At 45.8% G+C, this 531,861-nt stretch overlaps 35 protein-coding genes, 2 long non-coding RNA genes, 337 other non-coding genes and 2 pseudogenes across 401 annotated transcripts in view; 20 read left to right on the plus strand and 356 right to left on the minus strand.

Annotated features, from left to right (window-relative positions):
- Positions 1–2,490: 2,490 nt before the first annotated feature.
- LOC120894253 lies at positions 2,491–30,794 on the plus strand. The gene is given in 17 exon segments (XM_040296737.1): positions 2,491–2,662; positions 5,095–5,660; positions 5,881–8,737; positions 11,590–11,932; positions 12,007–12,696; positions 14,525–19,515; positions 19,746–19,761; positions 20,167–20,660; positions 20,936–21,073; positions 21,434–21,742; positions 21,800–22,036; positions 22,110–23,099; positions 23,101–23,598; positions 23,674–23,964; positions 24,031–24,145; positions 26,005–26,049; positions 26,637–30,794. Coding segments are annotated over 16 exon segments (12,243 nt in total). The 5' UTR covers positions 2,491–2,662; positions 5,095–5,628; the 3' UTR covers positions 26,834–30,794.
- A 4,486-nt stretch (positions 30,795–35,280) lies between these two features.
- Positions 35,281–40,671, minus strand: LOC120894814 (E3 ubiquitin ligase RNF157). The gene is made up of 6 exons (XM_040297648.1): positions 40,227–40,671; positions 39,917–40,035; positions 38,816–39,847; positions 38,599–38,736; positions 37,250–38,520; positions 35,281–35,785 (listed from the first exon to the last, which is right to left on the minus strand). The coding sequence occupies exons 1-5, from the start codon at positions 40,312–40,314 to the stop codon at positions 37,309–37,311; spliced, it is 2,589 nt and encodes an 862-aa protein (XP_040153582.1). The 5' UTR covers positions 40,315–40,671; the 3' UTR covers positions 35,281–35,785; positions 37,250–37,308.
- A 4,071-nt stretch (positions 40,672–44,742) lies between these two features.
- On the plus strand, positions 44,743–82,855 carry LOC120908423. 4 transcript variants are annotated; one of them, XM_040319393.1, is made up of 13 exons: positions 44,743–46,199; positions 50,717–51,158; positions 57,821–57,993; positions 58,499–60,204; positions 60,334–60,930; positions 60,998–61,645; positions 64,702–64,828; positions 65,400–73,670; positions 76,527–77,002; positions 77,091–77,345; positions 77,424–77,731; positions 77,812–78,020; positions 78,186–82,855. In XM_040319393.1, exons 2-13 carry the CDS (start codon positions 50,731–50,733, stop codon positions 78,332–78,334), a joined length of 13,347 nt encoding a protein of 4,448 aa, XP_040175327.1. In that variant the 5' UTR covers positions 44,743–46,199; positions 50,717–50,730; the 3' UTR covers positions 78,335–82,855. The 4 variants fall into 4 exon arrangements, with proteins under 4 accessions (XP_040175327.1, XP_040175326.1, XP_040175325.1 ...); XM_040319392.1 differs by having other exon boundaries at positions 58,499–59,157; positions 59,254–60,930; XM_040319391.1 differs by having other exon boundaries at positions 58,499–60,930.
- Positions 82,856–83,947: 1,092 nt separating this feature from the next.
- On the minus strand, positions 83,948–87,135 carry LOC120908425. The gene is made up of 2 exons (XR_005741139.1): positions 86,878–87,135; positions 83,948–84,592 (listed from the first exon to the last, which is right to left on the minus strand). It is a non-coding gene; the product is annotated as an uncharacterized LOC120908425 (long non-coding RNA).
- Positions 87,136–87,960: 825 nt separating this feature from the next.
- On the plus strand, positions 87,961–89,671 carry LOC120894261 (growth/differentiation factor 8-like; the record flags this gene model as incomplete). The annotated part of the gene is made up of 1 exon (XM_040296749.1): positions 87,961–89,671. A coding segment is annotated over one exon (582 nt), but the record flags the coding sequence as incomplete, so codon positions are not given.
- A 72-nt stretch (positions 89,672–89,743) lies between these two features.
- LOC120908424 (zinc finger FYVE domain-containing protein 26 homolog) lies at positions 89,744–100,086 on the minus strand. The gene is made up of 5 exons (XM_040319395.1): positions 99,608–100,086; positions 93,542–99,493; positions 93,261–93,464; positions 93,062–93,183; positions 89,744–90,526 (listed from the first exon to the last, which is right to left on the minus strand). The coding sequence occupies exons 1-5, from the start codon at positions 99,665–99,667 to the stop codon at positions 90,067–90,069; spliced, it is 6,798 nt and encodes a 2,265-aa protein (XP_040175329.1). The 5' UTR covers positions 99,668–100,086; the 3' UTR covers positions 89,744–90,066.
- A 2,321-nt stretch (positions 100,087–102,407) lies between these two features.
- Positions 102,408–113,653, plus strand: LOC120899872 (la-related protein 1-like). 6 transcript variants are annotated; one of them, XM_040306183.1, is made up of 8 exons: positions 102,408–102,657; positions 104,261–105,718; positions 105,799–106,036; positions 106,195–106,292; positions 106,377–107,749; positions 107,861–110,325; positions 110,420–110,792; positions 111,200–113,653. In XM_040306183.1, the coding sequence occupies exons 2-8, from the start codon at positions 104,708–104,710 to the stop codon at positions 111,627–111,629; spliced, it is 5,988 nt and encodes a 1,995-aa protein (XP_040162117.1). In that variant the 5' UTR covers positions 102,408–102,657; positions 104,261–104,707; the 3' UTR covers positions 111,630–113,653. The 6 variants fall into 6 exon arrangements, with proteins under 6 accessions (XP_040162117.1, XP_040162098.1, XP_040162125.1 ...); XM_040306164.1 differs by having other exon boundaries at positions 102,408–102,615; XM_040306191.1 differs by having other exon boundaries at positions 102,408–102,615; positions 104,696–105,718.
- A 2,388-nt stretch (positions 113,654–116,041) lies between these two features.
- Positions 116,042–142,289, minus strand: LOC120900968 (nucleolysin TIAR). Of its 2 annotated transcripts, none has more exons than XM_040308621.1 (9): positions 142,271–142,289; positions 139,192–140,031; positions 137,557–137,644; positions 134,940–135,015; positions 133,097–133,199; positions 128,286–128,478; positions 127,892–128,215; positions 127,659–127,806; positions 116,042–125,729 (listed from the first exon to the last, which is right to left on the minus strand). In XM_040308621.1, the coding sequence occupies exons 2-9, from the start codon at positions 139,472–139,474 to the stop codon at positions 125,688–125,690; spliced, it is 1,257 nt and encodes a 418-aa protein (XP_040164555.1). In that variant the 5' UTR covers positions 139,475–140,031; positions 142,271–142,289; the 3' UTR covers positions 116,042–125,687. The 2 variants fall into 2 exon arrangements, with proteins under 2 accessions (XP_040164555.1, XP_040164546.1); XM_040308612.1 differs by having other exon boundaries at positions 142,213–142,283.
- A 10,097-nt stretch (positions 142,290–152,386) lies between these two features.
- Positions 152,387–156,734, plus strand: LOC120899788 (annotated as a pseudogene).
- Positions 156,735–158,208: 1,474 nt separating this feature from the next.
- On the plus strand, positions 158,209–161,289 carry LOC120899742 (GTP-binding protein 2). 7 transcript variants are annotated; one of them, XM_040305955.1, is made up of 3 exons: positions 158,209–158,338; positions 159,142–160,749; positions 160,841–161,289. In XM_040305955.1, the coding sequence occupies exons 2-3, from the start codon at positions 159,169–159,171 to the stop codon at positions 161,144–161,146; spliced, it is 1,887 nt and encodes a 628-aa protein (XP_040161889.1). In that variant the 5' UTR covers positions 158,209–158,338; positions 159,142–159,168; the 3' UTR covers positions 161,147–161,289. The 7 variants fall into 7 exon arrangements, with proteins under 7 accessions (XP_040161889.1, XP_040161880.1, XP_040161862.1 ...); XM_040305946.1 differs by lacking the exon at positions 158,209–158,338 and adding an exon at positions 158,343–158,441; XM_040305928.1 differs by lacking the exon at positions 158,209–158,338 and adding an exon at positions 158,349–158,555.
- A 92-nt stretch (positions 161,290–161,381) lies between these two features.
- LOC120899777 (evolutionarily conserved signaling intermediate in Toll pathway, mitochondrial) lies at positions 161,382–162,810 on the minus strand. The gene is made up of 2 exons (XM_040305996.1): positions 161,810–162,810; positions 161,382–161,748 (listed from the first exon to the last, which is right to left on the minus strand). The coding sequence occupies exons 1-2, from the start codon at positions 162,702–162,704 to the stop codon at positions 161,450–161,452; spliced, it is 1,194 nt and encodes a 397-aa protein (XP_040161930.1). The 5' UTR covers positions 162,705–162,810; the 3' UTR covers positions 161,382–161,449.
- Positions 162,811–162,892: 82 nt separating this feature from the next.
- Positions 162,893–164,497, plus strand: LOC120899771 (U11/U12 small nuclear ribonucleoprotein 65 kDa protein). Its single transcript, XM_040305985.1, has one exon. It carries the CDS (start codon positions 162,998–163,000, stop codon positions 164,219–164,221), a length of 1,224 nt encoding a protein of 407 aa, XP_040161919.1. The 5' UTR covers positions 162,893–162,997; the 3' UTR covers positions 164,222–164,497.
- Positions 164,498–165,467: 970 nt separating this feature from the next.
- Positions 165,468–167,148, plus strand: LOC120894323 (S-phase kinase-associated protein 2). Its single transcript, XM_040296836.1, has 4 exons — positions 165,468–165,909; positions 165,971–166,600; positions 166,676–166,835; positions 166,903–167,148. Exons 1-4 carry the CDS (start codon positions 165,708–165,710, stop codon positions 167,087–167,089), a joined length of 1,179 nt encoding a protein of 392 aa, XP_040152770.1. The 5' UTR covers positions 165,468–165,707; the 3' UTR covers positions 167,090–167,148.
- Positions 167,149–167,443: 295 nt separating this feature from the next.
- LOC120894324 (dnaJ homolog subfamily C member 8) lies at positions 167,444–168,804 on the minus strand. Its single transcript, XM_040296837.1, has 3 exons — positions 168,599–168,804; positions 168,182–168,502; positions 167,444–168,116 (listed from the first exon to the last, which is right to left on the minus strand). The coding sequence occupies exons 1-3, from the start codon at positions 168,650–168,652 to the stop codon at positions 167,670–167,672; spliced, it is 822 nt and encodes a 273-aa protein (XP_040152771.1). The 5' UTR covers positions 168,653–168,804; the 3' UTR covers positions 167,444–167,669.
- A 294-nt stretch (positions 168,805–169,098) lies between these two features.
- On the plus strand, positions 169,099–171,995 carry LOC120894322 (protein cereblon). Of its 2 annotated transcripts, XR_005738185.1 has the most exons (6): positions 169,099–169,752; positions 169,834–170,165; positions 170,253–170,616; positions 170,696–170,914; positions 170,980–171,491; positions 171,576–171,995. XR_005738185.1 is itself a non-coding variant. In XM_040296835.1 (5 exons), exons 1-5 carry the CDS (start codon positions 169,357–169,359, stop codon positions 171,214–171,216), a joined length of 1,548 nt encoding a protein of 515 aa, XP_040152769.1. In that variant the 5' UTR covers positions 169,099–169,356; the 3' UTR covers positions 171,217–171,995. The 2 variants fall into 2 exon arrangements, 1 of the variants encoding a protein (XP_040152769.1); XM_040296835.1 differs by having other exon boundaries at positions 170,980–171,995.
- Positions 171,996–173,782: 1,787 nt separating this feature from the next.
- LOC120897367 (segmentation protein cap'n'collar) lies at positions 173,783–219,346 on the minus strand. 2 transcript variants are annotated; one of them, XM_040302204.1, is made up of 10 exons: positions 216,710–219,346; positions 213,998–214,192; positions 213,818–213,911; positions 196,221–196,327; positions 195,658–196,125; positions 186,355–186,519; positions 186,053–186,277; positions 185,735–185,828; positions 177,087–178,582; positions 173,783–177,000 (listed from the first exon to the last, which is right to left on the minus strand). In XM_040302204.1, exons 1-10 carry the CDS (start codon positions 217,703–217,705, stop codon positions 176,482–176,484), a joined length of 4,359 nt encoding a protein of 1,452 aa, XP_040158138.1. In that variant the 5' UTR covers positions 217,706–219,346; the 3' UTR covers positions 173,783–176,481. The 2 variants fall into 2 exon arrangements, with proteins under 2 accessions (XP_040158138.1, XP_040158140.1); XM_040302206.1 differs by lacking the exon at positions 216,710–219,346 and adding an exon at positions 214,304–214,495.
- Positions 219,347–219,706: 360 nt separating this feature from the next.
- Positions 219,707–230,434, minus strand: LOC120897368 (aminopeptidase N). The gene is given in 12 exon segments (XM_040302207.1): positions 219,707–221,053; positions 221,121–221,885; positions 222,037–222,179; positions 223,614–225,066; positions 225,129–225,149; positions 225,151–225,310; positions 225,395–225,576; positions 225,737–225,819; positions 225,922–226,110; positions 226,193–226,231; positions 226,307–226,405; positions 228,756–230,434. Coding segments are annotated over 12 exon segments (3,402 nt in total). The 5' UTR covers positions 228,877–230,434; the 3' UTR covers positions 219,707–220,906.
- A 1,295-nt stretch (positions 230,435–231,729) lies between these two features.
- LOC120895955 (GTP-binding protein Di-Ras2) lies at positions 231,730–235,788 on the plus strand. The gene is made up of 5 exons (XM_040299714.1): positions 231,730–233,383; positions 233,828–233,935; positions 234,041–234,226; positions 234,300–234,470; positions 234,568–235,788. Exons 1-5 carry the CDS (start codon positions 233,306–233,308, stop codon positions 234,883–234,885), a joined length of 861 nt encoding a protein of 286 aa, XP_040155648.1. The 5' UTR covers positions 231,730–233,305; the 3' UTR covers positions 234,886–235,788.
- A 2,143-nt stretch (positions 235,789–237,931) lies between these two features.
- Positions 237,932–241,890, plus strand: LOC120897233. Its single transcript, XM_040301928.1, has 5 exons — positions 237,932–238,281; positions 238,361–239,222; positions 239,297–240,202; positions 240,271–241,107; positions 241,171–241,890. The coding sequence occupies exons 1-5, from the start codon at positions 238,032–238,034 to the stop codon at positions 241,853–241,855; spliced, it is 3,540 nt and encodes a 1,179-aa protein (XP_040157862.1). The 5' UTR covers positions 237,932–238,031; the 3' UTR covers positions 241,856–241,890.
- Positions 241,891–245,415: 3,525 nt separating this feature from the next.
- LOC120896488 (heterogeneous nuclear ribonucleoprotein U-like protein 2) lies at positions 245,416–255,433 on the plus strand. 4 transcript variants are annotated; one of them, XR_005738430.1, is made up of 11 exons: positions 245,416–245,954; positions 246,722–247,495; positions 247,579–248,489; positions 248,563–248,685; positions 248,757–248,885; positions 248,955–249,126; positions 249,207–249,705; positions 249,769–249,863; positions 250,823–250,926; positions 251,235–252,306; positions 253,118–253,232. XR_005738430.1 is itself a non-coding variant. In XM_040300652.1 (10 exons), the coding sequence occupies exons 1-10, from the start codon at positions 245,585–245,587 to the stop codon at positions 253,301–253,303; spliced, it is 3,363 nt and encodes a 1,120-aa protein (XP_040156586.1). In that variant the 5' UTR covers positions 245,416–245,584; the 3' UTR covers positions 253,304–255,433. The 4 variants fall into 4 exon arrangements, 1 of the variants encoding a protein (XP_040156586.1); XR_005738431.1 differs by having other exon boundaries at positions 251,235–251,808; positions 253,118–253,229; XR_005738432.1 differs by having other exon boundaries at positions 251,235–251,538; positions 253,118–253,220.
- Positions 255,434–256,982: 1,549 nt separating this feature from the next.
- On the minus strand, positions 256,983–268,772 carry LOC120896489 (calcium/calmodulin-dependent protein kinase type 1). The gene is made up of 2 exons (XM_040300653.1): positions 268,268–268,772; positions 256,983–266,157 (listed from the first exon to the last, which is right to left on the minus strand). Exon 2 carries the CDS (start codon positions 264,946–264,948, stop codon positions 263,728–263,730), a length of 1,221 nt encoding a protein of 406 aa, XP_040156587.1. The 5' UTR covers positions 264,949–266,157; positions 268,268–268,772; the 3' UTR covers positions 256,983–263,727.
- A 657-nt stretch (positions 268,773–269,429) lies between these two features.
- Positions 269,430–269,548, minus strand: LOC120898902. The gene has a single exon (XR_005738711.1). It is a non-coding gene; the product is annotated as a 5S ribosomal RNA (ribosomal RNA).
- A 379-nt stretch (positions 269,549–269,927) lies between these two features.
- Positions 269,928–270,046, minus strand: LOC120899016. The gene has a single exon (XR_005738823.1). It is a non-coding gene; the product is annotated as a 5S ribosomal RNA (ribosomal RNA).
- Positions 270,047–270,428: 382 nt separating this feature from the next.
- Positions 270,429–270,547, minus strand: LOC120899128. The gene has a single exon (XR_005738934.1). It is a non-coding gene; the product is annotated as a 5S ribosomal RNA (ribosomal RNA).
- Positions 270,548–270,927: 380 nt separating this feature from the next.
- LOC120899239 lies at positions 270,928–271,046 on the minus strand. The gene has a single exon (XR_005739042.1). It is a non-coding gene; the product is annotated as a 5S ribosomal RNA (ribosomal RNA).
- A 379-nt stretch (positions 271,047–271,425) lies between these two features.
- Positions 271,426–271,544, minus strand: LOC120899256. The gene has a single exon (XR_005739059.1). It is a non-coding gene; the product is annotated as a 5S ribosomal RNA (ribosomal RNA).
- Positions 271,545–271,924: 380 nt separating this feature from the next.
- On the minus strand, positions 271,925–272,043 carry LOC120898908. Its single transcript, XR_005738717.1, has one exon. It is a non-coding gene; the product is annotated as a 5S ribosomal RNA (ribosomal RNA).
- A 379-nt stretch (positions 272,044–272,422) lies between these two features.
- Positions 272,423–272,541, minus strand: LOC120898919. The gene has a single exon (XR_005738728.1). It is a non-coding gene; the product is annotated as a 5S ribosomal RNA (ribosomal RNA).
- A 380-nt stretch (positions 272,542–272,921) lies between these two features.
- Positions 272,922–273,040, minus strand: LOC120898931. The gene has a single exon (XR_005738739.1). It is a non-coding gene; the product is annotated as a 5S ribosomal RNA (ribosomal RNA).
- A 383-nt stretch (positions 273,041–273,423) lies between these two features.
- Positions 273,424–273,542, minus strand: LOC120898942. The gene has a single exon (XR_005738751.1). It is a non-coding gene; the product is annotated as a 5S ribosomal RNA (ribosomal RNA).
- A 380-nt stretch (positions 273,543–273,922) lies between these two features.
- LOC120898954 lies at positions 273,923–274,041 on the minus strand. The gene has a single exon (XR_005738762.1). It is a non-coding gene; the product is annotated as a 5S ribosomal RNA (ribosomal RNA).
- Positions 274,042–274,422: 381 nt separating this feature from the next.
- Positions 274,423–274,541, minus strand: LOC120898965. The gene has a single exon (XR_005738773.1). It is a non-coding gene; the product is annotated as a 5S ribosomal RNA (ribosomal RNA).
- A 379-nt stretch (positions 274,542–274,920) lies between these two features.
- Positions 274,921–275,039, minus strand: LOC120898976. The gene has a single exon (XR_005738784.1). It is a non-coding gene; the product is annotated as a 5S ribosomal RNA (ribosomal RNA).
- Positions 275,040–275,419: 380 nt separating this feature from the next.
- Positions 275,420–275,538, minus strand: LOC120898988. The gene has a single exon (XR_005738795.1). It is a non-coding gene; the product is annotated as a 5S ribosomal RNA (ribosomal RNA).
- Positions 275,539–275,918: 380 nt separating this feature from the next.
- Positions 275,919–276,037, minus strand: LOC120898999. Its single transcript, XR_005738806.1, has one exon. It is a non-coding gene; the product is annotated as a 5S ribosomal RNA (ribosomal RNA).
- Positions 276,038–276,420: 383 nt separating this feature from the next.
- On the minus strand, positions 276,421–276,539 carry LOC120899010. Its single transcript, XR_005738817.1, has one exon. It is a non-coding gene; the product is annotated as a 5S ribosomal RNA (ribosomal RNA).
- A 381-nt stretch (positions 276,540–276,920) lies between these two features.
- Positions 276,921–277,039, minus strand: LOC120899022. The gene has a single exon (XR_005738829.1). It is a non-coding gene; the product is annotated as a 5S ribosomal RNA (ribosomal RNA).
- Positions 277,040–277,421: 382 nt separating this feature from the next.
- On the minus strand, positions 277,422–277,540 carry LOC120899033. Its single transcript, XR_005738840.1, has one exon. It is a non-coding gene; the product is annotated as a 5S ribosomal RNA (ribosomal RNA).
- Positions 277,541–277,920: 380 nt separating this feature from the next.
- LOC120899044 lies at positions 277,921–278,039 on the minus strand. The gene has a single exon (XR_005738851.1). It is a non-coding gene; the product is annotated as a 5S ribosomal RNA (ribosomal RNA).
- A 379-nt stretch (positions 278,040–278,418) lies between these two features.
- Positions 278,419–278,537, minus strand: LOC120899055. The gene has a single exon (XR_005738862.1). It is a non-coding gene; the product is annotated as a 5S ribosomal RNA (ribosomal RNA).
- Positions 278,538–278,918: 381 nt separating this feature from the next.
- Positions 278,919–279,037, minus strand: LOC120899066. Its single transcript, XR_005738873.1, has one exon. It is a non-coding gene; the product is annotated as a 5S ribosomal RNA (ribosomal RNA).
- Positions 279,038–279,418: 381 nt separating this feature from the next.
- On the minus strand, positions 279,419–279,537 carry LOC120899077. Its single transcript, XR_005738884.1, has one exon. It is a non-coding gene; the product is annotated as a 5S ribosomal RNA (ribosomal RNA).
- Positions 279,538–279,917: 380 nt separating this feature from the next.
- LOC120899088 lies at positions 279,918–280,036 on the minus strand. Its single transcript, XR_005738895.1, has one exon. It is a non-coding gene; the product is annotated as a 5S ribosomal RNA (ribosomal RNA).
- Positions 280,037–280,416: 380 nt separating this feature from the next.
- LOC120899100 lies at positions 280,417–280,535 on the minus strand. Its single transcript, XR_005738906.1, has one exon. It is a non-coding gene; the product is annotated as a 5S ribosomal RNA (ribosomal RNA).
- Positions 280,536–280,917: 382 nt separating this feature from the next.
- On the minus strand, positions 280,918–281,036 carry LOC120899111. Its single transcript, XR_005738917.1, has one exon. It is a non-coding gene; the product is annotated as a 5S ribosomal RNA (ribosomal RNA).
- A 381-nt stretch (positions 281,037–281,417) lies between these two features.
- LOC120899122 lies at positions 281,418–281,536 on the minus strand. The gene has a single exon (XR_005738928.1). It is a non-coding gene; the product is annotated as a 5S ribosomal RNA (ribosomal RNA).
- A 381-nt stretch (positions 281,537–281,917) lies between these two features.
- LOC120899134 lies at positions 281,918–282,036 on the minus strand. The gene has a single exon (XR_005738940.1). It is a non-coding gene; the product is annotated as a 5S ribosomal RNA (ribosomal RNA).
- A 380-nt stretch (positions 282,037–282,416) lies between these two features.
- Positions 282,417–282,535, minus strand: LOC120899146. Its single transcript, XR_005738951.1, has one exon. It is a non-coding gene; the product is annotated as a 5S ribosomal RNA (ribosomal RNA).
- A 381-nt stretch (positions 282,536–282,916) lies between these two features.
- On the minus strand, positions 282,917–283,035 carry LOC120899157. Its single transcript, XR_005738962.1, has one exon. It is a non-coding gene; the product is annotated as a 5S ribosomal RNA (ribosomal RNA).
- A 379-nt stretch (positions 283,036–283,414) lies between these two features.
- Positions 283,415–283,533, minus strand: LOC120899168. The gene has a single exon (XR_005738973.1). It is a non-coding gene; the product is annotated as a 5S ribosomal RNA (ribosomal RNA).
- Positions 283,534–283,914: 381 nt separating this feature from the next.
- On the minus strand, positions 283,915–284,033 carry LOC120899179. Its single transcript, XR_005738984.1, has one exon. It is a non-coding gene; the product is annotated as a 5S ribosomal RNA (ribosomal RNA).
- Positions 284,034–284,413: 380 nt separating this feature from the next.
- On the minus strand, positions 284,414–284,532 carry LOC120899190. Its single transcript, XR_005738995.1, has one exon. It is a non-coding gene; the product is annotated as a 5S ribosomal RNA (ribosomal RNA).
- Positions 284,533–284,913: 381 nt separating this feature from the next.
- On the minus strand, positions 284,914–285,032 carry LOC120899201. Its single transcript, XR_005739006.1, has one exon. It is a non-coding gene; the product is annotated as a 5S ribosomal RNA (ribosomal RNA).
- A 379-nt stretch (positions 285,033–285,411) lies between these two features.
- Positions 285,412–285,530, minus strand: LOC120899212. The gene has a single exon (XR_005739017.1). It is a non-coding gene; the product is annotated as a 5S ribosomal RNA (ribosomal RNA).
- Positions 285,531–285,908: 378 nt separating this feature from the next.
- Positions 285,909–286,027, minus strand: LOC120899223. Its single transcript, XR_005739028.1, has one exon. It is a non-coding gene; the product is annotated as a 5S ribosomal RNA (ribosomal RNA).
- Positions 286,028–286,408: 381 nt separating this feature from the next.
- On the minus strand, positions 286,409–286,527 carry LOC120899234. Its single transcript, XR_005739037.1, has one exon. It is a non-coding gene; the product is annotated as a 5S ribosomal RNA (ribosomal RNA).
- A 381-nt stretch (positions 286,528–286,908) lies between these two features.
- On the minus strand, positions 286,909–287,027 carry LOC120899245. Its single transcript, XR_005739048.1, has one exon. It is a non-coding gene; the product is annotated as a 5S ribosomal RNA (ribosomal RNA).
- A 378-nt stretch (positions 287,028–287,405) lies between these two features.
- LOC120899247 lies at positions 287,406–287,524 on the minus strand. The gene has a single exon (XR_005739050.1). It is a non-coding gene; the product is annotated as a 5S ribosomal RNA (ribosomal RNA).
- A 349-nt stretch (positions 287,525–287,873) lies between these two features.
- On the minus strand, positions 287,874–287,992 carry LOC120899248. Its single transcript, XR_005739051.1, has one exon. It is a non-coding gene; the product is annotated as a 5S ribosomal RNA (ribosomal RNA).
- Positions 287,993–288,374: 382 nt separating this feature from the next.
- LOC120899249 lies at positions 288,375–288,493 on the minus strand. Its single transcript, XR_005739052.1, has one exon. It is a non-coding gene; the product is annotated as a 5S ribosomal RNA (ribosomal RNA).
- Positions 288,494–288,872: 379 nt separating this feature from the next.
- LOC120899250 lies at positions 288,873–288,991 on the minus strand. The gene has a single exon (XR_005739053.1). It is a non-coding gene; the product is annotated as a 5S ribosomal RNA (ribosomal RNA).
- Positions 288,992–289,371: 380 nt separating this feature from the next.
- LOC120899251 lies at positions 289,372–289,490 on the minus strand. Its single transcript, XR_005739054.1, has one exon. It is a non-coding gene; the product is annotated as a 5S ribosomal RNA (ribosomal RNA).
- Positions 289,491–289,870: 380 nt separating this feature from the next.
- On the minus strand, positions 289,871–289,989 carry LOC120899252. Its single transcript, XR_005739055.1, has one exon. It is a non-coding gene; the product is annotated as a 5S ribosomal RNA (ribosomal RNA).
- A 381-nt stretch (positions 289,990–290,370) lies between these two features.
- Positions 290,371–290,493, minus strand: LOC120899224. The gene has a single exon (XR_005739029.1). It is a non-coding gene; the product is annotated as a 5S ribosomal RNA (ribosomal RNA).
- Positions 290,494–290,845: 352 nt separating this feature from the next.
- On the minus strand, positions 290,846–290,964 carry LOC120899253. Its single transcript, XR_005739056.1, has one exon. It is a non-coding gene; the product is annotated as a 5S ribosomal RNA (ribosomal RNA).
- A 378-nt stretch (positions 290,965–291,342) lies between these two features.
- On the minus strand, positions 291,343–291,461 carry LOC120899254. Its single transcript, XR_005739057.1, has one exon. It is a non-coding gene; the product is annotated as a 5S ribosomal RNA (ribosomal RNA).
- A 380-nt stretch (positions 291,462–291,841) lies between these two features.
- LOC120899255 lies at positions 291,842–291,960 on the minus strand. The gene has a single exon (XR_005739058.1). It is a non-coding gene; the product is annotated as a 5S ribosomal RNA (ribosomal RNA).
- Positions 291,961–292,338: 378 nt separating this feature from the next.
- Positions 292,339–292,457, minus strand: LOC120899257. Its single transcript, XR_005739060.1, has one exon. It is a non-coding gene; the product is annotated as a 5S ribosomal RNA (ribosomal RNA).
- A 380-nt stretch (positions 292,458–292,837) lies between these two features.
- LOC120899258 lies at positions 292,838–292,956 on the minus strand. Its single transcript, XR_005739061.1, has one exon. It is a non-coding gene; the product is annotated as a 5S ribosomal RNA (ribosomal RNA).
- A 380-nt stretch (positions 292,957–293,336) lies between these two features.
- LOC120899259 lies at positions 293,337–293,455 on the minus strand. Its single transcript, XR_005739062.1, has one exon. It is a non-coding gene; the product is annotated as a 5S ribosomal RNA (ribosomal RNA).
- A 708-nt stretch (positions 293,456–294,163) lies between these two features.
- On the minus strand, positions 294,164–294,282 carry LOC120899260. The gene has a single exon (XR_005739063.1). It is a non-coding gene; the product is annotated as a 5S ribosomal RNA (ribosomal RNA).
- Positions 294,283–294,662: 380 nt separating this feature from the next.
- On the minus strand, positions 294,663–294,781 carry LOC120899261. Its single transcript, XR_005739064.1, has one exon. It is a non-coding gene; the product is annotated as a 5S ribosomal RNA (ribosomal RNA).
- Positions 294,782–295,161: 380 nt separating this feature from the next.
- Positions 295,162–295,280, minus strand: LOC120898903. The gene has a single exon (XR_005738712.1). It is a non-coding gene; the product is annotated as a 5S ribosomal RNA (ribosomal RNA).
- Positions 295,281–295,660: 380 nt separating this feature from the next.
- LOC120898904 lies at positions 295,661–295,779 on the minus strand. Its single transcript, XR_005738713.1, has one exon. It is a non-coding gene; the product is annotated as a 5S ribosomal RNA (ribosomal RNA).
- Positions 295,780–296,158: 379 nt separating this feature from the next.
- LOC120898905 lies at positions 296,159–296,277 on the minus strand. The gene has a single exon (XR_005738714.1). It is a non-coding gene; the product is annotated as a 5S ribosomal RNA (ribosomal RNA).
- A 379-nt stretch (positions 296,278–296,656) lies between these two features.
- Positions 296,657–296,775, minus strand: LOC120898906. The gene has a single exon (XR_005738715.1). It is a non-coding gene; the product is annotated as a 5S ribosomal RNA (ribosomal RNA).
- A 380-nt stretch (positions 296,776–297,155) lies between these two features.
- LOC120898907 lies at positions 297,156–297,274 on the minus strand. The gene has a single exon (XR_005738716.1). It is a non-coding gene; the product is annotated as a 5S ribosomal RNA (ribosomal RNA).
- Positions 297,275–297,653: 379 nt separating this feature from the next.
- Positions 297,654–297,772, minus strand: LOC120898909. Its single transcript, XR_005738718.1, has one exon. It is a non-coding gene; the product is annotated as a 5S ribosomal RNA (ribosomal RNA).
- Positions 297,773–298,149: 377 nt separating this feature from the next.
- Positions 298,150–298,268, minus strand: LOC120898910. The gene has a single exon (XR_005738719.1). It is a non-coding gene; the product is annotated as a 5S ribosomal RNA (ribosomal RNA).
- A 381-nt stretch (positions 298,269–298,649) lies between these two features.
- On the minus strand, positions 298,650–298,768 carry LOC120898911. The gene has a single exon (XR_005738720.1). It is a non-coding gene; the product is annotated as a 5S ribosomal RNA (ribosomal RNA).
- A 378-nt stretch (positions 298,769–299,146) lies between these two features.
- LOC120898912 lies at positions 299,147–299,265 on the minus strand. Its single transcript, XR_005738721.1, has one exon. It is a non-coding gene; the product is annotated as a 5S ribosomal RNA (ribosomal RNA).
- Positions 299,266–299,642: 377 nt separating this feature from the next.
- LOC120898913 lies at positions 299,643–299,761 on the minus strand. The gene has a single exon (XR_005738722.1). It is a non-coding gene; the product is annotated as a 5S ribosomal RNA (ribosomal RNA).
- A 384-nt stretch (positions 299,762–300,145) lies between these two features.
- LOC120898914 lies at positions 300,146–300,264 on the minus strand. Its single transcript, XR_005738723.1, has one exon. It is a non-coding gene; the product is annotated as a 5S ribosomal RNA (ribosomal RNA).
- Positions 300,265–300,646: 382 nt separating this feature from the next.
- Positions 300,647–300,765, minus strand: LOC120898915. The gene has a single exon (XR_005738724.1). It is a non-coding gene; the product is annotated as a 5S ribosomal RNA (ribosomal RNA).
- Positions 300,766–301,146: 381 nt separating this feature from the next.
- Positions 301,147–301,265, minus strand: LOC120898916. The gene has a single exon (XR_005738725.1). It is a non-coding gene; the product is annotated as a 5S ribosomal RNA (ribosomal RNA).
- A 380-nt stretch (positions 301,266–301,645) lies between these two features.
- Positions 301,646–301,764, minus strand: LOC120898917. Its single transcript, XR_005738726.1, has one exon. It is a non-coding gene; the product is annotated as a 5S ribosomal RNA (ribosomal RNA).
- Positions 301,765–302,147: 383 nt separating this feature from the next.
- LOC120898918 lies at positions 302,148–302,266 on the minus strand. The gene has a single exon (XR_005738727.1). It is a non-coding gene; the product is annotated as a 5S ribosomal RNA (ribosomal RNA).
- A 381-nt stretch (positions 302,267–302,647) lies between these two features.
- LOC120898920 lies at positions 302,648–302,766 on the minus strand. The gene has a single exon (XR_005738729.1). It is a non-coding gene; the product is annotated as a 5S ribosomal RNA (ribosomal RNA).
- Positions 302,767–303,145: 379 nt separating this feature from the next.
- On the minus strand, positions 303,146–303,264 carry LOC120898921. The gene has a single exon (XR_005738730.1). It is a non-coding gene; the product is annotated as a 5S ribosomal RNA (ribosomal RNA).
- A 380-nt stretch (positions 303,265–303,644) lies between these two features.
- Positions 303,645–303,763, minus strand: LOC120898922. Its single transcript, XR_005738731.1, has one exon. It is a non-coding gene; the product is annotated as a 5S ribosomal RNA (ribosomal RNA).
- A 380-nt stretch (positions 303,764–304,143) lies between these two features.
- LOC120898924 lies at positions 304,144–304,262 on the minus strand. The gene has a single exon (XR_005738732.1). It is a non-coding gene; the product is annotated as a 5S ribosomal RNA (ribosomal RNA).
- Positions 304,263–304,645: 383 nt separating this feature from the next.
- LOC120898925 lies at positions 304,646–304,764 on the minus strand. The gene has a single exon (XR_005738733.1). It is a non-coding gene; the product is annotated as a 5S ribosomal RNA (ribosomal RNA).
- Positions 304,765–305,145: 381 nt separating this feature from the next.
- On the minus strand, positions 305,146–305,264 carry LOC120898926. Its single transcript, XR_005738734.1, has one exon. It is a non-coding gene; the product is annotated as a 5S ribosomal RNA (ribosomal RNA).
- Positions 305,265–305,642: 378 nt separating this feature from the next.
- Positions 305,643–305,761, minus strand: LOC120898927. Its single transcript, XR_005738735.1, has one exon. It is a non-coding gene; the product is annotated as a 5S ribosomal RNA (ribosomal RNA).
- A 380-nt stretch (positions 305,762–306,141) lies between these two features.
- LOC120898928 lies at positions 306,142–306,260 on the minus strand. Its single transcript, XR_005738736.1, has one exon. It is a non-coding gene; the product is annotated as a 5S ribosomal RNA (ribosomal RNA).
- A 351-nt stretch (positions 306,261–306,611) lies between these two features.
- Positions 306,612–306,730, minus strand: LOC120898929. The gene has a single exon (XR_005738737.1). It is a non-coding gene; the product is annotated as a 5S ribosomal RNA (ribosomal RNA).
- Positions 306,731–307,109: 379 nt separating this feature from the next.
- LOC120898930 lies at positions 307,110–307,228 on the minus strand. Its single transcript, XR_005738738.1, has one exon. It is a non-coding gene; the product is annotated as a 5S ribosomal RNA (ribosomal RNA).
- Positions 307,229–307,605: 377 nt separating this feature from the next.
- Positions 307,606–307,724, minus strand: LOC120898932. The gene has a single exon (XR_005738740.1). It is a non-coding gene; the product is annotated as a 5S ribosomal RNA (ribosomal RNA).
- A 379-nt stretch (positions 307,725–308,103) lies between these two features.
- LOC120898933 lies at positions 308,104–308,222 on the minus strand. The gene has a single exon (XR_005738741.1). It is a non-coding gene; the product is annotated as a 5S ribosomal RNA (ribosomal RNA).
- A 350-nt stretch (positions 308,223–308,572) lies between these two features.
- LOC120898934 lies at positions 308,573–308,691 on the minus strand. The gene has a single exon (XR_005738742.1). It is a non-coding gene; the product is annotated as a 5S ribosomal RNA (ribosomal RNA).
- Positions 308,692–309,070: 379 nt separating this feature from the next.
- On the minus strand, positions 309,071–309,189 carry LOC120898935. The gene has a single exon (XR_005738743.1). It is a non-coding gene; the product is annotated as a 5S ribosomal RNA (ribosomal RNA).
- Positions 309,190–309,566: 377 nt separating this feature from the next.
- LOC120898936 lies at positions 309,567–309,685 on the minus strand. Its single transcript, XR_005738744.1, has one exon. It is a non-coding gene; the product is annotated as a 5S ribosomal RNA (ribosomal RNA).
- Positions 309,686–310,061: 376 nt separating this feature from the next.
- Positions 310,062–310,180, minus strand: LOC120898937. Its single transcript, XR_005738745.1, has one exon. It is a non-coding gene; the product is annotated as a 5S ribosomal RNA (ribosomal RNA).
- A 379-nt stretch (positions 310,181–310,559) lies between these two features.
- Positions 310,560–310,678, minus strand: LOC120898938. Its single transcript, XR_005738747.1, has one exon. It is a non-coding gene; the product is annotated as a 5S ribosomal RNA (ribosomal RNA).
- Positions 310,679–311,056: 378 nt separating this feature from the next.
- Positions 311,057–311,175, minus strand: LOC120898939. Its single transcript, XR_005738748.1, has one exon. It is a non-coding gene; the product is annotated as a 5S ribosomal RNA (ribosomal RNA).
- A 386-nt stretch (positions 311,176–311,561) lies between these two features.
- Positions 311,562–311,680, minus strand: LOC120898940. The gene has a single exon (XR_005738749.1). It is a non-coding gene; the product is annotated as a 5S ribosomal RNA (ribosomal RNA).
- Positions 311,681–312,059: 379 nt separating this feature from the next.
- LOC120898941 lies at positions 312,060–312,178 on the minus strand. The gene has a single exon (XR_005738750.1). It is a non-coding gene; the product is annotated as a 5S ribosomal RNA (ribosomal RNA).
- Positions 312,179–312,556: 378 nt separating this feature from the next.
- On the minus strand, positions 312,557–312,675 carry LOC120898943. Its single transcript, XR_005738752.1, has one exon. It is a non-coding gene; the product is annotated as a 5S ribosomal RNA (ribosomal RNA).
- A 383-nt stretch (positions 312,676–313,058) lies between these two features.
- LOC120898945 lies at positions 313,059–313,177 on the minus strand. Its single transcript, XR_005738753.1, has one exon. It is a non-coding gene; the product is annotated as a 5S ribosomal RNA (ribosomal RNA).
- A 382-nt stretch (positions 313,178–313,559) lies between these two features.
- On the minus strand, positions 313,560–313,678 carry LOC120898946. Its single transcript, XR_005738754.1, has one exon. It is a non-coding gene; the product is annotated as a 5S ribosomal RNA (ribosomal RNA).
- A 377-nt stretch (positions 313,679–314,055) lies between these two features.
- LOC120898947 lies at positions 314,056–314,174 on the minus strand. The gene has a single exon (XR_005738755.1). It is a non-coding gene; the product is annotated as a 5S ribosomal RNA (ribosomal RNA).
- A 380-nt stretch (positions 314,175–314,554) lies between these two features.
- On the minus strand, positions 314,555–314,673 carry LOC120898948. The gene has a single exon (XR_005738756.1). It is a non-coding gene; the product is annotated as a 5S ribosomal RNA (ribosomal RNA).
- A 382-nt stretch (positions 314,674–315,055) lies between these two features.
- LOC120898949 lies at positions 315,056–315,174 on the minus strand. Its single transcript, XR_005738757.1, has one exon. It is a non-coding gene; the product is annotated as a 5S ribosomal RNA (ribosomal RNA).
- A 378-nt stretch (positions 315,175–315,552) lies between these two features.
- Positions 315,553–315,671, minus strand: LOC120898950. Its single transcript, XR_005738758.1, has one exon. It is a non-coding gene; the product is annotated as a 5S ribosomal RNA (ribosomal RNA).
- A 379-nt stretch (positions 315,672–316,050) lies between these two features.
- Positions 316,051–316,169, minus strand: LOC120898951. The gene has a single exon (XR_005738759.1). It is a non-coding gene; the product is annotated as a 5S ribosomal RNA (ribosomal RNA).
- Positions 316,170–316,550: 381 nt separating this feature from the next.
- On the minus strand, positions 316,551–316,669 carry LOC120898952. Its single transcript, XR_005738760.1, has one exon. It is a non-coding gene; the product is annotated as a 5S ribosomal RNA (ribosomal RNA).
- Positions 316,670–317,050: 381 nt separating this feature from the next.
- LOC120898953 lies at positions 317,051–317,169 on the minus strand. The gene has a single exon (XR_005738761.1). It is a non-coding gene; the product is annotated as a 5S ribosomal RNA (ribosomal RNA).
- A 377-nt stretch (positions 317,170–317,546) lies between these two features.
- Positions 317,547–317,665, minus strand: LOC120898955. The gene has a single exon (XR_005738763.1). It is a non-coding gene; the product is annotated as a 5S ribosomal RNA (ribosomal RNA).
- Positions 317,666–318,042: 377 nt separating this feature from the next.
- LOC120898956 lies at positions 318,043–318,161 on the minus strand. Its single transcript, XR_005738764.1, has one exon. It is a non-coding gene; the product is annotated as a 5S ribosomal RNA (ribosomal RNA).
- A 382-nt stretch (positions 318,162–318,543) lies between these two features.
- Positions 318,544–318,662, minus strand: LOC120898957. Its single transcript, XR_005738765.1, has one exon. It is a non-coding gene; the product is annotated as a 5S ribosomal RNA (ribosomal RNA).
- A 380-nt stretch (positions 318,663–319,042) lies between these two features.
- LOC120898958 lies at positions 319,043–319,161 on the minus strand. The gene has a single exon (XR_005738766.1). It is a non-coding gene; the product is annotated as a 5S ribosomal RNA (ribosomal RNA).
- Positions 319,162–319,540: 379 nt separating this feature from the next.
- On the minus strand, positions 319,541–319,659 carry LOC120898959. Its single transcript, XR_005738767.1, has one exon. It is a non-coding gene; the product is annotated as a 5S ribosomal RNA (ribosomal RNA).
- Positions 319,660–320,039: 380 nt separating this feature from the next.
- LOC120898960 lies at positions 320,040–320,158 on the minus strand. The gene has a single exon (XR_005738768.1). It is a non-coding gene; the product is annotated as a 5S ribosomal RNA (ribosomal RNA).
- Positions 320,159–320,538: 380 nt separating this feature from the next.
- On the minus strand, positions 320,539–320,657 carry LOC120898961. The gene has a single exon (XR_005738769.1). It is a non-coding gene; the product is annotated as a 5S ribosomal RNA (ribosomal RNA).
- A 383-nt stretch (positions 320,658–321,040) lies between these two features.
- LOC120898962 lies at positions 321,041–321,159 on the minus strand. The gene has a single exon (XR_005738770.1). It is a non-coding gene; the product is annotated as a 5S ribosomal RNA (ribosomal RNA).
- A 377-nt stretch (positions 321,160–321,536) lies between these two features.
- Positions 321,537–321,655, minus strand: LOC120898963. Its single transcript, XR_005738771.1, has one exon. It is a non-coding gene; the product is annotated as a 5S ribosomal RNA (ribosomal RNA).
- Positions 321,656–322,036: 381 nt separating this feature from the next.
- LOC120898964 lies at positions 322,037–322,155 on the minus strand. The gene has a single exon (XR_005738772.1). It is a non-coding gene; the product is annotated as a 5S ribosomal RNA (ribosomal RNA).
- A 381-nt stretch (positions 322,156–322,536) lies between these two features.
- LOC120898966 lies at positions 322,537–322,655 on the minus strand. The gene has a single exon (XR_005738774.1). It is a non-coding gene; the product is annotated as a 5S ribosomal RNA (ribosomal RNA).
- A 375-nt stretch (positions 322,656–323,030) lies between these two features.
- On the minus strand, positions 323,031–323,149 carry LOC120898967. The gene has a single exon (XR_005738775.1). It is a non-coding gene; the product is annotated as a 5S ribosomal RNA (ribosomal RNA).
- Positions 323,150–323,532: 383 nt separating this feature from the next.
- On the minus strand, positions 323,533–323,651 carry LOC120898968. The gene has a single exon (XR_005738776.1). It is a non-coding gene; the product is annotated as a 5S ribosomal RNA (ribosomal RNA).
- A 384-nt stretch (positions 323,652–324,035) lies between these two features.
- LOC120898969 lies at positions 324,036–324,154 on the minus strand. The gene has a single exon (XR_005738777.1). It is a non-coding gene; the product is annotated as a 5S ribosomal RNA (ribosomal RNA).
- Positions 324,155–324,534: 380 nt separating this feature from the next.
- On the minus strand, positions 324,535–324,653 carry LOC120898970. The gene has a single exon (XR_005738778.1). It is a non-coding gene; the product is annotated as a 5S ribosomal RNA (ribosomal RNA).
- Positions 324,654–325,034: 381 nt separating this feature from the next.
- On the minus strand, positions 325,035–325,153 carry LOC120898971. Its single transcript, XR_005738779.1, has one exon. It is a non-coding gene; the product is annotated as a 5S ribosomal RNA (ribosomal RNA).
- A 379-nt stretch (positions 325,154–325,532) lies between these two features.
- LOC120898972 lies at positions 325,533–325,651 on the minus strand. Its single transcript, XR_005738780.1, has one exon. It is a non-coding gene; the product is annotated as a 5S ribosomal RNA (ribosomal RNA).
- Positions 325,652–326,030: 379 nt separating this feature from the next.
- LOC120898973 lies at positions 326,031–326,149 on the minus strand. The gene has a single exon (XR_005738781.1). It is a non-coding gene; the product is annotated as a 5S ribosomal RNA (ribosomal RNA).
- A 379-nt stretch (positions 326,150–326,528) lies between these two features.
- On the minus strand, positions 326,529–326,647 carry LOC120898974. The gene has a single exon (XR_005738782.1). It is a non-coding gene; the product is annotated as a 5S ribosomal RNA (ribosomal RNA).
- Positions 326,648–327,027: 380 nt separating this feature from the next.
- LOC120898975 lies at positions 327,028–327,146 on the minus strand. The gene has a single exon (XR_005738783.1). It is a non-coding gene; the product is annotated as a 5S ribosomal RNA (ribosomal RNA).
- Positions 327,147–327,529: 383 nt separating this feature from the next.
- LOC120898977 lies at positions 327,530–327,648 on the minus strand. The gene has a single exon (XR_005738785.1). It is a non-coding gene; the product is annotated as a 5S ribosomal RNA (ribosomal RNA).
- Positions 327,649–328,027: 379 nt separating this feature from the next.
- LOC120898978 lies at positions 328,028–328,146 on the minus strand. The gene has a single exon (XR_005738786.1). It is a non-coding gene; the product is annotated as a 5S ribosomal RNA (ribosomal RNA).
- A 377-nt stretch (positions 328,147–328,523) lies between these two features.
- On the minus strand, positions 328,524–328,642 carry LOC120898979. Its single transcript, XR_005738787.1, has one exon. It is a non-coding gene; the product is annotated as a 5S ribosomal RNA (ribosomal RNA).
- A 381-nt stretch (positions 328,643–329,023) lies between these two features.
- LOC120898980 lies at positions 329,024–329,142 on the minus strand. Its single transcript, XR_005738788.1, has one exon. It is a non-coding gene; the product is annotated as a 5S ribosomal RNA (ribosomal RNA).
- A 378-nt stretch (positions 329,143–329,520) lies between these two features.
- On the minus strand, positions 329,521–329,639 carry LOC120898981. Its single transcript, XR_005738789.1, has one exon. It is a non-coding gene; the product is annotated as a 5S ribosomal RNA (ribosomal RNA).
- A 383-nt stretch (positions 329,640–330,022) lies between these two features.
- LOC120898982 lies at positions 330,023–330,141 on the minus strand. The gene has a single exon (XR_005738790.1). It is a non-coding gene; the product is annotated as a 5S ribosomal RNA (ribosomal RNA).
- Positions 330,142–330,517: 376 nt separating this feature from the next.
- On the minus strand, positions 330,518–330,637 carry LOC120899225. Its single transcript, XR_005739030.1, has one exon. It is a non-coding gene; the product is annotated as a 5S ribosomal RNA (ribosomal RNA).
- Positions 330,638–331,016: 379 nt separating this feature from the next.
- Positions 331,017–331,135, minus strand: LOC120898983. Its single transcript, XR_005738791.1, has one exon. It is a non-coding gene; the product is annotated as a 5S ribosomal RNA (ribosomal RNA).
- Positions 331,136–331,512: 377 nt separating this feature from the next.
- LOC120898984 lies at positions 331,513–331,631 on the minus strand. Its single transcript, XR_005738792.1, has one exon. It is a non-coding gene; the product is annotated as a 5S ribosomal RNA (ribosomal RNA).
- Positions 331,632–332,011: 380 nt separating this feature from the next.
- On the minus strand, positions 332,012–332,130 carry LOC120898986. Its single transcript, XR_005738793.1, has one exon. It is a non-coding gene; the product is annotated as a 5S ribosomal RNA (ribosomal RNA).
- Positions 332,131–332,507: 377 nt separating this feature from the next.
- On the minus strand, positions 332,508–332,626 carry LOC120898987. The gene has a single exon (XR_005738794.1). It is a non-coding gene; the product is annotated as a 5S ribosomal RNA (ribosomal RNA).
- A 379-nt stretch (positions 332,627–333,005) lies between these two features.
- Positions 333,006–333,124, minus strand: LOC120898989. The gene has a single exon (XR_005738796.1). It is a non-coding gene; the product is annotated as a 5S ribosomal RNA (ribosomal RNA).
- A 382-nt stretch (positions 333,125–333,506) lies between these two features.
- LOC120898990 lies at positions 333,507–333,625 on the minus strand. The gene has a single exon (XR_005738797.1). It is a non-coding gene; the product is annotated as a 5S ribosomal RNA (ribosomal RNA).
- A 380-nt stretch (positions 333,626–334,005) lies between these two features.
- On the minus strand, positions 334,006–334,124 carry LOC120898991. The gene has a single exon (XR_005738798.1). It is a non-coding gene; the product is annotated as a 5S ribosomal RNA (ribosomal RNA).
- A 378-nt stretch (positions 334,125–334,502) lies between these two features.
- On the minus strand, positions 334,503–334,621 carry LOC120898992. Its single transcript, XR_005738799.1, has one exon. It is a non-coding gene; the product is annotated as a 5S ribosomal RNA (ribosomal RNA).
- A 381-nt stretch (positions 334,622–335,002) lies between these two features.
- Positions 335,003–335,121, minus strand: LOC120898993. The gene has a single exon (XR_005738800.1). It is a non-coding gene; the product is annotated as a 5S ribosomal RNA (ribosomal RNA).
- A 379-nt stretch (positions 335,122–335,500) lies between these two features.
- LOC120898994 lies at positions 335,501–335,619 on the minus strand. The gene has a single exon (XR_005738801.1). It is a non-coding gene; the product is annotated as a 5S ribosomal RNA (ribosomal RNA).
- Positions 335,620–335,999: 380 nt separating this feature from the next.
- Positions 336,000–336,118, minus strand: LOC120898995. The gene has a single exon (XR_005738802.1). It is a non-coding gene; the product is annotated as a 5S ribosomal RNA (ribosomal RNA).
- A 379-nt stretch (positions 336,119–336,497) lies between these two features.
- Positions 336,498–336,616, minus strand: LOC120898996. The gene has a single exon (XR_005738803.1). It is a non-coding gene; the product is annotated as a 5S ribosomal RNA (ribosomal RNA).
- A 379-nt stretch (positions 336,617–336,995) lies between these two features.
- Positions 336,996–337,114, minus strand: LOC120898997. Its single transcript, XR_005738804.1, has one exon. It is a non-coding gene; the product is annotated as a 5S ribosomal RNA (ribosomal RNA).
- A 379-nt stretch (positions 337,115–337,493) lies between these two features.
- On the minus strand, positions 337,494–337,612 carry LOC120898998. Its single transcript, XR_005738805.1, has one exon. It is a non-coding gene; the product is annotated as a 5S ribosomal RNA (ribosomal RNA).
- Positions 337,613–337,994: 382 nt separating this feature from the next.
- LOC120899000 lies at positions 337,995–338,113 on the minus strand. The gene has a single exon (XR_005738807.1). It is a non-coding gene; the product is annotated as a 5S ribosomal RNA (ribosomal RNA).
- Positions 338,114–338,495: 382 nt separating this feature from the next.
- Positions 338,496–338,614, minus strand: LOC120899001. Its single transcript, XR_005738808.1, has one exon. It is a non-coding gene; the product is annotated as a 5S ribosomal RNA (ribosomal RNA).
- Positions 338,615–338,995: 381 nt separating this feature from the next.
- Positions 338,996–339,114, minus strand: LOC120899002. The gene has a single exon (XR_005738809.1). It is a non-coding gene; the product is annotated as a 5S ribosomal RNA (ribosomal RNA).
- Positions 339,115–339,493: 379 nt separating this feature from the next.
- Positions 339,494–339,612, minus strand: LOC120899003. Its single transcript, XR_005738810.1, has one exon. It is a non-coding gene; the product is annotated as a 5S ribosomal RNA (ribosomal RNA).
- A 378-nt stretch (positions 339,613–339,990) lies between these two features.
- On the minus strand, positions 339,991–340,109 carry LOC120899004. The gene has a single exon (XR_005738811.1). It is a non-coding gene; the product is annotated as a 5S ribosomal RNA (ribosomal RNA).
- Positions 340,110–340,455: 346 nt separating this feature from the next.
- Positions 340,456–340,574, minus strand: LOC120899005. The gene has a single exon (XR_005738812.1). It is a non-coding gene; the product is annotated as a 5S ribosomal RNA (ribosomal RNA).
- A 381-nt stretch (positions 340,575–340,955) lies between these two features.
- On the minus strand, positions 340,956–341,074 carry LOC120899006. Its single transcript, XR_005738813.1, has one exon. It is a non-coding gene; the product is annotated as a 5S ribosomal RNA (ribosomal RNA).
- A 375-nt stretch (positions 341,075–341,449) lies between these two features.
- LOC120899007 lies at positions 341,450–341,568 on the minus strand. Its single transcript, XR_005738814.1, has one exon. It is a non-coding gene; the product is annotated as a 5S ribosomal RNA (ribosomal RNA).
- Positions 341,569–341,946: 378 nt separating this feature from the next.
- On the minus strand, positions 341,947–342,065 carry LOC120899008. The gene has a single exon (XR_005738815.1). It is a non-coding gene; the product is annotated as a 5S ribosomal RNA (ribosomal RNA).
- A 377-nt stretch (positions 342,066–342,442) lies between these two features.
- LOC120899009 lies at positions 342,443–342,561 on the minus strand. The gene has a single exon (XR_005738816.1). It is a non-coding gene; the product is annotated as a 5S ribosomal RNA (ribosomal RNA).
- A 381-nt stretch (positions 342,562–342,942) lies between these two features.
- Positions 342,943–343,061, minus strand: LOC120899011. The gene has a single exon (XR_005738818.1). It is a non-coding gene; the product is annotated as a 5S ribosomal RNA (ribosomal RNA).
- Positions 343,062–343,439: 378 nt separating this feature from the next.
- Positions 343,440–343,558, minus strand: LOC120899012. Its single transcript, XR_005738819.1, has one exon. It is a non-coding gene; the product is annotated as a 5S ribosomal RNA (ribosomal RNA).
- A 381-nt stretch (positions 343,559–343,939) lies between these two features.
- On the minus strand, positions 343,940–344,058 carry LOC120899013. Its single transcript, XR_005738820.1, has one exon. It is a non-coding gene; the product is annotated as a 5S ribosomal RNA (ribosomal RNA).
- Positions 344,059–344,437: 379 nt separating this feature from the next.
- Positions 344,438–344,556, minus strand: LOC120899014. The gene has a single exon (XR_005738821.1). It is a non-coding gene; the product is annotated as a 5S ribosomal RNA (ribosomal RNA).
- A 378-nt stretch (positions 344,557–344,934) lies between these two features.
- On the minus strand, positions 344,935–345,053 carry LOC120899015. The gene has a single exon (XR_005738822.1). It is a non-coding gene; the product is annotated as a 5S ribosomal RNA (ribosomal RNA).
- Positions 345,054–345,432: 379 nt separating this feature from the next.
- Positions 345,433–345,551, minus strand: LOC120899017. Its single transcript, XR_005738824.1, has one exon. It is a non-coding gene; the product is annotated as a 5S ribosomal RNA (ribosomal RNA).
- Positions 345,552–345,929: 378 nt separating this feature from the next.
- On the minus strand, positions 345,930–346,048 carry LOC120899018. Its single transcript, XR_005738825.1, has one exon. It is a non-coding gene; the product is annotated as a 5S ribosomal RNA (ribosomal RNA).
- A 379-nt stretch (positions 346,049–346,427) lies between these two features.
- On the minus strand, positions 346,428–346,546 carry LOC120899019. The gene has a single exon (XR_005738826.1). It is a non-coding gene; the product is annotated as a 5S ribosomal RNA (ribosomal RNA).
- Positions 346,547–346,925: 379 nt separating this feature from the next.
- LOC120899020 lies at positions 346,926–347,044 on the minus strand. The gene has a single exon (XR_005738827.1). It is a non-coding gene; the product is annotated as a 5S ribosomal RNA (ribosomal RNA).
- Positions 347,045–347,422: 378 nt separating this feature from the next.
- On the minus strand, positions 347,423–347,541 carry LOC120899021. Its single transcript, XR_005738828.1, has one exon. It is a non-coding gene; the product is annotated as a 5S ribosomal RNA (ribosomal RNA).
- A 379-nt stretch (positions 347,542–347,920) lies between these two features.
- LOC120899023 lies at positions 347,921–348,039 on the minus strand. The gene has a single exon (XR_005738830.1). It is a non-coding gene; the product is annotated as a 5S ribosomal RNA (ribosomal RNA).
- A 378-nt stretch (positions 348,040–348,417) lies between these two features.
- LOC120899024 lies at positions 348,418–348,536 on the minus strand. The gene has a single exon (XR_005738831.1). It is a non-coding gene; the product is annotated as a 5S ribosomal RNA (ribosomal RNA).
- Positions 348,537–348,914: 378 nt separating this feature from the next.
- LOC120899025 lies at positions 348,915–349,033 on the minus strand. Its single transcript, XR_005738832.1, has one exon. It is a non-coding gene; the product is annotated as a 5S ribosomal RNA (ribosomal RNA).
- A 379-nt stretch (positions 349,034–349,412) lies between these two features.
- LOC120899026 lies at positions 349,413–349,531 on the minus strand. Its single transcript, XR_005738833.1, has one exon. It is a non-coding gene; the product is annotated as a 5S ribosomal RNA (ribosomal RNA).
- A 378-nt stretch (positions 349,532–349,909) lies between these two features.
- On the minus strand, positions 349,910–350,028 carry LOC120899027. Its single transcript, XR_005738834.1, has one exon. It is a non-coding gene; the product is annotated as a 5S ribosomal RNA (ribosomal RNA).
- A 380-nt stretch (positions 350,029–350,408) lies between these two features.
- Positions 350,409–350,527, minus strand: LOC120899028. The gene has a single exon (XR_005738835.1). It is a non-coding gene; the product is annotated as a 5S ribosomal RNA (ribosomal RNA).
- Positions 350,528–350,908: 381 nt separating this feature from the next.
- LOC120899029 lies at positions 350,909–351,027 on the minus strand. The gene has a single exon (XR_005738836.1). It is a non-coding gene; the product is annotated as a 5S ribosomal RNA (ribosomal RNA).
- Positions 351,028–351,407: 380 nt separating this feature from the next.
- LOC120899030 lies at positions 351,408–351,526 on the minus strand. The gene has a single exon (XR_005738837.1). It is a non-coding gene; the product is annotated as a 5S ribosomal RNA (ribosomal RNA).
- Positions 351,527–351,905: 379 nt separating this feature from the next.
- LOC120899031 lies at positions 351,906–352,024 on the minus strand. The gene has a single exon (XR_005738838.1). It is a non-coding gene; the product is annotated as a 5S ribosomal RNA (ribosomal RNA).
- A 380-nt stretch (positions 352,025–352,404) lies between these two features.
- On the minus strand, positions 352,405–352,523 carry LOC120899032. Its single transcript, XR_005738839.1, has one exon. It is a non-coding gene; the product is annotated as a 5S ribosomal RNA (ribosomal RNA).
- Positions 352,524–352,903: 380 nt separating this feature from the next.
- Positions 352,904–353,022, minus strand: LOC120899034. The gene has a single exon (XR_005738841.1). It is a non-coding gene; the product is annotated as a 5S ribosomal RNA (ribosomal RNA).
- Positions 353,023–353,401: 379 nt separating this feature from the next.
- Positions 353,402–353,520, minus strand: LOC120899035. The gene has a single exon (XR_005738842.1). It is a non-coding gene; the product is annotated as a 5S ribosomal RNA (ribosomal RNA).
- A 381-nt stretch (positions 353,521–353,901) lies between these two features.
- On the minus strand, positions 353,902–354,020 carry LOC120899036. Its single transcript, XR_005738843.1, has one exon. It is a non-coding gene; the product is annotated as a 5S ribosomal RNA (ribosomal RNA).
- A 379-nt stretch (positions 354,021–354,399) lies between these two features.
- On the minus strand, positions 354,400–354,518 carry LOC120899037. The gene has a single exon (XR_005738844.1). It is a non-coding gene; the product is annotated as a 5S ribosomal RNA (ribosomal RNA).
- A 378-nt stretch (positions 354,519–354,896) lies between these two features.
- Positions 354,897–355,015, minus strand: LOC120899038. The gene has a single exon (XR_005738845.1). It is a non-coding gene; the product is annotated as a 5S ribosomal RNA (ribosomal RNA).
- A 380-nt stretch (positions 355,016–355,395) lies between these two features.
- LOC120899039 lies at positions 355,396–355,514 on the minus strand. The gene has a single exon (XR_005738846.1). It is a non-coding gene; the product is annotated as a 5S ribosomal RNA (ribosomal RNA).
- Positions 355,515–355,893: 379 nt separating this feature from the next.
- On the minus strand, positions 355,894–356,012 carry LOC120899040. Its single transcript, XR_005738847.1, has one exon. It is a non-coding gene; the product is annotated as a 5S ribosomal RNA (ribosomal RNA).
- A 380-nt stretch (positions 356,013–356,392) lies between these two features.
- On the minus strand, positions 356,393–356,511 carry LOC120899041. Its single transcript, XR_005738848.1, has one exon. It is a non-coding gene; the product is annotated as a 5S ribosomal RNA (ribosomal RNA).
- Positions 356,512–356,889: 378 nt separating this feature from the next.
- LOC120899042 lies at positions 356,890–357,008 on the minus strand. Its single transcript, XR_005738849.1, has one exon. It is a non-coding gene; the product is annotated as a 5S ribosomal RNA (ribosomal RNA).
- Positions 357,009–357,386: 378 nt separating this feature from the next.
- LOC120899043 lies at positions 357,387–357,505 on the minus strand. The gene has a single exon (XR_005738850.1). It is a non-coding gene; the product is annotated as a 5S ribosomal RNA (ribosomal RNA).
- A 381-nt stretch (positions 357,506–357,886) lies between these two features.
- LOC120899045 lies at positions 357,887–358,005 on the minus strand. The gene has a single exon (XR_005738852.1). It is a non-coding gene; the product is annotated as a 5S ribosomal RNA (ribosomal RNA).
- A 379-nt stretch (positions 358,006–358,384) lies between these two features.
- LOC120899046 lies at positions 358,385–358,503 on the minus strand. The gene has a single exon (XR_005738853.1). It is a non-coding gene; the product is annotated as a 5S ribosomal RNA (ribosomal RNA).
- A 377-nt stretch (positions 358,504–358,880) lies between these two features.
- LOC120899047 lies at positions 358,881–358,999 on the minus strand. The gene has a single exon (XR_005738854.1). It is a non-coding gene; the product is annotated as a 5S ribosomal RNA (ribosomal RNA).
- A 379-nt stretch (positions 359,000–359,378) lies between these two features.
- Positions 359,379–359,497, minus strand: LOC120899048. Its single transcript, XR_005738855.1, has one exon. It is a non-coding gene; the product is annotated as a 5S ribosomal RNA (ribosomal RNA).
- A 380-nt stretch (positions 359,498–359,877) lies between these two features.
- Positions 359,878–359,996, minus strand: LOC120899049. Its single transcript, XR_005738856.1, has one exon. It is a non-coding gene; the product is annotated as a 5S ribosomal RNA (ribosomal RNA).
- Positions 359,997–360,374: 378 nt separating this feature from the next.
- LOC120899050 lies at positions 360,375–360,493 on the minus strand. Its single transcript, XR_005738857.1, has one exon. It is a non-coding gene; the product is annotated as a 5S ribosomal RNA (ribosomal RNA).
- A 379-nt stretch (positions 360,494–360,872) lies between these two features.
- Positions 360,873–360,991, minus strand: LOC120899051. The gene has a single exon (XR_005738858.1). It is a non-coding gene; the product is annotated as a 5S ribosomal RNA (ribosomal RNA).
- Positions 360,992–361,372: 381 nt separating this feature from the next.
- Positions 361,373–361,491, minus strand: LOC120899052. Its single transcript, XR_005738859.1, has one exon. It is a non-coding gene; the product is annotated as a 5S ribosomal RNA (ribosomal RNA).
- A 379-nt stretch (positions 361,492–361,870) lies between these two features.
- Positions 361,871–361,989, minus strand: LOC120899053. The gene has a single exon (XR_005738860.1). It is a non-coding gene; the product is annotated as a 5S ribosomal RNA (ribosomal RNA).
- Positions 361,990–362,369: 380 nt separating this feature from the next.
- Positions 362,370–362,488, minus strand: LOC120899054. The gene has a single exon (XR_005738861.1). It is a non-coding gene; the product is annotated as a 5S ribosomal RNA (ribosomal RNA).
- A 381-nt stretch (positions 362,489–362,869) lies between these two features.
- Positions 362,870–362,988, minus strand: LOC120899056. Its single transcript, XR_005738863.1, has one exon. It is a non-coding gene; the product is annotated as a 5S ribosomal RNA (ribosomal RNA).
- Positions 362,989–363,367: 379 nt separating this feature from the next.
- On the minus strand, positions 363,368–363,486 carry LOC120899057. The gene has a single exon (XR_005738864.1). It is a non-coding gene; the product is annotated as a 5S ribosomal RNA (ribosomal RNA).
- A 381-nt stretch (positions 363,487–363,867) lies between these two features.
- Positions 363,868–363,986, minus strand: LOC120899058. Its single transcript, XR_005738865.1, has one exon. It is a non-coding gene; the product is annotated as a 5S ribosomal RNA (ribosomal RNA).
- Positions 363,987–364,367: 381 nt separating this feature from the next.
- Positions 364,368–364,486, minus strand: LOC120899059. Its single transcript, XR_005738866.1, has one exon. It is a non-coding gene; the product is annotated as a 5S ribosomal RNA (ribosomal RNA).
- Positions 364,487–364,865: 379 nt separating this feature from the next.
- Positions 364,866–364,984, minus strand: LOC120899060. Its single transcript, XR_005738867.1, has one exon. It is a non-coding gene; the product is annotated as a 5S ribosomal RNA (ribosomal RNA).
- A 364-nt stretch (positions 364,985–365,348) lies between these two features.
- LOC120899061 lies at positions 365,349–365,467 on the minus strand. Its single transcript, XR_005738868.1, has one exon. It is a non-coding gene; the product is annotated as a 5S ribosomal RNA (ribosomal RNA).
- Positions 365,468–365,848: 381 nt separating this feature from the next.
- On the minus strand, positions 365,849–365,967 carry LOC120899062. The gene has a single exon (XR_005738869.1). It is a non-coding gene; the product is annotated as a 5S ribosomal RNA (ribosomal RNA).
- Positions 365,968–366,347: 380 nt separating this feature from the next.
- On the minus strand, positions 366,348–366,466 carry LOC120899063. Its single transcript, XR_005738870.1, has one exon. It is a non-coding gene; the product is annotated as a 5S ribosomal RNA (ribosomal RNA).
- Positions 366,467–366,845: 379 nt separating this feature from the next.
- On the minus strand, positions 366,846–366,964 carry LOC120899064. The gene has a single exon (XR_005738871.1). It is a non-coding gene; the product is annotated as a 5S ribosomal RNA (ribosomal RNA).
- Positions 366,965–367,343: 379 nt separating this feature from the next.
- On the minus strand, positions 367,344–367,462 carry LOC120899065. Its single transcript, XR_005738872.1, has one exon. It is a non-coding gene; the product is annotated as a 5S ribosomal RNA (ribosomal RNA).
- A 380-nt stretch (positions 367,463–367,842) lies between these two features.
- Positions 367,843–367,961, minus strand: LOC120899067. Its single transcript, XR_005738874.1, has one exon. It is a non-coding gene; the product is annotated as a 5S ribosomal RNA (ribosomal RNA).
- A 379-nt stretch (positions 367,962–368,340) lies between these two features.
- LOC120899068 lies at positions 368,341–368,459 on the minus strand. Its single transcript, XR_005738875.1, has one exon. It is a non-coding gene; the product is annotated as a 5S ribosomal RNA (ribosomal RNA).
- A 377-nt stretch (positions 368,460–368,836) lies between these two features.
- On the minus strand, positions 368,837–368,955 carry LOC120899069. Its single transcript, XR_005738876.1, has one exon. It is a non-coding gene; the product is annotated as a 5S ribosomal RNA (ribosomal RNA).
- Positions 368,956–369,334: 379 nt separating this feature from the next.
- On the minus strand, positions 369,335–369,453 carry LOC120899070. The gene has a single exon (XR_005738877.1). It is a non-coding gene; the product is annotated as a 5S ribosomal RNA (ribosomal RNA).
- Positions 369,454–369,835: 382 nt separating this feature from the next.
- Positions 369,836–369,954, minus strand: LOC120899071. The gene has a single exon (XR_005738878.1). It is a non-coding gene; the product is annotated as a 5S ribosomal RNA (ribosomal RNA).
- A 379-nt stretch (positions 369,955–370,333) lies between these two features.
- LOC120899072 lies at positions 370,334–370,452 on the minus strand. Its single transcript, XR_005738879.1, has one exon. It is a non-coding gene; the product is annotated as a 5S ribosomal RNA (ribosomal RNA).
- Positions 370,453–370,831: 379 nt separating this feature from the next.
- Positions 370,832–370,950, minus strand: LOC120899073. Its single transcript, XR_005738880.1, has one exon. It is a non-coding gene; the product is annotated as a 5S ribosomal RNA (ribosomal RNA).
- A 380-nt stretch (positions 370,951–371,330) lies between these two features.
- On the minus strand, positions 371,331–371,449 carry LOC120899074. Its single transcript, XR_005738881.1, has one exon. It is a non-coding gene; the product is annotated as a 5S ribosomal RNA (ribosomal RNA).
- Positions 371,450–371,828: 379 nt separating this feature from the next.
- On the minus strand, positions 371,829–371,947 carry LOC120899075. The gene has a single exon (XR_005738882.1). It is a non-coding gene; the product is annotated as a 5S ribosomal RNA (ribosomal RNA).
- Positions 371,948–372,327: 380 nt separating this feature from the next.
- LOC120899076 lies at positions 372,328–372,446 on the minus strand. The gene has a single exon (XR_005738883.1). It is a non-coding gene; the product is annotated as a 5S ribosomal RNA (ribosomal RNA).
- A 379-nt stretch (positions 372,447–372,825) lies between these two features.
- Positions 372,826–372,945, minus strand: LOC120899226 (annotated as a pseudogene).
- A 378-nt stretch (positions 372,946–373,323) lies between these two features.
- LOC120899078 lies at positions 373,324–373,442 on the minus strand. The gene has a single exon (XR_005738885.1). It is a non-coding gene; the product is annotated as a 5S ribosomal RNA (ribosomal RNA).
- A 381-nt stretch (positions 373,443–373,823) lies between these two features.
- LOC120899079 lies at positions 373,824–373,942 on the minus strand. Its single transcript, XR_005738886.1, has one exon. It is a non-coding gene; the product is annotated as a 5S ribosomal RNA (ribosomal RNA).
- A 380-nt stretch (positions 373,943–374,322) lies between these two features.
- Positions 374,323–374,441, minus strand: LOC120899080. Its single transcript, XR_005738887.1, has one exon. It is a non-coding gene; the product is annotated as a 5S ribosomal RNA (ribosomal RNA).
- A 383-nt stretch (positions 374,442–374,824) lies between these two features.
- LOC120899081 lies at positions 374,825–374,943 on the minus strand. The gene has a single exon (XR_005738888.1). It is a non-coding gene; the product is annotated as a 5S ribosomal RNA (ribosomal RNA).
- Positions 374,944–375,320: 377 nt separating this feature from the next.
- Positions 375,321–375,439, minus strand: LOC120899082. The gene has a single exon (XR_005738889.1). It is a non-coding gene; the product is annotated as a 5S ribosomal RNA (ribosomal RNA).
- A 379-nt stretch (positions 375,440–375,818) lies between these two features.
- On the minus strand, positions 375,819–375,937 carry LOC120899083. Its single transcript, XR_005738890.1, has one exon. It is a non-coding gene; the product is annotated as a 5S ribosomal RNA (ribosomal RNA).
- Positions 375,938–376,317: 380 nt separating this feature from the next.
- On the minus strand, positions 376,318–376,436 carry LOC120899084. Its single transcript, XR_005738891.1, has one exon. It is a non-coding gene; the product is annotated as a 5S ribosomal RNA (ribosomal RNA).
- Positions 376,437–376,816: 380 nt separating this feature from the next.
- LOC120899085 lies at positions 376,817–376,935 on the minus strand. Its single transcript, XR_005738892.1, has one exon. It is a non-coding gene; the product is annotated as a 5S ribosomal RNA (ribosomal RNA).
- A 381-nt stretch (positions 376,936–377,316) lies between these two features.
- Positions 377,317–377,435, minus strand: LOC120899086. The gene has a single exon (XR_005738893.1). It is a non-coding gene; the product is annotated as a 5S ribosomal RNA (ribosomal RNA).
- Positions 377,436–377,813: 378 nt separating this feature from the next.
- On the minus strand, positions 377,814–377,932 carry LOC120899087. Its single transcript, XR_005738894.1, has one exon. It is a non-coding gene; the product is annotated as a 5S ribosomal RNA (ribosomal RNA).
- A 379-nt stretch (positions 377,933–378,311) lies between these two features.
- On the minus strand, positions 378,312–378,430 carry LOC120899089. Its single transcript, XR_005738896.1, has one exon. It is a non-coding gene; the product is annotated as a 5S ribosomal RNA (ribosomal RNA).
- A 379-nt stretch (positions 378,431–378,809) lies between these two features.
- Positions 378,810–378,928, minus strand: LOC120899090. The gene has a single exon (XR_005738897.1). It is a non-coding gene; the product is annotated as a 5S ribosomal RNA (ribosomal RNA).
- Positions 378,929–379,308: 380 nt separating this feature from the next.
- On the minus strand, positions 379,309–379,427 carry LOC120899092. The gene has a single exon (XR_005738898.1). It is a non-coding gene; the product is annotated as a 5S ribosomal RNA (ribosomal RNA).
- A 383-nt stretch (positions 379,428–379,810) lies between these two features.
- LOC120899093 lies at positions 379,811–379,929 on the minus strand. The gene has a single exon (XR_005738899.1). It is a non-coding gene; the product is annotated as a 5S ribosomal RNA (ribosomal RNA).
- Positions 379,930–380,312: 383 nt separating this feature from the next.
- On the minus strand, positions 380,313–380,431 carry LOC120899094. The gene has a single exon (XR_005738900.1). It is a non-coding gene; the product is annotated as a 5S ribosomal RNA (ribosomal RNA).
- Positions 380,432–380,812: 381 nt separating this feature from the next.
- LOC120899095 lies at positions 380,813–380,931 on the minus strand. The gene has a single exon (XR_005738901.1). It is a non-coding gene; the product is annotated as a 5S ribosomal RNA (ribosomal RNA).
- Positions 380,932–381,313: 382 nt separating this feature from the next.
- Positions 381,314–381,432, minus strand: LOC120899096. The gene has a single exon (XR_005738902.1). It is a non-coding gene; the product is annotated as a 5S ribosomal RNA (ribosomal RNA).
- A 379-nt stretch (positions 381,433–381,811) lies between these two features.
- LOC120899097 lies at positions 381,812–381,930 on the minus strand. Its single transcript, XR_005738903.1, has one exon. It is a non-coding gene; the product is annotated as a 5S ribosomal RNA (ribosomal RNA).
- Positions 381,931–382,308: 378 nt separating this feature from the next.
- On the minus strand, positions 382,309–382,427 carry LOC120899098. Its single transcript, XR_005738904.1, has one exon. It is a non-coding gene; the product is annotated as a 5S ribosomal RNA (ribosomal RNA).
- A 379-nt stretch (positions 382,428–382,806) lies between these two features.
- Positions 382,807–382,925, minus strand: LOC120899099. The gene has a single exon (XR_005738905.1). It is a non-coding gene; the product is annotated as a 5S ribosomal RNA (ribosomal RNA).
- Positions 382,926–383,305: 380 nt separating this feature from the next.
- LOC120899101 lies at positions 383,306–383,424 on the minus strand. Its single transcript, XR_005738907.1, has one exon. It is a non-coding gene; the product is annotated as a 5S ribosomal RNA (ribosomal RNA).
- A 383-nt stretch (positions 383,425–383,807) lies between these two features.
- On the minus strand, positions 383,808–383,926 carry LOC120899102. Its single transcript, XR_005738908.1, has one exon. It is a non-coding gene; the product is annotated as a 5S ribosomal RNA (ribosomal RNA).
- Positions 383,927–384,305: 379 nt separating this feature from the next.
- On the minus strand, positions 384,306–384,424 carry LOC120899103. Its single transcript, XR_005738909.1, has one exon. It is a non-coding gene; the product is annotated as a 5S ribosomal RNA (ribosomal RNA).
- Positions 384,425–384,806: 382 nt separating this feature from the next.
- Positions 384,807–384,925, minus strand: LOC120899104. Its single transcript, XR_005738910.1, has one exon. It is a non-coding gene; the product is annotated as a 5S ribosomal RNA (ribosomal RNA).
- A 382-nt stretch (positions 384,926–385,307) lies between these two features.
- LOC120899105 lies at positions 385,308–385,426 on the minus strand. The gene has a single exon (XR_005738911.1). It is a non-coding gene; the product is annotated as a 5S ribosomal RNA (ribosomal RNA).
- A 378-nt stretch (positions 385,427–385,804) lies between these two features.
- Positions 385,805–385,923, minus strand: LOC120899106. Its single transcript, XR_005738912.1, has one exon. It is a non-coding gene; the product is annotated as a 5S ribosomal RNA (ribosomal RNA).
- Positions 385,924–386,301: 378 nt separating this feature from the next.
- Positions 386,302–386,420, minus strand: LOC120899107. The gene has a single exon (XR_005738913.1). It is a non-coding gene; the product is annotated as a 5S ribosomal RNA (ribosomal RNA).
- A 380-nt stretch (positions 386,421–386,800) lies between these two features.
- Positions 386,801–386,919, minus strand: LOC120899108. The gene has a single exon (XR_005738914.1). It is a non-coding gene; the product is annotated as a 5S ribosomal RNA (ribosomal RNA).
- A 376-nt stretch (positions 386,920–387,295) lies between these two features.
- Positions 387,296–387,414, minus strand: LOC120899109. The gene has a single exon (XR_005738915.1). It is a non-coding gene; the product is annotated as a 5S ribosomal RNA (ribosomal RNA).
- Positions 387,415–387,794: 380 nt separating this feature from the next.
- Positions 387,795–387,913, minus strand: LOC120899110. Its single transcript, XR_005738916.1, has one exon. It is a non-coding gene; the product is annotated as a 5S ribosomal RNA (ribosomal RNA).
- Positions 387,914–388,294: 381 nt separating this feature from the next.
- LOC120899112 lies at positions 388,295–388,413 on the minus strand. Its single transcript, XR_005738918.1, has one exon. It is a non-coding gene; the product is annotated as a 5S ribosomal RNA (ribosomal RNA).
- Positions 388,414–388,795: 382 nt separating this feature from the next.
- Positions 388,796–388,914, minus strand: LOC120899113. Its single transcript, XR_005738919.1, has one exon. It is a non-coding gene; the product is annotated as a 5S ribosomal RNA (ribosomal RNA).
- A 380-nt stretch (positions 388,915–389,294) lies between these two features.
- Positions 389,295–389,413, minus strand: LOC120899114. Its single transcript, XR_005738920.1, has one exon. It is a non-coding gene; the product is annotated as a 5S ribosomal RNA (ribosomal RNA).
- A 379-nt stretch (positions 389,414–389,792) lies between these two features.
- LOC120899115 lies at positions 389,793–389,911 on the minus strand. The gene has a single exon (XR_005738921.1). It is a non-coding gene; the product is annotated as a 5S ribosomal RNA (ribosomal RNA).
- A 379-nt stretch (positions 389,912–390,290) lies between these two features.
- LOC120899116 lies at positions 390,291–390,409 on the minus strand. The gene has a single exon (XR_005738922.1). It is a non-coding gene; the product is annotated as a 5S ribosomal RNA (ribosomal RNA).
- Positions 390,410–390,789: 380 nt separating this feature from the next.
- On the minus strand, positions 390,790–390,908 carry LOC120899117. Its single transcript, XR_005738923.1, has one exon. It is a non-coding gene; the product is annotated as a 5S ribosomal RNA (ribosomal RNA).
- A 379-nt stretch (positions 390,909–391,287) lies between these two features.
- LOC120899118 lies at positions 391,288–391,406 on the minus strand. Its single transcript, XR_005738924.1, has one exon. It is a non-coding gene; the product is annotated as a 5S ribosomal RNA (ribosomal RNA).
- Positions 391,407–391,787: 381 nt separating this feature from the next.
- On the minus strand, positions 391,788–391,906 carry LOC120899119. The gene has a single exon (XR_005738925.1). It is a non-coding gene; the product is annotated as a 5S ribosomal RNA (ribosomal RNA).
- A 382-nt stretch (positions 391,907–392,288) lies between these two features.
- Positions 392,289–392,407, minus strand: LOC120899120. The gene has a single exon (XR_005738926.1). It is a non-coding gene; the product is annotated as a 5S ribosomal RNA (ribosomal RNA).
- Positions 392,408–392,788: 381 nt separating this feature from the next.
- Positions 392,789–392,907, minus strand: LOC120899121. Its single transcript, XR_005738927.1, has one exon. It is a non-coding gene; the product is annotated as a 5S ribosomal RNA (ribosomal RNA).
- Positions 392,908–393,287: 380 nt separating this feature from the next.
- On the minus strand, positions 393,288–393,406 carry LOC120899123. Its single transcript, XR_005738929.1, has one exon. It is a non-coding gene; the product is annotated as a 5S ribosomal RNA (ribosomal RNA).
- Positions 393,407–393,787: 381 nt separating this feature from the next.
- LOC120899124 lies at positions 393,788–393,906 on the minus strand. Its single transcript, XR_005738930.1, has one exon. It is a non-coding gene; the product is annotated as a 5S ribosomal RNA (ribosomal RNA).
- A 379-nt stretch (positions 393,907–394,285) lies between these two features.
- Positions 394,286–394,404, minus strand: LOC120899125. The gene has a single exon (XR_005738931.1). It is a non-coding gene; the product is annotated as a 5S ribosomal RNA (ribosomal RNA).
- Positions 394,405–394,785: 381 nt separating this feature from the next.
- Positions 394,786–394,904, minus strand: LOC120899126. The gene has a single exon (XR_005738932.1). It is a non-coding gene; the product is annotated as a 5S ribosomal RNA (ribosomal RNA).
- A 382-nt stretch (positions 394,905–395,286) lies between these two features.
- Positions 395,287–395,405, minus strand: LOC120899127. The gene has a single exon (XR_005738933.1). It is a non-coding gene; the product is annotated as a 5S ribosomal RNA (ribosomal RNA).
- A 376-nt stretch (positions 395,406–395,781) lies between these two features.
- Positions 395,782–395,900, minus strand: LOC120899129. The gene has a single exon (XR_005738935.1). It is a non-coding gene; the product is annotated as a 5S ribosomal RNA (ribosomal RNA).
- A 380-nt stretch (positions 395,901–396,280) lies between these two features.
- LOC120899130 lies at positions 396,281–396,399 on the minus strand. Its single transcript, XR_005738936.1, has one exon. It is a non-coding gene; the product is annotated as a 5S ribosomal RNA (ribosomal RNA).
- A 379-nt stretch (positions 396,400–396,778) lies between these two features.
- LOC120899131 lies at positions 396,779–396,897 on the minus strand. Its single transcript, XR_005738937.1, has one exon. It is a non-coding gene; the product is annotated as a 5S ribosomal RNA (ribosomal RNA).
- A 379-nt stretch (positions 396,898–397,276) lies between these two features.
- LOC120899132 lies at positions 397,277–397,395 on the minus strand. Its single transcript, XR_005738938.1, has one exon. It is a non-coding gene; the product is annotated as a 5S ribosomal RNA (ribosomal RNA).
- A 379-nt stretch (positions 397,396–397,774) lies between these two features.
- LOC120899133 lies at positions 397,775–397,893 on the minus strand. The gene has a single exon (XR_005738939.1). It is a non-coding gene; the product is annotated as a 5S ribosomal RNA (ribosomal RNA).
- Positions 397,894–398,273: 380 nt separating this feature from the next.
- Positions 398,274–398,392, minus strand: LOC120899135. Its single transcript, XR_005738941.1, has one exon. It is a non-coding gene; the product is annotated as a 5S ribosomal RNA (ribosomal RNA).
- Positions 398,393–398,772: 380 nt separating this feature from the next.
- Positions 398,773–398,891, minus strand: LOC120899136. The gene has a single exon (XR_005738942.1). It is a non-coding gene; the product is annotated as a 5S ribosomal RNA (ribosomal RNA).
- A 383-nt stretch (positions 398,892–399,274) lies between these two features.
- LOC120899138 lies at positions 399,275–399,393 on the minus strand. Its single transcript, XR_005738943.1, has one exon. It is a non-coding gene; the product is annotated as a 5S ribosomal RNA (ribosomal RNA).
- Positions 399,394–399,771: 378 nt separating this feature from the next.
- On the minus strand, positions 399,772–399,890 carry LOC120899139. Its single transcript, XR_005738944.1, has one exon. It is a non-coding gene; the product is annotated as a 5S ribosomal RNA (ribosomal RNA).
- A 379-nt stretch (positions 399,891–400,269) lies between these two features.
- LOC120899140 lies at positions 400,270–400,388 on the minus strand. The gene has a single exon (XR_005738945.1). It is a non-coding gene; the product is annotated as a 5S ribosomal RNA (ribosomal RNA).
- Positions 400,389–400,765: 377 nt separating this feature from the next.
- Positions 400,766–400,884, minus strand: LOC120899141. Its single transcript, XR_005738946.1, has one exon. It is a non-coding gene; the product is annotated as a 5S ribosomal RNA (ribosomal RNA).
- Positions 400,885–401,263: 379 nt separating this feature from the next.
- On the minus strand, positions 401,264–401,382 carry LOC120899142. Its single transcript, XR_005738947.1, has one exon. It is a non-coding gene; the product is annotated as a 5S ribosomal RNA (ribosomal RNA).
- A 382-nt stretch (positions 401,383–401,764) lies between these two features.
- On the minus strand, positions 401,765–401,883 carry LOC120899143. Its single transcript, XR_005738948.1, has one exon. It is a non-coding gene; the product is annotated as a 5S ribosomal RNA (ribosomal RNA).
- A 381-nt stretch (positions 401,884–402,264) lies between these two features.
- On the minus strand, positions 402,265–402,383 carry LOC120899144. Its single transcript, XR_005738949.1, has one exon. It is a non-coding gene; the product is annotated as a 5S ribosomal RNA (ribosomal RNA).
- A 379-nt stretch (positions 402,384–402,762) lies between these two features.
- On the minus strand, positions 402,763–402,881 carry LOC120899145. Its single transcript, XR_005738950.1, has one exon. It is a non-coding gene; the product is annotated as a 5S ribosomal RNA (ribosomal RNA).
- Positions 402,882–403,261: 380 nt separating this feature from the next.
- On the minus strand, positions 403,262–403,380 carry LOC120899147. The gene has a single exon (XR_005738952.1). It is a non-coding gene; the product is annotated as a 5S ribosomal RNA (ribosomal RNA).
- Positions 403,381–403,758: 378 nt separating this feature from the next.
- LOC120899148 lies at positions 403,759–403,877 on the minus strand. The gene has a single exon (XR_005738953.1). It is a non-coding gene; the product is annotated as a 5S ribosomal RNA (ribosomal RNA).
- A 379-nt stretch (positions 403,878–404,256) lies between these two features.
- LOC120899149 lies at positions 404,257–404,375 on the minus strand. The gene has a single exon (XR_005738954.1). It is a non-coding gene; the product is annotated as a 5S ribosomal RNA (ribosomal RNA).
- A 379-nt stretch (positions 404,376–404,754) lies between these two features.
- Positions 404,755–404,873, minus strand: LOC120899150. Its single transcript, XR_005738955.1, has one exon. It is a non-coding gene; the product is annotated as a 5S ribosomal RNA (ribosomal RNA).
- Positions 404,874–405,250: 377 nt separating this feature from the next.
- On the minus strand, positions 405,251–405,369 carry LOC120899151. The gene has a single exon (XR_005738956.1). It is a non-coding gene; the product is annotated as a 5S ribosomal RNA (ribosomal RNA).
- A 381-nt stretch (positions 405,370–405,750) lies between these two features.
- On the minus strand, positions 405,751–405,869 carry LOC120899152. Its single transcript, XR_005738957.1, has one exon. It is a non-coding gene; the product is annotated as a 5S ribosomal RNA (ribosomal RNA).
- Positions 405,870–406,246: 377 nt separating this feature from the next.
- On the minus strand, positions 406,247–406,365 carry LOC120899153. The gene has a single exon (XR_005738958.1). It is a non-coding gene; the product is annotated as a 5S ribosomal RNA (ribosomal RNA).
- A 381-nt stretch (positions 406,366–406,746) lies between these two features.
- Positions 406,747–406,865, minus strand: LOC120899154. The gene has a single exon (XR_005738959.1). It is a non-coding gene; the product is annotated as a 5S ribosomal RNA (ribosomal RNA).
- Positions 406,866–407,244: 379 nt separating this feature from the next.
- Positions 407,245–407,363, minus strand: LOC120899155. Its single transcript, XR_005738960.1, has one exon. It is a non-coding gene; the product is annotated as a 5S ribosomal RNA (ribosomal RNA).
- Positions 407,364–407,744: 381 nt separating this feature from the next.
- On the minus strand, positions 407,745–407,863 carry LOC120899156. The gene has a single exon (XR_005738961.1). It is a non-coding gene; the product is annotated as a 5S ribosomal RNA (ribosomal RNA).
- A 376-nt stretch (positions 407,864–408,239) lies between these two features.
- LOC120899158 lies at positions 408,240–408,358 on the minus strand. Its single transcript, XR_005738963.1, has one exon. It is a non-coding gene; the product is annotated as a 5S ribosomal RNA (ribosomal RNA).
- Positions 408,359–408,738: 380 nt separating this feature from the next.
- LOC120899159 lies at positions 408,739–408,857 on the minus strand. The gene has a single exon (XR_005738964.1). It is a non-coding gene; the product is annotated as a 5S ribosomal RNA (ribosomal RNA).
- A 380-nt stretch (positions 408,858–409,237) lies between these two features.
- Positions 409,238–409,356, minus strand: LOC120899160. Its single transcript, XR_005738965.1, has one exon. It is a non-coding gene; the product is annotated as a 5S ribosomal RNA (ribosomal RNA).
- Positions 409,357–409,738: 382 nt separating this feature from the next.
- LOC120899161 lies at positions 409,739–409,857 on the minus strand. Its single transcript, XR_005738966.1, has one exon. It is a non-coding gene; the product is annotated as a 5S ribosomal RNA (ribosomal RNA).
- Positions 409,858–410,237: 380 nt separating this feature from the next.
- LOC120899162 lies at positions 410,238–410,356 on the minus strand. Its single transcript, XR_005738967.1, has one exon. It is a non-coding gene; the product is annotated as a 5S ribosomal RNA (ribosomal RNA).
- A 380-nt stretch (positions 410,357–410,736) lies between these two features.
- LOC120899163 lies at positions 410,737–410,855 on the minus strand. The gene has a single exon (XR_005738968.1). It is a non-coding gene; the product is annotated as a 5S ribosomal RNA (ribosomal RNA).
- A 380-nt stretch (positions 410,856–411,235) lies between these two features.
- LOC120899164 lies at positions 411,236–411,354 on the minus strand. The gene has a single exon (XR_005738969.1). It is a non-coding gene; the product is annotated as a 5S ribosomal RNA (ribosomal RNA).
- A 380-nt stretch (positions 411,355–411,734) lies between these two features.
- On the minus strand, positions 411,735–411,853 carry LOC120899165. The gene has a single exon (XR_005738970.1). It is a non-coding gene; the product is annotated as a 5S ribosomal RNA (ribosomal RNA).
- Positions 411,854–412,232: 379 nt separating this feature from the next.
- Positions 412,233–412,351, minus strand: LOC120899166. The gene has a single exon (XR_005738971.1). It is a non-coding gene; the product is annotated as a 5S ribosomal RNA (ribosomal RNA).
- A 380-nt stretch (positions 412,352–412,731) lies between these two features.
- Positions 412,732–412,850, minus strand: LOC120899167. The gene has a single exon (XR_005738972.1). It is a non-coding gene; the product is annotated as a 5S ribosomal RNA (ribosomal RNA).
- Positions 412,851–413,229: 379 nt separating this feature from the next.
- LOC120899169 lies at positions 413,230–413,348 on the minus strand. Its single transcript, XR_005738974.1, has one exon. It is a non-coding gene; the product is annotated as a 5S ribosomal RNA (ribosomal RNA).
- A 381-nt stretch (positions 413,349–413,729) lies between these two features.
- LOC120899170 lies at positions 413,730–413,848 on the minus strand. Its single transcript, XR_005738975.1, has one exon. It is a non-coding gene; the product is annotated as a 5S ribosomal RNA (ribosomal RNA).
- Positions 413,849–414,229: 381 nt separating this feature from the next.
- LOC120899171 lies at positions 414,230–414,348 on the minus strand. Its single transcript, XR_005738976.1, has one exon. It is a non-coding gene; the product is annotated as a 5S ribosomal RNA (ribosomal RNA).
- Positions 414,349–414,723: 375 nt separating this feature from the next.
- LOC120899172 lies at positions 414,724–414,842 on the minus strand. The gene has a single exon (XR_005738977.1). It is a non-coding gene; the product is annotated as a 5S ribosomal RNA (ribosomal RNA).
- A 382-nt stretch (positions 414,843–415,224) lies between these two features.
- On the minus strand, positions 415,225–415,345 carry LOC120899222. Its single transcript, XR_005739027.1, has one exon. It is a non-coding gene; the product is annotated as a 5S ribosomal RNA (ribosomal RNA).
- A 380-nt stretch (positions 415,346–415,725) lies between these two features.
- On the minus strand, positions 415,726–415,844 carry LOC120899173. The gene has a single exon (XR_005738978.1). It is a non-coding gene; the product is annotated as a 5S ribosomal RNA (ribosomal RNA).
- Positions 415,845–416,225: 381 nt separating this feature from the next.
- Positions 416,226–416,344, minus strand: LOC120899174. The gene has a single exon (XR_005738979.1). It is a non-coding gene; the product is annotated as a 5S ribosomal RNA (ribosomal RNA).
- A 379-nt stretch (positions 416,345–416,723) lies between these two features.
- LOC120899175 lies at positions 416,724–416,842 on the minus strand. Its single transcript, XR_005738980.1, has one exon. It is a non-coding gene; the product is annotated as a 5S ribosomal RNA (ribosomal RNA).
- Positions 416,843–417,222: 380 nt separating this feature from the next.
- On the minus strand, positions 417,223–417,341 carry LOC120899176. Its single transcript, XR_005738981.1, has one exon. It is a non-coding gene; the product is annotated as a 5S ribosomal RNA (ribosomal RNA).
- Positions 417,342–417,719: 378 nt separating this feature from the next.
- Positions 417,720–417,838, minus strand: LOC120899177. Its single transcript, XR_005738982.1, has one exon. It is a non-coding gene; the product is annotated as a 5S ribosomal RNA (ribosomal RNA).
- A 345-nt stretch (positions 417,839–418,183) lies between these two features.
- On the minus strand, positions 418,184–418,302 carry LOC120899178. Its single transcript, XR_005738983.1, has one exon. It is a non-coding gene; the product is annotated as a 5S ribosomal RNA (ribosomal RNA).
- A 380-nt stretch (positions 418,303–418,682) lies between these two features.
- LOC120899180 lies at positions 418,683–418,801 on the minus strand. The gene has a single exon (XR_005738985.1). It is a non-coding gene; the product is annotated as a 5S ribosomal RNA (ribosomal RNA).
- Positions 418,802–419,183: 382 nt separating this feature from the next.
- LOC120899181 lies at positions 419,184–419,302 on the minus strand. The gene has a single exon (XR_005738986.1). It is a non-coding gene; the product is annotated as a 5S ribosomal RNA (ribosomal RNA).
- Positions 419,303–419,680: 378 nt separating this feature from the next.
- LOC120899182 lies at positions 419,681–419,799 on the minus strand. The gene has a single exon (XR_005738987.1). It is a non-coding gene; the product is annotated as a 5S ribosomal RNA (ribosomal RNA).
- A 381-nt stretch (positions 419,800–420,180) lies between these two features.
- Positions 420,181–420,299, minus strand: LOC120899183. Its single transcript, XR_005738988.1, has one exon. It is a non-coding gene; the product is annotated as a 5S ribosomal RNA (ribosomal RNA).
- A 381-nt stretch (positions 420,300–420,680) lies between these two features.
- Positions 420,681–420,799, minus strand: LOC120899184. Its single transcript, XR_005738989.1, has one exon. It is a non-coding gene; the product is annotated as a 5S ribosomal RNA (ribosomal RNA).
- A 380-nt stretch (positions 420,800–421,179) lies between these two features.
- Positions 421,180–421,298, minus strand: LOC120899185. The gene has a single exon (XR_005738990.1). It is a non-coding gene; the product is annotated as a 5S ribosomal RNA (ribosomal RNA).
- A 381-nt stretch (positions 421,299–421,679) lies between these two features.
- On the minus strand, positions 421,680–421,798 carry LOC120899186. Its single transcript, XR_005738991.1, has one exon. It is a non-coding gene; the product is annotated as a 5S ribosomal RNA (ribosomal RNA).
- Positions 421,799–422,180: 382 nt separating this feature from the next.
- Positions 422,181–422,299, minus strand: LOC120899187. The gene has a single exon (XR_005738992.1). It is a non-coding gene; the product is annotated as a 5S ribosomal RNA (ribosomal RNA).
- Positions 422,300–422,681: 382 nt separating this feature from the next.
- LOC120899188 lies at positions 422,682–422,800 on the minus strand. Its single transcript, XR_005738993.1, has one exon. It is a non-coding gene; the product is annotated as a 5S ribosomal RNA (ribosomal RNA).
- Positions 422,801–423,179: 379 nt separating this feature from the next.
- On the minus strand, positions 423,180–423,298 carry LOC120899189. Its single transcript, XR_005738994.1, has one exon. It is a non-coding gene; the product is annotated as a 5S ribosomal RNA (ribosomal RNA).
- A 382-nt stretch (positions 423,299–423,680) lies between these two features.
- On the minus strand, positions 423,681–423,799 carry LOC120899191. Its single transcript, XR_005738996.1, has one exon. It is a non-coding gene; the product is annotated as a 5S ribosomal RNA (ribosomal RNA).
- Positions 423,800–424,178: 379 nt separating this feature from the next.
- On the minus strand, positions 424,179–424,297 carry LOC120899192. The gene has a single exon (XR_005738997.1). It is a non-coding gene; the product is annotated as a 5S ribosomal RNA (ribosomal RNA).
- Positions 424,298–424,676: 379 nt separating this feature from the next.
- Positions 424,677–424,795, minus strand: LOC120899221. Its single transcript, XR_005739026.1, has one exon. It is a non-coding gene; the product is annotated as a 5S ribosomal RNA (ribosomal RNA).
- Positions 424,796–425,177: 382 nt separating this feature from the next.
- Positions 425,178–425,296, minus strand: LOC120899193. The gene has a single exon (XR_005738998.1). It is a non-coding gene; the product is annotated as a 5S ribosomal RNA (ribosomal RNA).
- Positions 425,297–425,678: 382 nt separating this feature from the next.
- Positions 425,679–425,797, minus strand: LOC120899194. The gene has a single exon (XR_005738999.1). It is a non-coding gene; the product is annotated as a 5S ribosomal RNA (ribosomal RNA).
- Positions 425,798–426,178: 381 nt separating this feature from the next.
- LOC120899195 lies at positions 426,179–426,297 on the minus strand. Its single transcript, XR_005739000.1, has one exon. It is a non-coding gene; the product is annotated as a 5S ribosomal RNA (ribosomal RNA).
- A 379-nt stretch (positions 426,298–426,676) lies between these two features.
- On the minus strand, positions 426,677–426,795 carry LOC120899219. The gene has a single exon (XR_005739024.1). It is a non-coding gene; the product is annotated as a 5S ribosomal RNA (ribosomal RNA).
- A 382-nt stretch (positions 426,796–427,177) lies between these two features.
- LOC120899196 lies at positions 427,178–427,296 on the minus strand. Its single transcript, XR_005739001.1, has one exon. It is a non-coding gene; the product is annotated as a 5S ribosomal RNA (ribosomal RNA).
- Positions 427,297–427,676: 380 nt separating this feature from the next.
- Positions 427,677–427,795, minus strand: LOC120899197. Its single transcript, XR_005739002.1, has one exon. It is a non-coding gene; the product is annotated as a 5S ribosomal RNA (ribosomal RNA).
- Positions 427,796–428,174: 379 nt separating this feature from the next.
- On the minus strand, positions 428,175–428,293 carry LOC120899198. The gene has a single exon (XR_005739003.1). It is a non-coding gene; the product is annotated as a 5S ribosomal RNA (ribosomal RNA).
- A 380-nt stretch (positions 428,294–428,673) lies between these two features.
- LOC120899199 lies at positions 428,674–428,792 on the minus strand. The gene has a single exon (XR_005739004.1). It is a non-coding gene; the product is annotated as a 5S ribosomal RNA (ribosomal RNA).
- A 382-nt stretch (positions 428,793–429,174) lies between these two features.
- On the minus strand, positions 429,175–429,293 carry LOC120899200. The gene has a single exon (XR_005739005.1). It is a non-coding gene; the product is annotated as a 5S ribosomal RNA (ribosomal RNA).
- Positions 429,294–429,667: 374 nt separating this feature from the next.
- LOC120899202 lies at positions 429,668–429,786 on the minus strand. The gene has a single exon (XR_005739007.1). It is a non-coding gene; the product is annotated as a 5S ribosomal RNA (ribosomal RNA).
- A 380-nt stretch (positions 429,787–430,166) lies between these two features.
- Positions 430,167–430,285, minus strand: LOC120899203. The gene has a single exon (XR_005739008.1). It is a non-coding gene; the product is annotated as a 5S ribosomal RNA (ribosomal RNA).
- Positions 430,286–430,666: 381 nt separating this feature from the next.
- On the minus strand, positions 430,667–430,785 carry LOC120899204. The gene has a single exon (XR_005739009.1). It is a non-coding gene; the product is annotated as a 5S ribosomal RNA (ribosomal RNA).
- Positions 430,786–431,166: 381 nt separating this feature from the next.
- On the minus strand, positions 431,167–431,285 carry LOC120899205. Its single transcript, XR_005739010.1, has one exon. It is a non-coding gene; the product is annotated as a 5S ribosomal RNA (ribosomal RNA).
- A 373-nt stretch (positions 431,286–431,658) lies between these two features.
- Positions 431,659–431,777, minus strand: LOC120899206. The gene has a single exon (XR_005739011.1). It is a non-coding gene; the product is annotated as a 5S ribosomal RNA (ribosomal RNA).
- Positions 431,778–432,158: 381 nt separating this feature from the next.
- On the minus strand, positions 432,159–432,277 carry LOC120899207. Its single transcript, XR_005739012.1, has one exon. It is a non-coding gene; the product is annotated as a 5S ribosomal RNA (ribosomal RNA).
- A 382-nt stretch (positions 432,278–432,659) lies between these two features.
- On the minus strand, positions 432,660–432,778 carry LOC120899208. Its single transcript, XR_005739013.1, has one exon. It is a non-coding gene; the product is annotated as a 5S ribosomal RNA (ribosomal RNA).
- A 381-nt stretch (positions 432,779–433,159) lies between these two features.
- LOC120899209 lies at positions 433,160–433,278 on the minus strand. Its single transcript, XR_005739014.1, has one exon. It is a non-coding gene; the product is annotated as a 5S ribosomal RNA (ribosomal RNA).
- A 382-nt stretch (positions 433,279–433,660) lies between these two features.
- On the minus strand, positions 433,661–433,779 carry LOC120899210. The gene has a single exon (XR_005739015.1). It is a non-coding gene; the product is annotated as a 5S ribosomal RNA (ribosomal RNA).
- Positions 433,780–434,159: 380 nt separating this feature from the next.
- LOC120899211 lies at positions 434,160–434,278 on the minus strand. The gene has a single exon (XR_005739016.1). It is a non-coding gene; the product is annotated as a 5S ribosomal RNA (ribosomal RNA).
- Positions 434,279–434,660: 382 nt separating this feature from the next.
- Positions 434,661–434,779, minus strand: LOC120899213. The gene has a single exon (XR_005739018.1). It is a non-coding gene; the product is annotated as a 5S ribosomal RNA (ribosomal RNA).
- Positions 434,780–435,158: 379 nt separating this feature from the next.
- On the minus strand, positions 435,159–435,277 carry LOC120899214. Its single transcript, XR_005739019.1, has one exon. It is a non-coding gene; the product is annotated as a 5S ribosomal RNA (ribosomal RNA).
- Positions 435,278–435,656: 379 nt separating this feature from the next.
- LOC120899215 lies at positions 435,657–435,775 on the minus strand. The gene has a single exon (XR_005739020.1). It is a non-coding gene; the product is annotated as a 5S ribosomal RNA (ribosomal RNA).
- Positions 435,776–436,157: 382 nt separating this feature from the next.
- LOC120899216 lies at positions 436,158–436,276 on the minus strand. Its single transcript, XR_005739021.1, has one exon. It is a non-coding gene; the product is annotated as a 5S ribosomal RNA (ribosomal RNA).
- A 381-nt stretch (positions 436,277–436,657) lies between these two features.
- Positions 436,658–436,776, minus strand: LOC120899217. The gene has a single exon (XR_005739022.1). It is a non-coding gene; the product is annotated as a 5S ribosomal RNA (ribosomal RNA).
- A 381-nt stretch (positions 436,777–437,157) lies between these two features.
- On the minus strand, positions 437,158–437,276 carry LOC120899220. The gene has a single exon (XR_005739025.1). It is a non-coding gene; the product is annotated as a 5S ribosomal RNA (ribosomal RNA).
- A 381-nt stretch (positions 437,277–437,657) lies between these two features.
- Positions 437,658–437,776, minus strand: LOC120899218. Its single transcript, XR_005739023.1, has one exon. It is a non-coding gene; the product is annotated as a 5S ribosomal RNA (ribosomal RNA).
- A 904-nt stretch (positions 437,777–438,680) lies between these two features.
- On the plus strand, positions 438,681–440,153 carry LOC120896546. Its single transcript, XM_040300737.1, has 3 exons — positions 438,681–438,958; positions 439,029–439,254; positions 439,370–440,153. Exons 1-3 carry the CDS (start codon positions 438,902–438,904, stop codon positions 440,017–440,019), a joined length of 933 nt encoding a protein of 310 aa, XP_040156671.1. The 5' UTR covers positions 438,681–438,901; the 3' UTR covers positions 440,020–440,153.
- Positions 440,154–440,213: 60 nt separating this feature from the next.
- Positions 440,214–443,309, minus strand: LOC120896545. Its single transcript, XM_040300735.1, has 8 exons — positions 443,081–443,309; positions 442,807–442,924; positions 442,634–442,710; positions 442,176–442,413; positions 442,021–442,100; positions 441,653–441,938; positions 441,487–441,581; positions 440,214–441,360 (listed from the first exon to the last, which is right to left on the minus strand). The coding sequence occupies exons 1-8, from the start codon at positions 443,120–443,122 to the stop codon at positions 440,869–440,871; spliced, it is 1,428 nt and encodes a 475-aa protein (XP_040156669.1). The 5' UTR covers positions 443,123–443,309; the 3' UTR covers positions 440,214–440,868.
- Positions 443,310–444,497: 1,188 nt separating this feature from the next.
- Positions 444,498–445,344, plus strand: LOC120894743. Its single transcript, XR_005738225.1, has 2 exons — positions 444,498–444,927; positions 444,991–445,344. It is a non-coding gene; the product is annotated as an uncharacterized LOC120894743 (long non-coding RNA).
- Positions 445,345–446,692: 1,348 nt separating this feature from the next.
- On the plus strand, positions 446,693–448,565 carry LOC120897544 (T-complex protein 11-like protein 2). Its single transcript, XM_040302518.1, has 2 exons — positions 446,693–446,863; positions 446,922–448,565. Exons 1-2 carry the CDS (start codon positions 446,847–446,849, stop codon positions 448,399–448,401), a joined length of 1,497 nt encoding a protein of 498 aa, XP_040158452.1. The 5' UTR covers positions 446,693–446,846; the 3' UTR covers positions 448,402–448,565.
- Positions 448,566–458,459: 9,894 nt separating this feature from the next.
- Positions 458,460–459,553, plus strand: LOC120897376 (serine protease SP24D-like). Its single transcript, XM_040302222.1, has 3 exons — positions 458,460–458,707; positions 458,784–459,168; positions 459,249–459,553. The coding sequence occupies exons 1-3, from the start codon at positions 458,490–458,492 to the stop codon at positions 459,414–459,416; spliced, it is 771 nt and encodes a 256-aa protein (XP_040158156.1). The 5' UTR covers positions 458,460–458,489; the 3' UTR covers positions 459,417–459,553.
- On the minus strand, positions 459,423–473,810 carry LOC120897375 (paired box protein Pax-6). The gene is made up of 5 exons (XM_040302221.1): positions 473,197–473,810; positions 468,228–468,381; positions 468,013–468,142; positions 460,641–460,728; positions 459,423–460,398 (listed from the first exon to the last, which is right to left on the minus strand). Exons 1-5 carry the CDS (start codon positions 473,393–473,395, stop codon positions 459,920–459,922), a joined length of 1,050 nt encoding a protein of 349 aa, XP_040158155.1. The 5' UTR covers positions 473,396–473,810; the 3' UTR covers positions 459,423–459,919.
- A 28,429-nt stretch (positions 473,811–502,239) lies between these two features.
- Positions 502,240–504,121, minus strand: LOC120906402. Its single transcript, XM_040318039.1, has 3 exons — positions 503,377–504,121; positions 503,121–503,294; positions 502,240–502,732 (listed from the first exon to the last, which is right to left on the minus strand). Exons 1-3 carry the CDS (start codon positions 503,395–503,397, stop codon positions 502,598–502,600), a joined length of 330 nt encoding a protein of 109 aa, XP_040173973.1. The 5' UTR covers positions 503,398–504,121; the 3' UTR covers positions 502,240–502,597.
- Positions 504,122–506,190: 2,069 nt separating this feature from the next.
- LOC120906408 lies at positions 506,191–508,241 on the plus strand. The gene is made up of 4 exons (XM_040318078.1): positions 506,191–506,375; positions 506,506–506,651; positions 507,661–507,746; positions 507,812–508,241. The coding sequence occupies exons 2-4, from the start codon at positions 506,622–506,624 to the stop codon at positions 507,927–507,929; spliced, it is 234 nt and encodes a 77-aa protein (XP_040174012.1). The 5' UTR covers positions 506,191–506,375; positions 506,506–506,621; the 3' UTR covers positions 507,930–508,241.
- Positions 507,768–509,002, minus strand: LOC120906405 (U6 snRNA-associated Sm-like protein LSm6). Of its 3 annotated transcripts, none has more exons than XR_005740083.1 (4): positions 508,897–509,002; positions 508,514–508,611; positions 508,230–508,432; positions 507,768–508,151 (listed from the first exon to the last, which is right to left on the minus strand). XR_005740083.1 is itself a non-coding variant. In XM_040318059.1 (3 exons), the coding sequence occupies exons 2-3, from the start codon at positions 508,602–508,604 to the stop codon at positions 508,284–508,286; spliced, it is 240 nt and encodes a 79-aa protein (XP_040173993.1). In that variant the 5' UTR covers positions 508,605–508,611; positions 508,897–509,002; the 3' UTR covers positions 508,226–508,283. The 3 variants fall into 3 exon arrangements, 1 of the variants encoding a protein (XP_040173993.1); XR_005740084.1 differs by having other exon boundaries at positions 508,514–508,648; positions 508,897–508,973; XM_040318059.1 differs by lacking the exon at positions 507,768–508,151 and having other exon boundaries at positions 508,226–508,432.
- A 70-nt stretch (positions 509,003–509,072) lies between these two features.
- Positions 509,073–510,217, minus strand: LOC120906396. The gene is made up of 2 exons (XM_040318025.1): positions 509,841–510,217; positions 509,073–509,767 (listed from the first exon to the last, which is right to left on the minus strand). Exons 1-2 carry the CDS (start codon positions 509,847–509,849, stop codon positions 509,381–509,383), a joined length of 396 nt encoding a protein of 131 aa, XP_040173959.1. The 5' UTR covers positions 509,850–510,217; the 3' UTR covers positions 509,073–509,380.
- A 110-nt stretch (positions 510,218–510,327) lies between these two features.
- LOC120906390 (charged multivesicular body protein 4b) lies at positions 510,328–512,119 on the minus strand. Its single transcript, XM_040318012.1, has 4 exons — positions 511,780–512,119; positions 511,465–511,642; positions 511,104–511,363; positions 510,328–510,926 (listed from the first exon to the last, which is right to left on the minus strand). The coding sequence occupies exons 1-4, from the start codon at positions 511,958–511,960 to the stop codon at positions 510,868–510,870; spliced, it is 678 nt and encodes a 225-aa protein (XP_040173946.1). The 5' UTR covers positions 511,961–512,119; the 3' UTR covers positions 510,328–510,867.
- A 712-nt stretch (positions 512,120–512,831) lies between these two features.
- Positions 512,832–515,345, minus strand: LOC120906377 (proton-coupled folate transporter-like). 2 transcript variants are annotated; one of them, XM_040317997.1, is made up of 6 exons: positions 514,915–515,345; positions 514,568–514,824; positions 514,058–514,502; positions 513,664–513,989; positions 513,091–513,574; positions 512,832–513,020 (listed from the first exon to the last, which is right to left on the minus strand). In XM_040317997.1, exons 2-6 carry the CDS (start codon positions 514,713–514,715, stop codon positions 512,963–512,965), a joined length of 1,461 nt encoding a protein of 486 aa, XP_040173931.1. In that variant the 5' UTR covers positions 514,716–514,824; positions 514,915–515,345; the 3' UTR covers positions 512,832–512,962. The 2 variants fall into 2 exon arrangements, with proteins under 2 accessions (XP_040173931.1, XP_040173927.1); XM_040317993.1 differs by having other exon boundaries at positions 514,568–515,345.
- Positions 515,346–515,499: 154 nt separating this feature from the next.
- On the minus strand, positions 515,500–518,811 carry LOC120906368 (proton-coupled folate transporter-like). Its single transcript, XM_040317982.1, has 6 exons — positions 518,459–518,811; positions 517,109–518,347; positions 516,778–517,035; positions 516,046–516,689; positions 515,634–515,980; positions 515,500–515,558 (listed from the first exon to the last, which is right to left on the minus strand). Exons 2-6 carry the CDS (start codon positions 517,272–517,274, stop codon positions 515,507–515,509), a joined length of 1,467 nt encoding a protein of 488 aa, XP_040173916.1. The 5' UTR covers positions 517,275–518,347; positions 518,459–518,811; the 3' UTR covers positions 515,500–515,506.
- Positions 518,812–519,005: 194 nt separating this feature from the next.
- On the plus strand, positions 519,006–521,942 carry LOC120906362 (proton-coupled folate transporter-like). Its single transcript, XM_040317971.1, has 4 exons — positions 519,006–519,484; positions 519,531–520,095; positions 520,277–521,525; positions 521,625–521,942. The coding sequence occupies exons 2-4, from the start codon at positions 519,828–519,830 to the stop codon at positions 521,704–521,706; spliced, it is 1,599 nt and encodes a 532-aa protein (XP_040173905.1). The 5' UTR covers positions 519,006–519,484; positions 519,531–519,827; the 3' UTR covers positions 521,707–521,942.
- Positions 521,943–523,601: 1,659 nt separating this feature from the next.
- Positions 523,602–525,223, plus strand: LOC120895394 (U3 small nucleolar RNA-interacting protein 2). The gene is made up of 2 exons (XM_040298705.1): positions 523,602–523,765; positions 523,843–525,223. Exons 1-2 carry the CDS (start codon positions 523,691–523,693, stop codon positions 525,148–525,150), a joined length of 1,383 nt encoding a protein of 460 aa, XP_040154639.1. The 5' UTR covers positions 523,602–523,690; the 3' UTR covers positions 525,151–525,223.
- Positions 525,224–525,230: 7 nt separating this feature from the next.
- On the minus strand, positions 525,231–528,275 carry LOC120895393 (DNA replication factor Cdt1). Of its 2 annotated transcripts, XM_040298704.1 has the most exons (3): positions 527,949–528,274; positions 527,215–527,828; positions 525,231–527,111 (listed from the first exon to the last, which is right to left on the minus strand). In XM_040298704.1, the coding sequence occupies exons 1-3, from the start codon at positions 528,030–528,032 to the stop codon at positions 525,695–525,697; spliced, it is 2,115 nt and encodes a 704-aa protein (XP_040154638.1). In that variant the 5' UTR covers positions 528,033–528,274; the 3' UTR covers positions 525,231–525,694. The 2 variants fall into 2 exon arrangements, with proteins under 2 accessions (XP_040154638.1, XP_040154637.1); XM_040298703.1 differs by having other exon boundaries at positions 527,215–528,275.
- Positions 528,276–530,234: 1,959 nt separating this feature from the next.
- The window catches only part of LOC120898580 (SRSF protein kinase 3), a 13,122-nt gene continuing 11,495 nt past the window's right edge, over positions 530,235–531,861 (plus strand). Inside the window, exons 1-2 of one of the 4 annotated variants that reach the window (XM_040304647.1) lie at positions 530,235–530,327; positions 531,060–531,861. The exon at positions 531,060–531,861 is cut by the window's right edge and continues 3,341 nt beyond it. In XM_040304647.1, coding sequence (XP_040160581.1) covers positions 531,852–531,861 — 10 coding nt within the window. In that variant the 5' untranslated portion in view covers positions 530,235–530,327; positions 531,060–531,851. The other 3 variants (XM_040304637.1, XM_040304627.1, XM_040304657.1) reach the window with 3 other exon arrangements.

The raw sequence follows: 531,861 nt of genomic DNA on the forward strand, positions 1-531,861 counted from the left end.
GTAGGTGTCAGGTCAAAATCTATTTTATGCATGGTTTCGTTTGGTTTAATGAATTTTAGAAAATCATGGCTCAACGAAAGGTCGATGAAATGTATACAAAACAGATACAAAAAAATTGTTTTATTTTAAAACCTTATGATCATCAACAAATGAAGCATTTTCAGTCCACGGTAACTAATGTCACTGTTATTGGGGCCCTTCACGATTCTAGTCATCCTTTTGTATGGAGTTTGACAGTTGGAGGCTGAAATCATGTGTGGTTTTGTACACACGTAAAACTAGCCTGCAATTTTCACTCTAGATTATTCTAGCCTCAAAACTAGAATTAGATTCGAGTATCTGCTCGAAACATTGGCAAAACAAGCTGGTGTTTACATTCATCCCAAGGTGCATGAAAGTGTCCAAATTTGAACATCACTTTTTGACAGGACGGGTGAACACTTATGTTCAAACAAGCATTCTGGAGGCTTGACGAATACACAAAACACTCTTAAAATCTTCATCCAGAAGCAAGAGCGATACAAATCAGCCTTCTAAATTCATTGGGATAAGCCCACCTGTATATTATACCCACTTAGATAGCTGTACGAAAACTGCTATACAATGCAAACAGCTGACAGGCTGAAATGTTAGCCTAGGATCTTAAAACGGGAAGGGCCCCATTAATGTAACTATTATTCATGTAATTTAGTGTCTTTCAAAATGGCAATCATGTTAAAATTTACAGTAGCAGAATATCGTAAATCCAACAAAACAAGTTTTTTTTTAATTTGGTAACGACTGTAGGTGTATATAATGAAACTACTGTAGGCCGAGAATGAAACTACAGTTGATGCACCTTATTAAAAAAGCAAAATTCATTGTTGATACGCTAAGTATAACGTACTGCTTATTAGCTGACTTACATATAAAAATATTCTAATTTTACGCCAAATCAGTGTCTTTTGGCAAATTAAAATAAAGCTCAGGCAAAATTATGCTGCATTTGTTAGGGGAAATACTATACACAACTGACATGCAATTAAATGCCGTAGAGGATTACAATTTGTTAGATCTAATATATTATAAAAATAGTTACTATACTGTAGCTTTACAAACCAAGACCAACCAGATCCGATAAACAAAACTGCTTTGTGACTACTTTGTCAATCGAGTTTGACATCGCTGCCCGCAAAGCTTACCGCACCCAACAACTATGATTTTAAAATTGTGATGGGGAGGGGGGGAGTAATTCCAACGGTTTCTGTTGCGATTGCAACGGGCTGCGAGGAACTTGACTCAGCGCTTATGCAAAAATACAAATCATCAACCAAGTGTGTGTGTGTGTGTAAGCGCCAAACGACGAGCGGCCGTGTCACCGAGTCAGGTTTCGAAGAATTTCCAACGCTTTTTTTTCTTCCACCCTCTGCGACCCTTTCTCTTCTTTTCATTTTCCTACCCCCCCCCCCCTTCCACCCGCTAATAGAGGATATGTGCAGTAAATGGGTTTTTTTTTATCGCGAACGTGATCAATCTGTGCGCATTTTTTGCCGTTGTTTTTGTTTGTTCCACTCGCTTCGCTTCTCAAACGTGTTTGCTGCCGCGCGTATGCGTAATGCGATTGGTATGCGTCGCGATTTTTGTTCTCATGCCCGCCCGCTCCCCTTTTTGCAAGCAACGTGGATGGGGGGGGGGGGTGGTTGAGTGGCGTGTGTTGTGTGGTGAAGAAAGAATGTTTAAAAAAAATTGAAAGGGAACGCCAGGGTCACCCACACTTGGGAGTGTGTGGATCCGCGATATCGGTGTGGTGGGTGTGGGGGAGGAGATGGTTCGGAGAGGGTGTCTGTTGGGCGCAAATTTTTATAATATTTATGGGTCCACGGTGCACGTTACATACTAAAAATACACATGGCATTGGTTGTTTGTTTCTTCGTGTTTTTTTTTCAAACTGACCGTTACGTACGTTTCGTTTGAAATTTTTCGCCAAATGTCAAACCCCCCCACCACTAGCCATGCGCGAATATCGCTCATTCTATATCGTTTTGCATTAAAGATGCAAACGTGCTGTGTACACGGAACGCAAATGTGTGTGAAGGTGTGAGAGAGAGAGAGAGCGAGAGAGAGGGAGAGCGAGCGACTAAGTTCGAAAACGGCTGCGCACTGTACGATTTACTACGGAGCGAACGTGTTTTTTCGACAAGGACGCACATTGCTGTACATAATGTGCTGGATGGTTGGGAGAATAAGAAGGGGGGGTAAAAGCGAGGGATGGAAATTCTCCCGCATTTGCTTAGAAACGCTCACGGCATTTTCCGCTCACCAACTCAAATGCAGAGAGAAAGAGAGACATAGACATAACACACCGTCTCTAGCAGCAAACGAGCGTGTGCGTTTCCCCGTTTGGAGTGTGGCAGGATTTTCCGGAGTAATACGTCCCAGGAAGCGCTGTGGAAAAGCACCTACACACAGTACAGTGTGTGTGTGTGTGTGTGTTTTCGGTCAGTCAGTTGTGGATGGCAGATTTTCTCAATCACGCTGCTGGGCGAGTGTGTTTGGTGACGGTGGCTAAACGAACAGCACGAGCTTCCCGCAGAGGTTGTCACCCTTTAAGTTGAAGGGAAAAACAGCCCAGCTGGGGCAGTGGAAAATCACCGTTTTCCATCACTATCACGGCTTGCTGCGTGTGCGTATCCCTTCTGCTCTGTAGGGAAAATGGTGAACCGTCAGTTTCCAATCGTTGTTCCACGTTTTGTGAGAGAAGCAAACGGCATCACTAATTAGGGCATTCCCGTTTGTGTGTGTGTGTGTGTGTGTGGCTGTGTGCCTGTATGTGAGTGGTGTTTGGTGCGTGGAAAACTCGAAGGAAAAAACCGCACCTCATTAGAATGTTGTTAATTTCGTCAAACTATGCGAAAACAAAAAAACGGCAAGAGAAATCGAAAACAAACGGCGCCGTTTGCTGATGATGATGGTGCGGTGTGTCGTGTCGCGCCTGTCAATTGTTTTTTGTAGTGGCATCCCCGTCGGATCCATAGTAATTTCATTCATCGTGTGAAGGGGGGGGTACTGGGCAGGGTCAGGTGAAAGGTGTGACGGGAGCAAGCGAAAGAGTGCGAGAGCGCGAGGGAAAAAAGTGAAGTGACGCGCTTAATGTGTGTGCGATTGTAGTACGGCTTTCCCTGCCGGGCAAAATCTTCGGTAATTAGTATCGATTACAGGTGCAGTGAAAGTACACACTCCTCTTCCCGCCCGGTGAGGAGCAAAATGGGGGTTTGGATGCGATTTCCTTTTAAGAAGAGCAGCCGTCCCTCGACGAGTGTCCCTCGAGTGCCGCGCGCGTGTGATTTTCTGGCCTCTTGCCCTCTCCATTGGGTACTACACGGCAACTGGCACTGCTATTTGTGGTGGAGAAGGGACGGAGGAAGAGGTTACGAGGAGGAGGGGGGGTCTGAGGAAGTAGTAGAAACCTTCCCATCATCTCTTAGCCGCCTTCCCGTGCTGTGTAAAACGTATGCAATTCCTTCAAACACACAACTACGCAAACGACATAAGCACATGCGTACAGTCTGTTCCCGAGTTACGCAGTTCTCGACCTACGCGGATTCGGAGATACCCGTTTTTTTTATTTAACACCTGAAATGTTATATCAGTACAATTTACTTCAAGAACTGTCCAATGCAATGTAAATTGCATTTTTGTTTAAAAAATAAATAATCCGACTTAAACCCAGAAATACGACCTTTCACGATACTAGCTTTGTTATATGGAGTATGATAGTTGGCGGCTGAAATCATGTAAACACTCCATACAAAATCACACACAAAGCTAGCCTGAGATTTTCAGCCTAGATTATTTCAGCCTCAACGCTAGAATTAGATTCGAGTACCTGCTCGAAAAAATGCCAAAACAAGGTCGTGTTTTCATTTATCCTAAGAAGCGTTAAAGAGATCAGGTGGTGGAATCTAGCATCAAAATGCATGCAGACCAGATGGTCTCAAAGACTGTTTTTATAACCAAATTTAAACGTCACTTTTTGACAGGACAGGAAATGCTGCAAATCGGTAGGAGAATGATGCAAGCATACTGTGGGAAATTTGCAATCATATAGGGGAGTGTTGCAATGGACTAAGGGAATTTTGCAAGCATACCGTGGAGCTGTCATCAGACTGTGGGTGCCGGTGTAAAAAGCTTCGAATTGATATCGAATATGTTTTCAAAAAAACATAATTTTGAGTTGCTTTCTACTTAGTTCTACTTAGTAGTACTTAGTTGTACACATGAAGAACTAAATAAATCCTGTCACAGAAAAAAGTCATTATTAAACATGATAAATAAGTAAAACCATCGAAAATGTTTTGAAGTATTTACAGCGCCACCCAACAGTCGAATGACAGCTCCACAGCATTACCATTAACATTACCCTACCGATTTGAACATTCTTCTAAATGTTTGAACTATTCCCTTATATGATTCTAAACCCTGTAAAATCTTCCTTCAGAAGCAGAAACGATGAAAATCAACCTTCTAAATACATACACCTTGGGATAAGCGCACCTGCATATTATACCCACTTTCATATCTGCTCGAAAACTGCTATACAAAACAGCAAATAGGCTGGAATCTCAGCCTACCATCTTAAAAGGAAAAAGGGCTCAATATCAGAATTGTCTGCACGAATCGTTTGAAATAAATGATACAGTGTATAAAAGTACCAAAATTTATCAAAATTATCCAGTCATCAAACTTGTTTTAGCTGAAAACAGTGAAATTCGACTTACGCAAATTTCTTAGGAACGCATAAATCGCGTATCTCGGGAACAGACTGTATACATGTGTGTGTGCTTGTGTGTGTGAGTGAGCATCATTCGGGTCACGTTTCGGTACAGTACATACCGCCCGAATGCCCAATGCTCCCGTGCTCCTTGCTCCCCGCACCGGGTTCGTCTCTTGCCCGTGTCGCGCAGTCATCGTCCGGCGAAAAAAGGTGGGGAGATGGGGAAGTGTTAAAAATGGGTCACGAAATTAGTGACCCATCAACGGGTACGGGCAGGAGAGGTGCGACACCACCAATTGTAACCGTTTTACTAACACACGTTCCCTCGTCGTTCGTTGTAGTTTTCCTTCATTTTGTGAATTAGCGGAAAAATTAGCAAATCTGTGAGATTTAAACATCGAAAGCGGAGAAAAAGGGAAAATGTGTACGTGAGAGAAGGCGCTAGTCCTGGTGACCCCCAGGGGGTAGGCGGCCCCCAAGATGCTGCCGCTCAACGCTCGGCCCACAACACGATGACGGCTGATGACGACTGATGACGGGGTGGCGTATGTAATTTGTGGAGAAATTGTGGAAGGCGGAGCGCCCCGAATTGTGTAGTTAGTTCGCCGTCGTATGAGTGTGTGTGTGTGTGCGGTGGTGGTTGGAGGGAGGCTCGCGAAAGTCAATTTTGATTTGTTTGAAGCACGCGGGGAGCGGCCACCACATCAGGAGCGATTATTAGCCAACGATAGACACTGCGGGGAGAATCGAATTAGATTTACGTGGTTAGACAGAGAGGTGTGTGTGTGTGTGTGTGTTCATGTGCGGGGAGAGGGTGTAGGGGTTTTAAACTGAGCAAAGCAAAAGAGCGTTAGCGAGAAACAACGGAAGCAAACATGTTTAGCTGTCTTTGGCAATTATGGGATTGGTAAGCTTGTTTGTGTGCATAAATTGCTTATTAAATTGTGTGTGTTTTTGTTGTTGTTGTGCAGTTGGTAATTGTTGATGAATTTGTTGCGATTTTTCCCCCACCAACTCAATCCAATTATTTAACCGCATTGTGTGGCGCTTTTGTTATTTTGTTTATCACCGCGCAAGCAAACGCAAAACAATCTAACGCATCTTCTTCCTTCCCCCCTCTTTGGCAGGATTGATCCACCCACGTTCACGACGATGGAGAGCAAAAAGCTGCAGCAGCTGCAGCAGGCCAACTCACACCTGGCGCCAATGCCGCAGATGAAGCCACCGCAGCAGGGCGGTAGCGGCTACCAGCACGGGTACGATTACGGCGCCACCGGACCGGCACCGGGCCGATCGGCCATGTTTCCCGCCCAGTACCAGAGCTACGGCCAGCCGCATCCGTCGGCGTCGTCGCTCCGGTCCCCCTACTCGACCGGCAGCCCCAAATCTTCGCTCAGCACCAACAGCGGCGCACTGTACGGCGCCACGGATGGGGCTGACCTCTCGTCGGCCAGCGGGGCGGCCCAATCCGGGTATCACCTGCACCCGGCGCACCTTCAGCAACAACAACAGCAGGGTTTGCTGCACGCCCAGCATCAACAGTATCGCAGCAACACGCTCGGGCCCGGCGGCAGCGGCGGTAGCTATGGATACGATCAGCAACAGCAACATCAGCTGTACCGCGTTAGCTCCCCATCGAGCGGTAGTGGTGGAGAGCGGGAGCGGCTGTACCAGACCGCTCCGCTGGTACGGTCAGCTGGCGGTGGCGGCCCGGGCAGCAGTGGCGTCGGCACGCCCCACTCGGTGACCTCGGGCTCGACGGCCCACAACGCACCCATGTCCAAGCTGGAGCTGCAGTTCCAGCAGCTGCAGCGCGAGAAGATCCAGCAGCAGATCAAAACGGCCACGGAAGCGATCGCGCACCAGCAGCAAACGTTCGCACTGCGGCAGCAGCTCAACCCGCCCGTGCCGAACTACCATCTGAAGCAGAACCTGCTCCAGAATCTGTCCCAGCATCATCAGCAGCAGATTCAGCAGCAGCAGCAGCAGCAGCACCATCAGCAGCAGCAACAACAGCAGCAGCAGCAACAGCTGCAAGTACACAAACATCCACAATATCCTTCACAAGCGCAGCAGCAGCAGCAGCAGAAGCAGTTAGCTCAGCAGCAGAAGCAACAGCAAATGCAAAAACAGCAACAACAGCAAATTCAACACGCAATGAAGCAACAGCAGCAGCAGCAACAACAACAACAACGATATGCAGCGAACGGCGGTGGTTCACAGCATCGAAACGCGCCACCATCGAGCTTGAATCTGCAGAACCACTGCCAGCCGGCGGCCAGCGAAACCGACAAGATGATGCGCTCCCACGTCCCATCCTACCAGGGCACGCTGGATTCCGGTGCCGCAGGAGGCGTCGGTGGTGCGTACGGAGAGGAAGGCGAATCGCTGTACCTGCAGCGAGCCGGCTATCAGCAGCATGCGGGGATGGCCAACTCGCCGTCCGGCGGTGCCGCTAGCGAAATCATCATTCAGCAGAACATTCCCGGGCAGGTGGTGAACCAAGCCTGTCAGACGCAGATCAGCTCGATGGTGCTGGCGGGCAGTAGTAACGCAGCCGGGCAGCAGCAGCAGATGAAATCCTCCCCCTCGGACACGCTGTCCAGCCCGTCGCACGATTCGAGCGAGCGGAAGCGCAGCACGGGAGGCCAGCAGCATACGCTCAAGTCGCCCGTCACGCGGCGACCCGCCAACGCGCCCGTTGCGCTGGCCGGCTGGCTGTACAAGCAGGGCTCGGACGGACTGAAGGTGTGGCGCCGGCGCTGGTTCGTCCTGTCCGAGTACGTGCTGTACTACTACAAGGGGCAGGAGGAGGAGAAGCTGCTCGGCACGGTGCTGCTGCCGTCGTACAAGGTGTCCGCCTGCTTCCCCGAGGACAAGATCTATCGCAAGTTTGCGTTCAAGTGCGAGCACGCCAACATGCGCACGTTCGTGTTTGCGGCGGAGAGCGGCGAATCGATGAGCCAGTGGGTGAGGGCGCTGACACTGGCCACGATGATGATACAGCCGGCGGGGACGGAACAGGAGGAAAGTCTCTCCCAGCAGCAGCAGCAGCAGCAGCCGCAGCAGCAGCAGCAGCAGTACAGCAGTGGCAAAGCGGGCGGTACTGGGACGGAGCTGCTGTCGAGTGATTCGAGCGGTGGGCCTCAGTCGCACGGGTCAAACGATACGATGAAACTGATCCAGCAAGCGAGTGGGAATGGCAGTAGCAGCAGCAGTGGTGGTGGTGGTGGTATGTCTGCACTCAACGATAGCATGTCCATGCCGCAACCGCTCTACGCCAATGCTCCACCGAAGCCGAGACGCGTCAACGATGGCGGCTACTCTTCGCCCAGCCCCGAACATACGATGCTGCACGATCGGTACGATCAAATGGTGCAGCAGCAGCAGATGCTGGCTACCGGGGGACAATACCCCCCGGGGGCAGTGGGGGGTGGTTCGGGCCCGCCGAACGGGGGCATGGTACTCGGTAGCAGTCGAACGCCAGCCGCACTAACGGCCCATGCGATCTACGGCGATCCGAAGCGAATCGAACGCGACCTGTACATTCAGAAACTGATCGAGCAGCAGCAGCAGCAGCAGAAATTGAACGCTTCCAAGCAGCAACAGCAGCAGCAACAACAACAGCAACAGCAGGGAATGCAGTCCTCTCCCATGCACGGTGGTGGGGTAATGCGAAGCGGTGGCGGTGCCGGAACGAATCCCTTCCTGTACCCGAGCAACGATCGCCGGACGCCGGACACGTACGGGCCGCCCAACTCGGCGATCGATCCCAAGCACATGTCCGACTATGAGGACATCTACAACCTAACGATGCTCTCCAAGTCGCTGCCGGCGAACGCGATGGAAGCGGCGGCGGGAGGAGCAGGTGTGGCAGCCGGTGGGACAACCTACAAACGGCCGTCCAGCCCGCTGCGCTACGAAGGCAATGGAGCGTTTCCGGCGTACATGGGCGCCGCAATGTACAATGCCGGCCAATTTGAGGTGAGTGCTGATGAGAATTACCGTTTATAATTGTGATTAGATTTGAATCGGTCTGGGCTGGCTGGAGACAGACTTGAATGCGTTGTTACAGTGTGTCCAGTGTGTGTGTGTGTGTGTGCTCCAATTGAGATCACGCACCCCGGGTCTGATCGCAGCGATCAATTTCACTGTACTGTTGGCTTTTCCAATGCATTGCAATGACTTTCATGTGAACGAATTAAGTATAATGGCTTGTGGTACAATGTCGTTTGGTACAGTACATGTACATATGGCAGTTAATTTCCGGCCGAAAATTTCTAATTTTATTCGTATCTTTTAGACAGTGCAGGACTGCGCCTTAAATTAGATAGCTTGACTCGCATTTCGGGTTTCCAAGAGATCGAAAATCAACGTGATTTCAAAAAGACCGAAGCGTGAATGTGTGTTTCTACCAGGGATTCTTGGTACACAGTTACTTGTTGGCTGAGTTGGAGCTAAAGAAATACAAGCTGTCCCAGAGATACACGGTTAATGGGGATCAAAAACGGCCGCAAAATACCGCGTATCTCAAATTTCCGCCTAAGTCGAAACTCGTGATTTCTAGTCAAAATATCACTAATTTTCGTATTGCAAGTAGGGGCTGGTTTTTACCATCTGATTAATTATTTGATATTATTCTGACTGAATATAACAGTTTTAAACCTTTTGAAATTGTGTTTTAACATTCGATCACAAGGCAAATTATTTACCATTTGACTATTGATGTGTCAAATCAGTACAATGTGCTCAAAGCAAACCGCGTATCTCCGAATCTGCGTGTATGAGGTACGTAGTATCTTGGGGACTACCTGTAACTCACTCGTAAGCTTCAAAATGCTGAATGCTGCAAGTAATTCCCGTTTATGGAACATCGAATATAGATGCTCGTCACTATTGGGATGGATCGAAACCTACGATAACCAACTACTTGCACAAAACCCTTTGGCGAAATCTTCACCATGTCCTAAACAAGGACATATGTCGCCATATCCAGGTTTATCTAAGGTCGCGCTCTCTCTGTTGGCCTACTCACGATAGAGCACGTCGTCGTGACATGGCCCGGTCAACAATCATTCTGCAGGATGTTCGGTTCTTGGCTGCAGCCTCCCATCCATGTGGACACCCAATCTCTGACAGGTTTCGCTTCGCCTGATCCAACCATCGAGCTTGCTGTGCTCCCCTGCGCCTTATGCCGAACTGGGGATCGCTGTGGAACACCTTCTTGGTGGGGCATGAGTCTGACATCCTCATGACATGGCCTGGAAATCGTATCCTGCCAGTCTTCGCCATGGTCAGGATGCTCGATTCACCATACTGCTCAGCAAGCTCGTGGTTCATCCTTCTCCTCCACGCTCCATGCTCGAACACACCGCCAAAAATGGTCCGGAGGATACGTCGCTCTAGCACGCCCAGAGCGTTTGCATCTTTCACTGGGATGGTCCAAGATTCGTGTCCATAGAGGACCACTGGGCGAATCAATGTGCGATATATCTCACATTTCTCATCTTCTCGATCGCAGCAGTCGGTGAAGCCCATAGGATGCCCGATTCCCCTGAACAATGTGTCTCCGGATTTCTGATGTCATTGTCCGAAGTAACGACTGTCCCGAGATAGTAAAACTCCTGTGATACCTCGAGATTATCGCCATCAACTAATACATGGCCTACCAGTTGGGCACTATCGTGGGCTGAGCCTCCTGCAAGCAGAAGACTTCATCTTGGGCGCATTGATCCTCATCCAATTCTTACTGCTTCGGGCTTTTGTCTGGTGTACGCCTCACATACCTTCGCTGTTGTCCTGCCGATAATGTTGATGTCATCCGTGAAGCCAAGACATTGGAGAGACCGGCAGAAGATCGTGCCACGGATGTCGTTGTCTAGCCACGCGATTCGAATGACAACTTCCAGGGCGATGTTGAAGAGCAGATAGGAGAGTCTATCACCTCAGACCTCTGTGAGATTCGAAAGATTCCAATGTCAAGTTCGACATTCTACACCTTGCACTGCACCCCGTTCATGGTGGTCTCTAACAGCCGGATCAACTTCCCAGGGAAGTGGTACCGCTGCATGATGTTCCATAGCTCATTCCGGTCTATGGTGTTGTAAGCCGCCTTGAAGTCGATGAACAGGTGGTGGAGCATCTGCCTGAGAGAAAAAATTTGGTCGGCGATAGATTTGTCCCCAACAAATCCATCTTGTTAGCTACCGACGAAATTTGTAATGCAAGTGGTCCAAGTCTGCAGAACAGAATCTGGGACAGGGTTTTGTAGGCGGCATTGAGGACTGTGATGGCTCGCAAGTTCGAGCAATCGAGCCTGTTACCCTTTTGTAGTCTGGGGTGAATGACACCCAGTTTCCACTGTTCCGGCAGTTGTTCTTGTACCAAGATTATCACGATCAGCTGATGCATTTCGATGGTAAGCCTCTCCGGCCCCATCTTGAAGAGCTCGGCCGCCAGTTCATCGCTGCCCGCAGACTTATTGCTCTTAAGCTGCTTGATGGCGCTGGCAATCTCATCCACAGATGGCAGAAGAATCTCGATGTCTGGATTATTGCTGTAGCTGGTGTTACTGCTCTGCTGCTGCTGTGGTGGTTGCCATGTTCTGCCACTTGCTCCAGCCTTTCCTGCCTCTACTCCATTAAGGTGTTCTTCGAGGTTAATTGTTATACCAACAACAAAAAATGGAATCAAATAGTATGATTCTTGATATCAACAGCTTTAAGCTGCGATCGTAATGCAATAACATTCTCGATCTTTTGAATAACATTCGAGTATGACCGCTTTATTGTATAAATTTGTATTAATGTTGTTTTGTTGACATTACTATTCTACAGCATCAGTCACCGGGAGCTGCCGGTCAACATCCCCAGCACGCCCAGATGCGTGCACGACCCATTCCACCGAGCATTCCGCGGCCACATTCTGCAGACTTTCTGGACTACGAAGCGCGCCATCCAATGAACCAAGCAACCGGCGGTGTGACCGATGAGCCAAGCCCTGTCCATCGCACCCCACGGCCCAAATCGAGCCTAGACATCAACCGAACGCCCGATCACTACTACTATTCCGAGGCCAGCTATGCCGAGAAGATGCGCCTGCAAAGCGCTTCCTACCTGCAGCGAACCAACAACCCGGGAGCTGGGGCGTCGCGCAAACAACGATCCGATGATATGCAAGGTAAGGAAGAGATTTGATTCGATATCAAACCAAATCGCTAAATTCTCCCACCCATTTCAATTTCCACTCTACAGGATTGTTTGCCAGCGGTACGATGCCCCGGGATGGCCTGTACCGGAGCGGCAGTGGTAAAATCATGCAGCTGCAAGCATCTGGCCAACAGGGTGAAGATTATCCGCACGGTGGTTCGCAAAGTATGCCCCGGCCGTCCGCTACTGACCATCGGACCGGTGGCACCGGTCAGGGCCGTCCCACCGTCAGCAGCTTAAAGAAGCAGGGCACTGCCCAGCAGCAGCAGGAACAGTTTGCCCGTTCGGCGAGCGCCCGGTTGCCCCGCAAGGAGGAAGACTCGTCGCTGCGAGACGGCGAACGCAAGCGGGAGGAATCCATGAAGCGACTGCTCGAGTGGAAGCAGCGCATGCTGCAATCGCCGCTGACGAAGAAAATCGCCAGCCAGCACGCGGCAACGATGGCATCGGCCGAATCGCTCAATCGTGGCTCCAATGCAAGCGTTGGTGGTGCCGATCGACGCAACGAGGACATCTACGGTCTGAAGGCGGACGCTGAGGCGCTACTGCGCGGGGACTACTACGCATCGAGCTACGAACGCCAGTCGGTGGGTGATCTGACGGCCCTAGGCTCGGTGACGGCCGCCAGAAAGCATGGGGGCAGTGCGGTTAACATTGCGCAAGCGTCCTCGTCGGCGTTCGGCAGCCAGATGAAGCTGAACGGTGACTACAACAGCTACTCGTCGGACGATGAAGGTAAGGTGTAGTGAAGCTGTGCATCTTGATCCATATCTTGATATATACTGCACTGAAATGATACTCAATACTGACGTGTACACGTAAATGGTCTAACAAAATGCCCAGCTTGCTGAAGCGCACTAGTTTGTTTCTTCTTCTCTCTTTTTTTATTTTGGCATTTTTTTCCTCTTTCTACTTATCTCTGTGTCTCTGACTGTGTGCGCTATTTATATGTTGGAGTTTCATTAATTTAAGCTTTTTAGAGTAATCTTTCCGAAATTTTGTGATTTTTGTTCTGTTTTTTTTACATTCGTTTCTTTTCCTTTGCATTTGTATCTTTTGTGCCCTTCTAGTGTTGGAATTCATACATGGGTTTCTATTACACGTTTGCAATTTTGTATGCATGTTTTGTCATTTTTAGGTTAAATATTGTACTAAGAAAAAAAAATTAGATCGTTTAGATCGCTTAGATCGCACTTTACCTAGAGTTGAACGTCCCCAACTCCTCCGGAATAGCTTAGCTGCTCCGTTCTAAAGCGTTCTCAGCGCGTAGAACATAACAAACCACTCCTTCTTATCTGTTTCTTCCTTCTTCCTTCCTTTCTCTCTTCGCCTTCTTTACAATGTTCTGGATTTGCTTAGAAAACTGTGTTTCATCATCTATTATGCGTTGCGTTTTAGTGTGTTTGTTTGTGTGCGTGTGTGTTTCTTTTTGTTTTGGCCTTTAAATTTCGCACTCTGTTTATTTTTTGTACTAAGAGAAAAACAAGTCTTCGTCGATTGTAAAAATTTGTTGCACTACTTGTTCCACCGTTTTCCCACTTTTGCCAAAATGGGAGGGAAAAACACAAACACGCGTGCGTTTTATTGTTTCATATTCACATGTATATATATATATATATATAGATTGACTTTTTTGTTGTTGTTTTGTATCACTGTTTTACTTCTGGTTTGGTGTGTTTTCTCTATACATTCATCTCTTACGCGAGACCTTCCTGCCTGGCAGCGTAAAAATAGCCAAAGAAGAGCCAAGCTCTGGTACACACAATCGAAAGGTATGGAAATATGAGGAAAAGTGTTGTCTCTTTGTTTCGTTATTATCAAAACTGCATATATATTTATAGTGGGAAGTAAAGCGGATTGATGTTTTTCCTTCTCATCTCGTAACCGAACAACCGAACAAGTGTCTACAGTCTGAAAAGCAAATCCTGAATCACGAGGAACGGTGAACTTATAGCCCTACACATCTTCTCATGTGACATCTCTCGTTTTTTTTATTCACCACTGTAATTAGTACTAATCTCATGTTACCTTTCTACACTACACGACCACTAGTTCTAATACTGGCCTGTACTAAGCCCTGTACTAAGTATATGTACAGTGTATCTGAATTGTATGTATCGGTTAGAGCTGCCTATGGCTTAGAAGGTTGATGGCGGGTAACATAAAGACACCGTCAGGTTAAGCTAAAACTTTATCCTGACAACTGGTTAACCTTGGTTTCGGTACACATTGTTATGTATTTCGGTGAGCTTTTCTCTCTGTCCCTTTATCTCTAAACAAAAACAGTACAAAATTGTTAGCCTCTTTAGCCAAGTAATGTAGCGCAGCAAGGCCCTAAATGGTCCTTATTTAAAAAGGAAACGACAATCCAGGCTTATGGCAGGGAAACGTAAAGTTATGTGCTACTAAAACCACCCCACTGCCCCTCTCACTCAACTCTCAACCCTACCCCCTACCCGACTAAGAGACAGCAAAACCAAAAAAAAAGAAGAAAATCTGACAACACTTATCTCATACCATACATTTCTCTGTTGTATGTGTGTATTTTCATGTATTATATTAGATGGAAGAAATTTTACGCCGGCAGGAAGGTCATCCCCACTACTACTACCACCACTCGCTAGTACCGCTTCCGCGCAAGAGGTAGCGGACGAAGCACCACAACCACCACAACCACCACACAATTTAACACCACACACCCCACCCCACTGCCACCAGTTTAGGGAATTTCCACCGGCTGGCAGCAGCACCACTGACAATAACAACAGTACGATGCACGCATTAACGCAATCTTTTTACGCCGACCCGGCCGGCACTGGTGGCGGTGAGGGTAATGCAAGGAGGATGCTCCGCAAGGACGATGGCACGGACCGAAACGGTCCACCGATCGCGCAGGAGGTCGAGCAGGGCAAACCGGCAGGACTGGAGACGATGATTGAGCGACAGGCTGAGGCAGAACAGACTGATGATGTTGTTGATGATGATGATGATGATGGGGTGTATGAGGATAGTTTAGTGAATCACGCAAGCGTTAGCGCCAGTCCCAACCTCAGCGTGGACGCGAATGTATATGAAAATAGTTTTATCAAAGCGCCAAATGAGCGCAAGAGCGTGGAGAGGGATTTAGAGCAATCGAAACAGTTCAGCGATAGGGGCGGTTTACTTCGTACCGCCACAAATAACCACAGCAACGATAGCAGCAACCAGCTGCCTAATGATAAAGGTAGTGGTAGTAGTGTGATAAATGGTAGTGGGAACAATAACCCGTCGCTTGACGACAACCCGTTGCACATAATGGAGAAGGGAGGTTCGTCGTCTAATCAGCACGATCAGCAATTACAGTCGTACGTTCCAGTTTACAAGCACAGCATAACGTCGCTGGGCATTAAAAGCTTACATTCCGGTTCGGTGAACGTTTCCAGTGGAGCAACAGGTATGGAGGGGTTCAAGGGGATGTCCACTCCAACTAGGAGCGAGTCTTTGAGAGAAAAGGACGTGACGGAGCACGGTAGTGAAAATTATTCCGACCAAGAAGACATCGAGAAAGGTGCAGACGACGGAGAGGACATCTTCGAGTACACGGACGAAGATCTGGACGAAGCACTGCAACAAGCTGAACAGCCCGAGCCGGAACTGTCGCCCAAAGGCAACCCGTCCGCCGCCGAGCTGCTGAGTCGCCGGGCGCTGGACGACGAACTTTCCCTGCAAATAATGGAAGGGCACTATATGCCGATGACGCCGCGCAGGACCGTAATCAGCTCGGCAAGCAGCTGCACAACGCTTTCGCTCATGAACGCGTCCAGCAGCAACACGGCAGTTGGCGGAAAGTTACGACCCTGCGAAAGCCTGACCGCGATGGACATTCTCGACTCGATACAGAAAGGCAACGGAGAGATGCAGATATGCAACGCGTACGACGAAAGTACGTACATCGAGATGACCAAGGGAACGCACGGGAAGAGCGTGTTTGCCACGGCGGACGAGCTGCGGGGAACGACGTACGAGATGATCATGGTGCGTACGGATCCCGCGTCCCGACCGGCTTCGGGGAAGGGGGCGAGTGGCGGCAAGGCCGGTGAGTTTGGGCTGGGGAGAAATGGGCCACAGCCGCCACCGCCGCCGCCGGTCGATTCGGAACCACTGTACATGGAGCTGTCGCAACTGCACAGTAACATCAATGCGCTAAAGGACACGAACCGGGCGCTGGCAGACGAAGCTACGCAAAGGGATGCCAAGAAGCAGTGTGACAGTGTGAAGGGGGGGCCTGAGGGGGGCCAAACGAAGGTCCTACCGGGCGGCGGGACGGAAAGCGCGATCGAATTCGGTGGCGAAAAGACAAGCACAATGGTGCGGATGAAAAACGCAATGACCGGCGGTGGTAATATCGCCGGTAGTGGCGGCGGCGTTGGTGGTAACAAGAAGAAGAAAAAGGATAAAAACTGGCCCGACATCGTGATGCAGTCGAGCAAGCCGGAGGACAGTGACAGTGAATCGGACACGGCCGGTGGTGGTGACAAGGTGACGGATGACTGTAAGCGCATCGCCAAAAAGAAGCACGGTGGCAAAGAGAAGAAGCACCTAGCGACAACGCACAGTGCCGAGCTGCAGAGCAAAACGATGGCCCGGTCGCGATTCAGCCTGTCCGACACCTTCCGGCCGGCGTCCTACTATTTGGGGGCCAGTGGCAGTAGCAACAACACTCCGTTCGGTCTTCACGGCGGTGGGGCGGGCGACGGCACGTTTGACAGCTTGCTGGACAGTTCCGACAGTGATATCGTATCTCCGCCTCCGATACCGATCACTTCACTACCGCTTGATGAACCCGATGGTACTGGTGGTGGTGGAGATGAAGGGAGAGTAGGGTTGCTAGGACCGGGCATCGATTTCGCCCGGTACGCCGACCGGGAACGGTTTCGCTCGAGCGAAGCGATCGATCTAATTAGAAACCATCACGCCGCGCAGCAGGAGAAGCGACAGTCGGTGCAAAGCTTGGTCGCGGGTACGTCCAGCGGCGGCCAGTCGTTGGCCGGCTCGATGAACCTTTCGTACGGGATGCGGCGCGAAAGTGGCAGCATCTCTTCCAACCGGTCCAGTTTGCGCAGCAGCTCGCAGGGTCTTTTTACTAGCAGCGGCGCTGCTGGTAAGCCTGGGCGGGATTCGCTAGCGGGTAGCGGAGCGGACCGGTATGACGGTGTGTCGCATGCGTCTTCCGAGTATGAGCTGCTGCTGCGGGAAACGGGAGCGAATGGAGGACGAACGGCGACGATGGGAGCGAACAGGGATAATAGCGCGTCTGCCCGCAGCTCGATCACGCTGTCCGAAACGAGCGGGTCCATCGAGTGGAGAAGCCGATCGTGCATGGATGTGTCGATGCGGAACAAACGGCGACCGATATCGGGCAGTTCCATCAACTGCCCGATCGAGCTGGCATTGGATGGTTGCGAAATTGCCAGCGCTGAGGTCGATCGCTACTCGCACAGCGTTGGCGGAGTAGGAGGAGGAGGAGGAGGAGGAGCTGAGATGAACAGCAACTCGTCCAACTTTTCGCAGAACGGGCACGACAATAGCATCTACTACGAGAATGTCGACATGCCGGGTCCGCCTCCGCACGGGTCGTCCGAATCGATCGGGCGCACCAGCTCGTCCGGTCCGATTCTGAGCCCGCTGAGGGAGAAAAACCTCTCGCTGCACGATGCCCGCTGCCAGTCGGAGTACCTCGGCACGGTGCTGGAGGGCCACAGTCTGGACGTGGAGAATGCTTCCCTTTCGTCGTCGGCCCTCGATCCGGACCAGCAAAGCTCGTGCACACTGCGCGGTGATTATGAGCGGTCCAATCAGTGCAATAGGACGATTACGCCGATCGAGGAGGGTGGCGTGGCGCACTCGGTCGTGGCCGAACCACTGCACAGCCGCAACAACAGTACACTGTCGTCGGAGGGTGCACCGTACTACTACTCCGATCTGCAGGCAAGGGCAGGATCACGCGAGGACGATCGAGTCGCGCAGCAGCACAGCCGTCAGCTGAGCAGTGAACGATGTGGAGGACCGACGGCGACGATCGCCCAACCAGGCGACACGTTGAACAATCAGCGCGATCCGGGCGGGTTGCGCAAACCGACGACGGGTAGCATTTTCCACATCCACAATCCGCTGAACAACACGCTCAAGGCGGCCAACCTGTTGCTGCACGCGTCCGCCACCGAGAAGCACGCGGATATCGATCGGAAAAACATCTACGAATCCGACCGGATCGGGCAGAAGGACGTGAACAAAACGATCGCTGCGTCGCTGGCGGCGGGCGGCAGTAGAGCGGTGGCTGGCAGATCGGGTTCGTCGCTATCGATGGCCACCTCGAAGGATGGCAGTGCGGTGAACGTACGGCAGTCGACTGGTTCGTTGGGTGGTGGTTATACAGGTGTCGTCGGTGGAGATGGTGGTGCGTATTCCGCCGGCAATGGTGATCCTGCTGCAGGATGTAGTAGCAGCAGCAGAAGAGACAGTGTGCAGATGCAACAAATGCTTGATACGTCCGGGGGTAACATCTCGTCCGGAGATCAGCTCTGGGAGGAAGACACCCTTTGGCGGGATAACTTGCGCCGCGTGTCGCACATTCATGCCAAATCGATGGACAATCTTGATCATCTCGGTACGATCAGGTCACCATCGTCTGCTGCTCTGCTGGTGAAAACGATCAACCAACAGCAGCAGCAACAGCAGCAGCAGGAACAGCGGGAAATGCAGGAACAAAGGTTGCGTGACGCACACCAGGACGCTGCTCACGGTGAAGAGACGAACCCCAAACCAATCGTTAAGATCAATCGGAAGGATGTGACGTATGTTAACGAGCATCTAGCACATCTGCCTGTGTCGAAAGCAGTATTCGGCGAACAATCAATATCGGCTGCAGCGGTTGCGAACAAATCCAGCACTCCCTTAGCAATTGAAGAAGGAGCGGGTGGCAATGGGGACGATGATGATGTGTATGTGCAGCTTGCCAGCAACGTGTCCTCCTCCGGTACGATCGTACGGGACGGTCGGTGGTCCTCGTCCAGCGGGCGTGACTCGGATGCGGTGTACGAGGTGCTGCGCGACGAAATCAACCGCTACGACATCAATCGCGAAACGATACGCCAGTGGGATTTGATGTCTAGCGGGCTGGTCAATAGCAGCAATTCAGCAGGGGGCAGCACTTCCAGATCGGGTGGAAATAACAGCAGTGAAACGTACCACCAAAAACCGTTGTCTGCTGGTAATGGTGGCATCTCTGGCAAACCGAACGCTCAACAGCCTGCCATGGAGAGTGCAGGTGATGCCATAACGTTGTCTAGCGCCGGCACTAGATCACTTGCAGCGAAACAATATTACTTAGAGGCGTGTGAAAAACCCCACGACGTTATGACTGTGAGCAGTCTGAACAGTGGCAAGCACAGTATGGAAGACAGTAAGCGAAAGATGGAAACGTTGAGAGATAAATATAATTTGGACAGTGGCAAACACGTGAACGCTCGAATAGAGGACGCAAGAGGAGTAATGCATTTAGAAGATAGTTTGAATGTTAGAAAAAATCAATAAGAAAAATGAGGATTAATCGGATAGCTGAAACAAAAGCCAAAATCGTGTAAATAGTGTTAAACCTAACAAGCGAATATGCTGCACACTTTTTCACACCCGATTACAATAACAATTTTTGTACGATTGTATGCATACAATATTGGATGCAAGATATTGTTAAAACTACCATGTACAGTATATTTTTCATATTAGATGTAATTACATTCCAATAGGAATTGCGCGGTTGCGGTAATGTGCGAGAACCTCCGTTTACAAGGTGACACATGAAATTCAATAAGATAAGTTGGATAATAGCGCATTTTTACTTTCCCTCGGTTATTATTGATGTAAAGTCTGTGCAGACACATATTGCAAATATTGTAAATATATATACATGTAAAAACAATGGAACAGTGTGAGCTTAAAATGTTTGTGTAAAAAACCCCAGATCATTTACGTTTTGTACAGGACATGAAGTAACAAGGTATGATGAACCATCGAAACACTATGCGAGTGCTCTATTAAAAATGAGATGATTTAACGCACACTATAACATATTGCCCAAGGAGCAAAAAGTGTATTAACGGTTTCAATTTCTTTATTCCACTTTTTGCACTCTTTCCCCCTTTTTCGCACCCCTTCTTTTTCTCACAGCCTCGATATCGGTGCGGAATGTGTTCAATCTTCCGAAGGTCGCGCTAACGGTCAAGCCGGACCCATCCGATCCCGCCTACCTGCAGGCAGTGGCCAAGGGAGCGGGAACGCCCGGAAGCAGCTACTACGAGGGCATGATGATGGGCGCTGCTGCCGCTGACTATTACGCCAGCGACAAGTACATTCGGCCCGACATAAGCTTCGAGTCGACGCACGACCTGTACACCCAGGCCCAGCTGCAGCGTGCCCAGGAGCTGAACCTACAGCAGCACTATCAGCTGCAAAACATCGACCGAAGCTTGGCAACGATGCAGGACCAGCAGCAGCTGCCGCAGGACGCTTCCCCGCAATCGCCGATGGCTGGTAGGCCCGATGGGCCAGCGCACTGGTCGGCGGCCCCTACTGTGGCAGGTGGTGCGTCTGGCAACGATCCGGGCGGATATATGAACGGTCGTATGAACAGGGAAGCCTCGAGTGAACGATTGGACGCGAAGGTAAGATTGGGAGGGAAGATAACTAGCGAGGTGTGGTACAGGATGAAGTGGTCGGAAGGTTTATCAAGAAGTATGTTTGTGTGTGTTGACAGCATGATCGTTGCTAACTCCAATCGTTACTTCCGTAAACGATATCTGTGATCTTTAAAGATGTTTTTTTGTTTATGATACTTTCAAGCAAATGTGAAACTAGATCGTTAAGAGACGTGTTTTAGGCTTATCAGCAAAATCGTTTAAACATACTCTTCGTACCTTTTAAAAAAAAACTTTCACAGCCGTTGGATGTGTCTGCTGGTGATCTTCTAAACCGGACGCACGAAGAGTTGATACTGCTCTTGATTCAGTTGCGACGACAGAACAGTCAAACAGCGCGATCGATCGAACAGTGCTGCACGAACATTCATGAATTACAGGTTTATTATTTTTGTGTTTTAATTTTTATATGTTATTAACTTTCGGTGGCTCTGTGGATGGAATTTGGACGATTGGTTGGGTTTAATTAGCACAATAAGAATAGGTTTTGCACATAAAACTAACAAAATACGCAATATTAACATTTTTTCCTATTTTTTACATTGAATTTTGCGAATAAAATTCATTTTTAAACATTTTTTGGTGACTAACATTTAAGTGAAAGCTTAAGTGCTTTTTGGTGCTGGAAAGATAAAATAATGCGACCAAAAGAACATTGCCGTGACAAAAAGCAACACTTAACATCAAGCATTAGAAGTTTGTTCTTCCATTCGTTAACTAATATTTCTAACCAACTTTAGAACCTTATCCGCACCGCTGAGGGAAACCGGAAGGCGGACAGTTTAGCCCGCCTGGATGCACTCAAGCAACAGCTAACGGAGCTGGAAAAGCAGTACGAAAAGGAGAAACCCTTGATCAATCTGGTCGACAATATGGTCAAGCTGGGCAGTCTGTACCGTGGTCCGGTCGGTGGCAAGAAGCAACTCCAATCGCCCGAATCGGCCACGCTCGATCGCTTGGAGTTCAATCAGCGCATGCAGGAGCGCCGTTTGCTGCAGGAAGAGCAGCGTCAGTGGGATCGTACCAGTCCGAACCACGTGGAGCTACAGGTGAGTACGATGATTACCAAAGCTCTTAAGTAAACTAACCCATATTCTTTTGTGCAGTCGAAGGTGCAGCAGCTATACCAGATCGATAAACTAATGCAGGAAGAATCCGGCACACTGCAAGCGCTGCAGCGTGATAAGGAGAATTTGGAAAAAGCGCTCGCGACACTGAAGACGCACGTTTTGAATCGGGAAGGTGGAAACATGCCGATGGCGATGGATACCGCCCGACAGCAGCAGCACACGCTGGAGCGTGAGCTGACAAGGGTGCATCAGTTGCTGGCAGCTAATTCGAAGGTGAATTATACTGAAAACGAAAAAAGAGTGTTTAAAAATATTAATTTATCTCCTCTTTTCGGCATGCTTTTAGAAACTGGAGAAGACAGTCTCAACGAACGCTCGGCTGGAGCAGGAGCTGCTGGTACTGCGTCAGAAGCTGCAAGCTTCCCGTGAGCATCGTTCGATGCATTCGGTGTTTGATTCAGCCTCACCGATGGATAACCAGTACATGCCCGGTTCGGTGACCGCAGTGCTCGAGTCGGAGCTGAAGCGCGCGAAATTGCTGGTCGGTGACATGCAACGCCAGCGCCAGGAGCTCGGTCAAGCAGTGCGTCAGCTCACTTCCTACAGCGATAATCACGAGGCGCAAATGATGGATCGCCTGCAGGCCGATGAGCAACAGCACATGGCGCTTTCGCAGGAACAACAGCGCGACCAGCAGCAGCAGCAGCAACAATCGGCTAGCGCAAAGCACAAGCGTAGCTATTCTTCGTCCTGGGTAGAGACGGATCTCGATTCGTTGGCGGGCAAAGAATCATCCGTCTCGTCCGCCAGCAACCATCGCGCCCTGTCGTCCTCAGCATCGAGCGTGCTGACGATCGATGACGAAATGCAAAGCCTGTTCCTTCCGAGCAGCCGCGCTAAGGAGCCCATCGAAGGTGCGGAATCGTTGGACGATCTGTACTCGGCCGGGGGACCTTTGTACAACTACGGTGCCGGCGGTATGCTGAATTCAGCCGATAAGCAGGAAATTAAAACGGTTCGCATCGTGAAGCGCGAATCCGAGCGACGGATGCGGGACAAGGAAAAGAACGATCGCAATTTGGCCCTCAGCCTCGATCAGGTGCTGGAGGAGGAGGCACAGCTGATGGAAGATTACCAGCGTTCCAAGTCGCTGCCCAGAGGGTACGAAACGCATGAGCTGTTTGTGCAGGGCCACGAATCGGGCAGTGATGGTGTTGCCGGCTCGCTCGACGGAAACAAGCTCATGAGCGATTATTACAGCAGCGTCGTCGCTTCGACGAACGGGAAACAGCTACCCTGTTTCGCTGATCGATCGCCAGGCCGATCTTTACACGGGTAACTTTGACGGTGGGTTGCAATCGAAGTACCTCACCAACGATGGCAGTCGAGTGTCGGGCGTTGGGAGCGTTTCGTCGTACCAGTCTAGCTATCTGGGCAGCGTCGGAAGCACCGGCAGCACGACCGGAATGTCCACCAGCTCGCTGAGCGGTCTGAAACGCAAGACGGAATCGATACAAAGCCTCACGCATGCCGATGCGGAGCTGGATCCCGTGTTCCAGAGTGAGGCGGCGAAGCAGATCATCAACGAAATGGCAACGGGCGGGAACATGACCGTTGGCGAGAACAGCGGCGACTCGTCGGGAAGTGGCGAGACGAAAGCGACCTCGAGCATGAAAGACGACCAGCAGTACCAGCAGCAGCAACGCCAGCAAGCCCAGCAAAACCGACAGCGCCGAGCCGTTCCGAAGGATAAGCGTCGGCATCACACGGCGCCCCATCACGTCAATGCAAAGTCCATCGAGTTGATGCACAGCGAAAATGATATGAACAAAAATGTACGTGTATTATAACATCATTGTTTGGCAAGGGTAGGTGTTGGAATTCGATGCAATAATTCTCATCTCTTTCAGAATGTCAACTGGAGAGCGCGTGATGACGTCGACCTGGAGGTCACGATACGGCCCCGCTCGAACGCACCGGACGTGGTGCGGTCCGCCCTTGGGCCGCGGGAAAAAATCTCCGAACACACCATCGACAAGCTGCTGGCCGCACCGAGCAAGATCCTCATCCCCGAACGCTACGTACCTGAGCAGACGCCGGAACTGTCGCCGGAGGAGAAGCGGCGCCGGCAGGAGAAGGTGGAAGCGATCAAGAAAATGCTCTCCGACACACCGATTGGCGGCGGTGCCGGTGGTAGTAATGTAAGTCGATCGATACTAACGCTACGTTGCAGATAGAGAATGTTAATGCATTGATGCACTCAACAGGAGGCCGGTGGACTGAATCCAGTGCCGAACGCGGAAAAGAAACAGCGTGAACATCTCATCCAGCTCAATCAAATCCTCGCTCAGCAGGTGATGCAAATGAGCAAAATTGTCGCAGGTAAGAAGCGGTGCATTTTGTGTTAGTAATGCCTTCGTGCCTGGTTGAAATTTGAAACCTTTAGAAATGAAATTTGATCCAGTTTTGGAAAGAGTAAATTAGATTCAGTTATAACAAGGTTTTGAAGTGTTCGTTGTGTTGTGTTCAAATTGGGACACGAAATTTAAATTGTTTGTTGTGTTTGTTATGTATGGTTCAAGAAATTATTGATGCACTATGTTTGATCGCACAGCTTGTTAGCCACCATCTACCGAACTTTTATATCAAACTGTTAAATAGTGTTAAAACTGTTAAAAACTTAAATATTTCGTTTCATACATTTTTGCTATATATTTCATACATTCGTTTCACGTACACAACTGAGATGATCACAGGTGAGACTCGAGCAGTTGGTGGATCAATCACTTGTTTGGTGACATTTTGTTTAGCACCCAACTCTTGGTCACTTACATGGTCACGACATTTTCGGTTGGTGATAATCACGACATTTTCTGTCAGTAATCATCACGACATTCTTGGAATATACTTGGCGTGTGGTACCGCATATCTCCCACGACTATCGTGATGATCACCGATGCACAATGTCGCGACCAAGTGGCTAACCAAGAGTTGGTCGCTCACACTGTTATCAAGCATGTGATGGTCGCACCAATTGTTTGAGTCTCACCTCTGATCATCACAGTAGAGCTCGTGACGCTGACATGTTTTTTGTTGAGACTGAATGTGTCATGACTATGCCAGTGACACTTTGCAAAACTGATCACAGTAAAAAAAAAAGTCATGACATAGTGATTGATTGAGCGATGGTTGCAAAAATGTCAAGAAGCATGTATTGGTCACACCAATCGTTTTGAGTATCACCTCTGATCATCACAAATGAGTACGTGTCGCTGACATGGATTTGTTGACATTGTTATAGTTTTATTGTATTGATTAGTTTTTTTTCTCTTTAGAATTGCCATTGCATGATACACTTATATATATATATATATATATATATATATATATATATATATATATATATATATATATATATATATATATATATATATATATATATATATATATATATATATATATATATATATATATATATTTCTTTACGTATGCACTTTTTGATTACATCTTTTTTTGTTTTATATTATAAATTTATGTCTCAATTATATTATGCCATTACTTTATTATATTTTTTATAGATTTTTTGAATATCTCCATAAACCATTTCTTATTTATTTAGTAATTTTGCTATTATTTTCTTCTTTTTCCTAATTACTGTTTTGTTTGTTTAAATAATTTTAATTTACCAAGTACGGTTTAATTCACTTGATTTTCTTTTTTTTTTGTTTTCAACATTTTTTTTTTATATTCTTGCATCAGGAAACCCAAACCATCATTCAGCCACTAATAATGCACAAAAGTAGAGTAGTGGATGCGCTTGTCATGCCATTTTGTGTTGAATGAAGCAGCAGCAGCAGCAACAGCAGCGGCAGCAGTAGTGTTTGCGTGTGTTTGTGTTTGTTGTGTTATGTTTGCCTGTTGAAATGCCCGCACGTGCAGCACGTGAACACCAAAAATTGCTATCGATGTGTGTGCACGTTAACGCCACCGTACCGGGAACGAAACTGTTCTGTAGCGTTCGGAAAAGTCAACACCACCCCCTTCTTCACCGCATTCATTTTGCCATACACAAAACTTCTATTACGCCATCTTAATACACACTCTGTCTATCTTTGCGCCGCCACCCTTCATAACAACTTGATCCAACACTTTTAATTTATTTCCTGCGACAAAACCATCATCACATTTGCGTTTGTGTTCGACTCAAACTCTAACACCACACCACCACCCAAATCACGCAGAGGATAAACCGGCGAGCTATGATGGTGCACGCGATATGCGCAAAGGTTTGTATTACGGTATTATACAATTTAATGACAGAAACTGCGTAAAGTATTGAACTGAATACGTAGCAGAGGAAAGTTCCTGCTCATTCCATGCTCAAGTTCCTGAGTCATTCCTGCTGTGTGCAAGCAAAAGCAAAGCAAAAGTTCGTAATCTACAGCACATGATTTTTAAGAATTTTTCTAAATAATGGTACTAATTCGCATAAATTATGTCCACAAGAACTGGAGAAAAATTGATGGAAAATTATATTGAAAAGAAATACTTAAAACAGATTCAAACTCATTTCTCGTTAACACAATTGTGTCTTACACGCTCATATCATTCATATATCGATCCGCATATTATCAATATATGCATTAAAAAAACTGTCCTTTCAAAAGCCTAAAGTGCATGTCTCGTTTGCTTCAATTTTAATGAAACCAATGACTGTGTTTCGTGCATGTGTTTGGTTGATCGCAACCGGTTAACATTTATGCTTTGTTGGTTTTTTTTCGAACGATTTATACTAATTGTCCCTTCTTCATCCTTTGTCTACCTTATTTTCTGATTTTTATTTTGCACCATATTGAACCACGAAACACCACAGAAGACTCGTCGGCCGTACTGCCCTCCAAGATAAAACGCAAATGCAACGCACAGTTTAGTACTGCGGCAAACGCATCGGGAAGCAGCAAACCGAACGACGACCGAGATCACTATGAATCGGACCTGGAAGACTACGATACGGACTCGCCGGCGGAACCACTTCCGCTGTATCAGCAGCGTGAAAACTATTTCACCTAAATGTAGAGAGTGTCGGCGCTCGTTGACTTCCGTCCCCGTGTCTTATCGTGTGGCATTGTAAAGAATGGTTTAGAAATTGTATTCAGGCTGACCTAGTAGAAAGCCTCCAAAACGTGAAATGCGAAAAACGAAGAAAAAATCAATTGTGACACTGACTATCTTACTGTGCACATGCTGCACCAACGATGTGCATTCGTGCATTGCTGCAAGAACTGCATTACTTTAGGTAGGACTAATCTAATACCCCATATCTCCACATACTATGCAAATTAACTGCCATTGATTTGAAAACACACGCAACTCTATCGATCTATTCTGAGAAGCTATTCTTATCAGATTTTTTGTTCCTTATTGGAGGCGCATCGTATGTCTCCTTGACCCGCCAATTAACGCGCGATTGCAATATTAAAAGCATCGATGATGAATGGCATTCCAGTGCAAAACATAATTTTACAAGTCAGTATGGGTCTTAGTTAAAAGTTCATAGATCGATAAAATATCGCCCACAGGTAATATTAAAAGTAACATAGCCACATGAATATCGTTGAGCTTTCACAGGTTTCCTATCCGAGCAGGAGAAAACTAAGACTTCTGCGTAGTGCGGCACAGTTGCAAGGCAAGTTTTCGATGTCGGATTTAGTTTAGTAGTTATTTTGGAAACGATTTCTTTATAATACAAAGCACGAGACCACTTGTTTCACAGTGATCTACCCCAAGCAAACCATTTGCATACTCCACTGCCAGGGCCAGGATTAAAGAAGACAAGCTTTGGTGTGGTCGTGTTTTGGAGGGCGTGGGCTACATCAATGACATACGTCTAATTTTAAAATCAAGTTACTCTTTCAGCAGCGCAACCGTTACTTGTACAGGGTGCGGCTTTTTTTATCCATCTTTTAATTTAGTTCTTCAACTATTCTTGCATATGTAGAACTCATCATTCTCACTAGTGATGATGTCAACGAACGGACGATTTATATGTCGGCTGTAGGGAGGTTTTAGTACGATTAAGTCTCGATATTACACGAACAGATAAGGCAGCCGTAACAAATGTAGTGGATGGGATCTATACAAGAACTGTTGTTGTACATATAAAAGTTAGACCTATTTAATGCGAATATTTAAATAAGACTAAATATAATATATACCTTGTATCCAACGCAGCAAGTCGCGTCCTACGCACCTACAGAGCTTTTTTGGTCGGTACTGCTGCTACTGCTACTAGCCACATTTAAGAGCCCGCCACATAAAGTAGCATAAAACAGGGCACTAAATCCTATGCATTAATGATCAATAGTATAGCATGCATTACAGCACTTATCCACATCCATATCCATATCAACCAACCATCGAAGAAGGGGTCGACGTGCGTGCCAGAAGCTTTGAAGCTGTGCAACATGCGTCGATGCGTCGAAACAAACTGCACACTCATCATATCATACACGCAATCATATGCGAAGAAATCATCGATCGAGCGGGTTTTTTGAGGACCATGTGGATGGTCTCTCACCACACAATTGCTCAATAAAATTACTAGTAAAAAAAAACAAGACAAGATGTGACACCAAGCGCACGCGGTCAATTACGAGATGCACTGTGTTGCATCGTGCTTGCTCTGTTTGTGTTGGTGACAAGCAAACCGTTACCTACCGCAAGAATACGTATTATGCAAATGCTAATGAAGTTAAACGCTGCAACAGAACGAAATGTACGCAACTACACAATCCCATTATCGACGGAACTGAAAGCTGCACAACTCCCTCCTTACTAAGACGTCAGCTACAAGGGTCGTAAATTACATACTTTTCAAGATAAACTAAGGGTGCAAGACAAAACCGAAACAATAACTATGAGCTACAATCTGTCTGTGAACTTACAGAATGGAGCTTTTGACAGTTAATATGACTATTATTCAAAATTACAAAGCAAACAATGCTATAGTAGATGTTATAGTTCTCGAACATACAAGTATACTATCGCACTCGTAAGCATGCACATTTCACGATGTTACTGGGGACAAACAAAGGAGCTAAGGAGTGCATTTGTACAACAGTCATCAACCAACATCACAAAACCGGTTCGCTGTGGTGCCCATTAAGTTAGAAACAATTCCACACACCCGTGCAACCACGAATATAGCATACCATACACTCAATTATTTGCTCAGTCAATTTTTAACCAATTAGCGGAAAGCGACAGATTTGTGGGGAAGATGAGAAAAGGGAGAAGCAAGAAAAAAGACATTAAAATTACCAGTATTCAATTATCGACGACAATTAATACCTTGCCCAATGCCACCTGAAGGAAATTTTACGAAAAAGGTGATTAATCTTGCTTGGAGCGTTTTTTAAATTTATTATAATCCTATTTGTTTGAAAAGTAAACAAAATCCTTCTTCTATTCCGATGTGGTAAATCTGCTGCCATAAGACTTAAGTGTATAAAGGTATCTAAATTATAGTAAACATTTATTTCAGTGTTGTTTTTTATATGCATCAACAGTAAAAAAAGACGTTGATCTAGCAGCGAAAAGAAGAATTCATTTTGTTACAAACGGAAAGGAAGCAAGCAAAGGGAGCAAAGTATAGTAGGGAAAGAGTATAATACCTTTTACTAGCAAATAACCCGGTCGCAAAGTAGTACAATTTTAAAACAAAAATTATAAACACGATACGCCATATATGAAGAAGCGAGGAAGAGAGGTTGTAAGAGCGATAGAAAAAGAGAAAGAGAAAATTGAAATATTTTGAATAGAACAGCGGCATTTGTTTATTTGTTTTTATTTTTTCTGTTAGGTTTAATATGAGCAAGATTGAGTTAAAGTGGGCGAGTTAAATTAATTTATTGAAAAGTGAAGGACGTGCTTTGTGTGATCTTAAAAATGAGAAACCGTTACGTTGACCATTCCTTCTCGTTGTGCGTGCCTGTGCGTCGCGCAACTGCCATATTAGCGAAAGCATGTACCATAAACAGCATGTTATGTATTTTGTAAAACTCACACAAAGATTAATACACAGCAAAACCCCCAGAATAAATGCATCCGTCTTACAATTTACCTCAATTAGCTCCTCTGGTACGAGATGGGTAATGATGTAGTGGATTTGGATAAGCCAGAAAATCTAAGTACAATTTATCTTCGGTTCGTTTACCATTATGCTGCACGCAGCGCTTTGTTGCTCATTCGAATTAGAAAATAAATCACAACGCAGTAGAAAACGTAGTATAAAATTTTGTTTTTAGTTTTTATTTTTGTTTCGTTATGTAAGCAAAAGTAAAACTTTCCATCTTGTTTTGAGCTATTTGTTTTAAGGTAAACATAGTCAGTAGTTGACATTCAGTTGAAGTCACCATCACCAGAAGCAACAGCAAGCATAAACATGATTTAACATAAGAAACAAGAAATACATTCACAAATACCATGCTAAACATTGCATAGGAAAATTATACATAAATATGCGTATGCAAAATAAAATCATTAGTAGCAAGATTGCATTTCATGTAGAGCTGTAGCGCAAGCAAAGAACATTTTACCGACAAAACCGATTGACGGATGGCGGCGGCGCTTACCGCACAACTCTTCTACCACAACCGACACAAACTAAACGGAAACAGCTTCAATTATGCTGAACAATAATAGTAATAATAACAATAACTTTACTTATAATAACATAATGAACAACACAGACAAATTGGCGGGACAAATACTATATACGAAAGCATGTTGGACACAGGAAACTCTACAATTGACATAAGCATAAGTACCTTAAGCTGTTAAATTATTATTATTACTATCATCAGTATCGATACATAAATTATCATTGTTAACGGATGAGCCAATTGTACAATACCCTCCCCCCATCAATATCGCAATAGCGGATATAGACAAAATAAACCATGTGTTAGTAGAGCACCGGTCACATGTATGAAAATAAACTTAATAAGTGCAAAAATAAAGTAAAACCACTAAAGTAAAACCACTGCATCAATAAAGTGTTTTTATTTGTTGGCTTCGTGGCATACACTTCACGATTTTCCTTTTCGTGTTTCGAAATTTTCATAAATGTTCATATATATTAGATGTTGGATTAATTTCACATTATAGTATTTCAACCGAGTTACGCGAATTTGAAAAAGGTGAACCGAAATCATATGTCTATTCGGTACAATTTTGGTTTTCTAACAATCGTCAAATGCAAAATAGATTGCAATCTTTTGCTAGACTGCCCTTAAACGACAGAAATAACCAAATTTTCTACATGAACTGTATTAAATATGTAATTCAGTACCCAAAAAGGACTAAAATTATTCAAATATAACTATTTGGCGAAAATAAAAGGTGGCTGAAAACGTGATATTCGACTTAATGTCTTCAAAGCGCATTATTCGCGTAACTCTGGGAAAGACTGTACATGAATTTAAAAAAAAAGGTTACATAAATCAATAAATCTTTTCTAATTTTTGACCGTAAGAGTGAGATAAGTCATGTACAGTCTGTTCCCGAGTTACGCGGTTCTCGACTTACGCGGATTCGGAGATACGCGGTTTTCTAAATTTGACAGATCAAATGTCAAATCAGTACAATTTGCTTCAAGTTCGGTATGAATTACATTTTTGCTAACAAATTGAAACCGCTTAAAAGCCAGAAATATTAGAATTTTTCGCACAAATCATATAAAAAATGATGAAGTGTATAAAAGTACTAAATAAAATCAAAAACTCTGATTAATGAATACTATTTTATTCAAAAAATGTGAAATTCGACTTACGCGGATATTCGAGTTACGCGGATTCGCCGGGAACGCAGAAACCGCGTAACTCGGGAACAGACTGTAGTCCTTTCATAAATCGAAGTTATTTTCCCCTTGTTTTTAACACAGTCGCCTCATTTGATCTCTGAAACCAATCCAGCTGAGAATTGTTAAACATATAATATCATAGTGGCAACACTTACAACACTTAGTCTTAATTTTACAGAATACAAAAGACATTGTTACTATAAATAATGATTTACATGAAAGTTCATAAAATTGCTCCATATCATCCTCACTGCTTTTTTCAAACGATGCAACTCAAATATCAACTATGTCATCCTCATCATTACGATCTTCATAAATAGCAATGCAATTGAAAAGTTACTATCCGTGCAATGCGACCCCCTTAATCTGAATTCGGTCATTTTTACTTATAAGGGGGTTGATATACATGCTAAAGTATGGAACATAATGCTCAACGGGTAATGCTAGGGAGTCTGTTGTAGCTTACAGTCGTTGCCACCTAATTTTGGCTCTAAGGCAGTAATTATTGACAGTGCGCATCAAATTTTGCCTTTAAGGCATCCATTTTTTACTCTAACGCACCTATTTTTGTCTGTAAGTCATCAATTTATTACCAATTTATCTCCATCTCATAAAAAATGCAAAAAATACAATTGTGTAAATTGATTGATTCTTGAGCAAAAATGACTAAATTTTAGAAATTCTACAGCTTTTGTTTATAGTTGAAAATACACTGGAGCGCCTTTTTCGGGTACCTTTTATCCGGCTTTCCGTCTATCCGTGCTGTTCTCCTGAGAAATGACAGTTCAATACAAAGGTGACATTGCGTTATGAGGAGGATATTTGAAAAAGCGGTTATAAGAGCACATTTTCGTGACAAAAAACATTATAATGCATTGCAAATTTCAAATATTCTCATTGGAAAAACACGAAGTTAATAAAAACTGGGTTATTTTTATCAAAAAATAAGAAAATTTTCCAAAACTTTATCAGAAATTGATGATAAAATATATCATTTGACACATTATCCGTGTTATTCGCATATCCGGGCGAGGTCAAGTCCCGAGAAACCCGGATAAACGGCGCTCCACTGTACATGCAAATTTTTTTCACTCCATTAAAACTGCCAAAATTGGCAAAACAATTGGTTTATTTTAAATTCTATCAATAAAATTATTCACTACTTAACTTAATTTCAAACATTTCACAACACACAGTTTAAGAAACTAAGTAAAAATTTGTAAATAAAACGATTGACTCACAGTCAAAAATTGATGCCTTTGAGGCAAAAATTGATGCGCACTGTCAAAAGTTGATGCCTTTGAGGCAAAAATCGTAACACGCTGTCAAAAATTCGAGACAAAAATAGGTGAGTTAGAGTCAAAATTTAGCGGCAACGGCTGTACACAGCTCATTTTACTATAGTAACTCAAGCCAACTAACATAAACCTGATAAAAAAATTCACATTTCACTTTTCACAGATTTTCACATTTAAATCAGATATAAAACAATGACAGTGAAAGAAATAATATAAAATTTCTGATCTGGTGTACTACGTACTATTGACACTTCGATCAACGATATTTTGCATATAGCTGCATAATTCAATCATTTTTGTTAAAGAGACACTTCTTCCAAATCTGATTGCACTGTCTAAAAATTATAGTGGTCTTACTGGTCAACTTTTTCTATAATTAACGGGGCGTCAATGGATGCAGCCAAAAACTTGTTAAACAATATTGATGGTTTCAAGTATTACCAACCAAGCTACATTATAGCTATATTTTTGGAGTGATAAGCAAAAAAAGGAAGAAACTTGTTGTTCCTATACTTGTTAAAATCACTGTACAAGTCTTCTTGATGTATTATTAAAGATTCGTTACAGAATCACAAATTTAAACTAGAATCTGATTTATCCAACAAATGTGTTTTGTTTACGAGTTTCAATCAACTTGCATCGTGCGGAGGCCCCTACTTTCGATAGCATTGGCAAATGTGCGTCTATTGTTGTCGGTTGTTTTTCTCATCCTATAGTGAAACTCTTCGTTCCCGATATGCGATACGAATTTTTCATGGTTTGGTTCTATTGTACGCTCTTTTTTCTGCGCTTCTCATTTTTCCTACATTAACAGCGAGCTTTAGTTTGCTAATTACTAAGCTCTAGTTAAATGGCAAAAATATGTTTGTATTGGATCAGTAATGTACCTATCTCATCATTAGAAAAGTCAACGAATGAAAAGAAAATCAATTTAAGTTTTCAGTTAAAAAAAAAGTATAATTCATATGATAACCATTTCATAATGCACAAATGGCAAGACTTACATCATAACCGTCTTGGGTTCTAGTCATGTATGGTCTAGTGATGTGCTTCATGAATATTACGAAAATATTCATTCATATGAATCTTCAGTGATGAGTGATTCGAATCTTGAATCGAATCTCTAAAGATTTATTTTTCAAACAATTTTGACACATCGAAAAAGTGTGCCGATGTCATGGATTCAAGTTTTACAGTCCCGGGTAATCTTAAGCATCATATCGCTGTCATGGGATTGATTAAGGATAAATAGTAATAGCGTCCCACAGTCTTTAGGTGAATTGCAAACCTCTTTATGTAACTTAAGACTCGCTTCGAAATGTGTTAGTAGTGAAGTATTGCCAAAATTTCCTTTGAATCTTCAAAGGATTGATAACCTTTGAAAATTCATTCAATTCATGAAACTGAATCTAAATTATCCATCTCTCCATGTATGAACTGCCCCCAGTTGGCCAAATAGAATAAAAATTTATACATAATTATTATCCGTAATTTATCCCCAAGCTAAGCAATGAAGCCTAGCTTTTTGTTTTATAAAAAAACGTCTCAAATGAGATCAAAATTATGGCTTCGAAGATAACATATTACGACAACCAATATACTACACTTTTACAGGTAAGCTTTTTCCCCCAAATAGTGGGAATCTCTCACGTGGTGTGTGAATTAGGCTGGCGTTGGGTCATAGATTAATTGTTTCTCTATTTGTTGTGCAGTGGGTCATATCAACCCCACTTGATACATACACGCCAGTCCATGAAAAGACTGTGGCTGTTATGCAGAATTGATCTCATTGATCGTCTGACTGGTGTTAAAGTAAGTTCAACCTTCATACACAAGACACAAGAGTGATTAATTCGTGCCTTACTCTGCCCTAGTAACGAATCTGTGTAAAAGCAGGAAGTGTCAGCTCGATCATACAGGTACCAAATTGAAAAATTAAGCAGATTACATCATGTCACTTCGGGGGAAGTTGACTTTCGTGTACTTTATGTTGCTGTTGCTGCTACTAATCGGACTTACAATAACGGAAACAGAAGCATCGCCGTTAAAACTGCGAAGACAAAAGCTGGTAACTATAGCCCAACGTTCGCATCCACAATGCATTTTAACAAAACGGTTGTTCTCTACTAACACAGAAGTTTGGACGCATGATCACACGAACGATCAACAATGCGATGTACGGGTTTTTTGACGTTTTTGCCGGTTAACCCAACAACCACCATCGGCGGCAGTGTGAAGCGTGACTCTTAGTGATGTACGAAATGTGTAGCAAAACTGGTTTAGAAACTTAACATTAGAAACTTTCTCACATTCTCATTCCTTTGGTTATCTACAACAAAAATTAGATACGATAGGTGTAATGTTACATACTGCTTTTGGTTTAAATATGAAAATATCGTTTTTATTATCATATTACGCACACTTACATTTACCATTGAATGCTATGCTACGTGTGTTTGTTCCGGTAGAGTACTTAACAGTCAAATAAAAATGGAAAAAAATTAACCTAACACAGATCCTGGCCATCGGCAGTGAATGCACGACAGCCAATATAATGACTTTAAGTTGAAGAGAGGGAGGAAAGATCAGAGATGGTTGATGATAATGATGATAATGGAGGAGAACGAACGAGGGAAGAAGGCTATTGCGAAACAGACAATACAAATGTTATATGATGTACGGTCATATTGCGAATAAGAAGAAGAAGAATAAGAAGAAGAAGGTGTAGAAGACGAAGACGATGACATCCTGGTTGTGGGTGTAGGGTGTACATTTTGGCGACACCTTCCTTCCGGGGGATTGCACTTACTGGTATGTCCGTTTATTTGGAACGCCTACATAATGTTCCAATATACGAAGAAACTGTTGCAAGGAGAGAATATGTGTAGTAAGTATATTAGTTTTAATACGCAACCAATCGAATAATATGAGAAATTAGCAATAGCACACAAGTGGTTATCATTTGATACTGAATTTTGGGAGTGTTTTTTACTCTTTCTTATGCAAAATCAAGTTATGCGATGGATAATTTGACTTTACGGCATCCTTTTTGGACAGTCATGTTGGAATTCCATTGGATTCCACATAACCCTGTACAAAAAAGAGCTTTAAAGTCAACTTCCTGATACTTAAAGTCGTAAGAACTGGTAAGAAAGAGTCAAGGAAGTGTTCCAGCATTATGAGAACCCCTGAAAACTTCTGTAAATTAAAATATCTGCGCGGAGTGTTCATGCGTTCGTTGTTAATGAGGTCTGGATCATAATTGACATAATCTTAATTATAGTATTTTTCTGCCTCAATACTATCACTCAATACTATACTATCAACCCATCCTGGTACTGAAATCAACCCGCATCACTCCTGCAACGGGTCCTGGTCAGATACCGACCCTGCAAATAGTTCTGAGTTGATATCGGCATGTATCTAGGAACTGATGACGATCCCAAACCTGTCTTGAAATTGAACCTGAATACGTATAAGTCTTATACCGCACTGGTCCTGTAACTGATCCTAAGCTGATAATGGATCCCTTTTCCCTTTTACGATCGTAGGCTGAAATTTCAACCTGTCAGCTGTTTGCATTGGCCCTTGGCGCTAGTACTCTGTCCATACGGCATACTATAGAATGGCGATCTACGGGGCCCCTAAATCGGCGGGGCCCCAGGCGACTGCCTAGTCCGCCTACCGTTAGATCCGCCATTGACCAGAATGCCTGTTTGAGCAAAAATTTTCACACGTCCTTTCAAAAAGTGACGTTCAAATTTGGTTATAAAAACAGGCTGAAAGACCACCTGGTCTACATACACTTTGATTCTAGATTCCACCACCTGATCTCACCTGAACGAAGCAGTACCGTTCCCAGAGCTGAATCTGAATCTACATCGGGTTTGGAACAGAGTACAATTTAATTCCGATACGGAGGTATTTCAGTAATGTAACAGATTTCATTGCGACCAACAAACCAATCCCGGCAGCAGTAAGCTGCAAAATACAGCGTACTGTGAAATTGGTGTAGAATTTTAGCATAGAAATTTTGTTTAATTTGTATAGTCAGTATGACAAGGCATGTGTTATATCAGTACCCTTCAATTGCTTCATGTTGCAGTGTGACCTACATAAGATGGTTTTCTATCGCTTAAAATTGTACCAAAACAATTAAGTTAATATAGGGAACAACTAACACCAAAATATCGTCGGAATTGATCCTTCCAAAAGACATTCCTTTTTCTTCTGTTAACTCCATTAGTTTACGAATATTGGTTGGTTGCTACCACAAAACAGATAAATGAACAAGTAAATAATCTCACTGCAAAGCACGTGACTTACCGTTTTCCTAATCCTGTAGCACCACTGCATCGCTCAATCCGACCATCGGCAGCCGCAGCTTAATCACTCTCGATGCCGCACTCGGCCGCTTTCGATACGCTGCTGTGCCCGTTCGCCGTCGAATCGCACGAGCTCAGCACGTGCGTCGGTGTGTCGTTGGGCACTGCACCGGACGACAGCAGCTGCCGGGTGCTGGAGCTGGACGAGTAGCTGTCGCTCGAGCTGCGCGTCGACGTTTGCGAATTGCCACTGATCGGGCTGTCCGGCAGTGATCCCTGCGAGAACTCTTCCTTCAGTACGGAGAGTGCAGCCGGCGGCGCCGAGCCCAGGTTAGCTCCGGGGGCGGTGGTGGCGGTAGCAGCAGCAGCAGCCACAAGCATTTTCCGGCCCGTATCTATCTCGGCCAGCTTGGGCAGCTCGTCGTCGTCATCGTCGATCGATTTCAGTGGGCTGGTTGCCGGCGGATCTTCGGGCGTGTAGAAGTCCTCCGAATCGTCGGTCACGATCGATATAATTGCACCACCGGCGCCCCTGTTCCCTCCGACCAGTCCCATCTCAACGCCTCCGCCCTCCACGCCGATATCATCACTCCCGATGATGGCACCCTTCAGCAGCTCCGTTATCACAGCGGAGGGCGATGTTTTTTCCTTCACCGGCTCACCGATGGTTCCCGAGCCACCGATCAGCAGCTTCTTCATCGCCATGTCTCCGAGCTTGCTGCCCGCATCGTAGCTGTCTGATTTGCGCAGCAGTGGGGAAAGCTTTTCCGCCTCACTGTCGTCGTCGTTTTCCGTCAGATCGGTGAGCTTCGAGTCGGGCATTTTGCCCACCAGCGCCGCCCCGGGCGCTGCCGGTTTCTCGTGCACCAGATGGAACCCGATCGTGCGGTCGGAGGGTGATTTCGATTTGGATGAAACCAAAGCGCCACCGTTCGACCCGTTCGTGCCGCTGTTTCCGATTCGGTGCAGACTGCCCTTTTCGCGCGGGTTCTTGTCCTTGCTGACCGGTGCTCGCTGCATCAGGGGCGAATGTTTCGAGAGCAGCTCCTTTTTGGTGCACACGGTGGTGGGATTCGCTATGCCGCCGACGTTCGTGCCGCCGGAACCGGCCTCGGCGATGGCGTTCGTTTCATCGGAAGCTAGTAAATGCATCCGGATGTCGGAGGACGACTTTTCCGAAACGATGCTTCCGTTGGCGAGCTCACCGTTGCTGCTGTGATCGGTGGATGACTTGGTCATTTTGTTGCGGAATCCAAAACCATTATCGGTGCTCTGGGAACGCAAATAAACCAGAAAAGATCGGTTAATACGCCGTCTCGCTTCATTCGCGTGTCATTTACCACGACTTACCCGGTTATTCTCGCTACCATTTTCGGTGCCAGCGGTTGAGTCGGTGCTGCCGTTGATCGCTTTCATTGAAACCGTCGGCCCGTTCAGTGCTTCGATCAGTGATATGGTCTTGTAACCGGCCGGAATGTTATCAGCGCTCTGTTGGGGGAAAAAAACAAAGAAGGGAAAGCAAAATTTATACAAATTATCATCCACCACAACACGTCCAACTACTCACGTCGGCCGAATTCTGTGCCGCCGGTGTACTGCCACCACACGGTAAGCCGCCCCCGCCACCGGCACCCTCCTTCTGCACGGCCCGGATCTGCAGCAGCGCACGGAACGGTGCCCGGCAGATCGGACAGTTGTTCGCCTGATAGCGCAGCGAGTCCGCGCACGAGTTGCACAGGCACAGATGCCGGCAGGGCAGTATCAGTGTGTCGCGCGTGTCGCACATGCAGATGACGCACTCGCTCCCGTTGTCCTCCGTCTCCTCGTCCGTGACCGTTTTGTTCGCCAGCTTGTTCTCGATGCCGTAGATCTCCTGCAGCAGATAGTACAGCCCGTCGACGAAGATCTTCTGCTTCAGCGCACGCAGCGCGTACGTCCCGTCGGAATGGTGATCGATTACGCAGATCGTGGCATGCGACTGGCGGCTGCCCGGGCCGGCCCCACCACTATCGCCGCCACCGTCGCTCGCTACGCCGGCAGTGAGCCCACTGTTGTTGTTGGTAATGGTGGTAACGGTGGTGGTGTTGCTGTTAGCGACCGCACTGTTGCCACCACCGGTGGCCGCCTCACCGACGACACAGTGGATGACGACGGGGAACGTATCCTTGTCCGGGCTGTAGGACAGGTTTTCCTCCGCGTACAGCGCCGGGTAGATGATGTGGTGCGGGGCCGAGAACAGCTGATTGACGCCCCGCTGGAAGTGGAACGTTTCCGACGTCATGGAGGAATCGCGCGAAATGTAATTCGATCCGCCCGGCCCGATGTCCTCGATGCAGAAGTAGTAGATAGTGATGTGGCAGGGCGAATCGGCGTCGAAGATGAACTCGATGTTGTAGCCATTGCTGATGGTACCGTTGGTTGTCGTCGTCGTCGTCGTCGCGGGGTTGGGCTTTGCGACTTGATCGCCCCCAGCCGGCTTGACGACACCGTTGCCACCCGCGTCCAGCACCTTCACAAAGCGCACCGACTCTTTGCGAATGTTGACAAGACTTTTCAGCGTTTTCGTCGGTTCCGTCGCTTGTGGCGGTGGGTAAGGGAACTAAAATTAAGCAGAAAATCATAGATGTTGAATCGATGCGGAATATTGCTCGCAGCTCGCCACACTTACGGGGGTTGGCTTGGAACCTAAAAAGTTCAAATCAGCATTCTCGCCAAATAAGTACGCTTCCGGCTGGGGAGTATCGAACCTTTCACCGCCCATGATGAAATGCGTTCCGAAGTAGTTGCCTGCGTCAGGGGAGGAGTGAAGGAATGGCAGCAAAAGCGAAAACAGAAAAATAGGTTAACCACCACCGCCATAATCTGGTTGAAGTCTGCAAAACTGGAACACACTGCTCCCGTCAGGTGCTTCCGTCATCGACGAACAAAGGTTCATCGCCACCACACGGGCCAGGGGCAGCAGGCAGTTTCGTACTTACCCGACCGGGGTGGATACTTGTACAGATGGTTCAGGCTCACGTCCGTTTCCTCGACGGTGGCATTCTGTCTGCTTGCAAACAGACCCATTTTGCGTGGCCGATGGTACCCTGCACAGTAGTCACTTTACCACGTCCGAACTGGTCTCCGAGCCTTCGAGCAAAACCCCCCTCTCCAGCAAAGCAGGTTTGGTCTGTGTTGTTGTTGTTTAGAAGATATTCATGCTTGCGATTTTAACACACTTCCCCGCGATGGTAGACGAAACACGCGCACTGGCAAGCAATTCGCAGCTAAACGCACGCAAGCTAGTTGGTGTACGTTGGCTGGTGGGTTATTGTTTGTTACGGCAAATCCGAGCAGAAAACAAGGAACAGTTTGTGAATTTTCTTTCTCCTGGCTGATCCAATAAATATCAACTAGAGAGGGGTTGGTGTCAGTGTGGCCAGATTATTTTGGCGGTTTTCGGTAGGCGCATCAAAATTTTATCGGTAGTTTTCGGTAGGAGTTTAAGATTTTTCGGTAGTTTTCGGTAGGCTTTGAAGTGTTGAGCGGGGGGGGGGGGGGTTTGGATATGGAAGCTAATCTGTGGATCAAGCGGAATCAAAAATATTGATTTCGTCGGACGCCGCATCCGATTTTATCTGTCAAACTAAATGTGTGGTGTTTTGTAGGAACAATCTCAACTTTATTTTCCATAATCGTTATACAGGCACAGTTCTTTCAGCAAATTGTACTGATTTGGCACATCCATTGTGAAATACCAAATAATTTCCGTATTGCTCGAATGTGAAATACCATTTAAAAAGGTTTAAAACTGTTCAATTCAGTAGAAACATATCAAATAATCAATTTGGTGGCTAAAACCACCCGCTACTTGCAAAATTGCACAAAAATTAGTGATATTTCGGGTGGAAATCACGAGATTCGACTTACGCGGAAATTCGAGATACGCGGTATTTTGCGGCCATTTTTGGTCCCCATTAACCGTGTATCTCGGGGACCGCCTGTATTATTAAAATCATTCAAATAATCGCAATATGATACGAAAAAGCGTTTGACAGCACGTGTTATTAAATCGCATGCGATGGAGCACTTCTGGTTCTGGTTGCTAGTGATTTCCATATTGAGTTTTATACATTAAGTGATTTGGGAAATGGTTATATGACTTTTTGGTTAGTATAACGAAAAAATCTGTGATTTTCGGTAGGATAAATGAAAAATCGGTAGTTTTAGGAGGCTCATCTGTGAATCGGTTGGCATATCAAAAATCGGTAGGAATACACATAAATCGGTATTTCTGATCACTCTGGTTGCTGTCCAGTTTGACAGAGGTGCGCAGCATACGAAAAGGCCTTTAATGACAGACTTCGAACAGGCCGTTGGCTGTGCGATAAGCACAGTGAGGACGGAATGGACAAAGACAATAAACGGTAACATTTCCTATTTTATGTATACTAGACTCTATTTCTAATGACAATCATTTATTGTGGAAAAAAAAGTTATGTGATTACAGTCTGAAGTATAGAATTTAATTTAATTCGATAATTTCTGAATGGTACTCCAGCTTTGCTACATAGGCAGACAAATCGATTTGAATTGTTTATTTCTCTGATACTATGGATCCGAAAGAAAAAAAGTTGGTACAGGTGGTCCCCGAGATACACGGTTATTGGGGACCGAAAACGGCCGCAAAATACCGCGTATCTCGAATTTCCGCGTAAGTCGAATCTCGTGATTTCCAGCCAAAATATCACTAATATTCGTGCAATTTTGCAAGTAGGAGGTGGTTTTAGCCACCAAATTAATTATTTGATATGTTTCTAATGAATTGAACAGTTTTAAACCTTTTTAAATGGTATTTTACATTCGATCAATACGGAAATTATTTGGTATTTCACAATGGATGTGTCAAATCAGTACAATTTGCTCAAAGAATTGTCAAATTTTGAAAACCGCGTATCTCCGAATCCGCGTATAAGAGGTACCGTGTATCTCGGGGACCGCCTGTACTTCCCAGGTACCAAAAATCCATTAAACGACTACTAAATGTGTTCTAAACGGCTCAAGCTTTCGACCTAAAAGGAATCTAAAAAGACTTCGTTTAGCCGACGGTAAACAACTCTCTTTCTCTCTCTCTCTCTCTCTCTCTCTCTCTCTCTCTCTCTCTCTCTCTCTCTCTCTCTCTCTCTCTTTCTCTTGTTGGCCTGCTCACAATAGAGCACGTCGATGTGACATGGCCCGGTCAACAATATTTCTCTAGGATGCTCGGTCCCTGGCTGCAGCCTTTCATGCATGAAGACACCCGATCTCCGTCAGGTCTCGCTTCACCTGGTCCAGCCATCGAGTTCGCTGTGCTCCCCTGCGCCTTATGCCGAACTGGGGATCGCTGTGGAACACCTTCTTGGTGGGGCATGAGTCCGGCATCCTCATAACATGCCCCAGCCATCGTATCCTGCCAGCTTTCGCCACCGTCAGGATGCTCGGTTCGCCGTACAGCTCAGCATGCTCGTGATTCATCCTTCTCCTCCACGCTCCATGCTCGAACACACCGCCAAAGATGGTACGCAGGATGCGTCGCTCAAACACGCCCAGAGGGTTTGCATCCTCCGCTCGGATGGTCCAGGATTCGTGTCCGTAGAGGACCACCTGGCGAATCAATGTGCGATATATCTTACATGCTTTACCACCTCGAGACTGTCGCCGTCAACGAATACACTGTTTCCCAGATGGTCTGAGTCACCGGCAAGCCGGTACTTCGTCTTCGTCGCATTGATTCTCAATCCAATTCTTGCTGCTTCGCGTTTGAGTCGGGTGTATGCCTCACATACCTCCGCTGTTGTCCTGCCGATGATGTCGATGTCATCCGCGAAGCCAAGACATTACAGACAGGTAGAGAATCGTGCCACGGATGTCGTTGTCTAGCCCCGCGTTTCGAATAACACCTTCCAGGGCGATGTAGAAGAGTAGACAGGAGAGTCCATCATCTTGCCTTAGACCGCTGTGAGATTCGAACGATTTCAACATCAAGTTCGATACTTTCACCTTGCATTGCACCCCGTCCATGGTGACCTCTAACAGCCGGATCAACTTCCCAGGGAAATGGTACCGCTGCATGATGTTCCATAGCTCATTCTGGTGTATGGTGTCGTAGGCCGCCTTGAAGTCGATGGACATGTAGTGCGTAGGGATCTGGCGCTCTCGGACCTTCTGAAGGATCTACCGTAGAGTGAAAATTTGGTCGGTGGAGTATTTGCCTCCAACAAACCCACCATCACTTAAGCTACGCATCGCTAGAACTAGATCTGAGAAAGGAGATAGTTCAAAACATCAAATAATAATAAGCCAATTTTTCTTTCCTATCTATAGTTTTTGCATTGTTACGTTGTGTATTTGTAAATTGGATAGCATTCAAAAATTTCAAGTAGAACTCCACGTTCATATAGCAGTTAACTAAGCCTCGATTGAAATCAAATTGCAATTCTCTAGTGCTAGCAATGTAAAGATAAAATGAGAAACCCCAGGCCAGTTTCACAAATTCCGTGGCATAATCAAAAATAAAATAAAACGGGCGTATAGTAATCTTTTTTTAAAACGTACACGTTTCATAATTGCTCCACGACGACGATTTACATTCCATTTAGACCTTTCGCCCTTTAGACCGCGGTTAGGAGTCATTTAAGGTATTTTTGGCGCATTATTATCTACAACTTCCATCTCGTATTCTGGAACGTGGAGTAATTCTAATTTTCAACGGAACTGAAGGTAATTAAGTTTCAATGACCCCGCCAGTCGAATTTTAGGTTTCATTTTACGTTTCAATATTCTAATCGGTTTTGATTTTTATTCCTTTTTAATTGGGCAATGTATCCTTTATTCTTCGTAGCACACGTGTAAATCTAAAAATTCAAACTGCAATAAAAATGGTGACGGGGCTCTCCAAAAACGCGTCGAATGCTTTTTCCGAACGTTCAAACACTTTCCTCCAATGCAACACACTAACGCTCCGACCTGTATGTGTGTGTGTGTGTGTGTGTGTGTGTGTGTTACTCTCCTGTTGCTCCACAGGATACACAAAGACAAAAAATGGGGCTGTTGCTTTCGAGGACCGATGAAACCTTTGCATCTCCTGTTGCGCGTGGAAATGGCACACGAGCTTTCACAACTCGTCACAGGATACAGCTCTAATCTCCCAAGCGCTCCCGGTGAGCCCAATATTGCTGTGCGTCTGTAGGTGTGTGTGTGTGTGTGTTTGTGTGTGTGTCGTCCCGAACATTGAACGAAGTGGGAGGCCTCACCGACAAAAAAAGGATACCGCGTCGAGTACACTCTCCCCCGAGAGGAGCTCGCAGAGAGGGTGCTGATTCATCCCCATACACACACAAACACACACAAGCACGCACAGCTCGTTCGCTCGCCTACTACTCTCTTGCTCCGGGGCTGGCAGATTGAGGCAGAGCAGAATGAAATATTCAACTGGTCGCTCCCGGCTCGGACGCGGTCTGGTCTGGTGTACTGAGGTCGTGCTGGTAGTAGTGGTGTTGGTACAGTAGTATCCTCTCGCGGGCGCAGGATACACGGGGCCGCCACCACCACACACAGTCCCGTTTCGGCTGTGGCATTTTGCAAAGTTCAGAAGCACCACTTTTTTGTTGGTCGGTCGGTCGGTCGGTCGGTCCGTCCCGTTGGCTGGTTGGGTTGATTTATGCCGAGCGCACACCAGCGGCTGAAGTGTGATTTATGCAAGCGTTTGCCGAGGACACTCGGTCGGTCGGTCGGTCGGGCTTTTGTGTTTTCCGTTCGGTGTGTGTCTGTTTGCTCGGTGTAAGGCCTCTGGAAGGCGTGTAGTGTGCCGAGCAGTAGTGGCCATGTGAAACCTGCTAGTGATTGTGTATGATTGTGTATGATTGTGTATATTAGCCCGCTGTCTCGATCGTTGTCGCCATCGTTGTGTCGCACCCCTCGCCCTGCGCGTTAATTGTCTCCTCGCGGCAGCCTGCTCCCTTACTTCGGCCCGGGGTGGTGTGCTGGATTTTAATTGTAGCATCCCGCAACACTGCCCGCCATAGCCTACTACTACACACTCTTTCCCGTCTCCCTGGCTTGCACCTTACCCCTGTTGTATGGCTGCAAGGGGCTGCTACTGCTGCTGTACTCCCATCACCACCACCAACCATCAATCGTGATTGTGAGAGCGTGTGCAAGTGTGTGAGTGTATGTGCCGCCGTGTACTAGCCAAAGGCCAAATTTAGTCTTTAGATCGCGGCGTGTTCGCGTGCGAATCCTTTTCGTCTTCTTCTTCATCTTCTTCCTCGGTTGCTCAATTTACCACGGCCAAAAAAACCCCGGCCAGCTAACAAGCGGGGGCTCAGCAAAAATAATCAATCATACCAACAGCACCGAATGTGTGTGCGTGTGTGTGTGTGTCGGTTCGGTACTACACCAACCCAGGCCCGACAATAACGGGGCCAGGAGAGGCAGCAGCGCGAAATAGTACCCGAGTAGCCCCGGTCATACACTAAAAAAAGCGAAATCATCTCTCCCGGAGGTTTTTCGATTGTGCCGTGTGCTCAACAGTGTGTGGTGCAAGAAGTACACAAAGAAAAAGAAGAAGATAGTAACACTCCACCCCCTCACCCTACAGTTTTTGGTGCCACCAAGTGTGTTTGTGTGTGTGTGTGTTTGTGTGCGACTGTGAATCGGTGGTTACGTGCGTGAAAAACCCGTTCATTCCCATTGCTTTTGTGTGTCCCTCAGTCCGAGCAGTGTGGCCAGTGAGCCCCGAATGGCTTAACGGAGTGATCCGGGGGTGGCGTGTGTGTGTGTGTGTGAAAAGCCGCGGACGGAATTTCGTTTGCGGGAAGGAGGAGGATCGCACTTTCAGACAGCTCTAATTAGCACCTTCGGCGACATTGCCAGCATTCCCAGTGCAGGAGGGGAACCCGCAGAGGAGCGCTAGAGCAGCGTGCGGATAGAAGGTATTAAGTGCTTAAAATTCCATAAATTCATCCCCCACATCCAGCGCGTTCCTGTGCCAGCGCATGGAGCACTCTCCAGTTGAAGCGATACTACTCTGCATACACATTGGAGCAAACGCTTGTCACGTGCTGCCAGAGAGCGTGGGGCTGTAATTACCCACGGAACACGCTTTAAAATATGGACGAAGTTGCAGCTTGGTAGGCCTGTGGAGGAAAGGGAACGGGATGAAAACCCCACTTTCATCTAATCCGCACAACCCAACAGGTCTACCCAACTCCCAGGCATGGCGCAAGGTGTGCAATCAGCAGCGGGCAAGCAACAAGTTAAAGCTTTTCTTCCTCCCCGTAGCTGATGTATGAAATAGGCCAGCCGGGTCAGCCAAGGATACCGCGATGCCGTGGGCCCACAACACACATACCAACACAAAAGGCTCTGGTTATCTAAACTCTCCCCGAAAAAACCTTGAACTCGGTGTGGTTTGAGTCTGGCTTTGGGTACAGCCGTTGCCGCAACCGGAATAAAATTGCCACCAAGGCAACAATGTTTGACAGTTTGTGCTAATTTTTGCCTTCAAGGCACTAATGTTTGAGGGTGAATTTAATTGCTATTTTTAGAATGTTTTACTCAACTAAGGAATCTTTGTGTCACTCAATGAACAGTCAATCATTTGAATATTACGATGTTATATGCAATTGCTGTAAGGAGTCAATCGGAGTCCTCTGTGCACTACAATGCTATACAAAAGTAGAGTACAAAACACTTTACAGGGGGTTCCAGGCCTGATGTGAATGTGCGCATCATTATTCACCTCATCTGAGATGGTTTTCAACAGCTGTCACATGGTGTATTTGAATCATAATAAAATTTCAGTTCTTACACATGATTTTCAACACTCCACAAATAACTACCAAACTCAATCCTGCTTGAGACGTGTTGAAAATCACCTGAAAGAACCGAAATATTGTTGTAATGCAAATACAACATTTGACAGCTGTTGAAAAACATATTGTACAACCACAATATACAGAGTCAGTTGTTTCAAAGGAAAATGTTGTTATTAAACCGAGTTCTATATCTTTATTATATCTTAATCCACATCAATCTAATATTTCATTTCCTTCATATTTTTTTTAATTTATTCGGCCTGATTTTCAACACGTATCAAGCTGGATTGAGTTTGACAGTTCTTTGTGGTGTGTTGAAAATCATGTGTAAAAAATAAGATTGCCCCGCGCAACAAAATCGAACGGTTTTTGAGCTCGCTTTCTAGCTCGCATTCCGCCGAAACCGATCGAGAAAGCGAACAGAAACGTCCGAAGAACCGATCGAAGTTCTTGATCGATTGAAGCGTTTACGGTCGTTCGAGAGAGCGCGCTGTCTGTGTTTATCTTTTTCTGGCGAAAATGCTCCGGTACGCGACTGTGTTGGCGCAAAAATGATAATGGCCAAAAAATAGTTCTCACCCACGTTCTCTTTTTCTTCTCCTTTCCCTCTACCCCATCCTTTCACCACGCTTTATCATTATTGGTTCTTGCTCTTTAGCTACATTGAGCGAGAGGTTGAGAAGTTTTCGATCGCTTTGCACAGCGGGTGCATTATGAAATTAATACACCGTTTGACAGCTGTTGAAAAACATCTTGGAGGCAGTGAATAACTATGTACACATTAGAAAGTGACTCGGAAAACCCTATAATTTTGGGAAATAATTTTGAAGTTTCGACTTAAAAATGCGGGGAAACATACTTTCCGTTTTCAAATCGTCAAATTTTTTTTTTTTAAATAAAACTGCAAACATCTCATTTTTTTTCTATAAAGTATGCTACAAAGCACACAGCCTGTAAACGAGAATAATGATTTTTTTAAAATAATCATGTATTGCATGATAGAGGGTTTTCCAAGTCACTTTCGAAAGTGCACATCATTATTCACCACCTCCAAGATGTTTTTCAACAGCTGTCACACATTTTATTTACATCACAATAACATTTTTACTATTATACTTGATTTTCAACACATCATAAAGAACTGTCACACTCAATCCGTCTTGAGACGTGTTGAAAATCATTTGAAAGTACTGAAACATTATTGTGAATCAAATGCAACATTTAACAGCTGTTGAAAAGCATCTGGCAATCAATAAAAAATGTTGTAGATATTGGATAAAATGGGTTCAATCCCCCAATAAGACCGTGCCCCCATACGTATGGCTGACTATCCTGCTATGGTAACAATAAGTCACTGATAGCCAAGCTCACTTCGCTAGTGGGTACAGGCAGGCCTTGACCGACAACGTTTGTTGAGCCAATAGAAGAAGTAGACATTGGAAATTGACTCAGAAAACCCTGTAAAGGATGTAACCAATCAGCTCAAACATTTTGTTGAATTCTTAATGTTGCTAATAGAGGCATACAGAGTTTTTCAGGGGCGTTTATAAATATGGGACACTTCCTTCACTTTTTCTCCGGGAAGTGAACGTTATGTGACTAGAAGTGGACGCTACGACACCCTTTTGGAACCGTTCCAGCTATAATCTAAAAGGAATTTCCGATGTGCCTGTCCAACAAAGGGCGCCTAAGGGTTCAATTTCCATCGCATAAAGTTCACTCCCCGAAACAAGGAGTCAAGAAATTGTTCCTAAGTTATGAACTTCCCTGAGAACCCCTGTAAAACGCTAACTAAAAGGCAGACATCAGAGCGCTGGAGGCAAAAATTGAGGCGCACTGTCATAAATTGACGCCAATGGAGCTAACATTTAGCCGCTACGACTGTAAATGGCTAACTACCGCATGGGGACAGTGGGTGTGTGTGTGTGTCGGTAAGCACAAAAAGTTTCAATTTGATTTCACCGATCCATTGCAGAATGATTGATTCATTTTTAACTACACTTTAGCCGGATGAAAGAAGAAGAAGAAGAAGCAAAAACCGAACTTCAATCCGGTACTGCTTTTTCACGTTTCCAATCCCCTTACCCAGGATTGGAAACGATTGCATAAGCCACTGCGGTGGCGGTAGCAGCGCTAGGCGGCAGCACATGCCCATTACCCCACTGGGCTGGGCGGGGGTCGTTCTCCTCCTAGTGGGCGGTCGTTAACAGCACTCGTCAATTAATGTTACAACACTTGGCAGAGCCGAACGACCCGGCAGGACGCGCGCATTCCGTTTGACGTTTGTGGGTGCGTGGGTGGTGGGTGGGATTTGTTGGGACCGCGCACCAAACCCGGCACGGCCTTGCGCTGCCGCCGCCTGGACCACATTTATTGGATCCTTTTGTTTCGCTGTTTTTGCGCGCCCGCCAGTCCATGTGCGTCATTGTGTGTGTGTGTGTGTGTGTGATTCTATCCCTCCCTCTCTCCCCCACCTGCCCCCCCCCCCCTGTTGTAGTAGTTCAAGGAATGGAAATATCATTGAAATTACCCAGCATTTCTTCTGGGCTGTGGTTTGCTCTGGGCTTTTATTAGTTTGGCGTGCTGCAAAACCCCATAACGAACGAGATGTGAAGATATCACCCGAGCCATCCACCAACCCAACCATCCACCCAACCACCCACCCAAATAATCAATAGCACGCGACCGAGCAAATGTAGTTTTTTTGTTGTCGATCCTTCTACGCGTTCCGATTTTAGTGTCGCCATCGAGCCACGCGGTTATTGTGGAAACTTTTGTCACCCATTCTGTCCCCCCTCTGTGTCTACGCTCCCTTCCTCCCTCTCCCCTACGGGCCTACATCTTTTGGCCGCCTGCACTGTGGAGCGAGGGAGCGGTCGGAGCGCGTGTTACATAAAAGCAACATGTTAAAGGAAATGATCCTCCTTTTTCCCAACTCTCTTCTTCCCACTCTGCGGCAAACATCTTCAAACGCCGGGCCAGGGGCAGCAGCTACGGGGGCATCTTTGCTAATGAAAGAAGGAAATTGACCGCTTCCTACTCGTAACCGAGCACTCGTCGTAAGAATCTTTTGCCCGGAAAGTGGTTCCAGCTTGTGCAAGCAGCGAAGAGGAGGTTCGCCTACCAACCCAGCTTTGGTCGCAATTTGATATCGTGACGTCTGTCTCGAAGTTCCAAAGTTGCGAGTCCAGTGTGTGCGTGTGTGTGTGAGTGATGCGGTACGATTGTGTATTAATATTGTACTTTAAGCAACATGTTGATGTAACTGTTGGTTATTGTTATGTTTTCACATTTTTCTTCCTTCATTCCACAATCCCCGTTCCTCCCCTTTTAACTTGCCATACAATTTAATTATCTCGGCCCTGCGGGGGTCTCTCCGGTCCACCGGCAGTCGTATCCACCTGTGCAAACAACGCGCTGCGAGAGAGTGCCTCCGCAAGAGTGCGCTTAGAAAGGGCACAGGAACTGGCAGCCGAAGCGGCGAAACAAATGAACAAACAGTTAAACAAACATGGGTCGAAAAGCCTCTTCGCTGCGCCCTTGGTTCACGCCTCCTTTTCCTGGTCCCCACTCCCCAGCCCTATTCTCCTGTGCGCTGTTTCATTCGCTTTTTCACGGTTTCACGTTCACAGGCAGCGGCACGACGATGGCTAGCGGACGGGCACGGTTGCCACCAACGCCCGGGACGGTGGGTGCCGTATCGGCCGCTTCCTGCACGCGCCCAACACTGACCGAGCTGCACACCAACAACAATCTGTACCATGCGTCCTCCACCACCATGGGAGCCGGTGAGGGTGGAGTAGGAAGTTCTGTAGCAGCAGCAGCAGCAGCCGTCGAGTATCAGCATCCGATGCACCATTCGTCGCACGTCGCCCAACAGCATCTGGCGGGGGTGGCCGGTACAGTGGTGGTTGGCGCTGGTCATCACCCCCATCAGCATCATCAGCATCACCACCAGCAGGAGGCGGGCATGACCGCAGGCGCTACTACCTCGCAGATGCTGCCGGACGTCGCGCTACTAGGACACGGCGTGACGCAATCGCTGCGCAAACCGTTCGATGCTCCCAGACACATGTAAGTACTGGTGTTGTGGAGGCGATGTGTGATTATACTTTTGTTCAAAAGGCCCGTCTTGTAGCATTGCCCTGTTTTGGGTTGTTCCTTACCGTATTTGGGGAGGGATGATTTAATTGAACCGGTCGGACCGATTGGCAAGAGGAAGTATTCTTTATTTACTGCTAAATTGCTGCTCCGAGTTGAAATACTGATCTTTTATATTGCCCGGAGATTCGGTCTGCAAAGTCTGTAATGCATGAATTGGCTCTAGACCTGTTCAGATTTGCCTACCTTTGTTTAAAGTGAATTCTGGTCGATGTCACTATACCGATAAGATTCAAATTACGGACAGCTTCAAATTCCGGTAGTTTGTAATATATATTTTTTTTAATTTCTTCAAATGCAGTCCAGGGCCACACCGCTTTTAAATTTTCAAAAACTGCCATGATGTACTAGAATAAATTATAAATGTGTCTGACCCCTAGTAAGCCCTGATGCCACAGTAAATATATATTTTCTGTCGGTCAGTTCACCACCGGAGGCATTCTTTGCCAGTTTTACTTTAAACCGACGCCAGTGTTATTTCTTCGATAATTTCTATTAATCGCGTCCACATGCATTTAAATGCATCAAAATCGATGGTAGAGATTGTTATCACCCAAGGAACATTTTAAATCTTATCATAGTTTTAACGCTGTTGCTACGGTTATTCGATGAAGTCTTCCTTTTTCATTTGAATGTCGTGTATGACCTATAAGGCTATATTAAACTCACTTAAAACTGAAAGAGCCCGTCTACAGAACTATGTTAAGACTACTAGTTAAAACTAGTGATGTGCTGTATGGAGAGCACCCACGACTCCGATCCGACTCCGACTATTGTTAGTCCGATTTCGACTTCGGCAAAATGGAGTCGGAGTCGTCCGGAGTCGTTCGGAATCGTCCGGAGTCGTTCGGAGTCGTTCGGAGTCGTACGGAGTCGTTCGGAATCGGAGTTGGACTCTAGACGACTCTAGACGACTCCGACTCCGGGCGACTCCGGACGACTCCGAACGACTCCGGAAGACTCCGGGCTTCTCTGCACGACTCCGAACGACTCCTACTCCGGGCGACTCGGGGCGATTCCGGACGACTCCGGGCGATTTCGGACGATTCCGAACGACTCCGGATATTACAGCGCGGACCTACCTTCCGAAGTCGATTCCGAATTTATCGGAGTTGGATCGGAGTCGACTCCGGATTTTTGCCAACTTTACCCATCACTAGTTAAAACCATTTCTAGACCTATAAGATGTGAGGCGCAAATAGACTATCAAAATTACAGCATATTGCTATGGATATGTTCTTTAGACGCAAAGAAGCATTCAATATGAAGTCATAAAAATGGTTGAGAATTATTTGAGAATTATTATGTTGTCTTGGTATTTTTCTGATGAAATCGCTCGTGTATTACCAGAAATCCATGCCAAGAAAATTTTTCTGTTGAAATACATTATAATAATTTGAAGCCAAAGCGCTCCACAATCAAAGCCCTTGAATAATATGCATCTTTTTAGTTAAAAAATACAAAATTTGTTTTAAATGCCCCCAATTTGCACCAAAAGCTGTGCAATAAACAACATGACATGAAAAGCGTTTTGGAAATTTCCATTTTTCTATTTGTCATGTAAACGATGAATTTGTTTATGTGCTATGTTTATGACATATATTGGACACACAAATCAACAATTATATCAATAAAAATTGATTCCATCTGCTTAAAATCAGAAGTACTTACCTGACCACAAGTTCAGTTGATTTGTAGTGCAATATGTGTGGTTAAGATCGTTTTAAACAGCTTCAGAATATCCAGCTTCAGGATATAAGTTTTTAAACAGCTTCAGAATATAAGTTTTCAGAATATCCCCGTACAAGCAGTGTAAGAGATACGCGGAAGCTGGTATACGATTTTCTCCATAATCTCAGTTTTCTCCCCTGCATAGATTATTACAATAAGCATCTAGTTTTGACAGGCTCATTTGGAATCCAATAGGAATTTCCAATTGGACTGTTCACAAAGGGTGTCGTGAGTCCAATTTTTGCGTAGGTCGAATATCACGTTTTTCAGCCAAAATATATTCGATAAATAGTTATTTACGCTTAGTATTTTCATTAGTACCTTAGTATTAGTACTTTTATGCACTTAATCGTTTATTTAATACAATTTGTGAAGATAGTTTGAATATTTCTTTTCTGTCGATTGCACATGAAAAACATGAAAACCCCTGATTTGTTTCTTCTGCATCAAACCTGTTCCCTGAGTTCGAAAGTTCCATATCCTTACTGTTTAGCATCAAATGTGTAGGCGCAACAGTTTTCATCGATCCGGGCCTTAAGTGTCCTTCTGGAATGCTCTTGCATTTGTCTATGTCGGTGTCGGTGTTGGGGACATTTTTGTGGTTTGTATCCAGTGCCCTGTAAATTTAACACACAATCACCACGACCCCAGCGGGGTGATGGTTCGATGATTCATTGGTTTCATTGAATTCATGCGTCGGCGCCTACAAGTCCAGACGTGGTTCGATTCCCACGACAAGTGGTCCGCGGACCCCAGGCTGTTGGAACATATTCTGTACGACGCCCTTTTTATTTGAATTACTGATGTTGTTTTGAATACAAACTAAACGTATTTACCAACATATAAGATCTTTGATTTTTTTAATGAACCTATAATTAATGTATGAATAATTATATATTTTTTTGGCAAAACAAATAACGATACTCTCTGATTTATTGTACATAAACAGGGAAAGGGAGATAAGTAACAAAAGCGCATAAACTTTCAATTTAATAATATTGCCCATAACAATATATTTAAGGATTTTTAAAAAGCAATATTTTACTTGACTGCATTTCTTATGGGAATGGCTACGGCTTAAGGTATTGTATCTGGTGGTTGTATTTACAGTATTTCCTGCTTGTCATTTGTTGAGCACATTGCACCTGCATTGGTGGCCTAGGTCACGGTCACAGCAGAAAAAAGTCAGCCCAGGGAATGGGTTGACGGATGGCAAGTCCGGTCTTGAAGAAGACGACACGCTTTTTCGTTAGACTATCGTGCCAAAATTAGTAATATATGCTATATGCTACTGAGAGTTAATAGTTTATAAAATATTAAAAAAATAAAAACTTAATTCAATTGTAACAAAATATTAAATACTCATCTCTTTGCTAGCATAAACAGTGTTATAGGAAAAAACGCAATTTCATAACATGTAAAAATCCAAGTCAAATAAAGGCGGCAACCCAAAGGGTTAAGACAGCATTTCAATGGCAGAAACCAAAGGGACGCGTGGATGCTGCAGTTGAGTTTGATTGATAGAGTCAGAGCGCGCGGCAGCATGGCTAAAAAAGGCATCACCCACAGCACAGAGAACACGATCTCAGTTAAAAGCGTACGGAATTTCCGCCCGCAGCACCGACAGCAACGGCAACGGCAGCGTCAGCTCGAAAACACACGTACAAAACAGCTCCGCTCACACTCCCGGGCGAGAGCCAAACGCTGGGTGCTCCCGGACCAAACTACACCCCGGCTGGGCGGGTGGTGGTTGCAGTAGGTGAAGTGGGAGAGGAGGGAGGAGAGATGAAGAGTTGAACGTTTTCAATCGTTCTGCGAACAGCGTGTCATAGTAGCGACAGTGTGCTTACAAAAGATGCACACAAAACAGATGGAAGGGGGCCGGTGGTGGGTAGAAAATCTGTTGCACCGCTTCCTAGAAGATGTGTCCCATCCTCCCCCCACATACACACACACAAGCGCGGTGACATTACGTAAAGTGGTGTGATAGACGAAGATGAAAGGGGGGAGAAAAAACAAGGACCGCTGGAGCTGTTGCTTGCTGCACACAAGGCAACGCGATTAGCAACAGGCGCCCTCTGTCAGATGAAGCAACACATGTCCGGGTGTGTGTGGTAGTGCGGCAGCCCGTTTGCTTTCGCACCATAAACACACACACACCTGCGCGCGTCAAAACAAATGCACACACGTACAGGTGGGCCACCGCGTCTGTGTATGCCGCACGCGCTCGATCCTGTGTTTCCCGGGATACATTTCCCTTTCCCCAGGGCGACGTTTGTGAGCTTTCACCGTAACTTCCCCTTTTCTAATGTCAAAACACTCTCGCTCTCGTTCGGCAGCAGCTTTCGCTCTCTCGCTCGCTCTCTCTCTCTTTCTCTCGGAAGCGCAGCAGAGCAAGATCTTGCTTCCCCTTTCTCACCTGCCATCGGCGATGTGAGTGCGAAAGAGCGAGATAGCATGCATCTGGTGAAGCTTTTCCGTGGCCGTGGCTCTCGCACACTTGCTCCCAAAAGCTCGCGAGCACGCGAGCTGTCAACACAAACGTTAGCGGGGCCATCTGGGCCCATTCGCTTAGTCAGCGTGTGTACGGGGCGCTCTTTGTGTGTATAGCGCAACAACTTTACACGGCACACACACACTCGCTCAACACGAGAATAAATTTGAACGAAGAACGTACATGTGTGTGCGTGCGTTGTGACGCTTTTTTGTGTGTGTGTTTGCTGCAGGTGTATGCGAGTGTGGGGTCTGCGCGTTTACTGAGCGAGCGTGTGTGGCGGTGGCGCTGCTGGACTGGTTCTGTGTGTATGGATGGTAAAGAACGCAAGCAACAGTTGAGCAGGCAAGACCGTTTTCTGCGTGGTGCGTTGAATGGTCCGGGCCAGATCTTTTGCATCACCGTGGCGGAGGCCATTGAATCTCGCGTGTGCGTGACCAACGGCAGTAGCAAGTGCGTTTTGACAATCATTTGTGTGTTGTGTTAGGTATAAGGTAGAATAAAGAAGAGGAAGAAGAAGAAGAAGAAGAAGCGATACAACAAAAGGATAACCGTTTCAAACAGCAAAGTGTGTGTTGTGCGGTCGTCCGATTTTTTGGGTCAGAAACAACAGAAAACAACCTCTCGATTGTAGTGGAATTAAGCGCGCAGGTGAGTTTGACCCGCACTCTACCCCTTCCCTTCCCTACTCTTGCTCGCTCCCCGTTGCAAACGGGGTTTAATCAGGACGACGGAAAGCTGCGGGTGTGCTGCTGCGGTGTTTAAAAATAGCCGAGCTCGGCTTCATCTCTCCAGCTTGAAATTGAAAGGAGAAACCTTCTCCCTCTCTTACCATCTCCCCCTCCACCCCATCCGACACTGTCCTCTATAAACCGGCCAAGAATGGACTTGAAACAGCAAAACAAAAAAACGCAAAGAAAAGGTTCGTTGAGTTGTGGCGAAGAAGCGATACCTTGGGTAGGGGGTGGGTGGGAAGGTGAAGATCCAAAGAGCGACATCGACGACATGTGTCGAATGGTTAATTATGGCTCGTGGTGTGGTGTGTTCACACACATCCTTTAGCATCGAAAAACGGGGTGAAAAGCCTCGACCCATGTGTGTGTGTGTGTGCGTGTGTGTGTTTGTTTCCTTTCACAATTCCCGGTCACTTCCGATCAATGGCCGTTGAGAGAGTGTGGAAGGAAGACAAAAAAAGCAGCGCACGTTCTTTATTGTTAGAAAACGATAATACACGGCTTGTGTGTGTGTGTGCGTGTGTGTACGCTCGAATGAAGGGGGCGTTAAAACCTCCCCGCTTCCCCCCCCCCCCTCCACATTGCATCGACAAACGCATCTTTCCAGCGTGCTGCGCGTCGTTGCCATGCCAATGCAGGATTCCAATCAAATCGAACAAGTGTCACTTGACTGTCGCCGCCGCCGCCGTTTTTGCGTGTGGTTCGAGGCGATGCGCACCGGGTTAACCGTAAGCGAAATGCCATACACACACACACGCTCATACGTACCACCCCTAGAAGGTGCATTTGGAGTGCTTGTGTGTTGCTGTGTGGTGCCGTTGTGTGTTTGCCCTTGTGTGCGCACAAGACGTCCAGCCGCGGACACGCGGGCGCGCGAAGAAGAGAATGCGCGACTCATTTTTATGCATATGAGGCCGTCCACGACCACCACACATTACAACCACCCCACTGCGCGTGTGTGTGTGTGTGGCTGTGATTTCTTTCGACCGTGGCAAGGTACTAATTGCACACTTTTTTGCTCTCTCCTCCTGTCTTGCCGATTAGTAAGTTTTTTTTGTTCTATCGTGCGCTGTTCGATTTTTGCGCAACGGCCCAAAACGCGCGCAAGGTAGTTTGAACTCCGCCCGAAAAGTCCAACAGAAACATCCATTTCCGCAAACAGAAGACACGGCAAAGAGCAGCCCGGTGGGTTTGTGTGTCAATGTGTGTGTGTGTATATACCCGCACTGGGAATATTAATTTACGTGACTTATCATTCTTCAAATAGGCGTTAGCGGCGCACTGTAGCATCTTCTTCCCTTCTGCTGGTGGTGGCGGCGGGCAAAATGTATTTATTTAAGGCTCTCTCCAGACGCGTTGGTATATTGTGGGAATGCGGCAATTTTCGGGGTTTGCTTGTCGCATTTTCGCAGTTATTTCGTAACTACCTCCCTTTTCCTTCCATCTCCCCACCCCGGCCAAAACGGCTCTCCTTTGAACAAAGTCACACTTTCAACAACAAGGTTGGGCTCTCAAGGGAGTGTTTCCCAGTCGTACCATTTCCACAGTTCTTAGAGACCTACGCAACAAAGTTTGTGTGTGTTGCTCATTACTGTTTTTTCCGGTTTTTTTTGCAGCCCCGAACGACCGAGCCAGCTGGCCGACGAAAGCGATTGGATGAGCGATTATGCGGATAGCAATCTGAAGCGGCGCAGCTCCATCTCGAAAGACTACCTACCGGCCGGGGCGACGACGTCCGCGACGACGGACTGGCTGAGGAAGAGCATACGCCGCTCGTGGACAATATCCAGTAAGTCACCGCCGCAGGAATCATCGAACCAGAGCGAGAGAGAGAGCGAAACACAGGGTGTTGTTTATCGGTCGCCCATCATCGCCATCATCTAAACTATGCACTACATCTTTCATCCACCAAAGGGGGAGGATACTGGGGGAGGGATGAAGGTGGAAGTGACCACTCGGAGAATCATCCCGCCGCTGCTCATCTGTAGATTTCTGTAGTCTTTTCATGCTCTTTTGCCGTGCTTTTTTTTTCTTCTTCTGTAGCCATATCGCTCCATCGTCATCCGCTTTTACTCCATCTCTAGCGCACAAAAGAGGGAACTTTATTTGCTCCTTGTATCATTGTAGGCTCGGTAGAGATCATCTTTGGGTAGTGGCATTTCATCTCCGCTCTGCCAAAGGACCCGGAGCAAACGGGCAACGGGAGTCCGCGAGAGCAAGAGATGGAACAAAGGGAATTTGCTGCACTGCACCCCTTAATTAATCCATGGTTCGTCGTGTTTTGTTTTGTTTAGATGCAGAAGATGATAACGGGGCCACGCGCGACCCGGACGTGCAGCCCTACCCGAACCCGCACCTGCCCCGCAAGCAGTCGCAAAGCAGCTACCCGTCGCTGGTGAAGCATCCCTACTTCAATCCCCTCTCGATGGCGGACGAGGACGAGTACGGCGAGGAGGAGGAGGCGATGGCGGCGGCGGAGGAGCACATGGGCGGCAATCACCGGCCGTCGGCGGCCCTGCGCCGCGCCATGCCCCCGAGACAGTCGACGCTGCCGAACCCGGACGGTGGCGCCATCTACTACGGCAGCAATAACAATCTGATGCCGCCGGGCGCCGCGTCCGTGTCGCCGAAGCAGCAGCTCAGCCCGAGCCCCCAGTACGGCACCAGCCCGTACCACACGGACAATGAGGCGGACAACGAGACCGGGTCGGACCATCGGTCGCCGCTCGCGGCGCGCTACAAAATACGCCGACAGTCGACGCTGCCCTGCAAACCGAACGAGATGCAGCTGGAGGGGGGGAGCGGCGGCGGTGGACCGCTGCATGGCAGTGGGCCGAAGATAATGATGTCCTCCTCGCCGAACAGCCGGACCAATCTGTACTCGAAGTCGCCGGAGCGGGACGGGCTCGATACGATCATGTCCAAGCAGCAGCAGCAGCGCTTTCCCCCCTTTGTACGTCAGTCCACCTTTCCTTCGAACACGAACGACCCGTTCCTATTACAGATCCAATCCCATTCTTCACCCTCTTCTTCGTCCCTGTCAACGCAGCCTTTGCAGTCACAGCAGCAGCAGCAGCAGCAGCAGCAGGGGCCTCCGCCGGTAGGTCAGCAGCGCCAGCTGCCCACCTCCCCGAACCGGCTGGTGTTTAACAAGTCGCCCGACAGCGGGACCGAGTCGGGCCCGGGGGCGAGCGAAAGCGCCGGCACCAGCCCGCACCAGGTCGGGCCGGGCGGTAGGGGCGGAGCGCGCCCCGGCAGCTACCAAATGACCCGCCAGGCCACACTCCCCAATCCCGAGCAGCACATGAAATTGCTTCCCACCTCCCCTCCCAAAAAGCAACTGTCACCGCACAGCATCAAGCGCTCTCCCGACTTTGCACGCCAAAACACGCTTCCGGCGGGCGCCATGGCCCCCGCCCAGCAGCAGCAGCAGCAGCCGGCCGCGCCCGGTGGCCCCCAGTCGGCGCCGGTGCTGCTGCCGATGGCGCTGGCCGCCGCCTCCTCCTGCAGCTCGCTGGTCGGCACGGACGGCACCGGCACCGGGGGAGCGCCGGCCGGCGTCACGATGAACTCGCTGTCGGTGCACCAGCACGGGCCGAAGTTTATGCCGATCTCGCCGCGCCAGAAAGCCTCCTTTCTCTTTCCCCAACCTGCCGCACCCGCACCACGTCCCTTCCACTCACAGCAGCACTTCCCGACGCACCTCAACACCTCGCCCTCGGCATCGACCGTCAGCAGTGGTGTGGTGGGGGGAGCGGCGATCGGCGGCGGCGGCCCGATCGCCGGCGTTAGCCACTCCTCCTCGACCTCGCTCGCGTCCGCAGTCGCCTCGAAGATGATCAAGGTGCGCAGCCACAGCAACGAGGAGTACACGATGGCGCCGGCGGCCCGCGCGCCGCCCGCCCTGCTCGGCATGGGTACGGTGAGCGAGGGGCGCCGCATGCTGCCGGAAATACCGACCGGGGGCGGCGGACCGGGCGGCAGCCGCTCGCCGAGACTGGTACGTCAAGAGCACGTGAGGGACGAGCTGCTGATCGGTGGCGCTGGTCATAGCGTTGCCGGGCACGGCCCGCACACCGCAGACAAACGAACCACCACCTCATCATCCTCCTCCTCATCTCCCAAACAGAAAACGTTCGCCGAGGCGAAGCAAACGATGGCGGCGGCGGAGGACGGTACGATGATGATGGGCTACGAGTTGTACGGCGGTGGACCAGCAGCAGCAGCAGCAGCGTCGTCGGGATACGACGAGTTTTACGACGAGGATCAAGAGTTTTCGCTCGGACCGATCGAGACGGTCAGCTATCAGGACGGTGAGGAGGCGGCACGAGGCGGCAACGAAGCGTTCATGCTGATGCAGAACCAGCAGCAGCAACAGCAGCAGCAAAGGCTGCCATTTGTACCGAACGATTCCAGTCCCGATTCGGTGGGCGGAACGCCGGGCGTTAGCTACGGAATGGCCAATAGAAAGGATCGGTTGCGATCACGCCGGAAATCGCGCGATGTGTACGATCATCAGGACGAGCTGGGAGGTGGCGGCACTAGTGCCATGATCGATGGCGTCGATAGTGCTATTGGCGGCGGCCCAGCAGTTGCTGCCCATGTTAGTGAGCCGACCAAAAGGAAACCGGAAACGATGCGCTCCATCTCGGAGGAGGCACCTGCTGCAAAGCCGCCGAAACCGATCACTCGTCGGTCGTTGTCACATCCGGAAAAGGATACACAGGTAAGCGTGCTGGGTGCCGGGTGCTCTGCGATAGAAACCTAATCGTTCTACTGTAATTGTTTCACAGGTGTATAATTCGAAAAAGCTTGACTCGAGCAAAATTCCCTCACCGAAACCACTGACGGAGCTGCAGGATCGTCAGCACAAACCATCGTCGGCGATCGGGTCGAGCACTTCGCCGCGCAGGAAGAACATCAAATCGTTCGACTGCGGTACGATCACGTCGAAAGCGTCCAACCTGCAGCCGGGAAGCTACGGGGCACAACAGTACCAGACACCGGACACCGGAGCAGGCAGTGGCGGCCCGTCGTCCGTCTCGCCCGGCATCGTGACGGAGTCGAGCTGCAGCAGCAACAACACGCGCACCAGCGGTTACGGCGGGTCGGCTACGACGCTCGCCGGTAACGTGCCCGGTGGCGGTGGAGGACTGGCCGGCACGGGCGGTGGTGCGATCGGTGGCTTCCAGTCGTTTGGTCAGCGCAAGATATCGGCCTTCCAGCAGATTTTGCAGCGCCAGCGGCTGCAGAAGCGAGACTCGAAAAGCCTGGACATTGTGGCGTCGAAGCTGATGGAGGAAAAGTACGGCAGCCGCGGGCAGGACGTGGACGTGTCGAAATCGCTCGACGACGGTATCTTCTCCGAGAGTGCCGGCCATCAGTCGGACGACAATAGCAGCGATGAGCATATCAACCTCACCTACAAACCGCCCTCCTCGGTAAGAATGGCGTTAATGTTGTGATTGGGTTGAAACTTGTTTTACGAGAATCATTTAAAATACGAATCGAATCATGAAACTGAGCCGTGCAAAACGTTTATGATCGTTTGTGAAGCTTCTAAAGATTTAAATTGGTGGTCAATATTGAATATTTGCGATCATGAATTTTATGATTCTCAAAGAAGATTCATGGTTATTTTTTGTATATTAGTTTGAATTAAAAATTACAATTCTTTCGTAAGATAATCGAGAATAGTTATGGAAAGTTGACCTTATAGCAGTAACTTACAATTTGTTCCACAATATTAGCCATAAAAGCCATTAAAATTGAAAGCTATTGCAGTTATTCAATATTTTCACTATAAACACGTCTGATTTGATCAGTGTTTCTTGTAAAATATTATAAAAGATCCAAGATTATTAATTTCGGCTAATCGTTTAGTCAAAAGAGTCATCAAGTTACCTAACAAGAGTTTTGATGTTAAGTGCGGAGGTGATAGTTTACTGGAGTGCTAAGTGATAGTTTATACTAGAGGTGGGCATTTCGGTTCTTTTAAGTGAACGTGAGTGAACTGAGTGTGATTCTTTTGTTCTTTTGCAAAACAGCAATGCCTGTAAAGTCTGTGAATCGGAAGAACCAAAGATTAATACGTTGGATAATCGCATGAAAAGCAAGCCAATATTGACAGTCTACAATTTGATCCTAGAAAGCAATTCACAGAAACGGTTTAAAATCGACCATTTGTTGGGGTTTTTTTTTCTCTAAATTTGCGAATGTTGGTAGGGTTTCTGTTCGTTATTTCAAAATGACCATAAATGTTAGAAGGGTTTTCTATTCGTTATTTCAAAATGACCATGAATGTTAGCACTCATTTTCATGATTTTTTTTTAAATTTTGGTGTATCAAAAAAACCATAGCATTCTTCTCTTGTGAACCGGCTCTTTCATTTTTTCACTTAAACTGAATGAACCGTATGGTTCTGGTTCATTTGGCACACCTCTAGTTTGTGCATTCTTTGATAGTTAATGAATCCTTATCCAATCAATATTTTTAGCAAATTAATTCTAAAATGGTTTGAGGATCATGGTTTCTTTTAACATTTGATCCGTTTAAAAAGTTTCGTGTATCATGTATCACAGTTAGTGATTAGTGTCCATCACACGATACGATTCGATTGAATCTTCTATGAATAGTCATTCCAAAAGCGAGTTGACGACTGTACGGGACCGCTCCGATTATGTTATAGTTCATGAATATTACAAGGTCCCGTGGTACAGTCGACAACTCGAACGACTCAATAACTTGCCCGTCGTGGGTTCAAGCCTAGAATGGACCGTCCTCTAGTAGCAAGGATCGACTACCCGGCTGTGTGGTAATGAATTATGTCTCGAAAGCCTATATATATATATATATAGACCGGCATGTCCGCGTAGGACGTTACGCCAAATTAGAAGAAGAATACTATAAGGCAGTTTTTTCGGGCTCTTAATCTCAAGGATTGTTGTTACGCCTGGTAACAATCCGTTTATTTTGGTAGCTTTGTAGACTTTCTTGCAACTGGCTCTCGCATATAGGGTTTTCGCCGCACAGTCCAAAAAATAGTCTTTCTTCTTTCGCTTGACTTTTGCTACTGTCCCTTTTGCGATGGCGGCATTTTACTCGATCAGCTGATCTCCTTGACCTTGTTTGCCCTAAAGTTGACTGTAGATGAACTTTCTCCTAATTGGCCCTAATGTTGGAGATCTAGCTGTCTCGTATTTTCGTCCTTGTCTATATGTTATAGCGCCATCTGAGGGGTTTATTGTGACTTATTCGAGCTATTATCAAGATAGCTCGATATTTGTCAACAATCGCCTGACAGATTTCGCACGAGGTCGATATCGTGCCAACAAGGATAATGATTTTTTTTTATTGGATCTTTTGGTACTTGTGTTAGGTCAGTTTTAATGTCGAACGCGCACATGAATCGTCATGGCCAATGGCAGATGTAGTATGATTCCGATTCGGGAACTTTAACCAATGGCAAAAACATCAATTTTATAGTAAAATAAAACGTTTGTAAGACGACATGATCTAGTTAGATCTTAACAACAACGAAAAAGGATCATCAATCACACAGGCAGATTCATTCATTTATTCAATCTTTTTTTTACGTGATTTTATAATGAGGCTATACTGAGCAACGATCGATGATGGTCGATAGTTTGCGATGAACTTGATGAAGAAAAATAATCTTCAGTCATATGTATAACATAATTTTTGATTTGTGATATAATGACGGTTGAAAAAATGGTTTATGTTTTTTTTTCTAAAATTACTCTATTCAAACCAGGAACAAACCAGTCCTTTTGAGATCATAATTGTTAAACTTAATGAAGTATTTTATAGTTAATTTTGTTTATTTCCATGTCATGTTCTTCTAACAACCTGATGACGACTTTTGTTTACAGCAGATCTTATGTAAAATCTTACCATTTCTTACAAATATGCTAACGCATACATTGAATATACAACCGATCGACTCGCTCCAGTTATTACTGTATGGGTAACTTGAGATTTGACAAACGATCGATGAATACATTCTACATTTTTGATTATAGCAGTATGGGTATAACACGTCTCTTTGATACAATTTCAACATTAACAGTGTATAAACACAGGATGAATATCTAGTAGGACCCTGGAAACAAAAATTTGAAATGAAATGAATATACAATTATCTAAAATGAACCAGAAAGACTCTGAAATGAACACAAATTAATTTGAACAGTCCCTCAGAGGACAAATTTTGCCCAAAAATGAACCAACAATTAGTTCATCCGTGAACTATTGCACATAATGAGCTATCGGTCGTGATCGATCGTTCGTTTGAAACTATACCAATACTTATTTTTTAAAGTTTTTATTTGTTGTCCATTATTTAACCCGGGACTCGGTTTTGAATCCACGCGTTCAAGTAAATTGATTCAATTAAAATATCAGCTCTTTTGATTCTACAATTGTATGAACTAGTAATGCATGACTTTTTTGTTGCTTGCCTGCTTTGCTCTTACAGAAGGACAACAAAACCACGCTGGGCGAGGCGGAGATCCAGAATGCGGTCGAAGCGGCCGCCGTCATCTTCAAGAAGGTGGTACTGCAGCGCCGGGAAGAGAACAAGTGCAAACCATCCAATGCCAACCGTAAGTGTGTTGTAATGATGATATTGAATAATGTATTTGAAATCCGCTTGTGTGTGTGTGTGGTGTGGAGTGTATGTAACAGTAGAAGCGTCGCTAATGAGTGCCTAATAACGGGTGTGGGAAGCTGTTTAGTAGGTGGCGTGCCTTTGGAAGCAAGAACGCACGTGTCGTAGGTGTGTTGGGAAGTACGGTTGCGTACTAGAATTAACCTTTGCTTCTAATTCCAAACCGCTCAACTAACATTCGCTGCGCTGCAGGGCTCGGGTTTGTTTGCGTTTCGCTCTCTCCCTCTCTGTGTGTCTCTCTGTGTAGAACAATGCGTGTATAATGTGCTAATATTTCTACTCTCTGGTGTGTTCTGGTGCCTAACAGTTGAAGGTGACGAGCTTTAGAGTACGGTGGTAGACCTAGGTATAGCGTTGTGCGTATGTTTTTTTGCGTGTCTCTTTTGTTCTGACGAAAAAACGTTTCTCTTCTGTTCTATAAATCATCTCGTTGTCATCCCGTTTGGGGGACGATTCCCGGTTTCCACGTGTTTTGCACTGGCGCAATCACGACCCCTCACTTACAGACGAGTGCCATAGCAGTGCGGATGGATTGACCGACGAGTCCGGCACGCTCGGGGGCTACTCGTCGTCGGAAACGGAAGCTGCTGGGCGGATGCAATCAATCGGTGGCCAGCAGAGCGTTCGAGCCGGAGCAGCCGCGATGCTACCGCCCGACTACGAAGAGTACCGGCTGGTGTTCTTCAGCTCCGACTCGTCCAGCAAGGAGGAAGAGTACGACAGCAGCTCGACCTCGTCCTCGACCGCGATGCGGCATGCCAGGCGTCACCGTTACTCGGCGGCGGCCTCCGCTCCCTCGCTGGACGAGTGCGACTGGGACTATTTCGAGCCCGACATGATGCCCGGTGCGGACGAAGCGAAGAGTGCCTTCTTCTACGAGATGCTTGCAATGGCAACGGGCCTGGGGAAATGTGAAGGATTATCCCACGGGCAGTGCGCGAACGCGGCGACCGGTAGCACGGCCAAAGCGAGCGGCGCCCGAAAGCCCGACACTCAGCCACCAACGTCCGCGCCGTCGTCGCAGCCGTTCTGTCACTGTGAGTGCTGCAACCGTCGACAGATGCAGTACGTACCGATACCGGTGCCGGTGCCCGTCCCAGTGCCGATTGCAGCCTTCCAGAGCTGGCTGTACGAGCAGCAGCAGCAGCTGCTGCTAATGCACGGCGCTGGTGGGGCTACGGCAGACACGCTGGCCGGTGGCGCATCGGCAGAGTTCGCGATACGCACGGATTTAATGCAGCAGTTGTGGCAAAAGTTTGCCGAAAGTGAGGCGGCGAGCGTGCGCAGTAGTAGTGTTGCTCCGGAACCGGAACCGTCGACCGTAGGCAGAAAGCAGCAGCAGCAGCAGCTGCCCAACTATCCGAAATGTGCGTGCCGTGTTGGTGGTGGTAGTGCGCGTCGCGAACTGCTCGAAGCAACCTGTGCCACATCCGAAAGCCATGACAGCAGCGATAATGAGCGAAATGCGGCTACGAAAGTGCGCACGTGCAAGCATCTTACTGCGCGACACAGCAAGAGTGGTAGCGGTAGTGGTGGTGGTGGTGGTGCGGAATCGGAACGTGTATTCGGAACTGGTCGGAGCCCTGTGTCGACTGTCGGTGCAGTCAGTGCATCAAACGCGTCCACTGCTGGCAGTGTTAGTGTTGGTGTTGGTGGTAGAGTGCATGTGCAGAAAGCAGCCCCATCGTCGCCTACTGGTGCGGTTGGTAGTGTAAGTGATAGCGCCCGCCGCTGTTCTTCGTTGCGTTCATCTGATCGCGATTCGTTGTCGTCGTCATCGGTGGTTGACGAAGCTGATGCTGCTGCTGCTGCCGCTGCACTACAACTGCTACATCGGGGCGGTGTTGTTGTACCACCAGTGCGCGCAGGTGAGTTCCCGGTTACGGCCGCCGTTCCGGTTACGGCGAGCGCAGCGAACGATATCATCGCCATTCAAGCGCAAGATAATAGCGGTGGCCGCTCGCGTCGGCCCGAAACACGCGAGATTGCGCCGGACAGTAATGTACGTGCCAGTGGTGCGGCAACATCATCATCGGCACCGTCATCAGCTGGGGGCACCACCACCATCGCCGCAGCCGGTGCTGCAGGATTAGATACGATGGAGCAGCAGCTTGCCATTGTGTCGCCCGACGGGTTGCCCGATATCGCGTTACAGCAGCGCGAACCGCCGACCGCCCCACAACAAAGCGTAGAAGCTTCAGCGGCGCAGCAGTTTGGGGCAGCGCGCGATATGGCGAACGGCGACGACAATCGAGTTGCGAGTGATAATCGACCGGGTGCGGGAATCGATAAGCGAACGGTAAACGATGGCGACGATACGCCGCCCGCGGCTAACGAAACAGTAGTGAAAGCAAGGGAAGCGGCGATGGCGACGACTTCCCGCGGGGCGGAGGAAGCAAGCGAACGCAAGGAGGTGAAACAGTGCGACCGTAGTGAGTGGTTGGGGAAGGGTTCTAAAAATAGCACGATGGTGATGGTAGGGGAGGGCCAGCCGGATGGGCACTTGCAGTACGAGCTGCTGTACCATCTGGCCCAGACGGGCGGCCGATCCTCACCGTCATCGTCGAGTGCATCGTCGAGTGAAGCGGAAAACACCACCACCGCCGCCCTGGAGCAGCAGCAGGACGGAGAGGAAGGCGGTGGCGGCATCCGTAAAGTCCGGGTGGGAAAGTACTCGTTCCATTTGGCCGACGGGAGCAACAGCAACAGTCCGTACGCCACTTCGGCCTCGTCCGCCGCCTCGTCGCTGAGGGAAAGGGGCAGCAGCTCCTCCGCGTCGTCGGACAGCGAGGACGGCGGCGAGCGACGGGAAGATGATGACGATGATGATGATGATGATGACGGTTGTTGCTTTGACGGTGATGACGACGAGGAGGAGGAAAGAAGGTTACCACGCGGTGCTGGTGGTAGCAGTAGCCGTGGGAAGCGGTTCAGCGCAGTAATGGTGATTAATCCGGGACGGGGGAGCAGCGGCAGCAGCGGCAGCAGTGACGACGATGATGGCGAAGGGCCAACCGATACCGACAGCGACAACAACAACGACAATCAATCGATAAAGGCGGAAGCGAACCGTCGCCGTTACGGTGAGGTTGCAGGCTTTCCCCCCGCGGGGGGCTACGACGACGACGGCAGTGGTGGTAGTGGAGGGATAGTGGTGCTAAAGCGAGTGAAAAACATATCCCCCGATCGGGCGGAGGAGCAGACGGACGATAAATTGGTTCGCCAAAGTGCGGAGGTGTCAATCGAAGAGCAGAACGAATCGATCGTAGGCAGCGGACGTCGGTCCGCCCCACCAACGACCGAAGCGGCCAACGCAGCGAAGGCGCTGGTAGATCACGGGCAACAGCAGCAGGGCAGCAGCAATGTGGAACAACGGCAGTGCGACGACGAGGTGGAAGGAGGAAGCCGCATAAGCGGCAATACTGACAGCAGCAGCAGCCCACCAGCAAACATCGAACGTAGCGCGAATGCTGGTGAAACGTACGCACACAACGAACCGCCGCAGCAGCAGCAGCAGCAAAAGTTAGAAGAGAAAGGTGCACCCGACACGCTTGCGCTCGATGCAGATTGTTGCCAGCAGAAACACCCTCCCGAGCAGCAGCAGCAGCAGGGCGATAGCATAAAAGTGGAAGAGAAACCACAACACCACGCACACCATCAAACGGGCGAGTCGTCGTCGTGCACGGACGGTAATAGCATTAGCAGCGTTACAGGTGTGTATCGCGTGCGCACACCAACACCAGCGCAGGGGTGCGCGAATGCTTGCGTCAGTGACGCGACGACGGAGCGTGAATGTGTTGGTGGTGGCGCCACGACCAGCAGTACGGGTTGCTCGGTTGCTGCCCTGGGCGACATAAGATCACCCCTTACTACACCCCAAAGCAGCAGCAACGGTAACAGCAGCAACAAGTTCACGAGTCTTGTTATGATCACGGCAGCTGGTCCATCGTCTCGCGTTGCCAGTGATCATCGAGAAAGTGTAAACGACGGCAGCGAAACGAACGAAGAAACGGCCGAGATACAGGTAAACGTAGCAAGTTCCTCCACCCCCACAACGGTGCTGGTGCTACCCGAAAGCGGGCCAGCAGAGCGGGCCAGTGAGGAAGAAGTGGTTCACGTTCTTTCGCCGTCCGTCGCCGTTGTACCCGATGAGGTCACGCAGCAGCAGCAGTTGCTGCTGAAGCACACGACGGCGAGTGTAACAGAAACGACCTGCCCCAGTCTGCCAGAATGTCTGCCAGCGCAGCGTCCGGCGGGTAGTAGTGGTAGCGGTACCATGCAGCAGCACCACCACGTACACACCACAGCAGCAGTGCAGCAGCCATCGTCGTCTTCTGCTGCTGGTGCGGATGCTGCTGAGCACGATCGAAAGAGTTCAACGGAGGGGTATGAACAAAACCCTGCGACGACATTGATCGCTGCTGCTGGAGCGCCGCTGGAGCTGGACCACCGCCCCGTCATGGACGAGGGCGCCCGTAGTGACGACAGTGTTGATCGTGGCAGTGACTGTGATGAATCGTACCCGCGTCAATGTGTGCCCGTCCAGCGGGAAGGTGAAAATGACGACGCGGCGGCGGATGGTGTTGGTAGTGATGGTGGTGAGAACTTTGTGAGCTTTGACTCGATGGAGGAAGCAGCGGCGGCTCAGTTGTACAGTAGTGAGATGGAACGTTACGAGGCCGACGATGATGACGGTGATGACATGCAAAACGGTAACGTGACGCAGGGTGAAAACGTTACCGTAACGACCGGCTCGGCCACACTGTCGGCGGTGATCTGCCTGGAGGATGGGCTGGCCGACGATGACTCGTGGGTGGAGGAGATTAGCCAGGACGAGGAGGAGTTCGCCACGACCACGGCGACCGATTCCGATCTGGACGATTCGAGCGAGGAGATGTCGTTCGCGAACGATCGCGAGGAGGAGCTTCGCGGCTACAACCGGACGGCGATCGATTTTACGCTCCACACGATCGTGGAGGAAAGCTGCGAGGATAGCGAGATGGAGGGTCGTGGATCGGCAGGGACGCATGGTCGCAAGCGGGGCCGGGGCCGTGCACGGGGAGCTGGCGGTGGTGAGCATGGCTTTGACGCTGGCGGCCGCGGCGGAGACGATGAGGACGACGATGACGACGATGGTGACAATCGGCGCGATCCGGCCAATCGGTTGTCGGCTTCCGAGTTGGAGAAGTACTTTTTCTACGGACTCAGCGGGGACGTTGGTGGTGGTGGTGGTGGCAGCTCGAGCAAGCACGGCGGAGCTGTGGATGGCGCCGATGGGGCGGGAGGAACCGGGTACGGCATGATGCTGCACGACGAGCAGAGCGAAATGTCGGAAGAAAGCAGCTCGCTGTGCAGCGACGGGCACGATTCGCTGGGCAGTGGGACGGCGTCGGGAAGTGCGTCGGCGGCGCGGCTGTCGGGAGCATCGTTCGAAAGCCACGATCCGGAGGACGACGAGCAGGGAGACCATTCCGCCGACTCGGTGGCCGATTTGGCGTCGTCCCGGCTGGAGAAGTACTTCCTGACCGGCTTCCTCGGGTACAACAGTACCAGCGATCGGGGGAATGGCGGCGGCGCTAGTGGTGGTGGCGTTGGCAATGGAGGCGGTGGCAACGGATCGGACGGAAGCGGTGGTAGCGTGGGTAGTGATAGCGAGGGCCATGCTAGTCCGGAGCAGCGTCGCAAGCGGCTGGTAAGGGCGAGGGGAGCGACACGGTCCCACAGCTCGCTGGACAATCTGCTGCTGGCAGGGAAGGAGTCGGAGCAGCAGCAGCACGGTCATGAGTCGATCGGATCGAACGTTAGCCAGTCCGGTGGTGGTTCATCGTACGATGCGACTGGTATGATCGCCGGGAGTGGCGGTGGTGGTGGCCCCAGCTCAGGGAATGCCGTCATTGGTGGAAGCGGCGATTTGGACAACTCCTCCGAAACAGATACCTGCGACGAATCGGCGTCTGCGCTGTATGCGCACCAAGAACGGACGGAATCGGCCTCACTGCACGACACGATAGGCAAGCGGAAGAAAAAGTTCATGGCCAAGAAGATGGACGCAGCGCTGGCGCGGGCTGAGCAACAGCAACAGCAGCAGCACCATGCGCTCGTTGGGGACGCTGGCCCGGGAGCGATTGGATCCGAGTCGGAGGATAGTCGAAAAACGCCGCTACCGTCGATTCCGCTCGATGCGGGTGGCAGTCTGGTGGCGCCTGGCAGTCCATCGCTTCTACCAGTCGCAGGGATCGAAAACTCGAGAAAGCAAACCAGCCGGGACAGTGGCTTCATTGGCAGCAACGACGATTTGCTAAAGGAGGACCAAGCGGGCTCGGCTTCGAAAGCAATCGCCACGGCGACGGTGGAACCCATCCTGGAGGAAGGCAAAGCGGACATCAAAGAAGGCGGAAGCGAGATGCTTTCAGCGGAGGCGCAACGTGCGCCCGAAAGTAGCGTCACCGCGCGGCCACCGATCTCGCCCGGCTCGGCCGGCGGTCTGCCAAAGGGAGGCCTGGTGAACTTGGTGCGCAAGGACAGCTTTAACAACTGGAGCTCGGACGAGGAGACGAACCTGATGATGTCGAAAATGCGCCAATTTTTCAAATCCCTCGTGGCCGCCTCGGCCAACACGCGCAAGCTGCCCAACTCGACCGGCTCGACGCCGGGCGTGAGCGGGTCGAACACACCGCAGCAGGGTGGCAGCACGCCTGTCGCTCGGCCGCGCGCCGCCAGCATGCGTACGAAACCGCCCCAGCTGGTGTACTTCGAGAGCGAGCTGACGCGGCTGATGAAAACGGTGCCGGGCATACGGGACGAGCAGGTGCGCGAGATCGTCGAGTACCTGAGCAGCGAGGACACGTGGTCCGACTCGTACGACTCGTCCGACTACACCAGCTCCGACCTGGAGGGGACGGCAGCGGCGGCCGCCGTCGTCGGTGGCAATCCGTTCGGGCTGCAGGAGGAAATTTCGGCCAGCTGTCGGCAGATCATTAGCAAGTTTGACGGGAGCAGCGCCCGCAAGGACGAGGAGGGTGACATCGGCGACGGTGGCCTAGTGACGGTGGCGCAGAAGGAAGAATCGCCGCTGATAGCGCACCATCGCCATCATCACCTTCAGCAGCAGCAGCAGCAGCATCAGCCACCGTACCATCAAACGCCACTCAGCAAAGAGACTGCCTTCGTGTATCAGCGTTTGGTGGCGTCCCTTTCCAAGGTCGTTGTGAGCGAGCCTCCAGCAAGGGTGGACACAAGCGACGAACCCATCGATACGGGTGCGAACGGATCGCCAGCTACGGGCACGGCTGGTGCAGCGAACAGTTCCTCCTCGTCGCCACCGCTGATAGCGAAGGTGATGCACCATATCGGGAGCCGATTGGTGGCGCTAATGCACGAAGTCAGCAGTGGTGAATCGCACGCCAGCGTCTCACCGAAACAGCATCGTATCAGCAGTCACCGCAAGTCGGGTCAAACAATGCTACCGGGCGGTGGAATTGGTGCGGCCGGCGCTAGTGCGTCAGCGACCGGTGCAATGGGACACCACCATCATCATCTGCATCACCATCACCATCATCACCATCAGCACATTTCGGCTACCACGACGGAGGACGATGAGGATAGCAGTACGTCGGAGAGCAACGAGCGTCAGCATCATTACCATCATCACAGGGCACGAGGGGCGGCCGTGGGAGCGATAGCACCCGGTCCGACCACTCTCACCGGTGGGCCGGAGGAAGAGGATGAGATGGGAGCAGGCGAAGGTGGTGCTGCTGGTATGTCGTCGTCGTCGTCGGCCTCGTACGCAATGATGCTGCCGAGGAGCAAGAGCCACGACCTGCTGCTGAGCGACCAGCGAACGCAGGGACAGTATCAGTATCCGTACTCCGGCACCGGTAGTGATATGGTGGGCGAGGAACGAGGAGAAGCGAGCGATTACGAGCGGTTCTCGTGGCGCGGAAGCTTTGAGTCGGCGCTGCTCGCGAACGGCGACTCGCGCACGAAGCTGTCCATGCTGGACAACTCGTCCTCCTCGAAATCGATACTGGTAGCGAAGCGCCGATCGGCCGGCGATCTGCTGTTTAACAATCAAAACCTTAGCCAGGAGCAGCTGGACCGCGTACGGAGCTGCGGCAGCATAGGCGGCGATCGGGAAGAGCTGTGGGAGGCGAAACAGCAGCAATCGCACCATTATAATCAACAATATCTTCAAGTGCAACAGCAGCAGCAACCTCATCAGCAACATCACCATCAACACTACCCGCCCAGCTCGTCCACGTCGGGCAGTCGGCGCCGATTGTCCAGTGTGGCGGCCGACGAGGAGGATACGGACTCGGACGAAGGCGTCATGAAGGGAGGCAGCAGCAACAGGCTGGTCTTGGCTTCTCGATCTACGCTACCGCGTAGCTTGCAGAACACGACGATGACCAGCGGCACCACCAACTCGCTGCCCCGACTGCCGACCTCGAATCTGCAGACCATCATGCAGTCGGTAGCGTCCTCGTCCGCCGGCTCGTCCGCCCCGGGCACGCCGGGATCATCGTTGGTGGTCAGTGGTGCCTCCTCCAAACCGCTATCCGCTACCACCGGTAGTAGTAGTGGTGGTGGTGTGGGCATGGGACAAAAGTCGCAAAGTGTGTACCATTTCCTGCAGAACAATGTGAAAAGTGCGCGCTACCGGGCACCGGGCTTTAATCGGCCACCGTCCGCGCCCAAGCGGGCCATGTCCGCGCCGGGCCTGCAGCCACCGTATCCAAGGCGCGAGCGGCGTAATCGCATGCAGCAACTGTCCAATGGTAAGTTTCACAGGAGTTTTTGTAGGCTCGGTTCAGAACGTCATGATTGCTAAACGACAAGCGTAACTAAATTCTTTTGGACTATAGATAATCGGTCGCTACACAGCGTACGTGCTGTTTTGGCTAGTTCACCAAATAGCTGTTTTGTTGTTCATTTTGGTTGTTCAAGTCTGGTAGTGATTAGACCACTTTTTTCACAGAATGCCATGCAGTCCAACTAAAAAAAACAGTATAGCAGCTCATGCATCAAAAGACATTGAAATTATCAATCCTGTCGCTGTTTACTCGGTTTAATGGAGGACGGGGTGGATTAATTCGGCCCTTAAGGTCTAATTGGCGATCGAAAGCAAGTAAACGTAAATTTTTTAAGTAATTTTTTTTTATACCAAAATGTGGTTTTCATTTTATACATCAAATGAAAGAGTATTCAATGCTTCAACGATTTGAAACGTTTTCTACAGTAAATTATTTAAGATTATTAATAAGTTTAACATTTTTTTCTTCTCATTTTACACTGAAGTATCAAATTTCACCGTAAACGAATTATGAAATTGTCATTGGAGCGCATCAAAAAGTAAATTATAACGCCTTGTTGTATGTAACTTTGTGTATATCTAATTCTCTACTTATTTATTTTCCTTCAATTTTATGCAATATTCTTTCTTTTGGTTTAGAATGGTATATATATATATATATATATATATATATATATATATATATATATATATATATATATATATATATATATATATATATATATATATATATATATATATATATATATATATATATTTCCAATTGATTTCAATTTTGTTTGTGAGATGTATTTCACCCAGTATTTCATATGTTCACAAGTACACGATCGTTGAGTTTCAGTCGATCTTCATCCATAAAGAGGGGGTTTTAATAAGATTTTTGAAAAGACAGTTACGTATGGTTCTTTCTAGATTTAAACTCAGGATGAGCCTAGATTGGTTGTTGAGAAGCCGTGCATTTGAAGGTTAGACCATAGGGCCGACAATTTCTTCGTGTGTATTATCTGCTTCTTAAACTAGAACCTAAAAGCAGAAGGTATCAAATAATATCGATAATGCGTCTCGTAGTGCCCAATAATAGAGTTTAGTCTATTAATTCCTTGCATATTATGTTAACCATTCATCTATAATTTAACTCCCCATTCGATTGTTCGGACTTGTTTTGCAACGTGTGTGTGTGTTTGTGTGTAAGTTTATCACGATCGTTAGAAGTTCTGAGAGGGCACATTAGATCTGGGCCAATTGAGAGTAATTGTTGACCCGTGGTGTCAATTATATTTGTGCTCCACTGTGATATTCCTCCTCCAGCGAGGAGGAAGATATTTGTCTCGGGTAAGGGCGTAACACATATGTATTTGCTCACCGAGAAGAGTGCGATTTGTGTATAGGTGTGTCGCAACCGGGGGAAGCGTTAATTCGCATTGGATGGTCATGTTCGATATGCTATCGCGTCACCCGTACATATGTGCCCGTAGTCGTCATTGTCGTCAATCAGTGGTGGAGAACGAACAAGGTTGTATCGCTCGCGGCGGGAGACGGGTAGAACCGAATCTGGTATATGCAGCGACTATTGAATCTCGTCAATTGGTAAATGTAAGTGATCGACACAGCAGACAAACGTGTGAAGCTACCTGCACAGCGTATAGTCCCCGTCCTGCGATTGATCTGTTTCGATTCGCATCAGGCTCGAGTGAAAATGTGATCGTGTGTGTGCGCGTGATAAAGAGCGTCGATAAGGACGATAATGGGCAAAGTGAAATGGTGGAAGAAGAAAAAGCGCACCGTCCACAGCTATTCACACTTTAAATCACAGGAAAAAGAAAGTGTTAGTGTTGTGAACATTTCAAATGCAGAGGAAACCAAGGGAACTGTCTCCCAGCACAGCAATACGCGCAAGGAACCGAATAGGGGAAATGCTTCCGCCCATAGAGGAGGATCGACTGGCAGGGAAAGAAAACGTACCCGAAAAAGGTGGAAATTGAAGCTGTTTGGCTGTTGTGCGAGTAGAAAAGGGTCAGCGAAAGGAGGTGGTGGAAGCGCTGAAGCGCGGACGACTGATCGAACATGTGGCTGCAGTGCCCTGTTACGCTGGAGTGGTTTGTTATGCTGCTGTTCGTGGTGTCGTTGCTGGCGGTGCTGTAGTAACTCCACCGAATCGTGCTGGCAGCGCAAGGGCGGCCACGATGACGAAGATGTCGATGCCGCGTTTGAGGCGTACAAACTGCAGCTAGGCGGCACCACGGTGGCCCTAGCCGGCTCGGCCAATGCGGCTGGTCCCGATTACGATGCGCTGTCACCGTCGCAGAAGAGCACCATACGCAAGCTGAATAAAAACGCTAGCTGGGGCTGGAACGATAGCTTTCGGTCAGTGTCGGATCGGTTTCTCGAATCGCTCGAGCTGGACGACGTTAGCAGCGGGGACAATAGTTTGCGCAAGAAGTTTAGCGTCTGCTGCCGGAAACGGTTGGCCTCTCCGTTTCGGGAGAGCAAAGCGATCCTCGGTGAGATCGAATTAGGTTAGCCTCGAAAGCGCCTGTATGAGCTTGGAGCGAAGAGAGACGGTCGGGGAAGGGCTCTCTTTATCACAACCACCACCACCGGCGTAACTGTGGTTGGGATGTTACCTCGTTTGGCTTTTGCATGTGATTTTTTTCTACTCGTGCACAAGCATGTTCAACCTTGATCTTACGTATGTAAAAGAAAGGTATCGCACACACACACACAAGTGAGATTTCAAATTGCAATTGCGTTTAACTGGATAAAAATTCTAAAAAACGTTTTCCGTAATAATCCAATTAATCAATCCTTTTCGCTTTTTCAGAGGAAAGCCATAGCCCGGAGCTGACGGGATCGACAGGCGCTCTTGGCACCGAGGACGATCCGCACGGCAGCGGAGGTTCGCGCTCGGCAGCGGGCGACGGCTACGACCGGCAGGGCGACGGTACGGCCTCGAATGGCATGCAGCACAAGGGCGGAAGCATCGTGTCGTCGCCGGTCGGATCGGCCGGCGGGGCCAGCGACAATTGGCCGTCCCAGTCGGACGAAGACATTGACCGGCTGGTGGCACTGCATCAGAATCGCGCCAGCCTTAGCTCGCTCGGTGTACGATCGGACTCGATGGCGAGCGTGTACTCCGGCGCCGGGGAGGGCCGCTATGGTACTGTTACGGTTCGCGGACAGATCGAATTCGGTATGCAGTACAACTACAAGCAGGGCGCGCTCGAGATCCACGTGAAGCAGTGCAAGGATTTGGCGGCGGTCGATACAAAGCGAAACCGCAGCGATCCCTACGTAAAGGTAGGGGCAGAGAGCGTTTGGACTGATTTGATCCCGGTCACCATGAGTAGTTATGTAAAATGAGCTAAAATTTCAATTTATTTTGTAGGTTTACCTTTTGCCGGACAAATCGAAGAGCGGTAAGCGTAAGACGAAGGTAAAGAAACACACGCTGAATCCGGTGTTCGACGAAGTGCTGCGGTTTCACATGAGCCTGAACAGTCTGCAAACGCGCACGATATGGATCACGGTGTGGCATTCCGACATGTTTGGCAGGAACGACTTTCTCGGCGAGGTGATGATGGGTCTGCAGGACAAGGTGTTTGACAATCCGCAGCCTCAGTGGTATCAGCTTCAGGAGCGGGTAAGGGGGTGTAGCTTTACGCTTGGTGGTCGGCGCAAACAGAAACGGAACATTGCCCTAACTTTTGCTTCATTTTAGAGCGAACCATTCGAAGATCTGTCAGCGTACAAGGGCGACATTATCGTTGGCTTAAAGTATGTCTCAGCTGATGCCGACGGGGGCGGCATCATGGGTGCCGGAAGCGGCGTTATCGGTGGCAGCGGTGGCTCGACCAGCAGTGGCTTCGGGACGCTGAACCTGCGCAAGTTTAGCACACGCTCGCTCACGTCCAACTCATCGTCGACCCTTTCCGGCCATAGCAAGGGTGCACTGCACGTGCTGGTAAAGGAAGCAAAACACTTGCAACCAATCAAGTCGAACGGTACCTGTGACGCGTTCTGCAAGAGGTATGTGAGGGTTTGAACGCGGGGAATTCCTTTTAAAAAGAATTTAGCCAATTTGACCCTTGTTTCCTTTACAATAACAGCTATTTACTACCGGATAAGAATCGAAGCTCGAAACAAAAAACGCCCGTTATCAAACGAACGAACTCTCCGGTGTGGAATTACACCTTCGTGTACGAAGACGTTTCGCTGGCAGAACTGTCTGAGCGCGCGCTGGAGCTTACAATATGGGATCACGATCGGCTGGCAAGTAACGAATTTTTAGGCGGCGTTCGCTTTTCGCTCGGAAACGGTAAGTCTTTCGGTAGAAGTGTTGGCTGTACAAGCCACGAGGATGTTATTGTGTTAATTTATGTTTCTTTTTTCTTTTTTTTATTTGTTTTCATTAAATAAAAACCCCACAATGGGACACTTCAATTTGCTGCAATGGGTTTGTTTTGCTTTGCTTACGGCACAGGCAAACACAATGGCAGAGCGGTCGAGTGGATGGATTCGACCGGCAAGGAGCTGTCGCTGTGGCAGAATATGATTAATCGGCCCAACTTTTGGGTGGAAGGGGCCCTGGTTTTGCGGCCGTCCCTGGAAAATGCTAAATTTTCCACATAATTTTCAGAACCCCCCGTAGAAAGCCGAGGAATCTTATAGTAGAGCCAGATTCCTTCCGTACCCATAGCAGTAATTACAACCGCCCTTGTTCCATTCCCCCAAACACTCTTCTCCATCCTTAGCGCTGTTTGATAGAACTTACGACAAGCATAGTAAAACGAGTTAGCTAACGAGCAAATGATGATATGCGACGGACAAACATGTGTGCTGTGTGCTGTGTGTGTTTGTGTGTTGCGTGCAGGAGTTCCATCGAGCTCATAATGCACAAGGAGACACACTCACCACCACCACACACTACTAATAATCTAAGATTAAGGAAATGTGGAAATAGAATTGTGATGTTGCTTTGCAATCAACCTATATACAATATATAAAACATATTGTGGTTAATAAGAAACCCCTAGGTTAAGGTTTACGCGAAAGATCTTTTTTCGCAAACTAGTAAGATTTGATAAGTGTAATTGAAAGGAAAGCAAGGGTGACATCGCACACGCTTTCATCGACCAGGAAAGCAACAATATTGTAAAACGTGCTGAAATTCCCCTGTAGCATGTGGGAAGTGCGAGTGAGACACAATGAAGCATAAGATCTTAAAAGTGAAATGAGAGAAAAAAGGAACAGAAAAGGACAGTAAAATAAATGAAAAAAATCATATATGATCAATCACCTCATGCGAGAGAAGAAATGAATTTTTCTGTGTTCATCTTTACCATCTTATACCGCGATCAATCATATCGAATGAGATTAGGCGAAGAGGGGAGAAAGTGAGGAAGAATGTTTCGGACCAGAACGTTCAGAACTCTTGTAGGCTATGCAAACAGGAAAAAAACACGTGTTCGTTTACTTCGTCACACAATACTAGTACTACTATCAAACACATTATTATGCTCCATCAGAGTGGCCAGACTGTGGAGCCCTAAAGCTCAAGATTGTTGCGCCTCGAAACGATCAGTTCGTCCATGGTACATCCATCTACTGAAGGATTATTACACGCTCACTAATGGGACAGGGAATAATAGGAGAAGGGAGAAATGTTTGCCTTTTTAAAATGCAACTCTATGTAACAGAATTGAACGAGTATAGAAAGCGTTTAGTTACAAAAAGAAAACACCGAAGCGAAGAAGGTAGTGTTGGGCATAGTGAACCAGCTAGCTAAATAGGGTAGGGTTTGATCGTTTTGAGTTTTCCGTTTGTCCTATTTGCGAGTAGAGAGAGAGAGTAGCGTGGACATCGACAATTGATCTTGGACACATATCATATGCGCCCGCTCATTGGTACATCATATGCGTGATATAACATTTCCACACCCCCTTTCCCACCCCATCCACCTTCTACTAATACTTTATCAAGCAATAGTCAGTGGACGGCTTCGTTAGTCGAGAGCGCCGGGCGAGCAGCAAATCATTTTTCTTGTTATAAACTTTTTCATACCACATATATTGACGCTGATTGTTGTTATACACTTGATTCCTCTTGAGTCTGAATCTGATGTATATGTAATATGCAAATATGTAGACGAGGGGTGTGTGTGTGTGTGCGGTGCGGTGCGGTGCGGTGGGTGAGTGCGCACGCTGCTGGTGTGCTTGTATGTAAAAATTCTGCAACAAGCTCACACACGCACACGCACACAGGCAGAGACGTGGCATAAATGCAGAAGCATAAAACAAATTTAGCGACATATTTACAATTCTTACAAAACAAAAACCAATCAAATGACTGACCATGTTTATATGATATAATTATAATAATGATACGATTTATCACCATATTCGTTTATTCGTAATATGGCCGATGATGAAGCAAGCAGAGAGAGAGAGAGGAGAGAGCATTATTCTAGATGAGCCTGAACAAGCAAGTAGTCTTGTGAATCGACCTTTGATCAATTTATTGAACTGCTCTTAAAACGAACGAAGAACGAATGGCTAGAACAGTGTTAATCAATTTACAGTAAACTGAAAAATAGAGAAAGAGAGAGAGGACAGAAAAGTAGATGTTTGATTGAAGTTATAAAACTCTGAAATAGATACAGATAATGTGGAACTAACAAGAAACAAAAAAAAACCAAACCAACAGGACACTTTGAAGAAATTATGATGGGGAGAGGATCATCTCGAAAAACACACACAAGAAAAATAACTCGTGCGCTCGATCGCGCGAGCGTTTTGACTGGTGATTTGTGTGTGCTTACGCATACGTACAATATACACACGTACTTTTGTAAAACGAAAACAATTGTAAAGATAATTCTATTGATAAACAATTATATTATACACACGCGGAACCATGGTGGGGTGGTAGAACAAGCAAAAGAAGCAACAAAAAAAAAACCAACCAACCAACTAACATGAATCACGCAAAAAATCTTATGAACTTCGCGAATAGAATGTACTACTTATATACTTCCTTCTCCTCGTTATACATTACCCTACCTTGAGGAGGGGAGATTAAATTCATCCACAAACAGACACTCACACGCACGGGAGACAGAGATAGAGCGATAGGAAGAGTTGTGCACGATACTACACTAGAAAGATTAGTATTTATCATCATAATAGTAGAATCATTGGCGGAATTCAACCAAACCCGGTGGTCGTAGTTGTTCTACTTAGCGACTCGCGTTTGTTTCGGTAGCGCGGTAGTGGTTCGATGCGATGAAGACGGACCATTCAATTGTTGTGACCAGTCTGTTGTGTGTCGTTGCTGAATATGACCACGCAGAATAACTGAATCGGTAGAAAACTAGTAGAAAAATATCATTCTTTACTAAAAACAAGAAACGTTGCTCCGATATAGCTAAGGTATACGAAACTCTGATACACACATTTATTTTTCATGTTCACCCTGATGTTTGTGTTTGGACATCTGTGTTTGTTGGTTCTGTTTTGTTTTTTGTGTTTTGGTTATGCACATTATAAGATTTTGAGAATACTTTTGTGCGTATTCCGTAACGACGTTTTTGTTTGTTGTTAGTTGTGTTAAACGTTTGAAGAAACGCTTCCTGCGACTATTACCCCCTTTGTCCCGTTTAGTAAAATGGGCTAAACTAGCTCCAGTTATATCAACAGCGAGAATGAAGAGGAGACATCAAATGTAGTATTATATGCACTCGATCAATAATTATTAATACGTAACAAACAATATAAAACTGTAGTATTCAAAGAAAAGGAATATCAATTGATTCAAACGAGTTTGTCTGCGAAAGACCATATACATACATTCGCTTATTCGGGCACAGTTGATTGGGCCACTTGTTTCGTTTGTGTTTTTTGGCCTTAGGCTAATGTAGGGAACGTTTGCACCGTTAGTTTTCTAACATTTAAAGGGTAATATTTAACTGGCTTGTGTAGTATCCGTTTATTTCCCCGTCCCCTGTCGCAAAACAATAAACCGAAGAACCAAATCATACCCATATGATGATGATGATGATGCTGCTGCTGCTTGGTACAGCGCGATATACAGAGTTTGTTCGTTAATGTTGGCTCAACGCAACTGTCTTATTATCTGATTGATTAGAATGGAGGGCGAAACAAAAGACACAAAAAAAAAACACAACCGCGAGGCAATCAAGAAAAATTAGAAATGATGAATCGTTAGTAGCTTATAATTGCGTACTTGCACGCACCGCGCTTATCGTAGCTGTTCGGTTCACACGACCATCACCACCATCACCCCATCCCGCGCGTTCTACTTCAGTGAATGCTACTTATACATATATATTGTACTGTTGTGAGTCGGGGAAGTTCAGCTTGTTGTTGCATACCTACTTAATCTTTTTTGTATAAAAAAAGCAGTAGTACAATCATTCATTGCAATTTCGTGTAGTGAGAGAAGCGTTAATTAGAACCAGCAACATGAAGCGCCACGATGGTTGAATGGAATAATAGGAATGGAAGGGAGGTTCAACAAGAAGATGGGGATGCGTAAAGACCCCCAGACAGAGAGAGAGAGAGAGAGAAAGAGAGATCGTATAAGGATGGACACAAGGATACATTTTGCCAAAGCCGAGGGATTTCAAATTTTCGTTAGACGCGCCGCGTCGTTCGTTGCCGTCGTGTGGAAGAGATGAGATTATTTTCCTTTAGATATTAGTTACACGATAAGTATTACGCACGATTAGTATTATCATTCCCATTCTAGTGTATGCTGACACATTCATGTATCGCTAATGTTATTATTCTTATTAGTGAGGTTTCGATGTATCTGTTTCCCAATCGATCATGATCGTGGGAATGATGATCATGTTGTCTTAAGGCAATCAAGAAAACAAGGGAAAAAACTGCTTACATAAAGGGGCAGTGCATTTGGGGGGGTCAATTCCTGTGAATGATTTATTTTTTCCTTTTGTTGTTGCTGTGAGCAGCTTGCAATTTCCATCCTTATGAACACACGGTATTATTATACGATGGCGCTGTTAGCAGAAAAGCGGCAAAAATTGTAGATAAATCACTAGCACAGAGCGCAGCCGCATCCCTTGCAAACCATAGGCAAACTAGCAAGCAAACAAAACAAAAAAAACCCAAACTAAACAAACAGCTAAACACAGAAGGTTGTATCTTAAAGATACCTAGCAAACAAAAAAAAACCATTTTGTAGTAGTAGTACGTACTCTCTATACGGTAGTGTTGCTTTTGCGCGCTTTTACGGCACTTTCTCTTTACTTTTGCCTCGTTCTTGTTGTTGGTGTGTGTGTGCGTGTGTGTGTCGTGAACCTTTGTAGTAGTTGAATTTGAATTTGCGGTGGCCTAGCCCGTTATGCCGCTTCTTGCGCATGTAGAGCTGTAGAGATTTTAGTGTATTTCAGACAGGATGCCAGAAGAGAAGCAACAGCAAATAAATAAATAACAAAAAAAAAGGAAAGGAAAAAAGGAAGTGAAAAGCTAGCAAATGTAATGCCTCATCAATTAAACACTAAACACTTGACAGACTGTTGTCACACTGAGCGCAATTTCTTTGCGGTTTGCGGTCGTATATTTAAGCCCCGTTTCCCGGTTTTTGACCTCTTATGAATGATTGCTTAGGATAACTCGGAAACATTTTTGAAAATTATCTTTACTAAACAAACGACCGGGATGTGGGGGGGGGGAGGCAGCACCTTCTTATAGGGCAACATCACTAATATTTATCCCTACACAAGCAAGCAAGCAGAAGACAGGTGGATGATCACACGTCGGTGAGTCGTTAGGCGCGCGTTACACGTTTTTCATACAGTTCAGTTTCCTTCAGCCTTTCTCAACCTCAATGAAAAGGAACAAATCATATTCGGATGCTCATTATATACACTTGAAACATACAAACAAATATATATATACACATTAAATATATTTATAGCATGTATAAATGCATGATGGTAGCAATTATGAATTATATTCTAAGTAGCTGCCAACACGGAGAATGGAGAGGAAAGCAGGGAAGGAGTCGAAGCAAAGGAAGCAAAAACAGAACTTAGCAAAGGTGTGCAATGAACAAATGATGGACAAACTCCAGACAAGTATATGCTGTTTTTTTTTACTTTAATCTTGATGATAATAATGATATGGATGGTGATGATTTTCTTCTTCACATATATTTTACGTAATTCTTGCAAAGAAAAGCAACTGTGTGGAGCTGTGGAAACATTTTCCGAGCTCAAACTCTTTATGCGCTGTGTGTTGGAAAATGCAAAAAAAAGAAAAAATGAAAACAGATACAAGTGATTGGTGTGTAAAACAGGAGAAAAGGAAAATGGAGAAAAAAACGGCAGAACATATTAAATTCATTATAAGTGAAAGGGCTAGCACCGGAGAAAGGGGTCCCTCGGAAGGGAGTTCCTTCTATGCGTGCCACGCGCGGCCAACGAAGAGACGAGACGAGGAAAGAGGGAAAACTTACACACATACACTCACACGCAAACACACTCACACACACGTTTGAATAATGTCAGAATTGATGCAATGAAAACCAAGTGCAATAGTATAAGCTCTTTCTTCCTTCCTTCGAACTAGAGATAATATCATCATTTTCCAAATCTTTCTTCCATTGTTGTGTTGCGAGAGAAAGAGGAGGAGAAGGAGAGGAGGAGTGTGTTGCAGTGACAAAACTTTACTAATAAAAAAAACCGACTCAACAAAAAAAAAAGAAACCTGTATTGCACTCTAGCTCTGTGTTTGTGGAATTTTGTGTACGGAATATGTTATACATTCATATCGAGGCTTTTATTTGGGGTGTTTTTTTTCTTAAAATAATTAAATAATGCTAAATGGGATAACATTGTCAAATCAACTGTGAAAGAAAAGAACAAACAAAAATCAAACACATCGCGGCAATGATTCGGTTGATTCGATGAGAAACTGAACGCAAGAAGTGCGCATACCGAGCAATGTAGCAGCGGTATGTTACACGAGCAGCATGCACTGTAGAGGATCTTCCGGTACATACTGTAGCGATTGATAAGCTTGGTTTGTTCGAAGCAGAATAGGGCATGATGTTGGATGCAAGTTAGTGCGACTTTGGGACTGATCGTTACCAGTAGCGTTAAATCGGCGTGGGGAGTTAAATCACTTGTCACGCTTTTGCGCCCCAAAGAGTGAATCTTTTAATTACCACTCTTTTTGGATTCAGCTCGTTCCCTGCCTGTGCCGACTAGTGAGTCGCTCTCTTTGGATTCATATCACTCACTCTCTATCACCTGTTATCACCTGCTAAAACCAGTACTAGTGAGTGAGTGACATGAATGCGAAAAGTTTGAAGCACTAGACGGTATCGCGAATGAATGATTATAACCCCAATGTATTAGTAAAAAATATGTATTTTTATGATACAGTATTGCATGACGAGTGATACGAATCTCGAATTGAATTTTAAAAGATTCGTGTATATTGTAAGTAGGCCCAATGGCCAGTGGCGGATTTTCCTATAAGCGGACTGAGCGACCGCGTGGGGCCCCGGCCTGAAGGGGGCCCAAAGCTAATTTTTTATGTGTTAGTTCACTTTTATAAGCGATTGATTTTTTGTTAATAATGCACAAACGAACGGAAAACGAAATCATTCTCAAAGTAATACATTCTTACCAGTAAGTGTGTGGAATGTGTTGATAACGTTTATAGCAATTAAAAGTTGTTACGTACTTTGGAGATAATTTTTGAAGGCCAAAACAAATATTACATACTTTCGCACTCTTGCATATTAAAAACAATAAATCCTCTCCTGACAATAAGACATAAAGAAGCTCCTGGGACGAATTATTTATATTTTTTAAGAACTTCCTAAACTGTCTCAATTGCAAGGACGAAAAGACTACAAATACGCAAGAGCAGGATAACCATTGTCGGACGCTTGGATTTCAGCCACATATTTTATGTATCTGTGAAACAGGAAATCACACAAGCTTTGTATAGTGGCTTTCACTGCTCATGTACATGAATATGCAAACAAATGTATTGCAAACTCTGCTCTAAAAATACAAAAGTATAAATAAGTAAAATTCAGATTTTTTGTCAGGTTTTCCAGATATATCTTTATCTAGATATGCCTAGATCTGTACTGAAATTCGGAAAGTCTGGAGTTTTAATAGCTACAGTTTATCATTTCATCGTTCATTGATTCATTTCAATATAAAAGACTCTTAGCTTGGAAAAACGATCTAATGCGTACTTGTGTTGAAAAAATACTACAGAGAATGAAATGCTTCTTTACTCTAAACAATAGTAAAACTAGTATAGCTAGTATTTAATATAGTTTTGATGTTTGCAATACCGGAAACAACGATGATGCACGTCCTAAAAATATGCAAAATATGTTAGCTTGATTAAACGAAGACTATAGAAGCTATTAAAATAATTAACTAACTGCCATAAAAAAAACGTTAGAAGAAAATTAATCCCTAACGAAATCAGGATGACATATTTGGTATTCGTAGCGAGGTATTCATAAAAATGGGATATAATTTTTAAGGAAAGGAAACTAGGGGCCCCAATTCTATCCCCCGCTTAGGGCCCCGAGAAGGATAAATCCGCCTCTGCCAATGGCACACAGAAAAGAGACAGAATTTGCAGTAGTTTAGAAGTTGCAGAATCTTTAGAGATCGAAGAATCTAATGAGAATCATTAATTTTCAACGATTGATGAATTGCAACATTCATGAGTCGCAATATTTGAGCTGCAGAATCAATGATTCATTTTGCAATTTGATTCGTATTTATGAATCTGATTCACACAGAGACCCATCTCTATTCGAAAGAGTGATGTAATTCACTTTAAATGTGTTGCCAGTCACTTCGAAGAGTGAATTCGTAAATGAGTTAAATACACTCTTAGTATTTAATGATAAAATTTGACACTACATATTGACTCAATGTGCATATCACTAAAACTGACCAAAAAGTGCACTTAAGCAGCGCAATTTCGAATCAATTAAAGAAATTAATAACCAAGCTTGTTTACCTTATTAACTATACTAGATTTGTTAAAAGATCAGCACTAAGCCATTTAGTAAAGAAAAGGGTTTAGTAACGTGCTGTCGCAACAATTTGTTCAGCAAGCAGTAAACTCACAGATGCGATTACTCACCCAGCTGATTGGATCGACTCTGATCTCGGGCGATTCGCTTTTTTCATCTTCACCCGCACACAGACGATCAAAACGATCTTGCCAAGCCATATAGTTCGAGATACGAACCCAGGGCGGCTGTGTTTACCTAAGCAGTGCCTGCTTGTAACGATGGGTACAACGAAACTAGCAACTTGGCTCATAAGTTTAAAGAGCATGAATGCAACATACTAGCACATTCCATTGGCGTACTAACACTAAACACTAGGGGATCACACAGGTTTTTGGCACAAGGAAGTGTTCTTTCCTGAAATTTCTCGTACTCCCACAGCTTATTCGTGTTCGTTCACTGCATTTGACGGCCTGTTGTCCGTCCCACTTGTACCCAATTAAGATCAATTGACCATTGGTGTCAATTAAATTGGCGCCACCCCAAAAACAAAAGGCCGCTCGTGCAATGTGACTCCCTCAGCAGTACCTCCCCGGTTCTCACGGAATATGTCCCTGCCTTTAGAGAGCGAATGGGGTTGGGGGATTGTTCAGAGAATATCGCTGCAACCAACTACCAGCTCACGCGGGAATGGGAATTCGTATATATGACTGTCTATCAGCATCTTTTCCCGTTTAAACGGCATATGTTCCTTCACAGGGAAGGTTCACAGGATCTTCTTATAGAGTGTGATCGAGTGGAAAGATCGTTGAAATAGTCGATTTAAGCGAACTTAAGTGTGGAAAGTGTTGGTAAAATGAATGCATATTTATCGAATATATGTGTGCAGTGGTTTAGATTTAGCTTCTGATTTGCAGTGCGAGCAAGAGGACAGTAAATGGAGTGAACCGAAAATAATCTGTAAATATTCGTACTTCGAAATCAACTAATAGTTTGTGCTTGGTAAGACACAATAATAGAAGCTTAATTTATTATCACATTACACGGGAAAGCAGTAAACGTGGAGTGAAGAAATGGATTTTTTAACAAAGAATCAAAGGATCGTGGTTAGTATAGTGGTAAGATTGTTGCTTTCATACGTGAAAGTGTTGAAAGTAAATAATGAACAAATATTGTACTTTTTATATAGCAGCTCTACACATTTATTATAATTATTTGTATGTACTCCAACTTTTAGCTATATTTTTTCACAGGTAGTTCACCAAATTGCCAAATTGCCAAATTGCCAAATACCAAAGTTCAACATATTCAAACGATCAACTATCAACCGTAACCGTTTGCCATCGAAAAAGCTGTCATGCCCATGCTCATTCAAATGTATTTACACTTGTGTTCGTTCATTTTCTCCCGCAAACACACAGATACCGTACATCGAGATCGAGTTTCGCGATGCGCCGAAGAAGCGCATCAAGCGCAACCTCTCGCTCAACTGTGACGAGAATGCGAACGAGACGCGCTGCTGCCGGTACCCGCTGACGGTGGACTTTGAGAAGTTTGGCTGGGATTGGATCATCGCGCCGAAGCGCTACGAAGCGTGGTACTGTGCCGGTGAGTGCATGATCAGCTTCCTGCCCAAGTACGAGCACACGCACGTGATGCAGCTCAGCACCTCGGCCATACCGTGCTGCTCGCCGAAGAAGATGAACTCGATCCGGCTGCTGTACTTTGACATGAGCTACAACGTGATCTACAGCACCATACCGAACATGGTGGTGGAAAAGTGCAGTTGTTCCTGAGCTCTTCGGTGCTTACAAGCGAGACCCGGAAATTGGACGCGAAAGGAGGAGGTGAACATGATGTGAAAAGAGTATGCAGTTGTAGGCAAAGGGACAAACCATGAACATGATTACAGAAATGGGCAGAAATTGGCAGAAAAGATGAAAGAAGTAAGTAACAAATAATGCTGGGGGCTAAAATAATTAGTGTAAAGTACAACAAAAAAAACGACACAAAACAACAAGAAAAAAAATAGAAAACAACAGTAATCAACAAACAAACGAATCAACAACGATAAAAACACACACAACACACAACACAAAAGAAAAGAAATAGACAATAACGGCACAATCCAAACGGGGATAGAGTAAGAAACAACAAAATTGACGAACAAAAAAATCAAAACATTGCTACTAAAAATTCGCTTAAAAAGGAAGATGGTAGAGAAAACAGGAAACGTTTTGTTTTTGTCTTTCAAATCTACTTCTACAACGAGTCTGAGAAAGGTCGGCAACATTTTGGAGCTTAACTAAAAATTAGTCTAGATCGACTTAGCCAGTTAGTAAGGGTAGCGAAATTATAAAAACACATTATCACATAGGCATCACACTAAATTTTAGGCAATTGCAAACCAAAAAAAAAAGAAGTGCAAAATCAAAAATCTTAAAACACATTATAAGATGTAAAAGCTTCGCTTGCAGTGTAGTTAAACTAATAATATTGTATGGCTAATTGGTTGGGATCAGTGGCTAACATGCTAAATTTAAAACAAAAAGACAGAATGGTAGAGTGGTAGTGCGAAAGGGAAAGCGAAAAGTGCGATAGGAAAAGAGCAGAGAAAGCAAGATAAATAATAAGTGTGTGTGTGTGGCGTTTGTTTTTTGGCTTCGATAGATTTGACGTACGAGAAAAAAACCAGTATACGACGCGAACGGGATAACCAGTTATAATACGTAGCAAACAAGAGCAAACAAAATGGAAATGATACAATATGTGATAACTAGTAAGCGGAAACAATAGAATGTATATGGGTTCCTGGAATCGGTTCGGTAGTGACAGCGCAACCGCTTTGCAGTTGACGATGCAAATTTTAGCTTGATTGAGCAAAATAAAAATCATTTTTCCATTGCGATATTTTCGCCGACAAACCGCCGTTCGATTTCGACGCGTAGTTTCGTACTAACAGCGCTCTCTACCCACAGTTGACAAACATTTGATCGATTTGTTTCATTTGTCTAGAATGCAGCTAGGCTATATTAAATATTTTATTAAACATTAACACATTACAGTTGTCGTTTTTTCTAAACAGGTATAATACGTGTCCAAAAATATCAGCTTCTTTTCCGTTTTTTTTTTTGGTTTAATGACTAATTGAGTAATGAGTTATAGAGAAGGATTAATATCACGTTTGATTGTAGATTGATGTGTATAACAGTTTCGATAACAGTCGATTAAATTGAAATTCTTTCTCATCGAGGCACAAAAGCATCGCAGTGTTGCTTGCACTGCCCTATCACTTGTGTGTTCGTTTTGCGCCCCAGCTCTCACGGGTTGCTCTCCTGATGGCTAAGCCGTGCCTCGCACAGCCGCTTCACGTGCATCTGTCCGAGCAGTTCCGCCTGGCGAAGAATTTTCCGTATGTCACCCGTACGCTGGTGCCGGTTCGCTAGCAAGTAGGCCGCCTTCAGCTGTCCCGATACGATGTAGCAGTGAATGCGCACCGCCACCGAGCTGGCCCGATTGATCAGCGTCTCGAGGGCGACCTTCGTGTTCACACCGGTACCGTGCCGGCTAATGGCCACGTCCACGGACACGCGTACGATTTCGTCGCAGATCGCCGATACGGCCGGTTCGGTTGTGGCGCTCGTCGTAATGCTGCTGCACTCGTTGCTCACGATCGCGTCCAGCAGTTTGCCGACGTCTTCAATTTTGCCATGGTTGATGAAATACTTTGCCGTCAGCGCGTACACTCGCTGCATGTCGAGATTGTAGTCTTGTATGATTCTGTGGGAAGGAAAGGAAAGCAAAACAGTTTGATCAATGCGTCACACATTTACTATGCCGTTGCAATGAATTTGATTCTGCAATGAATCTTCAAAGTAACTCAATCAATCGAAATCTCCCATTTTTAGAATCAATTGACAAAAGATTGATGAATAAAATCTTGAAATTATCATATCGCTCGAAGATCACTGTATTTACACTGATTATCGGTCGTTCATGAGTGATTAGAGGTGTATAAAACTGATTCAGATTCATGATCAAAGTGAATCTTTGCATCTAAATTTCAAGCTTTGAGATTAATTAATATTCATGTGTCTCTGGCAATTTATGTACATCTAAAGATTCGTGATTCGCTAACAAAATATAAATCTCTAAAGTTTCTTCCTTTTTTGTAGCGCTTGATTGTAGTGGGGTGGATCTTTAATTTTGCCTCTCTTCGGTGTCTCATGAAACGATTCCCGAGTATTACGTTATGGCTGACGGTATACCAGGGTTTTTCACTATTTCCCTCTAGTATCTAGTGATGGGAAAAATGAAGTTTTTGTCGGAATCGATTCCGGCTAGCTCCGCAATTTTCTGGAATCGATTCCGGATAGTAGGTCCGGAATCAGTTTCCACAATCGATTGCGGAATCGGCTCCGGTATCGGAATCAACTCCGGAATTGTTTCCGAAATCGGCTCCAGAATTGATTCCGGAACCGGTTCCGGAATCGGAATCGGATCCGGAATCGGTTCTGGAATCGAAATCAGCTCTCGAATCGGAATTGGCTCCTAAATTAGAATTCGCTTCCAAACGGAGTCAGTTTTGGCATCGCCATAAAAATAGGCGTTTGGGTCCAATCATACAACGTATTGATAACCGCAAAAAATCAAAATTTACTTGTACTCCATTCTCATGGAGATTCCTAGACTGATTTCGCTCCGGGGTCAACTCTGGAATCGGCTCCGGAGTCAACTCTGGAATCGGCTCCGGAATCGGCTCCGAAAGCGACTCCGGAGTCGGCCCCGGAATCGACTCTAGAATCGACTCCGGAATCGGAATCAATTCCAGCATCGGAATCGGTTCCGTAATTGATTCCGAACACGGAATTGGAATCGGGTAGGTCCGATTCAGAGCTCCCACCACTAGTAGGATCGTCCTCTATAATCATCCCATATTGATAAAGTCCTAAATGAAAACTAACCAATGTAATGAGTTTGTGAAGAAAGCGAACAGTATGTATAAATAAGTACAACTCCTACTTCAACTACTGCTACGTAATGGTAGACCTATGATTTTCGTGTGAGCTAGCCTACTCCTTGCAAGATCACATCTACATGTGTGATGGATACTGCCAACTTTACTGTCGCTTTAGATGCTCATAAACACTTGGAGATTCCATTGGAGTCTCTTAATGGTAATCAAAGAATCTTTACGAAAGAATCATGAAGCACAACACATTTGGTACAATATTATAAAGGGGCTACGACTAGTGTTGGATTTCGCGAATCTTTCGTTGAGATTCATTCATATGAATCTTGAGTGATGAGTGATTCGGATCTCGAATCGACTCTTCAAAGGTTCATGAATCTGTAAAGATTCGTGAATTTCCAAGGATTCATGAATCTCAAAAAATTCATGATTCTCCAAGGATACATGAATCTCGATAGATAAATGAATCTCTATACACAAATGAATCTTCAAAGATTCATGAATTTAATAGATTAAAACTCATATATCTCCAGGGATTCATGTATTTTTAGAGATGTATGATGTTCAAAATATTGAATTTGCGCGATCCTTCCTAACAACATGCCCGTCGTGGATTTAAGCCAACCGTCTCCCCGTAGCAAAACAAACTATCCGATTGCTTGGTACTTGATTGAACAAGAAGTCTTGAAAGCCTGCAAAGGCTGGCATCTTTAGAGATGTATGAATCACTTGAGATCTTTCGAGATGTATGAATCTTGAATCTTTCAAATCTTTGAAGATTTATGAATCATTAGAGATTCATGAATCATTGCAACCGAGAATTAGATTCATTAATCATTCCAAAGATTCAGTAAGATTCATGAATCAGAACCAGATTTACTCAACACTAGCTACGACATGAGGATGAGTGAGTCTGATATGACCAAAGATGCAAAAAGTGAAAATAAGAGCAAACATAAAAGTGCACATTAGCATTGCAGCCTTTTCGGACCGTTCCTCCGGAATAAAAAAAAAGTGCACATTAAATAAACAAATAAATGAATACAAATGAACATAAATGAATTACAGCGGTTTCTCGTACAACATATCTCGAAAGCAACTAAAATGAATCAGAAAGGTTCGAGATCGATCATCAAGGAAAGTTCGAAAATGATCGATCATCAGGAAACCTACCCACATTTACACGTGTAATATTATAGCTATATAATATTTGAACCTTTAATAATTCATAAATGTTTTGAGTTTTGATTCGCGATTCGAATCAGTGATCATTGAAGATCAATATAAATGAATCGTTACGAAGACTGCATGAAACACAACACCATCTGCCATGTTAAACTTACCTGTACGACAGACCGAAAGCTTCCTCCACATTCTGGCCACACACAAGCGTCAGGATGGCAAGCTGCAGCTTATCATGGCTGCCACCAAAGAGCGTTGGTAGTTGAGAAGCTTCACGAAAAATCTGCAATAAAATATTAAACCATTACACCACCAACGTACTTCGCCATCAATCCTGACAGCGTGCTCAGGTACACCTACCTTTGGCAGCAGGGCAACCGTTTGGCGGCCTTTCGCTTCACAGGTGGCCAAAAATTTGGTCACATCGAGCTGCAGCAGAATGGTGTTGATGTGATTGTTCAACTCCTTCGGATCCAGCTTCATCAGCAGGGAATGGTGCGTTTCGATCGCTGTGCCGGTGCTGTTCAGCCGTACCTCTTGCCAGTTGCACAGTTCCAGCTCATTCTGCATGTGAAATACCAAATGGAAATTAGTTGTGTTGTGCAACTAAACCAACAAAAACTGCCAAGACCGATGCTTACCTGCAAATGGGTGACACTGGTTTTGAGATGATGCTCGGCGGCCTGCAGATCGGCAAACGTGCGACAGCCCGTGGTGTAGAAGCGCACGCACGTCATGCTCGCCCGTATCGGATCCTTCAGCAGCAGCTGCAAGCTGTACAGGCTGTTCAGCATGTCGTTCGTCTCGAGATAGCGGCAAGCGTACCGGATGTACTCGCGCCACTCTAGCAGCGTATCGTCAATGTCCGACAGCCGCTGCACGATCGTCTCCAGCTCGCCGTGCTGCAGGTACGGCAGCAGCACCGTCTGCAGAAACACATCCGGTTCAACGCGCTGCGCAAGGATGTAGCGCAGTGCGGCCACCTCCGTCTGGGCGTAGCGCATCAGAAACTGCACCACGCTTGCGTGCGACCCGTACGCCAGCAGGTAGTGCATGGATTCTTCGAACAGCCGGCTGCACATCACGATGGATGCCGCGTCGTGGCGCGCGAGCCGTTCCGCATTCGGACCGGGCACGTCGCCGTCGAACTCTCCCTGGCACACGTTGCGCAGGTTGGCCAGCGTGCTCAGTATGTTTAGGGCTGGTTCGTGCGCTGCGCCCACAGCGCCACTGCCCGCGGACGCGTGCCGAGCGGCATTAACCCTTGCCGTCACGCGCTCGGACGGTGCGCCAAGACGCGCCGTGTACGCCAGCGCGTAAACAATCTCGTTGAGCAGTGGCGGACAGCGAGCGGGACGCTTGACGATCGGTACGACCGTTGCGATGCCCGCACGCGGTGCCTCGATCATGCGCAGTACCGCTTCGCACTCCGCCTCGCTGGCAACGCGTGGCAGACAGTGGGAGAACTTTTCGCGCGCCGTCTCGTAGCAGCCCGCCCGCAGACAGGCCATACCCCAGGCGGCCATCACACCGTTGAGCGAGAAGCCACACTTGAGCGACAGTTCCAGGGCGAGCGTCCACTTTTCCGCCTTCACGAGCGCATCGCGCAGTTTGCGCAAGCTGCCATGGTTGCTCATCGAGGGGGCGTCCAGCAGCAGCGACTCGCAGTTGTCGTGCACGATCGAGAGAATGATCTCGGCGTGCTCCTTCATCTTCTCGACCTCGGCGCCGCCACCGCGCACCTTCACGCCGAGCGTCAGGTTGAGCAGCATGCGCGCGACCAGCGCATAGTCGATCTCGGGATTCGGCACGCCGGGATGCAGCGGGCGCAGCAGCGCCTCCAGCTTGGCACAGTGGTACAGCAGGAAGCTGGCCATCTCTTCGTTCGGTGTGTGCAGGTTGCAGATCGCCAGGCACTGGCTCGTGGACGGTGCGTACTCGTAGCTGTACTCGTCGCGGATCACATTGTCGTACCGTTCGTTGCCGGTCAGCTGCCACTCGTACTGGCTGCCGGTATCGGAGGTGCGCGATTGCGATACGGCGGCCGATGGCACTGCTGCTGCTGCCACTGCCGACGTGTCTTTCGTGCCCGCCAAATTGTGCCAACAGTCGTCACACACGCGCACGGCAACGTCCTCGTAAAAGCTTTGCAGGCACAGCTTGCGCTTCGAGCACGAGTGGCACACGACCCGACCGCACCGCCGGCAGTGGTGCCGACGGTTTAGCATGGAAAAGGTGCGACGACAGCACATGCAGTGCAGCGCCTCCTCGTCCTTCACCCACCGATCGCGACCGGGAATGTCTTTCGGCATCACGAACGGTTGCCCCACTTCGCTCAGCGAATCGTAGCTCGAAACGCGGCTGACTGGACCATCGGGTAGCGTGTCGGCCGAGCCCACCACATCTGGGAATACTTTGTACTCGAGCGCTTTGCCGGCGTACACGCGCAACAGACAGTCGACGCACTCGTGGCTGATGAACAGCCCATCGTGCACGGGATAGTGGCGCAGTACGGTGCTCGTTTGCGGTTGCTGCTCCCGCTCCGTCCCACTCTGAACGGCGTCGTGCAGGTCGCGAATGTACTCCCGGTGCTCGTAGCAGTGCGCGCAGACGTCCGCCACCAGCAGTCCCCGGATGGAGCGCATCACACCGGCCAACAGCTCCAGCCGCGAGTTCATCAAGCACTGCTCTACGATCAGCAACGGCCGGCTGGCCAAATTCCACAGCCCCTCGTACTCGTCGTGCGACAGATGTTCGAATATTTTGAGCGACAGTTGATACTTTTGGTACAGCGGCTTAGTGGTGGTGTTGCGCTCCAGATAGCCCAGCATGTAGCTGACGACCGGCACGCTGCGGATGTTTAGCATGATCGTTTCGTACAGCTTCACCACGGCCTCGACCGGCATCGTTTCAATGATTCGAAACAGCAGCGCAATCGGGGGCTCACTGTCCGGCTCCAGACTCGTCGTCGTCGTCGGGATCACCGCCACGGTTGATGCGGCCGAAAGCTTGTGCACCGCGTACATGAACATCTCCAGCTCCCGCTCGGCCTCGATCGGGTGCAGCTTGATCCAGTCGGCACACACCCGCAGCTCGCCCAACTCGATCAGCTGATGCAGGACGGTGCTTTTGTTTTCGGCGGAAAACTTCCTCGCCCTTTGCCAACCGGCCCCCTCGGCACCACCTTCGTCCGGTGACGCCAGTTGAAGAATGGTTCCCACGCGCAGATACGTTCGCAGCTCGTTCGCTGTTTGCTGCAGCTTGTGGCGTGTTGCCGGCACAATCGTGCACTGCCGGGGAGTGACATTTTTGGCAACTGCCGTCAGCAGATGCTCGGAAGCACTGATCCACTCGTTCGCCACCGTGTACTGGTCAACGTTCGCGAGTAAAGCCTGCGCTTTCTGCTCCATCGAAACGTCGTCCTCGTTTGGGAGCAACTTTGACCGAATGTGGTCGTTGTCTTCCTGGGCCTGTAGCATGCAGCACGGTCGATTGCTGTCCAGGGAAAAGGGATTGCATGCCTGCATAGCATTGGCTTTACTCGTGCGAATGTGACTGCAGCCGAACGGGAGGTCCGGCGCATTCATGAGCTTGCTGTAGTTTCCGACCAGCGACTTGTTTGTCGAAGCTTCCGCACCGTTGATTTGAATCGCACACAACTGACACAAGAGCTCGCTTTTGCTTGCAATGTATTCCCACAGGGCAGGGGCATCGTGTAGCATCGGTTTGATTTCCTCGCCCGGGCCGAGCAGCCGCTTGCCAAGCGCTTGGACCAGATTGATGCCCAGCATGCTGGCCATTTGATCCATGGTGGCGAACGCTACATCCTTTGCAAACAACCGTTCCAACATCACCGTCTGTGCGTCCGTTTGCATGAGTTCGTTAAGGTTGGTGGTAAGCGGCTCATTGCCAGTCCGCCGATCGGTTCCAGTGGAAAGCAGCGATTGTAATAGCTTTGTCAAATGTTCCAAATAAAGCTTCACTTTGGCCAACGATGCAGAGCCGCCGCCGCCACACGAGTCCGCCAGCAGTGCGTACGATCGCTCCGGATCATCGGCCGGCGGGTGTAGCAACTCGTCCGCCCGCTCGACCATACCGTGGAAGCGAGCACGCCTCTTCAACACCAACCCATTCTCAACCGCATCCAGCGGGCACACTTCGCGCGACAGCAGCTCCGCAATGGTGAGCCGGCAGGCGCTTGCGCGTGCCGTTTTGTGCGCAAGCTGCAACGTGTCAATAATGTTCCCGAAGAAGGATACGTAATTTCCGCTCAGCTGGGCCGTTTCCCCTCCATGACCGGCAATGCTGCTCGACATCATGCCGGTGGACGGGTGACAGGCGCCCGTTGTTTGGTGTGCATTTTTCAGCACAAAATTGTAGATCGCCAGGTTTAGCTCGTAGCTGAAGGGTAAGTTCAGCACGGCGTCCACGATCTGGCTGAGGTGCAGATTGGCCCCGGTCAGACCGCTCAGGAAAGGGTACCGAGCAACGAACCGATCCAGCGGGACCGGGACGCTCGCATCGGTGCCCGGCTGCACCGGTTGCGACTTGAGAAACGTTTCGATCGTGCTGAGCACTTTGGAAATCTCGAACCCCATGGCCGTTTTGCTGCGTATGTCGTCCAGCAGGGCGTCATTGTTGCTGTCGCTCGACTGTGTTCCGCTGCTGCCGCGTGCCGTTTCACGCTTGCGTTCGTTCTTTTTGATCAGCGCGGATAGATCGGCCTTCAGCGCCTGCATCTGTTCAATCCGTTCCACCAGCCGGCCCACCGGCCGGTCCCGTAGACCGTGATTGTCGATAATTTGCTTCGCAAAGCTCATCCTGTCGTTCGTGAGGCACACGATCGCGAGGGTTTCCGGTGTGGCAAACAGTTTGGTGAAGTGCTTTCGGCTCCATAAACCGCCGTCCGTTGCTTTGCGATCGTACGCGAGGCTTTCCGATTTCGGATCGACCGACAGGGAGCCTTGCCGTTGCAGGTCTTTGTTGCTTCCGCCCGAATTGCTCGATCCCGTCGCAGTCAGTGGGTTTCTGTTAGCCCGGCGGGAAGATTTGTGCTTCGGCAGCGTGCCGTAATAGCCGTACCGGTGCCGTTGCCCGACGGCAAAATCGATCGCAGCGATCGATTCAACGCTATGGAACAGCTTCGCATTGCCGGACGCGGACGCTGATTCACACACGGTTTCGGTAATGTGGGTCAGTGTGGTGGGCACTGGCGGCATATCGACGAGTCGAACCGGTTGCGCACAGTTCGCGGGTTCGGTCGGTGGCACGGTGGCTTCCAGGGAGGGCCGTTCGTCAAACAGCGATAAGCGCCAGCAAACGTCGATGACGAGGTCGAGGAGCGTTTGAAAGCGTCGCTTCAGCGTGTCGTCCGCTTCTTGATAGGAGGCGGAGTGTTTCCTCGTAATCATGATGGACTTTATGCTGGACGTTAATGCGCCCAGCAGGGCGGTGCTGCAGAGGAAGGTTCGTCTTTCGGGCAGGTTTGTGTCGTTGCCTATCAGCTCCCCGCGCACGAACAGCATCGTAAAGATGGACTCCATCGCGTGCATGAACGTTTGCATGTCGGTTTCTTTGAAAAGACACTTTAGCTGAGCGTCCAGATTGTTGGTGGTGATAAGGGAAGCGGCATCCTGGGACACGCTGGCCACCGCTTCCTCCTCGATTGCCTTGTACAGCACAAACAGTGCCTGCAGCTCAACCAGTGCCATGACGTCATGCGCATTTTCCGCGCCCGATTCTGGTTCACTGGACAGGGCTGTTATCTGTTCGTGCAGCGTCTGGTTCGTTCGCATCACAGCCTGCAGCTTAGCAAAGTCAACCTCGTTCAGGTCGGCTCGGGCCCGCACCATCATGCTCAGTACGGTTGCGTGCTGGGAAAAGTCCTGCGCCGGCAGTAGCGTTTCGTCGAGCTGCAGTGTTTGCTGTATCCGGTGGCAACGCTGCAGCTCGAGCAGGTAGGCGTTGAGGTACGATTTGGCAATCGGCAGGGCACCGACCGTTTCAACCGCGGCGGAAAATGAACCACCGTCTGCTGCGTTTGCCAGTGCCACTTGTTCGATGAAGCGAACATAGTTCGTATGGTGCACATAGAACGTCTTGGCGCTGGGTGTGAGCAAGCTGCCGAAAAAGTGTCGCTTTTTGTCGAGCACTTCGCCGGCCTGATGCTGCTGCAGCGGCCCCACCAGCTCCGGCATAAGGTGTACCATTAGCTTTACGCTTTTGCGGGAAAACAGTGCCAGCATTAGCTGCTCCAGCTCGATCGCTTTACGTTCGAGCGCCCTCAGCAAGAGTGCTTTCAAGTTGCCGATAGCTTTCACGGACATCAGACTGTTGGCAAGAATGTTGTAGCACTTGTTACGGTCCGTTTGCTGCTCGTCGTGCTGCTCAAACGCGTCCAGCACGGCTGCCGTTGCGATCTCGTAGATTGCACTGTTTTTGGCCGATATTTTCGACATGGCCAACAGCTTCAGCAGCTGGCAGGTCGGGTACGGGCTGTGGATCATGTTTTTGCGGAAAAACCTGCGACACTGTTCCGACAGCTCGGTCCCATCTTCGTAGTCGTCGAGCGTTTTGTAGTACGCGATGATTTCCTGATGCAGAAAAATGAGCAACAGAGCATTTGAAGGGGCGAGCATTAGTCATCGCTTGCGGTCGGGTAAGCGACAGGGTTAGAAATATAAATGGAAGCCACTGCTAGGACCTACCTTTGCAATCGAATCCTTCTTGTCGACAAACAACTCCCAGTATTCGTTAAAGTTTTCCATCTTGCGCCAACCACTCGGGGGCACACATACACTTTTAATGTAAATAAACGCTTCCCACTGCCGTTGACTGGCTCAAGTCCGGTTGATGCCTCAACCTCATCTGAGGCCGCAATCGCAACGGAACCTGCACTTGGTTTGCTTTGGCATCAAAAACAGCTGATATCACAATTGTTTAGTCAGAGTTCTTCTTCTTCTTCTTCTTCGCTTTCCTGGTTCGACAGGTCGTCGGCCCACATACGATGGGCAAATCTGAGGCGATTTTACATGTATCGAGTAAGTATAATTTGTTTAATTGTAAACGGAATTGAACGCAACACTAACGAAAGAAGAAAAATATAAAGCTTCTTTCTGTTTTCCAATATTTGTTGTAAAGATTTTAGTTATTGAACTGTTGAGTGTGGTGTTATTCTTCCCGCTGTCGGTGTTGATGTTTGTTTACATTTGCAGTGAACGTCAAAAAGTGAGAAAAGTAAGTTGAGAATATATGCAATGGTTGAGAACTTACTCGCTTGTTGTCGCAATTTAACAACTTGAAAAAAAGTAGTTCCGCGAACAAAAAAGGCCTAACATGGCTTCAAATTTGTGTATTTTCCTCACAAATCATGTAATGCGAATTTTCAGTAAATTTCGCATTTTAAAACTTTTGTAAACAAAATCTTCTGTTGTCGAAACATCTTCATTGCTAGGAATTCAAAACGTAAAGTTGATCCTTTGGCGATGGTTTCGCTCCCCTTTCGAAAGCAAAGGACAAGCAAATAGTCAACATCGGTTCCCTTCCGTTTCTATTTGCATGTGCAAAAGCGCCGTTGGAAAATTTGAAAACCACGAAACGAAAATCACCCTGTCCGAAAACGAAGGGTTGGCGGAAGTTGTCGGATCAAAATTGGCCGCTGTCAAACCGCGAGCCGAAAAATAGGCCGTTTGTCGACACGGTGCTTCATGCGGCCGCGGCACAACCGCAGCACGTTCGGCATTCGTATTGGCAGCTGTCAAACAGCCGTAAACCGGCCCGCTAGGCCCCCGCTAGGCAAAACTAGTTTTCACGAGCTCGCCAACGCGCCAAAGCAGTGCGATTTTTCCTCGCTGGTGAGCGTTTTTGAAAGGCGTTGCGAGGGATTTAGAGGATTCAATATGGCCGCCAAAAATCTCGCGTTGGTGTGTGATTGTGTTGGTGGATAAAATTAAATGACCGAAACCATTAATACACACCACCCCTGCCTCCATATCCCCCTCATTTCTATATTTACATTTTCGCTCCTCCGTCTCACACTGGTTCTAGATGACCAACTTTTGTACCGTGGCAAATTTTCTGCGAGCTCTTTTTGCTAATGAAACTTCTCGGTTTTAGAACAAAACCAAGGGCAACCGTGATTGTCGCGGGTTTGTCACTGTCGATATGCATTTGTGAAATTTTCACAGAAATGCAAAGCGAGCGTTTCGCGACGAAACAATCGAAGTAAGCCATACTTTCGTCCTTCAACGTAGACAGTTTGACAGATGGAAAGTGTCGCCAAAAATTATCGCGAAATTTTTTTGGGCCGTCTAGAAGTAGTTTCACTTGCTATTGCATCAGCTGTTCCGGTGGTGGCTTTTTATTACAGTCTTCATTCGCTGGTGGCTTTGGGTCGCTGGGGGAATCGGGGAAAGCCGGTAGAGCACTTTTGACGATGCTTTTATGAATGTATTTATTCCGTGCCGGTTCTGACGAGGCCTTTGGCGTGCCATGCCGACTGATGGTTATCAAACAAGCGTGTAGCTGTTGGTGTAACTCAAATAAGTAAGGCAGGCTAGTGCAGCAGTTGCACAAAAACTGCTCATACACCTACGTTTTTTAAATTTATTTTTTATGGAAGTGAGGTTATTTTGGTTGATGGTTTTGGCTCTAAACGACTCAAACTCTCAACCTGAACGGAATACAAAATGACTTCATTTAACAGACGGCAAACGACTCATGCATTCTAAAAGTAGCAAAAAGCTAGTGGCGTCATCTGTTGGTGTGATAGCGACACAGAGGAGCTTCCTCGCTTGAAGAGCATTCACATTCCCTCTGTATTGTTGTATGATTTCTAGTCTATACATCACGTCGCTCTCAAACATCTTCTAGGGAAGATATTTTTTTCTTATATAATAATTATGTTATAATGGTTTGTCAAAAGAAAAAAAAACATTCTTGAAGCATGGTGTATCCTTGCGGAGACCAGTAGCTGAAGAGCGGACACATGCGTTGCCAAAAGGGTGATTAAATACGACATGCTTTACGGTATTATAGGCAGAATCGCCAGCTAGCTGGAAGGCTGGGTTAGGTTGAGCTGCGTCTGTTGTAAATTGAAGACAGACGAATATGGACAAGAAGCAGGGCCAGGCAGAACGCCATAGAGCATGGTTGACTTTCTGTACTACGGATTTTAGTGAGTTTATTCTTTTCCGTCGATATGCATTCAGGTTCACGAGGGCGTTTGAATATACCGATGTTTGTAGCTATTCGCATTCTCCTAAAATACTGGTGCACCAAAATCTGTCATAAGTGGTTGTTGTTGTTCGTATAGTTTATAGAGGCTTTGGCTCCAACGGAGTTCTTTCGCCTCTTGAATCATAAGTGTTTACCTAAAAACAAACGCTCACTTTGAAACGAGCACTGCAGGCAAGTAAAGGCAGGGTAGATAAAATGAGCGAGATGTAGCGATATTCGAACGTCAAAAACGCTCGCCATGCTGTACGGGTGCGCACATTGACAGCTAACGTTAACCTTAAAAAAATCATTGTGGGATCCTGCTCCGCACGAAAACGTGGTTTCGTGAAGGAAACAAAATATTTATCCGTGCTAAAATCCGTGCTCACCAGCTTCGACCAGCTCTATTAGCCGCGTGGCACGCAGTTTTACGATACACGATAAGCGCCAGCCTGCGACCGAACATGGAATACGGTGCATTAGCCTAGCGCCCGGCTTGGTTAGTACGGTGTGGAAACAGTGTGCTCCGTGTGCGGACGAGGTACGGCAGCGGTGTTGCTCTCCGCCTGTCTGCCTGCCAGGAGGAAGAAGCAGGCCTGAGCACGATGGCACATGTGGTGCACGGTCGGTGTGTGTAGTGTAGTGTAGGGTGCTGCCGACCAAGTCTAGCTAAATCTAGCAAGGACATCGGATCATATGCGCGTACTGCGGGTTGGGACTGTACGGTGTGTGCGTGTGTGTGTGTGTGTCGTATGTGTGACGGTGTGTTCAGTGAGAGAGGCTTCGGTGCTAGCGCATTTACTCCCTATACGGAATTCGGAGCACATGATAGAAAGGAAGCGCCTTCCGGATAGTGTTTCACTTGTACAGACAGGTGCGAAAACCTTTGCTGTATGATCAGTGGTAGACGGTGGTGGTGGTGTAGCTAACTTTGCCTTTCCAAACCGTTGCCCAGTCGGTTGCGGCGCCGCATGCAGAGGGAATCGCGTGTCCCGCATGTTCCGGAACTCGCCCTGTGTACGGTACGCCGATAACGTTTGCGGCGCCACACCGGTGAGGAAGAGAGCAACCCCCGGGAGCGCGTCCGATAATCGGCAGGTGGAGGAAACGGAACTGAAACGTGTAGCCAGAGCGCACCGTCTTCGTCGTTGTCGTCGTCTTGGTCGTCATCGTCGCCGCCGCCGCCGCCGCCGCCGCTGTCGTGCTTCTCACGAGGGTTACGCGGCTCAGTCTGCTGCCGCACGGTGTGTGGTGGTCGCGAGACTTTGCCTCTGTGTATGGTAGCATATATTATGTCATCAGGTTACACACGGCCAATACACACACACACACGCGTAGTGTTTGCACGGGCACACGGCGATAAATATATTTGCCATTTTGGTGCGGGATTTTTTCGGAGTGTAATTTCGGGACACGTTGAAAAGCGCCTGTGGCCAACGATCGCCATAAGACTAGTGGGGTCGTTTCCATTGTATTGTGGCTGATTCGCTCGAATCCGCTCGATTGTGGATCAGAATTTTCACGTCAATTTTACTGCCACATTCCCGCCCCCTTTCGCCGTGTATCGGTCGTACAGGCGGGTGTGTAGGATGCATGTTGATTTTGGTGCTCCCGAAATAAAGTAAAAAATGTGTGCTTTCGAATTTTGATCTACGTGTGTACGACGACGGTGTGCACTACACGAGGTAATCGAGAACGTCAATACGCGTTCTCGCTCTCGCGCGTGTTATCGTGGAGCAGTTCGCTTTCCCTCTCGCTCGCATCGCTGTGCAGAGGGCCCAGAGCCGGACCTTTCGTGCGAGAGAAACATTGTTCTATTTCGTTCGCTCTCTGTCTCTCTTTCTCTCGCTCTGCACTGCACACTGGTAGAGGAGCGCCGACTGCGAAAAAGTGCTCGTGATCCAAGGGCTGCTGCGGTGTGGTCAAATTTTGGGTGTGTATGTGTGCGTGTGTGTGTGTATGTGTTGTGTTGTGCACGGTCCTTCGCCCAGCAGTGTCGGGGTCGGTTTGGTGGTCGGTGTAGTATCCCTTTTCGAACTGACTCCCAGTGCCCGCAGCGTGTAGCAACGTGCTCTCGGATTTGGACAAATGGAATGCCTTTTTCTCACACGCTTTTTATGATTTTTGCTTCTCCATCTACACAGTGACGGCGAAGAAGTGGCAGGGGTGAACGGCGCCGGGGGTGTTGGCCGGTAAAGTTGTTTTCTTTGTGAACATTTTGGTTTTTATTTTTTGGGCAATTATTTTGTGATTGTGACCACCCGAATTTGCGGTGTGCGAAGAAGAAGAAGAAGCAGAACGGCGTGCTAACCGGAAGCTGAGCTTTTTGTGAAAGGAAGCGCAAGTTTTACACACACAGACACGGCAGCGCGCGCTTGGGGCACTTGGGTCGCGTTGCGCCGAGCGGGTTTGTTCAAAGTTTTGTGTGTTGTGTGTGCGTTTATTTTTATTCATTTACAAATTAACTGAGAGTTTTGGTGTGGAAGCAAAACATACGCGAAAACTCGTCACGTCAAACCTCGAAGCTTGCGCGATCCACCTAAAGAGAGCCGTTTCCGCTAATCGGAAAATAATTGCAGCGAGCGAAAGCAATGGCATCAACACAGGTATCACATGGAACCAGTGTTAGCAACGCAGCAAATAACAACAACAACAACAACAACAATAACAACAATACCAACAGCAGCAGCAACAACAACAACAACAACAACAACAACAACAACTCTAGCTCTTCGTACGCCAACGTGTTGTTGAATCTGAAGGAGCAGCAGGGCAAAGACGTTTCGCATCAAGCCGACAACAACAAGGAAAACATTGGCAGTGAGCGACCGGGCAGTGGTGCACCTCCGAACAGTAGCAGCAGCAAAGGCAAACCGGTGGCAGGCAAAGAGTCGGTAACGCTCGGTACGGCCACGGCCCACAACCCCACAAACACTGCCGCGACCGGATCGGCGGCCACCAGCACCGCACCGATGGCAGACGAGGCGAAGGTTCCGCTCAGCAATGAGCTGGATGTGAAAAACAACACGCCCGACGAGCTGGAAGATGATGCCAACTTTGTCCCAGTGGTGTCGCATCACAAGCGCGATCGTAAGGCAAAGGCGGCCGCTGCCGCTGCTGCTGCCGCCGCCGCCGCCGGCGCTTCAACGCCACATGGTGGTCCGAAATCGTCCGGAGAAAAACAGTCAGCCGCTGGAGCTGCTAGGGGGTCTGGCAGGCGCCCGGCGGCTCCAGGAACGCAAACGCACGTAGGCAAGCAGGGCAAGCTCTCACACGAACGTGGTGGCGGACCGGACGAGAAGGGCGGATCGTACCGGAAAGATTTCGGCAAACGTAAGTCGAGCGATCGCAGTCGCAATCTCGCGAATGCGGCCGGCGAATCAGCAAAGGACGAGAAGCTGCACGATGCGACGGCGGAAGGTGGCAGTGCCGGCGGTGCCAGCAGCACCAGCGGAGCACCCGGGAAGCAGCTACAGCAAGCGGCCGCTCCCGGTGGTGCTGTGGCCGGTCCGGCAGGCTCACCATCGGACGAGGAAGACCGCGGCAAGGAGGATGCGAAGAAGTTTGTTGAAGCGCCACTGCCAAAGGTGAACGCATGGAAGGTAGGTGGTGGTCGCTTGTCTACATGGTGGGTGTTTAATGTTATTAATGTTGTCTGTTACACCCCTTTTTCTTGGCGCAGGTCACCCCGTCCATAGAACCGGCTCCGATTCCAGTGAACGATACACGTGCCCAGACCAAGTCCAACACAGCCAAGGTAGCGCCAGCAGCGGCGCCCAGCACGGCGGCTGCCGCTGCTACACCTGCCGTCCCAAGCCCAGCCAGCGCGGTTGCAGCTGTGGAAAAATCGGACGTTTCAAGCGCAACTGGATCGAATGAAAAGCGGAATGTACAGCCGAAACAGCCAACCAAAGCTCAAGGTAAACCAAGGCCACAGCAAGTCGAGGGCGCTAGGGCTCGTATACACATTGCTGATAACGGGCTGATCGCTGATTTGCAAAACTGCAAACCAGCTATTGTGGATGAACGATGAAGTAATAGCGATTTTGTTTTCTATTTCGTTGTAAACATTACACAGGAAATGGCAACCAGAAAGCAATGCCCAACGACCCGAACGGTAGCAAGCCAGCAGCTCCGGCCGGTGGAAAGTCTGATAAAAAACGTAACAACGCAAAGGTGGGTTTGGGATTTTGCTGCTAACCGTTGAGCGGGGGTTATTTTTATGTTTTATTGATTGCTTAAAATTGTCACTTCCCCCAGGCTGCCGATTTCACAGCGAACAGTGGAGACTGGCCAACACTGGGCGAGAAAAAGAACACCCCAGCCGACGGTCCCAAGAAGGGTGGATCGTCCGAAGCGAGCGCAGAAAAGCAAAACGCTGCTTCGAAAGCAACCGGCTCAGCAGTTTCGTCCACATCGACGGCCGGGGTACAGCCAAAATCGTCAGAACCGATGAATGCTCCACCAGCGCAATCGTCGTCGTCGTCGCCGAAGAAGCACCAGCAGCCAGCGGATGTCCCAGTTCCTGAAAGCGGTCCAAGTACCTCGAAGAGCACCTCCTCGACGAACACTAGCAACAACAGCGCCGTCGTTAAAGATAATGCTACCAAAACAGCGGATGGAGCATCCGCACGTGCTTCTACTGCCCGCGCTAATAATCAAACCGGTCCGAAATCGACCAACGAAGAGGGAGGAAAGAACGCTGCGGCACCATCCTCAACTGCTGCTGCTGCTGCTCCACCGAAACAACCTGCAACGGCATCCAGCACGGCGTCGAAACAGGCCAACTCGGATGGAGCAACTACTGATACCGCCGCCTCGGAGCAAGCGACGGCCACCACTTCGCAGAGCCGACCGCACAGCCGAGGCCGTGGAACGGCAGCTGAAGGCGAGGTAAATGGGTCGGCCGCATCCGCTAGCAACAACACGCGCAAGGGCCCGAAACCGAAGTGGGTTCCGCTGGAAATAGAGCTGCCGAAGGCGCGCGAAAGACGTGCGCGAACGCCCCGGCACCGGCGGTACGACGACTACGAAGAGAGCGGTTGGCATCAGCATCAGGATTCGTCGGCCGGGGGACAGCAGTCAGCCGGCCAGGCGCAGCATGCTAACCAACAGCCACAGGCGCAACAGCAGCAGCAACAGCAGCCGCCGCAGCAGCAGCAGCAGCAGCAACAGCAGCAAGCGCAGCATCAGCAGCATCAGCCGCAGTCGCACCGGGGCAACGGGGCTCCGCCGGGTGGCCGTATGCCTAGAGGGCGGACTACCCGCGGAGGAGGCGGCGGTCCGCCGGCTTACCGCGGTGGCAGAGGCGGCAGTGGCCGCATCGCTACCGGACGCGGTGGAATGAACTTCGGCTACAGACGCGGGGCGCCCATGCGCGGAGGAGCCAACCGTCATATGAACGATCGGACCACTGCCACAACGGGTGCTGCGGCCGGCGTCGAGAACGGTGTGGTTGGCGGCATCCCGCTTGGAACTGGGCAGGATTTCCAAGACTTCACCGCGGTGAACACCAAAATCGGTACCGACCAGGCGGCGTTCATCATGCCTTATCTAAGCACGTTCTACTACAACGGTGCGCCATTGATAGGAATGGATCAGCTGAGCATTAAGGAGTGTATTAAAAAGCAAATGTAAGTTGGCCGCCTTGTTCTTACAAACCTTCTGCCGTCTTCCCACTAACTTTATTTTTCTGTTGAAACTAATTGTTCATTTTTATTTCCCTTTCTTGTCGCTTGGCACAGTGAATATTACTTTAGCGAGGAAAATCTAAATCGTGATTTCTACCTGCGGCGAAAAATGGACCCGGAGGGCTTCCTTCCGGTTACGCTTATCGCATCGTTCCATCGAGTGCAAGCGCTCACCGACGATATTGACATAATCACCGAAGCAATCAAGGAATCGGAAAAGCTGGAGCTGATCGAAGACTACAAGGTGCGCACGCGCGTCAACCCCACGATGTGGCCAATCGATCACTCGGTCACGATCGTGAATGGTGCGATGAACTTTGGAGTTACTTTCGCCGACCAGCAGCAGCAGCAGGACCGGACGTCGGCGTTGCCATCGCAGACGGTGCAGGGAGAGCAACAAGCGCCAGACGCTAAACCGGCCGGGCAAGAACAGCAGCAACAGGGGGCGGCGGCGTCGGCGGCGGTTCCTGCGCCGACATCGGTTCCGGTCGCTGGCGACGGTGCCGATGTCGCAGCCGTGCCGCAGCTGCAGGTGGCCTCGAAGATCCTGTCTAGTATTCCACCACCCCCGTTACCGAGAAATATTCGCAACCCAGTAAGCAAAGCGAGCAAAACCGTGCCGCTGCTAATACCGTGCGTGAACGTAGCGCCGATGGTGAAGCCTTGCTCCGTCAAAGAGGTAGCGCAGAAGTCCAATGCTGCCCCTGCCGCTCAGCCACCGCCCGCGGAGAGTGGGAAATCGGCAGAAGAAAACTTAAACCCCGACGTGCCGGAATTCGTTCCGGCGGCCGCGCAAGTAGAAAATAAGCCACCGAAAAGTAAAGCGAACGAGAAAAAGCAGCCCAATCCACCACCGGCTGCTGCTGGCGGTGGGAAGAAGGGTAAGGCGGCCCAACAGCATGGGGGTGGTAGTGAGGGAGGCAAGGAAGGCAAAACGGTGAAGGTGGACGAGAAGCCTGCGGCAGCAACTGCGCAGCCGGAAGAGGAATCAGCCGAACAGCAGCAACAACAGCCACAACCAGAGGCCGCCTTATGGAAGGAAGTAAAGAGAAGATCTCGGTCGAGCCAATCTCACCCTCAGCAAGCACCAGCGCAGCAGCAGCAGCAGCAGCAACAGGCAAAGCAGCAGACAAAAAACAGTAGCGCTACCAGCAGTGTCAGTGGACCGCTGTCGAATGACATTGCTGGTAGCAAGAAGGCTGCATCGATGGAGCAGCTCGCAAAACAATCATCATCGCAGCAGGCGAAGCCCCAGCAGGGTAGCAGCAACGCAACGACGCAACAACTGAAGCAGGACAACCTGGGCACCGCACCGGCAGCGGCGGCAGCAGCAGCAGGAGCGAATGCTGCGTCCACCACGGAAGAGCGCGAAGAACTTGACTTCCAGTTCGACGAAGAGCTGGACATACCGCGCAGCTGTGGCGGTCGGGTGAACCATTTCACCGACAACTGGTCGGAGGACGACGACGAGTCGGATTACGAGATACCGGACACGGAAATCAACAAGCTGCTGATCGTGACCCAGATCACGAACCGGCTGCCCAAGCACGATGGGTACGATCGTACGGGCGATTTCACGACGCGCACGAAAATTACGCAGGACCTGGAGCGCATCATCAACGATGGGCTGTACAACTACGAGGAGGATCTGCTCACGAGCAAGAGCGATGGGCGGCGCGGTGGCGGCTACCATGGCTATCGGACGGTGAACCTCATCTCGCAGGAAGAGTACGACAAGCTCGTGACGAAGCCGACCAAGCTGGCAACGCTGGAGGTGGCATCGCCGCAGCCCTCCGCGCCGATGGCACCACCGAGTGTGACCATCGCATCGCCGCCGGCAGCGTCGTCGCCACCGTCGTCGGCAGCGCTCAACGACAGCAGCATGGTCGACGATCAGTCGCTGCTGGACGTGAGCGGGCTTAATGTGAGCACCGCCTCGACGACCACCGGCAACCGGCACAAGGCGCGCTTCTACGCCGTCAACAAGGACGAGTTTGTCGATCCGATCACGCCCCGCAAGCGCAAAACGCGCCACCTGAACAATCCACCGGTCGAGAGCCACGTCGGCTGGGTGCTGGACGCGGTGGAGCATCGGCCCCGCACGACCAGTATTGGCAGCTCGGCCGGCACGAGCCCGACCGCGTCCAGCTACGGCTCACTGCCCCACAGCCTGCCGGTCTTTCAGCATCCGTCCCACGCGCTGCTGAAGGAGAACGGGTTCACGCAGCAGGTGTACCACAAGTACCACAGCCGGTGCCTGAAGGAGCGCAAGCGGATGGGCCCGGGTCAGTCGCAGGAGATGAACACACTGTTCCGGTTCTGGTCGTTCTTCTTGCGCGAGAACTTCAACAAGAACATGTACAACGAGTTCCGGCAGCTCGCGATCGAGGATGCCGCCGAGGGTTTCCGGTACGGGCTGGAGTGTTTGTTCCGGTTCTATTCGTACGGGTTGGAGAAGAAGTTCCGGGCGCAGCTGTACGAAGACTTCCAGCACGAGACGGTATCAGACTACGAAAATGGTACGAACAGCGTGGGGCGGCACCACTAATGATGTTCGCTCTAACACAAATGTATATCTTTTTTTTTTGGTTTCCTCTCCCCCATACTTCATAGGTCAACTGTACGGGCTGGAGAAATTTTGGGCCTTCCAAAAGTACTACAAAAACGCTTCCAAGCTCACGGTAAACCCCAAGCTGAAGGAATATTTGGACAAGTTCAATTCGATCGAAGATTTCCGTGTGCTGGAACCGCAGATCAACGAAATGCTTGAGGGCGTTGGTACTCTCAAACCGTGTCAAACGAAGCGCCGCCCGAGAAGCGTTTCGGAGAGCGAGGGTGTCGCGGTGGTGGTCGGTTCCGCACCGGGACCGTCGCATGCCGGTAGCCATGCTTACCAGGCCGGAGGAAGTCGCCGCGGTGGCAGCAGCGGAAGTGGAGCCGGTTCATCGAGTCACAGCAATACTGGTCACTACACAAGTCGTAACCGGTGAGTACAAAACGGAGTGAAACTAATTTGAACTACATTAATAACAACACCTTGTATCGTGTGCGTCGATAATGTTGCGAAAAACAAAGGCATTGGGGTTTTTTTATTGCTTTTTCCACACAGCTGATAGGGAAGGATGTATGTACAAATTGAAATATTTAAAATTGTTCAACACATAATAGCACGTGATCGTGATGGAGACGCCTGGTGTCTTGAGTAAAATAGATAATTTACTAGTAGCGACCTTTTGATGATTTAAGCTGGAGTGTTGAATATTTTTACAGACACGTGCTTAAATTTAATCACTCATGTTGTTTTCTTCCCATACCTGTTCCACAATACTACATCTTCATACATGTGTTATACACTTTCTAACGACAATTTATTTTACCTTGTGTGTGTTCTAGATGCGATTCAACGGGAAACAGACCGGTGGAGGTATCGAACCGGCTACGCACCCGCACCGGCTCCTTCGGCGACACAACACAGGTGATGCGGCGCAGGAGCGGATCGGCAGGAAATCGTGTAGTCCGCACGTTTAACAACCCGAGCAGCAGCCATCGTTCCCTTGCCTTTCTTACCCGTAGCAACATGCAGCAGCCCTCCACGTCAGGTAATGTAGGTAGCAACAGTAACATCAGCAAACATCAGCAGCAAACCTCACAGTACGCAGCTGGTGCTCACAAGGCAAAGCCGTACAAAACGCCGGCGCAAAGTAGTAACAGCAGCGGCGGTGACAATACGGCCGGACCGGCGCCCGACGGTGCAATGCCGAGCAGCAGCAACAGCAGCAGCATCAACAACAGTAAATCTAGTGAAAGCAATGTTCATAACTAAAGCAGTGCTAATTCAATGCTGCAGGGGACAAACTATCCTGATTTAATGTGAGTAATCGCGGTCCGAACGGCTATTTCTCAACCGATGTTATGAGAAGGTAGTTAGTTTTGCTCCGATGCGAGTTACGCCGCACTAGAGAGAGAGAGAGAAAGAGTTACGTATTAGTAGCTTTCTTTTTCAAACTGCCAGACAGATACACACACAGACACAGATACACACACACAAACGCGCTCACAGTGGATGTTGCGCGGGTGGATGTGTGTTTTATTTTCTGCCCTGTGCGCTCTCGAAGCAAGGTCTTCGAAAGCAGACTTGCAACATGGCGCTGCATGCGGCAAGTTAAAATTATAATGGTTATTCTTTTTTTTTGCCTCAAATCCCCCTTTTCATGCCATTTTTTAGCTGAATGGCTGAATCTGATTGATGTTCCTACAAACACAAAGCAAGAGAAAAACAAAAACAACCCAATAACGAAACCAGTAGAGGAATACTAGTATTTCTGCCCCGATATTAAACCGCGCGCGAACTTATCGAAGTAGATACGCGGAAGGCCTCTACGCGAATTCGCCCTGTAGGTGTAAAGTTCATTGTATTCGCACTTTGATGGTGTGATCCGACAACAGGAGACAAGCAGGAGAAAACACACGAAGTGTGGCTGCGTAGTAAAACGATAAAAAGTACGAAAAAGAGTAGACAGCAGATACAAAAAAAAAAACTACTCAGGCATCTCTGCTTGGCTGGTTACACGCCCCGAGGCTTGTATTTTTAGGCAGTACAAGCCGAGATGGGGGAAGGCTTGGCGTCTCTGCACCGACACCCTATCCAATTTAGAACTCCCATACATCCGTCGTACACCACACGGCTGGTACATAATGATAACTGCACCGACGTTTATTATTATTGTGTTTTTTTTTGTTTGTTGTGGAGCCATAGTTGTACATGGATTTGTGTGTGGGTGTTCAAGTGTTAAGCTACCGGCTTGCGTTATGGGTAGCGTACTTGGTAACGTGTCTGCTTTGCAAACAACAATCTGCACGTGTACTGGTTGTGCACATGTGTTATTACGAAGTGGGTGGAATAACACTTAAGTGAAAGTATAAAGCGTATATACTTATCGTGCTTTAGATGTAGTGCAGGACTGTAATGTGGAAAATGATTGAATTTGGTTTTGTGTGTCTAGGGCGGCCGTTTCTGTGCTGTACTCCCCCCCCCCCATGCGCACGATTTGTAGTCAGCCGTGCAAGAATAACACAAAACACACAATATCTGTGCGCTAAGGAAGAAAAAAAACCGCAAATGGGGGTCTTTATTTAAACACGCTATAATCAGGTTTGTTAGTTTTTGTCAGGGTAAAATTGTTGATTTCCGTACAAAATAATATTGTGACCGTGCTCTGTAACTCCGTAACCAGAGGTGTACTAAGAATGCAACTATAGAGGAATTATTCAAAATTTGCGAATGAGGCGCGCTCGGTTTCTCACGTGTTTGATATGTTTTGTACGCCACTCATTTGTTCTCACACCGTTGTGCCCTGATCCTCCCTATGCTTATTATGCTTTACATCTACTAATTTGTGTTAATTTTTGCGCTCCCACTGATGCGCGCGCCTGACACTGATAGTTGTGTGTTTTCTGCTATTGCTCTGTAATTGGTATGTTTTTTTCTTCAATTGGGCCTTTATTTTTATCGTTGAATGTTCTTTTCTTTAATTTACGTTTATAATTTTTTTTCTGTGGGATTATTGAATTTAATGTTCGATAAAAGAAGTTACTAGAAGTGTAAGCGGAATGACTACGAGATAAAATTACACACACACACAACTTCTTAGTACGTAGGTGCAAACTAATGGAAAAACATGAAAATGCAAAAAAAAATCATAAAACAAAGATGATGAGCAGGACCGAAAGCAAATATAAAAAAAAAAATGTCGAAAATCGTTGCTAGCTACAAATAGATTCGGATTATGAAAGGTAAAACAACAAGAAAAATTGCTGAGCCGCAATTAATTAAACTATAAATATAAATATAAATATATATAAATCGATAACTGTAAATATTATACTTTATATCAGTCAGTTTACATAAAAAATACTTTGTAAGATGATTTCGAAAGGCGTTCTTCTTTCTCTTCGTACACTAAAATTGATGACAAAAAATGTAAAGTTTGACATGTTTCACCAGTTGTAAAGTTTTGCATCAGCTATGACTTTTTAGTGGATGACGTGGCTGAGCATTGGAAATTCTTATTGGAATTCAGATGAGCCTTATCTGAAATGGTGCCGTAGAGTCCACTTCCCATCACATAAAGTTCACTTCCCCCAGGAAAGAGCCAAGAAAGAACCCCATAAAACCATGTCTTATTATTTATTAATATTGGGGCCCTTTCCGTTTGAAGTTCGTAGGCTGATATTTCAGCCTGTCAGCTGTTTGCATTGTATAGCAGTTTTCGAGCAGCTATCTAAGCGTGTATAATATACAGGTGGGCTTATCCCAAGGTGTATGAATTTAGAAGGCTGATTTTTATCGCTTCTGCTTCTGAATGAAGATTTTAAGAGTGTTTTGTGTATTCGTCAAGCCTTCAGAAAGCTCATTGGAGCAAAAGTTTTAACTCGTTCTGTCAAAAAGTGATGTTCAAAATTGGTTATAAAAAATGCTATGAGACCACCTGGACTACATACACTTTGATTCCAGATTCCACCACCTGATCTCTTTAATGCACGTTGGGATAAATGTAAACAACACCGTGTTTTCGAGCAGGTACTCGAATCTAATTCTAGCTTTGATGCTAGAATAATCTAGACTGAAAATTGCAGGCCTCCAACTGTCAAACTCCATACAAAAAACTAACTAGAATCGTGAAGGCCCCCATTGTCAGGAATTCCCAAACAGGTCGCAGTGTTCAATTAGTAACTTTGTTTAAGGCAACATTATTTAGGTGAAATATAAGTATATTTTACTCTTATGGTACTCTATACAAAATTGCTGGATATATAAGATCGCACGTTACTTGATTACATGGTTAATATTTGTTTTGCTTTGATGTGGCGCTCTCTATGCGAATCAGATGGCATTATTCTCTTTCAGCCAGGATTAGTAAAGTAAATCATGGAAATCCTACATGAATGCACTAAAAGTAATGCTTATAGCCTAGTGTCAAAGTATCACACATTAGCAATTATACACAAATATTAATCAGAATGAACAAAACAATATATTTTACGTAAGCTGTGGTCTGAGTCTATCCCTAAAACATTTTTCGGTTAATTGATGTCAAATAGATGGTAGTTACAAGTAAAAGTGCGACACATAGCTTATATATAGTCTGAAAAGATAAAACAGGTATTTAACTGGACGAGAGGCGAGAGTAATTAATTACTGTGTACGTAAGTTCCTAGATATTCTTTAACGCTACATCATAACTAGTATTGTGGGAGCGTCAAGTCACTTACCTCCTAATTGCTTGAGAACCAGTCAGTGTAGACCATCCTTAAAGAAAGACGGTAGTAAGTACAGTGACATATCTCTAAGGTGAATCTTCAAGGGACCATCAGCCTAGAGAGACATTCAGCCACTTTCACAAACTCGATCGAATTGGAAAACCTTCGGACTCATCGACTCCGTGTCCGGATCAATCCGGATTAGTCCGCATCAGTCCGCATCAGTCCAGATCAGTCCGGATCAGTTCGTGTAAATTGTTACACCTTTTCGTACATATTCGATGCCTTACTTGAAAGGCATCTGTTAATCTCACCCGGACTGATCCGGACTCATCCGGACTCCTCCGGACTCATCCAGATTGATCTGGACTGATCCGGACTGATTCGGACTGATCCGGACTGAACCGAAGTCAAATCCGGTTATGATCCGGAGTCGGAGTCACATTTTGCGCACCGGAGTCGGAGTTTATCCATGACTCCGCTGCGGATTACCCATAGCACTACTTAAAGCATGAGCACATGGACGGCTCAATGTCTCTACAAAAAAAATAATAAAAAATGGGTACATGGAGCGTACTCGCTAGCTAGTGTGATTTGGTTCTCCACTACCGCCATCTAGCGGCAATAGGCGAAAGAGACCAAAAAGTGTTATGTGCCATCGAGCGAATGCTCGTAGTGTTACTAACATTTAATCATTTTTTCATCGTTTTGTGATGACGAAAAGATCACAACAAAAGAACAAAATCGTACTGAAAAAATATTTTTGAGAATAAAAATTAAAGAATTGTAGTGATATTTGCGGTCAGCTGTCGCTAGATACTTAACTTCAAAATTCCACAAAACGATTACGCTCCGTTTACCCACCCTTTTATGTCCGATAGCAAAGCTCCTACTTACCTTATCCCATTTTCCAATCGCGTTTCCAACCTAATTTCTCAATCTCAATGTTTGTGAATAGAACAGAAAATCCAATCATTGCTTGTTAATCATCATGTTTTATTGATATTTTCGTGTCAATACAACTGTAGTAGTTTATGGTTGATTTGTTGTTGTTGTTGTTTTTGCTGTTTTGGTTTGGTTTGTTTGTTTTTTTAATTTCGTTTTTTTGGATTTCATGGTTCAATTGTTTCCGCTTATGCTGCGATTCCGTGCATGCCTCCTTCCCGTGCACATAATTTGACTATTACTGAGTCATCTCGTTTCCCAAATTTGGGGCCTCATTTCGCAATATGCAGATATATATATGTGTGTGTGTATATATATTTAATTCATTTTAAAACAGCTTAGCACATTGTAGTTGCTTCTCTTGTTCTTCCCCTCGCTTCGTTTTTAGCAGCTATTGCCTGTCGCTATTTTCTTTCTTTCTGTTTCGTTATGTTTTGTTTTCTTTATATCGTACTTGTAAAATTATAGATTTGCAAACATTGGTTTGGTATATATTTTTCACTCTCTTTTTTGTGTTTTTAATGTAGTTTGTTGTTGCCCTTGCAATTGTTTGTGTATGCTGTGTGTGTGTGTTTGTGTGTGTGTGCGTATGTTGTATACTTTCTTACGTCTAGTAGTTTGAATTGAACTGTACTTTTGTGAACAACTGTACACGCACACATACATCTCCAAATAGTCCCACGTCGGTCTAATCACATGTTGAGTGTTGTGAGGGTTGCCTTTTTATCGTTGTTTAGAAAAGTGTTGTTTAAGTGTTAAAAACGAACCAATTATCAGCCAAATCACTCCAATGTGGCGAGGTGTTTAACTAAAATGTTTTAAACAGTGTTTTAAATAATGTATTTTGTTGTATTCAATTATGGGGTAAATCATTAAATATGTGTTTATTTTTTGTTTCTGATTTGATGGCGGTAGTTTAATTCATCTGTTTCCAATTCCTATAGGACGCAGCGTCAAGTAAACTATCACCGGTTTAAGCATGGGGCTACATATGTTTATCTCAATGTAATGATACACATTTTTGGGGGGTGTGTGTGTTTCTTGTCTTTTTTTATTCTCCTTTTATTTGTTTTTTTTTATTCATATGTGCGTCTACATCTATAATGTGCTAACATGTGTTGTTTATGTTGTGTATTTATGTGTGTCTGATGGAGCTTCCTCTTGATTTTATGAATGTTTCGCTTACACCATATACCCTTAGCCTGTGTAAGTGTATGTTGCTTTTTTGTGTGTATTATATTTTTCCCACTGTTTTTTGTTTTGTTTTACCTTATTGCATTTAACAAGTTAGTTTCATTGTTTCGCTTCCTTTCGACTTGGTTCAGTCCTCCAAAGTAGGGTTGAGAGTAAGTGCAATGCACCTCAATCCGTTTGCTCATTTAAATGTCTTGCGGAGACGATGTGCTTTTGGTTTTGTATGTGTTTGTATGTGTGTTCTGTGATGTTTTTCCTTCTTTATCCATATCCTAATTCACTTTTCAACTTACCCCGAAATTGCATTTTAAAGTATTAACGCAGAACCTTGCGCACTGAACATTCTCATGTTTCCTCGCACTTATGCTACGATTTGCTCTTTTCTTCTTCTTTCAAACCATTATTATAGCAGCAAATATGTATGTGTGTGTTTTACAAACAGTTCATTGTTTCGTTCCATTTATAAATATAATATGTTTGATTTGTTTGTTTGTGTTCTTTTCTTTTCTTGCTTCTTGTTTTGTCAATATTTAATCATAATGTTTGTGTGCTGTAGTGGCATGTATTATGTATTCTTTTGTCTTCTTTTTTGTGTACCTTACAAGTAGCTTTCCTCATTCAATTGCGATTACATGTGTGTGTGTGTTTTTTTGTGTGTTTGTTTTTGTTTGTTTCATTGTTTTCCTTAATGTAATACTTAATAATTCTTCGACACTCTGGTTTCAACTCTCCCCTTCTTGTTTTGTTTCTGGTTTCACATAGCTCTTGTTTTTCTTCTTCTTCTTCTTCTTCTTCTTTCCCTTCATACTTTCTTAATGCTGTTTAGTGTTCCGTGATCATTTGGCAGTTCGCCATTAAATTCAATAGCACTCAAAACCGAGCACGAAGACGACGACGACGGCGACAACTATGGGGAGCACAAGTGCATGTCCGGTGTATGTCCTGTCTGATAGAACCCACAAACCCAAACCGAGTGTGAGGTGAAGTGTATCAAAAGCTTGGCATATGATTTCCACCCTACGCGAACGAATGCGTCGCTCGCATCCCATCCCCATATCCGTGCGTGTCTGTCTGGTGTGGCGGTCTGGTTGGTTTACTAAGTTCAATAAATTCTCTACTGTAATTGCACGCTGCTTGCTTTGCCGATTAAAAACTAACCGAGATCGTTGCTTTTCATATAGTTTTGTTTTGTTTTGTTTTTTTTTGTCTCTCTTTTCCACGTCGATCCAACACAACAATTTGCACACAACTGTGTTTTGCCCGCTTGCACCCGGGATAGTGGTGATGAATGGCGGCCTTATTTAATATACCTTAATAATATCAGCGTAATACCCGAACCACACGCTTAACCATGGCTTGTGCCGCTTGCTTAGCTGGATTAGCTGGCTCCCTACCTTTCTTGCCTTCTTCTTCCTCCAGTGAAATAGATTCGCTTGTTTCTTTTTTCGGTTTTTCTCCTGCGCTTTGCTTGTCTCACACGAAAGTCAATTCAATTTTTCTAAATAACGAACTCAACAACGAAGTGGTTTTAAACAATCAACGAGCTATCATCATCGAGCTGAGCAATGTTGAACAAACAACCTAGATGAGGGGGGGGGGAGAGAGTTGGCTCTCGGGAGCTATCAGTAATAAGGGGTCCAAAACTGGGGGAAAAATCGTTTTTGTTTTGTTTTTGTTTTTGTTAAGCAGAAAACAAAAGGAAATCACAGTAGTTCAGTTCCACGTGGTGGTGTGCTTCCCTCCTCCCGTCAGAGGTAGGCATCGGAATCGTTAATAGTATTCAGTAATCACTAGCAGTGTGTTCGTGTGTGTTTGTGTGTGTTTGTTTGTCTTTGTGTGACGTTTATGTTGGATAGAGTTTGTTTGTTTGTTTTTCTTCGGTAAATACTTATAGTAGCTTGGTAGAGAAGTTCTTAGATGGTAGGATTAGTTGGGTTTACTTCTGTTGCTCTTTCTGTTGTTGTGTTGTGTCTGTGTGCGTGTTTGTGTAGATTGCTTAATAGTAGGTGTAGTAGTAGCTGTAGTATTAGTAGTAGTAGGAGTAGTAGTAGTAGTAGTAGTCGCTTAATTGCAGTGTTGTGCTTTGCTACCATGAAAGCCTTTCTTCCCTATTCCTTCCCTTTCTGCTATGTCTCCCGTATTATAGTAACTGGTAACACAGTGGTTCTGCTCCATCTTGCATTTTAATATCGATTGCCATTCTTCTGTTGCTTAGTTTTGCTGGTTAAGTTTAAGGTTGTTTTAGTAAAGTGTTTGCGGTAAATCAATTCATTCTCATCATCCGACAAACGCTTGCCACATGTGTATATGTATATATATTGCCCGACGGTAGAATTTTCCTATTGCTATCTAATTGGTTTGCTTTGCTTGTTATGAAAAAAGTGTCTTCACTCCGGTACCGGTTGCTATCAAGCACCCATCCTTTCTCTCTCTCTCTCTCTCTCTCTCTCTCTCTTTCTCTCTGTCTCTCTCTCTCTTCTCAAAGACATCCTCCCGCTAGCCCCCACCAAGAAAGCGAAAGAGAGAGAGAGAGAGTTGCGAGAGACTGACAGACAGAAATGAAAACGTTCCTATTGGTTCGGTTCAGTTTAATACTCAAATCATCATCAGCTACAATATGCACTAAAAATAGACCTTTCTATCTTTTAAGAACGCTCCTGGGACGTCGTCCGCGCTCTGGTTAGTTTGTTAGCAGCGGCTACTACTCTACTGTCCGCGATCAACAAATGCATGTATTGTGTTTTATATATTTATACACTCTCGCACGTGCATTCCCTTTTTCCCCCTTTGTTGATTCTCCTCATTGGCCACCTTTTCTTCTCCATGTTTTTCTCGGTGCATGAGTGTCGTCGATTCCATCACAACCCAAACTTGTATTATTTTTTTGCATTTAATTAGAGTTTCTGTCAATAGTTTTTAGTACATTTCTTAGCTTGCTTCTTTGTTGTGTGTGTATGTGAGTGTGTTTTTTTGTGCTGCTGAGTTTTGTAATTTAAATATTCATTCGCTCCTGGTGTATGGATCCGGTACTCTATTGTGGCTTTTGTTTTCGCAAATACATTACTAAAGATTGTTCTGCATCACACACAAACACACACACACGCGTAAAAACTGGGGGGAAGGGGCTTGGCTGATGAGTTATGGGAAGAAAGGCCAAATTAATACGTTTGATTCATGTTTCAATTGTTTCGATTTTGCTCGATTGTAGTATGGTGCTTGTTGTATATGTGTATATGTGTGTGTGTGTGTGTATTTGTTTATGTTTTTAGTGGTTTAGTTTTATCTCTCTTGCTACTTCTTGTAGGTTCTCGTTTGATTTTACTTCATTGAAAGATTCCAATACCTATCTAATAATTCGCACTGGTAAACATGTTTTCTATATGTTTTTTTTTGTCTGTGTGTGGTTCTATGGGAGCTTTAGCTTGGCTTACTCTCCATCCTTATTTTAATCGCTATATAAATGGTTGTTGTTTCTGTTGACTTTGTTCGTTTGTTTGTTACTGTGTTTGTGTGTGTGTGTGGGTTTTGTTTGCTTGTTTCTTTATTAATTTGGGTTTGTTTTTATTCTGTTAGTTTCTGTTGCTTTAAATGGTAAGGTTTAATTGATTAGTATCTTATTTACTTATGTTGTTGCGTTTCTTCCATCCTTCCTGTTTTACTTTCCTAATCCCTCGCTTGTGGTGCTTTATTTTAGTGCTGTGTGTTGCAGCGTTGCAGTGTTTAACAGATGGTTGCTGCTACACCTGCTTCATTAATGCCCTTAGTCTGGTCTGGCGCGTCCGCCTCGTTTTTTTTTTTTTTATTAGTGTTTGTAGAAAGTCTAGCCTACCGAGAAAGTCTGTTCTGTTCGGTTCGTTAATGATTAAATTGTTAAAGGTTGTTTAAGATTCTGCACGGCTGTGCTACGTTTCTCTCGCGTACTCGCGTCGTTTTGGCTGAAGGTAGGTTTACCAAACTATACGCAATATATGTATGTATATATGTTTATCTAAAACTCAAAACCATCCTCCAAAAAGGGCTACTACACACCAACTGAAATACAATCAAATACGTCGTTCAAATACGTTGTAAATAAAGTAACAAACACCTTTTTCTTCCATTTTCCGTCTTATTTCCGTGTGTGTTTTTTTTTGTCATAGGGACTCCATGTGTGTACGTGTGTGTGGGTGTGTCTGTGCGTGTGTTTGTGTGTGTGTGTGTATATATATGTAAATATATTATTTTAATATACGAGATATGGGAATCTCCTCTAATGTGTCTTAGGGATCTCGTCCAATAGTAAGAAGACTTGTTTGCTTTGCATTACTATTTTCTGCGCTTTCTGTTCTCTTTCTGTTCTCTTTTTGTTTCTCTCTCTCTCTGTATAGTTCATACGCCATTACTGTCACTACCATCTTGTGTTTTGGGTTTTCATCCTTACCACCATCGTCACAATGAAAATTGCTACTACACTGGTCACTGGTTTGGTTTGTTTTGTTTCGTTTTGGTTAAATTGCTAGAGTAGAAATTGATGTATCAACCATCGGCACATTCAAACAAATCAAACATGTTTCCCAACTCATATTCTAACGGCAACTGTGTGATACAGTTGGTCCAAAGCAACGCCCTAAGAAATCAAATACAGTAGTACGTTACCAAGCAAAAATGGGTTCGCTCTCGAAACGAAATACATTAAAATGATGTGCATCTACAATGTACAAGACATTTACCAGTGCGGCAGTCCTCTCCCGCGCTGGGTTAGTTTGCCGCACCTTTGTTTTCCACCTTCCTTCCCGCAACGACAACATCACATCGGGAAAAAGGGATGGTGGCAGAGAGAATCGGGGACCGAGGAGTCGATAAAATGATTTTTCGAATGGCTCACTCATTCTGTCCTCCTCTACATTCCCTCATCTTTCATTGCACCAAATGCTTTCCCTCCTCTGCCATTGCTTCTATCCAATTTTCAATACCTTTTTAAGTTGCTTTTGCTTTAATAAATTGCGCTCCAACGGTTTGCTGCTGTCGGGTTAGCTGCGCGCTAGGTTTTTGAATAATTGCTTCATGTTTGTTATTTGCTCTTTTGCTCTTTGATTGGTTTCTTGTTTCTTCTTCTGTAATTGTGAATTTATTAGATGTGTTTGTATGTGTTTTTTTCTTCTTGCTTTGCTTTTGATTGAGTTTCGGTTTCTTTTTTACTCTTACTGTGTGTTTTTGCTTAATTTTACGCGTTTGTTCTAGGTTTAAACCCCGTTATTTTAACACTATTCACTAACTCTTTATTCAATTGCGAGTTGTAATTTACTTCAATACATGTGTATGCGTCTGTATGTGTGCTGTAGTGTGTGTGTGTTTTTTTCCTTTCTTTCTGTACTCAAGACAATACAACATTTCAAACAGGTTCGTCTGCAACTTTTTAGAAGAGTTTGGTTTTGAAAGTTTTTCCTTTGTTTCTGTTTCCTCTATGTAATCCTATGCGTTTGTTCATGTGTAAAGATGTTTTGCCGCTATTTAGTTTCCGCGTATGTGTGTGTGTGTGTGTTTCCCATTTCAAAAAACCATCATATTTATCTAGGTTTGTTTGTCTAGAGCCAAATACGATTTCAATATATAGAGCTCCACCTTTTTTGTTTGTTTTGTTTGCTGTTTATGTTGCTGTTGTTGTTTGGTAAATTGTTCACAGTTAATTAAATATCTCCTATCTATTTTGTGTATATGTATAAGTGTATGTTTAATTCTAGAGCTTCATGATGCTCCTCTATATATATAATATATATATAATTATATATATTTATTTATTTACTTTCATATATATATATATATGTATTGTTTTCTTTAGTCGTCAATATAATTTATCATTCCAGTGTCGTTTCATCCTCTTCTTCGTTTGAGTAAACATCATTGAATGTTCATCTTGGATTACTTTTCCCTAGTAGTTATCTCTAACTTGCTACCCTTCTTGCTACGCTTTGCCTTCCTGTTCAATGGATCAATGTTGGTTTAATGTTTATTTTGTTGTGTTATAGTTTTCATCACAATGGTTTTCAAATGAATGTATTTTTACTTCTGCTTCTCTTTCTTCTTCTTCTTCTTCCACTTCGTTTTGTTCTCTATGCAATTTTGATTGTATTGACACTGTTGTTTTCTTTCATTTATTTTAAAAATATTTGGTCTAAACAAATGTTTTTTTTATTTATTTTTATATTCATTTCGCTTCTCCTTCGAGTTTTTTTCCTCTTATATAAAACATTGTATATTCGCAAAAATTGGTAAAATAATAAAAAATATATATAGCAGTTTTGGAATTTTTGTTAATACCATTCCGCATACATTACACATACGTGTTTTTGTGTTCGCGCAGTGTCCAGGTTTTCCGTGCAAATCCGGAACTACCGGAACGACGCGTTTGGGGTTGTCAATAAAACAGATAACTATATGTATATATATCAAATGAATTGAAGGGCAAAACCTAAGGACAACAGTACAACAACACTAGAGTGTATGCACAAAAGTCACACGCGACGGCACACAACGGTCCGTAAGTGTGCGGTAAAAACGAAACAAAAAGGAAAAACACAAAAACACGAGTAATACGATTTCTTATTGGCAGAGAGCATTAGCAGTTTGCATACAGTATAACAGTTTTACACTACACATTTAAAAAAGCCAGTTTGTCAGTGATCTAACACAACAACAAAAAACACGCTCCAAATATGATACAAAAATCTGCACGAAAAAAAGAGGAGGAAATACATCTGCTATAATATGAAAAACCCTACAAAATGCAATACATTACAACAGTCACTCAATTACGAGACAAAGTAAACAGCTTTAAAATGGAACATAAACATCGGTTATGATACGCAAACCCAGGCAGCAAACTTTGCCAACCGTTTTTGGCGCTAAGTGCAAGTGGAAGTTCTGGTTCGGCAATACTGCTAAAGGTGCCCATACATCGCACCAATGTTCTAACGAAGAGCGGCGTATCAGCAGAGGCCGAAATCTGCATCCGCGACAACTCCTTCATTGGTTGCACTTCCTCAGTCTTGCCTGTTCGCAACTGCCACTGGGTTCGTTCCTTCGCTCGCGCTGCGAACGCGTAAGCGATAAATGATACTGAGAAATGATCAAACAAGAAGAAGAAGAAAAGAAATGCCTGTCTGCCTGAAACCTAAAGCCTACCAAGTCATTGTTGTTACATCTCAAAACCATCCGGTACCACTGGGTCCCGCTAGTGCGATAAATTCTACTTCTCTCTTTTTCCCTTTCTCTCTCTCCCTCTCTCTCTCTCCCTCTTTCTCTCTCTGGTCATGTCTGTCAACCGGTAAGTTTAGCGTTTAGCGTTGGACGAATCATTATTGTTTTCACAAAGTGTTTCTGCTGTCGGCACCACGCACACACACACACACACACACCCGCCCCATTTCCCGCACACCCCCACCCGATGTAACGGGTGTGTTGTAGGGAAGAGAGGAGGCGGGAGGGGGGTGTCGTGTGTTTTCGTTTTGCTTTTTCACTCTTCACTGTTTCTGTTTATGTTTTGTTTTGTTCTACGTAGTTTGTTGCACCACCTGCGCTTGGCTGTAAAAATCAGTTTCGCCATGTAAATGCCCTAAGTGTGCCACACACCCGGTGTCTGTGTCTGGAGCGTTGCGTGTGGTTTCATTTAATGAGTACTATCTATCATGAAAAATATCAGGAGTAAAATTGTTAGTGCTTTCTTCGTCTTTCTGCGCCGGCCGCCCTCCCCCCCCCTCCGTCCATGTTCCCAAACATATGCCTATCATGGTTTTTTGCTCAATATATATATTTTTATATATATACGCGCACTCATGCGCTTCTGTCTGTCTGTTTGTCTGTCTATGCTACCGGGTTGTTTGTTTCTGCTGTTGGATAGATGATTGGATTAAGTGATGACGTTTGCTAACTATCAGCCTGTAGTAGCTCAAACTGTTTTCCCCTTCTGTTTGCTCCTTTTTCTTCGCAATCCCGCCGTCTTGCACGGTCTGTTTAGAAATAGTTTTCAGCAACCACTGTCATAACTACAGTAGTAAGGGGATGTTATACATTTTTTTTTGCATTTTATTTTAGTTTAATTTTTCCTTTTTTTTGTTTGTTTTTTTTTCTACATTTTTGTATGTCTGTTGTTCTGTTGCTGTTGTTCTGGTCTCACATCGTTTCATTTGCTAGTTCATCACAACCATGCGGATGGCCGCACGCTTGTGCATATATAGATGCTTCGCGTTTTATGTGTTTGTTTTGTTTGTTGTTTTTTTTCGTTTGTACCACCGGAATCGTATTCGCTTGTCTGTAGAGTTGTGTGTGTGTGTTTAATTTCGTATGTGTTTGTGTGAGTATGTGTACATAGTTAGATGAACAGGCTGATTTGTTTTGTTTGTTTTGAAAAATCTTCAAATACTTTCTTTTCCACTCTCTCTCTCTCTCCCTCTGCATTCTAATTACGCTGTGAGACACAGCCGCACAGTGATGGCCATCAGGGAAGCTACACTAGAAGACTTGGCGCTAACCATTCGTCTTCAGCTAACTGAAATTGTAGGTAGGAGGAAAAATGGAACACATTAAAACGGGTGAATCTTTTTTGGGGGGTTTTATTTTTTGTGTGCGTGTAGTTATAGCGGGGGAGTGTGTGTAACCCCGTTTCTATGATGCTCGCGTGTGTGTAGGTGTGAGCGTGTGTATGTGGGCGTGGAGAGGATAATACAAATACTCATGCGTTTAGTACAAGATGTAGTATACATTTGGGATATAGGTTTGTTTTATCTTTTCAATTTTAAAACTGTCAATTCCCGCCTGCATCTGTCACATATTGATCGATCATTAGAAGATGGGTTGTCCTTGAAATTGAACGAATGGACGATTCATTACGATCACATGACAAATTGCCAAATTAGATTTTGACGTCTCGTGAACAACCATCATGCATCGCAGATTTTTACTTTGTTTTTGAGTTTGATTTAGTTAAAATACTTTCACAGTCAGCAATTCTCCGAGTTCCTCATCTTTTAAGTACAGTAGGTGACCGCCAGCTGGATGTGTTTAAACTGGAGTGCTTTTTAATTGGAGGTTCGCTAACTGGAGTGATTCTCAGATTTAAGCACTCAAACGTGATTTTTTCCCACAAATGTAGGGTCTGTTGCGTAGGTTTGCTATTACTTCACGCCATCAAACGAATTACTATAGTTTATATCAACAAAAATGAAATTAAATGAATAATTGTTCGCTAATTGGAGTTTGTTTACACCTCAGTTAGCGGTCACCTACTATGTATTCAGAGTAATACTGCTTGTAGACGACCAACTAATTTCTGCGACAACTTTATGCGAGTTCTTTGTTCTAAAAAAAATCTCAATCTTCCCTGGTTTTAGTACTAAAGTATGACTAACTTTGATTGGAACTTTGTGGAACTTTGTTGCTCTTGCTTTTATTCTAAAACTGACGATTTTTTAGACCACAGAGATCGAATAGAATTTGCCGCGAATATTAATGGGTCGTTTTGATGCAGGGTTTCACGATTTTGATACAATAACTGATTTTCTCGAGCCAACTCTCGAAATTGTATCATTTTAACACATGTCAAATGTCGAATGAAAAATAAATTTGAAATTAATCAAAAAGATAACAAAATGCAAATGGTCTGCACGAGTCGTATTATGTTAGTACTTTAGTATCCAATAATATTGCATACATCTGATTTAAAGCAAAAAAAAAATTTTAACTTATTTTAACTGACAAATGTGCAAATCGGTTAATGACACTGAATAGAACAGATAACGTATGGAGTGCTGATATTACTGCAAACTGCCAATTGTCATACAAAACAAAAGCGGACTGAAAAGATAAAACATCCCAAAGATGAACTACTGTCGATCAATACAAATATGCATCATTACATAGAGAAAATCATATTTGCGAATTGTAGCGTTTGTTATGAACTTGTACGTCTTTCTACCAAAAAATGACATAATATTCTATATTTGAGGTATCTTGCAATATTAACACAAAAATATCAAAATATATAACATTTTTGTAAAACTGCTGGCTGTGCCATTTAACTCTGTGCGGCTGTGGACGTAAAACGATCAGATGGTACGCGGAAAAGCGTTAGCAAATTATTATTTTTTATTTTCTCAAACTAAAAGTATTTGATCTTACCGGTGTGAGCTACGAAACGGAATGGAAAGCATAGTTACTAAAGAAAAAGCCAACTTTTGTTTTCTTGTTTACGCTGCGTACTTGTACGCACCCGCATGGCAACGAGAGGATAGACGGCGATAGAGGATAGGGGTCTCGCGTGGATTTGCAACAATGGCAAAAAGCATTCTAGACAGTTTTAGCGTACACTGGGTGCAATAAGCCCGGCTGCGGAAAGGGTACACAGTTACGGTAGATTGAGAAGAGTGCTTGCCAGTGCGTCAGTGCTAGCAGTAGTTGGCTACATTTGTGCTGGGCTCACCTGGAACTGCTGCATCGGGTAGGCGACGACCCCGGCCGTCTGGGGCAGCGCTCCGCCAACGCTCTGGGCCGTGATCTGCTGGGCGGCAGTCGGCAGTTGCGCCTGTGCCGGTACGGCTGGCCAGGCTCCGGGAATCTGCATGCCCATGCTAAAAAAGAGAGTTCGTCGTCACACCATTAGTTCGTTGCTTGATTCGACGACTCCTGCGAGTGGCGAACGGTGAACCCACTTACCCCATGTATCCTTGCTGGTATCCGGCAAACTGGCCGTACGTGTAGCCCTGCATTCCTTGCAGGAACTGGCCCTGCAGCGGTGTGGCAGCCGGTGCCGGCGTTGCTGGGTAGGCGGGAGCCGGCGGATACCAGTACCCAGCTACCTGCTGGCCGTACGCCGTGTTGAACGGGAAGCCGGTCTGGCTGAGCGCTTGACTGGCCAGCGAGGGCGCATTGTTCGGATCGCCGCTCTCCTTGCCCCACGAGCATTTGACCGTTTGGGAATTGATTTCGGAGTTGTGCACCGCAACGATGGCGTGAGTGGCCGCCTCCTTCGTGGAGAACCTGTGCATGCGCGAAAGTGACGTCAGTGGCGGTTAGCGTTCGCTCGTGCGTGTGGCGCTGGTTCACCTACCTTACGAATGCGTAGCCCTTGTCCTTGAACACCCGGATCTCCTGTATGGTGCCGAACGGTGAGAAGGTTTTCTGCAAAATGTCCTCATTCAATCCGCCCGCCAGTGTGCCACCGATCCCACCACAGTAGACGGTGCAGTTGGTCGGGCTGCTTTGATTGTACACCTCATCGAATGTCAGTGGCTTTGCGTTGACTGCAATGGCACGTTTTGGAGCGGGATTGGTGGGCAATTGAAACCGAAAAGGAAAAACAATCGTTAACAAGGCTGGCGGTAGAATGGTGCGCAAATTGCTTTGCGCAAAAATAAATAAAAAAATACATCGTTGCTTGTATGTCTGTGATAATATTAATCATAAGAGTAATGGAAAAAAAAGGAATCAAACTTGTGTGAGTGTGCGATTACATTCGAGCGCTCACATTGGTAAACTAGAGAAAGTAATTAGTATGTTTGGATTCGATTCGGAATAATGATTGAAAGAACAAAACGAAAAAAATATACATCATATGCAAAAATCCACACAGCATCCCTTGCAGCCAATGCTAAGTAAAGTAGTGAAACAAATGTAGGTATATATATGTATATTGATATGTATATATATATGGTACAAACAACATAGAGCGCTAACGTATGCCTCACAAAACCGACACACAACCTAACAAACTTCCACAATCCACAGGAAGTCGTGGATTAGCGTGGATAACGCGTTTACTACGCTTTACCAAGGCTGTGCGAGTAGTTGTGCCCGTGGTTCGGGTTTGGAGACGGTGGCGTTGGTCAGCAGTAGTGTAGTAGCCTAGGCAATTCTTAGTAACATCCAAACACTGCTCGCCAGTCGCTGCCCATTTCTTACCGTGTGATCTTCCACAGAAACTTTCCGGTACTTCGATCCTCACGGTAGAAACGGCCCCAGATTCTGGCCTGGATTCGTGTGAACTGACTGACTGACTGACCAGCGCCAAACCGTCGAGCCGAACCTCAGTCGAACGCGCTAAACGGTATTGACAGCTAATAATAATACGCATACTTGCAGACAGCACTACTACCCACACACACCATTCAAAAGCTTAGTGGTAAAAGAAAAACAGAACGAGTAGGAGATAAGATAAGAAAACGCTAGTAAAAGACATCGAAAGCCATACTACGTAGTAAGTAAATGAGTGTCGCGACGTTCGCAACCCGGCACCGCTTTCCCATCGTTCGTCGATGGTAAACGCTGCCTTAACAGACTCTTGTTAAACTCTCTAATAGCATTTGACGCAAGGAGTGATGTGTGTTTATGTGTTTCTATGTGTGTGTGCTAATGAGTTTGAATGTAAGTTGTACAGAACCAATTAGCAAAAGTAACTTTTTATATGTAATGAGTATATTGCACGAGTATGTAGAATATGCAAAGTGTAGTATATTTATATATTCATGTTTATATGCATATAACGGTATTGTAATGGTAATATATATATATAAAACTATACATATGCAGTATAATGTAATAAAAATTTCGAAGAAGTATTATAGTACTAACATAATAAGCTTTTATATTGAGGGGGAAAAATGGTAGAAAAATGCTGTTTACAAACTCTAGGGTCAGCTAACATTTCACCAACACATTCATTAATAGAAAATAAGGGCAAGTTTTTTTTGTTTTTGGTTGTTACAATTTTTGCAATCAAGAATTCTAATCCACTTTCATCCCTGACGGCATTAGTACAGGCAATTAGTACAGGCGCGCGTTTGCTCTACTTCTCGGATCGTATGATCTCCCTTTTACTGTTTTTACTCTTTGATTTTGAACATTCCCATTTCGATTCGCTGTGTGGTCTCTAGTTTTTTGTTGGAAACACTACAATTCTTGGATCCCGAGCAAGGTAAAAAGGGGGCTTGATTTATAGGGTTTATGGGAGGCGAACATAAAGCACACAAGCACAGGCTAAGCTTGCAATTATTCGATATTGCTGTAACTGTTCTGTATTTTCTTATGCCTATATTTTAAACCACCTGCTACCAGAAGATCACTAATCAGATGGATAGGATTTACTTCTCCTAGTTCAACCACAGTCCAGATAACCCAGCGTAGTAAAGAAAAAACAAAGGTAAAAGCAAATGTGCGAGCAAAAGTAAACAAAAAAGGCACACCAAACCTAATTCATTCCGGGCAAGGTTTATTTCTGTGTCCCGGGGGGTTCAGATTCCTGGGAGGGAGGAGCACAAAAAGCACAGTAAGCACTCTAGTAGTACGTCACACCGTATTAAAAAAAACAATCCGTCGAAACGACACCACTCTACAACACATCGGTCACACAATGCACGGAGGTGGTAGGTGCATTTGTACTAACAGTGGTAGTAGCATTAGCGATAACAGTGACAGTTAATATTGAGCGCGAGAGAGAAAAGGAGCAACAAAACGTCGGCTAACCGGGCTCGTTAAGCTACACAACAGAGCACGTGGACACTACAGCTTGTTTTGTACGCTTCTCCCTATGGCGGACGGTTTGGGGCATTCGATTCCGGCCAGGACAGGCGCGCTACACTAGACACGCTCACGGGTAACAACAGCAAACAACAACACATCTGGTTGGACATTTGTTGCTTTTGACTGATTTGGACATTGATCATGCATGCGAATCGAATATAACAAACTCTACAAAGGTACGTAATAGGGAAACGAAACCCAAAAACCGAAGAAAAATATACAACACTCATATTTGAACTAGCGTAGTTATTGACGAATAGTTAAGATCGAAAATAAATGCTGAATCAAAGAAAAACTAAACAGGAATGTTTTACAGTATTACATGGCTATACACATCGCTCAAAGAGAGAGTGAAAAAGAGAAAGAGAGAGAGAGAGAGTGAGAGTAAAAAACATATGTACACAGTGGACAAATCTGCTAAAAGAGATTGTCCCGGGCAACTAGATTGACACTGCAGTCTGGCTCTTGGGGGGTTTTACGTGTCAGTGTGCTTAGTGTGGCATCGATGAACAGGACGCGCGCTTGTGTGAGTGTGTGTATATCAGAGTGTAAAAAGGGATAGTAAATAGCATGGATAGAAAAAGGATGTTCTAAGGAAACGATGGGTAAACATATAAAAAATGCATAGAAATTACAAAAGTAAAATTAAAATAGGATTATAAATGAAAATGAATGATTGAAAGAAACGTAAGCATTGTAAGCGTAACAATTTGTTGGTTGAATAAGATAAGTAAAGAAATTAAAAGCAAATAGAGCAATATATAACCAATAGGAAATCAGAACAGCAAAACCGTAGGAAGTTGGATAAAGATGACAAAAATGAATGAAGAAGAAAAGAAGGTTAAAAAAGAGAAAGAAGAAAATGTAAATCACTTAGAAGACAGCATTCATAACTGAGATTAGGAAGAAGAAGAAGAAGAAGAAATACAGATAAATGAAGAAAGGAAAGACAGACGTATGAGAAGAGGGCAAAACAAGAGGAAGTGAAAGATGTGTGTATTACGAGGATAGCCATAAGAAAAGATTGATATATGTATAAACTAAGATGAAAATAGAGAATTGGGAGAAATAGATGTAATCGGTTTTTTTTTGTTATGCGGTACATGCACCGTGAACTTACATAAAGCATATTTCTGGCCGCACGCAGGTTAATAGGGTCTACAGTTTTTTTTTTAATTGTGAATGTTTGTGTTGGGTTCAATTCAAGCTTAAAGCTCTACTGCAATAGGCGTGGGGTTAATACAGATAATTTGAAGAATTAGTTTCCGTCTTTCTTTGTTTTTTTTTAAAGGTAAAAGGTAATAAGAATCATTATCAACATTTTGATCATCATCATCATCATCATTATCATCGTGTAGTCATGGTGGGTAATGGGAATGAAATATAAAGAGATTCATCGGCTATAACTGAGTGACTGGCCGATGGTTGAAGCGTTTCCTGGCGGAGTGATTGCTAAGTATACAAAGAGTAACAAGGCCAAAGACTGCATTTGTGGGAGGAAAAATTCGCCCGGGAAGATTGATCGAAATACGGCAAAATAATCAAACACAAATCCCGACGAAATGATATAAAGAGAGAAAAACAAAATGCTTAATTCTTCGCACCCAAGGCGCTAAGTAGTACGACAGAATATGCACGCGTATGGTGAAGGATAGAAACGAAGAGCGCCTTTGTAGAGGATAAGGGTTTGTCCACCATTAAGAAGGGCAAATCATAACCTTTCGAAAAATATTTACTCTAAGTTGGATTTGTAGTCAAAGAGTTGTGGTGCAACTATTGCTATCGCAGCTGTTGTTTCGCCTCAATGGTCTCCCTTGTATCCACGACTATAATCTCTGCCCCTTGGAAATAACTGACTAACTCTACGACCCTAAAAACTTCCCTGCATGTCTAAAGCGTAGTCCCCGTCTGATTGCGAAACACTAGTAATTAGGAGCACCTTGCCGGGTAACATTGTTGGTCAGTTTGTAGCACCGGTTTTTTTCCCCCGTTTCAGTGCACACAGTGTTAGTGCCCGTTTGCTCACGTGCTCAAACAACACGAACAACACAACACAAACCTAATCAGTAACAAGTTCAACTGTTCTATTCGCCATCGAAAAATGCCAAATATCAAACCAAACAGAACACAAAACAACAGAAACAAAAACAATCATAAATAACAGTTCACAAAACAAGCGAAATCGTCGCTCTTTGCTCGTTTCTTGCTGCGTATTTTTGTTTGTTTTTTATATAAGAGTTTTTGTGGCTTTTCTTCTTCTTCTTCTGATTGTTGCTGTCGCTTACAAACTAAAATAAAATGCAATTCGTTCGTTTCTCTTGCGTGCGTCCGTGGGATACTTACTTTCGTTTTTGCTTGCAGGGGGTTTCCTAGTTGCCCAATTAGTTCGAATACTCCTCGAACCAAGCCATTGCCCATTCATAGCCGCAATTGCATTTTCCGCTTCCTAGAATTGTTAGTGGTTGGTTTTGGTTTTAAACGGATGCGGGATTCCATTTCTGGGTTGGTTTGCATTTGTTGAGTTGGATTGATTGAATTTCTAGCTTGCAATGAGTTTTTTTTCTCTCTTTCATTTGATTGTTTTTGTTTCTACTCCACCTAAAGTGATTTTTTTTATCTAGCCAGTTGCGTGATTTCCCAGGAAGTACGTACAGTACAGTAAACCGTCATCTATCCGTAAATGGCTGAGGTATGAGCGATGTTCGTGGAAGAAAATAGGTTCCTCGTGAATTTAAATACTACCCAGCTGTACAAAAGAAAGCTTTAACACACTACTTCTGTAAGCTGTGTTACCGTGGCTTCAAACTCAACACATCTAGCTGATCAAAATTGTGAATGTTATATTTCTGTGAAAGATCTGCTACAGACTTAACTTCCTTTAAACTGCACCAGTTTAAGGGACTTTTAGAACAAGCCCTTTAGAATCGACTGTGAAGCGTATTTTTCGATGCTTTCATTTCTATAATTTGGGAAATTACGTTACCAATTCTTGTTACTTGTCGTATAGTCATTATATACAAAAACCATCGAATTTTCACTAAATAACGCCGTACAAAAAGTACCTTTATTTTTGCCAATATTAAAGCAAATTAATCTTAAACGAATTGGATGCCATCTTCATCCAGTTAAAGAAGGTCATTCGCACACACAAACGAAATTTTGACCCTTTTTACCCAGGTTATCACACCCAAATCCACATATTTTGGTATCTCGAGCAACATTCGAGCAGATTATGGTAAAAAAATAGAACAAATGTCACTTGGGTAATGACGTGCAACCGTTGTATCTAGGCAACAACTACTGTCATTCCTTTTCGATTGAGTTTGGCTGTTTTGTACTAATAAAACGTCTAATTTTTTAACAATTCAATGGGATTCAAAGCAACTGTTGAAGCCGTGATAATTACTAAATTCTTGAGAATTGTATTTGTTTTCGATTCAATAATTTAAATTTGTTCCTCTCAAATAAACGAAAATATTTAAATTTATTCAATTCGTCCATTATACAGTTTGAGAGTTTTGGGCAGATAAATGGCCGTTCATGGTGCATAGTCGTTATAAAATTGTACATCGATGTCTTTGTAATTATTTAAATTTTACATTTTATTATCATTTTAGTTATAATTTAAAACAATCTCATTGATTCGAACATCATCAATTATAATTACCAAGGATAGACAAAATTCGGGATAAAATCCTTCACATAGTCAGTCTTAACAATGATGAAGATTTTTTGCGAAACAACATTTCACATACAATTTACTCTTCATGAATACCATTTTTAATAAAAAAACTTTTAGCGAGAATGTTCTACAGATTTAGAATTATAAGCCCCACGAACATCCCGGATATTTGATGCTTTACTGTACTGCAATGGCGTATTGTTTCAGCTTTCTTTGTATTAAACCTTCTTTGTGTCCAAAAGTGTATATGTCAGCGGTCTATGAATCGTATCTAAATTGATGCCCTCAATAAGGTTGACTTGTGAGCTGTGAGTTGTTTTAACAAACTTGATCTGTGCCTAAGCTCTTTGTCACTCCAGCATTCAACACTCTCTATTGTTATCAGTCAAAGCTTTTGGCTTCGTTTGGTTTTGTTCATTTTGTTGGCGAATTGTCGTTATTTCTTTTTTTTAGAAAAAAGGGGGAGTTGAGGAGTTTGATTAGAAAGTTTGTAACGTTACTTACCGTTTTCTTTACGAACGAAACAAATCCGTATCCTTTTGATTTTAATGTTTGAGGGTCCCTAACAACGCGACAATCACTATAAAAAAGGGAGGACGGGTGATGGAGGGAGCGGTTTGTGAGTTAATTATGCATAATAGAATCAAAGTTTGTGTTTTTTTTTGCTATAAAACGGCACACTCTCGGGCGACTTGGCTGAATACGAGCTTTTGTGCGTGTGGGTGTGTGTGTAGGTGTGAGAGAGTGTCTGTATTGTTTTGTCCGATTTATTATGCGTTCATTTTCCCTTGTTCTTGCTGTCGTCGATTCGTCGTGAAGCCTTTACGCAAATGCCTAGCCGACCCATTACATTGTGCAGCAGTTTTTTTTACATTCATGTTGGCCACTGCACCTCAGTACGAAGGCGTGCGCCTGTTGCCTCTAAACGGTGCTTTCGCCTATGATAATAGCGAGCCCCGTTTTGAACGGTAAACATCGGTGCAGCTGATGTTCACTTATGCAAAGCTACATAATCTTGCTCAAAGTGTGTTGCGGAACAGTTGTGCGGAAAGACAGCTTCGCAAGCAACAGCGGAAAGAGAGCAGAGTGGCGAATGATGAAACAAAAACAAACCGAAGCCAGAGGCTCCCGTTGGCAGACGAGGCGGTTTGGCTCTGGTCCGGCGTGAGCATGCGTTGTACGAGTGCGACAAAAGCCACGCATGATGACATAGCGAACCGCTGGGGCCAACGCTGAGGCCTGCAAGATTCGTCCGAACGGCTCGACCGGAAGTATGCCCGGGCCAGACACCCATTTTTGGCTGCGTAAGTTTGGCCACCCTTGGACCGGGGGAAAGGGGAGAAGGGAATTTGGTGACAGGCGGCGTGATGATATTCGTTAAATTGAACAGAGGAACACTTTGCATTAAAAGGATTACGAGGGACACTATCGAGCACAACTAGGCGGACGAGGCAACATACAATATTTATAAATATATATATAGAGCCTAAGACGCGCTAAACACAAACATTGTTCGACAGATTAGTAAATGTGTGTGGGTGTGTATTTGTGTACGGTACTTGAAACAACAGAAAAAGCTCGCTAATGATATGAATATACGTCTATAACGCGTAGAGGATTAAACATATTTATTTGCACACTATTGGCGACGTGGGAGGGGAAAGGATGCTCAGGATGGCATAAAATGTGAGAGCCAAGGATCGGACTAACACTAGCACAAACACGGAGCCATACATCGGCCTGGCCGGTGTTGGCAGTAGTAGTTGTTGAACGCACAAACCAAAACGAAGAGCAGGGAGCAACTGAAAACCACATTCAAACATATTTTACATCGAAAACTAATAAACGGAACAACATACAGAGATAGGAAAAGTACACTAGTACACGGTTGATTTGTTGAATGTTTTTTTAATGAAGAAGAAAGAAAAAAACGGCATCATTAGTACAAAAATGGAATAAAACTGGTTAATACGGTTAATATGGTTCGCTAACACTCGACGGGAAAGGTTAAAGGGTAAACAGGGCAACACACCGTACTTCTAGAAGCAGTGCTTATGAAGGGATGGCCAGAGCTGCACAGAGCTACACCCTTTGCTTTGGCCGGCTAAATATTTGCCTAGTATTAGTAGTAATAGTAGTAGTAGTAAAACCATCAAACAGCACGACGAATACAACAAGGAAAAGGAAGCTTGGTAAAATTGTATATATATATATTTATATGAGTATACATACATATATACACAAATGGATGCCGCAGATGTATGTATGTATATGTATGCATATATAGTTTGCATGTTGGTAATATTATTATTATTGTTGTTATTATTATTATTATATATTAAGGGGTTAGTGAAACAAACAGTTAGTACAACGAAACAAAACGCCTAAAGCCTACTACTGTATACTTAGTTTGATTTGAGGATAGTAAGATAATGTATGTATGTACGAAGCAAAAATATCGATAGAAGAATAAGAAGAAAAAGAAGGAAAAAACAAGAAGGAGCGAAATTGAAACGTGTGTAGAACCACCATGCCCGTTATGGGGCAGAGGGCAGAAAACGGGCTGAGGGAAATTCTAGAAAAAAACTTATTATCGGAAGCACAACACACGGTACACGGCGCGTATTAGTTAGAATGGTAGATAAAAGTACAAAAAAGCGTCAAAGAAACAAACAAACTATACACGACAGAACTGAAAAGAAAGAAGAAAACAAGAAAATACGAGAGCATTATAGGAGCTTGTCGAGGGAAATGTATTGCCACCTTTCCTCACAACTGCCGCTCTCTTGCACTCTCGATTGACCCCTTTTCACTCGGCTCCAAAGAGCACTGGGAGGGAGGTGGGGAGTCATTTCAACTGCATCTTTGCAACACAGTGCTGGCGTAGCGTTACAGCACCACGGCAAACGGAAGGGAAAATAGTTCGTCGGCAAACTGGGAACCGAAAAATGGCCGTTAAACATACGCCTAACCTAACACATTCACGCTAAATAAGTTTAAAAATTAAATTTAAAACATAACAAACTAAAAAAGAAGAAGAAGGAATTGCTCGTGCCTTGTCAGTATGAAGAAAGAAGAGGAGGAGAAGCGCAAAGGAACAGTAAGGGAGGTATATACTTACGATATGTCTCCGAACGGGGCGAATGCTTCCTTCAGGGTTTGCGTTTCGATTTCCGGGCTCAAATCACCCACGAATATGTGGTAATGCTCTGCAAAGGAAGAAATCACAAAGAACAGGGAGACAAAAGGGTAAAAAGGAATGCAATAACATTATGCATTAAATGCATTAAAACAAGCGGTGCTTACGAAAAATGTTGAAAAATGCATTAAGTTACGCTCTCTTCCATCCCGGAGCCGGACAAATGGAAATTTAAATTTACAGTGTTTGCTGGTTTTTGCATCCAATTGCGGAAATAATTTGGTATTGTGAATATTAATTAAACATGTACACTTTTGAAAATTTGAAGTTTCAATGTTTTTTTGGTAATTTGGGAATGTTATTCTTTATTTTTTCGATTTTATTTAATTTTTTTTGGGTTTGTAAGATTACTATACACAGTCTTTTGCCAAGTTACGCGAATAATGAGTTCCGGAGACATTCGCGTGACTCGGATTTTCGCGAAAGTCGAATATTTCGTTTTACAGCCAAAATATTCTTGGTCAATAATGATTGAATTTAGTATATTTATGCAATTTATTACTTATTGAATGCAATTCGTGTGGAAAATTAGATTATTTCTGTCTTTTTAGTGATATAAAACTTTTGGAAAATTTTCAAATTATTTTTCGATTGACAATTGATGAAGATTATTGTACTGATTTGACATATCAACTGTCAAAAATATAAAATTCGTGTAACTCGGATTCGCGTCTCTAGAGTGTCGCGAAACTCGAGGAAAGAGAGTGTCATCCTTACCAAATACTTTTTAGATTTTATGCAAAAAGGGCGAAACACATCATCATGATGCATTTATTGCAATTACTCAAAGTCCTCAGCAACTAGCACCGCTATGCAGCAGGTAGCGCTTTGTTTCTGTCCTTCACTGTGTGTCCTCACTGACCGGTTGACACGCACGAACCGCAGGATAATGTGAAGCGGAACAGTGAGCGTAAAAAAGGCTCAGAGAATGAGGGTGGGGAGGTAACAGCATAGCAAATAATAATAATAATAATAACGTGCCTAACCGAGCCCCCTGCACACAGCCAGCCCACTGGAGATTGGCCGCACTCGAACGGAAAAAGGAGGACGACGGCGACGCCTCGGCGGTGTCCGGACGGCGCGACGCGACTACACACGCTGTACATAGGTTTATCGGTTGTAAATACTGCAATGCGTATCCCACACCCAGAGCGCGGCAACCCGGCAGCTCCAACCGGGCACGGGGATCATAAATAAAATGTAAGTTTATTTACTGAATCATTAAGCCGAGCGAGAAAACACACACACACTCCGTTCCGGCAGTGCCGTCGTGCCCGTGGCGTGTCTCGCATATGTACTTGTACCGATTTGTACCAATTTCATGCACTGGATTTCCATACGCGAGTGAGAACAACGTGTGCTCCGTGGACAGAGAGCTTGGTTAAAATTGGACGATCCAGCAAAGACGAGCCTAAACTTCCGGGCATCTTTGAACGGACCGAGAGGAGCTACGAAAATTCAAGGCATGTTGGGCGAATGAATGCTCCCTGTTTTTGCTTATTTGTCCCATACAAAAACGGTCAATACACACACACGAACAGGAAAAGCATAGCCTACCTTGCTTAATTGCAGACAGTTGCTGAAGCTGCTGCTGATGCTGTTGCGCCGCCACTTGCTGCTGCTGCGCCGCCACCTGCTGCTGCTGTTGCGCCTGCTGCTGCTGCTGCTGCTGCTGTTGCGCCTGCAGCTGATGCTGGGGAGTGGTTTGCGTTTGCGTGTGGGCCGGATGGATGGCGAGCAGCTTCGCTTCCGGCGGCTTCTGGTGCGGGCCGACCGCCAGCTGCGGCGCGCCGAGCGCCATCGTCGGTGCCGGCATCATCAGCGTCGACATGGCCAGCATCGTCGTGCCTGCCCCCTGTACGTACCGGTACCCCAGCACTGACAGCTCTGGTGGCGGGGACAGAATTTGGCAAACGTTGAGCAGCTGCTGCCTATCACACACCACCACCACCTTGCTGTCGTTGTCGTCGCTCAGTCTCAGGCTCTTGCGAAGGAGTGTTGTGGGGTTGTTTTTTTTGCTTTGTTCTTTTGTTTTTTTTTTTGCGCGAGTTTGGGGTTCGTCGCTTCCTTTAGCGGTTTTGCAGAGTTTTTTTCCTTTCCTTTTGTAAAATGTCAATATAAAACAGCTACGATACTTTCGCTTTATGCAATAGCGGTTGTGGTCCTCTGGGTTTTTCTTTTAAATAGGTTTTTCCTTCTCCTCTTCTTCTTCTTCTTCTTCTTCTTCTCTGTTACACGCGTCGACTACTGCTGCTGCTGGTGTAGTGCATTGGATGCTTGGAGATTTTTGCTTATCTTATGTATCTGTGTGTCCAGGTCGTGTTGTGTGTGTGTGTTTAGAGTTGGTTTTAGCTGTTTAGCTGCGGCACCGCGTCGGCATGAATGATCAATCGGACACTGGAGTGAGAGGGGAAAGCAGAGGATTTTCTTCACGTAAAGTTTCGTCCTTCAGTGTATGGGTGAGTATGTGTGTGTTTTTTAAAGCTTTGTTGTGTGTATTTGCTTTACAATGTAATTCATCAAACAGTAGCCCAGCTTTTGGTTGTGTTGGTGCCTGTAAACTTGAATGAATGTACCCGCGTGTGTGTGTGTGGGTGTGTTCATCTCATGCAAACGGTATCGACAGTGCGGTCACTGCAGCAACACATCCTGCCCAAGGTTTATAATACACCGGCTGCACTAAGCACACGCACACATAAACACACACGCACACACACACACACACACACTTGCACCAAACGGTCGAGGCGGCTACGGGCTCCGTAGCGACAGCGTTTCCTTTGTTCTCTGGCTACGTTCGGATGCTGCAGTGGTTGTTTGAAATTTGACATTCGCGACGGCAGATGAATCGGCAGTGCGCAAGGAGCGTCGGAGAAAATCTCCAACAACAACAACAACACGCGGCTGGAAATGGAACACAGCCAGCACAAAGAGGTTCTAACCTAAAACGGCGTATCCGTACGGGTGCTCCGCACGGTCTCTTTCCCCTTGCAGGAGATGAGCGAACGAGAGAGAAAGAGCAAGAGAGCGAACGAGAGAGAGAGCGAGAGAGTGTGTGCTGGATCAAGCAATAGAGAGCCTTTCTTCTGGTGGAAAAGCGGCAGTGGCAGCGGAAGGGAACATAGAAACCAAAAAGGGAAGAATTTGTTGAAAGAAAACACCAGGAAAATTTGCTTTTATCCTGTTTTGCTTTTGTTTTCTCTCCTTCTTTCTCCCTCTCTCTCTCTCTCTCTCTCACTCTCTATTTTTCCCAGGAAAATCTATAACCCCCAAACCTCGGCTCGAGCTATCGCGTGCTGCGTGCGTGTCTTCCAATCCTGCCTGTGTGTGTGTGTGAATATCCTTGTACAAGTGTTGTTAGGAAGACGGGAGGTGAGACAGGGGAAGGGTCAGTTATTCCGTGCCAACTCGTTCATTGTTCTCACTTCGTGTATCTCTGTGTATGCATGTGTTTGTGTGTTCAGTATGATAGCATTCGCAATACTTTACTACACGTCCCAAAACGCCGCACACCACGCGACTCCGCTTTTCCACGCCAATAAAGCGCAAGGAAGGGGTGAAAGAGGGATAAAATACAAAAAAACATACACACACACTTTGCGACTAGACCCACCCTACCACCCTAGTTTGCCATTCCCGGGGCGAGGATAGAGTTTCCTTTTTGCTCGGACCCCCTCATCATTTGGCATACATCAGCATAAATTAAAATTCATAAAAAAAACCCGGGGCTATCCGGCATCCTTTGTTCCGCTTTCGGTGCGCCCCTCGGTGGTCGGGTGCAGGAGAGCATCGGGTCGGCCCCCGTTTTGGAGCGAGCGGTTAAAATAGGCTACGGACTAGGGAGTGAGGACGGTAAAGGAGGGGACGGAGGGAGTATTCTGCGGCATTTTGGCGAGCCTTCTTTTTCATCAATTAACAACGACAAACACACGCACACACCCACAGACAGGGCTCGCCCTTGGTGGAACGGAAAAAACGGTCACATTGGTTCACATTGTTATCAACACGTTCTCTATACACCTTGGGCAGTTTTAGCGGTGCCTACTTTGCTGGCGCATGAAGGCACACCAATCACACTGTCAAAGTCCCTATTTTCCTGTTACACTTGTTTGACGTGTTTTCCTCGTGTTTTGTTCCTTTTTTCACTTTAAATTTTTGTTTTATGAGTGTTTTGTACTTTTACAGCATTTAAAAGCATTGTTTTATTATATTTGAGGAATTTGAGGAAAGTCGTTTCACTAACAATTCGCTGCCGCGTCTCAACACCGAAGCTATGCGGATTTTGCGCGTGTTTGTGTGTGCGTGTGTGCGGTTACTCTTGGAACGATTCAAATATGTATGCGTTATACGTGTTCGTGTGTGAGTGAGTGAATGAGTGGAAAATTTATGTTTTCCCAGTAGTGCGTGCAGTGGTGCTGCCATTTAAATGCCGTTAGTCGAAACGGAGTTCACAAAGTAATGGAATAAAGCAATTTTAACACACAAAATCCCACAAAAAACACACACAAAACACCAGTTTAACGGGTAAACTTTTGTTTTTTTTTCAGCCACTGGCTGGCCCGGGAGGAGGAAACGTACAGGAACTATACCATAATAGCCACAAAGCACACAAGGATCCTAACTAAATCGTACTAACCGTAAGGCGGACACAGCTCTAACTGGCAGGCTCGTGCCAGGACCAAGCAGACAAAAGGCACGAGCGAGCGGTTTCGCCGTGGCGTTCGGTTCGGTTTCGGTTTCGGGTTCGGTTCGGTCGGGGCCATCCGCCCCGTTTTGTTGGGCCCGCGAAGGACAAAAACGGCATGCCCGTGCAGCGCCCCGGGCCATCGAACGCCCTTCGAACGAACTCCGGCTGAAACCGATCCGGTCGCGTTGTGGCGCGCATGCGCCTCCACCAAAAGGACACAACACACACGGTGGACGCGGCCCGAATGCCCGTTATTCATTCTCACATTGAGCCCGCGCGTGTCCCCCCCACACCTGCCCTGGTGGTCCATACAAGCACGCACACATACACAACGCTCGCCGCATGCTCGGGGCATTTCATTCACTGCGCGTTTGCCGGGGTGTGTTGGTGTTGGTGTGTGTGTGTGTTTCGGGGTGGATTGCACCCGTTCGGTGTGCGTGTCCTTTATATTGATTGTGTCTACACATTGGGGAAAACAGCGCAAAACGGCAGATACCGGCGGGGAGAGCGGCCAGCCAATCCTAGCGAAGCGCCACTCTGTGTCCTTTTTCGTTGGCCGGAGAAAGAATATCGCGCCGGGACACTGGGGGGAGGGAGTGGGAGCGTTTTGGGACGCGCAACGGATACGAAGAGCAAGTTGAAACACGAAACGAACGAAATTCCATTGCCTACTGTGGCCCAAAACCTTTCCCGGGGTGGGATGAAGCACCGGAGGAGGAGAGGGACCACCGAGGGCGGGGGGGGAGGGGGGAGTGTAGAAAGGTTGGCAATAAAAGGGATACTCCAGGGGGAAACTTTTCAGCATAAATGCATTCACACAAACACTCACAGACACACACACGTAGGCGTTCGGCACACGCACACGGACAACAACCGCAACGCAAACGCGCCTTCGCGACGAGAACTCTGGGAGGGACGGGAGACAAAGAACAAAGCCTCGGCGCGCTTTATTCTGGCGTGTTCATTTCGTGTACGTCCCCTCGCCATCTGCCCCGACAGGCCTGGCCCCTAGATGCTGGCTGCCTGTCCCTCTGTGCGTTCTCCAATTTGCGTGCGGCCGTGCGAAGAAGGTGTGCGCGCTGCCAGGCGCCAAAGCCAGGCAAAAAAGCCCACCAACCCACCCGCCCATCCAGGATGCTCTTCCTCTGCCAGCCACACAGGGGGAAGGGGAAGGGGAAGAAGCCTGGGACGTGTTTAGGGTAGAAAAATAGCTCCAAAATTCGGTGCCCACACGCTGGGCAAGGAAAAACGGGGGAAGGCGCGAGGGAGAGAAGGAGCTTGTGTTTGGTTGAAAATTTTATAAATTATTCCTCTTCCACAGCAACTGCCTCAACTGCTGCACATCGGCCGGAAGATCCCATGTGCTTCCGGTCGGTTCCATAAAAAGCAAAAACCAAAAAAAAAGTTCTACTCCGGAAAATTGAAAACAGACGACGAACCCGGGATTTATCGCGGGGCCTGGGCGGCGGCAGGTACGCATATGCAGAACGTTTCAGCAGCTTTGGTGCAGCGTTTCTTCAAGCGTTGGAGGGGGGGGGGAGAGGTAGATGGAGTATCCATGGCACGGTACGGAACCGTTTCGAGCGCCACAGCCGGTGAATGGTGCTGCTGTGGAAGCTGTTGTTTGTAGTAACTTTTTCTTTCCATTTCTTTTTGATTTGCTGTCCAAACAAGCGCTTCATCTCGCTCTCTCTCTCCCTCGATATTCTGTTCTATGCTGCTGTGTGGCTCAGTGGGTGAAGGTGAAGCGAGTGGAGGAACTAATCCCTCCCCCGATATTCTAAGCCAGCCTCCAGGGCATGCAAACCGTATCGGAGCTCTTGTTGCGCAGTGCTGCTGCTGCTGAAAGTTGGTCCAGAAATGGTATCGCCTCGAGCGAACGAAAATTCAAGAGCAGAACAAACGGGATAGGACCAGGCCGGGATGGAAAGGGGGGAAACCTGGGGCGGCTCCCGTTCGCCCGCATGTATATGCGTATGTGTGTTTGGTGTGTTTATATGTTTTCGTTTAATTTGATCTGTAGCCAAGCGTGGCAAAACGACACCACCAACAACAGCACCAACCAGTACAGCGGCAGAAGGATAGCAGCAAGTGTATGTTCCCGGGCCTGCCCCCAGTCCGGCGAGCGTCCCGTTTCCTCCTCCCTCCAGTGGCCCAAGCAGCAGCAGCAGCAGCAGCAGCAGTCGGCCGGTCTCGCTTTTCCATGTGCGCTTTGTGTGCGCTGCCAGGAAATGCACTGGTGTTGGTGTGCGACCGCATCGTTTGGCACCCTCCCCACTTGGAAATGGGGCAAGGAGGAGGGGGGGTGGCATGAGGGGTGAAATGGGACCGAGTGGCAAATGATGGTGTGGCCTAATTCTACCAGAATGCAGCAGTAGCAGCAGCAGTACCAGTTGTTTGATGAAAAAAGTGACGCAGTTTTCGGCACTTTACTCTCTTTCTCTTTTGCTGGCAGGTTTTTAAAGTGACACCCAGCGAACCGTCACGTTGCCATTGATGCATTCCGAGCCCTCTCCGGGAAGGGAAAGAGCTCGAAGGACATTTTGAGGAGGGGGAAAATCCATGCTGTGTGTGTGTATGCATCGAATGAGCTCGACGAGTGCTGCTGCAAAACTAACAGCGCATCGAGAGAAAAGTTTGGGCTGTGCGCCGCTTGTAAAAACAAAACCCGATATACAAAAAAAACGGATCTCTTTTTTGGTGGCGGCTCTGCCGACGCTTTGTGCAGACGAGAAGTGCCCACATGCCCACCGAAGTGCTCGGCAGGGAGCTGCAGAAGACGGCGTAGCATTAAGCAACTTCGAGCGTCATTATAAAGCATCGCAGCAAAAGCTATTTGAATTAAATTAATGTTTCTAGCTTGTAGCTGCAGCTTCCACCAGCTCCAGCTTTTTCAAACGTGCCACGTTTTTGGCCCTTTGCTGGGTGGGGGGGGGGGGGGGTTGGGAAATTATCCAGCTCGTTCGCTGCGCTATAATCGACCATGACCAAGGAACAGGGACCGACCGATTGCTTGCCCGGCGATTGCTGCAAATGGGGCAAAAAGGCGCTTGGAGCAAGGCGGCCACGGGGGTTTGCCTTTTGAACCTACATCCCCGTGAACCGCCCTAGCAGCAGCACCAGCAGCAGTCGTCCCCGGTACATGGGCAATGAATTTATTATTTATATTTTAATTTCCCCTAGCTAGGGCGTATCTATTTCGCAGTCGCCCATACTCTACTGGCTTTTAAAGTCTTGTGTGAGTGTGTCTTGTGTGTTTTTTTGTTGCTGTTGGTCTTCTTCCACTTCTGTGAAGCAACAAGATAAGGTCGAAACAAAAACCAAACACACACACACCGGCTACAGCTTTGCCCGGGTGATGAAATAAAGCAAAATCGCTAGCGGTGCTTTTCACGATTCGCTATGTACTATTGTGTGTGGTGTTTTGGTTTTTTTTTTTTTTGTTTTGACTTTGTGTGTTTTGCGTTGTTTTCTCTCTGTTTCAGCCTCTCGGTCCCTCCCTTCCCCCACACACACACAGGCCCTTTTCCAGCACGCAACCGTCGTTGTGTTTTGCTGTTGTTTGATTTTCCCGGACAGCCATCACCCGGTTTGCGATTGCCTTTCGCTAGGGCAATTTGCTCTAATATATAATTAAAAGCAAGAGCTTCTAAGAGAGCTTCTAGGCACCCTCCACACCCCCACACCCCTTGCCTGTTGCCCCCGCATTCCATCATCGCCGCGGGAAGCGGCTACAGAAATGATGGGCCGAATGTTGGGTGAATTTCCATTTGACGGTTTACTCCCCATCCTCTCCTTCTTGTCAGCCCTTCGTGTTGCGTTGACTCCAAACGCATGTGGTGCGTGCCTACGACTGGAAAATGATTCGATATACAAACACTCACTAATGTAATAGATATCATCATGCGATATACACACACACACACACACCCTTTTTCGTCAGTTTCGCCCATCTATTACTGTGTGTGCTTAAGCAACAAGTAAACCAACCACAAGCCACCACCACCCCATCACCCCAGCGCACGACAACTCGCTCGCAGCGCAACACCACCCACGTGGAGAACTGCTTCAAAGTTCGCCCACGTGGACGTGGTTGCTGATCATGACGGCAGGGGCTGTTGGGGGAATGGGGATTGACGAGCAGAGAGAGAACAGGAGGAGATCCAACTCTACCTTTCTTCGCTTTGTGCTGTATCAACGAGAATATTATATGAACTTTATGCTCCAGCATAAGCCCCTTCCCACCGATCCACCTTCGATGGGCGGGATACAAGCATGGGGAAGGGGTGTATCGGTGGAGGAATGCTTTCTTCTACGTCGTGGCCTAACACCGTACACCACCGGGCCGCGCAATGGGCGGGTATGCATTTTCGGGGTGTTTTTTTTTGTTCGTTGGTTCTGCGTGTGTTATTCCTTTGACAAAAACGAAATAACGGTTCAACCACGGTTGAGTTGATTCGAAACTGCTTGCGTACACGTACACGCACGCACACGGCGGGTGTGCGCATGTGCCCGTGCCAAAATTCTTCTTTGTCCGCCAGGCGCGAGAACCAGGCCAGTGGCTGCTCGCATTGCCGATTTGTTTGAGAATGTGTTTTCCTTTCCAGAACACATACAAACGCACACACAAACACACACACATGGTGACATGGTGTTTTTGAAGGGAAAGGGGAGATGGCGCGGTGATGGGTTTTAGCAATGGGCAATATAGTGGCAAAGGAAAAAGGGATATACCTATCGAGACAAATCACAACATCCGATAGAGGGGATGGGGGGGGGTTACTGGCGTGTGCCAGCGAAACTTTAAGCAGGTCGCCCTGCGGCCGGGGTTTGCATGGAGACGCCTAATGCGCCGTAAGAATGCGTTAATACGATACGGTTGTGGCGCACGGAGTGAGAAGTGAAGCAGTTGGTTGGATGCCAAATCTACAATTTATAGATTTTCTTTTCAGTTCTTAGACTTAGAGATCTACGTTATTGTGAGATTCAATTTTGATTTTTGTTTGCAAACGTTTGGGATGTACTTCGGTGTTTTAGATCTTCAAAACAATTGTTTATTCTTTTATCAATGTTATTAGTTTGATTATTAGTAGGGCATTAATCCGTAACGGGTAACTGTAACTGTAACGGGTTTAATCCGTACGAGTAACTTATACGTTATACAAAAAAACATTTTACATGGTAAGTTCTTTTCTATATGACTTGTACGAGAAGTAAACATATTCGATCCCATGCTAAAATAATGTTGTACAGGAAGCACAATAAGGGTGTACACCCGAGTATTTCCTCTGTATTTTCTAAGAGCGGAAACTAATAGATTCAGAACGTAAAGATATAAAAAGAAGAAGTGAGTCATTATGAGTTAATAGAACGTATTTAAAAGTGAACCTCTTTATGCTTCTTTTTCTATTCTTCTTTTTTTCTAAAAGCTAATTTTATTCATATGATAACAATATTGATAGTGGGGGCTTCACGAGTTACAGCATCTTTTGCTTATCAACGCTTAATCTATTATAATGAATCCTGGCACCGTTCTGTTTTTTCACGTGAAAGTTTTATAAATTCAATAATTTTTTGAAATGTTTTATCTTATCCTAACTAATACTAATGTTTTGTTTCTATGCTTAAGATTATTACTATCATTATTATTATTATTTATAACTTACTGTACAACTTAACCTAAGTTTATAAAGAAATTCTTATAATATCGTTTGATGAGTTTATATAAAAAGATAGGGTCAGACCGACCAGCGCTGGAACGGGGTTGAGCGAGCCGTAGATTCTCTCTAGACCTAAGTGTTCGGGATGGTGCATAGATATCGACTCGATGCAACAAAGGCGATGAGTCGATAGCGCCATTTAGCAAACCAGCGATGAAAGAGCACTGTGCATTACGTCTTCTAACCGACAGAGGCTCAAGACCTAGAAGACGGCACCGCGCAGCTTACGGAGGAAAAATTATTGCGATCCTGCCAGGGAAGTAGGCGTAGGGCATATCTCGTGAGCTTACGTTGAATCGCCTCAATTCGAGCAATTGAAGAAGCGGTAGTTGGGCTCCAGACTACGCACGAATATTCCAGAACCGAAAGAACGATACAATTGTAGACAGCTTTGATGCTCATGGGGTTGCGGAATTCATTAGTTGTCCGGATAACCACGCCAAGTAATTGAATTCCTCTGGCTACAACGTCATCGACATGCTGTTTAAAGTTCAAACTAGAGTCTAGCAGAACGCCCAGGTCTTTGGCATGATTTTGTCGATTAACTGCAGTGCCGTCCATGAAGTAGGTACCATTGACTGGGCTACTGCATCGACTAAAAGACAAACAGAAGCATTTCTCGATGCAGATAGTCAGTCCATTACGCTTGCACCACGAACAGAAAATTTCGATGCAGTCTTGCAGGAATGTATAATCACCTGTGTTGTGAATAGCCGCAAAATTTTTTGCATCGTCGGCAAACCGACTGACACTGTCGGGAGGTAAAGCGAGGGTAACATTGTTGATGAACAATATGAAGAGAAGCGGGCCAATATTGCTTCCTTGTGGCACACCCGAGCTGCTGACTATTTCTTTGGACATGTGCTTATCAATTTTCACGATGTATGTGCGATTAATTAGGTAAGACTTGAGCCACTGTACGAGCGAGCTGGGAAATCCTAGCTTATCGAGTTTAGCGAGAAGAATTAGCGAGTATTCTCATGGAGATGTGTGAGACTAGTAATAATACAATTGTTTAGAGCTAATTGTATTGCTAATTTCCCAGCGTTTGTACTAGTAATAGCTAACGTGTACACTTTGTTGCTTTTTGTGCGAAATTTTGTTGTGAATTGGGAGTATTTATAGAGCATTTAAACTTGCTCGTCGTGCGAAAAGCTCGTGAAGAGGGATATTCATTATTTATTCACTGTATTGTAAAAGAACAAACATTTGATGCGTTCTGCGAACAAACATCTAAGGTGCGTGTTTTTTTTAATACATACAATTACAGTACATACCAAAAGACGGTATAGTACCAAGACGTACGAATTAACATGCATGCACGAAGGAATTTGAGCTCCCCATACGCTGCTGTATAGGAACAAGTAATCAGTTAGCTCAGATAGCCAAGCCCACCAGAGGGTTAGACAGGTCTAGATCATCGAGTACGCATAATAAGAAGGTGATGGTGTCGAAAGACGCACACGAATTCTATTGAGCTATGGCCGCTAAACATATGAAAAGTCCTTTTACATAAGAACATGAGCAGCTTTTAAAACTGAGAATCGGCTCAAAGCCAGCTCTGGTTGTATATAATGGAAGGCCGATATTCAACGAAAATGGGCTGATTACTAGAAATTGGCTGGATGGAATATTTTTGATGCGGAATACATTCCAATTGGTTGATGATGGAAACGAAATAAATTATTATTTTATCGTCCATTTTAGCAGGTTTTTTTAGAAACAGATTCATTGTTCTTTGGCTATTTGTCTTCTTGTTCTTTTTTGGCTTAACAACCGTTGGCGGTCAATGCCTGCCAGTACTCCACTAGTGAGATTTGGATGTCAGTGACTTAATGATTAACCTTAGGATAGTCAGTCCTGCGTATGGGAACTTGGTTATTTGTCTATCAATCTGTTATTATTGTTGCAAATAGCAAACTAAATTATAGTGTGTGGTTTAACACACACACTACAAGATTCCAAACCCATCAATGTTCGATATGTGATCCTTTCTTCAACAGTGAACAGCTTCTCATTTGCCTTTCCGGGGATTTAAAATGTCTCTTTCGTTTTCTAGTTGCAAGTGACGAACCTCGAACTAAACCATCTTCAAACGTGCCTTGGTGCTAAAACCTGAACCATATTTACACTCCACCGTTCGTGGTTACATGTATGCATGTGGGTCTGTTCTACTACTTGTATGTAATTGTTCTACCCCTTTTTGTATTCAAGCCATTTTCTTCCTTGCAATGTTGTGCTTGTGTGGAAGCGTTGCACGGTTGTTTGTATGCTTTTGTAGTTGTAGTTGGTGTAGTTAGAGGAAATATAATAAAACGCTTAACAACAACTCCTTAGAAGGTCCAAGCTGTTTTGGCCAACCAAACTAACAAAGAGATACATTTAGAATGGAAAACTGCACTTAAAACAAAGTCATCCAAACGAAATAGTTATAGTACTAAAAGAGAGCTGCAAAAATTTCACTCATGTTGGAAAAGTCATGTTCTAATGCTTAATTTAGAGGCAACAGTACGCGATTATAATCCCTTACATCCCTATTTTCGAACGAAATACGGAAAGTGTATGTAAAGTAGTGATGAGAAAAACTCGGAATCAACTCCGATCCGGAGTTGTTTGGATTCGTCTGGACCCTTCCGGAATAGCCGGAAGTCACTCGGAGTCGAAGTCGTTTAGAGTCGGCCGGAGACAACAGATGTAATGTTTTTTGGTCAGGTATTCGATCTCCGATTCCGACTCTGATACCAGCTGACTCCGGGCGGTTCAAACTGCTATTCCTAGAACGAATGGATTGTTTAAGAAGTGTACGTGCAAAGCGAAAGAAGAAAAAAAAACATCATGAAATGAAATGCCCACGGCCGAGTCCGACCCCGGCTGACTCGGGGCAACTCCGGGCAACTCCGCACTCCAGTCGACTACTGACAACTCGGGACAACTAAGGGTGATCCGGATCCGGAAGGGGATCCGGATGACTCCGACCTCGGCGGAAATACTAATTCCAATTTTACAAGAGTTGGAATCGGACTAACAATAGCCGGAGTCGGATTGGAGTCGTGGCGCTCCTGAGACCACTAATGAAAATGGCAATAAAAAGTATTTAGAAAGTCAAACAAATTCTAGGGTCTAAAATAGTAGTAGTAGTGGTAGTAGTTTATTTTGATTCGTAGTAGTCAATGTAATTATGTTTTTACAAAATTTCCTCGTGATAATAAGTTCGGCTCTTAAGTTTTCCTCATTAAAGTTTCTGTTTAGAAATTGCTGGATTTTTATATTTTGATTTGATGTTAAGCTGTGGCGTGAAAAAAAACCCAATAACCCCTAAGTGGCTGTAGTAGTAGCAATAGTTTATTTGGATTTATAGAAGTTAATGTGCTTTTTTTAATATCTCGTGATCTCGTGGGTTCGACTTTGAAGCTTTCATTATAACATGTTTCTGTTGAGCATTTGCTTGATTTTTAGATTTAGATTTGATGTTCTGTAGTTGCCTTGGGAAATATTCACATAATAAAACCCCCAAAATGTTGATCCAACAAATGATTTAAATTTTTTACATTAGTTAAAACTACACTTAAGAGAAATTGCCCATATCAGACGATGCTGTGTTGGCTAAGTTGAAGCTAATAACGCTTTAGTATACGATACTGTACCTTTGTATCATACGTATAATTTAATCGCTTGGTTACCACAAAAGGTGATTAAAAAAATGTATTTAGTTTACTCAATCAAGTAAGATTTTTTTAACACTTTTAAAGACCATTTTGTACTTAAAGAAAAGTTGTGCGAACATTCGATGCGTGAAACTTGCTAGCGCCATCTGCTGCTAGATAGCGCAACAATAAATCATCAAAGTTTCTTTTATACAAGATGTTTTCCATTTTCCATGCAATTTTCTTGAAATTGAGATTTTCCCAACAAAAATAAACACTTAACCTGTTCATATTAATTGTACCGTGGCATTCGATAAATGAGTAAATTTAATTGCATTTTTGTTAGCTTGGTAGCCAACAATCACCACAGGAACGCTAATCTATGAAATCTCCCATTTGACCATTACCGGTTCCACAGTACGCGCTAGAGGTTGTGGCCCGTCATCCCCCATCCAATTGTGGAACACGTGCACACACAACACAAAATAACATTATCATCCCACCGGCTATTATCGGCGGTCGGCAGCGCTCGTAGCAGTACAGTGCTGCTGCTGTGTGCACATAGTTGTGCGTATTCGTGCCGTTACCAGTCAAGTGGCTGTGCTGGTATTGGTTAACAACAACGATTGGCCATGGGTACGGTGTGTCGCGCGCGCACTGCTAACCGTTTGGCGCTGCGTTCGGGGTCCGCTTTGGTGTCGTCATTCGGCGCTGTTCAGTAGCAGGCGAACCGCGAACCCGAGTGGCACAGAAACGAAGCGACCGCGCGAGCGTACGGCCCCAGGTGTCTACTTACCACACTGTCCACTGTACCGCGCGCAACGGCAACTGCTCTGCCCTGGTTGCCAGTAGAAAACTTCTTCGCAGTGTTTTGCCCTTGTTTCGTCGTCGCCCCTGTCGCCCCTGTCCCCTGCCAGTGGCCACCAGCGGGTTGTAGAAAGTGCACGTTTTCACAATTGGATTAACGCAACCCCGCACGCCGTCGCTCAGTGTGTGACCGTCATTTTGGGAGGGCGCTCTTCATTTCACCACCAGCATGCGGGAAATTGTGCATCTGCAGGCCGGCCAGTGCGGTAATCAGATCGGGTCCAAGGTACGTTTGAACAAGTAGAACACACACAAAAAAATCGAACAGATCGTCGCATCCACGTCCCCAAAAGTGTTGCGGCCGATGCGGATGGCCGTGCGTCAGCCAGTTTATCAGACACACAGCGCCCGGTTATGTAAGGGGCCGTGATATCTTATCAATGAATCATGTTTTGGTCACCGTTCGGTCGCTGGGAACCTGCACTGTGGTCGAAAATGGGCGACGTGGCAGTAAAAGAAATGAAACGCCCTGCTCATCACACGTACACAGTACCGAATGTCCCCAAAAAAACGGTTAAGTCGAGCCAGTCGTGTGTTAGGGAAACTGAATTTCCGTTCTAGACTGGCAACGGTATTTATAGAACCGCCCGTCTGGCGGTGTCGGCCGGCTTAGCGAAGCCAGCAGCAAGAGTAACAAGTGAGAAGCGTAAAGGTGTGATGTCGCCAACTGAAACCCGAAGTGCCCGGAGCGACCGTTGCTACTACTACGTCCGCGTATTGTGTTGTCTTATTCTTGGCTTTTCTTTCTAACTTCTACGATTACGGGGTGCGCCGTTACGGGGTGCGTCTCTATTGGTGTCGAGGTTGAACTATTTGAACGAGTAACGCGCGTCACTGCCGTGTGCACGTGTGTGTGCAGGTTTCGATTGGTCAGCAAAAGCGGACAATTAGCAAGATGTTCACTTGCAACGAGCGGCTCGCTCACAATTGTATCTTATGCACGCTGATCAGCTGATTCGATGATGCCACGGTTGGTGGTGAAATTGAAAACCTTCATCTACAGCGTATTTGTCGCCGTTTGCACAAAACATCATCGAAAGTGAGAATGACTCACGAGCGTATGAATGAACCGAAGGGTTAGCAGCAATAAACAAGCTGCCTTGTGAGGCTCGCACATACAAGGCCGTTTTAACTCTATCAGCAAGCTGATGGCGCCTTCGTTCTGCTTCCGATAAGCACCGCGAGCGTACGTGCTATTTATGATTTGTTGTTTCGTTTGCTTTGAAATGTCGACTCATGTTTGCACAAATCTATTTACCTTTCCATCCGCTGTCTTTCATTTCGCAGTTCTGGGAGATCATCTCCGACGAGCACGGTATCGATCCGACCGGCCATTACCATGGCGACTCCGATCTGCAGCTCGAGCGCATCGACGTGTACTACACCGAGGTGAATGGCAACAAGTACGTGCCACGTGCGGTGCTGGTCGACCTGGAACCGGGCACGATGGATTCCGTCCGCCAGTCGCCGTACGGTGCACTCTTCCGGCCGGACAACTTCGTTTACGCTCAGTCGGGTGCCGGTAAGAATTACGTCTCCATTGTGGTATCGGGTTACATTGTCCCACTGACGTTTGTCTGGTTCTCTTCCCATCTCCCCCCTCCGCCCGGGTAGGTAACAACTGGGCCAAGGGCCACTACACCGAGGGTGCCGAGCTGGTCGACAACGTGCTGGACGTGATTCGCAAGGAGACGGAATCGTGCGACTGCTCACCGCAGGGGCTTCCGGTATGGGCACGCTGCTGATTTCGAAAATTCGTGAAGAATATCCGGATCGCATCATGAACACCTTCTCCGTCGTTCCATCGCCCGCGTGGGGTGCATTTCGAAAAAAATCGTTTTCGCGTGAACGTGAACGCTTCACTGGTCCGATGCAATGCGTCAGTGCCCGGCGACCGGTAAATACCTTGGAATTTACCGCCCCGCCCGCGTAAGAGGAGACGGTGTACGCGCATGGAGGAATTTTGTATAGCTGTGCGGGATAATGAAGAATTTCTATTTAAACCATTGCTCGACTATTGGCACATACATATTTTATGAAATTATTCATACCGTCACCTCCAAAGAGCGACTGTTTCGCGTGAACGTGAACTGCTTACGATAGGCCGTAAATGTATGGATTGTAGTGTCGTCAGTGCTCAGCAAAAATGTTATCAAAAGTTTGTCCTTATCATGGTCATTTGCCGACGTTCTATGTTCTATGTTTGGAAATGAGACTTTCTTGCTTATCAGCAGAACTAGAAGACGATAGGTATTGACTTCTTCTATAACATAAAAAAGATAGTCGTCATCGCTATTCTAAACTCTGTTTATTCAAAAAGGCACTCACAGCAGTTCATGCAACGTTACGTAGCACTGTTTGGAACTCTCTTTCTTTCTGATCTTACGAGCGTTACGTAAATTATGGATGTTCCCTACATTTTTTTTAAATTCATGTTTTGTTTTTCGTTCCGCCCCTATTTTTTCTCTCTCTTTTATTTCCTCTCTATCTCTCTTCCCACCCTACGAAAACGGATTCCGTCTTCCGTAGGTATCCGATACCGTCGTAGAGCCGTACAATGCGACGCTCTCGATTCACCAGTTGGTCGAGAACACGGACGACACGTTCTGTATCGACAACGAAGCGTTGTACGATATCTGTTTCCGCACGCTAAAGCTATCCTCCCCCACGTACGGGGACCTCAATCACTTGGTATCCGTAAGTACAGCATCACATTTTTCACCACGTTTCTTCCCTTTTCCGCCCTTCTCTCTCTTTCAACCCACTGGGCCATCTGGGCCAACCACATGCATGTGTGTGAGTGTAGGTGTCCGATGTAGTATTGGAGCCATACAACGCTACCTTATCGATGCACCAGCTCATCGAAGCGTCCGATCAGACCAACTGTATAGATAACGAAGCGCTGTATGACATCTGCTTTAGAACGCTTAAGATCTTCAATCCTACCTATCCCGATCTAAACCATTTAATTTCTGTAAGTAACACACCAAAATCCTCACACTGCCCGACCTGCCTGCGATTAGGTAAGAGTGGCTGTTCCTTCGCTGGCCAGAATCTTCCGGCATGTTAATAATCTATTCTGTAACTCACATTTCCCCCAAAAGTCTCTCTGTTCCTGCCAACTAAGTTTTGCGTAATTGTAACACTAACTTCTGCTCTTTTTGCTATCGGAACTCCGCACTGATAGGTGACGATGTCCGGTGTAACTACATGTCTACGGTTCCCCGGTCAGCTGAATGCCGATCTGCGGAAGCTTGCAGTAAACATGGTACCTTTCCCGCGTCTGCACTTCTTCATGCCCGGGTTTGCGCCGCTTACGGCTAAAGGTTCCCAGCAGTACCGTGCCCTAACCGTACCGGAGCTCACTCAGCAGATGTTCGATGCGAAAAACATGATGACTGCCTGCGATCCCCGCCACGGACGATACCTCACGTGTGCGGCCATCTTCCGAGGTATGATGAGACTTCTATTCCTTTCTTTAGAGTGTATGAACGCTTCCTTCGTATACCACTTACAGGCTCGATGTCGATGAAGGAGGTCGATCAGCAGATGCTAAACATCCAGAGCAAGTACAGCAGCTACTTCGTCGAGTGGATTCCGAACAACGTGAAGGTGGCGGTTTGCGACATTGCCCCGCGTGGGCTGAAAATGTCGGCCACCTTCATCGGCAACACGACCGCCATCCAGGAGATCTTCAAGCGCATCTCGGAACAGTTCACCGCCATGTTCAGACGGAAAGCGTTCTTGCATTGGTACACTGGCGAGGGTATGGATGAGATGGAGTTTACCGAGGCCGAATCGAACATGAACGATCTCATCTCGGAGTACCAGCAGTATCAGGATGCGGAGGTTGAGGATTACGACGAGATGGAGGAGATCCCGGAAGAGGAGCAGCAGCAGCAGCAGGAATAGCTTAGGTCAACCCAGTCAGGTCAGGATTGTTTTAGCCTAGCTTGTTGATGTGTGTTCCGTGTGGCGGTAGTGAGTCCACTGCCAGCCGGGCGTGATCGATTGGTAGCTGCAATCGAGCAACGTTCCCAGTCAATTTAAAAGCAATACAAAAGAAGAACCAACTTTGAAACCACTTTGACTTATAACAGAGTTAACAAAACCCTTCCCCGGTAAGATTTATTGAATGTCAAATTCCAATAAACTAGATAAGATTATATCTTTTCAAAACTATTTGTTGTTCTTGCCTTTGGAAGAAGATGCTCGAACAGATTCGAAGAAAACAAACAACGAAACTAATCTGTATGTTGAAAGAATCACGTGAATCGTTTAAAAGATTATGGGCTCGGTTAAGCATCTTTCCATGTGGATAAGATAAAATAAATCCCATTAAAATTACAGAAGACAGAGGAAGGGTCACAAACAGAAGCCATTTTGTTGGGTGGTATTGTTGCACAGGTTTGTGTTCAGCACGGTTTCATATCAGGTGACTTGCAGTGAATTTTCTTATCGCTTGCCTCAATGCACGTCAACCTTACTGATATGGTCGTTTATTTTTATCTTAGTTTCGAGAACCTTATCGATATATCGAACCTTGTGTTACAAAAAAGGTACACTACATTTTCGTTCATAATTTCATTACATTTTCCCGAATTACATTATGGTATACCTATACGTCCCGAAGACTGAACAAGCGTCACCCTAGATTTAGGGTCTGAATGTTTTATGAAAGCTTTTGCATTAGAGTGATTTTAAAACAGCCAAAAATTAATCCAGTGATGAAGGTGATATGTACATGTAATTAAAGGCTTTTTTTGTGTTTTTGTTCCCCCAAACCAAGAGGCGCAATTTTGCCGCATGCTCGATTCCTCCTAATGACAACAAATCAACCTGTTTGATCACTAATACAATGTTTTACTGCACATAGACTTATTGAAATATCAAAATTTAAAGAAGTTTCCAGGTTTTTGGTTTTTGGGTGCAACGAGTTACATCTCTTATCTATAAAAAAGACCTTCCCATATCTTAATCATTCCAAGGTCTAGCAGTTTTAGTTTAGTTTAGTTTAGTGTTTATTAGTAGTTGAACCGAGATTTATTTTTTTTACAATATTTGTTTAATAAAACTAAAAGAACAGGTTAGAGTGAAATATGTATCAATACTTAATCAACACAAATGATGTTCCTCTGTCGATTCTTTATAATGCTACATAATTATGTAATGTCCAAGCTTTACGAATCACATTTTTTTGTGTAATAATTCAATGCGATGTTTCAAAATGTATCTGTCATTCTCAAAATGTAATACTATCGTCGTTCTATCCGACGGCTGGCGTTCTACCTGCAGACAATATAGCCTATTCTGAAATAAATTCCAATCAAACCTGTACAAATGAACTCTTAACTGATTCAATTTTCTACAACCCACATTAGCATATTACGAAGAAAAAGTATTTATGTGTTCCAATTAGCTAGTGGAAGATTAACAATAAAAGCGATTACATTTCAAATTATTTTCCAGTAAATTTCAATCTAAAATTGTTTTCCTTCACAATAACTGCTTTTAAAAGATTGCATCTTCAAATAAACAACGACCCTCTCCATCAGGCCACGTGTACCGTTTGAATATTCAAATCCATTCGGTGCCCTTTTTTCACCGGGGCGCATTTGCCGAAGCTGACGCTTTTCCCCGAACGTTGACAGCCCGATTGCGTACGGTTGCGTATGGTGGTGTACGTGACCGTACCGATACGACTCCTTGGCCACACACAGTGAAACAAAAGAAGTCTCAAGTATAAAAATATCGTATACGTGTGGAGGGAGCGCAAACAAAATAGGGTAAGCTGAATTCAATACCCGAATTGGTCGGGTACGGGTCATTTTGCCTCCCAGAAGGCTCCGCAAAGTGTGTCCACAGGGCAGGAGGAACAAAATTCGAAAGGTGCATTGACTCCTCGGTCGGTAGGATCGGTTTAAAGTGTTTATGTTGATGTTTTAATTTCGCCCCTTTGGTGTGTGGCTGTGTGTTTATCAACAAAGAAAATTTTCTATTTTGGTACGTTTTCGTGTCTTCTTGGTTGCGCGGTTGCCCGTGGTCTTACCGCAAACGCTGTGTGTTGTGAAATAACGCCCGCTTTGTTGCATCGGCCGAGCGAACGAGCTTAGACGCTGCTGTTGCTGCTGTTGCTGCTGACGATGATGATGATGATGATGTGTTGGGCGCGTTGAGGCGGGGGAGATCAAGAAAGAAACACTCACACACGGGCTTCGGGCGGGGGGAGAGGCTTTAGATTGCAACAAAAGTGAATGTGTTGATAAATAATAGTGTGATGAAATCGATTCCAATGCTGATGCAAAGTGGTTAAATGCATTGCAGGCGCGAAAGGACATAAAGGGAAAGGGGCTCGTGTGTTCGGAGGGTTTTTCTCTTGAAGGTCGAATGAGAGTTGTGTGTGTTTTTTTTTGTATCTCAGTAGAAATAACTTTTTTATTTATGTATGCCACTGCTGTGGTTGTTCCATTTTTCTTTTTGCGCCAACTACCCTTTTGCACTCACCCACACAACGAAAACTAACAGAAATCCATTCTCTCTCTTTTACTCTCACGGAACGGGTGCGGTGTATGTACTTGGCGCGGAACAGGCGGGCGACCTCAGCACCAGCTCTCCGATGGAATCTAGCTTCTTCGACCTTTTCGGTCCGTCCCCGCCGTCGGGCTCATCCAGCTCGGGCAGCGACTCCGACCTTCGCAATGGCAACAGCAACGACGACGACGGCGGAGGCGGCGGCAGCGGCAGTAACGAGCGGATCGATTCCATCGGCCAGCTGCTGCAGCGTGGCCACCACCATCACCGCGACGGCAGCAGCTACGAGCTGCTGCAGCAGAAAGGGTTCGACTTTAACCGTGGCTTTCTGCCGCCCGAACCGCAGGTCGGCAACATTGAGTACAAACTGAAGCTAATCAACCCGTCGAAGCAGCGGTTCGAGCACCTGGTCACGCAGATGAAGTGGCGGTTGCGCGAGGGCAACGGCGAGGCGATCTACGAGATCGGCGTGTCCGATTCGGGCTTCCTGCAGGGGCTGAACGACGCCGACATGACCGTTTCGCTGCAGACGCTCAACCAGATGGCCCGGAAGCTGGACGCGTCGACCAGCATCCTGCGGCGGAAGAGCCTGGCCGACCAGCGGAGCGTGGTGGAGGTGCTGGTGCGCAAAATACCCGACGACCAGCACAACATCGAGGTGCGGGTGGCCGTGCTGGGCGGAGCCGACGCGGGCAAGTCCACCCTGCTCGGCGTGCTGACCCAGGGCGAGTTCGACAATGGGCGCGGGCTGGCGCGGCTCAACATGTTCCGCCACATGCACGAAATACAGACCGGCCGCACGTCCTGCATATCGCACGAAATGCTCGGCTTCGATGCGGAGGGCAGCGTGATCAACTACAAGTACAACGAGATGATGACCGCCGAGGAGATTAGCGACCGGTCGACCAAGCTCGTCACGTTCATGGATCTGGCGGGGCACCGGCGCTACCTGAAGACCACCGTGCAGGCCCTGTCCGGCTACTGTCCGCAGCACGCGCTGATCGTGATAGCGGCCGGCAACATTAGCAACATGACGCGCGAGCATCTGGCGATCATACACGCGCTCGACATCTCGTTCTCGATCATCGTGACGAAGATCGATCTCGCCCCGCCCGACCCGATCCTGTTCGAGCTGAAGAATCTGCTCACCTCGATCGGCTACCGGAAGGTACCGTACTTAATCAGCAACCAGGACGACGTGCTGAACGCAAACGCGCACCAGAGCGTGGAGCAGATCGTGCCGATCTTCTGCGTGTCGAACGTGACCGGCGCCGGGCTGGACCTGCTCATCCAGTACCTGTACGTGCTGTCGCCGGGCATCAGCAACGCGGAGAAGGAGCGGCTCGAGCAGCAACCGATCGAGTTTCAGATCGATGAAATCTTCCGAGTGGCTGAGGTGGGCACGGTGGCCGGCGGGCTGCTCTGCAAGGGCGTCCTCACCGAGAACAGCCAGGTGAAGGTGGGCCCGCTGCAGGACGGCTCGTTCTTTTCCGTCACCGTGCAGACGATCCACCGGAACAAGGCGCCCTGTCGGGTGGTGCGGGCGGGTCAGAGCGCTTCGCTGTCGTTCAACGCGATCGAGCCGATGCCCGTGCTGCGCAGCGGCATGGTCATACTGCCGGACTACGAAAGCGATGAGGTAGCCTGCGGGTGCTTCTTCTTTCAGGTATGGGGGGAGTCCTTTTTGGGTTTTACACCTCTCAACATTATTCTAAAAACTTCGTTCTTTTCTCTTCCCCCCATGGACGACTTTTTAGGCACAAGTGTCCGTACTGTTCCATGCGACGCGCATCTTTAAAGGATTTCAAACTACTGTGCACATCGGTAGCATCCGGCAGACGGCCATCATCGAGGGCATCATGGGGGCCGGCGACACCGGCATCGGTACAAATCAGTCCGCCTCGGTGCTGTTCCGGTTCGTGCGGCATCCGGAGTACGTGCGGCCGGGCATGCGGATACTCCTGCGCGAGGGCACCAGCAAAGGCATCGGCAAGGTGACGCAGGTATTCCCGCTGGCGCAAACGCAACACAACCACACCACCACCACCACCACCACCGGCTAGGGCCGTTTGCAAGCAACGCCCGCGGCACAAGTAACGCGCAAGTGTTACACGCTTGACATGAACTGTATAAAACCCTGACGTATGAATTTAATTGAAGTGTGACGATTGAATTGGAAATAAAATTTCTGTGATTTAAAAACAAACAAGTGGGCACGTTAATATTGCCAAAAATTGTTTTTGCGCAGCTTCCAACCACCGTTATGTCATCCGCAAGGAATCTTTTCTGCCAGGAGTGTTTGTGTGTGTGTGTTTGAACGGGTTCTTGACTGACTCTATTTATAGCAACAATTTGTTTATATACAGCTACTGTTGCACTGTGCTAGTTTCCGCTCCGCTAACCATCACTTCACTGGTGGGGGAGGTAAATTTGAACAGCACAGCCAGCGACGACAGGGCACCGTTGCCGCTCTCCTTCTCTAGCAACCGTATCCAGGACAGCAGCGAATCCTTTGTCGAGCTTCCCGTACAGCAGATGGCGTAGATGATGCCATCGTCCTGCTCGTGCACCGAACGCCTGCGAGTGCTGACGGCCGATCCGGACCCCGGCCGTTTGCGGAAGCGCAAATCCAAACCGACGTAAGGGTTGTGAAGGTTACTGACGTCTGTAAGGGCAGAGGGAGAAAGAGTAAGTAGGAGACATTTTCATTTCAACGATTGCCTTACCGTCCGGATCATCCGTCTCCTCGATCGGTGGTAGCGGTTTCGGGGCGCTCTTCAGCACGTAATAGTTGATGGACCGATTCCGAAGCCATATCACAAACGGGCCCTCTATGTAGACCGGTTCCTGCCGATCGTGCGCCTCGAGCAATTCTGACTGCTCCCCGCTCTGCCCACTCACGACCCACGTGTGGTCAATCGCACTTTCCACCTCCTGCGTATCGAACACCTGAATCTTGCTGCGCGGATCGATCGAACACATGCGCTCCACGGCTAAGCGGGCCAGCTCGAGCGCATCGTCCGGCACCGGGTTGGGCAGCAGCCACGGGGAGAGATTTTTAAACTTTGGCATCCAGTACATCATGCGCCAGTACTTGCGCACCGGGTGGCCCTTCTTGCCGAACACGTTCACCAGCATCGCCTCCATCTCGTAGTCCGGCATCACCCCGTTATCCTCCATCTGCTCGAGCAGATCGATGATGCACTGCTGCTGCCGCGGGTAGTGCATAAACTCGGCCTGAAAGATGTTGGTCGGTATGAACTTGCCCTTCGGCATCACGTCGATCAGCGCCTTGTACACGGCAATGTCCTTGTTCACGCCGAACTCCTCCATGTGGCGCAGGGCGGCGTAAATGAACTCCACGTGGTTGCGCCGATGCACGCTGCGCTTCTCGAATATCTTCACCATCTCGATGTACGTCTGCTTGTCCTTTTTGGCGGCCGACTCGAACAGATTGGTCCGCACGACCAGGCTGCCCTGCTTGCCACCACCATCCTCCGGTTTGCCGTCGGCCGTTTCCTCGTTCCGTTTGGTGGAACACTGTCGAAGCGTGGTGCTGAATCTTGCCATCGGCAGCTGCAGAACACTCGCCGACCATCGTAGAGGTCGGGTTAACAGCATTGTGCAGCTTTTTCTAAACTTTACTGCACCCAACAGCGATACAAACTTTGCCGCAAAATCGTATTGCGTGAAGTTGGCATAACATTATGGCGTCTGTCACAACAAAGTCAAGGTAAATACAGTGCGCAGTGCTGCGCTCGACCGATTGACAATCAGCTGCTCGCGTTCCTGTGCTGGTGTTGGTGTTTGCAGCCGGCGGCAGGCTGTCTTGTTTATGTTTGTTTTTTGTTGTTGTTCAGGCCTCACTGAAACGTCTTTTTCTTTCCGGATTGTTTTCGAAATACGCGATAATTATGTCGCCGATTTCGCTAAAGATTTTCAACTTCCCGCCAATATTCTCCAGTGTCGACGTGCGTGAGTTTTTGCACCTGTTTGGGCTGGAAACGACACGCTTAATCAAGAGAAGAAACACAAACGGCGCTATCGTGTGTGTGGACAACGAATCGGAGGCCCGGCTGGTGATTTCGCGCCTCCACCAGCTGCTCATCAAAACACACCGGTTGAAGGTGGAGTATACGAACCAGGGCGAAGAGTCGAGTTCGGCTGAGCTGCAATCGTCGCCACTAGCGGACAAGGTGACCAAGAGCAAATCTCTCGTCACCGTGGCGGAGAAATGCTTTACGCTGGGATATGAAGGCTTTCCACCGCCACATCTTGCCTACCGGTATCCCAAATGTTCACCCGAAGTACTGCAAAACATCGCACGAGAGCTAGCAGGCAATACGGCATTCTACTACCAGACGCTGCATTTGATGAACAAAATGAATCTGCAACCTCCGTTCGAGCGCCGACAGGACACGATCACCACTACACCCGCCGCAGAAGAACAACAATCGCAAGCAACTGTGTCGGACGAGGAATCGGAGCTGGAATCGGATTCAGAGATGCACGAGCCTGGCAAACCAAAGTCAGCTTACAGCCAAGTGATGCGTACAATGAAAGTGGTTAACTATGAAGCATCTTCTCGGGAGTCACAATCGGTCCAGCGACCTGCCTTGAAAAAGACGAAAATGGAAATACACATTTCTGGATCTTCGCTAGCACCACCAGCGGTTGGGAGTATGAGCGACGATGTGTCTCCAGAGCAACAACCCACGGAAATAGCTCCTCAAATAGAAGAAGCATCCCCTCTTCCTTCTATAGACGATATTTTACGCAATCGAATTCCGGAGGAGCAGCGAAGCACGCTGAACGTGTTCCAAAACTACAGCCGAGGTGATCCAACCACCAAGCTGTACATAAAAAATCTCTCGAAACAGGTGACGGAGCAGGAGCTGGAAGAATTGTTTGGCATATTTTTCAACGCGAACCTTCTCAAGGGCATGGAGATAAAGCTAATGAAGACGGGGCGAATGAAGGGACAGGCGTTCGTTACCTTCGTTCCGGTGGAGGATGCGACCGAGGGTGAACCGTTAAATGAGAAGTTTAAAAACTGCATCGACCAAGCGTTGGCCACGGTCAATGGATACATACTGAAAGACAAACCAATCGTAGTTTCGTACGGGAAGAGCGTATGAGAGACATTTCGATATAAAATCGCCTCAACAAATCAATCTTGTGATAGGAGGAGTTGACGCTAAATTGTGGTGTTGAGATCCAAATCCTGTCAAAGTCTCCTGCGGAAAGTTAGTTCACTCAAATGGACTTGATTAGTATCGATTGTATGGAGAATAGAATAGACTGGAGTTAGTGTAATCTGAGTTTAATTACGACTGGGAGTTGTGCCAAAGATGGAGCAGATTGTAGAGGTTGCCTATTTCTTAAATAAAAGATTTTTCCTTAAATAAATAAAATCGCCAAAACTTAGTTTAATCTCAGAAATACACAACAAATTTTCAGTATATCGTCTTTTTTCTAGAATCTAATTTAATGAAAGCATTCAGCATCCCTGAATACATCCTCAAATTTATTTGGAAAATGCGAAAATATCTCATCTTTTTCTCTCTCTCTTTCTCTTGTTGGCCTGCTCACGATAGAGCACATCGTCCTGACATGGCCCGGTCAACAATCATTCCAGGATGCTCAGTCCTTGGCTGCAGCCTCCCATCCATGTAGACATCCGATCTCTGACAGGTCTCGCTTCACCTGATCCAGCTATCGAGATCGCTGTGCTACCCTGCGCCTTATGCCGAACTGAGGATCGCTGTCGAACACCTTCTTGGTGGAGCATGAGTCCGGCATCCTCATGACATGCCGCTGCCATCGTATCTTTGCCACCGTCATGATGTTCGGTTCGCCGTACAGCTCAGCATGCTCGTGGTTCATCCTTCTCCTCCACGCTCCATGCTCGAACACACCGCCAAAGATGGTCCGGAGGATGCGTCGCTCAAACACGCCCAAAGCATATGCATCTTTCACTTGGATGGTCCAAGACTCTTGTCCATAGAGGACCGAACGAATCAATGTGCGATATATCTCACATTTCTCATCTTCTCGATCTCAGCAGTCAGTGAAGCTCATAGTATGAACAATTCCCCTGGACAATGCGTCTCCAGATTTCGCTGCTGATGTCGTTGTCCGAAGTAGCGACCCGACCGTCCCTAGATAGCAGAACTCCTTTACAACCTCGACATTGTCACCGTCAACTAATACACTGCTGCCCAGACGGCCCAAACATAAAATTTTAAATAATTAAAATGATAAAATAGCGAACATACGGGCAACAAACTCGGGATTCCGTTGAATTGTGTATACACCGCGTGCATTGCTTGTTGAAATCCCCCCCCTTAAAAAGCACACCTTTACTGTAACATCCTTGTGGTTTGTCTGTTCTGCAAAACGTCACAAAGCGCGGCAGAATAGCGTAAACAGAGCGCGATTTCCTTCGTACGTTTTTCTACCCCGAGTATGAACGTTTCAGGAAGAAGAACAATAAATTAAACCGTCTCAGCAGTTGTACATGGAGCAGTTTCCGCCCGCGGTGCAGTGCGTTTGAACCATTTGTGTTTCGTGCTTGGGCTCGGATTGTACACAACCGGACACGGCTTTTGGGCCCTGAGAATCATGGATCCACCGTCGAACAAGGGCAGACTGCCGTTAACTAACGTTTCCAACAATGTTAATCAGCGGCAGTGTAAAAGCAACGTACCACCGCCGCACCACGATCCACTGTCGGAAGAGCAGCTCAAATACGCACCTCATGGCAGCGAGGAAGCATTCTTCATGTACCGGAAGAACCAGCGGAAGGCAACGTACGGTGAGGAAGGTACGTAGCCGTCCGGAGCGTGCAGCGAAAGCCCCACTCACTCGACCTTCCGCGCTTCTAGATTTTTTCAGCCTCCTTTCGGACGAGGTGCTGCTGCACATCCTGAAATGGCTGCCCAAAAAGACGCTCCTGAGCTGCGGCCAGGTGAACCGGCGCTTCAACCGGGTGTCGAAGGACGAAACGCTCTGGTACCGGTTGGATCTCAGCAATCGAACGCTCCAGTTCGACGGGCTGGTGGAGGTGCTGAGCCGCGGCGTCATCGTGCTACGGCTGGCCCAAACATCCATCGTTAATCCCACGCCGGACTCAAACTATCTGGAATTTCCGGCCTGCATTAAGGTACAGTATTTGGATCTCAGCATGTGCACCGTCAGCGTGGCCGTGCTGGGCGCCCTGCTCGCGAACTGCCGGGCGCTGGTCAAGCTGAGCCTCGAGAACGTGCCGCTGGATGGGCGCATCTGTGCGGAAATAGCCGAAAACCGAAAGCTAGAGGCACTGAATCTCACCATGTGCTCGGGCATCGATGCGACGGGGATGAGACTGATGGCGAAAGCCTTGACGAGACTGCACAGCTTGAACGTGAGCTGGACTAGCCTAAGTGCCGAAGCCGTCCAGGAGTTGGTGCGGAACCTAACGCCGCAAATAGTGCACCTGAACTTGTCGGGCTGCCGATCCACCCTCACCGATGAGAGTAAGTAGGCTGGAAAAGGGAACGGAATCGGCCATAGGATTCTAATTGTATGTGTGTGTGTGCTGCGTCTTTCAGAAGTGGCTGTCCTGATCAAACGCTGTACAAAGCTGGTCGCGCTCGATCTGTCGGACTGTACCCCGTTGACGGAGGTTGTCATAAAAACACTCTGCAAGGCTCGAAAGATTGAATACTTGTCGTTGTCGCGGTGCTACAACATCCCCGTCACCGCCTACTTGTAAGTAAGGCTACCATTTTACCTTTCTGCTCGCTTCAACTGAATTTTGCATCGTTTTTGTTTGCAGGAACTTGACCGAACTAAAAACGCTCCGATTTTTAGACCTGTTTGGGCTCGTATCCGACCAAGCGATTGCTACACTGAAGAACTCGCTGGTCGACATTGGCATTAACAAGTACTATCACAGCTCCGTTGCGCGGCCCACGGTCGGTACGAAACGAACCTCGATCTGGGGTCTACGGACGCGCGATTGAGCCCTTGGTTAAGGAAGTGTAGTGTGACAAATAAAAGCGTGCGCCATGTGTTGATGAAATCTACGGAATCTTCGCCTGTAAAATGCGTATAACAGACTAATTTGATTCATCGGAATATTCACGAACGGTTGGCGCACTGTTTTTTTAGGTCAAGATACATACGTACGGTTTATTCTGTCACAAAAATCCTATCTGTTTTCATGGGCAAAAGTATTCTGCTTCGCTTAGTTCTACCACTCTACCCGATCGGCGTTTCGCGTAACCTAATTAGTGGCCGGGGGTAACCAAAAAAAAAGTCCTTGCAAGGTTCTCCTATCTATCTTCACAATGATATTTAAAAAGAAAAACTATTGCTCACATTTCAGTAAAAGACGTTTACTACCACCGAGAAGAATAGTTGAGGGAATCGTGATCAAAAGCTCAGCCACAGAGCGGAGGCCCTACACGCGACATGCAATAGTGAAGGTGTGGCAGAGGGGGTAGGGGGGGATGATCCGGTGAGGAAGGCAGTATTAAAACTAAATTCCACGACATTCTACTTCAGCAGCTGGAACGGTTCGGAACACGGCGGTGGCGGCCTCTATCGCGTCTCGGGCTTGATTTTCGGTGGGTTAAACGAGGTGTACTTGGCTTTTTTCGATTTTTTGCTCTTCACGGTCGTTGCCGCGGAGGAGGAGGAGGCAGCGGCGGCCGCGGCAGCTGCAGACGACGACGATGCCGACGAGGACGCCGAGGACGAGCCGGCCTGGAACGTGTGCCAGCTGTTGACCCGGTTCTGGCGCGACTCCTCAAAGTTCTTCTGCCACTCCTTCTGCAGGTCGCGCTGCTCCTCCTCCTCGATCTCGGCCTCCCGTTTGCGCTTGCGCTCCTCCATATCGCGCACCTCCAGCTGCTGCCGGCGCCGCTCAATGTCCGCGAACAGCTTCATCACCATCACGTAGATGGCGTGTTTGTATTTTGCCGGTTCGTCCTCCGGCACGCCGTCGTACTTGCCCTCCTTCTTCAGCTTTTTCTTCTTTTCGGCAATCTGGAAGCAACAAATGGGAGCGTTATTGGCCGGGGGCCTGTCTTGCCTTTTCCTCTCCGCCTTACCATCATGTCCGTGCGGTCCTTTGCCTCCTCATACACCTCGAGACACTTTTTGCGGGTCGCCTCGTTCTCGAGCGTTTTGTACGCTTTGCTGATGATCTCGAACGCCTGCTGGGCGCGGTCCAGATTGTCCGGGTTCTTGTCCGGATGCACCAGTATCGACAGGCTGCGGTACTTTTTCTTGATCTGCTCCAGCGGTGTGTCGCAGTCGAGCTGTAGCACCTCGAACGGGTTCAGGTTGAAGTAGGTCGCACCCGGGCGCAGCAACCGGTCGATCTGCTGTTTGGACGTGAGCACCGAGTCGCGCTTCTCGATCTCCTTCACCTGTCGGGTTGGAAAAAGCACGGGCACACGGCACCTTAGTAGCGGCACTTGGGAGTGCAACCAGCACACACAACACTGGTCGGCGTCAGGACTTACCTCGGTGTAAAATTCGTTAAACGTTTGCTCCTCATGTCCGCCTCCCTGTGCCATCTTTCCGACGGATGCAGCTGCGATCGACACACAAGACGCCGGATTCCCTTTTCTTCCGATTAAAAGAATGGCTTTTTGTTTATTTCGCGTTCGGTGTGTTTTGACTAGCCGCAGCTTGGTGTTGATTTTTTCTGCTCTGTTTTGCTTAGGCCGCGCTCTGGCAAACACCACTTGACACATGGACCATGTGTCAAACTCGCCCATCGTCTGACAGTGTTATGCGACAAGTGTTTTTATTGCAAAAATCATGTTTGCGACGTTTTTGAGGAAGTTAAAATGTGAATTATGAAAATTTTAAATTTTATAATAATTTAAAAATGATAAAATTCGGGCTTTTTCAAAAATTACCATTTTGTTTTCAAAAAATGTCTTGCTTTAACTGTCGCTTGTGATGGCCGACGGAGAGTGTGTGGTTCGCTGTCAGCTCGATTGCCTGTGTGTTGGTGTATTGTGTATTTTTTTATTGGTGCAACAGTGCAAACATTGGCCATCGTCAGAAAAGAAGTGTTCGACACGGAAGAAAAAAAAGTGCATCACCATAACACCAGCTTGGAAGGGGGGCAACATTCCTTCCTTTATTCTCTCATTCAGAGTTGTTTTGGTGTTTCCCCGTCACAAACCTAAGGCACTGCGATAGTGTTCCCTACCAACAGAGAACAGTGTCTCCGTATCCCGTTTTTGGGGTGGCCCCGGATGCAAGAGGAATGGAGAGCGATTCGCCCAATCCGCAGCAGAGTGGTGACAGTGCTCCGATTCCCAGTGGCAGCAATGAACGGGACATAGCCAGCCGAAGAAACCGTCTAATGCGCATCACGCAGCGAACGATTGATACGGACGAAAGTGGTCGCAGCAGCAGTAGCAGCAGCAACAGCAGCTTCGACGCGATGGAGGACAACAACAATGAGGTGGACGGCAGGGTCGATCGGGATGATTTTTCCACCCATCACTCACCCTCCCAGCAGCAGCAGCAGCAGCAGCACGGGCACAATGCCGAGGAGTTGCCAGAGGATGAGGCGGCGCGTCTTTTCGAAGACTACATCCGGGAGCGCGAATCTGCAGCGACCGAAATCTACAACACAGAACTTCCTACCGAACATGCGGTAAGAGAGCAGGAAAATCCGAAGAATGCGTCCATATGCTGTTGAATTTCACGATTTTCTTTCCTTCTCTTGTGGTAACAGTACCTTGGCAAGATGGAGCGAGTCGAGGGGGTGGATTATCTGGAACCGGGCAAAACCTACCGTCTCCCCATCTACAGCCATCATTCGATCGTGTATCCGGGCGAGATTGTGCCGCTCATGCTGAACGACTCCACGCTCTACAGTGGCCGCTCGAACGACTCCTCCGATGGGCTGAAGTTTGGGCTGGTCTTTCAAAACCAGTACCGCGACGGTGGACGCGTGTACGGCGTAACCTGTCAGGTGTACGAGCGTGGCGCGGAAGGGCTGTCGGCGCTCATGAAAACGGTTGCCCAGCAACGGTTCTACATCGTACGCCAGTCCCAGGAGCGACGGTACGTGTGTGTGACGGGTCGATATGTGATCGTTAATAGTGTACATTGACTGATAGAGGGTTTATCTTTCTGCTTTTCCCTTCGCAGGGCTGACGTGAAAATACTTCCCGAAATTGTGCTTCCCGATCCGTTGATAAGCACCTGCTCGAATGCCATGGTCCGGTACGCGCACAGCAGTCGAAAGGATCGATTGTCGACCTTCAAGCGGCTGCTAACACAGACGACGGTGTGGCCCCAGTTCGTGTACGACCAGTACGACACGAAGGAGGTGATGGCAAAGGTAGAGCGGTTCCTCTCCTCGCTCAACATTACCAGCGTGCAGACGGACAAGGTCAAGCTGTCGTTCTGGCTCGCCCGAAATATTCCCCTGACGGAGGAGTACCGGAAGATGATATTTTGCACCGATTCCGTGCTGCGTCGAATGTTGATCATCAACAAGGCGCTCGATCATGTAAGTGTTGGGCGGATAATAACGCCACGCAAAAACACTGCCCTACGATGATCATTCTTTTCCTCCTTTTGCTACACAGATGTGGTATTTCATCTGCAAGCGATGCGAAAGTGAAATCGCCAACTATGATGATATGTTCGCCATGTCGAAGCAGGGCGTCCAGACGAGCTACTGCAATCCGGCCGGCTACGTACACGACACGCTCACCGTGCACAAGACGAAGGAAAACTCCACCCTGCCCGTCGAACGGCCGTCCACGAACTTTAGCTGGTTTCCGGGCTACTCGTGGCAAATTATTGTAAGTATATTATAGGTGGACATGGCGTATCATAACATTACTCCTTTCTGTTTGTTCCCCACAAGGTCTGTGCTAACTGTCGACAGCATCTGGGCTGGAAGTTTGTGGCGGAGAAGAAGAACGTCCTGCCCAAAAGTTTCTACGGCCTGTCCGGGACGAACATTACGGTAAAGTCGCACGGTGATCTGAAGAAGACTGAGGGTGAGTTTGATCTCACCGCTAGGACAGCGTCGAACGAGGAGCAGCTCGACTACGAGGAGCTGTCCGAGTTTGACTCCAGCACGGACGAGGAGATGTACTGACTCTCTGGGTCGCTCTAAGCTTGCGTGTACCCTTTAGCGAAGTAGTAGGCCGTGAATGAGCATGAGTGAGTGGAATTTTGCCGAGCTAGCTATATTTTTACATGTAAATTGTTTATATGTTTTGCTACTAAACATCGCGCGACTGGCAATCCCAAGCATGCCGGTTGGTTGGTTGGTGCCCTTCTTTGCTGTCCAATGATCCTGAAGGTTTTTGTTTTCTTCTTTGGCGGATTTATTGTCGATTCAGTAAGAGGGGTGCGTGGTTGAGAGGAAAGGTAATTTTGTAATCAAATCATTTACCGTGTTCAATTAGTTCGTAGGGACTAAATCAACGAGCATGTTCTTTCATGTTCCTTCAGCTATCGATTTTTGGAGCGAAAGCAGACACAGACCCTTAGCACCAGGCCTAACAAAGTTTAAGTCCGTAGTATTGGGAGTAAATCAAAAGAGTTTTGAGATGAGTAGAATACCACCCCCAACATCCCCATTGTGGTAGAGTCTGTGTGTATCGATCTGTTCAAACAATGCTCTATTCTCACCTGCCGAGAAGTAAATGGAAATCTACGTGTTAAGCTGGCCTGGACATCAAAGATGAGATTTATGTTTCCATATCTATCCACATAAAATGTTATACAACTTTAACGCGCATTGCAATTTTCACTGATTTGTTTGCAAAAATGTATTGAGAAATGTTTGTCCGTATTGCATTAAGTTTTAGTTAAAATGTTTTGTTTCATTACATTGGACGCAAAGTTGTGAATAAACGGTATTAAATCAAATTAAATTAACATATATTTTGTTATTTTATTTAAAGATTGGGTACTCCCTGCTCGCAAGTTAGTTGTTGCAGATCCAGCCTGAATTCTCAAGTATTCGACCACAGATCGATGCGGCACCTTTATCCAGTGACTGCATAGGGCTTCAGTTCGCATCAATCCGCCACTGGATAGGACCATGAATAGCTAGCATGTGTTGGAAAACGTGACAGTTTTTGAGAGTCCTTTAGTATCATTGCACATTTAAAAAAAATAACATGCTTCCCCTTATAACGGGATGGAAGTCAAAGCCATAAGAAGTTGGCGCCATTTTAAAGTTGGCGCGAAAAGCGATAACATGAACCACGTGTACGGCGATCAATTCGAATGACTGTGAATTACAAGTTCGCACCATAAGAATAATGATTATAACCATGCGCTATCACTAGATAAGGGCTAAACGTGACTCCGAGGAGTAAATCTCAGAAACGTCCCACTGTTAGTCTATCCAGATTTACTACCTATTTGATGCAGAATCTTACTTATCTAAAAAGACTTTACGGACTGGGTTGTCCGTTTCCATGCGTACAACACGGCCAGCCCACCGGAGCCTGGCGAGCTTGATACGCTGCACGACGACAGTGAGGTTGCCGTACATCTCGTATAGCTCGTCATTATAGCGGCTCCTCCATTGTCCTTCCACACATACGGGGCCAAGTATCCTTCTGAGTATCTTCCTCTCGAACGCGGCTAAGAGGGTTTCGTCAGATTTGGACAGTGTCCATGTCTCAGAGACGTATGTGAGTGCCAAATAGTCCCAGGCTCGTCCGTCGCGACAGGATCTTAGAGGTGAACTGATTTCTCACGCTGTAGAATGATCGGTTGGCAGCCAGTAACCTTGGTCCCAACTCAGCTTTCACGACAATAGTCGTTGCTAACCTTTGAGCAAAATTAGGTGAATTCTGGGACGACTTCAAAAGTGCGTTCACCTATCTGTACGTCACGCCTACGTAAGTTAGGGTTTGTTATTGCTAAGGCCATCAGTTTGGGCCTCGTTTATATACAATCCGAGGTTCTCTGTCGACTGCTCGATCCCTTGGTAGGCTACTGCTACATAGGAGAGCCGCAGACCAATGACGTCTATATCACCAACTTATACCAGTATCGTATGGGTTGACTTATAGAAGATGGTTCCCGTAGTCTCCACCTAGGAATATAGGTATAGGAGACAGGCAAGCCCGTCCCCCTGGGGCAGACCTTTGGTGGTAGCAAAAGGCCATGAGAGTTTTCCATCTAACTTTCACCTGACAAGTGACGTCATAGTCATGTCATAGTCATGGTCATAGTCATTCTAACTAGCCTGATCAGTTTGGTCGGAATTTCAAAAGAGATCATAGCGCCATATAGTTTTACCCTGGCTATGCTATCATATGCGACTTTGATGTCAATGAAGAGATGGTATGTGTCGTGTCTGTATTCAGCCATCTTCTCCAAGATCTGCCGCATGGTGAAGATCTGATCAGTGGTAGATTTTCCGTTTCGGAATCCTCTTTCATAGTTTCCGACTATTTCTTCGACGTGCGGGACAAGGCGATCCTGAAGGATCAGGGAGAATTATAGACGGTATTCAATACCGTAATACAACTGCAGTTGTTGCAGTCCAACCTATCTCCCTTCTTGTATATGGGGTAGATGATGCCGAGATTCCACTCACAAGGCATCGATTCGCTATCCCACACCTCAGTAACAATTGGATGAATTTAGTTTTCTAGTGCAGGATCTTAGCAAGATGAGAAAAAAAAACATCGTACTTTTATTTGAGTTTTATATTCCTTTTATTTTTCACTTTACTTATGTACACAACAAAGTCAGATAGTTAGATTTCTCCATTCCTACTCTTAGATAGATTTCGTGTTTGCACCACAATCCGAAGCTTACACAAGAACAACCAAAGCCTAAAGGTGAAACGTAATTAAGGAAAGCAGAAACAAAGCTACTGCAGCTGTTGCCGCAATTGTTACAGGCGTCCGCGCGCAGCAAGTGCGCAAATAATATGCCCGCAACATTGCTCCAGCATTGACATATTTGGTACATTTTACACCAATTACGTTTAACATCCACCAACTCTGCACGATGATGCCAACCACAGCCAGCATCGCAGCAAATGAGCTAACGCGTCCTGCTGCAGCATCCTTCGATGTGTGAGTTTGGCGCATATTGCGCCATGCGTATTACGCCGTAGTGTGGCCGTATCAACCACACGATCATGCGCGCATGCGTGTATGCATATCAATAGAGATGCAGAAACGCAACGAAAGAAACAGTTCATTAGCGGAGTTATCATTCCATTTCGCCTTAGTGAAACCACAGAACCATCTTGTTTTTTTTTTACATTTTTCTCTCTTTTCTTTTTGTATGTTTTTTTTGCTTTCTGTTTGATTGGTTTTTACTTTCTGATGCACTATGTATTGCCCATTGTCCAACGTATAACCGCTCACTTAATTATTAAAGCTTCACTAAAGTAAAACCCCCACTGCTAAGTAAATTAGCAACCACACACCACTTGCATCATTACTCAGTGCATCTCTGCCTTTCATGTGTTTTGTTTTTTTTTGTTTTTATTATTTTACAACTTTTCCCAATATATAATATTTTCCCTAGCTCTCGAACTCGTTTTCTTTTACGCGCTCCCCCCTACGGTCCCTCTGCACTTAATATTTTACATACAATTTATCTTTTTTTTTGCATTCCAATTGCACCCCTTCTGCCCTCCTTTCCGGCTGCCTAAATTATCTTACTACAACATTGGAAAGCTACGGGTTTGTATTCACTTACTGCATTCTAATGTTAATGTATATATGTATATGTACAAAAGTGTATAAAACTAATAATATTATTAATGTATATAAAAAAAAACAAAACTATCCATCACATCGGTGTCGGGTACGATTCAGCAAACACAGCATTTAGAGTAGTAGTAGTAGTAGTGGTTGTTGTTGTGTAGTACAGTACGATTAGCAGTAGCGTTTTAGCACTGTTCAGAGAGTAGCAGAACGGTTCAGTAAGTGCACGAGCCCGCGCACACATTCACCCTCGTCTATCCTTTGACGAGCCCTTGTACGGTTCTCGTACGGCCGTAGTACGCCACCATCACAAGCCACTTTTCACGATGCACTGCATGCAATTGTGTAGCGCATCCGCTCAGTCCATCCATTACCCCCAATCATTTCTCGACTGGCGAAGCCAATTATTCCCTGTAACGCAAACTACCGTCTGCTAGCTTTACCTTTGCTGCGTTAATATTACCACAAAAAAACACTAAACTGTTTTTTTACTAAGCATACAACAGCCCGGATACCGCTGTTTCTAACTTTGTAAAACTTTGAGCTTAAAACTCAATGCCGGCAAGTTGGGAGCAACAAAAAAGGAAACAAAAATATGAAAATAAAAAAAAACAATCCATGGAGTAATCCACGGAATAAGGGACCAGGGGGGAAAGGGCGGGGAATGTGTATGTACAAGTAGTTAAGCATAAATAGTTTGTTAATAACATTAATAACGGGGCGGGATTTTTTTTAACTTCATATAAATAGGCATATTAAAGATTTGCTGAGAAACTTGCTTAACAGCAGTTGGGGATGATAGCAATGGCAAGGGGGTGGGGGAACCCACCCCACTGCCGATGTAAAAAGTGCGTACCCCTCTCCCAGCTAAAGGTGGGAAATGAGACCACCGAGCTATTTTTAGCACACATGTAACTGTTAGCACCGCTTGTAACTATAGAACTATTTACACCGATACCAGCTGTGTTTGTGTGTGTGTGTGAGGTGGTAAAAAGGGTAAGGACCCTTGTTCGATCCTCTGTCCGTTAAAGATAAGTTCCATCCACTACCACCAGGTGTCGCTTTGCTCGTTGGCTTTGTGTATTATTGCGTAAAACGGCCTGCGTAAAGCACACACACTAATAGCACGTGGTTACGATGAAGATGTGTGAAAAGTTTGAAAATTTCATCGGCCCTGCTTGCCAACAAACGCTCATCGGCTAAATGCCACGTGTATGTTTTCCTTAAAACAGAAACAATTACCTATCTCTCATGCACAGCACATACGGATATTAAACCTTCAATCAAGGGTGTGTGATCGTTGTGTGAAAGCACCAAAACTCCTCCCACCGCTCGCGTGTACACATACAGAGCGTGTACGTGTTGGCGCGGGCAGCATGCGGATGCGCAAGCAACCCAAACAAAAAAGGCTCCATGCACGGCCACCAGAGGGAGCCACGAAACTGTTTTCCAGCGCACAAACAAAGAAACGCATTGCCGCATTCCGCGCAGAACTGTTTTCTTCTGTGTGTTTTGATGAGGCCATGGTGGCTGCGGATGGGTCACCAATACACTCTTCCGCTTGAATTACACCTCCTCTTCCTTCTCCTCCACTTCCCTCCCCCTCGTTACGGCGGCAGAATGGAGCAATCAAACCAGTCGAAGTAGTGCCACCGATACCGGAAACACTACTCCTTGGTGCGCTGGTGCACGATGGCCGCCGTTGCCGAAGCCGTACCGTTCATGCCACTGCCCTGCACGCTGCCACCACTACCTCCTACTACCCCACTACTACTGCTGCTGTTGCTGCTGCTGCTACTGCTGTGGTTGCTGCCCGTTACGCTTGCACCGTTGCTGCTGGCTCCGCCCATCGCCAGTGATCCGTTCATGGATCCGTTCATTGCGGCCGATCCACCGCCGATAAGCCCGTGGTGGTGTTGCAGATGATGATGCGGATGCAGCTGATGATGACCGTGACCGTGCTGATGATGATGGCCGGCGTGGTGCGTGCCCGCCGCTCCCGAATGGTGCAGCGAGGGATGAACACCGTTGGCGGTGCCGTTGGAGGAGTTGCCGCCGAGATGGTTCGAACCGGCACCGTTCGGTCGTTCGGAGTTGCGCGGCACGAGCACGACCGCACCGTCCGCACTCTGCTGCAAGCTGTAATGCTCCTGCGAGTAAGGGTTTCCGTCGGCATCGCGCAGGTTCTGGAAATGTGGAGGAGCATTGGAAGCGAAAATTAAACATCGTCCCATCAAATACCGGGGCGAAAGAAAAAGGGCCGATCTCTCACCTGGAACACGTGCCGATACAGCATGGAAAACTTGTCGCGTATCTTCTTGTGCTCGGACAGCACCATCTCGCGGTCGCGCATCAGCCGCTCCTTGCGCATCTTCATGTCCTTCACCTCGTCCGCGAGCGTCACGATCTGGTCGAGCTTGCGCTTGCGGCAGTTCTGGGCCGCCACCTTGTTCTTACCCCTCCTTCGGATGTCCCGGATGAGGGAAAGCTGCGTCTCGCTCAGATCGTACTTGGACAGCCGCTCGTTAAACTCGTCCATCGGCAGGTTGATGATGTCGTGCACCGGGATGGGGATCTGCAGCGCCCGCGCCCGCTTCTCGTCCCGCGTCAGGTGTTCCTCCTCCGCCTTGCGGCTGTGCAGCGACGAGGAGCGCGATTTGTCGCGCGTCTGCGGCTTCGGGCCTTGGTGCACACCCACCGCTCCGCCGCCACCGTTCGGCGTGGCGAACGGCAGCGTGTACGTGTGGTTGTGGTGTATCATGTCCTGGGGCTGCAGCGGTCCCCGGCCACCCATCGCCGCCGAGTGGTGGCTGCGCGGGAAATCGATACCGTACGGGTACTTCATGTCGGTGAGGGCGGCCGCGGCAGCCGCCGCTGCCGACGACTCGTGCTGGTGATGCTGCAGGTGGTCCTCCTGCTTGGCGGCACCCTCCAATGGCCCAATGGTCGGACCGGCGGCCGTTTGCGGACCGACCACGTTCATGTAGTCGTACTCGTACTTGATGGCCGTCGGGAGTAGAACGCCCGCCGCCGTGGCACCAGCGCCACCGCCGGCCGCTCCACCGGCAGCACCGCCATCGAGCCCGGGAGGACCACCGGCCGTACCGGCGGTCCCGCCGTTCGGTGACGGATGAATCGACGGAACGGTCGACGTGTTTTGCTCCTGGAAGTAGCGCTTCGCGAACATGTGATGCTTCTTCTGGGCGACGGGCGGTCCCTGCCGGGGTCCGTGCTCGCCCATCCGGCTCGACGGAACACCACCGGCCCCGCCAGCACCACCACCGCCAGCGCCATTCGTTTGGTTGTAGCTGTAGTCGTACGGGCCGCCGTACTTGCCATTGTGGTACTCCTGCGCACTGTCGCTGCCCCCGTCGCCCCACTCACCGTCCGACAGCGAGGGGACGCGCTCGGAGCCCATCGAACTGACGGCACTGTCGCTGGACGCGTCCAACCGATCGCCCGGCGTACCGGACGACGCCCCGCCGGCCCCACCGCCGGACGACGCTCCGGACGAGGCGGACGACGCGGACGACGATCCGTTGACTAGGGCGCTGACGTTCATGGCATTCTGCAGACCGGCGCCACCGCTCGCCGACGACATCAGTGACAGATGGTGGTGGTGGTGGGAGTGCGGATGGACACCGCCGTGGTTGACCAGGTTGGAGGCGGCGGACGCCGACACACCCAGCATACCTCCGCCCCCGGATGCGTTGTTTCCACCGCTGCCGGCTGTGCCATTGTGCTCCAGCATGCGCATCGTGTACATACCTTGGGGTGGAAGGAAATTGAGAGAGGGAGAGAAAAAATCATAATTAGGTCGGTTCCAGCTGAAGATGACCGCTCTGGAAAAGCAATTTGGGACCATGGGACAGTGAGTGATCGTGAGCGGGGATTAAGTCGTGCGTTTGTCGTGCTATTTACCAAGAAATGCGTACGGTGACAGCATGGCTGTGTTGCGTACGCGTGCTTGTGTCTATCCTGCCTCAAAATGTCTGTCCGTACACTAGGGGTTTTGGAGTACACAGGGGAGCAAAGAGTGGTGGTGGTGTAAACAAAAACAAGAGCACCGACGCACGTTTGTTCACAGGCTTAGAGGAAAATTCGGAACCACCGGTCGTTGCGCGTCCGTTGCGCGTGCTATCGTGTCTATCGAGTGGTCTAATTTAACCAATCGAACTGTTCACACACAAACCAGGGTGGCCACTCGAATCAGGATTTTAAATTCCCGGTTTTTTCCCGGTTTTTCCCGGATTTTTTTGGAGTTTTCCCGGTACACTATGCTTCGCCTGCCGGTTTTATCGATACTTCAATTCCAAATTAGTATGTCATAGGTTTTCAAAAATCGTTATCTAGAAGATGGTAAGTAAACACGGGCATTACGGGAAAGGTGGACACTTGTCATTAAAACTGGATAAAAGTTATTAGTGAATTATTCAACAATATAATATCCAATCTGGAGGTGTGACAACACATTTGAGAACCATTTTTGGCATGATTTCTATCAAATTTGTACAAACCCAATTTCAATCGTGCACTCGTTTGTGGATCAAATTTGGCTACTATGGATCTTAAGCTATTTAAATATGAATTTCTGTATATTTTCGGAAGTTTTATATGAGCAAAATACTGATGAAACAATGAAAAAAAAGCTTTACGAATATTGCCTTTTGGTGGTTTAGAAAACTTATCAGTTATGTTCAAAAATTGGGATGCCCACTAAATCCACCGTTAAATTCGACATGACCGCAACTTCACGAGAGATGAATAACAAAAGACGAATGCAAGGTAGATCGAACAGGCACACCATACCCGAAATATGCAAGAACCGATATCGGTGAATGTAAGTATTGCACCAGTGCGAATGAGAAGTATAGTACATCTATTGAGTACCATATGTGAGAAACGGAAAATGTTGTCCTTACACATTAGTGTGATGTTGCTGGCCTGTGGTAAGGTAACCGTTAGAACCTCACCGCATGCGATTTTGCCGCATGGGGCAAGAAAAGAGTTTACTCAATTTTCTAGCTTTTCAAGGTATTATTATGATATTTTGTTGTTTCTTTATAAAGATAATCATTATTTTATATGATTTTAGACATTTGACATCTGAAACAAAATCGCATGCAACGATGCGGCAATATCAAATGATTTTGATTTTGCCGCATCGCCACATGCGGCAGATTCGCAAGTGCTGTCATTGCCGTCAAATCCCATACAAAAGCTTGCGGCAAAATCGCATGCGGCTAGGTTCTGACCGCTGCCTAAGTTGGGAACAATATACAAAACATCCCATTACAGTGGAGCGCCGTTTATACGGGTACCTTTTATCCGGCTTTCCGTTTATCCGTGCTGTTGAGAAATGACAGTTGAATACAAAGGTGACATTGCGTTATGAAGAGGATATTTAAAAAAGCGGTTATAAATGCACATTATCATAACAAAAAACACTAAAATTCATGGCAAATTACAAATATTATCATGGAAAAAACATGAAGTTAATAAAAACTGGGTTATTTTTATCAAAAAATAGGAATTTTTTAAAGAACTAATCAGAAATTGGTGATTAAATAAATCATTTGACTCATTATCCGTGTTATTCGCTTATCCGGTCGAGGTCAAGTCCCGAGAAGCCCGGATAAACGGCGCTCCACTGTAATTGAAAACGCACTTAGTACGATGGTTAACGGTGATAGCCAAAGTTTGTGATAATTTCCCGGTTTTTTGGAGAATTTCCCGGTTTTTCCCGGTTTTTCCCGGAAAAATAAAATTCCCGGCTAATTCCCGGTTTTCCCGGTTTTCCCGGTTGAGTGGCCACCCTGACACAAACACACGCACACACACACACACACATCTAGATACCATAGAGCAACCGTCACCGAGGTAAAGCGTCGCCGAGGTCAGCGAAATGCTTGCCGTCGCGCGGCTACTTGGATGCGCTCTTTCCCGGCGCTATGGCTAGCTTCTGCACACACGCACACATACACGCACAAACACAGTCACAAACACCGGGCACGGTGTTAATAATGCTGATGAGTAGTAAATAGTAATGACTTGCAACACTGCGCTTTTTGGGGATCGGTTTCATCGGCCCCCACCACCAATCTCACCCCAACCAGCGTCCGGTGGGTGGTATTTTTGGCTAATGTTCCCTCGCTTTTCCCTTCCTTTCTTCTTCTTTTTCTTCTTCTTTGGCTAGTGGTGGCGTTGTGATAAGAAGGCTTCTTTACAAAGCGCGAGGGAAAACGTTACAAAGGGGGTGTGTGGTGTGTGTGTGTTGGGGCGGTGCCTATCCGCGATGGAAAAGATTATCTCGCACACTCGGGAAGGGGCTTCCAAAGGGACCGTCGTGGCGGTGGCTCGGACCAATTCATATCTATCGTGTCGCGAACGTATCGCGATATCGCGCCATGCTCTAGCCCCGTATCAAACCCCGTCTCGTTTGTGTGTGAGGGGGGGTGGTTAGGTGAGAAGTGAAACAAACCGGCAATCGTACACACACACGCACGGGGGCACCAGCAATCGCTGAGTCATTCGGTGATGCGTATAAACGGGCAGCCAGCGCTAGCTTTCGGACCTTTTTACTTGTTGGGTTTTAACGGTTTTACTTTGCTTTGGTGACACACACTGTCGGAATCGGAACATTATTTTGCTGTGAGTGTGCACACGCAACAGATACACGCAAACACAAGGAGGGGCGATCTTTTAAATGCACTGGGCCGCCACTTTTGCTTGTTGCAGTTCGAAAACAATCCAAACACGTGTGCGCAAAAGTGAACAAACGCGCGACGAAGAGACAACCGCGCCCACCGATAATTTAAATTTGTGTTCTTCTGTTTCCGCTTTTAACCGAGCACAAAGCTGCTTGTTTTTACACTGCGATTTATTCAGACTGCACATGAATACATTTTTAATTTACAATCGCGCAAGCAACACGCACCGAAGAACGCAAAAGAACCGTCACTCGCGCGTAACTTTCACACATAGAGGGCGCAAGCAGCATTGGTGGTGCGCACAGGCGATTGCCAATGAAAGGGTGGGATGAACCGGAAAGGGTGCGGGCGCGGGCTAACGCACACATGTACCCTTCACACACACACACAAACACACGCCACTACAAACGCATACACACATTCGCGCTCAACGGACATTCACGTACTGTTTTAGCCGTTTTCCTTTCATCGGCAATTTCTAGACGCGGGCATACATCGTCTAGGCTTCTTCATGCCACCCCCTCTCAATCTTCTGTCCACATTCCCCCGATATCATCGTTGGGTGTTCCAGAAAACCGTAAAACAGGGTGCTGCTGCTGCTGCTGCTGCTGTCGCAACAACGCGCTTAGTGTGTGGAGAGTCTTATCATTATCTTATCTTTGGCAACACACACCACCACCACCATCACACATTAGACAAACGGTCTTTCTCAGTGCGCGAGTGGGTGGGTAGTGGGTTAAGGTGGCCAATTATGTGTGTGTGTGTGTGAGTGTGTGGGTTATTTCTGTACCGTAAAACCAACACCACCGCCATCATCCCCAAAAAAAAAAAAAATGCGAAGAACGACGATGGCAAAAAGGCGAAATGACGCGTTATGCTGTCGGTCAAAGTCAACGTGTGGCCACTTTGAAGAAAACTGTGATGCGCTTCAAAATGAGTTTTCATTTTTGCTTCCTTTTTTTAAGTTATCACGTGTCGCACAATGCCGTTTTAAGGACGGAGGGGCGCAGCAAAAAGGACACGCACACATGCACACACACACGCACAAAGGATAAAAATTAATGATCACACGTCAGCACCCGGATATTGCTTAATCTTCTTTTTCCATCTTTGGGCGCCATGTTTGCAACAATTTTTATTAAAAAAAAAAGAACAAGGAGAAGGAGCAAGGTACAGAGGGGGTGGTGCTGCGTTCAAAAGCTCAAACATACGCCATGTGCGCGTGTGAGCGTGTTTCCCTTTTCTTAGCTGTAGATTACCCTACTAGCAATGAGAATGTAAAAGTGTGCGTCTTTCAGGCGAGGGGCATGTAGAAGCAGGGGGAGACGGTTGGAAATACGCGGAATTACGCGGCGGCGAGAGCGTGTTTTGCTTTCTACACAGTTTTCGCACTCACACAATCACACATGTGTGAATGTGTGCGTTCACTTTCAGCCAGCACGCTCAGTTTGGTTTTCTCGCAGCGGCTTGCTGGTGTCGGTGTCTCGCTCGCACTAGTGCAGCGAGTGTTCCTCGTGCGTTCCCTTTCTTGCTACCACACAAAATCGTCAGTACAGTTCAAGCCTTCGCAGTGTGAGGCCGCGCGCGTTTTAGCCTAAGTCCCGGGCGCTCGATGTAATTTGAAGTGAAGTGTTGAAGTGTTGTATATTTCAATTCACATTATTACGGTCTCGGCCGTATTTTCAATTGATGAAGTGTTGTGCGCATTGAAATAAAGCTGCGATAATCTTTCACAATTCAACATGAATATGTAAATTATGCTGCTTTATTTCAATGCTTTTTTTACAGTATTCAACATGAACAACATACAGGCAGTAAGGCGGGTGCTTGATGTGACGATTTTTTTTAAATATTTATAATAAAAAATATGTGTGGTTTTGTGGCAAGATTGTGGTTAGCGATGTGTGGAACTGTGCCTTAAGTTTCAATAAAGTGTTAAAATATCAAACGAGTTTGATGTAATTAAATTTATTTCGATGCATGCGATTTTATTACGCAGCAAATCTAAGTGAACGAAAGCGCACAGCGCACAACGCGCAACGAAAGAAACGAGGGGAGGGGTGTTCAGCGCAGCGCGCAAGTGCGGCAACAGCGCAGCGCAAACCGAAAGAAACGCGAGAGAGCAAGAACAGCTGATCCGCGCTCCAGCGCAGCGCGAGAGGAAAAAAACGGGAGGGAGGGGGTATCAGCTGATCAGCTGTTTTGTATCGCGAGAGCGCCCCATGTAATTTGAAGGCAAACGAGAGAGTGCTGCGCGCGCTTACTCTCAATTCGGAAAAAAATCGCTTCCGCTCGACTATGGCGGACAATACAACTTCGACCGAACCCCTTCCCCCTGTTTCTACATGCCCCTCGCCTGTAAATTTCGCTCTCTTTGTCTGTCGGGTACACTTCTTAAGCCTATTAAAATATTGTCTACCGCTTTTCATCGATTTACCCACACACACACACACAGCCAACCCAACGCGGACTTTGCCGCGTATCCTGGGACCGAGCATGCCGGGGACCCGCTGGTTCTTTATTTCCAGCACCCCCGAAAACCCTGGGCCCTGGAGTGAGATGGCACTTTTCAAAGTCCTGTCGGCAAATGAAACAGACGGCGGCGGGACGTGCGCAGCAGCAACGCCGAACCACGCGGCGATGTGGGAATATATTGAGACCCGGATAGAGGAAAAATTAGTTCTCCAGCTTTCACCGCACCGTCCCCGATGGAGTAGTGCCCGGAGTGCCGAGGGAAAGAGGCATCCACAGAGCAACCCGGAGTGCCCGAAACATGACTTGGAACTTTCGGTTTGTGTTTCATTTTCAAACCCGCTAGAACCGAAATCCACCACCACCAGTTCCATCGATCTATTGGGGTTCTCTCCTCTCCTTTCTCTCCTTCTCTCTAGCATTGAACCGAACCGCTGTTGGTATGTTTAATTATGCGGCGCGCAACATCTTGCGCTCGATTTGTTCTATTTTTCACTCTCATTGCTCTCGATTCTATTGGGTGCTCGAGTTTTTTTTGGTTTTGCTTTTGTTTGACGGTTATAAAGGCCTTCCAGAGGCTTTGCTGCGGGGGGCTGTCATGAAGGGTGGGCGAATTGAGGACTGAATGCAGTTTGAGTTGTTGTAATTGGAGGGAAAATTAATTTGAATGTGACAAAAGTTATCCCTTTCTATTTTGTTTGTTTGTTTTATACGTCATATGGGAGTTTTTCGGCCGTTGAGTAGACTCAAACGGAGTTCAAATTATGCCCAAAAGTGTGTAGAGCGATCAATGAAAACAGAAAACGTTATTTTAGCTCAGTTTTGCAATGTTAAAATATGTAAAATATTTAATGAAAAATTAAAACATAAAAGTCAATTGCACATCTCGTTGACTTTAGTCTCGATTTCGTTGCGAATTTGAACAACTTTCCGATGGAATATTGTGATAAAAATTGAATTCGTTTTCAGTTTTTAGTCGTTTGTTGAATGAAAAGGGCGAAAATAAACAATTTTTTCTAAAACTTGATTGTTTCTACGAAAAACGAAAACAATTATGATGGTAGAAAGACAATTTGCGCAGTAATAATGTTTAGGCCTGATTGTATTTTATACAACATTAAAGGATATTTCAATAGGAAATAGTCAACAACTACTCAGGCATCCTACAACAACCACCACAAACAAAACAGCAACATACCATAGCGCTGGATTGCAATGCATAAATCGGTGCGATGAAGTTGCACATTAAATCAATGATGTTAATATTTTTTTCACAACTGTCATTATTTAGAGCACACACGCCGAACGCTCGTCAAAGTGGCAAGTAACGCTAATGCACGAAGGCGATAGAATGAGGTAATTCCACTTTTTAGCCCACTTTTTGCAACGTAATGGGTGGTAGCGGATAAGATAAGACCCATTTTCATTGACCACAACACCGCAGCCACGCGGGAGAGTTGTTAGCCGACACGGACACTTTCGTATCGGGAAGGTAATGTATTGATCGTTCTCGTCAGCGGTACTGTCCACGATAAGCATTTTCTATCACTATTCTCGATTAGTTCCTTCGACGAGAACTCATTTCCGATCGATCACACTGGCGGGATTCTCACACGCGGTGGCCTTCATTATGCGAGCATGTGCGGTGCATGTGTTTATGCCTTACTACAGCCCCACAACGGGATGGCATATAATAATCATTCACTCAATCAACCCATCACATCCCAACACTACTTACCTTCGTTGACGGCGATATCCATCAGCTGCAAATCTTCGTCGTTCAGAATGGAATTCAAAAAGCCATCGGTGTGGTTCATTTCCGACGATGTGTTCTGCGCGGGAGGGAACGAAGGAAAAAAGGACTTTAGATTACTTTATCGAAACCATGGGAGGAAGGGAATATGCCAGAGCAAAAGGGAGAAGAGTGGTGCCAATCATGCCGCGGCAAACCGTGGCCACGCTAATAATGCTTGATTATTATTCACAATGACCACACGGAGCCCGAAGGTGTGACTAATGCTACAAAATGTGTCCATAAGTGAGCGCCTGCCCTTACCGAGTAGTACATCATCTCGGGATCCATTTTGTACCCGGACGTGCCAGCATCCGTCTCGGACGTGGAGTTGGTCAGATGCATGCTGGTGGCGACGGCCGAACCGAGGTTCGCCCCGTAGTGCGGCTGGGCCGGCGAAATGTCGGCCAGCGATGCATTCTGCAGTACGGCGGCATGCGGCGGATGATGGTACTGGCCGTGCTGCGGGCCGGCAATGCCTCCACTCGGCTAAACGGAAGAGAAGGGAGAGGAGTTGCATTAGAAGGGAAACAAAACCGGGACATAAATGCACAGGGAGACCTTACCTGATACGAGGGATAGTGTGACGGGTAGTGCGCGTGGGACGGATGGGACGGTGGCATATCAGCGACACCCATGCCCACCCCCATGCCGGGTGGAAAGCTCAGCAAATTGGCCAGATCCTGCCAGCGTTGTTCCATCGAAACAGCTCGACTCAGCGGCACACGGGACTGCAATGAAGGAAGAGAGCAGAAAACGAGGTTAGCAACGGGGGGGTGATACGAATCAAGGAGTCTGTTTTCGGAACAAACCAACAAAGGCAACACCAATCTTAGATCAATCTCATATTTGTGCACATTCGAAGCTGTTGTGCGGCTTTGACTGCTTCACGAGCCCGAAGGGCTTGACAACGGTGACCCACCACTTGCCCCCGAAAAGGGATGAGATGGCGGCACCGTGCTCGATGTCGCGACACAAAGCAACGAACCCCTCCAACATCTGACCGACCTTACTGTGTCTCGGCGGTGGGAGGCAAAACGCCCCAAAGCCCGCCACAAGCCCTACTCGCCACCACCAATTGAATATCGGCGCTCTGGCACATTAGAACACAATTAATTGTATATCATTTGCGCCCCTCTAATTTTACGCTACCACCAAGGTCACGTCACACATTTACAATGTCAAATGCGGCATACCGTGTGTAGCCCCCGCCCGTGTGCACCCCCAAAACGCAAACCCTTGGCCGAACTTGCCCGTAACAGGGAGGATCGAATTTGATGTGACCCCGCCACCGGACCGGAATGCATCTTCCCCATCGCCGTGTGGTCAAGCTACGTGTGTCCGCACCGGTAATAAGGCAGAGAAGGGCGAAAGTGAGGGGGGGATGGTTTGGCATTATTATGGGTTACAGAGAAAGGGTCGAACGTTTGCCGGCAACAACTACTGCCTGTGTCGGTTGTACGCATGAATCGGAAGCGTTTAGAGCTCGGTGTGGTTGTCGTCCGCGGATGGAACTCACTGTTTATCATCCCCCCCCCACCTGTTCGCTGATTGTTATTATTGCGCCACACTGCAACGACGCACTGCTTTATAATTAGCCGCTCATTAGTGGGGAGGAGGAGAAAACAAAAACAAAAAAAGGCACACAACACAGGTGGAGGAAACGTTTGATAGCGATGTTTGTTTTATAAGAGCTGGACGTATTTATCAATTAGCTCCCGCGGGGCAGCGATATTGCGTGCCATCGATCCAGTTCATTAGCTAAACACCGCGCTACTACACTGTGGTGTGCGACGATTAGGCAGAGGGAGAAGTAGTGCTGGCGCTCATTTGCACCCTGGAAGCTGGCCGTTGTAATTATTTGCAACAGCAAGTTGTTGATTTATCGGTTGTAAAAATGAGGCTTGAGGTACAACATTTACCATAACTCTCATTTGACAACTTCGCACGGAGAGACGGAGTACGTCAAACGCATCTTATAGCGCACTTCTGTCATGCGATGATTTCGAACTGGACGAGACAAAGATTGTGGGTTTTTTGGGGGTGGCAAAAACAGAAACGTCTGGGGAAGTAATCTTCCATTATGAGGTGTATAATTTTTTGCTCGCTCGTATTCGCTTTGCGTTGACTTCGTACAAACACACATACTTACAAGAGAGCCGCGCGTCCGCGTAATGCGATGGACAGCGAAGGAAGTCTTCAGATGATGGGATATTGAAGCAAAAAAAAAACAACAGCTTCAGCAAAAAATCGACCACGAAATTGAAAGACAGGTCGCGTACGTACACAGCACAAGCCGGACATGACCGATGAAGGCGATCTTGCCCCTCTTGCTGGTGGTGAGTACAGAACTTTGAGGTAAGAATGAAGCAAAAAATAAAACAACATACGACAGACACAAAATCCTCACACGACCGTAGAGGATGAGTAAAGGTCAAGACGGTTTTGGATGGAGCTGTTTTTCTGGATCCAGAGCTGAATTTAGCACAACCACCGGGAACAATAATGCGTAGTCGCGTTTTAATGTTTTCCCCCATCCTTATGTGAGTGTGGATGGTACATAGTAGATGGTTTAAATAGAAGCAACCTTAATAATAGTGGCACGCGTTAGTTTTAGTGGATTTCTACACCACATGAGCTTTCTCAGGCACTGGCACCCAATCGGTCTACCGCTTGCAGTGTGTTGTACCTTCGTCCACGTGCTAGATCCATTAGCATGATCGCGCAGCAAGATGAAGAGCGGGGATCAACAACACTCCGAAAGCACTGAAAAACGAAAACAAATCTGGCTCAACCCTACACAACAGCACACTGTGTTAACAGCGCACAAGACGAAAATCAACTAAAAGCCCTGCCAAACTCCCATCCCAAACAGCATCCAACACAACACACGGCATGGCGCAAGCTCGATTCGTTACCATGCCTACCCCTCCCGTTCTGTTCTGTTTCTCGCCCTCTCTTCCGCTCTCTTCGGTTGCCATTCTTTTGCTGCTTACACGCTTGTGTGTGTATATGTGTGTGTGTGTGGTTTGTCTTTTTTCTCTATCAAAAAAGCCACAAACGCTGCGATCAGATGCGCGATGGTGGTGGAAGCTACGAAGGTTCGTCGTGATGCCTGCAGCGCTGCTGCCGACACTGTAGACGATAAGTCAAATAATCGAACGCGGAAGGTTTCGCTCCTCACGCAATCTCGTGCGCTCCAAGCAGACGCTTTGCATATCGCGCAACGCGGCGACGCTTGCAGCTGCTCTGTGGAGAGCCCATAGATATCGCTCCATCTCACTTCTTCCACGTCCACATCCTTTGCTGTGCGCGTATCGGGTTCGCTCCGCTTTATTGGGTGTGCGTTCGCTGTCTACCGTTGCGCACAAGTCTTGCGTTTTGGTAAGCCATCGCGCTCGAACACTTTGAACACGGGGTTTGGAACGTCCCGCGATCAACGCGGGCAATAGACGCGCGCAACATACACACGCAGTGATGCTGGTCCACTTGATCGTGAACTTGACGTGTCCGCGCGGTGTGGTTGTTTTTGCTTATTTGCGCTGATTTGTAAGTACGTTTCAATTTCTTTCCCTTTTTTGTGCGTGTGTGTGTGTGTGTACGGTACCGTGTGTCTTGTTGTGGCCGATAGTTGTAAACGTTTGTAGCAAAGTTCGATATGTTTTTTTTGTGTGTGCGTGTTTCTTTTCAAACGAGACACAATTACAAAAAATAAAACCCCAAAACACTCACGCAAACAGACACATACACATCGCTACGCTTAAATATATTGGAAACGATTTGTTTTGTTTGCTTAATGGCTTGTTCTCGCCGGAATGCGTGTGTTTGGTACCGGAACGATTCAAAATTTGGTCGCACTCGTGATGGTTGAACTTTGCTTAGCATGGCGTTAAACGACGGCCGATCGTTCATCAATCCTTCAATCGCGATTGATGTTGCTGTGGGGATCGTCAATAGGACACACTGAGGTAAAAAAGTAATCACCGAATAATTGCCTCATTCTATCTGTACGACTAGTGCAAAAACAGTCGAGCAGTAAAGTTGTAGGCGAAACGTTTTTGTTTTACAATCGGACCGGAGGTAATTCAATAAACAAAACTACTTTTTATCAGTTTAGAGATAGAGAATCAGAGTATAATTTTGTTTTTCTTTGGTGCAAGTGTGTGGAGTTTGGAGCAAAATGTATTAATAATTATCGATTCGTACGGAAAATAATCGTATTTTAAATTCAGGTTTTGTTATATTCAGTATACAGGTTACTCTCAAGATACGACTATATTTGGGACCGAAAACATGTCCCAAAGCAAGGCTTATGTCGTAAAAGTCGTTTTTCAAATTATTGTCAATATAACCGGACTTAAAGAGTCAAAATCTATGATAACGTGCATTATACTGAACATAATGTCAATATTGTATTAATTTTACCCCAAAAGTCGTTTACACGATATAAATCTTTGGGTAGTCGGGGAAACTTTGTAAATGTGTAAGATTGTTAGTAAGAAATTAAAAAAAAATGCATCAATTTATTAAAATGACATCTTCTAACCGTCTAAATCAAAATGGTCGTATCTGCGAATCTTCGTAACTCGAAGGGTTCGAATCTTGAGCGTCGAATGTAAAAAATATTATCACATCATAATGGCACAACATTGTGAAATGCTCGAGAAATGTTTTTTTTGTGACTTCAACACAACTTGTACGGAAGAATTAATCGAATGACAAAAAAACCAAGAAAAAACCAATTACAAAAATTAGCACGAAAATAAATCCTTCAGACAATGTTTTTTTTATTCAGCAGGAACGGTCCAAGAAGACCGTATTGCTTTAACTCAAGACGACTTATTGATGAACAAATTGCTCAAAAAACATCATCACTCCCTTATACAGCAACTGCCACTTTGCCCGGCAAGAGAGAGAGCAAGTCTCGCCGATGGGACGCAAAGGATAACCGGCTTAAGAGAAATAACACTGATCGGCACCCGATAACCCAAGCAGGAAAACGTAAATAAATAACCAAATTCAAGTACTTTCGAAAACCGTGCCCATGTCCCGCACATAATTTCACTCCAAATTGTCCAAAGCCCAAGTTTGCAAGGGATTGTGTGGAAGTGTGGAAAGAAGGTTTTGCTGATGGACAGGAAAATAAGAATATACCGGGAAGAAATGCCGTGTCTCCGTACCCCGCATCAGCAACAACAGAAGTCAGTCGAGGGCACACAGAGCACCTTAACCTGCTGCTGCCTCCTCCTCCTAGGCTTGAGAGCATTTCTTTTCAGAATGGGGGATAAAATAACACTGCTTGGCGAAAGGACACTAGCTCGCCCTTCTGCTGCGACACAACAACGTTGAACCGTCGACCAAAAGCATCCTTTTTTTTGTTGTTGTTGTTTTGCTCTCCTCGCATCAGGGAGATTGTGTGCAGCGTAGAATAACACAAGCGAAGCTTCCAAGTCAACGTAAAAAGCTTGGAAGTTTACTTTAAAAACAACAACACTTGTGCCAGAGCCAGAGCGCAGCGCTCGTGGATTTACATGGTTCTCGCGGTCGAGCTTCTTCGAGCAAGTGCTTCTTCGCTCGTACCGGTGTGCTTCGAGTCTCCTCCATTTTTGTTCAGGATGCGTATGAAGGAAGACGTGCGCTACGCTTCGCGCAAGAGAGAGATAGAGAACAGTTTTTCGACTGGAGCTGCTATTATCCGTTGGTGCTTCCCCTTTGTGTATGCCGTAATGTAGGGCATAGGCTGGAAGTCGTCCGGGTCTTTGAAAAAACAAAACAAAAGCCAAGCAATAATAGCGGCCACGATCGATCCTTTTGCGTACTTGTGTGTACGTTTTGTTCTGCTCGATCGTTTTATCTCTCTCTCTCTCTCTCTCTCTCTCTCTCTCTCTCGTTCGTTTCTTCCATTTTTCCTCGTCTTGCTGCTGTTGCTGTTGATCATCTCCTTCGATTCTCATTGGCCCTTTTTTGTACTGACACGGTGGTGGTGTCCGACACGGAGAGTCCCCGCGTAGCCGCCGGCCAGCTTGTACCCTCCGCACTCTGCAGCCAGGCACTCTTACTTAATGCGTTTTTAAAATCAATCGAAATCATCTCTATTTTTTGTTATTCTTTTTGCCTTCGCTCCCGCCACTCCAGAGCTGTGGCCGTGCTATTATTATTGCTATTTATTGTTTGGTACACCCATCCCATCCGCGTGGTGTCCGCGTTCTAGACCACTCGACAGGTTAGCCAGCCAGCGCGAGCGAGACTGGCGGCCTCCTCCTGTCCACACTGCCCTGCGATGCGATGGCCCGTCAGTCCACGTCCACGAGGTACGGCATTCCGTAATCACAGGGGAGGAAAAGCAAGTAAGAATTTCGAATTCTCACAGCAACACACAGAACCCGACACAGGCGCTGGACTTTTCAGCCACGACGGTAATAATTATGGTGACGGAAACGTAAAGAGTATTCCCTCGGCATACAAGTGCGCCAGCGCGATGAAGTATGTGGGCGCACGCGGGTTGAACGAGTGGGGGGGGAGGAGGCAAAAAATGTTATCCTCCTTCAAATTCTTCTCTTATCCCTCACCACCCTCCCTACCAACGAAAATAAAAGGTGATCCTTCGTACAAACAGTGCCCCTTTTGTTCAAGTGCTGCTGCTGCTGGGTTCGCATGGTGCTGCTGTCAGTGGTGGCGGATAGGGGCCAGGGTTGGTTGGTAAGTTGCACTTTGCGATTGATGCTACAAACCTCGAAACCACAAAAGATGGAGCGTAATGAACGGAAATTACGATTGCACCCAGTTTGGCAATACGCCGATTTTGGTTTTGCGTATGGTTTTGATACTCTCATAGGGAGAAGAGCTAATGATATATCCCCATTTTTATATTGCGATTTTAAGAATGCAAAGTTAACCCTCTGATGAAGTTTTTAAATACATTTTAGCTCTTAAATTCGCATTTAACATAAGAACTGATGGGATGAGATTCAACAACTGGTGCTCCCTGAACCAGTGGTCTCCAACATGTGGTCCGCGAGTCCACTTGTTAACAGACACGGTCCGCGAAACAATTTATTTTTGAACAAGAAAAACTGATCGTGCTTTTTTCCTCCACAATCAAGATTAAATTTAAACCAGTAATTTAAGTGTAAAGTAATATAACTAACAAACACATAAAGAGTCTATGACAAAATCGCTACTAGTCCATTTATAAAACATTTCTTCTTCTATTTGCCGTAACGTCCCCTACGAAGACATGCTGGCCTATTGCAGGAATCCATAAACACCAAAATACCGATCGTTTTAAGCTTAGTTCATAATGAAACGCAACACAAAAGACTTGATATGTTGAAAATAAATTATGCTTTTCGAAATGTTAATTTAGCCATTTTTCCGTAAAAGCTTTACCGATTAGTAGTTCTAATGTGAAATTCCCATGCAATCAAGGAGGATGTTCAGTTTTTATTCTCGAAACACATTTTCTTTTTTTTGCACTATAATCTGATCATTATTATTACGATATTAAAGATGTCACCCTTACCAGGTTTGATGGGTAAAAGTGTTAGCAGTCTAGACACTCAATCTCACACAATCAAGCTTTTGTAACATTAGTTAAAGAGAACAACCCCGACAAGGATACGATAAAATAAATAAAACAAAAAGCTATGCATTCACAAACTGCGGCTTTCCCAGTGGAAGAATTTTGATCACAAGTTACAAATCCCGGTCCCAGACCCGTTAGAGTTGTCTTCCCTTGGCTGATGAACATGTTGGAGTATAAAATCAAAACCCACATCACATGAAATGGCACATTTATGGCTCCTAAAGACAACACAGCAGCAGCAGCACCACCACGTCCCTAACCATGCAATTAACGCAGAGGGCAAGAAGGCAAACGGGCTACTGCCACTGCCATCCACAACAACAGCACCACCTTCATCCGCATCGCCGCGGAGCAGAGTGAGTAATAAACTCAGCACCTCCAATCTCGTCGTAGCACCAGTAGCAAGTGGCAATAATTCATCCCAATTGTGCTTCCTTTTTCACACACCGAGCGATAATCGAATGAGCCATGGTTCTTCTCACTGGGGACGAACGGGAACCACCGCACCAACCAGCCCGGGGGTTGTCCTTTTTTCCCATTTATTGTTTTATTGTGTTTCCCTCTTGCTTCCTATTCTGACGACTGTCACATGTCACACACCGCATGTGATGTGTGATCGCTCTGGCCAACAACCTGAGCCAAACGACAGGTACAAACTGTTCCGGTCCCTGGTACCGCCGTGGTTGTGTTGTAGCGTCGATTAAATCTTCGTACCTTTTCGACCGCCTGAACAGCTCATATTCTGCGGTCCATTACCGAAACCCACCCACCATACCCCTGAGAATACCATCAAACGGCGATCGGCGTTCCAAGGAACGGGACCACAACAACCGCAGACAAGTGCAACACACCACTTTCACCCCGTTTCCTATTCCCATCTTCCAATTTGTCGGCTTTTCTGCTCGGGGAAGCATTGAACATGTTCTACACATACACACACACACACACACACACACTTACACACCCAGCAGTAGCACGCTGCACTCCGAGAGCTCTCTCCACCGCGGGATGTCTTCGGGACCGCCACAACAGGGAGATAACATTGCGGATAACATCCCTTTTTTCCGTGTATTTTTCTATTCTGTCGTGTTCTTTGCAAACGTCAAAGACGGTCAAAGAGATGGACGGGGGCAGAACAGAGGCTTGGCTGACCATTTGCCAGGGATTCTTAGTGGCAAATTAATGATTAATTGTAAACACGTCAAGGAGGCCGCATCATTTTTTTATGCATATAAAAGGATTACACTACCGACAGGCACACACTGCAGAGTTTTGAGGCCTTCCTGACTGTTTGCCATGGAGTGCCGCAAAGAAGAAAGCGTTTCCCCGTGGAAAGAAAGCACCGGCTGAATATGCACCAGAGACTTCGAGAGATCCTTTTGGGCCAGGGCGGTGCATTTTAAACGGATAATTTATTACCTTTCTCCTCGGGGACACACTCTCCCGTTTAGCAACTCTCCTAACCCCGTGTTGTCGTCTAGCGATCCCACAGGTCTCGTCGTGCACAAATCCATCGATCATCGGCCCACCGCCGCTTGGCGGTGAAACCAAAACCAATCGATCAAATCGATCGCAGTCGCCCATCAAAATGTTGGTGAAGATCGGATCGGTAGCGATGCAAAGAATACACACATACACACACACATTCAAAAGCGATCAATAAGGCACGCTAAATATGCGATGATGATGGGCCGAGATCAGAAAAGGACTCCAGGGTGGGCACGATTTAGTGCAGCCCCGATGCGGGTCCGCCTGCTTGCTGTGACCGTTCTGTAACGGAGAGCGTAATGATAAATATTTATCGCGCGATGCTGCTGTCAACATCGATCGATCACACGAAGAGAAAGGAAGAGAAAGGAGGGCAGGAGATACAAGATACAAATAGATTGTGGGATGCTTCTTCACGTTGCATTGTCCCGGAGCGAAAGAAAAGGTCACGTTAATGTGCGTTGCTAACATTGTGACAAGCTCTTGATACGATCATTATTACAAGAGCACAAGACAAATTGTTGAAGGATTCTTTGTATAGTGGCATGTAATCTACCGCCCTCTTCACTTCAAAAGCTCTAATCTCACTACGGAACTGTCGAAAGTATAAATCTAGAATAAATAATCACAAAAAATAACCAAAACACAACAAACAACAAATGGTATTCTAACTATTTTTCTACGTCAAACTGCTCCAGTTTACTACAATTCCCTGGCTTCTTTTTATCCTTTCAGCCGGAACATTCATAATGATGCGGTTTCTCGTCCCCAGTCCCACTTACCCCCTCCTACTTACCTGATGATGGTGGTGGTGATGATGGTGATGGTGATGGTAACCAGCGCCACCGGTCGCCGTTTGTCGGAAGCTGCCCATGGCGCCATGGCCGTAGCCTTGCGTGTTCTGGCGCGTGTGTTGAAAGTGGGACGACGTTTGTATCATCATGTCGCAGAGCAGATCCTCTAGATCATCGGTCACCGGCTCGGCCTCGAGACCTTCGGCGTCGGACGACGTCGTGTTCGCTGCGGCTGCGGAATCGGTTTCCGTGTCGAGGATCTCGCCGGTATCTTCGCAGTTGCTGTTCTGATCGGCACTCGACGAGCCGGAAGCACGACTGCCACCACCGAGACAAATCTCGCCCACCGACACCTGCTGCAGCTCCTGTTCGATGCGCTTTACCTCGGCTATTTCCTGCTCCTCCTGGACTGGCGGTCCGGACAGATCGCTCTCACTGTCGTCCGGCTTGATTTCGGCAATGGTGTCAACCTGTGGAGTGGGTGGTGTGTGTGTACGGCACACGGTGAGTGATGTCAGTCGATCGTGCTTTTTTGTAAACGCGCCTCCCTCGGGCCGATTCTTACCACTGTTTCGCCAAGGTCCGGTAGCGTTAGGCCTTCCTCCAGGAACAGATCCGCCAACGGTGGTGGCAAGCTGTTATCTATGTCCGAGCTGTTCAGCACGTACTCGCCTAGGATGGCACCGGGGAAATGGGGAGAGAATCGTTAGTGTAGAATCAATTATAATTGTTGCCGTGATCAGAGGTTAAAACAATTGCCCTATTCTCAGCCTATGCTTCTTGTGCTATTAGTGGTTTTCAATTGGTTTTGTTTCACAATACCTGCCAGTCGGTTGGCAAACGATGATAGTAGAAAAATGTTACTATTAATATTACAACAATTGTTTAGCGAAGTACATTTGGTAGTAATTTGTAAGTTTTTATATCATTTCTTTATTAAAAATTAAAACTCTTTAATAATTAAATACCTTTTAAGTATTTTCCGGATATCAATACACACTTCTATCCACTAACTTCAGTTTGATCAAAATCAATAAAATGACGATTAATATCAATAGTAGGAGAATGGTTGCCTATGTTGCAATGAAATTTGACCGACTTATTTCAATGAGGCCATTGGATATGGATCGATTAATAAGTGAACGATAGATACTCTATACGTTGGATGGATGAATCATCAAATTCTAGTAACGAACATTTGCTTCCTTTGATCCAGTTTTTCTTAACATAGAAACAAGAACATTTTATTCTTGTGATATGATATGATGTGTAAAACATCTAATTAATGCGCCACATGTATTGTTTATTGTCGTTTAAAGTTGTATGTTTTCTCCAATACTATGGAAAATGTAGTAAAAGTAGTAGCCCACGTTTGTTTCCAAATGTATTTTCTAAATTCAAATAATTTATCGTCAACTTGAACATAAAATTACCGCTTCTTACAGTTACAAAACTACCAACTATTAAAATTTGTACTTTTCTGTCACATCGATATGGTGAATTACCAAAAATTAGAAATATAAACAATATGAAATAATAATTCAATAACATAACACTAGAATTAAGCCAATTTTCATAGAATAATAAATAACAACCGATATTTTTACAAAAACATTCAGAATTTTTTCACATCTTCCGTGAATAAGTCGGTGGTTCTGGTTGAAAAAGTTTGAGCCCGAAGCGCACACGTTTGATTAAAAAATATTGAAATTCTTCCATTTTCATCACGATTTCATCGACACAGTCCAGACCCGCTCTTCTTGCCCCTTCTGGAGCACAATGAACGCATCTTTTTCCATCAAGTTTAATTTCGTACGCCTGTTTTACTTCCCCCTTCAAGTAAGTGCGAGCCCCAAAGCTCCGCGCGCTCGTGTGTGTGTGTGAGTTTGTACCTTTTTTGCTTTTCCATTTCGTGGTCAATCATCTATAGCCGAGGACGCACTATAACACATTTATGATGGAAATGTTTAACGACGACCGCACGACCGAACCGTGGAAACACTTCAATCAAGAAGGAACCGGGAAGGTGAACTGAACACATCCAAACCTTGAACATCACAACCTTTAGGCTTTGCTTGTGGTGGCCCAAACCGTGGCGAGAGAGAGAGAGAGGAGCGCCTTGAGCGAAGGAGACAACCTGGAGGGCAATCTGTCCGCGGGAATGCTATTAATTTCTTTCCTTATTGATTTTATCCATGAGATATCGGATGATTATTAGTTAACTTGTGGACGAAATATGTAATACACTTTTCTCCCGCAGCGGTGGGGCCGGCGGCGAGGAGGTGTTGCCCATTCCTGCACGTCGACACCCGACCTCGAGAAGGTCTGGCCGACCGTGGATAAGGAGGCAGGAGGAAGAGAACAGAAGCAACGGGAGGATAGAAAGAGGGATGAAAGATATAGACATAGAAGGCATAGAGAAGAAGACGACGCATGACCGTCGCATGATCTCGATTTGTTCGAACGATTTGTCGAACCTGATCGATCGCTGCGTGAGAGAGTGAGGATGGGTTGGGGGGATAGATCGAGGAAGAGGGCGCGCAGATACACCGGCGATCGGGCCAAAAGATTCGACATTTCTGTCGGCATTTCGTCTTTCAACTTCAACTTCCCCTGTCTGCAGCACTACTACCACCAGCAGCAGTGTGTTCCTTTGCTCTCTTTTTGATTCTTTCCTGAACCTTCAGCTACAGCCGCAATCGCACTACAGCAGACAACATCTGCGATGGAGACGCCGGGAAGCGATGGACACACCAGGTGATGGACCACCACCATCTCTCGGCCAAGGGGTTCACCGCTCAAGGCAAGGAATTTGTTCTCCTTCGTGTGCGTTGCTGGAGGCCCCAATTTGTTACGCTTTTCCGCCACCCTGGGCAGCGAAAAGCGTAGCGACGATCATCTTCTTCCCCATTTGTTTGACCCTGCACGGTGGCGTGGCGTGGAGCTTTTGATTGGACCACGCGAAACGACATACACACCACCATCGCCGCCGATCGAAGAGGCAGCTGCATTTGTGTTGGTGCTGTTTGATGTTTCGAGTGATTCCTGTCTTAAAAATATCTGAAGAATTCAGCTAGTTCCAGCAATGCTAGTAGTTCAGTTTAGGGGGAGTTCGGAAGTCGTACTTTATCAAGCGCGTCCTTGATAAGAATGTGTCCATCAATTACCTCCAATCAAATTTAAGCTAATGTTAAGGAAATCTATATAAAAAACCTGATGGAGCAATGAATAAAAATGAAGGCAGGATTAACAGTCGAGACTCAAACTGTTCAATATTGGTTTAAACAAGCAAGGGATGTATTTTTTGTGCAAAATTGTTCAAAAAAATATAATAACATTATAAAAACATTATACGCACTGTATAATAACAAAAACAAAATTTTGCAAAAAAGAACGATGTTATGTAAAATTAATAGGTTGAAGCTTTGTCTAAATCATGTTAATGGAAATATACACAGTTGCAACCAAAGTTAATCGAAAGCTTAGATATATTTCCGAACAACCACTGTCAAATATATTTCTTGTTATTTTTGGTTGTTCTTATTATTTAACGTAGCATTTCCAGAAATTAACACTTTATTGTGACCCGCCCAGGACATGTTTTGTTTGCCTGAAAATGTTTTATTATTGCTTGAGAAGAGTGTCATAAATCTTGAAGCGATCATAAACCCTGCGAAGTCATGTTTGCTTGTGGTGAGAAAACGTTGTAAGACTAATGGTTCTGGTCTTTAGTTTTGTTCAGTTAATTTGACTCAATTTTATAACCCTGTCAGTAGAAAACTTTTAGGTTACGTTTGTTCATTCCTTCAGGTCAGGACAAACAGCTCCGGAGAGTTCAACGGTATATCAGACAAGAAAATAACGATAAATTAATTGCTCGGTCTTTGTAATTTATTCTTCAAATGCTTGGGGATTGCAATCATTTTGCGTCATTCTGAGTCGGGGAGAATGTTTAAAATACATAGAGTAGTTTATGAGCACTACCAGTCGTAATTATTGATGCAGGATTTTGAAGTTAGCGAAGAAGAAAACCATTAAATTATATCGAATATGGCCTCCAGCACGTACTCTAAGAATTCAAAATATATACTTAGTTATGGCTCTTTACAGATCTGATTAAATCAGATTTAGGATTACGTTGAATCTCTTGATATGATTACTTTTAACTTTAATGGTAGACTAAGAGTTTCCTTTTTATGAGTTAACGATTGAAGATGATGTTGAGTGTACAATAGTAACGAATATAACTAATATGTTTTACCAAATGCAATGAATAAATGAACAAATGTTTATCAGCGTCGTGCTGGAACATTAAAAGGTAAATTCAAGTATCGAAATCCCCTTGAACCTATTCGTTACTATGTACAGCGGAGCGCCGTTTATCCGAGCTGATCGGGACTTGACGTCGCCCTGATCCTCAAATAACACGGATCCTTCCCAGCACGCAACGTCACCTTTGTATCATCACCTGTCATTTCTCAACAGCACGGATAAACGGATAGCTAGATAACAGGTACCCGGGTATACCCGGCGCTCCACTGTATTTTAAAAGTTTTAACAGTTATTGAAATACAAGCCATAAAGAAAAATTTACATTTTTAAATGAGCAATACTTTATATTTTCCAGGTTGTTGTTGTTGATCTAATCTATTTGCGTACTAAATAATATAGAACAGGCAGATAGACAAAAACGTCAGCCGATGTACGATTGCGTTCTATTAAAGATTGTGAAATCAATAGAAACACTAGTCCAACATGTCCGTTCCAACAAAATCTTGCACCATTTTGGCAATAGTCTAACTTGGCACGATTGTGCGCTGCTGACGCTAATCCGGTAACGCAAAAGCAGACCACCAATCGAACGCGAGCTCAACCACCAAACCACCACTACCACACACATCAAAGAACAAAAAACGAGATGGCACCGACGGCGCGAACGTTAAAAACATAAGCACCAAAAATCTATATTTTCCAATTAGCTGAATCGTGCGCTTCTGCCGGTACTGGGTTGCCTGCAGCCGATTCTTCTTCCATTATGGCGCTGTGGTCACGCAATACGGCGACGGCGAGGATCAACAATCTTTCCCAAGAGCAGCCCGGCAAAACAAACGCACCACAGACGGACGCGACGGCACGGCAGCAGATCGTAGAGGGATTTTTTTTAACACGATGGCGTGCTTTCCGCCGCTGTTTGTAGATAATTGTATATAAGCCGTTTTTCTTAAATCTTCCTCTAATTTTTGCTGTCTCTCTTTTACTCGCTTCCTACAAGGGGGCTTGCATTTTTTGTGTGTTAGCAATCTCTTGTCTGGTCCGAGCTTTGTGTGTGTGTGTATCGTTCGTTTTCTCTTTTCCTCTTACGCCGCCAAAACGTACGTGAATAAATGATCCTCGTTCATGATCGTGAGGCGCGCGCGTTTAGTCGTTTTGGAATATAGAAAAAAAATACGACTCGTTTCCAAACTCGGCTTGCACGTTGTTCTCTCTGAATGTGTGTGTGTGTGTGTGTGCCCGCTATATACAGAGAAACCCCGCGCTTCGCTTCATACATAGAAATCAATTATGAAAAATAACCTTCAACTTCAAAACACACCAAAATGTTTTTAAATTAGTCTGCTTCTCTCATTCCCTCCTATTCCCTTGGGCGATTCTCCGCGTTCGTTCTTCTCGCGCTGCGTCCTCCGCTGTCCTTTTAAAAGTTATTGTTCTGTGGGGAGGTTGTGTGGGAGTTGATTCGTGCGGTAACAAAAATCTAACGATCTTTTTTTCCTCCTCCCGTTGCTAAAATCCTTACAATTTGCCTTGCGTTTGCGTCACGAAGGTTCTGCAAACCTTGCATTAAAATTGCAAAGTTCTGTACAATTACATGTCGTACAGTTCTTGTAGACTTTATCAAATAAGGTTTTTTTTTTCTTCTTCTTTTTCTACAACTCTGTCCGTTTAGAGCAAAAAATAATGCTTTGTTTGCACTCAACCACCACTTGGCCAAGCGCCGTGAGCGTACATATCGAGCCGGCAAGCTCGGACTGCTGAAGTACACTTGAGAGCGTCTCCACACAAACCACAACACACCACAACTAGGCGCATGATTCCCACTTGCTTCCGAGTGTTTCCTTCCTGAAGCAGAGACTTCACCACCTTCTCTCCTCCTTTTACCCCAAACGCCTGCCTGCCTGTCTGTGTGAAACTATTATTCAACTGAAATTGGAGAATTGGGTTGCGATCAATTTTGGTAATCTTTTCATTAGAGCGCGCGTAGCAGAGTTTCATTTTCCATCGAGCGCCTCCACGTGTAGTGCCGGTCGCTTGGCCCCAGGAGAGAGAGAGAGACGAAATGGATATGGAATGTGGCCCCAACGAAAGTAAAATTCGACAGACTTCTGTCGGTTAATGAAATAGGCAATAAAAAGTGAACATCGTTGGTTTCGATTATTGGCAATTTGTGTGAAGGTGAGATGAGGATGCTCGTGTCATCGATACCCCGGGAGACCGACGGGGTGTGTGGTGAAAAGACAAATGGGTTGCAATATTCTACGAAGCATTTGAATGAAGCATTTTTCCTCAGATTATCGTTCCATTACGGTCTATATGTATTATTTCATTTTAGAATAATGTTGATCGTTTCGTTTTATAATAACACGTATTTTAAATATATCGTTCTGGACCAACGAAGCTTATGATTAATTTAATAACAGATAAATACATTAAACTAGAAACAAATTCAAACAATTTGCAACGGTTGAAGATTTGTGGTCAAAGCTGCCAAGAAACCACTTCAATATTCTACGACGCCATTTTGTGCAGAACATTAAATTCACTGTGAGAGGGGTTTTTACACCGAGCCAATCAAACTTCTAGCTCTGATTTATTTTTTGTTGCAAAATATTCATAAGCAGTGCGCGGAGCTGTGGTAGTGAGTTCTGCCAAAGCGCTACACACGAAGCAATCGTGGCTGTGCCAGAAAAATATGACTAATGGTTCCGTGATCCCCTCCTCTCAGCTACGACAGTTCAATAAAAGCTGGGGAATCTTCGTGTGGGATTTGAATAAGGAAAAATTGATTAATGATCACAGCCAAACGGCAGCAATGTACATGAGAGAGACAGAGAGATTGAGCAGGATCCCTACGCAGCCAATGTCCAGGGAGGAGGACGTGAGGCGGGAACGAGAAAAGGACCTTTTTCTCACTGATAATTTTTTTCCATTATATTTTTAATATTGAAAATAAATGAGAAGCCATCGCCCAAGCACCGAAACATAATTAATGAAGCCAGGACACCACTCTCTTTTCCACGCTACTCGCATCAATAAAGCGCAGCAGCTAGCGTCGTCTGTGAAGATTTCCTTTCAATCGTGTGCCCTTTTTCCCTCTTTCTCGCTTGCATTCTTCTAATAAATAATACCTCCATTTTCCTCTAGGGAATAGAGATGTTGCACCGAACAACAATGTATTTAAAATGTGTGGAAAAATGGCTACGCTATGGCCACTTTGAACCAGCTGCCACAGGGAAACAGAAAGAGAGAGAGCGACGGCAATCTCTGGCATCCCTGGATGCACTTAATACAGTTATTGTAAAGGAAAACGTGACCGTGATTAGGCTGTTTCAATGGCTTTAGAATGTACACACAATTTTTGAAACCTTTCGGAAGCTTTTCATTCAATACTGTATAGAATATTTTACTCTGAACAGAACTTTACCTTTTTTTTCACACAATGCTGTGAATATGTCGTATCATTCAATAGTATATAGGTCCTTCGAAAATTGGACCAATTGTGTTCTTTTAACTTAAAATGGTTTCTAGAATCAAATTTTACAATTCAATTAAAAGTGAAGACTTTTTCTACTGGTTTTGTGATATAACCCCATAATATTCCAAGTGAAAATGATAGTATTGATGATATTCAGAAGAAACATAAACTGAAAGTAATTCAAAACACTGATTATGAAAAGCGTACATATTAAATTACTTTAGTGGATTGGTAGACATTATGGTCTACAAATTAATGGATAAGAGTAAACATCAATTAATTAATTTGTAGACAGTTTTTGCAAGAACATTGGAAATGAAGATTGCAAGTAATGCTACAGATTCCTTTTTCTCGGAAAAACATCCAGATTGTCCATCTTGATAGTTATTTTTAATTAGATCTTGGAACATATTTAGTCCTTTATCACACTGCAGTGAACTAGTACTGTTAATCTAAAATAGATGAAAATATCATGAGGAAAATCAAACCATAATTTAAGATTTTTTTTTTATTTCTTAAAATTACGTTCTGGCCGTATCTTTTGACTTATGATCTTCTAAAAAGTTCAATTTAATTTGTAGAGTATAAATTCAAAGTAAACAGTATACTAACAATATTTTAAAGTAGCAGCATTTAATAGATGAGACAGAAAGCAGCTTTGAAAGCCGATTCTTGGTACTAAATTTCTGAAAATCAGCATTCATGTCTAATCAGTACTACGGTAGTTTTTTTTAGCAATGGTATAACGTTTTAAGAAGATAATTCGGAAATTAATACTAGAAGTTGCTTGCAGGAATTCAATTGAAATTTTGACGACTTGTGCTACCAAATAAACTGAACACGTTAATTTTCCTTCACAAATTCATATTTTAATCATAGTGTACCAAGAAAGTGCGTAAGTCCAAGAACAACCGGCATAAAACATCGATTGATATTAGTCTAATGATGGATATAATACCAAAAGATAAATTTCATAAAAAAAACGATAAAAAACATTGTAGCTGCAATAAACTTAGTGAGAAATAGTTAACGTTATTACAATTATCTCCTTAATTATAAAATGTGTGATACTAATTGTATCCAAAGTAGTTTCCCATTTAAGTAAAATATAAAATATAGAAATTGATAGCGCAAATCCAGCAAAGATGATAGTTTTCCTCGCCTTCTTTATCGAACAAATTTATGAAACAGCTAAGTTCAACAAATTTATGAAACAGCGATATGTTTCGAATTGATGTCGACTAGAAATTCCAATGAATATGCATTATCAGAGATTAGGTACATCTTTTTGTAGTTCAAAACTTTTTTGTAGTTTTGCAATCCCTTTTTGCAGTATCAATCATGCTTTCTTCATACAACGAATATTTTTCAAAAACAGTTTAAGATCATTTCAATCCCAATATGGCAAGTCAACATCCAGGTCAACAAGATTTACTCCAGATACCTAATATGTTTTTTATGTATTAGTACATACTATAACACGTACCTTGTAATAATGGTTGGCTGATGTATAACGCGAATGATACTGATATTGAGCTGCAGAACAGCAGTTATACGTTGAATCATACATTAAAAAGCACACTATTATATCCGTAACACTGACACAGTATTGTTGCTAACAGTGGATACAGCACTAATTGCGTTTGGTATAATATTTTCACCTTTGCTTTTCTGTGAGTTGACTAGCAGTTATTCACCTGATTCAATATCATATAATCAAAACATGTGCTATCTGTTTCATTTCCGCTCTTACACATAACAATTCTTTACAGACTAAACACCCACTTTTGGATAATACAATTATTTGAACATGCCACAACACTTTGTTTTCCGTGCGTGGAAATTTGCTTCAAAACATGTAGTTAAACCTTCAATTGCGTTGTTAGATAAATAACTTCAGAGCAACTTCATACACTCAAAAACTTCATACACCTCCAAATACACAGACCCGTGGCCAAATCTTCTGCACAACAAACACGGGCATAAATTGCGTTGATATAAACATTCAAACTAAGCACTCATTTTCATCATATTGTATCGAAACCGTGCACGCGTGCATCGCAGAAAAGGTGCACCAAAATGCTGCATCAGCGAAAAAATTGCACCACTCTCAGGCGACAAGATGCGCCATCTTTACCAGGCTCACGAGACGGCTCACTGAAAAAGGAAGTAACGACTAGAACACGGCGGGCCAGCAGGCACACACAGCACAGAGAGCGCGCACCAAACAACAAACCACACAATATAAATCACCATGTAATAATGACTCAAGGAAAAATGTTCTGCACAAAGATGACCCCATCATGAGTGTGCCTAACAATGCGGGACAGAGGGAAGAAAGAGAGCGAGAGAGAGGCAGAGAGAACGAGATAGAGAAGGAGCGAAGCCAGAAGGCGACGGCGGAGACGCTCTGATTATGGTAGTGTGTTCGCCAGGAACAAGAAAAATAGGCATCAAATATAAAGGAGAGAAAAACCTGCTGCTGCCCTCTACCAACACAGGCTCGTGTCGATCGTCGTGTCTCATTCGCCGTGCACACCAGAATCCAATCCGTCGACTTCTTGTGTGTGTTTGTGTGAGTGTGTCGATGCGTGCTTATGTGGTGAGCGGTATTACAATAGGCCAATACATATTATCTGGCCACAGCACAAAGCCCAAGAGAGCATGGAGGCGAGCAACTAACTAACCTAAGCATCGCTTTATGTGCCGACTGTGACATTCATGTTTACATACGCATACTACAACAGCACAGAAGATGCTCTGCCGGTGTATGTGTGAAAGCGAGTAGTCTTTTTTCATGTCATGTGTAATATGTCGCTAATACATATTATTCTCCCACCCCAAAGGCAAAAGTTTCAACATTCTTAGTGTAGAACCATCGACCAGCATAGCATTACTAACGCCCCATGGTGGTTTCCCCGCTCGCTTGCAGGTTAATTGACACAAAAAGGGCCTCCAAAGAATGTATTTATGTTCCTCATACGACACTAACGAAACCTACCCACTTGTCGGACATTTATCATACGTGAAATAAAATAAGGGAAATAAATAAAGCACCGACAACATCTCCGCCGCGCGGCAACCAACGTAATGGGGATGTCTTAGCGTAACGCAGCACCGACTAGCGACAGCCATGCTGTTCCACACATTATCGCGCAGCGCAGCGCGCAAAGCCATGTTTGTTCGCCACCAAACGCGCACACGGAAGAGAAGGCGTGGCTTGTCCGAAGGTTTTCGATGTGGCTGTGTGCGTGTTTGGTATGTGTGCTGCGCATACTTCGCATGGTTTGCCCTTTACTATGTCGTTTCTTTTTTATTCCCCCATTCGTTATTGTGTATATTTACACAAAATGCTCGCCACACAACACACACACAAACACACATACGGGCATTATATGCCATTATTTCCTTACATTTTTTCCCTTTAGTTTCGATATTCTCTCGCCGCGCTATTTTACACTAAACGACTGCAAACGCTATCAAAATCGATCGGCACACACGATTGCCACAATCCTATCCCAAAGGAGTTGGAAATGAAAACACAGAGCAGCGAAAGAATACCCCGAACGGAGCGTGTTTAATTCGTCCGATCGAAAGCGGCATGCTGCTGTTGTTGTTATGAGCCCCGACGACTATTTGGCTCCCCAAATCAGCATTCCAGTGGCGGCGGCGGTGGCGGAGTCGGCGGCAGCAACCGACTCCACGACAAATATCGCGGCTCATAATTTTTATAATGGAAAATAATCCACGGGGGTGAATTTTTGTGTTTTTTTTTCGATTTGTTAATATGGGACTTGAGCCGGTCCCCGGTCCGTGTGTTGTCGACGGGGTTGTTCTTCGTAACGAATCGTAGTCGTAATCATTCATTACCATCTTTTAAATGATCCCACAATACGAAATGGACTCTAATGAAGTTCGTATTATTCGACTGCTGACATGTGGATGTTCCCGCAGTCTGCGGCGGTTAAACGAAGAAACCGAATAGGAACTGCAGAAAAGCTTCATTGTGATGAAGTGTAGTGAAGGCACGAAAACAGATTTCAATTCCACAGTAATTAAAAAAGGCAAAAATATGTTATTTGTGTAAAAAGTTCAATTAACAGCTTGTCTTGCATAAACCATACTTAAACACTCATAAAACATTGCTGTCCATTTACTTTTACACCTGTTCTGCACGGGCTCCCCTGAATAGAGCAATTCATACAGATTGGACAACAGTAACTACCAACAAGGGCACACGTTCTCTAGTATCATAATTAGGTTTATGCTTTTCCCGAGTGCAGCACGATACTATGTAAACAGTGCGGGCATTATTGCTACGGAGAGCATGATTTAGAGCCACTTCGGACAAGTGGTCGACACTACACAGATGGACTCGGACGAACGAACACTCTTCATTCATTGAAAACGTTCGGTGCGTTTGAAAGTAGCAGATCATCAAAATTTTCTGCTGTACAACCGTGACGAAGGTAAAAAAAAGTATCTGTCATCTTAATCTTACATTTGAGATTCTACCTAGAGAAGGTAGCATTTATACAGAACTATCGTTCGTTTGATGAGGAAAGATTCGTATATTCACATAATTAAATTATTTAATCAAGCGATACATATTAATTACCTTTCAGTTGGACTTGCGGCTTGGATAAAGATCGATGTTTTTCACCGAAAATAGTAGCAATCGGAACAGTGATTCGGTTTGAGATATCATGTTATTTATGTTATTATAGAATTTTAACATATTTTGCTCAATTCTTTACTATTCTCCATATAAAATGTGGAATGTGCTTCAATATGAATCAATTAGGCAAACATTTGCTTATCTTCGTCACGATGATTTTTTACATTTTCAAAACCGAATCCCACATAACTTTACGTTGAATGAAATTGTTTGGCCACATACTAGTGATCATATTGATTTGTAAAACCCTGTCGCATGATAGCTATTGAGATTAAACTCATTTCAAATAATGAAAAAAATTTAGTGTGTAGTAACTTTCGTTGAAAGAAATTGACTTAAATTTGTTTCGATACGCGAAATTAGAATAAATTTAGGATCTTTTGTAGAAGGACAATTTAATGGGACCATATCAAATTATTCGTGGTTAATCGTTGTAACAAATTTTGCAAAACTTTTGTACAGATAAAAATAATTGATTGTAAGGAATATGGTGTGATACAAAGAACGAAATAAACCATGGGTGTACACAACACAGGTTTAATCATCAAGATCGTAAATTCTTGTTAAAAATAATGTTCTTAAAACAATTTCTTTTGGACTTTTTATTTCACGACCACTTTTATTGATAAAAGTGAGTGCTATGATATAAGCTTGAAATATTTGCTTTAAAAATGGAATTGCATAATTTTATACTAGTCGCAGTCATGGGCTACATTACGCTTCTTCCATGCCGTAAGGGATATATCCTAAAACAGCCAGCCATTTCCAATTCTTTAACAATAAAATAACAATAACATTGTTAAAATCTTCCATTTCATCTGATACTCATAATCATCATAATTCTGTATTCATAAGTGTTTGTGTTTTTTGCAACCGCAAATGAGAAGCATAGTTTATCTCTGAAGGGATCGAAATTATTAAAAGAACATAAACATATAAAAGCAGGATATAGCTAACACATACCAATCTAACTCTAGAGAATAGTCTCATTGTTCAAAGCATTCTACTAAACGCAATAAAATAATAAGACAACGCAACGAAAATGTTTGATAATAAGTGTATCTAATGGTGCCTAAATAGAGGCATACAACTTCAAATAAAAATATTTAATAAAATGGTTATGCCCTAAAGTATTTTGTTAATGTTCTTTTAATGACCCAAGACTAAACAATGCATAAAAAATATGATAATCATACAATAGATATAAACTCCCTCGTACCAAATGGTTAAACTTTGTACAGTTTTTGTGGTTTTTGTTTCGCAAAAGGTGGTACTATCACTCTGCGAAAGATTCCGCACAAGTACCGCCCCAAAACGTATGTGAAATACATCACACATTTGCCATGTAGAGACATGCGCAGTAGCGTGGAATGTAATTTTACGATGTAGTATGATTTTCGCCTCCCGCTATATATGCTCTTCATGATATTAGCGCATTTCCTTCCTTCCAATGGGCTGACGAGCCGTCGTTGCCGATTTCCAACACTCCACTCCTAGTGTGTGTGTGTGTGTGTGTGTGTGTGTGTGTGTGTGTTTTGTATGTATTTGTTTTCCTTTCCACGATAACCATAATTTATCAATGTCTTTGAAAAAAAAAACTTTTTCTTTTTCCCAGCTTTGATTAATCAAAATACCAATCTCCTAGATTGGGCTTTTATCTGTCAAAAGCAGGCAATTCCATGCCACGGAAGCACACAATGGATGGGCACCGCTTTGTGGCAACAAAGTAGTATACAACATGAGAGAGGACGCCCACAAAATGATAAATTAGTATGACAATAACGTAGCAAAATGTTTTATAAATACATTTGTTTATAGTACGTTTACAGTTTGAGATAAGTTTACGAAATCGTAAATCTGTTGGATTTCACACCGGATTCAAAATTGTCGTAAATTAACAAATGCAATATAAAAAATCAAGAATCATTTTCGATGACTCAGGACCTAATGATAACAGCAAACGTCGGTAGCCGAAGCTAAAATTCATCACAACAAACGGCGACAGACAATGTCGCATGTTTTATATTTCCGATGTATGTTTAAACTAAAGATCACATCATGATCATTGTGAACAAACAACTGTTGAGCAAATGAAACAAATGAATTTGTTTTGGAGGTTCCCACAGTAAATTTAACTCTATTTTAAGGAATGCATGTCATAATTTGTATTCGATTGAAGAATCAATTACACACAATTACAACCGAAAATAGAGCGATGTGAGTTAAAATCATCATTGTAACAAGAACATCATAGATGGATGTCCGTTATCAAATCACAATTGCCATTAACCAATAGAATTTGAATATGATAAATTTATTGAATAACAATCTTGAATTTTATATCTCTTAATTTGCTTCAGAAGTCTTACCTTTCCTTTTATTGTATATCAAAATAATACAGTATGAAACATAGTAACAAGAAACAAAGAAGCGAATGAAAAAAACAATACTATACCAAGGTTATTCACTAAAGTAAAAGTACACTTCCTGCGGAAATGGAAGAGGTTGTAGCCTTCCCGCTTCCTTGGAATCCGTCTTCATTTATATTTCTAACATTCCCTCCATCGGAGGGGTAGGTAGGAGAATTCGGAGATGAAACTTGAAAAATGACTATCCTAGTAATGCATCGCCATACTCCGCCGACCCTTCGCAAGCAAACACATCTAGAAAGATCCTTAACGAACACGGGCAAACCACTACCCAGCCAACGTGGGCAGCTTGAAGCACAATGTTTGGTTAGAATAAGTAGTAGTACCACTGCAGCAGTTCTCCACTTTTCTGCCATAACCTCACCAGCAGCAGCGGGTCTTCTTTACCCTCTTCGGTTTCCACGCCACTGCCAGAGGAGGAGGAGCATGTCCTTTTACTGATTGATGATACCGCGAAACAAAGCAATGCCTTTTCCACCATTGCTACCCAAGCGGAATTTCCTCGACTCGACTTCACCGCGTTTCCGCTTCGGTCGCGTTCCGTTGTTCGCGTATAATGGATCGCGAGATGATACATTTAATAAAACTCGCATGCCATTTCCCTTCTTCCTCTAGCATTGGTGCACACACACTCACGCGCACGCAACTACTTTTCTCTTGTTGGGCTTTATTAAGCCACTACACGAATGCCTTTCGCACATACCGGGGGGACGTATGCAGCGCTTTTTGCATGACAAGTTCATGGAATACAAAGTAATGCACGATTAGACAAGTTTTGTACGTCAACTTCTGTAAGGAATAATTTATGATTCTGTTGTGTTTTGCAATACCTTTCAACTCCAACTTTCAATAATCAGTTTAATATTAGCTCAATAACCAGGAAGTATTCAGTTTTAGGTCACAACGCAAATATTTACTGACGATTGGTAATAATTCGTATTCATCTTTCAGTCATCTGTACTTTATGGCATTACGATTAAAATAAGCTTAAATATGTTAAAGAATGTCCAGCATTTCAAGGCTTCATGACTATTTTACGTCAGTGAAATAAGTGAAATCAGTGTTACACTAATATTTTTTTTTTCGAAAAACAAACCAAAGCATACAAATTCACAACAACGTGGTAACAGTATGAAAACCGAAGAATTTCATACAATTAATGGGAATAACTTGAATTTTCCGAAACCGATCCTTTTTTCCGATTAGTTTTGATTGAAATTACTATCGATTTAAAATGAAATAAGTAAATCCATAGCATACAATCAACAACATCGCATGCTATTTAAAACCATTTTTCGAATCTTTGAATCATTTTGCCGAACTGCTATTGACTTTTCAATTCCCATAGCACCAGAACATGCTCTCCACGGTGTGGTGTGCACGAAAGTATCGAGCACAAAACTCATTTTTTAACTAAGCACCACATGGTTGGCGACGGTTTGGATCGTCGATCTTCATCGTCGTCGTCGTATCCACACACCACCGCGCGTCTGTACCATACACACCGCCAGTGTGGTGGTAGGGCAACGGAGCTGAAGGTACAAGCGAAAAGCCTTCTCTACCATAACCATCCATTGCGCCGTAGCGATTCGGAACGAACAGCCCGTCCGTTCGTCCGTCCGTCCGTACGACACACGGTGCTCTGTGCGGCCGTCCCGGGAGAAGAACGGAATGAAAAATGAACGTGAAATGAACTTGCAGTTTTCACCGAAAAATAATGGAAAGCCGAATTATATATCTCCTTTATTGCTGCTGCTCCATATACACGGCCAGCATATACGAGGCCTATTGGGACGCGGCCGCAGCGGCGGCCCGTATCCAAAAGGACGCGCGCGGAGCACATACGGTCCCTGGGTCGGCGTACGTGTGTGTGTCTGTGTATGTGTGTATTAGTAACGACTAAACGCGACACCCTAGGGCCCCGGTGGGCTTCCTTCGCTTAATATGGCCGCTGATACTGACACGGTTGTCGGTCTCCAACACCGCCGCCACCACCACCACCACCACCAACAGACCAGCAGCGCCACCACCACCACCACCACCAACAGACCAGCAGCGCCACGCACCGTCGCCGACGTCGTGCACAACAACGCAAAGTTTGACAGACTGATGACGATGGGTGTACACAATTCAGCGGCAATCAACGATCCCTTTATTCGAGAACCATCGTCGCTCCCCGGCGCGTTTTCTCGTTTGCGCTTTATTTTCTTTATCGCGCATTTTTCCTCCCTTTGCCGGACGCACACACACACATACACTCGTTGTGGTGGTCACTCCCCGCCACGGGTGGAGCTGGTGGAACCAATGGAACCACATCAAATAATATCATGTTGCTCCCACAATGACAGCTCGCAGGGCATTACAGGAAGCGGGACGAGGGGGGTTGAAAGTAGAAGGGTGTTTTTTTTTCGCCACGGAATTGGAAAACTGCTGGAAGCCAACCACAAGCCGAGGGATTTTGGTGGCGTGCGCCGTCAGACATTAAGCCAGAGCGGGGCTTTCTGGTTTTGTGCTTTTATGTATCGTTTCTATGAATACTGCATGCTACACTGCGGTGAATAGTTTTAAGATCATTTTATTTTACAAAAAATAATGGACGCAACCAGAATAAATTTTAACCACATTACGGCATGAGTCGATGATTGAGCATAATGTTGGCTACGAAAAATGTATATGCTGCTTGCAAATGTAACAAAATACTTCACTAATAATTCTTCTCGAACAAGATCATAAAAGCATTTTAAGTCTCAACGTATGGCAAAGTCCCGTTGGATATTAGTAGCAACAATGGCAGCTCAATACCGAAATTCCAACCAACGTGTGCTTAATGCTTTTCTAAGCACTGTACGCAAATAGGCCTACCATTGTACGCCATGTTTACCTGCCCTGTCTGGCCCGGCCATTATATCTATATCCACTACAGTGATGTTTGCTTGGGCTTGGGGGATGTGAGAAAGCTTCTAAATATTTAATACCGCCCGAATTCACAAAAAAGCGTTGTTGATCCTTCGCCCGGCTATCCGCTTTGCGCCATTGTTTGTTGCAGGATAAATTTCACTGCCCCAACGACAGCGAGAGCAAACATAAGCTCGTTCACTATTTGACCCGTACAAAGGACCGTTCATTCGCAACCCGGGTGAAGGGTCGGCGCAATCGGCACAAACAGATTTGATATGATTATATCATTGAGTAAGCTTAATCAAACCGTTGGCGTGAGGAAACAAAACCAAATTTAACCAAATTAACCAATCAAAATCCCTACGCTTCTAATATACGCCCAACGCACGCCTTTTCGCTTCACCTACCTGTTTCCGTATCGATTGTGTAGGACAGTCCTGCCCAAGGATCGACCAGACTGCTCTCGTCCGCTGCATTGGGGTTCTTTTCGTAGTCGGCATTCTACAAACCGGTCAAGAAGAAAACATAAAATCACTACATGTACGCATGTGCGCGTTCGATTATTAATCCCTAATCACCAGCATTACCTTATCATTTTTTATCTCCAGCAAAACCTTCAACTTTTCCAAATCGTCCTCGGTGTCGCACTTTATGCCGGTGGCAGATGCTGTGTCCGCTGACGTTGAGCTGGACCCTTCCGGTGCGTTGGAAAGGCCCGCATTCGCGAGCGTAAAGCCAAGATCGACATCCTGCTTCCAGAGCACTTCGATTAGATCCATTTCCTAAAACGACAAATGAAAGCAAAAACACCATATCTTGTGATTATTTCGGCGCAAACATTCGAAAGCACTACTCGTTTGCGATGACTGTAACACTGCACGGTTGTAAATGACCTGTTTAATATGTTTCATTGTGTCACGTTCTTTCTTGGTTAACTTCCTCCGTGTGACTTAACACCAGATTGGCGAAATATTTTGCACTCCAAACCGAATGTATAATGAATAACCGACAAGCGCCTAACGTTCGCCAACGCGGACGAACATCCACAGCGCGTACGCACAGCTCGCAATGCGCTCTGTGTTTTAATTGAGCAAAGAGGGCAAACGTTTTTTTCCCTCCGTGAACAATGCCTCCGAACGGTCAGTTTACCTTCATCTACCAAACGAGCGCTGATAAGGGCTTTATCGGACAGGGTAGGGGGAGAGGGAGGCAAGAGTGAGCAAAAAGCGCAAGATAACAGGCCAAATTTAGATAAAGCGCGCCTCGGTCGCGCACTTTCCGTATTCGTCCGCGACGTACGTACCAGGTGAATGTTTGTGTGAATTGAAACAATAAAATGACAAAATACAGCTCACACTACGGGGTTCCACCGGGAGACACTATCGGATTTCGTGGATTTTACGAGCAATCCAAATTTGGAATGTCTGTATCGAAAATGTTATCAACATACTCTTTCAACGTTCTACTTATGCTGAATTAAAAACAATTCCACTAAAAGGAAACATACATGATTTTTGCTACACTTCTTGCTAAAAAAAAGAAGAAATTATTACATTTCTGCCAAGCATGCTGTCAATGAGCTTGTGAAGGAATTTTCATGCTTTCAGGCGAATGCCAAACACAGTTAAATTCTAAGCATTTGCAGCCGATAAACTAAATAATGACAACGAAATTACTATAATTATCATGCGTTTTCCCTTTTGATCATGGTACGCACGCACACATACGCACAGTGTGTCGTTGTCTGTGTATAACGACTTATATACCTCGCAAACAGTCATCAATCATCCGTAAGCCCCTCCTGTGCGCTCTGTTGATACGGTTTGTAAATGGCTGTGCAAAAGGATCTTTCCTTTTGCCATCTCTTTCTTCGCTCTTTCTAACGCACAAAGCGGAGAGAAGCTTTTTGTATGCTTCTCTCGCGTCCAAAACATCATAAAAGCATCAGCATAATTCTTCAACAAGCAGAGACGATCAACGACTGCTTCAACAGCGCAGTGAAGCTTTTTAGTACACACGTTTGTTTTAGCACAACGCTTGCAAACCCGTTCGCCGATAGATGGCAGCACGTGTGACGGTGCATCTTCAGTTTGGTCGCGGGACTTTTTTTATCTCACCAACCCCTCGCTGATATCTGGAGGGAAAGTGTTAAGAGATTGCGTTGTTTGGTTTCGGGTTTTTTTTTCTATTTCTGTTTCTCTCTCTCTATCGACTGACGTGTACGGTCGCATTCCTTGTCTCTTTGTGCGGCGTCGTGTCAAGGGCCGCGTATTGACGAATATTTCCACCAACATCTGGCGTATTTCGCGAATAAAATAGGCCACCGGAGTGCGTGTGTGTGTGCGTATGAACATTTCCTCCGTCCGTTTATCACAGCCGCGAGGGGGTTTTTGTACCTTTCGCTGCGCATTTTCGTCGCCCCCGCCGTATCTGCATCATTTTTAACAACCCCCCCCCCCCCCCTTTGCTCCCCACCAACATGTTGCGCCTACATGTCCATACGAAAACAACGCGCACAGACAGACACACACACACACACATGTCCGTCGCCGGTCGAGCAGCGCAGTGCATCCGAAAGGCGTGCGTTACACACTCGGTGCAGTCACCTCTCCCCGATTCTTGGCTGTGTAAATACAGGTTTATATGCAGTTCTTTTCTTATTTTGTTCCTCCTCTTCTCTCGTCCCCCACGGTCGTTATTTTCGTATCCGCGCGAGGAGGTCGCGTTTTTGGTGTTTATTCGAATTATTCGAAACAAAGAAACCATTGGCCGCGATCTTCGGTGGGATGCTGCTACTGTTTGCAACAACAACAACAACAACACCATCCCCACCGGCGGCCCGGTGAAAGAAAGAAAATGCCTTGAAATTGTTAATATACGGACACACCGGCGTGCTCTTTACAACGTCTGCCTGCCTCGTCCTCCCCCAAAACCCCACCCCAGAAAGGTCAGCGAATCCTATTCGGCACACTGGGGGGGGGGGGGATACCCGATCTTTGTCTGTTTTTTGCACATTTCCTTTGCAATCGGATGGGGGTTGAGGACGATACGTCGACCTCCGCGCGCCGTGTGTTCTCGCAGAATATAGGCCGCGTCATGTAATAATTTATACACACACCTACGCACACCCCCCTCTCTGTAACCCAGCCTTTGCGGAGGACATGTGTCACTGGCCGTGGCGCATCACGTCTTTCTTTGTGTTCCAAACATTCGAATGACGGCACCTCGGCTAATTAACGGCCAGCAGGGGTTAACACTCCCCCTTCTCTTCTTCCCATTCTACCACCAACCATTTTTACCTCCTGTGTAAGATCCTGAGCCGCAGCAGTAGCAGCAGTAGAAGACTCCTGCACTGTCGTGTCATTCGTTTCGACCGGCTCCGTTTTCACCGTCACCTCGGCGGTATCCAAATCGGTGCACACTAGATGCTTCTGCTGCGTGTTGATCTGCCGTTGCACCGCCTCCTTGCTGTCCCGCTCATCCTCCGAGTCCTCGTCGTCGTCGTCGTCTTCGTAGGCGCGCGTCTTGTTCGCTCGGACTGCTCCCGAGCCTTCCGCTGGAGTAGCACCGGTCGCCGAGTTGCTGGTCGTGGCCTGATCCTCCTGCTTCTCCTCCTCCCGCTTCACCTCGAACTTCTTGCTCGCCTCGTTCATCAGGGTCCGTGCCCTGGCGATGGTTCCCTCCAGGTCGGGCAGGCTGGCGGCACCGGCGTCAAACTTGACGGTGGGATGCTCCAGCAAGATCGTATCGTACTCGCTCAGGTCGGCCATGTTCTGCTCCAGCACCGAGGTCGTTTCCTCGAACAGGTCCGCGCTCAGGAAGATGTCCTCGGCGTCCACGTCCAGGTTTGTCAGCGCGTGCATGGTGGCGTTGTGGGCGGCTGGCAGTACCGTTCCCACGCCAACGCCGCTACCCCCACCGGAAGCAACTGCCGGCACTGGTGAAGGGGGCCGCTCCTCGGCCAGCGTGCCGGCCGACGCGCCGTCATCGTTCGCATCCAGCACGTTCAGCAGGTACGTCTGCAGCCCGCGATGGTTCTGCTCGATAAACGGCCGCTCGAACCGGGACAAATCCTCGATGATCGGCGGCAGAAACTTACGGTTCACGTACGACTGGTTGGAGTAGTCCGGTCCGGCCGCGAGCAGCTCCAGCTGCCAGCCGCCGGCGTCGCCGACCCGCGCCAACCGGCCGCCCCATTGCAGGTCGAGGTAGTTCTCCGGATCGATGCGCAGCAGGCTGAGCGTGAGCACCAGCGTCAGCAAGTGCTCGGTGAAGAGCTTCTTGGTGGAGAGCATAATTGCCGGCCGTCAGCAATGATGTTGGTGGCGGTGGCGGTGGCAGTGGTGGTGGCGGTGATGCTGCTGGCAAGACGCGTCTTGCTACCACATACATCGAACACCGCACACAACGCACCGCACGTTACGACCGATCCTTGCGAAACGAGATGAAGGTCTGCGAGGCTGCTGCTGGGGGCTCCAGTGAGATGACGTATTTACTTCCCCTACTTCTTCTTCTTCTGCCCTTAGAGACAACTGTTAGCTTTTGCTTAATTTGTATGTCAACACGGCACACTTCACTGATGAAATCGCTTTCGCCACACCACGCACAGACACACTGACGCACACAAGGGGCGATATGCTTGCTACGCACCTGATGCACACACGCACAAAGCAGATTGTTTTTCTTTCTTTCAAACCCTACTTTTTGTTACGCGCCGTCGTCAAGAGCCGCTCCGCAAGAGGTTCGTCGCTTTACATCAGCAAACGAACCGGTTAATGAATTCGCTCTTTACGGAGCCCACTTTTGTTCCGCGTACCGCTGTCGTGGTAGGCCACCGCGAGCCAGCCAGCCGGACACAACACAACCGTACCCTCTCGCACACTTCCCCACGGTGTACGTGTACGTGTATAGTTTGCTGTGTGCTCTGGCTGTGTATGATTCACCACTACTTTGCACAAAAAAAAACAACAGTACCGCCGCACACTCGCAAACGCACAAGTTCGATCCGTCTTCACTGCCCCGCGCGCGCACACACACGCCGAGACGTTCGACTTCCCTTTATCAGCAAGTTTAATTATGCACCTTGCACCGATCGCTCACTTCCTAGCTGGCAGCAACCAGCAGCGCGACACTATTTACGCACGCAAAAACAGGCGGAATCCGAAATAAAATGACCGCACAAACACACACACACACACCGCGGGGTGTCTAGTCGGGCTCGCGGGCTGCCGAATTGCGTGTGCGTTATGTGGAGCGCACTAATCTGTCTTCTTCCGTCGAGTCGCCCCGCTTTAATGCGAGTATGATTTGCACAAACAGCGCAGCCCCACTCGCGAAGAAAGGAAAATACAGTACACAGTGAAACTTTTTCGCTGCACTCCCCAACACAACACAACTCACTCACACGCACGCACGCATTCACACACACATACGCGTACAGCGGAACAAACGGAACCGCACGGAACGTTCGATCGCTCGCTGTGTGCCGTGGTGTTTGCGTGAGTAATTCAACCGCGACACCCGTGTACGTAACGTTGTGAAGCCGCGACCGACCGACGACACTTCTGTGGTGGGCCGCTGTAGGACCCTGCTCGGGGCAGAATGTTGTGTCCACCCGTGCTGACCAAAGCCGATCTTGGATGCCTTGGGGATACGGGGGGTTTTATTTGGAAACAAAGATTCAAAGCAAAAATACAGTCGCACTGTGCGACGGAGCGGTAGTCTGTGTCAGTCTGTCTGCTGCTGCTGCTGCCGCTACCGTGGGCCGAAAACGGGTGAGGGGGAGCCGCGTTTGTGTGGTGAAATCGTAATTATCATACGACGAACCTATCATCTCGCACACAACTTTACGCCGCATACATCACAGCAGTACAGTCTGTTCGCAAGTTACGCGGTTCTCGACTTGCGCGGATTCGGATGTCAAATCAGTACAATTTGATTCAAGAATTGTCGAATGCAGTTTACATTTCATTTTTGCTAATAAATTTAATGCACTTACAAACGAAACATATCTGAATATTCTGCACGAATCGTATCAAATCCGCGATTACGACTTGCGCGGATTCCTCGGGAACGCACAAACCGCGTATCTCGGGAATAGACTGTACGCAATCGGGCCGTGCGTTTACCACCGCTCGTCCGGCACTGCGGTCGACGCCTCGGGGACCCGTGTGTCTGAGGAAGCATTTGTTTGCGCGTACAAACTGCGCTGCTAATACTGTTGTAAGGGATGAGCACGCAATATACTTTCAACGTTTTGTATTCTGTCATCATTGCACAAAATCAAACAACACAAGTTTAGTAATGTTCACACCATTTAATTACGTTGTGTATCCATGGTATGCATGTTTCGTGTGTTTGCCTGTTCCAGTTTTGGTTCTGACTTGCAAAGGAAATTACACATTTCAGTGAGAAGAGAGATTAGAAAGAGATAGAAAGATGAGAGATGCACTAAATCAATACTGAACACTGATTATTCATATATTCAACATAAATCACTGCTGCTGCTGCTGCTGCTGCTGTTTGCAAAACGGGTGACATTCAGGCGTGACATATACACACACACTGAACACCAAACATAGGATTGTTGATATAAGGATCGTTTTAACTAGTAGCCGTACCCGCGCGCTTTCCCGTCGACTCCTTTTTGGGGTAACTTTGTCCCGATCGCGCACCATTCGGCGGTAAGATCAGCACGTGGACTAGAGGGGCGTGCGTACGGTCTACTACCTAGCATGCGGGATGCACATACATACACACCGAGCGGGCGTATTTAGCACCAAACAGCCTAATATATATATATAGCTAAACGCACAAAAAACCAACACACCTCCGCCCCAAATGGGAGGGTGGCGTCTATCTGCTGCCACTTTGTGCATTCTTCCCATCACTATCGTTCTGCGGGGCCTTTATATGCATGATTTCCATTCTGGTTCGTCTATTCGGTTTGGTTTGGTTGCTTTCGCTATGGTTTTTTTCCTTGTTCATTTTCTTCTCTTCTTAAGTTACTGGCGAGATATACGATATAAATTGTCGATCACACAAACTATTCTTTGCATTCTTTGGTAACTTATATGTTTGTAGAATATATATATTTACACCTATATACCTAAAACGTAGACAGTGGAAGATTGAAGAACACTTCGCCTCCTGCAGGCGCCGTCCTCTTGGTATCTATAAAAGGAGTCTTGAGATTGTACTACGATAAATGCATTCTTGCCGCCCTTTTTGCTTGTCCTAGAAATTGTCCTTCGTTTTCACTATCTTTGTTACCGTATGTTTTTTTTGTGTGTGTGGTTTGCTACATCTCTCCTCCTGCCGGGTTCCACCCTTTTCTACGCATCTTGAAAGTCAGGCATTACAAAAAAAACCGAACTCAGTTTTAAAAATAGAAGAAGAAGAAAGGAAACGGAACAGTTGCGCATCGATGAAAATTGTTGGATTGTTGTAAGATGAACAAACGTCTACGTCCGCTTCACTATTGCTTGGCGCTTTAATCAAAAGTGATATTTGCTCTCGATCCAGCTGTATATGGATGCTTGCGATCGGCTCACCCATTCGACGTTCGCGGCCACCGTGCTGAGCGTCATGTTAAGCAGCTTTAGGCCAGGTCCGTCCCCGAACCGTTCCACCAGTGATTTTAGCTGCGGAATGGAAATGGGCGTTGAATGAAAATGTGACTTACATACATGCGCCACGCGGCGTACATACCTCATCGTAGTCGAACTTGGTCGAACCGTACTGCGTGATGGCGGAGATGACGCGCGCAAACTGAACCGTACCACGGCCCAGCTTGGACTGGAAATCGAACCACTTGGCCTGCAGAAACCGGCACGCCATTGCGCCACCGGTAGGCGTACCGGCAATTGCTTCCAGCACCTGCACGATCTCAAACACGGGCAGCGTGATGACGTGCGATAGCAGCCGGTTCTGCAGCCAGGCGTCCTTCGTCACGCCAAGCGCTCGCAGCAGCTCCATGCGCTCCTCGAGCACGGAGCTCTTCTCGCGCCGTACGGTCATGTAGCGGTCCCAGCAGAACTGCCAGTACTGGAACTCGCCGGACAGGACCGAACCGATGTAGGCGACGGAGCGCAGGTTCGGTGGTATCGGTATCGAATGGGTCGTAAAGTTGGTCACCAGGCCCTTGGCAAACTTGATCGTTTCCGACTCCTCCCACAGTGCTGCACTGAGCATTAAGACGGGACGCAGCAGCTTCGTTTCATCCTCGCCGGTATCATCCCAGCCCAGCACCTGTATCGATTTGGCCAAATTTTGACGCACGTATTCGGCCAGCACCAGGTAGCACTCGGAGTACTTCAGGATCTTGCGCCACTTTTCGAGATGGCTCGTGCCGAGCACGATCGGGCCCCATTCCTTTTCCTTCGGGAAGTACGATATGAGTTCCATTGCCGCGTGGCACGGTATGAGATTAGCGTGGCAGAGGGTAAATATATCGGAAACGAGTCCAACACGATCCTGCAAAAGGTGAGGGGTGGAAGAACACGAATACTTGTTACTATCAGAGGTACCACTATCATAATTCTAATGTTCTGAATTGTGCCGAATTGGCTCCTTGTCGACTCGTTCCAAGTTGGTATTCTGATAAAAAAGGGCAACGTTTCCTTACTTGCGTGCTAAATACAGCATTGTTGATTTGCATTTGCTCTACAAGTTTGGCCCAGTTTGCTTCATCGTATAGAACACGATAGTATCCTGTTTGACCGTGATTGAGTTTTATCCATTGTGCGGTGTGGTTTAATGTGATTATCACTAGAGGTTAAAATGAGCGTCCGAGAAAGAGAGAGAGAGAGAGAAAGAGAGAGAGAGAGGAGATAGTGAACATTGAGAGCTATTATTAGCGTGATTGAACGTGGAAATTTGATTGATTGACAATGGGAAATGGCACTAATTGGAATTACAATCAGCCGGATGTTCCCGTTATCAATTCATAGACAGAGAGTTACAACTCAAAGATTAATTAAAATTGATTTCCTCTTTTATAGGCAACATAAATTGTCTTTGTGAAATGTGTACGGCTATCACCTTGTCGAAAATTAAATTTGACATCGTTTTAAATTAATTTGTGATTCTCATAACAAAAAGCGCCTGAGCAACGACTTTACAGGGAAGATGAAGAGAACCCCCAAGAATAGTTTATAAGGTTCATGATTTTGGAGCGGTGGACATTCGATGAAAAGAGACTTGGATAAGATTGTAATCGTTATCATTATAAGATTGTTCAAAAGCATCTATTGAGGTCGGTTATACCTGAGCACCACCTTATTTAACCCGGAAAATCGTTTGATGGGTAACACAAGTAAGAACATGGGTAACACAAACTACATCCTCCACTGCTTAGTTAACAGCTACTAGCCATTAGGACAAACAGCCCATTTAGAAGCCTACAAAAGAACAAAAAAAGCGCACGAACGTAATCGATACCCATCGGGACAGTCTCTCCGAAGTATGGACTGACTAAGCGATAGCATGATATGATAAAGGCCTGAAAGTTTGTTCAACTCAAAATAATGTTCTTTTATATCCCTTTTCAAAAAGGCTTTTTTTACGTAAACTTCAGTTAATTTTCTGTGTCTTTGGCTAGCTCACAATAGAGCATGTCGTCGTGACATGGCTTGGTTAACAATAATTCTCCATGATACTCTTTCCCTGGCTACAGCTTTCCATCCATGTTAGCACTCGATCTCCAACAGGACTTCCTTCACCTCATCCATCCATCGAATTCGCAGTGCTCCCCTGTGCCTAGTGTCGAATTGGGGGTAACTATCGAACCCGTCTTGGGTGGGTTTTGAGTTCGGTTTTCTCGTTGCAAGCCCCAGCCAGTCAAGTTTATTAGTCAAATGTATAAAAACAGTAGCCTTATTCTTGCTTTTGCGAGTAAAATCCCACGCATTCGAACGAAACAAAGCTAGAATTTTCTAAATAACGGATTTCAAATCAGGTTTCTTGAACTTTGAAACTGTTAGAGGCCTTGAACCTACTAATTATTCAGGGCGAGATACATATTTTGTTTCCAAAAATTTTGAGCAATTAGCTGTAAGCAATTATTGGATATACATTACAATTCTAAGTAAGACTTATTGGATATACATTACAATTCTAAGTTCCAACAATTATTTTCAAATATTCAGCATATTATGACCTTTGTCACAAGAGCGTAATATAATTATTAAATGCCCAACATACCTTCGCTCGAGTTCAGCCAGATGATTAAACTCTGCTGCTCCTTGTGCCCAGCCTCGGCCGCAGTTTCGTTCGTGTTGAGCACATCCGTGATGTAGTGTATCGGAAAAACCCATCTGGAGCCTGCCTCGCCGGACCCACTCTTGCCCGTCGCATCCACCGGGGCCGGCGTGGTGGTAGTGCTTCTGCCCTGCTCTCCTTCCCGCTCGATCTCCTCCATCGGCTCGTCGTAGATTGCCAGGTACTCGGCCGGCCGGAATCCCGTCTGTCTCACGGTGAGACTGGTCCCGTTCATCGTTACATTTAGCAGCGGAAAGGCGGCCGTGTTGGTCCACTGGTTCATCATCTCCCTCACGTACTTGCTGTTGTTCACCTGCTTCGCGCAGATCGCCCACAGGTCGCTCGGTTCGGCCGTCTGGAACTGGTACGTTTTCAAGAACTTGCCCAAGCACTGCCGAAAGTTGCGCTCCCCGATGGCGGACTGTAGCATCGAAAGCAGTGCGGCCGATTTGTCCACGTAAAACGGATCATTATCGCCGGAATCGCTCGCCCCGGCACTGATGCTTTCCCAGCCCTGCAGCGCATCAATGTCGAGCGCTTTGGTTAGCGTGTCGATCAAGAACAGTTCCTTCATGGGCCAGAGCGGCTGAATGGTGGCTAGCAGGAAGCGGCTCAAATAGCGTATAAGACCCTCCCAGAGCCATTTGTGCTTCCAGGCTTTCGGGGAAATGAGCCCACCGAAGTACTGCTTGACGATGCCTTCGGAAATTTTCACCACCGACATGTGATACTCCTTGGACGAGATGGCCGTCGGTTCGTTCAGGAAGGATGTACGGCACACGATGATGCCGAGCGAGCTGGACAAATCGTCCAGCAGCGAGGGAAGTGCTACAAAGTCCAGCTTCGACAGAGGGTAAGCCACCGACAGCCACTGTTGAAGGTACTCCAAAATATCCCGTGAGGTGTGCAGAATGAAAGTGCCCTTTGCGATGTGTGTTTCTGGTGCGTAGAAGGAATAGGCCGGCGCCGTTCGTATCAACGCCGTGTCGCCGTTCCACAGTGCATCGTGCTCTGGCAGGACGGTGCCGTTCGATTTCGCAACTGCGGGCCCAGATTCGGCCGCACTGATCGTCACGTCGTTTTCGATCTGGGTAGGTTCTTTCGTCGGCGCGGTGTTGGTGAGCTTGAACAGATTCTTCGACAGCAGAACGGCGGTCAGATTGCGGAATGGTTTTTTCTCCGTCTTGGTAACCTTCGAAGGGGTGCTTTTGCCATTTCCCGCTCCAGCAGTGCTGGGTGGGACTTTTCCCGCCCCTGCCGCTGATGCACCGTTGCCGCTTGCGTTGACCTTTTGATACTTTGCCGATGGTTCGAGTAGTTCTCGCCTAAAGTCACTGATGACCCACGAAACCGAATCGGGCGGTAGGGGTGGCGTTTCAGCAAAATCATCACGCAGCTGTAAATAGTGGTGTGGCAGTTAAGGAACGGTTCAAAGAGCTCTAAAAACGATTCACTTACCAATCCAGTGCCCATGTAAAAATCCAACATCGTCCGTGTCTTGCACGATGGAGTTCGACAGCCCGATGTGGAACCGATCGCGGAAGAGTGATATCTTAAACGCCGCTCGCAGGTGTGGCTCATCGAAGCAAGGGAACGCTTTCCTGGTGCTACCCGGCTTCAGCACCGTAGCGGCCAATGTCCTGGGAAAAGCAAAAGAAAACGACAAAACATTACTCGCATGATGATCAAACTGTTCCGCCAATGGGCAAGAAACTAAAGCCTACTTCTTCATGTCGAAATCTCCCTCAAATTGGTCGAGTATCATTTTCGAGTGCCACCGTATGCTGAGCGTGTAGTTGGCCTTTTTCCGCAGCTTTTCGCGCGTCTCAATGTACAGCTGCTGGCGTGGCGTGTACTCGAGCATGCGGAGAATTTTCAGCGCAAATCCTTTCGGTCCAACCAGCGCCTGGAGGGAGTAGAAGGGAAGAAAAAAGGGTTCTTTAAACTCAAATAATTCACACACAGCTCGATGTATTTTGTATGACCCTTCACCGGGAAAGGGTCACCGATTTTACAATCGCGCAAAATGTCATTCAATATTCACACACAGACACACACACGCGTACCTTCTCGGTAATGTTGAGATCCTGGGCGTGCAGCACCACAAAGTTCGTCTCCTTTTCCACGTACAGCTCTATCGACACCTGACCTGGAGGTGTTAAATTATGGAGGGAAAAATATTAAATGTGTTCATGTCTAAATCGGGAAAAGGTTTACGCAAAATTGGGTTGGTTCGGGCCAAATCGGTTACCTTTTACGTCGAGCGTCGTAAGGTTGGGATGTATGGTGAGAATGTACCGGTTCGGTTTGACATTGTTCGGTAAGGTGGGCAGCAGCCACGGGAACGGCTGCCCGTTGGTGGCGATCGGCTGGAACGGTTCCGAGCTGTTGTATCCGTCGGGGACGTACCCGGGTGGTATCTTCCCAGCACACGGACAAACTAGTTGAATAGATAAAGTGGTGGAAAATAAAGATATTATTACGGTATTGCTATGCTTTCGATTGTGATTAATGTGACCTACCTGTCTGTGGACCCGCGTATGCTATCACTAGAGCCGTTGCTGCAGTGTCATAGAAAAAATATGTGATATGAGTTATTTGAGTATAAAAAACACAAATATATTTGTTAAAATTACCTAGCAATGTTCCGAGGACTATTGCCGTCACAAACAGTGCTCGTTTCTGTGAGCATACGGCAACTCCATCGCGAACCGGTCGCGAGGAGCTATCGCCACCTACAAAAGAAATACAGAAATGTGTTAAACATTATCTAGTTATCTTATAAATGCTTAAAATATGTAAATTAAACCAATGGAACATAAAACAATATAGGTGAAACAAGTAAAACAATGAAATATGATACATAAACACCGAAGAAGTTGATGAAATTAACAAACAAATAACAAAACTAGACAGTAAAAGCAGATAAGCAAAAAAGACAAATAAGTGTAAAAAAAGAAGAAAAAAAAACGCTTCCAGATATACAATATTTTCTATTCGTCGCCGTATGACCCTCTCTTTCTCTCCCCTTCTCTTTCACTCTCTCTCTCTCTATGTGTACCTGTAAGGAATGCATCGTCGTCAGAGTCTGGCTCCGTCATGCCGATGCGTTCTCTGCGCCACGGTTTGTTGTTCGGGCCACCACTGCCAACGACCGATACTTTGACGGGGCCGCCCTTCCTTTGCTCACCAGCCAACACGGCGGCCTCGTCGATGGTGGCGGGTCGCGGACGGGGCGCTGCAGTGGCGGTGTTGGCGGGGGCGTTGGTGGGGTGGTGGTGGTGGTGAGGAGGGTTTAAAATTAAAACAAAGCTACCCCTCAGGGTGGCGCTGGGCTGGGGACGCTGGGGTTACAGGATTGGCGGGCGCGCGCGCGGGACGCGAACGAAACGTTATCACCAGCGGCAGTTAGGCGTGCAGCAGTTGGACAGCCATTTGCAGCACATTTGCTTGCGGCGAGTGTGTGTGTGTGTGTGTATGTGTATATGTCTTAAATCAAAGCAACCACTGCCACTGGACGGGGCACGGGACACGGGTTTGCGGGTGGACTACCACTGCAACACACAGCTTCAAATTACTTTTCCACGAAAGCACAACAGCAACAGCAGTACTAGCAATTGCAAAACAACGATGAAAAAGCAGATCCTGCTTGCGTTACAAAGTGTGACAGCCGCCGTCTAGCGCGAGCCAAGCACGAGGGGACGCGTGCAGCGCAACTGTAATGGCGCGTGCGGTGGCGGCAGTGTTTTCGCCTCTAGCCTGCTTAGATGATGGACAACTGGCTGCTTTCCGCCTGTCCTGCTTACGCTTGCAAGGTTTTGTTTTTTTTTCAGCACAAACACAGCACCGTCAAGTGCATGCAAGATCGTGTGCGGCGGCAACACGCGGAGCGAATGGGAAGGAAATGGCGTGCAGCTAGGAAATTGCCTTTTTCCGCTGATTTGATGCGAGAGTGTGTGTGTGTGGCTGTGCGGAGTTTTTATATTACGAAATGTTACAACCAGCACGGATGCACCGTAGCAATATCATCCGGCAAAAGTCTTATCGGTGGTCGGCCATTGCAGTTGTTCGTGAGTTCGGGAGGGGAGGCTCAGTTCACACGCGCGTCCCAACGAGCAAGGTGAAAGACGGACGGTTCCGCTTCCTTTCTCTTTGCTACAGCAAACGGCAATTGCTGCCGCTGGACACGGACAATGCTTGGCTCGAGGCACCCAGGATGCACGACAGTAGGACAGCACTGCTTTCACCCACTGCTTTAGCACACAATTCACAACGCGGTTTGTCGGGACACAGACGGACTCGCACACGCCAAGGGCCAGTATAAATAAGAAGGACGGAACGGTGTGGTACTGGAGTGAACGCGCTTTTCGTTGCTTGTGCAGAGGACACACGGTGCTCGCGCTGCGCTCCTTGCTGTGATATGGGAATCTGTCAATATTTTTTTCACCTTTTTCTCACATCTACAACATCCACTGGACATGCGCACGAGGCGACGGGAACGGCACGGGACCGCCGTCCGGTGACAATGGTGTAAAGGGTCGGGGTCGGGGTGGGGGATTGCTTGTCCCTCTAGTCCCTAAGTAAATCTTGCTACACGCACACACACACACGCACGCACACACCGCTAGGCAAACTCTCTCACGAACACAAGAGGGTGAGAGTGTTTTGTGTGTGTGTAGTTGTAATGGCTATCTGTGTATATATGTGTGTGTGTGTGTGTTATAGACAGCAAAGGACAACGTGCCGATGTGTCGGTGTGTTGGTGACGGCAGCGACGCGATATGCGTTCTATCACGGATCACACAGCCAACTTTGATGCTTGTGGCGAGAGGCCAAGAAGGGGGAGCGGGGGCTAGAGAAGTGATAGCAAAATAGCAACACAAGAAAATAATGAGGAAATGGCACCGATTCTATGCTGCCACCCGGAAGTGCGATAAATATGATGGCACCCAGGGCACTTGGAACTAATTTGCCAGCGCAAATGGCAATGGCGCATGGAGGTAAAGGATAATTAATGTCACAAAAAAATAACAAAACTAACTAACAAAGTGAAACAGAATGTATTACTGAAAAAAGGATGCTTACCGAACTTATTGATGCCATTGCGCTTCTTGCTGTCCGTCTCGGACAGCTTGTCCATACCGCCGAGCGGTTCCAGCTCGACGCTTTCGGCCATCGCCACCTTGTAGTCATTTCTGCGCTTCATTGTGTAGCTTCCCGGCTTGTTGTGCGGCTTGTTGCTCTGATTGGCCGAAGCTCTGGCTAGACCCTGCTCAAACCTGCGGTTAGTCGGCTGCGTTCGTCCCGCTCGCGATGATATGTTATGGTTCCCGGGAACGCCGCGGAATGTGTTTGGAACGCCAAATCAAACCAATACCACACCAGCGGTATTCGAGCTCCGGTACCGGAAAGAACGGAACAGGACAGCTAGAGAGACACAGCCGCTCTACCACAGCCGCAAATAATAGAATTCACGACGGCTGACGGCGACGACCACGATGCTAATGTGTGTGCGCGGCTCCAAATGGCTCCACCGTTGGGACACCCTCCACTTGTTGATAAACACACGACGGCGACGGTTTGTGATGGGGATGTGTTTTGGAATCATAAAACTACTCCGGTCTCTGTTTGTGTTTGTGTGTGTTTGCTTCACTGTATCACCCCTTTTTAGCACCAAAACTTGCACCTCCTGATATATATCTATTCCGACCGCTTCTTAAACAATATATTGCCTACTGATATGCATTTGACGGGGTTTTGTTCTCGGAAGCAAAATATCTACTGTGTGACGCTTCCGAGGGGGATGTGTTTGCTTGTTGGTCTAAATTCGGTAATATAGATGTATAATACTGAAGGGACAGCACAGCAGGTCGCAGCGAGAGGGACGTCGCAACCTCCTCCTCCGTAAGTAAAGTTGTAAAACGGGAATATCCTTCACCCTTCGCGGTAAAACACGCTCAAAACAGCCAAAAGTTGAGTATTAGATATGGTAAGCAGTAAAAAGTACTGTGGTTGTATAGAAGTATAGTGAGGATTCCTTTGTATGTGTGTGAGTGTGTTGTTGTTTGTTATTCCGTTTTCCTTCCGCTGCTATGTGGTCCTTCAACGTGCTGACTGCTGCGAATGAAGCGACCGAACGAATGAGTTCACCACACTTTCCTCTCGAGCCACTGCTGGAAGATGCTGGCGATGATAGCCGCGTTTGGATGTGTGCGCGTTGTGCTTGAGGGAAAAGCAGGCCCTCGCCGATGGCACCACCATGCTCTCGTCCCTTTCCTCGGGGCTTCGCTTCGAACTCGGGCTAAAACAATACACACGCACACATGCACACATGCACTACACTTTCGAGACGCGCTGTTTAACTTCACCTTTTGCTTTTCCGCTTCAGTTTCAAACAAACTGCACTTTCACTTCATCTGTAAAATTGGTCCAAAATCGGTTGGCGTGCTGCGTGATGTTGTGTCCGGGCCAGGCCAGCTAGCCGACTGTCCGCGTATCGCTCTTTTATTTTTTTTCTCTGGTGCGCCCTCGGTAGCGTGTATACACGAGTCTCAACACGGCACGGCACACTAGGCCGCCGCGCGCGCTGTACGAACGGCGTTTGCTGGTGGCTGGTGTGTGTTGCGTTTAGCAGAGCTTCGCGGCGAGCACTGACTAACGGAGCGTCGGCTGGACGGTGGAACCTTCTCCGCTCCTTCTGCCTGCCATTCCGGTTCCGGGGCCTGGTGTATTGATTTATCAATAAAATGCGAAAGCAGCGCGCGTGCCGCCTGAAGGACGAAGCGTGCACTGGAATTGGCAAAATGTGGCGTCCCGCCACGCGCACGCGCCCATCATTTGTTGAGCTACGGAAGGGGATGGGGAGGGTGCGGTAAGGGCGGAGGGATTGGAAAGATTCGTTCAGGGCTGCTTCCAAGTTTGACCAATGAGTTTTTGGTGGTGCTGATTTTTTTTTGTATGTAAAAATCAGATTTACCTTCAAATTCGCGTCCTTGAAGGTGTTTTTGAATCGAAAGCGTGACTTGATGGAGGCGCCTAGTAGGTTTGCGTCTTAAGGATATAAAATTTAAATAAAAGTTTTTTGTTGCGGAATTTTAATGTTATGCTCCATTATTAATTCTTATTGGTCACCATAGCCGTTTCTTTAAAAAAACTTTATTAGTGAATAAATTTTATTCCAATTTAGAGATAAAATAAATATCGATAAAATAGTAGTGGAAATGGGAGTGGAAATGAACGTGAATCGAATGATTAACTGTTCTTCATAATATTTATATCATCCTGAATAAAAAAAATTAACATTATAATATTTTGTATCCGATGTATTGTTAATCAAGATAATGTATTTTTGCATTTTTTGTATATAAACACAATTTTCAAATAGAAAAATGCCTTGTTTTTAATATTTCATTCGCTCTACTAACATTTCCACTACATTATAATAGAATAGTGAATACTTCATTTTTCCCTATTTTAACTGAATCGTAAAACTGATACAATGCAAAATGTAAAATGCTAAAAATAGTTGCAGAATAGAATATACATTTCTCAGGGTAATTAATGCTCTTTATTTAGATATGTTATTCTACATTCCTCTAACGATGAGCAAATAGAAAAAAATAAGTTTTCTGGTATAATTTCAACATTATTTTACACATTCTAAAGAATGTGATTATAAGAAATTTGATCAAAAGTTCAAAGATATAATTTAACTATTTATAAATAAAAGAACATAAACTGATTGCAATAAAACATAAAATGCAACGCAAAGAACAGCTTTACCTTCTTCTACTAACTGATTATTTTGTGGAAACTGTACAATCAAACACTGTGCCATAAACGCGACGTCCTTTGACACGCTGTCACAGCTGGGCCGGAGTGCGACACACTCAGCTTTATTATCATTACCTCAGTGCGAGATAAGGAGGTGAAAATCCAATGCAACTTATCCCATCCCGCAGCGCATTCTCTCGCCGTTCGGAAAGAGCGGGAACAACCACGGTGTGACTCTCAATGTGTGTGTGTATTTTTTTTTTCATTCATTGAGAAATGCCTTCTCGGGAGATAGATCGGGTGCGAAGCTCTCTGGGACAGGCCGGAGCGGGCAGCGCGATAGATGATAGATGCGAGGTTAGCCGAGGGAGCGCAATGAGCGGAACCACTCTGCGGAAACTCCAAAAACAGACATCGATTGTGCTCCTCCTGGTGTGGCGTGTGTGGTTGTGCGCGAGCAAATTGTCAAATGAGTGTATTTTGTTTAGCTTCGGAAGGCACCAGACCACCACCGCCAGCTAAACCACGCGAAAAAGGGCCGTTTTCACCCCCGTTTCGGGCGCAGCAACTGTACATAGAGTAAAAGGCTGGCCCCAGAGGGTGGTTCCCACTGGTGTGAAATTCTGTGCCGTGTGCGTACCCCACCGTGCTGCCGTAGTGGAGCGCACCTCGTGAAAAAGAAACGCCTGAGCGCGCGTCCCTATCCTGTTGCCCGTGTGTGTGTGTTTGTACGTGCGTGTGTGTGCGTTGAAGTTTAGTGTGCTGCGTTGGTGTTCTTTTGTTCGTGGTTTTGTGCTCCCCAACTAAAAAAAAAAAAACAGAAGAACAACCAAACCAAGTTTAGCCTCCGAGTCTTCTGAAGCTGCACACTTAGTTAGTTTTTCTGGCACTCTTGTGGACACACACACACACACAAACCCATATGCGCGTACACATACCGAGCGTGCACGCACGTACCACGCCACAGCCGTACGCACTACCGAAACGCTAGAACGGCAAATCTAGCAGGCGGCGACGAAAGCAGCAACAGAACCTGTGGTGGTTACCACCCAAACCCCACCGCGGGCAGGAAAGCGAAAAGCAGAAACACGGCAAATGTAAAATATACAGAGCGCAACACACACCAACACCCAGAAAACGCAGCAAAGAAGCAGAACGCAGTTCGTCCTCAAACAAAACATCGAATTTTTCACTAAGTTAAAACCCGTCGTTTGCACGCATCGGAAGAGCAAGCAGCATTGTGATGTTTGTCGTTGTACAAATGTTATTGTTAGTGAGAGCACAGTGACCGCATAGCAACAAACGGAGGGAGGGCAGAAGCAGAAGCAGGGGCAGGACGGCGGGCAGAAGCAGATTGTTGCCAGTTGAAACGAAAGCAAACGTTCTTGTTAGAGTTATTATTATACATATATTATATACATACACAGCAGTATACACCAGTATATATACACGCGCATATACATATATATACACCAATATACACACTTCCGAAAAGGCAAAACGTAAAACCCTAAAAAGCAAACAAAAAGTAAGACACGCACTGTAGGACAGTTACACGCACAGCACAGGTGTCCGCGATCCGGAAGCTAGAGCATCCTTTTTCTCCCCGCCCTGCACGCGTGTGTGTGTGAGAGTGTTAGTGTGTTTGTGTGTGTGTGTTTCCGCGTCACGGGTTTCGCGTGTCCCCCGTGTGTCCCAGCAACAGCAGCAGCAGCAGCAGCAGCAGCGGCGAAGCAGAGCAACAACAACAACTTCCCAGCACATCCCCAGCACCCCAAAAAAAAACCCCACTTTTGTAGTGTGATCAACCAACGAACGTACGAACGAAACGCAGCAACAAAATACAACAAAAATCCACCAAGATGGGCGAAATGGATAGGAATAACAAGAAGATTTTACAAAACATTAAAATGCCCGAGCAAAGCAATGACTACCGAGTGGTACGAGTGTAATGTATAAAAAACACCAACACCCTTCCCCCTTTTTCCATGCTGCTGCTTCCCACTAGACCACTAGGCAACTAGATGATGCCGCCCGTTCCCCATGGGTAGAGCGTTCCTGAGCCGATTGCTGCAGGCTCCCGCCTAGCCCATCAAAAGGCCTCAGAGGTTGGGTTGGGTTAGGTGCGGTGTGTGTCAAGCGGCATTCAGGCGTTCCTTGAAGGGCGTGCATACTAGTGGCAACTAGCGTTTAGTTTGCGTTTTAGTTGTTTTGTTTTTGCTACTGCATGCCCCCAAACCGTGCCCGATTCGCATACGTACTAAGAGAAAAAACTTCTTTTCTGTGTTTTCTTTTGTTTGTTTGTGTGTGTGTGCGTGTGTTTCTTCTTCGTTTCATGCTCCGAACGGCCAACGGCTTGCTACTGGGACTGCAAACCCCTGGAGGTGGTGTTCGGTGCGGGCGGTGTCGGCAAAAGCTCACTGGTGCTTCGATTTATCAAGGGAACGTTCCGTGAGAGCTACATTCCCACCATCGAGGATACGTACCGGCAGGTAAGAGGGGCCAGCTCGGGCTTTTTAATCGGTGCACACCAACAAAAAAGAGGGGGTTCGTCGTTTCACGCTCGGAGTCTAATTTTCATTCTTTTCTTTTTTTAGGTGATAAGCTGCAATAAAAACATCTGCACACTGCAAATCACCGACACGACGGGTTCGCATCAGTTCCCGGCAATGCAGCGGCTGTCCATCACGAAGGGTCACGCGTTCATACTGGTGTACTCGGTCTGCTCGAAACAAAGCCTCGAGGAGCTGCGACCGATATGGAGCTTAATCCGAGAGCTGAAGGTACGGTGAAGTGATGGAAGTGGTCAGGGATGGGGGATGAAAGCGCTTGCTCATATTTGCCAATTTTTGCCAGGGTGAAGAAATATCCCAAATACCGGTAATGCTGGTGGGCAACAAATGTGATGAAAGCGAAGACTTGCGGGAGGTGACCAACATCGAAGGTCAGACGGAGGCCGCTACCTGGGGCGTCTCGTTTATGGAAACGTCCGCCAAAGAGAACCACAACGTTACCGAGCTGTTTCAGGTAAGTGTGGCCAGCAAAAAAAAAAAACACTGTACTTACGCTCTAATTTAATTGAAATGCGTTTGCTTCCAAAACAAAATAATCGTGCAATCAACAGGAGCTGCTCAACATGGAAAAGAACCGCAACGTATCGCTCCAGCTGGACGGGAAGAACAAGAAGAAAAACAAGAAGAAAATGATGAAGGAGCAGGCCAAAGAGGAAAAGCTGCTGAAGGAAAAGAAGGAAAAGCAGCTGCAGCGAGAGAAGGAAAAGGGCAAGGAGAAGGAGAAGGACAAGGAAAAGCAAACGAAAGACAAGGACAAAGCGAAGGACGGTGGGAAGGACAAGGGTGCGGCTGGCCAGCAGGCGGCCGGAGCGGCACCGGCCGGTGGCGAGGGCAGCGGCACACTAAAGGAAAAGTGTAAAGTGATGTGAAAAGCTGGGCCAAAACCAAACCGCCTGGAAGGTGGGGCCGCGAACGGCCCACGTCTACGGGTTGACCGTTGACGATGATGGTGATGATGATGATGACGCTGACCAGTACCGAAACAATGACGGCACGCTTACTCAACCAATGATCGCGTGTGGACGTGTCCGCACAATCGAACTTCGTTATATTATTGATATTATATGAGGAAAAAATCGCGATGCAATTGTGCAACGAGGCTAAATCGAGTACTTACACGCAACACAGACACAAACACTCACACACACACTCACACACTCACAGCTAAACGCACGCATCACAGATGCAGCTGATCGTAGGAAGAAATCACATGCTGGATCATATGTGCAGGTGATGCAGCAGAGAGGAACCGAATGGCGATTTATGCAAAGCATCTCGGGACGGCTGCTTCATCATGATCCAAATCTAAATACTTGAATGAAATCGTAAACGTATCGCGCGTACGCAACAAGCAATCGACATGATAGGGATGGGTAAGGGAAAGCGAACTCACACGAAAATACACAAACACATACACACAGACAAACAAACACACACACCCACACACACACGCATATTGCATTGATAAGCAAATGGTTCGGGAGTATTATTCTTACGACAGCATTCATATATACAATGAAAGAAAGCAAGCAAGCAAGCAAGAAAGAAAACAACCAAATACCAAATTCTCTTAGCTATATCTCTTAGCTTACCAACTAATACACACGAATCGAATAGACGCTTAACTGAAGTGCACTAGATATAACAAAAGCAAAACCAACAAAAAAAAACCCAAAACCCGTAGGAAAATTAACAATAACAATGATTATATTTTGCTTCAAATAACAAATAATAAATCGTTGAGATAATCACTAGTGTGAGATCGTTACTAACTTGTGTGCGATAGTCCAAAAGCTTTGCCGAAACGAGGTAGTGCAGAGAGTTGCAGTAGCGCAATCGGAGCGACCGTGTCAGGTATGCTGTATTTTTAAGGGCTTTTCTTTGAGTTAATCTAGATAGATCAACCTTCAACAGAGCGCTGCTTGGATTTGTTGCATTAAGTCTCGTGTACAGACACAGTCGAGAAACCCGTCGCTTCGTTCATTCCCTTGTCCTTCTAAGCTCATGTAGCGTTATGTAAAGCTTTAATAAAGCTTTATAAATTACAACAACTACAAACACTTGTCGGTATGTGTTTTTAAGTGTATTTACTATTGGCATTACAGGTTTCTCTTGCCTTCAAAGAGTATTTAAATTGAAGATGGTAGCACCCTTTCGAGTGATTCGGGGATGTTATTAAATGTCACAGTCTGTGCAAAAGGAGCAAGAAAATATTACCCTATTTTACGGAAACGCTCTTCAAAGGATGCCATCGACTTGAAGTTAAGTAGATATTCTATATGCATTTTGTATTGAACTAGAAAAATACCGTCTATGACAACAGCATTGAAGATGCACATTGACCAGTTGATTGTGCATTGCAATGAGAAATAATCAATGATGTGTTCATATGAAGTCTATGATTCAATTGCACTACTCGATTGATTCTGTCAGTTGCAGGTGTAGGTTTTCGGGGACCCATTCACGGGACTACTCTATTCACTGTTTTTGTATATGCTGTACTGATCATTCACAGGACCTCAAATGCTCAGTCCTCCTACCGTTAAAACCCGCCACTAATCCAAAGTATGCGATACTTGGTGTGCTTTAAGTTACATCACGATACTACTATCATTTTAAAAGCTTTGTTTAATTGATGTGATTATTGGACGTGTTTGATATTTTTTTAACATATTGGACAAAATATACATAAAAAAATATTTTTAGTTAAATTTATATCTTGCAAACAGTTTTTCAGTATAAACATACGATGTAACATGGTACTCATTTTTCCCCCTTGTATAGATATTAAACCATTTTCCATAGGACTTCGCTATACGCGAATGGTAAAGTCACTCTAAAATGATTCGTTCCGCAGAAAAACGTGATAATGGTATATGATAATGGTTGTACCTTGATTTTCTTTTTTGTAACAAAAAATCTAGTTAGATCAAACAAAGCCCTCCGTTATGGCAGCTATGGAAGTAATAATTTTTGATAAGTTAATCCCATCCATTGTTTAAGATTGGTTAACATCATGTGTTTGAACATTGTTGTTGCATAAATTCGAACACAATGGTGATGTATATCTAAAAATCGGCCAGTAATACTGAGCAGCGAACATAACAGTAATGCTCACACTGATCTCACTGCTAGAAGAGGTTTCATATAATCATGTTTCCAAAGCCTTCAATAGTTTGTTAGTTATTCTCCGTAGCAAGCATGAGAGATGTTAACAAACATTTGCACTATAGCAAAAATGATGCATCTAATGATAATTGCCATGGTTAAACCTTTCCTTCTTCAAAGACTTTACGATCTAAGCGGTAATATCTGGCTAAACTTTCTTCTCTGTTAGATTCGTAAAATATTTCCTGGAGTCAAAACGATATCATCCTTACAAACATAAAGACAGATATATACATAAAGACAAACATTGTTATTTTTCAGATAAGATACCATGAAAATTTCGACAAATGAATTGCCTATGCCTATAAGCTGATAAGCTTAACCGTTATGATGCCCTTAGTCGAATTCACTACAAAGTATCTGAAAACATTTATAACTATTTTTTTAAGTATACATTATTGGGTTATAATTTTTGCCGGTCGTGGATACCAAACCAATTACTTTTGTAGCCACTCAACGCTGCAGAGGTAGAAATGTAACGTGTAAGAGATATAATGCCACGCAGAGTAAGGAAATTAAAAACTACTCATTGTGTTTGAGCATGAACAAATCCTCATACGATGCAATGTAACAATTCTTACACTTGTCCCGCTTACGATTAAGATAGTGATCTATATGGAACATGTATACGGTATTTCCACTGCACAGTATTCACAACAAGCCCTAACAGAACGTTAGAACGACCTCTTTGGTCGGAGATTGCAAAATGTAGGACATTGGCTATCATCTTCACCGATTGAAGCTAGGGCAATCAGTTACAGTTTCGCGACGACACAGTGCGGTTCAGTTCTTGTTGCTGGTTAAGACAGAATTCAGTTACCGGGAATTTCTATCTCATCTTGCAAGTATGAGTGGCTCACTGGATTGGTTTCCTCTATTGCTTTGCTTGCTGTGTGTTGTCGTGTCGCAAACACGTGCACAGAACAACCATTTAACGTGCGGTAAACGCAAAGTAAAGACGGAATATCTCATTCAAAATGGCATAGACGCTAAGGCCGGTCACTGGCCGTGGCATGTAGCCATCTTCCATAGAACGTCGGGAAGGATGGAGTATGCTTGCGGTGGATCTATTATCGATGAGAGCACCATTCTCACAGGTATCACGATCACAGCTACGATCGCTGTGTTGTAGTGTAACTAACGGAATACAATGTATATTTGTTCCCTTTTCCCAAGCGTCTCATTGCGTGTACACCAAAAGCGGTGTGCTTTCGGTATCGCGAGTGTCCGTGGACGTGGGACGAATCCATCTAAACGAAACAAGCAACTATACGCAAACACACGCCGTGCGTCAGATAATAGTGCATCCGAGGTTTAGCCAACACAGCATCATCAACGACATTGCGCTGATCAAGCTGCGCACGAACATCACGATGAGCAAGTACGTGCAGCCGGTCTGTCTGTGGACCATGGACAGCAATCAGACGTTGATCGTGGGAAGAAGCGGTACCATCGTTGGATTCGGGCTGAACGAACGGGACGTTGTGTCCGATCAGCTCAAACAGGCACTGGTAGGCGTGCAGGATGCGTTGACGTGCATTGCAAGCGATCGGGATGTGTTCGGAACTCACCTGACAACGGACATGTTCTGTGGTATGGGCCAGAATGGTGCAAGCGCATGCAATGGAGATAGCGGTGGAGGAATGTTCTTCGAAGTCGGTGGAAAATGGTACGTCAGAGGCCTGGTGTCTTTCACGCCCCTAAATGCCAACACCAAACCGTGCGATCCGCGTAAGAACACCGCCTATACTGACGTGGCAAAATACTTGGATTGGATTAAACAGTACATTGATCAGCGTGTGCTTTCGTTCGAGAATGATGTGCTGCATGTAGACTACGAGGAAAAGCTAAGGCTGTTCAACTTTGAAACGTGCGGTGTGAAATCATATTCGACAGGTAACAATGTTTCGAGTTGGACACTGCCATGGCTTGGGTTTGTCAAAACTCCGAACACCGTCGTTCCTAGATGTACCATTACGCTCATTAGCGATTCTTATGCGGTTGGATCTGCGCATTGTTTAGATAACGTCGGTTCCGAGTAAGTATAGTTGTACTATTTGTAACAAAGCTTATATTGTTTACCAGTATTCATGCCACTTTTCGACAATTTAGAGCGTTTATCGTGCTCGGTAGCTTGTCAGAATATTCGAAGGATGAATGCTTCGTTCCCAATGGGACGACCATATGTACTCATGCTGCACAAGTACGCGGAATGCAACGAATCATACTACACCCAAAGTTCGACAGGAACACATATGCTAACAACATCGCACTGATCGAGTTGCTGAGTCCAGCAGACACTACACAGTCTTATGTGCAGCCTATCTGTATGCCCGTAACGTCTGAGCTTCGATCGAACGCCAAAACTAACTTGCACGTAGCTGCATTCTTGAAAGATGAGCTGACGTACACAACTTTACTCGTGAGGTACATCGAGTCTGTCGATTGTGTGACACGGTACTCCGAACGACAAATTAGGCTTAATCTCGATAGCAACCAGTTCTGTGCAGAAATCTCGAACAAGCAGGAAGAACAAAATTGCGTTCCTCTGTTCGCGGGAGTACCGCTCCAGGAAAGAAGGATATTCAATGGCACGGAGCGATACTTTCTGCGGGGAGTTGAGTTCCATGGATCACACTGTGAATCAGTGGTACCGTCCATTTATAATGATGTGGAAGCTTATCTCGACTGGATACTGTACAACATGAGGTACAGCATGCTAGACACGACGGGGGATGCTAGAAATTTTACAACCAACCAAACACTTGAGTCAGAATGGAGCAACGTGCGGCAGCAGCCGGGAAAGGAAAAGTTGCGTTTATTCAATATGGACACCTGTGGATTAGTCAACAAAGGTGCTGATATCATTCCACAGTTGACGTTCACTCCTTGGCACGGGATATTATGGGATAGTGAAAGTGTTACTCGTTTATCCTTGTCGGTACGTAGTACGGTCGTACTTATAAGTGAATGGTATGCGTTGGCCCCGAAGTTCATTGTGCAAAACGATGCATACTGGTAAGTGATCTAGCGTGAAGTGGTTTAAGTGACCTATCGCGAATGAGTTTTTTACCATTTCTCTGCAGGCGAATAGTTGTTCTAGGACTGCAGCCCCACACTCTCACCAACTGTACCCCTAGCACATGCGAACAAACACACCAACTGGTGGAAATCAAGAATATTATCCTCCCTTCTCCAATCAACAATTCGAGACAGATGTTTGCATTGTTGGAGTTTGTCGAGCCCGCTAATCTAAACATTCCATACATCAGACCGATCTGTTTGCCCTTCATGGATCAATTGTATAAACATGTACCCTCACATATGATTATGTCGTCGTATTACAATAACATCCTAAGCAAAAGGATAGCATTGATTGACACTCCGACCTGCCAGCAACGATTTCTGGTTGAGAGATTTTACTTCGAGTTTAACAATCTAACTGTGGAGTGTGCAGTCGAGGAGGAAATGTTCAGACAAATGCCTTTACCTGCCACCTTGGGCAGTCTGTTACAGATGCCAGTACGGTATGGAGGAAAAACACAATATTTTTTGTACGCAATCAATACGGTATATCCGGCTAGTTTCGATTTCTTGGTCTTTGGTCCGTACGTCTTCACGCGGTTTGAGATGGGCAACATTGAGTGGATCTTAGAAAATATGGAGGAAAAAGTTCGCCAAACTTCATTCCTCACTACGACAGGGAATACACGTGTGAATTTGAAACCAGTTCAGCATACATCTAGCCAGGCTTTGTACGACTTCAACACGTGCGGTGAATCATCTCCCAGCTACCTAACACCATGGACGGGGGGCGTCTACTATGATAAGTTGGAATTCGAAGGGGGAACCGGTTTGGTAACACTAATAAACGAGTGGTACGCCGTTGGTCCTGCATCTTGTTTCGATAATTCTAGTGCACAGTAAGTATAGCTGTGTGGTGTGATAAGAAATGCTAGGCAATATATCTTTTATGTTGGTTGCAGGTTCATTATAGTATTTGGATTTTTTGGCAAGGCTATCGAGAGAGAGTGTGATATAACGAATAACACTGAATTATGCAATGTTCCTCCTCAAAGTGTTACGGTCCAGAAGGTATTCAATCACCCACTCTATAATGGAACCAGAAACCATGATATTGCGTTGGTTAAGCTCGCCACTCGTGTGGATACAAGTCGTCCGAATGTGAAGCCCATTTGTTTACCGATCACTGACGCAATTCGTAGCTATGATGTATCAAACCTTGTCATACGTAAGTCCAGTTTTGAACTTACCAAAGTGGATGATAGATACGTTGACACAGAGGAATGTCAGAAACGATGGCAAGGTTTGAAGGTGAGGTTTGCCGTCGATGAATCAAAGCATTGTGTGATTCAACAACGAACGATGGAAGAAACATGTATCACTATAAATGCTGGTGACTCGCTGCAATCACTTCAAACAATGGCATCAGGTGACAGACACTTTTTGCGCGGATTTGCTACAGCCAGGCCATCACATTGTAGTATATACTATCCCGTAGTTTACACTAACACAGATACTTATTTAGATTGGATATTGAAAATTATGGAGCAGCCAGCCGATCTACCGTTCGATCTGCGAGACAAACTTATTTTTTACAAAGAAGTGATCAGTTTATTTTTTTTTCAAGGAGCCCTACAATGCAGCTAGATTAAATAAAACTATATATTTGTTATTGCTATATATTCTACTACGTTCGGTTTATATTGCTTTATGTTTCCATTGCGGAGCTAGTAAGTAAGCATATTTTTTTCTATGGCTCTAGCTCCAGCTGATCAACGATAAACGCAACGATCATTGGCTGGATAAGCCAGCATATTTTTGTAAGCATATTTTTTTCTATGGCTCTAGCTCCAGCTGATCAACGATAAACGCAACGATCATTGGCTGGTATGATTGAATTCCCGCATTCTCATAACATGTACCAACTTAGGTATCCTGCCGGACTTTGGCTACTATGGGATCCTAGAGTAAGAAAGAGAAAGAATGTAATGTATGATAGTAGAAGCCAGGCGGAGTTGAGCAATGTATAAAGAAGGTTGTGTTCTGGTAACGGTCAAGGTGGTGTGCGTTTGGGTGTACCCGATACTAGTAGGATATCACAGCATCCTAGAATCTATTCGTAACGGGGGCGTACGTCCCGACACTCATTTTCATTCATGTTTATGACGAACTAGATGGTTGATGTAGTTATTTAGCGCGGCGTTGTAGGACCGGACGAACAGATTGAAAGATACCAGCCTTTGCCACCTTCAGCATGATTGGTTTGCCGTACAGCTCAGCATGCTCGTGGTACATCGTTCTACTCCGCATTCCATACTTGAACACACCGCCAAGATGGTCCGAAGGATGTACGTCCATTGGAACCTGTTTCAATTTGATCTGAAATCATCCAGATTTGGTTCGATTTATGCCGACCCATCCGGCCTCATCGGGAATCGTTTGGGATCTTCTGGACCCATCCAGGTCGTCAAAATTCGTCCGTAGTCGACCGGAATCGTCTGGAGCCATCTGGACTCATTCGGACATTTTCCAATTCCATAGGATCATTTTTCGATTCGATAGGATATGTGGGCAGCCGTGCCGACCCTTGGTCTTGCCATGATAGTTGCATTACCATCGAACGACGTCCAGAAGACGACAGTGTGTCACGTGTACCGACCTGTGGACGTTAATAATAGTAGCCATTTTATGATAATTGTTTTGAACAGAATCAGTATTACGCGATAGTGATGGGTAAAGTTGGCAAAAATCCGGATCCGACTCCGATAAATTCGTAATCGACTCCAGAGGTAGGTTCGCGCTGAAATATCCCGAGTCGTTCGGAATCGTCCGAAATGACCCAGAGTCCTCCGGAATCGCCCGGAGTCGTCCGGAGTCGTCCGGAGTCGTCCGGAGTCGCCCGCAGTCATCCGGAGTCATTCGAAGTCGTTCGGAGTCGTTCGGAGTCCTTTCACAACGAAAGGAAATGTTTGATCACAAGCACATTAAACCACACGGATCCTGTTGATTCCGACCAACTCCGATTCCGAACGACTCTGAACGACTCCGACGACTCAAAACGACTCCGACTCCGGGCGACTCTGGACGACTCTGAACGTCTCCGGACGACTCCGGGCAGATCTAGTGGCTCCATTTTGCCTGAGTCGAAATCGGATTAACAATAGTCGGAGTCGGATCGGAGTCGTGGGTGCGCTCCATACAGCATATCACTATTACGCGACATCGCGGCTCTGGACTGGGTGTGATATTTTTCCTGGAAATCGCGTGATGCGACTTACGCGGAAATTCGAGGTAAGCGGTATTTTTGCGGCCGTATTCGGTTCCCACTTTTGTAACGTAAATGCCACGTTAGTTTGTCGGTGTTGTTAAACTGTATGTGCACTGTGTAACATTTTGATTGTGTTCACCGAATGAACATTCAAATAATAGTTGGCCAATAATAGCCATATTTCGGTAATGCTATTTGTTCATTGTCGGTAGCCGGTAGTTTATCGGAGAATGAACTACAAAATTACATAATTCAAAGACACATACACATACATTAGTTCAGTTAGACTTGAAAATGGAACGTACGCAGCCACTTAACGGACGATGGGCTGCGAATGTTCAAAACCAACTATGGGACGCATGGAGAAACAGCGGCCAAAATCATGCACCACCCATGGCAGCTGTCATACGCGACCTGCAATGTGGCCAGATTATTTTGGCGGATTTCGGTAGGAGCACCAATATTTTATCTGTAGTTTTCGGTAGGTTAAAATTCGAAACTCAGGGGGGGGGGGGAGTGCTAATGCGTAAAATAAAAGTTCCATGTCACGAGAATATGCATCCTTTCACTAGGAACATTGTACTAGGAATTCAAAGCCAAAGAAGGACTAAGATGCACATTTTCTTCGTGGCAACCCAAGCGCCACAGATTAAGCTTAAACGACTGGAAAATTGAATATCCATAGAAAAAAAATGAAAGCTCCACAGCTTCATTGGTTTGATCAATAGATGGCGTATTGAAACTGATTATTATATTGCTATCCTTTTCTTGCAATGTGTTTCGACAAGTTTCATCTTATCATGACCTATATAGCCTTCTAACTTTCCGAGCAAAAATCTATATGAATGGTCGTGCGGTCAGATACGTGGGTACCTCATTACTCAAATCTCACTTGCTTCAGTGCTGGTGGTTTCCGTTGGAGTTTAGTATTTAAACGATCGTATTAATGCTGGTAGGGCCAAATCCGTGTGAAGGGAAGCGCACAGCGCGCTAAGAAAGAAACGAGCGGGAGGAGGTTTCAGTCCAGCGCAGCGCAACTCGCTGGAATCAAGTGGGGTACCAGTTCAGCGCAGCACAAGCCGAAAGAAACGGAAAGGATGGGGTATGAGCCAATTTTAATATTTAGCCCAAAACAACGGACTTCGGATACGATCTTGAGCCGGACCCCCACAATGTGTTTCTACCTACACCTCGCCTGAAAATTTCATTCTCTTTGTCTGTCGGGTAAGCTTTAACCGCCGACAGCGAGATTAAAATTCAAATTTAAATGATTTTCTTTGACGAGCAATTCTCGGAATTCACACAACTGACATTTTCTACTTATTATGAACATTAAATTTTAACGGATAAAATTTTGAATTCCAAACGCATATAGCATTTTTTCAAGTTGCTGGCAAACAAACGTGCATCAGCGCGATACGTAACAAATGAGGATTGCGATCCTTGAAACAGTATTCCAAGCGCCACAGATTAAGCTTAAACGACTGAAAAATCAAATATCTGTGATTTTCGGTAGGATAAATGGAAAATCGGTAGTTTTAGGGCGGTCATCTGTGAATCGGTAGGCATATAAAAAATCGGTAGGAATACAGATAAGGCCCGTGTCTGTGCTCCATCGGATGCGATCTTATCGGAAGGCCAGTCAAAATTTTATATGGGATTTGACAGATAACGTCGGACGTGCGATTTCGTCGTACGACGGAATCAAATTTTTTTGATTTCGTCGGACGCCGCATCCGATTTTATCTGTCAAACTAGGAACAATCTCAAATTAATTTTTTACAATCGTTATATTATTAAAATCATCCAAATAATCGCAATATTATACGAAAAAGCGTTTGACAGCACATGCGATAAAATCGCATGCGATGAAGCACAGACACGGGCCTAAATCGGTATTTCTGGTCACTCTGGCGACCTGTCACGGACTGAAAAAGGAAGAAAAGAAGTCAGTTCTATACATTTGATCACTGTGCGTGGTTTGGAAATTTTGCGAGCGAGTTTTCTGCGCCAAGTTTTTTTTACACCCGTGCGAAAGTTTCGTTTTCCTCGTTTTCCGCGCTGAGTATTCGAGTGTTCGCGTGTCGCGTGCCCCAAGCCGACCAGTGATGGATCTTGCCAAACTCAAGGTGGCCGACCTAAAGGCCGAGCTTGCGGCGAGAAATTTGGACACCAAGGGAGTGAAAGCGGTGCTACTGGAGCGCCTGAAGGAAGCGATCGAACGCGAAACCAACGCGGCCGCCACCAGCGTTGACCCGAGCGGCCAACAACAGTATCTGGCACAGCAGCAGCAGCAGCATCAACAACAACAGTTGCTACTGCAGCAACAGCAACTGCAGGCGCAGCAGCAACAGCACGCCCAGCAGCAACTTTTGGCTCAACAGCAACAACTACAGCAGCAGCAGCAGCAAAATGTTGCAGTTGCCGAGCAGCAGCCACTGCCCCAAGAGCAAACGATTGAGGACCTTTCTATGTCAAGTGAGTTGCATCGCGGAAAACGGATCGATAGGGCGAAGAAAGTGAGCATTTTCGGCGCGATTCTACCGTTCCCTGGTGTGTAATCAGAGTGCTGTGCGGGATAGCGCGCCATTTTGTTTGTGAAGGGAAAAAGTTGCTCGTTCCCGCTTGCGCGTCCGATCGGCGCTCTCGCTCTCGCGCCTGCCGCACACTCACACCGATGCAGCGTTTTAAAGCGCCGTCGTGCCGTTTTTTTTTTTCGGGCCAGGAGAAAGTGTGCGTATACACGGGCTTCTGGCAGTGCGTACGAAGTGTGTTTATGTGTGTGTGTGAGTGCGTGTGTGGGTAAAAATGAGGTGTCTCATTTCGCCCGTGGTGTGAGTGTGTGCGTGTGTGTGTACGAATGTAGCGGGAACACAAGATAGAGCAAGTTGTAAACAACGCACATCAGTCCAGGGGGTTGGAGTAATGAACTCATTGTTTTGCTATGTTAATGCTTTCCTTTCCTTTTCGCAACTGTTTTCGTGCATTTTCCTAAAGTATGACGGAGTAGCTATGCGGTTAACGATGAACTGAACCCTGCAGCTCGTCAATACGGAAAACTCCATGCAAAGATTTTGATTCACGATCGAACATTGCGATGTTGTTTTAATTTATCGTATTTAGTTCGCACGCGATTTTTCCAATTATGATAATCGCTAGCCGAGTAGTTACTCCGTGCAGCTCCTGTCTGGAGGGGCTTGATCATGTAGCGCAGTATTAAACCGGTTTTTGCTGTTCGTTTTTAGGCAAGCGAGTTGACACACCGGTACGGCGGCGCAGCACTCGGCGTTCCATGACACGATCACCATCGCCGCCCAACAGCTCGGCGGACAATCCACACGCCTCGCTGATGGGAAGTGCCCGCAAGCGGGGCCGATCGCGCTCGATGACAAAATCGCCCTCCCCCCAGCGGCTGACCAGCGAGGCACCGTGTCTGGAATCGGTACAGGAGGAGGAGCCCGAGCCGGTCAGTGCGGCACCAGAGCAGCGGTTAGCGAGCGTCGAACAGCCGGCCGCATCAACCGAGCCCAAAATGGATGACAGCAGCAGCACGGCACCGGTCGTTGAAGCCCCTCCAGCACCTTCAGCGCAGCCGGAACCGGCACCTGCGACGGCAACGGCACCATCCGCCATGGAGGTTGAAGAGAGTGAAACGGACGCACCGTCGGCGGAACCGGCCAAGGAAGAGAATGTAGCACCGGCCGAGGCCCCAGCGGAAACGACGGATGGGTCTGCGGCAGAACAAGCTGCACCGTCCGAGACGAAGGACGATGAGAAGAAGACAACGACTGAAGAATCTGCAAAGCCGGCCGAATCCAGCGAAGCCGCCAAGCCTGCCGCCGCCAGCAGCGCTGGTGGCGAAACGGGCTCGAACAGCAAATCTAAGGCGGGACCCACGAAAGCCGAAAAGAAGCAGTCTGGCCAGCAGCAGGCGCAGAACAATGTGGTTGAGTTCGTGTCGGAGGAAGTGGAACCGCAGCTGTCCGCCGAGGCGGAGAAAACGTTCACGCTCAGCTGGTGTAAGTAGGCACACGTGTGAATGGCGTTTAGGGGCTGTGAAGTAATTCCATTTCTTTTCTTTTCCCACCCGCTTTAATTTCAGATGATTCGGATCTAAATTTGGCCATCGACGATAAGGATCTGCTCTCGGCCAAGCCTCTGTCCGACGGCATATTCGGTCTGGTGTGGGCCGGCGTCCGTGCTGGCCGGGGCGTCACGGGCGGCAAAGTGTTGTACGAAGTATTAGTGGTGGACGAGCTGCAGCCAGCCACCAAATCGCCGCTCGTCCCGGACGGCGAAACACCGACGGCCGAGATGCGAATAGGCTGGTCTACGGCGACGGAAGGCAAACGGCAGCTCGGCGAGACGGACCATTCCTTCGGCTACTCCAGCTGTGGCAAGAAGGTGGTCGGGGGCAACTTCGAGGAGTACGGCAAGCCGTACGGAAAGGGCGATGTGGTGGGCGTCTACCTGGACCTGGACGTGACGCCCTGCTGCATGCAGTTTACGGTGAACCGCGTCCGACAGGGGACCGCGTTCGAGTTCGAAAAGGACAGTTTGGACGGCAAAGCACTATTCCCGCACGTGTACGCCAAGAACCTGTCGTTCAAGGTAAACTTTGGCACGGTGGAGGACGGGCTCCCGCTGGTGGAGAAGAAAAAAGCACCAGCAGTCGAGCCGGCCACTGAAAAGAGCGGCAGCGAGGAGGCGTCGTCGAACAAGGACACCACAACGGATGGTGAAAAAGCCTCAACGGAAGAGGCCAAGGTGGAAGGCGATGATGCTCCAAAAGAAGAATTGGCACCGGACAATAGTGCGAAGAAGGAAGCGGAGAAACAAGATGAAGACATCAAAATGGAGGAAGCGGAAAAGGAGGCTGAGTCAGCGGACGAACAGCCGGCGGAAAAGGTACCCTTCGACGAGGCGTACACATTCCTGAACCGTTTCATGGAAGAGAATGGAGATTGCGTTGTGGAAGGATTGAAGGGCCCGTCGGCTAGGGATAGCTGCGAGGTAAGTAACCTTTCGCGATGTGATCAGGTGAACAAATGCACCACATGCTAACCACCAACGACTTTGATTTCAGCTCGTAATGATGATTGGACTGCCGGGAAGCGGCAAAACGACGTGGGTACAAAACTACCTGAAGGAAAACGCAGACACTTCGTTTACCTTGCTGAGTATCGACAGTTTGCTGGAGAATATGAAGGTACATTGGTAGTTGGTACGGTTGGTCCTTCGAAGCCACGGATTAACGTTCCCTTTTCAAACCCTTTTCAGGTGGAGGGTAAGGCGCGTGAACCTTCCAACACTCCGCAATGGCAGAAGGTGGTGGAGCAGCTGTCGCGCAACATGGCACGGTTGATCGAGATCGCTTGCAAGCGCAGAAGACACATCCTCATCGATCAGGTAATGTGTATGATAAATGCTAATATCATTCCAACAAAACTGCAATGCTTTTTTGTTCCATTCATCCAGACTAATGTGTTTGCTTCGGAGCAAAAGCGACGGCTGAAAGGGTTCGGCGGCTTCAAGACGCGCCGTGCGATCGCGGTGATACCAAATCTGGAGGAGTATAAGCGACGCTATGAACAGAAGGTGGCCAAATACGGCGCGGAAGTACCTGAAACGACTCTGAACACGATGAAAGGTATGTACCTAGACTGCACCTTCACGCATCACATACCGCTCAAACTTTAACCCTTTCTTCTTTTTTTTTTATTTCATCAGCAAACATTTTTGTGCCCACGCTGGAACAAAAATGGTACACGGAAATTGTATTCGCCGAGCTGCCGGAAACCGAGGCACAGGAGACGCTGAAAAAGATGAACGAGGAGGGCCGCAAGCTGCTGCCGCCCCGGCGAAACCGCGCCAATCAGGCGAACCGACAGAAGCACAACAACAATAACAACAACAACAGCAACAGCAACGCGAACAGCAACTACACGTCGCGCTGGAACCACAACCGTCCGCAGGGCGGCGGTGGCCAGCAGTACGGCAAGAACCGGTACGGCAACAACTCGGGCGGCGGCGGTGGCTACGGCAACCGCTACGGCAACAAATCGAACGACAGCGTTGGTCAGTACGGCGGTGGGCACCATCGTGGCGGGGCCGGCGATTACCGAAGCGGCAATGGGTACGGGCGCCGGGACGATCATCATCGCGGTGGCAACTATGGCAGCGGGGGAAATCGGTACGATTCCTGGAACCGCAACAGTGGTGGCGGAGGGTAAGTGTGAACGGTTTTGAGGTTTTCAACGCAATTTTAATGCATCTTTTCTCCGCTATGCAGATATTACAATGAACGTGGCTACTCGAACCGTGGCTACAACCAGCAGCAGGATCATTCCACTAACCGATACGATGCACGTCGTCGCGATCGTCGGGGTAAGTAGTAGTGACGGGAAGAATGCATTTTTTGTCGGAATCGATTCCGGCTAGCTCCGAAGTTTTCTGGAATCGATGCCGGATAGTAGGTCCGGAATCGGAATTGGCTTTGTAATCGGCATTGGTCCTGGAATTGACTCCGGCATCAGAATTAGCGCCGAAATCAGAGACGGCTTCGGAATCGGAGTCATTTTTGGCATCTCCAAAAGAATAGGCTTTAGAGTCCAATGGTGCTACATATTGACAGCCAAATTTACTTGTAAACGATCCATACTCATGGAGATTTGCAGATTGATTTCACTTCTGAAACATCTTATTTCAATTCAAGAACTGATTCTCATTCCGGAGCAAATTCTAATTCTGGCGTCAATTCTGATTCCGGATCAAATTCCAATCCCCAGGTCGATTTCGATTCTGGAACCGATTCTGATTCCAGAGCCGATTCTGATTCCTGAGCAGATTTTGATTCCAAAGCAGATTCCGATTCCGGAGCCGATTCCGATTCCAGACCCGATTCCGATTCCGATTCCGGAATCGATTCCGGTTTCGAAGTCGGCTCCGGAATCGGCACCGGAATTGACTCCAGAATCGGCACCGGAATCGACTCCGGAATCGACTTCGGAGTCAACTGCGGAATCGACTCCGGAGTCAAATCCGGAATCGCGTCCGGAGTCAACTTCGGAATCAGCTCCGGAGTCAACTCCGGAATCGGCTCCGGAATAAGCTCCGGAGTGAACTCCGGAATCAGCTCTGGAATCGGCTCGGGATTCAAATTCGGAATCGGTATCGATTCCAGTAACGGAATCAACTCCGGAATTGATGTCAAACATGAATTTGGAATCGAGTAGGTCCGATTCCGAGCTTCCACCACTAGTAAGTGGATCGGCTACAAACGTTTTCCCCCATTTTTTATAACTATTCGACAACATTAACTGAACTGGAATGCGTTTGTTTGGCAGGATATAACAACAGTTCGAACTGGAATGCGCAGGGCGGACAGCAGCAGTGGAACAATAGCTATCAAAAATCGGGCAACTCGGATTCGTGGTACTTATGGTGGCAGGTAAGTCGATCGCGAAAGCATTAATCCCAACCATTTAGTTTTGCTAAGTTGAAGAATCTTTCCCCTTCTAAAAAACCCGCTGATAATGAATGTTTGGATGTACATGCAAGCAAACAAAATCACCCAATAGTGATAGAGGAGCACTAATACTTGTGTCTGATCGTACAACGATCGCGTTGCTCTGGGTGTGTGCATTCAAACATTTGCTCCTTTGCTTCCCTGTTTAAATGTTTATAAATGACTGAAAGATGATTTACCGGCCATGCGTGTGTAATACAACTGTCCATTCTATGTTGCTGTGCATTTAGGATCATTAACGCCACTGAAGGAAGAGGCATGCGCGCGCATAGTGCTTTGACTGTGCCCTCCCCACAACAACCCTCCCCATACAACCCCCACCCTCCCGAGGATTAGATATAGCGAGTAATACCGCCACCACCACCACACACACACTCACACACACTCTTCTGACTGACTGAATATGAATATATATATTGAATGAATGAATGGTCCGATTCACCACCACCACCACACTCCACCACCACCGCGAAACTCTCTGCAGGCGAGATAGCAATGCTGCGATGCCCGGCTCTTCTTTCGCGTGTAATGTAGGTGCGTTCGGGCGGAAGCGTGGATTAGCCCAAATGGTTGTGTGTGTGTGTTTAAATGAGTAGTAACATAAGAAAAGAAAAAAAAGAACAAACACGCCTACACCGTGCTCTCGCACTCCCACACTCGTCCTTATCGATTTCATCCCCCAACATCCTTTTTGCTCGAGGATCTCTCTGCACAATCTAACGGTGGAAAGGGTGCCGCCTAAGCTAAGCTAAAGAAGGATACACGAGAAAGAGCAGGACACATCGCCGGCAACGAGAAAGCCATGTAAAGTAATGTTTTTCGTGTTAAAGCAAGTGTCCATGTCCTTCGTGTCTTATATCGGCTGCAACGAGCAGCCATTCACGCATAGCTCCAGAAGCATCGTGTGCAACGACGTCGTCATTCACCACGATCATCATCATCATCATCATCGCCACCACCTTCACGGTCATCATTAAAAAGCCGCAACCGCACACAGTTTTCTTCATGTCTCGATTCGATTGCGTGTTGTGTACCGCCAAATTGCCACAAAATGTACGATTCAGAGAGGGGCTTCTCCACTCCCTGAACTTCGCAACTCTGCAGCGGACACTTAAACGGTTGTGTGCAAAGAAGACACGAATCAAGAGAGAGGAGTAAGAGTAAAATAGCGCAACTGTAGCGAGTTCTCTATCTTAAACACGAGTCACTAATGGAGAGACGAAGAACAAAGCCATACATGCGCGAAACTGGCGGTACACCTGCTGACTCCAACTTTCTTCCTGTCCACCGTGACAGTGGAAGGTAAGGATCGCGCTGTGCCTAAACTATTTATCTGTTTTTTTTTGTTCATTTGATTTGGTTTTCTATTAATTATTTCTTACATTATACATTATCCGTTTGCCCTACTCTAAATCGAAAAGCAGTATCATTTCGTTCGGACGCGCGAGTAACTTAACTGTCTTACACTACACTAATTCTCTCTCTCTGTCTCTCTCCTTTGTCCCTCCTCCAGGCAGTGGCTTTGCCCGCCGCGTAGTGCGCAATCCAAACTTCCAAAAAAACTCATGCGTTAGGCTCTCGCGCAAATCCTAAACACGTAACACGCGGTTTGTTGTGTAATGTTCTGTTTTGACCCATTTCCATTAAATTTGTGTGGGTGCGTTTGTATGTGTGTGCGTGTGGGTGTGTGCGTACGTGTATGTCTGAGTGTGTGTGTGTGTGGGTGGGTGGGAAATAGTTTTTGAGGCGGCTTCATGCAACAAATGGAAAGGAAAGGGTGGCTGCTGCTGCTGCTGCTGCTTCCTCTCTGTTTCTCTGTTTCTCTCTGTACTGTTGCGCGGTGTATGAAGATTGGGCGGTGTAAGGACATTTACACATACACACACACACACACATACGAAGGCGCGTTAACAAATCACTAACATTATTTCATTTTATTTTCTTGTTTCGTTGGGTTTGTTGCTTTCACATCATCATCTCTAGCACATAGAGCATCTTGCGATTGGGATGGGATTTATGAATGACCTTTAACTTATCGCTTCTCTCTCTTTCTCTCTCTCTCTCTCTCTCTCTCTCTCTCTCTCTCTCGCTCTTCTACTTTCACGTTTTACAGTCGAACCTGAACAACCTGCTTGCGGCGAACGGTGGCAACGCGGACGGATCGGCGGCCGCTTCCTCCTCCTCCTCCTCTGCCGCCACCGCCCACCAGTGGAACCAGTACGGTGGTGCCAGCGGGCATCAGTCCTCGTCCTCGTACGGACATTACAACGCGAAGGGTTCCGGCGGCAGCATGGGATGAAGGCAGCGGCAGTAGACGACGCGCATGGGGACGGCACCGCAGCAGAGAAACGGTTTTCGATTTGCACCCAATTGAACCTGACTGTAGTTTGTAATGTAAAATGAATTTAAGCGACTTAGTTGAAATTTTATGCTTAAAATACACAACACCGATCCACCCACCCACCACCATTCATCGTCATACACACACCAATGCGTTTTCCCCACACACGCACACACATGACATTTATTAGTGTTACGCGAGAGGACAGGACGTTTAGGTTCGTTGATGATGCACATCAGACAAAGAAGGAACAAAAAGTCCTTCAGAAAGTAATGCGGAGCGGGGTGAGACGATAGTCGACATACGCACGTACACCCGAAATCTAGCAGCAACGGTACAGTAACGGTTTTATTAGTGACAAGCAAGCAAGCAAGTGTGTGTGTGTGAGTGAGCTAAATATGTAAGTGCACGAAAGTTCGATTTTAGGAAGAAGAAAAAAGCCCGGGCAAGCGCCACCGAGCGCTCTGTACCGCGAGAGTCATGTACACGCCGCGTGGTGGAGATGCTAATTTATGTGTAATATGTTTTTTTTAAATCTATACAATACCTAAGACAAAGCTCGATCGATCGATGTTCAACATTAGCATGGATTAAGCGTGAAATGGAGGATGGTTTTGCGTTTAGTAGCAGCACAGGCAGTTAGAAGTAGTACTATTATTGGTAGGGTTATTATTTTTTCCGTTTTTTTTAATATAAAATATTATATATTCTTCAGTAAGATTATTTTTTGTGTGGATTTGTACAGTTATGGCATCGCCCCAACCGTATCGTTGTAATCCTTTGGCCGTCTGTTGCATTATTTGAGCTTTGTGCACTCTTATCCTTAACACATTTGGTACAATCGTGTAAGAATCGTTTAACTTAGCTTCTAGGTGTGCGCTACCTGAACCCAAACGGAAACAAAACCATTCGCCATTTGGGTAACTCTTTCAGTAACAGAAACAAAAAAACATTTTGTAGTAGAATAATGTAACGAGAAGAGCAAACAAGAAACTGTTAGGTGCGGTCGTTTTTATCGTTTTTCTTTTCTTTTTTATTCATTTTTATTTTTAAATTCATCGTTTTCTTAGCGTCTGAGTTAAGCGTGTTAAGGTGAAGAGAGAGAGAGAGAGAGAGAGAAAGAAAGAAAGAAAGAGAGAGAGAGAGAAAGAAAGAAGGACAGAGAGAGAGAGAGAGAAGGAAAGAGAAAGAAAGAGAGATAGAGAGGAAGGAAACGAGAATGAATGAAAAAAAACACAAAATAATGGCTTCAATTAGGCCTTACTTTCACTGAGAAATGGTACTGAGACTGTGTGCTTGTGTGTGTGTGTGGTGAAGATCTTTCTTTCAGTGAAGAGTAACGTAACCAGTAACATCCTTTCGATAAGAAGTAGAAGAAGCAGAGGGCAGTAGAGGGAAGGGATGAAGACGGAAAAGGAAATATAAATGTAATACAAGAAGCAACAACAGCAAAAACACATAACCTCCCCCTTTTCTCTCTCTCTCCCTCTCTGTTGTTTTTTTTCTGAAAGGGGAGAGCATCTATATATATAAATATGTAAGGATTATGCTAAAATGCAAGCAAAACAAAACTCAAAAGCATTGTAAAACGAGTAAACAAACAGAAGAGCACACTACACACATACTTTGGCGTGAGTTAAATTCCCACCCCCCTCCTGCCCCCCATTAAATTTAAACTAAAAACAAAACATAATTCTTATAACAAACACAATTGTGTATCCTAAATGATTGCAAATTCTTACCTCCCCATGTCCACCCCTCCTTACTTCACACGTGTATAAGCAAACAAATACAAAAACAAGAAAAAGAGTTCGTAAATTAGTAATAGATTGATTGCTAGTTGGACAAAAGCAAAAGCAACAAAAAACTGGGTAGCATTTCCCACATTTGGAGATGCTGTTTTTTTGTATTGCCATTGCTGCAGCAAGAAAGCAGTACCAGAGAGAGTGCATACAAAATCAGCTATAAAGAACTACTAACACATCCAACTCTCTCTCTCTCTCTCTCTCTTTCTCACACACACTCTGTCGCTATCCACTTGTCTATACTTAAGGTACAAATAAATGGAATCTGTCCATACCTAGAGAACGTCGCTGGCGTGTGAGTGCTGTTGTCTATACGTCTACTGTCCGAACGACGAACGGTTGAGGTGAAGTTGAGCAAACTGTTGTTGTGTTACCCTTTTTCCCATCGAAATTGGTTTCATGTTTGCCCGAAGGTTTGCGAAAATCGCGTTACAATGCAGCTCGTCTTCCCAGACTCATGAGGAATAGCAGCACCGCTGAGATGATGTCCCTTGTTCCACACGCAGCAACGGTTGAGTGTGTTAAATTGATCCCCCTTTGAAATCCCATTTCCTTAACGCCATTACCACCTTGCATGCTCACAGGGGCAGACGGGCAGCAGCATGGCCTACTATGTGCCCCGAACAGCAGTGGATGCGTCGTTGTTTCGGTAAAACGAATTATGCTTCCGGCAGCCGTCAATGGAACGCCACACAGCCTCTTGGCGGGCTGTGTACTAGAGGTGGGCATTTCGGTTCTTTTAAGTGAACGTGAATGAACCGAGTCGTTAATTGCTGTGAAAGTGAACATGATTTCGGGGTTTCCGTTGTTTTGCAAATAAAAATGTAAAATTCTTCGAATCGGTAGACTACTCGAATGTCGGTAGAACTACAGATTAATCCGTTGGTCTAATCTATTGATGGGTAATCCGGAGGGAAGGCCCCAAATCACTCCGGATCATTCCGACTCAGTCCAGTTCAGTCCGGATAAGTTAGGATGGGTCTTGATGCGAGTCTGCTCAATCACGTTCCAGCGTCCACCCGACGTCTACCGAACCGAATAGTTGTGTTCTGTAAGCATGTGTGCACTCAAGTAAGGCATCAAATATGTACGATTCTGTACAACATTCTTTTTCTGTTTGCAATAATATTTACCCATTTCGGTCTGATTTAAAACCCCTTTTTCCTTGTATTTCCCGTATGCCCTCCCCTTTACATAAAGCAGTAAGGCTATTTCAATTTTTGACTTGAAAGGGAACACACTCATCCAGAATTGTGGAAACAAAAATGGATAGTCATGCTAGGAATTAGCAATTGCACCGCCAATCTATACTACTCGCCCGGACTTGACTGGACTCGACTGGATCCGTTCGGACTCAGCCAGACTCATACGGACTGATCCGGAATCATCCGGAATGATCTAGAATCGGATTCGATGAGTCTGGTGTTATTTCCGTGCACACTACACGCAGTTTAAAATAAACCATTTCTTGTCTCTTCTCTAAATTGGCGAATGTTGGAAGAATGTTCCGTTCATTATTTCTAAATAATTATGAATTTTTGCACTTATGCTACATTTTTTTAAATTTTGATGTATAAAAAGAACCATAGCGTTCTAGTGAACCGGTTCATCCATTTTTTCCCGTGAACTGAATGAACCGTACGGTTCTGGTTCATTTAGCACACCTCTAACTGTGGACTTGTGGGTGTTTTGCTGTTATTATGCTGCGTTTGTTGCAATAATTTTCTGCTCATACTTACCCCCAAAAGTACGTATTTTGTTTCATTTTGTTTTAGTTTAGATCTTTCGTAAATGAAATACACAAACACAAACAAAGGCGCTACCATATGCTGTTTAGCTGCTTTCAGTTACACAATGAACGAATTTATTGAGATTATTAAATGCTATTCAGCAAAGCTGCATCATCGCGCGCTCTTTCTCTCTCTGTTTCTCGTATAACCAGATTATTTAATATGTTTGTTTGTTTGTTTGTTTGTTTGTTTGTTGCTTTGTTTCCATTTTGCTTCACATTTGTTTTAGTAGTTTACGCGTAGTGTGATAGGTTTCTGTGTTGCGGTTTTTTTTCTTCTCTTTTCTTTTGCTATTGTTTTGCTTGCGTTTGCGTTTTCTCTCGTTTGTCTATGTGCGCATTCCTGCGCGCTCTTTTTGCTACACCCAACAAATTACCAATTTCTTCCGTTATTCCAACTGTTTTTTTGTTTTTAGCTACAGGGTTGGTTGAAGAAATGCAATAAAACCCTTCTTTCCCCTCGACAAACGACAAAGTAGTAGTAGTAGTAGTGGTTGTGTTAGTAATAGTAGTAGTAGTACTAATAGTAGTTAGGTTGCTGTTGATGGTTTCCCGCTCCGCACTGTCTGTGATGAATATATTGTTTGTCTGTTTTGGTGTGGTGTTGTGCTTTAACGCGCAGCAACCCTTTTTTGCTTCACACGGGGACTCTATCCTCTTTTTCGCATGCCTTTTTATCTCTTTCTTCAACATGACCCTCCTGTGTGTGTGTGTGTGCTCTTACCACTTAACTTTCTTTTTTAATATCCTTTTTTTGTTTTCTTCATTCCATCAACATTTCTGATTTGTTATTCGTTCTATTTGTTTTCTTTCACCTTCCTCGGTTGTTTTTTTTCTTCTTCTGTGTTTGTCGCTCTATCGCTGTTTGAATCGCTGCTCTTAACCACTAAACACCTACTTAAGTTTAGTACTAGGTTTTGTTTTGCTGTTACTTTTTCTCTGTTTTTTTCTTCTCATTTTTTTTTAAATATAGTAGATCACATTCATAGACCACATAATAAAATTATTGTATTAGTTGAATTTCCTAAAACCTCTCACCCTCACTCCCTTGCTTGCCCCATCCCAAAACAACGATCAACCCCCCTCACCCCAACATCAACTCTCTCCGTGTTCGTGCTACTCCTTTATTACACTTTAACCTCTGCTCTGCTGTCCAAGTCGCAGCTACTACTTTCGTTTCGTTACGCTACTCTCCTGCAACGGGCGGGTTGTTCTATCTTCACACTGTTGCTGTAGCTGTTTAACAACAAAACACAAAAACAAGGGCCAAATAAACACCAACTAACACAATTTCAGAACAACAGTCTAACAATCTATCCAGCTGGTTTTCGGTAGTAAAAAGGTGTCCAGATAAAAACACAAATCGGTTCTTGCCCGTACGTCCACGCCCTGCCAGTTGCAGCTGCAGCTGCACGGCGGGCGCGATTGGGAGGCCCAACGGGTGGTCGCCCAGCTTAAGCTACGAATATATGTCTATGGCCACACACTCACACACACAAACAGAACGCACACGCTCACACAGTGCGACGATGGTGTTGCTGTGTTGATGTGAGCGAAGAGTGTGGGTTTTAAAAATATGTTATTCGCACATGTATATGTATGTATATGTATATATATATGTATATAATATGTATGTATATTTTTAAGGTAATAATCAAAGGTACACATACTACCCCCGGTTTTATTTTCTTTAAACATCAACGTTTTGCCATTTGCGTTACTATTTTAAATTCAGAACATTTTCAACTTAAAAACCACCGCCAGTTTCTCCGTGCTTTTCTCTCTCTTTCTCTCTCTCTCTTTCTATCTTTGTTTGTCGTTTTGTCTTTACAACTGTCTGTCTGTGTCTGTGTGTGTGTGTTTTATTTCTTGTAGAACTTTTCTTAAACAGTTTTTGCATTGATAATGTTGTCTCTGATTTTACAACATTGATCCAAGATTTAACAACTCAACAACAACACTGCTACTACTATCGCCTGTTTTCCTCTATTTTTATTTTCTTGTTTTCTTTTTTGGACGATGGATGACGTGTGTTTTTAAGACGACGGATCGTTTATTATTAATTAATTATTTATTTGTTTGTTTGTTTCTTGATTTGCTTGTTTTGCCCGTTCTCCACATGCGTGTGCAGCGCAAAAGAAAAAAAAACGTACTAAATCTAGTTAGCGACGCGAATCTAAAAAACACATTTCCCACTGCTACTGCGATTGCAACTGACCGCGAACACCATCGAGAGAGAGATAGAGATTTCAACAGGGAGATGGAAGAGAGAGAGAGCGATTAACTTGCTATTTGTTGTATTTGCTTGCTTTGCATGTTTGTTGATTTATTTTTTTTATTTTTTCGTTTTACGATTTTTGTTCAATTTTGTACCGTTTGTGTGTGTGAGTGTTTTGCATGTGTTTGTTGCTTTGCTTTTGCCCATTTACAGAGAAGTATGTTCAGATTCGTTTGTTTATTTGTTTTTTTTTTGTTTTGTTTAATCTATTATCAGCCAATTTTAAACACACACACATCGAGCAAAAGGGCTGACAGCAGTGATGATCACAGAGAAAAGTCGGCGTTTGCACGTGGGAAAGTGTGGCGGCGGGAGCATGCGGTAAAGAGGGTTATAGCTCCACGTGGTCGCTTACGCGGTACAGTTGCGCATAAAAGAGAGAGAGAGAGAGAGACAGTGGCGGGTCGTGTACACTATACTAAAGTCAGCATGTTTTATGTATGCCGCCTCTAGGAACTGAATGCTCCGCTGGCCGCGGGCCCGGATGATTGCACTAAATTGCACTCGTGTGGCAAAGCGCACACGGAAACAGGATATATGTGGAGAGTACGACAGAGATTAACATTCGCTCGTTTAGAAACATCCCTATTACATTATGGTTCCGCACAGAGCTAGCGCTTGGCTTGATATGAATGGAATGCAGAACAGAGAAATACACAGGAAAACGATAAACAAAAAAACAAACAATGACGAGAGAGACTGAGAGTGGACAGTTACTATCTATGTTTGCATGTGTCCTTAAAGTCTTTGTTGCCTTTTTATAGTAATCGTTGGAATTGGAATGTTAGTAGTAGCAGTAGTAGCAGTAGTAGTAGTGGTAGTAGTAGCGTTCCCTTTGATTTTTACTTTCTCTTTACATTTCTTTGCGCCATTGCGCACTACAATGGGGGGGAGGGGAAATGGAACATAAAATTGTATATAAAAAAGCTCTATATTCTCTCTGCCCTACGCTCGTTTTACGCCTTTTTAAGTCTTTCGTTTTGTTTTTAAATATTTTTTTTCTTTTCTTTTCTTGTTGTATGTAATGATTTTTTCTTGTTTTTTTTTTGTTTTCACCTCTCACACACACACATACCCAGAAGCTAACACGCACTGTACAAAGGAATTCTTCATAACATTACACATACACGCACACACATACACATGCACACATGCACACTTTACAATACACGTTCGCCTTCAAGCGTTAAAAGTTGCTGGTACAAATCAGATTCAAATTGCTTTAAATTAATCCGAATGCGATCTGTCTCCCTTTACAGCTGCTTCTCTTAGTACAGTACATCTCGTTAGAATGTTTGTGTGCTTTGTGTGTTTGTTTGTTTGTTGCTTTTGCTAATGCTTTTTTGTCTATTCTAGTGATTTGTTTTGTCCGACATCAAATCAATCCAATCAAAACTGATACCCATCTATTTTAGTGCGATAATTTTAATTTTGTTTTATCGACAGGTTTTTTGTTTTACTCCATCCCTTTTCTTTTGTTGCTGTCGTATTCTATGTACTGAAAAGCATGTTATTGCGCTTCTCTGCGTTAAGCCCTATGGATAATGGTTCGCCGTATGTGCACAGCGGTAACATTCTTCCTCGGTCCGGCGTCAACTGCACAAACATTGGTACGGCAACGATTTTGTACGTGTGTTGGCGCCACCCCGTACACTTAAAATATTTGCAAACAGGCCGGTAACGCGGTGCTACGATTTTTTCTTCTTCTTTTTTTTTTGCAAATGTTAAACAATGATGCGCCTTTTTTGATGTCGATTTTGTCGGTTTACCAAACATTTTCCTGCTGCTACTTCAGCTTTTCCTTCCCACGTGGGGGTTTTCCCAGGGTTGGTGGTTTATCACGCGCGCAAATGTTCTCAACTCAACTCTAGACCGACGGTTTAACTTAAGGTCTAAGCCGGGTTAAGCCTTACAATGTTTGTTTGTGTTTGTTTATTCTTCGTACATTACGCTTTTAACAACTACTAGGAGAAGCACACCATACCGTGTTTTGGGGCGTGTGCGCGAGAACTATTGCGATTCATTCATCCGTAACAACAAGAAGAAATAAGACAATAAACTAACGCAAACGTGACCCATAAGCTGGCCACACATTATTGGGAGCTTCAAAAAATCCCTTTGCTTTCACCTCCTAATGCCAGCTAACCTGCGTTATATTGCACCTCAGCCACTAAGGGTAGAGGCTAGCCGATCAGATCGTTGTTGTTGATGGAAAGTATGCGTGTTTGCTTATCAACAGAATAAAAACTAACGCAAAAAAGTACTTAAGATCACAAACTGAATCGGTGTAAAAAAGGTGGATCAAGGTACGGGAAGGGGAGAGAGATTTCATCGCGTTTATCGTCATGTGCATGATATGGATTCGTTCGTTAAGTGGTTTGTTGGGACGCTGCCTCGATCGTTTGTCCCGTCCAGCAAAGATCACACGTTTACACGTTAGGGAGAGTTGGTTGTTTGGAGAGATTCAAAATATCGTTTAGACGAACAAACGTCTAAAAAAACTATAACAACATGAGAGCGAGAGCCAGGGAATGATTAAAACACCCGTGTGTGTTCTAATTGGTTAATATCTTGCTCTGTACGCCCCAAACAAGACTCGTTCACTGCCGGTGCTGCTGGTTGGTTGTTTGATTGATAAGTGTTGTTTGTTTGCTTTACTTTAAAACCTAGACTATTTTAAAAGAGGCTTGTCATTTTATGCAATCGTTGATCGTGTTTTCGCACAGCTATTCGGCACGGTTTTCAGCGTGCTTTAGCTCGCTACAATCTTGTTTCAAGCAACGCAACAACATTCAACGCTATCAAATTGTGACCCCAAAAGTCACCCCGAAGTTCGCCAGCAACTGGAGAGGTACACACATTGTGAAAAGGAAATATTTGCTAAACAACAAAAAGCTGCAAGACGGAAAACACAACAAATTAAGCTGTAAATTATACGGTAATTGCAACCAGTTAGCGCCTTGGCGCTAGGGGACGGTTTCTAACACAACATTACACACGCTTCTTTTTTTTGAACAGGCAGAGATTCGATCGTCTTCATATCTGGACACGCTAACACAGCAACGCTTAACCCATTTTGCACGTTACCGTTAATGGGTCGCACAAACGGCTGCACTTATTATTAGAAGGAATGGATTCGATGTCACAAACAGGGCAAAAACGGTCTTCCAACACGAGTTTATAAAAAGCATGTACGTGTATCTTTCCTCGCCCGTCGTCTATTAGATTAAGCTCATATCGCTCGCTTATCCGCACAGATTTGAATTCCAATAAACAGGTGTTAGCAAACGCGCACTGGAACGAATAACTAGATAAACAAATGCCCCCAACAAAAAATGCATTACAAGCAAACGAAGAAGAATGTTTAAGTATTGTTGGAATAAGAGAAGTACATCGCGCAACGGCGGCCTGTGGGTCTAGTGTGAATTATGGTTTAAATGTTCACTTTCCAATAAGAATACGATGCCCGCCGGTGTGCATGTTTAAGTATAAGTACCTAAGCGACAGTGGCTTTAAAATTGTTAATATCATTGCACTTAAGACATTCTAAAACGATCCCTTTATCGGTTTATGAACACATCGTACAGAACGAACGCGTTGCCGTATTTGGCCATTTTTAAACCATCCATTTTCTGCTCCTGTGGTTAACGATTATGAAATCGACATTAATTAGCTATCACTGTGATGTGGTAAAGTTTGAAAAAAAAAAAAATAGTTTGTGTTAAAACCTAAACAAAATATATCGCGCAAACATACACTGCTAATATTCACGTTCATCACTTGAGCAACTGTTACGTGATGTTCGGTAAAGCTCGCGCGCATTGCGCATTGCCCGTTAGGTTCGTGGTCTACAGTTAACGTCGGTAGGATGTTCTTCGGGGGCGGGTGAATGTTTTGGTTGTACCAAACCAGTACCAGTGTGTCCCTTTAATCGGTCGGTGGAATTGGCCGTAGCCGTTATGAGAAATATCTCCGTTGAGCTTTTGCAGTGTGACGATTGCAGGCTGTTTAAACATTGTTATACCTTTTCCCTGGCCTGTGGTTTAAGCTTGCCTACACTGTCTTGTGTCTTAAGTATCATTTTTCAGTTTGCACCGTCCAGTACAATAGTAGCGTAAGAGATATCGTCAGAGAAACATTGGTTATGGGTTTTAAAAATAAAAAGAAAGAGAATGGAAACAGTTATCATTATAAACAAAAAAGTATAAACGCTTCACTGCTAGAACGAGAACAAACGAGAACTTTAACAACATCGTACAACAAACATAAAAAAGAGTATCAAGTACAGCTACTACTACAAACAGAAACGGAAACAAACAGATATATCTGCGGACAGAGGCCTGCAATCACACACGGACACACACACATACGTTCCCTCCTCTCTTGCCCTTTCCCTATAAACTACTAGGTGCGCTCCGCTCCTACCGTGTGTGTGTTTTTGTCGTGTTTCCATTTAAGCTAAGTAGAGTTTGTGTTTGTTTTTTGACACGACCAACCAGCCAACTAGTTATTACTTACTGCCCGACGCAGCAGTAGTAGCAGTGTCCGCTTGTCCATCCCCACTCGTCTCGTTGCCGGCACCACCACCACCCGCCGACGAGGTGCCATCCGCCGCCACATTGCTTATCCGGGAGGAGCTGCGGCCGTACGCGGTGCCGCTGCCGCCGCTGCTCAGCGCCATCCGCTGCATCTGCCGGATGACGGTGGCCGCGTGGTACGCCTGCTTCCAGCGCGACTTGGCAAAGTTCTTCTTCAGCTGCTCGGACACGGTACCGTGGATGTTCTTGCTGCTGGCCGCGTTGCCCGAGATCCACGGGTGCGCTAGCGCCTGCTTGCACGTGAACCGCCGCTCCACGTTCACGCACATCAGGTTGCGTATGAAGTCTTTCGCCGAGTCGCTAATCTCGTCCCAGTACGGCGAGTCGAACTCGAACTCGCCCTTCAGTATCTGCGCGAACAGGTTCGCATCGTTCTCGTCGTAGAACGGCGGGTAGCCGCACAGCAGTATGTACGAGATGACGCCTATGCTCCACACGTCCACCGCCTTGCCGTACGGTTTCTGGGCGAGCACCTCGGGCGCGACGTACCCGGGCGTACCGCACGCCGTCGCCATGAAGCCCGAATCCTCCATCTTGGACAGGCCGAAGTCGCTGATCATGATTTTGCTGTCCTCGGCCGCACTGTAGTAGAGCAGATTCTCCGGCTTCAGGTCCCGGTGCACGACGCCCTGCTCGTGCATGTAGTCGACCGCTTCCAGCACCTGCCGGATCAGGTTCGACGCGTCCCGCTCGGTGTACGAGCCCTTCTCGACGATCCGGTCGAACAGTTCGCCCCCGGTCACCAGCTCCATGATTAAGTACACCTTCGACTTGTCCTCGAACGTTTCCAGCAGCTGCACGATGTTGGGATGGGCGAAGCGCGGCCCCCCGATCGGCGGTGCCGCCGTCTGCACCCCGCTGCCGTCGCTGCGCCGCGCACTGAACCGCTTCAGCACGCGGATTTCGTTCTCGAGCGAGTCCTCCTTGCCCTTCAGCGCCTTCTTGTCGATGATCTTGACCGCGTACTGCTGGGCCGTCTCCCGGTGCTCGCACAGCCGCACCTCGGAGAACGCGCCCGTCCCGAGCAGCTCCTTGATGACGTACTTGTCGTCGATGCTCGGCAGCTTGTCGCACCCATCCTTCACGTCCTTGCGTATCTTTTTGCCCGAATCTTTCTTCCCAAACAGTGGCATGGTGTGGCTCCCTCCCCCTCGGGAGTGTGTGAGAGAGAGAGAGAGTGAGAAGGCAGTTAGAGAGAGATAAGAGAGCGAATCTTCCTTTTGTATTCTGCCGCGTCCTTCCGCCTTATTATTGCTCGCAGGCGTCCACACAATACAGTCCTTTGAAGCTTGGCACAGCGTTTGTTCCCTCTCCCTCCCCTTCTCGGTCTCGTCCTTTTGTGGAATAATAGGCGCCTCGGTCGTCTCCGCCTTTTCAACTCTTATTCCGCTGCGCCAATCCGTTTCGCGCTGTGCTGGGCCGCCGTGCAGTAACGTTGTCCTTCACAGGCGACAGGCGGGCAGGCTGACTGTCCTTCCCGAAAACACAAGTCACAATCAGCTTTGTCTCTGTGGCCGCCTCCCCGTTTCACCACTACGGCTACTACTATCTTTCGTACTACCGGGATTCTACAGGAACCAGGAACGCACACACACTATCAGACACTTCTTCCGTGCGTTTCCTCTCTACTCCTCACTACACACTACAGACGGCACGGTGAGAATCGTGGCAAATGCGGCGCCGCGGCACCATCGAGCTATTGTTTTTTCTTCTTTTTTGTTCCTTTCCGTTACGGACACAGGTCCACTGCCGAATGGTCCCCGCTCGGTGCCGAACGGTTTTGCCCCTCGTGTTGCTTTCTTCGCAAATGCGGGGAGATAGTGCCGCTCTTGTGGCGATTGTGGCGATTCGGTTTTAACAACACAAAACAGTAAAACCTGGACAGAAATGATGCAAACGGCCGGCACGCTTATCTCGCCCCTCTCGTACGGAGGCAGCAGCACATGTGTGTGTGGTGTGGTATGTGTGGCGGGCTACACCGTGGGGCGGCTGCTAGTAGTTTGTAGGGCCTTCATGTGCGTGTTGTTTTTCCCGCCACCCCGCTGCTGTTCCTCTACCCCAATACACTACACCACATACGGAACACAGAGGACACACATACAAAACGCGCGCACATGTACGTAGGTAAGTAGGTTCTACTACCAAAAGCACGGGACAGAGTGACGTTGGCCGTTAGACGTGAAGATGGACACACAGAACCGGACACACAGACACACACACACACAACACTGTTCGTTCCTTTCTTAGTGCAACAGGCGCAACATTGTCACTGGCCTCGGATTACGTGGTGTGTCGTTTGTTGCTGCTGTTGCTGCTACGTGTATTTGCGCCTGCCCCGATTGCTGCAACGAGAAGGAAAGAAGGAAAACCCATAATGAATAAATTAGTTGTGTATTGGGCCGTAGTATGCAGCGTAACTGCCACTGGAAGAAATAAATCCCGTGTCCCTTTCCCCCATTGCTCCATTACTCCATTACTGGACAACAAATAAAATCAACAGGTTGATAGGCATCATTCCCTTCCACGACACCACCCCAATTACTATTTAGCGCGCGTCCTTCATATCTACACCCTTCCTCACACTCCTCCTCCTCCGGGTTAATCGGTCACGTATTTGGTGGTGCTGTTGCAGTTGGTGGTCGACATCGGGCGATAGAACGGGAGAAGCACACAGGTCCTTGTGGCCCCTTTTATGTCGCACAAACACACACAATCTCCAATGCGTTGTTGTGGTTGCTTCCGACACTTTGAGGAGCACACTTACTAGCACAGCCCGGAAAACTGTCATTTCGTTTCGTACTTGTACTCTCATATGTACAGGGCAACCAAAAAAAAAGTGGGAAAAATTGAATACTCATGGTTACAACGGCCGACACCAAAACACGTGTTCGAAGCATCTATACCGGACTGCGCGAACGTTTAGCAAACGCGGCGGCGACGACAACATTGACGTTGCGTGTGTATGGGGATGATGGTGTGACCCCTGTCCACCCGGGGTGGCATCGAATTCGCCCGGATGATTACACCGGGGGCCGATGATGTTGTTTGGTTGGCTTGATGCGCACCAATACCATCCCCCATCGTCGCCGCCCTAACCCGCTCGATGTTACACACGGAACGTGATCGCTGCCAAGATTAAAACCATCTCATAAACAATTTCACCACACACATATGCACACACACACACACACTATCGCGTCCTTCACACCCTTCACGGAGAGGAGACGGGGTGCTGCTGGGGGAGCTGGAGAATGGGTGAATGGGTGTTTTTGGCGTTTTGCTTCTTTTTGGGTGGGGGGGGGGGGGTGATGCGCATTCCTCCTCGTTGGCCCTATTAATCTCTGATCCCACCCCGCCTTTGATGAACCCCGTTCGACTGACGTCATCGTAAAAAAGAACGGGTGGATAGACACACACACACACACACATCGCACGCACGCACGGGTCGCAGTGCCCCCATCTTAGCAGCGGATTCGTGGAGCAACCCGTGGAGCCAGCAGCCGCAGCACAGCCTACTCCTGCAATTCTCTGCCGGGAGAAGCGCAGCCAACGGCCGGGTCGGTCGTCGTCTTGCCCGTCGCTCTGGCAGAGAGTTGTGTGGTGAACGTCCCCCCCCCCCTTCCACCCCGTATCGAGCCATATCGAGCACAATGCCAACAAGAAAAGGGGGAGCAGTCGCAGCAGCAGCAGCAGCAGCAGGCTCTAAAACGAATCCAGCGAAACGGACGGTACTATAACTTTCAATTTACCATAAGGTCAAACTCCCCTGGCTTCATGCCCATCAGTACCGTCCGGCCCTGGCCCGCCACCACCATCGACTGCGCGTGTTCCCTTCCTTTGCCAGCGATAGGACACGCGCAAAAAAAAACCCACCAACACACAAACACAGAGTCACACAAATTCGCACAGCATAGCATAGCTTCTCTGGCTGCTTTTTTTGTGTGCTGCCCTTTTTGCCCCTTCTGCAGACGCTTCCGAGCTTACCACAGTCACTGTTCTGTGTGTGTGTGCGTGTGTGTCTGTGAGTGTGTGTGCTTCGTGAAGATAATCAATAATTTGGTTTAAAAACACCACAATTTCCACACTTTCTTGGACACTCACACACATCCATGCACACAGGCACACAGGTGGAGCACACGCATAACATTAAATTTAGACGGGGCTGCAAGGAAGGCACAACGGGGCCGTGACGGACCCTTCGCTGCTGGTGCTTTTCCGCATTGACCTCAACCCAAACGGGGCACGGCGACGGTTTCCTTCAGGGGTGTTGGGGGCTGATCTCGGTGGTGGTGGGCGGTTTTCTATCGGCCAATAAAAAACCCATCAACGCGCTATCACCCACCTTCATCGCTCGCAAAACACAGTGTGTGTGTGTGTGTGTCTGTGTGTTGTTAAAAGCGCACGTTCCTGTCGTATATGAATTACACGAGAGAGACCCCCCATTTGACATACCTATCAGCAGGAGGAGACGGCCGAAAGGTGCTGTTGCTGCTGTTGCTGCTGTTGTTGCTACTGACTACTCTTGGCACGCGTTCGCCTTGCACGGATGTTCCACGTACTCTTGCCGTATGCAGGAGCTGCTGCTGCTGCTGCTGCTGCTCGCGGATGAATAGTGTAGCGAAAACAAAAACACATCAAAACACTTTTTCTGTCCACACTCACACACGCACACAGGGGTACATGCGAGAACACCTTCTAGGTTCAATGTTTTATTCTGCGCCAGCAGACCAAAAATGCAATCGGCAGCACACGCGGTTGTAATAAGTGACCGCTGGACCAACACCAACTGTGTGCGGGGGCTATTAGGCTGTTATTTCACCTCCCCGCGTGCAAATAATGCGTTTTTTGCGTGCGGAGGAGTTTCTCTTGTTGCTTGTGTGTGTGTAGTTTTTTTCCTTGCTGCTGGTTGATTTTGCATGAACAACGACTGGTGTTGGGCAAGGTTGCTAGACAAATGTCAGTTTGTTTCGAAGTCGCACGGTGACAGCACACCGAGATAACTAAACAGATCGTGTGACATCGGTGTCGGTGCAACGCGAAAAAGATATCAAATGATTTAGAAAAATTGTTCTGGTGATAAAACACGCAAAACAAAAAGGATGTCGGAAGATACACGCAGGCAGTTGTCAAACAATTTCAAGGAAAAATATTTGACTGACTGTAAGATCTTACCTTTTGTATGAACCTCAGTCAGAAATGACAAGCGAACTGTGAGACGACTGTGGACATAGAACAGCATAAACATTCAATGGTAACAAGAAAAGAAATTGCTGCGCATTATTCATTGCAAATCAAGTTTTTCGCTGAAATTTCAAAACACAACTACTTCTCTTCAGCAGGAGCAACCGTGTGTAACAACACTGCGTGTTTTGCCGTACTAAATCAACAAATCATCACCAAAACAACAAAACAATACAATTCAATTCAACAGCGTGTGCTGCAAAGGGCTATAAATAGAACAACATCGCCCTTTGAGGAAAGCATTAGAAGAAGGAAAGAATTCATCCAAAAGGAACTTTTTCACAGCGTACTGGGATGACCACAAGGACGATGGATACATTCCATGCGACCAAACACATCCCCGATGAGGCTGAGAAAAGCAAAAAGGTGAAGATGCCAACGACACATGGTTTTCCCAAGTGGTCACCCACCTAAGTACTAGCCATGCCCGATGTTGCTTAACTTCGGTGATCGGACGAGAACCGGTGTTTTCAACATGGTATGGTCGTTGACAACCATGCCCGCCGCTAACACGCAACATAAACCAACGTCACACCGCCGTCTAACGTTCAAATCGAGTGTGGAATTCATCTTTTCTGCAGCCTCCACAAGTCACAGGGCTCAAGCTACAGTGCTTTTTACACAATAAATTATATCTTCATGAGTGGTTGTTTGAGAAAAAGTATGTCCGACCACAGTTCCCCCACTCCAACATATGCTACGAAGGGCTATAAATAGAACAACATCGCCCTTCGAGGGAAGCGTTAGAAGGGGAACAATTCATCCAAAAGGAACTTTTTCACAGCGTACTGGGATGACCACAAGAATGATGGATACATTCCATGCGACCAAACACATCCCCGATGAGGCTGAGAAAAGCAAAAGGTGAAGATGCCAACGACACATGGTTTTCCCAAGTGGTCACCCACCTAAGTACTAGCCATGCCCGATGTTGCTTAACTTCGGTGATCGGACGAGAACCGGTGTTTTCAACATGGTATGGTCGTTGACAACCATGCCCGCCGCTAACACGCAACATAAACCAACGTCACACCGCCGTCTAACGTTCAAATCTAATGTGGAATTCATCTTTTCTGCAGCCGCCACAAGTCACGGGGCACAAGCTACAGTGCTTTTCACACAAATAAATCCACCTTCAAGAAAGGTTGTTTGAGAAAAAGTATGTTCGACCACAGTTCCCCCACTCCAACATGTGCTACGAAGGGCTATAAATAGAACAACATCGCCCTTCGAGGGAAGCGTTAGAAGAAGGAAAGAATTCATCCAAAAGGAAATTTTTCACAGCGTACTGGGATGACCACAAGGACGATGGATACATTCCATGCGACCAAACACATCCCCGATGAGGCTGAGAAAAGCAAAAAGGTGAAGATGCCAACGACACATGGTTTTCCCAAGTGGTCACCCACCTAAGTACTAGCCATGCCCGATGTTGCTTAACTTCGGTGATCGGACGAGAACCGGTGTTTTCAACATGGTATGGTCGTTGACAACCATGCCCGCCGCTAACACGCAACATAAACCAACGTCACACCGCCGTCTAACGTTCAAATCGAGTGTGGAATTCATCTTTTCTGCAGCCTCCACAAGTCACAGGGCTCAAGCTACAGTGCTTTTTACACAATAAATTATATCTTCATGAGTGGTTGTTTGAGAAAAAGTATGTCCGACCACAGTTCCCCCACTCCAACATATGCTACGAAGGGCTATAAATAGAACAACATCGCCCTTCGAGGGAAGCGTTAGAAGGGGAACAATTCATCCAAAAGGAACTTTTTCACAGCGTACTGGGATGACCACAAGAATGATGGATACATTCCATGCGACCAAACACATCCCCGATGAGGCTGAGAAAAGCAAAAAGGTGAAGATGCCAACGACACATGGTTTTCCCAAGTGGTCACCCACCTAAGTACTAGCCATGCCCGATGTTGCTTAACTTCGGTGATCGGACGAGAACCGGTGTTTTCAACATGGTATGGTCGTTGACAACCATGCCCGCCGCTAACACGCAACATAAACCAACGTCACACCGCCGTCTAACGTTCAAATCGAGTGTGGAATTCATCTTTTCTGCAGCCTCCACAAGTCACAGGGCTCAAGCTACAGTGCTTTTTACACAATAAATTATATCTTCATGAGTGGTTGTTTGAGAAAAAGTATGTCCGACCACAGTTCCCCCACTCCAACATATGCTACGAAGGGCTATAAATAGAACAACATCGCCCTTCGAGGGAAGCGTTAGAAGGGGAACAATTCATCCAAAAGGAACTTTTTCACAGCGTACTGGGATGACCACAAGAATGATGGATACATTCCATGCGACCAAACACATCCCCGATGAGGCTGAGAAAAGCAAAAGGTGAAGATGCCAACGACACATGGTTTTCCCAAGTGGTCACCCACCTAAGTACTAGCCATGCCCGATGTTGCTTAACTTCGGTGATCGGACGAGAACCGGTGTTTTCAACATGGTATGGTCGTTGACAACCATGCCCGCCGCTAACACGCAACATAAACCAACGTCACACCGCCGTCTAACGTTCAAATCTAATGTGGAATTCATCTTTTCTGCAGCCGCCACAAGTCACGGGGCACAAGCTACAGTGCTTTTCACACAAATAAATCCACCTTCAAGAAAGGTTGTTTGAGAAAAAGTATGTTCGACCACAGTTCCCCCACTCCAACATGTGCTACGAAGGGCTATAAATAGAACAACATCGCCCTTCGAGGGAAGCGTTAGAAGAAGGAAAGAATTCATCCAAAGAAATTTTTCACAGCGTACTGGGATGACCACAAGGACGATGGATACATTCCATGCGACCAAACACATCCCCGATGAGGCTGAGAAAAGCAAAAAGGTGAAGATGCCAACGACACATGGTTTTCCCAAGTGGTCACCCACCTAAGTACTAGCCATGCCCGATGTTGCTTAACTTCGGTGATCGGACGAGAACCGGTGTTTTCAACATGGTATGGTCGTTGACAACCATGCCCGCCGCTAACACGCAACATAAACCAACGTCACACCGCCGTCTAACGTTCAAATCGAGTGTGGAATTCATCTTTTCTGCAGCCTCCACAAGTCACAGGGCTCAAGCTACAGTGCTTTTTACACAATAAATTATATCTTCATGAGTGGTTGTTTGAGAAAAAGTATGTCCGACCACAGTTCCCCCACTCCAACATATGCTACGAAGGGCTATAAATAGAACAACATCGCCCTTCGAGGGAAGCGTTAGAAGGGGAACAATTCATCCAAAAGGAACTTTTTCACAGCGTACTGGGATGACCACAAGAATGATGGATACATTCCATGCGACCAAACACATCCCCGATGAGGCTGAGAAAAGCAAAAGGTGAAGATGCCAACGACACATGGTTTTCCCAAGTGGTCACCCACCTAAGTACTAGCCATGCCCGATGTTGCTTAACTTCGGTGATCGGACGAGAACCGGTGTTTTCAACATGGTATGGTCGTTGACAACCATGCCCGCCGCTAACACGCAACATAAACCAACGTCACACCGCCGTCTAACGTTCAAATCGAGTGTGGAATTCATCTTTTCTGCAGCCTCCACAAGTCACAGGGCTCAAGCTACAGTGCTTTTTACACAATAAATTATATCTTCATGAGTGGTTGTTTGAGAAAAAGTATGTCCGACCACAGTTCCCCCACTCCAACATATGCTACGAAGGGCTATAAATAGAACAACATCGCCCTTCGAGGGAAGCGTTAGAAGGGGAACAATTCATCCAAAAGGAACTTTTTCACAGCGTACTGGGATGACCACAAGAATGATGGATACATTCCATGCGACCAAACACATCCCCGATGAGGCTGAGAAAAGCAAAAAGGTGAAGATGCCAACGACACATGGTTTTCCCAAGTGGTCACCCACCTAAGTACTAGCCATGCCCGATGTTGCTTAACTTCGGTGATCGGACGAGAACCGGTGTTTTCAACATGGTATGGTCGTTGACAACCATGCCCGCCGCTAACACGCAACATAAACCAATGTCACACCGCCGTCTAACGTTCAAATCTAATGTGGAATTCATCTTTTCTGCAGCCGCCACAAGTCACAGGACACAAGCTACAGTGCTTTTCACACAATAAAACACATTTTCAATAGTGGTTGTTTGAGAAAAAGTATGTTCGACCACAGTTCCCCCACTCCAACAATATGCTACGAAGGGCTATAAATAGAACAACATCGCCCTTCGAGGGAAGCATTAGAAGAAGGAAAGAATTCATCCAAAAGGAACTTTTTCACAGCGTACTGCGATGACCACAAGGACGATGGATACATTATATGCGACCAAACACATCCCCGATGAGGCTGAGAAAAGCAAAAAGGTGAAGATGCCAACGACACATGGTTTTCCCAAGTGGTCACCCACCTAAGTACTAGCCATGCCCGATGTTGCTTAACTTCGGTGATCGGACGAGAACCGGTGTTTTCAACATGGTATGGTCGTTGACAACCATGCCCGCCGCTAACACGCAACATAAACCCACGTCACACCGCCGTCTAACGTTCAAATCGAGTGTGGAATTCATCTTTTCTGCAGCCTTCACAAGTCACAGGGCTCAAGCTACAGTGCTTTGCACACAATAAAACACATTTTCAAAAGTGATGTTTGCAGAAAAAGTATGTTCGACCACAGTTCCCCCACTCCAACATGTGCTACGAAGGGCTATAAATAGAACAACATCGCCCTTCGAGGGAAGCGTTAGAAGGAGCAACAATTCATCCAAAAGGAACTTTTTCACAGCGTACTGGGATGACCACAAGGACGATGGATACATTCCATGCGACCAAACACATCCCCGATGAGGCTGAGAAAAGCAAAAGGTGAAGATGCCAACGACACATGGTTTTCCCAAGTGGTCACCCACCTAAGTACTAGCCATGCCCGATGTTGCTTAACTTCGGTGATCGGACGAGAACCGGTGTTTTCAACATGGTATGGTCGTTGACAACCATGCCCGCCGCTAACACGCAACATAAACCAACGTCACACCGCCGTCTAACGTTCAAATCTAATGTGGAATTCATCTTTTCTGCAGCCTCCACAAGTCACAGGGCTCAAGCTACAGTGCTTTTTACACAATTAATTATATCTTCATGAGTGGTTGTTTGAGAAAAAGTATGTTCGACCACAGTTCCCCCACTCCAACATGTGCTACGAAGGGCTATAAATAGAACAACATCGCCCTTCGAGGGAAGCGTTGGAAGAAGGAAAGAATTCATCCAAAAGGAACTTTTTTACAGCGTACTGGGATGACCACAAGGACGATGGATACATTCCATGCGACCAAACACATCCCCGATGAGGCTGAGAAAAGCAAAAGGTGAAGATGCCAACGACACATGGTTTTCCCAAGTGGTCACCCACCTAAGTACTAGCCATGCCCGATGTTGCTTAACTTCGGTGATCGGACGAGAACCGGTGTTTTCAACATGGTATGGTCGTTGACAACCATGCCCGCCGCTAACACGCAACATAAACCAACGTCACACCGCCGTCTAACGTTCAAATCGAGTGTGGAATTCATCTTTTCTGCAGCCTCCACAAGTCACAGGGCTCAAGCTACAGTGCTTTTTACACAATAAATTATATCTTCATGAGTGGTTGTTTGAGAAAAAGTATGTCCGACCACAGTTCCCCCACTCCAACATATGCTGCGAAGGGCTATAAATAGAACAACATCGCCCTTCGAGGGAAGCGTTAGAAGGGGAACAATTCATCCAAAAGGAACTTTTTCACAGCGTACTGGGATGACCACAAGAATGATGGATACATTCCATGCGACCAAACACATCCCCGATGAGGCTGAGAAAAGCAAAAGGTGAAGATGCCAACGACACATGGTTTTCCCAAGTGGTCACCCACCTAAGTACTAGCCATGCCCGATGTTGCTTAACTTCGGTGATCGGACGAGAACCGGTGTTTTCAACATGGTATGGTCGTTGACAACCATGCCCGCCGCTAACACGCAACATAAACCAACGTCACACCGCCGTCCAACGTTCAAATCTAATGTGGAATTCATCTTTTCTGCAGCCTCCACAAGTCACAGGGCACAAGCTACAGTGCTTTTTACACAATAAATTATATCTTCATGAGTGGTTGTTTGAGAAAAAGTATGTTCGACCACAGTTCCCCCACTCCAACATGTGCTACGAAGGGCTATAAATAGAACAACATCGCCCTTCGAGGGAAGCGTTAGAAGGAGCAACAATTCATCCAAAAGGAACTTTTTCACAGCGTACTGGGATGACCACAAGGACGATGGATACATTCCATGCGACCAAACACATCCCCGATGAGGCTGAGAAAAGCAAAAGGTGAAGATGCCAACGACACATGGTTTTCCCAAGTGGTCACCCACCTAAGTACTAGCCATGCCCGATGTTGCTTAACTTCGGTGATCGGACGAGAACCGGTGTTTTCAACATGGTATGGTCGTTGACAACCATGCCCGCCGCTAACACGCAACATAAACCAACGTCACACCGCCGTCCAACGTTCAAATCTAATGTGGAATTCATCTTTTCTGCAGCCTCCACAAGTCACAGGGCACAAGCTACAGTGCTTTTTACACAATAAATTATATCTTCATGAGTGGTTGTTTGAGAAAAAGTATGTTCGACCACAGTTCCCCCACTCCAACATGTGCTACGAAGGGCTATAAATAGAACAACATCGCCCTTCGAGGGAAGCGTTAGAAGGAGCAACAATTCATCCAAAAGGAACTTTTTCACAGCGTACTGGGATGACCACAAGGACGATGGATACATTCCATGCGACCAAACACATCCCCGATGAGGCTGAGAAAAGCAAAAGGTGAAGATGCCAACGACACATGGTTTTCCCAAGTGGTCACCCACCTAAGTACTAGCCATGCCCGATGTTGCTTAACTTCGGTGATCGGACGAGAACCGGTGTTTTCAACATGGTATGGTCGTTGACAACCATGCCCGCCGCTAACACGCAACATAAACCAACGTCACACCGCCGTCTAACGTTCAAATCTAATGTGGAATTCATCTTTTCTGCAGCCTTCACAAGTCACAGGGCTCAAGCTACAGTGCTTTTCACACAATAAAACACATTTTCAATAGTGGTTGTTTGAGAAAAAGTATGTTCGACCACAGTTCCCCCACTCCAACAATATGCTACGAAGGGCTATAAATAGAACAACATCGCCCTTCGAGGGAAGCATTAGAAGAAGGAAAGAATTCATCCAAAAGGAACTTTTTCACAGCGTACTGGGATGACCACAAGGACGATGGATACATTCCATGCGACCAAACACATCCCCGATGAGGCTGAGAAAAGCAAAAAGGTGAAGATGCCAACGACACATGGTTTTCCCAAGTGGTCACCCACCTAAGTACTAGCCATGCCCGATGTTGCTTAACTTCGGTGATCGGACGAGAACCGGTGTTTTCAACATGGTATGGTCGTTGACAACCATGCCCGCCGCTAACACGCAACATAAACCCACGTCACACCGCCGTCTAACGTTCAAATCGAGTGTGGAATTCATCTTTTCTGCAGCCTTCACAAGTCACAGGGCTCAAGCTACAGTGCTTTGCACACAATAAAACACATTTTCAAAAGTGATGTTTGCAGAAAAAGTATGTTCGACCACAGTTCCCCCACTCCAACATATGCTACGCAGGGCTATAAATAGAACAACATCGCCTTTTGAGGGAAGCGTTAGAAGAAGGAAACAATTCATCCAAAAAGAACTTTTTCACAGCGTACTGGGATGACCACAAGGACGATGGATACATTCCATGCGACCAAACACATCCCCGATGAGGCTGAGAAAAGCAAAAGGTGAAGATGCCAACGACACATGGTTTTCCCAAGTGGTCACCCACCTAAGTACTAGCCATGCCCGATGTTGCTTAACTTCGGTGATCGGACGAGAACCGGTGTTTTCAACATGGTATGGTCGTTGACAACCATGCCCACCGCTAACACGCAACATAAACCAACGTCACACCGCCGTCCAACGTTCAAATCTAATGTGGAATTCATCTTTTCTGCAGCCGCCACAAGTCACAGGGCACAAGCAACAGTGCTTTTTACACAAATAAATCCACCTTCAAGAGAGGTTGTTTGAGAAAAAGTATGTTCGACCACAGTTCCCCCACTCCAACATGTGCTACGAAGGGCTATAAATAGAACAACATCGCCCTTCGAGGGAAGCGTTGGAAGAAGGAAAGAATTCATCCAAAAGGAACTTTTTTACAGCGTACTGGGATGACCACAAGGACGATGGATACATTCCATGCGACCAAACACATCCCCGATGAGGCTGAGAAAAGCAAAAAGGTGAAGATGCCAACGACACATGGTTTTCCCAAGTGGTCACCCACCTAAGTACTAGCCATGCCCGATGTTGCTTAACTTCGGTGATCGGACGAGAACCGGTGTTTTCAACATGGTATGGTCGTTGACAACCATGCCCGCCGCTAACACGCAAGATAAACCAACGTCACACCGCCGTCCAACGTTCAAATCTAATGTGGAATTCATCTTTTCTGCAGCCTCCACAAGTCACAGGGCACAAGCTACAGTGCTTTTTACACAATAAATTATATCTTCATGAGTGGTTGTTTGAGAAAAAGTATGTTCGACCACAGTTCCCCCACTCCAACATGTGCTACGAAGGGCTATAAATAGAACAACATCGCCCTTCGAGGGAAGCGTTAGAAGGAGCAACAATTCATCCAAAAGGAACTTTTTCACAGCGTACTGGGATGACCACAAGGACGATGGATACATTCCATGCGACCAAACACATCCCCGATGAGGCTGAGAAAAGCAAAAGGTGAAGATGCCAACGACACATGGTTTTCCCAAGTGGTCACCCACCTAAGTACTAGCCATGCCCGATGTTGCTTAACTTCGGTGATCGGACGAGAACCGGTGTTTTCAACATGGTATGGTCGTTGACAACCATGCCCGCCGCTAACACGCAACATAAACCAACGTCACACCGCCGTCCAACGTTCAAATCTAATGTGGAATTCATCTTTTCTGCAGCCTCCACAAGTCACAGGGCACAAGCAACAGTGCTTTTACACAAATAAATCCACCTTCAAGAGAGGTTGTTTGAGAAAAAGTATGTTCGACCACAGTTCCCCCACTCCAACATGTGCTACGAAGGGCTATAAATAGAACAACATCGCCCTTCGAGGGAAGCGTTAGAAGGAGCAACAATTCATCCAAAAGGAAATTTTTCACAGCGTACTGGGATGACCACAAGGACGATGGATACATTCCATGCGACCAAACACATCCCCGATGAGGCTGAGAAAAGCAAAAGGTGAAGATGCCAACGACACATGGTTTTCCCAAGTGGTCACCCACCTAAGTACTAGCCATGCCCGATGTTGCTTAACTTCGGTGATCGGACGAGAACCGGTGTTTTCAACATGGTATGGTCGTTGACAACCATGCCCGCCGCTAACACGCAACATAAACCAACGTCACACCGCCGTCCAACGTTCAAATCTAATGTGGAATTCATCTTTTCTGCAGCCTCCACAAGTCACAGGGCACAAGCAACAGTGCTTTTTACACAAATAAATCCACCTTCAAGAGAGGTTGTTTGAGAAAAAGTATGTTCGACCACAGTTCCCCCACTCCAACATGTGCTACGAAGGGCTATAAATAGAACAACATCGCCCTTCGAGGGAAGCGTTGGAAGAAGGAAAGAATTCATCCAAAAGGAACTTTTTTACAGCGTACTGGGATGACCACAAGGACGATGGATACATTCCATGCGACCAAACACATCCCCGATGAGGCTGAGAAAAGCAAAAGGTGAAGATGCCAACGACACATGGTTTTCCCAAGTGGTCACCCACCTAAGTACTAGCCATGCCCGATGTTGCTTAACTTCGGTGATCGGACGAGAACCGGTGTTTTCAACATGGTATGGTCGTTGACAACCATGCCCGCCGCTAACACGCAACATAAACCAAAGTCACACCGCCGTCCAACGTTCAAATCTAATGTGGAATTCATCTTTTCTGCAGCCTCCACAAGTCACAGGGCACAAGCAACAGTGCTTTTTACACAAATAAATCCACCTTCAAGAGAGGTTGTTTGAGAAAAAGTATGTTCGACCACAGTTCCCCCACTCCAACATGTGCTACGAAGGGCTATAAATAGAACAACATCGCCCTTCGAGGGAAGCGTTGGAAGAAGGAAAGAATTCATCCAAAAGGAACTTTTTTACAGCGTACTGGGATGACCACAAGGACGATGGATACATTCCATGCGACCAAACACATCCCCGATGAGGCTGAGAAAAGCAAAAGGTGAAGATGCCAACGACACATGGTTTTCCCAAGTGGTCACCCACCTAAGTACTAGCCATGCCCGATGTTGCTTAACTTCGGTGATCGGACGAGAACCGGTGTTTTCAACATGGTATGGTCGTTGACAACCATGCCCGCCGCTAACACGCAACATAAACCAACGTCACACCGCCGTCCAACGTTCAAATCTAATGTGGAATTCATCTTTTCTGCAGCCTCCACAAGTCACAGGGCACAAGCTACAGTGCTTTTTACACAATAAATTATATCTTCATGAGTGGTTGTTTGAGAAAAAGTATGTTCGACCACAGTTCCCCCACTCCAACATGTGCTACGAAGGGCTATAAATAGAACAACATCGCCCTTCGAGGGAAGCGTTAGAAGGAGCAACAATTCATCCAAAAGGAACTTTTTCACAGCGTACTGGGATGACCACAAGGACGATGGATACATTCCATGCGACCAAACACATCCCCGATGAGGCTGAGAAAAGCAAAAGGTGAAGATGCCAACGACACATGGTTTTCCCAAGTGGTCACCCACCTAAGTACTAGCCATGCCCGATGTTGCTTAACTTCGGTGATCGGACGAGAACCGGTGTTTTCAACATGGTATGGTCGTTGACAACCATGCCCGCCGCTAACACGCAACATAAACCAACGTCACACCGCCGTCCAACGTTCAAATCTAATGTGGAATTCATCTTTTCTGCAGCCTCCACAAGTCACAGGGCACAAGCTACAGTGCTTTTTACACAATAAATTATATCTTCATGAGTGGTTGTTTGAGAAAAAGTATGTTCGACCACAGTTCCCCCACTCCAACATGTGCTACGAAGGGCTATAAATAGAACAACATCGCCCTTCGAGGGAAGCGTTAGAAGGAGCAACAATTCATCCAAAAGGAACTTTTTCACAGCGTACTGGGATGACCACAAGGACGATGGATACATTCCATGCGACCAAACACATCCCCGATGAGGCTGAGAAAAGCAAAAGGTGAAGATGCCAACGACACATGGTTTTCCCAAGTGGTCACCCACCTAAGTACTAGCCATGCCCGATGTTGCTTAACTTCGGTGATCGGACGAGAACCGGTGTTTTCAACATGGTATGGTCGTTGACAACCATGCCCGCCGCTAACACGCAACATAAACCAACGTCACACCGCCGTCTAACGTTCAAATCTAATGTGGAATTCATCTTTTCTGCAGCCTTCACAAGTCACAGGGCTCAAGCTACAGTGCTTTTCACACAATAAAACACATTTTCAATAGTGGTTGTTTGAGAAAAAGTATGTTCGACCACAGTTCCCCCACTCCAACAATATGCTACGAAGGGCTATAAATAGAACAACATCGCCCTTCGAGGGAAGCATTAGAAGAAGGAAAGAATTCATCCAAAAGGAACTTTTTCACAGCGTACTGGGATGACCACAAGGACGATGGATACATTCCATGCGACCAAACACATCCCCGATGAGGCTGAGAAAAGCAAAAGGTGAAGATGCCAACGACACATGGTTTTCCCAAGTGGTCACCCACCTAAGTACTAGCCATGCCCGATGTTGCTTAACTTCGGTGATCGGACGAGAACCGGTGTTTTCAACATGGTATGGTCGTTGACAACCATGCCCGCCGCTAACACGCAACATAAACCCACGTCACACCGCCGTCTAACGTTCAAATCTAGTGTGGAATTCATCTTTTCTGCAGCCTTCACAAGTCACAGGGCTCAAGCTACAGTGCTTTGCACACAATAAAACACATTTTCAAAAGTGATGTTTGCAGAAAAAGTATGTTCGACCACAGTTCCCCCACTCCAACATATGCTACGCAGGGCTATAAATAGAACAACATCGCCTTTTGAGGGAAGCGTTAGAAGAAGGAAACAATTCATCCAAAAAGAACTTTTTCACAGCGTACTGGGATGACCACAAGGACGATGGATACATTCCATGCGACCAAACACATCCCCGATGAGGCTGAGAAAAGCAAAAGGTGAAGATGCCAACGACACATGGTTTTCCCAAGTGGTCACCCACCTAAGTACTAGCCATGCCCGATGTTGCTTAACTTCGGTGATCGGACGAGAACCGGTGTTTTCAACATGGTATGGTCGTTGACAACCATGCCCACCGCTAACACGCAACATAAACCAACGTCACACCGCCGTCCAACGTTCAAATCTAATGTGGAATTCATCTTTTCTGCAGCCGCCACAAGTCACAGGGCACAAGCAACAGTGCTTTTTACACAAATAAATCCACCTTCAAGAGAGGTTGTTTGAGAAAAAGTATGTTCGACCACAGTTCCCCCACTCCAACATGTGCTACGAAGGGCTATAAATAGAACAACATCGCCCTTCGAGGGAAGCGTTGGAAGAAGGAAAGAATTCATCCAAAAGGAACTTTTTTACAGCGTACTGGGATGACCACAAGGACGATGGATACATTCCATGCGACCAAACACATCCCCGATGAGGCTGAGAAAAGCAAAAGGTGAAGATGCCAACGACACATGGTTTTCCCAAGTGGTCACCCACCTAAGTACTAGCCATGCCCGATGTTGCTTAACTTCGGTGATCGGACGAGAACCGGTGTTTTCAACATGGTATGGTCGTTGACAACCATGCCCGCCGCTAACACGCAAGATAAACCAACGTCACACCGCCGTCCAACGTTCAAATCTAATGTGGAATTCATCTTTTCTGCAGCCTCCACAAGTCACAGGGCACAAGCTACAGTGCTTTTTACACAATAAATTATATCTTCATGAGTGGTTGTTTGAGAAAAAGTATGTTCGACCACAGTTCCCCCACTCCAACATGTGCTACGAAGGGCTATAAATAGAACAACATCGCCCTTCGAGGGAAGCGTTAGAAGGAGCAACAATTCATCCAAAAGGAACTTTTTCACAGCGTACTGGGATGACCACAAGGACGATGGATACATTCCATGCGACCAAACACATCCCCGATGAGGCTGAGAAAAGCAAAAGGTGAAGATGCCAACGACACATGGTTTTCCCAAGTGGTCACCCACCTAAGTACTAGCCATGCCCGATGTTGCTTAACTTCGGTGATCGGACGAGAACCGGTGTTTTCAACATGGTATGGTCGTTGACAACCATGCCCGCCGCTAACACGCAACATAAACCAACGTCACACCGCCGTCCAACGTTCAAATCTAATGTGGAATTCATCTTTTCTGCAGCCTCCACAAGTCACAGGGCACAAGCAACAGTGCTTTTTACACAAATAAATCCACCTTCAAGAGAGGTTGTTTGAGAAAAAGTATGTTCGACCACAGTTCCCCCACTCCAACATGTGCTACGAAGGGCTATAAATAGAACAACATCGCCCTTCGAGGGAAGCGTTAGAAGGAGCAACAATTCATCCAAAAGGAAATTTTTCACAGCGTACTGGGATGACCACAAGGACGATGGATACATTCCATGCGACCAAACACATCCCCGATGAGGCTGAGAAAAGCAAAAAGGTGAAGATGCCAACGACACATGGTTTTCCCAAGTGGTCACCCACCTAAGTACTAGCCATGCCCGATGTTGCTTAACTTCGGTGATCGGACGAGAACCGGTGTTTTCAACATGGTATGGTCGTTGACAACCATGCCCGCCGCTAACACGCAACATAAACCAACGTCACACCGCCGTCCAACGTTCAAATCTAATGTGGAATTCATCTTTTCTGCAGCCTCCACAAGTCACAGGGCACAAGCAACAGTGCTTTTTACACAAATAAATCCACCTTCAAGAGAGGTTGTTTGAGAAAAAGTATGTTCGACCACAGTTCCCCCACTCCAACATGTGCTACGAAGGGCTATAAATAGAACAACATCGCCCTTCGAGGGAAGCGTTGGAAGGAAAGAATTCATCCAAAAGGAACTTTTTTACAGCGTACTGGGATGACCACAAGGACGATGGATACATTCCATGCGACCAAACACATCCCCGATGAGGCTGAGAAAAGCAAAAAGGTGAAGATGCCAACGACACATGGTTTTCCCAAGTGGTCACCCACCTAAGTACTAGCCATGCCCGATGTTGCTTAACTTCGGTGATCGGACGAGAACCGGTGTTTTCAACATGGTATGGTCGTTGACAACCATGCCCGCCGCTAACACGCAACATAAACCAAAGTCACACCGCCGTCCAACGTTCAAATCTAATGTGGAATTCATCTTTTCTGCAGCCTCCACAAGTCACAGGGCACAAGCAACAGTGCTTTTTACACAAATAAATCCACCTTCAAGAGAGGTTGTTTGAGAAAAAGTATGTTCGACCACAGTTCCCCCACTCCAACATGTGCTACGAAGGGCTATAAATAGAACAACATCGCCCTTCGAGGGAAGCGTTGGAAGAAGGAAAGAATTCATCCAAAAGGAACTTTTTACAGCGTACTGGGATGACCACAAGGACGATGGATACATTCCATGCGACCAAACACATCCCCGATGAGGCTGAGAAAAGCAAAAAGGTGAAGATGCCAACGACACATGGTTTTCCCAAGTGGTCACCCACCTAAGTACTAGCCATGCCCGATGTTGCTTAACTTCGGTGATCGGACGAGAACCGGTGTTTTCAACATGGTATGGTCGTTGACAACCATGCCCGCCGCTAACACGCAACATAAACCAACGTCACACCGCCGTCCAACGTTCAAATCTAATGTGGAATTCATCTTTTCTGCAGCCTCCACAAGTCACAGGGCACAAGCTACAGTGCTTTTTACACAATAAATTATATCTTCATGAGTGGTTGTTTGAGAAAAAGTATGTTCGACCACAGTTCCCCCACTCCAACATGTGCTACGAAGGGCTATAAATAGAACAACATCGCCCTTCGAGGGAAGCGTTAGAAGGAGCAACAATTCATCCAAAAGGAACTTTTTCACAGCGTACTGGGATGACCACAAGGACGATGGATACATTCCATGCGACCAAACACATCCCCGATGAGGCTGAGAAAAGCAAAAGGTGAAGATGCCAACGACACATGGTTTTCCCAAGTGGTCACCCACCTAAGTACTAGCCATGCCCGATGTTGCTTAACTTCGGTGATCGGACGAGAACCGGTGTTTTCAACATGGTATGGTCGTTGACAACCATGCCCGCCGCTAACACGCAACATAAACCAACGTCACACCGCCGTCCAACGTTCAAATCTAATGTGGAATTCATCTTTTCTGCAGCCTCCACAAGTCACAGGGCACAAGCAACAGTGCTTTTTACACAAATAAATCCACCTTCAAGAGAGGTTGTTTGAGAAAAAGTATGTTCGACCACAGTTCCCCCACTCCAACATGTGCTACGAAGGGCTATAAATAGAACAACATCGCCCTTCGAGGGAAGCGTTAGAAGGAGCAACAATTCATCCAAAAGGAACTTTTTCACAGCGTACTGGGATGACCACAAGGACGATGGATACATTCCATGCGACCAAACACATCCCCGATGAGGCTGAGAAAAGCAAAAAGGTGAAGATGCCAACGACACATGGTTTTCCCAAGTGGTCACCCACCTAAGTACTAGCCATGCCCGATGTTGCTTAACTTCGGTGATCGGACGAGAACCGGTGTTTTCAACATGGTATGGTCGTTGACAACCATGCCCGCCGCTAACACGCAACATAAACCAACGTCACACCGCCGTCCAACGTTCAAATCTAATGTGGAATTCATCTTTTCTGCAGCCTCCACAAGTCACAGGGCACAAGCAACAGTGCTTTTTACACAAATAAATCCACCTTCAAGAGAGGTTGTTTGAGAAAAAGTATGTTCGACCACAGTTCCCCCACTCCAACATGTGCTACGAAGGGCTATAAATAGAACAACATCGCCCTTCGAGGGAAGCGTTAGAAGGAGCAACAATTCATCCAAAGGAACTTTTTCACAGCGTACTGGGATGACCACAAGGACGATGGATACATTCCATGCGACCAAACACATCCCCGATGAGGCTGAGAAAAGCAAAAGGTGAAGATGCCAACGACACATGGTTTTCCCAAGTGGTCACCCACCTAAGTACTAGCCATGCCCGATGTTGCTTAACTTCGGTGATCGGACGAGAACCGGTGTTTTCAACATGGTATGGTCGTTGACAACCATGCCCGCCGCTAACACGCAACATAAACCAACGTCACACCGCCGTCCAACGTTCAAATCTAATGTGGAATTCATCTTTTCTGCAGCCTCCACAAGTCACAGGGCACAAGCAACAGTGCTTTTACACAAATAAATCCACCTTCAAGAGAGGTTGTTTGAGAAAAAGTATGTTCGACCACAGTTCCCCACTCCAACATGTGCTACGAAGGGCTATAAATAGAACAACATCGCCCTTCGAGGGAAGCGTTGGAAGAAGGAAAGAATTCATCCAAAAGGAACTTTTTACAGCGTACTGGGATGACCACAAGGACGATGGATACATTCCATGCGACCAAACACATCCCCGATGAGGCTGAGAAAAGCAAAAGGTGAAGATGCCAACGACACATGGTTTTCCCAAGTGGTCACCCACCTAAGTACTAGCCATGCCCGATGTTGCTTAACTTCGGTGATCGGACGAGAACCGGTGTTTTCAACATGGTATGGTCGTTGACAACCATGCCCGCCGCTAACACGCAACATAAACCAACGTCACACCGCCGTCCAACGTTCAAATCTAATGTGGAATTCATCTTTTCTGCAGCCTCCACAAGTCACAGGGCACAAGCTACAGTGCTTTTTACACAATAAATTATATCTTCATGAGTGGTTGTTTGAGAAAAAGTATGTTCGACCACAGTTCCCCCACTCCAACATGTGCTACGAAGGGCTATAAATAGAACAACATCGCCCTTCGAGGGAAGCGTTGGAAGAAGGAAAGAATTCATCCAAAAGGAACTTTTTTACAGCGTACTGGGATGACCACAAGGACGATGGATACATTCCATGCGACCAAACACATCCCCGATGAGGCTGAGAAAAGCAAAAGGTGAAGATGCCAACGACACATGGTTTTCCCAAGTGGTCACCCACCTAAGTACTAGCCATGCCCGATGTTGCTTAACTTCGGTGATCGGACGAGAACCGGTGTTTTCAACATGGTATGGTCGTTGACAACCATGCCCGCCGCTAACACGCAACATAAACCAACGTCACACCGCCGTCCAACGTTCAAATCTAATGTGGAATTCATCTTTTCTGCAGCCTCCACAAGTCACAGGGCACAAGCTACAGTGCTTTTTACACAATAAATTATATCTTCATGAGTGGTTGTTTGAGAAAAAGTATGTTCGACCACAGTTCCCCCACTCCAACATGTGCTACGAAGGGCTATAAATAGAACAACATCGCCCTTCGAGGGAAGCGTTAGAAGGAGCAACAATTCATCCAAAAGGAACTTTTTCACAGCGTACTGGGATGACCACAAGGACGATGGATACATTCCATGCGACCAAACACATCCCCGATGAGGCTGAGAAAAGCAAAAAGGTGAAGATGCCAACGACACATGGTTTTCCCAAGTGGTCACCCACCTAAGTACTAGCCATGCCCGATGTTGCTTAACTTCGGTGATCGGACGAGAACCGGTGTTTTCAACATGGTATGGTCGTTGACAACCATGCCCGCCGCTAACACGCAACATAAACCAACGTCACACCGCCGTCCAACGTTCAAATCTAATGTGGAATTCATCTTTTCTGCAGCCTCCACAAGTCACAGGGCACAAGCAACAGTGCTTTTTACACAAATAAATCCACCTTCAAGAGAGGTTGTTTGAGAAAAGTATGTTCGACCACAGTTCCCCACTCCAACATGTGCTACGAAGGGCTATAAATAGAACAACATCGCCCTTCGAGGGAAGCGTTGGAAGAAGGAAAGAATTCATCCAAAAGGAACTTTTTACAGCGTACTGGGATGACCACAAGGACGATGGATACATTCCATGCGACCAAACACATCCCCGATGAGGCTGAGAAAAGCAAAAGGTGCAGATGCCAACGACACATGGTTTTCCCAAGTGGTCACCCACCTAAGTACTAGCCATGCCCGATGTTGCTTAACTTCGGTGATCGGACGAGAACCGGTGTTTTCAACATGGTATGGTCGTTGACAACCATGCCCGCCGCTAACACGCAACATAAACCAACGTCACACCGCCGTCCAACGTTCAAATCTAATGTGGAATTCATCTTTTCTGCAGCCTCCACAAGTCACAGAATTATATCTTCATGAGTGGTTGTTTGAGAAAAAGTATGTTCGACCACAGTTCCCCCACTCCAACATGTGCTACGAAGGGCTATAAATAGAACAACATCGCCCTTCGAGGGAAGCGTTAGAAGAGCAACAATTCATCCAAAAGGAACTTTTTCACAGCGTACTGGGATGACCACAAGGACGATGGATACATTCCATGCGACCAAACACATCCCCGATGAGGCTGAGAAAAGCAAAAGGTGAAGATGCCAACGACACATGGTTTTCCCAAGTGGTCACCCACCTAAGTACTAGCCATGCCCGATGTTGCTTAACTTCGGTGATCGGACGAGAACCGGTGTTTTCAACATGGTATGGTCGTTGACAACCATGCCCGCCGCTAACACGCAACATAAACCAACGTCACACCGCCGTCCAACGTTCAAATCTAATGTGGAATTCATCTTTTCTGCAGCCTCCACAAGTCACAGGGCACAAGCTACAGTGCTTTTTACACAATAAATTATATCTTCATGAGTGGTTGTTTGAGAAAAAGTATGTTCGACCACAGTTCCCCCACTCCAACATGTGCTACGAAGGGCTATAAATAGAACAACATCGCCCTTCGAGGGAAGCGTTAGAAGGAGCAACAATTCATCCAAAAGGAACTTTTTCACAGCGTACTGGGATGACCACAAGGACGATGGATACATTCCATGCGACCAAACACATCCCCGATGAGGCTGAGAAAAGCAAAAAGGTGAAGCATGCCAACGACACATGGTTTTCCCAAGTGGTCACCCACCTAAGTACTAGCCATGCCCGATGTTGCTTAACTTCGGTGATCGGACGAGAACCGGTGTTTTCAACATGGTATGGTCGTTGACAACCATGCCCGCCGCTAACACGCAACATAAACCAACGTCACACCGCCGTCCAACGTTCAAATCTAATGTGGAATTCATCTTTTCTGCAGCCTCCACAAGTCACAGGGCACAAGCAACAGTGCTTTTTACACAAATAAATCCACCTTCAAGAGAGGTTGTTTGAGAAAAAGTATGTTCGACCATGTTCGACCCACTCCAACATATGCTACGAAGGGCTATAAATAGAACAACATCGCCCTTCGAGGGAAGCGTTAGAAGGAGCAACAATTCATCCAAAGGAACTTTTTCACAGCGTACTGGGATGACCACAAGGACGATGGATACATTCCATGCGACCAAACACATCCCCGATGAGGCTGAGAAAAGCAAAAGGTGAAGATGCCAACGACACATGGTTTTCCCAAGTGGTCACCCACCTAAGTACTAGCCATGCCCGATGTTGCTTAACTTCGGTGATCGGACGAGAACCGGTGTTTTCAACATGGTATGGTCGTTGACAACCATGCCCGCCGCTAACACGCAACATAAACCAACGTCACACCGCCGTCCAACGTTCAAATCTAATGTGGAATTCATCTTTTCTGCAGCCTCCACAAGTCACAGGGCACAAGCAACAGTGCTTTTTACACAAATAAATCCACCTTCAAGAGAGGTTGTTTGAGAAAAAGTATGTTCGACCACAGTTCCCCCACTCCAACATGTGCTACGAAGGGCTATAAATAGAACAACATCGCCCTTCGAGGGAAGCGTTGGAAGAAGGAAAGAATTCATCCAAAAGGAACTTTTTACAGCGTACTGGGATGACCACAAGGACGATGGATACATTCCATGCGACCAAACACATCCCCGATGAGGCTGAGAAAAGCAAAAGGTGAAGATGCCAACGACACATGGTTTTCCCAAGTGGTCACCCACCTAAGTACTAGCCATGCCCGATGTTGCTTAACTTCGGTGATCGGACGAGAACCGGTGTTTTCAACATGGTATGGTCGTTGACAACCATGCCCGCCGCTAACACGCAACATAAACCAACGTCACACCGCCGTCCAACGTTCAAATCTAATGTGGAATTCATCTTTTCTGCAGCCTCCACAAGTCACAGGGCACAAGCTACAGTGCTTTTTACACAATAAATTATATCTTCATGAGTGGTTGTTTGAGAAAAAGTATGTTCGACCACAGTTCCCCACTCCAACATGTGCTACGAAGGGCTATAAATAGAACAACATCGCCCTTCGAGGGAAGCGTTAGAAGGAGCAACAATTCATCCAAAAGGAACTTTTTCACAGCGTACTGGGATGACCACAAGGACGATGGATACATTCCATGCGACCAAACACATCCCCGATGAGGCTGAGAAAAGCAAAAAGGTGCACATGCCAACGACACATGGTTTTCCCAAGTGGTCACCCACCTAAGTACTAGCCATGCCCGATGTTGCTTAACTTCGGTGATCGGACGAGAACCGGTGTTTTCAACATGGTATGGTCGTTGACAACCATGCCCGCCGCTAACACGCAACATAAACCAACGTCACACCGCCGTCCAACGTTCAAATCTAATGTGGAATTCATCTTTTCTGCAGCCTCCACAAGTCACAGGGCACAAGCAACAGTGCTTTTTACACAATAAATTATATCTTCATGAGTGGTTGTTTGAGAAAAAGTATGTTCGACCACAGTTCCCCCACTCCAACATGTGCTACGAAGGGCTATAAATAGAACAACATCGCCCTTCGAGGGAAGCGTTAGAAGGAGCAACAATTCATCCAAAAGGAACTTTTTCACAGCGTACTGGGATGACCACAAGGACGATGGATACATTCCATGCGACCAAACACATCCCCGATGAGGCTGAGAAAAGCAAAAAGGTGAAGATGCCAACGACACATGGTTTTCCCAAGTGGTCACCCACCCACCTAAGTACTAGCCATGCCCGATGTTGCTTAACTTCGGTGATCGGACGAGAACCGGTGTTTTCAACATGGTATGGTCGTTGACAACCATGCCCGCCGCTAACACGCAACATAAACCAACGTCACACCGCCGTCCAACGTTCAAATCTAATGTGGAATTCATCTTTTCTGCAGCCTCCACAAGTCACAGGGCTCAAGCTACAGTGCTTTTTACACAATAAATTATATATGTTCGACCACAGTTCCCCCACTCCAACATGTGCTACGAAGGGCTATAAATAGAACAACATCGCCCTTCGAGGGAAGCGTTGGAAGAAGGAAAGAATTCATCCAAAAGGAACTTTTTACAGCGTACTGGGATGACCACAAGGACGATGGATACATTCCATGCGACCAAACACATCCCCGATGAGGCTGAGAAAAGCAAAAGGTGAAGATGCCAACGACACATGGTTTTCCCAAGTGGTCACCCACCTAAGTACTAGCCATGCCCGATGTTGCTTAACTTCGGTGATCGGACGAGAACCGGTGTTTTCAACATGGTATGGTCGTTGACAACCATGCCCGCCGCTAACACGCAACATAAACCAACGTCACACCGCCGTCCAACGTTCAAATCTAATGTGGAATTCATCTTTTCTGCAGCCTCCACAAGTCACAGGGCACAAGCAACAGTGCTTTTACACAAATAAATCCACCTTCAAGAGAGGTTGTTTGAGAAAAAGTATGTTCGACCACAGTTCCCCACTCCAACATGTGCTACGAAGGGCTATAAATAGAACAACATCGCCCTTCGAGGGAAGCGTTGGAAGAAGGAAAGAATTCATCCAAAAGGAACTTTTTACAGCGTACTGGGATGACCACAAGGACGATGGATACATTCCATGCGACCAAACACATCCCCGATGAGGCTGAGAAAAGCAAAAGGTGAAGATGCCAACGACACATGGTTTTCCCAAGTGGTCACCCACCTAAGTACTAGCCATGCCCGATGTTGCTTAACTTCGGTGATCGGACGAGAACCGGTGTTTTCAACATGGTATGGTCGTTGACAACCATGCCCGCCGCTAACACGCAACATAAACCAACGTCACACCGCCGTCCAACGTTCAAATCTAATGTGGAATTCATCTTTTCTGCAGCCTCCACAAGTCACAGGGCACAAGCTACAGTGCTTTTTACACAATAAATTATATCTTCATGAGTGGTTGTTTGAGAAAAAGTATGTTCGACCACAGTTCCCCCACTCCAACATGTGCTACGAAGGGCTATAAATAGAACAACATCGCCCTTCGAGGGAAGCGTTAGAAGGAGCAACAATTCATCCAAAAGGAACTTTTTCACAGCGTACTGGGATGACCACAAGGACGATGGATACATTCCATGCGACCAAACACATCCCCGATGAGGCTGAGAAAAGCAAAAGGTGAAGATGCCAACGACACATGGTTTTCCCAAGTGGTCACCCACCTAAGTACTAGCCATGCCCGATGTTGCTTAACTTCGGTGATCGGACGAGAACCGGTGTTTTCAACATGGTATGGTCGTTGACAACCATGCCCGCCGCTAACACGCAACATAAACCAACGTCACACCGCCGTCCAACGTTCAAATCTAATGTGGAATTCATCTTTTCTGCAGCCTCCACAAGTCACAGGGCACAAGCAACAGTGCTTTTACACAAATAAATCCACCTTCAAGAGTGGTTGTTTGAGAAAAGTATGTTCGACCACAGTTCCCCCACTCCAACATGTGCTACGAAGGGCTATAAATAGAACAACATCGCCCTTCGAGGGAAGCGTTGGAAGAAGGAAAGAATTCATCCAAAAGGAACTTTTTACAGCGTACTGGGATGACCACAAGGACGATGGATACATTCCATGCGACCAAACACATCCCCGATGAGGCTGAGAAAAGCAAAAGGTGAAGATGCCAACGACACATGGTTTTCCCAAGTGGTCACCCACCTAAGTACTAGCCATGCCCGATGTTGCTTAACTTCGGTGATCGGACGAGAACCGGTGTTTTCAACATGGTATGGTCGTTGACAACCATGCCCGCCGCTAACACGCAACATAAACCAACGTCACACCGCCGTCCAACGTTCAAATCTAATGTGGAATTCATCTTTTCTGCAGCCTCCACAAGTCACAGGGCACAAGCTACAGTGCTTTTTACACAATAAATTATATCTTCATGAGTGGTTGTTTGAGAAAAAGTATGTTCGACCACAGTTCCCCACTCCAACATGTGCTACGAAGGGCTATAAATAGAACAACATCGCCCTTCGAGGGAAGCGTTAGAAGGAGCAACAATTCATCCAAAAGGAACTTTTTCACAGCGTACTGGGATGACCACAAGGACGATGGATACATTCCATGCGACCAAACACATCCCCGATGAGGCTGAGAAAAGCAAAAAGGTGAAGATGCCAACGACACATGGTTTTCCCAAGTGGTCACCCACCTAAGTACTAGCCATGCCCGATGTTGCTTAACTTCGGTGATCGGACGAGAACCGGTGTTTTCAACATGGTATGGTCGTTGACAACCATGCCCGCCGCTAACACGCAACATAAACCAACGTCACACCGCCGTCCAACGTTCAAATCTAATGTGGAATTCATCTTTTCTGCAGCCTCCACAAGTCACAGGGCACAAGCTACAGTGCTTTTACACAATAAATTATATCTTCATGAGTGGTTGTTTGAGAAAAAGTATGTTCGACCACAGTTCCCCCACTCCAACATGTGCTACGAAGGGCTATAAATAGAACAACATCGCCCTTCGAGGGAAGCGTTGGAAGAAGGAAAGAATTCATCCAAAAGGAACTTTTTTACAGCGTACTGGGATGACCACAAGGACGATGGATACATTCCATGCGACCAAACACATCCCCGATGAGGCTGAGAAAAGCAAAAGGTGAAGATGCCAACGACACATGGTTTTCCCAAGTGGTCACCCACCTAAGTACTAGCCATGCCCGATGTTGCTTAACTTCGGTGATCGGACGAGAACCGGTGTTTTCAACATGGTATGGTCGTTGACAACCATGCCCGCCGCTAACACGCAACATAAACCAACGTCACACCGCCGTCCAACGTTCAAATCTAATGTGGAATTCATCTTTTCTGCAGCCTCCACAAGTCACAGGGCACAAGCTACAGTGCTTTTTACACAATAAATTATATCTTCATGAGTGGTTGTTTGAGAAAAAGTATGTTCGACCACAGTTCCCCACTCCAACATGTGCTGCATGGTTTTCCCAAGTGGTCACCCACCTAAGTACTAGCCATGCCCGATGTGCCATGCCCGATGTTGCTTAACTTCGGTGATCGGACGAGAACCGGTGTTTTCAACATGGTATGGTCGTTGACAACCATGCCCGCCGCTAACACGCAACATAAACCAACGTCACACCGCCGTCCAACGTTCAAATCTAATGTGGAATTCATCTTTTCTGCAGCCTCCACAAGTCACAGGGCACAAGCAACAGTGCTTTTTACACAAATAAATCCACCTTCAAGAGAGGTTGTTTGAGAAAAAGTATGTTCGACCACAGTTCCCCACTCCAACATGTGCTACGAAGGGCTATAAATAGAACAACATCGCCCTTCGAGGGAAGCGTTGGAAGAAGGAAAGAATTCATCCAAAAGGAACTTTTTACAGCGTACTGGGATGACCACAAGGACGATGGATACATTCCATGCGACCAAACACATCCCCGATGAGGCTGAGAAAAGCAAAAGGTGAAGATGCCAACGACACATGGTTTTCCCAAGTGGTCACCCACCTAAGTACTAGCCATGCCCGATGTTGCTTAACTTCGGTGATCGGACGAGAACCGGTGTTTTCAACATGGTATGGTCGTTGACAACCATGCCCGCCGCTAACACGCAACATAAACCAACGTCACACCGCCGTCCAACGTTCAAATCTAATGTGGAATTCATCTTTTCTGCAGCCTCCACAAGTCACAGGGCACAAGCTACAGTGCTTTTTACACAATAAATTATATCTTCATGAGTGGTTGTTTGAGAAAAAGTATGTTCGACCACAGTTCCCCCACTCCAACATGTGCTACGAAGGGCTATAAATAGAACAACATCGCCCTTCGAGGGAAGCGTTAGAAGAGCAACAATTCATCCAAAAGGAACTTTTTTCACAGCGTACTGGGATGACCACAAGGACGATGGATACATTCCATGCGACCAAACACATCCCCGATGAGGCTGAGAAAAGCAAAAGGTGAAGATGCCAACGACACATGGTTTTCCCAAGTGGTCACCCACCTAAGTACTAGCCATGCCCGATGTTGCTTAACTTCGGTGATCGGACGAGAACCGGTGTTTTCAACATGGTATGGTCGTTGACAACCATGCCCGCCGCTAACACGCAACATAAACCAACGTCACACCGCCGTCCAACGTTCAAATCTAATGTGGAATTCATCTTTTCTGCAGCCTCCACAAGTCACAGGGCACAAGCAACAGTGCTTTTTACACAAATAAATCCACCTTCAAGAGAGGTTGTTTGAGAAAAGTATGTTCGACCACAGTTCCCCCACTCCAACATGTGCTACGAAGGGCTATAAATAGAACAACATCGCCCTTCGAGGGAAGCGTTGGAAGAAGGAAAGAATTCATCCAAAAGGAACTTTTTCACAGCGTACTGGGATGACCACAAGGACGATGGATACATTCCATGCGACCAAACACATCCCCGATGAGGCTGAGAAAAGCAAAAGGTGAAGATGCCAACGACACATGGTTTTCCCAAGTGGTCACCCACCTAAGTACTAGCCATGCCCGATGTTGCTTAACTTCGGTGATCGGACGAGAACCGGTGTTTTCAACATGGTATGGTCGTTGACAACCATGCCCGCCGCTAACACGCAACATAAACCAACGTCACACCGCCGTCCAACGTTCAAATCTAATGTGGAATTCATCTTTTCTGCAGCCTCCACAAGTCACAGGGCACAAGCTACAGTGCTTTTTACACAAATAAATCCACCTTCAAGAGAGGTTGTTTGAGAAAAAGTATGTTCGACCACAGTTCCCCCACTCCAACATGTGCTACGAAGGGCTATAAATAGAACAACATCGCCCTTCGAGGGAAGCGTTAGAAGGAGCAACAATTCATCCAAAAGGAACTTTTTCACAGCGTACTGGGATGACCACAAGGACGATGGATACATTCCATGCGACCAAACACATCCCCGATGAGGCTGAGAAAAGCAAAAGGTGAAGATGCCAACGACACATGGTTTTCCCAAGTGGTCACCCACCTAAGTACTAGCCATGCCCGATGTTGCTTAACTTCGGTGATCGGACGAGAACCGGTGTTTTCAACATGGTATGGTCGTTGACAACCATGCCCGCCGCTAACACGCAACATAAACCAACGTCACACCGCCGTCCAACGTTCAAATCTAATGTGGAATTCATCTTTTCTGCAGCCTCCACAAGTCACAGGGCACAAGCAACAGTGCTTTTACACAATAAAACCATCTTCAAGAGAGGTTGTTTGAGAAAAAGTATGTTCGACCACAGTTCCCCACTCCAACATGTGCTACGAAGGGCTATAAATAGAACAACATCGCCCTTCGAGGGAAGCGTTGGAAGAAGGAAAGAATTCATCCAAAAGGAACTTTTTTACAGCGTACTGGGATGACCACAAGGACGATGGATACATTCCATGCGACCAAACACATCCCCGATGAGGCTGAGAAAAGCAAAAAGGTGAAGATGCCAACGACACATGGTTTTCCCAAGTGGTCACCCACCTAAGTACTAGCCATGCCCGATGTTGCTTAACTTCGGTGATCGGACGAGAACCGGTGTTTTCAACATGGTATGGTCGTTGACAACCATGCCCGCCGCTAACACGCAACATAAACCAAAGTCACACCGCCGTCCAACGTTCAAATCTAATGTGGAATTCATCTTTTCTGCAGCCTCCACAAGTCACAGGGCACAAGCAACAGTGCTTTTTACACAATAAATCCACCTTCAAGAGAGGTTGTTTGAGAAAAAGTATGTTCGACCACAGTTCCCCCACTCCAACATGTGCTACGAAGGGCTATAAATAGAACAACATCGCCCTTCGAGGGAAGCGTTGGAAGAAGGAAAGAATTCATCCAAAAGGAACTTTTTACAGCGTACTGGGATGACCACAAGGACGATGGATACATTCCATGCGACCAAACACATCCCCGATGAGGCTGAGAAAAGCAAAAGGTGAAGATGCCAACGACACATGGTTTTCCCAAGTGGTCACCCACCTAAGTACTAGCCATGCCCGATGTTGCTTAACTTCGGTGATCGGACGAGAACCGGTGTTTTCAACATGGTATGGTCGTTGACAACCATGCCCGCCGCTAACACGCAACATAAACCAACGTCACACCGCCGTCCAACGTTCAAATCTAGTGTAGAATTCATCTTTTCTGCAGCCTCCACAAGTCACAGGGCTCAAGCTACAGTGCTTTTTACACAATAAATCCACCTTCAAGAGTGGTTGTTTGAGAAAAAGTATGTTCGACCACAGTTCTCCCACTCCAACATATGCTACGAAGGGCTATAAATAGAACAACATCGCCCTTCGAGGGAAGCGTTGGAAGAAGGAAAGAATTCATCCAAAAGGAACTTTTTTACAGCGTACTGGGATGACCACAAGGACGATGGATACATTCCATGCGACCAAACACATCCCCGATGAGGCTGAGAAAAGCAAAAGGTGAAGATGCCAACGACACATGGTTTTCCCAAGTGGTCACCCACCTAAGTACTAGCCATGCCCGATGTTGCTTAACTTCGGTGATCGGACGAGAACCGGTGTTTTCAACATGGTATGGTCGTTGACAACCATGCCCGCCGCTAACACGCAACATAAACCAACGTCACACCGCCGTCCAACGTTCAAATCTAATGTGGAATTCATCTTTTCTGCAGCCTCCACAAGTCACAGGGCACAAGCTACAGTGCTTTTTACACAATAAATTATATCTTCATGAGTGGTTGTTTGAGAAAAAGTATGTTCGACCACAGTTCCCCACTCCAACATGTGCTACGAAGGGCTATAAATAGAACAACATCGCCCTTCGAGGGAAGCGTTAGAAGGAGCAACAATTCATCCAAAAGGAACTTTTTCACAGCGTACTGGGATGACCACAAGGACGATGGATACATTCCATGCGACCAAACACATCCCCGATGAGGCTGAGAAAAGCAAAAGGTGAAGATGCCAACGACACATGGTTTTCCCAAGTGGTCACCCACCTAAGTACTAGCCATGCCCGATGTTGCTTAACTTCGGTGATCGGACGAGAACCGGTGTTTTCAACATGGTATGGTCGTTGACAACCATGCCCGCCGCTAACACGCAACATAAACCAACGTCACACCGCCGTCCAACGTTCAAATCTAATGTGGAATTCATCTTTTCTGCAGCCTCCACAAGTCACAGGGCACAAGCAACAGTGCTTTTTACACAATAAACCACCTTCAAGAGTGGTTGTTTGAGAAAAGTATGTTCGACCACAGTTCCCCCACTCCAACATGTGCTACGAAGGGCTATAAATAGAACAACATCGCCCTTCGAGGGAAGCGTTGGAAGAAGGAAAGAATTCATCCAAAAGGAACTTTTTACAGCGTACTGGGATGACCACAAGGACGATGGATACATTCCATGCGACCAAACACATCCCCGATGAGGCTGAGAAAAGCAAAAGGTGAAGATGCCAACGACACATGGTTTTCCCAAGTGGTCACCCACCTAAGTACTAGCCATGCCCGATGTTGCTTAACTTCGGTGATCGGACGAGAACCGGTGTTTTCAACATGGTATGGTCGTTGACAACCATGCCCGCCGCTAACACGCAACATAAACCAACGTCACACCGCCGTCCAACGTTCAAATCTAATGTGGAATTCATCTTTTCTGCAGCCTCCACAAGTCACAGGGCACAAGCTACAGTGCTTTTTACACAATAAATTATATCTTCATGAGTGGTTGTTTGAGAAAAAGTATGTTCGACCACAGTTCCCCCACTCCAACATGTGCTACGAAGGGCTATAAATAGAACAACATCGCCCTTCGAGGGAAGCGTTAGAAGGAGCAACAATTCATCCAAAAGGAACTTTTTTCACAGCGTACTGGGATGACCACAAGGACGATGGATACATTCCATGCGACCAAACACATCCCCGATGAGGCTGAGAAAAGCAAAAGGTGAAGATGCCAACGACACATGGTTTTCCCAAGTGGTCACCCACCTAAGTACTAGCCATGCCCGATGTTGCTTAACTTCGGTGATCGGACGAGAACCGGTGTTTTCAACATGGTATGGTCGTTGACAACCATGCCCGCCGCTAACACGCAACATAAACCAACGTCACACCGCCGTCCAACGTTCAAATCTAATGTGGAATTCATCTTTTCTGCAGCCTCCACAAGTCACAGGGCACAAGCAACAGTGCTTTTTACACAAATAAATCCACCTTCAAGAGAGGTTGTTTGAGAAAAAGTATGTTCGACCACAGTTCCCCCACTCCAACATGTGCTACGAAGGGCTATAAATAGAACAACATCGCCCTTCGAGGGAAGCGTTAGAAGGAGCAACAATTCATCCAAAGGAACTTTTCACAGCGTACTGGGATGACCACAAGGACGATGGATACATTCCATGCGACCAAACACATCCCCGATGAGGCTGAGAAAAGCAAAAGGTGAAGATGCCAACGACACATGGTTTTCCCAAGTGGTCACCCACCTAAGTACTAGCCATGCCCGATGTTGCTTAACTTCGGTGATCGGACGAGAACCGGTGTTTTCAACATGGTATGGTCGTTGACAACCATGCCCGCCGCTAACACGCAACATAAACCAACGTCACACCGCCGTCCAACGTTCAAATCTAATGTGGAATTCATCTTTTCTGCAGCCTCCACAAGTCACAGGGCACAAGCTACAGTGCTTTTTACACAATAAAACATATCTTCATGAGTGGTTGTTTGAGAAAAGTATGTTCGACCACAGTTCCCCACTCCAACATGTGCTACGAAGGGCTATAAATAGAACAACATCGCCCTTCGAGGGAAGCGTTAGAAGGAGCAACAATTCATCCAAAGGAACTTTTTCACAGCGTACTGGGATGACCACAAGGACGATGGATACATTCCATGCGACCAAACACATCCCCGATGAGGCTGAGAAAAGCAAAAGGTGAAGATGCCAACGACACATGGTTTTCCCAAGTGGTCACCCACCTAAGTACTAGCCATGCCCGATGTTGCTTAACTTCGGTGATCGGACGAGAACCGGTGTTTTCAACATGGTATGGTCGTTGACAACCATGCCCGCCGCTAACACGCAACATAAACCAACGTCACACCGCCGTCTAACGTTCAAATCTAATGTGGAATTCATCTTTTCTGCAGCCTTCCACAAGTCACAGGGCTCAAGCTACAGTGCTTTTCACACAATAAAACACATTTTCAATAGTGGTTGTTTGAGAAAAAGTATGTTCGACCACAGTTCCCCCACTCCAACAATATGCTACGAAGGGCTATAAATAGAACAACATCGCCCTTCGAGGGAAGCATTAGAAGAAGGAAAGAATTCATCCAAAAGGAACTTTTTCACAGCGTACTGCGATGACCACAAGGACGATGGATACATTCCATGCGACCAAACACATCCCCGATGAGGCTGAGAAAAGCAAAAAGGTGAAGATGCCAACGACACATGGTTTTCCCAAGTGGTCACCCACCTAAGTACTAGCCATGCCCGATGTTGCTTAACTTCGGTGATCGGACGAGAACCGGTGTTTTCAACATGGTATGGTCGTTGACAACCATGCCCGCCGCTAACACGCAACATAAACCAACGTCACACCGCCGTCTAACGTTCAAATCTAGTGTGGAATTCATCTTTTCTGCAGTCTCCACAAGTCACAGGACACAAGCTTCGATGCTTTTCACACAATAAAACACATTTTCAATAGTGGTTGTTTGAGAAAAAGTATGTTCGACCACAGTTCCCCCACTCCAACATATGCTACGCAGGGCTATAAATAGAACAACATCGCCCTTCGAGGGAAGCGTTAGAAGAAGGAAAGAATTCATCCAAAAGGAACTTTTTTACAGCGTACTGGGATGACCACAAGGACGATGGATACATTCCATGCGACCAAACACATCCCCGATGAGGCTGAGAAAAGCAAAAAGGTGAAGATGCCAACGACACATGGTTTTCCCAAGTGGTCACCCACCTAAGTACTAGCCATGCCCGATGTTGCTTAACTTCGGTGATCGGACGAGAACCGGTGTTTTCAACATGGTATGGTCGTTGACAACCATGCCCGCCGCTAACACGCAACATAAACCAACGTCACACCGCCGTCTAACGTTCAAATCTAGTGTGGAATTCATCTTTTCTGCAGTCTCCACAAGTCACAGGACACAAGCTTCGATGCTTTTCACACAATAAAACACATTTTCAATAGTGGTTGTTTGAGAAAAAGTATGTTCGACCACAGTTCCCCCACTCCAACATATGCTACGCAGGGCTATAAATAGAACAACATCGCCCTTCGAGGGAAGCGTTAGAAGAAGGAAAGAATTCATCCAAAAGGAACTTTTTTACAGCGTACTGGGATGACCACAAGGACGATGGATACATTCCATGCGACCAAACACATCCCCGATGAGGCTGAGAAAAGCAAAAGGTGAAGATGCCAACGACACATGGTTTTCCCAAGTGGTCACCCACCTAAGTACTAGCCATGCCCGATGTTGCTTAACTTCGGTGATCGGACGAGAACCGGTGTTTTCAACATGGTATGGTCGTTGACAACCATGCCCGCCGCTAACACGCAACATAAACCAACGTCACACCGCCGTCCAACGTTCAAATCTAATGTGGAATTCATCTTTTCTGCAGCCTCCACAAGTCACAGGGCTCAAGCTACAGTGCTTTTTACACAATAAATTATATCTTCATGAGTGGTTGTTTGAGAAAAGTATGTTCGACCACAGTTCCCCACTCCAACATGTGCTACGAAGGGCTATAAATAGAACAACATCGCCCTTCGAGGGAAGCGTTGGAAGAAGGAAAGAATTCATCCAAAAGGAACTTTTTCACAGCGTACTGGGATGACCACAAGGACGATGGATACATTCCATGCGACCAAACACATCCCCGATGAGGCTGAGAAAAGCAAAAAGGTGAAGATGCCAACGACACATGGTTTTCCCAAGTGGTCACCCACCTAAGTACTAGCCATGCCCGATGTTGCTTAACTTCGGTGATCGGACGAGAACCGGTGTTTTCAACATGGTATGGTCGTTGACAACCATGCCCGCCGCTAACACGCAACATAAACCAACGTCACACCGCCGTCTAACGTTCAAATCTAATGTGGAATTCATCTTTTCTGCAGCCTTCACAAGTCACAGGGCTCAAGCTACAGTGCTTTTCACACAATAAAACACATTTTCAATAGTGGTTGTTTGAGAAAAAGTATGTTCGACCACAGTTCCCCCACTCCAACAATATGCTACGAAGGGCTATAAATAGAACAACATCGCCCTTCGAGGGAAGCATTAGAAGAAGGAAAGAATTCATCCAAAAGGAACTTTTTCACAGCGTACTGCGATGACCACAAGGACGATGGATATATTCCATGCGACCAAACACATCCCCGATGAGGCTGAGAAAAGCAAAAAGGTGAAGATGCCAACGACACATGGTTTTCCCAAGTGGTCACCCACCTAAGTACTAGCCATGCCCGATGTTGCTTAACTTCGGTGATCGGACGAGAACCGGTGTTTTCAACATGGTATGGTCGTTGACAACCATGCCCGCCGCTAACACGCAACATAAACCAACGTCACACCGCCGTCCAACGTTCAAATCTAATGTGGAATTCATCTTTTCTGCAGCCTCCACAAGTCACAGGGCACAAGCAACAGTGCTTTTCACACAATAAATCACATCTTCAAGAGTGGTTGTTTGAGAAAAAGTATGTTCGACCACAGTTCCCCCACTCCAACATGTGCTACGAAGGGCTATAAATAGAACAACATCGCCCTTCGAGGGAAGCGTTGGAAGAAGGAAAGAATTCATCCAAAAGGAACTTTTTCACAGCGTACTGGGATGACCACAAGGACGATGGATACATTCCATGCGACCAAACACATCCCCGATGAGGCTGAGAAAAGCAAAAGGTGAAGATGCCAACGACACATGGTTTTCCCAAGTGGTCACCCACCTAAGTACTAGCCATGCCCGATGTTGCTTAACTTCGGTGATCGGACGAGAACCGGTGTTTTCAACATGGTATGGTCGTTGACAACCATGCCCGCCGCTAACACGCAACATAAACCAACGTCACACCGCCGTCCAACGTTCAAATCTAATGTGGAATTCATCTTTTCTGCAGCCTCCACAAGTCACAGGGCACAAGCTACAGTGCTTTTACACAATAAATTATATCTTCATGAGTGGTTGTTTGAGAAAAAGTATGTTCGACCACAGTTCCCCCACTCCAACATGTGCTACGAAGGGCTATAAATAGAACAACATCGCCCTTCGAGGGAAGCGTTAGAAGGAGCAACAATTCATCCAAAAGGAACTTTTCACAGCGTACTGGGATGACCACAAGGACGATGGATACATTCCATGCGACCAAACACATCCCCGATGAGGCTGAGAAAAGCAAAAAGGTGAAGATGCCAACGACACATGGTTTTCCCAAGTGGTCACCCACCTAAGTACTAGCCATGCCCGATGTTGCTTAACTTCGGTGATCGGACGAGAACCGGTGTTTTCAACATGGTATGGTCGTTGACAACCATGCCCGCCGCTAACACGCAACATAAACCAACGTCACACCGCCGTCCAACGTTCAAATCTAATGTGGAATTCATCTTTTCTGCAGCCTCCACAAGTCACAGGGCACAAGCTACAATGCTTTTCACACAAATAAATCCACCTTCAAGAGAGGTTGTTTGAGAAAAAGTATGTTCGACCACAGTTCCCCCACTCCAACATGTGCTACGAAGGGCTATAAATAGAACAACATCGCCCTTCGAGGGAAGCGTTAGAAGGAGCAACAATTCATCCAAAAGGAACTTTTTCACAGCGTACTGGGATGACCACAAGGACGATGGATACATTCCATGCGACCAAACACATCCCCGATGAGGCTGAGAAAAGCAAAAGGTGAAGATGCCAACGACACATGGTTTTCCCAAGTGGTCACCCACCTAAGTACTAGCCATGCCCGATGTTGCTTAACTTCGGTGATCGGACGAGAACCGGTGTTTTCAACATGGTATGGTCGTTGACAACCATGCCCGCCGCTAACACGCAACATAAACCAACGTCACACCGCCGTCTAACGTTCAAATCTAATGTGGAATTCATCTTTTCTGCAGCCTCCACAAGTCACAGGGCACAAGCTACAGTGCTTTTTACACAATAAATTATATCTTCATGAGTGGTTGTTTGAGAAAAGTATGTTCGACCACAGTTCCCCCACTCCAACATGTGCTACGAAGGGCTATAAATAGAACAACATCGCCCTTCGAGGGAAGCGTTAGAAGAAGGAACAATTCATCCAAAAGGAACTTTTTTCACAGCGTACTGGGATGACCACAAGGACGATGGATACATTCCATGCGACCAAACACATCCCCGATGAGGCTGAGAAAAGCAAAAGGTGAAGATGCCAACGACACATGGTTTTCCCAAGTGGTCACCCACCTAAGTACTAGCCATGCCCGATGTTGCTTAACTTCGGTGATCGGACGAGAACCGGTGTTTTCAACATGGTATGGTCGTTGACAACCATGCCCGCCGCTAACACGCAACATAAACCAATGTCACACCGCCGTCTAACGTTCAAATCTAATGTGGAATTCATCTTTTCTGCAGCCGCCACAAGTCACAGGGCTCAAGCTTCAGTGCTTTTCACACAATAAAACACATTTTCAATAGTGGTTGTTTGAGAAAAAGTATGTTCGACCACAGTTCCCCCACTCCAACAATATGCTACGAAGGGCTATAAATAGAACAACATCGCCCTTCGAGGGAAGCGTTAGAAGAAGGAAAGAATTCATCCAAAAGGAACTTTTTCACAGCGTACTGAGATGACCACAAGGACGATGGATACATTCCATGCGACCAAACACATCCCCGATGAGGCTGAGAAAAGCAAAAAGGTGAAGATGCCAACGACACATGGTTTTCCCAAGTGGTCACCCACCTAAGTACTAGCCATGCCCGATGTTGCTTAACTTCGGTGATCGGACGAGAACCGGTGTTTTCAACATGGTATGGTCGTTGACAACCATGCCCGCCGCTAACACGCAACATAAACCAACGTCACACCGCCGTCCAACGTTCAAATCTAATGTGGAATTCATCTTTTCTGCAGCCTCCACAAGTCACAGGGCACAAGCTACAGTGCTTTTTACACAAATAAAACACATCTTCATGAGAGGTTGTTTGAGAAAAGTATGTTCGACCACAGTTCCCCCACTCCAACATGTGCTACGAAGGGCTATAAATAGAACAACATCGCCCTTCGAGGGAAGCGTTAGAAGAAGGAAAGAATTCATCCAAAAGAACTTTTTTACAGCGTACTGGGATGACCACAAGGACGATGGATACATTCCATGCGACCAAACACATCCCCGATGAGGCTGAGAAAAGCAAAAAGGTGAAGATGCCAACGACACATGGTTTTCCCAAGTGGTCACCCACCTAAGTACTAGCCATGCCCGATGTTGCTTAACTTCGGTGATCGGACGAGAACCGGTGTTTTCAACATGGTATGGTCGTTGACAACCATGCCCGCCGCTAACACGCAACATAAACCAACGTCACACCGCCGTCCAACGTTCAAATCTAATGTGGAATTCATCTTTTCTGCAGCCTCCACAAGTCACAGGGCACAAGCTACAGTGCTTTTTACACAATAAATTATATCTTCATGAGTGGTTGTTTGAGAAAAAGTATGTTCGACCACAGTTCCCCACTCCAACATGTGCTACGAAGGGCTATAAATAGAACAACATCGCCCTTCGAGGGAAGCGTTAGAAGGAGCAATTCATCCAAAAGGAACTTTTTTCACAGCGTACTGGGATGACCACAAGGACGATGGATACATTCCATGCGACCAAACACATCCCCGATGAGGCTGAGAAAAGCAAAAAGGTGAAGATGCCAACGACACATGGTTTTCCCAAGTGGTCACCCACCTAAGTACTAGCCATGCCCGATGTTGCTTAACTTCGGTGATCGGACGAGAACCGGTGTTTTCAACATGGTATGGTCGTTGACAACCATGCCCGCCGCTAACACGCAACATAAACCAACGTCACACCGCCGTCCAACGTTCAAATCTAATGTGGAATTCATCTTTTCTGCAGCCTCCACAAGTCACAGGGCACAAGCAACAGTGCTTTTTACACAAATAAAACACACCTTCAAGAGAGGTTGTTTGAGAAAAGTATGTTCGACCACAGTTCCCCCACTCCAACATGTGCTACGAAGGGCTATAAATAGAACAACATCGCCCTTCGAGGGAAGCGTTAGAAGAAGGCAACAATTCATCCAAAGGAACTTTTTCACAGCGTACTGGGATGACCACAAGGACGATGGATACATTCCATGCGACCAAACACATCCCCGATGAGGCTGAGAAAAGCAAAAGGTGAAGATGCCAACGACACATGGTTTTCCCAAGTGGTCACCCACCTAAGTACTAGCCATGCCCGATGTTGCTTAACTTCGGTGATCGGACGAGAACCGGTGTTTTCAACATGGTATGGTCGTTGACAACCATGCCCGCCGCTAACACGCAACATAAACCAACGTCACACCGCCGTCCAACGTTCAAATCTAATGTGGAATTCATCTTTTCTGCAGCCTCCACAAGTCACAGGGCACAAGCTACAGTGCAGTGGTTGTTTGAGAAAAAGTATGTTCGACCACAGTTCCCCACTCCAACATGTGCTACGAAGGGCTATAAATAGAACAACATCGCCCTTCGAGGGAAGCGTTAGAAGGAGCAACAATTCATCCAAAAGGAACTTTTTCACAGCGTACTGGGATGACCACAAGGACGATGGATACATTCCATGCGACCAAACACATCCCCGATGAGGCTGAGAAAAGCAAAAGGTGAAGATGCCAACGACACATGGTTTTCCCAAGTGGTCACCCACCTAAGTACTAGCCATGCCCGATGTTGCTTAACTTCGGTGATCGGACGAGAACCGGTGTTTTCAACATGGTATGGTCGTTGACAACCATGCCCGCCGCTAACACGCAACATAAACCAACGTCACACCGCCGTCTAACGTTCAAATCTAATGTGGAATTCATCTTTTCTGCAGTCTCCACAAGTCACAGGACACAAGCTTCAGTGCTTTTCACACAATAAAACACATTTTCAATAGTGGTTGTTTGAGAAAAAGTATGTTCGACCACAGTTCCCCACTCCAACATATGCTACGCAGGGCTATAAATAGAACAACATCGCCCTTCGAGGGAAGCGTTAGAAGAAGGAAAGAATTCATCCAAAAGGAACTTTTTACAGCGTACTGGGATGACCACAAGGACGATGGATACATTCCATGCGACCAAACACATCCCCGATGAGGCTGAGAAAAGCAAAAGGTGAAGATGCCAACGACACATGGTTTTCCCAAGTGGTCACCCACCTAAGTACTAGCCATGCCCGATGTTGCTTAACTTCGGTGATCGGACGAGAACCGGTGTTTTCAACATGGTATGGTCGTTGACAACCATGCCCGCCGCTAACACGCAACATAAACCAACGTCACACCGCCGTCCAACGTTCAAATCTAATGTGGAATTCATCTTTTCTGCAGCCTCCACAAGTCACAGGGCACAAGCTACAGTGCTTTTTACACAATAAATTATACCTTCATGAGTGGTTGTTTGAGAAAAAGTATGTTCGACCACAGTTCCCCACTCCAACATATGCTACGAAGGGCTATAAATAGAACAACATCGCCCTTCGAGGGAAGCGTTAGAAGGAAACAATTCATCCAAAGGAACTTTTTCACAGCGTACTGGGATGACCACAAGGACGATGGATACATTCCATGCGACCAAACACATCCCCGATGAGGCTGAGAAAAGCAAAAAGGTGAAGATGCCAACGACACATGGTTTTCCCAAGTGGTCACCCACCTAAGTACTAGCCATGCCCGATGTTGCTTAACTTCGGTGATCGGACGAGAACCGGTGTTTTCAACATGGTATGGTCGTTGACAACCATGCCCGCCGCTAACACGCAACATAAACCAACGTCACACCGCCGTCTAACGTTCAAATCTAATGTGGAATTCATCTTTTCTGCAGCCTCCACAAGTCACAGGACACAAGCTTCGATGCTTTTCACACAATAAATTACATTTTCAATGAGTGGTTGTTTGAGAAAAAGTATGTTCGACCACAGTTCCCCCACTCCAACATATGCTACGCAGGGCTATAAATAGAACAACATCGCCCTTCGAGGGAAGCGTTAGAAGGAAACAATTCATCCAAAAGGAACTTTTTTACAGCGTACTGGGATGACCACAAGGACGATGGATACATTCCATGCGACCAAACACATCCCCGATGAGGCTGAGAAAAGCAAAAGGTGAAGATGCCAACGACACATGGTTTTCCCAAGTGGTCACCCACCTAAGTACTAGCCATGCCCGATGTTGCTTAACTTCGGTGATCGGACGAGAACCGGTGTTTTCAACATGGTATGGTCGTTGACAACCATGCCCGCCGCTAACACGCAACATAAACCAACGTCACACCGCCGTCTAACGTTCAAATCTAGTGTGGAATTCATCTTTCTGCAGTCTCCACAAGTCACAGGACACAAGCTTCAGTGCTTTTCACACAATAAAACACATTTTCAATAGTGGTTGTTTGAGAAAAGTATGTTCGACCACAGTTCCCCACTCCAACATATGCTACGCAGGGCTATAAATAGAACAACATCGCCCTTCGAGGGAAGCGTTAGAAGAAGGAAAGAATTCATCGATGACCACAAGGACGATGGATACATTCCATGCGACCAAACACATCCCCGATGAGGCTGAGAAAAGCAAAAGGTGAAGATGCCAACGACACATGGTTTTCCCAAGTGGTCACCCACCTAAGTACTAGCCATGCCCGATGTTGCTTAACTTCGGTGATCGGACGAGAACCGGTGTTTTCAACATGGTATGGTCGTTGACAACCATGCCCGCCGCTAACACGCAACATAAACCAACGTCACACCGCCGTCCAACGTTCAAATCTAATGTGGAATTCATCTTTTCTGCAGCCTCCACAAGTCACAGGGCTCAAGCTACAGTGCTTTTTACACAATAAATTATATCTTCATGAGTGGTTGTTTGAGAAAAAGTATGTTCGACCACAGTTCCCCACTCCAACATGTGCTACGAAGGGCTATAAATAGAACAACATCGCCCTTCGAGGGAAGCGTTAGAAGGAGCAACAATTCATCCAAAAGGAACTTTTTCACAGCGTACTGGGATGACCACAAGGACGATGGATACATTCCATGCGACCAAACACATCCCCGATGAGGCTGAGAAAAGCAAAAGGTGAAGATGCCAACGACACATGGTTTTCCCAAGTGGTCACCCACCTAAGTACTAGCCATGCCCGATGTTGCTTAACTTCGGTGATCGGACGAGAACCGGTGTTTTCAACATGGTATGGTCGTTGACAACCATGCCCGCCGCTAACACGCAACATAAACCAACGTCACACCGCCGTCTAACGTTCAAATCTAATGTGGAATTCATCTTTTCTGCAGCCTCCACAAGTCACAGGGCTCAAGCTACAGTGCTTTTTACACAATTAATTATATCTTCATGAGTGGTTGTTTGAGAAAAAGTATGTTCGACCACAGTTCCCCACTCCAACATATGCTACGAAGGGCTATAAATAGAACAACATCGCCCTTCGAGGGAAGCGTTAGAAGAGCAACAATTCATCCAAAGGAACTTTTTCACAGCGTACTGGGATGACCACAAGGACGATGGATACATTCCATGCGACCAAACACATCCCCGATGAGGCTGAGAAAAGCAAAAGGTGAAGATGCCAACGACACATGGTTTTCCCAAGTGGTCACCCACCTAAGTACTAGCCATGCCCGATGTTGCTTAACTTCGGTGATCGGACGAGAACCGGTGTTTTCAACATGGTATGGTCGTTGACAACCATGCCCGCCGCCAACACGCAACATAAACCAACGTCACACCGCCGTCTAACGTTCAAATCTAATGTGGAATTCATCTTTTCTGCAGCCTCCACAAGTCACAGGACACAAGCTTCAGTGCTTTTCACACAATAAAACACATCTTCCAGAGTGGTTGTTTGAGAAAAAGTATGTTCGACCACAGTTCCCCACTCCAACATGCTACGCAGGGCTATAAATAGAACAACATCGCCCTTCGAGGGAAGCGTTAGAAGAAGGAAACAATTCATCCAAAGGAACTTTTCACAGCGTACTGGGATGACCACAAGGACGATGGATACATTCCATGCGACCAAACACATCCCCGATGAGGCTGAGAAAAGCAAAAGGTGAAGATGCCAACGACACATGGTTTTCCCAAGTGGTCACCCACCTAAGTACTAGCCATGCCCGATGTTGCTTAACTTCGGTGATCGGACGAGAACCGGTGTTTTCAACATGGTATGGTCGTTGACAACCATGCCCGCCGCTAACACGCAACATAAACCAACGTCACACCGCCGTCTAACGTTCAAATCTAATGTGGAATTCATCTTTTCTGCAGCCTCCACAAGTCACAGGGCACAAGCTACAGTGCTTTTACACAATAAAACACATTTTCATGAGTGGTTGTTTGAGAAAAAGTATGTTCGACCACAGTTCCCCACTCCAACATATGCTACGCAGGGCTATAAATAGAACAACATCGCCCTTCGAGGGAAGCGTTAGAAGAAGGAAACAATTCATCCAAAAGGAACTTTTTCACAGCGTACTGGGATGACCACAAGGACGATGGATACATTCCATGCGACCAAACACATCCCCGATGAGGCTGAGAAAAGCAAAAGGTGAAGATGCCAACGACACATGGTTTTCCCAAGTGGTCACCCACCTAAGTACTAGCCATGCCCGATGTTGCTTAACTTCGGTGATCGGACGAGAACCGGTGTTTTCAACATGGTATGGTCGTTGACAACCATGCCCGCCGCTAACACGCAACATAAACCAACGTCACACCGCCGTCTAACGTTCAAATCTAGTGTGGAATTCATCTTTTCTGCAGTCTCCACAAGTCACAGGGCACAAGCTACAGTGCTTTTACACAATAAATTACATTTTCATGAGTGGTTGTTTGAGAAAAAGTATGTTCGACCACAGTTCCCCACTCCAACATATGCTACGCAGGGCTATAAATAGAACAACATCGCCCTTCGAGGGAAGCGTTAGAAGAAGGAAAGAATTCATCCAAAGGAACTTTTTCACAGCGTACTGGGATGACCACAAGGACGATGGATACATTCCATGCGACCAAACACATCCCCGATGAGGCTGAGAAAAGCAAAAGGTGAAGATGCCAACGACACATGGTTTTCCCAAGTGGTCACCCACCTAAGTACTAGCCATGCCCGATGTTGCTTAACTTCGGTGATCGGACGAGAACCGGTGTTTTCAACATGGTATGGTCGTTGACAACCATGCCCGCCGCTAACACGCAACATAAACCAACGTCACACCGCCGTCTAACGTTCAAATCTAGTGTGGAATTCATCTTTTCTGCAGCCTCCACAAGTCACAGGACACAAGCTACAGTGCTTTTTACACAATAAATTATATCTTCATGAGTGGTTGTTTGAGAAAAAGTATGTTCGACCACAGTTCCCCCACTCCACTCCAACATATGCTACGCAGGGCTATAAATAGAACAACATCGCCCTTCGAGGGAAGCGTTAGAAGAAGGAAAGAATTCATCCAAAAGAACTTTTTTCACAGCGTACTGGGATGACCACAAGGACGATGGATACATTCCATGCGACCAAACACATCCCCGATGAGGCTGAGAAAAGCAAAAGGTGAAGATGCCAACGACACATGGTTTTCCCAAGTGGTCACCCACCTAAGTACTAGCCATGCCCGATGTTGCTTAACTTCGGTGATCGGACGAGAACCGGTGTTTTCAACATGGTATGGTCGTTGACAACCATGCCCGCCGCTAACACGCAACATAAACCAACGTCACACCGCCGTCTAACGTTCAAATCTAATGTGGAATTCATCTTTTCTGCAGCCTCCACAAGTCACAGGGCTCAAGCTACAGTGCTTTTCACACAATAAAACACATCTTCATGAGTGGTTGTTTGAGAAAAAGTATGTTCGACCACAGTTCCCCACTCCAACATATGCTACGAAGGGCTATAAATAGAACAACATCGCCCTTCGAGGGAAGCGTTAGAAAGAGGAACAATTCATCCAAAAGGAACTTTTTCACAGCGTACTGGGATGACCACAAGGACGATGGATACATTCCATGCGACCAAACACATCCCCGATGAGGCTGAGAAAAGCAAAAGGTGAAGATGCCAACGACACATGGTTTTCCCAAGTGGTCACCCACCTAAGTACTAGCCATGCCCGATGTTGCTTAACTTCGGTGATCGGACGAGAACCGGTGTTTTCAACATGGTATGGTCGTTGACAACCATGCCCGCCGCTAACACGCAACATAAACCAACGTCACACCGCCGTCTAACGTTCAAATCTAATGTGGAATTCATCTTTTCTGCAGCCTCCACAAGTCACAGGGCTCAAGCTACAGTGCTTTTACACAATAAATTATATCTTCATGAGTGGTTGTTTGAGAAAAAGTATGTTCGACCACAGTTCCCCACTCCAACATATGCTACGAAGGGCTATAAATAGAACAACATCGCCCTTCGAGGGAAGCGTTAGAAGAAGGAACGAATTCATCCAAAGGAACTTTTTCACAGCGTACTGGGATGACCACAAGGACGATGGATACATTCCATGCGACCAAACACATCCCCGATGAGGCTGAGAAAAGCAAAAGGTGAAGATGCCAACGACACATGGTTTTCCCAAGTGGTCACCCACCTAAGTACTAGCCATGCCCGATGTTGCTTAACTTCGGTGATCGGACGAGAACCGGTGTTTTCAACATGGTATGGTCGTTGACAACCATGCCCGCCGCTAACACGCAACATAAACCAACGTCACACCGCCGTCTAACGTTCAAATCTAATGTGGAATTCATCTTTTCTGCAGCCTCCACAAGTCACAGGGCACAAGCTACCAGTGCTTTTCACACAACAAAACACATCTTCAATGAGTGGTTGTTTGAGAAAAAGTATGTTCGACCACAGTTCCCCACTCCAACATATGCTACGAAGGGCTATAAATAGAACAACATCGCCCTTCGAGGGAAAGCGTTGGAAGAAGGAAACAATTCATCCAAAAGGAACTTTTTCACAGCGTACTGGGATGACCACAAGGACGATGGATACATTCCATGCGACCAAACACATCCCCGATGAGGCTGAGAAAAGCAAAAGGTGAAGATGCCAACGACACATGGTTTTCCCAAGTGGTCACCCACCTAAGTACTAGCCATGCCCGATGTTGCTTAACTTCGGTGATCGGACGAGAACCGGTGTTTTCAACATGGTATGGTCGTTGACAACCATGCCCGCCGCTAACACGCAACATAAACCAACGTCACACCGCCGTCTAACGTTCCAAATCTAGTGTGGAATTCATCTTTTCTGCAGCCTCCACAAGTCACAGGGCACAAGCTACAGTGCTTTTTACACAATAAAACACATCTTCATGAGTGGTTGTTTGAGAAAAAGTATGTTCGACCACAGTTCCCCACTCCAACATATGCTGCGAAGGGCTATAAATAGAACAACATCGCCCTTCGAGGGAAGCGTTAGAAGAAGGAAAGAATTCATCCAAAAGGAACTTTTTCACAGCGTACTGGGATGACTACAAGGACGATGGATACATTCCATGCGACCAAACACATCCCCGATGAGGCTGAGAAAAGCAAAAAGGTGAAGATGCCAACGACACATGGTTTTCCCAAGTGGTCACCCACCTAAGTACTAGCCATGCCCGATGTTGCTTAACTTCGGTGATCGGACGAGAACCGGTGTTTTCAACATGGTATGGTCGTTGACAACCATGCCCGCCGCTAACACGCAACATAAACCAACGTCACACCGCCGTCTAACGTTCAAATCTAGTGTGGAATTCATCTTTTCTGCAGCCTCCACAAGTCACAGGGCACAAGCTACAGTGCTTTTTACACAATAAAACACATCTTCATGAGTGGTTGTTTGAGAAAAAGTATGTTCGACCACAGTTCCCCACTCCAACATATGCTACGAAGGGCTATAAATAGAACAACATCGCCCTTCGAGGGAAGCGTTAGAAGAGGAACAATTCATCCAAAGGAACTTTTTCACAGCGTACTGGGATGACCACAAGGACGATGGATACATTCCATGCGACCAAACACATCCCCGATGAGGCTGAGAAAAGCAAAAGGTGAAGATGCCAACGACACATGGTTTTCCCAAGTGGTCACCCACCTAAGTACTAGCCATGCCCGATGTTGCTTAACTTCGGTGATCGGACGAGAACCGGTGTTTTCAACATGGTATGGTCGTTGACAACCATGCCCGCCGCTAACACGCAACATAAACCAACGTCACACCGCCGTCTAACGTTCAAATCTAGTGTGGAATTCATCTTTTCTGCAGTCTCCACAAGTCACAGGGCACAAGCTACAGTGCTTTTCACACAATAAATTACATCTTCAATGAGTGGTTGTTTGAGAAAAAGTATGTTCGACCACAGTTCCCCACTCCAACATATGCTACGCAGGGCTATAAATAGAACAACATCGCCCTTCGAGGGAAGCGTTAGAAGAGGAAATAATTCATCCAAAAGGAACTTTTTCACAGCGTACTGGGATGACCACAAGGACGATGGATACATTCCATGCGACCAAACACATCCCCGATGAGGCTGAGAAAAGCAAAAGGTGAAGATGCCAACGACACATGGTTTTCCCAAGTGGTCACCCACCTAAGTACTAGCCATGCCCGATGTTGCTTAACTTCGGTGATCGGACGAGAACCGGTGTTTTCAACATGGTATGGTCGTTGACAACCATGCCCGCCGCTAACACGCAACATAAACCAACGTCACACCGCCGTCTAACGTTCAAATCTAGTGTGGAATTCATCTTTTCTGCGGGGCCTCCACAAGTCACAGGGCACAAGCTACAGTGCTTTTCACACAATAAAATACATCTTCAATGAGTGGTTGTTTGAGAAAAAGTATGTTCGACCACAGTTCCCCACTCCAACATATGCTACGAAGGGCTATAAATAGAACAACATCGCCCTTCGAGGGAAGCGTTAGAAGAGGAAACAATTCATCCAAAAGGAACTTTTTCACAGCGTACTGGGATGACCACAAGGACGATGGATACATTCCATGCGACCAAACACATCCCCGATGAGGCTGAGAAAAGCAAAAGGTGAAGATGCCAACGACACATGGTTTTCCCAAGTGGTCACCCACCTAAGTACTAGCCATGCCCGATGTTGCTTAACTTCGGTGATCGGACGAGAACCGGTGTTTTCAACATGGTATGGTCGTTGACAACCATGCCCGCCGCTAACACGCAACATAAACCAACGTCACACCGCCGTCTAACGTTCAAATCTAGTGTGGAATTCATCTTTTCTGCAGTCTCCACAAGTCACAGGCTCAAGCTACAGTGCTTTTTACACAATAAATTATATCTTCATGAGTGGTTGTTTGAGAAAAAGTATGTTCGACCACAGTTCCCCACTCCAACATATGCTACGAAGGGCTATAAATAGAACAACATCGCCCTTCGAGGGAAGCGTTAGAAGAGGAACGAATTCATCCAAAAGGAACTTTTTCACAGCGTACTGGGATGACCACAAGGACGATGGATACATTCCATGCGACCAAACACATCCCCGATGAGGCTGAGAAAAGCAAAAGGTGAAGATGCCAACGACACATGGTTTTCCCAAGTGGTCACCCACCTAAGTACTAGCCATGCCCGATGTTGCTTAACTTCGGTGATCGGACGAGAACCGGTGTTTTCAACATGGTATGGTCGTTGACAACCATGCCCGCCGCTAACACGCAACATAAACCAACGTCACACCGCCGTCTAACGTTCAAATCTAATGTGGAATTCATCTTTTCTGCAGCCTCCACAAGTCACAGGGCTCAAGCTACAGTGCTTTTTACACAATAAATTATATCTTCATGAGTGGTTGTTTGAGAAAAAGTATGTTCGACCACAGTTCCCCACTCCAACATATGCTACGAAGGGCTATAAATAGAACAACATCGCCCTTCGAGGGAAGCGTTAGAAGAGGAAACAATTCATCCAAAAGGAACTTTTTCACAGCGTACTGGGATGACCACAAGGACGATGGATACATTCCATGCGACCAAACACATCCCCGATGAGGCTGAGAAAAGCAAAAGGTGAAGATGCCAACGACACATGGTTTTCCCAAGTGGTCACCCACCTAAGTACTAGCCATGCCCGATGTTGCTTAACTTCGGTGATCGGACGAGAACCGGTGTTTTCAACATGGTATGGTCGTTGACAACCATGCCCGCCGCTAACACGCAACATAAACCAACGTCACACCGCCGTCTAACGTTCAAATCTAATGTGGAATTCATCTTTTCTGCAGCCTCCACAAGTCACAGTGCTCAAGCTACAGTGCTTTTACACAATAAATTATATCTTCATGAGTGGTTGTTTGAGAAAAAGTATGTTCGACCACAGTTCCCCCACTCCAACATGTGCTACGAAGGGCTATAAATAGAACAACATCGCCCTTCGAGGGAAGCGTTAGAAGAAGGAAACAATTCATCCAAAAGGAACTTTTTCACAGCGTACTGAGATGACCACAAGGACGATGGATACATTCCATGCGACCAAACACATCCCCGATGAGGCTGAGAAAAGCAAAAAGGTGAAGATGCCAACGACACATGGTTTTCCCAAGTGGTCACCCACCTAAGTACTAGCCATGCCCGATGTTGCTTAACTTCGGTGATCGGACGAGAACCGGTGTTTTCAACATGGTATGGTCGTTGACAACCATGCCCGCCGCTAACACGCAACATAAACCAACGTCACACCGCCGTCTAACGTTCAAATCTAATGTGGAATTCATCTTTTCTGCAGCCTCCACAAGTCACAGGGCTCAAGCTACAGTGCTTTTTACACAATAAATTATATCTTCGCGGAGTGGTTGTTTGAGAAAAAGTATGTTCGACCACAGTTCCCCACTCCAACATGTGCTACGAAGGGCTATAAATAGAACAACATCGCCCTTCGAGGGAAGCGTTAGAAGAAGGAAAGAATTCATCCAAAAGGAACTTTTTCACAGCGTACTGGGATGACCACAAGGACGATGGATACATTCCATGCGACCAAACACATCCCCGATGAGGCTGAGAAAAGCAAAAGGTGAAGATGCCAACGACACATGGTTTTCCCAAGTGGTCACCCACCTAAGTACTAGCCATGCCCGATGTTGCTTAACTTCGGTGATCGGACGAGAACCGGTGTTTTCAACATGGTATGGTCGTTGACAACCATGCCCGCCGCTAACACGCAACATAAACCAACGTCACACCGCCGTCTAACGTTCAAATCTAATGTGGAATTCATCTTTTCTGCAGCCTCCACAAGTCACAGGGCACAAGCTACAGTGCTTTTACACAATAAAACACATCTTCAATGAGTGGTTGTTTGAGAAAAGTATGTTCGACCACAGTTCCCCACTCCAACATATGCTACGAAGGGCTATAAATAGAACAACATCGCCCTTCGAGGAAAGCGTTAGAAGAGGAAACAATTCATCCAAAGGAACTTTTTCACAGCGTACTGGGATGACCACAAGGACGATGGATACATTCCATGCGACCAAACACATCCCCGATGAGGCTGAGAAAAGCAAAAGGTGAAGATGCCAACGACACATGGTTTTCCCAAGTGGTCACCCACCTAAGTACTAGCCATGCCCGATGTTGCTTAACTTCGGTGATCGGACGAGAACCGGTGTTTTCAACATGGTATGGTCGTTGACAACCATGCCCGCCGCTAACACGCAACATAAACCAACGTCACACCGCCGTCTAACGTTCAAATCTAATGTGGAATTCATCTTTTCTGCAGCCTCCACAAGTCACAGGGCACAAGCTACAGTGCTTTTCACACAATAAATTATATCTTCATGAGTGGTTGTTTGAGAAAAGTATGTTCGACCACAGTTCCCCACTCCAACATATGCTACGAAGGGCTATAAATAGAACAACATCGCCCTTCGAGGGAAGCGTTAGAAGAGGAAAGAATTCATCCAAAGGAACTTTTTCACAGCGTACTGGGATGACCACAAGGACGATGGATACATTCCATGCGACCAAACACATCCCCGATGAGGCTGAGAAAAGCAAAAGGTGAAGATGCCAACGACACATGGTTTTCCCAAGTGGTCACCCACCTAAGTACTAGCCATGCCCGATGTTGCTTAACTTCGGTGATCGGACGAGAACCGGTGTTTTCAACATGGTATGGTCGTTGACAACCATGCCCGCCGCTAACACGCAACATAAACCAACGTCACACCGCCGTCTAACGTTCAAATCTAATGTGGAATTCATCTTTTCTGCAGCCTCCACAAGTCACAGGGCACAAGCTACAGTGCTTTTCACACAATAAAACACATCTTCAGTAGAGTGGTTGTTTGAGAAAAAGTATGTTCGACCACAGTTCCCCACTCCAACATATGCTACGAAGGGCTATAAATAGAACAACATCGCCCTTCGAGGGAAGCGTTAGAAGAAGGAAAGAATTCATCCAAAAGGAACTTTTTCACAGCGTACTGGGATGACCACAAGGACGATGGATACATTCCATGCGACCAAACACATCCCCGATGAGGCTGAGAAAAGCAAAAGGTGAAGATGCCAACGACACATGGTTTTCCCAAGTGGTCACCCACCTAAGTACTAGCCATGCCCGATGTTGCTTAACTTCGGTGATCGGACGAGAACCGGTGTTTTCAACATGGTATGGTCGTTGACAACCATGCCCGCCGCTAACACGCAACATAAACCAACGTCACACCGCCGTCTAACGTTCAAATCTAATGTGGAATTCATCTTTTCTGCAGCCTCCACAAGTCACAGGACACAAGCTTCAGTGCTTTTTACACAATAAACACATCTTCAATGAGTGGTTGTTTGAGAAAAAGTATGTTCGACCACAGTTCCCCACTCCAACATATGCTACGAAGGGCTATAAATAGAACAACATCGCCCTTCGAGGGAAGCGTTAGAAGAAGGAAACAATTCATCCAAAAGGAACTTTTTCACAGCGTACTGGGATGACCACAAGGACGATGGATACATTCCATGCGACCAAACACATCCCCGATGAGGCTGAGAAAAGCAAAAGGTGAAGATGCCAACGACACATGGTTTTCCCAAGTGGTCACCCACCTAAGTACTAGCCATGCCCGATGTTGCTTAACTTCGGTGATCGGACGAGAACCGGTGTTTTCAACATGGTATGGTCGTTGACAACCATGCCCGCCGCTAACACGCAACATAAACCAACGTCACACCGCCGTCTAACGTTCAAATCTAATGTGGAATTCATCTTTTCTGCAGCCTCCACAAGTCACAGGGCTCAAGCTTCAGTGCTTTTACACAATAAATTATATCTTCATGAGTGGTTGTTTGAGAAAAAGTATGTTCGACCACAGTTCCCCACTCCAACATATGCTACGAAGGGCTATAAATAGAACAACATCGCCCTTCGAGGGAAGCGTTAGAAGAAGGAAACAATTCATCCAAAAGGAACTTTTTCACAGCGTACTGGGATGACCACAAGGACGATGGATACATTCCATGCGACCAAACACATCCCCGATGAGGCTGAGAAAAGCAAAAGGTGAAGATGCCAACGACACATGGTTTTCCCAAGTGGTCACCCACCTAAGTACTAGCCATGCCCGATGTTGCTTAACTTCGGTGATCGGACGAGAACCGGTGTTTTCAACATGGTATGGTCGTTGACAACCATGCCCGCCGCTAACACGCAACATAAACCAACGTCACACCGCCGTCTAACGTTCAAATCTAATGTGGAATTCATCTTTTCTGCAGCCTCCACAAGTCACAGGGCTCAAGCTACAGTGCTTTTCACACAATAAAACACATCTTCATGAGTGGTTGTTTGAGAAAAAGTATGTTCGACCACAGTTCCCCACTCCAACATATGCTACGAAGGGCTATAAATAGAACAACATCGCCCTTCGAGGGAAGCGTTAGAAGAAGGAAACAATTCATCCAAAAGGAACTTTTTCACAGCGTACTGGGATGACCACAAGGACGATGGATACATTCCATGCGACCAAACACATCCCCGATGAGGCTGAGAAAAGCAAAAGGTGAAGATGCCAACGACACATGGTTTTCCCAAGTGGTCACCCACCTAAGTACTAGCCATGCCCGATGTTGCTTAACTTCGGTGATCGGACGAGAACCGGTGTTTTCAACATGGTATGGTCGTTGACAACCATGCCCGCCGCTAACACGCAACATAAACCAACGTCACACCGCCGTCTAACGTTCAAATCTAATGTGGAATTCATCTTTTCTGCAGCCTCCACAAGTCACAGGGCACAAGCTACAGTGCTTTTACACAATAAATTACATTTTCATGAAGTGGTTGTTTGAGAAAAAGTATGTTCGACCACAGTTCCCCACTCCAACATATGCTACGAAGGGCTATAAATAGAACAACATCGCCCTTCGAGGGAAGCGTTAGAAGAAGGAAACAATTCATCCAAAAGGAACTTTTTCACAGCGTACTGGGATGACCACAAGGACGATGGATACATTCCATGCGACCAAACACATCCCCGATGAGGCTGAGAAAAGCAAAAGGTGAAGATGCCAACGACACATGGTTTTCCCAAGTGGTCACCCACCTAAGTACTAGCCATGCCCGATGTTGCTTAACTTCGGTGATCGGACGAGAACCGGTGTTTTCAACATGGTATGGTCGTTGACAACCATGCCCGCCGCTAACACGCAACATAAACCAACGTCACACCGCCGTCTAACGTTCAAATCTAGTGTGGAATTCATCTTTTCTGCAGCCTCCACAAGTCACAGGGCACAAGCTACAGTGCTTTTCACACAATAAAACATTACATCTTCATGAGTGGTTGTTTGAGAAAAAGTATGTTCGACCACAGTTCCCCACTCCAACATATGCTACCGAGGGCTATAAATAGAACAACATCGCCCTTCGAGGGAAGCGTTAGAAGAAGGAAAGAATTCATCCAAAAGGAACTTTTTCACAGCGTACTGGGATGACCACAAGGACGATGGATACATTCCATGCGACCAAACACATCCCCGATGAGGCTGAGAAAAGCAAAAGGTGAAGATGCCAACGACACATGGTTTTCCCAAGTGGTCACCCACCTAAGTACTAGCCATGCCCGATGTTGCTTAACTTCGGTGATCGGACGAGAACCGGTGTTTTCAACATGGTATGGTCGTTGACAACCATGCCCGCCGCTAACACGCAACATAAACCAACGTCACACCGCCGTCTAACGTTCAAATCTAATGTGGAATTCATCTTTTCTGCAGCCTCCACAAGTCACAGGGCACAAGCTACAGTGCTTTTCACACAATAAATTATATCTTCATGAGTGGTTGTTTGAGAAAAGTATGTTCGACCACAGTTCCCCACTCCAACATATGCTACGAAGGGCTATAAATAGAACAACATCGCCCTTCGAGGGAAGCGTTAGAAGAGGAAACAATTCATCCAAAGGAACTTTTTCACAGCGTACTGGGATGACCACAAGGACGATGGATACATTCCATGCGACCAAACACATCCCCGATGAGGCTGAGAAAAGCAAAAGGTGAAGATGCCAACGACACATGGTTTTCCCAAGTGGTCACCCACCTAAGTACTAGCCATGCCCGATGTTGCTTAACTTCGGTGATCGGACGAGAACCGGTGTTTTCAACATGGTATGGTCGTTGACAACCATGCCCGCCGCTAACACGCAACATAAACCAACGTCACACCGCCGTCTAACGTTCAAATCTAATGTGGAATTCATCTTTTCTGCAGCCTCCACAAGTCACAGGGCTCAAGCTACAGTGCTTTTCACACAATAAAGTACATCTTCATGAGTGGTTGTTTGAGAAAAAGTATGTTCGACCACAGTTCCCCCACTCCAACATATGCTACGCAGGGCTATAAATAGAACAACATCGCCCTTCGAGGGAAGCGTTAGAAGAAGGAAAGAATTCATCCAAAAGGAACTTTTTCACAGCGTACTGGGATGACCACAAGGACGATGGATACATTCCATGCGACCAAACACATCCCCGATGAGGCTGAGAAAAGCAAAAGGTGAAGATGCCAACGACACATGGTTTTCCCAAGTGGTCACCCACCTAAGTACTAGCCATGCCCGATGTTGCTTAACTTCGGTGATCGGACGAGAACCGGTGTTTTCAACATGGTATGGTCGTTGACAACCATGCCCGCCGCTAACACGCAACATAAACCAACGTCACACCGCCGTCTAACGTTCAAATCTAATGTGGAATTCATCTTTTCTGCAGCCTCCACAAGTCACAGGGCTCAAGCTACAGTGCTTTTACACAATAAAACACATCTTCAATGAGTGGTTGTTTGAGAAAAAGTATGTTCGACCACAGTTCCCCACTCCAACATATGCTGCGAAGGGCTATAAATAGAACAACATCGCCCTTCGAGGGAAGCGTTAGGAAGAAGGAAACAATTCATCCAAAAGGAACTTTTTCACAGCGTACTGGGATGACCACAAGGACGATGGATACATTCCATGCGACCAAACACATCCCCGATGAGGCTGAGAAAAGCAAAAGGTGAAGATGCCAACGACACATGGTTTTCCCAAGTGGTCACCCACCTAAGTACTAGCCATGCCCGATGTTGCTTAACTTCGGTGATCGGACGAGAACCGGTGTTTTCAACATGGTATGGTCGTTGACAACCATGCCCGCCGCTAACACGCAACATAAACCAACGTCACACCGCCGTCTAACGTTCAAATCTAATGTGGAATTCATCTTTTCTGCAGCCTCCACAAGTCACAGGGCACAAGCTACAGTGCTTTTACACAATAAAACACATTTCAACTGAGTGGTTGTTTGAGAAAAAGTATGTTCGACCACAGTTCCCCACTCCAACATGTGCTACTGAGGGCTATAAATAGAACAACATCGCCCTTCGAGGGGAGAAGACGGAAAAGAATTCATCCAAAAGGAACTTTTTCACAGCGTACTGGGATGACCACAAGGACGATGGATACATTCCATGCGACCAAACACATCCCCGATGAGGCTGAGAAAAGCAAAAGGTGAAGATGCCAACGACACATGGTTTTCCCAAGTGGTCACCCACCTAAGTACTAGCCATGCCCGATGTTGCTTAACTTCGGTGATCGGACGAGAACCGGTGTTTTCAACATGGTATGGTCGTTGACAACCATGCCCGCCGCTAACACGCAACATAAACCAACGTCACACCGCCGTCTAACGTTCAAATCTAATGTGGAATTCATCTTTTCTGCAGCCTCCACAAGTCACAGGGCTCAAGCTACAGTGCTTTTCACACAATAAAGTGTACATCTTCATGAGTGGTTGTTTGAGAAAAAGTATGTTCGACCACAGTTCCCCACTCCAACATGTGCTGCGAAGGGCTATAAATAGAACAACATCGCCCTTCGAGGAAAGCGTTGGAAGAAGAGAAACAATTCATCCAAAAGGAACTTTTTCACAGCGTACTGGGATGACCACAAGGACGATGGATACATTCCATGCGACCAAACACATCCCCGATGAGGCTGAGAAAAGCAAAAGGTGAAGATGCCAACGACACATGGTTTTCCCAAGTGGTCACCCACCTAAGTACTAGCCATGCCCGATGTTGCTTAACTTCGGTGATCGGACGAGAACCGGTGTTTTCAACATGGTATGGTCGTTGACAACCATGCCCGCCGCTAACACGCAACATAAACCAACGTCACACCGCCGTCTAACGTTCAAATCTAATGTGGAATTCATCTTTTCTGCAGCCTCCACAAGTCACACAGGGCTCAAGCTACCAGTGCTTTTTACACAATAAAACACATTTTCAATAGTGGTTGTTTGAGAAAAAGTATGTTCGACCACAGTTCCCCCACTCCAACATATGCTACGCAGGGCTATAAATAGAACAACATCGCCCTTCGAGGGAAGCGTTGGAAGAAGGAAAGAATTCATCCAAAAGGAACTTTTTCACAGCGTACTGGGATGACCACAAGGACGATGGATACATTCCATGCGACCAAACACATCCCCGATGAGGCTGAGAAAAGCAAAAGGTGAAGATGCCAACGACACATGGTTTTCCCAAGTGGTCACCCACCTAAGTACTAGCCATGCCCGATGTTGCTTAACTTCGGTGATCGGACGAGAACCGGTGTTTTCAACATGGTATGGTCGTTGACAACCATGCCCGCCGCTAACACGCAACATAAACCAACGTCACACCGCCGTCTAACGTTCAAATCTAATGTGGAATTCATCTTTTCTGCAGCCTCCACAAGTCACAGGGCTCAAGCTACAGTGCTTTTACACAATAAAACACATCTTCATGAGTGGTTGTTTGAGAAAAAGTATGTTCGACCACAGTTCCCCCACTCCAACATGTGCTGCGAAGGGCTATAAATAGAACAACATCGCCCTTCGAGGGAAGCGTTAGAAGAAGGAAAGAATTCATCCAAAAGGAACTTTTTCACAGCGTACTGGGATGACCACAAGGACGATGGATACATTCCATGCGACCAAACACATCCCCGATGAGGCTGAGAAAAGCAAAAGGTGAAGATGCCAACGACACATGGTTTTCCCAAGTGGTCACCCACCTAAGTACTAGCCATGCCCGATGTTGCTTAACTTCGGTGATCGGACGAGAACCGGTGTTTTCAACATGGTATGGTCGTTGACAACCATGCCCGCCGCTAACACGCAACATAAACCAACGTCACACCGCCGTCTAACGTTCAAATCTAATGTGGAATTCATCTTTTCTGCAGCCTCCACAAGTCACAGGGCTCAAGCTACAGTGCTTTTTCACACAATTAAACCACATCTTCATGAGTGGTTGTTTGAGAAAAAGTATGTTCGACCACAGTTCCCCACTCCAACATATGCTACGAAGGGCTATAAATAGAACAACATCGCCCTTCGAGGGAAGCGTTAGAAGAAGGAAAGAATTCATCCAAAGGAACTTTTTCACAGCGTACTGGGATGACCACAAGGACGATGGATACATTCCATGCGACCAAACACATCCCCGATGAGGCTGAGAAAAGCAAAAGGTGAAGATGCCAACGACACATGGTTTTCCCAAGTGGTCACCCACCTAAGTACTAGCCATGCCCGATGTTGCTTAACTTCGGTGATCGGACGAGAACCGGTGTTTTCAACATGGTATGGTCGTTGACAACCATGCCCGCCGCTAACACGCAACATAAACCAACGTCACACCGCCGTCTAACGTTCAAATCTAATGTGGAATTCATCTTTTCTGCAGCCTCCACAAGTCACAGGGCTCAAGCTACAGTGCTTTTCACACAATAAAACACATCTTCATAGTGGTTGTTTGAGAAAAGTATGTTCGACCACAGTTCCCCCACTCCAACATGTGCTACGAAGGGCTATAAATAGAACAACATCGCCCTTCGAGGGAAGCGTTAGAAGAAGGAAAGAATTCATCCAAAAGGAACTTTTTCACAGCGTACTGGGATGACCACAAGGACGATGGATACATTCCATGCGACCAAACACATCCCCGATGAGGCTGAGAAAAGCAAAAGGTGAAGATGCCAACGACACATGGTTTTCCCAAGTGGTCACCCACCTAAGTACTAGCCATGCCCGATGTTGCTTAACTTCGGTGATCGGACGAGAACCGGTGTTTTCAACATGGTATGGTCGTTGACAACCATGCCCGCCGCTAACACGCAACATAAACCAACGTCACACCGCCGTCTAACGTTCAAATCTAATGTGGAATTCATCTTTTCTGCAGCCTCCACAAGTCACAGGGCACAAGCTACAGTGCTTTTCACACAAAAACACATCTTCAATGAGTGGTTGTTTGAGAAAAAGTATGTTCGACCACAGTTCCCCACTCCAACATATGCTACGAAGGGCTATAAATAGAACAACATCGCCCTTCGAGGGAAGCGTTAGAAGAAGGAAAGAATTCATCCAAAAGGAACTTTTTCACAGCGTACTGGGATGACCACAAGGACGATGGATACATTCCATGCGACCAAACACATCCCCGATGAGGCTGAGAAAAGCAAAAGGTGAAGATGCCAACGACACATGGTTTTCCCAAGTGGTCACCCACCTAAGTACTAGCCATGCCCGATGTTGCTTAACTTCGGTGATCGGACGAGAACCGGTGTTTTCAACATGGTATGGTCGTTGACAACCATGCCCGCCGCTAACACGCAACATAAACCAACGTCACACCGCCGTCTAACGTTCAAATCTAATGTGGAATTCATCTTTTCTGCCGTCTCCACAGTCACAGGGCACAAGCTACAATGCTTTTCGCACAACAAAACACATCTTCAATAGTGGTTGTTTGAGAAAAAGTATGTTCGACCACAGTTCCCCCACTCCAACATATGCTACGAAGGGCTATAAATAGAACAACATCGCCTTTTGAGGGAAGCGTTAGAAGAAGGAAAGAATTCATCCAAAGGAACTTTTTCACAGCGTACTGGGATGACCACAAGGACGATGGATACATTCCATGCGACCAAACACATCCCCGATGAGGCTGAGAAAAGCAAAAGGTGAAGATGCCAACGACACATGGTTTTCCCAAGTGGTCACCCACCTAAGTACTAGCCATGCCCGATGTTGCTTAACTTCGGTGATCGGACGAGAACCGGTGTTTTCAACATGGTATGGTCGTTGACAACCATGCCCGCCGCTAACACGCAACATAAACCAACGTCACACCGCCGTCTAACGTTCAAATCTAATGTGGAATTCATCTTTTCTGCAGCCTCCACAAGTCACAGACACAAGCTTCAGTGCTTTTCACACAATAAAACACATCTTCATGAGTGGTTGTTTGAGAGAAAAGTATGTTCGACCACAGTTCCCCACTCCAACATATGCTACGCAGGGCTATAAATAGAACAACATCGCTCTTTGAGGGAAGCATTAGAAGAAGGAAAGAATTCATCCAAAAGGAACTTTTTCACAGCGTACTGGGATGACCACAAGGACGATGGATACATTCCATGCGACCAAACACATCCCCGATGAGGCTGAGAAAAGCAAAAGGTGAAGATGCCAACGACACATGGTTTTCCCAAGTGGTCACCCACCTAAGTACTAGCCATGCCCGATGTTGCTTAACTTCGGTGATCGGACGAGAACCGGTGTTTTCAACATGGTATGGTCGTTGACAACCATGCCCGCCGCTAACACGCAACATAAACCAACGTCACACCGCCGTCTAACGTTCAAATCTAATGTGGAATTCATCTTTTCTGCAGCCTTCACAAGTCACAGGGCACAAGCTACAGTGCTTTTCACACAATAAAACACATCTTCAATAGTGGTTGTTTGAGAAAAAGTATGTTCGACCACAGTTCCCCACTCCAACATATGCTACCGAGGGCTATAAATAGAACAACATCGCTCTTTTTGAGGGAAGCGTTAGAAGAAGGAAAGAATTCATCCAAAAAAGAACTTTTTCACAGCGTACTGGGATGACCACAAGGACGATGGATACATTCCATGCGACCAAACACATCCCCGATGAGGCTGAGAAAAGCAAAAGGTGAAGATGCCAACGACACATGGTTTTCCCAAGTGGTCACCCACCTAAGTACTAGCCATGCCCGATGTTGCTTAACTTCGGTGATCGGACGAGAACCGGTGTTTTCAACATGGTATGGTCGTTGACAACCATGCCCGCCGCTAACACGCAACATAAACCAACGTCACACCGCCGTCTAACGTTCAAATCTAATGTGGAATTCATCTTTTCTGAAGCCTCCACAAGTCACAGGGCACAAGCTACAGTGCTTTTACACAATAAAACACATCTTCATGAGTGGTTGTTTGAGAAAAAGTATGTTCGACCACAGTTCCCCACTCCAACATATGCTACGAAGGGCTATAAATAGAACAACATCGCCCTTCGAGGGAAGCGTTAGAAGAAGGAAAGAATTCATCCAAAAGGAACTTTTTCACAGCGTACTGGGATGACCACAAGGACGATGGATACATTCCATGCGACCAAACACATCCCCGATGAGGCTGAGAAAAGCAAAAGGTGAAGATGCCAACGACACATGGTTTTCCCAAGTGGTCACCCACCTAAGTACTAGCCATGCCCGATGTTGCTTAACTTCGGTGATCGGACGAGAACCGGTGTTTTCAACATGGTATGGTCGTTGACAACCATGCCCGCCGCTAACACGCAACATAAACCAACGTCACACCGCCGTCTAACGTTCAAATCTAATGTGGAATTCATCTTTTCTGCAGCCTCCACAAGTCACAGGCTCAAGCTACAGTGCTTTTCACACAATAAAACACATCTTCTTAGTGGTTGTTTGAGAAAAAGTATGTTCGACCACAGTTCCCCACTCCAACATATGCTACGAAGGGCTATAAATAGAACAACATCGCCCTTCGAGGGAAGCGTTAGAAGAGGAAAGAATTCATCCAAAAGGAACTTTTTCACAGCGTACTGGGATGACCACAAGGACGATGGATACATTCCATGCGACCAAACACATCCCCGATGAGGCTGAGAAAAGCAAAAGGTGAAGATGCCAACGACACATGGTTTTCCCAAGTGGTCACCCACCTAAGTACTAGCCATGCCCGATGTTGCTTAACTTCGGTGATCGGACGAGAACCGGTGTTTTCAACATGGTATGGTCGTTGACAACCATGCCCGCCGCTAACACGCAACATAAACCAACGTCACACCGCCGTCTAACGTTCAAATCTAATGTGGAATTCATCTTTTCTGCAGCCTCCACAAGTCACAGGGCACAAGCTACAGTGCTTTTCACACAATAAAACACATTTTCAATAGTGGTTGTTTGAGAAAAAGTATGTTCGACCACAGTTCCCCACTCCAACATATGCTACGAAGGGCTATAAATAGAACAACATCGCCCCTTTGAGGGAAGCATTAGAAGAAGGAAAGAATTCATCCAAAAGGAACTTTTTCACAGCGTACTGGGATGACCACAAGGACGATGGATACATTCCATGCGACCAAACACATCCCCGATGAGGCTGAGAAAAGCAAAAGGTGAAGATGCCAACGACACATGGTTTTCCCAAGTGGTCACCCACCTAAGTACTAGCCATGCCCGATGTTGCTTAACTTCGGTGATCGGACGAGAACCGGTGTTTTCAACATGGTATGGTCGTTGACAACCATGCCCGCCGCTAACACGCAACATAAACCAACGTCACACCGCCGTCTAACGTTCAAATCTAATGTGGAATTCATCTTTTCTGCAGCCTCCACAAGTCACAGGCACAAGCTACAGTGCTTTTCACACAACAAACACATCTTCAATGAGTGGTTGTTTGAGAAAAAGTATGTTCGACCACAGTTCCCCACTCCAACATATGCTACGAAGGGCTATAAATAGAACAACATCGCCCTTCGAGGGAAGCGTTAGAAGAAGGAAAGAATTCATCCAAAGGAACTTTTTCACAGCGTACTGGGATGACCACAAGGACGATGGATACATTCCATGCGACCAAACACATCCCCGATGAGGCTGAGAAAAGCAAAAGGTGAAGATGCCAACGACACATGGTTTTCCCAAGTGGTCACCCACCTAAGTACTAGCCATGCCCGATGTTGCTTAACTTCGGTGATCGGACGAGAACCGGTGTTTTCAACATGGTATGGTCGTTGACAACCATGCCCGCCGCTAACACGCAACATAAACCAACGTCACACCGCCGTCTAACGTTCAAATCTAATGTGGAATTCATCTTTTCTGCAGCCTCCACAAGTCACAGGACACAAGCTTCAGTGCTTTTCACACAATAAAACACATCTTCTTAATAGGTGATTGTTTGAGAAAAGTATGTTCGACCACAGTTCCCCACTCCAACATATGCTACGAAGGGCTATAAATAGAACAACATCGCCTTTTGAGGGAAGCGTTAGAAGAAGGAAAGAATTCATCCAAAAAGAACTTTTTCACAGCGTACTGGGATGACCACAAGGACGATGGATACATTCCATGCGACCAAACACATCCCCGATGAGGCTGAGAAAAGCAAAAAGGTGAAGATGCCAACGACACATGGTTTTCCCAAGTGGTCACCCACCTAAGTACTAGCCATGCCCGATGTTGCTTAACTTCGGTGATCGGACGAGAACCGGTGTTTTCAACATGGTATGGTCGTTGACAACCATGCCCGCCGCTAACACGCAACATAAACCAACGTCACACCGCCGTCTAACGTTCAAATCTAATGTGGAATTCATCTTTTCTGCAGCCTCCACAAGTCACAGGACACAAGCTTCAGTGCTTTTCACACAAAAACACATTTTCAATAGTGATGTTTGCAGAAAAGTATGTTCGACCACAGTTCCCCACTCCAACATATGCTACGAAGGGCTATAAATAGAACAACATCGCCCTTCGAGGGAAGCGTTAGAAGAAGGAAAGAATTCATCCAAAGGAACTTTTTCACAGCGTACTGGGATGACCACAAGGACGATGGATACATTCCATGCGACCAAACACATCCCCGATGAGGCTGAGAAAAGCAAAAGGTGAAGATGCCAACGACACATGGTTTTCCCAAGTGGTCACCCACCTAAGTACTAGCCATGCCCGATGTTGCTTAACTTCGGTGATCGGCCCGAAAACCGGTGTTTTCAACATGGTATGGTCGTTGACAACCATGCCCGCCGCTAACACGCAACATAAACCAACGTCACACCGCCGTCTAACGTTCAAATCTAATGTGGAATTCATCTTTTCTGCAGCCTCCACAAGTCACAGGGCACAAGCTACAGTGCTTTTCACACAATAAAACACATTTTCAATAGTGGTTGTTTGAGAAAAAGTATGTTCGACCACAGTTCCCCACTCCAACATATGCTACGAAGGGCTATAAATAGAACAACATCGCCCTTCGAGGGAAGCGTTAGAAGAAGGAAAGAATTCATCCAAAGGAACTTTTTCACAGCGTACTGGGATGACCACAAGGACGATGGATACATTCCATGCGACCAAACACATCCCCGATGAGGCTGAGAAAAGCAAAAGGTGAAGATGCCAACGACACATGGTTTTCCCAAGTGGTCACCCACCTAAGTACTAGCCATGCCCGATGTTGCTTAACTTCGGTGATCGGACGAGAACCGGTGTTTTCAACATGGTATGGTCGTTGACAACCATGCCCGCCGCTAACACGCAACATAAACCAACGTCACACCGCCGTCTAACGTTCAAATCTAATGTGGAATTCATCTTTTCTGCAGCCTCCACAAGTCACAGGCACAAGCTACAGTGCTTTTCACACAATAAACACATTTTCATGAGTGGTTGTTTGAGAAAAAGTATGTTCGACCACAGTTCCCCACTCCAACATATGCTACGAAGGGCTATAAATAGAACAACATCGCCCTTCGAGGGAAGCGTTAGAAGAAGGAAAGAATTCATCCAAAGGAACTTTTTCACAGCGTACTGGGATGACCACAAGGACGATGGATACATTCCATGCGACCAAACACATCCCCGATGAGGCTGAGAAAAGCAAAAGGTGAAGATGCCAACGACACATGGTTTTCCCAAGTGGTCACCCACCTAAGTACTAGCCATGCCCGATGTTGCTTAACTTCGGTGATCGGACGAGAACCGGTGTTTTCAACATGGTATGGTCGTTGACAACCATGCCCGCCGCTAACACGCAACATAAACCAACGTCACACCGCCGTCTAACGTTCAAATCTAATGTGGAATTCATCTTTTCTGCAGCCTCCACAAGTCACAGGGCACAAGCTACAGTGCTTTTCACACAATAAAACACATCTTCATGAGTGGTTGTTTGAGAAAAAGTATGTTCGACCACAGTTCCCCACTCCAACATATGCTACGAAGGGCTATAAATAGAACAACATCGCCCTTCGAGGGAAGCGTTAGAAGAAGGAAAGAATTCATCCAAAAGGAACTTTTTCACAGCGTACTGGGATGACCACAAGGACGATGGATACATTCCATGCGACCAAACACATCCCCGATGAGGCTGAGAAAAGCAAAAGGTGAAGATGCCAACGACACATGGTTTTCCCAAGTGGTCACCCACCTAAGTACTAGCCATGCCCGATGTTGCTTAACTTCGGTGATCGGACGAGAACCGGTGTTTTCAACATGGTATGGTCGTTGACAACCATGCCCGCCGCTAACACGCAACATAAACCAACGTCACACCGCCGTCTAACGTTCAAATCTAATGTGGAATTCATCTTTCTGCAGCCTCCACAAGTCACAGGCACAAGCTACAGTGCTTTTCACACAATAAAACACATTTTCAATAGTGGTTGTTTGAGAAAAGTATGTTCGACCACAGTTCCCCACTCCAACATATGCTACGAAGGGCTATAAATAGAACAACATCGCCCTTCGAGGGAAGCGTTAGAAGAAGGAAAGAATTCATCCAAAAGGAACTTTTTCACAGCGTACTGGGATGACCACAAGGACGATGGATACATTCCATGCGACCAAACACATCCCCGATGAGGCTGAGAAAAGCAAAAGGTGAAGATGCCAACGACACATGGTTTTCCCAAGTGGTCACCCACCTAAGTACTAGCCATGCCCGATGTTGCTTAACTTCGGTGATCGGACGAGAACCGGTGTTTTCAACATGGTATGGTCGTTGACAACCATGCCCGCCGCTAACACGCAACATAAACCAACGTCACACCGCCGTCTAACGTTCAAATCTAATGTGGAATTCATCTTTTCTGCAGTCTCCACAAGTCACAGGGCACAAGCTACAGTGCTTTTCACACAATAAAACACATTTTCAATAGTGGTTGTTTGAGAAAAAGTATGTTCGACCACAGTTCCCCACTCCAACATATGCTACGAAGGGCTATAAATAGAACAACATCGCCCTTCGAGGGAAGCGTTAGAAGAAGGAAACAATTCATCCAAAGGAACTTTTTCACAGCGTACTGGGATGACCACAAGGACGATGGATACATTCCATGCGACCAAACACATCCCCGATGAGGCTGAGAAAAGCAAAAGGTGAAGATGCCAACGACACATGGTTTTCCCAAGTGGTCACCCACCTAAGTACTAGCCATGCCCGATGTTGCTTAACTTCGGTGATCGGACGAGAACCGGTGTTTTCAACATGGTATGGTCGTTGACAACCATGCCCGCCGCTAACACGCAACATAAACCAACGTCACACCGCCGTCTAACGTTCAAATCTAATGTGGAATTCATCTTTTCTGCAGCCTCCACAAGTCACAGGGCACAAGCTACAGTGCTTTTCACACAATAAAACACATTTTCAATAGTGGTTGTTTGAGAAAAAGTATGTTCGACCACAGTTCCCCCACTCCAACATATGCTACGAAGGGCTATAAATAGAACAACATCGCCTTTTGAGGGAAGCGTTAGAAGAAGGAAAGAATTCATCCAAAAAGAACTTTTTCACAGCGTACTGGGATGACCACAAGGACGATGGATACATTCCATGCGACCAAACACATCCCCGATGAGGCTGAGAAAAGCAAAAAGGTGAAGATGCCAACGACACATGGTTTTCCCAAGTGGTCACCCACCTAAGTACTAGCCATGCCCGATGTTGCTTAACTTCGGTGATCGGACGAGAACCGGTGTTTTCAACATGGTATGGTCGTTGACAACCATGCCCGCCGCTAACACGCAACATAAACCAACGTCACACCGCCGTCTAACGTTCAAATCTAATGTGGAATTCATCTTTTCTGCAGCCTCCACAAGTCACAGGGCACAAGCTACAGTGCTTTTCACACAATAAAACACATTTTCAATAGTGGTTGTTTGAGAAAAAGTATGTTCGACCACAGTTCCCCACTCCAACATATGCTACGAAGGGCTATAAATAGAACAACATCGCCCTTCGAGGGAAGCGTTAGAAGAAGGAAACAATTCATCCAAAAGGAACTTTTTCACAGCGTACTGGGATGACCACAAGGACGATGGATACATTCCATGCGACCAAACACATCCCCGATGAGGCTGAGAAAAGCAAAAGGTGAAGATGCCAACGACACATGGTTTTCCCAAGTGGTCACCCACCTAAGTACTAGCCATGCCCGATGTTGCTTAACTTCGGTGATCGGACGAGAACCGGTGTTTTCAACATGGTATGGTCGTTGACAACCATGCCCGCCGCTAACACGCAACATAAACCAACGTCACACCGCCGTCTAACGTTCAAATCTAATGTGGAATTCATCTTTTCTGCAGCCTCCACAAGTCACAGGCACAAGCTACAGTGCTTTTCACACAATAAAACACATCTTCAATATTGGTTGTTTGAGAAAAAGTATGTTCGACCACAGTTCCCCACTCCAACATATGCTACGAAGGGCTATAAATAGAACAACATCGCCCTTCGAGGGAAGCGTTAGAAGAAGGAAACAATTCATCCAAAGGAACTTTTTCACAGCGTACTGGGATGACCACAAGGACGATGGATACATTCCATGCGACCAAACACATCCCCGATGAGGCTGAGAAAAGCAAAAGGTGAAGATGCCAACGACACATGGTTTTCCCAAGTGGTCACCCACCTAAGTACTAGCCATGCCCGATGTTGCTTAACTTCGGTGATCGGACGAGAACCGGTGTTTTCAACATGGTATGGTCGTTGACAACCATGCCCGCCGCTAACACGCAACATAAACCAACGTCACACCGCCGTCTAACGTTCAAATCTAATGTGGAATTCATCTTTTCTGCAGCCTCCACAAGTCACAGGACACAAGCTTCAGTGCTTTTCACACAATAAAACACATTTTCAATAGTGGTTGTTTGAGAAAAAGTATGTTCGACCACAGTTCCCCCACTCCAACATATGCTACGAAGGGCTATAAATAGAACAACATCGCCCTTCGAGGGAAGCGTTAGAAGAAGGAAAGAATTCATCCAAAAGGAACTTTTTCACAGCGTACTGGGATGACCACAAGGACGATGGATACATTCCATGCGACCAAACACATCCCCGATGAGGCTGAGAAAAGCAAAAGGTGAAGATGCCAACGACACATGGTTTTCCCAAGTGGTCACCCACCTAAGTACTAGCCATGCCCGATGTTGCTTAACTTCGGTGATCGGACGAGAACCGGTGTTTTCAACATGGTATGGTCGTTGACAACCATGCCCGCCGCTAACACGCAACATAAACCAACGTCACACCGCCGTCTAACGTTCAAATCTAATGTGGAATTCATCTTTTCTGCAGCCTCCACAAGTCACAGGGCACAAGCTACAGTGCTTTTCACACAATAAAACACATTTTCAATAGTGGTTGTTTGAGAAAAAGTATGTTCGACCACAGTTCCCCACTCCAACATATGCTACGAAGGGCTATAAATAGAACAACATCGCCCTTCGAGGGAAGCGTTAGAAGAAGGAAACAATTCATCCAAAGGAACTTTTTCACAGCGTACTGGGATGACCACAAGGACGATGGATACATTCCATGCGACCAAACACATCCCCGATGAGGCTGAGAAAAGCAAAAGGTGAAGATGCCAACGACACATGGTTTTCCCAAGTGGTCACCCACCTAAGTACTAGCCATGCCCGATGTTGCTTAACTTCGGTGATCGGACGAGAACCGGTGTTTTCAACATGGTATGGTCGTTGACAACCATGCCCGCCGCTAACACGCAACATAAACCAACGTCACACCGCCGTCTAACGTTCAAATCTAATGTGGAATTCATCTTTTCTGCAGTCTCCACAAGTCACAGGACACAAGCTACAGTGCTTTTCACACAATAAAACACATTTTCAAGAGTGGTTGTTTGAGAAAAAGTATGTTCGACCACAGTTCCCCACTCCAACATATGCTACGAAGGGCTATAAATAGAACAACATCGCCCTTCGAGGGAAGCGTTAGAAGAAGGAAACAATTCATCCAAAAGGAACTTTTTCACAGCGTACTGGGATGACCACAAGGACGATGGATACATTCCATGCGACCAAACACATCCCCGATGAGGCTGAGAAAAGCAAAAGGTGAAGATGCCAACGACACATGGTTTTCCCAAGTGGTCACCCACCTAAGTACTAGCCATGCCCGATGTTGCTTAACTTCGGTGATCGGACGAGAACCGGTGTTTTCAACATGGTATGGTCGTTGACAACCATGCCCGCCGCTAACACGCAACATAAACCAACGTCACACCGCCGTCTAACGTTCAAATCTAATGTGGAATTCATCTTTTCTGCAGCCTCCACAAGTCACAGGGCACAAGCTACAGTGCTTTTCACACAATAAAACACATTTTCAATAGTGGTTGTTTGAGAAAAGTATGTTCGACCACAGTTCCCCACTCCAACATATGCTACGAAGGGCTATAAATAGAACAACATCGCCCTTCGAGGGAAGCGTTAGAAGAAGGAAACAATTCATCCAAAAGGAACTTTTTCACAGCGTACTGGGATGACCACAAGGACGATGGATACATTCCATGCGACCAAACACATCCCCGATGAGGCTGAGAAAAGCAAAAGGTGAAGATGCCAACGACACATGGTTTTCCCAAGTGGTCACCCACCTAAGTACTAGCCATGCCCGATGTTGCTTAACTTCGGTGATCGGACGAGAACCGGTGTTTTCAACATGGTATGGTCGTTGACAACCATGCCCGCCGCTAACACGCAACATAAACCAACGTCACACCGCCGTCTAACGTTCAAATCTAATGTGGAATTCATCTTTTCTGCAGCCTCCACAAGTCACAGGGCACAAGCTACAGTGCTTTTCACACAATAAAACACATTTTCAATAGTGGTTGTTTGAGAAAAAGTATGTTCGACCACAGTTCCCCACTCCAACATATGCTACGAAGGGCTATAAATAGAACAACATCGCCCTTCGAGGGAAGCGTTAGAAGAAGGAAACAATTCATCCAAAGGAACTTTTTCACAGCGTACTGGGATGACCACAAGGACGATGGATACATTCCATGCGACCAAACACATCCCCGATGAGGCTGAGAAAAGCAAAAGGTGAAGATGCCAACGACACATGGTTTTCCCAAGTGGTCACCCACCTAAGTACTAGCCATGCCCGATGTTGCTTAACTTCGGTGATCGGACGAGAACCGGTGTTTTCAACATGGTATGGTCGTTGACAACCATGCCCGCCGCTAACACGCAACATAAACCAACGTCACACCGCCGTCTAACGTTCAAATCTAATGTGGAATTCATCTTTTCTGCAGCCTCCACAAGTCACAGGGCACAAGCTTCAGTGCTTTTCACACAATAAACACATTTTCAATAGTGGTTGTTTGAGAAAAAGTATGTTCGACCACAGTTCCCCACTCCAACATATGCTACGAAGGGCTATAAATAGAACAACATCGCCCTTCGAGGGAAGCGTTAGAAGAAGGAAACAATTCATCCAAAAGGAACTTTTTCACAGCGTACTGGGATGACCACAAGGACGATGGATACATTCCATGCGACCAAACACATCCCCGATGAGGCTGAGAAAAGCAAAAGGTGAAGATGCCAACGACACATGGTTTTCCCAAGTGGTCACCCACCTAAGTACTAGCCATGCCCGATGTTGCTTAACTTCGGTGATCGGACGAGAACCGGTGTTTTCAACATGGTATGGTCGTTGACAACCATGCCCGCCGCTAACACGCAACATAAACCAACGTCACACCGCCGTCTAACGTTCAAATCTAATGTGGAATTCATCTTTTTCTGCCAGTCTCCACAAGTCACAGGACACAAGCTTCAGTGCTTTTCACACAATAAAACACATTTTCAAAAGTGGTTGTTTGAGAAAAAGTATGTTCGACCACAGTTCCCCACTCCAACATATGCTACGAAGGGCTATAAATAGAACAACATCGCCCTTCGAGGGAAGCGTTAGAAGAAGGAAACAATTCATCCAAAAGGAACTTTTTCACAGCGTACTGGGATGACCACAAGGACGATGGATACATTCCATGCGACCAAACACATCCCCGATGAGGCTGAGAAAAGCAAAAGGTGAAGATGCCAACGACACATGGTTTTCCCAAGTGGTCACCCACCTAAGTACTAGCCATGCCCGATGTTGCTTAACTTCGGTGATCGGACGAGAACCGGTGTTTTCAACATGGTATGGTCGTTGACAACCATGCCCGCCGCTAACACGCAACATAAACCAACGTCACACCGCCGTCTAACGTTCAAATCTAATGTGGAATTCATCTTTTCTGCAGCCTCCACAAGTCACAGGGCACAAGCTACAGTGCTTTTCACACAATAAAACACATCTTCAACTAGGTGGTTGTTTGAGAAAAGTATGTTCGACCACAGTTCCCCACTCCAACATATGCTACGAAGGGCTATAAATAGAACAACATCGCCCTTCGAGGGAAGCGTTAGAAGAAGGAAAGAATTCATCCAAAAGGAACTTTTTCACAGCGTACTGGGATGACCACAAGGACGATGGATACATTCCATGCGACCAAACACATCCCCGATGAGGCTGAGAAAAGCAAAAAGGTGAAGATGCCAACGACACATGGTTTTCCCAAGTGGTCACCCACCTAAGTACTAGCCATGCCCGATGTTGCTTAACTTCGGTGATCGGACGAGAACCGGTGTTTTCAACATGGTATGGTCGTTGACAACCATGCCCGCCGCTAACACGCAACATAAACCAACGTCACACCGCCGTCTAACGTTCCAAATCTAGTGTGGAATTCATCTTTTCTGCAGCCTCCACAAGTCACAGGGCACAAGCTACAGTGCTTTTCACACAATAAAACACATCTTCAACTAGTGGTTGTTTGAGAAAAGTATGTTCGACCACAGTTCCCCACTCCAACATATGCTACGAAGGGCTATAAATAGAACAACATCGCCCTTCGAGGGAAGCGTTAGAAGAAGGAAACAATTCATCCAAAAGGAACTTTTTCACAGCGTACTGGGATGACCACAAGGACGATGGATACATTCCATGCGACCAAACACATCCCCGATGAGGCTGAGAAAAGCAAAAGGTGAAGATGCCAACGACACATGGTTTTCCCAAGTGGTCACCCACCTAAGTACTAGCCATGCCCGATGTTGCTTAACTTCGGTGATCGGACGAGAACCGGTGTTTTCAACATGGTATGGTCGTTGACAACCATGCCCGCCGCTAACACGCAACATAAACCAACGTCACACCGCCGTCTAACGTTCAAATCTAATGTGGAATTCATCTTTTCTGCAGCCTCCACAAGTCACAGGGCTCAAGCTACAGTGCTTTTCACACAATAAAACACATTTTCAATAGTGGTTGTTTGAGAAAAAGTATGTTCGACCACAGTTCCCCACTCCAACATATGCTACGAAGGGCTATAAATAGAACAACATCGCCCTTCGAGGGAAGCGTTAGAAGAAGGAAAGAATTCATCCAAAGGAACTTTTTCACAGCGTACTGGGATGACCACAAGGACGATGGATACATTCCATGCGACCAAACACATCCCCGATGAGGCTGAGAAAAGCAAAAGGTGAAGATGCCAACGACACATGGTTTTCCCAAGTGGTCACCCACCTAAGTACTAGCCATGCCCGATGTTGCTTAACTTCGGTGATCGGACGAGAACCGGTGTTTTCAACATGGTATGGTCGTTGACAACCATGCCCGCCGCTAACACGCAACATAAACCAACGTCACACCGCCGTCTAACGTTCAAATCTAATGTGGAATTCATCTTTTCTGCAGCCTCCACAAGTCACAGGCACAAGCTACAGTGCTTTTCACACAATAAAACACATCTTCATTAGTGGTTGTTTGAGAAAAGTATGTTCGACCACAGTTCCCCACTCCAACATATGCTACGAAGGGCTATAAATAGAACAACATCGCCCTTCGAGGGAAGCGTTAGAAGAAGGAAACAATTCATCCAAAAGGAACTTTTTCACAGCGTACTGGGATGACCACAAGGACGATGGATACATTCCATGCGACCAAACACATCCCCGATGAGGCTGAGAAAAGCAAAAGGTGAAGATGCCAACGACACATGGTTTTCCCAAGTGGTCACCCACCTAAGTACTAGCCATGCCCGATGTTGCTTAACTTCGGTGATCGGACGAGAACCGGTGTTTTCAACATGGTATGGTCGTTGACAACCATGCCCGCCGCTAACACGCAACATAAACCAACGTCACACCGCCGTCTAACGTTCAAATCTAATGTGGAATTCATCTTTTCTGCAGCCTCCACAAGTCACAGTGCACAAGCTACAGTGCTTTTCACACAATAAAACACATCTTCAATAGTGGTTGTTTGAGAAAAAGTATGTTCGACCACAGTTCCCCACTCCAACATATGCTACGAAGGGCTATAAATTCAACACGAGGGAATAAGAATTCACACTTTTTCACAGCGTACTGGGATGACCACAAGGACGATGGATACATTCCATGCGACCAAACACATCCCCGATGAGGCTGAGAAAAGCAAAAGGTGAAGATGCCAACGACACATGGTTTTCCCAAGTGGTCACCCACCTAAGTACTAGCCATGCCCGATGTTGCTTAACTTCGGTGATCGGACGAGAACCGGTGTTTTCAACATGGTATGGTCGTTGACAACCATGCCCGCCGCTAACACGCAACATAAACCAACGTCACACCGCCGTCTAACGTTCAAATCTAATGTGGAATTCATCTTTTCTGCAGCCTCCACAAGTCACAGGACACAAGCTTCAGTGCTTTTCACACAATAAAACACATTTTCAATAGTGGTTGTTTGAGAAAAGTATGTTCGACCACAGTTCCCCCACTCCAACATATGCTACGAAGGGCTATAAATAGAACAACATCGCCTTTTGAGGGAAGCGTTAGAAGAAGGAAAGAATTCATCCAAAAAGAACTTTTTCACAGCGTACTGGGATGACCACAAGGACGATGGATACATTCCATGCGACCAAACACATCCCCGATGAGGCTGAGAAAAGCAAAAAGGTGAAGATGCCAACGACACATGGTTTTCCCAAGTGGTCACCCACCTAAGTACTAGCCATGCCCGATGTTGCTTAACTTCGGTGATCGGACGAGAACCGGTGTTTTCAACATGGTATGGTCGTTGACAACCATGCCCGCCGCTAACACGCAACATAAACCAACGTCACACCGCCGTCTAACGTTCAAATCTAATGTGGAATTCATCTTTTCTGCAGCCTCCACAAGTCACAGGACACAAGCTACAATGCTTATCACACAATAAAACACATTTTCAATGGTTGTTTGAGAAAAGTATGTTCGACCACAGTTCCCCACTCCAACATATGCTACGAAGGGCTATAAATAGAACAACATCGCCCTTCGAGGGAAGCGTTAGAAGAAGGAAACAATTCATCCAAAGGAACTTTTTCACAGCGTACTGGGATGACCACAAGGACGATGGATACATTCCATGCGACCAAACACATCCCCGATGAGGCTGAGAAAAGCAAAAGGTGAAGATGCCAACGACACATGGTTTTCCCAAGTGGTCACCCACCTAAGTACTAGCCATGCCCGATGTTGCTTAACTTCGGTGATCGGACGAGAACCGGTGTTTTCAACATGGTATGGTCGTTGACAACCATGCCCGCCGCTAACACGCAACATAAACCAACGTCACACCGCCGTCTAACGTTCAAATCTAATGTGGAATTCATCTTTTCTGCAGCCTCCACAAGTCACAGGACACAAGCTACAATGCTTATCACACAATAAAACACATTTTCAATAGTGGTTGTTTGAGAAAAAGTATGTTCGACCACAGTTCCCCACTCCAACATATGCTACGAAGGGCTATAAATAGAACAACATCGCCCTTCGAGGGAAGCGTTAGAAGAAGAAACAATTCATCCAAAGGAACTTTTTCACAGCGTACTGGGATGACCACAAGGACGATGGATACATTCCATGCGACCAAACACATCCCCGATGAGGCTGAGAAAAGCAAAAGGTGAAGATGCCAACGACACATGGTTTTCCCAAGTGGTCACCCACCTAAGTACTAGCCATGCCCGATGTTGCTTAACTTCGGTGATCGGACGAGAACCGGTGTTTTCAACATGGTATGGTCGTTGACAACCATGCCCGCCGCTAACACGCAACATAAACCAACGTCACACCGCCGTCTAACGTTCAAATCTAATGTGGAATTCATCTTTTCTGCAGCCTCCACAAGTCACAGGACACAAGCTACAATGCTTATCACACAATAAAACACATTTTCAATAGTGGTTGTTTGAGAAAAAGTATGTTCGACCACAGTTCCCCACTCCAACATATGCTACGAAGGGCTATAAATAGAACAACATCGCCCTTCGAGGGAAGCGTTAGAAGAAAACAATTCATCCAAAAGGAACTTTTTCACAGCGTACTGGGATGACCACAAGGACGATGGATACATTCCATGCGACCAAACACATCCCCGATGAGGCTGAGAAAAGCAAAAGGTGAAGATGCCAACGACACATGGTTTTCCCAAGTGGTCACCCACCTAAGTACTAGCCATGCCCGATGTTGCTTAACTTCGGTGATCGGACGAGAACCGGTGTTTTCAACATGGTATGGTCGTTGACAACCATGCCCGCCGCTAACACGCAACATAAACCAACGTCACACCGCCGTCTAACGTTCAAATCTAATGTGGAATTCATCTTTTCTGCAGCCTCCACAAGTCACAGGACACAAGCTTCAGTGCTTTTCACACAATAAAACACATTTTCAATAGTGGTTGTTTGAGAAAAAGTATGTTCGACCACAGTTCCCCCACTCCAACATATGCTACGAAGGGCTATAAATAGAACAACATCGCCCTTCGAGGGAAGCGTTAGAAGAAGGAAAGAATTCATCCAAAAGGAACTTTTTCACAGCGTACTGGGATGACCACAAGGACGATGGATACATTCCATGCGACCAAACACATCCCCGATGAGGCTGAGAAAAGCAAAAGGTGAAGATGCCAACGACACATGGTTTTCCCAAGTGGTCACCCACCTAAGTACTAGCCATGCCCGATGTTGCTTAACTTCGGTGATCGGACGAGAACCGGTGTTTTCAACATGGTATGGTCGTTGACAACCATGCCCGCCGCTAACACGCAACATAAACCAACGTCACACCGCCGTCTAACGTTCAAATCTAATGTGGAATTCATCTTTTCTGCAGCCTCCACAAGTCACAGGACACAAGCTTCAGTGCTTTTCACACAATAAAACACATTTTCAATAGTGGTTGTTTGAGAAAAGTATGTTCGACCACAGTTCCCCACTCCAACATATGCTACGAAGGGCTATAAATAGAACAACATCGCCCTTCGAGGGAAGCGTTAGAAGAAGGAAACAATTCATCCAAAGGAACTTTTTCACAGCGTACTGGGATGACCACAAGGACGATGGATACATTCCATGCGACCAAACACATCCCCGATGAGGCTGAGAAAAGCAAAAGGTGAAGATGCCAACGACACATGGTTTTCCCAAGTGGTCACCCACCTAAGTACTAGCCATGCCCGATGTTGCTTAACTTCGGTGATCGGACGAGAACCGGTGTTTTCAACATGGTATGGTCGTTGACAACCATGCCCGCCGCTAACACGCAACATAAACCAACGTCACACCGCCGTCTAACGTTCAAATCTAATGTGGAATTCATCTTTTCTGCAGCCTCCACAAGTCACAGGACACAAGCTTCAGTGCTTTTCACACAATAAAACACATTTTCAATAGTGGTTGTTTGAGAAAAAGTATGTTCGACCACAGTTCCCCCACTCCAACATATGCTACGAAGGGCTATAAATAGAACAACATCGCCCTTCGAGGGAAGCGTTAGAAGAAGGAAAGAATTCATCCAAAAGGAACTTTTTCACAGCGTACTGGGATGACCACAAGGACGATGGATACATTCCATGCGACCAAACACATCCCCGATGAGGCTGAGAAAAGCAAAAGGTGAAGATGCCAACGACACATGGTTTTCCCAAGTGGTCACCCACCTAAGTACTAGCCATGCCCGATGTTGCTTAACTTCGGTGATCGGACGAGAACCGGTGTTTTCAACATGGTATGGTCGTTGACAACCATGCCCGCCGCTAACACGCAACATAAACCAACGTCACACCGCCGTCTAACGTTCAAATCTAATGTGGAATTCATCTTTTCTGCAGCCTCCACAAGTCACAGGGCTCAAGCTACAGTGCTTTTCACACAATAAAACACATTTTCAATAGTGGTTGTTTGAGAAAAAGTATGTTCGACCACAGTTCCCCACTCCAACATATGCTACGAAGGGCTATAAATAGAACAACATCGCCCTTCGAGGGAAGCGTTAGAAGAAGGAAACAATTCATCCAAAGGAACTTTTTCACAGCGTACTGGGATGACCACAAGGACGATGGATACATTCCATGCGACCAAACACATCCCCGATGAGGCTGAGAAAAGCAAAAGGTGAAGATGCCAACGACACATGGTTTTCCCAAGTGGTCACCCACCTAAGTACTAGCCATGCCCGATGTTGCTTAACTTCGGTGATCGGACGAGAACCGGTGTTTTCAACATGGTATGGTCGTTGACAACCATGCCCGCCGCTAACACGCAACATAAACCAACGTCACACCGCCGTCTAACGTTCAAATCTAATGTGGAATTCATCTTTTCTGCAGCCTCCACAAGTCACAGGGCACAAGCTACAGTGCTTTTCACACAATAAAACACATTTTCAATAGTGGTTGTTTGAGAAAAGTATGTTCGACCACAGTTCCCCACTCCAACATATGCTACGAAGGGCTATAAATAGAACAACATCGCCCTTCGAGGGAAGCGTTAGAAGAAGGAAAGAATTCATCCAAAGGAACTTTTTCACAGCGTACTGGGATGACCACAAGGACGATGGATACATTCCATGCGACCAAACACATCCCCGATGAGGCTGAGAAAAGCAAAAGGTGAAGATGCCAACGACACATGGTTTTCCCAAGTGGTCACCCACCTAAGTACTAGCCATGCCCGATGTTGCTTAACTTCGGTGATCGGACGAGAACCGGTGTTTTCAACATGGTATGGTCGTTGACAACCATGCCCGCCGCTAACACGCAACATAAACCAACGTCACACCGCCGTCTAACGTTCAAATCTAATGTGGAATTCATCTTTTCTGCAGCCTCCACAAGTCACAGGGCACAAGCTACAGTGCTTTTCACACAATAAAACACATTTTCAATAGTGGTTGTTTGAGAAAAAGTATGTTCGACCACAGTTCCCCACTCCAACATATGCTACGAAGGGCTATAAATAGAACAACATCGCCCTTCGAGGGAAGCGTTAGAAGAAGGAAACAATTCATCCAAAGGAACTTTTTCACAGCGTACTGGGATGACCACAAGGACGATGGATACATTCCATGCGACCAAACACATCCCCGATGAGGCTGAGAAAAGCAAAAGGTGAAGATGCCAACGACACATGGTTTTCCCAAGTGGTCACCCACCTAAGTACTAGCCATGCCCGATGTTGCTTAACTTCGGTGATCGGACGAGAACCGGTGTTTTCAACATGGTATGGTCGTTGACAACCATGCCCGCCGCTAACACGCAACATAAACCAACGTCACACCGCCGTCTAACGTTCAAATCTAATGTGGAATTCATCTTTTCTGCAGCCTCCACAAGTCACAGGGCTCAAGCTACAGTGCTTTTCACACAATAAAACACATTTTCAATAGTGGTTGTTTGAAAAAGTATGTTCGACCACAGTTCCCCACTCCAACATATGCTACGAAGGGCTATAAATAGAACAACATCGCCCTTCGAGGGAAGCGTTAGAAGAAGGAAACAATTCATCCAAAAGGAACTTTTTCACAGCGTACTGGGATGACCACAAGGACGATGGATACATTCCATGCGACCAAACACATCCCCGATGAGGCTGAGAAAAGCAAAAGGTGAAGATGCCAACGACACATGGTTTTCCCAAGTGGTCACCCACCTAAGTACTAGCCATGCCCGATGTTGCTTAACTTCGGTGATCGGACGAGAACCGGTGTTTTCAACATGGTATGGTCGTTGACAACCATGCCCGCCGCTAACACGCAACATAAACCAACGTCACACCGCCGTCTAACGTTCAAATCTAATGTGGAATTCATCTTTTCTGCAGCCTCCACAAGTCACAGGACACAAGCTTCAGTGCTTTTCACACAATAAAACACATTTTCAATAGTGGTTGTTTGAGAAAAAGTATGTTCGACCACAGTTCCCCCACTCCAACATATGCTACGAAGGGCTATAAATAGAACAACATCGCCCTTCGAGGGAAGCGTTAGAAGGAGAAACAATTCATCCAAAGGAACTTTTTCACAGCGTACTGGGATGACCACAAGGACGATGGATACATTCCATGCGACCAAACACATCCCCGATGAGGCTGAGAAAAGCAAAAGGTGAAGATGCCAACGACACATGGTTTTCCCAAGTGGTCACCCACCTAAGTACTAGCCATGCCCGATGTTGCTTAACTTCGGTGATCGGACGAGAACCGGTGTTTTCAACATGGTATGGTCGTTGACAACCATGCCCGCCGCTAACACGCAACATAAACCAACGTCACACCGCCGTCTAACGTTCAAATCTAATGTGGAATTCATCTTTTCTGCAGCCTCCACAAGTCACAGGGCACAAGCTACAGTGCTTTTCACACAATAAAACACATTTTCAATAGTGGTTGTTTGAGAAAAAGTATGTTCGACCACAGTTCCCCACTCCAACATATGCTACGAAGGGCTATAAATAGAACAACATCGCCCTTCGAGGGAAGCGTTAGAAGAAGGAAACAATTCATCCAAAGGAACTTTTTCACAGCGTACTGGGATGACCACAAGGACGATGGATACATTCCATGCGACCAAACACATCCCCGATGAGGCTGAGAAAAGCAAAAGGTGAAGATGCCAACGACACATGGTTTTCCCAAGTGGTCACCCACCTAAGTACTAGCCATGCCCGATGTTGCTTAACTTCGGTGATCGGACGAGAACCGGTGTTTTCAACATGGTATGGTCGTTGACAACCATGCCCGCCGCTAACACGCAACATAAACCAACGTCACACCGCCGTCTAACGTTCAAATCTAATGTGGAATTCATCTTTTCTGCAGCCTCCACAAGTCACAGGACACAAGCTTCAGTGCTTTTCACACAATAAAACACATTTTCAATAGTGGTTGTTTGAGAAAAGTATGTTCGACCACAGTTCCCCACTCCAACATATGCTACGAAGGGCTATAAATAGAACAACATCGCCCTTCGAGGGAAGCGTTAGAAGAAGGAAAGAATTCATCCAAAGGAACTTTTTCACAGCGTACTGGGATGACCACAAGGACGATGGATACATTCCATGCGACCAAACACATCCCCGATGAGGCTGAGAAAAGCAAAAGGTGAAGATGCCAACGACACATGGTTTTCCCAAGTGGTCACCCACCTAAGTACTAGCCATGCCCGATGTTGCTTAACTTCGGTGATCGGACGAGAACCGGTGTTTTCAACATGGTATGGTCGTTGACAACCATGCCCGCCGCTAACACGCAACATAAACCAACGTCACACCGCCGTCTAACGTTCAAATCTAATGTGGAATTCATCTTTTCTGCAGCCTCCACAAGTCACAGGACACAAGCTTCAGTGCTTTTCACACAATAAAACACATTTTCAATAGTGGTTGTTTGAGAAAAAGTATGTTCGACCACAGTTCCCCACTCCAACATATGCTACGAAGGGCTATAAATAGAACAACATCGCCCTTCGAGGGAAGCGTTAGAAGAAGGAAACAATTCATCCAAAGGAACTTTTTCACAGCGTACTGGGATGACCACAAGGACGATGGATACATTCCATGCGACCAAACACATCCCCGATGAGGCTGAGAAAAGCAAAAGGTGAAGATGCCAACGACACATGGTTTTCCCAAGTGGTCACCCACCTAAGTACTAGCCATGCCCGATGTTGCTTAACTTCGGTGATCGGACGAGAACCGGTGTTTTCAACATGGTATGGTCGTTGACAACCATGCCCGCCGCTAACACGCAACATAAACCAACGTCACACCGCCGTCTAACGTTCAAATCTAATGTGGAATTCATCTTTTCTGCAGCCTCCACAAGTCACAGGCTCAAGCTACAGTGCTTTTCACACAATAAAACACATTTTCAATAGTGGTTGTTTGAGAAAAAGTATGTTCGACCACAGTTCCCCACTCCAACATATGCTACGAAGGGCTATAAATAGAACAACATCGCCCTTCGAGGGAAGCGTTAGAAGAAGGAAACAATTCATCCAAAGGAACTTTTTCACAGCGTACTGGGATGACCACAAGGACGATGGATACATTCCATGCGACCAAACACATCCCCGATGAGGCTGAGAAAAGCAAAAGGTGAAGATGCCAACGACACATGGTTTTCCCAAGTGGTCACCCACCTAAGTACTAGCCATGCCCGATGTTGCTTAACTTCGGTGATCGGACGAGAACCGGTGTTTTCAACATGGTATGGTCGTTGACAACCATGCCCGCCGCTAACACGCAACATAAACCAACGTCACACCGCCGTCTAACGTTCAAATCTAATGTGGAATTCATCTTTTCTGCAGCCTCCACAAGTCACAGGGCACAAGCTACAGTGCTTTTCACACAATAAAACACATTTTCAATAGTGGTTGTTTGAGAAAAGTATGTTCGACCACAGTTCCCCACTCCAACATATGCTACGAAGGGCTATAAATAGAACAACATCGCCCTTCGAGGGAAGCGTTAGAAGAAGGAAACAATTCATCCAAAGGAACTTTTTCACAGCGTACTGGGATGACCACAAGGACGATGGATACATTCCATGCGACCAAACACATCCCCGATGAGGCTGAGAAAAGCAAAAGGTGAAGATGCCAACGACACATGGTTTTCCCAAGTGGTCACCCACCTAAGTACTAGCCATGCCCGATGTTGCTTAACTTCGGTGATCGGACGAGAACCGGTGTTTTCAACATGGTATGGTCGTTGACAACCATGCCCGCCGCTAACACGCAACATAAACCAACGTCACACCGCCGTCTAACGTTCAAATCTAATGTGGAATTCATCTTTTCTGCAGCCTCCACAAGTCACAGGGCACAAGCTTCAGTGCTTTTCACACAATAAAACACATTTTCAATAGTGGTTGTTTGAGAAAAAGTATGTTCGACCACAGTTCCCCACTCCAACATATGCTACGAAGGGCTATAAATAGAACAACATCGCCCTTCGAGGGAAGCGTTAGAAGAAGGAAACAATTCATCCAAAGGAACTTTTTCACAGCGTACTGGGATGACCACAAGGACGATGGATACATTCCATGCGACCAAACACATCCCCGATGAGGCTGAGAAAAGCAAAAGGTGAAGATGCCAACGACACATGGTTTTCCCAAGTGGTCACCCACCTAAGTACTAGCCATGCCCGATGTTGCTTAACTTCGGTGATCGGACGAGAACCGGTGTTTTCAACATGGTATGGTCGTTGACAACCATGCCCGCCGCTAACACGCAACATAAACCAACGTCACACCGCCGTCTAACGTTCAAATCTAATGTGGAATTCATCTTTTCTGCAGCCTCCACAAGTCACAGGGCACAAGCTACAGTGCTTTTCACACAATAAAACACATTTTCAATAGTGGTTGTTTGAGAAAAGTATGTTCGACCACAGTTCCCCACTCCAACATATGCTACGAAGGGCTATAAATAGAACAACATCGCCCTTCGAGGGAAGCGTTAGAAGAAGGAAACAATTCATCCAAAGGAACTTTTTCACAGCGTACTGGGATGACCACAAGGACGATGGATACATTCCATGCGACCAAACACATCCCCGATGAGGCTGAGAAAAGCAAAAGGTGAAGATGCCAACGACACATGGTTTTCCCAAGTGGTCACCCACCTAAGTACTAGCCATGCCCGATGTTGCTTAACTTCGGTGATCGGACGAGAACCGGTGTTTTCAACATGGTATGGTCGTTGACAACCATGCCCGCCGCTAACACGCAACATAAACCAACGTCACACCGCCGTCTAACGTTCAAATCTAATGTGGAATTCATCTTTTCTGCAGCCTCCACAAGTCACAGGACACAAGCTTCAGTGCTTTTCACACAATAAAACACATTTTCAATAGTGGTTGTTTGAGAAAAAGTATGTTCGACCACAGTTCCCCACTCCAACATATGCTACGAAGGGCTATAAATAGAACAACATCGCCCTTCGAGGGAAGCGTTAGAAGAAGGAAACAATTCATCCAAAAGGAACTTTTTCACAGCGTACTGGGATGACCACAAGGACGATGGATACATTCCATGCGACCAAACACATCCCCGATGAGGCTGAGAAAAGCAAAAGGTGAAGATGCCAACGACACATGGTTTTCCCAAGTGGTCACCCACCTAAGTACTAGCCATGCCCGATGTTGCTTAACTTCGGTGATCGGACGAGAACCGGTGTTTTCAACATGGTATGGTCGTTGACAACCATGCCCGCCGCTAACACGCAACATAAACCAACGTCACACCGCCGTCTAACGTTCAAATCTAATGTGGAATTCATCTTTTCTGCAGCCTCCACAAGTCACAGGACACAAGCTTCAGTGCTTTTCACACAATAAAACACATTTTCAATAGTGGTTGTTTGAGAAAAAGTATGTTCGACCACAGTTCCCCCACTCCAACATATGCTACGAAGGGCTATAAATAGAACAACATCGCCCTTCGAGGGAAGCGTTAGAAGAAGGAAACAATTCATCCAAAAGGAACTTTTTCACAGCGTACTGGGATGACCACAAGGACGATGGATACATTCCATGCGACCAAACACATCCCCGATGAGGCTGAGAAAAGCAAAAGGTGAAGATGCCAACGACACATGGTTTTCCCAAGTGGTCACCCACCTAAGTACTAGCCATGCCCGATGTTGCTTAACTTCGGTGATCGGACGAGAACCGGTGTTTTCAACATGGTATGGTCGTTGACAACCATGCCCGCCGCTAACACGCAACATAAACCAACGTCACACCGCCGTCTAACGTTCAAATCTAATGTGGAATTCATCTTTTCTGCAGCCTCCACAAGTCACAGGGCACAAGCTACAGTGCTTTTCACACAATAAAACACATTTTCAATAGTGGTTGTTTGAGAAAAAGTATGTTCGACCACAGTTCCCCACTCCAACATATGCTACGAAGGGCTATAAATAGAACAACATCGCCCTTCGAGGGAAGCGTTAGAAGAAGGAAAGAATTCATCCAAAAGGAACTTTTTCACAGCGTACTGGGATGACCACAAGGACGATGGATACATTCCATGCGACCAAACACATCCCCGATGAGGCTGAGAAAAGCAAAAGGTGAAGATGCCAACGACACATGGTTTTCCCAAGTGGTCACCCACCTAAGTACTAGCCATGCCCGATGTTGCTTAACTTCGGTGATCGGACGAGAACCGGTGTTTTCAACATGGTATGGTCGTTGACAACCATGCCCGCCGCTAACACGCAACATAAACCAACGTCACACCGCCGTCTAACGTTCAAATCTAATGTGGAATTCATCTTTTCTGCAGCCTCCACAAGTCACAGGGCACAAGCTACAGTGCTTTTCACACAATAAAACACATTTTCAATAGTGGTTGTTTGAGAAAAGTATGTTCGACCACAGTTCCCCACTCCAACATATGCTACGAAGGGCTATAAATAGAACAACATCGCCCTTCGAGGGAAGCGTTAGAAGAAGGAAACAATTCATCCAAAAGGAACTTTTTCACAGCGTACTGGGATGACCACAAGGACGATGGATACATTCCATGCGACCAAACACATCCCCGATGAGGCTGAGAAAAGCAAAAGGTGAAGATGCCAACGACACATGGTTTTCCCAAGTGGTCACCCACCTAAGTACTAGCCATGCCCGATGTTGCTTAACTTCGGTGATCGGACGAGAACCGGTGTTTTCAACATGGTATGGTCGTTGACAACCATGCCCGCCGCTAACACGCAACATAAACCAACGTCACACCGCCGTCTAACGTTCAAATCTAATGTGGAATTCATCTTTTCTGCAGCCTCCACAAGTCACAGGGCACAAGCTACAGTGCTTTTCACACAATAAAACACATTTTCAATAGTGGTTGTTTGAGAAAAAGTATGTTCGACCACAGTTCCCCACTCCAACATATGCTACGAAGGGCTATAAATAGAACAACATCGCCCTTCGAGGGAAGCGTTAGAAGAAGGAAACAATTCATCCAAAAGGAACTTTTTCACAGCGTACTGGGATGACCACAAGGACGATGGATACATTCCATGCGACCAAACACATCCCCGATGAGGCTGAGAAAAGCAAAAGGTGAAGATGCCAACGACACATGGTTTTCCCAAGTGGTCACCCACCTAAGTACTAGCCATGCCCGATGTTGCTTAACTTCGGTGATCGGACGAGAACCGGTGTTTTCAACATGGTATGGTCGTTGACAACCATGCCCGCCGCTAACACGCAACATAAACCAACGTCACACCGCCGTCTAACGTTCAAATCTAATGTGGAATTCATCTTTTCTGCAGCCTCCACAAGTCACAGGGCACAAGCTACAGTGCTTTTCACACAATAAAACACATTTTCAATAGTGGTTGTTTGAGAAAAAGTATGTTCGACCACAGTTCCCCACTCCAACATATGCTACGAAGGGCTATAAATAGAACAACATCGCCCTTCGAGGGAAGCGTTAGAAGAAGGAAACAATTCATCCAAAAGGAACTTTTTCACAGCGTACTGGGATGACCACAAGGACGATGGATACATTCCATGCGACCAAACACATCCCCGATGAGGCTGAGAAAAGCAAAAGGTGAAGATGCCAACGACACATGGTTTTCCCAAGTGGTCACCCACCTAAGTACTAGCCATGCCCGATGTTGCTTAACTTCGGTGATCGGACGAGAACCGGTGTTTTCAACATGGTATGGTCGTTGACAACCATGCCCGCCGCTAACACGCAACATAAACCAACGTCACACCGCCGTCTAACGTTCAAATCTAATGTGGAATTCATCTTTTCTGCAGCCTCCACAAGTCACAGGACACAAGCTTCAGTGCTTTTCACACAATAAAACACATTTTCAATAGTGGTTGTTTGAGAAAAGTATGTTCGACCACAGTTCCCCACTCCAACATATGCTACGAAGGGCTATAAATAGAACAACATCGCCCTTCGAGGGAAGCGTTAGAAGAAGGAAACAATTCATCCAAAAGGAACTTTTTCACAGCGTACTGGGATGACCACAAGGACGATGGATACATTCCATGCGACCAAACACATCCCCGATGAGGCTGAGAAAAGCAAAAGGTGAAGATGCCAACGACACATGGTTTTCCCAAGTGGTCACCCACCTAAGTACTAGCCATGCCCGATGTTGCTTAACTTCGGTGATCGGACGAGAACCGGTGTTTTCAACATGGTATGGTCGTTGACAACCATGCCCGCCGCTAACACGCAACATAAACCAACGTCACACCGCCGTCTAACGTTCAAATCTAATGTGGAATTCATCTTTTCTGCAGCCTCCACAAGTCACAGGACACAAGCTTCAGTGCTTTTCACACAATAAAACACATTTTCAATAGTGGTTGTTTGAGAAAAAGTATGTTCGACCACAGTTCCCCCACTCCAACATATGCTACGAAGGGCTATAAATAGAACAACATCGCCCTTCGAGGGAAGCGTTAGAAGAAGGAAACAATTCATCCAAAAGGAACTTTTTCACAGCGTACTGGGATGACCACAAGGACGATGGATACATTCCATGCGACCAAACACATCCCCGATGAGGCTGAGAAAAGCAAAAGGTGAAGATGCCAACGACACATGGTTTTCCCAAGTGGTCACCCACCTAAGTACTAGCCATGCCCGATGTTGCTTAACTTCGGTGATCGGACGAGAACCGGTGTTTTCAACATGGTATGGTCGTTGACAACCATGCCCGCCGCTAACACGCAACATAAACCAACGTCACACCGCCGTCTAACGTTCAAATCTAATGTGGAATTCATCTTTTCTGCAGCCTCCACAAGTCACAGGGCACAAGCTACAGTGCTTTTCACACAATAAAACACATTTTCAATAGTGGTTGTTTGAGAAAAAGTATGTTCGACCACAGTTCCCCACTCCAACATATGCTACGAAGGGCTATAAATAGAACAACATCGCCCTTCGAGGGAAGCGTTAGAAGAAGGAAAGAATTCATCCAAAGGAACTTTTTCACAGCGTACTGGGATGACCACAAGGACGATGGATACATTCCATGCGACCAAACACATCCCCGATGAGGCTGAGAAAAGCAAAAGGTGAAGATGCCAACGACACATGGTTTTCCCAAGTGGTCACCCACCTAAGTACTAGCCATGCCCGATGTTGCTTAACTTCGGTGATCGGACGAGAACCGGTGTTTTCAACATGGTATGGTCGTTGACAACCATGCCCGCCGCTAACACGCAACATAAACCAACGTCACACCGCCGTCTAACGTTCAAATCTAATGTGGAATTCATCTTTTCTGCAGCCTCCACAAGTCACAGGCTCAAGCTACAGTGCTTTTCACACAATAAAACACATTTTCAATAGTGGTTGTTTGAGAAAAGTATGTTCGACCACAGTTCCCCACTCCAACATATGCTACGAAGGGCTATAAATAGAACAACATCGCCCTTCGAGGGAAGCGTTAGAAGAAGGAAAGAATTCATCCAAAAGGAACTTTTTCACAGCGTACTGGGATGACCACAAGGACGATGGATACATTCCATGCGACCAAACACATCCCCGATGAGGCTGAGAAAAGCAAAAGGTGAAGATGCCAACGACACATGGTTTTCCCAAGTGGTCACCCACCTAAGTACTAGCCATGCCCGATGTTGCTTAACTTCGGTGATCGGACGAGAACCGGTGTTTTCAACATGGTATGGTCGTTGACAACCATGCCCGCCGCTAACACGCAACATAAACCAACGTCACACCGCCGTCTAACGTTCAAATCTAATGTGGAATTCATCTTTTCTGCAGCCTCCACAAGTCACAGGGCACAAGCTACAGTGCTTTTCACACAATAAAACACATTTTCAATAGTGGTTGTTTGAGAAAAAGTATGTTCGACCACAGTTCCCCACTCCAACATATGCTACGAAGGGCTATAAATAGAACAACATCGCCCTTCGAGGGAAGCGTTAGAAGAAGGAAACAATTCATCCAAAAGGAACTTTTTCACAGCGTACTGGGATGACCACAAGGACGATGGATACATTCCATGCGACCAAACACATCCCCGATGAGGCTGAGAAAAGCAAAAGGTGAAGATGCCAACGACACATGGTTTTCCCAAGTGGTCACCCACCTAAGTACTAGCCATGCCCGATGTTGCTTAACTTCGGTGATCGGACGAGAACCGGTGTTTTCAACATGGTATGGTCGTTGACAACCATGCCCGCCGCTAACACGCAACATAAACCAACGTCACACCGCCGTCTAACGTTCAAATCTAATGTGGAATTCATCTTTTCTGCAGCCTCCACAAGTCACAGGGCACAAGCTTCAGTGCTTTTCACACAATAAAACACATTTTCAATAGTGGTTGTTTGAGAAAAAGTATGTTCGACCACAGTTCCCCACTCCAACATATGCTACGAAGGGCTATAAATAGAACAACATCGCCCTTCGAGGGAAGCGTTAGAAGAAGGAAACAATTCATCCAAAGGAACTTTTTCACAGCGTACTGGGATGACCACAAGGACGATGGATACATTCCATGCGACCAAACACATCCCCGATGAGGCTGAGAAAAGCAAAAGGTGAAGATGCCAACGACACATGGTTTTCCCAAGTGGTCACCCACCTAAGTACTAGCCATGCCCGATGTTGCTTAACTTCGGTGATCGGACGAGAACCGGTGTTTTCAACATGGTATGGTCGTTGACAACCATGCCCGCCGCTAACACGCAACATAAACCAACGTCACACCGCCGTCTAACGTTCAAATCTAATGTGGAATTCATCTTTTCTGCAGCCTCCACAAGTCACAGGGCTCAAGCTACAGTGCTTTTCACACAATAAAACACATTTTCAATAGTGGTTGTTTGAGAAAAAGTATGTTCGACCACAGTTCCCCACTCCAACATATGCTACGAAGGGCTATAAATAGAACAACATCGCCCTTCGAGGGAAGCGTTAGAAGAAGGAAAGAATTCATCCAAAAGGAACTTTTTCACAGCGTACTGGGATGACCACAAGGACGATGGATACATTCCATGCGACCAAACACATCCCCGATGAGGCTGAGAAAAGCAAAAGGTGAAGATGCCAACGACACATGGTTTTCCCAAGTGGTCACCCACCTAAGTACTAGCCATGCCCGATGTTGCTTAACTTCGGTGATCGGACGAGAACCGGTGTTTTCAACATGGTATGGTCGTTGACAACCATGCCCGCCGCTAACACGCAACATAAACCAACGTCACACCGCCGTCTAACGTTCAAATCTAATGTGGAATTCATCTTTTCTGCAGCCTCCACAAGTCACAGGACACAAGCTTCAGTGCTTTTCACACAATAAAACACATTTTCAATAGTGGTTGTTTGAGAAAAGTATGTTCGACCACAGTTCCCCACTCCAACATATGCTACGAAGGGCTATAAATAGAACAACATCGCCCTTCGAGGGAAGCGTTAGAAGAAGGAAAGAATTCATCCAAAGGAACTTTTTCACAGCGTACTGGGATGACCACAAGGACGATGGATACATTCCATGCGACCAAACACATCCCCGATGAGGCTGAGAAAAGCAAAAGGTGAAGATGCCAACGACACATGGTTTTCCCAAGTGGTCACCCACCTAAGTACTAGCCATGCCCGATGTTGCTTAACTTCGGTGATCGGACGAGAACCGGTGTTTTCAACATGGTATGGTCGTTGACAACCATGCCCGCCGCTAACACGCAACATAAACCAACGTCACACCGCCGTCTAACGTTCAAATCTAATGTGGAATTCATCTTTTCTGCAGCCTCCACAAGTCACAGGGCACAAGCTACAGTGCTTTTCACACAATAAAACACATTTTCAATAGTGGTTGTTTGAGAAAAGTATGTTCGACCACAGTTCCCCACTCCAACATATGCTACGAAGGGCTATAAATAGAACAACATCGCCCTTCGAGGGAAGCGTTAGAAGAAGGAAAGAATTCATCCAAAGGAACTTTTTCACAGCGTACTGGGATGACCACAAGGACGATGGATACATTCCATGCGACCAAACACATCCCCGATGAGGCTGAGAAAAGCAAAAGGTGAAGATGCCAACGACACATGGTTTTCCCAAGTGGTCACCCACCTAAGTACTAGCCATGCCCGATGTTGCTTAACTTCGGTGATCGGACGAGAACCGGTGTTTTCAACATGGTATGGTCGTTGACAACCATGCCCGCCGCTAACACGCAACATAAACCAACGTCACACCGCCGTCTAACGTTCAAATCTAATGTGGAATTCATCTTTTCTGCAGCCTCCACAAGTCACAGGACACAAGCTTCAGTGCTTTTCACACAATAAAACACATTTTCAATAGTGGTTGTTTGAGAAAAAGTATGTTCGACCACAGTTCCCCCACTCCAACATATGCTACGAAGGGCTATAAATAGAACAACATCGCCCTTCGAGGGAAGCGTTAGAAGAAGGAAACAATTCATCCAAAAGGAACTTTTTCACAGCGTACTGGGATGACCACAAGGACGATGGATACATTCCATGCGACCAAACACATCCCCGATGAGGCTGAGAAAAGCAAAAGGTGAAGATGCCAACGACACATGGTTTTCCCAAGTGGTCACCCACCTAAGTACTAGCCATGCCCGATGTTGCTTAACTTCGGTGATCGGACGAGAACCGGTGTTTTCAACATGGTATGGTCGTTGACAACCATGCCCGCCGCTAACACGCAACATAAACCAACGTCACACCGCCGTCTAACGTTCAAATCTAATGTGGAATTCATCTTTTCTGCAGCCTCCACAAGTCACAGGGCACAAGCTACAGTGCTTTTCACACAATAAAACACATTTTCAATAGTGGTTGTTTGAGAAAAGTATGTTCGACCACAGTTCCCCACTCCAACATATGCTACGAAGGGCTATAAATAGAACAACATCGCCCTTCGAGGGAAGCGTTAGAAGAAGGAAACAATTCATCCAAAAGGAACTTTTTCACAGCGTACTGGGATGACCACAAGGACGATGGATACATTCCATGCGACCAAACACATCCCCGATGAGGCTGAGAAAAGCAAAAGGTGAAGATGCCAACGACACATGGTTTTCCCAAGTGGTCACCCACCTAAGTACTAGCCATGCCCGATGTTGCTTAACTTCGGTGATCGGACGAGAACCGGTGTTTTCAACATGGTATGGTCGTTGACAACCATGCCCGCCGCTAACACGCAACATAAACCAACGTCACACCGCCGTCTAACGTTCAAATCTAATGTGGAATTCATCTTTTCTGCAGCCTCCACAAGTCACAGGGCTCAAGCTACAGTGCTTTTCACACAATAAAACACATTTTCAATAGTGGTTGTTTGAGAAAAAGTATGTTCGACCACAGTTCCCCACTCCAACATATGCTACGAAGGGCTATAAATAGAACAACATCGCCCTTCGAGGGAAGCGTTAGAAGGAAACAATTCATCCAAAAGGAACTTTTTCACAGCGTACTGGGATGACCACAAGGACGATGGATACATTCCATGCGACCAAACACATCCCCGATGAGGCTGAGAAAAGCAAAAGGTGAAGATGCCAACGACACATGGTTTTCCCAAGTGGTCACCCACCTAAGTACTAGCCATGCCCGATGTTGCTTAACTTCGGTGATCGGACGAGAACCGGTGTTTTCAACATGGTATGGTCGTTGACAACCATGCCCGCCGCTAACACGCAACATAAACCAACGTCACACCGCCGTCTAACGTTCAAATCTAATGTGGAATTCATCTTTTCTGCAGCCTCCACAAGTCACAGGGCACAAGCTACAGTGCTTTTCACACAATAAAACACATTTTCAATAGTGGTTGTTTGAGAAAAGTATGTTCGACCACAGTTCCCCACTCCAACATATGCTACGAAGGGCTATAAATAGAACAACATCGCCCTTCGAGGGAAGCGTTAGAAGAAGGAAAGAATTCATCCAAAAGGAACTTTTTCACAGCGTACTGGGATGACCACAAGGACGATGGATACATTCCATGCGACCAAACACATCCCCGATGAGGCTGAGAAAAGCAAAAGGTGAAGATGCCAACGACACATGGTTTTCCCAAGTGGTCACCCACCTAAGTACTAGCCATGCCCGATGTTGCTTAACTTCGGTGATCGGACGAGAACCGGTGTTTTCAACATGGTATGGTCGTTGACAACCATGCCCGCCGCTAACACGCAACATAAACCAACGTCACACCGCCGTCTAACGTTCAAATCTAATGTGGAATTCATCTTTTCTGCAGCCTCCACAAGTCACAGGGCACAAGCTTCAGTGCTTTTCACACAATAAAACACATTTTCAATAGTGGTTGTTTGAGAAAAAGTATGTTCGACCACAGTTCCCCACTCCAACATATGCTACGAAGGGCTATAAATAGAACAACATCGCCCTTCGAGGGAAGCGTTAGAAGAAGGAAACAATTCATCCAAAAGGAACTTTTTCACAGCGTACTGGGATGACCACAAGGACGATGGATACATTCCATGCGACCAAACACATCCCCGATGAGGCTGAGAAAAGCAAAAGGTGAAGATGCCAACGACACATGGTTTTCCCAAGTGGTCACCCACCTAAGTACTAGCCATGCCCGATGTTGCTTAACTTCGGTGATCGGACGAGAACCGGTGTTTTCAACATGGTATGGTCGTTGACAACCATGCCCGCCGCTAACACGCAACATAAACCAACGTCACACCGCCGTCTAACGTTCAAATCTAATGTGGAATTCATCTTTTCTGCAGCCTCCACAAGTCACAGGACACAAGCTACAATGCTTATCACACAATAAAACACATTTTCAATAGTGGTTGTTTGAGAAAAGTATGTTCGACCACAGTTCCCCACTCCAACATATGCTACGAAGGGCTATAAATAGAACAACATCGCCCTTCGAGGGAAGCGTTAGAAGAAGGAAACAATTCATCCAAAGGAACTTTTTCACAGCGTACTGGGATGACCACAAGGACGATGGATACATTCCATGCGACCAAACACATCCCCGATGAGGCTGAGAAAAGCAAAAGGTGAAGATGCCAACGACACATGGTTTTCCCAAGTGGTCACCCACCTAAGTACTAGCCATGCCCGATGTTGCTTAACTTCGGTGATCGGACGAGAACCGGTGTTTTCAACATGGTATGGTCGTTGACAACCATGCCCGCCGCTAACACGCAACATAAACCAACGTCACACCGCCGTCTAACGTTCAAATCTAATGTGGAATTCATCTTTTCTGCAGCCTCCACAAGTCACAGGGCACAAGCTACAGTGCTTTTCACACAATAAAACACATTTTCAATAGTGGTTGTTTGAGAAAAGTATGTTCGACCACAGTTCCCCACTCCAACATATGCTACGAAGGGCTATAAATAGAACAACATCGCCCTTCGAGGGAAGCGTTAGAAGAAGGAAAGAATTCATCCAAAAGGAACTTTTTCACAGCGTACTGGGATGACCACAAGGACGATGGATACATTCCATGCGACCAAACACATCCCCGATGAGGCTGAGAAAAGCAAAAGGTGAAGATGCCAACGACACATGGTTTTCCCAAGTGGTCACCCACCTAAGTACTAGCCATGCCCGATGTTGCTTAACTTCGGTGATCGGACGAGAACCGGTGTTTTCAACATGGTATGGTCGTTGACAACCATGCCCGCCGCTAACACGCAACATAAACCAACGTCACACCGCCGTCTAACGTTCAAATCTAATGTGGAATTCATCTTTTCTGCAGCCTCCACAAGTCACAGGACACAAGCTTCAGTGCTTTTCACACAATAAAACACATTTTCAATAGTGGTTGTTTGAGAAAAAGTATGTTCGACCACAGTTCCCCCACTCCAACATATGCTACGAAGGGCTATAAATAGAACAACATCGCCCTTCGAGGGAAGCGTTAGAAGAAGGAAACAATTCATCCAAAAGGAACTTTTTCACAGCGTACTGGGATGACCACAAGGACGATGGATACATTCCATGCGACCAAACACATCCCCGATGAGGCTGAGAAAAGCAAAAGGTGAAGATGCCAACGACACATGGTTTTCCCAAGTGGTCACCCACCTAAGTACTAGCCATGCCCGATGTTGCTTAACTTCGGTGATCGGACGAGAACCGGTGTTTTCAACATGGTATGGTCGTTGACAACCATGCCCGCCGCTAACACGCAACATAAACCAACGTCACACCGCCGTCTAACGTTCAAATCTAATGTGGAATTCATCTTTTCTGCAGCCTCCACAAGTCACAGGGCACAAGCTACAGTGCTTTTCACACAATAAAACACATTTTCAATAGTGGTTGTTTGAGAAAAAGTATGTTCGACCACAGTTCCCCACTCCAACATATGCTACGAAGGGCTATAAATAGAACAACATCGCCCTTCGAGGGAAGCGTTAGAAGAAGGAAACAATTCATCCAAAGGAACTTTTTCACAGCGTACTGGGATGACCACAAGGACGATGGATACATTCCATGCGACCAAACACATCCCCGATGAGGCTGAGAAAAGCAAAAGGTGAAGATGCCAACGACACATGGTTTTCCCAAGTGGTCACCCACCTAAGTACTAGCCATGCCCGATGTTGCTTAACTTCGGTGATCGGACGAGAACCGGTGTTTTCAACATGGTATGGTCGTTGACAACCATGCCCGCCGCTAACACGCAACATAAACCAACGTCACACCGCCGTCTAACGTTCAAATCTAATGTGGAATTCATCTTTTCTGCAGCCTCCACAAGTCACAGGGCACAAGCTACAGTGCTTTTCACACAATAAAACACATTTTCAATAGTGGTTGTTTGAGAAAAAGTATGTTCGACCACAGTTCCCCACTCCAACATATGCTACGAAGGGCTATAAATAGAACAACATCGCCCTTCGAGGGAAGCGTTAGAAGAAGGAAAGAATTCATCCAAAAGGAACTTTTTCACAGCGTACTGGGATGACCACAAGGACGATGGATACATTCCATGCGACCAAACACATCCCCGATGAGGCTGAGAAAAGCAAAAGGTGAAGATGCCAACGACACATGGTTTTCCCAAGTGGTCACCCACCTAAGTACTAGCCATGCCCGATGTTGCTTAACTTCGGTGATCGGACGAGAACCGGTGTTTTCAACATGGTATGGTCGTTGACAACCATGCCCGCCGCTAACACGCAACATAAACCAACGTCACACCGCCGTCTAACGTTCAAATCTAATGTGGAATTCATCTTTTCTGCAGCCTCCACAAGTCACAGGACACAAGCTTCAGTGCTTTTCACACAATAAAACACATTTTCAATAGTGGTTGTTTGAGAAAAAGTATGTTCGACCACAGTTCCCCCACTCCAACATATGCTACGAAGGGCTATAAATAGAACAACATCGCCCTTCGAGGGAAGCGTTAGAAGAAGGAAAGAATTCATCCAAAAGGAACTTTTTCACAGCGTACTGGGATGACCACAAGGACGATGGATACATTCCATGCGACCAAACACATCCCCGATGAGGCTGAGAAAAGCAAAAGGTGAAGATGCCAACGACACATGGTTTTCCCAAGTGGTCACCCACCTAAGTACTAGCCATGCCCGATGTTGCTTAACTTCGGTGATCGGACGAGAACCGGTGTTTTCAACATGGTATGGTCGTTGACAACCATGCCCGCCGCTAACACGCAACATAAACCAACGTCACACCGCCGTCTAACGTTCAAATCTAATGTGGAATTCATCTTTTCTGCAGCCTCCACAAGTCACAGGCACAAGCTTCAGTGCTTTTCACACAATAAAACACATTTTCAATAGTGGTTGTTTGAGAAAAAGTATGTTCGACCACAGTTCCCCACTCCAACATATGCTACGAAGGGCTATAAATAGAACAACATCGCCCTTCGAGGGAAGCGTTAGAAGAAGGAAACAATTCATCCAAAAGGAACTTTTTCACAGCGTACTGGGATGACCACAAGGACGATGGATACATTCCATGCGACCAAACACATCCCCGATGAGGCTGAGAAAAGCAAAAGGTGAAGATGCCAACGACACATGGTTTTCCCAAGTGGTCACCCACCTAAGTACTAGCCATGCCCGATGTTGCTTAACTTCGGTGATCGGACGAGAACCGGTGTTTTCAACATGGTATGGTCGTTGACAACCATGCCCGCCGCTAACACGCAACATAAACCAACGTCACACCGCCGTCTAACGTTCAAATCTAATGTGGAATTCATCTTTTCTGCAGCCTCCACAAGTCACAGGACACAAGCTTCAGTGCTTTTCACACAATAAAACACATTTTCAATAGTGGTTGTTTGAGAAAAAGTATGTTCGACCACAGTTCCCCCACTCCAACATATGCTACGAAGGGCTATAAATAGAACAACATCGCCCTTCGAGGGAAGCGTTAGAAGAAGGAAAGAATTCATCCAAAAGGAACTTTTTCACAGCGTACTGGGATGACCACAAGGACGATGGATACATTCCATGCGACCAAACACATCCCCGATGAGGCTGAGAAAAGCAAAAGGTGAAGATGCCAACGACACATGGTTTTCCCAAGTGGTCACCCACCTAAGTACTAGCCATGCCCGATGTTGCTTAACTTCGGTGATCGGACGAGAACCGGTGTTTTCAACATGGTATGGTCGTTGACAACCATGCCCGCCGCTAACACGCAACATAAACCAACGTCACACCGCCGTCTAACGTTCAAATCTAATGTGGAATTCATCTTTTCTGCAGCCTCCACAAGTCACAGGACACAAGCTTCAGTGCTTTTCACACAATAAAACACATTTTCAATAGTGGTTGTTTGAGAAAAAGTATGTTCGACCACAGTTCCCCCACTCCAACATATGCTACGAAGGGCTATAAATAGAACAACATCGCCCTTCGAGGGAAGCGTTAGAAGAAGGAAACAATTCATCCAAAAGGAACTTTTTCACAGCGTACTGGGATGACCACAAGGACGATGGATACATTCCATGCGACCAAACACATCCCCGATGAGGCTGAGAAAAGCAAAAGGTGAAGATGCCAACGACACATGGTTTTCCCAAGTGGTCACCCACCTAAGTACTAGCCATGCCCGATGTTGCTTAACTTCGGTGATCGGACGAGAACCGGTGTTTTCAACATGGTATGGTCGTTGACAACCATGCCCGCCGCTAACACGCAACATAAACCAACGTCACACCGCCGTCTAACGTTCAAATCTAATGTGGAATTCATCTTTTCTGCAGCCTCCACAAGTCACAGGGCACAAGCTTCAGTGCTTTTCACACAATAAAACACATTTTCAATAGTGGTTGTTTGAGAAAAAGTATGTTCGACCACAGTTCCCCACTCCAACATATGCTACGAAGGGCTATAAATAGAACAACATCGCCCTTCGAGGGAAGCGTTAGAAGAAGGAAACAAGTCATCCAAAGGAACTTTTTCACAGCGTACTGGGATGACCACAAGGACGATGGATACATTCCATGCGACCAAACACATCCCCGATGAGGCTGAGAAAAGCAAAAGGTGAAGATGCCAACGACACATGGTTTTCCCAAGTGGTCACCCACCTAAGTACTAGCCATGCCCGATGTTGCTTAACTTCGGTGATCGGACGAGAACCGGTGTTTTCAACATGGTATGGTCGTTGACAACCATGCCCGCCGCTAACACGCAACATAAACCAACGTCACACCGCCGTCTAACGTTCAAATCTAATGTGGAATTCATCTTTTCTGCAGCCTCCACAAGTCACAGGACACAAGCTTCAGTGCTTTTCACACAATAAAACACATTTTCAATAGTGGTTGTTTGAGAAAAAGTATGTTCGACCACAGTTCCCCCACTCCAACATATGCTACGAAGGGCTATAAATAGAACAACATCGCCCTTCGAGGGAAGCGTTAGAAGAAGGAAAACTTTTTCACAGCGTACTGGGATGACCACAAGGACGATGGATACATTCCATGCGACCAAACACATCCCCGATGAGGCTGAGAAAAGCAAAAGGTGAAGATGCCAACGACACATGGTTTTCCCAAGTGGTCACCCACCTAAGTACTAGCCATGCCCGATGTTGCTTAACTTCGGTGATCGGACGAGAACCGGTGTTTTCAACATGGTATGGTCGTTGACAACCATGCCCGCCGCTAACACGCAACATAAACCAACGTCACACCGCCGTCTAACGTTCAAATCTAATGTGGAATTCATCTTTTCTGCAGCCTCCACAAGTCACAGGACACAAGCTTCAGTGCTTTTCACACAATAAAACACATTTTCAATAGTGGTTGTTTGAGAAAAAGTATGTTCGACCACAGTTCCCCCACTCCAACATATGCTACGAAGGGCTATAAATAGAACAACATCGCCCTTCGAGGGAAGCGTTAGAAGAAGGAAACAATTCATCCAAAAGGAACTTTTTCACAGCGTACTGGGATGACCACAAGGACGATGGATACATTCCATGCGACCAAACACATCCCCGATGAGGCTGAGAAAAGCAAAAGGTGAAGATGCCAACGACACATGGTTTTCCCAAGTGGTCACCCACCTAAGTACTAGCCATGCCCGATGTTGCTTAACTTCGGTGATCGGACGAGAACCGGTGTTTTCAACATGGTATGGTCGTTGACAACCATGCCCGCCGCTAACACGCAACATAAACCAACGTCACACCGCCGTCTAACGTTCAAATCTAATGTGGAATTCATCTTTTCTGCAGCCTCCACAAGTCACAGGACACAAGCTTCAGTGCTTTTCACACAATAAAACACATTTTCAATAGTGGTTGTTTGAGAAAAAGTATGTTCGACCACAGTTCCCCCACTCCAACATATGCTACGAAGGGCTATAAATAGAACAACATCGCCCTTCGAGGGAAGCGTTAGAAGAAGGAAACAATTCATCCAAAGGAACTTTTTCACAGCGTACTGGGATGACCACAAGGACGATGGATACATTCCATGCGACCAAACACATCCCCGATGAGGCTGAGAAAAGCAAAAGGTGAAGATGCCAACGACACATGGTTTTCCCAAGTGGTCACCCACCTAAGTACTAGCCATGCCCGATGTTGCTTAACTTCGGTGATCGGACGAGAACCGGTGTTTTCAACATGGTATGGTCGTTGACAACCATGCCCGCCGCTAACACGCAACATAAACCAACGTCACACCGCCGTCTAACGTTCAAATCTAATGTGGAATTCATCTTTTCTGCAGCCTCCACAAGTCACAGGACACAAGCTTCAGTGCTTTTCACACAATAAAACACATTTTCAATAGTGGTTGTTTGAGAAAAGTATGTTCGACCACAGTTCCCCACTCCAACATATGCTACGAAGGGCTATAAATAGAACAACATCGCCCTTCGAGGGAAGCGTTAGAAGAAGGAAAGAATTCATCCAAAAGGAACTTTTTCACAGCGTACTGGGATGACCACAAGGACGATGGATACATTCCATGCGACCAAACACATCCCCGATGAGGCTGAGAAAAGCAAAAGGTGAAGATGCCAACGACACATGGTTTTCCCAAGTGGTCACCCACCTAAGTACTAGCCATGCCCGATGTTGCTTAACTTCGGTGATCGGACGAGAACCGGTGTTTTCAACATGGTATGGTCGTTGACAACCATGCCCGCCGCTAACACGCAACATAAACCAACGTCACACCGCCGTCTAACGTTCAAATCTAATGTGGAATTCATCTTTTCTGCAGCCTCCACAAGTCACAGGCACAAGCTTCAGTGCTTTTCACACAATAAAACACATTTTCAATAGTGGTTGTTTGAGAAAAAGTATGTTCGACCACAGTTCCCCACTCCAACATATGCTACGAAGGGCTATAAATAGAACAACATCGCCCTTCGAGGGAAGCGTTAGAAGAAGGAAACAATTCATCCAAAAGGAACTTTTTCACAGCGTACTGGGATGACCACAAGGACGATGGATACATTCCATGCGACCAAACACATCCCCGATGAGGCTGAGAAAAGCAAAAGGTGAAGATGCCAACGACACATGGTTTTCCCAAGTGGTCACCCACCTAAGTACTAGCCATGCCCGATGTTGCTTAACTTCGGTGATCGGACGAGAACCGGTGTTTTCAACATGGTATGGTCGTTGACAACCATGCCCGCCGCTAACACGCAACATAAACCAACGTCACACCGCCGTCTAACGTTCAAATCTAATGTGGAATTCATCTTTTCTGCAGCCTCCACAAGTCACAGGGCACAAGCTACAGTGCTTTTCACACAATAAAACACATTTTCAATAGTGGTTGTTTGAGAAAAAGTATGTTCGACCACAGTTCCCCACTCCAACATATGCTACGAAGGGCTATAAATAGAACAACATCGCCCTTCGAGGGAAGCGTTAGAAGAAGGAAACAATTCATCCAAAAGGAACTTTTTCACAGCGTACTGGGATGACCACAAGGACGATGGATACATTCCATGCGACCAAACACATCCCCGATGAGGCTGAGAAAAGCAAAAGGTGAAGATGCCAACGACACATGGTTTTCCCAAGTGGTCACCCACCTAAGTACTAGCCATGCCCGATGTTGCTTAACTTCGGTGATCGGACGAGAACCGGTGTTTTCAACATGGTATGGTCGTTGACAACCATGCCCGCCGCTAACACGCAACATAAACCAACGTCACACCGCCGTCTAACGTTCAAATCTAATGTGGAATTCATCTTTTCTGCAGCCTCCACAAGTCACAGGGCTCCAAGCTACAGTGCTATTCAAACAATAAAACACATTTTCAATAGTGGTTGTTTGAGAAAAGTATGTTCGACCACAGTTCCCCACTCCAACATATGCTACGAAGGGCTATAAATAGAACAACATCGCCCTTCGAGGGAAGCGTTAGAAGAAGGAAACAATTCATCCAAAGGAACTTTTTCACAGCGTACTGGGATGACCACAAGGACGATGGATACATTCCATGCGACCAAACACATCCCCGATGAGGCTGAGAAAAGCAAAAGGTGAAGATGCCAACGACACATGGTTTTCCCAAGTGGTCACCCACCTAAGTACTAGCCATGCCCGATGTTGCTTAACTTCGGTGATCGGACGAGAACCGGTGTTTTCAACATGGTATGGTCGTTGACAACCATGCCCGCCGCTAACACGCAACATAAACCAACGTCACACCGCCGTCTAACGTTCAAATCTAATGTGGAATTCATCTTTTCTGCAGCCTCCACAAGTCACAGGACACAAGCTTCAGTGCTTTTCACACAATAAAACACATTTTCAATAGTGGTTGTTTGAAAAAGTATGTTCGACCACAGTTCCCCACTCCAACATATGCTACGAAGGGCTATAAATAGAACAACATCGCCCTTCGAGGGAAGCGTTAGAAGAAGGAAACAATTCATCCAAAGGAACTTTTTCACAGCGTACTGGGATGACCACAAGGACGATGGATACATTCCATGCGACCAAACACATCCCCGATGAGGCTGAGAAAAGCAAAAGGTGAAGATGCCAACGACACATGGTTTTCCCAAGTGGTCACCCACCTAAGTACTAGCCATGCCCGATGTTGCTTAACTTCGGTGATCGGACGAGAACCGGTGTTTTCAACATGGTATGGTCGTTGACAACCATGCCCGCCGCTAACACGCAACATAAACCAACGTCACACCGCCGTCTAACGTTCAAATCTAATGTGGAATTCATCTTTTCTGCAGCCTCCACAAGTCACAGGCACAAGCTACAGTGCTTTTCACACAATAAAACACATTTTCAATAGTGGTCGTTTGCAGAAAAAGTATGTTCGACCACAGTTCCCCACTCCAACATATGCTACGAAGGGCTATAAATAGAACAACATCGCCCTTCGAGGGAAGCGTTAGAAGAAGGAAACAATTCATCCAAAGGAACTTTTTCACAGCGTACTGGGATGACCACAAGGACGATGGATACATTCCATGCGACCAAACACATCCCCGATGAGGCTGAGAAAAGCAAAAGGTGAAGATGCCAACGACACATGGTTTTCCCAAGTGGTCACCCACCTAAGTACTAGCCATGCCCGATGTTGCTTAACTTCGGTGATCGGACGAGAACCGGTGTTTTCAACATGGTATGGTCGTTGACAACCATGCCCGCCGCTAACACGCAACATAAACCAACGTCACACCGCCGTCTAACGTTCAAATCTAATGTGGAATTCATCTTTTCTGCAGCCTCCAAGCAAGTCACAGGACACAAGCTTCAGTGCTTTTCACACAATAAAACACATTTTCAATAGTGGTTGTTTGAGAAAAAGTATGTTCGACCACAGTTCCCCACTCCAACATATGCTACGAAGGGCTATAAATAGAACAACATCGCCCTTCGAGGGAAGCGTTAGAAGAAGGAAACAATTCATCCAAAAGGAACTTTTTCACAGCGTACTGGGATGACCACAAGGACGATGGATACATTCCATGCGACCAAACACATCCCCGATGAGGCTGAGAAAAGCAAAAGGTGAAGATGCCAACGACACATGGTTTTCCCAAGTGGTCACCCACCTAAGTACTAGCCATGCCCGATGTTGCTTAACTTCGGTGATCGGACGAGAACCGGTGTTTTCAACATGGTATGGTCGTTGACAACCATGCCCGCCGCTAACACGCAACATAAACCAACGTCACACCGCCGTCTAACGTTCAAATCTAATGTGGAATTCATCTTTTCTGCAGCCTCCACAAGTCACAGGGCACAAGCTACAGTGCTTTTCACACAATAAAACACATTTTCAATAGTGGTTGTTTGAGAAAAAGTATGTTCGACCACAGTTCCCCACTCCAACATATGCTACGAAGGGCTATAAATAGAACAACATCGCCCTTCGAGGGAAGCGTTAGAAGAAGGAAACAATTCATCCAAAGGAACTTTTTCACAGCGTACTGGGATGACCACAAGGACGATGGATACATTCCATGCGACCAAACACATCCCCGATGAGGCTGAGAAAAGCAAAAGGTGAAGATGCCAACGACACATGGTTTTCCCAAGTGGTCACCCACCTAAGTACTAGCCATGCCCGATGTTGCTTAACTTCGGTGATCGGACGAGAACCGGTGTTTTCAACATGGTATGGTCGTTGACAACCATGCCCGCCGCTAACACGCAACATAAACCAACGTCACACCGCCGTCTAACGTTCAAATCTAATGTGGAATTCATCTTTTCTGCAGCCTCCACAAGTCACAGGGCACAAGCTACAGTGCTTTTCACACAATAAAACACATTTTCAATAGTGGTTGTTTGAGAAAAAGTATGTTCGACCACAGTTCCCCACTCCAACATATGCTACGAAGGGCTATAAATAGAACAACATCGCCCTTCGAGGGAAGCGTTAGAAGAAGGAAACAATTCATCCAAAGGAACTTTTTCACAGCGTACTGGGATGACCACAAGGACGATGGATACATTCCATGCGACCAAACACATCCCCGATGAGGCTGAGAAAAGCAAAAGGTGAAGATGCCAACGACACATGGTTTTCCCAAGTGGTCACCCACCTAAGTACTAGCCATGCCCGATGTTGCTTAACTTCGGTGATCGGACGAGAACCGGTGTTTTCAACATGGTATGGTCGTTGACAACCATGCCCGCCGCTAACACGCAACATAAACCAACGTCACACCGCCGTCTAACGTTCAAATCTAATGTGGAATTCATCTTTTCTGCAGCCTCCACAAGTCACAGGGCTCAAGCTACAGTGCTTTTCACACAATAAAACACATTTTCAATAGTGGTTGTTTGAGAAAAAGTATGTTCGACCACAGTTCCCCACTCCAACATATGCTACGAAGGGCTATAAATAGAACAACATCGCCCTTCGAGGGAAGCGTTAGAAGAAGGAAACAATTCATCCAAAAGGAACTTTTTCACAGCGTACTGGGATGACCACAAGGACGATGGATACATTCCATGCGACCAAACACATCCCCGATGAGGCTGAGAAAAGCAAAAGGTGAAGATGCCAACGACACATGGTTTTCCCAAGTGGTCACCCACCTAAGTACTAGCCATGCCCGATGTTGCTTAACTTCGGTGATCGGACGAGAACCGGTGTTTTCAACATGGTATGGTCGTTGACAACCATGCCCGCCGCTAACACGCAACATAAACCAACGTCACACCGCCGTCTAACGTTCAAATCTAATGTGGAATTCATCTTTTCTGCAGCCTCCACAAGTCACAGGGCTCAGCTTCAGTGCTTTTCACACAATAAAACACATTTTCAATAGTGGTTGTTTGAGAAAAAGTATGTTCGACCACAGTTCCCCACTCCAACATATGCTACGAAGGGCTATAAATAGAACAACATCGCCCTTCGAGGGAAGCGTTAGAAGAAGGAAACAATTCATCCAAAAGGAACTTTTTCACAGCGTACTGGGATGACCACAAGGACGATGGATACATTCCATGCGACCAAACACATCCCCGATGAGGCTGAGAAAAGCAAAAGGTGAAGATGCCAACGACACATGGTTTTCCCAAGTGGTCACCCACCTAAGTACTAGCCATGCCCGATGTTGCTTAACTTCGGTGATCGGACGAGAACCGGTGTTTTCAACATGGTATGGTCGTTGACAACCATGCCCGCCGCTAACACGCAACATAAACCAACGTCACACCGCCGTCTAACGTTCAAATCTAATGTGGAATTCATCTTTTCTGCAGCCTCCACAAAGTCACAGGACACAAGCTTCAGTGCTTTTCACACAATAAAACACATTTTCAATAGTGGTTGTTTGAGAAAAAGTATGTTCGACCACAGTTCCCCACTCCAACATTTGCTGCCGAGGGCTATAAATAGAACAACATCGCCCTTCGAGGGAAGCGTTAGAAGAAGGAAACAATTCATCCAAAGGAACTTTTTCACAGCGTACTGGGATGACCACAAGGACGATGGATACATTCCATGCGACCAAACACATCCCCGATGAGGCTGAGAAAAGCAAAAGGTGAAGATGCCAACGACACATGGTTTTCCCAAGTGGTCACCCACCTAAGTACTAGCCATGCCCGATGTTGCTTAACTTCGGTGATCGGACGAGAACCGGTGTTTTCAACATGGTATGGTCGTTGACAACCATGCCCGCCGCTAACACGCAACATAAACCAACGTCACACCGCCGTCTAACGTTCAAATCTAATGTGGAATTCATCTTTTCTGCAGCCTCCACAAGTCACAGGGCTCAAGCTACAGTGCTTTTCACACAATAAAACACATTTTCAATAGTGGTTGTTTGAGAAAAAGTATGTTCGACCACAGTTCCCCACTCCAACATATGCTACGAAGGGCTATAAATAGAACAACATCGCCCTTCGAGGGAAGCGTTAGAAGAAGGAAACAATTCATCCAAAGGAACTTTTTCACAGCGTACTGGGATGACCACAAGGACGATGGATACATTCCATGCGACCAAACACATCCCCGATGAGGCTGAGAAAAGCAAAAGGTGAAGATGCCAACGACACATGGTTTTCCCAAGTGGTCACCCACCTAAGTACTAGCCATGCCCGATGTTTGCTTACTTCCGGTGATCGGACGAGAACCGGTGTTTTCAACATGGTATGGTCGTTGACAACCATGCCCGCCGCTAACACGCAACATAAACCAACGTCACACCGCCGTCTAACGTTCAAATCTAATGTGGAATTCATCTTTTCTGCAGCCTCCACAGGTCACAGGTTCAAGCTACAGTGCTTTTCACACAATAAAACACATTTTCAATAGTGGTTGTTTGAGAAAAGTATGTTCGACCACAGTTCCCCACTCCAACATATGCTACCGAGGGGCTATAAATAGAACAACATCGCCCTTCGAGGGAAGCGTTAGAAGAAGGAAACAATTCTATCCAAAAGAACTTTTCACAGCGTGCTGGGATGACCACAAGGACGATGGATACATTCCATGCGACCAAACACATCCCCGATGAGGCTGAGAAAAGCAAAAGGTGAAGATGCCAACGACACATGGTTTTCCCAAGTGGTCACCCACCTAAGTACTAGCCATGCCCGATGTTGCTTAACTTCGGTGATCGGACGAGAACCGGTGTTTTCAACATGGTATGGTCGTTGACAACCATGCCCGCCGCTAACACGCAACATAAACCAACGTCACACCGCCGTCTAACGTTCAAATCTAATGTGGAATTCATCTTTTCTGCAGCCTCCACAAGTCACAGGACACAAGCTACAATGCTTATCACACAATAAAACACATTTTCAATAGTGGTTGTTTGAGAAAAAGTATGTTCGACCACAGTTCCCCCACTCCAACATATGCTACGAAGGGCTATAAATAGAACAACATCGCCCTTCGAGGGAAGCGTTAGAAGAAGGAAAGAATTCATCCAAAAGGAACTTTTTCACAGCGTACTGGGATGACCACAAGGACGATGGATACATTCCATGCGACCAAACACATCCCCGATGAGGCTGAGAAAAGCAAAAGGTGAAGATGCCAACGACACATGGTTTTCCCAAGTGGTCACCCACCTAAGTACTAGCCATGCCCGATGTTGCTTAACTTCGGTGATCGGACGAGAACCGGTGTTTTCAACATGGTATGGTCGTTGACAACCATGCCCGCCGCTAACACGCAACATAAACCAACGTCACACCGCCGTCTAACGTTCAAATCTAATGTGGAATTCATCTTTTCTGCAGCCTCCACAAGTCACAGGACACAAGCTACAATGCTTATCACACAATAAAACACATTTTCAATAGTGGTTGTTTGAGAAAAAGTATGTTCGACCACAGTTCCCCACTCCAACATATGCTACCGAGGGGCTATAAATAGAACAACATCGCCCTTCGAGGGAAGCGTTAGAAGAAGGAAACAATTCATCCAAAGGAACTTTTTCACAGCGTACTGGGATGACCACAAGGACGATGGATACATTCCATGCGACCAAACACATCCCCGATGAGGCTGAGAAAAGCAAAAGGTGAAGATGCCAACGACACATGGTTTTCCCAAGTGGTCACCCACCTAAGTACTAGCCATGCCCGATGTTGCTTAACTTCGGTGATCGGACGAGAACCGGTGTTTTCAACATGGTATGGTCGTTGACAACCATGCCCGCCGCTAACACGCAACATAAACCAACGTCACACCGCCGTCTAACGTTCAAATCTAATGTGGAATTCATCTTTTCTGCAGCCTCCACAAGTCACGGGACTTCAAGCTTCAGTGCTTTTCACACAATAAAACACATTTTCAATAGTGGTTGTTTGAGAAAAAGTATGTTCGACCACAGTTCCCCACTCCAACATATGCTACGAAGGGCTATAAATAGAACAACATCGCCCTTTGAGGGGAAAGCGTTAGAAGAAGGAAACAATTCATCCAAAAGGAACTTTTTCACAGCGTACTGGGATGACCACAAGGACGATGGATACATTCCATGCGACCAAACACATCCCCGATGAGGCTGAGAAAAGCAAAAGGTGAAGATGCCAACGACACATGGTTTTCCCAAGTGGTCACCCACCTAAGTACTAGCCATGCCCGATGTTGCTTAACTTCGGTGATCGGACGAGAACCGGTGTTTTCAACATGGTATGGTCGTTGACAACCATGCCCGCCGCTAACACGCAACATAAACCAACGTCACACCGCCGTCTAACGTTCAAATCTAATGTGGAATTCATCTTTTCTGCAGCCTCCACAGGTCACGGGGCTCAGCTAAGTGCTTTTCACACAATAAAACACATTTTCAATAGTGGTTGTTTGAGAAAAGTATGTTCGACCACAGTTCCCCACTCCAACATATGCTACGAAGGGCTATAAATAGAACAACATCGCCCTTCGAGGGAAGCGTTAGAAGAAGGAAACAATTCATCCAAAAGGAACTTTTTCACAGCGTACTGGGATGACCACAAGGACGATGGATACATTCCATGCGACCAAACACATCCCCGATGAGGCTGAGAAAAGCAAAAGGTGAAGATGCCAACGACACATGGTTTTCCCAAGTGGTCACCCACCTAAGTACTAGCCATGCCCGATGTTGCTTAACTTCGGTGATCGGACGAGAACCGGTGTTTTCAACATGGTATGGTCGTTGACAACCATGCCCGCCGCTAACACGCAACATAAACCAACGTCACACCGCCGTCTAACGTTCAAATCTAATGTGGAATTCATCTTTTCTGCAGCCTCCACAAGTCACAGGACACAAGCTTCAGTGCTTTTCACACAATAAAACACATTTTCAATAGTGGTTGTTTGAGAAAAGTATGTTCGACCACAGTTCCCCCACTCAACATATGCTGCCGAGGGCTATAAATAGAACAACATCGCCCTTCGAGGGAAGCGTTAGAAGAAGGAAACAATTCATCCAAAAGGAACTTTTTCACAGCGTACTGGGATGACCACAAGGACGATGGATACATTCCATGCGACCAAACACATCCCCGATGAGGCTGAGAAAAGCAAAAGGTGAAGATGCCAACGACACATGGTTTTCCCAAGTGGTCACCCACCTAAGTACTAGCCATGCCCGATGTTGCTTAACTTCGGTGATCGGACGAGAACCGGTGTTTTCAACATGGTATGGTCGTTGACAACCATGCCCGCCGCTAACACGCAACATAAACCAACGTCACACCGCCGTCTAACGTTCAAATCTAATGTGGAATTCATCTTTTCTGCAGCCTCCACAAGTCACAGGGCTCAAGCTACAGTGCTTTTCACACAATAAAACACATTTTCAATAGTGGTTGTTTGAGAAAAAGTATGTTCGACCACAGTTCCCCACTCCAACATATGCTACGAAGGGCTATAAATAGAACAACATCGCCCTTCGAGGGAAGCGTTAGAAGAAGGAAACAATTCATCCAAAAGGAACTTTTTCACAGCGTACTGGGATGACCACAAGGACGATGGATACATTCCATGCGACCAAACACATCCCCGATGAGGCTGAGAAAAGCAAAAGGTGAAGATGCCAACGACACATGGTTTTCCCAAGTGGTCACCCACCTAAGTACTAGCCATGCCCGATGTTGCTTAACTTCGGTGATCGGACGAGAACCGGTGTTTTCAACATGGTATGGTCGTTGACAACCATGCCCGCCGCTAACACGCAACATAAACCAACGTCACACCGCCGTCTAACGTTCAAATCTAATGTGGAATTCATCTTTTCTGCAGCCTCCACAAGTCACAGGACACAAGCTTCAGTGCTTTTCACACAATAAAACACATTTTCAATAGTGATTGTTTTGAGGAAAAAGTATGTTCGCCACAGTTCCCCACTCCAACATATGCTACGAAGGGCTATAAATAGAACAACATCGCCCTTCGAGGGAAGCGTTAGAAGAAGGAAACAATTCATCCAAAGGAACTTTTTCACAGCGTACTGGGATGACCACAAGGACGATGGATACATTCCATGCGACCAAACACATCCCCGATGAGGCTGAGAAAAGCAAAAGGTGAAGATGCCAACGACACATGGTTTTCCCAAGTGGTCACCCACCTAAGTACTAGCCATGCCCGATGTTGCTTAACTTCGGTGATCGGACGAGAACCGGTGTTTTCAACATGGTATGGTCGTTGACAACCATGCCCGCCGCTAACACGCAACATAAACCAACGTCACACCGCCGTCTAACGTTCAAATCTAATGTGGAATTCATCTTTTCTGCAGCCTCCACAAGTCACAGGACGCAAGCTTCAGTGCTTTTCACACAATAAAACACATTTTCAATAGTGGTTGTTTGAGAAAAAGTATGTTCGACCACAGTTCCCCACTCCAACATATGCTACGAAGGGCTATAAATAGAACAACATCGCCCTTTGAGGGAAAGCGTTAGAAGAAGGAAACAATTCATCCAAAAGGAACTTTTTCACAGCGTACTGGGATGACCACAAGGACGATGGATACATTCCATGCGACCAAACACATCCCCGATGAGGCTGAGAAAAGCAAAAGGTGAAGATGCCAACGACACATGGTTTTCCCAAGTGGTCACCCACCTAAGTACTAGCCATGCCCGATGTTGCTTAACTTCGGTGATCGGACGAGAACCGGTGTTTTCAACATGGTATGGTCGTTGACAACCATGCCCGCCGCTAACACGCAACATAAACCAACGTCACACCGCCGTCTAACGTTCAAATCTAGTGTGGAATTCATCTTTTCTGCAGCCTCCACAAGTCACAGGACACAAGCTTCAGTGCTTTTCACACAATAAAACACATTTTCAATAGTGGTTGTTTGAGAAAAGTATGTTCGACCACAGTTCCCCACTCCAACATATGCTGCCGAGGGCTATAAATAGAACAACATCGCCCTTCGAGGGAAGCGTTAGAAGAAGGAAACAATTCATCCAAAAGAACTTTTTCACAGCGTACTGGGATGACCACAAGGACGATGGATACATTCCATGCGACCAAACACATCCCCGATGAGGCTGAGAAAAGCAAAAGGTGAAGATGCCAACGACACATGGTTTTCCCAAGTGGTCACCCACCTAAGTACTAGCCATGCCCGATGTTGCTTAACTTCGGTGATCGGACGAGAACCGGTGTTTTCAACATGGTATGGTCGTTGACAACCATGCCCGCCGCTAACACGCAACATAAACCAACGTCACACCGCCGTCTAACGTTCAAATCTAATGTGGAATTCATCTTTTCTGCAGCCTCCACAGGTCACAGGACACAAGCTTCAGTGCTTTTCACACAATAAAACACATTTTCAATAGTGGTTGTTTGAGAAAAAGTATGTTCGACCACAGTTCCCCACTCCAACATATGCTACCGAGGGCTATAAATAGAACAACATCGCCCTTTGAGGAAAGCGTTAGAAGAAGGAAGAATTCATCCAAAAGAACTTTTTTCACAGCGTACTGGGATGACCACAAGGACGATGGATACATTCCATGCGACCAAACACATCCCCGATGAGGCTGAGAAAAGCAAAAGGTGAAGATGCCAACGACACATGGTTTTCCCAAGTGGTCACCCACCTAAGTACTAGCCATGCCCGATGTTGCTTAACTTCGGTGATCGGACGAGAACCGGTGTTTTCAACATGGTATGGTCGTTGACAACCATGCCCGCCGCTAACACGCAACATAAACCAACGTCACACCGCCGTCTAACGTTCAAATCTAATGTGGAATTCATCTTTTCTGCAGCCTCCACAAGTCACAGGGCTCAAGCTACAGTGCTTTTCACACAATAAAACACATTTTCAATAGTGGTTGTTTGAGAAAAAGTATGTTCGACCACAGTTCCCCACTCCAACATATGCTACCGAGGGCTATAAATAGAACAACATCGCCCTTTGAGGAAAGCGTTAGAAGAAGGAACAATTCATCCAAAAGGAACTTTTTCACAGCGTACTGGGATGACCACAAGGACGATGGATACATTCCATGCGACCAAACACATCCCCGATGAGGCTGAGAAAAGCAAAAGGTGAAGATGCCAACGACACATGGTTTTCCCAAGTGGTCACCCACCTAAGTACTAGCCATGCCCGATGTTGCTTAACTTCGGTGATCGGACGAGAACCGGTGTTTTCAACATGGTATGGTCGTTGACAACCATGCCCGCCGCTAACACGCAACATAAACCAACGTCACACCGCCGTCTAACGTTCAAATCTAATGTGGAATTCATCTTTTCTGCAGCCTCCACAAGTCACAGGGCTCAAGCTACAGTGCTTTTCACACAATAAAACACATTTTCAATAGTGGTTGTTTGAGAAAAGTATGTTCGACCACAGTTCCCCACTCCAACATATGCTACCGAGGGCTATAAATAGAACAACATCGCCCTTTTGAGGGGAAAGCGTTAGAAGAGGAACAATTCATCCAAAAGGAACTTTTTCACAGCGTACTGGGATGACCACAAGGACGATGGATACATTCCATGCGACCAAACACATCCCCGATGAGGCTGAGAAAAGCAAAAGGTGAAGATGCCAACGACACATGGTTTTCCCAAGTGGTCACCCACCTAAGTACTAGCCATGCCCGATGTTGCTTAACTTCGGTGATCGGACGAGAACCGGTGTTTTCAACATGGTATGGTCGTTGACAACCATGCCCGCCGCTAACACGCAACATAAACCAACGTCACACCGCCGTCTAACGTTCAAATCTAATGTGGAATTCATCTTTTCTGCAGCCTCCACAAGTCACAGGACACAAGCTTCAGTGCTTTTCACACAATAAAACACATTTTCAATAGTGAGTTGTTTGAGAAAAAGTATGTTCGACCACAGTTCCCCCACTCCAACATATGCTACCGAGGGCTATAAATAGAACAACATCGCCCTTCGAGGGAAGCGTTAGAAGAAGGAAACAATTCATCCAAAAAGAACTTTTTTCACAGCGTACTGGGATGACCACAAGGACGATGGATACATTCCATGCGACCAAACACATCCCCGATGAGGCTGAGAAAAGCAAAAGGTGAAGATGCCAACGACACATGGTTTTCCCAAGTGGTCACCCACCTAAGTACTAGCCATGCCCGATGTTGCTTAACTTCGGTGATCGGACGAGAACCGGTGTTTTCAACATGGTATGGTCGTTGACAACCATGCCCGCCGCTAACACGCAACATAAACCAACGTCACACCGCCGTCTAACGTTCAAATCTAATGTGGAATTCATCTTTTCTGCAGCCTCCACAAGTCACAGGGGCTCAAGCTACAGTGCTTTTCACACAATAAAACACATTTTCAATAGTGGTTGTTTGAGAAAAAGTATGTTCGACCACAGTTCCCCCACTCCAACATATGCTACCGAGGGCTATAAATAGAACAACATCGCCCTTCGAGGGAAGCGTTAGAAGAAGGAAACAATTCATCCAAAAAGAACTTTTTCACAGCGTACTGGGATGACCACAAGGACGATGGATACATTCCATGCGACCAAACACATCCCCGATGAGGCTGAGAAAAGCAAAAAGGTGAAGATGCCAACGACACATGGTTTTCCCAAGTGGTCACCCACCTAAGTACTAGCCATGCCCGATGTTGCTTAACTTCGGTGATCGGACGAGAACCGGTGTTTTCAACATGGTATGGTCGTTGACAACCATGCCCGCCGCTAACACGCAACATAAACCAACGTCACACCGCCGTCTAACGTTCAAATCTAATGTGGAATTCATCTTTTCTGCAGCCTCCACAAGTCACAGGGCTCAAGCTACAGTGCTTTTCACACAATAAAACACATTTTCAATAGTGGTTGTTTGAGAAAAAGTATGTTCGACCACAGTTCCCCACTCCAACATATGCTGCGAAGGGGCTATAAATAGAACAACATCGCCCTTCGAGGGAAGCGTTAGAAGAAGAAACAATTCATCCAAAAAGAACTTTTTTCACAGCGTACTGGGATGACCACAAGGACGATGGATACATTCCATGCGACCAAACACATCCCCGATGAGGCTGAGAAAAGCAAAAGGTGAAGATGCCAACGACACATGGTTTTCCCAAGTGGTCACCCACCTAAGTACTAGCCATGCCCGATGTTGCTTAACTTCGGTGATCGGACGAGAACCGGTGTTTTCAACATGGTATGGTCGTTGACAACCATGCCCGCCGCTAACACGCAACATAAACCAACGTCACACCGCCGTCTAACGTTCAAATCTAATGTGGAATTCATCTTTTCTGCAGCCTCCACAAGTCATGGGACTCAAGCTTCAGTGCTTTTCACACAATAAAACACATTTTCAATAGTGGTTGTTTGAGAAAAAGTATGTTCGACCACAGTTCCCCACTCCAACATATGCTACCGAGGGCTATAAATAGAACAACATCGCCCTTTGAGGGAAAGCGTTAGAAGAAGGAAACAATTCATCCAAAAAGAACTTTTTTCACAGCGTACTGGGATGACCACAAGGACGATGGATACATTCCATGCGACCAAACACATCCCCGATGAGGCTGAGAAAAGCAAAAGGTGAAGATGCCAACGACACATGGTTTTCCCAAGTGGTCACCCACCTAAGTACTAGCCATGCCCGATGTTGCTTAACTTCGGTGATCGGACGAGAACCGGTGTTTTCAACATGGTATGGTCGTTGACAACCATGCCCGCCGCTAACACGCAACATAAACCAACGTCACACCGCCGTCTAACGTTCAAATCTAATGTGGAATTCATCTTTTCTGCAGCCTCCACAAGTCACAGGGCTCAAGCTTCAGTGCTTTTCACACAATAAAACACATTTTCAATAGTGATTGTTTTGAGAAAAAGTATGTTCGACCACAGTTCCCCACTCCAACATATGCTACTTGAGGGCTATAAATAGAACAACATCGCCCTTTGAGGAAGCGTTAGAAGAAGGAAACAATTCATCCAAAAGAACTTTTCACAGCGTACTGGGATGACCACAAGGACGATGGATACATTCCATGCGACCAAACACATCCCCGATGAGGCTGAGAAAAGCAAAAGGTGAAGATGCCAACGACACATGGTTTTCCCAAGTGGTCACCCACCTAAGTACTAGCCATGCCCGATGTTGCTTAACTTCGGTGATCGGACGAGAACCGGTGTTTTCAACATGGTATGGTCGTTGACAACCATGCCCGCCGCTAACACGCAACATAAACCAACGTCACACCGCCGTCTAACGTTCAAATCTAATGTGGAATTCATCTTTTCTGCAGCCTCCACAAGTCACAGGGCTCAAGCTACAGTGCTTTTCACACAATAAAACACATTTTCAATAGTGATTGTTTTGCAGAAAAAGTATGTTCGACCACAGTTCCCCACTCCAACATATGCTACGCAGGGGCTATAAATAGAACAACATCGCCTTTTGAGGGAAGCGTTAGAAGAAACAATTCATCCAAAAGAACTTTTTCACAGCGTACTGGGATGACCACAAGGACGATGGATACATTCCATGCGACCAAACACATCCCCGATGAGGCTGAGAAAAGCAAAAGGTGAAGATGCCAACGACACATGGTTTTCCCAAGTGGTCACCCACCTAAGTACTAGCCATGCCCGATGTTGCTTAACTTCGGTGATCGGACGAGAACCGGTGTTTTCAACATGGTATGGTCGTTGACAACCATGCCCGCCGCTAACACGCAACATAAACCAACGTCACACCGCCGTCTAACGTTCAAATCTAATGTGGAATTCATCTTTTCTGCAGCCTCAACAGGTCACAGGCTCAAGCTTCAGTGCTTTTCACACAATAAAACACATTTTTCAATAGTGATTGTTTGAGAAAAAGTATGTTCGACCACAGTTCCCCACTCCAACATATGCTACTGAGGGCTATAAATAGAACAACATCGCCCTTCGAGGGAAGCGTTAGAAGGAGGAACAATTCATCCAAAAAGAACTTTTTCACAGCGTACTGGGATGACCACAAGGACGATGGATACATTCCATGCGACCAAACACATCCCCGATGAGGCTGAGAAAAGCAAAAGGTGAAGATGCCAACGACACATGGTTTTCCCAAGTGGTCACCCACCTAAGTACTAGCCATGCCCGATGTTGCTTAACTTCGGTGATCGGACGAGAACCGGTGTTTTCAACATGGTATGGTCGTTGACAACCATGCCCGCCGCTAACACGCAAGATAAACCAACGTCACACCGCCGTCTAACGTTCAAATCTAATGTGGAATTCATCTTTTCTGCAGCCTCCACAAGTCACAGGGCTCAAGCTACAGTGCTTTTCACACAATAAAACACATTTTCAATAGTGATGTTTGCAGAAAAAGTATGTTCGACCACAGTTCCCCACTCCAACATATGCTACGCAGGGCTATAAATAGAACAACATCGCCTTTTGAGGGGAAGCGTTAGAAGAAGGAAACAATTCATCCAAAAGAACTTTTTCACAGCGTACTGGGATGACCACAAGGACGATGGATACATTCCATGCGACCAAACACATCCCCGATGAGGCTGAGAAAAGCAAAAGGTGAAGATGCCAACGACACATGGTTTTCCCAAGTGGTCACCCACCTAAGTACTAGCCATGCCCGATGTTGCTTAACTTCGGTGATCGGACGAGAACCGGTGTTTTCAACATGGTATGGTCGTTGACAACCATGCCCGCCGCTAACACGCAACATAAACCAACGTCACACCGCCGTCTAACGTTCAAATCTAATGTGGAATTCATCTTTTCTGCAGCCTCCACAAGTCACAGGGCTCAAGCTACAGTGCTTTTCACACAATAAAACACATTTTCAATAGTGTGATGTTTGCAGAAAAAGTATGTTCGACCACAGTTCCCCACTCCAACATATGCTACCGAGGGCTATAAATAGAACAACATCGCCTTTTGAGGGGAAGCGTTAGAAGAAGGAAACAATTCATCCAAAAGGAACTTTTTCACAGCGTACTGGGATGACCACAAGGACGATGGATACATTCCATGCGACCAAACACATCCCCGATGAGGCTGAGAAAAGCAAAAGGTGAAGATGCCAACGACACATGGTTTTCCCAAGTGGTCACCCACCTAAGTACTAGCCATGCCCGATGTTGCTTAACTTCGGTGATCGGACGAGAACCGGTGTTTTCAACATGGTATGGTCGTTGACAACCATGCCCGCCGCTAACACGCAACATAAACCAACGTCACACCGCCGTCTAACGTTCAAATCTAATGTGGAATTCATCTTTTCTGCAGCCTCCACAAGTCACAGGGCTAAAGCTACAATGCTTTTCACACAATAAAACACATTTTCAATAGTGGTTGTTTGAGAAAAAGTATGTTCGACCACAGTTCCCCACTCCAACATATGCTACCGAGGGGCTATAAATAGAACAACATCGCCCTTCGAGGGAAGCGTTAGAAGGAAACAATTCATCCAAAAAGAACTTTTTTCACAGCGTACTGGGATGACCACAAGGACGATGGATACATTCCATGCGACCAAACACATCCCCGATGAGGCTGAGAAAAGCAAAAGGTGAAGATGCCAACGACACATGGTTTTCCCAAGTGGTCACCCACCTAAGTACTAGCCATGCCCGATGTTGCTTAACTTCGGTGATCGGACGAGAACCGGTGTTTTCAACATGGTATGGTCGTTGACAACCATGCCCGCCGCTAACACGCAACATAAACCAACGTCACACCGCCGTCTAACGTTCAAATCTAATGTGGAATTCATCTTTTCTGCAGCCTCCACAAGTCACAGGGCTCAAGCTACAGTGCTTTTCACACAATAAAACACATTTTCAATAGTGATGTTTGCAGAAAAAGTATGTTCGACCACAGTTCCCCCACTCCAACATATGCTACGCAGGGCTATAAATAGAACAACATCGCCCTTCGAGGGAAGCGTTAGAAGAAGGAAACAATTCATCCAAAAGAACTTTTTTCACAGCGTACTGGGATGACCACAAGGACGATGGATACATTCCATGCGACCAAACACATCCCCGATGAGGCTGAGAAAAGCAAAAAGGTGAAGATGCCAACGACACATGGTTTTCCCAAGTGGTCACCCACCTAAGTACTAGCCATGCCCGATGTTGCTTAACTTCGGTGATCGGACGAGAACCGGTGTTTTCAACATGGTATGGTCGTTGACAACCATGCCCGCCGCTAACACGCAACATAAACCAACGTCACACCGCCGTCTAACGTTCAAATCTAATGTGGAATTCATCTTTTCTGCAGCCTCCACAAGTCACAGGACACAAGCTTCAGTGCTTTTCACACAATAAAACACATTTTCAATAGTGATTGTTTGAGAAAAAGTATGTTCGACCACAGTTCCCCCACTCCAACATATGCTACCGAGGGCTATAAATAGAACAACATCGCCCTTTGAGGAAAGCGTTAGAAGAAGGAAACAATTCATCCAAAAAGAACTTTTTCACAGCGTACTGGGATGACCACAAGGACGATGGATACATTCCATGCGACCAAACACATCCCCGATGAGGCTGAGAAAAGCAAAAAGGTGAAGATGCCAACGACACATGGTTTTCCCAAGTGGTCACCCACCTAAGTACTAGCCATGCCCGATGTTGCTTAACTTCGGTGATCGGACGAGAACCGGTGTTTTCAACATGGTATGGTCGTTGACAACCATGCCCGCCGCTAACACGCAACATAAACCAACGTCACACCGCCGTCTAACGTTCAAATCTAGTGTGGAATTCATCTTTTCTGCAGCCTCCACAAGTCACAGGGCTCAAGCTACAGTGCTTTTCACACAATAAAACACATTTTCAATAGTGATGTTTTGCAGAAAAAGTATGTTCGACCACAGTTCCCCACTCCAACATATGCTGCCGAGGGCTATAAATAGAACAACATCGCCCTTTGAGGGAAAGCGTTAGAAGAGGAACAATTCATCCAAAAGAACTTTTCACAGCGTACTGGGATGACCACAAGGACGATGGATACATTCCATGCGACCAAACACATCCCCGATGAGGCTGAGAAAAGCAAAAGGTGAAGATGCCAACGACACATGGTTTTCCCAAGTGGTCACCCACCTAAGTACTAGCCATGCCCGATGTTGCTTAACTTCGGTGATCGGACGAGAACCGGTGTTTTCAACATGGTATGGTCGTTGACAACCATGCCCGCCGCTAACACGCAACATAAACCAACGTCACACCGCCGTCTAACGTTCAAATCTAATGTGGAATTCATCTTTTCTGCAGCCTCAACAGGTCACAGGGCTCAAGCTACAGTGCTTTTCACACAATAAAACACATTTTCAATAGTGGTTGTTTGAGAAAAAGTATGTTCGACCACAGTTCCCCCACTCCAACATATGCTACGAAGGGCTATAAATAGAACAACATCGCCCTTCGAGGGAAGCGTTAGAAGAAGGAAAAATTCATCCAAAGGAACTTTTCACAGCGTACTGGGATGACCACAAGGACGATGGATACATTCCATGCGACCAAACACATCCCCGATGAGGCTGAGAAAAGCAAAAGGTGAAGATGCCAACGACACATGGTTTTCCCAAGTGGTCACCCACCTAAGTACTAGCCATGCCCGATGTTGCTTAACTTCGGTGATCGGACGAGAACCGGTGTTTTCAACATGGTATGGTCGTTGACAACCATGCCCGCCGCTAACACGCAACATAAACCAACGTCACACCGCCGTCTAACGTTCAAATCTAATGTGGAATTCATCTTTTCTGCAGCCTCAACAGGTCACAGGGCACAAGCTACAGTGCTTTTCACACAATAAAACACATTTTCAATAGTGGTTGTTTGAGAAAAAGTATGTTCGACCACAGTTCCCCACTCCAACATATGCTGCCGAGGGCTATAAATAGAACAACATCGCCCTTCGAGGGAAGCGTTAGAAGAAGGAAACAATTCATCCAAAAGAACTTTTTTCACAGCGTACTGGGATGACCACAAGGACGATGGATACATTCCATGCGACCAAACACATCCCCGATGAGGCTGAGAAAAGCAAAAGGTGAAGATGCCAACGACACATGGTTTTCCCAAGTGGTCACCCACCTAAGTACTAGCCATGCCCGATGTTGCTTAACTTCGGTGATCGGACGAGAACCGGTGTTTTCAACATGGTATGGTCGTTGACAACCATGCCCGCCGCTAACACGCAACATAAACCAACGTCACACCGCCGTCTAACGTTCAAATCTAATGTGGAATTCATCTTTTCTGCAGCCTCCACAAGTCACAGGGCTCAAGCTACAGTGCTTTTCACACAATAAAACACATTTTCAATAGTGATGTTTGCAGAAAAAGTATGTTCGACCACAGTTCCCCACTCCAACATATGCTGCAGGGCTATAAATAGAACAACATCGCCCTTCGAGGGAAGCGTTAGAAGAAGGAAACAATTCATCCAAAAGAACTTTTCACAGCGTACTGGGATGACCACAAGGACGATGGATACATTCCATGCGACCAAACACATCCCCGATGAGGCTGAGAAAAGCAAAAGGTGAAGATGCCAACGACACATGGTTTTCCCAAGTGGTCACCCACCTAAGTACTAGCCATGCCCGATGTTGCTTAACTTCGGTGATCGGACGAGAACCGGTGTTTTCAACATGGTATGGTCGTTGACAACCATGCCCGCCGCTAACACGCAACATAAACCAACGTCACACCGCCGTCTAACGTTCAAATCTAATGTGGAATTCATCTTTTCTGCAGCCTCCACAAGTCACAGGACACAAGCTTCAGTGCTTTTCACACAATAAAACACATTTTCAATAGTGATTGTTTGAGAAAAGTATGTTCGACCACAGTTCCCCACTCCAACATATGCTACGCAGGGGCTATAAATAGAACAACATCGCCCTTTTGAGGAAAGCGTTAGAAGAAGAAACAATTCATCCAAAAGAACTTTTTCACAGCGTACTGGGATGACCACAAGGACGATGGATACATTCCATGCGACCAAACACATCCCCGATGAGGCTGAGAAAAGCAAAAAGGTGAAGATGCCAACGACACATGGTTTTCCCAAGTGGTCACCCACCTAAGTACTAGCCATGCCCGATGTTGCTTAACTTCGGTGATCGGACGAGAACCGGTGTTTTCAACATGGTATGGTCGTTGACAACCATGCCCGCCGCTAACACGCAACATAAACCAACGTCACACCGCCGTCTAACGTTCAAATCTAATGTGGAATTCATCTTTTCTGCAGCCTCCACAAGTCACAGGACACAAGCTTCAGTGCTTTTCACACAATAAAACACATTTTCAATAGTGGTTGTTTGAGAAAAAGTATGTTCGACCACAGTTCCCCACTCCAACATATGCTACTTGAGGGCTATAAATAGAACAACATCGCCCTTTGAGGGAAAGCGTTAGAAGAAGGAAACAATTCATCCAAAAGAACTTTTTCACAGCGTACTGGGATGACCACAAGGACGATGGATACATTCCATGCGACCAAACACATCCCCGATGAGGCTGAGAAAAGCAAAAGGTGAAGATGCCAACGACACATGGTTTTCCCAAGTGGTCACCCACCTAAGTACTAGCCATGCCCGATGTTGCTTAACTTCGGTGATCGGACGAGAACCGGTGTTTTCAACATGGTATGGTCGTTGACAACCATGCCCGCCGCTAACACGCAACATAAACCAACGTCACACCGCCGTCTAACGTTCAAATCTAATGTGGAATTCATCTTTTCTGCAGCCTCCACAGGTCACAGGGCTCAAGCTACAGTGCTTTTCACACAATAAAACACATTTTCAATAGTGGTTGTTTGAGAAAAAGTATGTTCGACCACAGTTCCCCCACTCCAACAATATGCTACCGAGGGCTATAAATAGAACAACATCGCCCTTCTGAGGGAAAGCGTTAGAAGAAGGAACAATTCATCCAAAAGAACTTTTTCACAGCGTACTGGGATGACCACAAGGACGATGGATACATTCCATGCGACCAAACACATCCCCGATGAGGCTGAGAAAAGCAAAAGGTGAAGATGCCAACGACACATGGTTTTCCCAAGTGGTCACCCACCTAAGTACTAGCCATGCCCGATGTTGCTTAACTTCGGTGATCGGACGAGAACCGGTGTTTTCAACATGGTATGGTCGTTGACAACCATGCCCGCCGCTAACACGCAACATAAACCAACGTCACACCGCCGTCTAACGTTCAAATCTAATGTGGAATTCATCTTTTCTGCAGCCTCCACAAGTCACAGGACACAAGCTTCAGTGCTTTTCACACAATAAAACACATTTTCAATAGTGATTGTTTGAGAAAAAGTATGTTCGACCACAGTTCCCCACTCCAACATATGCTACTGCAGGGGCTATAAATAGAACAACATCGCCCTTTGAGGAAAGCGTTAGAAGAAGGAACAATTCATCCAAAGGAACTTTTTCACAGCGTACTGGGATGACCACAAGGACGATGGATACATTCCATGCGACCAAACACATCCCCGATGAGGCTGAGAAAAGCAAAAGGTGAAGATGCCAACGACACATGGTTTTCCCAAGTGGTCACCCACCTAAGTACTAGCCATGCCCGATGTTGCTTAACTTCGGTGATCGGACGAGAACCGGTGTTTTCAACATGGTATGGTCGTTGACAACCATGCCCGCCGCTAACACGCAACATAAACCAACGTCACACCGCCGTCTAACGTTCAAATCTAATGTGGAATTCATCTTTTCTGCAGCCTCCACAGGTCACAGGACACAAGCTACAGTGCTTTTCACACAATAAAACACATTTTCAATAGTGGTTGTTTGAGAAAAGTATGTTCGACCACAGTTCCCCACTCCAACATATGCTACCGAGGGCTATAAATAGAACAACATCGCCCTTTGAGGGAAAGCGTTAGAAGAAGGAAACAATTCATCCAAAAGAACTTTTTCACAGCGTACTGGGATGACCACAAGGACGATGGATACATTCCATGCGACCAAACACATCCCCGATGAGGCTGAGAAAAGCAAAAGGTGAAGATGCCAACGACACATGGTTTTCCCAAGTGGTCACCCACCTAAGTACTAGCCATGCCCGATGTTGCTTAACTTCGGTGATCGGACGAGAACCGGTGTTTTCAACATGGTATGGTCGTTGACAACCATGCCCGCCGCTAACACGCAACATAAACCAACGTCACACCGCCGTCTAACGTTCAAATCTAATGTGGAATTCATCTTTTCTGCAGCCTCCACAGGTCACAGGACTCAAGCTACAGTGCTTTTCACACAATAAAACACATTTTCAATAGTGATTGTTTGAGAAAAAGTATGTTCGACCACAGTTCCCCACTCCAACATATGCTACGCAGGGGCTATAAATAGAACAACATCGCCCTTTGAGGGAAGCGTTAGAAGAAGGAAAAATTCATCCAAAAGAACTTTTTCACAGCGTACTGGGATGACCACAAGGACGATGGATACATTCCATGCGACCAAACACATCCCCGATGAGGCTGAGAAAAGCAAAAGGTGAAGATGCCAACGACACATGGTTTTCCCAAGTGGTCACCCACCTAAGTACTAGCCATGCCCGATGTTGCTTAACTTCGGTGATCGGACGAGAACCGGTGTTTTCAACATGGTATGGTCGTTGACAACCATGCCCGCCGCTAACACGCAACATAAACCAACGTCACACCGCCGTCTAACGTTCAAATCTAATGTGGAATTCATCTTTTCTGCAGCCTCCACAGGTCACAGGACACAAAGCTTCAGTGCTTTTCACACAATAAAACACATTTTCAATAGTGGTTGTTTGAGAAAAAGTATGTTCGACCACAGTTCCCCACTCCAACATATGCTACCGAGGGCTATAAATAGAACAACATCGCCCTTCGAGGGAAGCGTTAGAAGAAGGAAACAATTCATCCAAAAGAACTTTTTCACAGCGTACTGGGATGACCACAAGGACGATGGATACATTCCATGCGACCAAACACATCCCCGATGAGGCTGAGAAAAGCAAAAGGTGAAGATGCCAACGACACATGGTTTTCCCAAGTGGTCACCCACCTAAGTACTAGCCATGCCCGATGTTGCTTAACTTCGGTGATCGGACGAGAACCGGTGTTTTCAACATGGTATGGTCGTTGACAACCATGCCCGCCGCTAACACGCAACATAAACCAACGTCACACCGCCGTCTAACGTTCAAATCTAATGTGGAATTCATCTTTTCTGCAGCCTCCACAAGTCACAGGGCTCAAGCTACAGTGCTTTTCACACAATAAAACACATTTTCAATAGTGATTGTTTGAGAAAAAGTATGTTCGACCACAGTTCCCCACTCCAACATATGCTACGCAGGGCTATAAATAGAACAACATCGCCCTTCGAGGGAAGCGTTAGAAGAAGGAAACAATTCATTCAAAAGAACTTTTTCACAGCGTACTGGGATGACCACAAGGACGATGGATACATTCCATGCGACCAAACACATCCCCGATGAGGCTGAGAAAAGCAAAAGGTGAAGATGCCAACGACACATGGTTTTCCCAAGTGGTCACCCACCTAAGTACTAGCCATGCCCGATGTTGCTTAACTTCGGTGATCGGACGAGAACCGGTGTTTTCAACATGGTATGGTCGTTGACAACCATGCCCGCCGCTAACACGCAACATAAACCAACGTCACACCGCCGTCTAACGTTCAAATCTAATGTGGAATTCATCTTTTCTGCAGCCTCCACAGGTCACAGGGCTCAAGCTACAGTGCTTTTCACACAATAAAACACATTTTCAATAGTGGTTGTTTGAGAAAAAGTATGTTCGACCACAGTTCCCCCACTCCAACAATATGCTACGAAGGGCTATAAATAGAACAACATCGCCCTTCGAGGGAAGCGTTAGAAGAAGGAAACAATTCATCCAAAAGAACTTTTTCACAGCGTACTGGGATGACCACAAGGACGATGGATACATTCCATGCGACCAAACACATCCCCGATGAGGCTGAGAAAAGCAAAAGGTGAAGATGCCAACGACACATGGTTTTCCCAAGTGGTCACCCACCTAAGTACTAGCCATGCCCGATGTTGCTTAACTTCGGTGATCGGACGAGAACCGGTGTTTTCAACATGGTATGGTCGTTGACAACCATGCCCGCCGCTAACACGCAACATAAACCAACGTCACACCGCCGTCTAACGTTCAAATCTAATGTGGAATTCATCTTTTTCTGCAGCCTCCACAAGTCACAGGGCTCAAGCTTCAGTGCTTTTCACACAATAAAACACATTTTCAATAGTGATTGTTTGAGAAAAAGTATGTTCGACCACAGTTCCCCACTCCAACATATGCTGCCGAGGGCTATAAATAGAACAACATCGCCCTTTGAGGAAAGCGTTAGAAGAAGGAAACAATTCATCCAAAAGAACTTTTTTCACAGCGTACTGGGATGACCACAAGGACGATGGATACATTCCATGCGACCAAACACATCCCCGATGAGGCTGAGAAAAGCAAAAAGGTGAAGATGCCAACGACACATGGTTTTCCCAAGTGGTCACCCACCTAAGTACTAGCCATGCCCGATGTTGCTTAACTTCGGTGATCGGACGAGAACCGGTGTTTTCAACATGGTATGGTCGTTGACAACCATGCCCGCCGCTAACACGCAACATAAACCAACGTCACACCGCCGTCTAACGTTCAAATCTAATGTGGAATTCATCTTTTCTGCAGCCTCCACAAGTCACAGGGCTCAAGCTTCAGTGCTTTTCACACAATAAAACACATTTTCAATAGTGATTGTTTGAGAAAAAGTATGTTCGACCACAGTTCCCCACTCCAACATATGCTACGCAGGGCTATAAATAGAACAACATCGCCCTTTTGAGGGAAGCGTTAGAAGAAGGAAACAATTCATCCAAAAGGAACTTTTTCACAGCGTACTGGGATGACCACAAGGACGATGGATACATTCCATGCGACCAAACACATCCCCGATGAGGCTGAGAAAAGCAAAAGGTGAAGATGCCAACGACACATGGTTTTCCCAAGTGGTCACCCACCTAAGTACTAGCCATGCCCGATGTTGCTTAACTTCGGTGATCGGACGAGAACCGGTGTTTTCAACATGGTATGGTCGTTGACAACCATGCCCGCCGCTAACACGCAACATAAACCAACGTCACACCGCCGTCTAACGTTCAAATCTAATGTGGAATTCATCTTTTCTGCAGCCTCCACAAGTCACAGGGCTCAAGCTACAGTGCTTTTCACACAATAAAACACATTTTCAATAGTGGTGTTTGCAGAAAAAGTATGTTCGACCACAGTTCCCCACTCCAACATATGCTACGCAGGGCTATAAATAGAACAACATCGCCCTTCGAGGGAAGCGTTAGAAGAAGGAAACAATTCATCCAAAAAGAACTTTTTCACAGCGTACTGGGATGACCACAAGGACGATGGATACATTCCATGCGACCAAACACATCCCCGATGAGGCTGAGAAAAGCAAAAGGTGAAGATGCCAACGACACATGGTTTTCCCAAGTGGTCACCCACCTAAGTACTAGCCATGCCCGATGTTGCTTAACTTCGGTGATCGGACGAGAACCGGTGTTTTCAACATGGTATGGTCGTTGACAACCATGCCCGCCGCTAACACGCAACATAAACCAACGTCACACCGCCGTCTAACGTTCAAATCTAATGTGGAATTCATCTTTTCTGCAGCCTCCACAAGTCACAGGGCTCAAGCTACAGTGCTTTTCACACAATAAAACACATTTTCAATAGTGATGTTTGCAGAAAAAGTATGTTCGACCACAGTTCCCCCACTCCAACATATGCTACGCAGGGCTATAAATAGAACAACATCGCCCTTCGAGGGAAGCGTTAGAAGAAGGAAACAATTCATCCAAAAAGAACTTTTTCACAGCGTACTGGGATGACCACAAGGACGATGGATACATTCCATGCGACCAAACACATCCCCGATGAGGCTGAGAAAAGCAAAAGGTGAAGATGCCAACGACACATGGTTTTCCCAAGTGGTCACCCACCTAAGTACTAGCCATGCCCGATGTTGCTTAACTTCGGTGATCGGACGAGAACCGGTGTTTTCAACATGGTATGGTCGTTGACAACCATGCCCGCCGCTAACACGCAACATAAACCAACGTCACACCGCCGTCTAACGTTCAAATCTAATGTGGAATTCATCTTTTCTGCAGCCTCCACAAGTCACAGGGCTCAAGCTACAGTGCTTTTCACACAATAAAACACATTTTCAATAGTGGTTGTTTGAGAAAAAGTATGTTCGACCACAGTTCCCCACTCCAACATATGCTACGCAGGGCTATAAATAGAACAACATCGCCTTTTGAGGAAAGCGTTAGAAGAAGGAAACAATTCATCCAAAGGAACTTTTTCACAGCGTACTGGGATGACCACAAGGACGATGGATACATTCCATGCGACCAAACACATCCCCGATGAGGCTGAGAAAAGCAAAAGGTGAAGATGCCAACGACACATGGTTTTCCCAAGTGGTCACCCACCTAAGTACTAGCCATGCCCGATGTTGCTTAACTTCGGTGATCGGACGAGAACCGGTGTTTTCAACATGGTATGGTCGTTGACAACCATGCCCGCCGCTAACACGCAACATAAACCAACGTCACACCGCCGTCTAACGTTCAAATCTAATGTGGAATTCATCTTTTCTGCAGCCTCCACAAGTCACGGGACACAAGCTTCAGTGCTTTTCACACAATAAAACACATTTTCAATAGTGATTGTTTGAGGAAAAAGTATGTTCGACCACAGTTCCCCACTCCAACATATGCTGCGCAGGGCTATAAATAGAACAACATCGCCCTTCGAGGGGAAGCGTTAGAAGAAGGAAACAATTCATCCAAAAGAACTTTTTCACAGCGTACTGGGATGACCACAAGGACGATGGATACATTCCATGCGACCAAACACATCCCCGATGAGGCTGAGAAAAGCAAAAGGTGAAGATGCCAACGACACATGGTTTTCCCAAGTGGTCACCCACCTAAGTACTAGCCATGCCCGATGTTGCTTAACTTCGGTGATCGGACGAGAACCGGTGTTTTCAACATGGTATGGTCGTTGACAACCATGCCCGCCGCTAACACGCAACATAAACCAACGTCACACCGCCGTCTAACGTTCAAATCTAATGTGGAATTCATCTTTTCTGCAGCCTCCACAAGTCACAGGGCTCAAGCTACAGTGCTTTTCACACAATAAAACACATTTTCAATAGTGATGTTTGCAGAAAAAGTATGTTCGACCACAGTTCCCCCACTCCAACATATGCTACGCAGGGCTATAAATAGAACAACATCGCCTTTTGAGGGAAGCGTTAGAAGAAGGAAACAATTCATCCAAAAAGAACTTTTTCACGGCGTACTGGGATGACCACAAGGACGATGGATACATTCCATGCGACCAAACACATCCCCGATGAGGCTGAGAAAAGCAAAAAGGTGAAGATGCCAACGACACATGGTTTTCCCAAGTGGTCACCCACCTAAGTACTAGCCATGCCCGATGTTGCTTAACTTCGGTGATCGGACGAGAACCGGTGTTTTCAACATGGTATGGTCGTTGACAACCATGCCCGCCGCTAACACGCAACATAAACCAACGTCACACCGCCGTCTAACGTTCAAATCTAATGTGGAATTCATCTTTTCTGCAGCCTCCACAAGTCACAGGGCTCAAGCTACAGTGCTTTTCACACAATAAAACACATTTTCAATAGTGATTGTTTGAGAAAAAGTATGTTCGACCACAGTTCCCCCACTCCAACATATGCTACGCAGGGCTATAAATAGAACAACATCGCCTTTTGAGGGAAGCGTTAGAAGAAACAATTCATCCAAAAGAACTTTTTCACAGCGTACTGGGATGACCACAAGGACGATGGATACATTCCATGCGACCAAACACATCCCCGATGAGGCTGAGAAAAGCAAAAGGTGAAGATGCCAACGACACATGGTTTTCCCAAGTGGTCACCCACCTAAGTACTAGCCATGCCCGATGTTGCTTAACTTCGGTGATCGGACGAGAACCGGTGTTTTCAACATGGTATGGTCGTTGACAACCATGCCCGCCGCTAACACGCAACATAAACCAACGTCACACCGCCGTCTAACGTTCAAATCTAATGTGGAATTCATCTTTTCTGAAGCTTCCACAAGTCACAGTGCTCAAGCTACAGTGCTTTTCACACAATAAAACACATTTTCAATAGTGGTTGTTTGAGAAAAAGTATGTTCGACCACAGTTCCCCACTCCAACATATGCTACGAGGGCTATAAATAGAACAACATCGCCCTTTTGAGGGAAGCGTTAGAAGAAGGAAACAATTCATTCAAAAGAACTTTTTCACAGCGTACTGGGATGACCACAAGGACGATGGATACATTCCATGCGACCAAACACATCCCCGATGAGGCTGAGAAAAGCAAAAAGGTGAAGATGCCAACGACACATGGTTTTCCCAAGTGGTCACCCACCTAAGTACTAGCCATGCCCGATGTTGCTTAACTTCGGTGATCGGACGAGAACCGGTGTTTTCAACATGGTATGGTCGTTGACAACCATGCCCGCCGCTAACACGCAACATAAACCAACGTCACACCGCCGTCTAACGTTCAAATCTAATGTGGAATTCATCTTTTCTGCAGCCTCCACAAGTCACAGGACACAAGCTTCAGTGCTTTTCACACAATAAAACACATTTTCAATAGTGGTTGTTTGAGAAAAGTATGTTCGACCACAGTTCCCCACTCCAACATATGCTACGCAGGGCTATAAATAGAACAACATCGCCTTTTGAGGAAAGCGTTAGAAGAAGGAAACAATTCATCCAAAAGAACTTTTTCACAGCGTACTGGGATGACCACAAGGACGATGGATACATTCCATGCGACCAAACACATCCCCGATGAGGCTGAGAAAAGCAAAAAGGTGAAGATGCCAACGACACATGGTTTTCCCAAGTGGTCACCCACCTAAGTACTAGCCATGCCCGATGTTGCTTAACTTCGGTGATCGGACGAGAACCGGTGTTTTCAACATGGTATGGTCGTTGACAACCATGCCCGCCGCTAACACGCAACATAAACCAACGTCACACCGCCGTCTAACGTTCAAATCTAATGTGGAATTCATCTTTTCTGCAGCCTCCACAAGTCACAGGACACAAGCTTCAGTGCTTTTCACACAATAAAACACATTTTCAATAGTGGTTGTTTGAGAAAAAGTATGTTCGACCACAGTTCCCCCACTCCAACATATGCTACCGAGGGCTATAAATAGAACAACATCGCCCTTTGAGGAAAGCGTTAGAAGAGGAACAATTCATCCAAAAAGAACTTTTTCACAGCGTACTGGGATGACCACAAGGACGATGGATACATTCCATGCGACCAAACACATCCCCGATGAGGCTGAGAAAAGCAAAAGGTGAAGATGCCAACGACACATGGTTTTCCCAAGTGGTCACCCACCTAAGTACTAGCCATGCCCGATGTTGCTTAACTTCGGTGATCGGACGAGAACCGGTGTTTTCAACATGGTATGGTCGTTGACAACCATGCCCGCCGCTAACACGCAACATAAACCAACGTCACACCGCCGTCTAACGTTCAAATCTAATGTGGAATTCATCTTTTCTGCAGCCTCCACAAGTCACAGGGCTCAAGCTACAGTGCTTTTCACACAATAAAACACATTTTCAATAGTGGTTGTTTGAGAAAAGTATGTTCGACCACAGTTCCCCCACTCCAACATGTGCTACGAAGGGCTATAAATAGAACAACATCGCCCTTCGAGGGAAGCGTTAGAAGAAGGAAACAATTCATCCAAAAGAACTTTTTCACAGCGTACTGGGATGACCACAAGGACGATGGATACATTCCATGCGACCAAACACATCCCCGATGAGGCTGAGAAAAGCAAAAGGTGAAGATGCCAACGACACATGGTTTTCCCAAGTGGTCACCCACCTAAGTACTAGCCATGCCCGATGTTGCTTAACTTCGGTGATCGGACGAGAACCGGTGTTTTCAACATGGTATGGTCGTTGACAACCATGCCCGCCGCTAACACGCAACATAAACCAACGTCACACCGCCGTCTAACGTTCAAATCTAATGTGGAATTCATCTTTTCTGCAGCCTCCACAAGTCACAGGGCTCAAGCTACAGTGCTTTTCACACAATAAAACACATTTCAATAGTGATTGTTTGAGAAAAAGTATGTTCGACCACAGTTCCCCCACTCCAACAATATGCTACCGAGGGGCTATAAATAGAACAACATCGCCCTTTGAGGGAAGCGTTAGAAGAAGGAACAATTCATCCAAAAGAACTTTTCACAGCGTACTGGGATGACCACAAGGACGATGGATACATTCCATGCGACCAAACACATCCCCGATGAGGCTGAGAAAAGCAAAAAGGTGAAGATGCCAACGACACATGGTTTTCCCAAGTGGTCACCCACCTAAGTACTAGCCATGCCCGATGTTGCTTAACTTCGGTGATCGGACGAGAACCGGTGTTTTCAACATGGTATGGTCGTTGACAACCATGCCCGCCGCTAACACGCAACATAAACCAACGTCACACCGCCGTCTAACGTTCAAATCTAATGTGGAATTCATCTTTTCTGCAGCCTCCACAAGTCACAGGGCTCAAGCTACAGTGCTTTTCACACAATAAAACACATTTTCAATAGTGATTGTTTGAGAAAAAGTATGTTCGACCACAGTTCCCCACTCCAACATATGCTACGCAGGGCTATAAATAGAACAACATCGCCCTTTTGAGGGAAGCGTTAGAAGAAGGAAACAATTCATCCAAAAGAACTTTTTCACAGCGTACTGGGATGACCACAAGGACGATGGATACATTCCATGCGACCAAACACATCCCCGATGAGGCTGAGAAAAGCAAAAGGTGAAGATGCCAACGACACATGGTTTTCCCAAGTGGTCACCCACCTAAGTACTAGCCATGCCCGATGTTGCTTAACTTCGGTGATCGGACGAGAACCGGTGTTTTCAACATGGTATGGTCGTTGACAACCATGCCCGCCGCTAACACGCAACATAAACCAACGTCACACCGCCGTCTAACGTTCAAATCTAATGTGGAATTCATCTTTTCTGCAGCCTCCACAAGTCACAGGGCTCAAGCTACAGTGCTTTTCACACAATAAAACACATTTTCAATAGTGGTTGTTTGCAGAAAAAGTATGTTCGACCACAGTTCCCCACTCCAACATATGCTACGCAGGGGCTATAAATAGAACAACATCGCCCTTTTGAGGGAAAGCGTTAGAAGAAGGAAACAATTCATCCAAAAGAACTTTTTCACAGCGTACTGGGATGACCACAAGGACGATGGATACATTCCATGCGACCAAACACATCCCCGATGAGGCTGAGAAAAGCAAAAGGTGAAGATGCCAACGACACATGGTTTTCCCAAGTGGTCACCCACCTAAGTACTAGCCATGCCCGATGTTGCTTAACTTCGGTGATCGGACGAGAACCGGTGTTTTCAACATGGTATGGTCGTTGACAACCATGCCCGCCGCTAACACGCAACATAAACCAACGTCACACCGCCGTCTAACGTTCAAATCTAATGTGGAATTCATCTTTTCTGCAGCCTCCACAAGTCACAGGGCTCAAGCTACAGTGCTTTTCACACAATAAAACACATTTTCAATAGTGATGTTTGCAGAAAAAGTATGTTCGACCACAGTTCCCCACTCCAACATATGCTACGCAGGGCTATAAATAGAACAACATCGCCCTTTGAGGGAAGCGTTAGAAGAAGGAAACAATTCATCCAAAAGAACTTTTCACAGCGTACTGGGATGACCACAAGGACGATGGATACATTCCATGCGACCAAACACATCCCCGATGAGGCTGAGAAAAGCAAAAGGTGAAGATGCCAACGACACATGGTTTTCCCAAGTGGTCACCCACCTAAGTACTAGCCATGCCCGATGTTGCTTAACTTCGGTGATCGGACGAGAACCGGTGTTTTCAACATGGTATGGTCGTTGACAACCATGCCCGCCGCTAACACGCAACATAAACCAATGTCACACCGCCGTCTAACGTTCAAATCTAATGTGGAATTCATCTTTTCTGCAGCCGCCACAAGTCACAGGGCTCAAGCTTCAGTGCTTTTCACACAATAAAACACATTTTCAATAGTGGTTGTTTGAGAAAAAGTATGTTCGACCACAGTTCCCCACTCCAACATATGCTACCGAGGGCTATAAATAGAACAACATCGCCTTTGAGGAAAGCGTTAGAAGAAGGAAACAATTCATCCAAAAGAACTTTTTCACAGCGTACTGGGATGACCACAAGGACGATGGATACATTCCATGCGACCAAACACATCCCCGATGAGGCTGAGAAAAGCAAAAAGGTGAAGATGCCAACGACACATGGTTTTCCCAAGTGGTCACCCACCTAAGTACTAGCCATGCCCGATGTTGCTTAACTTCGGTGATCGGACGAGAACCGGTGTTTTCAACATGGTATGGTCGTTGACAACCATGCCCGCCGCTAACACGCAACATAAACCAACGTCACACCGCCGTCTAACGTTCAAATCTAATGTGGAATTCATCTTTTCTGCAGCCTCCACAAGTCACAGAGCACAAGATAGAGTGCTTTTCACACAATAAAACACATTTTCAATAGTGATTGTTTCAGAAAAAGTATATTCGACCACAGTTCCCCCACTCCAACATATGCTACGCAGGGCTATAAATACAACATCGCCCTTTGAGGAAAGCGTTAGAAGAAGGAAACAATTCATCCAAAAGAACTTTTTCACAGCGTACTGGGATGACCACAAGGACGATGGATACATTCCATGCGACCAAACACATCCCCGATGAGGCTGAGAAAAGCAAAAGGTGAAGATGCCAACGACACATGGTTTTCCCAAGTGGTCACCCACCTAAGTACTAGCCATGCCCGATGTTGCTTAACTTCGGTGATCGGACGAGAACCGGTGTTTTCAACATGGTATGGTCGTTGACAACCATGCCCGCCGCTAACACGCAACATAAACCAACGTCACACCGCCGTCTAACGTTCAAATCTAATGTGGAATTCATCTTTTCTGCAGCCTCCACAAGTCACAGGGCTCAAGCTACAGTGCTTTTCACACAATAAAACACATCTTCAATAGTGGTTGTTTGAGAAAAAGTATGTTCGACCACAGTTCCCCACTCCAACATATGCTACGCAGGGCTATAAATAGAACAACATCGCCCTTCGAGGGAAGCGTTAGAAGAAGGAAACAATTCATCCAAAAGAACTTTTTCACAGCGTACTGGGATGACCACAAGGACGATGGATACATTCCATGCGACCAAACACATCCCCGATGAGGCTGAGAAAAGCAAAAGGTGAAGATGCCAACGACACATGGTTTTCCCAAGTGGTCACCCACCTAAGTACTAGCCATGCCCGATGTTGCTTAACTTCGGTGATCGGACGAGAACCGGTGTTTTCAACATGGTATGGTCGTTGACAACCATGCCCGCCGCTAACACGCAACATAAACCAACGTCACACCGCCGTCTAACGTTCAAATCTAATGTGGAATTCATCTTTTCTGCAGCCTCCACAAGTCACAGGACACAAGCTTCAGTGCTTTTCACACAATAAAACACATTTTCAATAGTGGTTGTTTGAGAAAAAGTATGTTCGACCACAGTTCCCCCACTCCAACAATATGCTACGAAGGGCTATAAATAGAACAACATCGCCCTTCGAGGGAAGCGTTAGAAGGAGCAACAATTCATCCAAAAGGAACTTTTTCACAGCGTACTGGGATGACTACAAGGACGATGGATACATTCCATGCGACCAAACACATCCCCGATGAGGCTGAGAAAAGCAAAAAGGTGAAGATGCCAACGACACATGGTTTTCCCAAGTGGTCACCCACCTAAGTACTAGCCATGCCCGATGTTGCTTAACTTCGGTGATCGGACGAGAACCGGTGTTTTCAACATGGTATGGTCGTTGACAACCATGTCCGCCGCTAACACGCAACATAAACCAACGTCACACCGCCGTCTAACGTTCAAATCTAATGTGGAATTCATCTTTTCTGCAGCCTCCACAAGTCACAGGGCTCAAGCTACAGTGCTTTTCACACAATAAAACACATTTTCAATAGTGATGTTTGCAGAAAAAGTATGTTCGACCACAGTTCCCCCACTCCAACATATGCTACCGAGGGCTATAAATAGAACAACATCGCCTTTTGAGGGAAGCGTTAGAAGAAGGAAACAATTCATCCAAAAAGAACTTTTTCACAGCGTACTGGGATGACCACAAGGACGATGGATACATTCCATGCGACCAAACACATCCCCGATGAGGCTGAGAAAAGCAAAAGGTGAAGATGCCAACGACACATGGTTTTCCCAAGTGGTCACCCACCTAAGTACTAGCCATGCCCGATGTTGCTTAACTTCGGTGATCGGACGAGAACCGGTGTTTTCAACATGGTATGGTCGTTGACAACCATGCCCGCCGCTAACACGCAACATAAACCAACGTCACACCGCCGTCTAACGTTCAAATCTAATGTGGAATTCATCTTTTCTGCAGCCTCCACAAGTCACAGGACACAAGCTTCAGTGCTTTTCACACAATAAAACACATTTTCAATAGTGGTTGTTTGAGAAAAAGTATGTTCGACCACAGTTCCCCACTCCAACATATGCTACCGAGGGCTATAAATAGAACAACATCGCCCTTTTGAGGAAAGCGTTGAAGAAGGAAACAATTCATCCAAAAGAACTTTTTCACAGCGTACTGGGATGACCACAAGGACGATGGATACATTCCATGCGACCAAACACATCCCCGATGAGGCTGAGAAAAGCAAAAGGTGAAGATGCCAACGACACATGGTTTTCCCAAGTGGTCACCCACCTAAGTACTAGCCATGCCCGATGTTGCTTAACTTCGGTGATCGGACGAGAACCGGTGTTTTCAACATGGTATGGTCGTTGACAACCATGCCCGCCGCTAACACGCAACATAAACCAACGTCACACCGCCGTCTAACGTTCAAATCTAATGTGGAATTCATCTTTTCTGCAGCCTCCACAAGTCACAGGGCTCAAGCTACAGTGCTTTTCACACAATAAAACACATTTTCAATAGTGGTTGTTTGAGAAAAAGTATGTTCGACCACAGTTCCCCACTCCAACATATGCTACGCAGGGCTATAAATAGAACAACATCGCCCTTCGAGGGAAGCGTTAGAAGAAGGAAACAATTCATCCAAAAAGAACTTTTTCACAGCGTACTGGGATGACCACAAGGACGATGGATACATTCCATGCGACCAAACACATCCCCGATGAGGCTGAGAAAAGCAAAAGGTGAAGATGCCAACGACACATGGTTTTCCCAAGTGGTCACCCACCTAAGTACTAGCCATGCCCGATGTTGCTTAACTTCGGTGATCGGACGAGAACCGGTGTTTTCAACATGGTATGGTCGTTGACAACCATGCCCGCCGCTAACACGCAACATAAACCAACGTCACACCGCCGTCTAACGTTCAAATCTAATGTGGAATTCATCTTTTCTGCAGCCTCCACAAGTCACAGGGCTCAAGCTACAGTGCTTTTCACACAATAAAACACATTTTCAATAGTGGTTGTTTGAGAAAAAGTATGTTCGACCACAGTTCCCCACTCCAACATATGCTACCGAGGGCTATAAATAGAACAACATCGCCCTTTGAGGAAAGCGTTAGAAGAAGGAAACAATTCATCCAAAAGAACTTTTCACAGCGTACTGGGATGACCACAAGGACGATGGATACATTCCATGCGACCAAACACATCCCCGATGAGGCTGAGAAAAGCAAAAGGTGAAGATGCCAACGACACATGGTTTTCCCAAGTGGTCACCCACCTAAGTACTAGCCATGCCCGATGTTGCTTAACTTCGGTGATCGGACGAGAACCGGTGTTTTCAACATGGTATGGTCGTTGACAACCATGCCCGCCGCTAACACGCAACATAAACCAACGTCACACCGCCGTCTAACGTTCAAATCTAATGTGGAATTCATCTTTTCTGCAGCCTCCACAAGTCACAGGGCTCAAGCTACAATGCTTTTCACACAATAAAACACATTTTCAATAGTGGTTGTTTGAGAAAAAGTATGTTCGACCACAGTTCCCCCACTCCAACATATGCTACCGAGGGCTATAAATAGAACAACATCGCCCTTTTGAGGAAAGCGTTAGAAGAGGAACAATTCATCCAAAAGAACTTTTTCACAGCGTACTGGGATGACCACAAGGACGATGGATACATTCCATGCGACCAAACACATCCCCGATGAGGCTGAGAAAAGCAAAAGGTGAAGATGCCAACGACACATGGTTTTCCCAAGTGGTCACCCACCTAAGTACTAGCCATGCCCGATGTTGCTTAACTTCGGTGATCGGACGAGAACCGGTGTTTTCAACATGGTATGGTCGTTGACAACCATGCCCGCCGCTAACACGCAACATAAACCAACGTCACACCGCCGTCTAACGTTCAAATCTAATGTGGAATTCATCTTTTCTGCAGCCTCCACAAGTCACAGGGCTCAAGCTACAATGCTTTTCACACAATAAAACACATTTTCAATAGTGGTTGTTTGAGAAAAAGTATGTTCGACCACAGTTCCCCACTCCAACATATGCTACCGAGGGCTATAAATAGAACAACATCGCCCTTTTGAGGAAAGCGTTAGAAGAGGAAACAATTCATCCAAAAGAACTTTTTCACAGCGTACTGGGATGACCACAAGGACGATGGATACATTCCATGCGACCAAACACATCCCCGATGAGGCTGAGAAAAGCAAAAGGTGAAGATGCCAACGACACATGGTTTTCCCAAGTGGTCACCCACCTAAGTACTAGCCATGCCCGATGTTGCTTAACTTCGGTGATCGGACGAGAACCGGTGTTTTCAACATGGTATGGTCGTTGACAACCATGCCCGCCGCTAACACGCAACATAAACCAACGTCACACCGCCGTCTAACGTTCAAATCTAATGTGGAATTCATCTTTTCTGCAGCCTCCACAGGTCACAGGGCTCAAGCTACAGTGCTTTTCACACAATAAAACACATTTTCAATAGTGGTTGTTTGAGAAAAAGTATGTTCGACCACAGTTCCCCCACTCCAACATATGCTACGCAGGGCTATAAATAGAACAACATCGCTCTTTGAGGAAAGCGTTAGAAGGAAACAATTCATCCAAAAGAACTTTTTCACAGCGTACTGGGATGACCACAAGGACGATGGATACATTCCATGCGACCAAACACATCCCCGATGAGGCTGAGAAAAGCAAAAGGTGAAGATGCCAACGACACATGGTTTTCCCAAGTGGTCACCCACCTAAGTACTAGCCATGCCCGATGTTGCTTAACTTCGGTGATCGGACGAGAACCGGTGTTTTCAACATGGTATGGTCGTTGACAACCATGCCCGCCGCTAACACGCAACATAAACCAACGTCACACCGCCGTCTAACGTTCAAATCTAATGTGGAATTCATCTTTTCTGCAGCCTCCACAGGTCACAGGGCTCAAGCTACAGTGCTTTTCACACAATAAAACACATTTTCAATAGTGGTTGTTTGAGAAAAAGTATGTTCGACCACAGTTCCCCCACTCCAACATATGCTACCGAGGGCTATAAATAGAACAACATCGCCCTTTGAGGAAAGCGTTAGAAGAAGGAAACAATTCATCCAAAAAGAACTTTTTCACAGCGTACTGGGATGACCACAAGGACGATGGATACATTCCATGCGACCAAACACATCCCCGATGAGGCTGAGAAAAGCAAAAGGTGAAGATGCCAACGACACATGGTTTTCCCAAGTGGTCACCCACCTAAGTACTAGCCATGCCCGATGTTGCTTAACTTCGGTGATCGGACGAGAACCGGTGTTTTCAACATGGTATGGTCGTTGACAACCATGCCCGCCGCTAACACGCAACATAAACCAACGTCACACCGCCGTCTAACGTTCAAATCTAATGTGGAATTCATCTTTTCTGCAGCCTCCACAAGTCACAGGACACAAGCTTCAGTGCTTTTCACACAATAAAACACATTTTCAATAGTGGTTGTTTGAGAAAAAGTATGTTCGACCACAGTTCCCCCACTCCAACATATGCTACGCAGGGCTATAAATAGAACAACATCGCCCTTTGAGGGAAGCGTTAGAAGGAAACAATTCATCCAAAAGAACTTTTTCACAGCGTACTGGGATGACCACAAGGACGATGGATACATTCCATGCGACCAAACACATCCCCGATGAGGCTGAGAAAAGCAAAAGGTGAAGATGCCAACGACACATGGTTTTCCCAAGTGGTCACCCACCTAAGTACTAGCCATGCCCGATGTTGCTTAACTTCGGTGATCGGACGAGAACCGGTGTTTTCAACATGGTATGGTCGTTGACAACCATGCCCGCCGCTAACACGCAACATAAACCAACGTCACACCGCCGTCTAACGTTCAAATCTAATGTGGAATTCATCTTTTCTGCAGCCTCAACAGGTCACAGGGCTAAAGCTACAATGCTTTTCACACAATAAAACACATTTTCAATAGTGGTTGTTTGAGAAAAAGTATGTTCGACCACAGTTCCCCCACTCCAACATATGCTACCGAGGGCTATAAATAGAACAACATCGCCCTTCGAGGGAAGCGTTAGAAGAAGGAAACAATTCATCCAAAAAGAACTTTTTCACAGCGTACTGGGATGACCACAAGGACGATGGATACATTCCATGCGACCAAACACATCCCCGATGAGGCTGAGAAAAGCAAAAGGTGAAGATGCCAACGACACATGGTTTTCCCAAGTGGTCACCCACCTAAGTACTAGCCATGCCCGATGTTGCTTAACTTCGGTGATCGGACGAGAACCGGTGTTTTCAACATGGTATGGTCGTTGACAACCATGCCCGCCGCTAACACGCAACATAAACCAACGTCACACCGCCGTCTAACGTTCAAATCTAATGTGGAATTCATCTTTTCTGCAGCCTCCACAAGTCACAGGGCTCAAGCTTCAGTGCTTTTCACACAATAAAACACATTTTCAATAGTGATTGTTTGAGAAAAAGTATGTTCGACCACAGTTCCCCACTCCAACATATGCTACGCAGGGCTATAAATAGAACAACATCGCCCTTCGAGGGAAGCGTTAGAAGAAGGAAACAATTCATCCAAAAGAACTTTTTCACAGCGTACTGGGATGACCACAAGGACGATGGATACATTCCATGCGACCAAACACATCCCCGATGAGGCTGAGAAAAGCAAAAGGTGAAGATGCCAACGACACATGGTTTTCCCAAGTGGTCACCCACCTAAGTACTAGCCATGCCCGATGTTGCTTAACTTCGGTGATCGGACGAGAACCGGTGTTTTCAACATGGTATGGTCGTTGACAACCATGCCCGCCGCTAACACGCAACATAAACCAACGTCACACCGCCGTCTAACGTTCAAATCTAATGTGGAATTCATCTTTTCTGCAGCCTCCACAAGTCACAGGGCTCAAGCTACAGTGCTTTTCACACAATAAAACACATTTTCAATAGTGATTGTTTGAGAAAAAGTATGTTCGACCACAGTTCCCCCACTCCAACATATGCTACGCAGGGCTATAAATAGAACAACATCGCCCTTCGAGGGAAGCGTTAGAAGAAGGAAACAATTCATCCAAAAAGAACTTTTTCACAGCGTACTGGGATGACCACAAGGACGATGGATACATTCCATGCGACCAAACACATCCCCGATGAGGCTGAGAAAAGCAAAAGGTGAAGATGCCAACGACACATGGTTTTCCCAAGTGGTCACCCACCTAAGTACTAGCCATGCCCGATGTTGCTTAACTTCGGTGATCGGACGAGAACCGGTGTTTTCAACATGGTATGGTCGTTGACAACCATGCCCGCCGCTAACACGCAACATAAACCAACGTCACACCGCCGTCTAACGTTCAAATCTAATGTGGAATTCATCTTTTCTGCAGCCTCCACAGGTCACAGGGCTCAAGCTACAGTGCTTTTCACACAATAAAACACATTTTCAATAGTGGTTGTTTGAGAAAAAGTATGTTCGACCACAGTTCCCCACTCCAACATATGCTACCGAGGGCTATAAATAGAACAACATCGCCCTTCGAGGAAAGCGTTAGAAGGAAACAATTCATCCAAAAGAACTTTTTCACAGCGTACTGGGATGACCACAAGGACGATGGATACATTCCATGCGACCAAACACATCCCCGATGAGGCTGAGAAAAGCAAAAGGTGAAGATGCCAACGACACATGGTTTTCCCAAGTGGTCACCCACCTAAGTACTAGCCATGCCCGATGTTGCTTAACTTCGGTGATCGGACGAGAACCGGTGTTTTCAACATGGTATGGTCGTTGACAACCATGCCCGCCGCTAACACGCAACATAAACCAACGTCACACCGCCGTCTAACGTTCAAATCTAATGTGGAATTCATCTTTTCTGCAGCCTCCACAAGTCACAGGGCTCAAGCTTCAGTGCTTTTCACACAATAAAACACATTTTCAATAGTGATTGTTTGAGAAAAAGTATGTTCGACCACAGTTCCCCACTCCAACATATGCTACCGAGGGCTATAAATAGAACAACATCGCCCTTTGAGGAAAGCGTTAGAAGAAGGAAACAATTCATCCAAAAAGAACTTTTTCACAGCGTACTGGGATGACCACAAGGACGATGGATACATTCCATGCGACCAAACACATCCCCGATGAGGCTGAGAAAAGCAAAAGGTGAAGATGCCAACGACACATGGTTTTCCCAAGTGGTCACCCACCTAAGTACTAGCCATGCCCGATGTTGCTTAACTTCGGTGATCGGACGAGAACCGGTGTTTTCAACATGGTATGGTCGTTGACAACCATGCCCGCCGCTAACACGCAACATAAACCAACGTCACACCGCCGTCTAACGTTCAAATCTAATGTGGAATTCATCTTTTCTGCAGCCTCCACAAGTCACAGGGCTCAAGCTTCAGTGCTTTTCACACAATAAAACACATTTTCAATAGTGATTGTTTGAGAAAAAGTATGTTCGACCACAGTTCCCCACTCCAACATATGCTACCGAGGGCTATAAATAGAACAACATCGCCCTTTTGAGGAAAGCGTTAGAAGAAGGAAACAATTCATCCAAAAGAACTTTTTCACAGCGTACTGGGATGACCACAAGGACGATGGATACATTCCATGCGACCAAACACATCCCCGATGAGGCTGAGAAAAGCAAAAGGTGAAGATGCCAACGACACATGGTTTTCCCAAGTGGTCACCCACCTAAGTACTAGCCATGCCCGATGTTGCTTAACTTCGGTGATCGGACGAGAACCGGTGTTTTCAACATGGTATGGTCGTTGACAACCATGCCCGCCGCTAACACGCAACATAAACCAACGTCACACCGCCGTCTAACGTTCAAATCTAATGTGGAATTCATCTTTTCTGCAGCCTCCACAAGTCACAGGGCTCAAGCTACAGTGCTTTTCACACAATAAAACACATTTTCAATAGTGATTGTTTGCAGAAAAAGTATGTTCGACCACAGTTCCCCACTCCAACATATGCTACGCAGGGCTATAAATAGAACAACATCGCCTTTTGAGGGAAGCGTTAGAAGAAGGAAACAATTCATCCAAAAAGAACTTTTTCACAGCGTACTGGGATGACCACAAGGACGATGGATACATTCCATGCGACCAAACACATCCCCGATGAGGCTGAGAAAAGCAAAAAGGTGAAGATGCCAACGACACATGGTTTTCCCAAGTGGTCACCCACCTAAGTACTAGCCATGCCCGATGTTGCTTAACTTCGGTGATCGGACGAGAACCGGTGTTTTCAACATGGTATGGTCGTTGACAACCATGCCCGCCGCTAACACGCAACATAAACCAACGTCACACCGCCGTCTAACGTTCAAATCTAATGTGGAATTCATCTTTTCTGCAGCCTCCACAAGTCACAGGGCTCAAGCTACAGTGCTTTTCACACAATAAAACACATTTTCAATAGTGGTTGTTTGAGAAAAAGTATGTTCGACCACAGTTCCCCCACTCCAACAATATGCTACCGAGGGCTATAAATAGAACAACATCGCCCTTTGAGGGAAAGCGTTAGAAGAGGAACAATTCATCCAAAAGAACTTTTTCACAGCGTACTGGGATGACCACAAGGACGATGGATACATTCCATGCGACCAAACACATCCCCGATGAGGCTGAGAAAAGCAAAAGGTGAAGATGCCAACGACACATGGTTTTCCCAAGTGGTCACCCACCTAAGTACTAGCCATGCCCGATGTTGCTTAACTTCGGTGATCGGACGAGAACCGGTGTTTTCAACATGGTATGGTCGTTGACAACCATGCCCGCCGCTAACACGCAACATAAACCAACGTCACACCGCCGTCTAACGTTCAAATCTAATGTGGAATTCATCTTTTCTGCAGCCTCCACAAGTCACAGGGCTCAAGCTACAGTGCTTTTCACACAATAAAACACATTTTCAATAGTGATTGTTTGAGAAAAAGTATGTTCGACCACAGTTCCCCACTCCAACATATGCTACCGAGGGCTATAAATAGAACAACATCGCCCTTTTGAGGAAAGCGTTAGAAGAAGGAAACAATTCATCCAAAAGAACTTTTTCACAGCGTACTGGGATGACCACAAGGACGATGGATACATTCCATGCGACCAAACACATCCCCGATGAGGCTGAGAAAAGCAAAAGGTGAAGATGCCAACGACACATGGTTTTCCCAAGTGGTCACCCACCTAAGTACTAGCCATGCCCGATGTTGCTTAACTTCGGTGATCGGACGAGAACCGGTGTTTTCAACATGGTATGGTCGTTGACAACCATGCCCGCCGCTAACACGCAACATAAACCAACGTCACACCGCCGTCTAACGTTCAAATCTAATGTGGAATTCATCTTTTCTGCAGCCTCCACAAGTCACAGGGCTCAAGCTATAGTGCTTTGCACACAATAAAACACATTTTCAATAGTGATTGTTTGAGAAAAAGTATGTTCGACCACAGTTCCCCCACTCCAACATATGCTACGCAGGGCTATAAATAGAACAACATCGCCTTTTGAGGAAGCGTTAGAAGAAGGAAACAATTCATCCAAAAGGAACTTTTTCACAGCGTACTGGGATGACCACAAGGACGATGGATACATTCCATGCGACCAAACACATCCCCGATGAGGCTGAGAAAAGCAAAAGGTGAAGATGCCAACGACACATGGTTTTCCCAAGTGGTCACCCACCTAAGTACTAGCCATGCCCGATGTTGCTTAACTTCGGTGATCGGACGAGAACCGGTGTTTTCAACATGGTATGGTCGTTGACAACCATGCCCGCCGCTAACACGCAACATAAACCAACGTCACACCGCCGTCTAACGTTCAAATCTAATGTGGAATTCATCTTTTCTGCAGCCTCCACAAGTCACAGGGCTCAAGCTACAGTGCTTTGCACACAATAAAACACATTTTCAATAGTGATGTTTGCAGAAAAAGTATGTTCGACCACAGTTCCCCCACTCCACGTGTGCTGCGAAGGGCTATAAATAGAACAACATCGCCCTTTGAGGGAAGCGTTAGAAGAAGGAAACAATTCATCCAAAAGGAACTTTTTCACGGCGTACTGGGATGACCACAAGGACGATGGATACATTCCATGCGACCAAACACATCCCCGATGAGGCTGAGAAAAGCAAAAGGTGAAGATGCCAACGACACATGGTTTTCCCAAGTGGTCACCCACCTAAGTACTAGCCATGCCCGATGTTGCTTAACTTCGGTGATCGGACGAGAACCGGTGTTTTCAACATGGTATGGTCGTTGACAACCATGCCCGCCGCTAACACGCAACATAAACCAACGTCACACCGCCGTCTAACGTTCAAATCTAATGTGGAATTCATCTTTTCTGCAGCCTCCACAAGTCACAGGGCTCAAGCTATAGTGCTTTTGCACACAATAAAACACATTTTCAATAGTGATGTTTGCAGAAAAGTATGTTCGACCACAGTTCCCCACTCCAACATATGCTACGCAGGGCTATAAATAGAACAACATCGCCTTTGAGGGAAGCGTTAGAAGAAGGAAACAATTCATCCAAAAGGAACTTTTTCACAGCGTACTGGGATGACCACAAGGACGATGGATACATTCCATGCGACCAAACACATCCCCGATGAGGCTGAGAAAAGCAAAAGGTGAAGATGCCAACGACACATGGTTTTCCCAAGTGGTCACCCACCTAAGTACTAGCCATGCCCGATGTTGCTTAACTTCGGTGATCGGACGAGAACCGGTGTTTTCAACATGGTATGGTCGTTGACAACCATGCCCGCCGCTAACACGCAACATAAACCAACGTCACACCGCCGTCTAACGTTCAAATCTAATGTGGAATTCATCTTTTCTGCAGCCTCCACAAGTCACAGGGCTCAAGCTACAGTGCTTTTCGCACAATAAAACACATTTTCAATAGTGATTGTTTGAGAAAAAGTATGTTCGACCACAATTCCCCCACTCCAACATATGCTACCGAGGGCTATAAATAGAACAACATCGCCCTTTTGAGGAAAGCGTTGAAGAAGGAAACAATTCATCCAAAAGAACTTTTTCACAGCGTACTGGGATGACCACAAGGACGATGGATACATTCCATGCGACCAAACACATCCCCGATGAGGCTGAGAAAAGCAAAAGGTGAAGATGCCAACGACACATGGTTTTCCCAAGTGGTCACCCACCTAAGTACTAGCCATGCCCGATGTTGCTTAACTTCGGTGATCGGACGAGAACCGGTGTTTTCAACATGGTATGGTCGTTGACAACCATGCCCGCCGCTAACACGCAACATAAACCAACGTCACACCGCCGTCTAACGTTCAAATCTAATGTGGAATTCATCTTTTCTGCAGCCTCCACAAGTCACAGGGCTCAAGCTACAGTGCTTTTCACACAATAAAACACATTTTCAATAGTGGTTGTTTGAGAAAAGTATGTTCGACCACAGTTCCCCCACTCCAACATATGCTACCGAGGGCTATAAATAGAACAACATCGCCCTTTGAGGAAAGCGTTAGAAGAAGGAAACAATTCATCCAAAAGAACTTTTTCACAGCGTACTGGGATGACCACAAGGACGATGGATACATTCCATGCGACCAAACACATCCCCGATGAGGCTGAGAAAAGCAAAAGGTGAAGATGCCAACGACACATGGTTTTCCCAAGTGGTCACCCACCTAAGTACTAGCCATGCCCGATGTTGCTTAACTTCGGTGATCGGACGAGAACCGGTGTTTTCAACATGGTATGGTCGTTGACAACCATGCCCGCCGCTAACACGCAACATAAACCAACGTCACACCGCCGTCTAACGTTCAAATCTAGTGTGGAATTCATCTTTTCTGCAGCCTCCACAAGTCACAGGACACAAGCTTCAGTGCTTTTCACACAACAAAACACATTTTCAATAGTGGTTGTTTGAGAAAAAGTATGTTCGACCACAGTTCCCCCACTCCAACATGTGCTACGAAGGGCTATAAATAGAACAACATCGCCCTTCGAGGGAAGCGTTAGAAGAAGGAAACAATTCATCCAAAAAGAACTTTTTCACAGCGTACTGGGATGACCACAAGGACGATGGATACATTCCATGCGACCAAACACATCCCCGATGAGGCTGAGAAAAGCAAAAGGTGAAGATGCCAACGACACATGGTTTTCCCAAGTGGTCACCCACCTAAGTACTAGCCATGCCCGATGTTGCTTAACTTCGGTGATCGGACGAGAACCGGTGTTTTCAACATGGTATGGTCGTTGACAACCATGCCCGCCGCTAACACGCAACATAAACCAACGTCACACCGCCGTCTAACGTTCAAATCTAATGTGGAATTCATCTTTTCTGCAGCCTCCACAAGTCACAGGGCTCAAGCTTCAGTGCTTTTCACACAATAAAACACATTTTCAATAGTGATTGTTTGAGAAAAAGTATGTTCGACCACAGTTCCCCCACTCCAACATATGCTACCGAGGGCTATAAATAGAACAACATCGCCCTTTGAGGAAAGCGTTAGAAGAAGGAAACAATTCATCCAAAAAGAACTTTTTCACAGCGTACTGGGATGACCACAAGGACGATGGATACATTCCATGCGACCAAACACATCCCCGATGAGGCTGAGAAAAGCAAAAGGTGAAGATGCCAACGACACATGGTTTTCCCAAGTGGTCACCCACCTAAGTACTAGCCATGCCCGATGTTGCTTAACTTCGGTGATCGGACGAGAACCGGTGTTTTCAACATGGTATGGTCGTTGACAACCATGCCCGCCGCTAACACGCAACATAAACCAACGTCACACCGCCGTCTAACGTTCAAATCTAATGTGGAATTCATCTTTTCTGCAGCCTCACAGGGCTCAAGCTTCAGTGCTTTTCACACAATAAAACACATTTTCAATAGTGATTGTTTGAGAAAAAGTATGTTCGACCACAGTTCCCCCACTCCAACATATGCTACCGAGGGCTATAAATAGAACAACATCGCCCTTTTGAGGGAAAGCGTTAGAAGAAGGAAACAATTCATCCAAAAAGAACTTTTTCACAGCGTACTGGGATGACCACAAGGACGATGGATACATTCCATGCGACCAAACACATCCCCGATGAGGCTGAGAAAAGCAAAAGGTGAAGATGCCAACGACACATGGTTTTCCCAAGTGGTCACCCACCTAAGTACTAGCCATGCCCGATGTTGCTTAACTTCGGTGATCGGACGAGAACCGGTGTTTTCAACATGGTATGGTCGTTGACAACCATGCCCGCCGCTAACACGCAACATAAACCAACGTCACACCGCCGTCTAACGTTCAAATCTAGTGTGGAATTCATCTTTTCTGCAGCCTCCACAAGTCACAGGGCTCAAGCTACAGTGCTTTTCACACAATAAAACACATTTTCAATAGTGGTTGTTTGAGAAAAAGTATGTTCGACCACAGTTCCCCCACTCCAACATATGCTACGCAGGGCTATAAATAGAACAACATCGCCCTTCGAGGGAAGCGTTAGAAGAAGGAAACAATTCATCCAAAAAGAACTTTTTCACAGCGTACTGGGATGACCACAAGGACGATGGATACATTCCATGCGACCAAACACATCCCCGATGAGGCTGAGAAAAGCAAAAAGGTGAAGATGCCAACGACACATGGTTTTCCCAAGTGGTCACCCACCTAAGTACTAGAGCCATGCCCGATGTTGCTTAACTTCGGTGATCGGACGAGAACCGGTGTTTTCAACATGGTATGGTCGTTGACAACCATGCCCGCCGCTAACACGCAACATAAACCAACGTCACACCGCCGTCTAACGTTCAAATCTAATGTGGAATTCATCTTTTCTGCAGCCTCCACAAGTCACAGGACACAAGCTTCAGTGCTTTTCACACAATAAAACACATTTTCAATAGTGATTGTTTGAGAAAAAGTATGTTCGACCACAGTTCCCCACTCCAACATATGCTACTGAGGGCTATAAATAGAACAACATCGCCTTTTGAGGGAAAGCGTTAGAAGAAGGAAACAATTCATCCAAAAGAACTTTTTCACAGCGTACTGGGATGACCACAAGGACGATGGATACATTCCATGCGACCAAACACATCCCCGATGAGGCTGAGAAAAGCAAAAGGTGAAGATGCCAACGACACATGGTTTTCCCAAGTGGTCACCCACCTAAGTACTAGCCATGCCCGATGTTGCTTAACTTCGGTGATCGGACGAGAACCGGTGTTTTCAACATGGTATGGTCGTTGACAACCATGCCCGCCGCTAACACGCAACATAAACCAACGTCACACCGCCGTCTAACGTTCAAATCTAATGTGGAATTCATCTTTTCTGCAGCCTCCACAAGTCACAGGGCTCAAGCTACAGTGCTTTTCACACAATAAAACACATTTTCAATAGTGATTGTTTGAGAAAAAGTATGTTCGACCACAGTTCCCCCACTCCAACATATGCTACGCAGGGCTATAAATAGAACAACATCGCCTTTTGAGGGAAGCGTTAGAAGAAGGAAACAATTCATCCAAAAAGAACTTTTTCACAGCGTACTGGGATGACCACAAGGACGATGGATACATTCCATGCGACCAAACACATCCCCGATGAGGCTGAGAAAAGCAAAAGGTGAAGATGCCAACGACACATGGTTTTCCCAAGTGGTCACCCACCTAAGTACTAGCCATGCCCGATGTTGCTTAACTTCGGTGATCGGACGAGAACCGGTGTTTTCAACATGGTATGGTCGTTGACAACCATGCCCGCCGCTAACACGCAACATAAACCAACGTCACACCGCCGTCTAACGTTCAAATCTAATGTGGAATTCATCTTTTCTGCAGCCTCCACAGGTCACAGGGCTCAAGCTTCAGTGCTTTTCACACAACAAAACACATTTTCAATAGTGGTTGTTTGAGAAAAAGTATGTTCGACCACAGTTCCCCCACTCCAACATATGCTACCGAGGGCTATAAATAGAACAACATCGCCCTTTGAGGAAAGCGTTAGAAGAGGAACAATTCATCCAAAAAGAACTTTTTCACAGCGTACTGGGATGACCACAAGGACGATGGATACATTCCATGCGACCAAACACATCCCCGATGAGGCTGAGAAAAGCAAAAGGTGAAGATGCCAACGACACATGGTTTTCCCAAGTGGTCACCCACCTAAGTACTAGCCATGCCCGATGTTGCTTAACTTCGGTGATCGGACGAGAACCGGTGTTTTCAACATGGTATGGTCGTTGACAACCATGCCCGCCGCTAACACGCAACATAAACCAACGTCACACCGCCGTCTAACGTTCAAATCTAATGTGGAATTCATCTTTTCTGCAGCCTCCACAAGTCACAGGGCTCAAGCTACAGTGCTTTTGCACACAATAAAACACATTTTCAATAGTGATGTTTGCAGAAAAAGTATGTTCGACCACAGTTCCCCCACTCCAACATGTGCTACGAAGGGCTATAAATAGAACAACATCGCCCTTCGAGGGAAGCGTTAGAAGAGGAACAATTCATCCAAAAGGAACTTTTTCACGGCGTACTGGCATGACCACAAAGACGATGGATACATTCCATGCGACCAAACACATCCCCGATGAGGCTGAGAAAAGCAAAAGGTGAAGATGCCAACGACACATGGTTTTCCCAAGTGGTCACCCACCTAAGTACTAGCCATGCCCGATGTTGCTTAACTTCGGTGATCGGACGAGAACCGGTGTTTTCAACATGGTATGGTCGTTGACAACCATGCCCGCCGCTAACACGCAACATAAACCAACGTCACACCGCCGTCTAACGTTCAAATCTAATGTGGAATTCATCTTTTCTGCAGCCTCCACAAGTCACAGGGCTCAAGCTACAGTGCTTTGCACACAATAAAACACATGTTCAATAGTGATGTTTGCAGAAAAAGTATGTTCGACCACAGTTCCCCACTCCAACATATGCTACGCAGGGCTATAAATAGAACAACATCGCCTTTTGAGGAAGCGTTAGAAGAAGGAAACAATTCATCCAAAAGAACTTTTTCACAGCGTACTGGGATGACCACAAGGACGATGGATACATTCCATGCGACCAAACACATCCCCGATGAGGCTGAGAAAAGCAAAAGGTGAAGATGCCAACGACACATGGTTTTCCCAAGTGGTCACCCACCTAAGTACTAGCCATGCCCGATGTTGCTTAACTTCGGTGATCGGACGAGAACCGGTGTTTTCAACATGGTATGGTCGTTGACAACCATGCCCGCCGCTAACACGCAACATAAACCAACGTCACACCGCCGTCTAACGTTCAAATCTAATGTGGAATTCATCTTTTCTGCAGCCTCCACAAGTACACATTTTCAATAGTGGTTGTTTGAGAAAAAGTATGTTCGACCACAGTTCCCCCACTCCAACATATGCTACCGAAGGGCTATAAATAGAACAACATCGCCCTTTGAGGGAAAGCGTTAGAAGAAGGAAACAATTCATCCAAAAGAACTTTTTCACAGCGTACTGGGATGACCACAAGGACGATGGATACATTCCATGCGACCAAACACATCCCCGATGAGGCTGAGAAAAGCAAAAGGTGAAGATGCCAACGACACATGGTTTTCCCAAGTGGTCACCCACCTAAGTACTAGCCATGCCCGATGTTGCTTAACTTCGGTGATCGGACGAGAACCGGTGTTTTCAACATGGTATGGTCGTTGACAACCATGCCCGCCGCTAACACGCAACATAAACCAACGTCACACCGCCGTCTAACGTTCAAATCTAATGTGGAATTCATCTTTTCTGCAGCCTCCACAGGTCACAGGGCTCAAGCTACAGTGCTTTTCACACAATAAAACACATTTTCAATAGTGATGTTTGCAGAAAAAGTATGTTCGACCACAGTTCCCCCACTCCAACATATGCTACGCAGGGCTATAAATAGAACAACATCGCCTTTTGAGGGAAGCGTTAGAAGAAGGAAACAATTCATCCAAAAGAACTTTTTCACAGCGTACTGGGATGACCACAAGGACGATGGATACATTCCATGCGACCAAACACATCCCCGATGAGGCTGAGAAAAGCAAAAGGTGAAGATGCCAACGACACATGGTTTTCCCAAGTGGTCACCCACCTAAGTACTAGCCATGCCCGATGTTGCTTAACTTCGGTGATCGGACGAGAACCGGTGTTTTCAACATGGTATGGTCGTTGACAACCATGCCCGCCGCTAACACGCAACATAAACCAACGTCACACCGCCGTCTAACGTTCAAATCTAATGTGGAATTCATCTTTTCTGCAGCCTCCACAAGTCACAGGACACAAAGCTACAATGCTTTTCACACAATAAAACACATTTTCAATAGTGGTTGTTTGAGAAAAAGTATGTTCGACCACAGTTCCCCACTCCAACATATGCTACCGAGGGCTATAAATAGAACAACATCCTCCTTTTGAGGGAAAGCGTTAGAAGAGGAACAATTCATCCAAAAAGAACTTTTTCACAGCGTACTGGGATGACCACAAGGACGATGGATACATTCCATGCGACCAAACACATCCCCGATGAGGCTGAGAAAAGCAAAAAGGTGAAGATGCCAACGACACATGGTTTTCCCAAGTGGTCACCCACCTAAGTACTAGCCATGCCCGATGTTGCTTAACTTCGGTGATCGGACGAGAACCGGTGTTTTCAACATGGTATGGTCGTTGACAACCATGCCCGCCGCTAACACGCAACATAAACCAACGTCACACCGCCGTCTAACGTTCAAATCTAATGTGGAATTCATCTTTTCTGCAGCCTCCACAAGTCACAGGGCTCAAGCTACAGTGCTTTGCACACAATAAAACACATTTTCAATAGTGATGTTTGCAGAAAAAGTATGTTCGACCACAGTTCCCCACTCCAACATATGCTACGCAGGGCTATAAATAGAACAACATCGCCTTTTGAGGAAGCGTTAGAAGAAGGAAACAATTCATCCAAAAGAACTTTTTCACAGCGTACTGGGATGACCACAAGGACGATGGATACATTCCATGCGACCAAACACATCCCCGATGAGGCTGAGAAAAGCAAAAGGTGAAGATGCCAACGACACATGGTTTTCCCAAGTGGTCACCCACCTAAGTACTAGCCATGCCCGATGTTGCTTAACTTCGGTGATCGGACGAGAACCGGTGTTTTCAACATGGTATGGTCGTTGACAACCATGCCCGCCGCTAACACGCAACATAAACCAACGTCACACCGCCGTCTAACGTTCAAATCTAATGTGGAATTCATCTTTTCTGCAGCCTCCACAAGTCACAGGGCTCAAGCTACAGTGCTTTTCACACAATAAAACACATTTTCAATAGTGGTTGTTTGAGAAAAAGTATGTTCGACCACAGTTCCCCCACTCCAACATATGCTACCGAGGGCTATAAATAGAACAACATCGCCCTTCGAGGGAAGCGTTAGAAGAAGGAAACAATTCATCCAAAAGAACTTTTTTCACAGCGTACTGGGATGACCACAAGGACGATGGATACATTCCATGCGACCAAACACATCCCCGATGAGGCTGAGAAAAGCAAAAGGTGAAGATGCCAACGACACATGGTTTTCCCAAGTGGTCACCCACCTAAGTACTAGCCATGCCCGATGTTGCTTAACTTCGGTGATCGGACGAGAACCGGTGTTTTCAACATGGTATGGTCGTTGACAACCATGCCCGCCGCTAACACGCAACATAAACCAACGTCACACCGCCGTCTAACGTTCAAATCTAATGTGGAATTCATCTTTTCTGCAGCCTCCACAAGTCACAGGGCTCAAGCTACAATGCTTTTCACACAATAAAACACATTTTCAATAGTGGTTGTTTGAGAAAAAGTATGTTCGACCACAGTTCCCCCACTCCAACATATGCTACCGAGGGCTATAAATAGAACAACATCGCCCTTCGAGGGAAAGCGTTAGAAGAAGGAAACAATTCATCCAAAAGAACTTTTTCACAGCGTACTGGGATGACCACAAGGACGATGGATACATTCCATGCGACCAAACACATCCCCGATGAGGCTGAGAAAAGCAAAAGGTGAAGATGCCAACGACACATGGTTTTCCCAAGTGGTCACCCACCTAAGTACTAGCCATGCCCGATGTTGCTTAACTTCGGTGATCGGACGAGAACCGGTGTTTTCAACATGGTATGGTCGTTGACAACCATGCCCGCCGCTAACACGCAACATAAACCAACGTCACACCGCCGTCTAACGTTCAAATCTAATGTGGAATTCATCTTTTCTGCAGCCTCCACAAGTCACAGGGCTCAAGCTACAATGCTTTTCACACAATAAAACACATTTTCAAAAGTGGTTGTTTGAGAAAAAGTATGTTCGACCACAGTTCCCCACTCCAACATATGCTACCGAGGGCTATAAATAGAACAACATCGCCTTTTGAGGGAAGCGTTAGAAGAAGGAAAGAATTCATCCAAAAAGAACTTTTTCACAGCGTACTGGGATGACCACAAGGACGATGGATACATTCCATGCGACCAAACACATCCCCGATGAGGCTGAGAAAAGCAAAAGGTGAAGATGCCAACGACACATGGTTTTCCCAAGTGGTCACCCACCTAAGTACTAGCCATGCCCGATGTTGCTTAACTTCGGTGATCGGACGAGAACCGGTGTTTTCAACATGGTATGGTCGTTGACAACCATGCCCGCCGCTAACACGCAACATAAACCAACGTCACACCGCCGTCTAACGTTCAAATCTAATGTGGAATTCATCTTTTCTGCAGCCTCCACAAGTCACAGGGCTCAAGCTACAATGCTTTTCACACAATAAAACACATTTTCAATAGTGGTTGTTTGAGAAAAAGTATGTTCGACCACAGTTCCCCACTCCAACATATGCTACCGAGGGCTATAAATAGAACAACATCGCCCTTTTGAGGGAAAGCGTTAGAAGAAGGAAAGAATTCATCCAAAAGAACTTTTTCACAGCGTACTGGGATGACCACAAGGACGATGGATACATTCCATGCGACCAAACACATCCCCGATGAGGCTGAGAAAAGCAAAAGGTGAAGATGCCAACGACACATGGTTTTCCCAAGTGGTCACCCACCTAAGTACTAGCCATGCCCGATGTTGCTTAACTTCGGTGATCGGACGAGAACCGGTGTTTTCAACATGGTATGGTCGTTGACAACCATGCCCGCCGCTAACACGCAACATAAACCAACGTCACACCGCCGTCTAACGTTCAAATCTAGTGTGGAATTCATCTTTTCTGCAGCTTCACAAGTCACAGTGCTCAAGCTACAATGCTTTTCACACAATAAAACACATCTTCAAGAGTGGTTGTTTGAGAAAAAGTATGTTCGACCACAGTTCCCCACTCCAACATATGCTACGAAGGGCTATAAATAGAACAACATCGCCCTTCGAGGGAAGCGACCTTTAGAAGAAGGAAACAATTCATCCAAAAGAACTTTTTCACAGCGTACTGGGATGACCACAAGGACGATGGATACATTCCATGCGACCAAACACATCCCCGATGAGGCTGAGAAAAGCAAAAGGTGAAGATGCCAACGACACATGGTTTTCCCAAGTGGTCACCCACCTAAGTACTAGCCATGCCCGATGTTGCTTAACTTCGGTGATCGGACGAGAACCGGTGTTTTCAACATGGTATGGTCGTTGACAACCATGCCCGCCGCTAACACGCAACATAAACCAACGTCACACCGCCGTCTAACGTTCAAATCTAATGTGGAATTCATCTTTTCTGCAGCCTCCACAAGTCACAGGGCTCAAGCTACAGTGCTTTTCACACAATAAAACACATTTTCAATAGTGGTTGTTTGCAGAAAAAGTATGTTCGACCACAGTTCCCCCACTCCAACATATGCTACGCAGGGCTATAAATAGAACAACATCGCCTTTTGAGGGAAGCGTTAGAAGAAGGAAACAATTCATCCAAAAAGAACTTTTTCACAGCGTACTGGGATGACCACAAGGACGATGGATACATTCCATGCGACCAAACACATCCCCGATGAGGCTGAGAAAAGCAAAAGGTGAAGATGCCAACGACACATGGTTTTCCCAAGTGGTCACCCACCTAAGTACTAGCCATGCCCGATGTTGCTTAACTTCGGTGATCGGACGAGAACCGGTGTTTTCAACATGGTATGGTCGTTGACAACCATGCCCGCCGCTAACACGCAACATAAACCAACGTCACACCGCCGTCTAACGTTCAAATCTAATGTGGAATTCATCTTTTCTGCAGCCTCAACAGGTCACAGGGCTAAAGCTACAATGCTTTTCACACAATAAAACACATTTTCAATAGTGGTTGTTTGAGAAAAAGTATGTTCGACCACAGTTCCCCCACTCCAACATATGCTACCGAGGGCTATAAATAGAACAACATCCTCCTTTGAGGAAAGCGTTAGAAGAGGAACAATTCATCCAAAAGGAACTTTTTCACAGCGTACTGGGATGACCACAAGGACGATGGATACATTCCATGCGACCAAACACATCCCCGATGAGGCTGAGAAAAGCAAAAGGTGAAGATGCCAACGACACATGGTTTTCCCAAGTGGTCACCCACCTAAGTACTAGCCATGCCCGATGTTGCTTAACTTCGGTGATCGGACGAGAACCGGTGTTTTCAACATGGTATGGTCGTTGACAACCATGCCCGCCGCTAACACGCAACATAAACCAACGTCACACCGCCGTCTAACGTTCAAATCTAATGTGGAATTCATCTTTTCTGCAGCCTCCACAAGTCACAGGGCTCAAGCTACAGTGCTTTTCACACAATAAAACACATCTTCTTAGAGTGGTTGTTTGAGAAAAAGTATGTTCGACCACAGTTCCCCCACTCCAACATATGCTACGAAGGGCTATAAATAGAACAACATCGCCCTTCGAGGGAAGCGTTAGAAGAAGGAAAGAATTCATCCAAAAGGAACTTTTTCACAGCGTACTGGGATGACCACAAGGACGATGGATACATTCCATGCGACCAAACACATCCCCGATGAGGCTGAGAAAAGCAAAAGGTGAAGATGCCAACGACACATGGTTTTCCCAAGTGGTCACCCACCTAAGTACTAGCCATGCCCGATGTTGCTTAACTTCGGTGATCGGACGAGAACCGGTGTTTTCAACATGGTATGGTCGTTGACAACCATGCCCGCCGCTAACACGCAACATAAACCAACGTCACACCGCCGTCTAACGTTCAAATCTAATGTGGAATTCATCTTTTCTGCAGCCTCAACAGGTCACAGGGCTAAAGCTACAATGCTTTTCACACAATAAAACACATTTTCAATAGTGGTTGTTTGAGAAAAAGTATGTTCGACCACAGTTCCCCCACTCCAACATATGCTACCGAGGGCTATAAATAGAACAACATCGCCCTTCGAGGGAAGCGTTAGAAGAGGAACAATTCATCCAAAAGGAACTTTTTTACAGCGTACTGGAATGACCACAAGGACGATGGATACATTCCATGCGACCAAACACATCCCCGATGAGGCTGAGAAAAGCAAAAGGTGAAGATGCCAACGACACATGGTTTTCCCAAGTGGTCACCCACCTAAGTACTAGCCATGCCCGATGTTGCTTAACTTCGGTGATCGGACGAGAACCGGTGTTTTCAACATGGTATGGTCGTTGACAACCATGCCCGCCGCTAACACGCAACATAAACCAACGTCACACCGCCGTCTAACGTTCAAATCTAATGTGGAATTCATCTTTTCTGCAGCCTCCACAAGTCACAGGGCTCAAGCTACAGTGCTTTGCACACAATAAAACACATTTTCAATAGTGATGTTTGCAGAAAAAGTATGTTCGACCACAGTTCCCCACTCCAACATGTGCTACGAAGGGCTATAAATAGAACAACATCGCCCTTCGAGGGAAGCGTTAGAAGGAGGAACAATTCATCCAAAAAGAACTTTTTCACAGCGTACTGGGATGACCACAAGGACGATGGATACATTCCATGCGACCAAACACATCCCCGATGAGGCTGAGAAAAGCAAAAGGTGAAGATGCCAACGACACATGGTTTTCCCAAGTGGTCACCCACCTAAGTACTAGCCATGCACGATGTTGCTTAACTTCGGTGATCGGACGAGAACCGGTGTTTTCAACATGGTATGGTCGTTGACAACCATGCCCGCCGCTAACACGCAACATAAACCAACGTCACACCGCCGTCTAACGTTCAAATCTAATGTGGAATTCATCTTTTCTGCAGCCTCCACAAGTCACAGGGCTCAAGCTACAGTGCTTTTCACACAATAAAACACATTTTCAATAGTGATGTTTGCAGAAAAAGTATGTTCGACCACAGTTCCCCCACTCCAACATATGCTACCGAGGGCTATAAATAGAACAACATCGCCCTTTGAGGAAAGCGTTAGAAGAAGGAAACAATTCATCCAAAAAGAACTTTTTCACAGCGTACTGGGATGACCACAAGGACGATGGATACATTCCATGCGACCAAACACATCCCCGATGAGGCTGAGAAAAGCAAAAAGGTGAAGATGCCAACGACACATGGTTTTCCCAAGTGGTCACCCACCTAAGTACTAGCCATGCCCGATGTTGCTTAACTTCGGTGATCGGACGAGAACCGGTGTTTTCAACATGGTATGGTCGTTGACAACCATGCCCGCCGCTAACACGCAACATAAACCAACGTCACACCGCCGTCTAACGTTCAAATCTAATGTGGAATTCATCTTTTCTGCAGCCTCCACAGGTCACAGGGCTCAAGCTACAGTGCTTTTCACACAATAAAACACATTTTCAATAGTGGTTGTTTGCAGAAAAAGTATGTTCGACCACAGTTCCCCACTCCAACATATGCTACGCAGGGCTATAAATAGAACAACATCGCCCTTCGAGGGAAGCGTTAGAAGAAGGAAACAATTCATCCAAAAAGAACTTTTTCACAGCGTACTGGGATGACCACAAGGACGATGGATACATTCCATGCGACCAAACACATCCCCGATGAGGCTGAGAAAAGCAAAAAGGTGAAGATGCCAACGACACATGGTTTTCCCAAGTGGTCACCCACCTAAGTACTAGCCATGCCCGATGTTGCTTAACTTCGGTGATCGGACGAGAACCGGTGTTTTCAACATGGTATGGTCGTTGACAACCATGCCCGCCGCTAACACGCAACATAAACCAACGTCACACCGCCGTCTAACGTTCAAATCTAATGTGGAATTCATCTTTTCTGCAGCCTCCACAAGTCACAGGGCTCAAGCTACAGTGCTTTTCACACAATAAAACACATTTTCAATAGTGGTTGTTTGAGAAAAAGTATGTTCGACCACAGTTCCCCCACTCCAACATATGCTACCGAGGGCTATAAATAGAACAACATCGCCCTTTGAGGAAAGCGTTAGAAGAAGGAAACAATTCATCCAAAAAGAACTTTTTCACAGCGTACTGGGATGACCACAAGGACGATGGATACATTCCATGCGACCAAACACATCCCCGATGAGGCTGAGAAAAGCAAAAGGTGAAGATGCCAACGACACATGGTTTTCCCAAGTGGTCACCCACCTAAGTACTAGCCATGCCCGATGTTGCTTAACTTCGGTGATCGGACGAGAACCGGTGTTTTCAACATGGTATGGTCGTTGACAACCATGCCCGCCGCTAACACGCAACATAAACCAACGTCACACCGCCGTCTAACGTTCAAATCTAATGTGGAATTCATCTTTTCTGCAGCCTCCACAAGTCACAGGGCTCAAGCTACAGTGCTTTTCACACAATAAACACATTTCAAGAGAGGTTGTTTGAGAAAAAGTATGTTCGACCACAGTTCCCCCACTCCAACATATGCTACGAAGGGCTATAAATAGAACAACATCGCCCTTCGAGGGAAGCGTTAGAAGAAGGAAAGAATTCATCCAAAAGGAACTTTTTCACAGCGTACTGGGATGACCACAAGGACGATGGATACATTCCATGCGACCAAACACATCCCCGATGAGGCTGAGAAAAGCAAAAGGTGAAGATGCCAACGACACATGGTTTTCCCAAGTGGTCACCTACCTAAGTACTAGCCATGCCCGATGTTGCTTAACTTCGGTGATCGGACGAGAACCGGTGTTTTCAACATGGTATGGTCGTTGACAACCATGCCCGCCGCTAACACGCAACATAAACCAACGTCACACCGCCGTCTAACGTTCAAATCTAATGTGGAATTCATCTTTTCTGCAGCCTCAACAGGTCACAGGGCTCAAGCTACAATGCTTTTCACACAATAAAACACATTTTCAATAGTGATGTTTGCAGAAAAAGTATGTTCGACCACAGTTCCCCCACTCCAACATATGCTACGCAGGGCTATAAATAGAACAACATCGCCCTTCGAGGGAAGCGTTAGAAGAAGGAAACAATTCATCCAAAAAGAACTTTTTCACAGCGTACTGGGATGACCACAAGGACGATGGATACATTCCATGCGACCAAACACATCCCCGATGAGGCTGAGAAAAGCAAAAAGGTGAAGATGCCAACGACACATGGTTTTCCCAAGTGGTCACCCACCTAAGTACTAGCCATGCCCGATGTTGCTTAACTTCGGTGATCGGACGAGAACCGGTGTTTTCAACATGGTATGGTCGTTGACAACCATGCCCGCCGCTAACACGCAACATAAACCAACGTCACACCGCCGTCTAACGTTCAAATCTAATGTGGAATTCATCTTTTCTGCAGCCTCAACAGGTCACAGGGCTCAAGCTACAATGCTTTTCACACAATAAAACACATTTTCAATAGTGGTTGTTTGAGAAAAAGTATGTTCGACCACAGTTCCCCCACTCCAACATATGCTACCGAGGGCTATAAATAGAACAACATCGCCCTTTGAGGAAAGCGTTAGAAGAGGAACAATTCATCCAAAAAGAACTTTTTCACAGCGTACTGGGATGACCACAAGGACGATGGATACATTCCATGCGACCAAACACATCCCCGATGAGGCTGAGAAAAGCAAAAAGGTGAAGATGCCAACGACACATGGTTTTCCCAAGTGGTCACCCACCTAAGTACTAGCCATGCCCGATGTTGCTTAACTTCGGTGATCGGACGAGAACCGGTGTTTTCAACATGGTATGGTCGTTGACAACCATGCCCGCCGCTAACACGCAACATAAACCAACGTCACACCGCCGTCTAACGTTCAAATCTAATGTGGAATTCATCTTTTCTGCAGCCTCAACAGGTCACAGGGCTCAAGCTACAATGCTTTTCACACAATAAAACACATTTTCAATAGTGGTTGTTTGAGAAAAAGTATGTTCGACCACAGTTCCCCCACTCCAACATATGCTACCGAGGGCTATAAATAGAACAACATCGCCCTTTGAGGAAAGCGTTAGAAGAGGAACAATTCATCCAAAAAGAACTTTTTCACAGCGTACTGGGATGACCACAAGGACGATGGATACATTCCATGCGACCAAACACATCCCCGATGAGGCTGAGAAAAGCAAAAGGTGAAGATGCCAACGACACATGGTTTTCCCAAGTGGTCACCCACCTAAGTACTAGCCATGCCCGATGTTGCTTAACTTCGGTGATCGGACGAGAACCGGTGTTTTCAACATGGTATGGTCGTTGACAACCATGCCCGCCGCTAACACGCAACATAAACCAACGTCACACCGCCGTCTAACGTTCAAATCTAATGTGGAATTCATCTTTTCTGCAGCCTCCACAAGTCACAGGGCTCAAGCTACAGTGCTTTGCACACAATAAAACACATTTTCAAAAGTGATGTTTGCAGAAAAAGTATGTTCGACCACAGTTCCCCCACTCCAACATGTGCTACAAAGGGCTATAAATAGAACAACATCGCCCTTCGAGGGAAGCGTTAGAAGAGGAACAATTCATCCAAAAGGAACTTTTTCACGGCGTACTGGCATGACCACAAAGACGATGGATACATTCCATGCGACCAAACACATCCCCGATGAGGCTGAGAAAAGCAAAAAGGTGAAGATGCCAACGACACATGGTTTTCCCAAGTGGTCACCCACCTAAGTACTAGCCATGCCCGATGTTGCTTAACTTCGGTGATCGGACGAGAACCGGTGTTTTCAACATGGTATGGTCGTTGACAACCATGCCCGCCGCTAACACGCAACATAAACCAACGTCACACCGCCGTCTAACGTTCAAATCTAATGTGGAATTCATCTTTTCTGCAGCCTCCACAAGTCACAGGGCTCAAGCTACAGTGCTTTGCACACAATAAAACACATGTTTCAATAGTGATGTTTGCAGAAAAAGTATGTTCGACCACAGTTCCCCACTCCAACATATGCTACGAAGGGCTATAAATAGAACAACATCGCCCTTCGAGGGAAGCATTAGAAGGAGAAAAGAATTCATCCAAAAGGAACTTTTTCACAGCGTACTGGGATGACCACAAGGACGATGGATACATTCCATGCGACCAAACACATCCCCGATGAGGCTGAGAAAAGCAAAAAGGTGAAGATGCCAACGACACATGGTTTTCCCAAGTGGTCACCCACCTAAGTACTAGCCATGCCCGATGTTGCTTAACTTCGGTGATCGGACGAGAACCGGTGTTTTCAACATGGTATGGTCGTTGACAACCATGCCCGCCGCTAACACGCAACATAAACCAACGTCACACCGCCGTCTAACGTTCAAATCTAATGTGGAATTCATCTTTTCTGCAGCCTCACAGGGCTCAAGCTACAGTGCTATTCAAAACAATAAAACACATTTTCAATAGTGATGTTTGCAGAAAAAGTATGTTCGACCACAGTTCCCCCACTCCAACATATGCTACCGAGGGCTATAAATAGAACAACATCGCCCTTTGAGGAAAGCGTTAGAAGAAGGAAACAATTCATCCAAAAAGAACTTTTTCACAGCGTACTGGGATGACCACAAGGACGATGGATACATTCCATGCGACCAAACACATCCCCGATGAGGCTGAGAAAAGCAAAAGGTGAAGATGCCAACGACACATGGTTTTCCCAAGTGGTCACCCACCTAAGTACTAGCCATGCCCGATGTTGCTTAACTTCGGTGATCGGACGAGAACCGGTGTTTTCAACATGGTATGGTCGTTGACAACCATGCCCGCCGCTAACACGCAACATAAACCAACGTCACACCGCCGTCTAACGTTCAAATCTAATGTGGAATTCATCTTTTCTGCAGCCTCCACAGGTCACAGGGCTCAAGCTACAGTGCTTTTCACACAATAAAACACATTTTCAATAGTGATGTTTGCAGAAAAAGTATGTTCGACCACAGTTCCCCCACTCCAACATATGCTACGCAGGGCTATAAATAGAACAACATCGCCTTTTGAGGGAAGCGTTAGAAGAAGGAAACAATTCATCCAAAAGAACTTTTTCACAGCGTACTGGGATGACCACAAGGACGATGGATACATTCCATGCGACCAAACACATCCCCGATGAGGCTGAGAAAAGCAAAAGGTGAAGATGCCAACGACACATGGTTTTCCCAAGTGGTCACCCACCTAAGTACTAGCCATGCCCGATGTTGCTTAACTTCGGTGATCGGACGAGAACCGGTGTTTTCAACATGGTATGGTCGTTGACAACCATGCCCGCCGCTAACACGCAACATAAACCAACGTCACACCGCCGTCTAACGTTCAAATCTAATGTGGAATTCATCTTTTCTGCAGCCTCCACAGGTCACAGGGCTCAAAGCTACAATGCTTTTCACACAATAAAACACATTTTCAATAGTGGTTGTTTGAGAAAAAGTATGTTCGACCACAGTTCCCCCACTCCAACATATGCTACCGAGGGCTATAAATAGAACAACATCCTCCTTTGAGGAAAGCGTTAGAAGAGGAACAATTCATCCAAAAGGAACTTTTTCACAGCGTACTGGGATGACCACAAGGACGATGGATACATTCCATGCGACCAAACACATCCCCGATGAGGCTGAGAAAAGCAAAAAGGTGAAGATGCCAACGACACATGGTTTTCCCAAGTGGTCACCCACCTAAGTACTAGCCATGCCCGATGTTGCTTAACTTCGGTGATCGGACGAGAACCGGTGTTTTCAACATGGTATGGTCGTTGACAACCATGCCCGCCGCTAACACGCAACATAAACCAACGTCACACCGCCGTCTAACGTTCAAATCTAATGTGGAATTCATCTTTTCTGCAGCCTCCACAAGTCACAGGGCTCAAGCTACAGTGCTTTGCACACAATAAAACACATTTTCAATAGTGATGTTTGCAGAAAAAGTATGTTCGACCACAGTTCCCCACTCCAACATATGCTACGAAGGGCTATAAATAGAACAACATCGCCCTTCGAGGAAGCATTAGAAGAAGGAAAAGAATTCATCCAAAAGGAACTTTTTCACAGCGTACTGGGATGACCACAAGGACGATGGATACATTCCATGCGACCAAACACATCCCCGATGAGGCTGAGAAAAGCAAAAAGGTGAAGATGCCAACGACACATGGTTTTCCCAAGTGGTCACCCACCTAAGTACTAGCCATGCCCGATGTTGCTTAACTTCGGTGATCGGACGAGAACCGGTGTTTTCAACATGGTATGGTCGTTGACAACCATGCCCGCCGCTAACACGCAACATAAACCAACGTCACACCGCCGTCTAACGTTCAAATCTAATGTGGAATTCATCTTTTCTGCAGCCTCACAGGGCTCAAGCTTCAGTGCTTTTCACACAATAAAACACATTTTCAATAGTGATTGTTTGAGAAAAAGTATGTTCGACCACAGTTCCCCCACTCCAACATATGCTACCGAGGGCTATAAATAGAACAACATCGCCCTTTGAGGAAAGCGTTAGAAGAAGGAAACAATTCATCCAAAAAGAACTTTTTCACAGCGTACTGGGATGACCACAAGGACGATGGATACATTCCATGCGACCAAACACATCCCCGATGAGGCTGAGAAAAGCAAAAGGTGAAGATGCCAACGACACATGGTTTTCCCAAGTGGTCACCCACCTAAGTACTAGCCATGCCCGATGTTGCTTAACTTCGGTGATCGGACGAGAACCGGTGTTTTCAACATGGTATGGTCGTTGACAACCATGCCCGCCGCTAACACGCAACATAAACCAACGTCACACCGCCGTCTAACGTTCAAATCTAATGTGGAATTCATCTTTTCTGCAGCCTCCACAGGTCACAGGGCTCAAGCTACAATGCTTTTCACACAATAAAACACATTTTCAATAGTGGTTGTTTGAGAAAAAGTATGTTCGACCACAGTTCCCCCACTCCAACATATGCTACCGAGGGCTATAAATAGAACAACATCGCCCTTTGAGGAAAGCGTTAGAAGAAGGAAACAATTCATCCAAAAAGAACTTTTTCACAGCGTACTGGGATGACCACAAGGACGATGGATACATTCCATGCGACCAAACACATCCCCGATGAGGCTGAGAAAAGCAAAAGGTGAAGATGCCAACGACACATGGTTTTCCCAAGTGGTCACCCACCTAAGTACTAGCCATGCCCGATGTTGCTTAACTTCGGTGATCGGACGAGAACCGGTGTTTTCAACATGGTATGGTCGTTGACAACCATGCCCGCCGCTAACACGCAACATAAACCAACGTCACACCGCCGTCTAACGTTCAAATCTAATGTGGAATTCATCTTTTCTGCAGCCGCCACAAGTCACGGGGCTCAAGCTACAATGCTTTTCACACAAATAAATCCACCTTCAAGAGAGGTTGTTTGAGAAAAAGTATGTTCGACCACAGTTCCCCCACTCCAACATATGCTACGAAGGGCTATAAATAGAACAACATCGCCCTTCGAGGGAAGCGTTAGAAGGAGGAAAGAATTCATCCAAAAGGAACTTTTTCACAGCGTACTGGGATGACCACAAGGACGATGGATACATTCCATGCGACCAAACACATCCCCGATGAGGCTGAGAAAAGCAAAAAGGTGAAGATGCCAACGACACATGGTTTTCCCAAGTGGTCACCCACCTAAGTACTAGCCATGCCCGATGTTGCTTAACTTCGGTGATCGGACGAGAACCGGTGTTTTCAACATGGTATGGTCGTTGACAACCATGCCCGCCGCTAACACGCAACATAAACCAACGTCACACCGCCGTCTAACGTTCAAATCTAATGTGGAATTCATCTTTTCTGCAGCCTCAACAGGTCACAGGGCTCAAGCTACAATGCTTTTCACACAATAAAACACATTTTCAATAGTGGTTGTTTGAGAAAAAGTATGTTCGACCACAGTTCCCCCACTCCAACATATGCTACCGAGGGCTATAAATAGAACAACATCGCCCTTTGAGGAAAGCGTTAGAAGAAGGAAACAATTCATCCAAAAAGAACTTTTTCACAGCGTACTGGGATGACCACAAGGACGATGGATACATTCCATGCGACCAAACACATCCCCGATGAGGCTGAGAAAAGCAAAAGGTGAAGATGCCAACGACACATGGTTTTCCCAAGTGGTCACCCACCTAAGTACTAGCCATGCCCGATGTTGCTTAACTTCGGTGATCGGACGAGAACCGGTGTTTTCAACATGGTATGGTCGTTGACAACCATGCCCGCCGCTAACACGCAACATAAACCAACGTCACACCGCCGTCTAACGTTCAAATCTAATGTGGAATTAATCTTTTCTGCAGCCTCCACAAGTCACAGGGCTCAAGCTACAGTGCTTTTCACACAATAAAACACATTTTCAATAGTGGTTGTTTGAGAAAAAGTATGTTCGACCACAGTTCCCCCACTCCAACATATGCTACGCAGGGCTATAAATAGAACAACATCGCCTTTTGAGGGAAGCGTTAGAAGAAGGAAACAATTCATCCAAAAAGAACTTTTTCACAGCGTACTGGGATGACCACAAGGACGATGGATACATTCCATGCGACCAAACACATCCCCGATGAGGCTGAGAAAAGCAAAAAGGTGAAGATGCCAACGACACATGGTTTTCCCAAGTGGTCACCCACCTAAGTACTAGCCATGCCCGATGTTGCTTAACTTCGGTGATCGGACGAGAACCGGTGTTTTCAACATGGTATGGTCGTTGACAACCATGCCCGCCGCTAACACGCAACATAAACCAACGTCACACCGCCGTCTAACGTTCAAATCTAATGTGGAATTCATCTTTTCTGCAGCCTCCACAGGTCACAGGGCTAAAGCTACAATGCTTTTCACACAATAAAACACATTTTCAATAGTGGTTGTTTGAGAAAAAGTATGTTCGACCACAGTTCCCCCACTCCAACATATGCTACCGAGGGCTATAAATAGAACAACATCGCCCTTTGAGGAAAGCGTTAGAAGAGGAACAATTCATCCAAAAAGAACTTTTTCACAGCGTACTGGGATGACCACAAGGACGATGGATACATTCCATGCGACCAAACACATCCCCGATGAGGCTGAGAAAAGCAAAAAGGTGAAGATGCCAACGACACATGGTTTTCCCAAGTGGTCACCCACCTAAGTACTAGCCATGCCCGATGTTGCTTAACTTCGGTGATCGGACGAGAACCGGTGTTTTCAACATGGTATGGTCGTTGACAACCATGCCCGCCGCTAACACGCAACATAAACCAACGTCACACCGCCGTCTAACGTTCAAATCTAATGTGGAATTCATCTTTTCTGCAGCCTCCACAAGTCACGGGGCATAAGCTACAATGCTTTTTACACAATAAAACACATTTTCAATAGTGGTTGTTTGAGAAAAAGTATGTTCGACCACAGTTCCCCCACTCCAACATATGCTACGAAGGGCTATAAATAGAACAACATCGCCCTTCGAGGGAAGCGTTAGAAGGAGGAAAGAATTCATCCAAAAGGAACTTTTTCACAGCGTACTGGGATGACCACAAGGACGATGGATACATTCCATGCGACCAAACACATCCCCGATGAGGCTGAGAAAAGCAAAAAGGTGAAGATGCCAACGACACATGGTTTTCCCAAGTGGTCACCCACCTAAGTACTAGCCATGCCCGATGTTGCTTAACTTCGGTGATCGGACGAGAACCGGTGTTTTCAACATGGTATGGTCGTTGACAACCATGCCCGCCGCTAACACGCAACATAAACCAACGTCACACCGCCGTCTAACGTTCAAATCTAATGTGGAATTCATCTTTTCTGCAGCCTCAACAGGTCACAGGGCTAAAGCTACAATGCTTTTCACACAATAAAACACATTTTCAATAGTGGTTGTTTGAGAAAAAGTATGTTCGACCACAGTTCCCCCAATCCAACATATGCTACCGAGGGCTATAAATAGAACAACATCTCCTTTTGAGGAAAGCGTTAGAAGAGGAACAATTCATCCAAAAGGAACTTTTTCACAGCGTACTGGGATGACCACAAGGACGATGGATACATTCCATGCGACCAAACACATCCCCGATGAGGCTGAGAAAAGCAAAAGGTGAAGATGCCAACGACACATGGTTTTCCCAAGTGGTCACCCACCTAAGTACTAGCCATGCCCGATGTTGCTTAACTTCGGTGATCGGACGAGAACCGGTGTTTTCAACATGGTATGGTCGTTGACAACCATGCCCGCCGCTAACACGCAACATAAACCAACGTCACACCGCCGTCTAACGTTCAAATCTAATGTGGAATTCATCTTTTCTGCAGCCTCCACAAGTCACAGGGCTCAAGCTACAGTGCTTTTCACACAATAAAACACATTTTCAATAGTGGTTGTTTGAGAAAAAGTATGTTCGACCACAGTTCCCCACTCCAACATATGCTACGAAGGGCTATAAATAGAACAACATCGCCCTTCGAGGAAGCATTAGAAGAAGGAAAGAATTCATCCAAAAGGAACTTTTTCACAGCGTACTGGGATGACCACAAGGACGATGGATACATTCCATGCGACCAAACACATCCCCGATGAGGCTGAGAAAAGCAAAAGGTGAAGATGCCAACGACACATGGTTTTCCCAAGTGGTCACCCACCTAAGTACTAGCCATGCCCGATGTTGCTTAACTTCGGTGATCGGACGAGAACCGGTGTTTTCAACATGGTATGGTCGTTGACAACCATGCCCGCCGCTAACACGCAACATAAACCAACGTCACACCGCCGTCTAACGTTCAAATCTAATGTGGAATTCATCTTTTCTGCAGCCTCCACAGGTCACAGGGCTCAAGCTTCAGTGCTTTTCACACAATAAAACACATTTTCAATAGTGATTGTTTGAGAAAAAGTATGTTCGACCACAGTTCCCCCACTCCAACATATGCTACGCAGGGCTATAAATAGAACAACATCGCCCTTCGAGGGAAGCGTTAGAAGAAGGAAACAATTCATCCAAAAAGAACTTTTTCACAGCGTACTGGGATGACCACAAGGACGATGGATACATTCCATGCGACCAAACACATCCCCGATGAGGCTGAGAAAAGCAAAAAGGTGAAGATGCCAACGACACATGGTTTTCCCAAGTGGTCACCCACCTAAGTACTAGCCATGCCCGATGTTGCTTAACTTCGGTGATCGGACGAGAACCGGTGTTTTCAACATGGTATGGTCGTTGACAACCATGCCCGCCGCCAACACGCAACATAAACCAACGTCACACCGCCGTCTAACGTTCAAATCTAATGTGGAATTCATCTTTTCTGCAGCCTCAACAGGTCACAGGGCTCAAGCTACAATGCTTTTCACACAACAAAACACATTTTCAATAGTGGTTGTTTGAGAAAAAGTATGTTCGACCACAGTTCCCCCACTCCAACATATGCTACCGAGGGCTATAAATAGAACAACATCGCCCTTTGAGGAAAGCGTTAGAAGAAGGAAACAATTCATCCAAAAAGAACTTTTTCACAGCGTACTGGGATGACCACAAGGACGATGGATACATTCCATGCGACCAAACACATCCCCGATGAGGCTGAGAAAAGCAAAAGGTGAAGATGCCAACGACACATGGTTTTCCCAAGTGGTCACCCACCTAAGTACTAGCCATGCCCGATGTTGCTTAACTTCGGTGATCGGACGAGAACCGGTGTTTTCAACATGGTATGGTCGTTGACAACCATGCCCGCCGCTAACACGCAACATAAACCAACGTCACACCGCCGTCTAACGTTCAAATCTAATGTGGAATTAATCTTTTCTGCAGCCTCCACAAGTCACAGGACACAAGCTTCAGTGCTTTTCACACAATAAAACACATCTTCCAGAGTGGTTGTTTGAGAAAAAGTATGTTCGACCACAGTTCCCCCACTCCAACATATGCTACGAAGGGCTATAAATAGAACAACATCGCCCTTCGAGGGAAGCGTTAGAAAGAGGAACAATTCATCCAAAAGGAACTTTTTCACAGCGTACTGGGATGACCACAAGGACGATGGATACATTCCATGCGACCAAACACATCCCCGATGAGGCTGAGAAAAGCAAAAAGGTGAAGATGCCAACGACACATGGTTTTCCCAAGTGGTCACCTACCTAAGTACTAGCCATGCCCGATGTTGCTTAACTTCGGTGATCGGACGAGAACCGGTGTTTTCAACATGGTATGGTCGTTGACAACCATGCCCGCCGCTAACACGCAACATAAACCAACGTCACACCGCCGTCTAACGTTCAAATCTAATGTGGAATTCATCTTTTCTGCAGCCTCAACAGGTCACAGGGCTCAAGCTACAATGCTTTTCACACAATAAAACACATTTTCAATAGTGGTTGTTTGAGAAAAAGTATGTTCGACCACAGTTCCCCCACTCCAACATATGCTACCGAGGGCTATAAATAGAACAACATCGCCCTTTGAGGAAAGCGTTAGAAGAAGGAAACAATTCATCCAAAAAGAACTTTTTCACAGCGTACTGGGATGACCACAAGGACGATGGATACATTCCATGCGACCAAACACATCCCCGATGAGGCTGAGAAAAGCAAAAGGTGAAGATGCCAACGACACATGGTTTTCCCAAGTGGTCACCCACCTAAGTACTAGCCATGCCCGATGTTGCTTAACTTCGGTGATCGGACGAGAACCGGTGTTTTCAACATGGTATGGTCGTTGACAACCATGCCCGCCGCTAACACGCAACATAAACCAACGTCACACCGCCGTCTAACGTTCAAATCTAATGTGGAATTCATCTTTTCTGCAGCCTCAACAGGTCACAGGGCTCAAGCTACAATGCTTTTCACACAATAAAACACATTTTCAATAGTGGTTGTTTGAGAAAAAGTATGTTCGACCACAGTTCCCCCACTCCAACATATGCTACGAAGGGCTATAAATAGAACAACATCGCCCTTCGAGGGAAGCGTTAGAAGAAGGAAAGAATTCATCCAAAAGGAACTTTTTCACAGCGTACTGAGATGACCACAAGGACGATGGATACATTCCATGCGACCAAACACATCCCCGATGAGGCTGAGAAAAGCAAAAACACGCAACATAAACTAACGTCACAAGGCCGTTCATCTGCCTGATTCATTTGGAATTAGAACATTAGATTAGAGCAGGTTGGTTTTAAAGCGCCATCTATCCGACATTCTGAGAAACGTTTTGCATGGTTTGTGTCTCCGATGGTTGTCCGGTGAAAAAACTATTGAAGATGTCAACGTGTGATTATACAGTTAGTTCCCGAGTTACGCGGCTCTTGATATTCGCGGATTTGGTGATACGCGGTTTTCTTAATTTTACAGTTCATTGGTCAAAATCAGTAATATTTGCTCCAAGAATTGACGAATGCAAAATAAACAGTTTTACTTTAAACACATTCGCTTCACTGAAACATCAGATAGATTTAAAAAAATGTACATGAATCGTATCAAGTGGATGATTAAGTGTTTAAAAGTACTAAAGTTAATGTATTGGTCATGTGTGTTTAGCAGAAAAACGTGATATTCGACTTACGTTGAAGCCCCGGGAACGCATAAACAGCGTATGTAGAGAGTAGACTGTAAGGAACTGTCAATGAGCGTGGATCATTGTTTACCGAATGGTTTTGTTTATGTTTGCTGAAATTTGTCGCATTTTTCTAGCGTTGTTTCGGGGAGGACGCCGGATTAATCGGATAGTTATATACAAATTGACTTGAGTTTTACAATCAGTTTAAGTGGCATACGTACGACTGGAAGTAGAATTAACAACAGAAGTCTTCCTCGGGTTCTAGGAAAGCTACACTTGCTTTAGTGATGGATCGGCAACGAAAGAAGCGTGTTGCTGCCGCGAAGCAAACAACGGAGAACGTGGTAAGATTTCCTATAAAAATTCCTCAGAACTTGCTTGTTCTGGAATAACGTTATCATGACATTCTTGCAGCGCGACCACCAGGAAGAGATGGAATACGACAGCGAGGATACGATGATTGAGTTTATCAAGGTGGAATGCGGCACGAACCAAGATGGTGATCCGTTCATCAGCAACGTTGAAATAGATGATAACGAGCTATTTCAGGACGGCATGTTTGAGGAGGTGAGTGTGCGTAAAAAACCTCACACGAAGCAAACACCGAACATTGAGGATAAAACAGGACGCAACCGAGCAAGTAAGTGCAGGGGTAAATTAAAGTTTCCAAAGCTTTATGATGCCTTTCTGAGCGTACAATGATTGTATGTAAATGCTGTGGAATATGCTGCTTACATTCGCCTATTATTTTTCAGCATTAAGAGAAAAGGTGCCATTTAAATCCACAACACCGTCAACGGCAACAAACTGCACGGAAGCACCGGCCGCAAATGAATCGCTCATAAGCTTATTCTCCAAGACCGATCAAAGGCTGCTGGGCATAGAGACCAGTCTGTTGGAAATAAATAGCAAGCTGGATAAGATTGGCGATCAGTTCCAGTCGATATTGAACAACGCCGACTCGACCGAGCAAAAGAAGCCCATGTACGTTGACATCGATTTCGAAAAGATCGACAGCTTAGAGCAGCTGGAAACGTTTAACGACGAGCTGGCCAAGCCGGAATACGAGGAGAAGATAAGACAGTGGCTCGAGAGCAACATAATTGATATGATGTGTGATAACCGAATGTCGGATGCGATAGATATGCTGTTTACGAGACGATTTCTCACCTGTTGCAGCTGGACAGGGATCGGTAAGGGTGCGCAGAAGATCGCCATGATGCAGATGACAAATGTGACGAAATTGTTCCAGCGCATTGGCACTACCTCGCTGACTGTGGTTAATAATAAGCGTGTGGCAATCTTCTTTATGAAAAAGCTAAAGAATGCAACCAAGAGAGCACAGGTAAAGGGCGTACGGCAGAGCACCTGTCGAGCGATGGCATCTGCCTCTTTGGAGTGTTAGTGAGGACCGGGATGGACGTATTACTTTGAACAACGCCGAGTTGGGTTTTTTTACTTAAAACAGACTAATTAAAAAGAATTTGAATTAAGACATGTTAAATGTAATAATGCTACGAATAAATCGTGTGAATTTATCGAAAGTGCAATTCGAATATTATGCAAAGAAATTCTTTCAAATTAAATAAATAGTTTCCATTTGTATCAAAAACTAATTAGATATTTCAATCAGTTATACTTTTTCAACTCGTACAGCCAATGGTGCTTCATATGTGCCTAACAGTTTTCTTTTCTTTCATTTACGTTCGATAATTAACTATTTCGTCGGTTTATAAAGACATATGTTAATACAAACAAAGTTACAGGTAGTCCCCGAGTTACACGGTATTTCTTATACGCGGATTTATAAATTTGACAGTTCTTAGAGCAAATTGTACTGATTTGACACATCAATTGTCAAATGACAAATAATTTCTCTTTTGATCGAATGTTTAAACCCATTTTTAATGGTTTAAAACTGTTATATTCAGTCAGAATCATTCCTATTAATTAATTAAGTGACTAAAACTACCTCTTATTTGCAAAATTACACGATGTTTTGGCTTAAAATCACGAGATTCGATTTACGCAGAAATTATTAACCGTGCATCTCGAGGACCGCCTGTATTCGAATAGAATGAACTAAAAACTGAGAACTTATTAAACTCTCTTAACCGAGAACGATTATACAACAGACCTGAAGACAGATATACTCAACAACTTATTTTTTTAAAGAAATCTGTCAAATTATGCATATTTACAGAATAAAAACCTTCCCGTTCACCAGAAAAGTTAGTTCGTTGATACCATTTAACTAAAATAATTGCTCCTCATCATCTGTCTCAGCTTCACCCTGCAAACTTTCTTTCGTTACGTCCGGGAACTTTTGCAGCTCGCGCAAGCAGTTCAGCAGCACAGTTTCAATTTCCTTAAAATCTCTTTGCCGCTTCCGCCCCAGAACCGACCCCAGATGATCGAGCAGCCCACTGTACGGCGATGCTTTCGTCTGCGCTATTTGGTCCGTAATTTTGGACAGATTACGAAAGGTACGTATAATGAACGGTTCCACCTTGCAGTTCGTAACGTACGACACCGGTCGTATCGATTCAGGTTTTGGGATTGGACTGGAGGTGGGGGGCGGTGTGGTGGATGTGCAGGGGGTTAATCGAGGCACTTTTTCTGGGGTACGTATCGGGCTTGAGTGGCGTCGTTTGTATTCACGACTTACAGTTGGACCTTCGATCGGCACGGGCGGCGTTGGTACGACAGCAACTTGCATACTGGGTTGCTTTACACTTATTTCCGGCTATAATTTGATAAGAATGAAGCCATGCACATTTAGATTCTTACGCACCATCGTTTCCAACCTTCCGTTAGCTTCCGTTAGTAATATTAACCGGCAAAAGGGAAAAATAAATAACACGATACTCACTGTTGCTGCAGGCTGCTCATCAGCATTGCAGTAATTCTTGCGAATAAACTGCATCGCCTCGTACGCAAACCACGTTGGTTGATATTCCTCGCCAGCTGCAAAATGAAGCGCCAACAAACTATTACCGCAATCTTGCTAACAAAATCGAGATAAATGTACTACGTACCCGCTGACATCGCTTTCACTTTTCTGAGATTATTTCGAAGCTGTACCCTCAGGTGTTGCCATTTGCGTTTCATATCTGCAATTGGGAGATGCAAACGTTGTTCCAGCGTTTTCCACGCCCGGTACTGTACCGCTGCATTTTTGTAGTACTGATGCGTTTTATCCCACAGTGCGGGCCTCTGCTGTATATGCCTGATAAGCTCAAGGATGACTTCACGCGCATCGGTATCATCAGGATATCCGCCGGAGGGATCTTGCACCGAAGCAGCAGCTGTACTTGGATTATCCTGGTCAACGATAAATGATATGGCAGTAAATTTACTATAATTAGTATTGTATTCGCTAATTTACGTAGCACGAGATACTCACAGAATTTGGAATATCGCCATCGCGAAGAAACTTCATCGCCTCGTACGCAAACCATGTTGGCTGGTAGTCGGGTTCAGCATCTTAAAATACATTCATAGTTCATTATTGCTTCTTTTCATCGATTTTACTTTCCTACTTTACAAAAGTGCATTTACCTGATCCATTCAATCTTTTGTTTCGTACCTTCGAATGGTTTGAACGAAACTGAGTGCGCAACATTTTCCACTTTTCCTTCAGATTTTCTACCGGCACACCAAACTGCGCCGCAATCGTGTTCCATGCTTGCTGCTGTACACACAAGTCTCGGTAGCCCGGTGCGTCTTGCTTCCACAGCTCCGGCATACTTCTTACGGTGTTAATGAGCGTCAGCACGACCTCTTCCTTTAGCTTTATCTGCAAGAAGGGTAAACAGTACAGTAATAGTGAGAAAACAATTTGCCCAAAAACAGCGAGTAATAGTCATGAGGTTGCAATGGTTTTCCCCTATTCATTCGGACATAAGGGAAGTGCCGAAAAGCAACGTTACCTCCAAGGAAGGTGGGAACCACTGCCCTGAAGTCCAAATGTTACTGTACTTTTTACATCATAGAAAGCCATACATTGCCATACATACCGATCGCTTCAACTTGGATACTTTTGGTTGTTCGTGACTTTTTTCATTTATGGGCTGTGAACCAGTGGTGCTTGCCTCTAAAAGGTACAGAAAAGTGAAGAATATGTTTGTTTTCGTGGGATTATTTCACAGGAGATACAGGAATGATGACAGCATTATTTCAATTCGCTTACCACTAGAGACGTAATCTGGCATAATAACTTCTTCGTAAAAGATATCTTCATCGTCCGAATTTGATATTTGTTCTACCTTGACGAATTCAACATTCTCGTTTTCATTGTCGGGAAAGTCCTTTAATCGGAATGAAAGTACAATTAGAATTTGAAATGACAAACACTACCACGAGAGCAGCAATAATCAATACGGACAAAATGACGCTGGCACACACAACACTGCCGGGGATTCGATCCGATACAGCAGTGAATGTGTTAACAAAGGTCTACTTACCAAGAATTCGGACATCATACTGCTATCGTCGTATTCATCCATTTTCTTCTATAATGCTTCCGTCCTGTGAACGGAAACGTACCTTCTAATGTAAAACCTTCGACGAAACTTAACGCAATCGTGAAGCAGGGTATGTATAAGGTAACCTTTAGTTCGTTAAAACTTCTTAAAATGGTAGAAAAGCGAACAGTTTAATATCGCTTCCCTACGCGACGTTATCGTCAACAGAGTTTGTAAACAATGATGGACGCGCTCGAAAGAGAATGACAGTTTGGCAAATGACAGCTTCTTGGTTTGTAATAGTTTTATCACCGGGCAACAACTCTAATGTGGCGGGAAATTTTCACACCATCCTTGGCACGTGTTGTTATAAATATGAATAGTATTTTAAGGTTTATGATCCTAGAACATCAAAAGTAGACATTTATTTATTATTTTATTAATTTAGGCATATTGTATTCTGATTATTTGTTCATTAAATCATTATGCATTGAATTTGGCCTTGTTTGAAATAGTTAAATCGTTATGTCGTATAAAACGTTAAGGTAAACAGTATTAAAGTAATATTAATTTATTAAGAATTATTAGTGAAGTGTGACGTAGCCAGTAGTCGTGATTAGATATCTCCATTACGAGATCTAACCAGTAAGGAACACAGTACAATTCACTCCAAGGCTTAAGAAGCGAATGAGGTTAAATGGCTTAAATTCTTTATAATAATAATAAATAATAATAATCATAATAATAATAATAATAATAATAATAATAATATTAATAATAATAATAATAATAATAATAATAATAATAATAATAATAATAATAATAATAATAATAATAATAATAGAAACTATGACTAGCCAAATTTGTGAAAAAAAAAATTGAAAATAAATATTCAATTTGCATGTTCAAAGGAATAGGAATAGGAAAGTTCTAACTAACAAAAACGATTCCTCCCAAAGATCAACAAGAAATACAGGTGCAATAATAGGACACCCTTTATTTTGTTTTACCCCGGCAGTATTGTAACATTAAATCATATTCACTTTTTATTATTAAAAATTTTGGTTATAACTTAAATTGAAAATTCCTAATTTTGACCTTCTCAAGCAACTTATTATTGGTTTAATATAAAGCATCTTGGAATACAAAACGATCAAAAACAGGTAATTCTGAATGACAGAGCAATAGCAACTTCATCCGTTTTATTTTTCTGCTTTTCAGCTTTTCCCTCTTCAAAATGCTTGTCCCTTTAAATTTCAATAACATTAAAAGTTTACAAAAAAATACGGTTGATGCGTTGATTACTCACCACTGTGCTGACAACAAAATGCGACCCAATAAAAGCAAACTATGTTGAAGGTCAATTAGAAAAAAAAAGTGTAAAAACATAGTAACGCTCACACAGCCCGACACCTGATTCATTCATCAAACAGCGAAGTGAAGCACATTTGCGTACGTTGTTAGCATGAGTGTGAAATAAGAACAACCTTCTTATCAGGGCGCCTAGGAAGCACCAGGCACAGAAGAACATCCAAGAACCATCTCGAAATATCGCCTTGAAAAAGGCCGTTGCCGTCCGAATTGATTGATTCCAAAAATAATCAGTCTAGCCCTGGAGCTGCTCACTGATAGTTGGTTCTGCCGTTTGTGATCGATGTGTAACGTGTCTGATCGGTACGAAAAATGCCATCCATTGCCATTCTGTTGCTAATCGTTTGCGGCTTACTCTCACACTGGGACTTCCTGCTTGCGCAAGAAGTATCGTTTGCATGGAGTGTATTGAACTGGAATGAGCCCTTTTACGCTGGTGGAGTGCGAGATGAATTAATAAAGTTTGATTTCTATAGGTAAGTAGATAAAGTTTTGAGACGAAAATTGAGTTCTGACCATAATTCGCGTTTCGTGTTCAGCCATCTTTAGGCACCACCATGCAACTAGCCATTATCACTGAACTTTTGCGATGAGAAGATATCTAGCTGAAGCTGCACAAACATGAAGACCAAATCGTTGCAAATAGCAGATAAACGATGTACAGGACCAGTGAAACTAATCAAACAACAACGAAAAATGGATTGTAAAATATGGAAAAGTTACTTAAATAGACAAAAACGTGCTTATCAGTGAAGGACTTAGAGACGAATAAGGCCAATAGGCTAAAAATCTCTACAAAAAAAACAACATCCAACAAATTAAAAAAAAAGTGAAAGACTGCAGCAAAATATGACGACTGAATAAAACCCATAGTACAAACCTCTTGTAACAAATCAATAATTTGTTCGATTTATTGAGCACTTTTATCTCGGGTGCACAGACGTTAACACAGTAATGAAAGGGACTCATGTGCATCGACTCAAATGTATTAAAAGCTTTGATCCATAATTATAAAATATTAGCACGGGCACGGTTTAACCTAATCTGCTTTAGCTCAGCCGCACGAATGAGTCTGCTCCCATCATGTGTGTTGTAATACTGCACTCTATCTCTCTCGCTCTCTCTCTCTATCTCTCTCTCTCTCTCGCTCTCTCTCTCTCTCTCTCTCTCTCTCTCTCTCTCTTATTCACTCTTTCTCAATCCTCTGGTCAGCGACCCTCTAACTCACGCACATCCTTCCACTCACAGAACATATGGAAACAGTTGACTACTATCGCTGAGTGGCACATCCTGGTGGAAAGAATGGATAAGTCAGGTTGGACCATAACCATTACCATTTTCTTGGGAAAATAATTTAGTCTTGAAGGACTTAGGCAGGTCTAGTAGTACACTCGTCAACTCGTAACAACTTAACAACATGCCCGTCATGAGTTCAAGCCCCACCTGCTACCAAAACACAAACTTAATTGTTCTACATCTTCTCTTTTGATACTTTTAGCAGCATGAATCAAGGGATTTTTCGCTTAATTAACATTATGTCATTCTCTTATTCTGTAAAGGGCTTTTCCGATTCTCACGCCCCTTCAAATTAAATTTCAAGCAATTGATAGCCTGGTGGCTAGCATTATTGTAGTTTAATGCAGAAGTTTTGTTCCCGTTCTGCTCATCAAACTGTTCACTGTTTACATAGTTGATAATAATTACTAAGTGTACTTGTTATTCGGTTCATCATTCATATCAGCTGCCGTTGTTCAAGATAGAAAGGGATTTTGAAATCTTTATTACATGAATTCTAATTCACTGTCAATGAAACCCCGATCAGGACCCAAATCGGATCTAAATAAAATTGCAAGAAATTACCATCCAAGTGTATTTGACTAAACAATCACCTTTTACATATCGTTTGAGGATAAGGAATCTTCACCGTAACAGTGCAATTTTGAAATGCCTTTATAATGTCTGACGGATTTGTTGGCAGTCGGTCAAACAAAGAAAATCTTGAGTTCATTTAGCTTTATCCGTTGACCTGTAGTGGGAAGGAGACTTGCATTCATAGTTTCTTGACCAATGTTTAGAATGTTGTTATATTTTCGATATAAACAACAAAAAATTAACAACAAAGTTTGATGAGGCTCATCTAGGAATCGGTAGAGTAATGGAGCATCGGTATGGCTACAGATAAATTGATAGGTCTAGTTAGCCAGGCGATCTCTCTCTTTTTCTATCTCTCTCCCTCTTTGACAGTTCAACGTTGCCGGACATGCTAGAACATGCCGCTAGCGTACATCTTCGGAAATTTGAAGCATTCAAATTAATTTTATTTGAGATTACTAGTTACTAGTTACGAATTCGTATAAAACATCAACTTTATGTTTCTAAATTGTATAGTTCCAGTATGACACATCCTACCGGGTAAGCATGTCGATTCAGTACATTTCTCAACATGCTGACACAGATGCTCTGTTTTCAGTTTGTATAATCGTAAGAAGAGTCTTCCTGTTGGAGAGGAAAACAAAAACCACGTCCTCCGTCTATTGGCCGACCTTTTGGAAAGGGCAAGCCTTAGTACGAACAACGCAAAAAACATAGGATTCATTATTCGGTCAAAACGTAATGAGCCGGAAAAATTCGTTGCCGTGTGTGAGTTGGAACGCGTGCTGGACGACAAGGATCTCTTGCACGAGTTGGCCATGAACTACAAATTCCATGATAGATCCACAGCTCCTGATTCGTTTATTACCCAGTTCACTAAGCTGGCGAAAGATGCCTACTGGAATCGAATGCAAGATGAGCTGTCGCTTAAACCTCCCAGCTACAATATGGTGATTCAGCTGATTCGGGATATAAAGCAGTCATTTAAATCCTTGCTGCGAGGAAAAAATGATCGTGCATTGTATACGGTTACCTTGTTGCTGGATGAAAAGCAGTTGATGCGTGACAGTGTACAGGTACGCAACGCTACTGTTCTTAATGAATTTCGTCTCATAATCACCAACCTCATGGGAATGGTCTGTTGCCCGGCACGTGATGAAGAAATCATGAAACTGAAAAGAGAAACTGAACCCATTGCCCAGCTGCGCGGAATAATGGAGGTGCTGGAGAAAATGAAGTATGAAATGGCCAACTATTTGCTCGCATCCACACGTCCTACCATCATGCACTACTCCATCAACTATGAGCGAGAAAAGTTTAGCGAAATGAGGGCGACATTTGGTCGTAAAAAGTTCCCAAACACTATGGCGTGGTTAAAGCGCACACTTTCTTCCATCAACCGCACTCACAGTGGCGTTGTGGTGGGCGATGCGTCTTGCTCTAAGAATTTCCAAACAGTTAAGCTGATCGATATTCACATGCCGGAATATTTTGTCGAACCGTACCAAGAGTTGATCCAAATTGAGAAACGATATCCGTTGCCGGAGCTGCTAGAGATCGATGCTGGACGTTTGGTACAACTGAAAGAACAAATGTTTCGCTTGTGTGCTTGTGCCGCCAGTATGCAGATCACGTTCAAATCTGTACCAAGTATGGTCACTCATCCGAGGCGTCAACATTTAGCTGCTCAACTGACCATCGCGAGCACAAACTTCCCTGTGAAATACAACCAGAGTGAAATGCTAAAGAACATTTGTTCATGTGTCCTTGCTAGTATCACAGAACATTCGCAGGAATCGAATGGGCCGCTGATTACTGAAAACAAGAAGATTTCCCTGCACGCTCAAATAGTCAGCATTAACTGCCGCACTTCGGCTTACTCCTCAGTAAGAGTGCAACTAATGGCATATTTGAAGCACCTGCTACTTATCGAAAATAGACAACATGTTTCATTTCCAGTTGAGTTCCAAGATTATCGCGAGCAGACGATTGAACTAGCTAGACAATTTATTATTCTTGTCACCTTTAACTTTAGCGTATACGGTTCGTTCTACTTGAAGGCTGTGAACGAGGGATAACAGGCCGGAGTAAACCTATTTATGTATACCTATGACCGCACAAGAAATTACAACTGTTTTCAAAATTACATTACATTGTTACAAAGTTTTACATTGAAATCATGAAGAATAAATTAAGAAATTGTTAAGAATTGAAATAAGAATAAAATGAGGAAATTTTTTAAGTGAAATTGAGATTTCTTAAAAACATCATCGTTTCGATGGCAGGGATGTCAAATTCATTTGAACGCGCTGGTCTAAATGCTAACATAAATAGAGGGTACTCTGTCAACTCAAAGACAAAGATAGATAGATGAGAGGACAATAGATCAGCGTCATGTTGTCGTTATGTCTTACAGGGTTTTCTGTTGCTTTTATGCAGAGTCGAGCTAATTCATTTTCTATTAAGTATACTTCTTTGGTTAATTGAATAAAGTAATGTGTAGTAGCAAATTTGAGTAATAGCCACAGAGAATCGTTTCTATAGCAACTTAAATACGCTTTAATTTTACATTCTAATGTAAATATACATTAAACTTGTAGTTGTCAATATAATGCGTTGACCTATCATTCACATTTATCATTCATTGTAAATGCGTATACACTGACGCAAAAGATACTGACAATTTTATTTTTACTGTGAGTGACCAGCCCGTCCCACGATCATGTACGCGGACCAAACGACAGATTTAGCTTAGACGTAAGCCGTGGAAAACATACCGTACACAAGAAGAGAAACAAAAACGGAATCCCTTTTCCACGGAATGGCACACACTCGCGAATACAGCCGAGCCACCGAGAATGCGCCCCAGGTAAACTCCACTTCGTAAGGGTTATTACTTCACGAGTGGCCACTTAGCTATTTAATTTTGTTTCCATTTATTCAATTCGCATTTACAGGCCGTGCGGGCCACGCTCGTTCTGATGGGGGGACGCAACTTCGCGAACCCCTCCAGCGCGTCCGCTTCGGCCCTCCTACCGAGGGCAAGTACCGAGCTAGCCGGTAGCATCGTAGTCAGAGTACCGGCACTGTGCTGGGAAGGATTATCGGCCCGGTTTGGCTCGTTTTAAGGGCCACCCTGTGGAGATGTTCCTTTGCAGCAGTAGCACCAGTGCCCTGTCGTGGCCAACCGACCGAACGGGTGACTGCTGCATCGTCGTTATTATTATTTTTTGCCATTTATTACATTGCCACGATGGTTTGTTTGTGTACGAGCGTCGCAGCTTTGTTTTGGTGGCTTTTTTACCACTCTTTATCGCAAGTGTGACGAAACAGTGTAGTGGAGTGCATCTTAAGGATGGGCGAAGGACAATGGATGCAGGATGGTTATGAAACTGTATCCAAAACCACTCTAGCTAGATTATGACTATTTCATGTTCTAACCGACAAGGGATGAAAAAAAACACAGAAAACAATTGTGACAGCTGTTAGCTTTTTTGGATTTTGTTGCAAGCAGTTTAGCTCTACTTGCTCAGCAGACAAGACATCCTGACACTGACGATGGTTAGAAAACAACGATGAGTAGCCAAAGTGAAACACAACATCACACTATCTCCAAACTTTCTCTTCTGCTTCTAAAACATTTTTTTGTAAGCGCTACTTCAGCTAGGTAATATTCTAAATTGCTTGCAGTGGAATAACTTTAGTTTCTTAGATATTTTTAGATGATAATTGTGTTTGTGTAAAGTCTTCAGAACGTGCAAGTTTTATCTAATAAATGTGAATTTTCCAACAAATTACAATTCCCCTGTAATATGTTGGAAATGGTATGATAGCATTTTATTTCAAAGAGCTATTCTAGTAGTTTTATTCAGCCCGATGAGACAGCGTAGGTCATTACGCCTGAAACGAATAACAAAACGAAGAAGTATGTAATGAGGCGGTAGCTTTGCATAACTTCGCAAACGATATCAACAAAGGAATGTTTTTTACACTCGTTACGAACACAATGAAATGAAAGTATCGTACATTAAATGGTAAACAATAAAATGCATTTGAAATAAGATGGATTTGAATTGTAATATTCATACATTTGTTGTACAACGCATTGGCTCAATAAGGCTGAGTAGCTGTCAATAAATTCATAACTTTATAGCAATCATTTAATGAATATTCCTGAAAAGAAAATAAATAACACATATGTGATCATCTAGAATAATCCTTAAAATACTACAAATACCAGCTTACCCCTTTTTCAAAGCAACTGAATCTAAACGATATAAACACCGTATGAAAGTTTATGACACTTTCTATTACCTGTACCATGGGGCGACTGTCTCTCTATTGACAGTGCACACCATTTCCCAAATCCCATCTAATTACAAATCATTCCCGTGCAAAACCAACGACCCACTTTTGCGACACGGAAACTTAAAACGGTAATTATAATTTCCCACTCTTTTGACCCAAAACTGTTTCCAACTCACAATGCTGGAATACACAGACGTACACACGAACAGGAGTTCATCATAATCACCTCTCCCATTCGACAGCTATTCAGCTCTAAGCCCGGCGGCTATGTTTGGTTTCTAATGCAATGTTTACCCACATTTCTCGTATTAGCACTTCAAGAACCAGCCCGCTCTCTGTCTCTCTTTCGCTCTGTCCTTTTCTTAGTGAAGAATGGCATGGATTGCCCATCTGGAGGTTGAAGGATCCCTTTCTTCTTTTTTTTTAGATGTCGTACAGACGATCCCCTGCTGGGTGCTTCGAGATCCTTTGAGGAGACCTCCTTCCAGTGTGCCAGTGTTCGAGCGGGAAGATGTGTTCCTTTCCAACTCAATCCGTTACGAGTACAGCCCGGTTCCGTTTCCGAAGCTAAACCGAATTTAATTGTAGCAAAAATCGTGTAACAACAATTGTTGCTAAAGAGGAATGGGTGAAGTGTTTTTGATCCGATCCTGGATTGGATTTGGCCGTAAGGCAGGCATGTCGCCGGGTGGTCTCGCATGCCAACCAGCCAACCGGCCAGGCTTTAATTATAATACACCGCAGTTTAATGTACCAGTTCAAAACACGTTTGTATTTGTTTAATGAGGGAATGATTCTGGGGGTCTAGATGTAGACGCAATAAAATATTCCTTATCTTATCCGCAATTATTTCAACAAGGACACATTTCAGAAATTGTTTAAGATATTTATAAATATTGTTTTTTTATTAATACAAGTTTGTAATACACAGTACAGCAAACTACACGCATTTTATAAACTACAAAAAGAAAACAGTAAAACTAATAATTCATTTTAAATAAACTAATAAACTTTGCAGAACAATTTTGCCAAAATCAAACCATCGCTTTTCGGTGCCTAATCCTTGGTGCAAATAAATATTTCGAATCACCAAATCGAAGCTGCCAGCACGATAATCCTCAACCAAAAGCCACCGAAAGGTCCACCGGGTCCAAAGCCAAACGAGATAAAGACGGAAATGGTCACCAAAACTCCAAAGACAGTTGGACAGTTCAACATGCAACCCATGACCGGCAAAGCTATGGGCGCGTACGGTGTGCAAACAGTATTAAACCGCCACCATTAAATCCCCTCAAGAAAAAGCCGGAAAATATTGTCAACCAACCGGTGTCAGCGGGAGGGCCGGCACATCCTTGCGCGGCGGCCCCGTTTGGAAGGTTCTTACATCCCGTCAAGCAGCAGCGTCGGCAGATTACGGTTGATTAATTTCAATCCACCGAACGATCGAGCGATTATTAATACGAAACCCTCCGCTTTGAGATGGTCACATTTCCGCACATCTTGCAATGAAAAATCCATCCGGCTGGTAAAAATGGTTCCATTCTAAAGAGGCTTTATGTGTATGTTTTGTTATGCTTCCGCTACATGCTTGAGCTGCTTGTCTTGCTCCTTCTGCTTCTCTAAGTTACCTCGTGCGCTAATCGGTAACAGCCACGATTAAACTGTGACTGTGACAAATGCAATTCAAAGTTGTAGCGTTTTTATTTGTGAATTTATGAAGCAAATCTCAAGCTCAAGTTCGTCCACAAAGCGGAAATAACAGATTGTGCGTGTTCGTTCGCCTTCCTGCCGCACCACGGGACATTTCATAAGCACACGCCGTTTGAATCGTTGTTATTCTCATTCTTTGCAGCACGGTCCTTTAACGGTAAGATTACGACGATCGACAAGGGATGGTCGGGGTTTTGTAGCCATGTAAGCAAATTGCACGGCACCGCCCAAGCAATCGTTTCGCAAACAACAGTATCAATTTCGCAACGGGCAATTGAAGCTGGATAAAGTTCCGTCGTTTTCGTCAAGGACTGCACTAAACGTGCAGCGTACGTGGGTACTTTAAGAGGGCGTTACGGCGATCCCAGAAACGATCGAATCTCAGCTCCTGCCCAAAACGCAGATAATTGGCTGAGGTTGGAAGCTGATACTTTTAACGTTCCCCCCGGTGTCCTTTTCGAGGTCAATATGGAAGGAAGAGAACGAAATTTGCCGTGCGTTAAAAGGACATGCATAAATCTGTGCAGCGGCAAGGATCCATTACACAAAGCTGGTCTTCCAAGTTGGCGATTGCACTCTGGGACAGTTTCAGCTGCTTTTGGAACATGAAATTCACACCCTGTTCAGATGCAATCGCATTGGTTCATCAGGCGCGCAAGTCTTTTGAGCAACCGCAATCCGATGCTAATTCAAACAAATCGTAAATCATTCCGACATTTCCAACTATTTCCCTCCAACGTACACTCGCAGCCGGAACCACAAATCACATCAACACCCAAACGAGGAAAAAATATACCCCGAAAAAAAAACAACAAGCGACCGAGGTACAAGAATTGCGGTCACAATAATGAAATTAATATTCCACCAGCGCGTTATTGATAAGCAACCGTGAGGTGAAATGAAGCTACCCGTACGAACGACTATCGGCAGCCCTCACATTAAAAGGGGTGGCGAGTGTATTGTAACGGGGACGTGCGTCAGGTGCGAAAGTTCGCAGGATAAATTACAATAAATATCCATATTAATAAAAACCAAATTAAACGACATCTTTTCCCCGAGTGTGTGTGGTGCATGGGGTGATAAAAGGGGATCGCGTATCGATCGGTGGTGATTAATGATGGAGTGCGGTTATCGATGTTGGTTTCGATAAAGATCTCTTTGTCGGTACGGTTGGCGTTCAATTGGCTACAAATATGCGAGTTTGTATGTTTCAAGAGCTTTTTTAGTTGAGGGAAGAAGATAAATAGAGCAGTATAATTATTTTTTTTCCAAGTATTCCAATCTCGATAGTAAATTTGAATTTGCTGCGTGAAATCTATTATTGCAGATTAATAATTGTGTAGCATAGTTCAGCAGTTCCCATTATTTTTATATTGTGAGGAAGTTATCATAATTATACGACATATTTGATAAATGTAGGATAATGTATATCTGCACGGTCTTGTAATTGTAATTGTCTGAGCTGACCTAATCGAAAATACGACTGCAAAAAGTGAAAGTCCTCGGTCACAATTTAAACTTTCGAGCATAAATCTATTAGTATCTGCTAAACTATACATAAAAAAGTAATAATCTACCTATTGATTCATAGTTATAAGAGAAAGCTCGTTGCAGTGCTGTATATAATGCAAACTATATTATCTCATACTTTTTATCTCAAAATATATACCAATATAACCTATCTCAAGACATACGAGGCAATGTATTTGCTTGAATTCATATTTCTAACTGAATAATTCGTTTACCCAAAATGATCACTGTATGATAGGGATACTGTAAAATCTGATATATTGATTCGAGCAAAGTCATTGCAGTGTCCCATCTGCCTTTGTAGTGTACCAACGTAAGATAAGTTTTTAACCTTTTAATTTTAATTGTAATACAAACGGAGCTTGAATCTTTGCCCGGTTTACCTTTTTGCAAATTAAAAGTTTTAAATTTGGAACACTTTTTGTATTCAATATTTTGATTATTTGAATCTGCTGTAACAACTGACGTTGGGAAACTAATTAGCACGTAGCAGCATGTTATCAGCAGTATTCGATATAAATTAAATCTCCTTGAAGTCTAAGAAGAAGTCGTTATATGTGTTATCATATCACATCGTCTCTTTCTTGCCCTACCATGGAGATCGAGAGTCAATACCGTGGTACAAAGGAAGGCTCAAAATGTGAATAGAACCAGTTTGAGACGTCTGCATTATTGAAAAAAAAACAATAATAAAAACGTGATACATTGTTTTTAATACAATAGATAATCTGTTGAATATTCCTCTCATTCGCGAGATTTTGGTATCACAAATGATTTACAGTGGTTTGCTTATAATCTTTTTAAATAATAATCTCGCATAGCGCGTATTTCTACGTCATGGAAATCTAATATTTTGCATAAATAATAATTGCTAAGACAACTGAGTCATTGCGACCGATTTCACGTACTATACCCTTTAAATCTCTGTGAGTGCGGGCGTGAAAACTCACGCTTAGTACTCATCTACTACAGTCCCTAGTTTCTACGCATCCGCTACCCAGCTTCAATGGCAACAGTACACTCCAGCCCATTAGCGGCTAATTAGCCTTTGAAAGGCGGTAAATATACTTTTCATCGCTTTACAAACGTGTTAAGCCTACTTCAAGCTAGCACGCACGCCACAACCGTGCTGATGTACCGGCTTTCCTACCATTTCCAGAGAGGATACGCAAACCCGTAATACCATTAATGCGCCTAAACCTGTACCAAAACGCAAGTGCGCGACACCTTTCTAAAAAGCTAATTCCTTTTGTTTTGTGTTTTTTGTTCTTTTTCCACAAAACACACACACACACTCTCACAAGGCAAACTGGAATGGACCCACCCAAATCCACACAAAGCTACAAACGTAAAAGCCCTCGATCAATGATCCTTACGGCCTTGCAAAATGCAACCTCATGTACTTTCTTTCCTTAGGTACTGGTCTCTGAAGTTTTAAGATGTTGCCACCTAAAAAGGTGCCGAATGTCACACCACATAAGTACTTTCGGCTGAGTGCTCGGCGAGAAAATTCACACAAGTGCTACGCCAAAGACATCCTTTCTCTGAAGGCTTTCTTTTTTCTTTACGCTATGATAGCGTTTGTTTGGCGAGGGCTTGAGATGCATTGTACGCCTGTGAGCCAATAGTCTCACGAGTGCGTTTCTTGCTTTAAGAGGACGAGGAAGAGAAAAGCAAAGAACAACACACGCGGCCTAACACAATCCCGATGATCCCGTCCGATACAGGTACCGGGTGAAGGACCGGCAGGATGATCACGATCACCATTCACTACACTACTCTGGGCGCTGTCTGTCAACCGGCACGGGATTAGATCAACTCCACCGAGACGGTTTGTGGGAGAGATGCTTTCACCGTGCACTGGACCGTGAAATGATCCAGCAGCTATTGAACGGTCCGGCCTTAATGTCTTCACACCGTACCGCCACCCCTACGAGAACGAGAAATTTCGCACCTCGGCATGCGGCGATGTGGCTAATTGGCCGATGATCTGTTGCTGGTGTCTGGGATTAAACAGATAGAGCGAGAGAGCGAGAGAGAAAGAGAAGAAGAAAAATCATTTACACACTATTTTTGAAGGGGTATTACACACGTTTTGTTGCAAAAAGCGACAACTCGTTTAAAAACCGGGAAAAACACCCGAAAAGGTGACTACGCATGCTTTGACAGGTGACGATCGTGAGAATTTCAACTGGTGGAAAGCGATGTTATGGTTCATTACTTCAAATCGAGCAAAACTTATCAATCCGTTTGAAATATAATAAATCTTGTTTTTCATATTTTTTCTATGCTTTTTTTTTGTTACTCGTTTCTATGTAGTGTGTAATGCATTATTCTTCAGGCGTGTCAGAATATTGATGTCAATTTGAAAGAACTATAAACATATTGGTTAGTTGAAAAACTAACCAATAGTATTTTCAATTTGGATTTCAGAGACCAATAGTATTTCCCTATGAATCATTTAATATTAAATATCTCAAAAAGTTTGCACAATAAGTGAAGAAAACTTCGTTTGGTTGATTTGAGGCCATGTTTTCTTTTTCGTCTCTCGTAACAACGAATAAATTTAACTCCCTACGAGAAATGCAGAAGAGAAATTTTATCTAAATCACATTTGAATTAAAGTTATGTTACCACATCTGGTTGTAAGTCGTTTCAGTAGTGTCAGCAGTATAATTTAAAAATAGAATTTGGAATACAGCTAATGTATTCCAACTTCTTCTTCTTCTTCTTTGGCTCAATAACCGATGTCGGGTAAGGCCTGCCTGAACCCACTTATGGGTTTGGCTTTCAGTGACTAATTGATTCCCCCCATAGCAGGATAGTCAGTCCTACGTATGGCGGCGCGGTCTATTTGGGGATTGAACCCATGACGGGCATGTTGTTAAGTCGTACGAGTTGACGACTGTACTACGAGACCGGCTAATGTATTCCAACACAAAGGTTTTAATACTCATATGAACATACATGACTTAGGTTTAAAATCTTATGTCCCAAATTCATCACCACAAACGTCTCGAGAATCATTGTCGTGTGGTGTGCTGAAACAGATTTTGTGACAAGTGTGACCCTCAGCTTAATAAGGTTCTAGGTGGGGTTTTCTCCGGTAAGGTTATTTCTTCTTCTTCATATTTGGTGCTACAACCATTAACCAGCCAGTCAAATCAAGTCCAACCTATATTTGATATTGTAGGACAATGGTCTCCAACCTGTGGTCCGTGGCGTTAACAGAAGTGGTCTGCGCTGGAATTTATTTTTGAAAAAGAGAGCCTTATTTTTGAACTTATCGTGCATTTTTGTCCTCACCATTAATATTAAATTTTCAACAGGCATGTCCAGAATAAGATTAAGACATATTTTTGATCAAAAACTTTGAACTAAGTCTAAAATATGTATGCAATTAATGGATGTAGGCCGCAGCAAATTTATTTTCAAAGCCAAGTGGTCCTCGATCCTAAAAAGGTTGGGGAGCACTGTTGTAAGATATAAGACATTTTGATGGTGTACCTTCATTTTATGCGGTACAGTCGAATACAGCGTACATCATGAGCCGGATACATACAAGCTTTTAACATATGAGTGGTGTATTGTTAATTAATATTAGGACATTACAATAATGCCTTGAGCAAGCCTCGGTGTACTAGCAATATAAGTAACATTAATCGAAAAAATAGTAGAATTACACACAACAAAACAACCTGCTTCGCGTTAGGCAATTAAAATTAAATTTTTGTTAACATTTGCACACAAACGCTCGTCCAACTCGTCAATCCGAAACATCCCGAAACAAGTGAACAATCAATTCTTGGCCCTGCACATAAAGTACCCTTGAAACGCGTTCCCCAGAATGTGTAGATTTTTATTAATTTGCTCAATACCAAACAATTTCCATCGCTCTTTTCGAAATAAAAAAAAACTCTGATTCAAAAGTGCCCACTTTTACAGCTGTTCCCACTTTTTTTTATTTGCCATTCCAGGATTAGAATAAAAGTAGGGAATGGCTTAATACCTGTGCGCTGCTTTTTTCCGGGATGCGGGTTTCACCCCTTTTGCGAGACTGTGGTGCTCGAAACATAAATGTGTCGTGCGTTGTTTGTCCCCCTTTTAACTGCTCTCGGGATGAATGATCTCAACGGCACCACCGAAACACAATGGCATTTGGGAATTGTGCACAGGCACACACACACACACACGCACAGACTCAATAATCAATACACTCATCGTGCACCGTTCCTGGCGTGCGTGATTACATTGTTCTGCTACTTCAATTAAAATTCGAAATCCACACTCATAATAGTCGAGAAATTGGAGGATTGGACAAGCTTGTTGACGCTTGGCGTTAACTTGTGTGTCACTGTTTTACCCGTCCCCACCCACTCCACGGTTGTCAGGCCTTCGAGAAGTCTGTTCCGTTTCCGTGGACATCAATGCCCTGTAGTAATCCCTGCCAAGCCGAGCCCGAGTGGATCAGACGGATCAACGCCAGAGTGTCTGATCGGGTGAGAATGATTACCGGGAGCTCTGTGCGCATACTTGAGCGAGCTATATAATATGGTCATCCACGGGCCAATTGGCAGTTAGTGAACGGTGTACCTTGGCGAAAAAACACAACGTAAAGATGAACTACTCGGTGGCAGTTGCTGTGTTGTTGGCAGTGGTGTCCATTGCGCACGCCAATGTAGTTGGACGTGTTGCTGATGGCAGTGACGCCCGACGGGGTCAGTTTCCGTACCAGGTGGCAATGACGCTCATGCGCCAAACCGTGTGCGGTGGCGTTATGGTGCATGAACGCTTCTTCCTTACCGCTGCCCATTGCTTCTTCAAGGGTGAAACTCCGTGAGTCTACAACACGTAGTGTCAAAAGCAACCCGTTTCTACTACTGGTTTTCTCCTTCTTTGTCATACAAATCAGACTTCCACTGGAGCAGCTGAACGTGTTCTACGGCTCGGAAAAGCTCTTCTCCAACGGTCGGTACAATCGCGTCAAAACGGTACACTTCCACGAGCAGTACGATCACGGCACCAAGTACGATCTGGCGGTGGTCGAGGTAAAGCGCAAGTTTGATCTCACGTCCACCTCCCGGCCGGTAGAGTTTGGACAGGAAGCGTTCGGTGAAAACTTGCTCGCCACCGTTACCGGCTACGGGCGCAACACCGTCGAGGGTAACATGGCATTCCGGCTGAGGTATGCCCAGCTTACCTCGCTGCCCGATTCCCAGTGCCGGGAAGCGATGGGAGAGGACTATTATGAAGGTGTCTTCTGTCTGGATACGAGTGCCGGAGCTGGATTCTGTTTGGTATGGATCGTCAACCTCATTGCTCTCAACCCTCAAAGCATTCCCACTAAACTCTCCCACTCTCTTCAATCTCTTTTCAGGGTGACTATGGTGGTCCGGCCGTGTTTGAGGACCGCCTGGTGGGCGTTGGCAGCTACACGGTTGGCGGCAAGTGTGAAGCGGGTCTGCCGGACGTGTTCGTCGATGTCGGGCACTTCAGCGAGTGGGTCCAGTCGGTACTCGAGGCAGAGCCAGCGGAAACACAGTGAACTCACTCGTCATTTTGATAACCGTTTATTGATGTATGTGTTTACTCTTATCATGGACGAGGTCTAACATTATCATTCTTCCGAAACAGTTTGAGTTGCCTTTAAATAATATATGCATATATATGTCTTTATGTACACGGGTCGCTTCCTTCAATGTGTTGTTCGATTATCCTTGGTATGTTGGTATATGGGCGCTACACTTCTTTCTTTGTCTAATCTCCCTTGGTTTTGTGGAATGAATTCTCTTACTGGCTGGTTAAACATTACAGTAAAACAAATAAACAAAAAAAAACACATCCCTCGCTAACTTAAATCACGTATACGTACGATGCAGCACTTGTTGCTCCATCCTTTTCTAGACTATTTACAGCCCACCTAATCGGGGGAGCCTTTTAAGGAAATGAGCAAACCCAACAGCTTGCTCTACTTAATCTATTATCGTCAGATTTTAATCTTTCCTCTATACCCCCGTTAACATATTGCATCGGTGCTACTACGCCAGCTTACTTCTCAACGATACACTCTTTGCTGGTGTTACTCCCAACGCTAATGTTGGAGTTGCTACCGCTGCTGCTGGAGCTGCTGCTACTACTACTACTGCTACTGTTACTGCTGCTAAGAATGCTTGCGCCACTGTTCGTGCTGCTGTTGCTTGTGTTGTTAATGCCGACCGGCCCACCAACCATCGTCGGCTGCACGCTGGTCGGACTCTGCTTCGGGCTGTTCTGGGGGCTGATGCGTGTGTTGATGCTGAGATTCTGCGGATAGCCACCGAACAGATTGTTCAGCCCCATGTACTGCGACAGGATGGCGTGGAAGTTCGGGATCTTGTAGTTGGGCATTACGTTCGGATGAAGCAGCCCGTGCGCGCCGGGCAGCAGCGAAGGATGCAGTCCAAAGTTCGGTGGCCAAAACTCGGTCGGAAGCGCTGGATGCGGTATGTTGTGCGTTAGCGGTAGCGCTAGTGGAAATTCAGGCATTCCTGTGACAAAACGGAACGAGAAGAGAAAGATTTGTTAATTACTATTGTCAGGATTGAACTGCGGCCTGTTGCACCTCTTAATCGGTTTATAATTGCGTGCTAATAAAAGGGTCAACCGAAGCGGTGATGAGTGACCACCTCGGTGACACTAATAGCTGTTCATTTGATGTACCAAAACAATGACGGTACGGTAGCGTGTGTCTCGTTAGAGAGGGAGCAAAATAGATCGTTTTTATAATTACCTTGTTCGTGATGGAGGAAGGCAGATGTGTCCCGTCCCATGGCTTTCTCTCGTTTGCGCCACTTTGCTCGACGATTCTGGAACCAAACCTGCGAATTGTGGGTAAGAAACAAAGGGAAACCCGATAAGACAATGGTCAGCAACAAAATGACTAGTTTTAGGATATCCCGGACGTGTCAGCTAATGACCGGTTAGCGGGTGTCAACGCGTTTCGGACACCGGTCACGGCGATCGGGGCGAGATGTCAGCGAAACCTATTGCTTCATTATCGAGTGTTATGATCTCGCTAGACACACCTCGAGTGGCGCCTACCGAGAGACATCACTCTAGTCCGGTGTTGTCGCGCCCGCACGCTAATTGGCTGTGCGCTGTGCTACACTGAAATTGATCCAATTGATGGGACGCCGATTACAATGGACGACCGGAACTGCGGGACCGGGAGCAAGCAGACGGTGACTAATTGACAATATCAGCAATTATTTCCATCAATTATCGGCACCAGGATGTGGCACGGTTGGCCAACTTCGAGCTCGGAACATATCGGAAACCGGATATGAGCTTCGGGACGAACGACCGGCAGACGCACCGGAAATGATGTGCCTGAGTGTGTCCTGAGCGCAGTACGCAGTTGGGATTCATTATTAAAATGGGCAAAAGTTCCACTTTGCGAGGGGACACGCAAATCTCCCAATTGTACGCTGGGATATACCGTACATGGACAAACAGCCACTACTTCATCCTTTCCGGTACCCGCAAAGCAGAGTTAGTACGATCGAAAGGAAAGATGTCAACATCTTTTGGAATAAATGCAAGAATAAATTTCAGCTACAAACTACCACTGCTTCGGGTTGAGCAGTGTAGACACTTACAATAGTAACAGAGGCTTTCGGTCCGAACGGACCGAAGATATTCGTCTGCCGGATGCAGGTTGAAATTGGAGCAATTTTAAGAGCATTTCTGTCCCGGAAGATGCGGAATCAATCAAATTCTTCCAACCATTCACCGAAACCCACCGACACCGGCCAAATTGATTGGGCATCCTTAACTGGTGAATGACACTCCACTCCCACCGAGCACGCAAGACATCTCTAACCGAATTCTTCCGGATGAGACGTTAAGCCTCCCGTACCTGGGATTGATGGAAGATGTTGTTAACACACGAGTAGTACCAGAGCAAATCGAATAGCATTTGCAATAGGGAGCGATGGAACAAAAACAGGTAGCCGCAACACCGTCCTTCTTCTATCCAGCACCTCTTGTACCAATTCCGAAATAAAGGGGACCGAATTTCCGATTGGCCAGCATTGTGTTGTAAAGTGTTGCATTCGACCTGAATGTGTGTGGCCGGGACAATTTCTTTCCCCAATCGAATCGAAGGTGAACACAATCGAATCAATTTGTGCTCTGTCTCTGTGTGTGTGTGTGTGTGGTTGCATCCTTGTGCACTGTCGATTGGTTGTGGAAGAAATCTCTCACGAACGCACGCAACGAACGACACCCACGGGGGATCGAGATTCAAATCGTTGTAACGCACGTGTTTAGCAGCCACAGCAACGCAGTTAATTGGCCACACAATAGACCGATTAATGATGGTAATATCGCGCCTAATAAAACGGGGGACACGCAAATTATACGGCTTGAGCGTGCATTGCCCTAATTGAATTATTTCAAGTCGCGTGATCATCGGCGTTGGCGCGATTCAATCATGTAAGCTTTTTACGCTACGTTTCCGATGATATGATACAGTAGTGGAACAACACGATTGTAGCCTTGGAAACATTTTCACTTTGACGCACACACACACACCCTAACAATGATACAAAACCCAATAATTGAGTCCCAAATATGCAAATCACTTCCATTAAAACGATATTGTCCGTCCGGGACAATCCCAGAGAGACGAACAAGTGCATGCCAACAATTAATTATGCATTCTTTTGGGCGCCTCCGCTATCAGGCCCTACCAATCGAACGGTCACTTATCGAACGTCCCGACGCTGACAGCACGGGTCACCGTCGATAATACGATTAGCTTTCTGAGGGGGCAAAAGCAGATTTCGTAGCGTAAGAAGCCAGCAAACCGGTAGCCTTACCGACATAGCTTACGGCGAAATATGCACTTAACGCTGAACGCGGCGCCTGGATGGCATAGGGATCGGGGCGAGAAAATCTCCACCATCACGCTGGAGTTGGGAAAATTAATTAAAACGAACTTTGGCGCTAATTCTACTGGTGGGAAACTCCAACACCTCACACCTCCGGTTCGAAGTCGATACGGTATGGCGACACATTTATCCACTTGATGATGATACTTCAATGATCTCTTCCATTAGCGGAGAGCATTGATGCCTTTTGGGACACGCCGTCTCTCACGCCAAATAAAAAGGTACCCGTAAAGGGAGTGAAACATTACAGGAAAAATCACCATCGGTCGGGATCATGCCCGCCGGGTGACGCAATCGCTTGATTGGATATCGATTAAGGGCTGTTTTGGGGCCTGGAAGATGATAGGAAAGCAAACAGAAGGCCCTTTTAATATCCAGGTCTAGGGTATCGGGTAGAGCTACACCGCCTCTACAGTTCTCGCTTCAGGTTGGCAAACTTTTGCTCCACCCATCAGCGCACAAAAGGAAATCTCCCATCCCTGGGAGGCAGGAGATGGCCCAGGGATAGGTCTTTATCATGCCGTGTGCGTGTCCAGGAGGGTTAATGCGCGTGATGTGTGTGCTAAGTTGATATTATTACATTAAAAGCAGATTATTGTTCCTGTTTGGATAGTGCTCTAGTTCGATGGTTCGAGCACATTTCTTTTTCTATTTCTCTTGACCTTTCACTTCAATCCGGGAGGATCGATTTTTTCGAAGCTGCAATACTTGCTTTTCTGCTCGCACGTACAGCAGCAGTATTGCACGCGTTATCTAGCAACAAACATAATCCTCAGTGCCAGCATCAGAGATCAATCAGCAAATTACGCATGAATAATCGGTGCCATTATTGTGCACTGCACCGCTCGTTCCATGTTTAAATAGCCCTTCAGATGAGTTTCCAAATGGAGTTTCCCGAACGGCAACGATCAACAATCACAAGCACTCTTCAAACGCCCTCTTTTCTGAGCGAACCTTTTTACGCACACACAAACTCCCGAATAACAATAAAAATCCACCTTCAACACTGCCTGGGACGCGAAAAAAGTTGCGCCATACCGTGTAGTACCGCCAACTCGCACAGCATGCAGGCTCTTCTCTACCATTCATTGTCTACATCGCACTAGTCCTAGTCTGCTTCTCCTGCTTCGATGCAGTCAACAACTAAATTTCATCTTAATTCACCTTAAAATAGGATTGAGGATTAAATTAATTTTCCCGATTGAATTTCAACCCCTTTCTAGGGACCGTTGGGCCCGTTTTTCTTTCTACGGCAACTACGGTTGAGCACCACCACCAGTGCCAGCACCACGGTGGGACGAGCGGGCGAGAAGCAGTCTAAGAACAACAACAATAAAACGCTCATCTGGAACGTTTAGGGATGGAAGCACCGTAACCACTTCAAAGCAAAGGTTACCATAGTTATCGTAGTCGGTGTTGTCCTTGTTAGTTTCACTTCGCTTTGTCCACGTTTAAGTTGTAGTGTGAAATAGTGTGTCCGAACGGTGTGATTGCTTGTGATAAGCGGAGAGGAAACAACTCTACATTCGTGCTTCTATCCCATATCCTGTGTCCCGGCATTGAAGGGGTCAATTTGTCACAACAACCAAAACTCAATCCCTGTTAACTTCCCACCAATCAAGCTGGGCGGTGGTTTGTTTTTTTGCAATCAAAACCTCCATTAAAAAAACATTCCAACTACAAAGTGAAACTCAATTTAACTAAGTCCTGATCTCGTTTCACCCTGCGCACAGTTGTACGAGCGTACAGTGTTACCCGCCATGTGTCCCTTCTGGGAAAATCTGGAACAGCACGAACGGAAACATCCCGATCGGCACATTTTTAAGCTCATTAAATCCGATGTAATTGACATCGTTTGATTTTTCGAGTTTTCCGAGCTCAACAGCAGGAAAAAGGGGGAAGAATCAAGGCAAGGGATCGGTGCCGGGCATTCAAATTGCCCACATGATGACGCCACCGCCGCTTACATCATGTTGTTACATTTCAATTAAACGTATTTTATCGTTTTCAGACATCCCTTCCTGCCCGGCACGGCACGTGTTTGGCAGAGGACGAGAGTGGAACGATTATCTATTGTTGGGCCCATTGGTTCAGCACCCCTTGTTTCCAGCAGGAAAGAAACCGTTCGGCTCCGTTCGTTCGTTCAGCGGCAGCTTCCAGCTCCGGGGAACTTAGGCGGCCGGAAAGTGAGCTAATGCATTCGCGTAATTCGCTCCATTCAGAGTTCGGCTGCGCGCACACGATCTCGCCGATATGACGCAACGGGCGTGAGAGAGCATAAACGTCGGATATCCGAGATGGAAGAAAATTAGCCCAAAACGCTGTAAACACAGTGTCCCAGCCAATGACGGCACGACGAAGCTGCTGAAAGCGAATGCGCCTGATTACACTGAGTCCTCGATAGAGCAGTCAACGAACTCACCAAGATGGGCATCCTTACGATGGGCGCCGACTGTCAGTTTTCCCGTTGCCCGCCCAGCGGTGGCTGGGCTGGATGGGAAAATCTAAATTTAATAGCTCATAATTGCAATTAATGTTCTCCACAGCACGACAACCCTGCTGCTTGCTCGTGTAAATAGCCGGGACGAACAAGAAATGTCCTTGCCGCCTTTCACTGGCCCGTCCCGTGGCAGCATTCACACACATTCGCCGAGTCTGTAGCGTGATTTAATTAGCGTAGCTTTTCTACGAACCATTTCAGGTTCGACGAAGGAGAAAATCTCGCTTCCCGGCCCGCTTGCGCCCTTTTCCACCGGTACCGATTTGGATGATTTAATTGAATGCAATTTTGCAACTGCAATTAGTCCATATCGTCGTACCCATCCGGATGGTAGCCCATCAGAAGTCGGGAGGCTTCCTCTGCTGTTTGTTAATGGGTCCATTTTACCATTTTAAACCATCACCCACTACTTACTGTCGGTGTGCCATTGTCGGTGCCATTGAGCGTAAGTTGAAAATTGTTGCCAATTACACAAAACCTATCACACCGACGCGACTGTCACTGGCAGAACGGGTGGAAAAGCATGTAAATGGTATGTTTTTCCTTGGTTTTATTCCATTGAGGCTGAGAATGAATTTCTCTTTCTCTCTCACTCTCTCTCTCTCTCTCTCTCTCCCTCTCTCTCTCTCTCTCTCTCTTGAATTGTTCCATTTCGTTCGGAATGATTAAACAATACACACTTCCTGCTGTACTTCCCCGTTGCGCTAATGTGCCCAATGGTTTAGACGTGATATTTAAATCGTCTCGTACACACCTAAACAAGGACATGCAACCAATCAAGGTGTTTCATAATAATTGACGTGAAATCTCATCAAATTCTTAATGGTATCCTATTAAAATGACCCATTTGTCATGTCTGCACCAAGAAAGCTAATGAAAAAAGAAAACGAAATGCGTACTCATTACCCGTAAGCCAAATGCGCGTCTCGAGATTGTATTGTACGCACCCCAAATCACCACTCACCAAGCGAGATGGCGGGCATGGATAATGGAAATTTATGTGCGGTTGACTGGCGCGGACAAATACGTCTTTATTTGCAGCTACCGCTACCGGGGGGTTTTCTTTCCACCAACGGGCACAGCCTACGGGGAAGCGGGAAGTGGATAGTTTTCCACTAATTAGCGAACAAATTTATGCTAATCGCAGTCACACAGGGGAACGCGGGGCGCTCCCGTTCCAGACCCTAATAAATCATGTTCTCACATTACCATTACAACACATCGCGAACGCACATACACAAAACACACACAAATACACTAGCGAGCAATGCAATAGCCCTTGTGAGAAAACGTCAAATGTCAAATAGGAGTGTTTTTCCCAAACCGACCGAAAAGGGAAGCGGAACCACCATCGGAAAGGAAAGGTGAGGTGGAACCGGGTGATGTGAAAAATGTTTATTATAAGTTTATTAAAAGCGATTAATACCGAAATCCAGTCACAATGGGTCTGTACACGGTCAGCGACACGCTCGGTACGCTCATTATCCCTCTTTTGCAGCGAGAGAGGGAAAGAGAGGGAAGGGAAATGTGTAAATCTGGCTGTTGATGTCGATTCACCCAAGAGGGGTTGACAAATCTATCCGTATAAGCCACATACACACACACACACATCGGGGTTTGTTACGCTCAATCCGGACGGTTTCAATTACACAGCGACGCAGCGATTCCCGGTCTGCGCTTTGCATTGCGCACGGGATTAACTGCTTGAATTGTGCCCGAAAAACGCAACGTCCCCCAGCAAGGTGACATTGTGCAGGAAATATACATTTCTTTCCCTAAGTTTTTCCCCGGTCCACGAATTCCAGTTCGTTGCTCGTGTACACAGTCGCCGCGTCCGAAGCGCGCACGGAAGCGATCGTGGCGGATTCGCGCAGCGCAAAGGACCGATTTACGCCACCGAGTTCGCGTTACGCCACGTTGCAAAAGGGCAAACAAACGGCGCAACGACGGTGATACGCAGGGGAGATGCGTATATATTGCACGTAATAAAAACTGGAGTAACAGAACGTAAAGAGCACAACTGTTTGCCCTAAAACGAAGGACATTAGGAGGTGAGGATATGTGTATTTATCTGTGACCTGTTTCGTTTGGAACCGCAAATCCTTTTCAAATTCCATTTTTTTTCTTCAATTGGTAAGTTTAGCAACGCAACAAAACAGAGCAATTGTAATTTGAGGTTTCAAGCACAATTATCACATAACAAAACCTCGGCGAAACCGGTGTAATGTAAACCCAACACCTCTTAAACGTTGGGAAATTCCCTGGGATTCAGTCTATAAACATGTTCCAATTTCAATTCGCAATTTACGGCCGGCGGCATATTTACATAAATTCCTGTTCGCATTTGCACCGTCACCGAGCGCACCGGAATGGATGTGTTGAGACCAATTAGCCTGGCCTAATAGAGCCGAAGGGGGCTGTTGTTTTCCCCCAGCCGCTTCAGGGCACACACGACGCACACCTTGAAAAGCCATTAACCGCGCCGCGTAATGAGATTTACACTTTTGGGCGATTGTTTGGAAAAACCCCCGACACCACAAATCGTTCCACACATTCCACGTGCCTCGTACTAGTCGTCTATTTCATATTTCCATTAGTGATTGATTATACAACTCGATAGAAGTAGGTTCGCAGCGACCGGAATTTGCACCACGCACACCTTTTTGCTAGTTGAGTAGGGGAAATAGGGGCGAATTTGCTTGACCTACCTGTACACGAGCTTCGCTAAGGTCTAACCGCATCGCCAGCTCCTCCCTGGTGAACACATCCGGATATTGCGTCTTTTCGAACGCCCGCTCCAACTGGTGCAGCTGGTAGGTGGTAAACGTTGTCCGAGATCTAACCGAGAACGGGGAATACAAAGACGGGAACGATCAAGCATTTGTTCGGCCAATTCTATACAACAACCTCACAGACAACTTACCTTCGAATCTTTCTCGGACGGCCCATATCGTTCGGATCGTTATCCATCGGATCGATATCACCCATGATCGGCAGCTCGTCATCGTTGTCCACATCGACGCCATTATCGTGCACCTCCACCGGGGAGCCTTCTCGTTTGAGCGAATTTTCATGATCTGCGTAGCAAAATATAAACAAAACAAAATTAGACACTCATGACACACACACACAAATAAACGTTTTAATCCCCTCTATAGATAAAATTCATACATGTTCTCCGAAAAAAGTGCAATTTCCTATCGTTTATTTTGCGGCTGAAACATTTGTACGTTGGTGGCACAGGGAACAGCTTAGCCTGCGGCAATAGGCAAAAATAATCTAACGAAAAAATACGGCTCAAAATGAGTTTCTACCAACGAGATGCGCAAAAAAGTCTCTGGTTCATGGTGCAGGGAAAAAAGGATACATATAGCTCGGGCAGACACACGTTCCTGGGGACGCTTAAAATAAAACAATCAGAAAGCAGGAATACGCCCGTTCCCGAGCACGAAACACCGCTTACCGGGGTCCGAGCTTGTATCGGTCCAATGTGTACGTGTTCCCCGTGAACCGGGACGAATGAATGCACCAATTAAATAATCATCATCCTTTCCCAAAGCGGTTCACCCAAAAAGAAAGGACAAAAAAGGGAGCAAGAAACGGCTATTGGCTGTATGGTGGACCGACTGGTGGACATTTCTGTCATTGCCTCGTGCGTTGTGGCTCGGATGGAGAACTGTTCGTTTCGAGCATCCTTAATCCTTTCGATATGCTTTTCCCGTTGCTTTCGATTTTCATTGCACACTTTTTTCTGGTGCTTGATTTGTTTTGCTTTGTTTCTTTGCAGCGCTGGTGGGTACAGGTTTTCGATTCTGGAGTTTAATTTTTTGCAACTCTCCGCAACCCGCCCGCAATTGGCCAATCAAATGAAAACCGAACGAAAGCGAGCTGGATCCACGCGTTGGTACCGATGGTCTACCCATCCCTCACGGGAGGCTTTTCGAGGTTCGTATATGGGCGATTTATTATTTCCTCGAGCCATTTTTCGTACCGGATGTGAATTGAAAGAGCCGGCCCCATCCTGGGATGCGCTGTGCGTTGGATTTAATTTTGTCGTTTCTTCATCGAGTTTTTGGCAATTTTCTGGCGCTTTTGTGGACAACCGGAATGTGTTGTGTGTGTTTGAGTATGTGTAGTGTTTTTTTTTAAACTCAGCTCAAGTTGTCGATGGTAACCCAACGCAGGAAAGCAAATGGTAGTTTATATACAGTGCTACAAGCTGCCTTGGTGATTGCATTCGATTGAAAATGAAAGCTATTGATATACAAATGGATTCTTTTGAATTCAGAACAAATCATCAACAGTACAAAAAAGTTTAATATTATAGCAATTTAAAGAAGATAATACCTTTTCGGGATAGATTGCCTTATTATTCATTTAAAAAACCATATTAAGTGCAAAACAAACACTTCAACTCAAATTGGTCGTACCAGCCACATTATACCAGTTATACGCCACAAAAAACCTTTTAAACTGGTGCAAATTCAATAGTTAAAAGCGCATCACATCGCAAGGCCGTAACCTCCCTCGCAGGCGCGCCTGTAAACAACAGAATTATGCTCAACAAGCGACGAACGCAAAAGCCAAACAGCAAAACTGCACGGCAAATAATAATGCAAACTGACGCCTTCCCCACTTTCGCTTGGCCCAACTCAGGAGCCGTGTGGGCCAGCGATTTTTATTAACAATAAACCGCTTAACAACTCGTGCAAACACTTTTGTTGTCAACATGCTCAAGAGCTGGCTATGGGGATCCATCCAGATCCAGTACCGCGAGAGACAGCAGAGGGGAAAATGTCACAACAAAAACCGTGAACCGTTTTCCATCCCGCACTCCCGGGATTCAACATTATCCTTCAAACAACCAATCGACAACATTATCGTCCTCATCATCATCATCATCGGCAGCAATTCGAGGACATAATTTGCGTCCCCTTGGGTTCCGGAAGGCTGGCCGAACGATGAACCCCGAATGCGTTTGCTTGCGAGCCCTAATTGTGAGTATATTAAAATTCACCACCTCCTGAAAGCGCTACAGAGCAGATGAGGTGACAGGATATATTCCAAACGGCACACAAAAGCCTAGAAACCCGGTGGGAGGTAATGAAACCCACATTAACGATGTTCGCTGCGCAGGGAGTAAAACGGGCATTAAACAGGAACCAGCAAACAACGTCCCTTAGCGAGGTTGAATTATAAAAAAAGGTAAGTTTGTGCAACGTTATAATGCAATCAGACTTTTTTAAGCATGTTTCGAGAATATTCATACGCAAAACTCAATTTCCATGCTCGGTTTGGTGTGCAATTTCCGCACCAGCACCACGGATTCTCTTAGAACGCACAAGTGAGCTCTACTGGTGCGATCAAGTGCGTGAACCCGGAAATGGACAAACATGTTTCACTTTGTGTGGATGTTTTCACCCGTAACGCAACGAGTTAAGTGAAATCGACTTTCCGGGCATCTTTTTTTTGCCCCGGATTCCTTTTTGCAACCATTTGACAATATCAAACGCTTGCAGACATCGATCTTTGTGACAGTGCGTAGGATCAAACGAATCAGAACGTGCCGTCATTGGTGTGTTTTGCTATCTCATTCATAGCGACGGGAATTTTCCCGGAATTTTTGCACAATCAATTGAAAGAGAGAGAGAGAGAGAGAGAGACAAAATCAAATGAATAAACATAGATGCCTCGTCAGTTTCATCCAACACCCCCAAAGTGGCATCTATTTTCAGCACTCGCCATCCTGCTTGTCAGAATCCCCACGAAGGAAGCGGTTTCATTGAAGCTTCCCTCCATCACAGCATACGCTTGAAGTTAACATACACGTCAGGTTGACAAATAAATCTCGTCACCACAGACCAATTAACCAGTGCCGACGTGTGCGTTGTTTGTGTGCCGTGAGCTCCAATTATGACAGATTGTTGCATGGAGTTGCACTGCAGGAAGAGAAATCAATCAAACCGTTTGATGGTAAAATGCTTGGAAACGGTTTGGGGAAGAACACGTTCTGCGAGGGAATGAACGTCATCATGGTGAAAGGTTAAAGGTAAAAAGTGTACCTCTTCCTGCAATGGTTGGTTGTTAACACCTTTCCGCAGCAAACCTCAAACGACAGCTATCGTAAGACTTTACTTTATGGTTTGTTTGGTAAAGTAATCACGTCAAATCTGGACCCGAAACAGATAGTCTAAAAGGGTTGATGCGTTTCGTAAAATGAGTCCAGAATACCTTCCTTGTCTCTGGAGTTTCCATGGGGTTGGAAAGGGGCACCAGCACGAGAATAATAACCACAAAATCCTAATTAATCCACGCATCCTAACATTCCATCGAGTACTCAACCCAACAGGTACTCGGAAGCACCGCTGAGGTACTCTTGGTTTAACACGTCGAGGGATATTTGTGCGTCAAATAAGAGAACAGCTAGCAAAAGGATATACTGCTGCTGATACTTCTATTGCTGGAGCCAGTGGACCATTCCGTCCCGAATGTCGGCGTCTAAGTCGCAACAATAACAACGAATGTGTATTGCCACCGGTAAGCTGTACTAGACGATTATGCTCTAACCTGGATTCCCTGCGTTTATCCTTCTTTATCCCAGATATGTTCAGGTAGTTGATTCGCTTGAAAGTGTTTTATGGCCCTCTTCACGACTTTCACGAGCAACGAGTGCATGGTCAGGGCAGGTCAGTTGGGTAACCGATTTGAACTCATTCGTCATAACATGGCTCAGGATGCTGGGGCGTCATTTATGATGGGAAATGAAACCACGAAGTTTGAGGACAGGAAACATATTTATAGCAATTCAAAACAGGAAGATCTGAATTTATGACAGGAAAGTCCACCTAGTTCCTAGTGCTGGCTCCACAAACAAATGTTCGGGACACACAAGGATCTTCGGAAATTATTTATTGATCGTTTTCCTGTTTTATTTCCGGTTTCCGGAGCCTTCATTATAATAATACGTCTCTAATAGAACCAGCGTGAGGTATCGAAACAAAGACATTATAACGCGATTATTTCTAGAAATAGATTGATTTGTTCTATCTAAGGACCCCAAAACAACACTCCCACCTATCCATTAAAACATAAACAGTTACAAATGATTTGATTATTGTGTTCCTCATAAAGCAAACGAAGAAATTATTCCCTCCATCGACAATGAACATCTGCACATTGAAAAAATGAGGCACATATTATTCATCATCTCCTGTTGGTTCCATCCACACTCTTCAATATCCTGCCCGGCGCTGAAAAACACTAATGATGTTCAATAAAACATCCCAAAACAACAACAAAACACGATGGAAAACCTGGGGTTCCTGGCTGTTAGTTACTCGGCTGGTGTTTTTCCCCTTGCGTTCAAGAACAACAAAAAAAACACAGGTGTGCTGTGGTGTTTGATCGTGTCACTACTCCCTCACCCGCCAACTAACATCCCTATGCTCGTTCCCATACACAGTGTAAACGACTCATGTGAATGTCTCATTTGCGTTCGAGTCGCGTTCGAAAGGGGGAAAAATACAAAGCCTAAACGACGAGGTGACGAGCAAAACTTTCCGCTGGCTCCATCCCTCCCCCGATAATTCGTTGCTGTGTCACCGACTATTAACCTTCGCCCACCTTTCGCGTAGCTCGTCCTTTGGGTTATGACATTAATTGATTTATTAGATTATCGATACTCAATTACCCGCCGGGGGAAAGGAGGCCAAATGGTGCGATTCCCACCGATACCGGGTGGTTAGGAAAATACTTGGAAGGGGTCACCCAAAACGCCAAACCAAGTTGTGATCGCTCTAAGACACGCGATAAAATCGCGGGGACCCCTGTTCGCAAGCACCGCGTCCGATAAGGGTAGATATGAAGGTGTGCCTTAAAGAAGAGTTACATACCGGGGCTGCTGTTGTTATTGTTGTTAATCGTAAGACTGTTGTTATTGTTGTTGGGGCCGCTAGTCCTTCGCGTATGGTGGTGGTTCCCCAGTATCTGATCTATGCTGTAGACGGCACGCGGTTTCGTAATCGCGCTGCTCTGGGGCGGTGCGCGAATGACCCGTTCGGCGTGCACGGCTCCTGACATCATTTTCAACATTGAGTCAATGATTTGTGCAAATGTGGCTTTACTACACGTTTGGTTCGTTTTGTTATCACTGTTTTTTGTTCTTTTATATTTTCACTTTTAACTGCTTTCGAAGCTAAGTCTTTTATAAGAGTTTGAGCTTAATTTCTGTTTCTTGAGTCACTTTGTCACTTTGAGCACACGTTTTATTCAGCACAGTCACAAAACACTCGCTCACTTAATTTCAACACTCAACAGCACATACCGCCTTAATTTCCGTTTAAGTTTGAGTTTGATTAATTTCTAACGCCACAATCCACATCCAACACAAGGAGACACACACGCACCGTTACGATCGTTTAGACACGGACTCGTAATAAAATCCTGCATACACTTCCAGAGAATCGCTCCAGCCCGTGATGTGATCTACTCGAATATCTGCCTAGCAATGAACATGGTACCGTACCGACCGTCGAATAAATATTAAAAACATTCAAAATACAGTTTTCCTTCCCTATCAGCGTTGCTACACATACACGCTGGAAACCTGTGCTTTACTGTGGGACTTACCCTCCTGTAGAGACACACACATACATCTATTCAGGCTATTTGGTTTTCTGTCTAGTGCGCATGTTATGACGGAGCGAGGAGGAAAATCGGATGGAAAAGAGAGGGCTGATACAGCGAAAAATAGGGGTAGGTTTTCATTTCGAAGGGTGCCATCGTGCGGTTGTGTGGAACTGGTGTCGTCCCGTTCGCACCTACCAGCCACTGGTCGGGTAGGATGGTGAAAACCATCAACACCCGCAGTCGTTCCCGTTCATTCATCCGCTCCTTCTTACCTTTGGCTGTCGACCGGGGCGAATGTTGACATGGCGACGCTCGGGGATCGTTTGTGTGGAGGGGGTCATCAGCGCATCTTCGAAGACGCGTGTGATTGGAAGGCACTGTCCCCGTTGATCGGAGTGCCATCGAAGTGGTGGAGGAGGAGGATGTCACAAAACACAACAAGTGTAGGTATGGGTTTGTAGTGTGTGTGTTTGTGTGAGTGTGTACTGAAGCTAATGTTAAACTAATAGGCCGTGCGTTGGTTTGCAATTGTTATAACAAATGAGACATAATTAAAGGCATTGGTTGTATCTAATTCGATAGCTGTTATTGTAAACATGTTTTAATTGTACTTACAATGACATATTCAATTTCAAAGATTTCTTCAACGTTGGATTGCTATATGGATAGTCAAATTATAAAGAGTTAATTAAAGAGAACTTTATTTAGATAAAGTTTAGAGCCTCTCCTTACGGTTAAACATTTTTGAACAGATTAAATCTGTTCACGAGGTATGCAATCAAGCTAATTGCACATTTAACTTATGCATCGTCAATTTCCCTCGCACCGAACCGAACCTCTCCACTGCTAATTGTAATTTAATTGACGTATGTTAAACACCTGCATGAAAGCTAACAATCTATTGCAATGGCCACTAGCTAGAGTGAAACAATCATTACCTTATTGTTTAAACATTAGCTAGCAAATTTAATTCACAGAGTTCCACATATAACCGTGTGAGTGTGCAACAACATCCATTGAGGAGATTGTAAAGTTTCCAGAAATTAGTAATCGAAACTATACCCCGCAACGAGGTACATCTTCCTTCTCCTCGAATATTGCGAGAAAAATTAGGAAAAGATGACCGAACCAATTCAAAAACTAGCTCTGCTCGAGGGAAAAAGGGGGCGTGCAACGAGCACGTCCTCTTCCAACAGCTTCGCCAAAAAAAAGGGTTACAAATTAGTGGGGTAGACGGGATGCCTCGCGTGTACCTTCGCGAACTTCGCCAATGGTACCATGTCATAGTGCTGCTTCATTCATCAAAACTCACCTCAGCTTCCCTACTTGCGGGGTATCAGTTTAGCTACCCGTACCAAAGTTGATCCCGTGAAATCCCCACTCAAATTTCGACCTGTCTGAACAGGCACCCAGATTCATCCTTGCCGTTTGCTTCCATTCAAGCAGCACATTTCCCTCCACTGGTCACTGGATGTCGCGACCAAGCCCAATCCCCGGGACCAGACAGACGAAATGAACGTAATGTGCGCCGCGCCCGAGAAGCGGAAACGGTTATCTACTGACCAGCGTTAGCTAGCCAGCAACAGCTCAACCCTTCTCACCTGGTTCACAGTCAGTGTCCCTTGATGGCAGATCTGGGGGGAAAGCGGATAGCGAGTCAAAACAAAAAGATTACAACTATTTAGACCAGAAGGCACCGAAAAGTCCAAACAAAAGTTCTGGCTACAGGACCACCAAGAACTCCAAGTGCGTTTCTGCATCGCTTTTTGTGGCTGTGCGTGCGTGTGTGTGTGAGTGTGGGAGAGATGCCAAAGGTACCGAGGAGCGGTCGGTAAGGAAAGTTTTACGACCGTGCTTATCCGGAGGTTTTGTTGTTCCTTCCGTCGATCCATGATGATCCGTCGATCGATGGGCGCGTCCAGCGTACAACCCCCGGGGTAGGGCACACTCGGCCTACAGAATCACGGGTAAAAGGGGCCAAACATTCAGTTTCATTCACAAACTTTACTTCTTCTGGTACGAAATTGTTCAACGCCTCGTCCACCATCACGGAAAGCAATCGTGCCCAACCATAATATGGCCGTTTCTGACCCGAAGGCTTTTTAATTCACCCATCAACCACCATTGCCACCACTACAACGGGTTAATCCTTTGTTTTCATTGGTGCGAAAAAGATTACCATGCTTGCAGCAGAACAGAACTGATCCCGTTCGAATGCGTTCGCTTTTGAGGGGGTGGGGGAGAAAGCACTTCCTGCTTAACTTGCAATCCCAGACCGTCAGCGATGGCAAAATGGTCAGCCGTCAACGAGACAGGAAAAAAACCCATCCCACAAGGAAAGGATCTCTCTCCCTCTGGTACTGGGTGTCACTAATGATAAGACTAATAATGATCTTCTCTCCAAAGTTCGTGCCCTGCAATCGGATTAATTTGCATTGTTTTGGCAAAGCAGCGTTAGCTTGCGGTTAGTAAAGGGTAAAGCCCGTAACCACTCCGCTTGCAGCTGCAATCAGTAAAGGGACACTTTTTTCTGCGAGTTCTTAAGAAAAGTCACATCATGGCTCTGTCGGTCGCAGCAAAAGGCAGACATTAGCGTTAACTTTCCCTTGTCTCCAATATCCTGGCTATTTAGTGGAGGGGTAAGACACTCGGCGACTTCGCGCGACATGCGCAGAACGATACTGGGCCTTGATTGGATGGCGTGAAGAATGCTGACATGGCACTGGAGGGGCATGGAAGCTGTATTCGATGCACACTAACACCATTGCTAACATCAAGAGAGCGACACCGATCAGCTGGTGTTAATGTTAATAGATGCAATTTATCGAGCGAAACGGGATAGTTTACTTTGCGATGCTAATACAATATGGCTCGCATCGTTATCTGGTGGAGCAGATTCATTTGGTTATTCTGTGTTAATGTTGCACGATAGTGTGTTGAACTAATAGAAGCTGTTTTGGTTCATGATTGTTAATGATCAATCTATTAGTTACGGCATTCTATATAACGAATTAGTTTAATTGCCCTTGTAATGTATGTATATTCTTCCTAGTAATCTTATTTCCTGTATTGTAACATAAAATTTTCTCAATAATTTTTGAACGATGGGTACAATTTTAAAACGAATTGAATTTTCAAAATAATTTGCATATCTTCTTATTCTTATTTGGCTAAACAACCGTTGTCGGTCAAGGCGTGCCTACCACTTGTGGGCTTGGCTTTCAGTGACTTATTGATTTCCCCCCATAGCAGGATAGTCAGTCCTACGTATAACAGCATGGATAATTCGGGGCTTGAACCTATGACGGGCATGTCGTACGAGTTGACGACTGTACCATGAGACTGGCCAATTTTTTACATTAATTTTATTAATTTTTTTGTGATCATATTTTCTTCCATCAACAACTATGGCATTATTATAACTTTATTCATTGACACTTACTTTTAGCATTTTAACAATAAAACAGTTGGATCAAGCTGAATTTCATTCAAACCAGACGCTAAATACCATTGACAAAAGGGAAGGAAAGCAATTAAACCCGATAATTGCAACTATCGCACCACATTTTAATCATATTTCATTTAGCGATCGCGTCTGAAACTCAAACACAATCTCCTTTATCAATAACGCTACCTCCCACAATTATCACTTATTCGATTTTGACTTCCCGACCCCAGACTCGGCCACTCTTACCTCCATTTTATCGCCCTTCCCCACCCACACCAGCCAACACTCGAAAGGGTGCTCCCCCTCACCACGATCCTGGCACTCAAACGGTCTTAAAAGGCAATCAACTTTTCAATCACAATCATCGAAAATCGCGAACAAATCTTCAATTTCCTTTCTCTGCCGGCTGCCCATTCCAGCAAATGCTGTTGTTTCTTTCCCCTCCATTCCTCCTGAGGGGGGAAACCCCCTGCCAAGCATCTATTCCTTCCTTTATCTGCCATTGTTAAAAAACGATGGAAAAGAAGCACAAAAAATGCTACCACCGCCGCCAGTATGAGTGAAACGCAGTCTCTCGGTGCTCCACAGCGGCCTGGGTCCGAGTCAGATCCCTGCATTTGGCCGTAGGCGAATCGATAGAAACGATTGGGAAAATAAAAAAAAATATCACGAGTCTGAGCAGAACAAAAAAACAGCTCCTCCACCCGAATCCCTAAACGACGACCGTTTGCCATCACTTGACTGAGATGGAAAGTAGCGCGCCCGCATAGTGCCGTGGCGTACGTCTCAGCCAGACCTGTTGTTGGTTCCTTTTTATTTGCCTTCCCTACAATCGCGTGATACATACATTTCGATGACAGTAAGGATGGAGGATGGATCAGTGCCAATTCACTGGTGGCCGAGACGGTGGATGAAGCGGCGGAGAGGGCAGAGACCGATTCCTGGGACCTGGAACAGCCCCCGCTGAGGACGATTACGCGACCGGAAAAGTGCCGTCAATCGAGAGTAATGTGGAGGACACCGGTGGGGTGAGGAGGAGTGTGGGATGCAGCTTACCCCCGCGATAGGAGATGAGCAATAATCGGTCCACTTATGCCATCGAATGCCAGCACACGAGCGCACACGTCAAATCGGAAGTGGTGTGTGCGCACAACGGTGTGAAAATCGAATGGAAAACGCAATAAGATAGGGCAGCAAAGAACATGTGTGTGAGAGAGAGAGAGAGAGAGAGAGAGAGAGAGAAAGGATAAAAAACGATCACATATATAATCGCTACAACTCAAATGCTACGTAATACGTCTACAATTGAATCACAATAAATCTCTAAATGGGGAATATTTAAAACCCTTGCGCCAATGGAACGTGAAATGGAATCAATTGGAAACAAAGGGAGGTGGTTGAATTGAATCGAAATGAATCGAAAAGAAGCATGTATGCAGAACACTGACTAACTGAGTTTAGAACAAAAAATACGACTAAAACTAAGGGAAATTAATTACAAATTCGTTTAATTTGGCTGCCAAACTGATAACACATTGAAAGCTCAGCATATTGGCTCAGACAACTCTTTATTTTCATTACGTCTAAATAATTGATTAACCTATGACTCATGAACCCTTTTGTACTTACTGCAGATCTGAACCAGTATCATGTGATATACTAAATTGCCACAGTTGATCATTACATTCCTGTTCTTTAAATTAAATAATATGTCATACTACGTTTTCTTCTTCTTCTTTTTCTCCTTCGTCTTTGGCACATAAACTATTTTTAGGTTTTGTTAAAAAATCGTTTTTGTTTGTTGTCATATAGTTGGTTGGATTTTCGCAAAAAAATCATGTTTAAAAATTGTGTCTTCCTTAGCTTATTAAACAAAACATATTGAAATGTTTCCATTTTTTAATTGTTTTTTTATATTTTTTCAGATTACAATCGTTAGAATCGTTAACATAAACAACCTTTCATGCATTTATGGTCGGCGTTGTATTTAATTTAAATTTTGCAGAAATGCATACATAAATCATAGGTTATGATTATTTAAACAACAACTTCCGAAACAATTTCAATTTTCAATTGAATTATCAGCTCATTTATAATTATTGACCAATTTATTAACTTGGAACCATTAAATCAACCAACAAATTAGTACACCTCTCAAAAGTAAACCATAGCAACATTATACATCATACACCCTCAATCGCGATATTTTACGAATTCTTCACCGAAAATCCCCATGCAAAAAGCGTAACCATGCATTCCTTCGAAATAAAATCCGCTGCTCTTTTCACCACATTATGCTATTTGAAGTATTTTTCCATTTACACGGTTCAATAAATTGCACGTTTTTCACTGCCACCTGTTTTCTACAATCATTTATACACTGGCAAATGGGGCATGCGCTAGCCGAGGGGCGGAGTGAGTGTGAAAAGGAATTTAAAGTGATAAACATTTTCCCGAGGCAAATGCTGCTGAAGGAAGCAATTTGTAGGCGAAAAGAAGCATTATCTACTATTATGTACGGCGACACGTGCCATCCGAGCAGCGACGGGAGCAAATCACGACGAATTACTTTGTTCTTGCAGAGCGGAAATAGGTATGGGTAGTTCTAATAACCCCAATAGGGTAGAGCTTCTTGGCGTTAGTTGCTTTTGATAATGCAGTTAATAAAGTTGTAATGGCAAATTTTTGTTACTCTATTCATTAAAGTGCTTAAACCAATAGATTGCTTAGCCTTTAGAGGTGTACTCGGGCGTTGCTACACTAAGGACAGGAACGTAAAACTTTCATTTTATTACGTATTCTATAAAGTTTTCTAGAAAGCAAAGCATCAGGTCTGGCATGGGCTGCTTCGCTAACTTTCTGCAATGTAAATAAGAACCAATTTAAGGGCACCAGAGGAGCAGCATCCATTTACACCCCCGGGACAGTCTCCGAGACACACACACACACACACGTGCTAAGAAGCAACACAATGAACCGGCCAGAACCATCAACACAGCATCTCAAACAGTCCCGCAGTCGGAAACGAAACGATAAACTTCCAATACGTACACCGCAGGAGCAAATTCCCAATCTTGTTTGGTCCCTTATTGCCTTGGCCCCACCCTTCACCCCAACAGGGACTGCATTGCTCGTTTGCAGCTGAGCGGGAACACGGACCGTGCAAATGGAAACTACCAACAATCGACCTAATATCAAACATATACAGAAAATAATTTTCTAATAAACTTTATTATGGTCAATCCCAAGGAGACTGCCCGATGCATGGTGGACTGGTGGTAGTCAGGAGTCAGGCCGAGCGACTGGCGACGCTGGCTGCTGGAACGAGTAATTTAAGTTTGAATTGCAAACGGCACATATCGTCCGGCACCGGTTTGTTTGATCAAACTTTCCAACTCAAACGAACGAAATACCGTACCCCGCTATTGATCTAAATTTCATCGGAAACGAACGTTCATAAAGTGTGGTTGGGTGCAGCTCTTTTTGCATGCAAACCAATAAAGCGATATTGCTAAATTATTACACCCGATTGGGTGCGTTTTAGCGCGCGGGGGGAGTGATTCGTTATTAATTAAGATTAGTTTTCTATATCCTGTTAATTCTGGAAAATTTCAACATTGATTTTACTCCCTTGCCAAAATATTCGATTTATTATGGATCCCGCATGTTTTATACCGTAGTGCTTTCATTTTATTGTTGCTTGGAAAATTTAGAAAAGGTTTGGCGTTGTTTCAATCAAATATACTCTCGAACATAGAAAGGAGCATATTCTATTATAAAATTACATTTCACGCTTTGAGATGCGCTATAATTTGATTATTATCTAATAAAATTGTTTAAAATTTGACACAAGACATGTTTGATGGTTGGATTAAGTGAACCTGTTTGGGAAATATGCATCTATAGATCAAATATTTATGAGAAAAACAATTGGCTGCTGCATGTACAACCTCACAAATAAGAAGAAGAAGCACTGTAAGTATAAGTGTCTTCTTTTGTACAGAAACTGCTTGTGTTCAAGGTTTGTCAAGGGAACAGTCTACTATGTGTTGCTATATCTACTTTCGTGGATTTTGCCAAACTTTTTTAAATATACATTCACACAAAAATAGTACAGTGATAACATATGTCCTGAAATTTTTAAAACAATCATTTATAACTTTGTAGGTTTGTCATACATTTACGGACCTCATTATCGGACCAAGTGAGCTAATTAATGTTATGTGTGTCGTGTTGAACCACGTCTATGACATGTACGATTTCTTATAGACAGCAATTATCCGATGAATATACGAAAGAAATCAAATTAATTTTCTATGAATATTATAAAACATAAAAAATATTTTTATCAAATTTATATCAACAGTTTGACATATTGTACAATTCAACACATAATAGTATAACTAACATTATTTTATAGTTCGAAAGTCATACGCTACATAACCCTCATTATAAACCTATTTATGTTTTGAACTAGAGCTAGTACCAAACAGTAACAGGACACATCATATCATACACTTGCCCTGCGAACACACACATCAACGCAACGAAACCTCGTCTGTGCAACCTTTCCCACCGATTCTGCCCGAAGTCCGGAGAGTCACAGAAAGAGAGAGAGAAAGAAAAACGGAGAGCAAAAAGAAGAAAAAAATGCATCCTCGAACCAACTTTTCCCAGCCAATAGAAAACGGTTATTATGCCCCCGGGCTAGGATATCGATAAAGTTTTATTTATTCTATACTGTTAATATCATTTATGTGTTTCATGTTTCTTCACCCCCTCGGTACCCGATGATTCCCATTCCCGTGTGATTTCTATTTTGTAAAAATAAAATAGCGGAGAAAGACAAAAAAGCAGTTCCGGCAAGTGCAGTGAAATGAAACAAAGCCGGTCCCCCAGCCCAAAAAAAGCTCGCATCCAGCGTTTGAGCAAAGTTGTGATGCTGTTTTTTGAGCTCGTTTTGTTTACCATTTAGATTTCCACATCCCGTACCAGAAAGCAGTAGCAAGCACACAAACACATACACAAACACGGCCCACGGTGACACACGCGCGCCCAACGCACGAATTATATTGTCCCCGAGGTGTCTGCACAAAGCATGGCCGTAAGGGAGTAAATTAAATTCAATAAACTTTCTGTCCGACTGGCCCGATTTATTCAAACAGATTCAACCGTGCGCGGCCTTCGAAGACGAAGACTGTCAGCCCCGTGCCAGCGATGCCTTCGAGCGCTGTACGTGAAATGTCCTTTTCCTGCCATGCGTATGTGTGTGTGCATGCGCCTAGCAAAACGTATGTCCCTTGCCGGTTCGTCGGGCGAATAAACAAACAAAAATCAACAACCGAGCGACTGTCGATTGACATTTTTTGTTGTTGTTGTTGCCATTGTCCTGCCTTTGCATTTTTGCCACACGGCAAATCCGTTCGTTGCTTCATTCGTACCGTACGTACGTACGGTATCGGCTGTTCGCCTTTATCTGTCAACTGTGTGGCTCTTCTCGCTTGACCCAACCCTCTCGTGATCAGTTTGCCAGAGCTGAGCACGTTGCCATGGACTGTGCCAACCGATTTCAAGGGCTTCGGTTTGGTCGGTTCAAGCGGCAGCCGAGCAAGGGGCGGCAGCGCAATTTAAGAGGATTCTCCCCCGCCGACCTGCCGGCCCGCAATATGGTCGGGCAGCCAATCTAGCAGCACCGACCAAAGGGGGCGCCGACCGAGCCCCGGTCCAGGATTGCCCTAGGTTGTGTGGGCGAAAATAGAGTAAATCAGTTTTGTATTAAATTGATTTTTGTAAAGTTATTTGTGGCTTTGCGTTCGCACGCATCCGCACGAACCCGTGGCACAACCACTGTTTGGATAGTAAATATTATCGTTTCGATTTCGGAAGCCAATCTCGGCAGCCAAGCGGCACACGGCACTGCTACCCCTTTCCCGGCACGATTGTCCTGGCGAAGGGTGGTGCCGTGCTAACAAGGGTTTTTGCATTGTGCGGATGATAGGAAAAGTGTGTTTCATTAAACAATTTCTTGGTTATTTTAAGCATTTTAGGTAATGTCAGTAAAGCATGTTTTTACCATTTAGATAAACTAGATGAATAATAATGTTTGAAACAAAAACCAATCTTCTCCGCCAATTGAAACAACCTCTCCGGAATGGATGAATTCATTAGAGACGCTTAAAATGTAATTCAAATGTAGAAAAAGAAAAAAGAAACTGATGCTTCTTGAACCAAGATGATCCCGTTCACAACATGATCGCATATGAAATGGTTCACCCATGGTTCTAGCGCACATACATACCAGTGTGTGCACGTGTGAGCATGTATGTTGAAAGTTTCATATTGAAAGTTAAATCCACTCACGACACGACTGCGAGCCTAATATCATTTCCATACTCTATGCATATTCTTCTATATAATTACTTTTTTCCTCTATCACCACCCGATCTGGCCGAGCGCCGAGGTGTGGAAGTCAGCGCTGGGCAGGGATACCCTAGCCTGGCAGGGAGTTGTCTTTAATAAGCGCGTATTACAGCATGCGGCAAGTGCACTCGAAAATTCAATTACGCGGATTTAATTAAAGCTTCTTGGGTTGCATTCGTGTGCATGTGGGGTTTTTTTTTTTTCACCAGTAAATGTTTTGGTTTTATTTCATTGCTCTGGTTGGCTGGCAGCTTTTGCAGTTTCCGCTTTTCTATGTCAACCGTATTGGCGGAGTTAATCTAGACGAGATTACACGCTGGGATTACAATATTGTCATGTGCTTGTGTGCACGCTTGCTGTTGGGTTCCGATTTAAATAATCATCAGCACAACATTCACAATCATGCTTTGAGAGGAGGTTTTTGATAACAGTTACATCATATTTGCATACTTCTTTACCAGTGAACAGAATTGCAATTGTAAGAATGGGAAAAAGCTATTTTAATATCGGTATCTCATTTCAGATGTGTGTTCTGATCTCAATTTATTTATAAAATGTTATATTTTTATACAGTTATATTTATATATTTATTTATTTATTTATTTACCAACATATGTGTCTTGCACTCTTGAGGCTGTGACAAATTAAGTACTTAAAACCTATCCTAAATCCTAAATTATTCCTCTAACATCTCCCTTGATCCAGTGTCGCCAAAATTGAAGATTAATAAAATGTTTTCTTTGAATGCGTTGGTCGTTAAATTAAAATCAAAGTGATGGGACCATGTATTGAATTGCCTTGTAGTAGTAACGACTCGTTGTATCCATATAAGGTACGCCTGTTCTCTCCGACAAGTAAGTTACGAGAGCGAAGAACTCTCGATGGCGCGTAGATATTGATCTTCTCTATTAAATAAGGGACGTCTAATTCTTTTTTTAATATTTTGACTACAAATATACCTTGGTTAACTTTAAAACGGTGTTTGACCGTCTGTAGGCCAAGCAGAAGGCAACGCGAGCGATAATTTGGCATGGTTGTAAGTCCTCTGAATTGGTCGCATTTTAAAGCAAGTCTTGTAAACTTCCGTTGTATTGCCTCTATTATGTTAATCATCGTAGTGCAATTCAGGAACCAAAGAATTGAGCAATACACGCACGAGCGCACAAGACCAGTAAACAACGACTTAAGACATAAGACATCATTACATTCACGGAATTGTCGAAACGGAATTTTTATTCCGTTCTGAAACATGAGCTTTAGTGATTGACCTACCACATAACATAACAGAAACACGTTTCATCCTTTCGAATCAAGCTATAAGGATAGCGTTGTCCCGCTTCGATAAAACAAATAATTAGTCTTCATATATGGCCTATCCCTGTTGCAATCATTATGTTCCTGGACGATATTTCAAATTTTTCTAGTACCACATAACTAGTAGTAGAAAATACCCTTGACTCTACTTAAGCCTTGACTCTATATATTTTTATATTCTGGGGGATTTAAGTGACAGCTCGTATAAATCGCACAAGAAAAAACATATAAACCACGATCTAATGAAAATTCAGAAAATGGATTGAGTTTGAGATATGTTTATACAAAATTCTCCATCATGTCAACATAACTTAACAATAACTTAACTTAAATGGAAGAGTACAATTTATAAAAACATAATTAGAACCTTATTCCATAACTGGTAATAAAAAATACAATAAAGACAATTAAACACGTAAGACATTTCCTTTATTGGGTCAGGGTTTATCCTTAACAGCCGATCATTGCATGCTAATGTTTACATATTTCAATGTGTGAACTCACCTTTCTTATCTCTTAACTCACATGTAATAACAAATGCTTGATCATATGTTCAGCATTCAGACACGATCAAGAGTCCTTTTGACTTGTTCTATGATCTGATGATCTGATCTTATAAACTGATGCAAAGTTATAGCTACTGATAGGAGTAATACGTATGACACATACTACATCCCTTCGTTGCCATATTTCCATTCGTTGTCATTGATTTTAAACATTGCCAATATACCAACGCTATAACAGGAAAAGAATATTGCCAAACCTTTTGTGACGTATAAACTTACTACGGTCGCTCCTGCCACCTCATCCTGAATAATTAATTTATAACTAAGGCATCTCTGTATTATGAACGATACTCTATTACTGGAGTGTTAAAATTCTAGCTATCAAAATTCACTTACAATGAATTCTAGCCCTTCTGATAGGTAAGTGTCACGAGTACAGAGAAACAAAGAATGTTTTAAATGGCTGCACTTAAAAAAATCATTAAACTAAACAATTTGTTCCTAATGTCATGGAAAAAAATAAACGACTGGGTTTATTTAATTTTTATTATATCTATCTTTCATATTTTGCTAATATTTTGAAGTTTTAGGTTTTTTCCAATTTTGGATTTAAACCCAAAATTTAATTGGGCATTCTATTCATATTTGCACCAACATTTAAAAGCAAATCTTTGCCAATAAAAATCCCATCTTATAGTGTATTCATACACGCACACGTCCCACCTAGGCAAGCTTATTTGTCCAATGAAGCCAATTTACTTCGGCTATACAAACATAATGCACTCACAATTGCCCGGACCAACGTCATGAGAAAATTCATCGCCGGCAAATACCCAACCAACTAACAATGTTTCCTACCACCCACAATCCTCAAAGTATCCCTACAACAATCAACAAATCGAATAAAAATGATTTTCCCATTATTAGCTTGTGATGTGTCCCCCTACATCCAACGTGTACCTTTTGCCCGTCCAGTGCTAATCGGGTGTGTCGACCACCCCTTTTCTCCCATTAAAGTTGGGTGTGAAAACTGGTTATTGCTGAGATTGGTGCAGTGCAGCACGCACATTGCTCCTCTAGGTGTCAATTGTAACGTTCAGCCAAAAGGGATGCAGCTTGCAGCTACTGTGTACATTTCCCATAGAGCGGACGTTTCTTTCAACACCACCACCACACCGTGTACATCGTAAAGCAAGCAATGGGATTAGGGCCAATTTGTTGCTGCTGATTTCCGAGTAAATATGCCAGAATTTCTAATTGTGTCGGCAGGCGACAGGCAATAAACAAACCGTACCGCTAGCACGATATCGCCCTCGAAGTGGCCAACAATTCTAGAAATGTACTGTTGACCACATTAGGATCTTTCCTTTCTAACAGCTGCTGGCGACTGCCAAGCGACAGCCCGGCAAACGTGCATGTATTGTTGTGGAATATAGCCGTATGTGGTCCCAGTGCTCAACATTATCGCAACACGATCGAGAAATGCAAAAATGCTAATTCCCAGGTGAATCTTTTCACGCATCTATTTTTTTTTCCAAGAGCTCCTTTCTTTTCCCACACACCACCACTCATTTGCTGGAAAGGGCTTTCTTTGCCGCATACACGAACAATGGCAACAAAAAACCAACAACAAGTCTCAAGTGGTTTCACAGGCGGTTTAATGCTCTTTTTCTGTTGTTGTGTTCATCACAACAAATGCGGCAGATTCATTTCGCCGCCCGAACAAAGGGCGTCAAACTAAATTGACCATACAGCAGCATCAGCAGCAGCAGCAGCACCGGTCAAGACAAAACCATCGTCAAATCCTCACATGAGCTTCTTTGCAGCAACGCCGTGTGTCTCCACATTTGTCTTTGCCGCCGTCGTCTTCGGTCGCGCCAAGAACAATTCCGCTGTGCCAAAACTGGTCCATACATCCTTTTTGAGGGATTAGTGTGGCCATGTGTGCTGGCAGATTGCATTCACCCAACAAAGTACACACCGATGCGTATCTATTACTGTGAACCCGAGAGAACTCCAAGAATTCGTTACAATGGCTGTGAAAATCAAGCACCTATCACGACGGGGATACAAAAGAGTGGTAGTAGACAGACCGAAACACAGTAGGATAGCTCTGGAGGGAAAAGAAAACAGATCATAATCTAGAGCAGATCCGTGGGCTGGCAGATTAGGGAAATCCTTTAACATAACAGCATAAACATTACGTTTGCCGTCAGTGGGTACTAGGACAGTGGACATGAACTATTTTAACAGACTACTTCTGGTGTACTGCAATTCAAGTGGTAGTTCAATACTAACGATCAATTCCAGATCATGGATCGCAATTAGAATTAGTGTTTGAATATTTCGATAATGCTCACCGGAGTGAGAAAAGTCCAGCCGGATCAGCGGAATATGAGTATTCAAAACAGAGAGCCAACGGCAAACTCGACTACAACAAACCCACAAAACCTAACCTACCTAATCAACCTAATCCTCCTGCCGGTGCGTGTGGTGACGGTGATGGTGGTGCTCCTGTCCGTTAAGCTTAACCGGACGACGACAATGCACACTATTTGCAAACATAATGCTTTGTTTTCATTGTGTGTCTCGCATGGCACCGGGGCTTTACTCTCGACGAAAACGACGACGACACATTCGGATACGAGAAAGTGCAGCACCGTGTGCTTGCCCCGAATGCGTCTTACGTGCCCGTATGTGTGTGTCTACATGAGCAATGTTTTCCTTACGGTAAAGGGATATGTTTTCTTAGGATTGCCCGTGCAGGAATGTTCCCGTCCGATGTTGCTTCTCATTCGTGCATTGCGGTTTGCCCATACCGAGGCCAACTTAGGCAGGCGGCCCCCTACTTTGGTGGTGTGGTAGCTTGCGGTTGTGTAAAATGAAATGTGAGCTGTGGAAAATGGTAACACCAATAATGATGCACATGTAAATGCTCTCCCTGCAGCACACGTATGCTGCAAGCAGCTGCCCAAGGAGCTTTTGTGTTAGCTTGCAAGCCGTTTGATGTATCAGGTTCGCAGCGATTGATAGTGCAAATGACGCTGCACGTGGAGATTGTGAGATTGCATTTTCACAATTACTTGAAATATGATTCACAGATGGTCACATACCAATAAAAACTGATTTTATTCCACACATGTAAAGTTCAAAAAGGTGAGGTACGTGACAGAGGATTCTTATTGCTGTTGAGTGGGTTTGACTATATGTGACTGATTGGTGTACCCTTTCACACATGATAACAGATCCAGGTCATTTAATAATTGAGCCTATGTCAAGGATGTTTCTATGTAATACGGTTTTATGACTTTACAACGAAACTTTCCCATTGATATTGTTTGAGGCAATAGGTGTTATGTTTTAAAGCATTTTGCGTGTTCTAATGCTTCTATTGCCTAACTAACAATACTAATGTTTGATGTTTGAAAATGACAGTTTGACTGTGTATGTGTCTAATCAATTTGAGCGAAGAATTGTGTAATGCAAAATAAATAGATTTTGTGCTAATATTTATGATCCGATTAAAAGCCAGAATATCTCATTTCTCTGCCAGACTCGCTTGAATTAATGGTTAAATGGTAAATCGTGAATGGTAAACACATACTAAATTTAACTAAATATACCTTCTTATAGAATGTGCTACCTATAATGCGTGACATTCGACTTACGCGGATATTCGAGCTATGCGAATACCTCGGGAACGCAACAAACGCGTATCTCGGGAACAGACTGAAATTATATGGCTAATTTAGTATTTCCCCTTTTGTTCTTTCATTTGTCATTATTATGGGAAAATTGCTGATTTTATTGTGGGCTTCTTTTTCAAAAAGCTTGTTGAACGACGTTTTTAGTTCAATGGTTCCTGTTGATACTTGACTAATATGTTAATTACTATTAAAAATTGCGTAAATATATATATTTCTATCTATTAAATACTTTGTAAAATGTACCTGTTGAATATTAAAATAAATATTCACGGTCAACCCGATGGCACATTAGTGTTTTACAACAATCCCGATAGAGGACGCTATCGAAGTCCACGAAAATTTCCGATTGCGGCACAGGTTACGATCGTGAGCCATTCTTTCACGTATCCCCGAGCCAAGCGACTGAATTTTTAGCCTCTACAATAAACTAACGTTGCTTAAAAAACGCTTGTGTATCTAATATTTATTGTACATTCGGGTGAAAGAAAGAATCCGAAAGAATTGATAACGTCTCAACAGTACCGTTAAGTTGAATTGATTACAATAACATATTAACATTGTTTGTAAGTTGTTTAAAAGATCCTCCTGTTCGTAGCAGTGCATGAAGTCCATTATTGAACAAATAATCTTAAAAAAAACGAGATTAGTATTTCAGTTTGCGTGAAAATATTCCAAATTTTGAAATATGCTAATCATGCACTTATTTAATTGGAGAAATATACTGATCATTTCATGTATTTTATAAAAATTAAAAATATTATTTATTAAAATTAAAAAAATATATAAAAAAGACAAAAAGTTCTATGTTGTCACTGCTATATATCTCTTTTTTCTCACTGGTATAGACACTTTTTCGATCAATTCAATCAAACGAGGAGTTAAATCTTCATCCAAACAAATTGTAATCGTCCTGAAACGCTCCTCACGCTCCCAACAATTTTGCCCGGGTCTCAGTCGGTTGAATAGAAAATTAACAGAGAAAATTTTCAATTGTCTCCTCGCCGCCCACACTCGTGCACACTTGACACAAGCTTAGGGCATCCGCGTGCCCCGAGCTGTACCGACCAACAAAACATGCCAGCCAACCTAAATCCTTGCCACTCCATCAAACACTTGCGGCAAAAAAGGCTGCGATGGTCCCTCTGATCTCACGACCCTGCCTGTTTTAATGCGCTGTCCTACCACCGTTCTCACTTCCCGGCGGGAGTGACAATCAAATGACGCAAAGCTGATACGCTCGTCGGCACTCTTCGGGTGCCCCCGTAATGAATGCAGTCAAGGACTTGGGCCTCGCGCTCCACCACGCGCCGTAGACAAAGTAACGAAATAAAGAGCCTGTAAATGGTAAATCCTCTTGAACTTTTCCACTCTCTCGCTCGATTTGCAGCATCTTGATCTCCATCCAGCGGGTAGAAGTTATGTTGCCCCTCGTGTTCCCGTCTGGTTGGGTGCGGAAAGGGGCAAAGTGGAAGAAAACTTTTACATCGTTCTTATGGTTTTGTTGCTTCGAGAAAGCGATTCGATGTAGGTGAAGCAAAGCAGCACCCAGCCTAAGGATCGGTCGGCAACGCAAAGCAAAGTTTTTCCGCCCACCGATAAGGAACGGCACGGGAAAAAACAACCCCGTTAAAAAAAACCGTTAATGTGTTCGGAGCGAGCATGGAAACGAAAACGGGTGAAAGGAGGTAAAAAGGAATCCAATATCAAACGTCACAATCCATGCTGGGTAGGGTCAGACGCAGGGGTAAAAAATCTGTAAAGCAATGAATTAAAAATTGCATTCAAACCGATCCTATACACCTTGCACATTAATGGCTAAGAGCAGTCGGCACTTCTTTTATTTTGTTGTACATTGAATCCGCGACAACGCAATGGTACAAGCAAACACACCAAGTAATGTTGCGCGGCAGGGCGGAGGCTTAAAATGTTGCCGCGAACACTTCAGCTAGTCCGTGAAGTGGAAATTCACAAACAAATAACGCTTAATGGAAGTAGTGGCAGATTGCTAGGTGGTTCAATGCAGAACACCTTCAATGGAGTGACACTAACAAACTGTTGACCTCAAATCAAGCAGTACTACCCTACAGTAGCAGCTAGCTTTTTCTGGTCGGTGCTTGAAGGCTGGTTTGAGAAAAAGGTACATTTTACAAATAAATGTTAAAAGAATTTCATTCGTTGAGGCTTTATACAATTTCAGGGCGAATGGTTTAGAACAGGATGAAACCGTAAGTAGACATCATCGACATAATATCTTAAATGAGAAGAGACTGTAATCTATATTGTATTCATGTGGTGATTGTAAATTTGGAAAGTATAACCATTCATAATCTCCATCAGTGGCAGGTGACAAGTATATGGTTCAAATGAATACAAGGAGAATGGATCAATGCTGGGCCCAAAATGGATGGTGAAAATTCGTCTACGTGAATCTGTTGCAAACTGGGGATATTTTTTTCCTTGAATGTAAGCAAATATCATCCGTACATAAAACTTACTTTATTAAACGTAAAACAGATAATATTCGTTAATAAAGTCTATATTGTACTATAACTTGATATTTTATAATCATTTTGCTTTTAGCACTAATAAGGGAATAAATATATCATATTTACATATTTGCAATGAGTTTGTAAATGTATATCTAAAAAATCATCAAAATAAAATATGAGGACAGCCACTTGCTTATTACACATTATTAAATTCAAAATTATTCTTACCAAGTTATCCAGATTCACATGTTATTCCGCTCAATTATTTAAATTTAAACACTTTTTAAACTTCAATAATTGTAGTTTTTATATGCAGCAGTTAAAAGAAACATCTCGTTTATCCGTTCGTTCTGATATTTAAATCGCATAGCTGAATTGGGTAATGATGTTGCTTCCTGCAGACAAAACATGCATTTATTCTTTAGCGTTTTTATATAACTTTTTAAAATGTTGAATATAACAATGTTTTAACAATAATCCTTGTATATGTTACACTGTTTTCCGGGTCAGTTTATGTAAACGGTATTATTCAACAATCGCGCGAAGTTTTTTAACAGTCACAAATAATAACAGATGTTGAAAAACATATTGAATGTTTTAAATAATGCTGTTCACATTGAAAACTGAGTCGGTAAGCAGTGTATAATTATTGTAAAAAGGTATAAATTATTACAAAGTACAATTTACACCAAAAAAACAATCATCATCAAATAACGAGCACAAATTAGTGTTACGTTTTATGCTAGTTGGAAAATTAACCAGCATTCACCAAAATTAATCTTTTCTCTATATTTCACATTGAATTATGTGATGAAATATGCCTAAAAGGATATATAGATCTTCCTAAGAATTGTTCCTTGCATATACTTGATTTTAGCCATATCCGGTTAATTATCATTATGACAGAAAAGTTCTGCACCAAAGATCAATAAAACCAGCAATTTCTTATTATGTTAGACTTTCTCAATTTTGTGAAAAATAAATGAAACTCAAATAAAAAATTAAGCTAAAGATATGAATCATTAAGCATATATGGTAGATGAAGAATTAATGGAACTTGTGTATCAAACTATCACCAAGTTTTTACGAAATAATTTGCAAAGAATAAAATGCAACGTAATAAAAACGTCAAAATTGCTAAGAAAAAGCCAACCATGATTTTTTTTAAACTTTTCTCTAAAACATCACCTTCCTATCCTTTTGATATTAAAAAAAGATAATTAAAATTGGCACAATACGTAAAATATACAAATATTTAAAGAGCTTCCAGTAGATGACTAAATGACCTTAAATAACAATGGCTTAAAACCCACTAACTTTGCATTACTAACATTCACTCGAGTCATTCATTGTGCTTAACATAAATTCTACTTTTCATTCAACTGCGACCTGATAGCGATTCCATCAACCTGGTAAGTACGTGTATGCTAATATCTTACACAACTGTCATTAAATTACTGCTGCCTATAAATAGGTTTCTGATCCGTCCGGTAAACAATTCGCTCCCCCTTTCAAACGGTCCCCCAACCCTGAAGGGTTAGTATTGGCTTCCCCTCTCACTCCCCAACAGCCAAAGCATAACTAGCAGGATGAATGTCAAATTTCGATTCATTTATTTGCAAAGAATTGCGGGGATGACAATCTTTAGAATAAATGTTCTCCCAAGTTGAAGACTACGAAACCGGGACGGGACGGGTGGACCCGATACCACCGCCAGCTTCAAGATAGAGATTAAAGGAAAATAATCGAATTCAAAAGACTGCTTCTACGCTATTCAGCTTTTACAACGACCCGAAACTGTAACCTTCTTGTGGTAAAGGTTTGCCCCGGCACAACGGCGACAGGTTAATCCTCGGCGCTTATTGGAATAACGATTTTATTTCACGTGACAGTCGCAGCTTCCGCAGTGATTATCCACGCGGGGTCTAATCGGGAAGGGACTGGAGGGGACGTCCCGAAAATAGAAGGTGTAGAAAATCTTTATTTTATTAAAAATTTTCACCTCTCCTTGCAGACTAGGATCTGAAACGAGGCCGAGTGGTCCCGGCACGGTTTATTCAGCGCTATGTCAATCGAAGTTACGCTTTTGAAAGCAATTCAACGGTAAGATGGAACCAGCAAAGGGAGCAGAAATCTGCAAGATAAAGTACAAAAAAGTCCACCAAGAAAACAGCAAAAGCGTAAGTAAGCGTTTGGGAGGATGGATTTCACCCATCTTATGAAGTTGCATATCCGCTTCCCCCATCTTGCTATTCCTTGAGGTGAAGCAAAGCTTTTAAGGTTCATTTCACTCAATTTTGAATTTTTATTTGACTTCACCCAATATGTATCCTTTGCGATTGGGATTGGGTTGGCTTGCGGGCGTTCCATCGTGCTGCTGTTGAATCGGTTCGGCATTGCCGCACCAAAGCAAGCACACCGACAGATCCTTCAGGGCAGATCAATTGGCGGTAGCAAAGACCCATACAGTGCTGGTAGAAAACAGAAGTGAAACAATTTCTTATACCTAATTTTAAAAACAATGAACACTTCTGTATTACTATTCTTTGAAATGATTATGTTCCTCTTTACAGTTATTTTAACGATTTCCTTAACATTTTTAACCCATTTTTAATTAAAAGGGCGATTTAATTTGAGACTCTTTTCCCCCAAATGAATATTACTGTAACATAAAATAATTAAAAAGTGATAGAAATACTTGAACCTGATAAAACAGACCTGACCAACATTTCAAACCGATTCAACACAAAATGTAATTATTTTACGAACCACACTGTACGCTACCATTCCCAGCTTAGTACATTCCACAGCAAGAAAGGTTGAAGCAGAAAAGAAAACTCAATTCCCTCCAATATATTCGATTTCTCTCCGTAGCTGTCTATCTCCTTTTTCCTCTCATACTATTCCTTCGTGACCCGACGTCTGTACAGGGAAAACATTATTAAATTTCCAATAATGTACAGCCGTGTTGAGTGAATTGACTTCAATCTGCTCAAACACATACTGAAGAAAGCGTACAAGATGCAGCATACTGCACAGGTACTGGTACGAACAGAGCCCCCAACAGGCCGAGAGTGTGGTTGAAGCGTGGTTTGTAAAGCGCTTTTGCCGTTCTGTAACAATCCATACCATACGGTACGGGCGACAGTGTTTTCCGATATTCAGTACTGAAACCCGCAATATATACCGCTTACAGGGACAATATTTTTGCCCACCATTTAGCTACAAAAGCGGCTCATCTTAAGCTGACGGGGAAATCCGGTTCGTCGTGTGCACGTATATGCACAATTTAATAATGCGTTATTCATTCCGTGAACAAAATTCCTTCGCTTCCCGATGCTCTGTTTCCGATTGCAGGGTTCATACTAACAGCACCAATCAAGGTGCCCTGAAGAACGAAAAAGCTGCGCGCTGGCAGGTTGGTAGTGTGTAATTGAAATTGTTACACTTTCATTTCATTTATGGCTCGACGGTATCTGCATATGGGTCGGTATGTGTGCTGCGACAGAAAGCCTTTGATGAAGGAAAATATGTCAATTGTTTTGAATTTCATATCGTCGGGCGTCTTCATTAAATTAGAATCACCTAGTGCCTGTAAACGATGTGAGTAATTGTTCATAACTTTTATTTGCATTGCACATGAATATGCTAGGATGGTTTTTGGAGCTACGCCTAAATATGAATTCTTCTCAGAGCAATCTTCTTGGGGAGGTGTTAGTATGTTGTTTTTTATTAGGCATACGCTGAAGATGCTGATATGACTTTTACTTGATATTTCACAGCTAGTTGTGCCTTAGGGTATTATTCGTATGAAATTATGTCGAAGTAGCTGCTGTTTGCTGCTCGGAAAATTTAAATGGCAAAGAAATTTGCTAGTAAAGGTCTCAAACTTAACAAGAAATTATATTGAAATGATGAATTATTACTCTTCAAATATTTTAATTTTCGCAGAATCATGAAAAACGTAAGGAAATGCAGAATTGTTATACAAAGGGCAAAACACTTGAGTAACTACATTTCCAAAGGCCATGATGTGGCTCATCTGTATTGAGCAATGTTCGTATCAATGTTCGTATTTCAATCAATTTTTGGGCCTATCTGGTGGTACACGCCCGTCATAGGTTCAAGCGAATGGAGCGTGTCGTAAGTCCCTGAAAGCCAAGCCCAGTAGTGGCACACGTAGGTCTTGACCGACAACGGTTGCTGTGTCAAAGAAGAAGAATAATCACATTTGTATGAAAGGCCACAATCCGAACAACAATTGTTAGAACACTTTTCAAAAAAAGTACATGCGAATTTGTAAATGTTATTAACAATGCTTAAAAAACAAGTATTACTAACTCTACAATTCAAGTTTTATAGATCCCAGCAACTATATGTGCAGTTGTTCTAGTTTACTTCCACATGTGAATTAAAATGTATTTTATGTTTTTTTGAAGCTCAAATAATTTAAAGCTGATTTTTTTTTCAAGTTTGAAACAAACAAGCGAAACACAACTTCATTTCATATTGATAATGCTATTTACCACCAGTAACTCTCACTTTCAGCCGTGCTTACAAGCCCCACCGCAAGCTCCCATCCCTCCATTCGAATGCAACAAATAGCTATGACTGTGCCAGCCATTGAACCGAGCATGATTGTTATTTATCTCATTTTATTCACACAATAGTACACCTACAATCTGCCTGCTTCACTCCGCCTGTCCGCTGGCGCTTTGAAATGGATATGTTTTTGACGTTTGCCCTGCGCGTCAGACAAGCAGCAGAAAACGTGTACGAGCACGGGAAGCAAAGCGGAGTTACCCCGGGTGTGCCACTATAGTTTGCTGGAGCTGGGACGGCTCTTTTTTGTGCAAAGCAGCATCAGTAGCAGCAGCAACAAAAGGGTACAACCATCATCCTAGTGCATGCGATGTCCTGCTGATTTTCCATTATTTTTTATTATTATCATCAGTTGGTTAATTGAAAAACTTTTCACCGGCAGGGTATGCTGTACGATGGGCGATTGGTGTGGTGCCAAGGAATCGTACACTTGTTTGAGTACGAACGGGCTTCACCGGATGTAGCTCCACATGCACACGCATTCGGTGACTAACACATCGGTATTATTGGTGGTTTAATAAGCCGGTTAGTTCTTAAAACCACCACCAACGTCGTAATTATTCACATCCAGCAATCAAATCGGCTTGCGGAACAGCTGCAAAGAGAAGTGGCACGCGCATCAAATTATGTTGTGTGTGTCAGGAAAACAAATTGCACAGAGAGAGAGAGAGAGAAGTATATCGGCATAATAATTGTTCCATCGCAAATCACACACAAACACATACACATCATTAAGAAGAAGAAGAATATACACATCAAGCCCTCTGAAAAACGGCATCTAAATTAAACCACATCATCTTTATGGTCCATAATTCCAGGACGACTGCAGCGGGAAGATTGCTGCTAAATGTCAACCGTTTTTCGCGTAACACAGAAGAAGACGGTCCCCTCTTTCTTCCTCCCTCCAGCAGGGTCGGGGTTGTATATCATCCCACGGCCTGGCATCGATATCACCAGTAGTAATAGCAGGTCTTCCCTTCGGGGACGCCTTTGTCGGAGTCGTCATCCTTCGCGTCATTCGCATAATAACTTAAGCAATTTAATTTCTTTTGTTCTCTCTCTCCCCCGCCTTTCCACCCCAACTCCAAGCCAGCCCATCATGGTCCCTCCCAGTAGGGCCTACCAGACAAAACACAGCCCAGCACGGGTCAAACAGCCACATCCACAATGTCAACCGAGGAAAGGACAAAGTAGGAAGACACACCATACCAAAGCGGACAGAATCAAAAGGGAAACAACCCTCCATCCGCCCCAAACTCACGATGGGAAGACAATTTTTCACATTTTCTTTTCATGTCGGCACATCCGGTCGCTTGCAAGTGGAGATCAAGTGGTAGAGAGGTGGCAGGAAAAAAACCTGTCCAAAGAATCGCATCGTCCTTCTTTTGTCGTGTCTCCGGCGAAGGACCTGAATCGCGTCCGCCCGCAAAGATCTTTGTTTTTCGCACCGAGCGGGCCAGGCTGCGGAAGGAACCCAATTGACGGTGCAGTCATGCGGGAAAGGGTCCTTACAACGGTAACGGAACCACCACCCCGCTCCCCTTCTCCCTGTCCCGAGGTGGGACATAAAACCATCATCCGTCCCGCACGCTCCACCGGGGAAATGTTTCATTTTCATTTATTTATTGACCCATGGGCCTTCCATCTCCCTCCCTCCCGCCGGGCTGGCAGGGGAGCAGGGTGACTGGCAAGTGGAGCAATGGCAATTACACGCTAACCTTTGGTCCGATTTTCCTGATGAGGTTATTTATGAGTTTTTATCTACCCGCCCTGTCGGAACGAAAAGGGGGCGACCAAAGCGAAACGGGAAGCTGTTGAAATTTGCCCTCATTTTACACTCAATTTTTCCTCAAAAGTTATTAATTTCTACCGCTGGCTGCTGGCTGCACCCCCTCATTTCAGCCCAGCCACAACTTTGCGTGACAGTTTCAGTCGGTTTAGCACTGAAGCAGTGCTTCAGCCATCCGGCCATCCAGCGGCTGGTTTCCTCCCACGGAACCGAACGGAAACGCTTTGTTGGTACAGATTGCCATTTTACAGAACACTTACCTGCTGCGATGGTACAGGATGTGTTTTGGCACGGTGAGTGGAGCCCAATGCCAGCTACTTACCTTTTGCTGGGTGGTGCAGGGGTTCGGTTCGGTTTGGATGTACACATAAATTCCTGCATAGTTTCACCGTGAATTAGTTGCGAGTCCTTTGTAATGGATTTCAATTAGTGTTCTAGCATTCATCTGTACTAGTTGACAGGTTTGCAATTTTCTGCCTTTCAATAGAGCTTAGCTTCTCGGCCGTGGGTGGATATTACCGAGCAGGCAGGGCGGTTGAAGGGAGCTAAGCATTTTGACCTGTTTTGCATGCTTTACTGGTTACAGCAGCAAACTTAATTACAAATCATAAACGTAGCTCCCATGCACGTTACATGTTCTCTAATACCACACATGAAAGAAATAGGTAGGCAGAATGAATGGGTAAACTAAGCTTTCTTGAAATCTATAACATATCCTACCAGTTTTGTGTTTTATATTAATTATTAAAGCGCTCACGCCATATACGCTTCTAAATATTTGATATTGTATTCTCTGCTCTTACACATTGCTTTCAATTTTATTTGAACGATATATACTCTAATTCTCCTATGCATTCTAATTTCTTATTTAATTAGCGATGCGTAGTGCTAGTCCGCAAATGTTAAATTTAGTGATTTGTTTCATTCAAATTAAACGACTAAGATTATTTCTTTTTTCCAAATTATTAAAACTATGTTCCAAAATTATTCTGTTGCTAAATACAATCAAATCCTCATATAACGATTAACATTTCGAACACTTGTAATGATCATTCCATCCTAATAAAGCAATCTTAAAGAAGCATGTCCAATGCAGCCTGGGGATCCAAAGTGTAATTCTTTATATTGATGGTACAGTCTGCTTCCGTTTTGCGTTCCCGAGGCATTCCGCCTAACTTGTATATCCGTGTAAGTCGAATTTCACGTTTTGCAGTGCTTATATTTTGCATAACGAGTACTTTTGATTAAATTACCCGATTGCTTAGTAATTTTTACACTTCAACATTTATTTAATACAATTTATGCAGCAAATTGTGATGTTTTTGACAAATTTTTTGGAACAGGAACATTTTTAGGATCTCAACAAATCAACACGAACTAAGATTTAAAAAAGTGAATTAACGCATTTTCTTTCGGTTTTATAAGAAAAATATAATGATAGTCACAAATGATAAATTTTGACAATTTTTTAAAATCCTTCTGAGAAAACATTATCACAATAAGTGTCTTTAAATTCATGAAGCGTTTTTTCATAGACACAATGGTTTTTGAGTATAAAATGAAGAAAGCTGTTATCAACATTCCAACACTGATACAACGTAAAGGCGAAAGAACTCCGTTGGAGCCAAAGCCTCTATAAACTGTACAAACAACAACAAACTGATACAACGTCTCGTTATTCCAATTGTATGTTTTCACAATATCTTAGGACAATTTTCATGGCCAGAAGTTAAATAACAACACGAACGTCTCTTCTAGAACATTTTGACAAAGACTTTTACATTCTTCCGATAAACGATTGTTACAACTTATAAACAGTCGTTAAACGCTTTAAAATAGTGTTAATGTGTAAACTTTTTGTAAAAACTTGCGCAGGTAGCTTTCTCGTTAAAATGAGTTCATCAAATTGACACCAATGAAACTAACAACACGCCACCAGTAAAAATTACAAAAAAGAAAAATGAGAAAAATGAAGAAAACATTATTTTCTACCAGGCCGGGCCGGGCCGAGGTTAAAACAGCATTAGAACAAAAAGCCTTTTGGCATTAAAAACATACCCGTTCCCCACAATCTTAGAGACAACTCGGTTTTCTGTGTGAACCGTTCAAGGCGCAACTTCTTCTTCTTCTTTTGGCTCAACAACCGTTGCCGGGCAAGGCCTGTCTGTACCCCACTTGTGGGCTTGGCTTTCAGTGACTAATTGTTTTCTCCCCATAGCAGGATAGTCAGTCCTACGTATTCAACCCATGCCGGGCATATTGTTAAGTCGTATGAGTTGACGACTGTACCACGAGACCGGCTCATCAAGGCGCAACATACCGTATAAATCGTAAGAACCTTTCTAATGTGCGCCATACATATTGTTAAACTCCTGAAAGTATGCAAACCGCTTAACCGATACGGTAAGTAACAAGAAATAAGCTATACAGATCAAAAAGTGTTACAAAATCACGACGTACAATTTTCAGATTTATTTCAACCAATTTATAAGAATACAATTCTACTTACTATATTTAGCCTTACAGAAGTTCTGCCTACTTTTTACCAGAATAAAACAAGCCTTTCGATTTGAATATAGACCGACATTAACAGGCTTTCGAGACTTTATTTAGTACCACGCACGTTGCTAGGGGGGATGGTCTATTCTTTGCTTGAACGCACGACGGGTATGTCGTTACGTCGTACGAGTTGACAGATGTACCACGGGACCATCCTCAATAAAGCAATTACATAAAATAATTAGACCACATACCTAATGTAATCAAATTCGTTTTGCGATGCTCAAAGCTTCCAACAACTTTTTTTTATATTAACGATCGAATTCATTTACTATTCATTTCAAATTTTCACTTCCACGCCCGAAAGAAAACTTTCCCGCCCATTTTTCAACTCTATCGCTGCAAAAGGTGCACCAACGGCACCATGCAAAACTTTGCCAATCTTTCAAATATTATGCCCCTGATTGGCCTTTTCCCACCTTTCCCCTCGACTTTTCACGAGACCCAGCGCATTTTCACTCTCCACTCGCCACACATTTTATACCCGCACTCTCGGTTTAACGGGAAAAGCAAACAGAAAATAAAATTAATTATTCTATAAAATAAAACAGCACGGAATGTTTTCTCTTTTTACAACCGCCAAACAAAAACCCTCAAACCGACCGAGGACGGGGCCCGCTGTCCTTTGATCCTTGCGCGTTGCGTATCCTCCCCATCCACCCCAGTGGGTGCCTCCCATCGAAAAGCGCAAATGATTGGTGTGTGTGTGCAATTTATTTAGTTTTCGGGAATGAAATTTGAAGCTACCGAAATTATCGTTTCCACGATTACTCGAACCTCGAGCCCGAGTATAGCTCGGCTGTAACTTTTCCGCACTCTCACTCTTGTCTGCGTTACCGCCATATTCTACCCGTGTGGTCACTGACTTGCAAGCACTGAGAACCGGGTCCCAAAACGAGCACGAAAGCGCAAGAGAAAACCCTTTTCTGGCATCTTCTTGACGCTTCTGTGTTGGGTGCTTCTAGCGGATGCTTCTGTTCTCTGTCGCCGTGTCATTTTTTAAACTTTCTCCCGATCTGTTTGATTGCGCTGGTGGCCGGCTTCCGGTAGGGCGAGGACTCGCTCCGCTGCGGGGTAACCTCGTGGCGGCGAGCGTGCTGAAAGACGATAAGGTAGAATTTAATTAAAATTTGTTTTAGCTCTCCACTGTTTACCGTTGGTTGGCTTTTGCACCTCAGCACGGTCGCCGATGGGCTGGGAAGTTTCGGGCAAAATGGTGGGCGAGATGAGCAAATGAGACGCAGTGCCGCAGCCCAGCGCAAGGTCCTGGGTTTGTTAAATTTAAAATTAACTTAATGCTTCACTTGAATTCCGATTAACTGCTACAGCCGTATGCGGGCAGAGCATTTGTTCCTGTTTCCCGTGTTTCCGCAGAGAAAGATGGCGTAGCGCTCTTCATTAACACGTGGTAAGCTTCGCAGTACATACGCAAAGTACTTTTCTTTCTCATTATAGCTTGAAAGATGGATCGAATACTTTTGAAAATAACTATTTTTTTATTAACTATTTACCTTTTACAATCATTTTCACATTGTGCATTTGCACTTCTGTTTTAAACAGAGTAACGGCAAAGCACCTAAAATCGATGCTTTGTTTTACTATAACAATAATTAGCCCTGTTCCATGTTTAGGCTCTTTAGGCTCTGTATACCACAAAAACTGTCACAAACCAATGATTCGAATGGCCTTGTTGCACTTTTCCACAACAGTCTGCAAAATCCACGGGATGCTCGAACTGGTCACAACCAAAAACGGCGATATCGTCGGCCGTCCTTCACTGGTAATTGATTTAGGGTTTTTTTTTACACTCGCGTTAAAGCGAGTTCTAAGCCTATGGTTGCAGATAGTTAAGGCCCTGCAGATGTCCCTCGTCGCGCTGCCTTTGAAACGCGAGCCGTTCGTGGTGTTTCCCGTCAGTGCCAAGACCGAGCCGTTCGATTACCTTTTCGCCACGGTAGCCATGAAGCTGAAAGGGAAGGTAAATTAAAAGGTGAAAAATTAGATTCGATGGATTTAATCAAATGGAAGTTAAGTTTGAAAAGAAATTCAATGTTTGGTTATGTTTCTCTCTCTTTCGCTCTTTTCATAGCTGTAAAGCTTGCCGAGATTGTGATTAGCCATTGGAGCAGTGCACAAAGCAATAACTTCGCATAACTTATTACACGCATGCTCAAATCTAATTACCTCGTACTGCCAGTTCAACAACACACGTTGCGCAACGTACGCATCCATCCACAAAACGTGAATAATCGTTAAGCAACATAACCAGATTCACTTCGCTATAACCAGCCTATGCCATTTGCAGGTTAAATTCACCACCTAAGTACAATCTTATCTTTCACTCATATACGAACCTCATAGTAAAGCTCTCTGCGCTTTTTGCTTATCTCCGGATCGAAGTCGTACTCCTCCGTCTTGTGAATCAGCGGTATGCCAGCAACATTGTTTTGGATGAAGTCGGTCAACAGCCGTACCACGGTGGCCTCAACACGATGCTCCACCGAAGCCAACAACACGATAAGACACATCTGTAAAAGCAAATTCATATAAGATCTTTTTATCAGAGCTCTCCATTTGAGATAAGTTATATTGAATTTCTTTCACACTTACAGCGATCGCCAATTTGGTCATGGTTTTGCCTTAACTTAGCTAAGCGCCAACACGAACGAGACGACGCTAAACCATACACACAGAACATACGACTCGTACTGCCACCTGAGCAGTTTCTGCCAATCGTTTACCCCCCTTTTTTGAGTCTTAGTGCACTCGGTGCACTCCCACTCAGTGCTCAGTGGAGTCAACTCGAGGAGGGATTGGAAAACTTCACCTGCAGACACTAAGCTCCACTCACCCGCGTTTTGTTCTGGCGTGGAGTGGTGCAACCGAAACCGGTCGAAGCGATTGGTAACTTCAGCCGTCGCCGATAGATCGTTTTCCCACACAACGATCGCGCCCAACGGGTGGGGGAGGGGGGAACTTGCCGCTACACTACCCTTACGAAATGAAGGGCAAACAAAGCACACGAGGAAATTCCTCACTCTGTGTTTTCCTCAAAATAGCTCTTCTGCACACACGCCCGGGTGGGAATAGCACATGCGGAACTGCCCTTACAGACGTGTATACAGGGAAAGAAAACTGGCGAAGAAATGAACACGGGCGAACTGCACCACGCTACGGTTCGGTTGATTGTGGGGCGCAAGCGATTAAATCATCCGCCGAGTGGTCCGTAACACGCATGGGGGGGAAGCCAACAGTGCGGTTGAAAAGCGCCGAACACAACAAAGATGATGAGCTATAACCGAAATCTACACGCGCCGGACCATTCGCCGAAAGCTGTGTGAAGCTTTTTTTGGGCACCCCGATGACCCAAAGTCAACCAGATGGAAACGATCGTCGTAGAGTGTTTGACCCAATTTTTTGCCCCGTGAAGGAAATAAGATTAATGCTGGAACGGTGTATGATTTGGATAAAGTAGTGCCATTTTTAGCGACTTTTGGCACGTCTTAATGTTTGGGTGTTATTTAAACGCTTTCTGTAAATCTATATATAACATTCATAAATAAAAGATAATTAATACAACCCATTGTAAATAAACCCAACCCCGTGTGAATGCTGATTTAAAGTTTATTTCTATGATTAATTCAATAACACGTGCCACTTGACAGCGTTTAATAAAACAACACAAAAAATTAGGACACTATACATTGAATTCTAATCACTTACATCCATCCAATTGCCTTCCAAATTGAGATGATGCAATTCGGCCCCGGTCCCTGAACCGACCCACGATCGATCTTGCGTGTGATCTGTGTCACGAGCACACAAACCCCGAAACACCCTTCGGCAGAAACGCTTCACACTTCCTAAAACTCAACGGCTCACAGACACACAAGCAAGCAAACAGCAGAGGTCAGTGGTTTGCGTTTAATGATGCGTATGATTTTTTTATTTACCCTCCAAAGAAGAAGGAAACACACACTACTCTTACCGAAAGGTCGTCTTAAATCGACTAAGATACGATACGATGAAGACATTTGATTGCTTTCATATAGGATGCGAAGCGCAACATTGGGGTAATGATTTTATTTAGCAATCTTTCTTATTTATCTGGTGGAATGACATTATTTCCTTTCGCTTCGAGTCGTACGTAAGTGTCCTCAAAAAGCAATTGAATTTGGGAGGTTTTAAATTCGCATTCAGAAGACCTAATTACCTTGACGTATAGTAAAAAAAATTAGACACTTGAATGCTTCACCTTCAGTTGCTTCTTGAAACAGCCTCCAAAAAGCAGTCTGGTACAAGAAAGGCAATGTGATCTCCACAAAGAAGTCGCTGACGGTCACAAGAACCGGCCGCGCAAAACACGTGCGTAATCTACCTGCCTAGTACGAAGGGATAGCACGCTTTTTTTTCCACAACTAAACAAACAATGCTGCGACTCGATTGAAAGCATGCACTTCAGTTCACCATGACAACAGCGTGCGCACAGAGGTTCGTCGCCTATACTCGTGCGCAACTCTTTCGTAGCGCTTTACATTGCGCTGATCAGTGCGCGCGCGCGTGTGCGTTGACGCACCAACACCAAGCGCACTATACGCACTGTGTCACTGTGCCTGGTATAGTCGCGTGTGTAAAAAGTGCAATTGCACTTTTTCCTTCATTCATTGATAGAATAAGATGAAGCTGAAATGGCCGTTATTTACTTACACTCTCGAAACGGGGCTGTTTCGTTGGTATGCAGCAGCCGAAGACGAATCGTGAAACAAGCACATACACACATACACAGCACTACGAAAGGTGTACGGATAGTTCGTCGATCGCTTCGTGTAGTACGGCGCTGTAGCAACAATTCCTACTTTCACTTTCCACCTCTCCCTACAGCACGCCCCGTCCTGGTGCTTGATAACATTTTACCGATGTGGTTGTTGTTGTTGCTGATCGTCACGATAGCCAATACCAGCTTCCGCTATGTGGTTGTGTATTGTTTTGCACCAGCAAAAGAAAAGGAATGTAATTAATTGAAATTAAATAATTAACAATAATGGTAATACTTAATTTAATATTTTGTATAGTTTGTTTAAAAAATTTGTATTATTTTATAAATATTTCTTTATTCATTTTCATAAAAATATAAATACGAGAAGCATAGAATTTTCCAAAAGTATACAATTAAACATTATACAAATATAGTTTATTAAAACATAAAATCAATTTAAGCTGTTTCTTTGGTGGATTGATTAAACAAAACCCACCCTCTTCACCATTGCGCACGACCGCATCGCCCAAGAAACGAACCGCTCGATAATTCGTTCCTCCCTCCCCACCCGATCAACAAAAGAGACAAGGGTGGTAAAAACCGAAAGTACCGACCCGAGGCCACTGATGAACCTCCACCACAACCTGCCACCGTATGCACGGTCCGAGTCCGACCAGCCTCGGGCTGCCATCGGGAGCCTCAAGATGATCAGCGCCAATCTCAGTTTCTGGTGGGAAGTCTACCGAGTCGGAGGTTGTCTGTCGGAGTAACACGTTGGCGCAGACGCACACACACGCATATAAGCGTTTCGTAAACAGCGGACGATTATAAAAAAAACTGTTGACCTACCTTGGTGAGTGATTCAGTGTGGGGAGTGCGAGAAGTGTGAAGGTTGCCCCAGAAGATGTTGAAGCGCCTTCCAAAACACGATCACCGATCGGCCAGACGACTAATGATGAGTAACATTTTTTTCTCAATTTCAGACCGAAATCGTACATTGAACCGAACTGGTGAAAAACAGCCGGAAATAACTGTTTCGCACCTGACCTGCCGGTGATTTTGGAAAATATTTCCGCGCACAAAAAAAAACCATCCAAAGATGCATAAGTGTGTTGCATTGTGTTTTACGGTACGTGGCTGGAAAAAAGGAGAAATTAACGAACCGTACAGTCTCCATCGCAGTTTGAACTGGGTCCCGGGAAAGTGTTACACGCCCTGTGCGGTTTGTGAGCGTACCAGCCAGGGTGTAAGCAGGTTGTAGAAAGTGACCGAATATTCGAGAACGGGGACAGTGCGGGCAATCAGTAAAAATGCCGAAAGGCCCCCAGGGACGCCCGTTGAATAACAATAACGTGTGGTGCGCTTTTGACTTTGAGGATCTTTTGATCGTCTGCGGTTCGTGCGGTGTACCTGCCGTGCTGCACGTTTGCAGATTTCCTTGAGCCAAGTTTCCATGGTGGTGGGGACCAACGAACAACCACAACAACAACGATGGCGATGGTTGCCTCCACTGTTGCATAACCGGGTATAACCGTGTGTTCGAGGGGCGGTGGTTTGGCTTGCTTGCGTACAGACTGTTGCGTACAGACAACATTTGAATGTGTGAGATGTGTATGATGTGGTGTTTGTTTTTTTGTGTGACCTTTAAGCTGTAGTAAATGGTTGTGTAAAATGTAGTGAGCTATCGATTAATAATCGCAGTTAACTCGAATTAGCTCAGAATATGTTTATGAATTTGTTTATGAACAGTTCATAAGACAAATTTACTGTTGTTCACTGTGCTAACGATGTCAATATTCCATTTTTTTATCTTTTAAAGTGAGAAAACTTCAAATTTTCTTTTCTTTATGTTTCCACAACATATTTTCAATTATTTTTTAAAATTTAAGTATTGAAGATTACTGTTAACATTTCGGACAATTCCTATGACACAGTCATTGGTTTGTATGGTATTGAATGAACAAAGTCCAATCTATAAGCTCTAAGGAAGGGCAGGACAAGCACACACAACAAATGTAGAGCAAACTTGTTTAGTATTTGACCTTTACACATTTAATTAGGCTGCTTAGCTGTCTTGCCAGTTTAAGTTGGTTTTGTAAAAAACTAATATATGAGTATACTGTTACTATATTTTGCAGATTCTGGCCCTGGTGCTGGCAGTCCTGTTGCCAAGCGCAGAGTCTACTCTGCAGCCAAAAGCTCCCAATTTTCAGTATTTTGAAAGGTAAAAATTGTGCTCTTTCGCTCTTAAAATATACCATACACTGAATTCTATTCTCCTCTTTACAGGCCAAAATACAGATACCCCTACTACGATGAAAATGGAAAGGGCAAGCTGCTGTACGGGTACGGTGGACCGGAACTCTATCAATACAAAAGCTTCTCGCCTTTGGACGGCATTCATTGAGTCGTACGGTTCAGCGTTACGTTGAATGCGTGAACCTGAAAGGAATGGAGAACTACCCGAAAGCTTTACCATGAAGCGCCCAGAACAACATGCTTCTGAATACAGCTTCGCACTAGTCCGCGACTGTTTCGAATCTTATGGTGAGGTTCTCCACCTTACTTTCAGTTAGGTGTGGTAGTGGTGGTGATCAACCACTACTACAATTCATTTTTAGTTCGTAAACTTGTACATGGAGATAAGAACATAGGAGTTTGTGTTAAGAAACGGATATAAGTTGTTACCAAATAAACAAAAACTTACTTTTTAAGAAAATGTTTTGCTTTTTATTCTTCACCATTGTTCGCTTTTCATCTTTTACACTCTTCTCTTCTGCGTGGAAATGTAGAGTACATTGTTGCCGCGGATGAACGCATCGCCGTACTTGTTTTTCAGCTGCCCATTTACGTACTCTTCCGTCTGGTCCAGGGCAATGTTCATGTAGCCGTCCAAACAGGCAAGCACTCCTGTGCAGAAAACAAAACAATGGCATAAATAGAAAGATTCCAGCAGAACGAGAATTACTAGGTATCAACCACTGCACTTACCTCTGTAATCGACCCCACTATTGAGCTTTACGACCACGGGTCGGCCGTGAATTTGGTTGATGAATTGCGACAGCGCTTCCTTGCGGGACATTGTGAATCTGAAACGATGGAACACCAGCTTAAGAGTGACGCCAGCTACAGAGTTGGATCGAAACTACAATTCATATGTAGCATATAAGCACAAATTATGCATAAAGGACATAAAGACTGCTTTTTAGCAAAAGATTACAGGTTTCATGATTCCACGCTACAAGAACCACGGTAACAAGAAACCGGAACCAGGTACAGATCGAGTTTGGACAATTGTTTCAGCTTTTCAGGTGTCCCCGGTATAAGGTGTACAATTGTGTTATTATATACCAATTGTATCGCGTTAAATTTACCTTAAATAAGACAATTTTACGATAATCCTTTAATCTCTCCGGCTTGAGGCGCGTTCTTCTAGCTTTTTGTAAACAATGTCAAGAAACAGATTGACATATCGTTTGACATTTGCTTGACGCGGGATCTTCGACTTTCTGCTCGAAATATTGTTTCTGTTTCTGTTTGCTCAATTATTTGAAAAACTAATTTATTTCAAACATTTCCATTTGTGAAGCCGTTAATCACAAATAATATAGATAGTAATCATTAATACTAATCTGCGGTCAGTTTATCTTGGCTACAAAGCAAACAATATAACAGCTTGTTTTTGAACCAGTATAACAGATGTCGGATACTGTCGGATAACAGATGTCGTGCAATAGATGTAGCAAGCGTGATTTCAAATTGTAGGGCCGGCACTTTTTATTACCTTTTCAGACTCCTCGCAGTAATTTTTACATTATAAATAAATACACTACCAGCACACTAACACTAAACCACTTCTCAGTACTTTCCAAAGTCCTTCCCAATCGCTCCGTAGTACCGCAAAGCCTGCGGCGAATAGCCGTTACCGATCAGGGCGATCAAATTTTCCCCCCGATATCCAAACTGCCGCTGATAAGCGCCCCGTAACTGCTGCGCACGGTTCGGATCGAACGGAATGTAGTAGCGCATCTCCTGCACCGGATGGCCAGCAATCAAGTTGTGAAAATAGCTCACAACCGCCAGTGCCTTTTGCGCTACCGAGGCATCACGCACCGGAGGGCCTCTTTTACCGTTGGGTGGATATTTGAAGTATTCAAATTTCTGCAGATTTAAATTATAATCGAAAGGATTGTAGAAACAGTACACTTGTTGTACCACTGCCAACAGGACGATCCACAGCACGATCTGGAAAAGAGGGGAAAGCACGATGCGAGGAATGATTTGAAATCGTCACCACTAAAACATAGATAACACTTACTGATTTCATATTGAACAACTGGAATGCAATAACGCACACCCTTTCGGTAACTGGCCACTTTCGCTACTGATAGTGAAATGAGCACTACCGTAAGCTAGCAATTTGTGGGTACCATCCCGGGTGCATAGAAAAGGTAGCTTATAAAACCAACCTAATTAATATGCTCGACGGGTTCAATCGGGTAAAGTGTCATGTGCGCTACCCCACTTTCGGCCGCGTGTATTCGCATATTTTCCGATCGATGTACGTGCGTGACGTAATGAATCGAATCGAAAGTCAGGCATAACGATTGTTACATTCAGAAGTTTACGCTCAGGTCGAACGCATGAATGTTCACATTTGTCCGTTAGTCTCAAGGTTAAGGAAAGCATTGTGTCATAAATATATGGGCCAACATTGATCTCTTCGTCAGTTAATGTGTATGTGCCTTGTGGTATCGTTTTAGCCTAATGTATCTCCACTGTACACTACATACAACGCAGAGATGCCTGTTTTGATCATTTCTTCGTTTATTTGCACAAGTTTGTTTGATCGAGTTTTGTTACTTGCACCCATTGTTTAGTCAAACAAACATCCTTTTCACGTCCATCCGATCCTCCCTTTTTACGAGCATTCCGGTACCTTTTCCGCCTGGTTTCCCTCCCTCTGTGCAATGCATCACATTCAGCTGCACTACATGCTAATGATTGCAGTTCGTTTCAAAACCACATGCCGAAAGCAAATGATGCTGAACGCGACTCTTCCCCCTCACTCCAAAAGCAAACTCATAAACATATTAATCACGTTCTGACTGTTGTGTTTGTCTGGAAATTGTCTTCTCCACTGTCGGCGGATAGCATCCTGCATCCAGGCGAACGAACGCAAATAATAAATGTAAGTGGATTAACTTCGCACAAAATTAAACACTAACGTAAGCAAACTGCACACAAAAAGAGTACGGTCCTCTCTTTTATGCAGTATGTGTATGTGTATGTGTATGTGTGTGTGTGGGCTTGGCTGTTATCATCACCTCCTGAGCCGGTCAGAATTAGTTTGCCCATGACATCAACTCCTTCATGTCCGGATCGTCTTCTTCGGCGACGGCAGCTAAAATGAGAGACCGGAAAGGGGGGAATCGTTTTTAATTACCACCGCCACTTTGAAGCACATTCTGTAAGTTGCAATCGACGCATCGTTCATTGCAATAGACAGGATGAACAATCACCAAAATTACAGTCATCTCGCCAAAAGCGAATAAGTTGACCGTGAGCAAACCTTGCGTACCTTTCTTTTTCTCCTTCTCCTTTGCCTTGGCCGGCAAGTCCGTGGAGGGAACTTCGGGTAGCTCGTCCGTTTCTGGCTGCACGCCCAGCAGCTCTTTGTCCAGCTCTTCCTGCTCCAGCTCCTCGAGCTCCTTCTCCAGCTCGTCCTCGTCGATGTCCTGGCCGAAGCCGACGGCACTGGACACGGCATTGGAAATTTCGTTCGCAATGTCGTTCTGTTCGGCAATGTCATCCATCAGATCGTGCACATCATCAATGTTCCTGAAAATGGGTGGTGGGAATGAGGAAACAACGCCGAGCGTTAGCTAAGCTATGGAAACGATTGCCCTGCAACACAAAGGCCCACGGGTGTTCCAACTTACATATCCTTATGGGTAACTTTAAGCGCATCGGAAGCCTTCTTCATCGTCTTCAGCACTTCGGCGTTTGTGTTCGCATTCTCCAGCGCCTCTCGCTGCATTTCAATCGTCGAAAGTGTGCCATCGATTTGTTGTAGCTGTTTCTCGTACCGCTTCTTCCGCTTCAGCGCCTGGATGGCCGCTGTTGACAAAACGAAAACATTATGACTCATCGAGCAGTGGACAATAGCGACCCCCGTCTCACAAGACAACCACCACCTACACATGCACACACTTGCACAAATCGGACACCACGGGTACGCATTTCCGGAAACATACCTCGTTTGTTTTTGGTACCATTTTTCCTGGCCGTATCAATCTCGACCTCAATTTTCTTCTCTAGGAACTCCTGCTTTTTGGTGAGCATATTTTCTATGTCTCGCAGCTTTTGTATCGCTTCGCTCGGTGTCGGGGCTGGTTCGCCCTTTTTCCCCGAAAACAGCTTCCCGAAGAAACTCATCGTTTTTTCACTGTGCTGGCGCGGTTGGGTGTACTGGTGAGGAAAACCTAGCGACGGTTTTCACGGCAATCACAGACGATAAATAACAAATTTCTAAACTGAAAGCAACTTATGTTTTTCTACGATTTCCCGAACAATTGTCGAATGCGTCATCTGTCGAGCTCCAAGTCAATGTTGGTTGGAAAGGCAGGTGAGCTCAACGGCTGTCTCGGGCGGCCATGTTTTATTTGTGCAATTTGACAGCACTGTACGTGTTTATCTACGAACACAACAAAGGCACAATGAGAATAATTTCGGAGGATCAAATGTAAAACATGCAATTTGTACGAATATTCATAAATATTTTTATTGAAATAAACTGTGCAAGAAATACACTCCCTCCACGTCGGGGCAACACCAAATCTGGCTGGTTCGACGAAGAATGCAAACTAATGACCGAAAGTAAAAACAATGCATACCGAGCAATGCAGCAACGGCATAGAACGCGGGCATGCGAAGAGTAGTACTCACGGCTCAGACGCGAAAGGAAACGAATTTTCCGCTCCAAGAAACACGCATGAGAAGAGCAAAACATGCGGGAACTCGAGCAAACCAAAGAGGCATACGGATCAACACGAAAGTTTTACAGGATAACGGATTGGCAGACGAAGGTGGGAGAACGTGAGCGGTTTCGGACACTCCTGAGACAGGCAAAGACCGTAAAGCGGTTGTAGCGCCGGATAAGTAAGTAAGTCCGTATGTGACGACATATTCTAGCCCATCTTTAATTACTTTGCCTTCTCATATTACGCAATATGTTGTGTTTTATGTTATCAATAATATTACTTCATCTCAATATTTTTTAATCATATCATAAGCCTAAAAGCAAAGATTTGCTGTATTAAAATAATTTATTTATCACATTCTAAATATCTTCAGAGAATCAAGATAGTGGTACCAACATCCCATGAGTGTGTTAGAAATTGTTAATGGTGTAAATAAAAGGTCCCCATTTGTGCTTACTTAATTGATTGACGTGTATGTAGTCGTTTGATACATACTTTGGAAAATCTTGGCAAATCTGAAAAGCGAGAAAAATTTACCAAATAAATAAAACTGATTTCAATTAGCGACGAATTGCCTGTACTTACATCATAAGGCACGCGCAGGTGAAGTAGACGGTGGCAGTGATTAGGTTAAATGCGCCCGGGTACCAAGCGAGGGTACTCTTGTACACGAACGTGTACAGCGGGGCCGAGAACAGCGGCGTGATCGACTCAATCGACGTTGTCAGAGAGAAAATCTTACCAATATCATTGGGCGGTGCCGTGTTTGAGATAACGGCTCTGCTCATCGGTCCCGCAATGCCTTTCATAAAGCAAATCGCTGTGCCCATGTACAAATGCCATGGTTCTGAGGCCAGCGCTTGAATGGTGCTGTTGATCGCGTAGCAGCAGTACCCGAGGGCGGCCAGCACAGTGACGGACGGGTTGAACAGCTTGCGAATGACGTACAGGCCCGCCGTGTTGCCAATAATCATAAATACGATAGCCGACGCATCGTAGTACGAGTAATCCTTCACCGTCCACTCGAAACGCTCCCGCAGAAACAGCAGAAACACCGTTTGGGAGCCATCTAAGAAGAGAGGGAAAGTGTGAGGTAAGATTGCTGCACGTCTGCCTTCAGATGCAATTTCACGAACGAGTGCAAAACGCTTATCTTACCCATCGCGAAGATGTTGGCCGCAAGGGCTAATATTACCAACCAAATGATCAAACGATCATAGTTCGGGCGCCGTTTGAAGCAAGTCTGCATCAACTCCGACACCAAATCGAGCCGGAACAGCTCCCGCGCCCTGTTGTTCGTTTCGCTCAGCTCGTTCGGTTTGATGCTCTCCTCGATGTAGAATATTATATACATCAGGCCAAGAAACACGGCCCCGGCTGCGATCGCAAACACGGTTGTACCGTTCGTCCAGCGAAGTATATAGCTGCTGCTTAGCGTACCCGCCAGCAGCCCGGTAAATACGGCAGCCTCCACGATAGCCATTCTAGATACACAAAAAAGAACAACTCAAATCACCAATTGTTGGATGATAACAACTGCAGACACACTTACTTGGTCGCGCGAGTTTTCTCCACCGTCACATCGGCAATGTAGCAGAATACACCCGTAATCAGAGCACAGGTACCACCGGACAGCGCCGTCGTGATCGAGGCAAGCACATAGTACCACGGGTTGATGGTGTAGTACATGGACAGCAAGCTGATCAATGCCACGATCGCGTACGTTAAAAAGGCACCCGTAAAGCACGACACGATCACCGGCTTGCGGCCGTACCGGTCCGACCACGGACCGATGAACATGCTGCCCAGTGCCGGGATGATCGATTCGACCAGCGATTTCGCCATCAGGATGTTGGCCGAGTACGGTTGGATCGCTTTTTCCAGCTGCTGGATCTCTTCTGTTTCATTCTCCGTGCCCAGCTGATCGCACAGCGATTTGTTCTTCCCGAACGCACCAGTACAGGTCTGGTATACGATTTGATTAGCGAAGACAGCAGCTGCAATGATGAGAACAGTTACTAGATGTGCGTAACCTTGACAACGCCTTGCTAGTAATACTTACAGGAAACGTTCCAGGCAAAGAATATCAGCAGTACGGCGGGTTCCAGGATTAAATATCGATACTTTCGCTCCAGCCTGGGCGATTGGGTTGGTTCTGGCCCAAGGTCAACCACCGGAAGCCGATCATCCGTTGCCTCTCTTTCGTCCATTTTCGGTCCGGCCGTACTACATCAAGTGCTGGCTTTGTCTACAGAAGATCTTCCACTTCGACTGTACGACACAACGCGCCTACCGAATGAACTTCCTTCCTTCCGCTATCTTTTAACAGCGTTTTTGTCCGGCCGTGGTTAAGAATAGAAGATTACACGGTTTCGCGTGCCCCTGCTGATGACTCATGCATACACTCACCGAGCACAAAGAACTATTCCAATAACGCGAGTCGAAGCACCAGCGAGTACAGTAAAAGTGGGGGTTAGTACTGTTTAGCTCCGCAACTATTGAACAGTTTTACGACTAATCCGATCTTGGCTGGAGATAGGGTAAGCCGTTTGTCTCTCGATGCAGTCGTTGCAACACTGAGCAGAAGCTGCAGCAAACTTACGCATTCCTTCGCATTTGCAGAACGACACAGCGCGAGATAGTGCGCTAATAAAAACAAACCTTCGCGGAGGAGGCTGGCGATACTGTTGCTGGTGGTAATATTTTTGCGCTGTACACTGTTATCATCGCCAAGACCATTACCACGACCACCACCACTACCACCAAAGGAAAACAATACCACTTCACCCGCAGAAATAGGGACGACCACAACAAACGCTAAACAAAGTGTAATCCCTTTTGACAGCGTTCAGCTGATCGGCGTACAGTGGTATCCGTTAGATTAAGCGAGAAAATAAAAAATAAGTATTTAATTTTTATTTGATTGTATGAATGTTTCATTTGAAAATTGAAGAATTGAACGATTTTTTTATATAATTTGCCCCAAAAACTTTTTTAGCACCTATAATAACAATTCTGGCTGATAAAACCGTCTAATGAGATGCGTTATGATGCTGAAATTACAAAAAGACACACACACAAAATGCATTAAAACAATAGACCGTCTATAAAGGCATCTAACCACTTACAACATCAACAACAGCGCTGCACCATACACACTGGCCGCCACAAAGTTGAACACTTCCGGTAACGACTCTATCGTGGCATTGTACACGAACGTAAACAATGGGGCAGACACTAGCGGCACGACGGCAGTCAGCGATAGCGCCATGGTAAAGAACTTGGCCATATCACCGGCGGGGAGTATCGTGGAACAGATGGTCATTAGGGCCGCACCGTCCGTTCCCTTAAGAACGGTAACCGAAATAGCCAGATACAGCATCCACCCGCTGCTTGCGAAGCCCATGATCAGCGAGTCTACGATGTAGCTGGCGATCGATACGATCGCTACGGTAGTGTCCGAACAGTGGAGTATCTGAAGTTATGGAATAGTGAGTTTATTGTACCTATTCTTGATGAAATAAAATCCCCTGCGCTTACCTGCTTCAGGATCGGTATTCCAATTACATTGCCGAAAATGATGATCAGCACATCGGTAAACTGAAAGTAGCTGAACTGCTTCAAATCCCAGCCGAATTTTCGTCTCGTAAACATGTAAAATACTCCGCCACTGCCACCGGCTAGCTCTGTTAGTCCGGTCAGCAGCACGATCGACCAGAGTATCTCTCTCACGTACCCGGACCGGCGCATGAAAAACGTCCCCGAAAGCTCGCGTAACCGTTCGCAGGACAGCAGATCACGCAACTTTTCCACCGCACTGTTGTTGTTGCTCAGAATGATACTATCCTCGGTGAAGCGGGCGATGTACACGATCGCCAGCAGGATTAGCACGCTGGCAATCAGGAAGGTGGCGGCAACGTTTAACCATTGCACAATGTAGCTGCTCGCCAGAAATCCCAACAGTGCGCCGGCCATCATGGAGGCCTCCATGAAGCCCATGCGCATGGTGCGCGTCTGCTCGTTTGTAACGTCGGAAAGGTAGCTGAAGGCGGCCGCTGTAATCACGGTCATGCCGCCCAGCACCGAGAACGGAAGATAAGCGGCAGTGTAATACCACGGGGTCAGAGTGACCTGCATCGATAGGAACGCTAGCAGCGTCAGCAGCACGAACGAACACAGCACGCCTGCAAACGGACGAAGCAACAGGATATGGAAATGGAGGCCTGTTTACAAAAAAACCAACCACATTCACCGTTCACCAAATATACACACCGGCACTCGCGATCAACATGGCAGGCTTTCGACCGTAACGATCAGACCACGCACCGAGCAGCAGGGCACTCAGGACCGGAACCACCGACTTTATAATCACTATCACCATCGTCACATTGGCCGCCAGCGGTTGGACCTGCGTTTCGATCATCGCCCGCCGGGATGAGTTTGAGTCCGTGTTGAGCAGTTGACAATCGCCACGATCGAACCCTTCCACGAGGCACGTCTGCAGGATGATATGATTCGCCAGGACGACCTCTGCGGCGGGAAAGGTGGGACAAAACGAATTAAAGTGGTGTGTCCTGTAGCACTGCAACTCTCCTTCCCCAACCTGAGATGCTCATGGCAAAGCAAAAAACCAGCAGGGCAGGTTCGAAGCTAATGTACTGAGCCTGCTCGCGCCAACGGGCCGCATTGCGCCACCTCATCAGGCTCTGCTTGGCGAACAGGTCCTCTTCGCCACTGGAGTACACACTGTCCGAGCGTCCTTCTTCCATGGTGATCGCGGTACCACTGAATTCTGCCCTGCGTTCTTTTCTGCTCTGGTCTGTTCAGCTGCATCATTATTTGGTCTGGCCAAGGGACTCTCCAGAGTAGGTTATCAAAATCTTGCAAAAGTGTGCGCTGTAGTCGATCGATTTTTTGTTTGTTTTATTGATATCGACCGGCAGCGAATCGGGGTTCCGTTTCCGCGCAGGGCAATCTTGAGTACAGTGAATACAGATTATTTCATACGCCATTGCTCTATGCCTTGAGGTTTGTGTGGCTGCAACGAGTATGACCGTGAAATGATGCTATGGTTCATTTGTGTGTGAATGTGATAGATCATGTTTGAAATTTTGAAATAATTAGCAGCTAGCTATTTCCTATCCTCTTTAGGCAACTCGTTGTTCTACGGACTATCAGAAACTGAAAATTAAACTCTCAAAAGCTTCCTTCTTTATTGCCAGTAGTGCCAGCTTCTTTCATTAGCAATTTTAAAGTTTGTGATCGTTGCGACGTTTGGATTTGTGAAATACCTGCTACATTTAAACACCAAATTAGTTGCACCAACTAAGAAATGAAACGGTTCTGGTGATAGGATTCAAAAGCGCCAGCACTAAGTAGCGTTCAGAGTTTCCTACCAGAGGTCTTTGTGAACAGTATCTTTAATCAATACAATTAGCCATGCTAGTTTCTATTTTTTATTATAGTCTGTTTCTCAAAATTCAAAACTGCTATAATTTATAAATCAGAACACATCTTCTTCTGCGTGTGTTTGAATTACACCGGACTTCTTCTTCTACTTTTTTTCTTATGGGCGTAGCGATCTACGCGATCATGCCGGTCTATACAGGCGTTCGAGAATAATTCAATACCAGGCAGCCGGATAGTCAGTCCTTGTTATGGGGAAACAGTCAATATGAGGTTTGAACTCACGACGGACATGTTATTAAGTTGTATCTATACTGGTTTATGTGAGTTATATTTTCCAGTATAAAACTAAAAACATAGGACGCACTTGCAAAGAGATGGACGGTTTGTATGGGAAATTATCCACATCCTGCCTTATAGGTTCGGACGCGATAGACTGCCGAGTAGACGTAAGAACAAATAGAAATATGATCATGTAAATGATACAAACGTGTTCAATCTTTAGAGATGACCTAAGACGTGGTTTGTTATTCCTTAGAATGCTTACCATTATGAAAATAAGCTCTTCGATCCTCGCTAATCCTCACACCCTTATATATATGTAAACACTGTAGACGTAACTGATCAATAGCCGATCCTTTGTTTGATGCGTACAGCGTACGTAATGTTTAAAGAAACTGGTTCATCGTCAAAGGATTACAACAAATTGCACCCGTTCGATGTTTGTGTATGTGTGCGATAGAGTGCGTCTATCAGATGCAGATAAGATGCAGCACGCGGCCGGTGAACGCCACACAGTAACACAGTGGCGGGTAGCGTGACGATCTTTACCGTCGGAGGCACAATAACACAACACAATTTATCACCCTCCACCATTCCCCAACCACCCACTCGAGTGGGGTCCGATCGGTTCTTCATTCTCTCGGTAGACAATGCACGACGAACTACCACCGAATGCCGCCGCCCTATCGCTAGATGCACGTTAGGCTCCATGGCGGTGGGTGCAATCAATGTACCATACCTACCTGTGAATCGTTATCACCTCCACCTCCCACGGTGGTTCATCCCTCCCATTCACCCGTAGCGCACTAATGGTGGGCCAGTAATTGGTATGATTGGTCGCAAACTTCTCGCTTCCCGCGCTATCAGCGACTGTGATTCACGCGTTGCCGTTCGTCACATGAACGAGGTGGTGGCAGGTGGCAAAACCATCATCGATATCATCAATTCGAGGCGGGTTTTGTTGTGAGTGTTAGCTGTTTCAGCGTTTTGGGAGTTGCAACGGGACAAACATTCGCTAGGCTCGTCGTACCGTTAGAGCAGGTTCAGCGTACGAGCACGTTGGTTGTACCGTGTCGCGCGCGCCTAGACGAGATTACTCGCGCCATCCGCTTGCACGCATCAGCTGCGCAATCACACATTATCATCCGGCATCGGTCCGGCTTGGGCGGGACCGGGTTCTTCCGGCAACATTGTGCTCCGGAGTACGCTTGAGAAACCAAGTTTACCAACACCGAGTCATGCCCCCGGGCACTGAGACTGTTTCCGATATCGATAACGATCGTACACAAAGGTATGTAGTATGATGCTGATCATGACGCTTTCCTTTTCGTACATAGCTACCACACCGGGAGGACGTACAGCGTGACTCCGAGTGTAAACGTGTTGGGTTGTGTGTTAGCGTCTATGTGGTTCCAAAATACGTCACCTTTTCTTTAATGGTGTGAGTCACAACCCACCCACCGTCCCTATCTGCTGTGCTGTGTGTGAAGATATCTAAGGTATTAGCCGCGATAAAACGGTGTCCACGCGTCTCCAAAGTTTACATAAACTGCGGATTGAGGGACACGGTTCGACGGTGTGTGAGTGTGCGTAAGTGTGGAAAGGTGCAAAGGTGGATTAGTAGTGCGACAAGCATGAGAAGCGATATGCAAAGGCCACCCCGTCTAGACGATGGTCGCAGTAGCGACGAAGACACGCCACTGTTGGCAGCACCAAGGTACAGCTCCATGGCCGTCTCAGCAGTAGCAGATGCCGCAGCAGCATCATCACCACCACCTCCCCCACCGCCATCGGCATCATCCTGCTCGTCCGATGGCGGGAAAGTGTCCACCAGCGTGACCGATCGGCTCTGCACCTTCGAACCGATACTGGTGCTGCTCTGCTTCGGACTCAGTGTATCAGGTACGCAAAAAAACAAAACCATCACCTGTGAAGCTGTGTTTGTCGCGTTCAAATTGCGTTGTTATCGCGCGCAAAGCAATCACCATCAACGTGCGTGACTTGCGCAAAGTGACACCCTACTTTCCTTGTTGTTTCCGTCATGTTGTGTGTGTTTTTTTTTCTCTCTCGCCAAAAATCCCAGGGGTGGTGCTGGCCGATCAAATTATCTATCAATCGTGCGTCGTAACGCTCGGCTATGATCGAGCGCTCTGCGCCCAGCTCGGCACCAGAAGCAACTCCTCCGATGTGGCGCAGCTGGAAACGATCGTGCAACCGTACGCGGCCAAGATCACGATGGTGAACACGATCCTGATGTCGGTGCTGCCCGCCCTGTGCGCCCTGTTCATGGGCCCCTGGTCCGACAAGTATGGGCGCAAGCCGGCCATGATTGTGCCGGCGGTCGGATTCATCACAACGTACGTCATGATCGGCATACTGTCCCTGCTGTCTAGGCGCTTCCTGGTGGATCCGTGGTGCTATGTGGTTGCGCACATACCGGCCGCTATCCTGGGAGGTAGTACCGTACTGATGGCAGCCATCTTTAGCTATCTGACCGATACGACGAGCGAGGCGAACCGTACGGTACGGATCGGTATACTGCAGGCCTGCACGATGCTCGGTGCGTTCGTGGGGCTGCTGTCGAGCAGCTTCATCTTGCAGTGGACGAACGTACCGACCATGTTCTTCCTATCGGCGGGCACAGTGTCCGCCAGCTGTGCCTTTCTGTACTTCTGCCTGGAGGATAGCATCAAACCGGACGCGAGCATGGTGCACCGGCAGGTCCGGGAAATCTTCCGCCTTAGCCATCTGGCCGAACTGCTGACCACGTTCTTCAAGAAGCGCTCCTTCTACGACCGGGGCATCGTGTGGCTAACGATCTCGATCGGTATCGTAACCGTGCTCGGCGCCGGCGGTGGAACAGTGTTTTTCCTCTACACCCGGCGCCAGTTCGGGTGGACGATACAGGAGTTTACCATCTGGCAGGCGGTGGAGCTGCTCTCGATCGTGGCCGGGAACGTGATCGGCATATCGGTGCTGAAAACGCTGCTCAAGCTTCCGGACATCTGGTTGGCGCTGCTGTCCGTGCTGAACTATGCGCTCGACGCACTCATCAAAGGGCTGGCACGGCAGGGCTGGGAACTGTTCCTGGCGACCGGCATCACACCGCTGAAGGCTACCGAAGGGGCGGCACTGATGGCGATCTGTTCGGCCATCATACCGTCCAGTGAAATTGCAAAGTTTTACTCGATAGCGATGGCCATGACGAACACCGTCTCGCTCGCGTCGGCTCCACTGTTCACGTACATCTACAACTCGACGGTGGCGACGTCCCCGCAAGTGTTTAACTTTGTGTCTTCGGGAATATTTTCCCTCAACGTCGTGCTGGTTGGGTGAGTGTGTGTGTGTGTGTGTGTGTGTGTGTGTGGACGCAAGTGTATAACAAGCATTTTTGAAAATGTTCCATTTCTATTTCTGTTTCTATCTCTCAGGGTGATTGCGGTGCTGCTGCGTAAGCGAAGGAAAGCCCAGGCTGATCCACTGTTTACGCAAGATAGCGAAATCTTAACGTGAGAAACGTGAACGCACCCATGTGCCCGCAGCGTTCCTAGTCATCGTGCTAATAAATAATACCGCTACTGTACGTTGTGCTTTAGTGGTGTAGCTTGTGTAAGTATTAAGAATTGTTGAATTGAGAGCGGCGCCGCTAATGGCATTTGGAGTGATAATGTGCCTTCTGAGGTTGGTTTTGTAATTTTTATAGTTTTGTACATTAAAGATTTGTATTTTTAAGCAATTTATAAAACATACAGAGAGAGTGTTTATTTTATAATAAAGAGTAAAACATGTATACACTCAAAAAAAATGTACTGGAATCTTTTTGAGTTCTTCGCTACACATAATCTACCGAAATGGTTGATCGTCAAGTATTCAATCAATTTCTAGATCGGAATAGGTACTGTATCGGCTCCTAGACTGAGATTGGTTTAAGATTTTTTCCGTTCCTTCCTGAAGAATAATAATATCGAGGAATTTTCAGGACCGAAATGGATTTCAGATCAGTTTCAAGACCGCTATATGTTTAAGATCAGTTACAATAGCAGTATTGCCCCTGTGCTAGATCCAACATGCGGTATGAATTCATTTTCAGTTCCTTGGCCAGTAAGAGTTTAAGATTGGCATGGATTCGTAATGTATTCCACAGCCGGTATGAGTTCAGGATCAGTTATAGGACCGGCATGGAGTGCAATAATGATCAAATATCAGTATAAGTTCCTGATACTGTATGCGTTCAGGAATAGTTCCATGGCCGGTGTGAGATTAGCTTGATTTCCAGGACAGTTATGGGGTCAGTATCAGTTCCAGGACCGTCATGCGTTGGGGATATGTTTCTAGACCAGTATGGGTTCAGTATCATTTCCAGGCTCGTTATGAGCTCACGATTGGTGTCAGGACAAATTTTGGTTCAGCATCTGTTCCAGGGCTAGTATTTGTCCAGTATCAGTTCCTGGTCCGGTATGTCTACAGTACAAGTTCCTGCACCGACATGGGATGAGCTTGGCTTCGAGGGCAGATATGGGCTCACGAAGAAATTCAGGACCGGTACAGGATTTGCATCAGTTACATCACAGGTAAGACAAAAATGCAGTATAAATTCTACATCAATTACAGAAGTAATAATGGTTTGGAATAAAATCGCAAATGGGAATGAATTTTGGAGATCTTTCTTTTGGCATGTATCTAGAAGTTAAGGGACACCTGGGAATTGGGTTGTGTAGCCTTATAACCGTTGCAAATGAACTTGTTGGAAGAAACAAATTCATTGACACATAAAACGGCATACTCGTTCATACATTTGCCAATGAAAGTTCGATGTAGAGGTCATGGTGAATTGAAGAGAATTTCCACAATTATGGTTTGTATGAGGATTCTTCTTCTTTTTAATTTTGCATAACAACCGTTGTCGGTCTGCATGTACCACTAATGTGCTCGGCTTTCAGAGATTAATTGATAGCCCATAGCAGGGTAGTCAGTCGTATGTATGGTGGCACGGTCCTTTCGGAGCTTGAGCCCATGACGGGTATGTTGTTAAGTCGTAAGAGTTGACGAGAGTTGATCTATGAGACCGGCTGGTATAAGGATTATTATTTATCCTTACAACCACAATTATTTGTCACTACAACTATCGTTATAATAAGGCCGCCCAAGCCTCTACCAGCAGGTTAACCCTAAGTCACGCAGGAATATTGGGTACATGTGACTTGAACAATAAAACATAGTCCATCCAAAATATGGTAAAATGATTGTGATGTGAATCAACACATTTTGATCGTTGTAATGCATTTATTGTAAGTTTACCGTTGAATTCAAAATTATCACGTGTTCCGTAAATTCCGACAGCACGTCCGACAACAATGACGAGTGACGTCTAACCACTGCGTAGCGGAACATAATCAAAACAAACCTACTGTCAACGTGCCGACTCCGTCAAACCATGCGGTTTGTTGTTCTTCGCCACCACGACGGGCAGGAATTGTGCGCGTAATTCAGAATCAAAATGAGCAAAGCTGGAAATACTAAAACGTCGCTGTTTAAAGCCGGCCGTAAGCAGCATGAAAAGTTCAACCGCAAGGTATAGCCATCTCACACCTTTGCTTTGCTTTGTGAATTGGTTTGTAAAGGTTCTACTCTCTCTCCCCTCCTTTTTAGCGTGCAAAAAGCGGCCCGAAGGGTAGCGACATTCCGCCGGCCAAAGTATCGCGCCAGGACTACGACGAAGATATCGACAGTGACGAAGAGCTAGAGAAGGAGCAGCAGAAGCAGGCAGAAGTGGAGGATGAGTTGGCCACGCTCGAAACCACCCAGGACAAGCGCATACGTTTGGCCAAACAGTATTTGCGCCAGGTACAGGAGCAAGAGCAGGAGCGATACGATGAGGAAGCGGACGAGAGCAAACTGGTCACCGGTATGGCCCGCACACTCAAGCAGTCCTTTCTCAAAGAAACGGGCAGAGTGCATCGAGCGCTCGGTGCCAAGTGCACCGGATTCGAGCTCGAGCGAGCCATCTCCTTTCACTGGAAGAAGCAGCGCCTGTCGCCCACCTGCTGTGCGCTGTCCGCGGACGATGCGTTCCTGTACGTTGGCTGCAAGAGCGGCTGGGTGGTCCGGTGGGATGTGGCCGCCAAACAGCGAACGGCTTGCTTTCAGGTGAAAAACAGTGTCATACACGCGATCGCGCTATCGCACGACCTGAAGTATCTGGTGGTGGCGGACGGCACCGAGGAGATGAAGGTACTGGACGGCACCACGCTGGTACAGCAGAACACGCTCAAGGGACACACGAAAGCCGTCACCGGCGTCGTGTTCCGGCAGAACTCGTACCAGCTGTTCTCGTGCAGTGCCGACCGGACGGTGAAGGTGTGGAGCCTGGAGGAGATGGTGTACATCGAAACGCTGTACGGCCACCAGAGCCAGGTGTCCGGCATTGATGCGCTTGCGCTGGAGCGTGTCGTCACGTCCGGCGGGATGGACCAAACGATACGCGTGTGGAAGGTGGCGGAAGAATCGCAGCTCGTGTTCAACGCCGTCGAGGAGGACTTTTCGGCGGTAAAGTTTGTGAGCAACGAGCTGTTCGTGTCCGGCTCGGTCGAGGGATCGTTCGCGCTGTGGAGCAGTGGGAAGAAGAAACCCATCCACCGCGTCAAGCTGGCCCACGGGCAGCAGAGCGAAGGACACCCGAACTGGATCAGTGCGGTCGGTGTGCTGGCCAATTCGGACATCGTGGCGTCCGGATCGTGCGATGGCGCGGTGCGTGTGTGGAAGTTGATCAACAAACGGCGCACGATTCAACCGCTGCTGCAAATCCCCGTGGAAGGGTTCGTGAACGCGATCGAGTTCACTAGCGATGGCAAGTTTCTGGTGGTGGCCGTCGGGCAGGAACATCGTATGGGACGCTGGTGGACGTTGCGCCAGGCCAAGAATCAGGTTCTATGGATTCCGTTGTCGATTGAGACGTAGAAAAAAGTTAATAAAACATAAGCTTCACGTGATTCTCTATTCACTTTGATTAATGCGAAGGAAACAACTACAACCGTTCTTTTTTTTTATACATTTATTTCGAATTTCAAAAACACACAAACACAAGGATTACCTCTAAACACATGGAAAGATTAACGATCGAGCGGTAATGTGGCGGGGTAGAAAATAGGAAATGAAATTCAAACTACTATCATATCAACTACTGCTCAGAATCATCAAATTTGCAATCTATTCGTCAGTGGGTGTCGTCGAGCAGCACAACAAAAACTGCAACCCGATCTACAATGTAACTAGAGGCGGTAATAGAAATAAAAAGAAGCATGAAAATACTTTAAAACAAAGTTATGTTTCAAAGACCATAAGAAAGAAAATTGCATAGCCGATGATACGCTTCTCAGCATGATAAAAGCGAAAAAAGGGAAAACAGACGATCCGTTTCCGGTCCACTTTAGCGGTAACAACAACTGGGGTTTTGTAAGGGGGGCATGGGGTTCGTCTTCCTTCAGCCCGCTCCCTTTTCACTCTACTGCACAACCTCATTCGCCTTGCGCTCGAGCACATCGATCACTCTAGCGAGATCGCAGTCTTTGGCAATTTTGGCGTACTTTACCTTCCGCACCTCCGGCAGCGTCAGCCAGAACGGGACCAGCTGCGCTATCATGCGGATGTGCTCCTCCAGCTCCTGCAGCGTCAGTTTGCCCCGGTAGCTGTTCTCGATCTTCACGACGGGCGTTTCCAACGGCAGCACATTCTTCCGCTCGGTCACGAACACGTTGCGCAGATGGCGGGCAATCTCAGGTAGGCGGCTGTACTTCATCGCTTCCTTTTCCTGGGACGGCCGCCTAACCATCTGCTCCAGTGCTTTGGCCGCCTGCTTCGCCCGTATCTTCTCCAGCAGTGCTTTCGGGACGTTTTTCAGCATCTGTTCCGCGGGATCGCTCAGTAGGGCGGCGGTGGTGCTAGGAGTAGCAGAAACTTTTTCCGTTTTTATACCGATCGGTGGTTTCTTATCCTCGGGCTCGGTAGTCGTCGGTTGTGGAGTTCCGCTCGTGGCGACTGCCGCTTCCTGCTTCTTTTTCTCCTCCAGCCGTGCTAGCGCACGCTCCATCGGGGTGCCGCAGCTGAACAGGTTCCGGGCCGTGGACAGTACGTCCCGGGCGGACGAGAACCGCTCCACGTTCGGTGGCTGCGGCAGTTCCGCTTTCTCGATGTCGGGACAGTTTTCCAGATCGAAGTCCACGTGCCAGCGGACGATCTTGCTGCGCTCAATGTTCAGCGGTGGATCCAGCGTCTGCAGGAACGCTTGGTGCGCGTCCTTTGTGCGCTCCAGCAGCAAGCGGCGGAAGTGCTGGTAGCGTTCGAGCAGTGACTGCGAATTGACGGCCGGCTTCGTGTTGGTGCGAATAAAATCGTCCTCCGCGGCTTTCCGCGCCGGCTCTTCGGGGGCATCCGCAATGTTTGGTCTAATCACTAGCTGGTAGGTTTCGTGCTTCGTAGCCGAACCGTAGTTCTTTGTCATCTCCTGGCTCAGCGTGAACGCGTCCGGGAAGAGGGAGTAGATTTGGGCGAGATGGGATTCGAAAAAGTTCTTCCTTGCCATCCGCTGGACGGCCGGCTTCAGCTTCTTGAACGTGATCTGCTCCTTGCGGTTGTGCAGCATCGAGCAGACCGTGTCGGTGCACTTGAACAGCTCCAGCAGCGACCGGTACTTGAACGGCAGCTGCAGGGTGGGAACGCCCGCCTCCACCAGATTGTGGAAGCGCTGGTAGGCGGGCAGCTTCTTCGGGCTGGCCATGACGGGCGTCCCGGCCGTCGGCTCCTTGATCGGGCTCATCAGCGCCGACAAGCGCTTTGGCGTTACATTGTTGGCCGGCGAGCTCGACGCATCCTTCGTCGGCGTGCGCAGCAGCTTCGAAGGACTGGCGATCGTTTTCTTTGGGCTGTGGAAAAAAGAGGAGAGAGATAATTAGTGGAAGACGTTCTCTCCCGCCCGTGCAAGGGCTCATTAGGGCTAATGATGATAGGCGTCACCGTGCTTCTTACCTCACCATTACCTCTACGTCGAGGGTGGCAAATTTCTCGAGATTTTTGGCAGCCACCGCCGGCGAGACGGAAGGCTTCGTTCCCTCGAGACGCTCCCTGCGCAGACGGTCCATCTTATCGAGCCCGCTCTGTATGGCGTTCAGCTTCGTTTTCAGCTCCGGCAGGCGGGGATGCTGCAGCAGCTTGTTGCGTATGTCCGTCAGCGACATGGCATCTTTGTCCTTGCCCAGCTGGAGCGTGCGCGAAACGCTAGCCTTCGTCGGCGCCTTGGCCACATTGTTTAGGTTGTTGCGGGGCGAAAACTCAACCGGCTTGGAGTCTACAACCGATGCTACCACGGGTTCCACCTTCACCGGAGAAGCAAGCTTCTTTTCCGGCACAGCGGGACGCTTCGACGGGCTGGCCGTATGGGGGCGCTTCTGTGGTGACAGATTGCCCTTCTTCACGAACGACACCAGCTTCGGCTGGGCTGCTGCCAGCAGTGCCTTCGTCTTCTCGTCCAGATCGACCGGGCCGATGCGTCTGATTGCCCGGGATGCTCGCGTAACACGGCGGCCCAGCTCCGCCGGATCACTGACGGCGCCATTATCTTTTCCGACGGCGGCTTCAAGGTTCTTCAAAGTAAAGTTGGTATTGTTAGCAAACACGAAGCGTAGCTCCTCGTGATCCGAGTTCTGTGAACTGTTCGTCAAGTTTCCAACTGTATCTACGGGGGAGTTTTCCAGTACCAGTACCTTATTTCGGCCCGCCGCCCCAAGCGTATCGTGCGCTGCGCGTTTGCGTGTGTTGAAGTAGGACGCGACCGTTGGCTGCGACATACTGCAGCTGGGTGGGACAAATCCGCAGCAATGGAAAATGGTCACCACTGTTCACGGACACACCTATTACCTGACGGAGAAGGAAAACTGTTATCGGCGACAAGAGTGCAGCGTCAGCAGGCCGATTTTTTCGCTCGCCTAAAATGGTCTCCTGTCAGTTGCTTTTCCCTCCAATTTGAAACTGCACTCGGCTGGTGATGCGCAGGAATTGCATTCCTCTACATAATCGATGAAACCCCGTCCGCCGTCAACGCCATGTCGACGAAGCAGTGTTTGTTTACGATCGGGCAGTGTGGCCAGATTTTGTTGGCAGATTTCGGTAGGAGCACAAAATTTTACCTGCAGTTTTCGGTAGGTTGAAACTCGATACTCAGTTAAGAAGAAGTGTTAAGCGGTGAAAGGAAGGAGGGGAGGTGTGCTAGTGCACAAAACGAAAGTTCCATCTCACGATAAAATGCATTCTTTATCTAGGATATGGATTAGGATATTACTTAGATTTGGTTCAGCGTGTACACAAATGCAGGTCTTTCTGAAGTGTCGATGTGAAATTGTGCTAGGAATTCTAAGCCAAAGAAGGACTAAGATGCACATTTGCTTCTCAGTGGTGGCATGTTCTTTTTCTCGTGGCTCCAATCGGCCGCTTAGGGCCTCTGCAGTGCTCCATCGGATATGATTTTATCGTACGTGTTGTCATTAGATTTTCACCGGATTACTAAGATCGATTAGATTATTTGTCTGAGTTTTATAGTTCAATGATTAAAAAATTAGAATTTTTTCTTAAAACCCTCCATATGTAAATCGGTATTTCTGGTCACTCAGGGCAAGGCGAGCTGTCTGGCGCTCACCCTTCAAAAGCCCTCACTCAAAACGTCAAAACTGTCACAACTACTTTAAAAAACGTCGCCAGCGAGAGACACTCGCACCGATTTGGTGTTGTGACGGTTTTTTAAGTGGTTGTGACGGTTTTCAACGTTTCCAGCGAGGGCTTTTGAGGGTTTCCGCCAAAAAGCTAGCCTTACCCTGCGGGCCAGTGTGGCCAGATTATTTTGGCAGACTTTGGCAGGAGCACCAAAATTTTATCTGTAGTGTTCGGTAGGAGCATGGTGTACACGGACCAGGTAGTCTCATCCCATTCAAATTGACAACTAATTTCGGATATTAAAAAAGCTCCTTTTGACAGAATGGGTGCAATGAATTTCCATAGTAACGGTACGCTTTTCTTAGCAACACATACGTACCCAAGCGCCATAGTTTACGCTTAAACGGCTGGAAAATCGAATAACCATAAAAAACGAAATCTCCATAACTTCATTGGTTTGCTCAATAGATGGTGTATTACAACTCATCATCCCAAGTGCCACAAATCTACTAAACGACCACTAAACGGGTTCTAAACGACTCAAGCTCTCAACCTAAACGGAATATAAAAACACTTCGTTTAACAAACGGCAAACGACTCATGTATTCTAAAAATAGCAAAAAGCTGGTGGCGCCATCTGTTGATGGGATACCCAACCAGTGGAGCTTCCTCGCTTGGAGGAGAGCTATCTCATTCCCTCTGTTGTGTTGTATGGTTTCGCATTGAAGTTATGTATCGCTAGAACTAGAACGGTGATACGATTGTTTAAATACTTCACCGTTTAAATACTTCAGCTCTCCTCCAAGCGAGGAAGCTCCACATGTTGGATATCCCACAAACAGATGGCGCCACCAGCTTTTTGCTATTTTTAGAATGCTTGAGTCGTTTGCCGTCTGCTAAACGAAGTCTTTCTGTATTTCGTTTAGGTAAAGAGCTTGAGTCATTTAGAACCCATTTAGGAGTCGTTTAGTTGTTAGCTTAAAATTAAAAACGTTGTACGTGTTTTTAAAGGTATTTTATTGAAAAGAACGAAGATTTTAAGAGTGTTTGTGTATTCGGAAGCGGTCGCGAGAAAGCATTTTGAGGAAATGTTTTCACCCGTTCCATCAAAAAGTAACGTTCACATAAAAAACTTCTTTGTCATAAAAAACTTCTTTCTTTTCTTCTTCGTCTTTGAGACCACCTGGTCTTCATACACTTTGGGCCTTTTGATAAAATCGCTTCGGATGAGGCACTGGCACTACCAAAAGCCCACTTGTACCCATTGTACCCACTTTGTAAAAATCAACCAATTTGCTCATCGGGTCGCTCGACTTCATTCGTTATGTCGACTTCCATTTTGCTCGAGCTTGTCTGGCTGCTCGGTACATCGATTTGCTGCCAGGCAGTTGACATTGAAGTAAATTTTCTTGCTAGAGCTGCTAACGATAAAAAAGGTAAATTTTGAAGAGCAATATAGTCATCGGGTTAGCTTTACCCTTTTCCCGTGCTCTCTCGCACGATTGCATTGCAAAAAAAGAAAGAGGGAAAAGAAACCGGAAAACGCTGCATTCGGCACAAGCAGGAAAACGCTCCACCCCGCCAGTGAAGCATCTTGACAGGTGCGCATTGTCCGTCGGTGCGCATCATCTTGGGATCCGTGCGTGTGTGCGAGCGGAGAAGCAGCTGCGAAAAGGGCAACAACAGCAACAACGGACACTAGAGGCAGCGTGAGCAAAAAAAGAACGAGTAAAACGTGCGTGTGTAGAGTGTGTGTGGTCGTAAAAATTTTCACCACATTCCGAGCAGGCGAGAACGTTCCGGATGTATTCTGCACGGGATCGGGCGGAAGCAGTGACAGCAGCAGCAGCAGCAGCATCAAACCACGGCCCATGGTGACGCTCAGGAGAGGCAAGGCGGCCGTGCTCGCAAATCATTCTGATTCGGTGTCTGACAGCTTCCCGTTTTTGCACCGCTGCCGCAGTGTGTGGGAAAAAAGAGCCACTTGTTTAGGCTTCCCGCGAGCGCTTTCCACCTTCCGCCGCAGATCGCAGTAGACGTTTCCCCACTTTTCTCCTCGTTGCTCGGAGTGTGTGTGTGTCTGTGTGCAGCATGTCCTGCAAAAGTGCGAATGGGCTCCCCGGAAAGTGACTGATTGGTTTTTCCCTTCTTTTCCATTCTTTTTTTAGTTGGTCCGTTTTAGTTGCCTCCCTTTCCCCGCGGTTTCCGTTTCGTGTTTGTTTCGTGCGGCGTTACGTTGCCTGAGCCATCGGTCCGTCCGGAAATCCCAACAATCCGGGCCGCCACGAGGGCTGTGAACGGTGGGAAGAAAGGATCGGAAAAGTACCAAAACCAGCAGCAGCAGCAGCAGCAGCATCGGCAGCATTAGCACAGTTGCATAAGCCTCGAGGACCAATCCCTACAATTCTTTTTGTTCTCGTCGAAGCCCTGCGCTCACCACCTCCGTAATCCTTCGGTGGAGGCAGAATATTATTATTGTTCCGTGGCTCTCCGACCTACGTGAGGGGGAGGGATTGCAGAATAATCGCGAAATACGGTGCGAGTGCGCGAAGGCAAGTAACGAAAGACAGGCAGGGAAGAGAGTTTGCTAAGACAAAAACAATAGTGCGCGAGTGCAAACGAGATAGAGTGCGCGCGAGCGAGAGAGCGATTGAAGAATAGAGAGAGAGAGAGAGAGAGAGAGAGAGAGAGAGAGAGAGAGAGAGGGAGCCGAAAGATTGAGAGCAAAAGAGTGAGAAGAGAGCAATCGGTTCATTGTGGTGCGCGTGTGTGTGTGTGTGTGAGTTTGTGCGCGAGTGTGCAGTGTTAGAACAGGCGAGAGCAATAATACGGGTGTGTATCGGAGGAGTGTATTGAGGAAAGGGGCGGGTGCGTGCGTGTGCGTGCGTGCGTGCGTGCGGTAAGCTAGTGTGCAGTGATTCCGGCAAGCGACGGCAGACGTTACAGCAAGCAGACAAGCGATGAACATAA

Source organism: Anopheles arabiensis, chromosome 2 (assembly GCF_016920715.1).
Source record: "Anopheles arabiensis isolate DONGOLA chromosome 2, AaraD3, whole genome shotgun sequence".
In the NCBI taxonomy this organism is placed as follows: domain Eukaryota; kingdom Metazoa; phylum Arthropoda; class Insecta; order Diptera; family Culicidae; genus Anopheles; species Anopheles arabiensis.

Excerpts from the sequence above, each read along its gene's own strand:
- LOC120894814 (XM_040297648.1), bottom strand. The coding sequence starts at position 40,314 with ATGGGTCTGTTTGCAAGCAGACAGAATGCCACCGTCGAGGAAACGGAC. Across the intron at positions 39,848-39,916 it reads TAGGTTCCAAGCCAACCCCC|TTCCCTTACCCACCGCCACA; the intron begins GTAAGTGTGGCG and ends GCTTAATTTTAG. Across the intron at positions 38,737-38,815 it reads CGGCACAGAATTCGGCCGAC|AGCGCTGATAACATTCCGGC; the intron begins GTGAGTAGTTGG and ends TTCCCCCAACAG.
- LOC120908423 (XM_040319391.1), top strand. The coding sequence starts at position 50,731 with ATGGCTAGCGGACGGGCACGGTTGCCACCAACGCCCGGGACGGTGGGT. Across the intron at positions 51,159-57,820 it reads TTCGATGCTCCCAGACACAT|CCCCGAACGACCGAGCCAGC; the intron begins GTAAGTACTGGT and ends TTTTTTTTGCAG. Across the intron at positions 78,021-78,185 it reads TCGCTTTTCGCTCGGAAACG|GCAAACACAATGGCAGAGCG; the intron begins GTAAGTCTTTCG and ends CTTACGGCACAG.
- LOC120908424 (XM_040319395.1), bottom strand. The coding sequence starts at position 99,667 with ATGGAAAACTTTAACGAATACTGGGAGTTGTTTGTCGACAAGAAGGAT. Across the intron at positions 99,494-99,607 it reads AGAAGGATTCGATTGCAAAG|GAAATCATCGCGTACTACAA; the intron begins GTAGGTCCTAGC and ends TTTCTGCATCAG. Across the intron at positions 90,527-93,061 it reads GCTTTCGGTCTGTCGTACAG|AATCATACAAGACTACAATC; the intron begins GTAAGTTTAACA and ends TCCTTCCCACAG.
- LOC120899872 (XM_040306183.1), top strand. The coding sequence starts at position 104,708 with ATGGCATCAACACAGGTATCACATGGAACCAGTGTTAGCAACGCAGCA. Across the intron at positions 105,719-105,798 it reads CAAAGGTGAACGCATGGAAG|GTCACCCCGTCCATAGAACC; the intron begins GTAGGTGGTGGT and ends TTCTTGGCGCAG. Across the intron at positions 106,293-106,376 it reads AAAAACGTAACAACGCAAAG|GCTGCCGATTTCACAGCGAA; the intron begins GTGGGTTTGGGA and ends CACTTCCCCCAG.
- LOC120900968 (XM_040308621.1), bottom strand. The coding sequence starts at position 139,474 with ATGCTGGCCATGTCGACGCTGATGATGCCGGCACCGACGATGGCGCTC. Across the intron at positions 128,479-133,096 it reads CCCTGCAAGCAAAAACGAAA|TCAACGCAAAGCCACTGACA; the intron begins GTAAGTATCCCA and ends GTGCCATTGCAG. Across the intron at positions 127,807-127,891 it reads TACCAGCAAGGATACATGGG|CATGGGCATGCAGATTCCCG; the intron begins GTAAGTGGGTTC and ends TCTCTTTTTTAG.
- LOC120899742 (XM_040305919.1), top strand. Across the intron at positions 160,750-160,840 it reads GCGGGTGCTTCTTCTTTCAG|GCACAAGTGTCCGTACTGTT; the intron begins GTATGGGGGGAG and ends ACGACTTTTTAG.
- LOC120899777 (XM_040305996.1), bottom strand. The coding sequence starts at position 162,704 with ATGCTGTTAACCCGACCTCTACGATGGTCGGCGAGTGTTCTGCAGCTG. Across the intron at positions 161,749-161,809 it reads GGAGACGGATGATCCGGACG|ACGTCAGTAACCTTCACAAC; the intron begins GTAAGGCAATCG and ends CTGCCCTTACAG.
- LOC120899771 (XM_040305985.1), top strand. The coding sequence starts at position 162,998 with ATGTCGCCGATTTCGCTAAAGATTTTCAACTTCCCGCCAATATTCTCC.
- LOC120894323 (XM_040296836.1), top strand. The coding sequence starts at position 165,708 with ATGGATCCACCGTCGAACAAGGGCAGACTGCCGTTAACTAACGTTTCC. Across the intron at positions 165,910-165,970 it reads GGCAACGTACGGTGAGGAAG|ATTTTTTCAGCCTCCTTTCG; the intron begins GTACGTAGCCGT and ends CCGCGCTTCTAG. Across the intron at positions 166,601-166,675 it reads ATCCACCCTCACCGATGAGA|AAGTGGCTGTCCTGATCAAA; the intron begins GTAAGTAGGCTG and ends TGCGTCTTTCAG.
- LOC120894324 (XM_040296837.1), bottom strand. The coding sequence starts at position 168,652 with ATGGCACAGGGAGGCGGACATGAGGAGCAAACGTTTAACGAATTTTAC. Across the intron at positions 168,503-168,598 it reads TTAACGAATTTTACACCGAG|GTGAAGGAGATCGAGAAGCG; the intron begins GTAAGTCCTGAC and ends CCAACCCGACAG. Across the intron at positions 168,117-168,181 it reads AGGACCGCACGGACATGATG|ATTGCCGAAAAGAAGAAAAA; the intron begins GTAAGGCGGAGA and ends TGTTGCTTCCAG.
- LOC120894322 (XM_040296835.1), top strand. The coding sequence starts at position 169,357 with ATGGAGAGCGATTCGCCCAATCCGCAGCAGAGTGGTGACAGTGCTCCG. Across the intron at positions 170,617-170,695 it reads TCAACAAGGCGCTCGATCAT|ATGTGGTATTTCATCTGCAA; the intron begins GTAAGTGTTGGG and ends TTTGCTACACAG. Across the intron at positions 170,915-170,979 it reads GCTACTCGTGGCAAATTATT|GTCTGTGCTAACTGTCGACA; the intron begins GTAAGTATATTA and ends GTTCCCCACAAG.
- LOC120897367 (XM_040302204.1), bottom strand. The coding sequence starts at position 217,705 with ATGCTCTCCACCAAGAAGCTCTTCACCGAGCACTTGCTGACGCTGGTG. Across the intron at positions 185,829-186,052 it reads CCGAGATGATGTACTACTCG|AACACATCGTCGGAAATGAA; the intron begins GTAAGGGCAGGC and ends CCTCCCGCGCAG. Across the intron at positions 177,001-177,086 it reads TGTATCGGCACGTGTTCCAG|AACCTGCGCGATGCCGACGG; the intron begins GTGAGAGATCGG and ends CCACATTTCCAG.
- LOC120895955 (XM_040299714.1), top strand. The coding sequence starts at position 233,306 with ATGGGCGAAATGGATAGGAATAACAAGAAGATTTTACAAAACATTAAA. Across the intron at positions 233,936-234,040 it reads TCGAGGATACGTACCGGCAG|GTGATAAGCTGCAATAAAAA; the intron begins GTAAGAGGGGCC and ends TTCTTTTTTTAG. Across the intron at positions 234,227-234,299 it reads GCTTAATCCGAGAGCTGAAG|GGTGAAGAAATATCCCAAAT; the intron begins GTACGGTGAAGT and ends AATTTTTGCCAG.
- LOC120897233 (XM_040301928.1), top strand. The coding sequence starts at position 238,032 with ATGAGTGGCTCACTGGATTGGTTTCCTCTATTGCTTTGCTTGCTGTGT. Across the intron at positions 238,282-238,360 it reads TGAGAGCACCATTCTCACAG|CGTCTCATTGCGTGTACACC; the intron begins GTATCACGATCA and ends CCTTTTCCCAAG. Across the intron at positions 241,108-241,170 it reads TTCGATAATTCTAGTGCACA|GTTCATTATAGTATTTGGAT; the intron begins GTAAGTATAGCT and ends TGTTGGTTGCAG.
- LOC120896488 (XM_040300652.1), top strand. The coding sequence starts at position 245,585 with ATGGATCTTGCCAAACTCAAGGTGGCCGACCTAAAGGCCGAGCTTGCG. Across the intron at positions 247,496-247,578 it reads AACGTTCACGCTCAGCTGGT|ATGATTCGGATCTAAATTTG; the intron begins GTAAGTAGGCAC and ends CTTTAATTTCAG. Across the intron at positions 249,864-250,822 it reads ACGTCGTCGCGATCGTCGGG|GATATAACAACAGTTCGAAC; the intron begins GTAAGTAGTAGT and ends TTTGTTTGGCAG.
- LOC120896489 (XM_040300653.1), bottom strand. The coding sequence starts at position 264,948 with ATGCCACTGTTTGGGAAGAAAGATTCGGGCAAAAAGATACGCAAGGAC.
- LOC120896546 (XM_040300737.1), top strand. The coding sequence starts at position 438,902 with ATGGATCGGCAACGAAAGAAGCGTGTTGCTGCCGCGAAGCAAACAACG. Across the intron at positions 438,959-439,028 it reads AGCAAACAACGGAGAACGTG|CGCGACCACCAGGAAGAGAT; the intron begins GTAAGATTTCCT and ends ACATTCTTGCAG. Across the intron at positions 439,255-439,369 it reads AACAGGACGCAACCGAGCAA|CATTAAGAGAAAAGGTGCCA; the intron begins GTAAGTGCAGGG and ends ATTATTTTTCAG.
- LOC120896545 (XM_040300735.1), bottom strand. The coding sequence starts at position 443,122 with ATGGATGAATACGACGATAGCAGTATGATGTCCGAATTCTTG. Across the intron at positions 441,582-441,652 it reads AGTGAAAGCGATGTCAGCGG|CTGGCGAGGAATATCAACCA; the intron begins GTACGTAGTACA and ends TTCATTTTGCAG. Across the intron at positions 441,361-441,486 it reads ATGAGCAGCCTGCAGCAACA|CCGGAAATAAGTGTAAAGCA; the intron begins GTGAGTATCGTG and ends ATCAAATTATAG.
- LOC120897376 (XM_040302222.1), top strand. The coding sequence starts at position 458,490 with ATGAACTACTCGGTGGCAGTTGCTGTGTTGTTGGCAGTGGTGTCCATT. Across the intron at positions 458,708-458,783 it reads TTCTTCAAGGGTGAAACTCC|ACTTCCACTGGAGCAGCTGA; the intron begins GTGAGTCTACAA and ends CATACAAATCAG. Across the intron at positions 459,169-459,248 it reads CCGGAGCTGGATTCTGTTTG|GGTGACTATGGTGGTCCGGC; the intron begins GTATGGATCGTC and ends ATCTCTTTTCAG.
- LOC120897375 (XM_040302221.1), bottom strand. The coding sequence starts at position 473,395 with ATGTTGAAAATGATGTCAGGAGCCGTGCACGCCGAACGGGTCATTCGC. Across the intron at positions 468,382-473,196 it reads CAATAACAACAGCAGCCCCG|ATCATGAAAATTCGCTCAAA; the intron begins GTATGTAACTCT and ends TTTGCTACGCAG. Across the intron at positions 460,729-468,012 it reads TTAGCGAAGCTCGTGTACAG|GTTTGGTTCCAGAATCGTCG; the intron begins GTAGGTCAAGCA and ends CACAATTCGCAG.
- LOC120906402 (XM_040318039.1), bottom strand. The coding sequence starts at position 503,397 with ATGACCAAATTGGCGATCGCT. Across the intron at positions 503,295-503,376 it reads TGACCAAATTGGCGATCGCT|ATGTGTCTTATCGTGTTGTT; the intron begins GTAAGTGTGAAA and ends TTGCTTTTACAG. Across the intron at positions 502,733-503,120 it reads GCAGAGAGCTTTACTATGAG|CTTCATGGCTACCGTGGCGA; the intron begins GTTCGTATATGA and ends CTTCCCTTTCAG.
- LOC120906408 (XM_040318078.1), top strand. The coding sequence starts at position 506,622 with ATGCATAAGTGTGTTGCATTGTGTTTTACG. Across the intron at positions 506,652-507,660 it reads GTGTTGCATTGTGTTTTACG|ATTCTGGCCCTGGTGCTGGC; the intron begins GTACGTGGCTGG and ends TATATTTTGCAG. Across the intron at positions 507,747-507,811 it reads AATTTTCAGTATTTTGAAAG|GCCAAAATACAGATACCCCT; the intron begins GTAAAAATTGTG and ends TCCTCTTTACAG.
- LOC120906405 (XM_040318059.1), bottom strand. The coding sequence starts at position 508,604 with ATGTCCCGCAAGGAAGCGCTGTCGCAATTCATCAACCAAATTCACGGC. Across the intron at positions 508,433-508,513 it reads TAGTGGGGTCGATTACAGAG|GAGTGCTTGCCTGTTTGGAC; the intron begins GTAAGTGCAGTG and ends TTTTCTGCACAG.
- LOC120906390 (XM_040318012.1), bottom strand. The coding sequence starts at position 511,960 with ATGAGTTTCTTCGGGAAGCTGTTTTCGGGGAAAAAGGGCGAACCAGCC. Across the intron at positions 511,364-511,464 it reads AAAGTTACCCATAAGGATAT|GAACATTGATGATGTGCACG; the intron begins GTAAGTTGGAAC and ends ACCCATTTTCAG. Across the intron at positions 510,927-511,103 it reads GGAGAAGGAGAAAAAGAAAG|CTGCCGTCGCCGAAGAAGAC; the intron begins GTACGCAAGGTT and ends CTCTCATTTTAG.
- LOC120906377 (XM_040317997.1), bottom strand. The coding sequence starts at position 514,715 with ATGGACGAAAGAGAGGCAACGGATGATCGGCTTCCGGTGGTTGACCTT. Across the intron at positions 513,990-514,057 it reads GAGAAAACTCGCGCGACCAA|AATGGCTATCGTGGAGGCTG; the intron begins GTAAGTGTGTCT and ends TTGTGTATCTAG. Across the intron at positions 513,575-513,663 it reads GGCCAACATCTTCGCGATGG|ATGGCTCCCAAACGGTGTTT; the intron begins GTAAGATAAGCG and ends CTCTCTTCTTAG.
- LOC120906368 (XM_040317982.1), bottom strand. The coding sequence starts at position 517,274 with ATGGAAGAAGGACGCTCGGACAGTGTGTACTCCAGTGGCGAAGAGGAC. Across the intron at positions 515,981-516,045 it reads GAATACCGATCCTGAAGCAG|ATACTCCACTGTTCGGACAC; the intron begins GTAAGCGCAGGG and ends CCATAACTTCAG. Across the intron at positions 515,559-515,633 it reads GCAGCGCTGTTGTTGATGTT|CATCATAACGCATCTCATTA; the intron begins GTAAGTGGTTAG and ends TTGTAATTTCAG.
- LOC120906362 (XM_040317971.1), top strand. The coding sequence starts at position 519,828 with ATGAGAAGCGATATGCAAAGGCCACCCCGTCTAGACGATGGTCGCAGT. Across the intron at positions 520,096-520,276 it reads CTTCGGACTCAGTGTATCAG|GGGTGGTGCTGGCCGATCAA; the intron begins GTACGCAAAAAA and ends CAAAAATCCCAG. Across the intron at positions 521,526-521,624 it reads CTCAACGTCGTGCTGGTTGG|GGTGATTGCGGTGCTGCTGC; the intron begins GTGAGTGTGTGT and ends TCTATCTCTCAG.
- LOC120895394 (XM_040298705.1), top strand. The coding sequence starts at position 523,691 with ATGAGCAAAGCTGGAAATACTAAAACGTCGCTGTTTAAAGCCGGCCGT. Across the intron at positions 523,766-523,842 it reads ATGAAAAGTTCAACCGCAAG|CGTGCAAAAAGCGGCCCGAA; the intron begins GTATAGCCATCT and ends CCTCCTTTTTAG.
- LOC120895393 (XM_040298703.1), bottom strand. The coding sequence starts at position 528,032 with ATGTCGCAGCCAACGGTCGCGTCCTACTTCAACACACGCAAACGCGCA. Across the intron at positions 527,112-527,214 it reads GACGTAGAGGTAATGGTGAG|CCCAAAGAAAACGATCGCCA; the intron begins GTAAGAAGCACG and ends TTTTTTCCACAG.